Below are 576,716 nucleotides of genomic sequence, written 5' to 3'. Positions count from 1 at the left end.
ACAGAAGTAGATTGTCAGGCCTTTCTTCCAAGTCCATCTTAGTCTAGAAGCGCTGCTGAAACCAGTTTATCATCATAGCAACATGGAGGCTGCCACTGACAGATGCATTGCCTGGATCTCCCACAAGGAAGACTAGAACTCTATACGAAACCAACACTCTCCTATTCTACCACCCCACATAACTGCTGCTGCCTCAGCCAGAGTGGTGAGAGTGAGCATTACTGATTGAGCTGCAAGTCTCTATTCTTTATTCTCCTCCTCAGTCTCCCACCTTGCAACTCCCTGGCAAACAGAACAAGGAGCGGGCAAGACACTGGCTAGAAGTGAGACTAGAAAAAAACGAGCAGAAAAATCAAAAAGGAATCATAAAAAAATAAATGAAACAAAAAAATTGAAGAAAGAGATGGAAGAAAAAAAAGAAATACATAAACACGGCTGGTCAGGAAAAAAATTTCTGGAGAGAAAAACCTGAATCTGTGGTTTTAGATCTCTAGGGTATTGCTCCAGAAAACCACATTGCTCCAGAAAACCATTAGAAAATTCAGATTCTTCTTGTGAACTTAGTATGTTCACATCCTGACAAATTACTTTGGGAATAAACTTCCTGCATGGTGCTTATTTTTTCCTTCCTCAGCTCTGAAAACAAAGTCTATGTAATTCTACATGAATTAATATAGAACACTGGAAAGGTGAAGTCAGAAGACTCAGAGGTCATTCATTTCAACCCTCTCACTGTATTGTACAGAGAACTTAACAAGCTTGTCCAATGACACACAGTCTGTACCAGAACTAGGTCAAAAGATAAATGTTACATGATCTATGAAGAATCTAGGTTGATTTATACAACGAAAATGTTTCTAAGCTTAACTATTTTTGAGCTCTCGCACCTCCATATTATTTTAAGTTATTCAAGAAAAGGCCTTTTGATAGCTACCTTAGTTATCTAGAGCTGCTATAACAAAAATACCACAAGTGAGTAGCTTTAACAAACAGAAATTTATTTTCTCACAGTTTAGGAGGCTGGAAGTCTGATTCATGGTGCTGGCTCTAGAGGAAGGCTTTCTCTGTCTGCTCTGGAGGAAGGTCCTGGTCTCTTTGAGTTTCTGCCCCTGGGTGACCTTCATGTGGCTTGGCATCTCTTTCACCCCATCTCTGCTTCCTTGCTTGCTTGTTTAATCTCTTTTTATATCTCAAGAGAGATTGACTCAATATATACCCTACACTAATCCTGCTTCATTAACATAAAAAGACAAGCCATTCCCAAATGGGATTGTAACTCCAGGCATCAGGGGTGGGAATTATACAATAAGCACATAAGCACGGTGCTTACCTTGCTTACCAGATCATCTGTAGTGAACAATTTCACACGGTTGCACCACATCTACTAATCTGTAGTGAACTTGTTCTCTACAGATTAGTAAATTAGCTCAAGTAAACCCATGCTTACCTTGCTTACTGGGTAATCCGCCGCTGTTAGGGATTGTAAATTTGAAAAAATGCTTTGATTCTGTAGGAAGGTGCTGTGGGGTTGGAAGAGAGAGAGATGCCAGCTGTACCTAGAAGCAGAATCTTTGACGTGGTGAAAACCATGAAATTGTTCAGTACATATGATCTGGTAAGCAAGGTAAGCATTCTGGGTACATTGTCTATTGAATTTTTTACTAGGCATAGAGGTTGGGGTTTACAACACATATTTTGGGTGGACATAATTTAATCCATAATAACAGCCATCTGGGAAACCTCAACCTAGAAAACTTAGAACATGATATAAGAAATCAAGGTAAACAAGGAATTATTCCAACCAATACATTTTTGGGAAAAATATTTGATAGATTAATGTTTTTAAAATAAATGTATCTTGATAACCTGAATTTCAAATGTCTTATCAGTAATTATAATAATACTAATCTGCACTTAGTATTAGCTATCACACACACAGAATTTACTATATGCTAGAAAGTCTTCAAAGTGTTTGATGAATGTTAACTTACTCGATCCTCACAATACCATATAATTTGGTCCATTATTAATTAACTCTGTTTTGCTGATTAGGAAACTGAGGCACAGAGGGAAAATACCTTTACCTAATGTCATATCATTCATGAATGGTAGCACTAAGATTTGAACACTGGCAGTCAGGCCTCAAAGTCTATATATTTAACCACTCTACTACTGCCACTCACCACTCTGAAACAATGTGCACATTAATACACACTTGTCTCCCTAGTTAGTGGTAGAGCCAGGATTTTTCCAAGTCTAATCTGACTTCTCATAGAGACCTTATAGGACAGCATAGAACTGCCCCATAGGGTTTCTATGGCTGTAACCTTTACAGAAGCAGACAGCCACATCTTTCTCCTGAAGAGCAGCTGGTAGGTTCCAACCACCAACCTTTGAGTCAGCAGGTGATCACTTAACCACTGCACCACAGGGCTCCTTTTGTCGGAATGCACTCCATGGCAACGGGTTAATTAACTTATAGTCAATACTCTTTCCTGTCACACGGTACTGTCTTTCACATTATCATATTTAAATCTTATTTTAAAAATCTTGAGTAAATTCTTCTACATTTTGAATTTCTTCAGTGGCTACTAACAGAAAGTGGTGGTGTAAGAAAGATCAGTCCAGCACAGACAGCTTTGGTCTGGTCTCCACAGTGTCAGCATGGGGATGAAAATCCTAACCACTAGCCCACCAGCATAAACTCCCAGGGGTTGCTGGAGGATGCTGGTTCATCTGGGTCACCTCTACCCTGTGTGCTGTGCTCTGGAGGTGGTGTGGTCAATGCAACAGGCATTAGACCAGGGAATGAGACCAGCTTCTCTTAGAACAGCCTCAGACTGGCAGAATGCCATCTACATGGGGGCACTGGGCTCCCTTAATCCTCTCAACTACCCCATGAGTGGGCATGACAACCTCTAGTTTACAGATGAGAGAATTGACATTTAGAAAGTTCAGTAATTCCACCAAGGTCACAAAAGCCAGGATTGAGCCTAGGTCTGCCTTCAAAGTCTTCACTCTTACTCTACCAAGTTGTCTCTAAAGCCACCTAAATCCCCTGAACCTCAGATTCCTCAAATATAAAACAAGGAGATTGAGTACTCTGTGTGCCATGGAGCCTGAAGGATTCCTTGAAGGGAAGGTGCCTCAGAATTCACTTTGGGAAGGAATTCCAAGGACACAGGGCACCAGACCACTCTCTCCCTACTGCTCACAACTCTCCCCTTCCCATGCATGCACCAGAGCAAAGCAATTCCAGTTTGACTTGCCTTATGAATTTGGCTTTCCACATTTAGATTGAGGAGAGAATTCTACTGTTAAAAAAAGTTCGGGAACCACTCTACCAAGTGACCTTTAAGGCCTGTTTAGAATAGAATCAGAGTCATGAAGATATAAAAACTTTTGTAAATCAAGCTAGTCAGAAGAGACAGTGGATTCACTTGGCTGAGTCTGTCCAAAAACATCTGGTGCCTTTGAAAGAAAAGGCTATGGCTGCCAACTTCTGCTGATCGAAACACACAATTTGAGAACGCGTTTCCATTGTGTCTGTGAAGATAGACAGCTTACCCAGGGCCAATTAATGATGAACATAGTCTGAGTTTTCTTCTCTTGTGGTTACCATCCCTTGAGGGTTTCAACTGGTCAGGGATGAAAAGGACTCAGCATTTGGTGACTTGTTTAATTCTAACTTGTTTTTCTCTTCCTATTTATCTTGCCTAATCCTCTTTTTACCCCATCCTCCTCCTGTCCTGTCTGCCTTCTCTGGTTCCAAACCCAGCTAGCAGGCAGGGAAGGGGGGTTTGGGTTGGTAAGAAGTAAGTGAATTCATTTACTCCTTTGAGTGCTGCCTTTCCCCTACCTGAATTCCTATACAAGGCAAAGCTTTGTCATTCAGATGACAACTATAGGGCTGGCATCTTGATGGATGCACAAAAAGCCAAATTTCATTTCACTCTATCCCGATAGATCATATCCTTTTAATCAAAGACAACATATATAGAAATGAATAAAGCTAATGAAAGACCAAGTGTTAATCATTGTGATGGCTACCATATCTTAAAAAATAAAAACACAGATTTATCGAGGTGCATTTCATATACCATAAAATTCATTCATTTTAAGTGTTCCATTCAATAATTCTTAGTAAATACACAGAGTTGTGGAAACCCTGGTGGTGTAGTGGTTAAGTGCACTGCTGCTAACCAAAAGGTCGGCAGTTCAAACCCACCAGGCGTTCCTTGAAACTATATAGGGCAGTTCTACTCTGTCCTATAGGGTCACTATGAGTTGGAATCAACTCGACAGCAATGGGTTTGGTTTTCTGTTTGTTTGTTTTATACAGAGTTGTATAGCCATCACCACAATCCAATTTCAGAACATTTCCATCACCCCCAAAATCCCTTAAACTCATTTTCAGGTACTCCCTGTTTCTACCCCCAATCCTAGGCAACCACTAATCTACTCTGTGTCTCTAGAATTTTTTTCTGGGCATTTCGTATAAATTAAATCATATAACATGGAGCCTTTTATGACTGGCATCTTTCACCTAGTGTAATGCTTTTGAGGTTCATCTATATTGCTTCATGTATCAGGACTTCATTCCTTTACACATAATACATTTTTGAATGGCAGCATTACACAGAGGAAAGAGCATGGACTTCATAATCATATAAACCTGGGGCTGAATCACAGCTCTACCACTTCTTAGTTGTATGACTTTGTGGTTAAGTTCCTTAACTTCTCTGAGACTCATTTGTAGAATAAGGATGATAAGCCTTCCCTCAGAGGATTGTTCTATGAATTAGTTGAATTGTGCCAGCAAACATTCAAGAAATCCATTCTTTCTTTCTGCACTTACCAAGAACGTTTGCTTTTCTAAAACTCACCCCTGGATCAAACTTTAAACTGAATCCTACAGCCTCCCTACCAGCCATCATATCAAGCTTGAAATGGGAGATCACAAAACAAGCAGTATCAGAAACAGAATTCCACAACAAGAATCACAGCCTTTATTAATGGCACCCAGATGGTGAAGACTAAAGGGATTTCCTCCAATTACACTGCTGTCATTTTTCATAAAGAACGTTAAACTTAATTATTTCAAAGAGGAAAATGTGTCAAATTCTACCCTAGAACATTTTATGGAGTTGGTCTAACTTTTCAGAGTTCTAAAACACCATATTTACCCCACTCACTCTTATAAAACTGCCCTCATTAACATCAGCCCTCAGATAAGATGCAATCAAATAGTAAAGGGCAATGAACCTAGGTGTAAATAAAATCCACCTCAAGTCCTCAAAACTCTCCTTTGACCAATAGTTTCAGATTCTTTCCTCCCTAAACCTTTGGAAGAACTTGAATTTTAAGTGTGTAGCAAAACAGACTGACTTGAAGTCCTTGTTTGTTTCTCTAGTCCACCTTCTCTGATTAGGACATGTCATCTATTTGAGTCCCAACTTAAATGGATCCCGGATGTAACTCTTGGACACAAAGTTTACAAAGATTCTACCCCTTAGCCCTGAGTGTAAAGTTTTCTGTTCTAAACTTGCACTTCTTTCTGAATCATTATTTCTCTACAGCTTTTAATCCACCACCGCTCCCCTTCAGGAGACCTGGTGGCATAGTGGTTAGGAGTCACGGCCGCTGCTGCTCCCTTCATGTTTTTGGCTATTTCTCTTCCCTTCTTATTTGGGATTTGTCACAGGTGCATTTCTTCCCTGAATTTCCCACCACCTCCACTGCCAGTGATGCTCCCAGCTTCACTTCCTATTAAGCATAGTTAAAAAAAGAAAAGGATAACGCTCCTTAATATTTCTACTAAATAAAATAGGTTTGGAGCATATTTTATTTAGCCCTCACTTCAAGGAGATTAGCACAGTGTATCTTTATCTATAGCATAAAATAACTGTTGTCAAATGTAAACTAGTTATTAGAAGATGCAGCAATGGCTTTGTTATCTTTACATACTAATAATAGTCACTATACATATTATCGCATTAAATGTAACCAAGAGTGATACTCTCAAATTGGTAAATTAGGTATATTCCCTACCAGTGATTAGTCTGCAATATTAGCAAGTGTGCCTGACTAATTTGAGCTTCTATTATGATAAAATCATATTCACACGGATAAACAAATGAGAGCTATATAGAGACTAATTGGGCACTTCCGTTAATGTATTTATGTAAGGATTTCTGTGTCTCTTTGCTGCAAGTACTTACATTGAAAATAGGAACAGTTAACAAAATTTATGGCTAACTTTCCTCCCAATATTGAGAGATCAGAAGAAACTGATGGGGTCCCAAGAGACACATTTCTCCTCACTATGTTATCACCTAAAATAGTCTTGGGAACCCATAAGTGTAATAAAAAACAAATAAAAATAATTTGGGGGCATCAACAGCTTAAGTTTAGTTAGATTTGTGAGTTCCCCCATGTTCAAAAAGTTGTTTATCTTTTCGTTTTTTTAATGTTTAAACTTCCTTTTCATATCACTATAGTGAAAACAGAATTTATAACCAAGACTTTATTTTAAGGATTTTATTTTAAGCATTATCATAGGAATTTATCTGATGGTATAAATAGTTTAGTAAATCTGGGATTTAGCAAAGATTTTCTCCTCTACCGCACAGGCCTTTTATTCAGCAGCACATGACAAAATCATCTTGAAACATGATGATTTAACTTTAGTTTCATCAAACAGTCAGCAAAGAATGGTGAGCCCAAAATTCCAGTATATGGCTAGCATACTGAAAGCTAATTTTTTAAAACACACTTAATGACCAAAAACTTCAAAGTATACACAAAAATCACAGAGCTTTTGGATAATGATTTGGCAAACAGTTTGTTTTTAGCTTTTTTTAGAGAACCTTGATCTCAGGGTGATCAGTTAAAAACCCCAGATTTGTAGAAACCCACTCTGAGGCCTTTGCCACCAAAAAGATCTGCCAACAACCGTGCATTATTTATATGAATTACCAAACAGTGTCAAGAGTCTCCTACCCGGAGATGGCTGCAAGTTTTTGATGTGCCTGACGGGCCATTTCACAGCCTTTGGTTCTTGTCTTGTGCATTTCTGCCCGGAGTGAGGGGCAGCTGACCGAGACATCCCCAATAGAAATGACCAATTCTCGGTACAGGGCCACTTGTGTGTTGAACTCTTGAACAAGCTGCAAAAGAAGCAAATTTCTTTCACTAAACACTTATCATTAGAAAGTTTCCTACTTCATGCGCATAAACAGGGGCCTTAGCTGACCCCTGATCCATGCCCCCAAATCTCCAGCTAAGGAGACTACAAACTCTTTAAAGCTTAAGCCACAAAGACAGCAAGTTGTTTTTATCCAAGGCAAGTGTTGATTTTTCATCACAGCAAGCTCTATTATGGAAGCTCTATTTCCAGACCTACTGTCCCCCATCAGTTCAGACTGTTTCTGAAGAGCAAGAGCATATTTGGAGACCTAACATGCCACTCCCAGGTCTACAGAGAAAGATTCTGGGAGCTCCAGCATAGACGTTCCCCTCTACTTCTGCGAGGAGGTTGGATACGAATTTGAAGTTGCACGGGGATAAAAATCAAACCGAGAACGTAACAGGCAAACCATTCACTTCCTGCCGGGCCACTGAACCTCTCCGGTTTTGGAGACTGACAGGAAGACCCGCCACAGCCTTCAGCTGGAACCTTCGTCCTCACCACAGCGGCCAGCGCACTCTTTGGGTTTGTTTGCTACTGTCTCCCCACAAAGGCAGCACCCCCACCTCCTCGCTCTCGGATGAGCTAGCCAGTTCTCTGTGTTCTTTGCGTTCACCATTCTCTGAGGAGAGAACCGCGACCTGCAGCCGCTGACCCCCAAGACCCTTGCCGTGGCACTTTCCTCCACGGAGCCATCACTACCTGGGTATCACCCTGAATTTGAAGGCTACAGGTTTAAAAATAGTGCACGTGCACGTGATCTGCACAGAGGCGCTGAGGGTGGAGGAGTGGCTGGCACTCAAGCAAACGATTAACATACACGACTCCCCTACCCCCTCACCAAAAAAGAAAAAAAAAAAAAAAAAGCGCCGTTTTCACCCACCATCTTGCAGTCGTCCAGGGTTCGCTGGGTTTTGTGGGCGCTCTCGGAGCCGCTGCCCCTGCGCTCCCAATCCCCGCTCTGAAGCGGAGTCTTGCTGCTCTGGAAGATCGAGGAGCGGGTGGACCGGCCGGGGCGCTTTCTGCGCCCATTCGGTGCAGAACTCATGCACACACATCCACTAAACCCAAGCCGCTGGTGCAGTGCGCCCCGGTGCCGGCGGCCCGGTCGTTGCCCTGCGCGCCGCGGCCAAGTAGCCGGAGCGGGGACAAGAGACGCGCCGCTCACAGGGTTGAGGTTGGCTGCGCGGGTGGGTAACCTTCAGCTTGAAGGAGAGCGGGGGAAGCGTTAGCTGTGCAGTGCAGCATCGCTTCCACTAGCAGCGAGGAAGGGGCTCGATCAAGTTCTGCTCAGCAGCATTGCGGGCCCTGTCCCGGGAGCTGGGCGCTGGCGCGGGCTCGCACCGCCTTCCCTTCGGCATGGATTGCAAGGCTGGGAGAGAAGGAACGCGCCGCCCAGCGACTTCGAGTTTCCATTCAGATGGGGGAGCAGATTTCAAAGCCTGCGCTGCAAGGTGGGGGGTGGAGGGGTGTCGCTCTTGCTTTAATGTCTCCCAGCAGCGACGCTCGGTTTGTCTTTCCCCTCCCTCCCCAGTAGACAGGCCTGGAAGGGCTGGCCGTTTCCGAAGCAAGCAATTGGCTGTAATCGGCTGCCTTGATCCTTCGTCTCTATGGGTTCATCAGTTAGAGGATCCCAAATGAATCCGTGGCGGGACTGGCAGACGCAGAGAATCGGTCCGACTGACGTTGTTCCCAGTCCCGCATATTGATAGGACCGAATACTAATGTGATCCGTCCATACAGCCCTCCCCGCCTCCGCGTTTATGCACTTATCCAATCAAATGCCCGAGAACATCAATTGCAATATTACTTCATCTGCTCTATTATTAGAAAGGAAAAGTGTCATCAGAGTGGAGCACATTGCCACATGCTGGGACCTAAACACGGATTTCAAATAAACCAGTGTGTGGACCTGAGGCCCTTACCTTCTGGAACTGTCTGGGGCCACAGATTATCAAAACCCAGAACTAGGTTTTTGCCTCAAATGGAAGAGCTCTTGGTAAGGGAAAAGAAAAGCCTTGTTTCCCTGTTTTTTGTTTTATCTTTGTTCAGTGTAGGTGGGTGCGTGGGGCAGAATACACAGAAGTTCAGTCAAATTGGTCCTCATCCACATCCCACTTCAACTAATAAAGCCCTTGATCTTGAATTCTAGGATCTCGGGACCCAGCTCTGAGAGTTTCCCAATAATAACTTGAGCAAGTAAGAGCCAACAGGCCTTGCTGGACCTCAAAAATGACCCTGTGTCCTTTATCGGACATTAATGACCCAGATCCTTGACAACTTCAATTTTTTCTCCATTTATCATGGTGTGGCTTATTGGTCCAGTTGTGAGGATTTCTGTTTTCTTTATGTTGAGGTGTAATCCATAGTGAAGGCTGTGGTCTTTGATCTTCATCAATAAGTGCTTCAAGTCCTCTTCACTTTCAGCAAGGTTGTGTCATTTGCATAAAGCAGGTTGTTAATGAGTCTTCCTCCAGTCCTGATGCCCCGTTCTTCTTCATATAGTACAGCTTCTCGGATTATTTGCTCAGCATACAGATTGCATAGGTATGGTGAAAGGATACAACTCTGACACACAACTTTCCTAACTTTAAAACACTCAGTATCCCCTTCTTCTGTCCAAACAACTGCCCCTTGATCTATGTAGAGGTTCCTCATGAGCACGATTAAGTGTTCTGGAATTCCCATTCTTCACAACATTATCCATAATTTGTTATGATGCACACAGTTGAATGCCTTTGTATAGTCAATAAATATCCTTCTGGTATTCTCTGCTTTCAGCGAGGATCCACCCCTGGTTCCATGGCCTCTTCTGAATCCAGCCTGAATTTCTGACATTTCCCTGTGGATATATTGCTGCAGCCGCTTTTGAATGATCTTCAGCAAAATTTTCCTTGCATGTGATATTAATGATATTGTTCAATAATTTCCGCATTTGGTTGGATCACCTTTCTTGGGACTAGGCATAAATAACGATCTCTTCCAGTTGGTTGGCCAGGTAGCTGTCTTCCAAATTTCTTGCAATAGACTAATGAGCACTTCCAGTGCTGCATCCATTTGTTGAAACATTTCAATTGATATTCTGTCAATTCCTGAAGCGTTGTTCTTCACCAATGCTTTCAGTTCAGCTTGGACTTCTTCCCTCAGTACCATCAGTTCCTGATCACACTGAAGTTGTCAAGGATTTCATCTTACTTGGATCCACAATCAGCACCCATGGAAGCAGCAGTCAAGAAATCAAAAGACACATTGCATTGGGCAAATCTGCTGCAAAGGACTTCTTTAAAGGGTTGAAAAGCAAAGACGTCACCTTGAAGGTTAACGTGCTTCTGAGGCAAGCCATAGTGTTTTCAATTGCCTCATATGCATGTGAAAGCTGGAAGGAAGACCAAAGAAGAATTGGTGCTTTTGAATTGTGGTGTTGGCAAAGAATGTTGAATATACCATGGACTGCCAAAAGAACGAACAAATCTGTCTTGGAAGAAGTACAACCAGAATGCTCCTTGGAAGCAAGGATGGGGAGACTGTCATCTCACCTACTTTGGACATGTTGTGCGGAGGGGTCAGTCTCTGGAGGACATCATGCTTGGTAAAGTACAGGGTCAGCGGAAAAGAGGAAGACCCCTCAACAAGATGGATTGACACAGTGGCTGCAACAACGGGCACAGGCATAACAATTTTAAGGATGGCGCAGGACCGGGCAGTGTTTCGGAACTTACTCGACGGCATCTAACAACAACAACAACAATGACCCAGATACCAATGGAAGCATGCCAGGAAAAAGTAGCGAGGACACAAGCATGAAAAGGAATGGGGTGAATTCTGGGCTGTTTAAGGTCACCTTTTTTTTTTTTTTTTTACCTCTGACATCCAGAGATCCCGCAGGGAGGAAGAGGAAGTGGAGTGGACATTCAACTCTAATGCTGTGAGAACAATTGGTCTCATGAATGATCTGTTTAGAGGGGGCAGATAAAGGGGTCTGCCACAGGGAACTAGTTATGTGTTAAAAAGCCTGATGAAAAACAAATCAAGTGTTTCTGGTCAATCTCTCAACGGGATATGGAGAATGCACAGGGAGGGAGGGCCAGAAATAGCCAAGAAGGCTAACACCTAAGGATGGTAGCTCCAGAATTTTTTTTATCGAGAACAGGTAAACATACTGGTGTGGATATCTAAATGAATAACTCAGAATTGGCAATGGGTTTGGTTTTTGGTTTTATCTAATTGGATATTCAGCTGTATTTGCATAGTACTTCACAAAAGATTGACAGTCAGTGGTTGCTGTCAAAGAGTGTGTGTGGGGGGGGTGGGTAAGGGGGAGATCAGCCCCACCCCCAGACTTCTGTGTGCTGCTCTCCTCTAGGTGTTTTGATGGCCCCCAGACCAGGGTGAAAGGGCTCTTTTGTTGGCTGAACCTATCCAAAGGTAGGAAGATAAAGAGGTTAACCCTTAGCCAGCTCTCTGTCCTTTCCCTCAGTCTCAATTTTCTACTTCATATGCGTAGAGAGGAGGAGAGGTTGAGGAACATATTAGGAGACTGGGACTTGGGAAGTGATGGAGGTGATGGGGATGGTAATGAGAAAAAGGAACAGAAGGGGCTAAAAGATTTTAAGGAGGGATGGATAATGCTTACTTATCAGTTGTTTGAAGTCCTGTGATATGAATCCCTTTCATTACCACTGACTGCACCCCCTTTTGAATCCTCAAGAAAAGCCTGCTATATACCCAGTGGTAGGTAGTGCTTTGGAGAATAAAGAAAAGGGGCTGTGTTTCATGTGTACATAGACATAGGATGGAGAGAACATGATACTGGAGGTCAGTCTGCTGGAAATGTTCTCACTCCTCTTTTATTGCAGCCCCCTTCCCTGCTGAAAAATAATAACTGCCATCAGATTTGAGCATTTCAAAGCTTTTCAGTAGTAGGTTTCTACTCCAGCTACAACCATCTGGTTTCTACTCCCCCTTTCTTCTGCCTAGAGACAATTTTAACAAATTAGAAGAAAGAAGGCAACGCAATTGCACTGCCCTGTTTCTATGCCATAGTATTTGCAGGAGGTGGGAGAGGCGGAGGAAAAAAGGGAATAAATGGGTCAAAGGCAATGTCATGTTTGAAGGACTACAGACTTGGAAATCCATTGGGGGATGAAGAGGAAATTGTCATTTGCAGGTGTCCCTTGGCCTTCCCTGATACACAGTCCAAGCCACTTTCCTGAGATGGGAGAAAAATAGCATCAGTCCCAGAGCTTCTCTCCCAGGGACAAATGCTGTAATCAGAATAGCAGCAGGCAGGCTTAGTTCCCTCACCTTCCCCCACATTCACAACAGCATGAATTTACATTCTTGGGGCTGTCTGACTGCTAAGTAGAAGGGTAAAGCACAGTTGGAAATTCCAACAATACGAGAACATTTTCTGGTTATCTAGGCCTGATTTTCGTGCAACCCTGATGATAGGTCCTCTATGGGTATATGGAGGGAGCCCTGATGGTGCAGTGGTTAAGCACTCAGTTACTAATCAAAAGGTCGATAATTTGAACCCACCAGCCACTTCCCCAGAAAAAGATATGGCAATCTGCTTCCATAAAGATTAAAAAAAAGAAAAAAAAACCACTAGCGTTAAGTCAATTCTGACTCATAGCCACCCCATAGTGTTTCTGAGGCTGTAAATCTCTGCAGAAGCAGACCGCCATGTCTTTCTCTCGCAGAGCCACTGGTAGTTTCCAACCGCCAATTTTTGGGCTAGCAATCATCGCTTAAACCACTGTGCCACTATGGCTACATTGCATGAAAATTTGAATGTGATTTGGGTCAAAGCCATATACCTATAAAAAACCAAACCCACTGCCGTTGAGTTGATTCTCTTAGCAAACTTATGGAACAGAGTAGAACTGCCTCATAGAGTTTCCAAGACTGTAACCCTTTGGGGCAGTTCTGCTCTGTCCTATAAGGTCACTAAGAATTGTAATTCACTCGATGGCAGTGGTTTTGGTTTTTTATAGGTTTTTTTTGTGGCTCTGACCCAGATCATGTTCAAATTCTACTCCAGTGAAAGGTCTACCTTACATTGCATGTTCTTTCTGTTAGCTTTAGAGAATTAATTTTGATCTGAAAAATTTTTTAAAGGATTATATGAGCCACTGATAAGTTATTTTGAATTGGTGATATAAGAAACCACAGTGAGACCCAGCGATGAACACCTCCAACTGAGCTTTTCTCATGAAAAGAAATACTGGGAGGCAGGTTTCTCCAGGAGGGTAAAGCAATGAAAAGTAACCATGTTTGTGTGGGTCTGTGACAGAGGCAGAGAAAAGCACAGATGCTGGGCTATAAGAAGTTGGGGAGTTTTGGAGGGAATGATGAAGTTGTTTTTGGTTGGTGTCAAGAGATAAGAGATTACATTATTATGAAGAATTTAGTGAATAAGCTAAACCCAAAACAACAAGCGGTTTATTTCCACTAAAAACAGGAGGAAGTAGAATACATTGGGAACATTTATTTACTAATTTCACAAATATTTTTGAGTGTTTTATCAGTAGATTCAAGTTTTATTGGTCCTGAGGTTTATACAATTTGGGGACCCCTCTTTAAAAAAAAGAATTCAAAATTTTAAGTACAAAACTAGATACATTGTCTTGGAAGTAGCCTATGCAAGTGAGGTTCCCTGAAGTTTAGGATCCATTCCCTTCACAGGAAATTTCCACCTTTGGTGTCTATAATATATACACAGTGAGTATCTGGTATTTTGCCTCCTCAGTTTTTATTCTTTTTTTTTTTTTTTTTTTTGATGATAGAACTTGTATTTCCTTTTAGAAATCAGTGCTTCTTCACTTTTGTCCACATGGCTCTGTGGGTGGGCATGTGACTCTAGCCTGGCCAAAAAGAATACTGCATCCCCAATGACCATAGTGATTGGTTTAATAATGGGTAAGAAATCTGAGCTGGATGGACAAATGAGCTTTAGCCCTGGGACTATTTCTGGAACTTTTAGGCTAAAATATATGAAATTGCCACTATTCAGCCATTTTTGAAATGCATAAATGACAATTTTATATATTTCAATGTAACATTAAGAGTTTTTTCCATTGGGTTCCACTGGTAAGAGGAAATCCTGGAGTTTTGGTGGTCACCTTTGCCACACAAGGTAGACAGCTTGCTATATAGTCAACCCACAGGAAAGAAGACCGATGAGATAAAGATTGATTCCTAGTGTTATTTTTGAGCACATGAATCCAGTCTCTGCCTTAAGTCAAACTACACCTACAAGTTCAGTTAGGTAGACCAAGAAATTCCCTTTTAAATTAAATCAATTTGAGTTAGATTACTACCATTTGCAATCAAGAGTCCTGAATATAACGGAATATCTGAGTGGTACAAATAATTAACTAGCAAAGCTGCTAACCCAAAGGTTGGAAGCTGAAGTCTACCCAGATGCTTCTCAGAAGAAAGGCCTGGCCATCTATTCCCAAAAAATCAGCCTTGAAACCCTATGGAGTTGCAATATTGAAGGATTCTATGGAGAAAATACTAAATGATGCAGGAAGCATCAAAAGAAGATGGGAGGAATACATAGAGTCACTGTACCAAAAAGAACTGGTTGACATTCTTCCATCTCAGGAGGTAGTCTACGATCAAGAACTGATGGTATTGAAGGAAGAAGTCCAAACTGCACTGAAGGCACTGGCAAAAATCAAGGCTTCAGGGATTGACAGAGTACCAGTTGAGATGTTTCAACAAACGGATGCAGCATTGGGAGCACTTACCTGTCTATGTCAAGAATTTTGGAAACTAGCTACCTGGCAAACTGATTGGAAGAGATTCATGTTTGTGCCTATTCCAAACAGAGGTGATCCAACAGAATGCAGGAATTATCAAACAATACCATTAATATGACACACAAATAAAATTTTGCTGAAGATAACAAATGGCTGCAGCAGTCCGTTGACAGGGAACTGTCAGAAATTCAAGCCCGATTCAGAAGAGGATGTGGAAGGAGGGATACTATTGCTGACATCAGATGGATCCTGGCTGAAAAAAGAGAATTCCAGAAAATGTTTATCTGTGTTTTATTGACTACGCAAAGGTATTCGATGTTGTGTGGATCATAACAAATTATAGATAACATTGTGAAGAATGAGAATTCCAGAACACTTAATTGTGCTCATGAGGAACCTGTACATAGACTAAGAGGCAGTCATTCGAATAGAAAAAGGGAATACTGCCTGGTTTAAAATCAGGAAAGGTGTGTGTCATGGTTGTATCCTTTCACCGTACCTATTCAATCTGTATGCTGAGCAGATAATTCAAGAACCCGGACTATAGGAAGAAGCACGTGGCATCAGAATTGGAGGAGAACTCATTAACAACTTCTGATATGCAGCTAACACATGCTTGTTGAAAGTGAAGAGAACTTGAAGCACTTACTGATGAAGATCAAAGACTACAGCCTTCAGTATGGATTATGCCTCAACATAAAGAAAACAAAAACCCTCACAAATGAACCAATCATAATGCACAGAGAAAAGATCGAAGTTGTCAAGGATTTAATTTTACTTGGATCCATAATCAATGCCCATGGAAGCAGCAGTCAAGAAATCAGATGATAAATTGCACTGGGAAAACCTGCTGCAAAAGCTCTCTTTAAAGTGTTAAGTTGCTGCAAACCCATGTTCATTGCAGCACTGTTCACAATAGCAAAAAAATGGAAACAATCTAGGTGCCCATCAATGGATGAATGGATAAACAAATTATGCAATATTCACACAATGGAATACTACACAACAATAAAGAACAACGATGAATCCATGAAACCTAGCATGAATTAATGTGGAAGGCATTATGCTGAATGGAATTAGTCAATTGCAAAAGGGCGAATATTGTATGAAACCAACTCTTCAGACAAAGATTAGACTGGACTATAGGACATAAAATGATACTTGTGAAAAGTGCACTTCTTAGTTCAAGCAGATACATGAGACAAAATGGGCATCTCCTGTCCAGAGGCAAGATGAGAAGGCAGAAAGGGACAGGAGCTGGTTAAATGGACACGGGAAATTCGGTGTGGAAAAGAGGAGGGTGCTGTCACATTATAGAGAGCAACTAGGGTCACATCACAATGTGTGTATAAATTTTTGTATGAGAAACTAACTTGAGCTGTAGACTTTCACTTAAAGCACAATAAATAAAAAAATTTAAAAAAGACTCACTGCCCAGAAAAGAAAAAAAAAAAAGCGTTAAGGAGCAAAGATGTCACTTTAAGTACTGAGATGCACCTGACCCAAGCCATGGTGTTTTCAATCACCTCATGTGCGTATGATATCTGTACAATGAATAGGGAAGACCTAAACATAAATTGATGCCTTTGAATTACAGTGTTGGTGAAGAATACTGAGTATACAGTGGACTGCCAGAAGAACGAACAAATTTGTCTTGGAAGAAGTACAGCCAGAATGCTCATTAGAAGCAAGGATAGCCAGACTTAGTCTCACATACTCTGGACATGTTATCAGGAGGGACCAGTCCCTGGAGAAGGACATCATGCTTGGTAAAAGAGAGGGTCCATGAAAAACAGGAAGACCCTCCATGAGATGGATTGACACAGTAGCTGCCACAATGGGCTTAAGCATAGCAACCATTAAGAGAATTGTGCAGGACTAGGCAGTGTTTCATTCTGTTGTACATAAGGTGGCTAAGAGTCAGAATCAAGTCAACAGCACATAATGAGAACAATAGAGATTGAATGCCTAACCATGGGCCACCAAGCCACCATGCAGCCTGAGGTGGCCATCATGAACTGGGTGTTATCTGTCCCACAGAGTCATAAAGTTGGACTTACACTATAGCACAGTCATTAAATGGAAGTAGTAGATAAGAGATCGGGCCCCAGCAGAACCAGAAGACACAATTAAGTTGCGTGAGGAAGTGGCCCAAATGCCCTGGTCTCTACTCCTGTCATATTACCTTCTCTCTCCCATTCTTCACTTATGGTCTCCTGCTGAGTTCCTTATAACTAGTTGACCAAGCAAGAGAAAACTCGTGCCTGGTTTATAGATGGTTCTGTGTAATATACAGGTGCCACTCAGAAATGGACTGTGGCAGCACTGTATACCCTTTCTGGGACCTTCCTACAAGACGGTGGAGAAGGCAAATCCCCCCAATGGGCAGAATTTTGAGGAGTGCACCTGGTTTTTCACTTTGCTTGGAAGGAGAAATGACCAGATATGCTATTGTATACTGATTCATGCACTGTGGCCAGTGGTTTGGCTGGATGGACAGGGACTTGGAAGGAACGTGCTTGGAAATTTGTTGACAAGGAAATATAGGGAAGAGGTATATGCACAGACCTCTCTGAATGGGCCACAGAAATTTTTTTTTTTCATCTCATGTGAATGCTTACCAAAGGGTGACCTCAGCAAAGGAGGACTTTAACAATCAAGTGGATAAAATGACATGTTCTGTGGAAACCAGTTACCCTCCTTCCCCATCCACTACTGTATTGCCCAATGGGCTCATGAACAAAGTGGCCATAGTTGCAGGGATTGAGGTTATGCATGGTCTTGGCAACCTGGAATTCCACTCACCAAGGTCGACTTGGTTACAGCCACTGCTGAGTACCCAATCTGGCAGCAGTAGAGACCAACACTGAGTCCCCAATATGGCAGCATTCCTTGAGGTAATCAGCCAATAACCTTGTGGCAGGTTGATTACATTAGACCACTTCCATTATGGAAAGGGCATTTCGTTCTTACTGTGGATACAGATTTGCCTTCCCTGCACTCAATGCTTCTGCCAAAACTACCATCCATGGACTCATAGAATGCCTTACCCATAGTCATGGTATCCCACACAGCATTGCCTCCGATCAAGGGACTCACTTCACAGCAAGTGAAGTGCATCAGTGGGCCCATGCTCGTGGAATTCACTGATCTTACCATGTTCCCCAACATCCTGAAGCAGCTGGATTAACAGAATGATGAAATGGCCTTCTAAAGAAATAATTATGGTGCCAGCTAGGTGGCAATACCTTGTAGGGTTGGGGTAATGTTCTCCAGGAGGCTGTATATGCTGTAAACCAGCGTCCAGTATATGGTGCTGTTTCGTCCATAGCCAGGATTTGTGGGTCCAGGAATCAAGGGGTGCAAATGGGAGTGGCACCACTCATTATTACCCTAGTGACCCACCTGCAAAATTTTTGCTTTCTGTCCCTGCTTCACTATACTCTGTGAGTCTAGAGGCCTTAGTTCCAAAAAGAGGAATTCTTCCACCAGGAGGTACAACACCGATTCCATTGAACTGAAAGTTAAGAATGCCACCCGTACTTTTGGGGCTCTTCATGCCTCTGGATCAATAGGCAAAGAAGTGTGTTGCTGCATTGATTGGTGTGATCAATCCTGATTACCAAGAGGAAGTCAGATTGATATGACATAATGGAGGTAAAGAAGAGTATGTCTGGAATTCAGGAGTTCCCTTAAGACATCTCTTAGTACTACCATGCCCTGTGGTTAAAGTCAATGGAAAACTATAGCAACCCAATTCCAACATTACTGTTGATCGCAGCGACCCTTCAGGAATGAAGGTCTGGGTCACTTCACCTGGCAAAGAATCAGAACCAGTTGAGGTGCTTGCTGAGGGCAAAAGTAATATGGAATGGTGGTGGAAGAAGGCATATGACCATTTGCAGAAACAAAGACTGCATTTGTTATGAGTATTTTTTCCTTGTATGCGTTAACATTAAACATTCTTGTTTTCTCCACTTAAAAAGTATGGTTTAAACAGGGCTAATCTGTTTTCACTTGTACAAGTGTTAGTGGTATCATGTTACATGCAAGAATGACTTTATAATTGTTTTTATTTAGAGATTATGTATGGTTTAAGGAGATTTGTACAGGTGACAAGTTGACAAGGAGTTGATTGTGGCTGTTAATGTTTTATGTCAACTTGGCTGGGCCACAATTCTCAGTGGTTTGGCAGTTATGCTGTTGTTTGCCAGTTACATCATGATGTAATTTGGAAGTTATGTAATGATGTAGTCATTCTGCATTTTGTGATCTGATGTAATCATCTCCATGATATGATCTGATGTAATTCAGCCAATCATTTGTATGGGAAGTTTCTTCACAGGTGTGGGCTGCATCCAGTATATATGGATGTTCTAGGAAAGCCACTGGTTTTTGCTCTGGATCCTGCATCTGGCTTGTCATCATCTGACCTCCAGTTCTTGGGACTTGAGCCAGTGTCCTGCTGTGTTGCTTGCCAGTCTTGGGATTTGTTATCTTCTGTGGCCTGTGAGCCAGTGTTCTGCCATCTTACATGCTGATCTTGGGATTCATCAGCCTTCACAGCCTGTGACCCAGCTACCTGCCATCTGACCTGCTGACCTTGGGTTCATCAGCCCCTACAGCTTTACGAGTCAGCAGAAGCCTCCAGACTGATGCCTGACCCACCATCTTGGGACTTGCTAGCCTCTACAACTGCTTGATCCATTTCCTTGAGATAAATCTTGCTTACTCTCTCTCTGTATGTATGCTTCACTGGTTTTGCTTCTCTAGCGAACCCAGCCTAAGGCAATGATAGAGATGGAACTTAAGCTAGAACAGATGTAGATGTATGATTTGGGTAGATGGAGGAGTGTGGGAGAGCTTTTTAGTGGTTGGCTAAGGGAGGGGAAACCCTGGGGGTGTACTGGTTAAGAGCTATGGTGGCTAACCAAAAGGTTGGTAGTTCAAATCCACCAGGCACTCCTTGGACACCCTACAGGGCAGTTCTACTCTGTCCTATAGTGTTGCTATGAGTCAGCATTGACTTGACAGCAACAGGTTTTTTTTTTTTTTTGGTAACAGCAGGGGGAAAGGCACAAGAATGGCCTGAATGCGAGATAAGGAAAAGAGGATGGTGTGTAAGGGGTGTGGGTGAGGCTATGGAGTTAAAATAAATGGTCTGGTTCCTTTGGGCAGGAAAGGAGAGTAGGACAGGAGGTGAGAAGCAGAGAAAATGTAACAATTTTGTTCGGATGACAATAATGTACATAATTTGAGGCCCCATAAAGAAGCAGATATACCCACAAGACTAACCTGACATCTACCACTGACTTCTTACATTTTTTAAGAAATATACTTGGAGGTTGAAATCCAGTGTTAAGAACAATTGATGAGGCAAGTTATGGGTAGGTGTTGTTGGTATGTGCCATCGAGTCAATTCTGACTCATAGCAATTTCATAGGAAAGAGAAGGACTTCCCCATAGGGTTTCCAAGGCTATAATCTTTGCAGAAGCAGATGGTCACATCTTTCTCCCACGGAGCAGCTGGTGGGTTCAAACTGCCAACCTTTTGGTTAGCAGCCAAGCACTTAACCACTGTGCTACCAGGGTTCCTGGTATGGGTAGAATGGGAGTTAATGTTAAGTAAAATGGCATGGTTCACATTATTTAGAGCTTTTAGAGCAAAACAGAGGAGTTCGATCCTAATGCTGGGTTGGGATAGACCCAGGCAAATGGGACCATTGCCACATCTTGCTCAAGTGAATTAACAAGAAGCAAGTGATGTTTTAAGAAAATTAATTTGGCAGTGATATGTAGGATGTGTTGGAATAAAGAGTCAGTGAAGCCATTATTTAAGCTATTATGAAAATCCAGGCCAAAGAGGGATCTGACTATACTGGTAAGAGTCAGGGAGAAATTTAAGAGGGTCTTCAGGTCAGAGAAGGGGTCCCTGGGTGGTACAAATTGTTAACATGCCTGGCTGCTAACTGAATGGTTGGAGAATCAAGTCCACCCATAGGTGCACTGGAACAAAAGCCTGGTGATCTACTTTGAAAAACTAGCCATGGAAAACTCTATAGAACACAGTTCTCTGCAACACATGGGTTTGCATGAGTCAGAATCAACTTGACAGCAACTGTATTTTTAATGTCAGAGAACTTGGGGACAGGACTGACTAGAAAAAATTTGAACTGTCCAAAGTAAAAAGAAACAGGTATTTCAATCTCCCTGAAATGACAAAACTCACTGATAAATATGCCTGAATGTTGTATCTAACCCTGCCTCTGTTCAGACTTGCCTGCCCAGTATGTACACAGGACATGTACCCATTGGCCAAACCCTTCAACCTACCTTGTCTGTGGATTATACTGAGACTTTCTGTCCTTTTGTCTAGGCCTCCTTCTATCCAACCACAGCTCTGGACTAAACCTAATCTGTACCACATTGTACACTGACACTAGTCAGCCACTGCTTTGCTGAATCTGTTTCCTTCTGCAGACTTCACCAATCCTGTCTGCAGTGGCCACTCCTTCCAACTCAAATTGGTTCCTTTAAGGACACTTCTGACCCTGCCAAGTATGCTGAAACACACTTTGGAGGAACACCGCAGTGGACAGGCTGTGTTGTACAACCATTTCCTTAACTGTCCTTTGACCCATCTGTGCCCTGGCTCATTTCTGGCCATTCCATTTCCTATCTTAGCTTCATTCTCTGGCTGCTTTTTGTTCTTTCTCTGCTTAAAAGCTATACAATTAATGTGTGTGTGTATATATATATATATATTTTGTTATTTTACAAAGTTACATTGCAGATAAGGCAGGCTACCATCCTCTTTGACTATCACCCCCAACCTCAGTCCTCTTCTGCTCCCTGGAAATAGTCCTTGTTATTAGTTTGCTGTGAAGATATCCTAGATTTTTTATCACACAATTGAATAATTATGTTCCTCTGAGAAAACCTGTAGTGTTTTAGTGTTGTTTAGGTATGTGTATGTGTTTTGGAAATGATATATGTACCAGTCCACAACATGGCTTTTTTCTTTCTACTCAACAGTATGTCTTTGGAGAGGTTTTAATATTTGTACACATTTACCTCAATCTTGTTAACTTCTGAATAGTACGCCAGAATAATAGATATATCACAGTTTATTAAACCATTTCCCAATTGAAATATTATTAACAATGATGCAATGAAATTCTTAAGCATGCCTTCTTCTTTAAATGAGGGTATGTATTTCCTAAATATATATGTAAAAGTGAAATTGCTGGGTCATAGGTTATGAGCATTTACATTTTTAAGAGATACTCTGAATATTTCTTTCTAAGTAGCTGTATCAAATTAACATGAATGATGGCTATTTACGAAAGTACCTGTTGCCCCATATGCTGGCTTGTTTTACATTATTAAATTTTTGCCAATTTAACTATCTTCATACTATATTCTTAACTCTCAGTTTCACTTCCTAGGCTTCCACTGATTCATTTACCCCCTGTTACCATAGAATCTCTGTGGACTGAGATCTGGTAATGCCCCGCCACCCCGACACACACCACCCTCCTGTCCAGCATGGTCCTAGAACTCCTGCTCACATGAGTAGCCTTGAGTGGGTCCAGCCCATCTCTAAAAATGTAGGCTTTCAATTTCTTAGTATTAGGGAATATAGGTGGGACAGGGATGGGGGAAAGGAGTAAAAGGTGAATTTAAACTTCCTAGTCTAAGAAATTGTAAACATGGAGCTTCCCCTGATAGAACTGGACAATTGGAAATATTAGACTAGGAAACAGGTTAGGGCTAGAGATGTAAACTTAGAAATCAGAGCAAAAAGTGGTCAATCAAACTTTGTGAATGGATGTTTCCTAGAAAGAGTAAAGTGTAGAAAGAAAAAAAGAAAAATTAGAGGGATGACAATTAAGACCTAAGGCCTGTTAACAGGTAAGAGGTGGGATGAAGACAAAAGATCTGCAGAACAATGGAGAAGCACTGCCAGAAGACATAGGAAGATTCCACTGAATGCAGTGCCCCAGAAGCAAGGACAGGGTCACTTTCAAGGGGTAATCTGTATGTTGCCACAAGGTATCAAGTCGGAAAAAGACGTAGAAGAATAATTTTTGGAAAGAAGAGGTAATTGTGGAAAGGTGTGCAGATTTGATGAGTGGAAGCAAAACCCATATTGTAAGTGAGGAATGAGAACTATAAGTAAAAGAAGCAGGTCAGGGCCACAAGTATTGTTAACGGGTGGAAACCCCAGGTTCTTGCTCAGCATGACTGGCATTGGCCGATAAAGGAGAGTACAGTGGGAGAACAGGAAAGGCACCTTTATTTCGTTGCACAAGGAAAAGGAGTCAGTTGGAGCTGAGGAGCTGCTGCTGCCAACATTGCTCCCCAAGTGTGTGCAGGCAAGTTACTCTGAAGGGGTTTATAAGTAGGGAGTTCATACAAGTTATGTCAGCAACATTCTTAATCATGCTACTCAGGCGCAATGGAGTTTACATAAAAGCAGGATTCAAATGGAAAGCTGGGAGGGAGAAACTAAGCAAAGAAAATAGGGTTTTTAATACAGCAATGTGGGGGCTGTCTCACTCCTTCCATTTCTTTTTGGACATTGGTCATTCAGGATCAGTGTCCATTTTAAACTATAGCTCAGCTTGGAATTGTTTGACATATTTTCGGAGAGGGGCAAATATTGGACCTAAGCCTCTCATTGTGACTACGGACCTCTTCTTGGTTTATAACTATTTACTAAATATTAAAAGAAAAGGTGTGGCTTTTATGCCCCGTTTATGTGAATGTTTCCTTAAAACACTTTTTTTTCTTCAGATTGTCTTAGCTATTGTCTTTATACCTCAGGGCCCAGTTGATGTGCCTTTATGAGCCCTTGTGAATCCAGCTCCAGTTGGGTCACGTTCTTTATGCTCAAGGACAGGGAATAATGGCTCCAATGTTATCTCCTAAATCATTTTTTTCTTTTGATTGAAGATTGGAGGTAACACGTTGATGATTAATACCTAGATTTAGTCGAGCCCTTAGATGGTGGCCATGGCAGGCTCTTTAAACTCACGGTGCTGTTTTCCACTAGATGCCATCTGGTTCTTCACCAGGATCTTAAGTAAGGGCAACGTTACCTTTAACGGCATTGCCGAAGTGAGCAGACTCAATGTATATCAACATTTTAGCCTGAGTCTTTTTAAGTGTAAGACAATAGAAGATAAATTTTATTATGCCTAATACTGTAAGGATGCAGATTAAAATATTATTATTTCTTGCAACAGTGATTTAGCTCATGTATTTATTCTTGATGGTAATTAAACAAATAAATATGGTGTTTATAAGGGTGTTATAGTATGTCCCCAAGCAGCTTGTTGTCTAATTCTATGTATATTTTGTTTTATTTCTCTTGTGTCATTTTTCTGAATACAACAGAAGGTATTTACTAGAACACAGATTACTCTTTCTTGGCTAAAAATCTAAAGCTATTTTGTTATCTTATACCACCGTAGCTAATGAGGTCAGGGATTACTGTTGTGTTTTTATCTCATTAGCAACTTCATCTGTTATTTGTCCTGTAATGATTGATAAATTCCTTAAGGATTTTTTTTTTTTTTCAACTTAACTATACCACAATAAGAATTAAAGCTACCAACCCCATCCTGAGTATTGGACCAATAGGTTTCTTTTTTACTCTCATTTTATAATGTGTAACAATTTAACATTATTTTTTCAATATTTACTAGCATCATTACTATGAATATCTAAATGTAACCTTAAAATTCTCAAAGTGCACTGCCCATGCATTCACCAGAAATATAAACAAGAGATTGCCCATGTAAACTCACTGTCTGTTGGAAAAGGATCATTTAAACTAGTATAGTTGGATCCACCACACAAAAACCCATAAGGAACACACATAGTTTGTCTAGGGGAAATAGAAGGTATAGAACAATTTACACGTGTCAACCAAATTTTCATTTGAGAATACATGATTAGCAAGATAATACAGGATGGGCCTCTCCTGTTGGAGGTCTTCAGTTAATGTGTTTAAAACATACTGTGTGTTCTTCTGGAGGGCAAGCTACACTTCCTTGGTTTACCTGTTAACAGTCATGGGTCACTTTCTTAGAAACAGAAGTGTGACAAAATCTTTTTTCCTTTTAGGGAACTAACAGGAATTTTAATGCTGTTCTATTTTGTAAAATCATAACTTGAATTAATTTCAGACCTTTCTCTGGCTATGATAGTTACAACTTTACTAAGTTTACCAATAAGAATTTCTAATTCAGGAGTTACAATATCTAAACCCATTAGTTAAAATAATTTAGGAGAAAGGAAAATGGTTTCTTATATGTAGACAGTAGGACCTTAAAACATCAGCAATGTTCCCACATAAAACCCATAGTATTCCTTCACTCATATAGTTAATTTCTGTTCCACATGATTTTGGATCAGCAGCATTCTATGAACCTATCAGCTTCTATATAAGAGCTTTGGAAATCTTGATTTAGTCTAGTCACAGGTCTTTTCATAAGTCCAATACAGTCTATCTTTTTGACATTTGGGTCAAATGTTTTCAGCAAATCAGCCAAGTAAAAACTTATCTACAGATGACAAATCTTAATATGGCCAAGATTAATCTATAAACATAATACTCTTAATTATAAAAAATTCAGAGTCAAATAAAGTCAGTTTAAAAAAACTTTAGACAAAAATATTTTTAAATATAATGATCAATCTTATTTTTAAAGAGCTTCAGATATAATACACTATATAATAATTTTGAGACATAATACCATATAGTCATGATTTAAGATTATCAAGTCTCTAAATACCTGAATAGTAAAAGGTAAATGATATGAATACCCCAGTCAAACCATTGGCTTTGATGCTAGATTCAAAAAATACAAAATTGTGGCCAAGTTAGCAATAAAGAAATAATAATAAAATTATGGCATAATATTATGTGTTTGCTGTCTAATACTAGGCAAAAATATAAGAGGAAATAGTAACATATAAATTTTGACCCAAAGAGAATCAGGCATTTCTGTTGATTTTGACTATACATTCCACGTAATTTATAACATATTAATAAACCTTTCCTTTATAGAATTTTTTTTTTCTTAAGCCATGTGGCTTGGTTTTTGACTCAAGAATTTTATTTTAATAAGAGGCTGAACCTTTGTCTTCAAGGCAGGTTACACAAAGAACTCAGGAATCACAGAAAATTTTTGTTAACAGTGAGAAATCCAATTCTTTGTTTTATATACTAATGTTAAATCTCCTAAAAATCTCATAATGATACTAGTAAATATTGAAAAGGTAATATTAAATTGTTACACACTATAAAATGAGAGTCAAAAAGAAACCCATTGGCCCAACACTCAGGATATGGTTGGTAGCTTTAATTCCTAGTTATGGTACAGTTGAATTGGAGAAATCTTTAAGAAATTTATCAATCATAATGGGTCAAATGACAGACAAAGTTCCTAATGAGATAAAGACACAACAGTAATCTCTGACGTCATTAGTCAAGGTGACATAACAAAATAGCCTTAAGATTTTTTTTTTTTTATTAGCCCAAGAAAGTGCAGTCTGTGCTATAGCAAATACCTCTTGTTGCATTTGAATAAATAATACAGGAGAAGTAGAACAGGATATATATATATATATAGAATTAGACAGCAAGCTACCTGGTTATACACTGTAACACCCTTACAAATACCAGGTTTATTTGGTTGGTTACCTTGATAGTTAAGACTGTGTCAACTTGGCTGGGCCATAATTCTCAGTGTTTTGGCAGTTGTATAATGTTGTGATCACCTCCTTGTTGATATGTGATATGTGATCGCCCCCATGATGGAATCTGCTGAGTGGTACAGGCTGGGGCTGGGCCTGTGGCAGCTCACTGCCCCCTCAGCCTTCATCTCTCCACCCTCTGCTGCCTACTTCCTTCCTGCTAGCCTTGCCAAGGTTTTTGGCTTGTTCTGGATTGCAGCTGCTGCTTGTCTGTCCTCTAGTTCTTGGGATTTGAGGAGCAGCTTAAGTCTGTTGATCTTGGGATTCGTTGATCTTCACAGCCTGTGAGCAAGAGTCCTGCTCCTCGACCTGCAGATCTTGTTTTGCCAGCCTCTGTAGCTACGTGAATCAGGAGAAAACTTTTAGTCTTGCCTGCCAACCTTGGGATTCCTCGACCTTTCACAGTCTGTGAGTGGAAGCCTGCCGATCTTGGGTTCACCAGCTTCTGCAGCTCCATTAATTGGGAGAGGCCTCTATCCTGATCCACAGACTTGGGATGTTCCAACCTCTACAATCACATGAGCTGTTTCCTCGATATAAATCTTTATATATATATTTATACACTTTACTGGTTTTGCTTCTCTGGAGAACCCAGCCTATGACACTTACCATCAGGATTAAGTACATGTGCTAGATCACTACTGCAAGGGAGAGTAATATTCTTAGTCTGCATCCTGATAGTATTAGGCATAATAAAATTTATCATCTATTGTCTTACACACCTAAACGGGCAAAAGAAGGCCTCGGGAGAAAATGTTGATGCACATTGAGTCTACTCACTACAACAATGCGATTGAGAACATTGCTCTTACTGAATATACTGGTGAAGAATCAAATGGTATCTCATGGAAAGCCAGCACTATGACTTTAAAGAGCCTGCAATGGCTGCCATTTAGGAGCTCAACTAAGGTATTGATCATCAATGTGTTATCTCTAATTTCCGATCAACAGGTGGGAAAGATTTAGAAAATAATATTGGAATCATTATTCCCTGTCCTAGAGCATAGAGCATGTGACCCAGCTGGAGCTGGACTCACAAAGACTCATAAAGACACATCAACTGGATCCTAAAGTATAAAGACAATAACTAAGACAATCTGAAAAAAGAATCTTTTAGGGAGACATTCACATAAACAGGGCATAAAAGCTACTCTTTTTTTCTTTCAATATTTAGTAAATAGTTATAAACCAACAAGAGGTCAGTAGCCACAATGAAAAGGCTAAACCAAAAATCAAACCCATTGCCATCGAGTCGATCCCAACTCATAGTTACCCTATAGGACAGAGTAGAACTGCCCCATAGGGTTTCCAAGGAGCACCTGGTGGGTACGAACCGCTGACCTTTTGGTTAGCAGCCATAGCTCTTAATCACTACGCCATCAGGGTTTCCAAATGAAAGGACTAGGGTCCAATATTTACCCCTCCCAAAAATATGCAAAACAATTCCAAGCCATGCTTCAAAATGGACACTGACCTTGAATGACCAATGTTTAAAAAGAAATGGGAGGAGTGAGAAAGAACCCCCACAGTTCTGTATTCTTTACCTGGCTTCCTCCTCTACAGTGCTGCATTGCAAAATCATTTCCTTTGCTGGGTTTCCCCCTACCCCACCTCAGCTTTGCATCCGAATCCTGCTTTTGCTTGGAGGTTATATGTAAACCCCATTTGCCTGCATAGTATAATTAAGAACGTTGTTGAGGTAACTTGTATGAACTCCCTACTTGTAAACCCCTTTAAAACTAACCTGCCTGCTCTTAGCGAGCAGTCTTGGCAGCAACAGCTCTGATGGCTCCATTTCCTTGTACAACGAAATAAATATGCCTTTCTTGTTCTCCTACCTTGGTCTCTTGTTAATTGGCCAATAGGGGTCACGCCAAGTAAGAACCTGGAATTTCCACCCGGTAACACCACTTACCCTTGTGAATTTGGCAAAATGGAGCACTCTTTCCCAAGTTTTTTTCTAGTGCGCTAGCCTGTCTTGCAACCAACTTCTCCTGTCATGGGAGTCTTTAACACTTGTGATGAGCATAACTGACCACCCTAATGACTTTTACTGGTCGACACATGCTTGAATTTTGTGGGTTATGGTGACCCACAGCTCTTTGGAAATAGAATTGTCTCTTTAACATTTCAAACGCCTGAATCCGGACACTAAATGCAGTTCACCAAGAGCTACTAGATATAACTCTTAACCAAACAATCAAGCAAAAATTAAGATTCTCCTGAATCAAACAACTGGTTTTCAAAACAACTGTGCCAAACAAAGCTTAAGAAAACATGAGAAAGAGAACAAAAAGAATAAGTGAACTCTTGTTTTCTGAGGGCACTCACCCCGTTGGTGTCAAAGTGACATGGAGTGCAGACGTGTGAGTCCAGGAGATAGTGTTACCTCTTTTTTTTTTTTCTGGCTTCTGCTCCACAGTCCAGGTTTCGTCAAGGTTGACTGGATTCGTGGTTTTACAATTCCTGCAACAACTACACTGTTAACTCTTGTAGGGTGAAAACACCACAAAGTTTAGTAAAGCAAAAAGAAAGGTTTTATTTGGCATATATTTAAACAGGCAAAAGCAGGAAAGGACGAGCATGCTGCCATAGCCATGCTCTGTTCCCAGATCTTAAGGATGCATCTTAGCAGGCCACATTCTGGGATCCCTTGAACATTCTCCATTCTCTGGATACACACACTTAAACACTGACACAACCTAATCTGGTGCATCAACTTAACAGGTACCTGAGGCTTTTATGCCCTCAGTGGTCAATTCCTCCCTCTTCTTGGGACTCTTCTAAGGCCTTACCTAGGAATTACCCTGTTATTTACCAAATAACCTGAGATTCTTAATGCCCTCAATGGTCAATCTCTTCCACTTCTTGGGACTGTTCTAAGGCCTTACTCTGGTACTTACCAAACAACGCAAGTGTGGTTCATATCTCCCACAGAGCCATCTTTGGGTCCCAGGTGGAACAGCTTTTCAGAGCTGCTCCAAAGTCTCCAGGAGAAATCTTCTGGTGGCATCAGACATCGGCAGTGGTCTGTTTTCTGATCTACCTCAGGAACCAAGCAGAACGCTCCTGGCTGGCTCACCAGATATGTTACCAGGTGGAAGCCCCAGGTTCTTGCTCGGTGTGACTCGTATTGGCTAGTTAACAAGAGACCGAGGTGGGAGAACAGGAAAGACACCTTTATTTTGTTGTACAAGGAAAAGGAGCCAGGCAGAGCTGTTGCTGCCAAAAAACTGCTCCACGAGGGTGATACTTTTAAGGGGTTTACAAGTAGGGAGTTCATACAAGTTACGTCGGCAACATTCTTAATTATACTATGCAGGTGCAATGGTATTTATACGAAAGCAGGATTCAAATGCAAAGCTGCGGAGGGGGAGGAAGCTAATCAAAGAAAATAGGATTTTTTTATACAGCATTGTGGGGGCTATATCCGTACGAGAGAAAGGAAAGAGGATGGCAGCTAAGTATGGCAGGTTCTGTTAAGTGTATGTTTACTTGTTTGTTTTTTAAAGGATGTATTTGAAAAAGAAGAACCAGTGGATAAACCAAGACAGATGTTGCTTTAATAAGAATGCATAATTACAGAAGAGAAGAAAGGATGTGATCCAGTATACAAATTAATGGAAATCTACTGATTTTTTACAAATAAGGCAAGTCTGGACAGTCTTCCCAATGGTCCCTAACAGGAATTGTTGATTTCAGTTCAATACTGAAGTTAAAATCTAAATTGTCTAGATCCTCAGAATATGTTAATCAAGTAATCTACTGAGCAAATAAAGGGCGACAAAATAAAACCATCGGATGGCATCGGGGACTGAAGCATTTGATCCCTCAAGTTTTCAATCCAATTACTGAAATTCTGATGCATCAGAGGGTGGTAAAGGATATTCAGAGTCTCCCATTAGGGAGGTCAACTTAGAATCTGGCTTGTGTTTTTTCTTTAAGGCTGGTTTAGAAGAAGATTTTACAGCTCCTCTCAATAGCCTTTTCCAGCATCCAACAAATCTTGCAGTTGGGACATTCTTCTTTACGTATATCCCAGAATTTTCCCTGGAGCAACTGAATTCCATTTCCTTACTGAATATAGGAAACAAGTAGCCATCTGTTCCCAGACCAAAAGACAGATGCAGTTATAGTAGAAACTGGTTTTTCAAAATGATGGTGTAGCTAAGTCTTTTAAACTCTGACAGAAATGGGGAGAGAAGTTGTCTGGGAGAGTTTCTCTTTACCCCCAAAGAATAGAGGATCTAGGGTTTTCCCTCTCTGAAGGAATTGGGGAATAAAGGGGGCCCTTCCAGGGGGCTGGGAGATGGAGGTTTCAACGTCAGACTAGGATCCATTCCAGCCCCTTTGGTCTGGCTCATTCTGTCCTCTCTCCATGTCTGTGTGAGTTGGAAGGACTTACCTGTTGTCTCTGTTCTGGTAGTCTGGCAGAAGTGGAGTGTGTCTGACTTCCAGTCTGGCAGTAAATGCAGTCGCAGTATCTCTGGCTTTTTCAGAACTTCCAGTGCAGGGTTCACTACCAGCTTTACTGATTTGCTACATGGCCATGGGTAAAATGAGGCCACTATCCTATTTACAAGAACCCCTGCATCCTTAAAGATTCATACCAAGTCACCTTTCAGGTTTTTTCCTACCAGGCAAAAGTAATTTATTTCCTTCACCTTTCCCTCATCTGTGCACGTTTTTGTTATTTCAAAATAATTGAAAATAAAGTCTATAATAATAATCTGGTTGAAGTAAAAGCACTTTATTGTACCTGCAGATTATAATTTAACTAATATATTGAGGGTATAACTATTACTTTAAAAATTAAACTACTGCTTTAATGATCTATGTTGACTTTGTGGTCCAAATTACAGATATAAAATAATTCTTATACTATATGACAGTATCAACAAGAGAAAACATGCAACAATGCGCCTTTAGACCAGGTCTAAAAAGAGATATAAAATAGACAAGACAGAAATAATGGTTAGCTAATTCAACCCTATAGGACAGAGTAGAACTGCCCCCAAAGAGTTTCCTAGGCTGTAAATCTTTACAGGAGCAGACCTGTAGTTCTTTTCTCCTTTGGACCCTCTGGTGGGTATGAACCTCTGACCTTTTGGTTAGCAGCTGAGGGCTTAACCATTGTGCCAAGACAAGAACTCAGTGAAGTCCTGAGGTCACAGAGAAGTGGGCTGGGATTCAGAGCTGGGCTCCATTTCCCCAAAAGTACTGGAGTGCTGAAAAGAAATTTGAAGCAGAGTTCAATGACATGGATGATGCCATAAGACTTGGGAGCAGAGAAATGTTGCAACTCAATGAGCACCAAAAACCTGTTGCCATCAAGTATATTCTACCTCATGGGAACTTCATGTGTTGCAGAGTAGAACTATGCTCCATACGGTTTTCAAGGCTGTGACTTTTCAGAAGCAGATTGCCAGGCCTTTCTTCTGAGGTGCCTCTGGGTGTGTTTGAGTGCTTAACCATTTGCACCACCCAGGGACACCTTCAATGAGCACATAGGTATACAAATTCATGCACATCGAGCTCCTGGTCCTTGGAAACAAAATCAATTTTAGATCTGGACGTTTCCAGGTACAACCTGCCTTAAAGGGGTGTGGCTGGTGAGCTAGGTGTACAGCTAAGTCACACACAGTGACTTAGTTACCACAGCTGGGGAAAGAAGGGATTCGCATTTTGTCGCTATATGAGTAGTGGACCAGAGTGTTACAAAAGTTTAAATGTGGGAGTAAGCACATTGATCAAGCCGTCAAGAGAGGTCTGAGGGAGAAATGAGATTTGAGGTGGGTCTTGGAGAAAAGGGATGGAACTCAAAAAGAATAAGGAAAGTACTCAAGGCAGGGAAATCAACATGAACAAATGCAGAAGAGAAAAGTTCAAATGCACATGGTACACAAGTGTGGCTGGATCAGAAGGTTTGTATAAGCAAATAATGATTTTAAAACATTTGGAAAAGTGGGTTGGAGCCAGATTATGATAGATCTTGAAGTGCCAGGATACATATTTTGGACTTCATCCCATAAAGAATAGTGAAAATTGATTTTTTTTTTTTTTGAGACTAAAAAGCCTAACAATGTTCTGAAAAGAAAAAGGAGAGTTGTGAAAAGAAGATTTGATAGGATTTAGGAAGATGGGAAAATGCAGGTATGAAGAATGTCTTGAGTTTTATACTTAGTAAACTAAATAATGGAAACCCTGGTGGCATAGTGGTTAAGAGCCATAGCTGTTAACCAAAAGGTCTGCAGTTTGAATCCATGAGGTGCTCCTTGGAAACCCCATGGAGCAGTTCTACTCTGTGCTATAGGGTTGCTCTGAGTCAGAATCGACTCGACGGCAATGGGTTTGGGTTTTTTTGGTTTTAAGCTAAATAATGACTGGACTATTGCATGAAATATAAAAAACCATAAGAGAAACTGGTTTGGTGGAGAAATAATTAGTTTGGATTTAGATGTGCTGAACCCCTAAAAACCCAATGCCAGGTCTGAAATTCCCCAACATGTCTGTCAGTTTGTGGTACCGTGGGGGCTTGCGTGTTGCTGTGATGATAGAAGCTATGCCACCAGTATTCAGATACCAGCAGGGTTACCCATGGAGGACAGGTTTCAGCTGAACTTCCAGACTAAGACAGACTAGGAAGAAGGACCCAGTAGTCTACTTTTGAAAAGCATTAGCCAGTGAAAACCTTATGAATAGCAGCGAAACATTACCTGATATAGTGCTGGAAGATGAGCCTCCCAGGTTGGAAGGCACTCAAAAGATGACTGGGGAAGAGCTGCCTCCTCAAAGGAGAGTTGACCTTAATGATGTGGTTGGAGTAAAGCTTTCAGGACCTTCATTTGCTGATGTGGCACGACTCAAAATGAGAAGAAACAGCTGCAAACATCCATTAATAATCGGAACCTGGAATGTATAAAGTATGAATCCAGGAAAATTAGAAATGGTCAAAAATGAAATAGAACGCATAAACATCAGTATCCTAGGCATTAGTGAACTGGTATTAGCCATTTTGAGTTGGACAGTCATATAGCCTACTATGCTGGGAAGAACAACTTGAAGAGGAATGGTGTTGCATTTATCGTCAAAAAGGACATTTCAAGATCTATTCTGAAGTACAATGCTGTCAGTGATAGGATACTATCTATACGCCTACAAGGAAGACCAGTTAATACGACTGTTATTCAAATATATGCACCAACCACCACGGCCAAAGACAAAGAAATAGAAGATTTTTATCAGCTGCTGCAGTCTGAAATTGATAGAACATGCAATCGAGATACATTGATAATTACTGGTGATTTTAAGGCGAAAGTTAGAAACAAAGAAGGATCAATAGTTGGAAAATATGGCCTTGGTGACAGAAACAACGCTGGACATCGAATGATAGAATTTTGCAAGACCAACGACTTCTTCATTGCAAATACCTTCTTTCACCAACATAAACAGTGACTATACACATGGACCTCGCCAGATGGAGAACACAGAAATCAAATTGACTACATCTGTGGAAAGAGACGATGGAAAACCTCAATATCATCAGTCAGAACAAGGCCAGGGGCAGGCTGTGGAACAGACACCATCAATTTCTCATATGCAAGTTCAGGCTGAAACTGAAGAAAATCAGAGCAAGTCCACGAGAGCCAAAATATGACCTTGAGTATATCCCACCTGAATTTAGAGACCATCTGAAGAACAGATTTGATGTATTGAACATTACTAACCGAAGATCGGATGAGTTGTGGAATGACATCAAGGACATCATTCATGAAGAAAGCAAAAGGTCATTGAAAAGACAGGAAAGAAAGCAAAGACCAAGATGGATGTCAGAGGAGACTCTGAAACTTGCTCTCGAACGTCGAGCAGCTAAGCAAAAGGAAAAAATGATGAAGTAAAAGAACTGAAGATTTTAAAGGGCAGCTCGAGAAGACAAAGTAAATATCATAATGACACGTGCAAAGACCTGGAAATGGAAAACCAAAAGGGAAGAAACACGCTCGGTGTTTCTCAAGCTGAAAGAACTGAACAAAAAATTCAAGCCTGAAGTTGCAATACTGAAGGATTCTATGGGGAAAATATTAAATGACGCAGGAAGCATCAAAAGAAGATGGAAGGAATACACAGAGCCATTATACCAAGAAGAATTAGTCAATGTTCAACCATTTCAAAAGGTGGAATATGATCAGGAACCAATGGTACTGAAGTAGAAGTCCAACCTGCTCTGAAGGCATAGGTGAAAAACAAGGCTCCAGGAATCGATGGAATATCAATTGAGATATTTCAACAAACAGATGCAACGCTGGAGGTGCTCACTCATCTATGCCAAGAAATATGGAAGACAGCTTTCCGGCCAAATGACTGGGAGAGACCCATATTTACGCCTATTCCCAAGAAAGGTGATCCAACTGAATGTGGAAATTATAGAACAATATCATTAATATCACACACAAGCAAAATTTTGCTGAAGATCATTCAAAAACGGCTGCGGCAGTATATTGACAGAGAACTGCCAGAAATGCAGGCCAGTTTCAGAAGAGGACGTGGAACCAGGGATACCATTGCTGATGTTAGATGGATCCTGGCTGCAAGCAGAGAATACCAGAAGGATGTTTGCCTGTGTTTTATTGACTATGCAAAGGCATTTGATTGTGTGGATCATAACAAATTATGGATAATGTTGTGAAGAATGGGAATTCCAGAACACTTAGTTGTGCTCATGAGGAAGCTTTATATAGATCAAGAGGCAGTTGTTTGGACAGAACAAGGGGATACTGATTGGTTTAAAGTCAGGAAAGGTGTGCACCAGGGTTGTATTCTTTCACCATACCTATTTAATCTGTATGCTGAGAAAATAATCTAAGAATCTGGACTATATGAAGAAGAAAGGGGCATCAGGATTGGTGGAAGACACATTAACAACCTGCATTATGCAGATGACAGACCCTTGCTTGCTGAAAGTAAAGAGGACTTGAAGCACTTACTAATGAAGATCAAAGACCACAGCCTTCAGTATGGATTGCATCTCAACGTAAAGAAAACAAAAATCCTCACAACTGGGCCAATGAGCAACATCATGATAAACAGAGAAAAGATTGAAGTTGTCAAGGATTTCATTTGACTTGGATCCACAATCAACAGCCATGGAAGTAGCAGTCAAGAAATCAAAGATGCATTGCATTGGGTAAATCTGCTGCAAAGGACCTCTTTAAAGTGTTGAAGTACAAAGATGTCACCCTGAAGACTAAGGTGTGCCTGACCCAAGCAATGGTATTTTCAATTGCATCATATGCATGTGAAAGTTGGACGATGAATAAGGAAGAGTGAAGAAGAATTGATGCCTTTGAATTGTGGCGTTGGTGAAGAATATTGAATACACCATGGACTGCCAGAAGAACGAATAAATCTGTCTTGGAAGAAGTACAACCAGAATGTTCCTCAGAAGCATGGATGATGAGACTGCATCTTACATACTTGGACATGTCAGCAGGGATCAGTCTCTGGAGAAGAACATCATGCTTGGCAAAGTACAGGGTCAGCGGAAAAGAGGAAGACCCTCAACGAGGTGGACTGACACAGTGGCTGCAACAATGGACTCAAGCATAGCAATGATTGTAAGGATGGTGCAAGACCCGGGCAGTGTTTCGTTCTGTTGTGCATAAGGTCGCTATGAGTCAGAATCGACTTGACGGCACCTAACAACAAGAACAACAGGTCTGAAATTTAAGAAAGAAATTAAGATTCGAGATGTATGTCTGAGAGTCTTTCTGGTACGAGTGAAAGTTTAAGCCCTGAGAATAAATGATTTTCCAGGATAATGTATAGATCAGGGTTTTCAGTCTAGACTTTGCATCAAAATCATTGGTACGGTGGGCAGCCTTTCCTCTTCTGGTAACATGATACCTCTTTTCCTTCTAGAAGTTGTTTCTTTTCCACTCAATATCATTCTGGTGGGGTCTATAAGTTTGGAATCTTACTTTCCACATCATAAATAAGAGTCTGTGTCCCTGTCTGGATAATCAAAGCATCTATCCCCTAGATACAGTGACTGGTCCAAAGGCAGGCACATGATTCAGAATCTTAGTATTTAGCGTGGACACTGATTTAAAGAGGCCTAGGTATTTTCTCTGGAATCACTAGCTCTATAGATGGTGGGAGCCAGGAGACTTCTAAAGTCCTTTTTTCTAGGACAGCGTTCCTAACAACGAAGCCAACATAGAGGGAAGCAGAGACTGAGCCTTAAAGACGTCATTCAAATCCCTAGATCCTAATATTCCTAAATGTAGTCCTACCACTAAGACGTTTCACTCTCTTGTTTAATGGACACTTTTTATTTCTACCATTTGTAAGCAAGAGTCATGATTAAAATATACCAGTGGAGATTTTAAAAAATTCTTGTTTTAGTCATCTAGTGCTGCTATAACAGAAATACCACAGGTAGATAGCTTTAACAAAGAGAAATTTATTTTCTTACATCCTAGGAGGCTAGAAGTCCAAATTCAGGGCGTCGGCTTCAGAGGAAGGCTTTCTCTGTCAGCTCTGGAGGAAGGTCCTTGTCATCCATCTTCCCTTGGTCTGGGAGCACCTCAGGGCAGGAACCTCAGGTCCAAAGGACACACTGTGTTCCTTGCACTGCTTTTTTGGTGGTACGAGGTCCCCAACTCTCTGCTTGCTTCCCTTTCCTTCTATTTCCTGAGAGATAAAAGGAGGTGCAGGCCACACCCCAGAGAAACTTCCTTTACATTGGATCAGGGATGTGACCTGGTAAGGGTGTTACAATCCCACCCTAATTTTTAACATAAAATTACAACCACAAAATGGAGAACAACCATAGATTACTGGGAATCATGTCCTAACCAAGTTGATACACACATTTTTGGGTGGACATAATTCAAGGCATGACAATTCTCATGCTCGACATTCATGTTGGCACAAGATCATGATTATGGCATACTATATTTTTAAAAATGCTACATGGTATTCCACTGTGTGTATAGATTGTATAAAGTATGTATGAAAGCTGATACATACTAATGAAGAACTCGGCATTACTTACTCCTAGTTCTTTGAAGAATGATAAAAGTTACTTTAATTTGGTTCCCAGTTTTTCTCACCTAGTTATGACTGGTGAAAATTTTTGTAAATAACACCAGTTAGGAAATTCATTAATCTTTTGTAAAAAGACTTGAGAATGAAAAAAATACATTTTAATACAAAAAAAAAAAAAAAAACTGAGATTTTGCCTGATTAACAGACTTTCACTGAAAGTAAAGAGAGGTAACAAGAAATGAAGAGCACAAAAATAAATAATAATAATAATAATAATAATATTAAGCAAGTAGCTAAATACAAAGAAAGATTGGTTATATAAAATAAACATAGGAGTATCTTTTTGGAGGGGCTGATTGGTGTTATGATGTTCTAAGATTGTCATATTATTCACATAGAAAATAAAAATATTAATTTTGTACTTTCATAAGTTTGCCTGCTAAAATTTTTGGCTAACCTAAGAAAATAACAGAAATATGGTATATAACTGAAGCAAGTAGAGGTGAAGAAAGCAAACTGAGAAATAATATTTAAACAAAAAGAACTATAAAGAATAGAAAAATAAACATTAAAAAGGTAGGATAAAGTAAAATCACAGAAGACAGTAGAAATAAGTCAAATACAATGTCAGTAATTATAATAAATGTAAAAGAGCTTAGTTAAAAAGCAAAGATTGTGAAACTGATTTTTAAAATTGCTCTTTAGGATTTTAAACTAGATTTTAAAACTTAAAACACTTTTGCTCCATGAAAAACCCTATTAAGAAGATGAATATAAAAAGTACAGATTTGGAGAAAATACTTGCATACCATATATTTGACAAAGGACCCATATCTAGATTATACAAAGAACTTTCATAAATCAACAGTAAAAAACATACAATCCAGTTTGAAAATGAGTAAAAGCCAGGAAGATATATTTTATTGAAGGATATATGGATGGTGAAAAGCATATGAAAAGGTTTTTAACATCACTAGCCATTAAAAACCCCTCCATTAGGGAAATGCAAATTAAGACCATGATGAGATAGAGCTACATATCTATGGTTGTTGTTAGGTGCCCTCGAGTCCATTTGGACCATGTAGAACAGAACGAAACACTGCCTGGTCCTGCACCATTCTCACAATTGTTATGCTTTAGCCCATTGTTGCAGCCACTGTGTCAATCCATCTCACTGAGGGTCTTCTTTTTCACTGACCCTTTTTTTTTTTTTCTACTTTACCAAGGATGATATCCTTCTCCAAGGCCTGGTCACCCCTGGTAACACATTCAAAGTACATGACGTAGAGTCTCGGCATCCTCAATTCTAAGGAGCATTCTGGCTGTATTTCTTCCAAGACTGGTTTATTTGTTCAATACTCAATATTCTTTGCCAACACCATACTTCAAAGGCATCAATTCTTCTTTGGTCTTCGTTATTCATTGTTCAGCTTTCACATGCATATAAGGTGATTGAAAGTACCATAGGCTTAGGTCAGGTTCACCTTAATCCTCAAAGTGACGTCTTTGCTTTTTAACACTTTAAAGAGGACTTTTCAGCAGATTTGGCCAATGCAATATGTTTTTTGATTTCTTGACTGCTGCTTCCATAGGAATTGATGGCGATTCAGGTAAGATGAAACACTTGACAACTTCAATCTTTTCTCTCTTTATCATGATGTTACTGACTGGTCCAATTGTAAGGATTTCTGTTCTCTTTATGCTGAGGTGTAATCCATAGGGAAGGTTGTAGATTTTGGTCTTCATCAGTAAGTGCTTCAAGCCTTCTTCACTTTTAGCAATCAAGGTTGTGCCATCTGCACATCAACGGTTGTTAATGAGTCTTCCTCCAATCCTGATGCACGTTCTTATAGTTCAGCTTTTTGGATTATTTGCTCAGCATATAGACTGAATATCTCGGGGGAAATGCAGCCAGAGTGCTCCTTGGAAGTGAGGATGGCAACACTTTGTCTCATGTACTTTGGACGTGTTATCAGGAGGGTAAAGTTCCTGGTGAAGTGCATCATGCTTGGTAAAGTCAGCAAAAAAGAGGAAGATCCTGGACAAGATGGATGATCACAGTGGCTAAATACAACAATTAGCTCAAACACAACAATTATGAGGATGGCACAGGACCAGGCAGTGCTTCTTTCTGTTGTACTTAGGGTAGCTGTGAGTTGGAACCAATTTCATGGCACCTAACAACAACAGTAACAACAAATACAGATTGATTAAATATGGTGGAAGGATACAACCCTGATGCATACCTTTCTGGACTTAAAACCACACAGTATCCCCTTGTTCTGTTCAAATGACTGCCTCTTCGTTTATGTACAGGTTCTTCATTTTATGTACAGGTTCTTCATGAGCATAATGAAGTGTTTTGGAATCCCCATTCTTCGCAATGTTATGATCTACACAGTTGAATGCCTTTGCATAGTCAATAAAACACACAGGTATTCTCTTTCTGGTATTCTCTGCTTTCAGCCAAGACTCGTCTGACATCAGCAACGATATCCCTCATTCTACATTCTCTTCTGACTCCAGCTTGAACTTCTGGCAGCTACATATATGGTACATATATGGATCTCTTCCAGTTGGTTGGTCCCTCAGGTTGCTAACCAAAAGGTCAGCAGTTCGAATCTACCAGCTTCTCATTTGAAATTCTATGGGGCAGTTCTACTCTATCCTATAGGGTTGCTGTGAGCTGGAATCAACTCAACAGCAACGAGTTTTTTGGGTTCCAGTTGGTTGGTGAGTAGCTGTCTTCCACATTTCTTGACAAAGGTAGTGAGCACCTCCAGCACTGTATTCGTTTGGTGAAACATCTGAATTGGTATTCCGTCAATTCCCAAATCTTATTTTTCACCATTTCCTTCAGTGCAGCTGAAACTTCCTCCTTCAGTACTACCAGCTCTCGATCATATGCTACTTCCTGAAATGGTTGAACATTGATCAATTCTTTTTTGTACAGTGGCTCTGTGTATTCCTTCCTTTTTTTTTTTTTTAATTTTTATTGTGCTTAAGTGAAAGTTTACAAATCAAGTCAGTTCCTCTTATGAAAATTTATATACACCTTGCTGTATACTCTTAATTGCTCTCCCCCTACTGAGACAGCACGCTCCTTCCCTCCACTTTCTCTTTGCATGTCTATTCGGCCACCTTCTGACCCCCTCTGCCCTCTCATCTCCCCTCCAGACAGGAGATGGCAACATAGTCTCATCTGTCTACTTGATCCAAGAAGCTCATTCTTCACCAGTATAATTTTCTATCCCATAGTCCAGTCTAATCCCTGCCTGAAGAGTTGGTTTTGGGAATGGTTTCTGTCCTGGGCCAACAGAAGGTCTGGAGGCCATGACCACTGGGGTCCTTCTAGTCTCAGTCAGACCATTCAGTCTGGTCTTCTTATGAGAATTTGGGGTCTGCATCCCATTGCTCTCCTGCTCCCTCAGGGGTTCTCTGTTGTGTTCCCTGTCAGGGCAGTCATTCGTTGTAGAAGGGCACTATCTAGTTCTTCTGCTCTCAGGCTGATGTAGTCTCTGGTTTATGTGGCCCTTTGTCTCTTGGGCTCATAATTACCTTGTGTCTTTGGTGTTCTTCATTCTCCTTTGCTCTAGGTGGGTTGAGACCAATTGATGCTTCTTAGATGACTGCTTGCTAGCGTTTAAGACCCCAGACGCCACTCTCCAACGCGGGATGCAGAGTGTTTTCTTAATAGATTTTATTATGCCAATTGACTTAGATGTCCCCTGAAACCATGATCCACAAACCCCTGCCCCTGCCACACTGGCCTTAGAAGTGTTTACTCAGGAAACTTCTTTGCTTTTGGTTTAGGCCAGTTGTGCTGACCTCTTCTGTATTGTGTGTTGTCTTTCCCTTCACCTTAAAATACTTCTTTATCTACTAATTAGCGAATACCCATCTCCCTCCCTTCCTCCCCCTTCTCATAACAATCAGAGAATATTTCCTTCTCTGTTTAAACTATTTCTTGAGTTCTTATAATAGTGGTCTTATACGATATTTGTCCTTTTACAGCTGACTAATTTCACTCAGCATAATGCCTTCCAGATTCCTCCATGTTATGAAATGTTGAACAGATTCATCACTGTTCTTTATCGATGCATAGCATTCCACTGGGTGAATATACCATAATTTATCCATTCATCCAGTGATGGGCACCTTGGTTGCTTCCATCTTTTTGCTATTGTGAACAGTGCTGCAATGAACACAGGTGTGCATATATCTGTTTGTATAAAGGCTCTTATTTCTCTAGGATATATTCCAAGGAGTGGGGTTGCTGAATCTTATGGTAGTTCTATTTCTAGCTTTTTAAGGAAGCGCCAAATCGATTTCCAAATTGGTTGTACCATTTTACACGCCCACCAGTAGTGTATAAGCGTTCCAGTCTCTCCAAAACCTCTCCAACATTTATTATTTTGTGTTTTTTGGATTAATGCCAGCCTTGTTGGAGTGAGATGGAATCTCATTATAGTTTTGATTTGCATTTCTCTAATGGCTAATGATTGTGAGCATTTCTTCATGTATCTGTTAGCTACTGAATGTCTTCTTTAGTGAAGTGCCTGTTGATATCTTTTGCCCATTTTTTAATTGGGTTATTTGCCTTTTTGTAGTTGAGTTTTTACAACATCATGTAGATTTTAGAGATCTGGTGCTGATCGGAAATGTCATGGCTAAAAACTTTTTCCCAGTCTGTAGGTAGTCTTTTTACTCTTTTGGTGAAGTCTTTGGATGAGCATAGGTGTTTGATTTTTAGGAGCTCCCAGTTACCTAGTTTCTCTTCTGCATTGTCAGTAATGTTTTGTATACTGTTTTGCCACGTATTAGGGCTCCTGACGTTGTCCCTGTTTTTTCTTCCACGATCTTTATCATTTTAGATTTTATATTTAGGTCCTTTGAGTCCATTTTGAGTTTGTTTTTGTGCATGGTGTGAGGTATGGATCTTGTTTCATTTTTTTTTTTTTTTTTTGCAAATGGATATCCAGTTATGCCAGCACCATTTGTTAAAGAGACTGTCTTTTCCCATGTAACTGACTTTGGGCCTTTGTCAAATATCAGCTGCTCATATGTGGATGGATTTATGCCTAGATTCTCAATTCTGTTCCATTGGTCTGTGTATCTGTTGTTGTACCAGTACCAGGCTGTTTTGACTACTGTGGCTGTATAATAGGTTCTAAAATCAGGTAGAATGAGGCCTTCCTTTTTGTTCTTTTTCAATAAGGCTTTACTTATCCAGGGCCTCTTTCCCTTCCATATGAAGTTGGTGATTTGTTTCTCCATCTCATTAAAAAATGTCTTTGGAATTTGGATCAGAATTGCATTGTATCTATAGATGGCTTTTGGTAGAATATACATTTTTACAACGTTAAGTCTTCCTATCCATGAGCAAGGTATGTTTTTCCACTTATGTAGGTCTTCTTTGGTTCCTTGCAGTGGTGTCTTATAGATTGTTTTCTATGTATAGGTCTTTTACATCTCTGGTAAGATTTATTCCTAAGTATTTTACCTTCTTGAGGGTGACTATAAATGGTATTGATTTGGTGATTTCCTCCTCAATGTTCTTTTTTGGTGTAGAGGAATCCAACTGATTTTTGTATGTTTATCTTGTATCCTGATACTCTCTTCTATTAGTTTCAGTAGTTTTCTTGAGGATTCTTTAGGGCTTTCTGTGTATAAGATCACATGATCTGCAAATAGAGATACCTTTACTTCTTCCTTGCCTATCTGGATGCCCTTTATTTCTAATTGCTCTGGCTAGGACCTCCAACACAATGTTGAATAAGAGTGGTGATAAAGGGCATCCTTGTCTGGTTCCCGATCTCAAGGCGAAAGCTTTCAGACTCTCTCCATTTATGATGATGTTGGCTATTGACTTTGTACAAATGCCCTTTATTATGTTGAGGAATTTTCCTTCTATTCCTATTTTGCTAAGAGTTTTTAGCATGAATGGGTGTTGAACTTTATCAAATACCTTTTCTGCATGAAATGATAAAATCATGTGATTCTTGTCTTTTGTTTTATTTATATGATGGGTTACATTAATTGTTTTTCTAATGTTGAACCATCCGTGCATGCCTGGTATGAATGCCACTTGGTCATGGTCAATTATTTTTTTGATATGTTGTTGAACTCTATTGGCTAAAATTTTGTTGAGGATTTTTGCATCTAAGTTCATGCGGGATATAGGGCTGTAATTTTTTGTGGTGTCTTTACCTGGTTTTAGTATTAGGGATATGCTGGCTTCATAGAATGAGTTTGGGAGTATTCCATCCTTTTCTATGCTCTGCAATACCTTTAGTAGCAGTGGTGTTAACTCTTCTCTGGAAGTTTGGTAGAACTCTGCAGTGAAGCCGTCTGGGCCAGAGCTTTTTTTTTTTTGTGGGGAGTTTTTTGATTACCTTTTCAATCTCTTCTTTTGTTATGGGTCTATTTAGTTCTTCTACTTCTGTTTGTGTTAGTTTACTTACGTAGTGTGTTTCTAGGAATTCATCCACTTCTTCTAGATTTTCCAATTTGTTAGAGTACAATTTTTCATAGTTATCTGATATGATTCTTTTAATTTCAATAGGGTCTGTTGTAATATTGCCCATCCCATTTCTTATTCAGGTTATTTGCTTCCTCTCCTGTTTCTCTTTTGTCAGTTTGACCAATGGTTTATCAATTTTGTTAATTTTTTCAAAGAACCAGCTTTTGGTCTTGTTAATACTTTCAATTGTTTTTCTGTTTTCTATTTCATTTAATTCTGCTCTAATTTTTTTTTATTATTATTATTTGATTTCTTATGGTGCCTGAGGGTTTTTGTTACTGTCATTCTATTTGTTCAAGTCGTAGGGATAATTCTTTGATTTTGGCCCTTAATTCTTTTTGTATGCATGAACTTATTGATATAAACTGACCTCTGAGCACTGTTTTCACTGAGTCCCAAAGGTTCTAATAGCAAGTGTTTTCATTCTCATTGGATTCTGTGAATTCTTTATTCCATCCTTAATGTCTTCTATAACCCAGTCATTTTTGAGCAGGGTATTGTTCAGTTCCCAAGTGTTTGATTTCTTCTACCTGCTTTTTCTGTTATTGATTTCTATGTTTATGGCCTATTGTTAGAGGAGATGCTTTGTAATATTTCAATGTTTTGGATTCTGCTAAGGCTTGCTTTATGGCCTAATACGTGGTCTATTCCAGAGTATGTTCCATGTGCAGTAGAAGAGAAAGTATACCTGACTGCTGTTGGGTGGAGTGTTTTGTATATGTCTATAATGTGCAGTTGGTTGATTGTGGCATTCAGATCTTCCATGTCTTTATTGAGCTTCGTTCTGGATGTCCTGTCCTTCACTGAAAGCAGGGTGTTGAAGTCTACTATTATTGTGGAGCTGTCTATCTCACTTTCTCAATGCTGATAGTTTGTTTTATGTATATTGCTGCCCTGTCATTGGGTCCATAAATATTAAACATGGTTATATTCTCCTGGTATACTGCCCCTTTAGTCATTATATAGTGTCCTTCCTTATCCTTTGTGGTAGATTTAACTTTAAAGTCTATTTTGACAGAAATTAATATTGCCACTTCTGCTCTTTGATTGTTGTTTGCTTGATATATTTTTTTCCATCCTTTGAGTTTTAGTTTGTTTGTGTCTCTAAGTTTAAGCTGTGTCTCTTGTAGGCAGCATATAGACGGATTGTGTTTTTTAATCCATTCTGCCACTCTCTGTCTCTTTGTTGGTGCATTTAGTCCATTTACATCAGCGTAATTATGGATAGGTATGAATTTAGTGTTGTTGTTTTGATATCGTTTTTTGTGTGTTTTTGTCAGTTTCTTTTTCCCACTTAATATTTTGTGCTGAGTAGTTTATCTTCATATATTGTCTTTTACTCATATTCGCTGTTGATTTTGTTTCTGCTGAGTCTGTTTTTTTCTTGTACTTTATTTTGATGTGTAGGATAGTTTGTCTCCTTTGTGGTTACTTTATTATTTACCCCTATTTTTCTAAATTTAAACCTAACTTTTATTTCTTTGTATCGCCTTGTCTTCCTCTCCATATGAAAGATCTACTACTGCATTTATTAGTCCCTCTTTATTGTTTTAACGTTGTCTCCTTTTACATAACAACATCACTGTTTCCCTGTTTTGAGCATTTTTTATCTTGATTTATTTTTGTGATTTCTGTGTCTGGGTTGACATCTGATTCCTCTGTCCACTGTTCTAGTCTTGTATTAATACCTGATATTATAGATTTTCTAACCAAGGAACTCTCTTTAGTATTTCTTCTAGTCTCGGTTCGGTTTTTACAAATTCCCTAAACTTCTGTTTATCTGGAAATGTCCTAATTTCACCTTCACATTTGAGAGACGGTTTTGCTGAATACATGATTCTTGGCTGGCAATTTTTTTCCTTCAGTTCTTTATACAAGTCATCCCATTGCCTTCCTGCCTGCATGGTTTCTGCCAAATAGTCCAAGCTTATTGACTCTCCTTTGTAGGTGACTGTTCATTTATCCCCAGATGCTCTTAAAATTCTCTTTATCTTTGGTTTTGGCATGTTTGATTATTGTATGTCTTGGTGACTTTCTTTTAAAATCTGCTTTATGTGGAGTTGGATGAGCATCTTGGATAGATATCTTCCCATCTTTCATGATATAAGGGAAGTTTTCTGCTAACAAATCTTCAACAACTCTCTCTGTATTTTTTTTAATCCTGCTGTTCTGGTACTCCAATCACTCGTAGGTTATTTCTCTTGATAAAGTCCCACATGTTTCTGAAGGTTTCTTCATTTTTTTAAAAAATTTTTATCCAATTTTTCTTCAAATATATTGGTGCCAAGTGCTTTATCTTCAAGTTCACCAGTTCTGCATTCCACTTGCTCAGTTCTGCTCCTCTGTCTTTCTATTGAGTTGTCTACTTCTGTAATTGTATTGTTAATCTTCTGAATTTCTGATTGCTGTTTCTCTATAGATTCTTGCAGCTTATTAAATTTTTCATTATGTTCTTAAACAACCTTTTTGTCAACTACTTTATCTGTGTGTTCCTTGGCTTGTTCTGCGTATTGCCTGATCTCCTTCCTAATTTCATTCCTGATGTCTTTAAGAGTTCTGTGTATTAATCTTTTGATTTCTGCATCTGGTAGTTCCAGGAATGCACCTTCATCCAGAAGATCCGTTCTTTGTTTTGAGAGCTTTTCGAGGCGATCATGGTCTGTTTCTTCATGTGACTTGATATTGACTGTTGTCTCCAAGCCATCTATAAGTTATTGTTATCAGTTTATGTTTGCTTACTGTAACCTAGCTTCTTGCTTTGTTTTGTTTTGATATGTGCAAATTAGTTGCTTGAGTGAGCTGGCTTATTTTCGCACTTGGCACTCTGACGTCCTGTCACCAGATGGCTACAGCTGTTATCAGGTATATCAGTCTAGGAGTCCATTCACTTTTCTTGTATGAGTTCAGTTCAGGTGTCCAGGTAGCTGATTATCAAGTGTGTGATACAGGCTCTGTCCTTTAGTCTTAGAGGGGCAGTGGTGATTGGTGTAGGTACCAGTATCTGGTTGAAGCAGGGGGGGGTCACACTCTGAACAAGGCAAGGGGTTGAGAATCATCCTCCACGTGTCTGTGAGGAGAGCGTGCCCTGCTCCCCAGATTGTGCAGGTGGGTGGGTTCTGCAGATTTACCACGGGCACCCAATGGTTTTGAGCACTGGGAGGTAGCAGTTATCCTTGGACCCCTTTTGCGGGTGGCTGGGTGACCTGAGTGGAGCCAACAGTCCTTAGGCCCCTGATGTGCGTAGGTGAGGGCCCTGTTTAATATGGAAAGTGGTGTCAAACATCAAACACCCACCTCTCCACCACATGGCTGAAACTGCTGTAGTCTGCCAAGAAGAGCCTGTTTTCCTGAAATAGGCCCACACAGGTCCATGCAGGGATGAAAGGTATTCAAAGTCCAAGGAGCATTTATGCCTAGACAGGAGCTGCTTCTGTCCTGATCTCCCCAGGTTAGTGGAGCTGGCAAATTATCTTTTCCCCCAATTTCAAATTTATTCTTTCTCCAAGGCCAGGAGGATGGCTCCAGGCACTCAATAGGGCCTATCTCAGGCCCTCCATCCTCTTTTGATGTTTCCTATGTTGTTCAATATTTTCCCCGTGGAATCCTTCAATTCTGCAATTCAACGGTTGAATTTTTTTCTTCAATTCTTAATACATAGCTATTAAAAAAAAAAAAAACAAAGGTGTTGTTGTCAAGTCAATTTCAACTCATAGCAACCCTACAGGACAGAGTTTCTAAGGAGCAACTGGTGTACTCAAATTGTTGACCTTTGGGTTAGCAGCCATAGCTTGCCATAGCTCTTAACCACTGCTCCACCAGGGCTCCACATACCTATTTGAACAGCTAAAATAAATAAAATAGTCACAATACCAAATTCAGGCAAGGATGTGCAGGAATTGGATCTCTCATACACTGGTGGTGGGAATGTTAAGTGGTACGGCAGTTCTGGAAAATGATTTGGCAATTTCTTTAAAAACTAAATGCACACTTATAAACCCAGCAATTACATTCCTAGGCACTCATCCCAGAGAAATAAAAACCTACATACAAGCAAAACTTGTATACAATGGTTCACAGCAGCTATTGTAATTTCTTACTGCTGCTAAAATAGAAATACCACAAGTTGGTGGGTTTAACAAATAGAAATTTATTTTCTCACAGGAGGCTGTAAGTCTGAATTCAGGGAACTGACTATAGGGGGAAGGCTTTCTCTCCTGCTGGCTCTGAGGGAAGGTCCGTGTCTTTTTTTCAGCTTCTGTTCCTCTGTTCCCTGGTGTCTCCATCTGCCATTAATCTTTCCTTGTTTTTCCTTGCTTGCTTCTGTGCCTAAACTGCTCCTTTTATATCTCAGAAGTTATTGGCTTAAGACATACTCTACACTGCTATTGCATCATTAACATAATAAAGAAAACCCTGTTCACAAATGGGATTATGTTCACATGTATAGAGGTTAGGATTTGCAATACATATTTTGGGGGAAACAATTCAATCTATAACAACAGACTTATTTGTAATAGCCCCAAACCGCAAACAACCAAAATATCCTAACAGAGATAAATGGCTAAACAAACTGTGCTACATCCATATGTGGAATACTACTCAGCAATAAAAAGGAACAAACTATTGATATAGCAGCAATTGGATGACTCTCAAGGATTTTATGCTGAGTGAACAAATGGTTAGCAGTATGCTTGAGAATGGTCTCGAAAGTTATGTACTAGATGATTTAATTATATAACATTCTAAAACTGAAAAACTTATAGAGATGGAGAACAAATTAGGGGCTATCAGGGTTTAGGGATGGTAGAGGGAAGGGGATGGGCAGGACTATACAGGATAGCATGAGGGAGGTCTTTGTGGTGATAGAATAATTCTATATCTTGATTGCAGTAGTAGTTATATGAAACTACATGTGTGAAAATATGACATGAATCTATACACACATGGAAACCCTGGTTGTGTAATGGTCAAGTGCTATGGCTGCCAACCAAAAGGTCAGCAGTTCGAATCTACCAGGCGCTCCTTGGAAATTCTGCTTTGGGAAAACTGCTTCTTGGGGCAGTTCTACTCTGCCCTGCAGGGTTGCTATGAGTCGGAATCGACTTGACGGCAACAGATTTGATTTTTTTGGTTATACACACACACTGTATTGATGTTAGTTTCCTGGCTTTGATATTGTACAACAGTTATACAAGATATAACCACAGGTAGAAACTGGGTGAAGGTACATGGAATTTCTCTGCACTGTCTTTTCAACTTCCAGGGAATATATAACTACCTCAAAATAAAAAGCAAAAAAAAAAAAAAAAAATTTTTTTTTTTTTTTAGTTTATAAGTAACACACCTATATATAAAAATGCAAGATAGGTTGAAAATTAAAGAACGAGAAAATATATTCCATGCACATAATGACCAAAAGGTTAATAAATATGCACTTACTCCTTACTTATTGACTATGTCATTATCCAACATTTTGCATTTACAACAATAGTCAAAAATTTACTATTCAACTATTTTGCACATTAATGATGTTACGTCTGGCAGTAATGAACACCTAGGTGTGAGGTAAGAGTAACACTTGCTGTGATGGTCAAGGCTGTGATGATTATCAGTGGTTTGGTAGTTGTGTAATAATGTAATCTGGCAGTTACATAATGATGTAGACATCATCCATTTTGTGATCTAACCTGTTCCTCCTCCATTTTCACATAACGCTGATTTTCACATAATGACCTGGTCTTTGGAACCTAACCATGTTGATAAGTGAGGACTGGGTATATATTAACATTAGACAAACAAGACTTTAAAAGGCATTTGGTGTGAAATAATGAGTGTCACTACATGGTGGTAAAAACCTTAATTCATTAGGAAGTTATAATAATCTTGAAGTTCTATGCATCTAATAACATTACCTCAAAATATAAAAGCAAAAATTGACCTAATTAGAAGAAGAATTAGACAAACCCACACTCTTAATGGGAGATTTTAACATACCTTGCTCAGTAATTAATAAATCAATCTGTGAAAAAATTCAGTAAGAACATGGATTTGAATAGGATATAATAAGCTGACATATGTCCAGCATTATGTAATTATATAATAATGTTCACATACAGAAAAGTCAACCATATACCAGACCATAAAACAAGTCTAGCAAATTACAAAAAACTGGAAGCATACAGACTTTGGTCTTTGATTACAATGCAGTTAGTTAGGTTAGAATCACGCACACATGCACGCACGCACGTGCACACACACACACACACACACACAAAAGCAGATGAGATAACCTCATGTGTTTAGAAATTAAAAAAACACTTCTAAATAGCTGTTGTGTCAAATAACTCACACTGGAAATTAGAAAACATTTACATTGAATCACATGAAAGCACTATGTATCAAAAGTTGTTGCATAAAAGTTGTATCTAGAGGTTGATTTAGATCTATAAATGCTTATATAAGAACAGAGGAAGGGCTAAATTAAAAAATTGATTACCATTTTATTTTAATCTACATTTCTGTATATTTAGTGAAAATTGTTATTTTGTTTCAGAGGAACTAAGAAACATTGGCTATTACTCCCCTAAAAAAGCCCCCAAATAGCAGGACTTGGAAGAACAAAAACAAGGTAGTTTTAGAGCCAGGAAAATCCACAGTGGTGCAGGTGTCCAAATAAAAATCTGGGTGGTGACAGGTTTATTCATTCATTATTTGAAAAGGTATTCAGAAAGTACCCACCATATGCCCAGCATTGTGTATGTGGTAAACACTCTGAGGAAAAGTTAATATATGAAGAGGAAAACTACTCTAAATGTCCCCATCTTACCTTTTCAAGAAGAGTAAGAAGAAAGAAAGACAGAAAAGGGGTCAAGCTTCCAGCCAACGCTTAATTCTCTGCTGTCTTGGGAGGAAGAGTCTAAAAAGACAGAGACTAAGAGAAGGCTGTTTGAGTTGTTCCTTCGCGAGAGAGGCACAGACGTTTTTAAAATTCCACTCACATGGAAATATAAGAGATGATTAAAGTGTTTGCATCTCCATGCTTAACCTTTTAATCAGGTACAGTGATCACTACCAACTGGAAGTGGCCAACTAAATATCCCTATGCCTGGTCTACAGTAAGAGTCGTTTTTCTGAGGATGGCGCGCGCGTGCGTGCGTGCGTGCGTGCGTGTGTGTGTGTGTAGGGGGTGGGGGTAATGAAGCACATCCAATTTCTTCTTTCTAGAGGCCAACGTTCCTACGCTTTAAAAAAAAAAAAAAAATTTTTTTCTCTTAACTAATGGGCTTAACATCAGCCTTCTGATTTATCAAAGGCATAATTTTACTTCCTTTGGGGAGAGGGAAAGAGAGAGATCAAAGGAATGTCAGAGATGTTCCATCCACAACTTTATACTGTTGCTTCCTCACTATAGGGTTGCCATGAGTTAGAATCAACTCGACAGCAACAGGTTTGTTTTTTTGTTTTCCTCAGTTGTTACCACTATTCTTTCCTATCAGGGTTTCTGCCCAGAAACTTGTACGTTGTTCAAAACCAATACATTAAGTTTCCTTAAACACTAGGTCAAGAATTCTCCAATTCTATTTCCCATCTTAATTTATGGACAACATTGTCCAACTGAGCTTATAGAACAAAGTTATTGCCAGATAACAATACAGTACAAATAATACAAAAAAAAAATACAAATTTTCTGAAATTTAAAATAAAAAATATGAACTTCACTCCCACCCAGATTTCTTTGAGGAAAAAACTACCTCCTCATACTTATTCTCTCATACTTATTTTAGCAGCTTCTTTAACACCCCCTAAGCCAATCTCAAATCTCTCATCTATGTCTAAAAACCAAAAAAAAAAAAAAAAAAACCCCTTCCCGTCGAGTTAATTCCAACTCGTAGTGACCCTATAGGACAGAGTAGAACTGCCCCATACAGTTTCCAAGGAACGTCTGGTAGATTCGAACCACTGACCTTTTAGTTAGTAGCCGTAGCTCCTAACCACTTTGCTACCAGGGTTTCCCTCATCTATGTATACAGACTGAAAAATATCACTGCATTGAAAAGAGATACACATGCTGGCACAAAGGCAGAAAAAATACATTAGAATACATTAGAAAATAACAAAAATCAGACTTTTCTTTGGCATTATTAAAAGCCAGATAACAATGAGCAAAGTCTATAGAGTAATAATGAGAAAATACTGTGATTTCTAAATTTTATACCCAATTAAGCTGTCTTTTGGAGCCCTGGGGGTACAGTGGTTAAGAGCCTGGCTGTTAACCAAAAGGTCAGTAGTTCGAATCCAGCAGCTGCCCACTCCTTGAAAACCCTATGGGGCAGTTCTACTATGTCTATAGGGTCACTCTGAGTTGGAATTGACTCAATGGCAATAGATTTGATTTGGTTTGAGCTGTCTTTTACATTTAAACGTAAAAGAAGGACATTTTCTAATACACATTAAGGTATATTTTTCTTGGCAAAACTACTAAGAGATGAAGAGAATTTAGAGCTCAAGAATGGGAAAACGTAAAACAAAGCTAAATATAAGTAATTGTGGTAAATCTGGTCATATAACTAATCTTGAAAGAGGCACTATATGGTGTAAATGTAACACAATAGCCACAATCTAGACCTTAAGACTCATTAACCAAAGCTGAGAATTATGAGTATAAAAAGAATGGTGGTGAGTACTGAAACCAGTGAAAGCAAAGCTAGATGCAAGCAATTGTGTTAAATCTGGTTATTATCTTATTTTGAAAAAGAAGTCATGCAGTACAACTACAATAAAGCAATAATAATAACAAAGTCCCAGAATTTCAGACACTTACAAAAATATGAGAATTAGGTGGAAGGAGAATGTGGGGTTAAAATGTGCTATACATACTGTCTCAAACAATTGCATACCAAGGGAGAGGGGAGTGGTATTTTATCACTAACTTTGTTTAGAATTACTGGTGCATAGTGATAATGAAAAGCATTCATTTAAAAAAAAAAATTCTCTATACCTATTTTTTTTTATACCTATTTAGATCTCTCACACCCACACAGAAAAACCCCAGTGGTGTAGTGGTTAAGTGCTATGGCTGCTAACCAAAAGGTCAGCAGTTTGAATTCACAATGTGTGCCTTGGAAACTCTGTGGGGCAGTTCTACCCTGTCCTATAGGGTCGCTATGAGTCAGAATTGACTCCGTAACAGTGGGTTTGGTTTTCTGGTTGCACCCATTCATACTGCTCCCACTGACTACCCCTCCACCTATGCCATTGGCTTCAAACAGGAAGAATTTAAATATACTGTATACTATTGACTTTAACAGTTAGAAAGCAATATAATTCAAATAATTTCTTTAAAGGTGACCAGCAATATCATTTAAAAGAACTTCCAAACAAATTTAAAGAAGACAAGGGGAAAACTTCCAACAAAGGGCTATGGAGTGAAATAGTTGAATGAATCATACCACAGATAGTAATTGTAATAACTGGATAAAGTATTTTAAAATGCAATGAATTAAAGGCACTAGGAAGCATCTGAAATACATTCCTATGAATTTTTAATAATAAATACTACTTATTTTTATCAAAGACTTTCTTTTGCATCATTTTCCATAATCATTTTTCTACTTTAAAATATTAATATGGTGAATTACATTGATAGGTATTCTCATGTTAACCTATTCTTGAAATCTTGTGATAAACACTCTAATTTTTGAAATGTGCTATTGGATTTAGTTATTTTTAAAGTCCACAATTACCAATAAAATGAGTTTCATAATTTTATCTTTTTCTGTTATCTGGTTTTGTTATGATTTTATTAGCCTTAAAAAACAAGCTAAGAAGCTTTATGTAGTCTACCTGTTAAACATTCTTGACTAGTAGCTTTTTGGAAGTAGAGATCTTTGACCACCATTTTAATTCTCCTCATGTTCATTCATTTACTCAAGTTTTATTTCTTTTCTTTTATGAATTTTGGCACTTTGTATTCTTCTAGATGTATCCATTTAATCCAGGAACAACTGGTAATATTCCAAGAGGTTGCAGCAGTCTGGGGCACCTTTTTAACTGACTGAAATTCTACAATAACTACTTTAAGTTATAATTCAAAATAAGCATTAGTTTCTCTTGCTCTATTCTCATAAGAAATATCAGAGTGCACACCACAACAGAAGACACCGTTTCGGTGTCACATAAATGTAAACAGAAAACTACAACTGAGGAATCATGTGGTAACAGAAAACCCATTGTTAAGTGCTTACGTTCTCAGTAAAAGTAAACAAAGGACAGCCACCTTTGGGTTATGGTAGAGGCAGAAAAGGCTTCTAGGATTATGGTAACGACTGGAAAGCACGAACCAGGAGCAGGTGAAGGCATCAAGTGTAGTCTTCTGAGGGTAAAGCCTATGTCTATTTTGGTCATCATTTTCTCTCCAGAGCTGAACACAGTGCCCGGCATATAGGTACTTAACTACATTTAATCAATGGATAAATCGAAGGGCCCTTCAGAAAGAGAGAAGGATACCACGAAAATGGGTACAGAAAAGGTTCTGTGTAAGGATTTCTTGGCCTGGCCCCCGATTTTCCTTTGAAGAAGGCAAAATCCTTAGAAGAGAGGAGGTCGTAGTAAAAAATGCTTGCCCAGCAAGATATTAAAGAGGTGAGGTTTGACTACATGCCTTGAACCATCAGTTCCAGTCGTTTGAAATCTGCTTCGTGGCTCCTAGAAAGAGAAGAGCGGGGGTACCCGGGTTTCCGTTAGGGCCTCACGTGCCTGCACCCCACTTGGCTGGACTTTTCTAGCCTGAGGCAGGTTCTGTCCGCGAGCCGAGACCTCAGGCCGGAGGCGCAGAGACAGCCGGGAGCAGCGCACGCGAGCCACGCACGCGCAGGGCTGGCATGCTCTAGGCCGGTGGCTCTGGTCGCTGGTTCCTATCCAGGAAGATGGAGGCCGCTGAAGAGGATCCCGCAGTGGCACCGCCTCGGCCCTCGGAGCTGGAGACTGAGCCCTCTCTGAAGACCTGGGGGGACACGTCGGGAGACATCGGCCCCTATGACTTGACCATTCTTCATTTCAACGATGTTTACGACGTGGACCCGAAGCCTGAGGAACCTGTAGGAGGTGCCGCTAGGTGTGGGCCGCCATCTTTACTGCCGAATCCCCAAGGAGAAATGGGGGTGGTGATTTACAAACCTGGTGATGAAGGCTTGGAAGCTGTGAAGGCTTCTTCCCTCGTAGCCTTGTGGGCTCCTGTTGCCTCAAAAAGTGAATGAAAGAAAACCGTTTATTTAAACGTGACCTATGAGAAATACCCAGCCAGGTTTAATGTAATCCTGGGTTCAAATCTAACTTTACCACTAACTAGTGTGTGATCTTGGACAAGGACTTACCATTCTTGAGCCTGTTTCATCATTTGTAAAAAGAGAACTGTGTTTTCCTCGTTAGAATTAAGTGAAGTAATTTATGCAAATCATCTATCAGAGTGTCTGCCTAGCCTGTGGAAAGCACTTAATAAGTCAGGTTTTAATTTTTTTCTTTTTATGTATTATAAAAGTGTCAGTGTTCAGTCAGACATCTATAACATTTATACAGGTAGTCCCTGACTTGCTATGTATTCCAGCTAGACTTAGGACCCTACTATGTTTTGTACATCTTATTGCTAGTAATAGGAGCCCAGGTGGCCAAGTGGTTAAAGCGATGGACTGCTAACCCAGAGATCAGCGGTTGGAAACCACCAGCTGCTCAGCAGGAGGAAGATGGGGCAGTCTGCTTCTAGAGATTTATAGCCTTGGAAACCATATAGGATTGCTGTGAGTCAGAATCTACTGGATAGCAGTGGATTGCATTTATTGCTAGTAATATGTACTATATAGTGTTGTAACATGTAATTTGCTGATGTTATGATTCTCATGCCAACCCCCAAAGACAACTATAAGATTTATGAAGATACTGATAATAAAAGGCAATAATAATTGAAACTAAAAAAGGGAGATTCGAGTTGCATCAGAGCTGACTTACCACAGATGTGGGAACTAATTACCTATAACTGGGAACCTAAAATTCTTTGACACATCTTTTCTTCCTCTGTTGCCAAGACTGTTACAACCTAGTAACACTGGAGTGATCAGGGAAGGTATTTGAATGGAATTTAAAGTATGGGTAGGATGCTTATAGGTGGAGATGGGAAAGGACATTTCGGGATTAGTATTTAGGAGCCCTGTTGGCGCAGTGACATGCCTCAGGTCACACAAGAAGAAAAAAAGAAAATCCAACCCCTAACCCGGTGCCTTTGAGTTGATTCCAATTCACAGTGGCCCTATAGGACAGAGTAGACTTTCCCATAGGTTTCCGGCTGTAATCTTTATGGAAGCAGATTGCTGCATTTTTCTCCGGTGGAGTGGCTGGTAGGCTTGAACTGCTGACCTTTTGGTTAACTACCAAGCACTTAACCATTGCACCACCGAGACTCCTTTAAAGGGTTGGTATGTCCTAAAATTTAATCCTCAGCCCATATGCTCACTTCTCTATGTACTGAAGCAGAGATTCATTCCATATTCTTTGGTTTAACAAATATTCATTGATAAAGTAGAGGGTCAGTGAAAAAGAGGAAGACCCTCAATGAGATGGATGACAATGGCTGCAACAGTGGGCTCAAACATAGCAGCAAGTGTAAAGATGGTACAGGATTTCTCAGTGTTTCGTTCTGTTGTACACAGGGTCGCTATGTGTTGGAACGAGCTTGACATCATCTAACAACAACAATGAGAGTAGGGACTGTGGAGAGTTGCAGGTGGGGGACTGTTACTATTTTTAAAAGACATGACTTCAGATAACACCCCATCAGTGATAAGATTTCACTGATAGGGTATTATTTGAGGGAAGAACTGAATTAAGTGAGATAGTGTGAGTCATGTCACTGTCTCGGGTAAGTGTTACAAAGGAAATATGAGTATAATTATCATGTGATAAGTACAATGAGAATGCCTAATAGTATACCTCCTTTGATAGTTGGATGGGTCTGTCTGGGAAGGTTTTTCTGAGGAATGTCCAAGGTGAGGCTTGAAGGATGAGAAAGATGGAGTTTGACAAGTGGTATTCCTTGTAGAGAATATGCTTACTTGAGCTGTCAGCTAGATTATAAACATAAATGAGCAGCTCTCAAAGTGTCTGGAGGTCTTTTGAGAGGGGGGCTCTACAGGATACTTTTTGGGGGTGCACAAAGCTAAAACTATTTTCATAACAATCTTAAGTGTTAGTTGCCTTGTTAATTGATAATGGTTTCAGATTTCACATTGTTAGCTGATTAGAAACTGTCTCGTTGAGTTTGGTGTAGTATCAAAGAAAAATATTCACGATTATGTGGATAGTTTATGTAATTGTTTTTCTAGTTATATGTCTGTGTGAGACCAGATTTTCTTCCTATTCCTCACCCAAAATGACCTACTCCAATGGGAATGCAGAAGCAGATAGAAGACTCCATCTGTCCTTGTTATTCTAGACATTAAAAAGTTTTAAAAAAATATACTCTTCTCACTAATTTTTTTCAGTTTCTCAGTTTTAATAAATATGGGTTATATCTATCAATGTTTAGTATAGTAAATATTGATAGATACTACCCATATTTAAAAAAGCTTTTAGAAGTTGTACATAATTTTAAAAGAGTTTTCTTAAAATGTTTAAGAACCTCTGATCTATATTCTTGGCAGTAATGGCAGGGTGTATTTCTATGCATCTTCATAATCATAATCGTGGGAACTAGCACTGTCTAGTGACTAGTAGCAAGCAGTTCAGTAAGAGTTTGGCCATGGACAATTCTTTGAATAGCACTGATCTAGAAAGTATATTGCATTTAAAAAGGCTAGGAGTAGAGATGCTGGAGCATGTGTGTAGGCTAAGAGGAAGGAATTGGTAAATGTAAATGTGTGTGCACACACCCACACCCACAGGGAAAGACTGAAAATTCCAGGGAGAAAGGGTTAAATTATGGAGGCTGCCTAGAGGATGCTGGTGACCAGTAGTCTTGGGGAATAGGTTGTGGGATCCAAGGACATTTGTAATTGCTGCTATGAGGAGTAATAAGGTAGAGGAGGGGCAACCAGAAATAAATCAAATTTTTGTTGTGGCTTAGGTCCAGTTGAGATGTATGTATTATAAACTTGAATTGGTGCAGTCTGTATATTTTACCTGGAGTCTTGAGCAGAGCAGTTGTACCTTTAAACTAGTTCAAGGATGGTGGTTTGGGGATGAATGTGGTAGATAGCCAAGAGTATGAGAAACTCCAGGCAAGAAAGTATGAAGAGATGAATTCTGGTATTATCTGCACTGGAAGTTAAAGCCAAGGAGGGAGCTGATAGATATGAGAACTGTGAAAACCAAGGCATTGAAAGTATGAGTGATGTCTCTGAGTTTACATAGTAAAGGAAAGATAAAGCTGCACCAAATGAAGGTTTTGGCTAAAGAGTGAGAAGTTAGAATTGAAGATTAATTTCAGAAGTGAAGTTATTCTTGGCGATGGCAGATGTCACAACAATGAGTTGCTGTAGCAGACTGGAGATGGTCATTGAAGCTGAGGAATCAACTAGGGTTTCCACATGAGTGTTGAAGTCGCCAGCACGATGGCAAGTAGAGAAAGGTGTAAACCCTATGAATGTGAGAGAGTTAGTGGTGTTTTTTAGGGGGGCGGGGGGAGGGGAATGGCAAATCCGAATCACCTGGGAAATTTTTCAAAATGTACAGGTTGATTCGCCAAGGTATGCCTAAGGCTGTTACTGGATATATGTTAGAACTCACTAGCAAGGAGAGTGGTGTATTCAAATAGCTTTAGACTTAAAAAGGAGGAGAGATTTTTGCCCAGTCTGAAATTTGCATTGGGGAATTAGAAGAACACCCATCTGTCTTCCTCCCATTCCTCTCACTCCCTATTCTGTTCAGTGTGGGGAATCAGAGAATAAGTAGAGGCCTCTAGAGACAGCTCATATAATAAATTATTTTCTCAGGCGATGCTCAGATTTCAGTGAACAGCAAGGGGAAGAGGTAGGGTGAAGGAAGTATTCAGTATTGAAGTTGAGAAGATTTGTTTACCATTGGGATATTAGATTATAAGGCTGCAAAGATTTTATTTTGCATAAAAACTTGCAGTAAGTTTGAAGAACCTAGCGCTCCTTGGAAACTCTATGGGACAGTTCTACTCTGACCTATAGGGTCCCTGTGAGTCGGAATTGACTCGACGGTAACAGGTATGGTAATAAGACAACAGGTACATCTCTTTTCGTCTTGCTCCAAGGGGACGTAATTTATATGTATTTTTTTTATTTTGTAGCTTAGTTTGTTTTCCTATATGCTTTTAAGTGTTTTCCTTTAAGCTATTTCATGTTATAATTTGAGTACATTTGCTTGATAATAAATTTCATATTTAAATGATAAATATGATTGAAGACATTTTATTTTTAGCATATCCTTTTAGAATATAAATTTCTGAAAGATGAGGTTACATTGGTTATAGGACGTGACCGTATTAAAGACTTTTTTTGTAATTACGTAAGTTTTTATTCCAGTTGAAGGAAAAAAAACTTCATGTTGCTATTTAAAATATTTTCTCTGTTTTTGATAAAGACGTAAAATTACAGTGCATAATTTTTTTTTTAGATTTGCGACAGCACTGAAAAAGTTCAGTTTCCTGAATCCACTTTTGATTTTTAGTGGTGACTGCTTAAATCCTTCAGTTTTAAGTACAATAACAAAAGGAAAGCATATGATTCCTGTATTAAATGAATTAGGAGTACATTTTGCAGTTTTTGGTAAGTATATATAAGCTATCTTTTTTTAAAACTCTTATTTGAAATTCACAAGATGATTTATATACTACTTTTAGATTATTTGGTATAAGAAGAGTTGAACAATCTGATCAGCCTATAGGCACTAAGGCAGAGGGTTTGGGAGCTGATTCAGAGGATTGTTCAGTGAATCTGAAAATTTGTAATCCAACCTAAATTTGAATTTATGTGGCAAGATTTTTATTTGTGCTTACACAAAAACAATAAGCATTATCAGAATAATAGTTAAGGCTTTGGAGTTAGCTGGACCTGGGTCTGAATCTTGGCTCCAGTACCCTCTAGTTAAATGATCTTGAAAAAAGTGACTAAATTCTCAAAGCCTCAGTTTTACCAGCTGTAAAATGTGGAAAATAACGGTACCATTTTTACAGGGTATTTGTAAGGATTAAACAAGGTAATATCTATAAAGTGAATGGTACAATACCAGAAACATACTAAGCACTCAATACATTTTAGCAATTTTTATTAAGAAGACCAGATAACAGTTGAAAAAAAGGATATTTGAACTATTACGTAAATGTGTGGAATTTTAATAAGAAGGTGAAGGGTTTGGGTATTTTTTTGCCTTTGTTAAAGAGTTCATTAGGGAATTTAGATTGAGGCTAAGATTAATAGAGATTTATCTACATTTCTACCCATTTATCTGTTCACCCATTTTAGGGATATATAGTGGTTAATAGTTGTTGTATCTGGATAGTATAGAGGATTTTTATTTTTTCTGAGAACTTTTCTGTATTTGATGCTGTGAACCATTGGGATCATTGGTTTCCATTGGTTTATCCTACCATATTGCTTTTACTTTTAAAACATCTTAATATATTATGAACGTTTCCCCATGGTATGAAATAATCTATTACAGCATTTTTAATAGTTGTGTAGCATTCCATTAATGGATGATGTTTCATTATTTAGATAATCTATAGTTAGATATAGTTATCAACTTTTTGTTATTAAAATAAAACTGGACATTAAAGTGGACTTGGAGAGGCTGATCTGAAACACTGAAATATTTTAGGCAGATAGTGGCACAGTGGTTAAGCACTTGGTTACTAACCAGGTCAGGTGTTGGAACCTACTAGCCACTATATGGGAGAAAGACGTGGCAGTCAATTTCCGTAAAGATTTATGGCCTTGGAAACACTATGAGGCAGTTCTACTCTGCTGTCCTATAGTGTTTCAGTGAGTCTGAATCAACTTGATGGCAATGGGTTTGGTTTCCTTGGTTATCATAATAGCGGGTAGGATGACAAAGCCAAGTAGTTAAAGAAAGAAATGGTTACATGGAATCCTATTGTCCTACCAAGGTTCGAGGTTGCCAACAAAAGACAAACCACATGATATAACAGTGCATTGAATAACTCTTTGTTCATAAGAAGAGCCAAAGCGGCATCAGTTTTAATTGTGGGCACCGGTCTCCTGTGGCCAGCAAGTCCCAAGGGCTAGTGCAGGGCAGAAGTTCCTCGGGCACCCCTTTTGTTTTACAGTCAGAGACCCATCCTCCCCACTAGGTACAGATATAGAAATGGGGTTGGCCAGATGCCATATGATACCTGCACATGAGCAAGAGACAGATAAAGTTAATGTGTGCCCAGAACATGGAGGAAGGCTTCCCTGATAAGGAGAAGGGACTGGGAGGAGAGAGAGACCCAGGTACCACCCTCTCTATCAGAGAAGGTTCTGGGCCCAAGGATTCTGCTTAGGCAGTCCAGATGGGAGACGTAGACATAGACCATCCTCCCAACATCTATCATCCTTCTCTACCCCAGATGGACTTGTTTCTTTAGGCGACAGAGAAGAAAATTAAGAAAGGGAGGGAGGTAGAGTTAGTCCTAGGATTTAACTGCTCTTTTTTCATTTTTACCTACTTACTTACGAATCAACAGCACTGGGTTTTGGGTGGGTTACTTACTGTGTTCTTTGTTTTGTCTGCCACAGGCCAAGTGATATTAGAGAACTCGTTACCACGTGGATTAAGAAGCTAGAATCTAGAAATGTTCCACATTTAAATCCAGTATATGTTTGATGACTAATTTTAGTCTATATATTGAATTGGATTATATGTCCTAACTTTCTTCAACTTACCTATATTGTGAAAGGGCAGTGTGAGTGTTAAAAACTTGTGTACTAGCACCATACTCTGAGCTCTGTAGTGTTTGACTCTCCTTTCTGAGGAATGTATAGATTTGCTATGTTGTTGTTGTTAGGTACCGTCGAGTTGGTTCCGACTCATAGGCAGCCCTATGCACAACAGAACAAAACACTGCCCGGGCCTGCACCATCCTTACAATCGTTGTTATGCTTGAGCTCATTGTTGCAGCCACTGTGTCAATCCACCTCGTTGAGGGTCTTCCTCTTTTCCGCTGACCCTGTACTCTGCCAAGCATAATGTCCTTCTCCAGGGACTGATCCTTCCTGACAACATGTTCAAAGTATGTAAGACGCAGCCTCGCCATCCTTGCTTCTAAGGAGCATTCTGGTTGTACTTCTTCTAAGACAGATTTGTTCGTTCTTTTGGCAGTCCATGGTATATTCAATATTCTTTGCCAGCACCACAATTCAGGGGCATCAGCTCTTCTTCAGTCTTCCTTATTCATTGTCCAGCTTTCACATGCATATGATGTGATTGAAAATACCATGGCTTGGGTCAGGCGCGCCTCAGTCTTCAGGGTGACACCTTTGCTCTTCAACACTTCGAAGAGGTCCTTTGCAGCAGATTTACCCATTGCAACACATCTTTTGATTTCTTGACTGCTACTTCCATGGCTGTTGATTGTGGATCCAAGTAAAATAAAATCCTTGACAACTTCAATCTTTTCTCCGCTTACCATGATGTTGCTCATTGGTCCAGTTGTGAGGATTTTTGTTTTTTTTATGTTGAGGTGTAATCCATACTGAAGGCTGTGGTCTTTGATCTTCATTAGTAAGTGCTTCAAGTCCTCTTCACTTTCAGCAAGCAAGGTCGTGTCATCTGCATAACGCAGGTTATTAATGAGTTTTCCTCCAATGTTGATGCCCCGTTCTTCTTCTTCATATAGTCCAGCTTCTTGCATTATTTGTTCAGCATACAGATTAAGTAGGTATGGTGAAAGAATACAACCCTGGTGCACACCTTTCCTGACTTTAAACCAATCAGTATCCCCTTGTTCTTTCCGAACAACTGCTTCTTGATCTGTGTAAAGGTTCCTCATGAGCACACTTAAGTGTTCTGAAATTCCCATTCTTCACATTGTTATCCACAGTTTGTTATGATCCACACAGTCGAATGCCTTTGCATAATAAATAAAACACAGGTAAAACATCCTTCTGGTATTCTCTGCTTTCAGCCAGGATCCATCTGACACCAGCAATAATATCCCTGGTTCCACGTGCTCTTCTGAAACTGGTCTGAATTCCTGGCAGTTCCCTGTTGATATACTGCTGCAGCTGTTTTTGATTGATCTTCAGCAGAATTTTGCTTGCATGTGATATTAATGATATTGTTCTATAATTTCCATGTTCGGTTGGATCACCTTTCTTGGGAATAGGCATAAATATGGATCTCTTCCAATCAGTTGGCCAGGAAGCTGCCTTCCATATTTCTGGGCATAGATGAGTGAGCACCTCCAGTGCTGCATCTGTTTGTTGGAACATCTGAATTGATATTCCATCAATTCCTGGAGCCTTGTTTTTCGCCAATGCCTTCAGAGCAGCTTGGACTTCTTTCTTCAGTACCATCAGTTCCTGATCATATGCCACCTCTTGAAATGGTTGAACATCGACTAATTCTTTTTGGTATAATGACTGTCTGTATTCCTTCCATCTTCTTTTGATGCTTCCTGCGTCATTTAATATTTTCCCCATGGAATCCTTCACTATTGCAACTCGAGACTTGAATTTTTTCTTCAGTTCTTTCAGCTTGAGATTTGCTATAAGTGAAGTTATAGTTGGTTCAGCTTATTTGAGTCTATACCACAAATCTATATTTGATTGAATTGAATTGTCTTTTTGTAGACTTGTTTGTTTCACTGTAATAAGGTAAGAATACTCAATCTCTGTTGCTTATATTCAGTTTATTAATTTTTCTAAGTATTGTATTTTTTTTGACATTTTTTTCTATGAATGTAATGTAGTTTGGAGATTACATGAAAGTATAAAAAACAATATAATCATTCATAATGCCATCATTTTAGGTTAACATTTTGTGATATTTCCTTCCAGTTTCTTTTATGTACATTTTTCATGTAGTTGAGATCATACTTTGATTGTACAGTTTTACATGCTGTAGTCTCTTGACAATTGTTGTTGTTGTTAGGTGCCATCGAGTTGGTTCTGACTCATAGCGACACTATGCACAACAGAACGAAACACTGCCTGGTCCTGTGCCATCCTTACAATCATTGCTGTGCTTGAGCTCGTTGTTGGAGCCACTGTGTCCATCCACCTCGCTGAGGGTCTTCCTCATTTCCACAGACCCTGTACTTTGCCAAACGTGATGTCCTTCTCCAGGGACTGATCTCTTCTGACAACATGTCCAATGTATGTAAGATGCAGTCTCGCTATCCTTGCTTCTAAGGAGCTTCCTGGTTGTACTTCTAAGACAGATTTGTTCGTTCTTTTGGCAGTCCATGGTATATTCAGTATTCTTCGCCAACACCACAATTCAAAGGCATCATTTCTTTTTCAGTCTTCCTTTTTCATTGTCCAGCTTTCACATGCATATGAGGGGATTGAAAATACCATGGCTTGGGTCAGGCACACTTTAATCTTCAAGGTGACATCCCAGCTTTTCAATACTTTAAAGATTTACCCAATGCAATGCATCTTTTGATTTCTTGACTGCTGCTTCCATGGCTGTTGATTGTGGCTCCAAGTAAAATGAAATCCTTGACAACTTCAGTCTTTTCTTCGTTTATCATGATGTTGCTCATTGTTCCAGTTATGAGAATTTTTGTTTTCTTTATGTTGAGGTGCAACTCGTTCTGAAGGCTGTGGTCTTCGATCTTCATTAGTAAGTGCTTCAAGTCCTTTTCACTTTCAGCAAGCAAGGCTGTGTCATCTGCATAATGCAGGTTGTATCAGACATTTTACCATATATATCAGTTTTGTCCTGGCAGAAAATAGATAGCATACCCACATGAGTATTTGAGGAGAATTTAATAATTCCAAGTGCCAGCCTTTTGGTTAGCAGCTGTATCACTTAACCACTTCGCTGCCAGGGCTCCTTAATAAAAGGACTATTTACAAAAGTATGGAAAGAGCTAGGGAAACCATAGGAGAGAAAAAGAGTATAGTACTGAGCGCTGAAAATATGGCTCATCTGAATTGAGATGTTCTGTAAGTTTAATATATATACTGGATTTTGAAGACTTGTTGTTAGGTACTGTCGAGTCAGTTCTGACACATAGCTTATGTACAACAGAATGAAACACTGCCCAGTCCTGTGCCATCCTCATGATCATTGTTATGCTTGAGCCCATCGTTGTAGCCACTGTGTCAATCCTTCTCCTTAGAAGGTCGTCCTCTTTTTTTGCTGACGCTCTGCCAAGCATAGTGTGCTACAGGGACTGGTCCCTCCTGATAACATCTCGAGAGTATATGAGATGAGGTCTCACCACCCTTGCTTCTAAGGAGCATTCTGGCTGTACTTTTTCTGAGACAGATTTGTTTATTCCTTTGGCAGTCCGTGGTATATTCAGTATTCTTCGCCAGCACCACAACTCAAAGGTGTCAGTTCTTTGGTCTTCCTTATTCATTACCTAGCTTTTATATGTATATGTTGTTTGATTTCTTGACTGCTGCTTCCACAGGTGTTGATTGTGTATCCAAGTAAAATGAAATCCTTGACAGCTTCAATCATTTCTCTGTTTGTCGTGATGTTGCTTATTGGTGCAGTTATGAGGATTTTTGTTTTCTTTATGTGGAGTTGTAATCCGTACTGAAGGCTGTGATCTTTCATCTTGATCAGTACGTGCTTCACATCCTCTTCACTTTCAGCAAGCAAGTTTGTATCATCTGCATATTGCAGGTTGTTAATGTGCCTTCTTCCAATCCTTATGCCATGTTGTTCTTCATGTAGTCCAGCTTTTCAGATTATTTGCTCAGCATACAATTGATTAAGTGCGATGAAAGGATACAGTCCTGATACACAACCTTTCCTGACTTTAAACCACCCAGTATTTTCTTGTTCTGTTCGAATGACTGCCTCTTGATCTATGTACAGGTTTTTCATGAGCACAAATTAGTGTTCTGAAATTCCCGTTCTTTGCAGTGTTATCCATAATTTGTTACAATCCACACAATGTCGAATGCCTTTGCACAGTCAGTGAAACACAGGTAAATGTTTTTCAGATATTCTCTGCTTTCAGCCAGGATCCATCTGACATCAGCAGAGATATCTCTTGTTTACTCCCTCTTCTGAATTTGACTTGAGTTTCTGGCAGTTCCCTTTCAATGTATGGGTACATCTGCTTTTGAATGATCTTCAGCAAAATTTTACTTCTGTGTGATATTAATGATATTGTTCAATAATTTCCTCATTTGGTTAGATCACCTTTCTTTGTAATAGGCATAAATACGGATCTCTTTCAGTTGCTTGGCCGGGTAGCTGTCTTCCAAATTTCTCAGTATAGTCAAGTGAGCACTTCCAGCACTGCATTTGTTTGTTCTGTCATCTCAGTTGGTGTTCCATCAGTTCCTGAAGCCTGGTGATACAGTGGTTAAGCGCTATGGCTGCTCCAAAAGTTCGACAGTTCGAATCCACCAGGTACTCCTTGGAAACTCTGTGGGACAGTTCTACTCTGTCCTATACGGTCACCATGAGTTGGAATCGACTAGACAGCAGCAGGTTTGGTTCGGAAGCCCTGGTGGCATTGTGGTTAAGTGCTGTGGCTGCCAACCAAAGGGTCAGCAGTTTGAATCCACCAGGTGCTCCTTGTAAACTCTTTGGGGCAGTTATACTCTGTCCTATAGGGTCACAATCGACGGGGTGGCAGCGGGTTTGGTTTTTTTTTTTTTGATTACTTTGCGCCAATGTCTTGAGTGCAGCTTGGATTTTTCCTTCGGTGTAATTTTTATAATTGGTTCTTGATCATATACTACCTCCTGAAATGATTGAACAATTGAAGACTTAGTATGAAAAAAAGAATGTAAAATATCTCATTTAATAATTTATATATCGATTACACATTGAAATAATACTTTTCATATATCAGGTTAAATAAATGAAATATATTAAAATTAATTTTATGTGTTTATTTAAAGTCTAGTAAAAATTAAGATTACATATATGGCTCACATTGTATTTCCATTGGACGATGCTGGTAAGTAGTATAGTATAGAGAGATCTTTTTAAGCTTGAAAAGGGAAGGGAGAAGTCATGTGGAAAGGCAGCTGATAGGATCCATGATGACCTTCAGTAGCGAGCTGAAGTTTTAGTATGCTCTTGTCAAGGTCGTCAGTGACCTCTGTGTTACTGAAGCCAATGGTCACTTCTTAGTTCCCACCTTATTTGACATAACAGCATGTGACACATGATCACTCCTTTCTATCTAAAATGTTTTCTTCACTTAGTTTTCAGAACACTACATGCTTATGCACGTCCTCCAATCACACTGGCTGTTTCTTGTTGATCTCTCTTGCTGGTTACTCCTTATGTCTCCAACCTCCTAATGTTGGAGCATCCCAGGAATTAGTACTTGTTCTTTTTTATATTCACTCGCTTAGTGATCTCATCCAGATTTCAAATACTGTTTGTTTGCTGACTCCGTAATTGTTTATTCAGCCTGGACCTGTCCCCTCAAATCCAAACCTAATTAGCCAACTACCTAATTGATATCTTGACTTGTGTATTTATAAATACCACACATTTAATTAGTCCATTGTATTTTCAGTCACCTCAAATGCATGCAAAAGCTGGGGCTGAATAAAGAAGACCAAAGAAGAATTGATGCATTTGATTTATGGTGTTGGTGAAGAATATTGAATATACAAGCACTCCCAGAAGAAAAGCGAATCTGCCTTGGAAGAAGTACAGCCAGAATGCTACTTAGAAGCAAGGATGGTGAGACTTGGTCTCATGTACTTTGGACATGTTACCAGGAGGGACCAGTCCCTGAAGAAGGAGATCATGCTTGATAAGGTGGAGGGTCAGTGAAAAAAAGGAATACCCTCAACAAGATGAATTGACACGGTGGCTTCAACAGTGGGCTCAAACATAGCAGTGATTTTGAGGATGGAGCAGGACCAGGTAGTGTTTCATTCTGTTGTATATAGGGTTGCTGTAAGTTGGAACTAACTTGATGGCATGTAGTAACATAATAACAGTAAGTCCAAAATTATCTCTTGATTCTGCGACAATAGCTTCTCCTTTTAGTGTAACTCCATTGTCATCCTTCCAGTTGCTTAGGCCGAAAATCTTAGGAGTCATTCTTGGCTTCTTTCTCTTAAATGCCCAAACCTGTTGACTAGCCTATGTCATTGGCTCTGCCTTCTCAAAATATCCAGAATTTATCCACTTTTTACTATCTCCATGCTACTGCCCTGCAGCAGGCACCTTCATGTCTTTTCTGGATTATTGCTGTGCCCTCTTAAGTGATTTCTCTTATACTCTTACCCTCCTACAGTCTATTCTAAGCACAGCATCCAAGGAAATACTTTAAAATGTTAAGTCAAATCCTGCCATTTTTCTATTAAAAAACTCCAGTATCTCTTGAAATCATTCACTGTAAAAATCAAAGTCTTCTGTGCTTAACCAGACCCTGTCTGATATAGCTACCTATTACCTTTTTAGGACTTATCTACAATTTCCTTGTTGCTTACTCAGTTTCAGCTGTTCTGGCATTCTTCCTGTTTCTTAACCACACCAGATATATTCTGAACTTGAGGCCTGTACTTGTTCTACACCTTTTTCCTGGGAAGCTCTTCTCCCAGATACTCACATGACTGGCTCTCCTTACTTAAAAGAGTAGCGCCTCTGAAGACCCTGTTTCGAATTATACACTCTGGTACTTTTTATCTGTCTTTCTTTTTTTGCCTTTTTCCATAGCATCTACTAGCTTCTAGTAGAGGGTATATTTTACTTAATTACTTTATGAGTCTTCCTTCATCCCATAAGTGTTGAGATTTTTGTTGTATTCCTTCTGTGCATGTAACACTAGGAATAGTGCTTGGCACATAGGAGCTGCTCAATAATACTTGTTGAATATATGAATGAAGGTATTCACTTGCATGGTTTTCATAGTTTTAAAGTGTACAGTTTACCATAAGTTGTTTCATAAGTCATACAGTATTGGTGTGCAGGTTCAGTAACTGTGTCATGAGTTGTAGAAGGGGAAATTGCATTTTGTAAGTGGGCAAAATACTTAATGACTCAGGAAGCATCAAAAGAAGATGGAAGGAATACACAGAGTCACTGTACCAAAAAGAACTGGTTGACATTCAGTCATTTCAGAAGATAGTATATGATCAAGAACTGATAGTAGGGAAGGAAGAAGTCCAAGCTGCACTGAAGGCATTGGCGAAAAACAAGCCTCCAGGAATTTAGGGGATACAAACTGAGATGTTTAAACAAACAGATGCAACGCTGGAAGCGTTCACTTGTCTATGCCAGGAAATTTGAAAGGCAGCTGCCTGGCCAACTGAGAAGAGATCCATATTTGTGCCCATTCCAGAGAAAGTTGATCCAACAGAATGTGCAAATTATTGAACAATATCATTAATATCACACACAAGTAAAATATTGCTGAAGATAATTGAAAATCGATTGCACAATACATTGATAGGGAACTGCCAGAAATTTAAGCCAGTTTCAGAAGAGGATGTGGAATGAAGGATATTGTTGCTGATGTCAGATTTATCTTGGCTGGAAGCAGAGAATAGCAGAAAGATGTTTACCTGTGTTTTATTGACTATGCAGAAGCATTCTACTGTGTGGATCATTACAAATTATGGATAACATTGCAGAGAATGGGAATTCCAGAACACTTAATTGTGCTCATGAGGAGCCTGTATAGAGACCAAGAAGCAGTCATTCAGACAGAACAAGGGGATATTGCATGGTTTAAAATCAGGGAAGGTGTGTGTCAGGGGTATATCCTTTCATCATACTTATTAAGTCTGTATGCTGGACAAATAATCCGAGAAGCTGGCCTACATGAAGAAGAATGGGGCACCAGGATTGGAGAAAGACTCCTTAACAACCTGTAATACACAGATGATAACAACCTTGCTTGCTGAAAGTGAGAAGGACTTGAAGCACTGATGAAGATCAGACTACAGCCTTCAGTATGGATTACAACTTAACCTAAAACAAAAATCCTCACAACTGGACCAGTAAGCAGCATCATGATAAATAGAAAATATTGAAGTTGTCAAGGATTTCATTTTACTTGGATCCACAGTCAACTCCCATCGAAGGAGCAGCAAAGAAATCAAACGATGTACTGCAGTGGACATATCTGCTGCAAAAGATCTCTTTAAAGTGTTAAAAAGTAATATGTTATTTTGAGGACTAAGGTGCACCTGACCCAAACCCAATGCCCTCGAGCTGATTCCGACTCAAAGCGACGCTATAGGACAGAGTAGAACTGCGCCTGACCCAAGTCATAGTATTTTTAGTTGCCTCATATGTATGCAAAAGCTGGACAGTGAATAAGAAAGACCGTAGAAAAGTTGATGCCTTTGAATTATGATGTTGGCGAAGAAATTGAATGTACCATGGACCGCAAGAAGAACGGACTTACCTGTCTTGGACAAGCACAGCCAGAATGCTCCTTGGAAGCAAGGATGATGAGACATTGTCTCTCGTACTTTGGACATGTTATCAGGAGGGACCAGTTCCTGGAGAAAGATATCATGCTTGGTAAAGTAAAGGGTCCGTGAAAACGAGGAAGACCTTCTAAGGAGTTGGATTGACGCAGCGGCTTCAACAGTGGGCTCAAATATAGCAGTGATTGTGAGGATGGCACAAGACTGTGCAATGTTTTGTTCTGTTGTACATAGGGTTGCTTTGAGTCAGAACCAACTCAGCGGCACCTAACAACATCAAGAGTTTGGTAAATGAGATTATCCCTATTTGTGATCAATGGAATTGTGATGTTTATGGTAAATGATTAGGCTTCCCTGCATCTGTATTTTCATAAGGTTTGTGAACATGAAAAGTGTTATTGTAGGTCATTTTAAGTAGTTCTTTTTTTAACTACTACCTCAATACCCCTGAGGGTATTACCAAAGTGTTTTCACAAGAAGTACTGGAAGGAAGAGGGGGATGTGCCAGAGGTATCAAATTTTCAACTCATTTAATCATTATAATATTTCCTACAGGCATGAAAAGACATACCTAATTTGTAAGATTCATGATTTAAAAAGAAAAAGTAGAGGGAGATGTACCAGAGGTATCCATGATAAAAATTTTTAGCTCATTTAATCATTATAGAATTTCCTAAGGGTGTGAAAAGGCAAATCTAATTGATAAGATTCATGATTAAAAAAAAAGAAATATGGATGGTCTACATCAATTGTTAACACATTTTTTCAGAAGAACTGAAATCGCTTTTCTCCAGATTTTTCCCTTAATGGTTAATTTCAAATCTGATGCTGATTAATCAAAAACATACATGTAGATTTTATTGTTAAACATCCTGGTTTATGTAAGTTTGATGCTTTAAAATATTAAAGTATAAAAAAGGTAAGTCATTAATAAAGTTATTAATATTTCTGGAGATTCTTTTTCTATTTAAAAAGGGGTTTACTCAGAATTCCTTTTACTAGTAATTTATACCCATAAAAAAAAAAAAAACCCAGTGCTGTCGAGTGCTTCTTTATTAGCCATTTAAATAAATAACTGGTTTTTTATTTCTAAAATCACTGCTTATATGATCTTAGAATCATATGTCTTAGAAGACATACAGTATTTCAGAAAATGCAGTGGAACTCTGTCAGGGTTTTTCTTGGTCTTTGACAATATGAATCAGTTTTTTTTTTAAATGATTTAAGTTAGGACTACGGACACATTGACTAAAGGTACTCTTTAGATGAACACTATTAATTTAGGATTAGTGATGTCATTACATTTTTTTTCATATTATAATGCATATTTTCTTCCCTAACTCAAAATTTTTTTGAGAATACAGTACTACCTGACTTATAAAGAACTTCTGAAGGGTAAAGGTGCCTACAAGTTTTATTGTTTGTAAATGAAACTTGGGATAAATAATGTTTGATAAAACAAGTGCTGTTAACATAATATTGCTAATATTAAAGAAACCTTATTATTTAAATATTGTATATATATTTAAATACTACAGCATTTAAGTATAAAAATGGAATAACATTCTCATGAATATCCCCGCTTTATGTTTTTATTTTTAGGAAACCATGAATTTGATTTTGGTGTGGATATTTTGGAAGAATACATGAAACAAATGCACTTTACATGGCTTCTCAGTAATGTATATGACAGATTTACTTCTGAACCTCTCGGACATGGTGCAGTAAAAAAAATCATTAATTGGAACAATGTAAAAATTGGGTTAATGGGATTAGTGGAAGAAGATTGGCTTGATACCTTGGCTACAGTTAATAAGTCAAATCTAAACTATAAAGATTATGTTGAAGTTGCTAACCAAATAGCAGTAGAACTTAAAGAAGAAGGAGCTGATCTTGTCATTGCAATAACTCACATGAAGTGGGGAAATGATACAAGACTTGCACAGAAAACTCAAGGGGTCAATTTGATTTTAGGGGGCCATGACCATGATTATGGAATCAGGAAGGTGAATGAAACTTGGATTGTCAAAAGTGGATCTGATTTTAAAAACTTGACAAAAATAAACATGAGATTCTTTGGTACATCTTTCCAATGTGTATTTGAGAAAGTGGACATTTTGAATTATTTAGAAGAAGATTCATGTATTAAAGCAATAGTGAAAGATTTTACTCAAAACATACAGGTATGTGAATCTTATATTATTCAGTAAAGTACTAATTGATCACATGAACACTTACTGAACAATACTGTAACATAATAACCACTGTGTATGATAAATGAGTAAACATCACAACAAATGGCATCTATTTTTTTGGATTTTTGTTTTCATGTTCAATGTATAAATTTATTTTGGTTAATATTTGGACTTCACCTAATAACAACAACAGTCATTATGGAAACATTTATTTCAACACTCCATATTCTGCAAGAATCTATTTCTTTAATAAATTGCTACTCAAGTTTAAGAAGCACTGGATTAACAAAAGAACAGGTGAATTTTACATTGGTTTGTGATGAAGAGGAGGTCTCCCCTTCTCTATACTCAGCTACTTGAAGTGGTGAGTTGTTTGTAATGAGGACACTTAAACCTTTAAGTGAGTTTGTGGCTATGGGGCTTGTATTTTCTTCCATGGTTTCATACAGATTGCATAAATTTCAGTGGCCTGGAGATAGGTGTTTGTGTGTGTGTGTCTGTAACATTTGCAAGAGCTGATGGGAAATATGAGCCAGGGTACTGTCCTTTACATCTTTACATACATTATCTCATATAATGTCTGATTTGTGAATTGGTTCTGTATTAATGGAGCTGCCTGTGCTAATTTGATGGCTTTATGTTTTGATCAGTTTGGTGTCAGTAATAGTAAATATTTTTATAAAAGATTCGTAGGTCTAGAAGCTATAGAAGAGGGTTCCTAAAATTTATAATAATCCAACCTCTTCAACAGCTCTGAAAAGTAAATGATCGTTGGAATACATTGTATAGTATTTTGCTGTCTCTTTAGTATTTTGATATTTGGAAAGTACAAGTTTCAGTAAATTACCTGGTTTTGAATTAGAGGTAAAGAAGAAATGATCAAGAGAAGAAAAATTGATTAGAAATAGGAGAAATGTTGATTTTAGGCAGCTCATTTTTTTTCTTTCAGTATATGTTAGAAGAAGTTCTCTGCCCAATTGATATGGAATTAGATGGCCGTGAAATTACTGTAAGAAGATCTGAGAGCAATCTGGGAAATTTGGTAACTAATGCGATGTTGGAAGCTACTCGTGCTGATGTAGCGCTACTTAATTCAGGTGATTTCATTATTTAATTTGTAAAAGATATTTAAAATGTCTAAAATTAGTTTTTCAGCATAGTTGCTGTAGACTATTTTTATTACATGCAAAAATCCTATTTAGAAATCCACTCCGTGGGATCTACTCATGGAATCAGATCTTCTTTTTCTGTTGTGCTCAAGTACAACATTCAGAATTAGATTGTTCAGTTTATTTAAACATTAAGCATGAAGTTTTTTAAAAAGTTGACTTTTGTATTTAATGAGATTTTGAATGAAGATGTGGCCTTGTGATTTGCCTAATTTTGAACTTGGTGTGCAGTTAAGTCTTAGTTATATGAGAAACAATGGGTTGAAATCTTTCACTGAAGTTCTTGCTTTATAACCAACTGTCCCTTGTTACCTGCGTGTTGTGAGGAGGTGGTAAGGGTAATATTGCAGGGTGAATGGGGAACTTAAGCATTTTTGTGCGTTGACAGTCTGAAGTTGGACTAGCTAGGGTCCTAAGGTATTAAGAATCTTTACAAGAAACAGAACAAGATTAAAACTAAACTTTCTTTGAAACCAACCTTGATTCATATGCCGTAATCCAGAACTTTAGACAACGGCTTAGAGTCCGTGACTGTGTCTGATTATTTCAGATATGCAGAATGTGACATCATTTAACACTCAGCTATACCTCTTTTATAATGCCATTTAATGAAAATAGAAGTGATTTTCATCTTCCACGTGATTCATTTAGGTTAGTTTGTGGAACATTTCCTAAAAGTGAGTTTTGTTAAGCCTTATACAGTGGTTTGCTTAGGAAACCTTTGGCATGCTCCTTGTGGAGATCTTTGAAAATATGATTTTTGCTTTGGGATGCCTCAGACATGATCTTGTCTGCAAGCAGGGGGAGAGCTAGTGGCTTTTCATTTCTCATATTCTGTGGTTAAGGAGAAAGTGGTAACAAACAAAGTAAATCTTTCCCCAAAATGAATATGCCAGGAGTCCGTAGGTGGTGCAAGTGGTTAAGTGCTTGACTACTGGCCAAAAGGTTGGCAGTTCAGACTTACCTAGAGGTACCTTGGAAAATAGGCTTGGCGTCCTGCTTCCAAAAGGTCACAGCCTTGAAAACTCTATGGAGCAGTTCTACCGTGCACACATAGGGTTGTAATGAGTCAGAATCAACTCAACGGCAACAAAAGATATAGCTACATAATTAGACCAAAAAAAAAAACCAAAAACCCACTGCTATGGAGTTGATTCCAACTCATAGCGACCCTGTAGGATGGATTAGAATTGCCCTATATGGTTTCCTATGCTATAAATCTTTACTGAAGTAGACTGCCACAGCTTTCTCTGGAGAGTGGCTGGTGAGTTCAAACCACTGACCTTCTGGTTAGCAGCCAAGCACTTAACGACTGCGCCACCAGGACTCCCTTAGCTACATAAAAAAAAAAAAAACTTTAAGATGGAATTAACATGGAAAAGGATATGGAAAAAGGCTAGAAACTTTTGGTAATGTGGTGCATTATTTGAAAGTTTTGAATATAATATTGAGTCATAAAGATGATATTTTATGGAAAAAAATGAAATCAGTGTGTATCCTTTGTTTTTTTCCCACCTTAAATTAATATATATATAGGCACTCTTAGATCAAATCGGATACATCCAGCGGGGAATTTCACTTTGCATGATCTTTTGGCTATCCTTCCCATAGTGGACCCAGTTTTAGTTGTCAGAGTAACAGGCGCACAGCTGCTGGAAGCGCTTGAAAATGGGGTTTATAAATACCCAGCGCTAGACGGGAGGTATGTATATACATTTCTATTAATTGATTTACTCACTACTTATTTTTATTTTTTTTATTTTTTGGTATAATGTAACTGACAGAAAACTCTAAATATGCCTAAATTTTTAAATATTTTATAAAGCTTTAACACTTTACGGCACAAGCATGGTTTTTAAAAATCTCTCAAATTATATTTTTCACTTAATAGTGTGATATTGATAAAGTATTGCAGTGTAAGCATTATACTTCATACTAAAAATTAAGATTAATTTTAGTTGTGTATAGGTGTGTGTTTGGGTGGTTGCTTAATTTCCATATCTAAGGCAGTAGGTTTTTTTAAGTACTTAGAGTTCTCCACCCCCCACCTCCCCCCCCTCCCCTTTATTTGAGAAATAAAGGCACAACATTGTTGGCTGGGCTTATACCCAAATCCCAAAGCAGAATCCTAAGTAAATGAGGCTGGACCTCAATATTGTAATCTAGCATCATTATATTGTACATACTACTATTATAGGACACCATAGTGGTATGAGTTAATAAGAAAATAGAGTGGGACCAACCATCTGGAGAGAAAGCCTATAGAAAAAAAATTTTTTTTAAATAAAATCTTATGCCAATTATGTTTTGTTTAAAAACTTTATTGAGATCTAATTCACATACCACACAATTCATCAATATATACAATTCAGTGATTTTTAGAATGTTCACAGTTGTGAAACCATCAGAATAATAAATTTTAGGATATTTTTAACATCCCCAAAGGAAACATCATACCCATTAGCAGTCACTCCCCCATTTCCCTTCAAGCTCCTGAGCCCTAGGCAACCACTATCTCTTTTCCATCTCTCTAGATTTCCCTGTTCTTCATATTTCAAATAAATGGAATCATACAATATATAGCTTTCAACTGGTTTCTTTTACTTAGTATGTTTTCAAGGTTCATCTGTGTTGTAACATGTATCAGTATATTATTCCATTTTATGGCTGAATGATAGTCCATTGTATAAATAGTCCACATTTTATTTATCCATTCATCAGTTAATGGACATTTGGATTGTTTTCACTTTTTGTCTTTTATGAATAATGCTGCTGTGAACACTCATGTACAAGATTTTATGTGGTTGTGTTTTCATTTCTCTTGGGTGATACCTAGAAGTAGAATTGCTAGGTATATGATAACTCCTTAGAAGCAGGAAGGGTGAGACTTTTCACTTTGGACATGTTATCAGGAGGAACCAACTTCTGGGGAAGGACATCATGTTTGGTAAAGTAGAGGGTCAGTGAAAAAGAGGAAGACCCTCAACAAGATAGATTGGCACAGTGGCTGCAACAATGAACTCAAACATACCTATTATTGTGAAGATGGTGCAAGACTGGGCAACATTTCATTATACACAGGGTTGCTATGAGTTGGTGACTCGATGGCACCAAACAGCAACCTGATAACTCTATGTTTAATCATTTGAAGAGCTGCCAGCCTGTTTTCCAGAGTGGTGAGATACCATTTTACATTCCCATCGGAAATGTATGAGGGTTCCAGTTTCTCCACATGATGTCTTCCTCTAGTGATCGATCGCTCCTGATCATGTGTCCAAAGCAAGAGAATAGAATAATGTTCTGTTGTAATCTGTAAGGTTGGCTAATTTTTGAAAGTAGATTTCCAGGCCTTTCTTCCTATTCTGTCTTAATCTGGAAGCTCCACTAAAACCTGTCCACCATGGGTAACCCTGCTGGTACATGAAATACCAGTGGCAAAATTTCCAGCATCATAACAACACACAGAATTTCTAGTTCTATCCCCTGTTTTATTCCTGATGTTGGTATTTATGTCTTTTCTTGTCAGTTGCTAGAGGTTTGTCAATTTTGTTGATCTTTTCAGATAGTTTTTTGTTCCCTTGATTTTCTTTATTCTTTTTCTGTTTTTCAGTTTCGTTGGTTTCTGCTCTTGATTTCATTATGTCTTTTACTCTCTTTATTTTGCTCTTTTTTCTAGTTTCTTAGGGTGGAAGTTTAGATTAATTATATGAGACATTTCCTCTTTTCAAATGTAACCTATAAATTTACTGCTCAGCAGTACTTTAGTTACACCTCACAAATTTTGAAATGTTGTATTTTCATTTTCATTCAGTTCAAGGTATTTTTCCCCATTTGACTTCCTGTATGGCTCGTGGATTATTTAGACGGATGTTGTTTATATGCCAAGCATTTAGAGATTTTTCTCTTATCTTTCTGTTACTGGTTTCTAGTTTGATTTCATTGTAATCAGAGAACACATTGGGTATAATTTCAATTTCTTTTTTTATAATTTTTATTGTGTTTTATGTCTTTGTATGGCCATACCTTCCTCTCCATATGGAAGGTGTATGGTTACATTTCTTAGTCCCTCGTAATTATTTTAATGTTGTCTTCTTTCATATAATAACATCGCCATTAACCTGTGTTGGGCTTTTTTTTTTTTTTTTTAATCTTTGTTTTTTTGGATTTCCCTGTCTGGGTTGACTTCTGGTTGCTCTGCCCAGTGTTCTAGTCTTGGGTTGATTCCTAATATTATTGATTTTCTAAACAAAGAACTCCCTTTAGTATTTCTTGTAGTTTTGGTTTGGTTTTTACAAATTCCCTCAACTTGTGTTTATCTGGAAATGTCTTAATTTCACCTTCATATTTAAGAGACAGTTTTGATGGATATATGATTCTTGGCAGCCGATTTTTTTCTGTCAATTTTTTAAATATGTCATCCCATTGCCTTCTTGCCCACATGGTTTCTGCCAAGTAGTCCGAGCTTATTTTTATTGGCTCTCCTTTGTAGGTGACTTTTCATTTATCCCTCGCAGCTCTTATAATTGTCTCTTTATCTTTGGTTTTGGCAAGCTTGATTATAATATGTCTTGGTGACTTTCTTTTAAGATCTACCTTATGTGGAGTTCAGTGAGCATCTTGGATAGATATCTTCTCATCTTTCACAATATCAGGGAAGATAATTTCAATTTTTATCTTTTTTTTTTTTTATGTTTGTTTCATGGCCCAGTATATGGTCTATCTTGGTAAATGTTTCATGGGCTCTTTGAAAGAATGTGTATTATGATGTTGTTAGGTGGAGTGTTTTATAAATGTCATTTAGGTTCTGTTGGTTGATGGTGTTGAATTATTTTGTATACTTGCTTGTTTTCTGTCTAGTTCTTGTATCCAGGTGTTAAAGTCTCCAAATACAATTGTGGATTTTTCTATATCTCCTTTCATTTCTACCAATTTTTGCTTCATTTACTTTGAAACTCTGTTTTCATGCATACACATTTAAGATTGCTATGTCTCCTTCTGAATTGACTCTTTTATTATTGCATAGTGTTCATCACGATGCATGGTAATTTCCTTTGCTCCACAGTCTAATTTTTCTGATGTTAACGTACCTAGTCATTTCTGTTTTATTTAATGTTTGTACTGTGTGTCTTTTTTTCCATCCTTTTATTTTCAACTTATTCATATAGTTATATTTGAAGTGAATTTCTCCAACATGTATTTGAGTTATGGGCTTTTTTATTTTTTTAAATCCATTCTGCCAATTTCTGTCTTTCGATTGGTGCATGTAGACCATTTACATTTAATGTGATTACTGACGTGTTTGATTGGGCTTATGTTTGCCATTTTATTTTTTACTTTCTCTTCATGCCTTTTTTTTGTGGGATATTTGAACTTTTGTTTTGTTTAGAATTCCATTTTAATTTATCTGTAGTATTTTGGGTGTATCTTTTTATATGTATTTTTAGTGGTTCCTCTAGGGTGTTATACATGCATAACTTACCACAATCTGCTGGTGTTGGAATTTTACTTATTCAAGTGAAGTGTAGAAACCATACTTCCCATTATATCCTTTGACTTTCCTCTGTTTATAGTATAATTTTCTTAAACATTTCCTCAATGTAAATTGAGAACCACATCAGACAATGTTAATTTTTTTATGTCTACTAACATAATTTATCAATCTCAAGAGAAAAAGGAAAATCTATTTTATTTACATATGTTTTTACTCTTTCTATTGTTTTTCTTTCCTGATGCCCCAAGATTCCTTCTTTTATCATGTCATTTCTGTTTCAAGAGTTTCCTTTAGCCGTTCTTTTAGCTTGGGCCTTCTAGTGGCAAATTCTTTTTAGTCTTCCTCCATCTAAGAATGTCTTGATTTAACCTTCATTCCTGAAGGATATTTTCACTGGATACAGAATTCTGGGTTAACAGTTTTTACCCCAGCTTGCTTATCCATTCACTCATTGAGAACCTTTGGGTTGTTTTCAGTTTTTGACAATTATTAATAGATCTACTATAAACATTGGTGTATAGTTTTTGGTATGAAAGTAATTTTCCTTTCTTTTTTTTAAGTAGTTCCAGGAGTGGTATTGTAGGTTATATGGTAAGTATATTGTTCTTATTTATAACAAATTGCTAAACTTTTTCCAGAGGTGGTGTATCATTTTACATTTTACCAGAAATATTTGAGAATTTCAATTGCTCTGCATTCTTGCCAGTATTTTTATTTTACCCATTTTAATAGGTCTGTAATAGTGTGTCATTGTAGTTTTAATTTACATTCTGTAATGACTGATGATGTAGAGCATCATTTCATGGACTTATTTGCTATCTATAAATCCTCATTTATGAAATGCCTGTTTATTTTTGCCCATTTTTTAATTGGGTTGTCTATTTTCTTATTGTAGAGCACTGAGAGTTTTCTGTATATTCAGGACAGAAGAATGTTGTATATGTGATTTGCAGTTCTCCCAGTATGAAATTTTGATGTTTAATTAATTAATTATTTTCCTTATGGCTCTTGTTTTTGGTGTCATGTCTAAGAACTCCTTGCCCAACCCTAGATCACAAAGATTTTCTTAGAATTTTTTTTTAGTTTTATATTTTTATGTTTTACATTTGCATCTGTGATCCATTTTGAGATAATTTCTGTTTAAGTTGTGGGGTTTAGGTCAAAGTTAATTTTATTTTGCATATAAATGCCCATTTCTTCCAATGTCATTTGTTGAAAATATTGCTCTTTCTCTAATGAACTTCTTTTTGTACCTTTGTCAAAAATCAGATGGCCAAGACAGACAAAGATTAAAAAGGGGACATAATGCCCAGAATCAGGAATGAAATGGAAATATCATAACAGATCATATAGCTGTGAAAAGAACAATAAGGCACCTAGGTTGATTCCATCTTTTTGCTATTGTGAACAGTGCTGCAGTGAACATGGGTGTACATATATTTATTCATGCCCATCAGCAACCTAGGTGCCAATCAGCAGACGAATGGATGAACAAATTATCATACGTACATACAGTGGAATATTACGCATCGATAAAGAACATGATGAATCCATGAAACATCTCACAACATGAATGAATCTGGAAGGCATTATGCTTAGTGAAATGAGTTGCAAAAGGACAAATATTGTATGAGACCACTAATATAAGAACTCAAGGTTTACACACAGAAGAAAACATTCTTTGATGGTTAACGAGGGTGGGAAGGAGGGAGAGGGAAATTCACTAACTGGATAGTAGACAAGAATCATCTTGGGTGAAGGGAAGGACAACACACAGTATGAGGGAAGTCACCACAACTGGACTAAACCCAAAGCTAAGAAGTTGCCTGAAAACAACCAAACACTTCGAGGGACAGAGTAGCAGGGGTGAGGGTCTGGGGAACATGGTTTTGGGGGATATCTAGGTCACTGGCATAATAAAGTTTATTAAGAAAATGTTCTGCATCCCACTTCGGTAAAAAAAAAAAAAAACTAAGAAAATAAAGAACAATAAGGGAATACTACAAACAACCATCAAGTCAGTTCTGAGTCATAGGGACCCTAGGTACAACAGTACAAAGCACTACCTAGCCCTGCACCATCCTCACAGTCACTGCTTTTTTGAGCCCATTGTTGGAGTCACTGTGTCAGTCTCTTATTGAAGATCTTTCTCTTTTTCTCTTACCCTCTACTTTACCAATCATGATGTCCTTCTCCAGGGACTGATCCCTCCTGATGACATGTCCAGAGTATATAAGATGAGTCTCACAATCCTCCGTTTTAAGGAACATTCTGGCTGTACTTCTTCCAAGACAGATTTGTTTGTTCTTTAGGCGGTCTATGGTATATTCAGTATCCTTGACCAAAACCATTATTCAAAGGCATCAGTTCTTCTTTGGTCTTCCTTATTCATTGTCCAGCTTTCACAGGCATATGAGGCAATTGAAAAAACCATGGCTTGAGTCAGGCACACCTTAGTCCTCAAAGTGACATCTTTGCTTTTGAATACTTTGAAGAGGTCTTTTGCAGTGATTTGCCCAATGCAGTGCATCATTTGATTTCTTGGTTGCTGCTTCCATGGGCATTGATTGTGGATTCAAGTAAAGTGAAATACTTGACAACCTCAGTCTTCTCTCTATCACGTTTCTTATTGTTCCAGTTGTGAGGATTTTTGTTTTCTTTATGTTGAGATGTAATCCATATGGAAGGGCTGTAGTCTTTGATCTTCATCAGTAGGTGTTTCAAGTCCTCTGTGCTTTTAGCAAGCAGGGTTGTGTCATCTGCATAATACAGGTTATTGATGAGTCTTCTTCCAGTCCTGATGGTATATTCTTCTTCATATAGTTCTGCTTCTCAGATTATTTGCCCAGTGTACAAATTGAATAAATATGGTGAAACAATACACACGTGATGCACATTTTTCCTGATTTTAAACCACGCTGTATCCCCTTCTTCTGTTCAAAAACTGCCTTTTGGTCTATGTACAGGTTCCTTATGTGCACAATTCAGTGTTCTGGAATTTCCGTTCATCTCAACGTTATCTATGATTTGATCCACACAACATTGAATGCTTTTGCATAATCAGTAAAACATAGGTAAACATCTTTCTGTATTCTCTGCTTTCAGCCAAGATCCATCTGACATTAACAATGACAATCCCTTGTTCCACGTCCTTTTCTGAATCTGGCTTGAATTTCTGGCAGTTCTCTGTCTACATACTAATGTGACCATTTTTAAATTATCTTTAGTAAAATTTTACTTGTGTAAGATATTAATGATATTGTTGGATAATTTGGGCATCCTGTTTGATCGTCTTTCTTTGGAATGGGCAGAAATATGGGTCTCTTCCAGTCTGTTGGCCAGGTAGCTGTCTTCCAGATTTCTTGGTGTGGATGAGTGAATACATCCAGCATTGCCTCTGTTTGTTTAAACATCTCAATTGGTATTCCATCAATTCCTGAAGCCTTGTTTTTCGCCACTGCTTTCTGTTCAATTTTCACTTCTTTCTTCAGTACCACTGGTTTTTGATCATATGTTACCCTGTGAGATGGTTGAACGTCAACCAGTTCTTTTTGGTACAGTGACTCTATTTCTTCCATCCTCTTTGAAGGTTCATGAGTCATTCAATATTTTGGCCATAGAATTCTTCGATATTGCAACTTGAGGCTTGAGTTTTTTCCTCATTTCTTCCAGCTTGAGAAATGCTCTGCTATTCCCTTTTGTTTTTCTAATTCCAGGTCTTTGCACATTTCATTATAATATTTTACTTTGAGTTCTCGAGCCGCCTTTGGAAATCCTTTGTTCAGCTCTTCTACTTAATCATTTCTTCCATTTGCTTTTGCTACTCTACTTTCAAGAGCAAATTTCAGAGTCTCTTCTGACATCCGGTTTGGTCTTTTTTACTTTTCCATCTTTTAATGACATTTTGCTTTCTTCATATGCGATGTCCTTGATGTCATTCCAGAACTCATCTGGTCTTCGGTCATTAGTGTTCCATGTGTCAAATCTGTCATTGAGATGGTCTCCAAATTCAAGCGGGATATACTCAAGTCATACTTTGGCTCTCATGAACTTGTTTTAATTTTCTTCAACTTGAACTTGCATGTGAGTAATTGATGGTCTTTTCCACAGTCGGCCCCTGCCCTTGTTCTGATGATATTGAACTTTTCCATCGTCTCTTTCCACAGGTATAGTCAATTTGATTCCTGTGTGTTCCATCCAGTGTGGTCCATGTGTATATTCACCATTTATGTTATTGAAAAAAAGGTAGGTGCAAGGAGTCTTGCAAAATTCTGTTATGCAATCTCATATGTCTTTTCTATGACCAGGGCCATATTTTCCAACTACTGATCCTTTCTCCTTGTTTCTGACTTTTGCATTCCAGTCACCAGTAATTATCAGTGCATCTTGATTGCATGTTTGATCCATTTCAGATGCAGAAGTTGGTAAAAATCTTCTATTTCTTCATCTTCGGCCTTAGCAGTTAGTACATAAATTTGAATAATGGTTGTATTAACTCGTCTTCCTTGTAGGTATATGGATATTATCCTATCACTGACATCAGTGTACTTCAGGATAGATCTTGAAATATTCTTTTTGATGGTGAAGGTGATGCCATTCCTCTTCACTTTTTCATTTCTTGCATAGTAGACTGTATAGTTCAAAATGGCCAATACCAGTCTATTTCAGCTTATTAATGCCTACGATATTGATCTTTATGCAGTCCATTTCATTTTTGATGACATCTAATTTTCTTAGATTCAGTCTTCATACAGCCGAGGTTCCAATTATTAATGGATGTTTGCAGCTGTTTCTTCTCATTTTGAATTGTGCCACATCAGCAAAAGAGAGTCCTGGAAGCCTGACTCCATCCAGGTTATTAAGTTCAGCTCTATTTTGAGGAGGCAGCTCTTCCCCTGAGGGTGTCATCTTCTAGCGGTATATCAGTGTTCTACAAGTGGTGAAGTAGAACCAATCAAAAAAAAAAAAAAATCTGTTGCCTTTGAGTCGTTTCTGACTCACCGCGACTGTATAAAACAGAGTAGAGCTGCCCCATAGAGTTTCCAAGGAGTGACTGGTGGATTCGATCTGCTGACCTTTTGGCTAGCAGCCACAGCTCTTAACCATTACACCACCAAATAAAGTAGAGGGTCTGCTAAGAAGAGGAAGACCCTCAGTGACACAATGGCTGCAACAGTGGACTTCAACATAGCAATGATTGTGAGGATGATGCAGGACCAAGCAACATTTTGTTCTGTTGTCGTAGTGTCACTATGGGTTGGAAATGACTTGAAAGCACCTAACAACAGTACATTCCAGACCCTGTCACACATTGTTATACTTTTTGCTTTAACTGTCAAACTATTTAAAGAACTCAAGAAGGAAGGAATGGTCTATAACATTTACTCAGGTATTTACAATTTGTATTTCTTTTCCTTCATTCTTGATGTTCCAAGTTTCTTTTCTGGTATTATTTCCCTTTTGTCTGAAGATTTTCCTTCAGCAGTTGTTTCAAAGCTGGTCAGCTGGAAATTCTCTTAGTTTTCCTTCATCTGAGAATGTCCTTATTTAACCTTCATTCCCGTAGGATATTTTTGATGGATAAGAAATTCTTCATTGTCAATTCTTTTAGCTCTTTAAGTATGTTGCTCCACTCCCGTTTGCACTTCATGGTTTCTCAAGATAAATATCAGTCATTCGAATTATTGTTTCTTTATAGGTAAAGCATGCTTTTCTCTCACTGTTTTTCTGTTTCATTTTCAGCAGTTTGACCGTGATGTGTATGGGCTTAGATTTATTTTTTATTTCTCCTATTAAGTTTTTCCTGAGATTTTTGAATCTGTGTGTTTATGTCTTTAACCAAATTTGAGAAACTTTCTGTTATTTCTGTAAATATTTTTCAGCACCACATTCTCCTCTCTTTCTGTGACACAGATGGCATAAATATTAGACCTTTTGTTTTTTTTTAATCTTTTTTTCTTTGTTGTTCAGATTGAATTATTTCTATTGATCCTATTTTCCAGTTCACTGACTCTTTTCTGTTATTTCCATTCTGCTAGTGAGGCTATCCAATGAATTTTAAGTTTTGGTTATTTTGTTTTCAGTTCAGATGTTTCAATTTAGTTCTTTTTTATGTTTTCTATTTCTGTTTGTGACTTTGTTTTTCCATTTGTTTCAATGGTGTTCACGATTGCCTGGTTAAAGCATTTTTATAATAACAGTGTTAAAGACTTTATAATTCCAACATCTGGATCATCCCAGGATTGGCATTTTTTTATCTTTTCTCTTGCACTTTGATGTTTTCCTAATGCTGGGTAATTTTGGATTGCATTCTGAACATTTTTAATATCATATTGTGTGACTCTGATCTTCTTTCAATTCTCTGGAGTACGTTAATAGTTTTGGTTCAGCAGGTAATTGACCTGGCTAGGTTTAGGCAACTGGTTTCAACTTACCTTCTGTGGGCTGTGGTTTCATGTCAGTTTCATTTTCAGTGTTTTTGTAGGGCTCTTCAGATCTTTTCTGCATGGTTTGCCACCCAGAGTTCAGTCTTGGACCTGGGCCATGGTCTCTCTGTTCGTCCAGTTTTCAAGGTCATTATTATGCTGAATAGGATCAGTTCTACACATGTGCAGGTTGGGGGTGAGCTTAGGGCTTCATAAATGACTATATGTTTGCTTTCCCAAACTTGCGCCTCTCTACAACTCCGTGGAACTTCCTAATTCCTTGGGGCTTGTCTTTTTAGTCATCCAGCCAGAACGCTAGGACTCCAGTTACCTTACATTGCTATGTACTTCTGCAGGTGCTCCCATATGTAGGGTCAACCAGCAGTGAGCTGGGAACAGGGGGCTGGAGGAGTGGAGCTGAGGAGTTAAACAAACAGTGAGATTTGCCCCATACTCTTGGAACTCTAGCTCCTCTGAACAGAGGAGACAGTTTGCCACCTCCCAGAGTTTGGGCTCTTGATGACTGCTGTTGCCACCTGGATTGCTTAGGGGCTGGGGCGTGGCAGAACCCAGTACTCTGAGTGTTAGTAGCTCACTTTTCTGCTTCTTGAATTACGACTAGAGGGCTTCTCCTGGAGCTCTCTCTGCCTAGACCCACGTTCTTTTGAGTTCAGGTTGGGAGTTACTGGAGGGAAAAAAAAAAAAGTAGCAAACTTACCACTAGTTTGTTGTATTTAAAATTCTGGTCTTTTTCTAGAATTTGCCTTCTATAGTTTACTTTTCAGAATTATCAAATATGTGTTCCTTCCATTCTGTCCAGCTTTTATTGCTGTGAGATAGAGTGGAGTGTGCTTACATCTGTCCCAGAATTAGAACTTTTTCCCTTAAATATTGCAGAATTTTATTAGTTGGTATGTCATTAGTATATTGAAAATTGTGAATGTGTGACCATCCTTGGTCAACCTAAGTTGTTTTATGCTGTCAGGGTCTTTTTGTTTTGTTTTATGCTGTAGTTCCTTTTGGTCTCTTCTTGCATAAACTGGAAGAGAGAAAACAGAGAGGTATGCATGTCTTTGTTTCTTTTTCCCACCCTATTGTAGAACCTCAGTTTTCTTTCTTTTCATTACTGGAGTCTTTCTATTGGCTGATCCTGCTGCTTGCCATCCCTGTTACTGTTACTGATTGCCATGTCATTACTGCCAGCAGGTTGGCTCATGGTCACTCCTACATACTTCTCTGGTTATTCAATTTTTCCTCTTTTTCTGTATCTTCTGACTACTACTCTCTTTCTCAGATTCTCTGCCCTTAGACCAGTTTTCGTACTAATGTACAAGTTATAGTAAAAATCAGGTATAATTTTTTTTTCTTATTGTCCCTGTGTTAATTTGTTTTTCTTTAATGATGGTCTGTTGGTGTGTGTGTTTTGGGAGGAATAGGTACTGTGTTAGAGATCAAGTCCATGAGGCAGGCTGAAGCCTTCTGATTCACGTAGCCACAGGGGCTGGCGAACTCAAGATCAGCAGGTCAGATAGTTCGCAGGCTGCAAATACTGACAGTTCCCAGGATTGGAAGACAAGATGGCAGTTAACTGCTAGCTGAAATCTCAAGAAATGGAGGTCAGATGAACAGGAGCCAGCTGCAGAATCCAGAGCAAGCAAAGGTCCCCAAGTCTTGACAGAAATTACACCTATATTGGATATAGGCCATACCTCCAATGAAATTCCCTTTCAACTGATTGGCTACTCACAGCAGATCCCATCATGGGGGTAATCACATTCTATCAGATCTCATCATCAGGGTGATCATGTGATCATATGACTGCCAAACCACTGAGAATCATGGCCCAGCCAAGTTGACGCATAACCATAACGATCACACTGTTTATGGTTCTAGTAATAGTTAAAAAAAAAAAAAAAAAAAACCCTGTTGCTGTTGAGTTAATTCTGAGTCATAGTGACCCTATAGGACAGAGTAGAACTGCCCCATAGGGTTTCCAAGGAGTACCTGCTGGATTCCAACTGTCGACCTTTTGGTTAGCAGCCGAGCTCTTAGCCACTTCACCACCAGGGTTTCTAAGTAATATTTAAAATTAATTTGACTACTTCATTATATTTTATTTATGAATGAAGTAATAATTATTGACTAATACATACTGAAAAGCTGGGTACCAAAGAGGTATCTTTTAGTCTGAAACCTCAGGAGGAATGAGGAGGTGCAATAGAAAGGAAGACTGAGAGCAGGCAGTGGAACCAAAATACTTTTCCAAGAAGGTCACACAAGAATAAATTTGTGAATTTAAAAGGCAAACTGTGCAAGGGAATGAAATCCATTGTGCTTTATCTTTCCCCATCTTTCCAGTTCTACCCCAAATTATTAAAAGAATAAAGGGAATAGAGGAAGTATCTGTAATGAGAAATAACTACTGGAGAAAAATGAAAGATTGTTAAGGTTTTAGCTTCAGAGATGAGAAAGGGACTTTACTTCCTCCAGGTCTGTGTTAACTACCCCTCTTTTTTGCTCTCATAGCTCCCTCACTCAGTTTGGTCTCAGTTCTCATTAAAAAAAAATACTCTGTATAATATCCTACTTACTTAACTATTTCCCAAACCAGATGGAAAATTTTTTTCTTTTTATTGTGTTTTAAGTGGAAGTTTACAGCTCAAGTTAGTTCCTTATACAAAATTTTATACACACATTGTTATGTGATCCTAGTTGCTCTCTCTATAATGTGACAGCACACTCCTTTCTGTCCCAGATTTCCCATATCCATTCAACCAGCTCCTGTCCCTTTCTACCTTCTCATCTCGCCTCCGGACAGGAGCTGCCCATTTAGTCTCATGTATCTCCTTGAACCAAGAAGCATACTCTTCACAAGTATCATTTTATGTCTTATAGTCCAGTCTAATTTTTGTCTGAAGAGTTGGCTTCAGTATTAGTTTTAGTTCTGGGTTAACAGAGGGTCCGGTAGGGGCCATGTCTTCCGGGGTTCCTCCAGTCTCGGTCACATCATTAAGTCTGGTCTTTTTACTAGAATTTGAGTTCTGCACCCCACTTTTCTCCTGCTCCGTCAGGTACTCAGTTGTGTTCCCTGTCAAGGCAGTCATTGGTGGTAGCTGGGCACCATCTAGTTCTTCTGGCCTCAGGCTGATGATGGCGTGTCTAGTTTGTATGGGCCTTTCTGTCTCCTGGGCTAGTATTTTCTTTGTGTCTTTGGTGTTCTTCATTCCTCTTTGCTCCAGGTGGGTTGGGACCAATGGATGCATCTTAGATGGCCACTGGCTAGCTCTAAGACCCCAGGTGCCACTCACCAAAGTGGGATGCAGAACATTTTCTTAATAAACTTTGTTATGCTGATTAACCTAGATGTCCCCTGAAAGCGTGGTTCCCAGACCCCTGCTCTTGCTGCTCTGTCTCTCGAAGTGTTTGATCATATTCAGGAAACTGCTTAGGTTTTGGTTTAGTTCAGTCATGCTGACTTCCCCTGTATTGTGTGTTTTCCTTCCCATCACCAAAGATAATTCTTATTGTCCACCTAGTTAGTGAATACCCTTCTCCCGCCCTTTAACCACCAAAGAATGTTTTCTTCTGTGTTTAAATTTTTTCTTGAGTTCTTGTAATAGTGGTCTCATACAGCATTCGTCCTTTTGCAGCTGACTAATTTCACTTAGCAGATTGAGATTCATCCATATTATGAGATGTTTTGCAGATTCATCATTGTTCTTTATTGTTGCATAGTGTTCCATTGTGTGAATATACCATAATTTGTTTATCCGTTCATCCACTGATGGGCACCTAGGTTGTTTTCATCTTTTTACTATTATGAACAGTGCTGCAGTGAACATGGGTGTGCATATATCTATTCACGTGACGGCTCTTATTTTTCTAGGATATGTTTCAAGGAGTGGGATTGCTGGACCGTATGGTATTTCTATTTCTATCTTATTAAGCAGGCGTCAGATCAATTTCCAAAGTGGTTGTACCATTTTACATTCCCACCAGCAGTGTATAAGTGTTCCAGTCTCTCCACAACCTCTCCAGCATTTATTATTTTGTGTTTTTGGATTAATGCTAGCCTTGTTGGGGTGAGATGCTATTGTAGTTTTGATTTGCATTTCTCTAATGGCTAATGATCATATCCTTAGCATATCCTCATATATCTGTTAGCCACCTGAAGGTCTTCTTTGGTAAAGTGTCTGTTCATATACTTTGCCCATATTTTAATTGGATTATTTGTCTTTTTGTTGTTATGGGGTTGCAGTATCTTATAGATTTTAGAGATTAGACCCTGATTAGATATGTCGTAGCCAAAAATATTTTCCCAGTCTGTAGATTGTCTTTTTACTCTTTTGGTGAACTCTTTTGATGAGCATAAGTGTTTGATTTTTAGGAGCTCGCAGTTATCTAGGCATGAATAAATACAGATCTCTTCCAGTTGGTTGGCCAGGAAGCTGTCTTCCATATTTCTTGGCATAGACGAGTGAGTACTTCCAGCACTGCATCTGTTTGTTGAAACATTTCAGTTGATATTCCATCAATTCCTGGAGTCTTGTTTTTTGCCAGTGCCTGCAGTGCAGCTTGGACTTCTTCCTTCAGTACCATCGGTTCCTGATCATATGGTCCGTCTTGAAATGGTTGAACGTCGACTAATTCTGTTTGGTATAATGACTCTGTATTCCTGCCATCTTTGATGCTTTCTGTGTCATTTAATATTTTCCCCATAGAATCCTTCACCTTTGCAACTTGAGGCTTGAATTTTTTCTTCAGTTCTCTCAGCTTGAGAAATGCCAAGTGTGTCCTTCCCTTTTGCTGAAGATCTTTCAAAAGCAGATGCAGCAGTATATCAACAGGGAACTGCCAGAAATTCAGGCTGGATTCAGAAGAGGATGTGGAACCAGGGATATCATTGCTGATGTCAGATGGATTCTTGCTGAAAGCAGAGAATACCAGGAGGATATTTATCTGTGTTTTATCGACTATGCAAAGGTGGATCATAACAAATTATAGATAACATTGTGAAGAATGGAAATTCCAGAACACTTAATTGTGCTCATGAGGAACCTATACATAGATCAAGAGGCAGTTGTTTGCACAGAACAGGGGGACACTGAGTGGCTTAAAGTCAGGCAAGGTGTGCATCAGGGTTGTATCCTTTCACCATACCTATTCAATCCATATGGTGAGCAAATAATCTGAGAAGCTGGACTATATGAAGAACAGGGCATCAGGATTGGAGGAAGAGTCATCAACAGCCTGCGTTATGCAGATGACACAACTTTGCTGAAAGCAAAGAGGACTTGAAGCACCTACTAATGAAGATCAAAAACCACAGCCTTAGTGTGGATTGCACCTCAACTTAAAGAAAACAAAGATCTTCACAGTTGGACCAATGGGCAACATCATGATAAACGGAGAAAAGATTGAAATTGAAGATTTCCTTTTACTTGTATCCACAATCAACACCCATGGAAGCAGCAGTCAAGATATCAAAAGATGCATTGCATTGGGTAAAACTGCTGCAAAGGACCTCTTTAAAGTGTTGAAGAGCAAAGATGTCACTCTGAAGACTAAGGTGCACCTAAGCCATGATATTTTCAGTCGCATCATATGCATGTGAAAGCTGGACAGTGCATAAGGAAGATTGAAGAAGAATTGGTGCCTTTGAATTGTGGTGTTGGCGAAGAATATTGAATATACCATGGACTGCCAGAAGAACGAACAAATCTGTCTCGGAAGAAGTACAACCAGAATACTCCTCGGAAGCAAGGATGTCGAGACTGTGTCTTACGTACTTTGGATATGTTGTCAGGAGGGATCAGTCCCTGGAGAAGGACATCATGCTTGGCAAAGTACAGGGTCAGCGGAAAAGAGGAAGACCCTCAATGAGGTGGATTGATACAGCAGCTGCAACAGTGGGCTCAAGCATAGCGACGATTATGAGGATGGCGCAGGACCAGGCAGCGTTTCGTTCTGTTGTGCATAGGGTCGCTATGAGTCGGAACCGACTCGACGGCACCTAACAACAACAACAACAGTTATCTAGTTTCTCTTCTGGTGTTTGTGCATTGTTAGTAATGTTTTGTATTCTGTTTATGGCATGTATTAGGGCTCCTATTGTCCCAGTTTTTTCTTCCATGATCTTTATCATTTTAGATTTTATATTCAGGTCCTTGATCCATTTTGAGTTAGTGTTTGTGCATGGTGCAAGGTATGGGTGTTGTTTCATTTTTTGCAGATGGGACATCCAGTTATGCCAGCACCATGTGTTAAATAGGCAATCTTTTCCCCCATTTAATGGACTTTGGGCCTTTGTCAAATATCAGCTGCTCATAGGTAGATAAATTTACCTCTGGATTCTCAATTCTGTTCCATTGTTCTGTGTATCTGTTGTTTTACCAGTACCAGGCTGTTCTGATTACCGTGGTGGTATAATAAGTTCTAAAATCAAGTAATGTGAGGCTTCCGAATTTGTTCTTCTTCTTGAGTAATGCTTTACTTATCCAGGGCGTCTTCCCTTTCTATATGACGTTGGTGATTTCTTTCTCCATCTCATTAGAAGATGCTTTGGAATTTGGATCAGAATTGTACCTGGAGATCACTTTTTGCAAAGTTGACATTTTCACAATGTTGAGCCTTCCTATCCATGAGCAAGGTATGTTTTTCCACTTATGTAGGTCTCCTTTGGTTTCTTGCAGTAGTGTCTCCTGTTTTACTTTGTATAGGTCTTTTACGTCTCTGGTTAGATTTATTCCTGAATATTGTATCTTCTTGGGGGCCATTGTAAATACTATCAATTTGGTGATTTTCTCTTTGAGGTTCCCTTTGTTGGTATAGAGGAATCCAACTGATTTTTGTATGTTTGTCTTATATCTTAATACTTTGCTGAAATCTTCTGTGAGTTCAGATGGAAATTTTTTTTTTTATTAACTTTTATTGAGCTTCAAGTGAACGTTTACAAATCAAGTCAGACGGTCACATGTAAGTATATATACCCCTTACTCCGTTCTCCCACTTGCTGTCCCCCAATGAGTCAGCCCTTCCAGTCTCTCCTTTCGTGACGATTTTGCCAGCTTCCAACTCTCTCTATCCCCACATTCCCCCTCCAGACAGGAGATGCCAACACAGTCTCAAGTGTCCACCTGATATAATTAGGTCACTCTTCATCAGCATCTCTCTCCTACCTACTGTCCAGTCTCTTTCATGTCTGATGAGTTGTCTTCGGGAATGGTTCCTGTCCTGGGCCAACAGAAGGTTTGGGGACCATGACTGCCGGGATTCCTCTAGACTCAGTCAGACCATTAAGTATGGTCTTTTTGTGAGAATTTGGGGTCTGCATCCCACTGATCTCCTGCTCCCTCAGGGGTTCTCTGTTGTGCTCCCTGCCAGGGCAGTCATCGGTTGTAGCCGGGCACCATCTAGTTCTTCTGGTCTCAGGATGATGTACGTCTCTAGTTCATGTGGCAGATGGAAATATTTTTGATGGCAGGATTTAGATCGTGTTCACTGGTTATTTCTAGTACCAAACTCAGTTCCTGACACAGTGAAGGTTCTCAGTGATTATTTTATTAATCAGCATTTTAAAGACGCTGAAAAAATACTAACTAGTAGCAAAACTTATTGCATGCAGATAGAACTACATAAGTTTTTTTATGCAATCTAATTTTGAGAGATGGAATAAAACAGAAAATGCTTGTTAAGAAGAGTTAAAGAAAATTGTATTTTGCTTATACTTTATTATTTAGGAGAATAATTATCCATAATAAATTTTAAAAATTTGTGCCACTGTTCATTTGGGGTACATTATATAGAATTGGCTATCGGAGAAGCAGTTTGATTGATATTTCAGAGAATCCATCCTTATACATTCAATTTAGTGGTTCTATTTGAAATCATTTTTTGTCTGTCCATGGTATGTTAATATGATATATCTTACATTTGCAATTATATAGTTCTCTTTATATCTTGGCTTCAGTTTCCATAGAGGATTTCTGCCTGTCTATTTATGGTACTTTCCTAGAATCATTATGTGCTACATAGCTCATATTTTACCCCTATTCCCACGCCCCCCCCCCCCAGTTTTTTTTTGTGGCACGGTGGTTAAAGCACTTAGCTGCTAACTGAAAGGTCAGCAATTTGAACCTACCAGGTGTTACAGTGGAATAAGATGTAGCAGTCTGTAAAGACTAGAGCCTTGGAAACCCTATGGGCCATACTACTCTGTCCTATAGGGCCACTATGAGTCGGAATTCCACTCGACAGCAGTGTCTTTTGTTTGTTTGGTATCTCAAAAATGGCTTATATATTTAGGTAAAAATTTTTATAGCCATTTTTTCATGTTGATATAGTGAGCAAACAGAAGCTGAGTATTATTTACACTGAGTAGGGATTATATAGATAACCAAAATTTATAAGAGTTGTGTATTGTCTGCTCTACCACTGTAGATGTGATAGCAACTGAGGACAGAAAGTGGCATACCAGAAGTTGAAAAATAGGTTGAAGTTGTAGGGGAATAGAAATTCTTGAAATTCTCTGTCAGTAGAGGAAATAGGGATAGAATATACTATCATATGTTTATTTCTTAAAAAAGTAATTCATCTGGCAAATTCTCCCCAACCGTGTAAATCCCCAAACCTCTACACAAAGATGACTTAGGAAAAGGATGACTAAGTTTTCCTGTATTTTCAGCTTCCTCAAGGATCAAGCATGCATGGTTTCAGAAGATTTTAAGTGAGCTTAGAACCAGGTAATTATCTTTTAATTAATGGAGACTGGTAGGTAAGGCAGTCAGAGCAGCTGACTGAGAGGTTTTGATAAGATTTCTGAAATGAAGGTTTGAAATATGCTACAGTGAACTTCCATTTTCCTATCCAACATGTAAAGAATTTGGAAGTTGTCACTCATATCATCACAAGAAGAAAAAAAGCTGAACAAACTGAAAATCAACAGCTATTCTTAGATTTGTCAGAGAATTGAGGTCACAGGGAAAGCTGCCATCATGAAAGTTGGAGAGGCAGGCAAATACACAGAATGACAGCTTACTAGGAGCAGAATCTCGCCAGGTGCTCAATACTGGTAGGAACAATTTAAACTAATTGGTGAACTGCTAAAGTATCAGTGTGGATGAGTTTGAGAGTTAAAAATTGATTGGTCCAGTCTCATTAGGGTCCCCACACTTCCATGATATAAAAGCCCAACCAAATGCTCGGAGGGAAGATCAGAGAAAACTCCCCTTATATTTCTGGAAAGTGGAAGAGAGAAGTAGCCATTTTGAAATAAACCAAGAGCATTCTCTTCTGTAAAATAAGCTTGGCCTCAGTGGAAACTTTTACTTGAACTTAACCAACTTGGAGCCATGTTTTTGGCCAGTGCTTTCAGTGCAGCTTGGACTTCTTCCTTCAGTACTATCAGTTAGTTCTTGATCATATGCTACCTTCTGAAATGGTTGAACCAGTTCTTTTTGGTACAGTGACTCTGTGTATTCCTTGTATTCTTTCCATCTTCTTTTTTTCTTTTAATTGTGTTTTAGGAGAAAATTTACAGAGCGTATTAGTTTCTCATTTAACAATTAGTATACATATTGTTTTGTGACATTGGTTGCCAGCCCTGCAATGTGTCAACACTCCTTTTCATAATCTTGGGTTCCCATTTCCATTCGTCCAACTTTCCTGTCCCTTTCTGCCTCCTCCTCTTTGGTTTTGGGCTGGTGTGCCCACTTAGTGTCATATACATGGTTGAACTATGTGTATTACTGTTTGCTGAAGGGTGAACTTCAGAAATGACTTCACTACTTGAGTTAAAAGGGTGTCCAGGGGCATACTCTTGGGATTTCTCCAGTCTTTGTCAGGCCAGCAAGTCTGGCCTTATTTTGTGAGTTTGAATTTTGTTCTACATTTTTCTCCAGCTCTGTCCAGGATACTCTGTTGTGATCCCTGTCAAAGTCATTGGTGGTGGTAGCCAGGCACTGTCCAGTTGTGCTGGACTCAGTCTGGTGGAGGCTGGTAGTTGTGGTCCATTAGTCCTTTGAACTAATCTTTCCATTGTGTCTTTGGTTTTCTTTATTCTTCCTTGCTCCGTATGGGGTGGGGCCAGTGGAGTATCTTAGATGGCCACTCACAAGCTTTTAAAACTCCAGACGCTACTCACCAAAGTAGAATGTGGAACATTTTCTTTATATGTTATGCCAGTTGAGCTAGACGTACCCTGAGACCATGGTTCGCAGCCCTCAGTCCAGTAACTCAATCTCAGGGAGTTTGGATGTGTCTAGGAAGCTTCTAAGAATTTGCCTTGGTCAAGTTGTGCAGACTTCCTCAGTATCATGTACTGTCTTACCTTTCACCAACGTTACCACTTATCATTGTCTATTTAGTGTTTTTCCATTCCCACCCGTCCCCTCCCTTGTAACCATCGAAGACTGTATCTTTCTGTGTGTAAACCTTCTCATGAGTTTTTATAATAGTGGTTTCATACAATATTCGTCCTTTCGTGATTGCCTTATTTCACTCAGCATAGTACACTCTAGGTTCATCTATGTTGTGAGATGTTTCACAGGTTTATCATTGTTCTTTATTGTTGTGTGGTATTCCACTGTTGGTATGTACCATAGTTTATCTGTTCTTCTGTTGATGGGCACTTAGGCTGTTTCCATCTTTTTGCTGTTGTGAATAATGTTGCAGTGAACATGGGTGTGCATGTGTCTATTCATGTGATGGCTCTTATTTCTCTAGGATGTATTTCTAGGAGTGGGATAGCTGGATCGTATGGTATTTCCATTTCTAGCTTTTTAAGGAAGCGCCACATTATTTTCCAAAATGGTTGTACCATTTTGCATTCCCACCAGTGGTGCATGAGAGTTTTAGTTTCCCCACAGCCTCTCCAATGTTTGTTATTTTCTGTTTTTTTGATTTGTGTCGATAATGTCAGGGTAAGATGGTATCTCATTGTGGTTTTGATTTGTATTTGTTTAATGGCTAGTGATCGTGAGCATTTCTTCATGTGTCTGTTAGTGACCTGAATATCTTCTTTAATGAAGTGTCTGTTCATATCCTTTGCCCAATTTTTAACTGGATTATTTGTCTTTTTGTTGTAGAGGTGTTGGATTTTCCTATAGATTTTAGACTTTTGTCAGCTATGTCATAGCCAAAAAATTTTTCCTGGTCTGTATTTTCTCTTTTTACTCTTTTGGTGGTGAGCATAAGTGTTTAATTTTTAGAAGATTCCAGTTATCTTGCTTATCTTCTAGGATTTGTGTATTGATAGTTGTAGTTTGTATATTGTTCATGACATACATTAGGGCACCTAGCATTGACCCTATTTTTTCTTCCATGATCTTTATATGGTTTTGAATTTAGGTCTTTGGTACATTTTGAGTTAGTTGTTATGTATGGTGTGAAGTATGGGTCCTGTTTCATTTTTTTTACAGATAGACATCCAGTTTTGCCAGCACCATTTGTTCAAAAGACTGTCTTTTCCCCCATTTAATGGATTTTGGGCCTTTGACAAAGGTCAGGTGACTGTAGGTGGATGGATTTATATCTGGGTTCTCCATTCTATTCCATTGGTCAGTGTGCCTGTTGCTGTACCAGTACCAGGTTGTTTTGACTACCATAGCTGTATAGTAGCTTCTGAGGTCAGGTAGTGTGAGGCCTCCTACTTTGTTTTTCTTCTTCAGTAATGCTTTACATATCCAGGGCCTCTTTCCTTGCCATATAAAGTTAATGATTAGTTTTTCTGTCTCTTTAAGGAATGCTGTTGGTGTTTGGATCGAGATTGCATCGTATTTGTAGATTGCTTTAGGTAGAATTGACATTTCACAATGTTGAGTTTGCCTGTCCATAAGCATGTAGTGTTTTGTAGTTTTCTTTGTATAGGTCATTTACATCCCTGGTTAGATTTATTCCTAAGTGTTTCATTTTTTTTAGGGGCTATTATAAATGGCATTGCTTTCCTGATTTTCTTTTCATAGTTCTCTTTATTGGTGTATGTTTATCTTATATCCTGTTACTCCGCTGAATCTTGTTATTAGTTCCAGTAGTTTTCTTGTGGAGTTTTTAGGGTTCTCTATGTGTCATCATACACAAATAGGAATATCTTTTCTTCTTCCTTACTTATTTGGATGCCCTTTCTTTCTTTTTTTTTTTTTTTTTGGCTATTGCTCTAGGTTGGACTTCTAGCACAATGGTAAACAGCAGTGGTGATAAAGGGCATCCTCATCTTGTTCCTGTTCTCAAGGGGGAGTGTTTTTAGCCTCTCCCTGTTGAGAATGATGTTGGCTGTTGGTTTTGTATACCAAAAAAAAAAAAAAAACCCAGTGCTGTCGAGTCAATTCCGACTCATAGCAACCCTATAGGACAGAGTAGAAGTGCCCCACAGAGTTTCCAAGGAGCGCCTGGTGGATTCAAACTGCCCACCCTTTGGTTAGCAGCTGTAGCACTTAACCACTACGCTACCAGGGTTTCCACGTTGGTTTTGTATACCCACTGCCATGTCCTTTATTATGTTGAGGAATTTCTGTTCTATTCCTATTTTATTGAGAGTTTTTATTAGGAATTGGTGTTGGACTTTATTGAATACCTTTTCTTTGTCAATTGAGATGATCATGTGATTCTTTTGTTTTATGTATGTGGTGGATTACGTTGATTGATTTTCTAATGTTGAACCATCCTTGCGTACCTGGTATGAATCTCACTTGGTCAGGCTGTATTATTTTTCTGGTGTGATCCTGAATTCTATTGGCTAGAATTTTGTGGAGAAGTTTTGCATCTGTAGTCGTGAAAGATATTGGTCTGTAATTTTCTGTTTTGTGTGGTGGCTTTGCCTGGTTTGGGTATAAAATGAATTCAGAAGTATTTTTTCCCTTTTCTATGTTCTGAAATATTTTGAGTAGTACTGGTATGATCTCTTCTCTGAGTGTTTGGTAGAATTCTCCAGTGAAGCCACCTGGGCCAGAAGTCTTTTTTGTGCTGAGTTTTTTAAATTACCTTTTCAGTCTCTTCTTTTGTTATTTGTCTATTCAGACTTTTTACTTCAGTTTTTGTTAGTTTAGGTAGTTACTGTGTTTCTAGAAATTTGTCCATTTCCTCTAGGTTCTCACATATGTTGGAGTAGTTTTTCATAGTACCCTGTTATGATCCATTTTATTTCAATTGGGTCTGTTGTAAAGTCCCCATTTCATTTTTGGGGGGGGGTTATTTGCTTTGTCTCCTGTTTTTCCTTTGTCAGTTTGGCGTCCGGTTTGTCAATTTTGTTGATCCTTTCAGAGAACCAGCTTTTGATTTTGTTGATTCTTTCTATTGTTTTTCTCTTCTCTATTTCATTTATTTCTGTTTTGATACTTAGTTTTTTCTTCATTTCAGTGGCTGTGGGCTTCTTTTGGAAACCCTGGTGGCATAGTAGTTAAGTGCTATGTCTGCTAACCAAAAGGTTGGCAATTTGAATCCACCAGCCGCTCCTTGGAAACTCTGTGGGGCAGTTCTACTCTGTCCTGTAGGGTCGCTGTGAGTTGGAATTGACTTGATGGCAGTGGATTTGGTTTTTTGGTTTGGGGCTTCTTTTGCTGTTCTGTTTGTTCAAGTTGTAAAGCCAGTGTTCTGATTTTGTCCCTTTCTTCTTTTTTGATGCATATTTTGGTATAAATTGACCTCTGAGCACTGATTTTGCTGTATCTCAAAGATTTTGGTATGATGTGTTTTCATTCTTATTTGATTCTAGGAATTTTTTTATTCTATCTTTGCTTTCTTCTATTACCCAGTGGTTTTTAAGCAGGGTGTTAGTCAGTTTCCATGTTTTTTTTTTTTTTTTTTGAGCAACAGGGAGCCGTTTTATTTGTATATCTTACAGAGATATAGGAACCCTGGTGGTGCAGTGGTTAAGGGCTCAACTGCTAACCAAAAAATCAGCAGCTCGAACTCACCAGCTGCTCCTTGGAAACCCTACAGGGCAGTTCCACTCTGTTTCATAGGGTCGCTCTGAGTCAGAATTGACTTGACAGCAATGGGTTTGGTTTTTTGGATAGAGATATAATTCTTTTTTTTTTTTTTTTAATTTTTATTAAGCTTCAAGTGAACATTTACCATTCTAATCAGTGTGTCACATGTAGGTTTACATACATCTGACTCCCTTCTCCCACTTGCTCTCCCCCTATTGAGTCAGCCCTTACAGTTTCTCGTTTCATGCCAACTTTGCCATCTTCCCTCTCTCTCTATCTTCCCATCCCCCCTCCAGTCAAGAGTTGCCAACACTCTCTCCAGTGTCCACCTGATTTAATTAGCTCACTCTTCATCAGCATCTCTCTCCCCCCCACTGACCAGTCCTTTTCATGCCTGATGATTTGTCTTCGGGGATGGTTCCTGTCCTGTGGCATCAGAAGTTCTGGGGAGCATTGTCTCTAGGATTCCTCTAGTTGCAATCATACCATTAGGTTCCATGTTTTTTTTTTTTTTCCATGCTCTTCCTGTTTTTAATTTTTGCTTTTATGGTGTTGTGATCAGAGAAGATGCTTTGTATTATCTAAATATTTTGGATTTTGTTGAGGGTTGCCTTGTGGCCTAAGATGTGGTCTGTTCTGGAGAATGTTCCTTGTGATTTGGAAAAGAATGTATATTTTGCTGCAACTGGGTGAAGTGTTCTATATATGTCTGTGAGGTCAAGTTGGCTCATTGTTTACATTAGATCTTCTGTATCTTTGCTGAGTTTCTTTATAGATGTTTTGTCCTTTACTGAGAGTGGTGTGTTGAAGTCTCCTACTATTACTGTATAACTCTATCAGTGCTGTTAGAGTTTATGTATTTTGGAGCCCTGTCATTGGGTGCATAGATATTATCATTATGTCATCATGGTGGACTGTCCCTTTAATCATTATATAATGTCCTTCTTTGTCTTTTATGGTGGATTTTGCCTTAAAATCTATTTTATCTGTGATTAATATTACTACTTATGCTTTTTTTTGGTTGCTGTTTGCTTGATTTTTTTTTCCATCCTTTGATTTTTAATGTATTTATGTCTTTGTTTCTAAGGTGTGTCTCTTCTAGACAGCATATTGATATGTCCTGTTTTTTAATCCATTCTGTCACTTTTTGTCCATTTACAGGTGCATTTATGCCACTTATGTTCAGTGTGATTATTGATAAGATGTGATTTTATTGTTGTCATTTTGTAGTGCCTTTTTTTTTTTGTGGTGCTTATGTTTTCTTTGTTCTGTTACTCTCCTCTGCTGAGTTCCTTTTGTTTGTGGATTTTCTTTTTGTTTCTTTTGTTTTTGTAGATTTTGTGTTTACTGAGACTTCATGTTTTTCTTCTTTATTTTGATGAGTAAAATTTTGATGAGTAGGTTTGTTAAATTTCTTTGTGGTTACCTTGAAATTTACCCCTATCTTCCTAAGTTTCAACCAGTCTTTTATTAGTTGATATCACCTTTATTTCCTCTCCATTTGAAAGCTCTATACTCACAAAATTTATTCCCTCTTTTACGATATTGTCATTTACAGGTTGTCCTCTCTGGTTCCCTGTTGTAAATCTTTTAGTTTTGTTTTATCCTTGAGAATTGTATCTGTTTTATTTAGTTTTTGGATCATTGTTGCAGAGGGAAGACATGGTGCTTCTGCCTATAGTGCCACGTTGACTCCATCTCCCTTCCATCTTCTTTTGATGCTTTCTGTGTCATTCAGTATTTTGCCCATAGAATCATTCAGTAGTGCAAATTGAGGCTTGAAGTTTCTCACCAGTTCTTTCAGCTTGAGAAATGCTGAGGGTGTTATTCCCTTTTGGTTTTCTATTCTAGGTCTTTGCATATAATATGAAATATACTTTACTTCATCTTGAACCAACCTTTGAAATCTTCTGTTCAGCTCTTTTACTTCATCATCTCTTCCATTCACTTTACCTGCTCTGTGTTCAAGTGCAAGTTTCAGAGTGTCTTCTGACATTCCTTTTGGTCTTTTTCTTTCCTGTCTTTTTCATGACCTTTTGCTTTCTTCATGTATGATGTCCGTGGTGTCATCTCACAACCCATCTGGGCTTCAGTTATTAGTGTTCAGTGTGTCAAATCTATTCTTGAGATACTCTCCAAATTTAAGTGGGTTTTTTGATACTTAAGGTTGTATTTTGGTTCTCGTGGACTTGTTTAAATTTTCTTCAGCTTCAACTTGAAGTTGCATATGAACAATTGATGCTGTGTTTCACAGTCGGCCCCTGGCCTTGTTCTAACCAGTGATATTGAGCTTTTCCATTGTCTTTTCCACAGATGTAGTCTATTTGATTCTTGTGTTTTCCATCAAGTGAGGTCTACATGTATAGTCACTGTTTATGTTGTTGAAAAAAGGTATTTACAGTGAATAAGTTGTTGGTCTTGAAAAATTCTGTCATGCAATCTCCAGCATTGTTTCTATCACTAAGGTCATATTTTCCAACTACAGATCTTTCTTCTTTGTATCAGCTTTTGCTTTTGCATTTCAATCATCAGTAATTATTGATGCCTCCTGATTGCAACTTTGATCGATTATATACTGCAGAAGGTGCTAAAAATCTTCAGTTTCTTCATCTTTGGCATTAGTGATTGGTGTGTAAATTTGAATAATAGTCATATTATCTGGTCTTCCTTTAATGAGTACGGATATTATCCTATAACTGACAGGGTTATGCTTCAGGATAGATCTTTAAATGTTCTTTTTGATGGTGAATGTGAAGCCGTTCATCTTCAATTTGTCATTCCCAGCATAGTAAGCCATATAATTTTCTGATTCAGAGTGGCCAAAACCAGTTCTTTTCAGCTTACTGATGTCTGGGATAATTTCCAGGAATTGATGAAATACCAATTGAGATATTTCAACAAATGGATGCAGTGCTGGAGGTGTTCACTTGTCAATGCCAAGAAATTTGGAAGACAGCTACCTGGCCATCCAACTGGAAGAGATCCATATTTGTGCCCATTCTAAAGAAAGGTGATCTAATAGAATGCAGAAATTATCGAGCAATATCATTAGTATCACATGTAAGTAAAAGTTTGCTGAACATAATTCATAAGTGGTTGTAGCCGTAAATCAACAGGGAACTGCCAGAAGTACAAGCTGGATTCAGAAGAGAACATGGAATGAGGTATATTATTGCCAATGTCAGATGGATCTTGGTTGAAAGTAGAGAATACCAGAAAGATGTTTACTGTGTTTTATTGACTATGCAAAGGCATTCAACTTTGTGAATCATAGCAAATTATCGATAACATTGCAAAGAATGGGAATTTCAGAACATTCAGTTGTGCTCATGTGGAACCTGTACATAGATCAAGAGGTAACCATTTGAACAGAACAAGGGAATACTGCATGGTTTAAAGTTGGGAAGGGTGTACGTCAGGATTGTATCTTTTCACCATACTTACTCCTGCAAGCTGAGCAAATAATTCAAGAAGCTGGATGGACTATATGAAGAAAAACATAGCATCAGGATTGGAGAAAGACTCTTAACAACCCTCAGTATGCAGATAACACAACTTTCTTGATGAAACTGAGGAGGCTTGAAGCACTTGCTGATGAAGATCAAAGACTACAGCTTTGAATATGGATTATACTTCCCCATGAAGAAAACAAAAATCCTCACAACCGGACAAATAAGCAGCATCATGATAAATGGAGAAAACATTGACATTGTCAAGGATTTCATTTAACTTGAAGCCATAATCAATGCCGATGGAATCAGCAGTCAGGAAATCAAATGACATATTGCATCAGGCATATCAGCTGTAGAAGACCTCTTTAATGTGTTACAAAGCAAAGATATCACTTCGAGGACTAAGGTGTGCCTGACTGAAGCCATGATATTTTCAGTTGGCTCATATGCATGCAAAAGCTGAACAATAAATAATGAAGACTGAAGAAGAATTGATTGCTTTGAATTCTGGTATTGGCCAAGAATATTGAATATACCATAGGCTGGTAGGAGAACAAGAAAGTCTGTTTTGAAAGAAGCACAGCCACAGTGCTTCTTGGAAGCAAGGATGGTGAGACTTGGTCTCACGTACTTTGGACATGTTATCAGGAGGGACCAGTCCCTGGAGAAGAACATCATACTTGGTAAGGTAGAGGGTCAGTGTAAAACAAGAAGACGATGAGATGGATTGACACAGTGGCTGCAACAGTATACTCAAACATATCAATTATAAGGATGGAGCAGTACTGGGCAGTGTTTTCTTCTATTGTACATAGGGTCACTATGAGTCGGAACTGACTCAACAGTACCTAACAACAACAACAGCCAACTTGGAAGGATCTCTGGTGGCCTAGTGGTTAAAGCGCCCATTTGGTAACTGAAAGTTGAGTGATACGAACCCACCAGCTGCTCCACAGAAGAAAGATATGGCAGTGTGGTTCTGTAAAGATTATAGCCTTGGAAACCCTACACGGTAGTTCTACCCAGTTCTATAGGGTCGTTGTGAGTTGGAATCAACTCAACAGCAATGGGTTTGGTTTTGGAATCAACTTGTATTTTACCAGAGCCTCAAATGACCTGAGGGAAGGGAAATATCAACTCCAGCCCCCTCTAGCCTTCCTCAAAGGCTAAGAGAAATATACAGCTCCAGTGTCCTCAAGCTTTCCTGTCTCATCTGTGGAGGGGGGAAAGAAAAGCTAAGAAGCACTTGTGAAGGTCACAGCCTAGAGGCTCAACTGTGTAATGTCAGTTGATTATAGCAGAAAGAACCGCAAACCTTAGACCCTTTTTGGGGGGGTTAGGGAAACCCAAAAATAACAGTGGAGACAAAAACAAGGTCACTAGAGAAAATTCTAGCCTCTTTTATCTACAGTACAGCAATCAGTAAGCACAGCCTAACTCCTAGCTGGATAAATATAAAAGCTCTCACTGAAGAACTGTTTACCTTAATTTATTTTACATGCTATATCATGTCCACCTTTCAACAAAAAATTACCAGACATGCTAAAAAAAAAAAAAAAAAACTTCTGAAGAGACAAATTAGGCATCAAAATCAGACTCAGGAAGGAGGGTGAATATGGCACCCTAGACAGACACTCCGTGCCATTCCTCTGAAGCAAAGGACGACAAAAATAAGTAAAACGGATACATACATTAATCCTGGAACCCTGAGCTTTAAATGAAAGGGTAAATAACTAGTTCAGGCATTGAATGGAAGTAAACACTGACAGGAAACAGAGAACAAGGAGAGATACAGAGTGGACGTCCCCTGCCACCCTATAGGGTACAGTGTTACCATCTTGGAACACAGCCAGCAATGTCCCCAGACAAGGGAGTACAGGAAGGCAACTTCATGGAGTTCCCAGCAGGAGACAGAGCACCCAGTAACCAGAAAAAATATGCTTTTCCACCCCTTACCCTCTGGTGATTTGAAGCAAGCTTCCCCTCCCCATTCCACCAGCCCCCACCACCAGGGTCCAAAATACTCCCCGCTCCCCAGGCCCACCCTTAACCCTCCTGCTGCACAGCTTTTTTCCCCATCTTTTTTCCTTTTCTTTTCCACATAACCCCATATGCCGCCCTCCCCTCTTTCTGTTGGCCCCTGCTGTGCCACCTCAACAAGAGAGCCACCAACCACCCCCCCACCCAGGTCTACCCAGCTCCCATCCATCAGCTCCCACCGTGCAATTTTTTTTTCTTTCTCCCTACCAGGTAGCCCTGTACACCACCTCCACCCCTTCCTGCCAGCCCCTGATGTGCCACCATGGCCAGAGAGTCCCTGTCTGCCACCGTCCCGGGTCCCCCCGCCTCCACTCCCTGGCTCTGGCCATGCCAAACTTTGTTTGCTTTTTTTTCTTTCTATTCTGACATTTCTCCCTCCCACCTAGCCCCATATGTCACTTCCCTCTCTTCCCACCAGCCCTTGGGTCCACCGTGCACCCACTCAGCAGCACCTGTCACACCGCTAGTTTTTTCATTTTTTTTAATTAATTAATTTTCTTTCACCCTTTTCTTTCTTCCACTTAGGCCTGTACACCACCTAGATCCCCTTCCCACTGGACTCCACTGTGCCACCGTGGCTAGAGAGCCACTGGCATGCCGCTGCTCTCAGTACAGCATTGAGTTTTATTTTTTTCCTTTCCTTTTCTTTCTCTCTCCCACCTAACTCCGTGCGCCACATCCCCCTTGTCATGGATTATATTATGCCATCCAAAAAATATGTGTATTAATTGGTCTGGTCCATGATTCCCAGTATTGTGTGGTTTTTCTATATCTTGTAAATCCTGCCTCTGTGATGTTAATGAGGGAGGATGAGAGGGAGTTGTATTAGTGAGGCAGGACTCAATCTGTAAGTTTGGATTGTGTCTTGAGGCAATTTCTTGAGATGTAAAAGAGAGACACAAGCAGAGAGACGGGGGAACCTCATAACACCAAGAAAGAAGCACTAGGAGCAGAGTGTGTCCTTTAGATCCAGGGTTCCTGTGCAGAGAAGCTCCTAGTCTGGGAGAGATTGACGAGAAAGACCTTCCTCCAGAGCCAACAGAGAGAGAAAGCCTTCCCCTGGAGCTGACGCCCTGAATTTGGAATTTTAGCCTACTTTTTTTTTTTACTGTGAGAAAATAAACTTTTCTTTGTTAAAGCCATCCACTTGTGGTGTTTCTGTTATAGCAGCACTAGATAATCAAGACACCCCCCTTCTTGGCAGCTTCACCATGTCGCCATGGCTGGAGAGCCAGCATTCTACTGCCATCCTGAGTCTATGCAGCCCCACTTGCTGGCCCCTGTTGCACTGCCATTTTAATTTTTTTGCTTTGGCTTTCTTTCTACGTTCCTCCCAGCACCGTACACCATCTCTTCACCTTTCTTTCAGCTCATAGGTCCACCCCATCTCCTCACACAAGCTACCCTTTTTTTTCCTTCTTTTTTTCTCTCTCTTTCCTTTTCTTTCTCCTCCCTATCTAGCCTAGTATGCCAACCCTTCCTTTTCTGCCTGCCCCCACTGTGCTGCTGTGGCTAGAGCATCCCAGTGCTCGGGTCCACTGCCAAACTGGGTCTGTAACATCTTCCCCTACTGCCATTCAACCAGCTGCTGAATGGTGGGAAGCAAGCCCATACCACTCCCTGTCTGACACCACCACCTGTTTGGCAAGGGGCTGTGAAGCTCCCTATATTGCTAGACCAACATCAGGAGGCAGTCAGTGCCTGACCAGTCTGCCCTCAGCCACCTTGCTAAACCAGTGTAGAGTGAAGAGGGCTCACCCTGCCTACCGCTGCCCTTCACACCCAGACAAGGTGGTGAGAGGTTTCATGCCCACAGATGAGCAAGCAGCAAAGGACACCCAGCCTGCCCACCTTGACATATCAAAACAAACAAACAAACAAAAAAACAGGATGAAACAAACATACAATAAATAAATAAAGAACATAATACCTTAACGTCTTGGAGACAGCAGACAATATCAAAACATATTAAAAAAGGACAAGATGGCTCCAGCAAGTGATCAAAATAAAGAATCAGATCAGCTTCCAGTAGAAGAAAAGGCAGTAGAACTGCCTGATACGGAACACAAAAGACTAATATTTAGGGCTGTCCATGAGATTAGAAAAGAAATCAAGGGAAACATAGACAAAATCATGGAAAACATAGCCAAAACCAATGAGAACAACCAAAATCAAGGAAAGCACAGGCAAAGCAATAGAATAATTCAGGAAGATAATACAAGAACAAAACATGAAAATAAATAATTAGAAATCATACAAAAACAACTGGAAATTCTAAAGATAACAAAATTTCAGAAATGGACAAGTCAATAGAAGGTTTTAGGAGCAAATTTGAAACAGCAGAAGGCAGAATTATAACAAATCCATGGATGCCACTTTGAGGAAAAATCAGAAAAGAATGAAGAGAAATTAAGAAAACTTAAGAATTATGTGGGACACAATCAAGAGAAAAAAAATTGTGCATGATCAGAGTTCCAGAACTGGGGAGATAGTGGCAAAAACAGAGAAGATTGTTGAAGGTTTGCTGAGAGAAAACTTCCCAAATATCATTGAAGATGAAAACCTGACCATCCAAGAATTTCAGCGAACCCCAAATAGGGTAAACCCCAAAAGAAAGTTGCTAAGACATATCATAATCACACTTGCCAAAACTAAAGACAAAGACAGAGTCCTGAGAGCAGCTGGAGGAAAACAGAAAGTCACTTACAAAGGGGAAACAATAAGACTATACTCTGATGACTTAGCAGAAGCTATGCAGCAAGAAGGCAATGGGATAACATTTATAAAACCTTGAAAAAAAAAATGTCAACCAAGAATACTATATCATGCAAAGCTCTCTGTGAAATACGATGGATAAATTAAGGACATTTCCAGATAAACAAGGGAATTCATAAAAACCAAACCAAGCCTACAAGAAATATTAAAGGGAGTCCTTTTTCTTTTTTAGTTACAGAACCAGCAGCATCCAACAGCAGCTGGAGTCTAGGACACAGGACAGTATTAGCCAGATACCAATCTAAGTAAGGAACTCTCAATAGTAAAACAAAGGTAAAAGACTTAAAACAGGGAAACAGAGACATCAATCTGTAAATGACAACAGTGTTAATAATAAAAGGAAGGAAAAAATGGTGTAGGTATAGAACTTTCAAATGAAGAGAAGTTCAAGTCGATATCAAGTAATAAAAGTGGCTTGAACATAGGAAAATAAGGGTAAATGTCAAGGTAATCACAAAGAAATTTAACAAACCTACTCATCAGAATAAGAAAGAAGAAAAACATAAAGACTCAGGAAACACAAAATCTGTAGTAACAAAAGAAAATCCACAAACTACAGGACCTCAGCACAAGAAAGTAAGAGGATCAAAGAAAACATCAGCCGCACAAAAGAAGCCAAAACAATATGACAGCTATAAACTCATACCTGTTGATATCCCGGTGAATGTAAATGGCTTAAGTGCACCCATGAAGAGACAAAGAGTGGCAAATTAAAAAACATGACCTGCCAATATGATATCTACAAGAGACACATCTTAGACACAAAGACATAAATGTATTAAATATCAAAGGATGGAAAAAAATATATCAAACAAATGGTTATGGAAAGGGGCAGGAGTGACAAGACTAATCTCAGATAAAATGGACTTTAAGAAGAAATCAACAATAAAAGACAAGGAAGGACATTACAAAATGATTTAAGGGACATTCCACCAGGAAGACATAATCTTAATAAATATCTATGTACCCAGTGACATAGTTCCAAGATACATAAAACAAACTCTAACAGCACTGAAAAGAGACACAGTTCCACATTTTTTGCTGACCATATGCTTTACCAAGCATGACATCCTCCTCCAGGGACTGAGCCCACTTGATAACATGTCCAAAGTATGTGAGACGTAGACTCGACATTCTTGCTTCTAAGAAGCATTCTGGTTGTACTTCTTTGAAGACACGCTTGTTCTTTCTTTTGGCAGTCCATGATATATTGTAATATTCTTTGCCAACACCACGTCAAAGGTGTCAATTCTTCAGTCTTCCTTATTCATCGTCCAGCTTTCACATGCATATGAGGTGATTAAAAATACCATGGCTTGGGTCACGGACACTTTAGTTCTCAAGGTGACATCTTTGCTTTTCAACACTTTAAAGAGGTCTTTTGCAACCAATTTGCCCAATGCACTGTGCCTTTTGATTTCTTGACTGCTGCTTCCATGAGTGTTGATTGTGGTTCCAAGTAAAATGAAATCCTTGACTTAAATCTTTTCTCCATTTATCATGATGTTGCTTATTGGTCCAATTGTGAGGATTTTTGTTTTCTTTATGTGGAGGTGTAATCCATAGTGAAGGCTGTAGCCTTTGATCTTTATCAGTAAGTGTTTCAAGTCCTCTTCACTTTCAGTAAGCAAGGGTTTGTCATCTGTGTAACACAGGTTGTTAATGAGTCTTCCTCCAGTCCTTGTGCCCCATTCTTCTTCATATAGTCCAGATTCTTGGATTATTTGCTCAACATACAAATTGAATAGGTATAGTGAAAAATACAACCCTGACCAACACCTTTCCTGACTTTAAACCATGCAATATCCACTTGCTCTATTAGAATGACTGCCTCTTGATCCATGTACAGGTTCCTCATGAGCACAATTAAGTGCTCTGGAATTCCCATTCTTCACAATGTTATCCATAATTGGTGATGATCCACACAGTGGAATGCTTTTGCATAGTCAATAACACACAGGTGAACATCTTTCTGGTATTCTGTTTTCAGCCAGGCTACATCTGACATCATCAATGATATCCCTGGTTCCATGTCCACTTCTAAATCTGGCTTGAATTTCTGGCAGTTTCCTGTTGATATACTGCAGCAGCCACTTTTGAATGATCTTCAAATTTTTACTTGCGTGTGGTATTAATTTCTGCATTCGGTTGGATCACCTTTCTTGGGAATATGCATAAATACGGATCTCTTCCAGTGGATTGGCCAGGTAGCTGTCTTCCAAATTTCTTGGCATAGACGAGTGAGCACTTCCAGCGCTGCATCTCTTTGTTGAAACATCTCAGTTGGTATTCCGTCAAATCCTGGAGCCTTGTTTTTCACCAATTTCTTCAGTGCAGCTTGGACTTTTTCCTTCAGTACCATCGGTTCTTGATCATATGCTGCCTCCTAAAATGGTTGAACATGACCAGTTCTTTTTGGTTAGTGACTCCATGTCTTCCTTCCATCTTCTTTGATGCTCCCTGTGTAGTTTAGTATTTTCCCCATAGAATTCTTCAGTATTGCAACTCAAGGCTTGAATTTTTTCCTCAGGTCTTTATCAGCTTTAGAAACATTGAGCGTTTTCTTCCCTTTTGGTTTTCTCTCTCCAGGTCTTTGCACACGCCATCATAATACTTTGTCTTCTCTAGCCGCCCTTTGAAATGTTCTGTTCCTCTCTTTTACTTCATTTTTTCCTTTTGCTTTAGCACTTCAGCATTTAAGAGGAAGTTTCAGAACCTCTTCTGACATCCATTTTGGTCTTTTCTTTCTCTCCTGTCTTTTTAATGACCTCATGCTTTCTTCATGTGTGATGTCCTTGATGTCATTACACAACTCAGCTCAGTTTGTCATACTGTGAGGGCTTGTGTGTTCCTATGATGCTGGAAGCTGTGCCACTGGTATTCAGATACGAGCAGGGTTACCCATAGTGTACAGGTTTCAGCTGAGCTTCCAGATTAAGACAGAGTAGGAAGAAGGACCCAGCAGTCTACTTCTAAAAAGAATTAGTGAAACCTTACGAATAGCAGCGAAACATTGTCTGGAATAGTGCCAGAAGATGAGCTCTTCAGGTTGGAAGGCACTCAAAATTTGACTGGGAAGAGTTGCCTCCTCAAAATAGATTAGACCTTAATGATGTGGATAGAGTCAAGCTTTTAGGACTTTCATTTGCTGATGTGGCACAACTCAAAATGAGAAGATATAACTGCCAACATTCATTAATAATTGGAACATGGAATGTACAAACTATGAATTTAGGAAAATTGGAAGTCGTCAGAAACGAAATGGATTGCATGAAGATTGATATCCTAGGATTAGTGAGTTTAAATGGACTGGTATTGGCCATTTTGAATCAGTCATATGGTCTGGTATGCTGGGAATGACAACTTGAAGAGGAATAGCCTTGCATTCATTGTCAGAAAGAACATTTCAGGATCTATCCTGAAGTACAACACTGTCAGTGATAGGGTAATATCCATGCACCTACAAGGAAGATCAGTTAATATGACTGTTATTCAAATTTACTCATCAACTACTAAGGCCAAAGATGAAGAAATTGAAGATTTTTACCAACTTCTACAGTCTGAAATTTATCAAACATGCAATCAGGATGTATTGATAATTATTGGTGATTGGAATGCAAAAGTCGAAAATGAAGAAGGATCAGTATTCAGCCTTGGTGATAGAAACAATACCAGAGATCACATGATAGAATTTTGCAAGACCAATGACTTCTTCATGGTAAATACCTTTTTTCATCAACATAAATGGCGAGTATACACGTGGACTATGCCAGATGGAATATACAGGAATCAGATTGACTACATTTGTGGAAATAGTTGATGGAAAAGCTCAATATCATAAGTCAGAACAAGGCCAGGGGCTGACTGCAGATCAGACCATCAGTTGCTCATATGCAAGTTCAAGTTGAAAGTGAAGAAAATTAGAATTTGTCCGTGAGAGCCTGTGTACGACCTTGAGTATATGTACTTCATTAGGGAATTGCAAATTAAAACAACAATGAGATACCATTAAACACCTATTAGAATGACTAAAATAAAAAATAGTGACACCACCAAATGCTGGTGATGATGTGTAGCAGTAGGAACTCTCACTCATTGCTCTTGGGAATACAAAATGATATAGCCACTTAAGAAGACAGTTTGTTTCTTACAAAGTTAAACATAGTCTTTCCATATGATCTAGCAGTTATGTTCCTTGATATGAATTGGAAACCATTGTTCACACAAAAGCCTACACACAAATGTTCATACTACTTTATTTATGATTGCCAAAACTTGGAAGCAACCAAGATGCCATACAGCAGGTGAATGGATAAACTGTGTTATATCCACGCAATGGAATATCATTCCACAATAAGTGAGCTGTCAAGCCTCAAAAAGACATGGAGGAACCCTAAATGTATATTGCTAAGTGAAAGAAGCCAGACTAAAAAGGCTACATACTGTTTGATTCCAACGATATGACATTCCAGAAAAGGCAAAACTATAGTGACAGTAAAAAGTTCAGTGGTTTCCAGGGCTCAGGGGGAGAGAGGGATTAATAGGTGGAGCACTGAAGATTTTTAGGGCATTAAAACTCTTCTGTGATTCACAGTGGTGGTTACATGATGTGATGGCTAACTTTTTGTGTCAAATTGTCTAGATTGTGGTGCCCAATTGTTTGGTCAAACACTAGTCTAGATGTTGCTATGAAGGTATGTATGTGCGATTAACATTTAAAGCAGTGTACTTTAAATAAAACATTATGAAGGACCCTTCATAATGTGGGTGGACCTCATCCAGTCAATTGAATGCCTTAAAAGCAAAAACTAAGGTCTCTTGAAGGATAAGGATCCTGTCTCAAGACTGTAAATAGACATCCAGGCAGAATTTTCCAGTTTACCACCTAGCTTATGGATTTCAGGCTCAAGACTGCTGGTTTCCAGCTTGTCACCTAACCTGTGGATTTTTTACTTGCCAGGCCCCACAATCTCATGGTCCATTCCTTAAAATAAGTATTTCTCAATAGATAGAAGACGGACAGACAGGTAGATAGACGGATAGATTCTTATTGGTTCATGTCTCTGGAGAATCCTAAGGCTCATGACATTATAAATTTGTCAAAATCCATAGAACTTCACAAAACAATGAAAAAAAAAAAACCAAAAAACTCATTGCCATTGAGTTGATTCTCTTAGTGGCCCTATAGGACAGAGTAGAACTGCCCCATAGGGTTTCCAAGGAGTGGCTGGTAGATTTGAGCTGCTGACTTTTGATTAGCAACCGTAGCTCTTAATGATGATTTTAGTTAATAACAGTGTTTCAGTTTTGATTCTTCAATTATAACAAATGTACCATACTAATGTAAAATGTTAATAATGGGGAGGCTGACGGAGGAATGGAGGAGAGGGCCATATGGGAGCGCTGAGCGTTTTGCTCAGTTTTCCTGTAATCCTAAAACTGTTCTAAAAAGTACAGTGTAAAAAGAAAAAAAAAAGATGGTACAATATTTACATTTTAATGTAAAGTGGGCAGATAGAAACATATAGCACATCAAGCAGTAAAGCATAACTGTATTTAATTCTTACATTGTCCTCACTTAAAAAGCCCTATCAATAGATTGATCAGTTGATCAGTCTGTCTGTGTCTGTATCTGTGTGCCTGTCTACCTATCATCTGTCATCTCTCTGTCATCTGTCAAGCCAGGGTTTAGGAGGGGAAGGAAGTAAAAGATGAGGGATGAAATCTCTCTAAGTATATATGCAAAAATATGTGTAATGTTTACTGGAGAGTTGAACACTGGGGATATTGGGGCAGGAACCATGAGAAAGCGTTTATATTTTTGGAAGAAGATGTAATAAAGATAACAGGATTTTGAGAAAAGGTAGGACCCTCTGCAAACATTTTTCATATTTATTAATTTGGGAATTCATGAGGATTCAGGATCTATCTCTTGAATGTTAAAATTTTTTTTACGATAAGAATTGTTTACCATATAATAGGGAACCCAAGGTCCAGAAGGGGAGAGTGTTGATATGTTGTGGGGTTGGTAACCAATATCACAAAACAATATGTGTACTGATTGTTTAATGAGAAGCTTCTTTGTTCTATAAACCTTCATCTAAAGTACAATAATAAAAATTTTAAAAAGACGAAAAAAGATACAAAGTACATCATAAAAAGTAAGAAGAGAATGGAAAAGTCCTGAGCAAAAAAAAAAACAAAGTATTTGAAGGATTAAAGAATCAAAAAAAGGGAATTGTTTACTATGTCCCTGAATTATTTTATTCTTCCAAATTCCTATTATTCTGCCCTCAAATCCTTATGTCTTTAAACATTATAATGTATATTCCAATTCACATCTTCGGTATCTTTTATCAGATACTCTGAGTATTTCTGCCTTTCCTATGATAGAGTGTATGCTTAGAATCCTTTCATGGTCAAATCTTTAAGATTCTTCCCTTTCTTAAAGAGTTCTTGAAATACAAATTCCTAGTTCCTTCAAAAATTTGTCCTGAATAAAATAATTACTCCTACCTCCCAATTTTCTAAAAATATAATTTATACCTGTTTATGTAATGCTTTTTATTAACATTTTTACAAAGATACAGATGTTTTCGTTTTTGTTTTCAGTATTTGTATTTTTCCCATCTTTTTATGACATTTTTGTCCGTATCTTACTTTGGATATCTATTTATCAAACTTCATGCATTACTACCATGGATTAAATTGTGTCCCCAAAAATATGTGTCAGCTTGGTTAGGCTGTGATTCCCAGTATTGTGTCGTTGTCCTCCATTTTGTGATTATAATTTTACTTTAAAGAGGATTAGCCTCTTACCCAGGTCACATCCTTGATCTAATGTAAAGGGAGTTTCTCTGGGATGTGGCCTGCTTCACCTTTTATGTCCCAAGAGATAAAAAGGAAAGGGAAGTGAGCAGAGGTGGGGCCTCATACTACCAAGAAAGAAGCATTGGGAGCAGAGCATGTCTTCTGGATCTGGGGTCCCTGCACCTGAGAAGCTCCTCGACCAGAGGAAGATTGAGGACAAGCAACTTCCTCCAGAGTCAGCAGAGAGAGAAAACCTCCCTCTAGAGCTGACATCCTGAGTTTGGATTTGTAGCCTACTGGACTGTGAGGGAATAAACATCTGTTTGTTAAAGCCATCCACTTGTATTTCTGTTATAGCAGTCCTAGATAATTAAGACACTTTTTATAATGTCATTTGTTTGTGTTTACTTGATAAATATTTTTAATGGGTTTTAGTGATGCTAATCATAAAGAGCTAGATAAGATAGATGATACTCAATGTTTTAGACTAAAGGTATTCTTTTCCACATAAAGATTGATGATTCAATGAAGGAGAATATTTCTGCTTGGCAATTTAAGTAGCGTAATAAAATGCATTTACTTAGATTTTAATACTTTGTATTACCTGTGATTAATATATCTTTTGTACAGTTATGCAAGAATGTCCTTTAAATTTCAGATTTCCTCAAGTTGCTGGAATAGAATTTGGGTTTGATCCAGATGCAGAACCGGGACACCGGATCATAAGAGATACTGTAAAAGTTCAAGGACAGTACTTAAGGAAAAAAAAACTTTACCTTCTTGCTGTTAAAGAGTATATTGCAAATGTGAGATTAATTTATTTTGAAAATGTTTTAAAGCCATTGTTGTGTGTTAATATATGCACACACTCATATAATTTTCTATTGATGATTTCAGACCATTAGCGGTTTGAATAAATTTTTTTATTGTATTTTTTATAACTCATGTATTAAATTTATTTTACTTGCAGGTATGATTTCATTGTTCATCTTTTTTTGTATTATCTGATTCTAAAATACAGAACATCTAAAATTCATGCTTATTAATACTATTCTTTAAATAATTGGCAAACATAGTCAGAAGTGACTAACAAAAAATGCCATAATAGATTTCTCAACTTTAAATTTAGTGATGAACACTTCCAACATATTTAATGTTTGTATTTTCAGTGTTTTTTGTTTCTCTATTATTTAATTTTGCACGATACAACTTGGATTGATCACTGTATAAGGATAATTAAATTAGTACAGGGGTTCTAGAATACTTGAGTCTAGAGCAGTGTTGTAGTGGCAGGAAGCTTGTTAAAAGTATGAATTCTAGAGCTCCAACACTGAAAACCATTTAGCAGGTTTCAGATGAGATTCAGTAATATCTATTCTAAACAGTCCTTTAACTTGACTTTGTTTTATAGGCAAGTTAAGAGATTGTTGGTAGCCCATTCCTAAAGCTGCTAGGCAATGGAGCCAAGGACAGCAGGGTCAAGGATATCACCTCTAGAGCCAGGAATTTTTAAGCATATTAGTTTACTTATATTAAAACATATGTCTTTTTGTACATATGAATGAAACTGCATTTCAGTACCAGCTTCACATTTTAAAATTCATATTTTTATTAATTCATATTTATGGATTAGAAAACTGAAATATGTTTTGATATTTCAGGGGAAAGATGGTTACACTATGTTTAAAAGTTGTCCTCGGATGTTTGACACAGAAACAGCGCAAGTACTTTCTACAGTAGTCATGAATCATTTTGAATCGATAAAAATTTTGCAGGGAAGGAAACAGTGCTTTTCAGGCCATCGAATGAGTTTAATTACTACTACAACCAAATCCCCATCATTAACAGGTGATAATATAGTTTTATTTTGGAGGCTTTCATTTTTTAATAGTTTTCTGTTGTATTTTGGACATTGGATAGATAATATTTGATGCTCTAATTTCTTATGCTTAGGGAAATATAATAAAAGATAACAATAACAACTGAGCCCTCTTTGCCAAGGTATAAGCCTAGGCCTGAGGAAAAAACTGGTAAAACAAAACAAAACAAAAAACTAGAAAGGCATAATCAAACATTCAGAGATAAAAAGAACAAAACAGGTTTGAGGAAAGGATAATTTTTTCAAATTCTCCTGTTTCACAATCTTAACTGCTTTTTCAGGGATTTTTTTTTTTTCACTGTATTCTACACAAACCATTGTAATTAGTCAAATTGGCTTACTAAATGTCCTGGAAAACATCTCGTTTTTTCCTACCTAATAAGCGTTGTGCCTTGGCATATATAAAAAAAACTTTTTTTATATATGCCAAGGCACAACGCTTATTAGGTATAGCTTGTCTCTATTGATTTGGTTTTAAAGTTTTATTCTTTTAAAAAAAGTCATTTAGAAACATTTCAAGACCAGATCAACCCAATCCATAATGGGTTTTATAATTGCTTAATTGTTGGAAAAAAAATTGTCTAAATATACCCAGTTTCTGAACGTTAAGTTTATTATTTTGAAAGGAAAGTGCACCATCCTTTACATCAAGAAGAATTAATATTCTTTTTATTTTAAAAAAAAAAACTGTTTAATGTTTCTATTGAAATTCATGGTTGTACAGTTGATCATGAAGAATGGATATTCAGAGAAATTCTAGTTAAAAATTGTATTATTGATATGCTTTTCAATTCATGTATTCTACTAAACTTTTAGGCTTAATTTTAGAATATTGTGGAGGGAGCATTATGCATTTTAACTGGATTTTACTGTACTTACAGCTTTTGAGGAAAAATCAGATACACAGTCAGCAGTAATTGCAGTGCCTGGAATAGAAGGACGAATTTGCCATGTTTCTCAGGACATGAAAGAACATTTGCACCAACTTAGAACTGCAAGAAAACAAGGCTTAAGAACTTTTCCCACCATTAGTGATAATGCATGTGAAATTTCTGATTCTGATTGAAATACTATATAGGTAACGTGTTTCATTATTCAGTGTCAAAATGGATTTAACAAATTAGCATATAATTTTAGCATTTTTAAGTGTAGTAATATAATTTTTATTCTTTTGCATTCTCCTAGAATTGATTTTAATTCTAGTGATATTCTATAAGTTTTCTTTTCATTAAATTCTTATCAAGATATGTAACTTTTGACTCATGTGTTACATAGGAAACTATGCTTGTGAATATTGTTGTGACTTAAGTATATACAATGCATAATGTTTCCTGATTAAATGACTTCTGCGTTCACATTTTCACAGTACTTATTTATACATTATTCTTTTTTAATCTTAATCTTGCTTTGCTTTCTTTTTCTATCCGAATGAAGTTTATCTTTTTCCTTCCATCATTGGTTTAAGAAACACTTTATTTTCACTCTATGGGATGACTCAGACTTGATTCAGAATAGAGAAAATAATTGTAACACTGATTATTACTATTTATTGTTCCGGTAAATGTGACAAAGTTATAAAGCATAACAATGGAATATTCAATATTATCTTTTTAGGAGTACAGAGTTTTTCATCTTAATGAAATAGACAATGTAGCCTTTTTATTCAGTTCGCTCTCCTGTTATTATCACACAAATTAAAGCAGTCTTCCTATCAGAGAGAAATGAGGGGGAACACTGCAGCATTTGTCAATAAACTATGGTGAAAATGCCACTTCAAAATAATTCAAAACCAGATTGGACCAGTTTCACAGTAGGCTTATAATTGGTTAACTGCTCGATAAAATATTTGTTTTCTTAAATATACCCTGTCTCTGATAATTTTAAGTTTATAATTTTTGAAAGTAAAACGCATCATCGTTTAATTCCTTTTGACTTTTTCTCAGCTAAAAGCTATACATGTTATAATTAGGGCAAAGGCCTAGAGAGACCATGGATTTGTTTTCCTAATTCTCAGAATGAAAACAACACTGCCAATTAGTGTCTAGATTAGAAGTAGTGAATAGCAATAACTGTGAGGTATGTAGAACAGCATACTGAATATAAGTGGAGGTTTATTTGGTTGAAAGGAAAACTGTGGTGGTACAATTTTAATTTAATCTTTGAATTTTAGCCCTGCATTGGTCATAATCAGAAATGGAGGTGTTGACATACATATATACTGATCTGATGAATCCATGATAATAGAAGGCAGACAGGAGTAGAAAACTGCTTTTAGCAGTAGTTTTAACTTTCATTTGAGAAATGAAGATACCAGGTGGATTTCTGAACCCTTTTTTAAAATTAGAAGATGTGTATAGACTCTCAGGTTAAAAAAAAAAAAAATTTTTTTTGTTTTGTTAGGAGCACTTTATTCTGATATCTGAAATGGTTGGCCTTTAAGTGGAGTTTAGATCTGGTCAAGACTTGAATTGAGCATCAGTTAGAGAGTAAGTGGCCATTCATTCATTCAGTGAATATTTATTAAGTGACTAATTTTTTTGTTTGTTGAATGCTTGAATGATTGAGGGGACCTTATAACCATGTGTTGTTGAGTTTTACTGTGTCCAGAGGTACTATTTTAGGCAAAAGTTTTAAAAGTAGAAGGGAATGCAGCCAAGGAGCTTAAGCCATAAAGAGAGCTAATTCACCGAGGAAAACTTAACAAGAGCATCAGAAAGTATAAAGAAAAAAGATAGTATATAAAGGAAAATGGGATATTACTTGGCTACACTATAATTTACTATTAGCTTTAGCCATTTATTGGTTTTAATTTTGAATAAATGTATGTTTCACTTAAGATTAATTTTACTTGGAAAGGATGGAAAATGTAGAATGGCTTTTTAAATTGTGTTAATCAAAATAGGAATTTCAGAGTTAAAGCTAGTAGCCTAGAAAAGTAGCAGATATGATGCATTAAAAATGTCTATTAAATAAAATGTATATTAATTCAAAGAGAACTGAATAAGAATTTATAACTTCCTTTGGAAACCCTTTAAAGGAGCCCTGGTGGCACACTGATGAAAGTGCTCAGTTGGTAACCAAAAGTTGGAGATTCAAATCCACCAGCCGCTTGGTGGGAGAAAGAGGTGTCAGTCTGCTTCGATAAAGATTTATAGCCTTGGAAACGCTATGGGGCAGTTCTGCTCTGTACTGCAGAGCACTATGAGTTGGAATTGAGTCTACGGCAGTGAGCTTGGTTTTTGTTGCTTTGGAAAAGCTTTAATGAAAATATATAGTGTAAAATATATTTGAGAGTTTAAAATACTTAGAACATTTCAGGTAAACTTCTCAAGCCATTTGTGTGTTGACTTGCTTATTATAAATCTTCAGTCTTTAAAGCAGAACTCTACTAGTTGAGATCTCTGAAAGCCTCTAAAAGATTTCCCCTGATTATTTTGAATTGACCAAGTTTATAGGAGACTGGTGGCGGTATGGTTAAGCGCTTGGCTTCTCACTGAAGGTTGGTGGTTTGAACCCATCCAGCGGCTCTGCAGAAGAATGACCTGGTAATCCACTTCCATAAAGATTACAGCCTAGAAAACCTTATGGGGCAGTTCTACCCCGTTACATGGGGTTGCTGTGAGTTAAAATCTACTTGAGGGCACCCAACAATGATAACAACATGGTAGTTTCTGCATTTCATAGCCTTACAATTTACCACACTACTTACTTGAAGATTTTTCTGTTTCACTTTTTTCTTCCAGCATCCTACTTCCTCATTATTTTCTAACAGCCGTCAATTCAGCATCAGGTTTTATTGAGGGCAGGCTTCCTATTGGGTTCAGATGTGTGTAGATGAAAGGATGAGCTCTTTGCTTGCTATTCCTTGAATTAGATTGCTAGCCTTTGTATTGAAGTGAAAAAAAAAAAAAACTGTACTAATTCAGTCATGTAGACATATTGAAAAAGATTTAATCACAAAAGGTTCAAGTGGGTAAGAGAGGTGATATAGATCATTAGTTCTCAACTTTACCACATATCGGAATCCCTAGGAAGTGTTTACAAATCTGTATTCCTATACCAATTAAATCAGAATATTTGGGGGCGGGACTCAGGCATCAGTATTTTTAAGCTCCCCAAACGATTCTGCTACGCATCAGATTTGAGAAACAGTGATATAGATCCCGGGACAGGTAAATTATGGCCTTTGGGTCAAATCCAGGCTATAGCCTGTTTTTGTAGCTAAGAATTTACTTTTACATTTCTAAAGATGTTTTTAAAAAATGACTATAGGATACTGTATGTGGCCTCCAAAGCCTAAAATATTTACAGTCTGACCTTTTATAGGAGAAGAGTGTTGACCCTGACATAGATTATTATGTGTCATCAGACCAGTAGTATTGGCATCAACTAGAGCTCTAGAGATGCATTGTATCAGGCCCTATCTCAGATTTATTGACTAGAACTGCATTTTAACAAGATACCTAGGTGATTGATATGAAGAATAAAGTGTGAGAAGCATTGATAAAGATGATGATGATAATTATTAAAGTCCCTAATACTTTACTGATAGGCATTCAAAATTAACTATACAGTTGACCCATTTTTCAATCTTATAATCCTTTTTTATCAAGGATTATGTATTTCTTAACACTCAAGCAGTGATTTCAGAGTATGATAGATGAAGAGATAACCACAAAATCTTTGCTACTCCTCCCATTAGAGTCTAATTCTGCTTGCCTTGGATCTGGCCTGGTCTTAGTGACTTGCTTGGCCAGTAGAAAGCAGGAGAAATATTATTACAGGACTTCTGAGGCTGGTCATAAGAAACTGCAACATCTTCTTGGGTCTCATAGACTCCCTGGGAATCCTGAGCCGTCATGTAAGACGTCTGACTACTCTGAGACTGCTGTGCTAGAGAGACCATGTATAGGTGCTGCATTTAACAGATTCAGCTGAATCTGGTTTTTCAGCCATCATTAATAAGGAACCAGTTACATGAGTGAAGCTGTCCTGAACCCTCCAAACCAGTCTATTTGGTCTGAATAGCACTAAGTGACCTCGGTTGAAGCCATGTGGAACAGAAGAATTATGCAGGTAATTCCTGACCCACAAAATTGTGAGATATAATAAAATGATTGTTATTTTAAACCATTAAATTTGAGGTCATTTATTGTTCAGCAGTAGATAACCAGACTATCTACATAGAACATTTAAAAACATTTATGGTACTAGAGAAGAATTATTACAAGTTTTATTATGCACATTTAATTTAGATTTATCCTAATTTTAAGATTGATCATTTCGTATAAACAGCCCAAAGAAAATTTAGTAAAATAACTGTCAACTGAGCATACTATGCATGATGGCTTCGTGGTATGTCAGCTTGGCTAGTCTAAGCTACATTCCCCAGAATTCCCTTTCAGGTATGTTTCTGGGTAAGAGCGCTACAAAAGATAGTAGGGAAGTATCAGCCATTTTGTAGCATATACACACACATTCTCTTAGTTATTCAATCGGACAAAGATCTAGGTGCTTTTCGTATTTAAAGTCCCTAATCAGTTGTTACAGAGCCTGGTGGCACAGTGGTTAAAGCACTTGGCTGCTAACCAAAACGTCAGTGTCTCCACAGGAGAAAGATGTGGCAGTCAGCTTCTGTAATGATTTACAGCCTTGGAAACTCAATGGGGCAGTTCCACTCTGTTCTATTACAGGGTTGCTATGAGTTGGAATTGACTTGACTGCTGTGGGTTTGGTTTGGTTTTAATCAGTTGTTGGGGCAATTGTCCTGGGTGAATTTGACTTTATCAGGTGAAAGTCCTTGAAAGAGAGCTTAGACCTTGTCTGGAGAGAGAAATCAAGACTGCCTGTGGACCACAGCTTTAGCCAGTGTCTGCGGGATTCCAGCCTGCTTGTGATCTGTTTCGGATTGCCCCCCCCACAGCAAAACAGTTGTTCAAATTATCACCTGTAAATACTTGTAATTGAGTACCTGTAGAAGGCTAAGCTCAGAGTTCCTAAGCCTGAGCTGCTACCCTAAAATATTTTAGAGTAAGGAGTATAATGTCATTGGTTGGTTACTTCTAACTGCACTAGAGAAAGAAGGGAAAGAAAAAGATGAGACTAGGGCTTTGAATTCCCAACTCAATCTCTGCATAAATGACCTGGAAACCCCTATACCAAAAACCAAACCTGTTGCTGTCGAGTTGATTCTGACTCACAGTGGCCATGTGTAGAACTGGCTCATAGGGTTTCCAAGGAGCAGCTGGTGGATTTAAACTGCAGATTTTTTGGTTAGCAGCTATAGGGCAATGCCATTCAGCTGTATGCATCCCCTACCTAATGGAATGAGCTATGCTCTTCCCCGAAGCATGCTGGGGATGAATTCGGGATGGACTCGGGCTAGGGTAAGGCTGGGAGTGGTGTGACTGGGCCAGCGGCCAAGGCCGAAGAATGCGTTAGCAACGAGAGGGAAAACATCTGGGCCTGGATGTGAAGCTCCTGGGAACACTGACAGCCCAAGGACGTGGGAGGAAAACAATGAGCCTTGGTCCCAGCTGGAATGGTATATAAGCTTGGGTCCCTTGCTAGGTGGTCATGGAAATCACTGCAGCAGGCCGCCACTGGAGAGCAGCTGCTTGCCCATGTCAGTAAGTTTCCCTGAATTCATGAATCTGGAAAGGGCCATGTGTCAGTTCTTTGGATTATCTACCAGGACACACAGTGAGGGTCTTTCCTTGCTGGGGCTGTCCCTTGACAGCAGCTGAGCTCTTAACCACTGCACCACAAGGGCTCTGGAAGCCTCCATATCTGCCCTAAAAGAAACCCTATCTCCTGAAGCTATAAGGATTAGGTAGGTTTCTGAAAACTAAACCCAGTGTCTCATCCTGTGAGTTGACTGAACTACAGTGCACAATGAATTCCCAACCTCTTCTGAGTGGGCACTGATTGGGAGAGAATGTACTTTTGCAAACTGGAATGGAAACATGAGTAGATTCTTATAAAGCTGGAGACTTCAGCCTTCTAAAATAAATTGAGTTGCCTTTGCCAGGAAGAGCTCTGGTGGTGCAGTGGTTAAGCGCTTGGCTGCTAACTGAAAGGTCAGTGGTTTGAACCCAGCAGCCACTCTGCAGGAGAAAGATGTGGCAGCCTGCTTCTGTAAAGATTAGGAAATCAAACCCACAGCTGTAAAGTCGATTCCGACCCCATAGGGCTTCCAAGGCTGTTAATCTCTGTGGAAGCAGACCACCCCATCTTTCTCCCATGGAGCTGCCAGTGGTTTAGAACCACCAACCCTTTGGTTAGCAGTCCAGAACTCTAACCACTGTGTCACCAGGGCTCCTGTAAAGATTACAACCTTGGAAACCATATGCGGAAGTTCTACTCTGTCCTAGAGTCACTATGCATTGGAATTGACTCAACGGCAATGTTTTTTTTCCATTTGTCTTGGCTAGTAGATGCAGCCCTTCTGCCTCTGCCTGAGGAGGTTAGCCCCTTTTATCTGAAAAACCTGGAATGGCTTCCCCGCAGGACCTACCCCCATCATCCCTCCTTGTTTCTAGATTTATAACTAGACTGAAGTTGCAGAAGGCTGCAAAAGATGAGGTACAAAGTGTGACTCATGAGGAGGTGTGATACACGCCAAAAAGAATTGCATGATTTTTTCAGTTAATATAGACAGAAATTTAGAGGATATGTGTGGGAATGGGTATTAAGGGTATGTGATCAAGATGGAAAGAATGTAACTTTGGATCATATTGAATTTATTGATACAGGCTCACTAATGAAAGATTCTGGATTCAATGTTTTATCTCAAGGAGTTAGCAAAGACTCTAACAGTTTGGTTGGTAGACTGAAATATGGAACCAGAGGGGGCACTTGTGGATTGAATTGTGTACCCCGAAAAGATACGTTGAAGTCCTAATCCTGAGTACCTGTAAATATGACCTTATTTGGAAACGGGGATGTAATTAAGTTAAAATGAAGTCATACTGGGTTAGGATGGGCCCTAAGTCCAATGACTGGTGTCTTTACAAGAAGGCCATGTGAAGAAGCACATGCACACACACCAAAGAATGCTATGTGAAGATGGAGGCAGAGACTGGAGTGATGCACCTACAAGACAAGGAATGTCAAGGATTGTCCTCAACTACCAGAAGTTAGGAGGATGCAAGGATCCCTTCCTAGAATCTTCAGAGGGAACATAGCCCAACTACACCTTGATTTTGGACTTCTAACCTCCAGAACTGTGAGAGAATAAATTTTGTTTGTTTCAAGCCACCAAATTTATGGTAATTTGTTATGGCAGCCTGAAGAAACGAATTCAGTGGTCTACACTAAATGAAGTTCAAATGCCAGCAATGCCTTGTTATACTATAGAGGAAGATACTCAAAGTCTTTAGGAGATTGCAATGTTAGAATAGATTTATCATGTAAGACCTGTTCTCTCTTACCCTGTTACCAAAGCTGTGAGAAAAATTCATGGGGGGGAGCCTCAGTATTCTTGAATAGCTCTGTGGTCTCTTCTCTGTAGGTCAGAAATTACAGTGGAAACTGCTACTATTGAACTAGGATCTTTAAACACAACAGAGATAATGGAATCCCAGGATGTGAGGGACCAAATTGTGGCACTTTGTCACCAATGACAAGGTGGGCATGGTTACTCTAATGGACATTGAAGCCAAAAAAGTAACCAGAATAGTCTGACTTCCAGAAACCTATGATGCTGGCTAGTTATGGTGTCTGTATCAGAGAAATAGGTGGCTAGCCTATGAAATACACATCTTGTGATATAAAGTTAGCTGATGGCACAGTGGTAAGAACTTGGCTGCTAAACAAAAGGTTGACAGTTCAGTCCCCCAGCTGCTCCATGTAAACCCTTTGGGGCAGTTCTACTCTGTCCCATAGGGTCTCTATGAGTCAGAATCGACTTGAAGGCAACAGGTTTGGTTTATTATTAACACATCTTGGGTTAGATGATAAGGGGATAAAAGAGGAAAGAAAACAAAAACATTTGCTTAATTTTTATGCAATCATATGTCACGTTAAGGAAGAAATACACATAACTATTACAGTCCTTGTTTTTGCAACTGGTCGTACAGTCTTATTAAACTAAAACCTGTTGCCATCTAGTCAATTCTGACTCATAGTGACCTTATAGGACAGAGTAGAACTGCCTCATAGAGTTTCCAAGGCTGTAAATCTTTACAGTTGCAAACTGCCACATCTTTCTCCTTCAGAGCTGCTGCCGAGTTCAAATCACCAGCCTTTCGGTTAACAGCTGTGTACTTAATGACTGTGCCACCAGGGCTCTTTCAGATGGTCTTAGCTGGTATTTGTAACTATCTTTTTCTGCCCACTCATTTCATATTCCTTTTGCCTCAGCAATCACCTCTGCTGGTCATGGTTTTTTGCCTGGTGGAACTCCCCAAACTTTTATTCCTGAAGTGTCCAGCCCATCCTGAATTGGGTATTTATAGTTTTCCATTGATGTTAGTTAATACTGTATGAATCAGGTGATATTCTCGTGTTACAGATGAAGAAGAACCCCACGGGATCTTTTGTTTTCCTGACATACTCTTGTTTACCCCTACTGTGTAGTAGGAACTCTTAGCCAGGACAATAACCATTTTGCCTGTTGATTGCCGGTTGATTCAGAGGCATGAGGAACCCAGTGTGGCTAGGTTGCCATCTTAACTTCCAGTTCAGTAGAATCATTCTTGTATCCCCTGGTGAAGAAGTATTTGATCTACTTCTTTATGCAACTTGTGCCTTCAAGGTGTGTCCAAACTCAGTATCATTCGATTTTATAATGGAGTGTTTCTGGGCATGCTCAATTTTATGACTTTGTGGCTCAGACAACACCTAGTTTCTGATGGGCAGCTCAGGGTGAACGCTAACAAGGTGGCTGTTAGTTAAGCTTTCAACTTCTACTAAAGCCCCTGGGAGCAAGCTAAAAGCTATTTCTCAATAGGGGAGTAGTTATCTGCAGATGATGGCAGGTCTTTTCCCCTAAATCCTAAGGGTCTATCTGTTGGGAACTGCAAAAGGCTCCATACAGCAGCCCCATCTCCCAGAGACACTTCAATCATCATCAGATCTGCTGGATCTTGTGTCTCAAATGGCAGAACAGTTTGGCAGTCTGGATCTGTTGAAGAGTCTTCTTTTATTTTGGGCCATATAACGTATTGTGTTCATCGTCAAAAGAACATTTCAAGATCTATCCTGAAGCACTACATGATCAGTGATAGGATAATATCTATACACCTACAAGGAAGACCGATTAATATGACTATTATTCAAATTTACCCACCAACAATTGAGGCCAAAGACAAAGATATTGAAGATTTCTACCAACTTAGTCTGAAATTGATTGAACATGCAATCAGAATGCACTGATAATTACTGGTAATTGTAATGCAAAAGTTGGAAACAAGGAAGAAGGATCTGTAGTTTGAAAATATGGCCTTGGTGATAGAAACAATGCTGGAGATCAAATGATAGAATTTTGCAAGACTAATGACTTATTCATTGCAAATGCCTTTTTCAACAACATAAATGGCAACTATACATGTGGACCTTGCCAGATAGAATACACAGGAATCAAATTGACTACATTTGTGGAAAAAGACAATGAAAAGCTCAATATCATCAGTTGGAACAAGGTCAGAGGCTGACTGGAACAGATCACCAATTGCTCATATGCAAGTTCAAGTTGAAGCTGAAGAAAATTACAAGTATATGTGAGCCAAAATATGACCTTGAGTACATCCCACCTGAATTTGAGGACCATTTCAAGAATCAATTTGACACATTGAACACTAATGATGGGAGACTAGATGAGTTGTGGAATGACATTAAGGACATCATACATGAAGAAAGCAAGAGGTCATTAAAAAGAGAGGAAAGAAAGAAAAGACCATGTCAGAAGAGACTCTGAAACTTGCGCTTGAACATCAAGTAGGTAAAGCAAAAAGAACAAATGATGAAGTAAAAGACCTGGACAGAAGATTTCAAAGGGCATCTTGAGAAGACAAAGTAAAATATTATAATGAAATGCACAAAGACTTGGAGTTAGAAAACCAAAAGGGAAGAACACGCTCACACACTCAGCATTTCTCAAGCTGAAAGAACTGAAGGAAAAAGTCGAGCCTTGAGTTGCAAAATTGAAGGATTCCATGGGCAAAATATTGAATGACTCAGGAAGCATCAAAAGCAGATGGAAGAAGTACACAGAATCACTGCACCGAAAAGAATTGGTCGATGTTCAGCCATTTCAGGGGGTAGCATATGATCAAGAACCAATGGTATTGAAGGAAGAAGTCCAAGCAGCACTGGAGGCATTGTTGAAAAACAAGCCTCCAGGAATTGATGGACTATCAACTGAGATGTTTCAACAAGGGGATGAAGCATTGGAAGCCCTCACTCGTCTATACCAAGAAATTTGGAAGACAGCTACCTAGCCAACCAATTGAGATGTTTCAACAAACGGATGCAGCACTGGAGGTGCTCACTCATCTATACCAAGAAATCTGAAAGACAGCTGGGCAACCTACTGGAAGAGGTCCATATTTGTGCTCATTCCAAAGAAAGGTGATCCAACAGAATGTGGAAATAATCCAACAATATCATTAATACCACATGCAAGTAAAATTTTGCTGAAAATCATTCAAAAGCGGTTGCAGCAGTACATTGACAGGGAATGCCAGAAACTCAAGGCGGATTCAGAAGAGGATGTAGAAGCTTTGATATCGTTGCTGATGTCAGATGGATCTTGACTAAAAGCAGAGAATACCAGAAAGATGTTTGTCTGTGTGATTAGGCAAAGGCATTCCACTTTAGGATCAAAATGAATTATGGATAGCATTGTGAAGAATGGGAATTCCAGAATACTTAATTGTGCTCATGAGGGATCTGTACATAGACCAAGAGGCAGTTGTTCGAACAGAGCAAGGAGATAGTGCATGGTTTAAAATCAAGGAAGGTGTGTGTCAGGGTTGTATTCTTTCACCATACTTATTCAGTCTGTATGCTGAGCAAATAGTCTGAGATCCTGGGGTATAGGAAGAAGAATGCAGCATCAGGATTGGTGGAAGACTCAATAACCACCTGTGATAGCAGATGACATTACCTTGCTTTGTTAAAGCAAAGAGGACTTGAAGCACTTACTGATGAAGATAAAAAACTACAGCTTTCAGTATGAATTTTACCTTCACGTAATGAAAACAAAAATCCTCACCAATAAGCAACATCATAATAAATGGAGAGAAGATTGACATTGTCAAGAATTTCATTTTACTTGGATTCATAATCAGTGCCCATGGAAGCAGCAGTCAGGAAATCAAAGGACTTATTGCTTTGGGCAAATCTGCTGCAGAAGACCTCTTTAAAGTGTTAAAAAGCAAAGATGTCACTTTGTGGACTAAGGTGTGGCTGACCCAAACCATGGTGTTTTCAAATGCCTTATGTGTTTGCAAAAGCTGGACGAAGAATAAGGAAGATCAAAGAAGAAGCAATGCCTTTGAATTATGGTGTTGGTGAAGAATATTGAATACACCATGGACTGCCAGAAGAATGAACAAGCCTGTCGTGGAAGAAATACAGCCAGAGTGTTCCTTAGAAGCGAGGATGGCGAGACTGAGTCTCACGTACTTTGTACATGTTATCAGGAGGGTCCAGACCCTAGAGAAGGACCCCGTGCTTGGTACAGTAGAGAGTCCATGAAAAGAGGAAGACCCTCAATGAGATGGATTGACACAGTGGCTGCAACAATGGGCTCAAGCATAAAAATGATTGTGAGGATGGTGCAGGACTGGGCAGTGTTTCATTCTGTTGTACATAGGGTCGCTATGAGTAGAAACCAACTTGATGGCACCTAACAACAATAACAACACTCAATACTGGCAGCTTTTCGGGTTACTTTGTAAATGGGTCAGAGTAACACACACAAATGAGATATATGTAACCCTGGAACCCAAAGAGGAACCCTAGGTGTTGTGCTTCTTTTTTAGAATAATAACTCAGTGCTTAAGAACTATGGCTGCTAACCAAAAGGTTGGCAGTTCGAATCTACCAGCTGTCCCTTGGAAATCCTATGGGGTAGTTCTACTTTGTCCTATAGGGTCGCTATGAATCAGAATTGACTCAGTGGCAAAGGGTTCACTTTGGAAGGGGTATCTACATGGCACAGACTACTGAGCCCATAGAAATTGCACTGAGATGGAAGGCCCATGAAATTTTTGTTTTATTCTGTTACTATTTTAGTGGAAGTCTGTAAATTAAGAATTTGACTATTAGAAGGTGTAGTGGAAAGAATACAGCCTCATGAGCTAAGTATATCCAAGTTTGATTCCTGGCTTCACCAATTGGTAGCTGTCTGACTTTTGGAAAGTTAATCTTCTTTAACCCAAGTGGGGGTGATAACAGAAGTCTGTTAGGATTTCCATGAGAATTAAATGTGATAATGTATGAAAAGCACCTTGATAGTACCTGGCATATATTTAGCATTGAACAAATGTTATTTTCTTTCTTTCTTTTTTTAGTGAAGAATCACCCATACAAATATAATAGATACTTCTCAGTCCAGAGCTGCGTCTGACACTGGTTAGACATAATTGACTGTAATGGTTTTATACTTTTGTCAACTTGGCTAAAATAGACCTTAGTCAAGAACCCCTTTTCCCAGAATCTGTTTTCCTCTGAAGTTCTACTGTAGTTTTGTACAGTGCCTATTTAGCTAACCTGGAAATGCTTTTTCCCAGAATTTTCTTCCCTGTATGGTGCCAGGTAGAGTTGACCAAAAGAGAAATTTGCATGAGATTTGAAAGGCAGAAGCAAAACAGCTGCCATCACACTATGAAGGTCTTTGCAGTTATTGGCATTAAGAAGCTAACTCAGAGGTGCCAGTAAGTTCCTCTTGTGTGTCCTTTTTCTTTCCTGCTCTGCTCCCAGCTCCTCTTCCTGCTGACTCTGTGACCAAGAGCATCTCCAACCCATGACCTGCCTTTTGGTTATGGGCTAACAGAAATTATAGTTACACAGAGGCAATAATAAGCAAGACAAAATAAGGAAGACTGAATAAAAATTGATGCCTCTGAATGATGGTGTTGGTGAAGAATACTGAATATGTCATGGACTGCCAGAAGAATGAACAAGTCTGTCTTGGAAGAAGTACAGCCAGAGTGCTCCCTGGAAGCAAGGATGGTTAGACTTCATCTCACATACTTTGGACATGTTATCAGGAGGGACCAGTCCCTGGAGAAGGACGTCATGCTTGGTAAAGTAGAGGGTCCATGAAAAAGAGGAAGACCCTCGATGAGATGGATAGACACAGTGTCTGCAACAATGGGAGTCAAACATAGCAATGATTGTGAGGAAGATGCAGGACTGATAATGTTTTGTTCTGTTGTGCATAGGGTTGCTATGAGTCAGAACTGACTCTATGGCACCTAACAACAGAGGCAATAGTTTTACTTAGATCAGCTCTGCTCTGTGGACCCACTTTAACAGTTGAATTTGCTTAGTTTCCAGATTTCCCTGAATGCTCCCTGTGCTAATGCTTCAGGAACATTTTTCGATACTGAAATTCTTCTTCTTAGACCTTTACTTCCCCAGCTCTTCCCGCAATTGTGTAAGGTGTAATTCCTACAATAAATTCCTTATTCCATAATACACATAGTGGTTTTGCTTCCCTGATTGAATCCTGATAGATTCAATTAATATAACCCTGTGCTGTCCAATACTGTAGCCAACTACTAGCCACAGGTGCCTACTGAACACTTGAAATGTGGCTAGTCCAAATTGACATGTGCTGTGTGAAATTAATACTGCATTTTGAAGACTCCCTGGTGGCACAATTGATTAAGCGCTCAGCTGCTACTGGAAAGGTTGGTGGTTTGAACCCACCCAGTGGCTCTGTGGAAGACCTGGAGATCTGCTTCTGTAAAGATTACAGCTAAAAACACCCTGTGAGGGGAGTTCTACTCTGTCACATGTGGTTGCAATGAGTTGGAATCGACTCAATGGCTTCCAACAACATGGTACAAAGAAAAGTAAAGTATATCATTAATAATTTTAAAATTTTATGTAAAAATCGTATTTTGAATTAACAATATTATTAAAATTAATCTTTTTTTTTACTTTTTTATGTGGCTTCTAGAAAATCTAAAATTATATATTTGAGTGGCATTACCTGTCTGTTTGATAGTGCTGATCTAAACCCCTTTCTCTTATACAGCTTTGCCTTTAATGTGCTGGTGACTCCAAAGAGGATCTTCCTTTCTTTAACCACCACCTTATCACATCTGGGGTAGGTGTTGCTATTGAATGAGGTAAATGTATTCTTGGTGCCTAGTAGTATACCTAGGAATATCCATATGTTCTAGATGGTGGTTAGGTGTAGTTGAATTGTTGTACTAGTGTTATGCCTCTAATACATTATATAGATTACATGGACTTTTGTGGACTAGTCTGAGAATCCAAATATTATAATTCTTTTTTTTAATGAGAAAATGGATTCAAGTTTCCAAGAAAAATAAAAGGAAGATTATATGAAAACAACTTGTTCTTAGTTAGATACTGTTACCATTCTAGGAAAGAAAACATCATAGAATTTGTGGTAAAATATTTTAGTACCTGGAAGACAGACATAACCATTGAAATGATGCCAAAATATTAAAAGTTGTTCTTATTACTACATCAAGAAGAGCCTTATGTAAAAGAAGTGATCATTGTATACAATTATAGTTAAAAATTATACTTCAATTATTCTGTAATCCTTTATTGTCTTTTAGTATGTGTAAGTTTTTTTTTTTAATAAATAAGTATTGTTTTAATGAACTTAAAAGTAATTTGATGTGATATTCTGAGAGTTATGGCCAGACAGAGCACTATGTTCTCTGACTAAATTTTATTGTTATATCACTGGTGTTTATGGTACTGTTAACACAAAGTCATAACCGTAAGTAAAATGAGGTTCCTTTTGCCCTGAATTGGTATGGAGTGGCATGTAATGTAGTATTCATGCTGAACCTAAAAAGTACCAGTGGAAAAAAATTATTAAGACCATCTTTTTAGGATCAAATTTATGGTAATAAAATGAAATACCATTATATGCTAAACACTAAAAGAAATAACACTGTAATTCAAAATTTTAAAGAACCATTAAATGTTAAGAAAATTAATGAATATCCAAAATGATAACATTTATTTCATTAAACATAAGACTTTCTGAGGAATATTACTTAGGAAATCACACTCCTCAGCCTTCTAAGTTTGTAAGTTTAGTGTAAGACCAATGCATTTCTCAGAAAAATGCTCTTCTTGGTGTAGCCTTGTGCCAGTAGTCATGTGCTATGATACTACAAAATCTATGGTTAAAACAAATGTTGGATACATGAGAGACTATAAACCAAAAAAACCAAACCCACTGCCATCGAGTCGATTCCAACACATAGCAACCCTACAGGACAGAGTAGAACTGCCATATAGAGTTTCCAAGGAGCACCTGGTGGATTTGAACTGCTGAGCTTTTGGTTAGCAGCCATAGCTCTTAACCACTACACCACCAGGATTTCTGAGAGACTATAAGCAGTCCTTTATTCTGTAGGCTAGAAACTTTGCTTTTAATCCAATTTTGCCTGATATCTCTCTTAATGACTCAGTTCATTGCTATACGATGACTCTCAGTTTCAGGGAATATAAGATTTAGTTGGGGTATTTAAGGATTCTTTGAGTTGGCAGCATTGTTGTGCACAAACAACAATAAAGCATTTGTATTTTATTAATATAATTTAAAAAATAAAATCTTTTCTACAGATTTTTAAAAAATAAGTGTTTTAAATTAGGGGAAAGAAAAGAAAATCACATATTTATTGAGTGCTTGCTTTCACTAGTAATCTCTCTTTTAATCCACAACATTATTTTTTCTTTATATTCCAAAAAAAACCCTGTTGCCTTTGAGTTGATTCTGACTCATAGCGACCCTATAGGACAGAGTAGAACTACCCCATAGAGTTTCCAAGGAGCTGCTGACCTTTTGGTTAGCAGCCATAGTAGCACTTAACCACTATGCCACCAGGGTTTCCATTCTTTATATTAAGAAATTAAAAATTAGAGAGGTTAACTAACTTGCCCAGTGTCATGTAATTGGTAAATATTGCCTTGTCCTTACATAAACAGATTTTTAATGCACTTTTGAGTCTGTTGTCTAATTTTCTTGTACATTAAATTTTATCCCAGAGGAATCCTGCATTGTTATGCCGTGTTAAGCACTAGTTTTACAGGTGACGAAAACGAAGAAAGAAAGTTTAAGCAATTTTTTTAAGTCATAAACCCAGGACAATAAGTAATTCTCTTGATTTTTGCAATTATAATGTATAGTAAGAATTGGAAGTAAGCAGAACTGCCGTAACATATTTCATTCTATACCTCTAGGTGTGGTGATATTAGTGACAAATATAATCTCACATTTGTTCTACTTAAATAGATTCTAGATAGTGATATTCAGGTGAAAGGGTATGTGATGGAAGAAAGTGGAGAAACACCTTTTATCCAAAAAAAAAGTTTGAATTATGGATCTTAAATAAGTTACCTATGCATTGCTATCTACAATTTGAAACCCACCATGGAATTTCAAAAACCTTATCTGCCAGATTTTATGTAAAATTATTTATAATTCATTATAATTCCTGTATATTGGATACCAGTAAATACCAGTAGAGTACAACTACTGGTATCCAATATGCAGGAATTAACTCTCCCACGCATCTGTCAATTTGTCATACTGTGGGGGCTTCTGTGTTGCTGTGATGCTGGAAGCATTGCCACAGGTATTCAAATACCAGCATGGTCACCCATGGCAGAGACATTTCTGCTGAGCTTCCAGACTAAGACAGACTAGGAAGAAGGACGTGGCAGTCTACTTCTGAAAAGAATTAGCCAGTGAAAACCTTATGAATAGCAGCATAACATTGTCTGATATACTGCCAGAAGATGAATCCCCCAGTTTGGAAGGCACTCAAAAGACAACTAGGGAAGAGCTACCTCCTCAAAGTAGAGTCGACCTTAATGACGTGGATGGAGTTGAGCTTTCAGGACCTTCATTTCCTGATGTGGTACAATTCAAAATGAGAAGACACAGCTGGAAACATCCATTAATAATCAGAAAATGGAATTTATGAAGTATGAATCTAGAAAAATTAGAGATCATCAAAAACTAAACGGGATGCATAAAGATAGATATTCTAGGCATTAGTAAGCTGAAGTGGACTGGTATTGGTCATTTTGAATTGGACAATCATATGGTCTACTACTCTGGGAATGATGAAGAAGAATGGCATTGCATTCATTGTCAAAAAGCACATTTCAATATCTATCCTGAAGCACAATGCTGTCAGTGGTAGGATAATATCCATGCATTTACAAGGAAGACCAGTTAATATGACTATTATTCAAATTTATACACCAACCACTAAGGTCAAAGATGAAGAAATTGATATTTTTTACCAACTTCTGCAGTCTGAAATTGCTCAAACATGCAATCAGGATGCACTGACAATTACTGGAGATTGGAATGTGAAAGTTGGAAACAAAGAAGAAGGATCGGTAGTTGGAAAATATGGTCTTGCTGATAGAAACCATCCCAGAGATCGCATGACTGAATTTTGCAAGATCAACAACTTCTTCATTACAAATACTTTTTTCACCAACATAAACAACAACTATACACATGGACCTCATCAGATGGAATACACAGGAATCAAATCGACTACATCTGTAGAAACAGACGATGGAAAAGCTCAATATCAGTCAGAAAAAGGCCAGGGGACGACTGTAAACCAGACCATCAGTTGGTCCCATGCAAATTCAAGTTGAAACTGAAGAAAATCAGAGCAAGTCCATGAGAGCCAAAGTATGACCTTGAGTATATCCCACCTGAATTTAGAGACTATCTCAAGAATAGGTTTCACATGTTGAATGCTAATGACTGAGGCCAGACGAGTTGTGAAATGACATCAAGGACATCATCCATGAAGAAAGCAAGAGGTCATTAAAAAGACAGAAGAGAAAGAAAAGACCTAGATGCATGTCAGAAGAGACTCTGAAACTTGCTCTTGAATGTTGAGTAGCTAAACCAAAATGAAAAATGATGAAGGAAAAGAGCTGAACAGAAGGTTTCAAAGGGCAGCTTGAGAAGACAGAGTATTATGATGATATGTGCAAAGACCTGGAGACACAAAACCAAAAAAACACATTCAGCATTTCTCAAGCTGAAAGAATTGAATAAAAAATTCAAGCCTCGAGTTGCAATACTGAAGGATTCTAGGGGAAAATACTAAACGATGCAGGAAGCATCAAAAGAAGATGGAAGGAATGCATGGAGTCACTATACCAAAATGAACTGGTCGACGTTCAACCATTTCAGAAGGTACCCTATGAGCAGGAAATGATGGTACTGAAGGAAGAAGTCCAAGCTGCACTGAAGGCATTGGGAAAAACAAGGCTCCAGGAATTGACGGAATACCAATGGTCATGTTTCAACAAACGGATGCAGCGCTGGAAGTGCTCACTCGTCTATCCCAAGAAATTTGGAGGACAGCTACTTAGCTAACCAACTGGAGGAGATCCATATTTATGCCTATTCCAAGAAAGGTGACCCAACCAAATGTGGAAATTATCGAACAATGTCATTAATATCACTTTCAAGCAAAATTTTGCTGAAGATCATTCAAAAGCGGCTGCAGGTGTATATCGACAAGGAACTGCCAGAAATTCAAGTCAGATTTAGAAGAGGACTTGGAACCAGGGATATCATTGCTGATGGCAGATGGATCCTGGCTGAAAGCAGAGAATACCAGAAAGATGTTTACCTGTGTTTTATTGAATATGCAAAGGCATTCGACTGTGTGGATCATAACAAATTATGGATAACATTGCAGAGAATGGGAATTCCAAAACATTTAATTGTACTCATGAGGAATCTGTACATGGATCAAGAGTCAGCCGTTGTAACAGAACAAGGGGATACTACATGGTTTAAAGTCAGGAAAGGTGTGCATCAGGCTTGTATCCTTTCACCATACCTATTCAATCTATATGCTGAGAGGATAATCCGAGAAGCTGGACTATATGAATAAAAACGGCATCAAGATTGGAGGAAGACTCATTAACAACCTGCGTTATGCAGGTGACACAACCTTGCTTGCTGAAAGTGAAGAGGACTTGAAGCACTTACTGATGAAGATCAAAGACCACAGCCTTCAGTATGGATTGCACCTCAACATAAAGAGAACAAAAATGCTCACAACTGGACCAGTAAGCAACATCATGATAGAAGGAGAAAAGATTGAGTTTGCCAAGGATTTCATTTTACTTGGATCCACAATCAACACCCATGGAAGCATCAGTCAAGAAATCAAAAGACCCATTGCATTGGGCAAATCGGCTGCAAAAGACCTCTTTAAAGTGTTGAAAAGCAAAGATACCACCTTGAAGACTAAGGTGTACCTGACCCAATCCACGGTATTTTCAATTGCCTCCTATGCATGTGAAAGCTGGACAATGAATAAGGAAGATGGAAGAAGAATTGACTCCTTTGAACTGTGGTGTTGGCAAAGAATATTGAATATACCATGGACTGCGAAAGAAGGAACAAGTCTGTCCTGGAAGAAGTGCAACCAGAATGCTCCTTAGAAACAAGGATAATGAGACTATGCCTCGCATACTTTGGACATATTATTAGGAGGGATCAGTCCCTGGAGAAGGACAACATGCTTGGCAAAATAATGTGTCAGTGAAAAGGAGGAAAACCCTCAATGGGATGGATTGTCCCTGGGGCTGCAACAGTGGGCTCAAGCTTAGCAAAAATTTTGAAGATGACGCATGACTGGGCAGTGTTTTGTTCTGTTGTGCATAGGGTCGCTATAAGTCAGAACCAACTCGACGGCACCTAACACCTTCTGAATAAAAATATGCATTTTAACAAGATTTAATGTTGAATCTTAAACATGGAGGCTTAAGAAGCATTATTATAATTGACTTTTGATCTAGGTTGATGGCTGTACTCCAATGTGCCTGATTTACCTTTTAAAAAATTGGGACCAGAGTAGTTATTGCAATTAGTGCTCATTTAGTCCTGTAGAACTTGCAAACCAGGACTAATATGTCTTTTTTAGAGGTGAATTTTTCCAAAATGAGAAAATTAAACTATATAACAGCTACCTCATTGTTTTTAAAATCATCTATGTAATTTAAAATTAAGTTCCTAGTATTATTTTGTTTTAAAGCAAAATAAGAAGTATAGAATTGTAAAAGTTTGCTATTAATAATCATACCTCACAGCTAAATTGGTATATGCAATAGTGTTATTAATGGTAGTCACTAAATTTTCTTTTTCCCCTCAACTAATAGTAAGACCAGCTTCTAAAACATGAAAGGATTTCTGCCCCTCTTTGGGTTTGGGATCCAAGGATAGCAAACTTATAACATGAATACAGATTCTCTCTCATCATTCCCTGTATTTGATAGACACTGCCAGTGGATCAGGGCATTTCCCCCCTTTTTCATCCTAAGCCAATATGTAACCTCAGAATCCTTCTCAGTATAGCATGCCAGGTAGCCACCATGAATCAATGTTGGTATACAGAGTGAAAAGTATCATCAAAAGTAGTATTGCGTATTAGTGTCCTGCACAGTACACAACACTGGGGAAGCCAGCACAACCTGTACAAGGCAAGGTCATGGTAGCTCCATTGACACTTCCAAACTCCCTGAGAGACCAAATTGCTGGGCTGAGGGCTGTGGGGACCATAGTCTCAGGGAACATCTAGCTCAATTGGTGTAACAGAGTTTATGAAGAATATGTTCTACATTTTACTTTGGTGAGTAGTGTCTGGGGTCTTAAAAGCCTGTAAGTGGCCATCTAGGATACTCCACTTGTCTTACCCCTTCAGGAGCAAGGAATAATGAAGAAAACTAAAGCCATAAGGGAAAGATTAGTCCAAAGAACTAATGGACCACATCTACTACGGCCTCCACCAGACTGAGTCCAGTACAACTAGTTGGTGCCTAGCTACCACCACTGACTGCTCTGACAGGGATCACAATACAGGGTCCTGACCAGAGCTGGAGAAAAACGTAGACCAAAATTCTAACTCAAAAAAGAAAGACCAGGCTTACTGGCCTGACAGCACTAGAGGAACCCTGAGAGTATGGCCCCCAGACACCCTTTCAGCTCAGTAATGAGGTCACTCCTCAGGTTCACCCTTCAGCCAAATATTGAGCAGTCCCAGGGAACAGAACAAGACTAAAGGGGCGCACCAGCCCTGGGGCAGGGACTGGAAGGTAGGAAGGAACAGGACAGCTGGTAATAGGGAACTCAGGGTTGAGAAGGGAGACTGTTGACATGTCATGGGGTTGTTAACCAATGTCATACAACAGTGTGTGTACTGTTTGATGAGAAATTAGTTTGTTCTGTAAACCTTCATCTAAAGTTCAATTAAAAAAAAAGTGTCCTGCAGATATTAAGAATCTTTCATTGGTATAAGCAATGAAAACTGTCATGAAGAAAGTGCAAGTAGTTCATACTTGCATTCTTGATCCAGACCATTTCCTGTTCCTAAAGCTTCTTTAGCAGTATTATTACAGAAGCTTCCTCAGTGAATATCCAACTTCATCAAGTAATCAAATACCTGATGAAACCCATTGCCGTCTAGTTGATTCTGACTCATAGTGACCCTAAAAGACAGAGTAGAACTGCCCCATAAGGTTTCCAAGGAGCAGCTGGTGGATTTGAACTGCTGACCTTTTGGTTAGCAGCCAAGCCTTAACCACTGCACCCTGAGGCTCCAAGTAATCAGATATTGCTGACAATATAGAGCAGTGAAAACAGGTTTTGGAATTAGTCAGAAATTAAGTTCAATTGATCACTTTTCTAACTGTGTGACTTTGTCTCATTACATTACCTTTCTTCCTCAGTGTTATATGAGGATATCACCTGATTTCATGGAGTACTGAGAATATTAAATGAGATAACATGTTAATGTGATCAGCAAAGTATCTAAGACATAGCTCTTCCATAAGTAAATACTAGCTTCTGTCTTCTCTCACTTCCCTTTTCCTCTCACTGGTTTTGTTGGTAGTCAAGATTACATCCATAAAGCAAATTTTTTACTAGGTTCTTGTAAGAGCAATATCGGTAGTTAAGTGCTGTTACCAATAATAAAAGTTCATTTTAGTGGCAAGTTATTTAACAATTCTGTTTGCTTACTAGAGTCCTGGGGTGGCACAGTTAAGTGGTGGGCTACTAATCAAAAGGTTGGCGTTTCAAACTCATCCAAAGGCGCCTTGGGAGAAAGGTCTGGAAATCTGCTTCTAAATGGTCACAACCATGAAAACCCTATGGGTCACAGTTGTACACTCAAACTTATGGGGTTGCCACGAGTCAGAATCAACTCGAAGGCAACTGGATTGCTTGTGTGTGTGTGTATGTGTGTGTGTTTGGTTTGCTTATAGATATTCTTTGGGTAAAGCTCTTTTAGACTTATAAAAATGTGAAAGTAAGGGAAGTTTACAAGGACTGTGTCTTGTAGTACTTAATAGATTGATGGGTATGTGTGTTGGGAGAAAGTTTAAAAAATAAACTGTTTTTAGAAGTGTTGAAATAAAAAAGATGATGTACAACAAAGTGTACCTATTGTACTGTATGAGAGATTCTGAAGAACAGAGGGAATGTAAAGTATTTGTTTTTCTGACACTATAACAGATGCATGATTGTAAGATATTTATTGTAGTGGACATGTATTACTATAATAGGATGTTAATATACTTTAAAGACACTTCTTAATGATATTTCTCAAAGATTTATGGAAGAAAAATTCAAATGTGTAAAAACAATTCTCATTATAGTTATCCGCAAGAAAAAGCGAGGATAACATGTTCTGAAGAAAAGCACATTGCTGTTGTTGTTAAAACTGTAACATTCTTTAAGAATTTACTGAAAATCAGAAACTCTTCAAGAAACAGTAACAGTTGAGCACGTTACAGTATTCAGAACCTTAGGAACACTGTATTAGATAACAGTGTCCTCTGGCTTCATTCAAAATTCTATGAAGAATCAGAGACTGTGTCATTGCCTTTAATCAGAGAATACTCTTCTATAAAACCTTCTTTAACAAATGACCCAGATAAAAATTAAGTTTTTAAGAACCCGGTTCTTCATTTAATCATACAGAAGACATTCAGTGAAAAATTTTATAAACAATGATAAATTTTTTGCGGGGCAGGGTTCATGCCATTACATGTATCTTAGGAGAAAGATTCCAAGGCAAAAGTGAAATCGATGGTGGTGCTACTGTGATATTTAGCATTTAATACTAGAATGGCACTTAATAATATAGCAGACAGAAATACTGTGATTTCTTTTCCATTCTTGAATATGTTGATTCACAGTGGAGTTTTTATACAATATAAATTCTGATTCCTTACACTCTGCCTAATTTAGATTAATTCCCTTAGCTTCTGTTATTATTCAAATTAGCATACCAACCATGAATACCAAAGATGAAGAAATTGAAGATTCTTATCGACTTCTGCAGTCTGAAATTAACCAAATATGTAATTAAGATGTATTGATAATTACTGGTGGTTGAAATGCAAAAACTGGAAACAAAGAAGAAGGATCAGTAGGTGTAAAATGTGGCCTTAGTAACAGAAACGACATAGGAGATCACATGATAGAATTCTGCAAGATCAATAACTTATTCATTGGAAATACCCTTTCTAAACAACATAAACAGCGACTATACACGTGGACCTTGCCGGATGGAATACAAGGAATCAAATTGAGTACATCTGTGCAAAGAGATGATGGAGAACAAGGCCATCAATTGCTTATATATAAGTTCAAGTTATGGTGAAAGAATACAACCCTGACACATACCTTTCCTGGCTTTAAACCACCCAATATCCCCTTGTTCTGTTGGAATGACTGTCTTTGAATTATGGTTTTGGTGAAGAATACTGAACATACCAAGGACTTCCAAAAGAACAAAAAATCTGTCTTGGAAGGAGTACAGCCAGAATATGCCTACTAGAAGCAAGGATGGTGAGGCTATGTCTCACATACTGTGGACCTGTTATCAGGAGGGGTCCATCCCTGAAGAAGGACATCATACTTGGCAAAGAAGAGGCTCAGCAAAAAAGAGGAAGACTCTCAGTGAGATGGATTGACATAGTGGCTGCAAAAATGGGCTCAAACATAACAATGATCATGAGAATGGAGCAGGACCGGACAGTGTTTGGTCACTATGAGTTAGAACTGACTTGATGGCACCTACCAACAATGAAGTTCAAGTTGAAGCTGAAGAAAATTAAAACAAGTCCACAAGAGCCAAAGTATTACTTTGTCTATTCCACCTGAATTTAGGGACCAACTCAAAAATAAATTTGATGCATTGTACACTAATGACTGAAGACCAAATGAGTTGTGGGAGGATATCAAGAACATCATACGTGAAGAAAGCAAAAGGCAGTTAAAAAGACAGAAAAGAAAAAAAAAAAAGACCAAAATGGATGTCAGCAGAGACTCTGAAACTTGCTCTTGAACATAGAGTAGCTAAAGCAAAAGGAAGAAAAGATGTCGAAGAAAGAAGTCCACACCGAACTGAAGGCACTGGAGAAAAACAAGGCTCTGGGAATTGACGGAATACCCACTGAAAAATGTTTCAACAAATGAACACAATGCTGGAGTCGCTCACTCATTTATGCCAAGAAATTTGGAAGACAGCTTCCTGGCCAACCAACTGGAAGAGATCCGTATTCATGCCCATTTCAAAGAAATGTGATCAAATGGAATGTATAAATTATTGAACAATATCATTACTATCACATGCAAGTGAAATTATTCTGAAGATTATTAAAAAAACAATTGCAGCAGTACATCAACAGGGAACTGCCAAAATTCAAGCCAGATTCAGAAGAGGACAAAGAACGAGGGTTATCATTAATGATTTCAGATGAATCTCGGCAGAAAGCGGAGAATACCTGTGATTCACTGACTATGCAAAGGCGTTTGACGTTGTGTGGATCATAAAAAATTACAGATATTATTGCAAAGAATGGGAATTCCAGAACACTTAATTGTACTGATGCGGATCCTGTACTTAGACCAAGAGGCAGTTGTTCAAACAGAAGAAGGAGATATTGCATGTCTTAAAACCAGGAAAGGTATGTGTCAGGCTTGTATCCTTTCACCATGCTTATTCAATCTGTGCTGAACAAATAACCAGAGAAGTCGGATTATATGAAGAACGCAGCATTAGGACTGGTGGAAGATACATCAACAACCTGTGATATGCAGATGACACAACCTTGCTTGCTGAAAGTAAAGAGGACTTGAAGCACTTACTGATGAAGACCAAAGACTTCAGTATGGATTACACCTTGACATAAAGAAAACAAAAATCCTCACAAGTCTACCAATATGCAACATCATGATAAATGGAGACAGTGTTGATGTTGTCAAGTGTTTCATTTTACTTGGATTCACAAGCAATGCCCATGGAAGCAGCAGTCAAGAAATCAAATGACGTATTGGGCAAATCTGCTGCAAAGATGTCACCTTGAGGACTAAGGTTTGCCTGACTTATGCCATGGTATTTTTAATTGCCTCATATGCATGGAAAAGCTGGACAATGAATATGAAGAATTGATGCATTTGAATTATGGTGCTGATGAAGAATACTGAATATACCATGGACTGCCAGAAGAATGAACAACTCTGTCTTAGAAGTACCGCTGGAATGCTCCTTAGAAGCAAGGATGGTGAGACTTTGTGTGACGTACTTTGGACTTGTTATCAAAAGGGATCAGTCCCTGAGAAGGACATCCTGCTTGGTAAAGCAAAGGGTCAGCAAAAAAGAGGAAGACTCTGGATGAGATGGACTGATACGCTGGCTGCAACAATGGGCTCAAGTATAACAACAATCAAGAGAACAGTGCAGGACTGGGCCGTGTTTCGTTCTATTGTACATAGGGTTCCCTATGAATTGGAACCGATTCAATGGCGCCTAACAAGAGTTTCTGCTGAGTATAAGATAAATTGGTTTGGGTTTGTTAATTTGCTTTTACATTCAAGAAATAAATTGCTGAAAATATTCAGAAATATGTCTCGATTTAGGCATATTCTTTAGTTTTTATGAACATTTGAAAATTTAAAATATTAAGCCTTATAATTAAGCTCAGTGGAAATAAAAATTGATAGCAACAGCTGAGAAAATTAAACTTATTACACAGTACTACATAGGCCAAATTTTGCACTTGGCTAGTTTTAGGATTTTTCTTCTTTTTCTTTCCTTAGTACTTTTTAGAAAAGTGAGTTTTTATGTGCTTGATACTGTGAAAGACACTAAATAAGAAGAGTATAATAAATAATTTGTTTTACTCTAAAACTCATTTGTGTATTTTATTTATAAATTCAACAACCATCTATTGAACGCTGTGTGCTAGATGCCAGAAGAAAATTGACGGTTTCTTTCTGATCTCAGGTTTTATGTCTTCTCATAAATTGGCAAGCTCTATGAAACGCTTGCAGCTTCCTAAGATGTAGCAGTTTTTAGCTCCATTTTTATGGAATTTAAAAATATTTAAAATGAAATCAATAACTTATACTTATTTTCTAAATTTACTTTTAATTTTAATGACAAGTGATGTAATTTACAGATAAAGTTATATAATCAAGATGCATATAATCAATCCATTTTGAATGTTCCTACAGAATATATTTTATTGTTTTTAAGGGTACAAATTTAAGTGATATATATAAAACAGAAAAGCATACCCAACAAACGAGATGCCATCGAGTCCATTCTGACTCATGGCAAACCCCTGTGTTGTAGAGTAGAACTGCACTCCACATGGTTTTCAAGGCTGTGACCTTTCTAAAACAAATCACCAGGACTTTTTTCCAAGGTGCTTCTAAAGAGGTTCCAACTGTCAAGTTGCTGGTTAGTAGTTGAGTGCTTAACTGTTTGTGCCACCCAGGGACTCCTAAAGGATATATATACACACACATATATATTTATATAAACATACATAACATATATGTATATTCACATTTATAGACAACAGAGCTATAAATTGATATAATTGATACATGTCACTGATATGACCAACAAATATATATTGCGAATGAACTTTCTCTGAGAAATCTGTGTATATAGTACCTTTGAGTTATTTTATGTATAATTAAAATTTTAAAGTAATTTAGGAATGAATCAAGGCGTATTTTTAATTAATCATGAATTTCCTTAGAAGAATGCTCTTACAAATTGTTCCCATATTTGTTTTGTTAATTTTTCAGTCATAATATATTTTTTAGGAGGGCTGATATTTTTTCCTTTATATTATCATAACTTTGAGCAATAAATTAGTGATTATAAATATCCATTTTTATTTCTATAAAGTAATACTGAGCTTTGGTGACAACATTGTTTCACTAAGGTTTCTTTGACACTAAACTGCAAGCCAAATTTATTTATATATTATGAAATATGAGCACAAATTTATCTGTTTCTAAACTGTAGTTTTCTGCTTTCTGGATTTGATGACATCTGATGTACACTATTGTTTTCTTTTACAGGCATAATTTTAAACATGATCATAAAACAGTGTTAGGACAAAAATGTATATCATTTTTCTATATTTCTTAGAACATCATATACCATCAGTCAAGTGCTTTTATTGAAATAGTCAATAGTAATTAGGCCCGATTTTGACTTCATAAACAGAACTGTTAAGCCTGATCCATCCCAATTTATTCGAAAGGCGATAGTATTTTCAGTGCCATGATAAGTTCACCTACTTTTATTTGCTTCTTGGGTTGTCAGGTATATGACACAGTATTGTAGGAATGTTGGATTGGTAGTTCATAATCAAAACTTTTGTCCTAGGTTAAAAAAAGGTTACATAATATAAATATGCTTACTTCTCTGTGCTTCAGTTTTCTCACTTTTAGACACTTGCCCCAGATACTTCCTGCATTGGGACAATTCACCTCTTCTCTTTTTTCTTTTTTTAATAAAAGAAACATTAGTTCCAAGGATTATTGTAATTATTAATAAAAGTAAATGTCAGGTTTTCCTTCGATTCATCTATAAGCATATTTCCAACAATTCTTTATTTCAGACATTAAATCACTTAATAAACTGAACAAATTTTAAAAGCCACTCTTTATTGCACATTTACAATATATTTGACAATTTCCTAGTTAAACAAATTACTAAATTACATTTTGGACATGCATTGCTCTTTGAGATTCCTAAGAAAGTCGGTAAATTACTTATTTTTGGGGTGATTAATCTTGAAATTCTGGAAGTGTGAATATATTTCCTTAAAGTGTCTATTGGGGGGGTTAGTTTCATAGATTTTTTTTTTTTGTATTTACTATTCTCTTTTAATAAAAAATGTTTCACTGAAGCTATTATTAGGTCTGTACAAAACACACAGTCTGCTTTCTTGGTGATAGAACGGACACAAGTAGAGATAATTGGAAACCAAACCAAATATACCCTGCTAGATTAGTTCCCAGAGAATATGGTATATCTTTAATGCATATACTTTGCCTGAGAATAGCTGGTGATTGATGAAATATTTTATCAATAAAGATTCTATCTACCCAGATTGTCATTTCGTTTTGTATTTTTACTATTTTTTAAATGGAGGAAAAACCTCAATCTTTACAATAAAGTATAAAAGTAACACTGTAAAACTGGAGCCCCCAAATCATAAACCAAGAAGAATTGATGAAATTAATAGTGCATTGCTGCTAAGTGCTGGATAGATAAGCTCTTAAATAAAGTTTAATTTGTTACATGAAAAACATCAATAAATAATCCCATTATTCCCAGGCTTTCCATAAACACACCAACAATTTGTACAAGGAAACATTATAAAAACTTTGAATCACATTTAAAAAAATGTTTAAGTAACTGTTATTTACATCATCTAGGTCTTATATGATTGTTCAACTGAATTAAGTATGAATATTCCTAAAACGGAAAGAAAAAATAGCAAAGAAAGCAGAAGACAATGAATCCAATGATCCAGTTCACTGAGTAAATATAGATGATCACCATATCCATGTCAAACCACCATCCACGGCTATCATCCTCAAAGTGCAGATAATCCATCCTATGTGCACCATGTGGAAACTGCCTTCTCGTAACTGGAGCTGCATGTCTGTGGAAACCTAGAAGATGTAGGCACTTATTATTTTAAAGCTTGTTCAGTTCAGATAGGTTCTCAGAAGCCTCATTATAAACACAGGTACCATGAACCAAACATACCTTGATTTCACTGAGTGGTATGTTGTATTCCTGGCATTTTTTCAATGTTACCCTCTTCCACTAAGGATCTTAAGGGCAGGGGCAGTAAAGTTAGCAAAGAGCATGGTATCCATATGGAATCGGGAGACTTGGTTTTGTCACTCAGTCGAGGCAAGTTATCTGACTTCTTTGGGTTTTAGTTTTCTCATGTATTATTATACTCTCTGGTCTACAATTACAATTTTTAACTATAGCTTAAAAGTTGAAGTCAGGACAACTGGACCAAAGCAAAACCACAGAAGTTTCCTAGACACATCCAAACACTTTGAGGGACCAAGTAGCTGGGGCTGGGGCCTGGAGATTATAGTTTCAGGGGACATCTAGGTCAACTGGCATAACAAAGTTTATTAAAAAAAAAATGTTCTACATCCCACTTTGGTGAGTGGCGTCTGGGGTCTTAAAAGCTTGCTAGTAGCCATCTAAGATACACCTATTGGTCCCATCCCACTTGAAACAAAGGAGTATGAAGAAAACCAAGGACACAAGGAAAATATTAGCCCAAAGGACTAAAGGGCCACATGAACGAGAGACTCCACCAGCCTGAGACCAGAAGAACTAGATGTTGCCTGGCTACCACCAATGACTGCCCTGACAGGGAACACAACAGAGGGTTCCAGACAGGGCAGGAGAAAAATGTAGAACAGAACTCAAATTCACATAAAAAGATCAGACTTAATGGTCTGACAGACTGGAGGAACACCCAAAACTATGGCCCCTGGATGCACTATTAACCCAGAACTGAAACCATTCCTGAAGCCTATTCTTCAGACAAAGATTAGACAGGACTATAAAACAAAAAATAATACACGTGAAGACTGTGGTTCTCAGTTCAATCAGATATATGAGCCAAATGGGCAGCTCCTGTCCAAATGCAGGATGAGAAGACAGGTAGGGACAGGAACTGATCAAATGGATTTAAGGGCACCATGGGTGGAAAGGGGGAGTGTGCTGTCACATTGTGGGTATTGCAATGAATGTCACAAAACAATATGTGTATAAATTTTTGTATGAGGAATTAACTTGAGCTTTAAAATTTCACCTAAAGTACAATAAAAAAAAAATGAGGCACCAATATACTCATTTTCCCATAACAGCATTTTCTAAATTTAAACTTTATTCATGTTTTCTTATTTCAATTATTGTTACAACTACCATTTGTAACTTATGATCATCATATTAATCTTATATCTTCTACTTTGAGAATTTCATTCAGTCCAGTTATTTGAGCAAAAACCTATGGGAAAATGTCTCTCGTTTTGGCATTGAACAAACTAGACATACATAACGGTACTCCTTTCAGACAATTTAGCTTAATTTTCATAAATTTCATAGCATGAGACTACTTAAGGGGATTGGTTGGTACATGAAAAGTGAAATCTCTAAAGTAAGCTATAGTCTATCTTTTACTAAATTAATATTACATTCCTGAGTGATATTACATTTCATTGTAAAATGATTTTATATGCTAATTATTTAGAGCTTAAGTATAAACTCGCCCATTGGCAACCAGTTTTTGTTGATTGACCAATACATAATTTCAAAGGTATTTAAAAAACAAAATTCAGTTTTCTAAAAACTGATGACCTGATTGTTAATTTTCTGCTTTTTCCTTATCTATTGCCTGCTTTAAGCATTTGTGTGCTTATTACTGTTAATAAGCAGTGACAATATAATGAACTGAGCAGAAAAGATGTAACTCTGGTACTTGCTAGCAACTCTGGTGATCAAGTTCTGTGGGGCTTTAGCTTGAAGCAAATTCTGAATTTGGGCCACCCATTTTAACAACTGAGAAATGTTAAATACTGTGCTCTAGATCAGGCTGGTTATTCTGATGGAAAGGTTGCATTCCCCCTGGGTGTTAGTATGGTTATTTAAACCCAAACTTCTCTGCTCAAGAACAACCCTAATATGTGTATGTTTATTTGTAAATTTATATTTACTTGTATTATGTACATTAAAAAACATGAAGTTAAAAGGGTGGAATAAAGATGAAATGTTATTTTAGAATAAATTGTAGAGCCATATTTCAAACAGCTTTTTCATAATTTTTAATGTTTTTGGATGATGTCATATATGATTTGACTTTTTTAATCATTAATTTTTATAACTTATATGGCACTGTTAGTTAATTATAAAAAGTTTATATAGGAGGTGTGTTAGCTCTTCCATTTTCTTGTTTGCCTTTGCACTATTAGTATTATCTTCAATCTGATTTCTTCACAGGATTCTTTTTAAGTCTCTTGTCTACTTTGTGCTAGCAGTTTAGCTAAAGCTAGATAATGAAATCCAAAAATCCATTTAACTGGGCACATATAAACTTCAGTATATTGCAATACATGAAAAGCAAACAAACTAGTTAACCCTTCTGTATTGTCAAAGTCCCAGTTTTCCCTTAGCTAACACTGCATATTACCAAGATATGTAGGTGAGAATGCCAATGTCAATCCTCATTAAATATTACTAAAACTTAATTTTTCTTCTGTTTAGATAAACATAAATCTTTTTGTTACATTCATACATGCCAATGGATTGCCTTGACCCCAATCGATGGCATTATACTTTGGAGAGCACCAGTCCAGAGGATTTCAATCCCATTAGCTTTTCTAGACTATCTAACCTGTTTTCAAAACTGTAGTCAGTGTTCTAGTAAAAGGAAAGAGGACTTTATGTTTGTGTATGGGAGACGGGGGAAATGGAGTTTTTCTCATATTAAATAAAAGAAATATTACCAAAGTAATTTATACACCTTTTAAAAAACAGATTCACCAATACAGGATGGAGAAGAGTAACACTGTTATTGGAAATTATTATGAAAAAAATGTGACTTCTTGTACCTCAAAACAATTATGTGTACACCTTAGACTCTTCAGATTCAAAAGTTTTAATTGTTTAAGTCAAAAAAGTAATGCTAGAAAACAGTACACTTGTAGAAAACAGTAGAACTGAGAGCAGATGTGGAACAAAAGATGAAGCATTATGAGTAAGTAGGGTGATCGTACATTCTGATTTCCCGAGCACAGCCCTAGTTTATTTCGGTTAACAGTATCTCTTTCACTCTAAAAGTGTTCTGGTTAATGCTAATTTATTTTACTTTTTTTGGTGGAAGTTTTCTGGCACTCTTTTGTGTGTGTGTGTGTGCTTTAAGTATACAAATCGAGTCAGTCTCTCATACAAAAATTTATATACACCTTGCTATATACTCCCTAATTGCTCTCCTGCAATGAGATAACATACGCCTTTCCCTTTCCTCCACTCTCTATTTTTGTGTCCATTTGGCCAGATTCTGACCCCCTCTGTCTCTCATCTCCCCTTCAGACAGGAGATGCCAACATAGTCTCATGTGTCTATTTGATCCAAGAAGGTCCCTCTTCACCAGTATCATTTTCTATCCCGTAGTACAGTCCAATCCCTGTCTGAAGAATTGGCTTTGGGAATAGGTCCTGTCTTGGGCTAACAGAAGGTCTGGGGACCATGACCTCTGGGGTCCTTCTAGTCTCAGTCAGACCATTTAGTCTGGTCTTTTTATGAGAATTTGGGGTCTGCATCCCACTGCTGTCCTACTGCTCCCTCAGGTTCTCTACTGTGTTCCCTGTCAGGGCAATCATTGGTTGTAGCCAGGCACCATCTAGTTCTTCTGGTCTCAGGATGATGTAGTCTCTGGTTTATGTGGTCCTGTCTCTTGGGTCATAATTACCTTGTGTCTTTGGTGTTCTACGTTCTCCTTTGGTCCAGGTGGGTTGAGACCCATTGATGCATCTCAGATGGCCACTTGCTAGCGTTTAAGACCTCAGAAGCCACTCTCCAAAGTGGGATGCAGGATGTTTTCTTAATAGATTTTATTATGCCAGTTGACTTAGATGTCCCCTGAAACCATGGTCCCCAAACCCCCACCCCTGCTACGCTGGCCTTGGAAGCATTCAGTTTATTCAGGAAACTTCTTTGCTTTCGGTTTAGTCCAATAGTGCAGCCCTCTCCTATATTGTGTTGTCTTTCCCTTCACCTAAAATAATTCTTATCTACTATCTAAGTAGTGAAAACCTCTCTCCCACCTTACCTCCCTCCCCCCTCTCATAACCATCAAAGAATATTTTCTTCTCGTTTAAACTATTTCTCCAGTATTACAATAGTGGTTTTATACAATATTTGCCCTTTTGCAACTAATTTCACTCAGCATAATGTCTTCCAGATTCCTCCACGTTATGAAATGTTTCACGGATTCATCATTCTTCTTTATTGGTGCACAGTATTCCATTGTGTGAATATACCATAATTTATCCATTCATCTGTTGATGGGCACCTTGGTTGCTTCCATCTTTTTGCTATTGTAAACAGTGCTGCAATGATCATGGGTATGCATACATCTGTTCATATAAAGGCTCTTAATTCTCTAGGATATACTCCAAGGAGTGGGATTGCTGGATCCCATGGTAATCCTATTTCTAGCTTTTTAAGGAAGTGCCAAATTGATTTCCACAGTGGTTGTACCATTTTACATTCCCACCAGGAGTGTGTGAGTGTTCTAGTCTCTCCATAACCTCTCCAACATTTATTATTTTTTGGGTTAATGCCAGCCTTGTTGGAGTGAAATGAAATCTCATTGTAGTTTTGATTTGTATTTCTCTAATGGCTAATGATCGTGAGCATTTCCTCATGTATCTGTTAGCTTCCTGAATGTCTTCCTTCGTGAAGTGCCTGTTGGTATCCTTTGCCCATTTATTTAATTGGGTTGTCTTTTTGTAGTTGAGTTTTTACAATATCATGTAGATTTTAGAGATCAGATGCTGATTGGAAATGTCATAGCTAAAAGCTTTTTCCCAGTCTGTAGGTAATCTTTTTTACTCTTTTGGTGAAATCTTTGGATAAGCGTAGGTGTTTGATTTTTAGGAGCTTCCACTTATCTAGTTTCACTTCTGCATTGTTAGTAATGTTTTGTACACTGTTTATGCCATGTATTAGGGCTCCTAGCATTGTCCTTGTTTTTTCTTCCATGATCTTTATCGTTTTAGATTTTATATTTAGGTCTTTGATCCATTTTGAGTTAGTTTTTGTGCATGGTGTGAGGTATGGGTCTTCTTTAATTTTTTTGCAGATGGATATCCAGTTACGCTGGCCCTGTTTGTTAAAGAGACTGTCTTTTTCCCATTTAACTGACTTTGGGCCTTTGTCAAATATCAGCTGCTCATATATGAATGGATTTATATCTGGATTCTCAATTTTGCTCCATTGGTCTATGTATCTGTTGTTTTACCAGTACCAGGCTGTTTTGACTACTGTGGCAGTATATTAGGTTCTAAAATCAGGTAGAGTGAGGCCACCCACTTTATTCTTCTTATTCAGTAATGCTTTACTTATCTGGGGCCTCTTTCCCTTCCATATGAAGTTGGTGATTTGTTTCTCCATCTCGTTAAAAATGTCATTGAAATTTGAATTGGAATTGCATTGAATCTATAGATTGCTTTTGGTAGAAAAGACATTTTTACAATGTTAAGTCTTCCCATCCATGAGCAAGGAATGTTTTTCCACGTATGTAGCTCTCTTTTGTTTTTGCTGTAGTGTCTTGTAGTTTTCTTTGTATAGGTCTTTTACGTCTCTGGTAAGATTTATTCCTGAGTATTTTATCTTCTTGGGGGCTACTGTAAATAGTATTGATTTGGTGATTTCCTCTTCGATTTCTTTTTTGTCAGTGTAGAAGAATCCAACTGATTTTTGTATGTTTATCCTGTATCCTGATAATCTGCTGAACTCTTCTGTTAGTTTCAGTAGTTTTCTTGAGGATTCTTCAGGGTTTTCTGTGTATAAGATCATGTCATCTGCAAACAGAGATAGTTTTACTTCTTCCGTACCAATTTGGATGCCCTTTATATCTCTGTCTAGCCTAATTGCTCTGGCTAGGCCCTCCAGCACAATGTTGAATAAGAGTGGTGATAAAGGGCATCTTTGACTGGTTCCTGATCTCAAGGGGAATGCTTTCAGACTCTTTCCATTTAGGATGATGTTGGCTGTTGGCTTTGTATAAATGCCCGTTATTTATGTTGAGGACTTTTCCTTCTATTCCTATTTTGCTGAAAGTTTTTATCATGAATGGGTGTTGAACTTTGTCAAATGCCTTTTCTGCATCAATTGATAAAATCATGTGGTTATTGTCTTTTATTTATATGATGGATTACATTAATTGTTTTGCTAATGTTGAACCATCCCTGCATACCTGGTATGAATCCCACTTGGTCATGGTGAATTTTTTTTTTTTTATATGTTGTTGAATTCTATTGGCTAGAATTTTGCTGAATATTTTTGCATCTAAGTTCATGAGGAATATAGATCTGTAATTTTCTTATTTTGTGGAGTCTTTACCTGGTTTTGGTATCAGGGATATGCAGGCTTCATAGAATGAGTTTGGGAGTATTCTGTTCTTTCCTATGCTCTGAAATACCTTTAGTAGTAGTGGTGTTAACTCTTCTCTGAAAGTTTGGTAGAACTCGGCAGTGAAGCTGTCCAGACCAGGGCTTTTTTTTGTTGGGAGTTTTTTGATTACCTTTTCAATCTCTTCTTTTGTTATGAGTCTATTTAGTTGTTCTACCTCTGTTTGTGCTAGTTTAGGTAGGCAGTGTGTTTCTAGGAATATCATCCATTTCTTCTAGGTTTTCAAATTTGCTAGAGTACAGTTTTTCATAGTAATCTGATATGATTTTTTTAATTTCAGTTGGGTCTGTTGTAATATAGCCCATCTCACTTCCTATTCGGGTTATTTGTTTCCTTTCCTGTATTTCTTTAGTCGGTCTGGCCAATGGTCTATCAATTTTGTTAATTTTTTCAAAGAACCAGCTTTTGGCTTTGTTAATTGTCTCCACTGTTTTCTAGTTCATTTAATTCTTGTCTAATTTTTATTATTTGTTTTCTACTGGTGCCTGAGGGTTCCTCTTATTTGCTCTCTATTTGTTCAAGTTGTAGGGATAATTCTTTGATTGTGGCCCTTTCTTCTCTTTGTATATGTGCATTTATTGATATAAATTGACATCTGAACACTGCTTTTTCACTGTGTCCCAAAGGTTCTGATAGGAAGTGTTTTCATTCTCAATGGATTCTATGAATTTCTTTATTCCATCCTTAATGTTTTCTATGACCCAGTCATTTCTGAGCAGGATATTGTTCAGTTTCCAAGTGTTTGATTTCTTTTCCCTGCTTTTTCTGTTACTGGTTTCTACTTTTATTGCCTTAGGGTCAGAGAAGATGCTTTGTAATATATCGATGTTTTGGATTCTTCTAAGGCTTGCTTTATGACATAACATGTGGTCTATTCTAGAAAATGTTCCATGTGCACTAGAAAAAAAGTATACTTGCTGTTGGGTGGAGTGTTCTGTATATGTCTATGAGGTCAAGTTTGTTGATTGTGCTAAATGCGATCTTCCGTATCTTTACTGAGCTTCTTTCTGGATGTCCTGTCCTTCACTGAAAGTGGTGTGTTGAAGTCTCCTACTAAAATTGTGGAGCTATCTCACTTTTCAATGCTGTTACAGTTTGTTTTATGTATCTTGCAGCCCTGTTACTGGATTCAGGAATATTTAATATGGTTATGTCCTCTTGGTATATTGTCCCTTTAATCATTATATAATGTCCTTCCTTGTCCTTTGTGGTGCATTTAACTTTAAAGTCTATTTTGTCAGACATTAATACGGCCACTCCTGCTCTTTTTTGATTGTTTGTTTGATATATTTTTTTCTATCCTTTGAGTTTCAGTTTGTGTCTCTAAGGTGTATCTCTTGTAGGCAGCATATAGACAGATCGTGTTTTTTAATCCATTCTGCCACTCTCTCTTTATTGGTGCATTCAGTCCATTTACATTCAGTGTAATTATAGATAGGTATGAGTTTTTTTTTTTTTTATGAGTTTAGTGCTGTCATTTTGATGTCTTTTTTTCTGTTATTGACAGTTTCTTTTTCCCACTTAATTTTTTGTGCTGAGTAGTTTATATATTGCCTTTCCCTCTTATTCGTTGTTGTTGATTTTGTTTCTGCTGAGTCTCTATTTTTTCCTTGTATGTTTTGATGAGTAGGATAGTTAGTCTCTTTTGTGGTTACCTTAATATTTACCCCTATTTTTCTAAGTTTAAACCTAACTTTCATTTCTTTATATCGCCTTGTCTTCCTCTCCATATGAAAGATCTATGACTACATTTCTTAGTCCCTCTTTATTTTTTAATGTTGTCTTCCTTTACATAATAACATCCCTGTTTCCCTGTTGTGAGCATTTTTTTTATCTTGATTTATTTTTGTGATTTCCCTGTCTGGGTTGACCCCTGATTGCTCTGGCCAGTGTTCCAGTCTTGGGTTGATACCTGATATTATTGATCTTCTAACCAAAGAACTCCCTTTAGTATTTCTTGTAGTTTTGGTTTGGTTTTTACGAATTCCCTAAATTTCTGTTTATCTGGAAATGTCCTAATTTCACCTTCATATTTGATAGACAGTTTTGCTGGATATAAGATTCTTGGCTGGAAATTTTTTTCCTTCAATGCTTTATATGTCATCCCATTGCCTTCTTGCCTGCATGCTTTCTGCCAAGTAGTCTGAGTTTATTCTTATTGACTCTCCTTTGTAGGTGACTTTTCGCTTATCCCTAGCTGCTCTTAAAATTCTCTATCTTTTGTTTTGGCAAGTTTGATTATAATATGTCTTGGCGACTTCCTTTTAGAATCTACCTTATGTGGAGTTCGATGAGCATCTTGGATAGGTATCTTCTCATCTTTCACGATATCAGGGAAGTTTTCCACCAACAAATCTTCAACAATTGTCTCTGTGTTTTCTGTTGTCCCTCCCTGTTCTGGTACTCCAATCATTCATAGGTTATGTCTCTTGATAGAGTCCCACATGATTCTGAAGGTTTCTTGATTTTTTAAAATTCTTTTATCTGATTTTTCTTCAAATATATTGGTGCCAAGTGCTTTATCTTCAAGTTTACGAATTCTGCCTTCCACTTGCTCAGTTCTGCTCCTCTTTCTATTGAGTTGTCTACTGTAATTGTATTGTTAATCTTCTGAATTTCTGATTGCTGTCTCTCTATGGATTCTTGCAGCTTATTAAATATTTCATTATGTTCTTGAATAACCTTTTTAATTTCTTCAACTATTTTATCTGTGTGTTCCTTGGACTGTTGTGCGTATTGCCTGATCTCTTTCCTAATTTTGTTCCTGATGTCTTGAAGAGTTCTGTATATTAATCTTCTGAATTCTGCATCTAGTAATTCCAGGAAGACACCTTCATCCAGAAGAGCCATTGGTTCTTTGTTTTGAGAGTTTTTGAGGCGATCATGGTCTGTTTCTTTATGTGACTTGATATTGACTGTTTTCTCCGAGCCATCTATAAGTTATTGTATTTATTTTATGTTTCCTTACTGTATCCTAGCAGCTTGTTTTGTTTTGTTTTGATATGCTGAAATGGGTTGCTTGAGTGAGCTAGCTTATTTTTGCCTGTCCCCAGATAGCTAGAGCTGTTATCAGATATATCAGTCTAGGAGTCCACTCACTTTTCTTGTATGAATTCAGCTCGGGTGTCCAGGTAGCTGTTCATCAAGTGTGTGATACAGACTCTGTCCTACAGTCTTAGTGGGGCAGGGATGATTGGTGTAGGTACCGGTATCTGGTTGCAGCAGGGGGTCATGCTCTGAATAAGGCAGGGAGCTGAGAACCATCCCCCGAATGTCTGTGAGGAAAGCGCGTCCCCGTTGCCTAGAGTGTAGAGGTGGGTGGGTTCTGCAGATGGACCATGGGCACCCACTGCTTTTGTTTGTCTGGCCTGGGAGGTACCAGTTACCCTTGAACCCCTGTTGTAGGTGCCTGGGTGACATGAGTGGAGCCATCAGTCCTTATGCCCCTGATGTGGGTAAGTAAGGACCCTATTTAATAGGCAAAGTGTTGTCAAATATCAAACACCTACCTCTTCACTGCACAGCTGAAATGGCTGCAGTCTGCCAACAAAGGCCTATTATCCTGAAATAGGCCCACACAGGTCCATACAGGGGGGAAAGGTATTTAAAGTCCACAGATCATTTATGCCTGGATGGGAGCTGCTTTTGTCCTGAGCTCCCCAGGTTAGTGGAGCTGGCAAATTATCTTTTCCACTAATTATGACTTTATTCCTACTCCAAGGCTGGGAGGATGGCCCAGGGTGCTCAACATGGCCTACATCAGGCCTAGGGAAATCAACAGCCACCGAAGCTGGCTTGGGGGCTGGGAGCATTGTAAAATATACACAAGTACTTAGCTTTTACCAAGAATGCTGTTCTTCTCTGGTTCTGGAGGTGTGAGTAGGCTGTGCGGCTGGCCACTTCTCCATGAGGAAACTGTGGCCGAATGCTACCACCAGCCCGCCACACCTGCTCCCGGGAATGGTGCCTCAGGGATCCCAGTGATTCAGGTCTGGTAACTCGTCTCCGCTTCTGAACCATTTCTCCCTCCCCCTGCCGCTCAGTCCATTTTCTAACTTTGCTTTTGATGTTCAGGGCTCCTAGCTTGTCATAATTGTTTCACTTGGTTTTTTTAGTCTTTGTTGTAAGAGGGATCACAGGAAGCATCTGGCTATTCTGCCATCTTGGCCCCGCCTCCTCCTAATTTCTTTTATTAGTGGATGGGTGGGGGTAAAAAGGCAGTGTATTAGCACACTGGATTAGAAAATTCCCAGTTCCAAAAAGAAGATGATGGTGACCCAGATGCCTCAGGCAACATGTTTTATATGTAGGTGGATATGGTTATTGTTTGGTTAATTTTTTTAAGGGGATAGGGAGTGAATAGGTGTTTAGAAGAAATTTTGGAATTTCCAAATCTGTAAACTGGATGAGATGACTGCAATTTCCAAATTAAAATTAGACTAAATGAAAATCACCTCAGAGACATTGTTACTTGGTAAGCATTAGACTGATCACAACATCAGAAAAATTGCCAGAATACTAATCACCAGTGACTAACAACAGAGTCCACTATAAAATAATGATAAAAGTATTTAACCCACACAGCTGTTATGAGGATTAAATGATCATACATGTAAAGTACAGTGCCCGGCCCACAGTAAGGAGCTGCGAAAAAAATCTCCAAGAGCATATTAGGTTTAAAAAGAACATAAAGAACTACCTGGATCCCAGAAACAAAAACAGGTACTTCTGTCTCTTCCTAAATTCTATTTTATAAAAACAATTTTATCTCAGAAGGATTTATCTCATATATCTTGGAAAAAAAGGGGTTATGAATAGTTTACATCACAGAAAAAGTGTCAGATTATATTCACCATCAGTGATCATAAAGGAGAAGCCATTATTTTAAAAGCTCCTTCAGCGACAAAAAGACTGTTGCTCATTCATTTTGTCAATTCTAGCAGCTTGTTCAACAGTTTATTTATAGTTCATAGTTGGCACTCCACATATATTTGCTGGATGGATGTATAAAGGCCTATATATAAGGACAGACTTTAGAGAATCTAATAGAACAAATCTTTAGTATATTTTTTGAAAAATGTCCCAAATAAGTCTATCAAATGTGTTTTCGGCAAGACTTGAACATCATTGTGAATATGTTTAAGATACATTTTGTAGTTCTTATAAAGAATAGTTTTTAGAGTCTAATACGGAGAGCCCTGAAATTTATAGTAAAAAGTAGGTATGTCCTATTCTTCAGGTGTGATGGGACAAGAAGTTGAAGCACAGTGTTTTACTGCTCCATATTCCTAACATTACATAAGAAACTTGTTGTGTCAAAAGTTGATTGATATATATAGGCCTTAGCAGAGGCGGAATGATATTTTCATCATCACAGATAGGTATAAGTATGTTAATGTACTTGAAAAGTTAATGCAAAAGAGACTTTAAATTTCATGTTTATCTCCTATATCTTTAGGCTCCCAGAGTCAAATGCATTAATGCTCCAAATTATTTATAACTTTAATTTATAACATCTGCTTAGATTTCAATATAGTTTTATAAAGTTATCGGGCTAAATGAATGAATGAATGTTTTTGTTTTTGAAACCAAGTAAGAAGTGAGCACCATGTCTGCTGTGTGTGTGTGTGTGTGTGTGAAAGGGATAATTTTTGCTATTGACTTTTTTAAAAAACAGAATAAAATTCAAATGACATAAAATTAACTATTTTAAAGTGAACCATCCAGTGGTATTTATTACATTCACAATGCCATGCAACCGCTACCTCTGTTTAGTTCCCAAAAAGTTTCATTTGCCCAGTAGGAAACTCCTTCTCCATTAAGCAATTTCTTCCCCTTCTCTCTATATGACCTTTTTTTGTCTGGCTTCAATAATGGGCTCAAGCCTAACAACGATTGTGAGGATGGCACACGACCGGGCAGAGTTTTGTTCTGTTGGATACAGGGTCACTATGAATCTGAACCGACTCAACAGCACCTAACACCAATATTCCATTGTATGTAGATATCACAATTTGCTTGTCCACTGATGGACATTTGGGCTGTTTCAACCTTTTGGCTATTGTGTATAGTGCTGTTATGAACATATTGCTGCTGTAAACAGAAACATGCTGCTATGCACATGTACTTGTTTCAGTATCTGTTTTCAATTCTTTTGGGTGTATAATGTGCAGTGGAATTTCTGGGCCATATGGTAATTCTATGTTTAACTTTTGAGGAACACAAACTGTTCTCCACAGCAGCTGAACAATCTTCCATCCCCACCATCATTGTATGAGGTGTCTAACTGCATCAAATCTTTACCAACACTTCGTTTGTTATAGCCATCCTACTTGCTGTTGTTATTGGGTGCTGTTGATTTCGATTCCAACTCATAGCAACCCCATGTGACAGAGCAACCCCGTAGGGTTTTCTTGGCTGTAATCTTTACAGAAGCAGATTGCCAGGTCTTTCTCCCACAGCGCTGTTTGGTGGGTTCGAACTGCCAACCTTTTGGTTCGCAGCTGAGTGCTTAACCAGCCATCCTAGTGGGTGTGAAATGGTGCCTCATTGTGGTTTTGATTTGCATTTTCCTAATAACTAATGATCTTGAGCAGCTTTTCCTGTGCGTGTTGGACATTTGTATATCTTCTTTGGAGAAATATCAATTCCTTTGCCACTTTAAAATTAGATTGTTTCTCTTTGTTGTTGGTTTATAAGAGTTCTTTATGTATTCTGGATTTGATACCCTTATCATATATATGTTTGGCAAATATTTTCTCCCATTCAATATGTTTTCTGTTCACTTTCTTGATAATGCCCCTTGATGCACAAAAGTTTTTAATTTTGATGAAATCCAATTTATTTTTTTAAATTGTTGCTGGTGCTTTAGGTATCATATTTAGGAAACCTCTAATTCGGAAACCCTGGTGGCATACTGGTTAAGAACTATGGCTGGTAACCAAGAGGTTGGCATTTCTAGTCCACCAGGCACTCCCTGGAAACCCTATGGGGCAATTCTACTCTGTCCTATAGGGTCACTATGAGTTGGAGTTGACTCAACAGCAATAGGTAGGGGTTCTAATTCAAGGACATGAAGATTAATACCTATGTTGTCTTCTAAAAGCTTTATGGTCTTAGCTCTTACATTTAGGTCTTTGATCCACTTTGAGTTAATTTTTGTATTAGTGGGAGGTAGGAGTCCAACTTAATTCTTTTGGATGTCACTTTCCTGCTGTCCCTATATCATTTCCTTTCTTTTTAATATTTTATTGTGTTTTTCGTTAAAGTTTACACAGGAAATAGGGTTCTCATTTAGCAATTTCTATACATATTGTTCAGTGATGTTATAGGTTGAATTCTATCATCCCGAAATGTGTATAAGCTTGGCTAGTCCATGATTCCTGGTATTGTGTGATTGTCTACTATTTTATCATCTGATGTGATTTTCCTATGTGTTGTAAATCCTACCTCTATGATGTAAATGAGTTGGGATTAATGGTAGCTAAGGAGGTTTTAAGGAGGCAGGACTCAATCTACAAGATTAGGTTGTGTCCTAAATCAATCTCTTTTGAGATATAAAAGAGAGAAGCGAGCAGAGAGACATGGGGACCTCATACTACCAAGAAAATAGTGCCAGGAGCAAAGAGTGTCCTTTGGGTCCCTATGCAGAGAGGTTCCTAGACCATGGGAAGATTGATGACAAGGACCTTCCTCCAGAGCCAACAGAGAGAAAGCCTTCCCTTGGAGCTGGTGCCCTGAATTTGGACTTCAAGGCTACCAGACTGTGAGAGAAGAAACCTCTGTTTGTTAAAACCATCCACTTTTGGTATTTCTGTTATAGCAGCACTACATAACTAAGGTGACGGTGGTTACATTCTTTACAGTATATCAACATTCTTGTTATTTCCACGTTGGCTGTTGTATTTCCATTAATCTTGCTTCCCTGTCCCCCTAGCCTTGTCATCTCTGGTAAATGTTAACCATTCGGTTTCATCTAGACAATTAGTTTGAGGAGCACAATACTCACAAATGATATTATTTATTTTATGGGTCAGTCTGTCAATTGGCTGAAAAGTGACCTCTTGGAGTAGTTTAAATTCCAAGTTTAAGGATTATCTCAAGGTGATAGTCTCGGGGTTTATCCAGTCTCTACCGGTCCAGTAAGTCTCGCTCCCTTTTTTTTTTTTAGGAATTTGAGTTTTGTTCTACTATTTTTCTCTTTCTAACTGGGACCATCTATTCAGTCCCAGGTCAGAATGGTCGGCAATGGTAGCTGGGCACCATCTAGATCTGGTCTCAAGGTAGGTGATGTCACTGTTCATGTAGACTACTGGTTCTGTAGACTAGTTTCTTCTTTGGGTGTTTGGTTTTCTTCTTTCTCTTTAGCTCTGGATTAGTAGAGACCAATAGTTGTATCTTAGATGGCCGCTTGCAAACTTTTAAGACCCCAGATGCTACTCACCAAGCTAGGATATAGGATATTGCCTTTACGGCCAGCACGATTTTTTGAAGAGACTATTCTCTCCCCATTGAATAGACTTGGAACTCTTGTGAAAAATCAATCGGCCATGGAGGTAGGAATTTATTTCTGAGCTCTCATTTCTTTTCCATTTCAACTCGACGGCATTGGTTTGGTTGGGATATGTCTATCCTTAAGCGAGTACTACGCTATCTTGGTTACTGTAGCTTTGTAGTTAAGTTTTGAAATCAGGAAGTATGAGTCCCCCAACTTTTTCAATATTGTTTTGGCTAAGCGGAGCCTCTTGCAATTTCACGTGAATTTGAGTATTGTTTTTTTTTCATTGCTGCAAAAAAGGCCATTGAAATTTTGATAGGAATTGCATTGAATCTGTGTATCACTTTGGGTAGTACTGATATCTTAACACTATTAAGTCTTTCAATTCATGAATATGGGGTGTCTTTCCATTTATTTAGTTATTTAATTTCTTTTAGCAATGTTTTGTAGTTTTCAGTATACAAGTCTTTCACTACCTTAGTTAAATTTATCATAGGTAATTTGTTCTTTTGGATGCTAATATAAATGAAATTATTTTTTAGTTTTACTTTCAAATTGTTTATTGCTAATGTAGAGAGAAACAACTGATATTTGTGTGTTGATGTTTTACCCTACAACTTTGATGGATTAGTTTATTAGCTCTAGTAGTTTTTGTGTGTGTGAGATTTTTGGGGGATTTTCTATATATTGAATTGTGTCATCTGCAAACAGTTTTACTTCTTCCTTTCCAGCTTGGATGTGTTATATTTATTTTTGTTGCCTAACTGGACCAGCCAGAACTTTCAGTACAACGTTAAATAGCAGTGGTGAAAGTGGGCATCCTTGTTCCTGACTTTAAGGGGAAATCTTTCATCTGTGGAGTTTCAAATGTGCCTGTATCATGCTGAGGACATTCCTTTCTATTCCTAGATGTCTGAGTGTGTTTATCATTACGTGTTGGATTTTGTTGGTTTTTGTATGTTAAACGTTTCCATTCCTGGGAAAAAATTCCACTTCATCATTGTGTTATCTTTTTTTTTTTTAATTGTGATACAAATATATATAACATTTGCCACTTCAACATTTTTTACGTGTATAATTCAGTGACATTAATTACATTCATCATGTTGTGAAATCCTCACCATTATCTGATTCCAAATATTTTTATCACCTTAATCAAAGCTCAGTGCCCTCTATGCAATGATTCCTCCTTTCCTCATCCCTCCCATCCCTGGTAGCCACTAATAAACTATAGTCTCTATACATTTGCCTATTCTAGATATTTCATGTAAGTGGGATCATGCAATATTTGTCCTTTTGTGACTGACTTATCTCACTCTGCATGTTTTCAAGGTTTATCTATGTTGTAACATATATCAGAACTTCATTTGTCTTTTTGACTGAATACTGGTCCGTTGAATGTATACCACATTTTGTTTATTCATCATTTGTTGATGGACTCGGGTTGTTTCCACCTTTTGGCTATTTTGAATAGTGCTGAAATGAACACTGGTGTACAGGTTTCTGTTTGCAATCCTTTTTAAATTCTTTTGGGTATATCCCTAGGAGTGAAATTGCTGGGCCATATGACAATTCTATATTTAACTTCTTGATGAACTGCCCAACTGTTTACACAGAGGCTGCACCATTTTACAATTTCACCAGTAGTGGATGAGCGTTCCAATTCCTCCATATCCTTACCAACACTCATTGTTTTCTGTTTTTCTGGTAAGAGCCATCCTATTATGTAAGGTGGTGTCTCATTGTAGTTTTGCTTTGCATCTCCCTAATGATTAATGGGAAAACCTGGTGGCACAGTGTTTAAGAGCTATGGCTGCTAACCAAAAGGTGAGTGGTTCAAATTCACCAGGTGCTCCTCTGAAACCCTATGGGGCAGTTCTACTCTGTCCTATAGGGTCACTATGAGTCAGAATTGACTCGACAGCAATAGTTTCGGTATTTTTCTTAAATGACTGATGATGTTGAGCATTTTTTATATGCTTTTGGCCATTTGTATATATTCTTTAGGAAATGCCTATTCAAGTCTTTTGCCCTTTTTTAATTGGTTTGTCTTTTTGTTGCTAAGTTGTAGGAGTTCTTTCTATATTCTGGATACTAAACCATTATCCAATATATGATTCCCCCAGTTTTTCCCCAATCTATAAGTTGTCTATTGTTAAAGTTCTTTAACATACAAAAAAATTTAATTCTGATGTCCAATTTATCTATTTTTTTCCTTGTGCTTTTGATGTCATATTTAAGAATCCATTGTCAAAAACTAGATTTTGAAGCATTACCTCTATATTTTTTAATAAGATTTTTATGGTCTTCTTACATTTACGTCATTGGTTCATTTTGACTTAATTTTCATATATGATGTGAGGTGTGAATTTGGTTTCTTTTCACTGCAGTTGGATTCAGATTGTATTTTGATGATTGCTGCAACTGAATTCATAAGGAAAATTGATATGTAGTTTTCTTTTATTGTGATATCTTCATTTATATTTGGTATCAGGGTAAACTGGGACTCTTAGAATGAGTTAGAAAGTGTTCTCTTCCATTTCTTGGAAGAGTTTGAGAAGGAATGGTGTTACTTCTTAAATGTTTGGTAGAATTCAAAAGTGAAACCATCTCGTTGTGGATTTTTCTTTGTTGGTAGATTTTTATTATTTATTCATTATCTTTACATATTATTGGCCTGTTAAGGTTGTCACAATCTTACTTGCTGAAAGCAAAGAGGACTTAGAGCACTTACTGATGAAGATCAAAGCCTTCAGTAGGAATTGAACCTCAACATAAAACAAAATTCCTCACAGCTGGACCAATAAGCAACATCATGATGGAGAAAATATTGAAGTTCTCAGAGATTTGATTTTACTTGGATCCACAATCAATATCCACGGGAGCAAGTCAAGAGATCAAAGGACATATTGCATTGAACATATCTGCTGCAGAAAACCTCTTTAAAATGTTGAAAAGCAGGGATATCATTTTGAGGACTAAGGGGCATCTGACCCAAGCCATGATATTTTCAATCACCTTGTATGCATGCGAAAGCTGGGCGATGAATAAGGAAAACCAAAGAAGAATTTATGCGTTTGAATTACGGTGTTGGCAAGGAATACTGGACTGCCAGAAGAACAAGTCTGTCTTGGAAGAAGTACAGCTAGAGTGCTCCTTGGAAGTGAGGATGGCGAGATTTTGTCTCACATATTTGCCATGTTATCAGGGAAGTGTTTCGTTTGGTTGTACATAGGGTCACTATGAGTCAGAACTGACTTGTCAGCACCTAACAACAAGAAGAACATTTCTTCTTGGGTCACTTTTAGTAATTTATGCATTTCTAGGAATTCATCCATTTCACCTAGGCATTTTATTGCTGTATAACTGATCATGTTGTTGTTAGGTGCTGTCAAGTTGGTTTTGACTCATAGCAACCCTATGCACAACAGAATGAAACACTGCCCAATCCTGTGCCATACTCACAATTGTTGCTATGCTTGAGCCCACTGTTGCAGCCACTGTGTCAATCCATCTTGTTGAAGGTCTTCCTTTTTTTCGCTGACCGTCTACTTTACCAAGCATGATATCCTCCAGGGACTGATCCCTCCTGAAGACATGACTGAAGTATGTGAGGCGTAGTCTCACCATCCTTACTTCTAAGGAGCATTTTGGTTGTACTTCTTGCAAGACAGATTTGTTCATTCTTTTGGCAGTTCATAGTATATGCAATATTCTTCGCCAATACAATTCAAAGCTGTCAATTCTTCTTGGATCTTCCTTATTCATTGTCCAACTTTTACATGCATATGAGGTGACTGAAAACACTATGGCTTGGGTCAGGCACACCTCAGTCCTCATGGTGGCATCTTTGCTTTTCAACTCTTTAAAGTGTTCATAATATTCCCTTATAATCCTTTTAATTTCTGTAACGCCAGTAGTAATGTTTCACTTTCTAGTTTTAGTTTTTTGCTTCTTTCTCTATTTTTGTCAGTCTACCAAAGGCTTATTGATTTTGTTGATGTTTTCAAAGAACCAAGCTTTCATTTTGTTGATTCTATTGTTTTTCTGTTTTCTATTTCATTTATCTCTGCTCTAATCTTTATTATATCCTCCCTTCTTCTGGCTTTGGGTTTAGTTTACTCTTCCTTTTCTAGTTCCTTTTAAGGTATAAAGTTAGGTTATTGATTTCAGGTCTCTTTTTTATTATTGGCATTTACTGCCATATCTCTCAGGCATTGCTTTTGCTGTATTTCATAAGTTTAGAATGTTGTATTTTCACTTTAAATAGTTTAAAAATATCTTCCAATTCCCTTTGTGACTTCTTTTTTAACCTACTGGTTGTTTAAGAATCTGTTTTTTAATTTTCACACATTTGTCAATTTCCCCGCTTACCTTCTATTGTTGATTTCTAGCTTAATTTCATTGTGGTCAGAGCAGATATTTTCTATGGGTTCAATCTTTTAAAATTTATTGAGCTTTGTTTTACAGTCTAGCATGTGGTCTATCCTGGAGAATGTTCCATGTGCAATTAAAAAGAATGTGTATTCTGTCGTTGGGTTGAGTGTTCTATATATGTCTATTAGGTATTAGGTAGGGTTGTTCAAGACCCCTATTTCCCTATTGATCTTCTGCCTAGACGTTTTTATTTTTATAAGTGTTGTGTTAAAATTTCCAACTATTACTATACAAATGTCTATTATCCCTAGTTTGTTAAGATTTGTTTTATATACTTTGGGGCTCTGTTGTTTGGTGTTTGTGTTATATTTTCTTGATGATTGGCCCTTTATCAATAAAGTCCTTCTTTGTCTCTTTTAACAGTTTTTAATGTACAGTCTTGTCTGATATTATAACCACCCCAGCTCTCTTTTGGTTACTTTATGTTTGGGATATCTCTTACCATCTTTTCACTTTCTACCTATTTGGGTCTAAGTAAGCCTCTTGTAGAGAGCACATATTAGGTTCATGTTTTTCTAAATCCATCCAGCTAATCTCACTTTTTTGATGGGAGCTTTAAACCTACTGACCGTAGTTTTATGCAAACATGCACATTCTACATATTTTTACCAACTGTGCTCTCCTTTCATGAGGTATTTTCATAAGTGCACTAATTTTTTTTTTTTTACAGCAACATGTAAAAAAAAATTGGCATACTGCACTTAAAAAAAAATACCTCATGAAGGGAGGGTACAGTTGGCAAAAACAAAACAAAAAAACTAAACGTGCCATCCCGCTGCCTTCAGGCATTCTTGATTTCTAATGAGAATCTTATTGTGAATCCCTTATATGTGGTAATCACATCTCTCTTGTTGCTTTCAAGATTCTCTTTTTGTCATTGTCTTTTAACCGTCTAATTATGTGGCTCAGTGTGGATCTCTTTGAGCTTATCTTACATGGGGAGTTCATCTGAGTTTCTTGGATCTGTAGATTCATGTCTTTCATCATATTTGAAATCTTCTGTACATTATTTATTCAAATATTTTGTTTCCTGCCCTGTTCTCTCTTCTCCTTCTTAGACACCCGTAGTGCATATACTGGTCCACTTGATGGTGTCCCACAGGTCCCTTAGACTGTGTTCACTTTTTTTCATTCTTCATTCTCTCTCCTCCTCACACTGGATGATGTCAATTGTCCTATCTTCAAAACCACTGGGTTGTTCTTCTGTCTGCACAAATCTGCTTTTAAAACCAAATGAAATTTTCATTTAAATATTTGTATTTTTCAGCTGCAGAATTTCTATTTAATTTCTTTCTATAATTTCTATATCTTTATTGATAATCCTATTTTGTTCATATATCGTTTTTCTTCTTTCCTTTCATTCTTTGTCCATGGTTTCCTTTTGCTTTTTCAGCATACCTAACGCAGTTGTTTAAAGCTTTTGTCTAGTAAATGCAATATAAGGGCTTCTTCAGGGATGGTTTCTGTTACCTTTTTCTCCTGTGAATGAGCTATGCCTTCCTGAATATATATGTATATACACACACATATATGTGTGTGTGTGTGTGTGTGTGTATGCCTTGTTAATTTGTTGTTGTTGTTGAAAATTTGGAATTTTGAATATTATAATGTGGTAACTCTGGAAATCAACTCTACCCCCTGCCCCGGAGGTTTGCTGTTGTTGATTCTTGAGGGCTGCAGCTGTCCATTTGTTTAGTGATCTTTCCAAACTGTTTTTTGCGAACACTGTATTCTTTGTTGTGTGTGGTCACTGAAGTCTTCTTTCACTGTTTTAATGGACTGCCACTGACCTGTCAGAGTTTTCCTTAAACTTCTGAGGCAAAGAAAATAAAATATCACTCTCCCAGTCTTTGCTGTTGGGCTCTGAGCTGCCTACGGTTCTGCATTAACCTTCATCTGCTTTCATGAAGACCACAGAGCCACTAAAGGTGCAAACCAAGGGTCCTCTCAGGTCTTTGTGAGCATGCATATTGCACTCTGTCTTCCTAGTAAATGCAGTGGCCCTCCTTATCTCTTAATCTCGTAAGAAGTTTCCTCCTCAGTATCAGCTTTTCTGGGGTTTTAATCTATCTGCTTGCTTGCAGGTCAGCTTCTGTGCTGGTCCCTCAGGGAATCACTAGACAGGTCAAGGTATACAACTAGAGTATTTTAACAACAAGATCTTTGTTTGTCCCCTTGTATCAGCAAGCTGTACCAGGAATCCAGGCTGCTACCCCATAGCCATGTCTGAGCTGGAGAATGGAAAATGGTAGGCAGTTGAGAAAAAACACCACTGTGCCCTCTTACTGAAATTCAGCTCCCCTTTTCTTCCTTAGGAAACCCTGGTGGCATAGTGGTTAAGAGCTACAGCTGCTAACCAAAAGGTCAGCAGTACGAATCCACCAGGTGCTCCTTGGAAACCATATGGGGCAGTTCTACTCTGTCTTACAAGGTCGCTATGGGTCGGAATCAACTCAACAGCAATGGGCTTGGTTTGGTTTGGTTTCTTTCTTAAACAGCCTTCTAGTTGCTGTAAGTTTTAGGTTAGATTCCAGAGTTCCAAAAAAGTTGACTCTGTCAGTGTTAGCCAGCTTATGACTGTTTCAGTGGAGGAACTGATTCTTTAAGTGCCCTGTGCTGCCATTTTCCATGATATAATCAATAGCATGTCTTTTTAACTTAAGTTACATAACTTAGTTTTAAACTTAAGAACCCAAAGTAAATATGGCTTTACTTTTTTTCTTGGATTTTGGGGATTATAATATTTGCTATTAAATTACATAACCTATTATATTTTACATGATTCTATTTCTAACTGGCTACTATTAGGCTAAATGTGATTTATTTTTATTTCAGCTTCTAGAGAAAGTATGTAATAAACTCAAGAAGTTTGGTCTTTTTTTTAATTAAAAAGTAAAACCAAGTAGTAATTATGCAAACATTTAGTGACATTAGTTTCAACTGAATGGTTGCTTATCCAAGACTTACATAAATACAATCTATAGTTTTTTTGTTTTTCTTTAAGCAAATAGTATTAAATTTTTGTTCAATTAGATTTTACAGTGTAATCATTTTATATTCAAAATTGAGAATTTTTTCATGCAGCAAAATTTAATGTTTTTTTCCCTAAGAAATATACAATGTTTTGTTTTTCTTCTGGTAACATACAGGATACAAAATATATCAATAAGTCTATCTGTAATTATATGAGTATGTATTTAAAATTTTGATTATTGGTAAGGTTTTCACAGTAAATTCAGTCTAGAGATCTTAACTCTTAAATGTAATTTAACCTCTAAGCTATTACAAAAGTAGTTCTTGTCAGGAAATATGTCAGAAAGCCTAATTTAGGTTGTGAAACAGAGTTCACTGGATCATTAAAATTACTTTTTTCAGGATAAATATTACTAATGTTCCCCATTTTACATATTATAGCTTTGAGAGTTTAGTTGATTTGCCATTGGTCACATCATAAGTAACAGGACTGGGTCTTAAGCCAGTTTTTGTTTATATACCTATGACTGTAAGTTTCAGATATTTCAAAGCTGTAATACAATGCAAAAATCTTTCTATAGCCTGACATTTTATATAAAAAATATTTCAAACTGCCTTTTGAGATAGTTGTTGTTGACTATTTTATCTATTCCCTCTGAAGTTTGTCCCATGACATTTTTACAATCTTTTTATACTTGTGCAATAAACCTATGGCCATCAAGTAGATTCTGACTTATACCTACTCTATAGGACACAGTACAACAACTGCCCTGTAGGGTTTCCAAGGAGCGGCTGGTAAATATGAGCTGCCGACCTTTTGATTAGCAGTCGAGCTCTTAACCACTTCACCAGCAGGGCTCCACTAGTTCAGTAAAGAACCCTAATTAATATCTGAATCTATTTGTAACATCAGTGGTTCTAAAGGGGTAGTGATGGGGAACATGGAAATATATGGACGCATTTTTATTTGTTATAAAAAATGGGCGTAGGGACTACTACTAGTCAGGTATGCTAAATGTCCAGCAGTGGTGGGTCAGTCTCATACACTGAAGAATTAATTGTACTGCAAAAAAAAAAAAAAAAAAAAGGAATACTGCTGGGAAATGCTGTGTCACTTATTGGGCAATTTTAACTATTTGAAACAAAATAAGGAATGGGTGGTTAAAATCAGAACTAAAGTGTGTTTTTGGATAAACCTACCTCGTCAGATTATGATTCAGATAGGGCATCATTTAAGTATATCCATTTAAGATACCCATATCACACAAAATAATATTCCAATAGTTTTTAAATCTACAAATAGAAATTCACAGAATAATTTGGTGACTAATTTATGCTATTGTCTCACTTGGTAATTAGCTTTATAAACATATATATACACATATATATGTTTGTATGTGTATATATACACACATATATATAGTCACTTAGAAGACAAAAAATATATTTTCTAATTTTTAATTTATATAGAGCTTTTATGTAACTGGTTGTTAAAATATTTTTAATATCACCGATAGGACCAGTTGAGACCAGAGGACTCCCTGAGACTTACCCTGAGATAATCTTTAACCCTTGAACCAAATCTATCCTGAAGTTGACACTTGTCCACTATCTAGTTAGTGATTTCCCCTCCTTCCTCACCCTCATAACCATCAAAGAAATTTTTTTCTGTGCGTAAGCCTTGAGTTCTTATAATAATGGTCTCATACAATATTTGTCCTTTTGTGACTGATTTATTTCACTCAGCAAAATGCCCTCCATATTTATCCATGTTGTGAGATGTTTAGCAGATTCATCATTGTTCTTCATCATTGCATAGTATTCCATTATGTATATGTACCATAATTTGTTTATCCAAATTATGTTGATGGGCATTTTGGTTGTTTCCATCTTTTTGCCATTGTGAATAGTGTTGCAGTGAACATGAGTGTGCATATGTCTATTTCTGTGATGGCTCTTATTTCTCTAGGATATATTCCTAGGAGTGGGACTGCTGAATCATATGGTATTTCCATTTCTAGCTTTTTAAGGAAGCGCCACATTATTTTCCAAAACGGTTGTACCATTTTGCATTCTCACCAGCAGTGCATGAGAAAGGTGAGTATTTATTGTGCAGAATAAAGGCTTAAAGGGAACATTATATATGTTTTCATACATTTGAAGAGTAGTCATGGGGAGAAAGATTAGATTAAAACAGGCTTGAACCAATAAAAGGAAATTGTGAGGAGACAGATTCAATTCAGCATTGTTGGGAAGATGTTCTGCCTCTAAGAGGGTTCCCTGTCACTACATGTGATGAGCAGAGCCTAGAAGTCCTTCTCTGAAGGTGATCACTGAAGGGTGTTCTCATACTGGTTGGGGAAGTTACTTTATGTATCTTTCTAACTCTTCAGAATATATGATTTTACATTTCAGTGAGATTGTATGTAACTATTGGTTTTTAAAGCAGCTTATGGTAATCTAGAGCTTGTTACTGCATCTGTCTCTGAAATACATTTTAAACTCATAAGTAAACCCTATAGCAAAATAGGGCCTGATTCTGCCACTGGAAAAGAAAAAAAAGAGAAAAAGAGGCATTAGAATTCATAGGCCCTTTCAAAAAATTATCTTGTGAACAAAATTGTCCCAGTTTCAGGGGGAATACAAAGGTTAATATATCTTTCTGCTAAAAGACAGCACCAAATTCACAAAATATTTAAAGTCTCTCTTACCTCCAACTTTCTGAGAAGGCAAATTTCTGTGGTATATTCAAACTACTGCTGTTTTAGCATGTACTGTTTTGATCTCTATTAGAGAAAAGCACTCTATGTGGACATCCCTTGATTTATACTGAGCATGTTTAAACTTGCAGAATCAAACATCTTCAGACAAACTAATGACCAAATGAAATAATTTCCCAGGCTTTCACAAGAAATAGATGTATTTGTCAGAAATGTATCTCAGACACCAGTACTTTAGCTGCATGTTGTTGTTAACCCAGTAATTAGAACCAGCAAAATTAGGACATGAAATTTTAACTCCTTTCCCCCCTACTTCTTTGATTGGAGTTTATTTAGGAAAAAAAAAAGAAAAATGTGGAATTTTGGGGGGGGTGAGTTTGGGATGTGGGTGTGTGAAAACACCTCTAGTAAAACCACTTAGCTAGTTTGCTTATATATACAGATTGTTTATAAAGTATGTATTTGTAAAAAGAAAAAGAAAAAAAATCTTGTCTGCTTACTCATCAACATATCCAAAACACTACTGAGTAGGGTGAAAAGGGACCATAAAATTTCCCTTCATACCATAGTTCTTTCTACCAACTTCAAAAACTAAGCTGAAAAGTAACTTTTTCTAGGGAATCAATTAATGTGGCATGGATTATGTCGTATGTTGAGCAGTGTGCTGTAACTGTGAGAATCACAGACCTCAATATTCCAATATGATGCTGATTTTGTATAATTTTACTATTTTTAATGATGATTCAATCAATAGGAAATTAAATGTTATTTATTTCTTATGCCTTTTAAAGGTTATTTAAGTGCAATAACTTTTATCAGAAGAAAAACATTTTCCAGGTCTTTAGTTTAGAAAGTGTGGTGGCCATGCAGTATATATCCAGCCGTGATCTAATTAGTGAGGTGGCACAGTCACTATCTGAAAGTGTAGAAGAAGCATTTTGTCAGGAATAAAAATTCCCAAAGATTGTGATTCTTCATTAAAAATAAAAATGAAATAATGACACACAGTTTATGGAGCAGATTCTCCCTCAGGGGCTCCAGAAGGAACTAAATTGAGGACACCTTGATTATAGATTTTTGGCCTCTAGAACTAAGACAGAATAGATTTCTGTTGTTTTAAGCTACAAAATTTATGGTTATTTGTTATGGCAGTCCTAGGAAATGAATACAATACCTTGCCATGATCATCTTTGGTTTATACTGTTGCCCACTAATGAAATAAAAACATATAGTAGGAAAACTACCTTAATTTCAAGTATAGCTATTTAAAGCACTGGGTGCTTTGGCATAACAAATGTTAACTGGTGAGTTTTCTTTCTTTAAAGTAGTGGTATGCATCAGAATCACCCGTGAGGCTTTCTAAACATACCAGTCAAGACCCAATGTGAGACTACTGAATTAGAATTTCCAGGAGTGGGACCTAAGTCTATGTGTGTTTGTTTTTATGAGGACACTTATTCAAAACAAAACAAGAAACATAATCACCATTCCTTTATTCAATGTAACAAAACTAGTAATGATAATATTAATCTAATACCCAATCTATATTCAATTCCTGTGATTTCCTCCTTTTTGGTACAAGAAGATGCTCTGGAATAATCTTATATATTTCCTTTCTGCCTCAGATTTAGAATAAGCTATTTTTCCAAGGGCTTATGGTTTCTTTTGGACGGAAATGGTATTTAGCAAACATAATCTGGGTCCTTCCTTAGCTGCCATTGTTTCAAAGTCTTTTTTTTTTTTTAATCTTTTGTTTTTGGTGAAGATATATACAGCAGAACATACACCAATTCAACAATTTCTACATGTACAATTCAGTGACACTGGTTACACTGTTCAAGTTGTGACACCTTTCTTGATATCCATTTCTGAATTGTTTCACCATCATTAACACAAACTCATTCTTCCCTAAGCTTCTCATCTAACCTTTCAAGTTGCTAATGTCCATATAAATAATTCTTTAAAAGAACACAATGCTCAAGGCAGCTTTATTTTACAGTTAAGCTAAACTACTGTTTGATTTAAAGATGACTCAGAGGATAGTTTTGGTTTAAGATTTAAAGATTTCCTCAGGGCATGTATATTCCGCGGGAGAAGAGAGGAGTTCTCCAGCCTCAGTGGCTCCAGGAAGTCTGGAATGTATGAGACTTTGAAGTCTTTTTCCACATTTCTCCCCTTTGGATCAGGATTAATCTACAGAACGTTTGATCAAAATGATCAGTATTGGCAGCTGGGCACCATCCAGTTTTCCGATTTCATGGCAAAGGATAAGCTAGACAAATAGTCATGTGTTCTAGTTCCTCCTCCAATTTCTGACCATCCTTCTTCCTCTGTTACTCCAGGCAAATAGGGACCAAATGTTGTACCTTGAATGGCTGCTCACAAGTTTTTAAGGCCCCAGACACTACACAGTGAAATTTACAACTATTTATTTTAGCTTGATAACGTTTAACATACAAACATGTAACATACAACATAATGTATGTATTCCTATTTCACTCCTCCCTCTCCCATTTCTGTTGTTATGTCACCAATTACATTATTACATGTCCTCTGCCCATTAGGTTAAATTTGTATTTATTTCTTACGCATTTGATGTTAATAATGCTTGTAGAACTTAACTACTAAATTTACCCACTGGAAATACCATACAACTGGCCCTTTTATTTGCCCACACCATTACTTTATTGGATATGTTCCTTTTATTTTTTAATTTTCTTCCCCATGTGCAGCTTTGAGTATCTGTCTAGTGTCCTTTCCTTCCCATCAGGACTCCCTTTAGTAATTTTTGCAAGGCATTTCTGATGTAACAAATTCCCAAAACTTCTGTTTATTTGGGAATGTCTTTATTCCATTCTCATTCTTGAAGGGCAACTTTGCTAGGTAAAGAATTCTTGGTTGAGAGTTCTTTTATTCAGTACTCTCTCTCTCTCAATACACACACACACACACAAAGTACTGACGTTGCTGTTGGTAGGTGCCGTCGAGTTGGTTCCAACTCATAGTGACCCTAAGCACAACAGAATGAAACACTGCCCAGTCCTGAGCCAACCTTACAGTCGTTGTTATGCTTCAGCTCATTGTTGAAGCCACTGTGTTAATCCACCTCGTTGAGGGTCTTCCTCTTTTCCGCTGACCCTGTACTCTGCCAAGCACGATGTCCTTCTCCAGGGACTGATCCCAACTGACAACATGTCCAAAGCATGTAAGACGCAGTCTCGCCATCCTTGCTTCTAAGAGGCATTCTGGTTGTATTTCCAAGACATTTAAACTATTATAAGTGAAATATTTTATATTTTAAATAATTCTAATTTACCATAAATTTTAAATATATGAAATTTATATGCTTGTGCTTATAACATTTTCTTTAAAATATGAAGATATATAATCAATGCCATATTGGTAAGAAAGTTGTTTTCATTCAGATTCAAATATACCAGAATCTCTGCCTTTCCTTAAATAAACATAAGAGTCAAGAGTAGTTTACTTAGCCATTCAATGCCTTTCAAATAATATTAAAAGGTATAGCATGAAAGTGTCAATAAGGCATAATTTGTCAGAGTAAATATAAGTAAAGACTGGTGGATTATATGTAGTACTTTAAATATGTATCTGCAATCCTTAGAGCCTATCTTTTATATACTGGCATGGAATTCATTTATATATATATATATATATACACACACACACACACACACACCTATTTTCTATTCAAGCAAAAAGGCCTCTGAATTTCCATTGAAGAACAATTACAGCAAAAATTTTCTGTGATATTATCTGAAGTTTTATATGTATTTAGTATTTCTTTTATTAATTAAATCACAAAAACTGTTTATTAAGATGTCATTTTTAGTTGGCTTAGTTTTATCACTTTTATTCACATAAATCATTAGAGCTCTGAACACATCACTTGGCTAACCAAGTCCAGGATTCAAAAATTGAAACAACTTAAAAATTCATCAATTTTCTTTCACAGTTATCCTTAAACAACACATGGATTCTTGGAAATTCATTTCATGTTTGTTGAAGTATCTGATAATATTCTTGGAATTTGTACTTTATTTTGTTTTATTTCAAGTGATATATATCATCATTTCTATGTATATTTTGCCTCTTAGGGTTTACATTATTTAGTTTTATATATTTAACAATGTCAAACATGTCACCTTTAATAACCAACACACTTTTTTTCTTATGAAGCTGAAGATATTACTGATATTTTTGTTAAAGTATTGTCTTAGTCATCTAGTGCTGCCATAAGAGAAATACCACAAGTGGATGGCTTTAACAAAGAGAAATTAATTTTCTCACAGTCTAGTAGTTACAAGTCCAAATTCAGAGTGTCGGCTCCAGGGCAAGGCTTTCTCTCTCTGTTGGCTCTGGAGGAAGGTCCTTGTCCTCAATCTTCCCCTGGTCGAGGAGCTTCTCAGGCACAGGGACCTAAGACCCTGTGTCCAAAGATGCGCTTTGCTCCTGGTGCTGCATTCTTGGTGGCATGAGGTCCTCTGTCTCTCTGCTCACTTCTTTCTTTTATATCTCAAAAGATCGCCTCAAGACACAATCCAATCTTGTAGACTGAGTCCTGCCTCACCAACACAACTGCCACCCATCCTCCGGAAAATCACACAGTACCAGGAATCATGGCCCAGACAAATTGATACACACATTTTTCAGGGGACATAATTCAATCCATCACAACTATCATTTTGTAAAATCTAATATCTAAAAAATTCATTTTCTAAAACTAACTGTCCTCATGTTAAACATGTTACAGTCCTACAAATCTGAATATTACAAGGCTTGATATATTCAGATTGATAGAACTGTATTACAAACAACTCTTTTGTAATTCCTAGACCAATATGTATGTTATTTAATTCTCTTTGGTACTTATTGATGTATAGTGGTAAACATAAAGCTTACCAGGAAATATTTAAGCAATTTGCTTGATTTATATGTTTTATTGCATGATACAGAAATAAGTGAATATAGTGATTTAGTAACAAATGAAAACATCTTGACATTTTCCTAAAACTCCGATTGCAACTCCAGATTTTCTCCTTCACGTCCCACAGACATCACCCTACATGATCCAATAGGACTTTTGTTTTTCAGTGACACTATTTATATAGAAGACAGACAAGAAAGGTTTGATATGCTCATTCAGATGTTCTTTTCAGTTAAAAAAATATCAAGAAAAATCATGGAACTATCTTCCAAGTTTTAAATTTGACATCAGGGAAATTATTAAATATTATGTGATATAAAGAAAGTTCCATTAATAATGAGTGAAACTGTATTGTCCTGTTTTATAATTCTGTAAAATATTTTCTTAGTTCAATAGATACGCTTTGAAATAAACATAAAATCTAGATGCATCAATATGCTCATATCAGCATTACTAGTTTTAAAAACACCTGAATATTTTAAACTGTACAGAAGATAGTTTTAGAGTTCTGGTAATTATAATGGTTTTAATTTGCTTTACTGATATACTGTGATAATTTTTTCCCAAGAAAATACTAATATTACAAATGTATTAATATGTTAAACTGATTGAAGTGAATTCTTTCATCTTCTTCCTCACATAATTAAGATCGTAAATTTTCTGTACCATGAGTTTAACAGCATATGATTGCCATTCTGATGAAATATTCAAGAAATTAGCACTTTTAAATATTAATTGTAGAACTTCTGAGTACCACTTGCATCCAACATTTATATCACTGGTAATAATAAGCTATTCGTGATTTTGCTGATATAATCAAGTTTTTTTTTCTTAATTCCCCAAATACAAATAATTTATTTTACTTTATTTTGATTTCTTACAGTTTCAAAAAACATGTCATGTGTTCTAATATTTGCACCATATCAGAAGATACTGCAGGCTATAATTCATTATTAATATGATTTCTTTTTTGTTGTTCCACAGATCCAGAAAGTTCATACTTAAAAGAATAAACTTATTCAAATGTTATTGTATCTTCATTTGTTTGCGTGTTTTTAATATTATAAATTCTTGAATTTATAAATATCAAAACATTGCACCCAATATTTCATTAAGAGTTTTTACACACTAATAATAAATACAAAGTAAAAACAAAACTGTTCAGGAGCCGTAGCAATTATATAATTCTAGACTATTGAAAACTGCTGATTTCCTTAAAGCACATTGTAAGCTAACTTGCCACAGCTTGCTACAAATGGTTTTCAGATGTTGCTATGTCCAGAGGCTCATTTATCAATGTTGGTCCTGACATGATAATTATCCTTGAGAACAGATAGGGGCACAGGAGCTGGCTGAATGGACATGGAAACACAGGGTGGAGAGAAGGAGTGTGCTGTCTCATTAGGGAGAGAGCAACTAGGAGTACATAGCAAAGTGTATGTAAGATTTTGTATGAGAGACTGACTTGATTTGTAAACTTTCACTTCAAGCACAATAAAAATTAAAAAAAAAAAAAATCTCATTTAAAAATGGTTAAAGGACATCAGTGACAGCCTTGACAGAGAACACAACAGAGAATCCCTGACGGAGCAGGAGAAAAGTGTGAAGCAGAACTCAAATTCACATAAAAAGACCAGACTTAATGGTCTGACTGAGACTGGAGGAACCCCCAAAGCTATGGCCTCTGGACGCTCTGTTAACCCAGAACTAAAACCATTCCTGACGCCCACTCTTCAGACAAAGATTAGACCGGACTAACCAAAAAAAAAAAAAAAAAAAAAACCCGTTGCCAATGAGTCAATTCCGACTCATAGCAGGCATAACTCTTAACCACTGCGCCACCAGCGTTTCCAGAATGTACTGGACTATAAAACATAAAACAATACTCGTGGAGAGTGTGTTTTTAGTTGAAGCAGATACACAAGACCAAATGGGTGGCTCCTGTCCGGAGGCAGGATGAGAAGGCAGGAAGGGACAGGAAGTGGTTGAATGGACACAAGAAACCCAGGGTGGAAATTTTTTTAATAAGCTTATGTTAGAATTTAGATAAATTTGCCAATCATTACAGTTATTGTTTTACAATTTATCAACTGATATGGACGTATTTCAGTATTTCTACACTAGTACTAAGGAGCCCTAGTGGCAGGATTAAAGGCTTGGCTGCTAACTCAAAGACTGGTGGTTTGGACCCACCCAGCAGCTCTGTGGGAGAAAGACCTGGTGATCTGCTGCCATTAAGATTACCATCTAGAAAACCCTATGGGGCAGTTCTACTCTGTCACATGGGGTCAGACTTGTAGGAATCGACTTGATGGCACCTAGCAACAAAAACACTAGTAGTGCCATATCGGCCTGAATCAGGTGAATACCTATTTGTGTGTGTTGTGGAGATGGGAAGGGATTTAAAAGGTAATAATTTCTAACCTAAAAACACAATGATTATTTTTACTTTAATTTTGTGTTTGGAAAAAGCCAAGTGCTATTAGAGTTATACCAGGCACTGATAACTCCCTATACAATATCCATTTTTCCATTCTTCCTCTCCAACAGAGTATCAGTTTGGTTTGATATAGCAGGAGCCTAAGCCAATTACAGCAATCCAATTTCTTGTTTTCCTGACCTGTCTTGCAAAAGGGGTGGCTATGATCTGGTTTTTGCGATTCAGATTGAAGAGACTAATATGGGACTACCCCTGATTATAGTGATTTTTTAATTAAAAAAAATAATAAAAATTCTTGAAGAAAAGAATGTTTTAATAGTTTGAGCCTGTATATAGTTTTGAATTTGTGATCCAAAGGTCAGTACGAATGCCAATAGGCCATATGGCCAAGCAATATCTGACTGATGAAATTTAAGAAATGAGAAATGACCCAAAAGGATATTTCAAATTGCAGGAAGGTCAGGAGTGGTGGGGGTAAGGGGGTGGGTAGGATTAATGCAATGGGTCGCTGTCAGCAATTTAAAAATGAAATGGAAAAGAGCAGAATAGAAAATGTTAGAGTACTTACATACGGTAAGAGTTAGTTACTATCTTATTAAACTTTACGTGTGCATATTTGTGGGTATGAGGTGTACTGGGGACAGAACGTAAAAAAAATTTTTTTTAATTGTGCTTTAGGTGAATGTTTACAGCTCAAGTTTGTTTCTCAAACAAAAATTTATACACAGTTTTTATAAATAAAAAATTATACACACTGTTATATGACCCTAGTTGCCATCCCGATAATGTGACTACACATTTCTCCTTTCTGCCCCGTATTTCCCATGTCCATCCAACCAACTCCTGTCCCTTTCTGCCTTCTCATCTCGCCTCCAGACAGGAGCTGCCCATTTAGTCTCATGTATCTACTTGAACTAAGAAACACACTCTTCGCGAGTATCACTTTATGTCTTATAAAATAGTCTAGTCTAATCTTTGGCTGAAGAGTTGGCTTCGGGAATAGTTTTAGTTCTAGGTTAATAGAGAGTCCAGAGGCCATGTCTTCTGGGGTTCTTCCAGTCTCAGTCAGACCATTAAGTCTAGTCTTCTTACTAGAATTTTAGTTCTGTGCCTCACTTTTCTCCTGCTCCATCAAGGACTCTGTGTCGTGTTCCCTATCAGCTGTGGTCATTGGTGGTAGCCGGGCACCATAGTTCTTCTGGTCTCAAGCTGATGGAGTCTCTGGTTTACGTGGCCCCTTTTGTTTCTTGGGGTAATATTTTCCTTGTGTGTCTTTGGTGTTCTTCATTCTCCCTTGCTCCAGGTGGGTTAGGACTAACTGATACATCTTAGATGGCCGCTTGTTAGCTTTTAAGATGCCAGACGCCACTCACCAAAGTGGGATGTAGAACATTTACTTAACAAACTTTGTTATGCCAATTGACCTAGATGCCTCCTGAAACCATGGTCCCCAGACCGCTGCCCCTGTTACACTGTCCCTCAATGTGTTTGTTTGCATTCAAGAAACTTCTTAGCTTTTGGTTAAGTCCCTCAAAGTTTTATTTTGTGTTCAGGAAACTTCTCAGCTTTTGGTTAAGTCCAGTGGTGCTGACTTCCCCTGTATTGTGTTTTCATTCCTTTCACCTAAAATGATTCTTGTCTACTATCTAGTTAGTGAATTCCCATCTCCCTCCCTCGCCTCCCTCGTAACCATCAAACAAAGTTTTCTTCTGTGTTTAAGCCTTTCTTGAGTTCTCATAATAGTGGTCTCATACAATACCTGTCCTTTTGTGACTAATTTCACTCAGCATAATGCTTTCCAGATTCATCCATGTTGTGAGCTGTTTCACAGATTCATCACTGTTCTTTATTGTTGTGTAGTATTCCATTGTATGAATACACCATAATTTGTTTATCCATTTGTTGATGGGCACTTAGGTTGTGTCCATCTTTTTGCTATTGTGAACAGTGCTGCAATGAACATGGGTGTGCATATATCTATTTGTGTGATGGCTCTTATTTCTCTAGGATGTATTCCAAGGAGTGGAACTGCTGGATCGTGCGGTACTTCTATTTCTAGCTTTTTAAGGAAGCGCAAAATTGATTTCCCAAGTGGTTGTACCATTTCACATTCCCACCAGCTGTGTGTAAGTGTTCCAGTCTCTCCACAACCTCTCCAACATTTATTATTTTGTGTTTTTTGGATTAATGCTAGCCTTGTTAGGGTGAGATGGTAGTTTTGATGCATTTCTCTAATGGCTAATGATTGTGAGTATTTCCCCATATATCTGTTAGCCACCTGAATGTCTTCTTTGATGAAGTGCCTATTCACATCCTTTGCCCATTTTTTAATTGGGTTATTTGTCTTTTTGTGGTTGATGTTTTTGTAATACGTTGTAGATTTTAGAGATTAGACCCTGATCAAATATGTTGTAGCCAAAAATTCTTCTCAGTCTATAGGAAATCTTTTTATTGTTTTGGTGAAGTCTTTTGATGAGGCTTCAGTGTTTGATTTGTCGGAGCTCCCAGTTATCTAGTTTTTCTTCTGGTGTTTGTGCATTGTTAGTTATGTTTTCTGTTCTCTTTACGCCATGTATTAGGGTTCTTAGTATTGTACCAATTTTTTCTTTCATAATCTTTATCATTTTAGATTTTATATTTAGATCTTTGATCCATTTTTTTGAGTTAGTTTTTGTGCATGGGGTAAGGTATGGGTCTTGTTTCATTTTTTTGCAGATGGATATCCAGTTATGCTGGCACCATTCGTTAAAGAGACTGCCTTTTCACCATTTAACAGACTTTGGGCCTATGTCAAATACCAGCTGCTCAAAGGTGGATGAATTTACATCTGGATCCTCAATTCTGTTCCGTTGGTCTATGTATTTGTTGTCATACCAGTACCAGGCTGTTTTGACTACTGTGGCGGTATAATGGATTGTAAAATCAGATAGCATGAGGCCTCCCACTTTGTTGCTGTTCTTCAGTAATGCTTACTTACCCGGGGCCTCTTCTCTTTCTCTACAAAGTTGGTGATTTGTTTCTCCACCTCATTAAAAAATATCGTTAGAGTCTGGATCGGGATTGCATTGTATCTGTAGATCCCTTTGAGTAGAACTGACATTTTCACAACGTTGAGTCTTCTTATCCACGTGCAAGGTATATTTTTTCACTTATGTAGGTCTCTTTTGGTTTCTTGCAGTAGTGTCTTGTAGTTTTCTTTGTATAGATCTTTTATGTCTCTGTTGTTGTTGTTGTGTGCCATCAAGGCAATTCCGACTCATAACGACCCTACATGACAGAGTAGAACTGCCCCATAGGATTTCCAAGGAGCAGATGGTAGATTTGAACAGCCGACCTTTTGGTTAGCAGTCTGAGTTTTAACCACTATGCCACCAGCGCTCTAGTTAGATTTATTCCTAAATATTTTATCTTCTTGGGGACCACTGTAAATGGTATTGATTTCATGATTTCCTCTTTGAAGTTCTCTTTGTTGGTGTAGAGGAACAGAACTGATTTTTGTACATTTATCTTGTATCCTGATATTTTGCTCAACTCTTCTACTAGTTCCAGTAGTTTTCTTGTGGATTCCTTGGGGTTTTCTGTCTATAAGATCATATCATTTACAAAGAGAGATACTTGTACTTCTTCCTTACCAACATGGATGCCCTTTAGTTCTTTTTCTTGCCTAATTGCTCTGGCTAGGACCTCCAGCACAATGTTGAATAAGAGTGGTGATAAAGGGCATCCTTGTCTGGTTCCCATTCTCAAGGGAAATGCTTTCAGACTCTCTTCTTTTAAGATGATGTTGGCTGTTGGCTTTGTATAAATGCCCTTTATTATGTGGAGAAATTTCCCTTCTATTCCTATTTTGTTTTTTTTTTTAATAATTTTCATTGTGCTTTAAGTGAAAGTTTACAAATCAAGTCAGTCTCTCACACAAAATATACCTTGCTACACACTCCCAATTACTCTTCCCCTAATGAGACAGCCCACTCTCTCCCTCCACTCTTTCTTTTCGTGTCCATTTCACCAGCTTCTAACCCCCTCCACCCTCTCATCTCCCCTCCAGCCAGGAGATGCCAACAGTCTCAAGTGTCCACCTGATCCAAGAAGCTCACTCCTCACCAGAATCCCTCTCCAACACATTGTCCAGTCCAATCCATGTCTGAAGAGTTGGCTTCGGGAATGGTTCCTGTCCTGGGCCAACAGGTCTGGAGGCCATGACCACTGGGGTCCCTTTAGACTCAGTCAGACCACTAAGTCTGGTCTTATGAGAATTTGGGCTCTGCATCCCACTGCTCACCTGCTCCCTCAGGGGTTCTCTGTTGTGTTCCCTGTCAGGGCAGTCATCAGTTGTAGCCAGGCACCATCTAGTTCTTCTGGTCTCAGGATGATGTAGTCTCTGGCTCATGTGGCCCTTTCTGTCTCTTGGGCTCGTAATCGCCTTGTGTCCTTGGTGTTCTTCACTCTCCTTTGATCCAGGTGGGCTGAGACCAATTGATGCATCTTAGATGGCTGCTTGCTAGTGTTTAAGACCCCAGATGCCACTCTTTAAAGTGGGATGCAGAATGCTTTCTTAATAGATTTTATTATGCCAGTTGACTTAGATGTCCCCTGAAATCATGGTCCCCAGACCTCTGCCCCTGCTACGCTGGCCTTTGAAGCATTCAGTTTATTCAGGAAACTTCTTTGCTTTTGGTTTAGTCCAACTGTGCTGACCTCGCCTGTATTGTGTGCTGTCTTTCCCTTCACCTAAAGTAGTTCTTATCTAATATCTAATGAATGAATGCCCCTCTTCCACCCTCCCTCCCTCCCTCTACCCTCTCGCAACTACAAAAGAATGTTTTCTTCTCAGTTTAAACTATTTCTCAAGTTCTTATAATAGTGGTCTTATACAATATTTGTCCTTTTGCAATTGACTAATTTCACTCAGCATAATACATTCCAGGTTCCTCCATGTTATGAAATGTTTCAGAGATTCCTCACTGTTCTTTATCGATGCGTAGTATTCCATTGTGTGAACATACCATAATTGATTTATCCATTTATCTGTTGATGGGCATTTTGGTTGCTTCCATCTTTTTGCTATTGTAAACAGTGCTGCAATAAACATGGGTGTGCACGTATCTGTTTGTGTAAAGGCTCTTATTTCTCTAGGATATATTCCAAGGAGTGGGATTGCTGGATCATATGGTAGTTCTATTTCTAGCTTTTTAAGGAAGTGCCAAATCCATTTCCAAAGTGGTTGTACCATTTTACATTCCCACCAGCAGTGTATTAATGTTCCAATCTCTCCACAGCCTCTCCAACATTTATTATTTTGTGTTTTTTTGCATTAATGCCAGCCTTGTTGGAGTGAGATGAAATCTCATTGTAGTTTTGATTTGCATTTCTCTCACGGCTAATGATCGTGAACATTTCCTTATGTATCTGTTAGCTACCTGAATGTCTTCTTTAGTGATCTATCCATTCATATCTTTTGCCCATTTTTTAATTGGGTTATTTGTCTTTTTGCAGTTGAGTTTTTGCAGTATCATGTAGAATTTAGAGAAGAGGCGCTGATTAGAAATGTCATAGCTAAAAACTTTTTCCCAATCTGTAGGTAGTCTTTTTGCTCTTTTGGTGAAGTCTTTGGATGAGCATAGGTGTTTGATTTTTAGGAGCTCCCCATCTAGTTCTTCTTCTACATTCTTTATAATGTTTTGTATACTGTTTATGCCATGCATTAGGGCTCCTAACATTGTCCCTATTTTTTCTTCTATGGTCTTTATCGTTTTACATTTTATATTTAGGTCTTTGATCCATTCTGAGTTAGTTTTTGTGCATGGAGTGAGGTGTGGGTCTTGTTTCATTTTTTTGCAGATGGATATCCAGTTATGCCAGCACCATTTGTTAAAAAGACTGTCTTTTCCCCATTTAACTGTTTTGGGGCCTTTGTCAAATATCAGCTGCTCATATGTGGATGGATTTATGTCTGGATTCTCAATTCTGTTCCATTGGTTCATGTATCTGTTGTTGTACCAGTACCAGGCTGTTTGACTACTGTGGCGGTATAATAGGTTCTAAAATCAGGTAAAGTAAGGCCTCCCACTTTGTTCTTCTTTTTCAGTAATGTCTTATTTATCCGGGGCCTCTTTCCCTTCCATATGAAGTTGGTGATTTGTTTCTCCATCTCATTAAAGAATGTCCTTGGAATTTGGATCGGATTTGCACTAAATGTATAGATTGCTTTTGGTAGAACGGACATTTTTATAATGTTAAGTCTTCCTATCCAGGAGCAAGGTATGTTCTTCCACTTATGTAAGTCTCTTTTGGTTTCTTGCAGAAGTGTACTGTAGTTTTCTTTGTATAAGTCTTTTACATCTCTGGTAAGTTTTATTCCTAAGTATTTTACCTTCTTGGGAGTTACTGTAAATGGCATTGATTTGGTGATTTCCTCTTCGATGTTCTTTTTGTTGGCGTAGAGGAATCCAACTGGTTTTTGTATGTTTATCTTGTATCCCGATACTCTGCTGAACTCTTCTATTAGTTTCAGTAGTTCTCTGAAGGATTCCTCAGGGTTTTCTGTATATAAGATCATGTCATCTGCAAATAGAGATACTTTTACTTCTTCCTTGCCAATATGGATGCCCTTTATTTTTTTTATCTAGCCTAATTGCTCTGGCTAGGCCCTCCAGCACAATGTTGAATAAGAGTGGTGATAAAGGCAGCCTTGTCTGGTTCCCGATCTCAATGGGAATATTTTCAGACTCTCCCCATTTAGGGTAACTTTGGCTCTTGGCTTTGTATAAATGCCCTTTATTATGTTGAGGAATTTTCCTTCTATTCCTATTTTGCTGAGAGTTTTTATCATGAGTGTTGAACTTTGTTGAATGCCTTTTCTGCATCAATTGATAAAATCATGTGATTCTTGTCTTCTGTTTTATTTATGTGGTAGATTACATTGTTTTTCTAATGTTGAACCATCCATGCATACCTGGTATGAATCCCACTTGGTCAAGGTGAATTATTTTTTTGATATGTTGTTGAATTCTGTTGGCTAGAATTTTGTTGAGGATTTTTGCATCTACATTCATGAAGGATATAGGTCTATAATTTTCTTTTCTTGTGGTGTCTTTACTTGGTTTTGGTATCAGGGATATGGTGGCTTCATAGGATAAGTTTGTTAGTATTCCGTTCTTTTCTATGCTCTGAAGTACCTTTAGCAGTAGTGGTGTTAACTCTTCTCTGAAAGTTTGGTAGAACTCTGCAGTGAAGCTGTCTGGACTAGGGCTTTTTTTTTGTTGGGAGTTTTTTGATTACCTTTTGAATCTCTTCTTTTGTTATGGGTCTATTTAGTTGTTCTACCTCTGTGTTAGTTTAGGAAGGTAGTGTGTTTCTAGGAATTCATCCATTTCTTCTAGGTTTTCAAACTTGTTTGAGTATACTTTTTCATAGTAATCTGATATGACTCTTTTAATTTCAGTTGGGTCTGTTGTTGTATCGCCCCTCTCATTTCTTATTCAGGTTATTTGCTTCCTCTCCTGTTTTTCTTTTGTCAGTTTGGCCAGTGGTTTATCAATTTTTTTTTTTTTCAAAAAACCAGCTTTTGGTCTTGTTAATTCTTTCAATTGTTTTCCTGTTTTCTATTTCATTTGGTTCAGCTCTAATTTTTATTATTCACTTTCTTCTCTTGCCTGTGGGTTTCTTTTGTTGCTCTCTATTTGTTTAAGTTGTAGGGATAATTCTTTGATTTTGGCCCTTTCTTCTTTTTGTATGTGTGCATTTATTGATCTAAATTGGCCTCTGAGCACCGCTTTTGCTGTGTCCCAAAGGTTCTGATAGGAAGTGTTTTCATTCTCATTGGATTCTCTGAATTTCTTTATTCCATCCTTGATGTCTTCTATAATACAGTCTTTTTTGAGCAAGATATTGTTCAGTTTCCAAGTGTTTGATTCCTTTTCCTGTTATTGATTTCTACTTTTATGGCCTTATGGTCAAAGAAGATGCTTTATAATATTTCAGTGTTTTGGATTCTGCTAAGGCTTGGTTTATGACCTAATGTGTGGCCTATTCTAGAGAATGTTCCATGTGCACTAGAAAAGAAAGTATACTTGGTTGCTGTTGGGTAGATTGTTCTGTATATGTCTACAAGGTCAAGTTGGTTGATTGTGGCATTTAGATCTTCTGTGTCCTTATTGAGCCTCTTTCTGGATGTCCTGTCCTTCACCAACAGTGGTGTGTTGGTCTCCTACTATTATTGTGGAGCTGTCTATCTCACTTTTCAATGCTGATAGAGTTTATGTATCTTGCAGCCCTGTCATTGGGTGCATAATTATTTAATATGGTTATATGTTCTTGGTGTATTGTCTCTTTAATCATTATATAGTGTCCTTCCTTATCCTTTATGATGGATTTAACTTTAAAGTCTATTTTGTCAGAAATTAATATTGCCACTCCTGCTCTTTTTTGATTGTTTGCTTGATACATTTTTTTCCATCCTTTGATTTTTAGTTTGTTTGTGTCTCTAAGTCTAAGGTATGTCTCTTGTAGGCAGCATATAGACGGATCTTGTTTTTTAATCCATTCTGCCACTCTCTGTCTCTTTATTGCTGCATTTAGTCCATTGACGTTCAGGGTAATTATGGATAGGTATCAATTTAGTGCTATCATTTTGATGTCTTTTTTTGGGTGTTGTTGACAGTTTCTTTTTCCCACTTAATTTTATGTGCTGAGATTATCTTTATATATTGTCCTTTCCTCAGATTTGTTGTTGCTGATTTTGTTTCTGCTGAGTCTGTATTTTCCCTTGTATTTTATTTTGATGAGTAGGATAGTTTGTCTCCTTTGTGGTTACCTTATTATTTACCCCTATTTTTCTAAATTTAAAGCTAACTTTTATTTCTTTGTGTTGCCATATCTTCCTCTCCATATGGAAGGTGTATGATTACATTTCTTAGTCCCTCTTTATTATTTTAATGTTGTCTTCTTTTATATAATAACAATCCTGTTACCCTGTTTTGGGCATTTTTTTTTTTTTTATAATCTAGTTTTGTTTTTTTGGATTTCCCTGTCTGGGTTGACTTCTGGTTGCTCTGCCCAATGTTGTAGTCTTGGGTCAATACCTCATATTATTGATTTTCTAATGAAAGAACTCCCTTTAGTATTTCTTGTGTTTTGGTTTGGTTTTTACGAATTGCGTAAACTGGTGTTTATCTGCAAATACCTTAATTTCACCTTCATAGTTAAGAGACAGTTTTGATGGATATATGATTCTTGGTAGGGAATTTTTTTCCTTCAGTTTTTTAAATGTGTCATCCCATTGCCTTCTTGCCTGTATGGTTTCTGCCGAGTAGTCTGAGCTTATTCTTATTGCTCTCCTTTGTAGGTGACTTTTCATTTATCCCTCGCTGAGCTTATAATTCTCTCTTTATCTTTGGTTTTGGGAAGTTTGATTATAATATGTCTTGGTGACTTTCTTTTAACATCTACTTTATGTGGAGTTCAATGAGCATCTTGGGTAGATATCTCGTCATCTCTCACAATATCAGGGAAGTTTTCCGCCAACAAATCCTCAACAATTTTCTGTGTATTTTCTGTTATCCCCCCCGTTCTGGTACTCCAATCACTTGAGGTTATTTCTTTTGATAGAGTCCCACATGATTCTTAAGGTTTCTTCATTTTTTTAAATTCTTTTATCTGATTTTTCTTCAAATATATTAGTGCCAAGTGATTTATCTTCAAGTTCAGAAATTCTAGCTTCTACTTGCTCAATTCTGCCCCTCTTTCTATTGAGTTGTCTACTTCTGTAATTTTATCGTTAATCTTCTGAATTTCTGATTGTTGTCTGTCTATGGATTTTTCCAGCTTATTAAACTTTCATTATGTTCCTTAATAATCGTTCTAATTTCTTCAGTTGCTTTATCTGTGTGTTCCTTGGCTTGTTCTGTGTATTGCCTCATTTCCTTCCTTATGTCTTGAAGGATTCTGTATATTAAACTTTTGTATTCTGCATCTGGTAATTCCAGGAATGCACTTTCATCGAGAAGATCCCTGGATTCTTTGTTTTGAGAGCCTGTTGAGGTGATTATGGTCTGTTTCTTTACGTGACTTGATATTGACTGTTGTCTCCGGGCCATCTGTAAGTTATTGTACTAGTTTATGGTTGCTTACTGTGTTGTAGCTGCTTGCTTTGTTTTGTTTTGGTATACCCCTATGTGTTGCCTGAGTGAGCTAGCTTGATTATTTCTACCTTTGGAGCTCTGGTGTCCTGTCCCCAGCTGGCTAGAGCTGTTATCAGGTATATCAATCTAGAGTCCATTCAGTTTTCTTGTATGAATTCAACTCAGGTTTCCAGGTAGCTGATCACCAAGTGTGTGGTACAGGCTCTGTTCTACAGTCTTAGAGGGCAGGGGTGATTGGCATATATACTGGGATCTGATTGCAGCAGGGGGTCATGCCCTGAACAAGGCAGGGTGCTGAGAACCGACCCCCAAGTGTCTCTGAGGAAAATGCATCTCTGTTCCCTAGAGCATGCTGCTGGGTAGGTCCTGCAGAGGGACCATGGGCATCCAAAGTTTTTGGTTGTAAGGACTGGGAGGTACCAGTTATCTTTGGACCCCTGTCGCGGGTGGCTGGGTGACCTGAGCGGAGCTACAAGTCCTTAGGTCCGTGATGTGGGTAGGTGAGGACCTTGTTTGATAGGCAAAGCAATGTCAAATGTCAAACACCCACCTCTCCACCGCACAGGTGAAGTGGTTGGAGTTTGCCAACAAGGGCCTATTCTTCCGAAATAGGCCCACACAGGTCCATGCAGAAGGGAAAGGTGCTCAAGGTCCACGAATGGTTTATGCCTGGACAGGAGCCGCTTCTGTCCTGAGCTCCCCAGTTAACGGAGCTAGCAAATTATCTTTTCCCCCAGTTACAAATTTTGCCTTCCCCAGTGCTGGGCGGACAGCTCTAGGCGCTCACCAGGGTTTATCTCAGGCCCAGGGATTCAGCCACTGAAGCTGGCTTGGGGGTAGCGGGGGGCACGGCAAAATATATGCAAGTACTTAGCTTTTGCTGAGAGTGCCGTTCTCCTCAGGTTCCGGAGGTGTGAGTAGGCTGCATGGCTGGCTGCTTCTCCCTGAGGAAACTGCAGCCGAACGCTAGTACCACCCTGCTGCCGCCGCTCCAGGAATGGTGCCTGAGGGCTCCCCGCGATTCAGGTCCGGTAACTTCTCTCCACTTCTGAATGGTCTCTTCCTCCGCCTGCCCCTCAGTTCGTTGTCTAAGCTTGCCTTTGATTCTCAGGGCTCCCAGCTTGTCACAAATATACTTGTTTCACTTGTTTTTTTGGGTCTTTGTTGTAAAGAGGGCTCGCCAGAAGCATCTGTCTATTCCACCATCTTGGTTCCGCCTCCTTTTTTTTTTTCATGAATGGGTGTTGGACTTTTGTCAAATGCCTTTTCTGCATCAATTGATAAGATCATGTGGTTCTTGTGTTTTGTTTTATTTATATGATGGATTGCATTGATGGTTTTTCTAATATTGAACCATCCCTGCATACCTGGTATGAATCCCACTTGGTCATCGTGAATTATTTTTTTGATATTTTGTTGAATTCTATTGGCTAGAATTTTGTTGATGATTTTTACGCCTATGTTCATGAGGGATTTGGTCTGTAATTTTTTTACTGTGGTGTCTTTACCTGGTTTTGGTATCAGGGTTATATTGGCTTCATAGAATGAGTCCTTTTCTATGCTCTGAAATACCTTTCACAGTAGTGGTGTTAACTCTTCTCTGAAAGTTTGGTAGAATTCTCTAGTGAAGCTGTCAGGGCCAAGGCTTTTTGTTGTTGGGATTTTTCATATTATCTTTTTAATCTCTTCTTTTGATTTGTTTAATTGTTCTACCTCTGTTTGTATTAGTTTAGGTAGGTAGTATGTTTCTAGAAATTTGTCCATTTCCTCTAGGTTTTCAAGTTTGTTGGATTACAATTTTTCATAGGATTCTATTATGATCCTTTTAATTTCAGTTGGGTCTGTTGTGATATCACCCATATCATTTTTTATTCGGGTTATTTACTTCCCCTCCTATTTTTCTTTTGTCAGTTTGGCCAATGGTTTAAAGATTTTTGTTGATCTTTTCAAAGAGCCAGGTTTTGGTCTTTTTAACTCTGTCCATTTCATTTAATTCTGCTCTCATTTTTACTGTTTGCTTTCTTCTGGTGCCCAACAGCTCCTTTTGCTGCTCTCTATTTGTTTGAGTTGTAGGGTTAACGTTTTGATTTTGGCCCCTTCTTATTTTTGGATGTGACCATTTATTGCTATAAATTGATCTCTGAGCACTGCTTTTCCTGTGTCCTAAAGGTTCTGGTAGGATGTGTTTTCATTCTCATTTGATTCTGTGAATTTCTTTATTCTGTTCTTAATTTCTTCTATGACCCAGTAGTTTTTAAGCAAGGAGTCATTCAATTTTCATGTATTTGATTTTTTTTCCTTACTTTTTCTGTTATTGATTTCTACTTTTATGGCTTTATGGTCAGAAAAAATGCTTTGTAATATTTTGATGTTTTGGATTCTGTTAAGAGTTGCTTTGTGGCCTAATATGTGGTCAATTCTGAAGAATGTTCAATGTGCACTGGAAGAGAAAGTATACTTGGCTGCTGTTCAGTGGAGTGTTCTGTTTACATCTAAGAAATCAAGTTGGTTGACTGTGGCCTTTAAATCTTCCATGTCTTTATTGAGCTTCTTTCTCCATGTCCTGTGGTGTGAAGTCTCCTACTATTATTGTGGAGCTATTTCCCTTTTCTTTTAATGTATTTTGGAGCCCTGTTGTTGGGTGAGTAAATATTTATTATGGTTATGTCCTCCTGGTGTAAAACAAAAAGTAATTTTTTTTTGTGACTCTTTAATGATTATATAGTGTCCTTCCTCATCCTTTGTGGTGGATTTTGCTTTAAAGTCTATTTTGTCAGAGATTAATATTGCCACTCCTGTGCTTTTTTGATTTTCATTTGCTTGATATATTTTTTCCATCCTTTGATAAAATGTTTTTCTTATTGTGAGTTGTAATCAAAATAATTTGAAAAACACTGATGTAGAAATAGTTTATCTAGCACAATTTTTGCATTTTGTTGTATCACTGCAGGACTTTTTGTCTTCCACCACACTAAACTTACTAGGTAAATCCATACCATATGTATTCCCAGCTTCCCTTATCCAGATCTTTCTGTCATACATGTACTTAAAAGCAAGGCTGACAGAATGGTTAGAGAAAAAGGGTTAAGAGGGTGTAATAATGCTACTTTGATCCTCTTTTATAAACACTTTTAAAAATATTAAGTTCAGTGGAACTCCTATAGGGAGGTCAAGAAATATAAAATCACAAATAAGCAACTGTTCATATTTTCAGTATTACCTCAGAATATAAAAAGACAAAGTGTGGGGTAATGGGAAAGGTACTTCATTCTTTTAACATCTGAGTGTGGGATAGGAGATAGAGTACAAGGGAATCTTTTAAAGACCATAACATCTCTGTGTAATTAATTTCCACAATTAATATCCATTTTAAAAAGCATCATTTGCTTATATATTGTCCTTAAATTACTTTCGTCCTTCAAACTACTGTATAAAGTAGTACTTGCTTATATTTGTCCTAAAAGTACTCACTTCAAACTTCAGGAATTTGGCAAATCAATTAATTTTTTTCTTGAACCATATAGACTCTGCTTTCATTTCTTTTTGGTCTATGTCACCGCTATATTCCTCTTCCCAGTCTCCTTATATAAAATCTCTTGTTTCCTAAAGATGACGGTTCCCCACCTCTGAACTTTTCCTAGTAGATCCCATAATATCCTAAGGGCTAAATACCACAACTATACAGTGGTTTATGCTATGACATACCATGGTTTTCTAACAGATGAAATTATATTTTGTCAATATTGTATGATAATCATTATATACTAAGAAATTCTCAAGCTATTTCTTAAATAATTCCTTATATCTATGTAGTAGAATTAGTTATAATCTAGAATGTGCTTTCTGATTAGTTCATCTGATCCTTATAACAATCCTATTATCTGGGGCAGATGTAATTATTCCCATTTTATAGATCAGAAAACAGAAGCAAAAGAAAAGGTTTCTATGATATCCGTAAGGTTAGATAACTAAAAACTAGTTAGACCTAAATCCAGAAATTGGTATTCCCAGTCCACTGCATACCTCTGAGATGCCCTCTACACCAAGGCTCTGCCACTTTGTACTTGTCTTAAACTTGTAGGACAACTGTAAAATAATAAAACTAATAGTTTTGGCTTAGATAATCAATTATTAAGAATCTTTATAAAGAATAGTAGGGCCTTTGTCAAATATATTTTTTAGCTGACTGTATTATATACATATTAAACTTATTGACAGCAAGGTAAAGTCAATTTAATCATGAGTTTCTCTCAAATTTGCTCCTTTTGTATAGTATTTATTTTCTTCATATACACAATGTAGCTTTCAGCAAGGAGATACTCAACAAAATCCTTACATAAAATTGATCAATACGGAAATATTTTTCCACTAACATTCCCAAGGCAGGAGGAAAAGTGCTTTAAGAAGGGACCTTGGACAAAGTTACCAGACTTTTGTTTTGTTTTGTTTTGCATTAGTTTCCTTACCTCCGAAAAGATGGAAGGCTTTTCTGCAGCTTGGTAGCGGCCATTTTGCAGTGCTGGATTTCTGAAAGCTTTGTTTTATTTTCAAATATTCTTTAGTAAAGAATGTTTTTGTGGCATTGTTCAGTTCTAAAATAAAACAAAATTGTATTTTACAGCATTTACTTGAGTCAAATGGGTTGTTCTGGCAAGGACATGACAAATGATTGGTATAGTATTTTGAATAAACTCAAATCTCTTTAAGACAGTGAAAACAAAAGTAGATTCAACGTTTTTTTGACACAAGCGGACATAACTTCACCAAATTCATCGTTGATGCAAGTTTGACACATCTCCACATTAAACATGCGTATGCTGCTCCTATGCTAGATGCTATGCCAGGTGTGGAGGATGCAATTCTGAATAAGACACAGTCCCTGCTCTCAAGAAGACTACAGACTAAAACATGGAAATAAACAAGTACACAAAAAAGGGGAATAAAGTGTTTTGGTGTAGGAAGAGAATATCTAGAGTGCACTCAGGGCTCAGGAGTTAAGGTGATAAGGAGAAACCCCTATTAGAACACTCTACTTCATAATCTTTCATTTCATTCTACATGTGATAGACTGAGCATCTACTAAGCATAATGCTGATGACCGGAGAAAGCTGAAAAATGTCTCAACCTTTCAGAAGAATTAACTCTTCTTTCCTAAAGAGTTAAAGAGGAAAAAAAAATTCATTTGAAGTATATACACATCAGTAACACGTGATCCTACTAAACTAAAACCTCAATAACACATGATAGTCACCTTAAATATAGGTAGTCCCTGACTTATGATGGGGTTCTGTTCTGATGACACTGTTTTAAGTCAGTTCTGATGTAAGTTGAATGCCTCATTTTTTTTTTTTAGTTTCCATTATTAGTCTTTTTTTTTTTTTTTTATGAGTATCTTTATAAATTTGGCAGTGTTTTGAACAGTAAGTCAAAAAATTGAACATCTGAGAATAACATCAGCAAATTATACACTGCAACTTATTATTAATGATAAGATGAACAACAATAACAAAAGAAAGGATGGTCGTAAGTGTGGTTCATTGTAACTTGAATATGTTGTAAATCAGGGACTATCTGTAGCAGAAAGTCTCTGTATGAGCCTTGGAAAGCAAAGTATGATCTAAGTAGGCCTGTTTAGTGGAGATGTTATTTTCTGAGAAGTCAGTGCAGAGTTATTACTAACCTGGGAAGTAGACTAGGCTTTTTATCAATCGACCCTGCTTAACTTTCATTCCACAATTACCACCTATAGCTTTACCTCAGTTTCCATCCTACTTCAGGCTTTGAGCTTCTGCTCAAGCCACCTGCATTAAATTTTCTTTATTTTTTGTAATCACTGCCTTGGATTGATTCTTTTCTAAGTAATTCAAAGTGAAAACTGATTTACAAAGTTTAGACACTGCGGTAAGTGCAGAAGTTAAAACTATGACATAGGCATAGTCCAAACCAAACCCGTTGCTGCTGAGTCAATTTTGACTTACAGCAACCCTACAGGAGTGGCTGGTTGATTCAAACTGCCAACCCTTTGGTTAGCAGCTGAACGCTTCACCACTGTACCACCAATAAGCGTAGAACCTTCCTTTGCACAGGAATCTAGAAAGCCTGGCTAATATATTTGGTATTTGATCCCATTTTTTTACTATATATCAACCAAAACCCAAACGTTCTCTCAGAACTATCTCCAGGATGGAGTTTACTTGTCCCTCTCCAAGAAGGGCAAGAATGTTTCACATGGGAGGATCCTAACATTCATTTTGCTGCAACATATTTTGTACTTTTGTGTGGCACCCAGAAATGCTTTTTTATAAGGGGAACAACACAAGCCAGAGAAAAACTTGAGTCTCCTGTTACAGCTTGCATTCAATAGAAAATTACAAAAAATACCAGTAATGTATAGATAGAACTTTTTAAGTCCCAGAGCCAGCTATTCAGACCTGGCAGGTCCCCATCCTGGGGTGACTGCAAGGTCTACTGGTAATTGCATGCCTTAATGGGGTTTGGGGCCAAGAGGAGCTCTGAATGGTGGAAAGGAGAAGCCAACCAGGAATATCTCATCTGATACTGACAAATATTTATCTATGGATCCTCTGTGAGTAAATATAAACCTAATTTTCATAGAATTTGCTAGTAAACTGTTCAAGGTTAAAATATAGTTTGAGAAGTCCCATTGTCCAGTTGAATATGCAGCCTAGATGACAAAGGCATATGTGACAGGGACAAAAAAAAAATCTTTTTGTGACATTTTGTCAAAATGGAATTATGGATTTTATAATATATGAGTCATTGTAAAATGTAATTTATGCTTAACAGATGTTAATATGTTAGGAGTCCCTATTTTATTAGCTAGGTAACCTATAGTTAGAAATTCATGCATTTTAATGCAATAATTTCATTTAGTATTTGGTACGACAATATCCCCATATTATAATTCAATATAATTTTTATACCAGAATAAGGAATAAGTTGTTATGGTCATTTTTTTTTTTTTAATGCTTTATCCTAGGAGAAATCTGCCACTTCCCTCGGTTTACAGTAAGACTACCTGCAAGACGGTCCTCCAGAGTCAGTCCATGATGGGAGAAGTACTGTATTTGATCTGAAAGTCAATCCAAGAAAAGATGATGTCTTCCCTATCAACAGACTATTACCTCTTTGGCTGAGTTCACCTTGCCTCACTGCATGGTAAAAAGTCATGGCCTTTCCCCTTACTTGGTCTGCTGATGGAGGTGGTCTGCAAATCCTGTTGTACAGCATGCAGTGTGCAGACACACTGTCAGGGTGCTGACTTGGGAGTACCTGGTCTGAAAGGATGTGGTCAGGCTGTCAGTCAATGAACAGGAGAGCCCTCACCTATCCCCAGTAGAGCCATGCCTGTATTAAGGTCCTTTGCATCTCTAGTTAATTTGGTGACACATGGGGACCTTTCCAAACCCACAAGCAGGCCTGGAGTCTGCTGTGTCCAAAACTTATTTACTGTTTCCAAAGAGACTGTACCATTTTACACTCCTAGAAATGTATAAGGGGCCAGCTCTTCCGTGGGAGAAAGATGTGGCAGTTGGCTTCTGTGAAGATGTGGTAGTCGGCTTCTGTAAAGATACCGAAAACAAAAAATCCATTGCTGTTGAGTCAATTCTGACTCCTAGTGATCCTACAGGACAGAAAAGAACTGCCCCACAGGGTTTCCAAGGCTGTAATCTTTATGGGACCACTGGTGGGTTTGAACTGCCAACCTTTCAGTTAGCAGCCAAATGCTTAACCACTGAGGGCTCCTTCTCTGTAAAGATTATAGCCTTGGAAACCTCATGGGACAATTCTGCTCTTTCCCATAGGGTCACTATGAGTTGGAATCTACTCGGTGGTTATGGGTTTTTTTTTTTTCCCTAGCAATGTATGAAGGATCCCTGGTGGTGCAATGGTTAAGAGCTCAGCTACTAACCAAAAGGTTGGTAGTTTGAACCCACCAGCTGCTTCACAGGAGAAAAGACCTGAAGACCTGCTCCTGTAAATATTGAAAAAAAAAAAAATTTCTTGCTTCTGAGTCAATTCCAACTCACAGTAACCCTATAAGACAGAGTAGAACTGCCCCATAGGGTTTCCAAGGAGTAGCTGGTAGATTTGAACTGTTGACTTCTTGGTTAACAGCTGAATGCTTAACCACTATACCACCAGGGCTCCCTGTAAAGATTACAGCCTATGGGGCAGTGCTACTCTGTCATATAGGGTTGCTATGAGTTGAAATCAACTAGAGGGCATACAACAACAACAAAAAAATTAGCATATGATTTGCAAATATTTTCTTTCATTCTGTCTCATTTTTTCACTTTCTTAATGGTGTCTTTTGAAATGTAACTTTTCACTTTTGATGAAGTCAAATCTATTTTTTCTTCTTTTGTTGCTGATGCTTTAGGTATCATATCTAAGAAGCCATTGGCTGATCCAAAGTCACCAAAATTTACACAAATTTTTTTTTTCCTGAGAGTTTTATAGTTTTAGTTCTTATGTTTAGGTCATTGATCCATTTTGAGTTAATGCATCTATGAGCACATAAATATCCAGTTATCCCAGTAGTATTGCTGAAAAGGCGATGCTGTTAGTTGCCCTCAAGTCAGTTCCAATACGTGGTGACCTTATGCATAAAAGAATGAAACATTGCCTGGTCCTGTGCAATCCTCACATCTTTTATATTTTTGAGCCTATTGTTGTAGCCACCATATCAATCCAACTCATGAAAGTTTTCCCTCATTTTCACTAACCCTCTGCTTTACCAGACATCTTGTCTTTTTCTAGTGATTGGTCTTTCTCGATGACCTGTCCAAAGTAAGCAAAACAAAGTCTCACCATCCTTGCGTCTACGGAGCATTCTGGTTGTACTTTTTTTAAGACAGATTTTGTTTGTTCTTCTGGCAGTCTACAGTATATTCGATATTTGTTGCTAATATCACAAATACATCAATTCTCCTTCGATCTTTCTTTTTCAATGTCCACTTTCACATGCACACAAGGCCGCTGAAAAGACCATGGCTTAGGTCAGGCACACTTTAGTTATCAAAGTGACATCTTTGCTTTTTAACATTTTAAAGAGGTCTTTTGCAGCGGATATTCTCATTGTAATATATCCTTGGATTTCCTGACTGCTGCTTCTATGGGCAATGATTGCTGACCAAGTAGAACGAAATCCTTAACATCTTCAATTTCACTGCCGTTTATCATCATGCTGTTTATTGGCCCATTTGTAAGGATTTTAGTTTTCTTTATGTTCACATGTAATCTATGCTGAAAACTGTAATCTTTCATCATCAATAAGTGCGAGCAAGGATGTGTCATCTGCATATCAAAGGCTGTCAATAAATCCTCCTCCAATCCTGACTTGACATTCCTTATACAGTTCAGCTTCTTGGGTTTTTTTCAGCAAAAAGGTTGAATAAGAAAGGTAAAAGGATATAAACCTGCCACATACCTTTTTTTATTTTAAACTACTCAGTATCCCCTTGTTCTGTTCAAACAACTGCTTTTTGATCCATATACCGGTTCTGCATGAACACAGTTAAGTGTTTTGAAATTCCCATTCTTTGTCACATTATCTGTAATTTGTTATGATCCACACGGTCAAAGCCCTTCACTCAGCTGATAAAACACAGGTAAACATCTTTCTGGCATTCTCTGCTTTTGGTCAAATGCACCTGACATCAGCATATCTTGTTCCACAGCCTCTTCTGAATCTGGCTTGAATTCTGGTAGGTCCCTGTTGATGTATGGCTACAACTGTTTTTGAATTATTTTTAGGAAAATTTTGCTAGCATATGGTATTAATGATATCGTTTGATAATCTTCACATTCTGTTTGATCACTTCTCTTTGGAATGGGCATGAATACGGATCTCTTCCAGTCAGCTGGCCAGGTAGCTTGTCTTTCACATTTCTTGATGCAGATGAGTAAGCACTTGCAGCGTTCCATCTGTTTGTTGAAGTATTTCAATCGGTATTCCATCGATTGCTGGAGCCTGGTTTTTTTCCAGCGTCTTCAGTACAGCTTTAACTTCTTCCTTTAGTACCAGCAATTTTTGATCACATGCTACCTTCTGAGATGACTGAACAATGACCAATTATTTTTGGTACAGGGTCTCTATATATTCCTTCCATCTTCTTTTAATGCTCCCTACATCATTTAATTTTTCCCCATGTTGTTGTTAGGTGCCATCAAGTCAGTTTTGACTCATAACAACCCTATGTACAACTGAACAAAACACTGCCTGGTCCTGCACCATTCTCACAATCGTTGTTATGCTTGAGCCCATTGTTGCAGCCACTGTGTCAATCCATCTCATTTAGGGTCTTCCTCTTTTTCACTGACCCTCTATTTTACCAGGTGTGAAGGTTAAGTCTGCAGGATATCCATCTCCAGGAACTGGTCTCTCCTGATAACACGTCCAAAGTATGTGAGATAAAGTCTCACCATCCTTGTTTCTGAAGAGCATTCTGGCTGTAATTCTTCCAAGAGAGATTTGTTCATTCTTTTGGCAGTCCATGGTATACTCAATATTCCTCACCAACACCATAATTCAAAGGCATAAATTCTTCAGTCTTCCTTATTCACTGTCCAGCTATCACATGCATATGAAGCCATTGAAAACACGATGGCTTGGGTCAGGTACACCTTAGTTCTCAAAGTGACATCTTTGCTTTTTAAAACAAAAGAGGTTTTCTGCAACAGATTTATTTGCCCAATGCAACACATCTTTTGATTTCTTGATTGCTACTTCCATGGGTGTTGATGTGGCTCCAAGAAAAATAAGTTTTTTACAACTTCAATATTTTCTCCATTTACCATGATTTTGCTTATTGGTCCAGTTGTGAGGATTTCTGTTTTCTTTATGTTGAGGTTGTAATCCTCACTGAAGGCACTGGTCTTTGATTTTCATCAGTAAGTGCTTCAAGTCCTCTTCACTTTCAGCAAGCAAGGTTGTGCCATCTGCATATCAAAGGTTCTCAGTGAATCGTACCCCGAACCTAATGCCACGTTTTTCTTCATATTGTCCAGCTTCTTGGATTATTTGGCATAAAGACTGAAAAAGTATGGTGAAAGGTCACAACCCTGCTGCACATCTTTTCTAATTTTAAACCATGCAGTTTCTCCTTGTTCTGTTAAAATGACTGCCTCTTGGTCTAAGTACAGGTTCCTCATAAGCACAATTAAATCTTCTGAAATTCCCATTCTTCGCAGTGTTATCTGTAATTTGTTATGATCCACACTATCAAATGCCGTTGCATAGTCAATAAAACACAGGTAAACATCTCTCTGGTGTCTCTGTTTTTAGCCAGGATCAATCTGACATCAGCAATGATATCCTTTGTTCCACACAACCTCCTCTGACACCGCTGTACTTTAAGATAGATTTTGACAATGAATGCAACACCATTCCTTTTCAATTTGTCATTCTCGGTATAGATCATAGGATTGTCAGGTTCAAAAGGACCAATGCTAGTCCGTTTTACCTCTTTAATGCCTAAGATATCAATCTTTAAGCATTCCATTTCATTTTTGAAAACTTCCAATTTTCCTTGATTCATCATACTTTGTACTTTCCACATTCCAACTACTAATTGATGTTTTCAGCTGTTACTTCTCATTTTGAATCATGTCATATCGGCAAATGAAGGTCCCAAAAGCTTGACTCCATACACATGATTAAGGTCGACTCTAGTCTTATTTTGAATGCCTTCCGATTTGAGGGTCTCAGTTTCCAACACTATATTAGATAATGTTTTATTGCTTTCCATAGGGTTGTCATTGGCTAACTTTTGGAAGCAGATCGCTGGGCATTCCTTCCTAGTCTGTCTTAGTCTGGAAGCTCCATTGAACTGTCCACGGGTGACTCTGCTGGTATTTGAAATACCAGTGGTATAGCTTCCAGCATCACAGCAACATGCAAGCCACCACAGTACAACAAACTGACACACTATACTTTTTCCCCCATTGAATTGCCTTGACACTTCTGTCCAAAATCAACTGGCCATGTATGTATGGGTTTATTTCTGGACTCTCAATTCTATCCCATTGATCTCTTATGTCTATGCTTGTGCCAGTACCACACCATATATATTAATGTAATTTTGTAATAAGTTTTAATATCAGGAAGTGTGAATCCTCCAATTTTGTTCTTTTTCAAGATTGTTTTGGCTATACTCGGTCCCTTGTATTTCTGTAACATGGGGATTGACTTGTCAATTCCCCCCCCGCTCCAAGAAAATGCATTTGGGATTTTGACAGGACTTGTACTGAATCTGTAGATTAACTTGGAAAGGATTGCCATTTTAACAATAGTAAGTCTTCTGATGCATGAATAGGGGTATCATTCCAATTATCTAGTTCTTCAATTTTTTTCAACAATGTTTTATAGTTGTGGGTATGTCTTACATTTATTTTTAAAAAAGGTATTAAGAATTGCTTTCTTAATTTTGGATTAACCATTTTCTTTTTTTTTTTTTTTTAGTTGTATAGAAATACAACTGATTTTTGTATGTGGACCTGGTATTCTATAATACTGAGAAAGGTTTGTAAATTTGGTTGATGTTTTAAAAGACTCAACTCTTGGTTTAGTTGGTTTTCTCTGTTTCACTTACTTCTACTTTTATCTTTATTATTTCCTTCTTTATGCTTACTTTGGGTTTTGTTTGGTCTTTTTCCAGATTCTGAAGGTGAAGTTATTGATTTGAGATCTTTCTTCTTTTTTAATATAGGTGTTAACAGCTATGAATTTTTCTCTAAGCACTGCTTTAGCTGCATTTTATATATTTTGGTATGTTGTATTTTCATTCTTCTCAGAGTATTTTCAAACTTCCCTTCTCTTTTTGACCCATTTATTAGGAGTGTGTTAATTTTCACGTATTTGTGAATTTCCCAAATTTCTTCTGTTAATTGTTTTCTAATTTAATTCCATTGTTGTCAAAGAATATACTCTGTATGATTTAAATCATTTAAAATTTATTGAAGCTTGTTTTAGGCCTTGCATATGTTTTACCTTGAAGAACATTCCACATCTGCTTGAGAGGAATGTATATTCTGCTGTTGGGTGAAGTGCTCTAAAGCTATCTGTCAGTCAAGTTTGTTGACAGTGTTAAGTCTTCTCGTTGATCTTCTGTCTAGTTGTGTATATTATTGAAAGTGGGATACTGAAGTCTCCAAATGTTATTGTTGGTTTGCTTATTTTTCCCTTCAATTCTGTCAGTTTTTGATGCATGTACGTTCGGGCTCTTTTGTTAGGTTCATATATAATTGTTTTATCTCCCTGATGGACTGACATTTTTATCACTATAAATGTCCTTCACTGTATCTAGTAATATTTTTGGTTTTAAAGTCTATTTTGTCTGATATTTGTATAACCACTCCAGCTCTCTTTGGTTTCTATTTGCATGGTATATCTTTTTCCATGCTTTTACTTTCAACCTTTTTGTATCTTTGAATCTAAAGTGTGTCTCCTATAGTTAGATTCTTTTTTTTTTTTAAAATCCAGTCTGACAATCTCTGTTTTTTCATTGATTTTTCAATCTACTGCCATTTAAGGCTATTATTGATATGGTTGGATTTACATCTGCCATTTTGCCTTTTGTCTTCTATGTATGTCTCATGCCTGTTTTATTCCTATAAGAGGAAGGCTACTCACTAAATGTTGTCTTTAAATGGTAGGGATATGGGTGATTTTAAGTTAATAATTTTACTTATTCGAATTTCCTGATTTTTCTAAAAGAAAATGTATTACTTACATAACTTTAAAATTTATTTTAAAAAGAAAACTGTAGTATATTTTTTGTCTATTAGCAACATTGTTTTCCCTAAATTATACTCTGATATGACTTCCTCAGCTTTTATCAATGCATTTCACAAGAAATAATATTAGAGAAACTGATCTGCATTTGGTCTGAGGATGATTTTGAGGATGTTGCATTCTCTCTCTTGAGATGCCCTAGAGGAGAAATAATGTGAAAAGATCCTTTTAAAGATAAATGCTAGGAAAAAACTTTGCTTTCTTTTTCCTGGATCATGGGAATTGCTTAATTGTGTATTTTCCTTTATTTTAACTTCAGCAGTCAGAAAGTTTAAAGCCAAATACTTCATCTAATTTTAACTATGATGTAGGGTCATATGGCTGAGTATCTGTCAATTCACCCCCACAAGTCTTTGTATTCCATTTAAATTCATAAATTCCCTTGCCAAATTTCTATTTCATTTAATGTATTTTATAAATCACCTGAAATCCTTGTACCTAGGGTATAAATAATTAAGATATTCCTATTATTATAATCAGCCTCAATTTGACAGTATACAACCAAATTCAATCTTCAATATGATTTACTATAGAAGAACTGATTCTGAAAACAGAGTAAAATATGAAATTTTAATTTAGATAAGTGAGCCAAGAGAAGCTTGAGTTATTACTGTTTTAAGACCTTAAGGAAACAATTTCATATTCCCTATCAGTGTTAAAAGAAGATCATGGAAGACAGGGACCACATCTGTCTAAATCACCATGTACACCACCCAGATGCTTCATATTTAGAAAGTTTTTTTAAATGCCCTTTTTGTATAGGTGGACAGAGATAACACTGTAAAAGAGGTGTCACTGATACCCTTCTTTTTGTTTTCAATGGTCACCCCAAAGCACCCAGCATGGGATCTGGAATTAGAGAAGAACATTTTTCCTCTCACCGGCCATAGGCCAGAGAAGAGGAATTTCCAGCAAGCTTCTCCCTCTCATGCAAGTACTTCCTTCCCTTTCCCTATCTCTTACTTCATCCTTCCCCTAAAAGGAGGTGTAACTAACCTACCTGGTGAAATTGATGGCAGCCTAATGTCCCTGACTACATTTCTCTACTGAGTGGAGTCTCTATTTATGCTTTTTCTCCTATTTATATTTTTTCCGTTGTTTCCAGATCTGCCTAAGCTTAGTGCAGTGATTTTGTGCTCCATTCTATATGCACTAGGGACAAGGGAGGAATATCTTTCTCCCAATTGACTACTGAGCCTCTAATGCAGGCTGGATGGGTTAGTACTCCAAGACTGCTTTAATGATTTAATTCTCTCATGTTGCTGGGTTCTTTCATTTTCTTTCAGGGAAGAAAAATGTGCTGTGTGTTCTCTTCAGTTTTACTATTAATGAAACAGTTGCTTTGATCCCCATTGTCTCCTCTATGGCTAAGGAGAATGTGGAGATAGTGTTTTCCCTAACACTTATCACACAATAATGCACTCAATAAATATTAGCTCTACCTTCCTCTATCATTTTTCTTTTTCCTTAGGAGTTTTCTATGTTCCAAATTCCTTTGCTTTTATCTTCCATTAATATACATTTATTCCTAACCTCATAGTTTCTTCCTCTGTGAGGTTGTGGTAAGGTGCGTTAATTCAACTTTATAAGATAAACAGGTAAACAAATCTTTGCTTCAATTTTACTTCATGTTGTTTAAGAAGAAAGACCTTGAGAACAATAAATAGGTTGAGAAGATCTGGTGTTTGGGGAAAAAGCAAAATAGTGGTCCATATGTATTTACAGATTTATTCTCTGTGACTCCAGAGGAATAAAAGAGCCAAAGAACAAATAGTAGTAGAAGGCAGATATGAGGAATAATCAAACAGGGCTGCTTCAAATTCTTAATGGCGTTTCCTTGCCACTAGCGATGTTCAAGTAAATATTGAACAACAACTAGTTAAAATGTCACAGAAAGAATCTGAGCATAGAGTAGGAGATTGAAGATGAGGATCTATTCTCATTTATGATTCTATGACTCTGTGATTTTAACACAGTTCCATGAGTTGGGCAAGCATCTTATAAAGATGAGAGTGATGAGTGTCAATGGATTGATTCTTCTTGGAATATAACATAAATGATTATTTGGCTCTTGTTATCTTATTTTGTCAACATCTAAAATGAAGAATAACTGACTACTGTGTTCTACATAAACATCTATTATAATTTGCACTATTAAGCCCAAAGAATTATATCCAAGGAAAAACTTGCATATGAAGAATCTCCATTGTGCTGCCAATCATTCTCTAAAAGCAGTAGTTAATATTTGTCATGACATTAATGTGAGGATACCCAGCACAGTACAACTAGTATTATTTTGCCATAATATTTCTTGCTCAAAGAATCTCCAATTTTAGAAAAATTATGAAGTAGCCTACAAGATAAAAATCAATTCAGAGGAAGAAAAATATTTCAATCTCTAAAAATAAGTATTTAAATATCAAGATGGCTCAGTTAAAATAAATGACAAATAAGCAGCACACTTTTTCTATAATCATATGAACCTGAGTTTGTATACACAAACTGAAGATTAACAAATTATGCTGCATATGATTTTCAATAGCTTTTTCATAATAATTTATAAAGTACCTTTGAAATAGAATACAAGAGTATTTAGAACAATCAGACAGCCATGCTAATGAAAAACAATACTTACCTTTTTGGAAAAAGACTCTAGAAATAATTGTTCGGCACAAAGGGCAGGGAGTGCTTGCAGGATTGTCTTTGGCCAGAGTCCGTAAGCAGGGCTCGCAGAAGATGTGGTGGCAAGGGTAACACATGTAAGGGTTGAAATAAACATCCAGACACACTGCACAGATGTAGCTCTCCTTTTCTTCCGTATATTCATTTTCATCATCTGTACTCATTTCATTATTCAAAGACTGCAAAACAAAAGCAAATGCAATTCTTAGTTCAATACGAGATTGGTCTCCTTGGAAAAGACTGGTTGACTTTATATTTTGTTAAAATGAATGAAAATATTTATGAGAAGCACATAAATTTCAGTGACATATTCAAAGGGACAGAAATACACTACTGTAAAATGAAACGAAACTAAAAATATACATGAAACCCAGAAGAAAATTTTCTTTTTAGCATTTATAAAAAAATATGTAATGCTAAATATTAAAATACATATAAAAAAAAACCCCAAAACCCACTGCCATTGAGTTGATTCTGAAAATATATCTAAACATACTAAATATATCTGTATTTCTACCCAGTACTAGTTAAGTAACTGTTAGGTGAAGTCGTCCCAGGATTACAGATTTCCCATTCACCCACCCTACCCCATCCACAGCAAATCAACTGATGGTTACAAGGCATCCATGCACGAAGAAAAATGAGAGCAGGATGATATCACATTTTATCATCAGACAGTACATGCAGCATGATCTGACACTGTACACCTTCCTGGACCTCAAAGCTGAGAAAGGGACAAAGCTTCAAGTGTGTCAGGAGGTGGGCATGGCAAAGAAACTTGCAGTAATTCTGGATGAGTTTCCTAGCTGGGAAAAAAAGGCTACCTTCTCCCTCTAACAATAACAAAAAAACATAATAATTAAGAAAAAGCCATTCAGAAAGAGGTAGTTAAGAAAGCAGCAACTCAGAAGTTGGAAGCAAAAAGTCTGGCAGTAGCATTCCTAACCTCAAAAAAAAAAAAAAAAACCTCAAAGCTTCCTCCTTATTCAGGTTGTTGGAAGGATTAAATGAGGTCATCTACATAAAGCCCTGATACAGAATAAGGACTAAGTATCAGCAGGGGTCCCCTTCTTCCTCCTCCTCTTCACACAAAAGCTCTCCTACTTCCCCCTCCTCTCTTTCTTCTCTTCCCCTTCCTCTTCTTCTTTTCCTCCCCCTTTTTGTTCCTCTCCCTCCACCAAGTCCTCCTCCCCCTGCACAGGCCCTGTAGTTTTTGCTCCAGCCTTGAGAACACTTTTCTCAAGCCAGGCCTAGACTCGGGTCTAGCGGAGCATACTGGGTGAAGTACACAGGGTGAATTTTTTTTTCTCCCCACTTTGTTTATTTGTGAAAAATGGAGATCAATGATTAAATATTTCAGTGGGCCTTGGATTTGGTAAATATTTGAAAGTTACATGAAATGTAAAAGTTATGTAAATAAGGTAAAAGGACTCTTAAAAATACAGAAAAACTTTACCATTGGATAAACTATTATTTGACTTACCCAAATGGTTTTGCTTCCTCTCTGCCATCCTCTTTATGCCACCCGTTGGTAATTTCTTTTTTATGAAAGATATATTCGAATCTTTAGCCAGTTTATTTTTAATTGGGCTGTCTGGTAATTCTTAGTTTTTTTTTTTTTTTTTTTAACAGATTTGTAGGCATTACTTAATTTGGTAATTGGTTGTTACTAGTACCTCTAGTTATTATGAATATATGAATAATGCAACTTTAAAGAAAATTTTTTATTTTTTTCCCTTTTCTATTTTTACCTCATGGTGTCCTTTGATGAACTGAAGTCCTTAATTTAAAAGTGGTGTATTTAATCTCATTTTTCCTTTATGGTTAGTGCTTTTTTTGCTTATTTAAGAAATCTTTCCATGTAACACAAAGGAGAGGCCAAGATAGCAGTGTAATCAGATGCACCATAACGTCCCTCTACAACAAAGTCTTACGTAAACAATCAAGAACAGTCACAAATGGTGAGTTCGAACCTCTGAAAGGCAAATGAAGGACTAAAAAAATAAACCGGATACCAACTAGAAGGACAGAAACAACAAGGAGAGCAGAGAAGCAGGGACTCGTGGATTGTCCACAGCCTACAAATTACCCTGGAACAATGTGGCCATCTTGGGTCAGTGTCATGGATTGAATTGTGTCCCCCCAAAATATAGGTCAACTTTGCTAGGTCATGAGTCCCAGGCTAGGTCATGATTCCCAGTATTGTATGTGTACCTTTTTGTCATCTGATGTGATTTCCCTATGTGTTGTAAATCCTACCACTATGATGTAATGAGATGAATTAGTGGCAGTTATATTGATGAGATCTACATGGTTAGTGTCTTAAACCAGTCTCTTTAGAGATATAAAAGAGAGAAGTGAGCAGAGAGACATGAGGACCTCATACCACCAAGAAAGCAGTGCTGGGAGCAGAGTGTGTCCTTTGGACCTGAGGTTCCTATGCTGAATTTCTCCCAGGCCAAGGGAAGTCTGATGACAAGGACCTTCCTCCAGAGCTGACAGAGAGAGAAAGCCTTCCCCTAGAGCCAGTGCCCTGAATTTGGACTTCTAGCCTACTGGACTGTGAGAGAACAAATTTCTCTTTGTTAAAGCCAGCCACTTGTGGTATTTCTGTTACAGCAGCACTAGATGACCAAGACAGTCATCTAAGACTAATACAGCTACAAGTGGTATTTCTGAGTGAGGAGCCCAGCAAGAAGGCATCAAGAAAAACACAAACTGAGACAGAGACATTGCACAAACAGCTCTTGATTGCAATGAGGTAGGCAATCAATGCACCAGGTTTGGGCACACCAGAGATAGAGTGTCACACGGTACCACCACCACAGTGAAGCCAAGGAACCACAAGGAAGAGTGACAGGAGTAAAGGGATGAGGGTTGGATTATAGGAAATTCAGGTGAAGAGAAAGATCAATCAGGGAGTGCACAATTTGCGGAGGGGCAAAAGGAAGGTAGAGGAGGGAGGGCATTAGTTCCACGGGCCAGGTGAGTGCATAGAAAGGAGAAGACTAGGCTGCCCACACAGGCTAGCATAGAAGACCACCCTCCCCCACAACCACCATCACAATACAAAACTGGGCTGCTTGCTGGGATCCCCAAGCTTACTCAGTAGAAGGTGATTTCTCTCACTGCAAGAAGGTAAGCTGTTAGTGAATTCACTAACTAGATAGTAAACAAAAATCATCTTAGGTGAAGAGAAGGACAACACACAATGCAGGGGAAGTCAGCACCACTGGACTAAACCAAAAACTAAGAAGTTTCTTGAATACAACCAAACACTTTCAGGGACACAGTAGCTGGGGCTGGGGGCTGGGGCCTGGGGACCATGGTTTCAGGGAGCATGTAGGTCAATTGGCATAACAAAGTTTATTAAGAAAATGTTCTACATTCCACTTTGGTGAGTAGTGTCTGGGGTCTACAAAGCTTACAAGTTGCCATCTAAGATGCATCGACTGTTCCCAATTACTTGGAGCAAAGAATGAAGAACACCAAAGACACAAGGAAAATATTAGCCCAAGAGACAAATGGGCCATGTAAACCAGGGACTCCATCAGCCTGAGACCAGGAGAACTAGATGGTGTCTGGTTACCACCAATGACCATCCTGACAGGGAACACAACAGAGATTCCCTGACAAGAGCGGGAGAAGGGTGTGGAGCAGAAATCAAATTCACGTAAAAACAACCAGGCTTAATGGTCTCACTGAGACTGGAGGAACCCCCGAAGCCATGATCCCCAGACACTCTGTTAACCCAGCACTAAAACCATTCTGGAAGCTCACTCTTCAGACAAGGATTACAATGGACTATAAAACATAATACTCGTGAAGACTGCGCTGCTTAGTAGATTTTCCCAATGCAATCTATAGTATACTAAATACATCTCTGTATATACAGTATTATATACATAAATATATATAGATATATACATACACACACACACCCATATATATATACATATATATGTACGTGATGTAGTGTATTTTTTTTTCATTTTCTGACAACATATCTGGCCAGATTTTCTTTATATACTTTGATCAAAACAAAGAAACATATGGCAATGTATTGCATGTAGATGTTGTTGTTAGGTGCCGTTGAGTCGGTTCCGACTCATAGCGACCCTATGCACAACAGAACAAAACACTGCCCAGTCCTGAGCCATCCTCACAATCGTTGTTACGCTTGAGCTCATTGTTGCAGCCACTGTGTCAATACACCTCTTCCTCTTTTCCGCTGACCCTGTACTCTGCCAAGCATGATGTCCTTCTCCAGGGACTGATCTCTCCTGACAACATGTCCAAAGTACGTAAGGCACAGCCTTGCCATCCTTGCTTCTAAGGAGCATTCTGGTTGTACTTCTTCCAAGACAGATTTGTTTGTTCTTTTGGCAGACCACGGTATATTCAATATTTTTCACCAACACCACAATTCAAAGGCATCAATTCTTCTTCAGTATTCCTTATTCATTGTCCAGCTTTCACATGTATATGATGCGATTGAAAAAACCATGGCTTGGGTTAGGCGCACCTTAGTCTTCAAGGTGACATCTTTGCTCTTAAACACTTTAATAGAGGTCCTTTGCAGCAGATTTACCCAATGCAATGTGTCTTTTGATTTCTTGACTGCTGCTTCCATGGCTGTTGATTGTGGATCCAAGTAAAATGAAATCCTTAACAACTTCAATCTTTTCTGTTTATCATGATGTTGCTTATTGGTCCAGTTGTGAGGATTTTTGTTTTCTTTATGTTGAGGTGCAGTCCATACTGAAGGCTGTGGTCTTTGACCTTCATTAGTAAGTGCTTCAAGTCCTTTTTAACTTTCAGCAAGCAAGGTTGTGTCATCTGCATAACGCAGGTTGTTAATGAGTCTTCCTCCAATCCTGATGCCCTGTTATTCTTCATATAGTCCAGCTTCTCGTATTATTTTCTCAGCATACAGATTGAATAGGTATGGTGAAAGAATACAACCCTGATGCACACCTTTCCTGACTTTAAACCAATCAGTATCCCCTTGTTCTGTCTGAATAACTGCCTCTCGATGTATGTAAAGGTTCCTCATGAGCACAATTAAGTGTTCTGGAATTCCCATTCTTTGCAATGTTCTCCATAATTCGTTATGATCCACACAGTCGAATGCCTTTGCATAGTCAATAAAACACAGGTAAACACCCTTCTGGTATTCTCTGCTTTCTACCAGGATCCATCTGACATCAGCAATGATATCCCTGGTTCCACCTGAATTTCTGGCAGTTCCCTGTCAATATACTACTGCAGCCATTTTTGAATGATCTTCAGCAAAATTTTGCTTGCATATGATATTGTTCTATAATTTCCATATTCAGTTGGATCACCTTTCTTGGGAATAGGCATAAATATGGATCTCTCCCAGTCAGTTGGCCAGGAAGCTGTCTTCCATATTTCTTGGCATAGACGAGTGAGCACGTCCAGTGCTACATCTGTTTGTTGAAATATCTCAATTGACATTCCATCAATTCCTGGAGCCTTGTTTTTGCCAGTGCCTTCAGAGCAGCTTGGACTTCTTTCTTCAGTACCATCGGTTCCTGATCATATGCTACCTCTTGAAATGGTTGAACATCGACTAATTCTTTTTGGTATAATGACTCTGCATATTCCTTCCATCTTTATTTATTTATTTATTTTATTTATTAACTTTTATTAAGCTTCAAGTGAACGTTTACAAATCCAACCAGTCTGTCACATATAAGTTTACATACATCTTACTCTGTACTCCCACTTGCTGTCCCCCTATCGAGTCAGCCCTTTCAGTCTCTCCTTTTGTGACAATTTTGCCAGCTTCCCTCTCTCTCTATCCTCCTCCATCTTCTTTTGATGCTGCCTTTGTCGTTTAATATTTTCCCCATGGAATCCTTCACTATTGCAACTCGAGGCTTGAATTTTTTCTTCAGTTCTTTCAGCTTGAGAAATGCTGAGCATGTTCTTCCCTTTTGGTTTTCCATCTCCAGCTCTTTGCACGTCATTATAATACTTTTCTTTGTCTTCTCAAGAAGCCCTTTGAAATCTGTTCTGTTCTTTTACTTCATCAATTCTTCCTTTTGCTTTAGCTGCTCGATGTTCGAGAGCAAGTTTCAGAATCTCCTCTGACATCCATCTTGGTCTTTTCTTTCTTTTCAATGACCTCTTGCTTTCTTCATGGATGATGTCCGTGATATCATTACACAACTCGTCTGGTCTTCGGTCAGTACTCTTCAGTGTGTCAAATCCATTCTTCAAATGGTCTCTAAATTCAGGTGGGATATACTCAAGGTCATATTTTGGCTCTCGTGGACTTGCTCTGATTTTCTTCAGTTTCAGCTTGAACTTGGATATGAGCAATTGATGGTCTGTTCCACAGTCGGCCCCTGGCTTTGTTCTGACTGATGATATTGAGCTTTCCCATCATCTCTTTCCACAGATGTAGTCGATTTGATTTCTGTGCGTTCCATCTGGCAAGATCCATGTGTATAGTCACTGTTTATGTTGGTGAAAGAAAGTATTTGCAATGAAGAAGTCACTGGTCTTGTAAAATTCTATCATTCGATCTCTGGCATTGTGTCTATCGCCAAGGCCGTATTTTCCAACTGCTGATCCTTCTTCTTTGTTTCCAACTTTCTCATTCCAGTCGCCAGTAATTATCAATGCATCTTGACTGCAGGTTCAATCGATTTCAGACTGCAGCAGCTGATAAATATCTTCTATTTCTTCATCTTTTTCCTTAGTGGTTGGTATGTAAATTTGAATAATAGTCATTTTAACTGGTCTTCCTTGTAGGCATATGGATATTATTCTATCGCTCACAGCATTGTACTTCAGGATAGATCTTGAAACGTTCTTTTTGACGATGACTGCAACACCATTCCTCTTCAAGTTGTCATTCCCAGCATACTAGTCTATATGATTGTCCGATTCAAAATTGCCAATGCCAGTCCATTTCAGCTCGCTAATGCATAGGATACGGATGTTTATGTGCTCCATTTCATTTTTGATGACTTCCAATTTCCCTAGATTCATACTTCGGACATTTCAGGTTCCAATTATTAATGGATGTTTGCAGCTGTTCCTTCTGATTTTGAGTTGTGCCACATCAGCAAATCACAGTCGTGAAAGCTTTACTCAGTTTGTCGTACTGTGGGGGCTTGCGTGTTGATGTGATGCTGGAAGCTATGCCACCGGTATTCAGATACCAGCAGGGCTATCCATGGAGGACAGGTTTCACCCGAGCTTTCAGACTGTGAAGAAGGACCCAGCAGTCTACTTCTGAAAAGCATTAGCCAGTGAAAACCTTATGAATAGCAGTGCAACACTCTGATATAGCGCCAGAAGATGAGCCCCCCATGTTGGAAGGCACTCAAAAGATAACTGGGGAAGAGCTGCCTCCTCAAAGTAGAGTAGTTGCATGTAGAAGCACAAGTGAAAATCCAGCTAACTTCTATTAAGCCAGGTATTAAAGTGATTTGCAAAAATGTAAAACAATGCCACTCGTCTCTTTGTTTTCAAAAATATAGTTGTTTTTCATGTTACAATGCATGTAATGGCTTATTATTTTTACATGAATTAAAAATAAATATTAAAAACTTTCCTGTTCTAATTTCTAATATGGTAAATATAATACGCACAAAAGTTTTTTGATTTCCTCCATCATTTTTAAGATTGTGAAGGAATTTTGAGAATAGAACTGATACACTAGGAGATAGAAATGAAAGATGATTTGGGCTCTAGGCACATATTAGGTATTCTACGGAAGCATGTAAGCATTTAGTAATTGGTAATTTTGTCAATAATCTGCTCAACGCTAATAGTAAGCAAAATAATATAGGGTAAAATGCAATGTAGAGTCTAAATGATAAGTTTTCATTTATCTGGGATCCAAAGAAATAAAAGCTCTAAAGGGAGAAAAAATATTGGCATACTATAGATTCTAGAGAGAGGGTCGGGGAGGAAAAATCATTAGTGTTTACTACAAAAAGCCACATATAGATGCTGTATTTTTTGCAGATAACACATGCTTTCTGTGTTTGTTTGCCGACTCCTCCATCCCCCTGGGAGGTATTTTCATAAGTGCTAATTTTTTTTATATGCTGTCTTAAAAAAATTAGCATGGCATGCTTTCAAAAATACCCCATGCGAGGTGGGAGTGGTTGGCAAACAAACATAGAAGGTGTGTGTTATCTGCATAAAAATACAGTATATCATAGTATCAATATAGAAAGCAATCAATTTTTTATTTATAGTTCTATTCGGTGACAAGTAACTTCATTCAAAATGAAAAGCAAGAGTGAATGTAAGATTTGGAGGTGGCCTCTGAGGCATCAATAAAGATTATCTCCAATGTAATTTTAGCTGGAAGTTGTTTATTTTTTACATTCCAATTATTTAAAAATCAGTGATCCACGTGGGGCTCCTTAATAAAAATAATCAAGTAGCCAGAACATCTCATTATTATACCATTCTAGATAGACTGGAATTTACTATATCTGAATTATTACATCAGGAACTGTGGAAGACAAAAACGCAATTTTAGTCTAGGGATCTGTGTCAGAAGCATATAGTTGTCCTGGCTTGTGTGCTTGTTTTAGAGTTACTAAAGAAAAAAAAAAAAATTCAGAAATAGCAGGTTGGTCACTCTGCAAAGTTTTCATTTGATTTATAAAAGACTTCTGCCATGTTTAAAGGAAGAGGATGGAAATTCCAGGTCATGGGTTAGAAGATCAAAGAGAAAAATATCAAAACATTGCATCTTTATTACGCTTACAGTTGTTAATACACAACACCATGTCTTTAAAAGGCATTAATTACAATGTCCTCGAAGACTTTAAAATTCAATTATCACTCTGTGGAACACATTTTAATCAGCCTCATGGTTGCTCTGTGTGTGTATATGTGTATGTGCATACGTGTGTGTGGTCTATTTGTCTCTTTTAGCCTGACTGTAGATGTCCATTTGTTTTATCTACCTTTTTCTCCAAGAATGTCTCTGTATGTTCTATGTCTGCTACTGACATTTTTTTTAAGATATAATTTACATATCATAAAATTCACTATTTGGAAATGTACGATTTGGTTGTTTTTAGTATATCCATAAGGTTGTGCAGATATAACACTATCTAACTCTGGAACATTTTCATCACCATTAAAAGAAATACCATACCCATTAGCAGCCACTGCTTACCCACAGCCTAGCTAACTCATGTCAAACACAATATACTTTCAGTATTTATGGATTTAACCATTTTGGACATTTCAAATAAATGGAATCATATAATGTGTGGCCTTTTGTATCTGGTTTCTTTCACTCAGCATTATGTTTTCAAGGTTCATCTGTGTTATATATCTGTATTTCATTCATTTTTATGGCTGAATAGTATTCCATTGTATGGATGTATCACTTCCTGTTTATTGTTACTGACTTTTTATACTTATCTCTCCATCCATGTCCCTTAAGCGAGGGTGTTACCAAAGATTTTGTTCTGCATTCCCTACTTCACTGGTTGTGCTTACTCTCTCTCACTGCTCCCAGCTTTAAAGTGATGCCACCTAAATCTCTATGTTTAACCTGATCTCTCATTCCTAAATTCTAAATCTAGATTTATAGCTGCTTCTTAGACATAACCATACTAGCATTCCAATCCCATATATGCTAAATTGAAACCACTGCCACTTCAGATCTGACTTTTCTTTCTTCCTCACCTCTCACATCCAATCTTTGCAAAGTTTAGGCTCCAACAATTGCAATGTTCCCCTCCTCCAACCCTCCTTTGCTTCCCTTCCTCCTAATTGCTGCTTCCTAATTTAGGCTCTTACCTCTATGCTCACTCAAAATGTTTACTGACTGCCTACTATGTACTAGGCACTATCAGAAGCTCTGAGAATATACCATAGATTTTCCGGTCTAGTGGAGAATAAAAAATGTTCTAGAAAGCGTAAAACGGAGATACTCAAATTATCTGGGGTCAAGAAATGTTTCTATCAGGAAGCCGAAACTAAGCTGGGATCTTTTTAGAAATGTTTTCGTTACTAGTAAAAGAAAATCCAACTCAAAGTGGTTCAAGCAATTAAAATGGAATTTGCTGGTACAAGAAATTTTAAAATCCACAAGTATATATAACTTCAGGCAAGATAACTGATTCAGTAGCTCAAACGACATCTCTAATGGGCTTCATTTTCTTCGCTCTGCTATCTGTGATGACAGTTTTAACCTCAGGCCTCACAGGGTGGCCCCAGCAGCTTCAGTCTCTTTCTTGTGCCCACAGATGGCTCTGGCAGCTGAAAAGTCTCACATACCTTTACCATCACATTATTAAGGGAAAAGAAAGGGTCTCTTCCAGTAGCTCTTGTACAAGCTCTGGTGTTCTTTCTCTTTCATTGGCCTAAAGAGGGTCATTTGTTTTCCTATCCTTAGATAAATTATTATCCTCTGGGAAATGACAGATACTGGATCACATAAGCCAATCAGAGAACACCCTGTTATGACTGTTAAGTGGGGAAGGATGAATTTCCTAAAGGAAAACCAAGAAAGTGTTTGCAGAAGATGGTAGGAATAGATGCTGGAGAGGTTTCAAAAAAGAAAAATAATTGTCCGTAAATCAGACCATATCAGATCTGAATGGTGTGTAGGAATTATCCAGGGAAAGAGCATTTTAGGCAGAGGGAAAGCTCATGTAAAAGTACCCAAAACAGAAAGGAGCTTGGTGCCACTGAGAAACAGAATAGATAATTAGGTTAGACGATGGTAAATTAAAAAAAGAGTGAGAGAGAACAGAATTTATAGGCCCCTTTAAGTATTTTCGGCTTACATTCTAGTTCACGTACGGGCACACTCCCATGTATTTATGAGGAACCTGGGGACAGGAAATCATAGTTATCTTTCTATTTCAAGGATCGGATGCTACACTTTCATACATATTGAACAAATAGTAAATGTTTGGTGGCTTAAATTTCAAAGTCTGATGAAGACTGCTACGGATTAAATTGTGTCCCCTCAAAATGTGTATCAACTTGTCTAGGCCATAATTCCCAGTATTGTGTGGTTGTTCACTGTTTTGTGATCTGATGTGATTATCCTGTGTGTTGTAAATCCTAACCTCTATGATGTTAATGATGCAGGATTAGTGGCAGTTACGTTAATGAGGCAAGACCCAATCTATAGGATTAGGTTGTATGCTGAGTCAACCAGGGGAAGATTGATGACAAGGATCTTTCCTCAGAACCAACAGAGAAAGAAAACCTTCCCTTAGAGCTGGCGCCCTGAATTTGGATTTCTAGCCTCCTAAACTGTGAGAGAATAAGTTTTTGTTTGTTAAAGCCATCCACTTGTAGTATTGCTGTTATAAGAACACTAGATATCTAAGACTTTTGTTTCTTGGCTAGTATTTAAACTACATTGACCATAACCTATTTAAGAACAGAATAGTGTTCCACATGACCAAAAGTCAGGTTAATATTTAGCATTCTTCAGATCAATGTAGCTATAATTTCAACTATGAAATTTTCTTTGATATTTTTAAGTCACAAAGTGATTAAAGCCCATTAAAATTCAATTATTCACTTAAAGTTGTTCACCAAATATACGTCCTATTCTTCTTGGGCCCTCAGTTAGACTACATTTCCAGATTCTCTTTCAGTTAGGCATGGCAAAAAAAAGTAACTGATTGCTGTAACTGAGTTAACCAAAGAAATAGAAACAGAAGTTAGGTGGCCCATTTCCCCTTCAGGTTGATGCAGATGAGTACAGAGGCCAAGAAACCATATACTGAAACATGGCAGAGCTACAAAATGGAGGAAGCCTGGATTCCTGGATTATTACTTGGAAAAGAAATGTGTGCTGATAAGAACTTCGTATGAGTGACAAAGATTTACCAAATGAAATTATCAAGATAGGAAATTTATAAGTAATAGCAGCTAGTGTTACCTACATAATGCTTCTTCCAAAGAAAGGTGATCCAACAGAATGCGGAAATTATCTAACAATATTAACATCACATGCAAGTAAAATTACGTTGAAGATAATTCAAAAACAGTTACAACAATACATTGACAGGGAACTATCAGAAATTCCATTCAACTTCAGAAGAGGACTTAGAACAAGGAATATCACTGTTGATGTCAGATGGATCTTGGCTGAAAGCAGAGAACACAGGAAGATGTGTAACTGTGTTTTACTGACTATCCATATGCATTCAACTGTGTGGATCATAACAAATTATGGATAACATTGTGAAGAATGAGAATTCCAGAACACTTAAATGTGCTCATGCGGAGCCTGTACATAAACTAACAGGCAGCAGTTCAAACACAGTAAGGGGACACTGCACGGTTTAAAATCAAGAAAGGTGTGTGTCAGGGTTTTATCCTTTTACCATACTTATTCAGTTTGTATGCTGAGCAAGTAATCTGAGAAGCTGGACTATATAAAGAAGAATGTGGTACGAAGATTGGAGAAAGACTCATTAACAACCTGCATTATGCAGATAACACAACCTTGCTTGCTGAAAAAGTGAGGAGGATTCGAAGAACTTACTGATGAAGATCAAATACTACAGCCTTCGGTATGGATTGCACCTCAATATAAAGAAAACAAAAATCCTCACAACTAGACCAATAAGCAACATCATGATATACAGAGAAAATACTGAAGTTGTCAAGGATTTCATTTTACTTGGATCCACAATCATAACCTACACAAGTGTCATGAGATCAAATGATGTATTGCACTGGGAAAATGTGCTGCAAAAGACCTCTCTGAAGTGTTCAAAAGCAAACGTGTCATGAGCAGCTGATATTTGACAAAGGACCAGTGTCAGTCAATTGGGGAAATAATAGTCTTTTTAACAAATGGTGCTGGTATACCTGGATATCCATTTGCAAAAGAATGAAACAGGACCCATACCTCACACCATGCACAAAAACTAATTCCAAGTGGATCAAAGACCTAAACATAAAGACTAAAACGATAAAAATCATGGAAGAAAAAATAGGATCTACCCTAGGAGCCCTAATACAGGGCATAAACAGAATACAAAACATTACCAAAAATGATGAAGAGAAACCAGATAACTGGGAGCTCCTAAAAATCAAACACCTATGCTCATCTAAAGACTTCACCAAAAGAGTAAAAAGACCACCTACAGACTGGGAAAGAATATTCAGCTATGACATCTCAGACCAGCGCCTGATCTCTAAAATCTACATGATTCTGTCAAAACTCAACCACAAAAAGACAAACAACCCAATCAAGAAGTGGGCAAAGGATATGAACACACATTTCACTAAGGAAGATATTCAGGCAGCCAACAGATACATGAGAAAATGCTCTCGATCATTAGCCATTAGAGAAATGCAAATTAAAACTACGATGAGATTCCATCTCACACCAACTAGACTGGCATTAATCCAAAAAACACAAAATAATAAATGTTGGAGAGGCTGCAGAGAGATTGGAACTCTCATACACTGCTGGTGGGATTGTAAAATGGTACAATCACTTTGGAAATCCATCTGGCGTTATCTTAAACAGTTAGAAATAGACCTACCATACAACCCAGAAATCCCACTCCTCGGAATATACCCTAAAGATACAAGAGCCTTCACACAAACAGATATATGCACACCCATGTTTATTGCAGCTCTGTTTACAATAGCAAAAAGCTGGAAGCAACCAAGATGTCCATCAACGGATGAATGGGTAAATAAATTGTGGTATATTCACACAATGGAATACTACACATCGATAAAGAACAGTGACGAATCTCTGAAACATTTCACAACATGGAGGAACCTGGAAGGCATTATGCTGAGCGAAATGAGTCGGTTACAAAAGGACAAATATTGTATAAGACCACTATTATAAGATCTTGAGAAACAGAAAAAACGGAGAAGAACACAGACTTATGTGGTTACAAAGGGGGGAGGGAGGGAGGGAGGGAGAGGGCTTTTTATTGATCAATCTGTAGATAAGAACTGCTTTGGGTGAAGGGAAAGAAAACACTCAATACAAGGAAGGTCAGCCTAATTGCACTGGATTAAAAGTAAAGAGGTTTCCGGGATAAAATGAAAGCTTCAAAGGTCAGCGAAGCAGGGGCTGGGGTCTGGGGAACTTGGTTGGAGGGGACTTCTAAGTCAATGGGCAAAACAATTCTATTATGAAAACACTCCGCATCCCACTTTGAATTGTGGCGCCTGGGGTCCTAAATGCCAACAAGCGGCCATCTAAAAGACATTAATTGGTCTCAACCCACCTGGAGCAAAGGCAAAGGAAGAACACCAAGGTCACACGACAACTAAGAACCCAAGAGACAGAAAGGACCACATGAACCAGAGACCTACATTATCCTGAGACCAGAAGAACTAGTTGGTGCCCGGCCACAATCGATGTCTGTCCTGTCAGGGAGCACAACAGACAACTCCTGAGGGAGCAGGAGGCCAATGGGATACAGACCCCAAATTCTCATTAAAAGACCACACCTAATGGTATGATTGCGACTAGAGGAATCCCAGTGACAATGCTCCCCAGAACTTCTGATGGCACAGGACAGGAACCATCCCCGAAGACAAATCATCAGGCATGAAAAGGACTGGTCAGTGGGGGGGAGAGAGATGCTGATGAAGAGTGAGCTAATTAAATCAGGTGGACACGGGAGAGTGTGTTGGCAACTCTTAACTGGAGGGGGGATGGGAAGATAGAGAGAGAGGGAAGATGGCAAAATCGGCACGAAACGAGAGACTGGAAGGGCTGACTCAATAGGGGGAGAGCAAGTGGGAGAAGGGAGTAAGATGTATGTAAACCTACATGTGACAGACTGATTGGAATGGTAAATGTTCACTTGAAGCTTAATAAAAATTAAAAAAAAAAAAAGGAAACGTGTCACCATGAGGACTAAGGTGCCCTTGACTGAAGCCATGGTATTTTCAATCACCACGTCTGCATATGAAAACTGGACAATGAACGAGGGAGACCAAAGAAGAATTAATGCATTTGAATTATGGTGTTAGCAAAGAATACTGAATATATTATGGGCTGCCAGAAGAACAAACAAATCTGTCTTGGAAGAAGTACAGCCAGAATGCTCTATAGAAATGAGGATGTCAAGACTTCATCGTAGGTACTTCAGAAGTGTTATGAGGAGGGACCAGTCCCTGAGAACGACATCATACTTGGTAAAGTAGAAGGTCAGCGAAAAAGAGAAAGACTCTCAATGAGATGGATTCACACAGTGGCTGAAACAATCAGCTCAAATACAGCAACAACTTTGAGAATGGAGCAGGACAGGGGAGTGTTTTGTTCTGTTGTACATAGGGTCACTATGAGTCAGAATCGACCTGATGGCACTTTCCAATAACAACTGTGAAGTAAGTAATCAAAGTTTCATTAAAAAATACATAAACAGGAGGATCAAGCAGGTGTTAAGTTGCTTCTAAGGAAACTTGCTATATCAGCCAGTAAGTTATGAGTACTGGTGGCAAGTCATTCTGCTATAGTATGGCGCCACTCAACCCTATAGGAAGTTTATTAAACAATCTTTCTTGAGAATTACAATAATCAGAAAGTTCTCAGTGAAACATCTCAATATTCAAAGTAAGAGATTAGTGAACTTTAAACTTACTTGGTGAAACTGCTTAATCATGAATTTGGTAGCTAATGGTATTGCCACTCTCTCTGAGGTAGCTGCCCAGTTACCCATTTTTTTCTGCACATCTTGGTTTACGACCTTTCTTCTCCTGACAAGCCTTTGTCTAGCTTAATCATTGATAACTGAAGGAAAAAGAATGGGGAATTGATCTGGAAATGGAATAGTGAACTTGGAGTTAAACCTCTAAAGATGGAGTAATTCAGGGAGCTCTTCATGGTGGTTTATAGGCATCCAATGAAATGAGTCACAAAGAAACCCCGTAAAATAATCCTTTAAAAAGGAAACTTTGTTTCAAAGTACCACCAAATAAGATTTTGAATTGATGAAACTCTGTCCTTGATAGTTGAATTTGGAGCCATAAAATTATCTTCAGGCTTTTAATATGAATTGTCATCCTGTTGGGGGTTAAAAATCAATCAGCTACAGGGCCTCAGTTTATGAAAGATATGAACAAGGATCCTATCAACTAGTTGCAGTCTCTGTATTCACCATTGCCCACCACAGATACCTATCTACAACCCGTTTACTGGATTTCTAAGTGTCAGCTACAGTCAACTCTGATAAAGTCAGATATTTGTGGATTCTATGAGCTCCTTACTTTCCTTCCCATCTTTACTTCTTTGATTGTAAATGACATTCTCACCAAAAGATAGGGAAATCAATAAAACTAATATAGAAGCCAGTCAGTCTGAGAACTCTGATAAAAGATTTGGTGAATAATAAATCTAACCATTTTTTTAGTGATTGTAGGATTTTAATTACTCATATATATTACTAAACTACATACAATTAATCTCAGATTTTGTTTATAAAGAGCATTTGACCAGGTATAAATTGGATAAGTCATAGCATTAAACAAAGTCACTTCAATAGGTTAAATAAAATATTAAAAATCTCAGGAAATCCCCAAGTGTTAATTACTGATAAAAATAAAGACATCAGAGTCTTAGGACCATATTTTAGTCCAAGCCTTATTGGCCAAAAAAATCCTATCACAGTATTTTCTATCAAAACATTTTTTTAAAAATCAAACCTTTAAATTATGGGGAAAATATAATCTGATGAATGAGATGTGAATGTGAGCAGAAATATAGTTTTGGTCCCTCCATAATACAAAGAAATAAATATAAATCAATTTTTCATGATAATGGGGTCACAGTTTTCAATATACAGTCTGGATGAATAAGCCTTCTTCTGAATTCTAGAAATATTTTCTTGATAATTAAACAATCATAAATTAAGCTAATATAATAATATGAAAAACATTTTCTTATTTTGAAAATAAGATGATTGAGCAGATTCTGTAAAACTGAATGTACGGAATTTTTTATTTTTTTTGAGGAAACACCTCAATAGGCCTTTTGATTATACAGAGATAAGTATCAGGACTAGGCTGGAATGAAGGTTGTGGAAAGGCAGAGGACAGGACAAAGAGAGAGCTAAATTGCTCTGCATTATAAAACTGTAAGAATTTAAGAGCTGTAACTGGGGCACTAGGACCCCAGAGGATAAAGTTATGAGACAAAGCTATCAAGGAGAGCAGCAGTGTGACCTATCAAACTACAACAGGAAGAGCCAAGACCAGAGAAGGATGCAGGTGCCGATGGGTATAGCTAAAGAACTTTTAAGACTAGCTCTGTTTGAGAGCCCCTGATGGAGCAGGAGAAAAGTAGGGTGCAGAAGTCAAATTCTGATAAGACGACCAGACTCAATGGTCTGACTGAGACTGGAGGGATACCGGAAGACACAACCCCGGACTCTCTGTTAGCCCCAATGTAAAACTATTCCCAAAGGCAACTCTTCAAACAAAGATTAGACTGGACTGTAAGACATAAAATGGTATTCATGAGGAATGTGCTTCTTAGCTCAAAAGGAGATACATGAGACTCAATGGGCAGCTACTGTTCAGAGGCGAGACGAGAAGGCAGAAAAGGACAGGAGCTGGTTGAATGGACACAGGAAATCCAGGGTGAAAAGGCGGAGTGTGCTGTCACATTACAGGGCAAGCCACTAGGGTCACATAACAATGTGTGTATAAATTTTTCTATGAGAAACTAACCTGAACTGTAAACTTTCACTTATAGCACAATAAAAAAAAAGAATAGCTGTCTAATATTCAATTTTAAGATGTTTCTAATTCTGTTGATTAATCCTACTTAATAGTTATTCCTGTCCTTAGTAAAAAGGTGTTGTATATTTATCATCTCCAGTTATGGTATTTAGGAAAAAAAGAAAAATCCCCTCCCGTGCAAGGTGGGAGCAAAACAGGTAATCGGTCTTAGAGATCGGAGTAATATTTTAGAATGAGAGGTGACAAGAAACACTTCACTGCTTCCTCCCCCTCCCCAAAAAATATATATACTCCCCAGAAATTCTCAGACATATTATGGTAGATGCTGGTCTTCTCACATAATAGGGATGTGGGATCAAGTCAATTTATTTGTATATTAAAGAAAAGGATGACACCAGAAGCCTTGAGGACATGGGTATACTAAAATGTGAGGTAATAAAGAAGGGGGCTTTATATATTTAAAAGTTGATACATATTAGGTCCCCCAAGCATCTGTCAGTTTGTTGTACTCTGGGGGCTTGCACGTTACTGTGATGCTGGAAGATATGCCACTGATACTCAAATACCAGCAGGGTCGCCCATGACAGACAGGTTTCAGCTGAGCTCCTAAACAAAGACAGACTAGGAAGAAGGACATGGCGGTCTACTTCTGAGAAAATTAGCCAGTGAAAACCTTATGAATAACAGCAGAACACTGTCTGACATAGTGCCAGAAGATGAGCCCCTCAGGGTGGAAGGCACTCGAAATACGACTGACGAAGAACGGTCTCCTCAAAGTAGAATCGACCTTAATGACGTGGATGGAGTCAAGTTTTCTGGACCTTCATTTGCTGATGTGGCACAACTCAAAGTGAGAAGAAACAGCTGCAAACATTCATTAACAATTGGAATGTAGAATGCACAGACTATGAATCTAGGAAAATTGAAAATCATCAAAAAATAAAATGGAACACATAAACATTGATATTCTAGGCATTAGTGAGCTGAAATGGACTGGTATTGGCCATTTTGAATTGGACAATCCTATGGTCTACTATGCTAGAAATGACAACTTGAAGAGGACTGATGTTGCATTCTTCATCAAAAAGAACACTTCAAGATCTATCCTTAAGTACAACGCTATCAGTGATGGGATAACATCCACATGCCTACAAGGAAGATGAGTTAATACGACTATTATTCAAATTTATGTACCAACCAATAAGGCCAAAGATAAAGAAATCGAAGATTTTTACCAACTTCTGTAGTCTGAAATTGATCAAATGAACAATCAGAATGCATTGATAATCACTGGTGATTGGAATGTGAAAGTTGGAAATAAAGGAAAAGGATTGGTAGTTGGAAAAAACAGCTTTGATGATAGAAACAATGCCAAAGATCACATGATAGAATTTGGCAAGACCAACAACTTCTTCATTGTAACAACATAAACAATGACTATACACGTGGACCTCACCAGGTAGAATACATGGAAATCACATTGTCTACATTAGTGGAAAGAGACCACAGGAAAGCGCAATATCATAAGCCAGAAAATGGCCAGGGATCAGATAGAAAGAGACCATTAACTGCTCATACGCTAGTTAAAATTGAAACTGAAGAAAATTAGGACAAGCCCATGAGGCCCAAAGTATGACCCTGAGTATATTCCACCTGAATTTAGAGACCATCTCAAGAATAGATTCGACGTATTGAAGAACTGATGAAGTAAAAGAACTGAATAGAAGATTTCAAAGGGTGGCTCAAGAAGACAAAGTATTATAATAACATGTGCAAAGAGCTGGAGATGGAAAACCAAAAGGGAAGAACACGCTCGGTGTTTCTCAAACTGAAAGAACTGAAGAAAAAATTCAAGCCTCAAGTTGCAATAGTGAAGAATTCTATGGGAAAAATATAAAGCGACACAGGAAGGATCAAAAGAAGATGGAAGGAATACACAGAGTCATTATACCAAAAAGAATTAGTCGATGTTCAACCATTTCAAGAGGTAGCATATGATCAGGAACTGATGGTACTGAAGAAGTCCAAGCTGCTCTGATGGCACTGGCGAAAAACAAGGCTCCAGGAATTGATGGAATATCAATTGAGATGTGTCAACAAACAGATGCAGCGCTGGAGGTGCTCACTCGTCTATGCCAAGAAATATGGAAGACAGCTTCCTGGCCAACTGATTGGAAGAGATCCATATTTATCCCTATTCCCAAGAAAGGTGATCCAACCGAATGTGGGAACTATAGAACAATATCATTAATATCGCACACAAGCAAAATTTTGCTGAATCATTCAAAAATGGCTGCAGCAGTATATCAACAGGGAACTGCCAGAAATTCAGGCCAGTTTCAGAAGAGGACGTGGAACCAGGGATATCATTGCTGATGTCAGATGGATCCTGGCTGAAAGCAGAGAATACCAGAAGGATGTTTATGTGTGTTTTATTGACTATGCAAAGGCATTCGACTGTGTGGATCATAACAAGCTATGGATAACATTGCAAAGAATGGGAATTCCAGAACACTTAATTGTGCTCATGAGGAACCTTTACAAAGATCAAGAGGCAGTTGTTTGGACAGAACAAGGGGATACTGATTGGTTTAATGTCAGGAAAGGTGAGCGTCAGGCTTGTATTCTTTCACCATACCTATTCAATCTGTATGCTGAGAAAATAATACGAGAAGCTGGACTATATGAAGAAGAATGGGGCATCGGGATTGGAGGAAGACTCATTAACAACCTGCATTACGCAGATGACACAACCTTGCTTGCTGAAAGTGAAAAGGACTTGAAGCACTTACTAATGAAGGTCAAAGACCACAGCCTTCAGTATGGATTGCACCTCAACATAAAGAAAACAAAAACCCTCAAACTGGACCAATGAGCAGCATCATGATAAATGGAGAAAAGACTGAAGTTGTCAAGGATTTCATTTTACTTGGATCCACAATCAACAGCCATGGAAGCAGCAGTCAAGAAACCAAAAGATGCATTGCACTTGGTAAATCTGCTGCGAAGGACCTCTTTCAAGTGTTGAAGAGCAAAGATGTCACACTGAAGACTAAGATGCTCCTGACCTAAGCCATGGTGTTTTCAATCGCATCACATACATGTGAAAGCTGGACACTGAATAAGGAAGACTGGAGAAGAATTGATGCCTTTGAATCATGGCGTTGGCGAAGAATATTGAATACACCACGGACTGCCTAAAGAATGAACAAATCTGTCTTGGAAGAAGTACAACCAGAATGCTCCTTAGAAACAAGGATGGCGAGACTGCATCTTACGTACTTTGGACATGTTGTCAGGAAGGATCAGTCCCTGGAGAAGGATATCATGCTTGGCAGAGTACAGGGTCAGCAGAAAGAGGAAGACCCTGAACGAGGTGGACTGACACAGTGGCTGCAACAATGAGCTCAAGCATAACAACGACTGTAAGGATGGCGCAGGAAAGGGCAGTGTTTCATTCTGTTGTGCACAGGGTCACTATGAGTCGGAACTGACTCGACAGCGCTTAACAACAACAACATTGAACACTAATGACCGAATAACAGACAAGTTGTGGAATAACATCAAGGACATCACACATGAAGAAAGCAAGAGGTCATTAAAAAGACACAAAAGAAAGAAAAGACTGAAACGGATGTGAGAAGAGATTCTGAAACTTGGTCTTGAACGCTGAGTAGCTAAAGCAAATGGCAAAAATGCTGAAGTAAAAGAGGTGAACAGAAGATTTCAAAGGGTGGCTTGAGGAGATAAAGTATTAAAATGACATGCGTAAAGACCTGGAGATAAAACCCAAAAGGGAAGAACACACTCTGAATTTCTCAAGCTGAAAGAAATGAAAAAAATTCAAGCCTTGAGGTGCAATATTGACGGCTTCTACAGGGAGAATGTTAAACGATGCAGGAAGCATTGAAAGAAGATGGAAGGAATACACAGTCACTACACCAAAATGAATTGGTCGACATTTCAGCCATTTCAGGAGTCTGCATATGATCAGAAACCAATGGTACCGAAAGAAGAGGTCCAAGCTGCACTGAAGGCACTGGTGAAAAACAGGGCTTCAAGAATTGATGGAATAACAACTGAGATGTTTCAATAAATGGATGCAGCACTGGAAGTGCTCACATGTCTATGCCAAGAAATTTGGAAGACAGCTACATGGCCAACCGACTGGAAGAGATCCATATTTATGCTTATTCCCAAAAAAGGTGACCTGACCTAAGGTGGAAATTATTGAACAATATCATTAATATCACACGAAAATAAAATTCTACCAAAGATCACTCCGAAGTGGCTACAGCAGTATATTAACAGGGAACTGCCAGAAATTCAAGACAGATTCAGAAAAGGATGTGGAACCAGGGATATCATAGCTGATGTCAGATGGAACCTGGCTGAAAGCACAGAATACCAGAAAGATGTATACCTGTGTTTTGTTGACTATGTGAAGGTATTTGACTGTGTGGATTGTAACAAATTATGGATAACATTGTAAAGAATGGGAATTCCAGAACACTTAATTGTGCTCATGAGAAACCTGTACATAGATCGAGAGGCAGTCATGTGTACAGAACAAGGGGATACTGTGTGATTTAAAGTCAGGAAAGGTGTGCATCAGTGTTGTATCCTTTCACCATACCTATTCAACCCGTATGCCGAGCAAATAATCTGAGAAGCTGGACCATATGAAGAACGGAGCATAAGAATTGGAGGAAGACTCATTAACAACCTGCATTATGCAGATGATATAACCTTGCTTGCTGAAAGTGAAGAGGACATGAAGCACTTACTGATGAAAATGAAAGACCACAGCCTTCAGTATGGATTACACCTCAACATAAAGAAAACAAAAATCCTCACGACTGGACCAATAAGCAACATCGTGATAAACGGAGAAAAGACTGAAGTTGTAAAAGGATTTCATTTTACTTGAATCCACAATTAACACCCATGGGAGCAGCAGTGAAGAAACTGAAAGACGCATTGCACTGGGCAAATTGGCTGCAAAAGACCTCTTTAAAGTGCTGAAAAGCAAGGATGTCACCCTGAAGACTAAGGTGCACCTGACTCAAGCCATTTGTTTTCAGTAGCCTCAGCTGCATGCGAAAGCTGGACAATAAATAAGGAAGACTGACGAAGAATTGATGCCTTTGAATTGTGGTGTTGCTGAAGAACACTGAATGTACTATGGCCTGCCAAAAGAACAAATGCATCTGTCTTGGAAGAAGTACAACCAGAATGCTCCTTAGAAGCAAGGATGGCAAGACTAAGTCTCACGTACTTTGGACATGTTATCAGGAAGGATCAGTCCCTGGAGAAGGACAACATGCTTGGTAAAGTGGAGGGCCAGAGAAAAAGAAGAAGACCCCCAATGAGATGGATTGACAGAGTGGCTGCAACAATGGACTCAAACATAACAATGATTGTGTGGATAGCGCAGGACCAGGCAGTGTTTTGTTTGAACCGGCTCAACAGCACCTACCAACAACAACATATCATGTATTCAAAGCCCTCCCATACAAGGGACCCTCTTCATATTCCAACTTTAACTGTCATTCTTCCTCTGCATAACAGCACTGCAATGAAAATAACCTTGTGTCCTTGTACTTAGAACCTATCAAGTTTGTATCTTAATTCATACTATTATACTCTTCTAGAAGTGACTTTTATATTACTCTCCCACTAATTTAAATCAAATATTTCCTTCAGAGCCGAAGTAAAAATTCTTTACTGAGAAGGCTTTACCTCGCTCGTCCATATTGTTTCTCATGTTTCAGCAATATTGTTGTGATAACTACACATGTATCAGTCATGTTTATACTAAACAACTTACTTGCTTATACTTTGTTTTATAAGTATTCTGTGAATGCGTTAATGTACTATCTTGTATTCCTTGTTAGATAATAAAGGGCTTGGACCATGTCTTTTAATTAATCTTTATCTCTGCTTTGTCTAAAAAAACATTTGAAATGAAAGAACAGATATCTACATATTAACCCCGATTTTCAAATGCAGTTTTGCCAAGTCTCATTATGATGTGACTGTATTAGAAATGGCAAGTAAGTTTTATATCTTAAGCCAACTTAAATAGTTAATGACTCCCTGAAGTATTGGGAGTGTTGTGTTGAGGTTTTTGAGAGCCTGCAAAGGATACAGAAGAAGAAATGACAAGCACTTGCCATCCTCCGACTCACTGTTAGAATAATTTAAAGATGTTTTGGATTATGTTTACTTATTTGATGGTCATTCACCTTTTTAGTGGAAATGGGGAAATACATGTTCCCTTCCTACATATAGATGACATGATTTTTCTGTTTTTCTTTTATCTCTATTAGTTTAAATTTGCCTCCTTTCCCAAAATGTCTTTTCTGCTATGCTTGCTAGACCCTCTGTACCTTTCCTCCCAGTCAGTGAGAGATATCCTAAGTTCATGTTGCTTTTTATAGCTTCCAAAGTATTTTACATACATTACCTAATATTTTAAAATTAGAATCTAAACTTTTCCAACATTCATGATTTTCTCTACTGATTCTGCTTCCCCACTGTGGTATCATCATTCCTATAACAGTCACTCTTTCAAATAGCTGTTTTTAGATTCTCAAACCAAATAATAAACATATGACCATTTTGTGAATAAATACCCTCTCAGAAAACAATTCTTATGCAACTGGTCTCAAGAAGCATATCTGGAAATCTGGCCTAGCTCTTTTGAAATCAAATAACTGCAAGTTACTTTATTAAAAAGTATGAAAATACAATGTAGCTGCGGTAGATTAGATTTCTCCATACCCAATTATCTACTTCCAATCCCTTAAGAGGATAAAACTTGTCTACCTTATTAATGTCAAGGCTGGCTACAAGACTTTCTTTGGCCAAGGGAATGTAAGTGGAAATGATGGAATCACATCAAAACAGAACTTTAAAGAGTCACTACGTGATTCTGCTATGGCTCTTTTCCCTTGGACTTAGTAATGCCATGTCCCAGAGAGTGGCTCCATTATTCTAGATCCTAGGACTAAGAAGACATTAAAGCAGACCTCTAGCCAACATGTAACATGAGAAAGGACTTTTTGTTGCTTGTAAGACAGAGATTTTGTGGTTGTTATCGTGCTAACATAGCGATTAATATGGTTACTGGTATCAGGAGTAGAGGTACTCCTGTAACACAGAGTCTAAAACATGTGGCAGTAGCTTAGTGAGGAAATTGTTATTAGGAGCTTTAAAAATAGCAACTCATCTTATGTTTCGGTTGCTACTGGCTGCATTTAATCCAGTAAAAGAAAGAGATGAGCTCAGAAAGCAGTGGCCTGGTTTCAAACATAAAGCAAGGGAGAAAGCAAGAATTCAGAAATTCTAGAGCTCACAGGTGAGACAATTATTTCCTAACCAGTGAAAGATAAAGGTAAAGAACTTTCAAAAGTTAACGAAAACCAAATCACATGGTTCCCCATGGCTCTTTTCACCCTGCTATAAGAATTGCGTTTCCCAGAACAACCTGATCAAACCAATTAAAGTACCAAGAAACATAAAATTTGAAAACTGTATACACCCACACCTCACTTATCGAGATGGTTAAGTTCTCAAAACCAGGTCATTATGCAAAAATTGTCTAAGTTGAGACCACACCCAGTCTGTGGTGCCAGCGTCTCCCCCTCCACCCTCCGCACACCATAGCTCACAGTCCCTCAGTGCCCCTGAGGGCTGTGTCTCAGGATACCTGTGGCATTGGACCCTCTTGCCACCATGCTTTCCCTATCACTGCAGAGCCCGCAGCGACTAGGGACGGTTACAGTGATCAGGGGTTGCTCGCTGCCTCTGGAGCAGCTGGGGCCCACCATCGCCTGGTTGCAATCTACGCCTCTGGGCTGACCCCGTGCCTCACCTCTCCAACTTCCTGCTCCACTGGTCCCAGAGATAAGCCTTGGAGGAAGGTAGTTCCTGAGCTCACAGACTGGTGAAGTCCGGCCACCTAGGCCCAACAGAGGCTATGGAGGTGGCAGAGAGGCCACTTTGGAAGAAGAGACTTCCAAGGCCCCCTGCATGACTCCAGCTGTCCCAGCTCCTGCCACTTCCTTGCAGATGGCTGCCCCAGTCTCCTGAGCATTGCCCACCAACTCCACGTTTGCAGGGATCAGCCTGATTTCTTTGCCTGACCCAGGTAATATGAACTGCCAGCGGCCTGCATGGCCTCACTCTCTCTTTCACAAACCTTGCCTCCTTCTCCTCTTCCTTCCCCTCTCACCTTGGCTCTTCCTTAATGTGAAAAACAGTTGGATAGTAGGTTTTTTACTGTTGTCATTAATGCAAAATGTCAAATAATGAGATAGTGAGTTAAGTGCCATCAAGTTGGTTCCAACTCATAGCAACCCTATGTACAACAGAACAAAACATAGCTTGATCCTATGCACCATCCTCACAAACATTGCTATACTCGAGCCCATCCTTGCAGTCACAGTGTCAATGCATTTTACTGAGGGTCGTCCTCTTTTGCAGACACTTTACTAAGCATGATATCCTTCTCCAGGGACTGGTTTCTCCTGATAACATGCTTCCTTCTAAGGAGCATTCTGGCTGTACTTCTTCCCAGACAGATTTGTTTGTTCTTCTCAAAGTCCATGGTATATTCAATATTGTCTGCCAACACCATTTTCAAAGGTTTCAATTCTTCTTCAGCATTCTTTATTCATTGCCCAGCTTTCACATATAAGGTAACAGAAACTACCATGGCTTGGGTCAGGTGCACCTTAGCTCTTGAAGACACATCTTCAAAGAGGTCTTTTGCTACAGATTTTCCCAATGCAATACATCATTTGATTTCTTGACTGGTGCTTCCATGGGCATTGGTTGTGGATCCAAGTAAAATGATTATTTTAAGCACTGTCAATAAGCTGTACACCTGCAAAAAGCTGAACTGGCAAAAGTTGTGTAACAGACATATTTACAACAACGACAAAAAAAAAAAAAGAGTAGCCGCTGAGGCTCTTTACGTACAACTAAATACCTCATGGGATTTGGTTTCTTGGATCAGAGGTTTAGGTTCATGATTTCATGGGACATCCCAGTTAATTGGCCTAATAACATGTTTAATATTTCTGTTCTGCCTCACAGTTTGTTTTGTAGTTTCTGGGATCTTAAAAGCTTGTAAGCGGCCATCTAAGGCACAACAATTGGTCCCTATTTGCTTGGAGCAACAGAGGAAGAAGGAGAGTCAGGGATAGAAGGAGGATACCAAATGTGTGGCTAATTGCCTCCATGAACAACTGCCTCCTCTCCTATGAGACAGAAGAACTGGATGGTGCCTGGCTACCATGACTGAATGTGTTGATCAAAGATTCTACAGAAGAATCCTGATCAAAAGGAGAATAATGCAGAACAGAATTTCAAATTCTCCTGGAATCCAGACTTTCTGGAACCATGGAGGCTAGATGAACCCCTAAACTACTGCTCTGAGATAATCTTTAAACCTTAAGCCAAAAATATCCCCTGAAGTCTTCTTAAAACCAAATAATAATTTAGCTTATCTTTAATAAAAAATGTCTGCCTTGAGCATTATACTCTTTTAAGAAATATCTATATGGGATCAAGGAAACCCTGGTGGCGTAGTGGTTAAGTGCTACGGCTGCTAACCAAAGGGTCGGCAGTTCAAATCTGCCAGGTGCTCCTTAGAAACTCTATGGGGCAGTTCTACTCTGTCCTATAGGGTCACTGCAAGTCAGAATCGACTCGACAGCACTGGGTATATGGGATCAAACTGATAGCAGCAACTCCAAAGATTAGAAAGGAACCTTAGGGAGCAGTTAGTTTATGTTAATTGGAAAGGAACAACTCTGAAAAGGAGGGTGGGGATGGCTGCACAATGTGAAGAATGTAATCAGTGTCACTGAATTATACATGTAGAAACTGTTGAATTGGTGTATGTCTTGCTGTGTATATTCTCAACAACAATAACCAAATAAAATTTTAAAAAGTTATCATGTTTACTGTTGAGTATCAAGCCATATGTCTTAACATAAAACTAAAGTAGAAATGGTGAGCAAGTACTTTAAAACAAAAAAAAAGTTTCTTAACTGTATTTTTCAGATTTAACTGTACTAACTTCTTTTACTGGGGCCCTGGTGGCACAGTAGTTAATAGCTCAGACCGCTAACCAAAAGTCGGCAGCTCGAATCCACCAGCTGCTCCTTGGAAACCCTACGGGATAGTTCTGCTCTGTCCTGTAGGGTCACTAACTCCTTTTAATCAATGTGCAATAAAAAATGTTACTGTTCTTAGTTGCCATTGAGTTGGCTCCAGCTCATGGTGACCTTATATATAACAGAACAATAGGCCACCTGGTCCTATGCCATCTTCATGATCCTTGGTATACTGGAGTCCATTTGTGTGGCTTTTATGTCATTCTATCACATTGAGGGTTTCCGTACTCTTAGCTGGCCCTCTACCAAACAAGATGTCCTTTTATAGTAATGGGTCCTTCAAAACACAATCAGAAACCATATGTAACTTCATAAAATAAAATTTAAAATTATCTTTCTCTTTAATGATTTGTTTAATTTTTAGAATTATGTGTTAGATCACTGAGGTTAAGGTCATTGCAAGACTCAGTAATCTAAATGCCAACTTGAGATTTTTACTTTCACAGGTCATTATTTTTTGAGAGTAAAGTCCATAATGACTGTTAGGATTGAGTGATTGCCATAGTTCTGTAGTTCAAATTGAATATATAAGAGATTGGATAAATTTAACTGTTCTGCTTTGGTTTCTCTGTTGTTTGTTATCCAGTAGGACGGGCTAAGAGAAATAGAACACTCTGAAGTTCTTTTTTTCCATCCACAACGAATCTTCACTGTTTCACAACGCACACACAGCTCTGGGATAGAAGAATGGTTTTGTAAGGAACAAAAACAAAGAAATAAAAAAGACCCTCAACAATGTGGAGTCCAGTTTTCTGGAACTCTCAGAATTTGGCAACGTTTCATCCAGGAGTAATTTTCATAAATATGCTGGTAATGCCTGAAAACAATGATAAATCAGGTATACGGTATATAAAAGTTGAAAAGTATCTATTGTTTTACCATATTGTTCCTATGTTTTAATTTTTTTACTTTTATAATCTATCATAGTGATAACAGTAAATGAATAACTTCCACTACAACTGTATTTCTATTCCTTTATCCTTGAATTTAAAAAGTTTTTACTTCAAATATTTTGTTAGTATATATATTTAATCATGATGTCCTTCATTACTAAGCATAGACTTTATTGAAATCACTCCAGAAGAGCCAGGTTTTAATACTTGGCTCCCTATTTGATACGATTATTGTTATAATGAAAAGTGATACTCTGATGGGTTAGTACTGCCTATAAAAGGCTAGATAATTTTTTGAGAGCTTGAGAAGCAGGAAAAGTTAAAAAAAAAATTAAAAGTTAAATGAACTTTAAAAGGTTTAGAATAGAAACAGTAACTAGAAACAAAAATGGAGGTAGTGAACAGAAGACAGAATAAGGAAAAGAACCATGTAAGGAGAGAAGCTTTACTAATTAATAAAATGACCCTCAACACAATGCCTCTGAAGCCTTAAAACATCTCTACCTTATGTGGACAATGGTGGGAGAGGGTAAGAATAAGTAGGAAAAAACAATGTTTGTGCTACACTTGCTAATATTTAAATGTTCAAGATCTGGCCCTTAATCTCCAAAAAAGCATTCCCTCAGATCTGTGGTTCCCAAAATTGACTTCTTATGAAAATTTGCTTTGGTCCTTAAAAGAAATAAATGATGCCCAATTTCCAACACAGACCTACTGAATCAAAACCTTTTATGGTATATTTTGGACAAGTGCACTTTTAAAAAGATAATCCTGACATACGCCTCTACTAGATCTAGATAGTTAAATATACATTGTTTTATAACAAAATGCTAAGCAATAATATAGAACATTTGGCATTTTAAAATCAAAGGAATGTTTTAAAACATTTTCTATAGTTAAATAACAAGGATCAAAGACACAAAGTCACGTAGCTCTTTAGGGTTGTGTGTGTAAAAAAAAAAAAAAAATTTTTTTTTTTTTTTTTTTTAACTACTGAGGACATTTCTGTATAGCCCGTTGACACTGAGTTGATTCCGACTCATAGCAACTTTATAGGACAGAGTAAAACTGCCTCCTAGGGTTTCCAAGGACTGGTGTATTCCAACTGCTGACCTTTTGGTTAGCAGACGAGGTCTTAACCACTTTGCCACCAGGGCTCCCATTTCTGTATGTTGTTGTTGTCGTTAGGTGCCATTTAGTCAATCCCAACTCATAGTGACCCTATAGGACAGAGTAGAACTGCCCCATAGGGTTTGCAAGGAGTGCCTGATGGATTTGAACTGCTGACTTTTTGCTTAGCAGCTGCACTCTTTACCACTGCACCACCAGGGCACCCATTTCTGTATAGGCATAGGATAATAACTATTTTGATAAATCATGATCCTGAATTACCAAAAAAGATAAATGTATACTAACACAACTACTATGCTACCGTCAGTGTCTCCTATAGTGGTGGCTTGCGTGTTGCTATGATACTGGAAACTTTGCCACTGGTATTTCAAATACCAGCAGGGTCACCCTTGGTGAACAGATTTTAGTGGAACATGCAGACTAAGACAGATTAGGAAGAAGGATCTGGCAGTCTATTTCTGAAAAAATTGGCCAGTGAAAACCTTATGAATAGCAGCAGAACATTGTCTGATATAGTGCCATAAGGTGAGGCCTTCAGGTTGGAAGGCACTAAAAATACGACTAGGGAAGAGCTGCTTCCGCAAAGTGGAGCCGACCTTAATGACATGGATGGAATGAAGCTTTCGGGACCTTCGTTTGCTGAGGTTACACGACTCAAAATGAGAAGGAACAGCTGCAAACAACCCATTAAAAACACAAACGTAGAATGTAGGAAGTATGAATCTAGGAAAATTGGAAGCCATCAAAAATGAAATGGAACACATAAAGATTGATATCTTAGGCATTAGTAATCTGAAATGGACTAGTACTAGCCATTTTGATTCAGACAATCATATGGTCTACTATGCTAAGAATAACAAGTTAAAGACAAATGGCACCGCCTTAATCGTCAAAAAGAACATTTCAAGATCTATCCTAAGTACAACACCGTCAGTGATAGGATAATATCCACACACCTACAAGAAAAACCAGTTAATATGACTATTACTCAAATTTACGCAACAACCATTAATGGCCAAAGATGAAGAAACTGAGGATTTTTACCAACTTCTGCAGTCTGAAAACGTGTAATCAGGATGCATTGATAATTACTGAGGATTGGAATGCAAAAGTTGGAAACAAAGAAGAAGGATCAATAGTTGGAAAATATGGCCTTGGTGATACAAAGCATGCCTGAGACTGCATTACAGAATTTTGCAAGACCAACGACTTCACTGAAAATTCCTTTTTTCGACAACATAAACAGCGACTATACAAGTAGACCTTACCAGATGGAATAAACAGGAACCAAATTGACTACACATGTGCAAAGAGACAATGGAGAAGCTCGATATCATCTGTCAGAACAAGGTCAAGGGCAAACTGCAGAACAGACCATCAAGTTCAAGTTGAAGCTGACAAAAATTAAAACAAGTCTACAAAAGCCAGAATATGACCATGAATATATGCCACCCAAATTTGGAGACCATCTTAAGAATAGATGTGATGCACTCAACTAATGTCCAGTGGTGGGATGACATCAAGGACATCATACATGAAGACAACAAAAGGTCATTAAAAAGATAGGAAAGAAAGAAAAGACCAAAATGGACATTTCAGAAGAGACTGAAACTTGCTCTTGAACAGAATAGCTGAAGAGAATGGAAGAAATGATGAAGTAAATGAGCTGAACAAAAGATTTCAAAGGGCTGCTCCAGAACACAAAATAAAGTATTATAACGAAATGTGCAAAAACCTGGAGTTAGAAAACCAAAAGTGAAGAACACACTCGGGATTTCTCAAGCTGAAAGAACTGATGACAAAATTCAAGCCTCGCATTGCAATGTTTAGAATTCTACGGGGAAAATCCCCTATGTGTCTGTCAATCCATCATACTGTGGGGGCTTGCATGTTGCTGTGATGCTGGAAGCTATGCCTCTGGTATTCAAATACCAGGGAGGATCACCCTTGGTGGACAGGTTTCAGCTGAGCTTCCAGACTAAGACAGACTAGGAAGAAGGTCCTGGTAGTCAACTTCTGAAAAGATTTAGCCAGCGAAAACTGTATGACTAGCAGCAGAACGTTGTTTGATATAGTGCTATGTGCTGGAAGATGAGCTCCTCAGGTTGGAAGGCACTCAAAATACGACTGGGGGAGAGCTGTCTCCTCAAAGTAGAGTTGACCTCAGTGGCGTGGAAGAAGTTTTCAGGACCTTCATTTACTGATGCGGCACGACTCAAAATGAAAAGAAACAGCCACAAACATCCATTAATAATTGGAACCTAGAATGTATGAAGTGTGAATCTAGGAAAATCAGAAGTCATCAAAAATGAAATGGAATGCATATTCTAGGCATTAGTGAGCTGAAATGGACTGGTATTGGCCATTATGATTTGAAACAACATATGGTTTACTGTGCCAGGAACAACAACCTGAAGAAGAATGCCATCGTATCCATCATCAAAAAGAACACTTCAAGATCTATCCTGAAGTACAATGGTGTCAGTGATAATACCCATTCGTCTACAAGGAAGACCAGTTAATACTACTGTTATTCAAATTTACGCACCAACCGCTAAGGCCAAAGATGAAGAAATTGAAGATTTTTACCAACTTCTGCAGTCTGAAATTGATTGAATATGCAATCAGGATGCAATGATAATTACTGATGATTGAAAATGACAAAGTTGGAAACAAAGAAGGATTGGTAGGTGGAAAATATGGCCTTGGTCATAGAAATGATGCCAGAGATCACATGATAGAATTTTGCAAGACCAACAATTTCTTCATTGCAAATACCCTTTTTCTCCAACATACATGGTGACTATACATGTAGGTGGCTCAAGAAGACAAAGTAAAGTATTACAATGACATGTGCAAAGACCTGGAGATGGAAAACCAAAAAGGAAGGACATGCTCTGCATTTCTCAAGATGAAAGAACTGAAGCAAAAATTCAAGCCTCAAATTGCAATAGTGAAGTGAAGGACTCTATGGGGAAAATATTAAAGGACTCAGGAAGCATCAAAAGAAGATGGAAGGAATATACAGAGTCACTATATCAAAAAGAATTGGTCGATGTTCAACCATGTCAGGAAGTAACATCTGATCAGGAATCTATAGTACTGAAGGAAGAGGTCCAAGGCTCCAGGAATTGACGGAATACCAATTGAGATGTTTCAACAAATGGATGCAAGGCTGGAACTACTCACTCATCTATGCCAAGAAATTTGGAAGACAGGTACCTGACCAACTGACTGGAAGAGATCCATATTTATGTTTATTCCCAAGAAAGGTGATTCCACCGAATGCAGAGATTATTGAATATGATTAATATCACATGCAAGTGAAATATTGCTGTAGATTATTCAAAAGTGGCTGTAGCAGTACATCTACAGGGACCTGCCAGAAATTCAAGCAGGATTCAGAAGAAGATGCAGAATTGGGGATATCATTTCTGATGTCAGATGGATCCAGGCTGAAAGCAGAGAATACCAGAAAGATGTTTACCTGTGTTTTAATGACTATGCAAAGGCATTTGACTATGTGGATCATAACCAATTATGGACAACACTGTGAAGAATGGGAATTTCAGAACACTTACTGTGCTCACGAAGAACACTTACATACATCAAGAAGCAGTCATTCAACAAGAATAAGGGGATACTACATGGCTTAAAGTCAGGAAAGGTATGCATCAGGGTTGTATGTTTTCACCATACCTATTCAATCTGTATGCTGAGCAAATAATCTAAGAAACTGGACTATATGAAGAGGAATGGGGCATCAAGATTGGAAGACTCATTAATAACCTGTATTATGCAGATGACACAACCTTGCTTGCTGAAAGTGAAGAGGACTTGAAACAATTACTGATGAAGATCAAAGACCACACCCTTCGATACGGATTACACCTCAACATAAACAAAACAAAAATCCTCACAACTAGACCAATAAGTAGCATCATGATAGAGACAATACTGAAGATGTCAAGGATTTCATTTTACTTGGATCCATGATCAACACACATGGAAGCAGCAGTCAAGAAATCAAAAGATGCATTGCATTGGGCAAATCTGCTGGAAAAGATCTCTTTAAGGTGTTGAAAAGCAAAGATGTCACCTTGAAGACTAAGGTGTGCCTGACCCAAGCCACAGTGTTTTCAATCACCTCATATGCATGTGTCATGGATTATGTGTCCCCCAAAATGTGCGTATTAACGTGGTTAGGCCATGATTCCCAGTAGTCTGTGGTTGTCTTCCATTTTGTGACTGTAATTTTATGTTAAAGAGGATTAGGGCAGGAAAGGGAGGCAAGCAGAGAGTTGGGACCTTATACCGCCAAGAAAGCAGCACGGGGAGCAGAGCGCGTCCTTTGGACCTAGGGTCCCTGGACCTAAGAAGGTCCTTGACCAGGGGAAGATTGAGGACAAGGACCTTCCTCCAGAGTGGACAAGACAGAAAGCCTTACCCCGGAGCTGATGCCCTGAATTTGGACTTGTAACCTACTAGACTGTGAGAGAAATAAATTTCTCTTCGTTAAAGCCATCCATTTGTGGTATTTCTGTTATAGCAGCACTAGATGACCAAGACAGCATATGAAAGCCAGAGGGTATAAGGATTGATGCCTTTGAATTGTGGTGTTGGAGAAAAATATTGAATATACCATGGACTACCAAAAGAACGAACAAATCTGTCTTGGAAAAAGTAGAACCAGAATGCTCCTTGGAAGCAAGGATGGTGAGGCTATGTCTCATATACTTCGGACATCCTGTCAGGAGGGATCAGTCCCCGGAGAAGGACATCATGCTTGGTAAAGTAGAGGATCAGTGAAAAAGAAGATCCTCAACGAGATGGATTGATAAGCATAACAATGACTTTAACGATGGCACAGGACTGGGCAGTGTTTTGTTCTGTTGTACATAGGATCACTATGAGTCAGAACCGACTCGATGGCACCTAACAACAACAGGGAAAATATTAAAATGATTCAGGAAGTATCAAAAAGAACCGGTTGACATACAACCATTTCAGGAGGCAGCATACAATCAGAAACCTATGGTACTGACGGAAGAGGTCCAAGCAGCACTGAAGGCATAGGCAAAAAACAAGCCTTTAAGAATTGATAGAATACCAACTGAGATGTTACTACAAACAGAAACTGTGCTGGAGGTGCTCACTCGTCCATGCCAAGAAATTTGGAAGACAGCTGCCTGGCCAGCTGACTGGAAGAGATCCATATTTGTGGCCATTTCAAAGACAGGTGATTCAAAGAATAAGGAAATTATCGAACAACATCATTAATATCACAATAATGCAAATAAAATTTTGCCGAAGATCACTCAAAAGTGGTTGCAGCAGTATATCAACAGGGAACTTCCAGAAATTCAAGCCAGATTCAGAAGAGGACACTGAATGAGGGATATTCATTTCTGATGTCAGATGGATCCTGGATGAAAGCAGAGAATACCAGAAAGATTTTTACCTGTTTCATTGACCATGCAAAGGCATTCAACTGTGTGGATCATAACAAATTGTGGATAATACTGCAAAGAATGGGGATTCCAGAACACTGTGAATTGTGCTCATGCAGAACCTGTACAGAGACCAAGAGCTTTCGTTCGAACAGAGCAAGGGAATACCGTACTGCATGGTTTAAAATCAAGGAAGGTATGTGTCAGGGATGTATCCTTTCACCATACTTACTCAATTTGTATGCTGAGCAAATAATCTCAGAAGCTAGTCTATATGAAGAAGAATGTGGCGGCAGCATTGGTGAAAGACTCATTAACAACCTTTGGTATGCAGGTGACACAACTATGCTTGCTGAAAAGTGAAGAGGACATAAAGCACTTACTGATGAAGATCAAAGACTACCACCTTCTGTACGATTACACATCAACATAAAGAAAACAAAAATCTTCTCAACTGGACCAATAAGCAACATCATGATAAACTGAGAAAAGACTGATGCTGTCAAGGATTGCATTTTACTTGGATCCAAGGAAGCAGGAGTCAGGAAAGAAAACAATGTATTGCATTGGAAAAATCTGCTGCAAAAGACCCATCTAGTGTTAAAAAGCAAAAATGTCACTTTGAAGACTAAGGCGCGCCTGACCTAAGTCATGATATTTTCAATTGCCTCTTATGCACGTGAAACCTGGACAAAGATTAAGGAAGATCAAAGACGAACTGATGCCTCTGGTGTTGGCAAAGAATACTGAATGGACTGCCAGAACACCAAACAAGTCTGTCTCGGAAGAAATACAACCCGACTGCTCCTTGGAAGTGAGGATGACAATACTTCATCTCACTGACTTTGGACATGTTATCAGGAGGGACCAACCACTGGAGAAGGCCATCATACCTGGTAAAACAGAGGGTCAGTGAAAAAGAGGAAAACTATCAATGAGATGATTGACACAGTATAGCCATGATTGTGAGGATGGTGCAGGACCAGGCAGTGTTTTGTTCTGTTGTATGTAGGGTTGCTGTGAGTCAGAACTGACTGGACAGAACCTAGCAACAACAATAACAATGCTTGTAAAGTCATTATATATCCTGGTTTTGGAATATGCCTCCAAATGATGAATTAAAATTTTCACTGCTTTTTTTTTTTTTTAAAGTAGTAAAACTTAGCTACAAGGAAATATTCTTCTTTATAAAAACATTTTTGACATGGCCTAAATACATACTGCATTACCGGCAACCAATATACTCTTAATAGCTTTTTAATTTTCCTCTCACTTAAAGAAACAAAATTTGTAAGCTTTCTCTCCAAATTTTCTTAAAAATTGAATAATGAACTAAACTCTGAATTCAAGTCTATCTTCTATGGTTCAAAACTGGAAAATTTTTCCTTTTTTATTGCTTTCAAATGGTTTTAAGAAACTCTCCTAGGAAACAGAAACTCTCGCCAAATTTGGAGAGATTTAAGGATTTTGGAAAAAAAATTGAACACAGTTAAATACAAAGTAATTGGTCTGTAGAGGGAACAGACTGGATACATAAACCTTGACATTTTATGTAGTACACTGAAAAATTTAAGAAACCAAGGTCTTTTGTGAAAAAATTATCAAAATACCTCTCTACAATTTAAAAAAGTATCAGAAGAAACTGAGCCATCTTAGCCAATGTACGAAATATTAAAAGAATAGCAAATATATATTCCTTGACCATGTGATAAGACTAATAACCATAAGAATTTAAATTTATTACTTTCTTTTCAATGGTTTCAGTTCTGAACTATTATTTCTAAATAGTAGTTATTGGCTAGAATACACTTTTAAAGTACTTGTTTTACGTACAAGTTACTATCTTCCTAACACCTGGCTACATTTTGCCAACCTATATAAAGATAATTTACCTTTGTACTGGTGGCAGTGGTGGTTCAGTGGTAGAATTCTTACCTTCCACATGGAGGAAAAAAAAAAACCATGGAGACCCAGGTTAAATTCCCAGCCAGCAGCTGATATGTAGCCACCACCTGTCTGTCAGTGGAGGCTTGCATTTTGCTATGATGCTGAATAGGATTCAATAGAGCTTCCAGACTAAGATGAACTAAAAAGAAAGGCTCAGCAATCTACTTCTGTAAGTCAGCCAATGGAAGTTCTTATATTTTATTCTACCTTCTCTCTTCCCATTGTTACTGCCTCAGTTCTGCCTCCATCTCTTGCTTGGACTTGCAGTCTCCGCCACATTCACGATCCCTACAATGCATGATATATACTGCTCCCAGGCAGATTTCTCTACATGGACTTTGGAATACACTGCTGTCTATGTCTCTTAGAAGGAAGGGAAATTTTCATCTTCTTTTTCCACTCTAGAGAAACCTGCCTGCAGTCCCAGGTAAAAGTAGTCTGAAATCTGTTAAATAGGTATCCAGGTAACTGATTACCAGTTGGTGGATGAAGTCGCTATGCTAAGAGTGCTGACCTGCCCACCATCTTTTCCTCCTTTCCTTTTATCACATGACGCTTTGATACTCAGAATTTTCGCACTTCTAGGCTGAGAGGTCAGTTGGTTGGCTGGTGGCAAGTTCGGAATTACACCTTAGGGAAAGGAATGGGCCCTTCTTAGGCCCTGAGCCTAAGCCATGGGATCAATCTAGTTTTTATCATTTTACCTTGTAACTATAAATGTAACATGTGTATGGTAAATTAAAAAATACAATATAATGACTTACAAATGCAGAGCAAATTTTGGCTGACCTCCATTATAGAGCCTGGAAAGGCTAAATAGTTGTTTACCTAGCCATTCTTACAATCAGAGATGACTCAAATTTGGCCAGTAAGACGTAAGGAAAAATCTAACAAATGTTTCTTAGAACGCTTTTGATTTCCTGACAAAAAGAGCAAAAATTGCCGACACTACCCTTTTCCCCCTCCTCGACTATGATGATCTTGATACATGGATTTGTGTCATCCATCTTGCGACGTGAGACAACATATATGAGAGCAGAAGAAAGGCTGAGACTAAAGTTAGAGTTTGCATCCTTGATTGCAGAAACTGACTACTGCAGACAGCTTATATAAGAAAAATACACACTGACTTGTCAAGCTCTGGTGGTGTACTGGTTAAGTGCTACGGCTGCTAATCACTGGAAACTCTACGGGGCAGTTCTACTCTGTCCTATAGGATCACCGTGAGTCAGAATCGACTCAGTGGCACTGGGTTTGGTTTTTTTTTTTGGTTGTCAAGCTCTTGCCAGTCATGCTGTTATTTACAACCAAAACTACATTAACCATCTCCACCCCATCTACCCACTCTGCCTTTCAGAGGCAACCATTCCTGAGGCGACTTTGGTGAATCCTTTGATACCTTCTCTTGGCTTACACAAAACATAAAAACAGGTACGCACATAACTCTGCTGCTTTCTTCCCTTACCAACATATCATGAATATCCCTATGAATTAATTCTTTAAAACAGGAGGCAAACATGATGAAGAAATATTTTCAAGAATGTGAGTGCTTGCTGAGTGGCAGAAAGAGGCAATAATTAAGGCATGGGTAAATAAGGGCCTGAACCAGAGTGGCTGCTTTGAAAATCTAAGACATTTTGAAAGCAAAATCAGCAGGAGCTAATTTTCATTTGGCGGAGGAGGATCCACTGGTTTTATAATGAACGACTTTGATTTTTTTCCTTGTAAGCCTTAAAATAACCATATCTCTTGAGTTCACTTTTTATTTTGATTTGCATTCCCTTATTCTTCAGGAAAATATTTTTTAAGGAGTCAAAGATCCTATTTTCTGACTTCCAGGCACATGAAAAGCCCCATTGGGCTGCCACCCTCCCTCTTACACCCTCCCAGAGAAAAGGGCTCTGTAACAAAAGCCCCTTTTTTGCCTCCAGCGCCCATCCTTCCTTCCACCTGCCAATCAACTCCAGATCCATTAAATCCAGCTACTCGGAGGCCACGGCATACCACACATTACTTTAAGAAGCAAAGAAGCCTTTTGTTTTCTCTCTTCTTCTTTACTAAACCTCTTGGGCCTCTTTTTCTACCTTATTCTTTTGTTTTTTCTGTACCAAAAAAAAAAAAAAAAAGAAAGAAACAAAAACCACCATTTTTATAGTAACCAATGTATTTTTTGTTTCCAGTTCTGTTATCCATAACCCATCTTCTCCATTCAGGCATGCCTCAAGGAATGGACAACACAGAAATATATAGAACAAATATATTATTTAATTCTTGACATTTGATTTTCAAAAGCCTAGGATACAGAGCATGAACAATACATTAGGAAGATTTTTTCTTGCTTCTCCTATCCCTATTCCTTTATGCTCAACTCATACTACATAAAGATTCTACGGAGATGGGGCAAGATGCTGGTGGATTTCTGAGGAGGTGTCTTGGCTTAAAAATGGTTTGTGTGTGGCGGTGATGATGGACAGGACAAAACATTCCAACAGATTTAGTGTTCTAAAAGCAGGAAAACAAATACCCTCCCACCCCCAGATTAAAGTCTAAGGAGGAAGCAAGGTAACCGAGTTCCCTCTTGCTTAGCATGGTAAGGGAACAACAGAGGATGGTAGGTATTTGGCACCTAGACTAGTAAAGACCTTTCAGATAGTACAAAGAAAAGTACAGTGACCAGGTGGACTGACAACTCAGTAGGTGTCAACCCAGTCCAGATTTTCAACCCACCTGCCATCATGTTGATACTTGGTAGACACCACGAACTTATAACATAGATCTGGGGGGAAGTAAAGTGAAGGCCCTGTACTGATTTAGTTTCTAGTACAAATAGAAAATGGCTCAAAATAGAAATTAAATGCATTTTTTAATTCACCCATCACTTGTCTGTCAGTTTGTTGTGCTGTGGTGGCTTGCATGTTGCTGTAATGCTGGAAGCTAAACCACTGGTATTTCAAATATCAGCAGGGTCACTCGTGGTGGACAGGCTTCAGCAGAGTTTCCAAGCTAAGACAGACTGAAAAGAAGGACCTAGCGATCAACTTCTGAAAAACTGGCCAGTAAAGCCTTACGGATACAGCGGATCATTGTCTGATATGGTGCCAGAAGATAGGCTCCTCAGGTTGGAAGGCATTCAAAATACGACTGGGCAAGAGCTGCCTCCTCAAAGTAGAGTTAGCCTAAAAGATGTGAAAGGAGTCAAGCTTTCGAGACCTTAATTTACTGATATGACACAACTGAAAATGTGAAGAAACGCATGCAAACATCCATTAGTAATTAGAATGTGGAATGTATAAAGTATGAATGGAGAAAATTGGAAGTTGTCAAAAATTAAACAGAACACTTGAAGACTGATATCCTAGGCATTAGTGAACTAAAATGGACTGGTACTAGCCATTTTGATTCAGACAATCATATGGTCTACTATGCTGAAAATAACAAATGGAAGAGAACAATGTTACATTCATTGTCAAAAAGAACATTTCAAGATCTATCCTCAAGTACAATGCTGTCAGTGATAGGATAATATCCATATGTTTACAAGGAAGACCAGTTAATACGACTCTTATTCAAATTTATGCACCAACCACTAATCGCAAAAGATGAAGAAACTGAAGATTTTTACCAACTTCTGTGGTCTGAAATTTGATCAAACATGCAATGTAGATGCATTGATAATTACTGGGGATTGGAACAGGAAACTGGAAACAAGAAAGATCAGTAGTTAGAGTATGGCCTTGGTGACAGAAATGATGCCAGAGATTCCAGGACAGAATTTTACAAGACCAACAATTCATTCATTTGAAATACCTTTTTTCAACAACATAAACAGCGACTATACATGTCAGCCTGGCCGGATGGTTTACACAGGAATCAAATCAGCCACATCTGTGGAAAGAGATGATGGGGAAGCTCAATATTATCAGTCAGAACGAGGCCATCAGGCAGAACAGACCATTAATTGCTCATATTTAAGTTCAAGTTGAAGCTGAAGAAAATTAAAATGAGTCCATGATAGCCAAAATATGGCCTTGAGTACATCCCACCTTAATTTGGAGAACATCTCAAGAATAGATTTGATGCACTAATGACTGATGACCAGACATTAAGGGTATCATACATGAAGACAGGAAAAGGTCCTTAAAAAGAAAGAAAAGAAAAAAAGACCAAAATGGATGTCAGAAGAGACTCTGAAAGTTGAACACAGAGTAGCTAAAGCAAAATGAAGAAATGATGGAGAAAAGAACAGAACAGAAGATTTTAAAGGGCGGCTAGGGAAGACAAAGTATTATAATGAAATGTGCAAAGATCTGGAGTTAGAAAACCAAAAGGAAAGAACACACTTGGCACATCTCAAGCTGAAAGAACTCAAGAAAAAATTGAAGCCTTGAGTTGCAACAGTGAAGGATTCTATGGACAAAAATTGAAGGACGCATAAAGCATCAAAAGAAGATGGAAGGAATACACAGAGTCACTGTGCCAAAAAGAATTGGTCATTTTCAACCATTTCAGGAGACATAGGATATGCTCAAGAACTGTTGGTACTGAAGGAAGAAATCCAAGCTGCACTGAAGGCATTGGTGAAAGAAAAGGCTCTGGGAACTGATAAAATACCAATTAAGATGCTTTAAGAAATGGATGCAACATGGAAGTACTCACTCATCTATTCCAGTTAATTTGGAAAACACCTACTGGCCAACCAACTGGAAAAGATCTGTATTCATGCCCATCCCATAGAGAGATAATACAGCAGAACGGGGAAATTATTAAACAATACCTTTAATATCACATCCAAGTAAAATTAAGCTGAAGATAATTTAAAACAGTTACAGCAGTACAGCAACAGGAAACTGCCAGAAATTCAAGCTGAATTCAGAAGAGGACGTGGAACAAGGGATATCATTGCTTATGTCACCTGCATTTTGGCTGAAAGCAGAGAATACCAGAAAGATGTTTACCTGTGTTTTACTGACTACACAAAGGCATTCGACTATGTCGATCATAACAAATTATGGATAACATTGTGAAGAATGGGAATTCCAGAACACTTAATTTTGCTCATGCGGAACCTGTACATAGACCAAAAGGCAATTGTTCAAACAAAACAAGGGGATACTGTGTGGTTTAAAATCAGGAAAGGCATGTGTCAGCGTTGTAGCCTTTCATTACACTATTCAATCTCTATGCTGGGCAAAATATCAGATAAATTGGGCTATATGAAGAAGAACGAAGCATGAGGATTGGAGGAAGGCCTACAATATGCAGATGACACAACATTGCTTGCAGAAAGCAAAGAGAACTTGAAGCACTTACTGATAAAGATCAAAGACTACAGCCTTCAGTATGGATTGCACGTTCACATAAAGAAAACAAAAATCCTCACAACTGGGCCAATAAGCAAAATTATGATGGAGAAAATATTGATGTTGTCAAGGATTTCATTTTACTTGGATCCATAATCAATGTCCATGGAAGCAGCAGTCAGGAAATGAAACGATGTATTGCATTGGGCAAATCTGCTGTAAAAGACCTCTTTAAAGTGTTAAAAAGCAAAGATGTCAAGATGTCACTTTGCATACTGAGGTGTACCTGACCCATGCCATGGTATTTTCAATTGCCTCATATGCATGTGAAAGCTGAACAATGAAAAAGGAAGACCATTTGCATTACGGCTTTGGCAAGAATATTGAATATACCATGGACTGCCAGAAGAGAGAACAAATCTGTCTTGGAAGAAGTACAGTTAGAATGCTCCTTAGAACTGAGAACGGCGAGACTTGGTTTCACGTACTTTGAACATGTTATCATGAGGGATCAATCCCTGGAGGACATCATGCTTGGTATAGTAGAGGGTAAGCGAAAAAGAGGAAGACCTTCGAGGAGATGAACCGACACAGTAGTTGCAGAAATGGGCTCAAACAGCAATGCTTGTGATGATGGCACAAGATCAAGGCAGAATTTCATTCTGTTGTACATACAGTTGCTAACACCTAACAACCACAACAATTAATTTATCAAATAACTACTGGGTGATTATTATACACAAATAACTTTATTAAAAATACTAAAAATTACATTTTCTGAATATCTGACTATGTGAACTAGGATTCATTCCTTCCCCTCGTTTCATCATATCATTTGACCTCTTCACATAAACCTCAAGTATGCCCACCTTTCTCTATATTTTATTCTATTGTATTTTCCATATTCCTGAGTAAAAGTCCATACTATGCCATGAAAAAGGTTCAGATATTAAGGTTATCAGAAAGTAGCAATGATTGAGAAATGGCAGGTGGGAGTTAATTTAAACACACACACATGTTACTGAATTCATTTCTAATCCTTAAATGTAAATTTTTATAAACGTCACTGTTGTCACATAAGAATCTGTATTCCTATCCTCACAATATGACTTCAGATTTACATAAATCCACATCCCAGATTTGACAGCTCTGGATTTCTCACATATGCAAGCTTCCATACCAGTCATTAAATGATATATTTTAAGAAGCAACTGGAAAGGTTTTTTATATACCATAAAAATACTTTTGGTCAATATAGAGGAAAAAGCCAATGTAGGAAGCCTCTCTCCAGTGCTAATTAAATAAAAATGCTAGATAAAAGGTTCGGCTGGAGGCTGAAACTCTAGGCTCTGTGCAGAGCAGCAAGTAAGAAATGCAGTTTGGTCTGAGGAATATCACATAGAAGTCAGCCACTCTGGATAAAAAATATTTTTTAGAGCACAGAAAAAGAGCCACCAGGGGGATACCAGCACTCCAAACCTCCCCTGTGTGTCTGGATTAGCATTTCTATGAGGCTTCGGAACTCTGAACAGAACAAATAACATTAATACTAAGTCCTGCACTAGTTAAAACCGTAAGACCACAACAAAGTCAAAAATGAAACTGTCCCTCATGGGACTGTTTCCACAATTCAGGGCACCTGAGAATCACACAAAAATAACTTCCACTGAAGTCAGAATGAAAAACTACAAAGTATGCCAGAAAGCAAACTGCCAGTGAAAAGATGTATGAATGGAAGAATTGACTTCTGAAGAACTATGTATAACTAGGCAATGTATAAGAAATTTCAAATTAAGTCTGTTGAAAATGTTCTAAGAAGTTTTAGAAAGGAATATAATCAATAAAGCAAGAAAAAGACATAATTTAAAAGAAAAAGTGAGTTTGAAAAAGAACCCAAATGGAGATTTTTAAGTATGAAAAAGTCAGGTTGAATAAGAAAGAATTAATAAACTGAGAAATATTACTAAATTGTGATTCTCAAACCCTCCCACCCACGGCATAGGTCTTTAAAGAATTTTAGAAAATCATATAATTCAGCACTAAATCAAGGCTTCTATGAAAATTCCTTTCAAATAAAACTGTATACCTTTCTGATGTAATTAGACAACATTATACTCTTCTAGACTCAACAGTTTCTAACTCATGTCAAAGCTGTGACGACAATTCTAGTACGTTTTTCTGGTCATCATATTAAGTCACTGATTCCGCTCTCTGAAATGACTCTTCTGAAATTTTCTCCACTCCTTTCAAACTTCTTCTAGATCTATAACCTCTCCTTTTCGAAAGGCTTCTCCTATTTGAAAAACAAAGACATACAAAACAATGGAATTCCCTCAGTCTAGAATTTTCTTCAGCTTCCACTTTCCCCTCTCTCCTTTCTGTCCCAGCCAAACTTCTCAAAAAAAAATGTCTTTAGTTGTTTTCTGAATTTTCTCATTTCCACAAACATTCTTCAACCAATTTCTAGTTGTTCCTAGATCCAATAGATATTCTTTGGTCCTCGTTTTTCTGACCTCTTGGCTGCGTTTGACACTGTTGACCACTCCCTTCTTAAATATTTTTAAATGTGTTGAAACATTTGTCTCTTCTCTTCATTTTTGTGATAAAACATACTTTTTTCCTACCTTCCTGAACATTCCTTAAGTGCATCTTCTTCTACCCTCCCATAAAGTTGGAGTTTCTTAATGCTTGGTCCTAAACTCTCTTTTCCTTTTTTTCTTCTCAGTCTATATTCCTATGCAGTGGACCTACAGCTTCAGTATGCAGATTACCTTCAAATTTATAACTCCAGTCTTGACCTCGTTTCTGAGCTCCAAATCTACTTATCCTAGTGTCTATTTGATACTTCTGTTCTGATGTATTAAAGGCACCTCAATTCAATATGTCCCAAACTGAACACACAATCTTCTCTTCATAATCGAGCCACTGCTAATTTTCTTTAACCTACTGAATCCATGTAGCTCCACAAAATTGTACCCTAGGTGTTATCCTTGATATTTCTTCTCATTTTATCACTAAATCCTGTTCATTCTAGTTCCAAAATTTCTCTTCAATTCATTCCTATCTTTCCCCACTCTTTCTTACCTGGACTACTGCAAAAAAAGAAAACCTATAAATGGTCTTATATATAACTTCTTGCATCTCTCTAATAATTTTTGTATACTTTACCAAAATAATTTTTTTCAAACTGCCATTATCATGCTACTTTATGGTTTAAAAACCTCCAATGCCTTCCTATCCCACCCTAATCTTACCTACTTCATCCCTCACCACCCATGCCATTACCTTCTGAGTTCCAGCCAGCCTGTTTTTTTTCTAACTTGCTTAAGTATACTATCCTTCTTCAGGATTCAGACCTAGACACACACTGGGTCTGTTTATCTGGACTGTTCTGCCCTCATACCTCTCCACCTAGTTAACGCCTACTTATTATTATTTTTAATCTTGGGGTTACAAAAACACTTTCCAGGAAAGCCTTCCCAGACTTCTCAATCTAAAGTGGATGCCCCACTTTAGATTCTGCACCAGGGCTCCTTTCTCCTTCACAGCATTTATCATAGTTTGAATTCTATGTATTTATATATGACAGCTTGATTAATATGTACCAGATTGCCTGAACTATAGCTGCCACTCAATATTCGTTGTATGAATAAGATGTTACCATAATAAGTGTTTAATAACTTACCTACGTTTGCAGATAATTTAGTTTTTAAATTCCTTATTTCTTGGCTGTTCTACTTATTATTCCTATACGGTACTCTAAATGTATGTGCATTCTGAGTTTCTTTCTTGATTGGGAGAAAAGGGCAAGGATTATACCTGGAGAGCTGGGAACTGTGTATAAACCTGCAGATGCTCCTGAAAAAGTGTATGAAATCCTCCTTCATTTGTGTCACATGAGGAAAAACCTAAGAATTGCTGCTTTAGATGGTCAACTAAAAGAATGTTATTTTTAAAGTAAAACTAAACTTTCAAGAAGAGTAGAAATTAAACTTGAGATGCATTATGCCTCTTTAGGCTAGTCAGCAACATTGTATTCACTCTATTGTATCCACTGTGTGTTGTCCTAGTTTTAACCTCCCCTTAGGGAATAAGCAAGCTTTTTTGATAAGTAATTATAACAGGCAGAAAGTAGAACAATTCAGTTCTCCAAAACAGTGCCTCAGGTTTAAAAAATATTATATTCCTTATACTGGTGGTTACACTAAAATGAGAATATTAGGCATAGTCTTTGTTCTAGTTTCATGGACATCAATAAATATTCAATTCACATTCATAGTATTTACTTCACCTTTTCAAGTATGATGCTGTGTATAACATTCTACGTAAAATTTAAAATTTTGCCCTACCTTTGGAAATAATTGTATCTTCCATTTAAGTTATTTACTATTATATATAGTATGTTATATTATTTTTCTGATTAAAAAGATAATAAATGCAAGAAAAACACAAAGGAAGTAAAACCCCAAATCACACTACATCCTGGTGCTGAAGAGAAACACTGTTAATATTTTATATGCCATGTATTTATTTATTTATTGGTATGTGTCCTTTTTTTTTTTTTTTTTTTAAATCATGCTACACATACTTTTCCATTGTAAATATTTAATTGCATTCTTTTCCATCCTTCATAATAGATGCAAAACACTATAGAGCAGTGGTTCTCAACCGGGATGATTCTGCCCCCAAGGGGACATTTGGTAATGTCTGGAAACATTTTTTTTTTACTTGTCTTGACTGAGTGACTTAGGGTGGGGGTGGGGTTCTACTGGCATCTAGTGGGTCGAGGCCAATGATGGTTTTAAACATCCTACAGTGTACAGGACAGCCCCACAACAAAGAATTATCCAGTCCAAAATGTCAATAACTCTGAGATTGAGAAACTGTTCTAGAGCGTACTGCATTTTAAATGCTGCAATAAATGGAAGATAAAATTAAACTTATACTCCATTGTTATTATTTTCTAAGGATATATTACTCAATCTGTACTGCACTTTTTCAAGGGACTCATATACTCCTCTTTAATGTTTCTAAAATTCTGTGATTTATTCCCGTTAAGAAGCTTTTGAAAAGCAAAGAAAAATCCTGACATCCAATCACTAAATATCCAGTTGTGAGAATGTAACTCTTAATAGAATTATACACTCTCAAAACACTCTGAATCTCTTCTTCCTAGTATTTACCAAAATGTACATATTTTACATTGAGTTATTTGTCTCCTCCATTAAATTCTAACTTTCATGAAGGCAAAGACTCTATTTTCTCATCTTTTTGCTTGCTAGCACAAGACTTTGTACATGGTAAGCATGTGTATACTTATTAAAGGCATGATTAACAGCAGTAATTTAGCAATGAAGGAATAAAGTAATTAGTTTTTATGCTTTGGTCACAAAAACTAAAGAAAATATAAATTTAAAAAGTGTATTAATAATATATACTAAATTTCAGATAATATTAAAAAGTAACACATAATTATGATTGTTTTTGTCTGTTTTTTATTTCAGTTTAATTAATCGACTCAACGGCAACGGTTTTTTGTTGTTGTTGGTTTTGGTACATCTATTTATAACTTATTTCTGATTAATACATAAGTGCAAGAGATCAATCATTACCAAGTACATAAATAGCTAACTTTCTCAAATTAAGTACTTTATTGCTGAATTCTGTTTTGTCTCTTCTACTCTAAAAAAAAAAAAAAATTGATCAGGTAGCACCATTTATATTTAAAGAAATCAATTAAAATTATCTACAAGACTATAAACTCTTACCTCAATGGTACAATATGAACAGAAAAATGCACTAATTATTTTGTGGTCATACCTTAAGATCACTCTATTTTCATAAAAATCATCTGGATTTATCTTCAGAAAAAATTTTAGTCTCAGCAAAATATTTTTGAATTATACTCTTTTCTCAGTAGCTCAAAATCTAATTAAGCCATTGCTGTCGAGTTGATTCCAACTCATAGTGACGCTATAGGATTGAGTAGAACTACCCCATAGGGTAGTGGCTGGTGGATTTGAACCGCCAACCTTTTGGTCAGCAGCTGAGCTCTTCACCACGCCACCAGGGCTCCCAAAATGTAATCATGAGAACCAAAATGGACAAACACCTAAGAATCTGATTACAGTTAAAATAGAGAAATAAAATTTTTAAGTCCTTAAAAGTGTCCTGCTTCAAGGGATGGTTCAACATTAGAAAAACAATTAAGGTAATCCATCATATAAATAAAACCAAAGACAAGAATCACATGATTTTATTAATTGACACAGAAAAGGCATCTGACAAAGTTCAAAACCCACTCATGATAAAAACTCTCAGCAAAATAGGAATAGAAGGAAAATTCCTCAACATAATAAAGGGTATTTATACAAAGACAATAGCCAACATCATCCTAAATGGAATGAGTCTGAAAGCATTCCCCTTGAGATCAGGAACCAGACAAGGATGCCCTTTATCACCACTCTCATTAAAAACATTGTGCTGGAGGGCCTAGCCAGAGCAATTAGGTAGATAAAGAAAAAAAAGGGCATCCAGATTGGTAAGGAAGAAGTAAAGTATCTCTATTTGCAGATGACATGATCTGATACACAGAAAACCCTAAAGAATCCTCAAGAAAACTACTGAAACTAATAGAAGAGTTCAGCAGAGTATCAGGATACAAGATAAACTTATAAAACCTAGTTGGATTCCTCCACACCAATAAAAAGAACATCGAAGAGGAAATCACCAAATCAATACCATTTACAATAGCCCCCAAGAAGATAAAATAATTAGGAATAAATCTTACCAGAGATGTAAAAGACCTATATAAAGAAAACTACAAGACACTACTGCAGGGAACCAAAAGAGGCCTACGTAAGTGCAAAAATATACCTTGCTTATGAAAAAAAAAAAAAAATTTTTTTTATTTTTTATGGACAGGAAGACTTAACACTGTAAAAATCTCTATTCTGCCAAAAGCAATCTATAGATACAATGCAATTCCAATTCAAATTCCAAAGACATCTTTTAATGAGATGGAGAAACAAATCACCAACTTCATATGGAAAGGAAAGAGGCCCTGGAAAGCATTACTAAAAATGAAGAACAATGTGGGAGCCTCACTCTATCTGATTTTAGAACCTATTATACCACCACAGTGGTCAAAACAGCCTGGTACTGGTACGACAGATACACAGACCAATGGAACAGAATTGAGAATCCAGACATAAATCCATCCACATATGAGCAGCTGATATTTGACAAAGTCCCCAAAACAATCAAATGGGGAAAAGACAGTCTTTTTAGCAAATGGTGCTGGCATAATTGGATATCCATCTGCAAAAAATGAAACAAGACCCATACCTCACTCCATGCACAAACTCAAAATGGATCAAAGACCTAAATATGAAATCTAAAATGATAAAGATCATAGAAGAAAAAATAGGGACAACGTTATGAGCCCTAATACATGGCATAAACAGTATACAAAACAATGCAGAAGAGAAACTAGATAACTGCGAGCTCCGAAAAATCAAACACCTATACTCATCCAAACAATTCATCAAAAGAGTAAAAAGATTACCTACAGATTGGGAAAAAGTTTTTAGCTATGACATTTCCGATCAGCACCTGATCTCTAAAATCTACATGATACTGCAAAAACTCAATTAAAAAAAAGACAAACAACCCAATTAAAAAATAGGCAAAAGAGATGAACCGGCACTTCACTAAAGAAGACATTCAGGTAGCTAACAGATACATGAGGAAATGCTCACAATCATTAGCCATTAGAGAAATGTAAATCAAAACCACAATGAGATTCCATCTTACCCAACAAGGCTGGCATTAATCCAAAAAACACAAATAATAAATGTTGGAGAGGATGTGGAGAGATTGGAAAACTTCTGCACTGCTGGTGGGAATGTAAAATGGTACAACCACTTTGGAAATCGATTTGGCGCTTCCTTAAAAAGCTAGAAATAGAACTATCATAAGATCCAGCAATCCCACTCCTTGGAATATATCCTAGAGAAATAAGAGCTTTTAAACGAACAGATAAATGCACACCCATGTTCACTGCAGCACTGTTTACAATAGCAAAAAGATGGAAGCAACCAAAGTGCCCATCAACAGATGAATGGATAAACAAATTATGGTATATTCACACAATGGAATACTACACATTGATGAAGAACAACAATGAAACAGTGAATCATTTCATAACATGGAATAACCTGTAAGGCATTATGCTGAGTGAAATTAGTTGCAAAAGGACAAATATTATATAAGACCACTATTATAAGAACTTGAGAAATAGTTTAAATAGAGAAGAAAATATTCTCTGATGGTTATGAGAGTGGGGAGGAAGGGAAGGAAGCAAGAAGGGAGAGGGGTTTTCACTAATTAGATAACAGATAAGAACTATTTTAGGTGAAGGGAAAGACAGCGCACAATACAGGAGAGGTCAACACAACTCGACTAAACTAAAAGCAAAGAAGTTTCCTGAATAAAATCAGCGCTTTGAAGGCCACTGTAGCAAGGGCGGGGGTTTGGGGACCATGGTTTCAGGGGACATCTAAGTCAATTGGTATAATAAAATCTATTAAGAAATCATTTTGCATCCAATTTTGGACAGTGGCATCTGGGGTCTTAAACGTTAACAAGTGGCCATCTAAGATGCATCAATTGGTCTCAACCCACCTAGAGCAAAGGACAATGAAGAACACCAAAGACACGAGGCAATTAAGAGCTCAAGAGACAGAAAGGACCACATAAACCAGAGACTACATCATCCTGAGACCAGAAGAACTAAATGGTGCCTGGCTATAACCAATGACTTCCCTGACAGGGAACACAACAGAGAACCCCTGAAAGAGCAGGAGAGCAGAGGAATGTCAACCTCAGATTCTCAGAAAAAGACCAGACTTAATGGTCTGACTGAGACTAGAAGGACCTCGGTGGTCATGGTCCTCAGACCTTCTGTTAGCCCAAGACAGGAACCATTCCCAAAGCCAACTCTCCAGACAGGGATTGGACTGGACAATGGGATAGAAAATGATACTAGTGAAGAATGAGCTTCTTGGAACAAGTGGACACATGAGACTATGTTGGCATCTCCTGTCTGGAGGGGAGATGAGAGGGCAAAGGGGGTTAGAAGCTGGCCGAATGGACATGAAAACAGAGAGTGGAGGAAAGGAGCATGCTGTCTCATTAGGCGGAGAGCGATGAGGAGTATATAACAAGGTGTGTATCAATTTTTGTATGTGAGACTGACTTGATTTGTAAAGTTTCACTTAAAGCACAATAAAAAAATTTTTAAAAGGAAAAAAAAATGTACTCCTTCAGAAAGAAATAAATTGAACTCTATTCTGCCACTTAATGGATTTTATGATTTTAGACAAATTATTTAACCTCTCTGAGGAGCATCAGTTTACTCATCTGCACAATGAGAATAATTTTACTTACTTAATAGTGTTGTTGTAAGAACTAAATAAGATAATATACATGAAGTACCTAATAACCTGACACAAGAGCACACTAAATAAATGACCTCTTTAAGGTCATGGGCATATTCAGCAAATATAATCCAGAATCTACCTCAAATACCTGGGGAACTGAGACAAGAAAAATTTGCTGTCATGTGCTTCCTGACAGATGGATATTCAGGGAAATGAACAGTGCATTCATCAGTTAAGTTCCCTCCTCCCTGTCCAGCTATTTCACTGTCAAATTGAAGACAGAAGAATATAAACTCACGCCCCTTTGGCAGTATAAAACCTGGCACCACCGGAATCCACCATTTAAATTCTCCTTAGTTGGGCAGAAGCAGTTATGGATAATGACACTCCTCTCTAAAAATGTGATAAATACTAACAAAATATAGTGGCTTACCCATTTATTTCAGAGACCTATTCTTGGAGATCTGTAAAATGCTCTAGTTCTTTTACGATCTACCAGAAAAGTATTTTTATTTTACTTTGGTTGTTATCGGAAAGGAATGAGGGGAGAAGAGGTAACTGTTAACTGCAGGCCATTGTGATGAGCAGGGTTTACCTGGCCCACAGATTTCACCTAAAAATCAAAAAAAGCCAAACCCAATGCTGTCGAGTCAAGGACAGGGTAGAACTGCCCCACAGAGTTTCCAAGGAGCGCCTGGCGGATTCAAACTGCCGACCCTTTGGTTACCAGCCATAGCACTTAACCACTACGCCACCAGGGTTTCCAGATCTCACCTAGACAGTGAAATGCTTTCAGTGCTTCCTGCATGAATGCCTGCAATAACTGAAAATTGATGTGTACCTCTAAGTTCCAAACTAAAGTTTTAAAAAGTAGGTTATGACTTCACATAATGACAAAAATTTTGTCACTCCATGGGAAAATCAGCTTTATTTCAAAAATAAACTTTGAAGTTCGAAAATAAAGTCAGAGGTGAATAACTGTGGCACTAATCACAATTTCCAAAGACACATGTGATATACTCTGATGTCCCACAGCTTAGCTGAACAGAGGCTTATTAGAAGAGCACTTTACGTCAGATGAACACATCAGGGCCTTCAGTCAGGTTTTTTGAAAATCATTTTCACTACTACTTAAAAGGAACAAACAAATAATTTCCAGGTTTTTACCTGGGCACACAGGAATACTAAACAGAGACTACAGTGCTCTATGAGGCACATGGAAACACAGAAGAAAGAAGAGGTACCACAAATTTGCCATATGTGGGCTGCTGCTGGCAATGACAGCCCCTCACAGGGGAAATTGTAGGGAGAACAAAACCATTAAAATTATGACAAAGAGGTGTGATAATTTTCAATGAGGAATACAGAAATGGAGACAGCATTACACAGTAAAGGCATGTCCAAAAAGTGACTAAAGTAGGATGGCGTTAACAACATGTTATTAGATGGGCTGTTTTAAATCATCCCTCAAAGGAAGTGATAGATACAGACCATTAGATAAGGGAGAGAAGAGAGACAAGAATTGTATGAGCAAGGCTATGAACATAGGAATTAGTAACATGGATGTTCATAGGCAATGAATGGTAGGGACATTTCGAGGACGTAAGAAGAGATAAATGTGGGCCGGTGGTTCCTTGGTAGGGAATCTTAATGCTGTGCTATGAATCACGGTAGGTTTCAGAGAAGGGTTCCTGTGACAAGAAGGAGTGTTTAAAGAAGATTGTTCAGGCAGCTCTGCATATAACTACAGAAGTTAAGAGGGACAGAAGGCAGGACACCTTTCCCAGAGCTGTTGCTACAAATATAAAATGACAAAGGACTCGACCAAGATTATGTCTGTAGCACTTGGAGAAATGTAGTAAATTTTGCTTCAGAAGGAAATTAGAAGGTATTGGTTCTTCTGGAATTAGTCGACGCTTCCTAGAAGTTGAAAATTTTAAAATCTCACTTTAGTATACTCTCCCCTTTCATTTATAAGATGCACTTTGATTTTAAAAGTTAAAAATTCACTTAGATGGTGGTATCAGGAACGACAATGTTGAAATGTCATCAGATGATACACAAATAGTTTCTCCCTCAATTTAAATTATCTCTACCTAAGACATTGGAAATTTATAACACCCCTCCCCCCAAAAAAAGAAAAAGCATTTTTTTTTCATTTCTTTGAAATGGAATGCCATGCACACTAAAAAAAGCAAAGACTTGAAGGCAAATATTTCACTGTTTTCTAATTTATAATCTGGCTGGAAGAAGATAAGCTCTGAAAGCTAATACTATAGGTAGCATTTAACCTGTAGACAAACACGTTTTGTCTATTGTGCAGAAAACTAAAAAATAAGCTAGGAATTGTCTAAAATAATGGTAGATAAAGGTAAAAGCATATTTTGAACTTCAGCTTCATGACCCTGTGAACCTAAATGAATCAACGTTTGAAACTAATAAAAAAGATGAACAAATTTATGGAGGGTAGATTTTATAACCATGGTCTTGGGCAGGGTTTCTTAAACAGAGATCCATGGATAGAATGCAGGGGGTTTATAAACTTGGATGGGAAAAAGAATCATATATATTGTTTCTCTACATGTAAATCTGACATTTATTTCAATGAAGGATTTAGGAGACAAATCTCAGCTGTACCGGCAGTACTTGTGACTTTGTTACCAGCAGAAAGCAAAGATATTTTCATGGTATTACATTATTGCAGCTATCCCCAAACATCATTTACACTCATCACTGGAGCATTTTTACAGAAACAATCAGACCCACTGCTATATCCTGTCATTTAATGCCTTAATAAAGAAGTACATATATATCAAATTTTTGAAAATATTTTCATAACCTTTTCAATACAATTAATTTCTTGCCTATGTCTATGTATTTTCTTTCAAGTCCATAAAATTTTTTTTTTTTTTTTTTGAGAAAGTGTCTGTAGGCTTTACCAATCTACCAAAAAGGTTCATGGACTAAAACCCACAGACTAACAGCAAAACAGATGCAACTTGTGTACTATAGGTCCACAATCTGTCATATAGAACCCTTAGGCCAAAGAGGTTTCAGAATTCATAATTTTTCAAATTTCTAACAGGTGGAGAATCTGCATATAATGTTACACCCCATTACAACCTGAGAAGCATCTCAGAATCAAACGTACCTGTATTTCTTCAGGAAAACATATGAAAATACACACCAGGTGGTAGAAACCAAACTAAAACCAAACCTGTTGCCACAGAGTCCATTCCTACTCATAGTGACCCTACAGGACAGAGTAGAACTGCCCCATAGGGTCTCCAAGGAGCGGCTGGTGGGTGCCAACTGCTGACCTTTTGGTTAGCATGAGCTCTTAACCACTACGCTGCCAGTGCTCCACCAAGTGGCACAAACAAAAGTAATAAGTTTACCCATTACTTCAAGTCAGGTTTTGCTACAAAATGCATTTTATTCAGGGCAGGTTTTAATGAATTATGAAAAACAAAACAAAAGCCTTGGGTTTTCACAAGTTTTTTAATTTTGGAATTGTGGATGACGGACTGTGGACTTATTTTGTTTTTATTTGTTCTGTCCTTTTCCCTATTTATACCCATCACCATTACTTTGAATTAATAACTTATTATAAATTCTGTATTAAGCAATATTTTCTTTAAAAATTTTATTTTAACAGTTAAACTTCTAGCCATTTCATGGCACTTTTCTACAATCCAAGGAAATCAGGTGATTAAATTTTAATAACAGGTAATTGTTTTGACCACCACACATCTATCAGTTTGTCATATTGTAGTGGCTCACATGTTGCTGTGATGCTTGAAGCTATGCCAACAGTATTTCGAATACCAGCAGGGTCACCCATGGTGGACAGATTTCAGCGGACCTTCCAGACTACGACAGAATAGGAATAAGGATCTAGTGATCTGATACTAAACAAAAATTAGCTGGTGAGATCCTTATGAATAGCAGCAGAACACTGTCTGATACACTGCTGGAAGTGAGCCTCTCAGGTTGGAAGGCACTCAAAATACTGCCTCCTCAAAGTGCTGCTTCCTCAAAGTAGAGTCGACCTTGCTGATGTGGCAGGATTCAAAATGAGAAGAAACAGCTGCAAACATCCCTTAATAGTCGGAACATGGAATGTAAAAAGTATGAATCTAGGAAAAATGGAACCTGTCAAAAATGAAATGGAATGCATAAAGTTCATTTCCCTAGGCATTAGTAACCTGAAAAGGACTGGTATTCGCCATTCTGAATGAGACAACCATAAGGTCTACTATGCTGGGAATGACAAACTAAAGTGGAATGGCATGAAATTCATCATCAAAAAGAACATTTCAAGATCTATTCTGAAGTACAACTGTGTCAGCAATGGGATAATACCCATACGCCTACAAGGAATATCAGTTAATACAACTATTATTCAAATTTACTCACCAACCACTAATGCCAAAGATTAGGAAATTGTAAGATTTTTACCAACTTTTATAGTCTGAAATTGATCAAACATGCAATTAGGATGCATTGATAATTACTGCTGATTGAAATGTACAAGTTGGAAATGAAAGATTGGCAATTGGAAAATATGCCCTTGGTGATAGAAACGATGCCGGAGACCACGCGATAGAATTTTGCAAGACCAATGACTTATTCATTGCAAAACTTTTTTTCAACAACATAAACAGCAACTATGAATATGGACCTCACCATATAGAATACACAGAAATCAAATTGACTACATCTGTCGAAAGAGAAAATGGGAGAAGCTCAGTATTATCAGTCAGCACAAGGCTAGCAGCCGACCATCACTCTGTGCAAGTTCAAGTTGAAGCTAAAGAAAATTAAAACAAGTCCATGAAAGCCAAAATACAAGCTTGAGTATATTCCACCTGAATTTAGAAACCATCTCATGATCAGATTTGTCACACTGAACACTAATAACTGAAGACCAGACAAGCTGTGGATGATACAAAGGATATCATACATGAAGAAAACAAAAGGTCATTAAAAAGACAGAAAAGGAAGAAAAAACCAAAACAGATGTCAGAAGTGACTTAAAATTGCTCTTGAATGAAGAGTAGATAAAATGAATGAGAAGAAACGATAAAGTAAAAGAGCTGAACAGAAGATTCAAAGGGTGGCTCGAGAAGACAAAGTATTACAATGAAATGTGCAAAGATCTAGAGTTAGAAAACCAAAAGAAAAGAACATGCTCAGTATTTCTCAAACAGAAAAAAGTGAAAAAAAATTCAAGCCTCTAGTTGCAATACTGAACGATTTATAGGAAAAAAATTGAACACAGGAAGCATCAAAAGAAGATGGAAGGAATACACAGGGTAACTGTTCCAAAAAGAATTGGTCAATGTTCAACCATTTCAGGAGGTAGCATATGATCAAGAACTGATGGTCTTGAAGGAAAGAGTCCAAGTTGTACCGAAGGCATTGTTGAAAAACAAGGTCCAGGAATTGACGGAACACCAATTGAGATGTTTCAACAAATGGGTGCTATGCTGGAAGCGCTTACTTGTCCATGCCGGGAAATCTGGAAGACAGCTACCTAGCCAATCAACTGGAAGAGATATGTATTTGTGCCCATTCCAAAGAAAACTGATTCAACTGAATGTGGAAATTACTGAACAATATCATATGCAAGTGAGTTTTTTGCTGAAGAAAATTAAAAAATGGTTGCAACAGTACATTGACAGGGAACTGCCAGAAATTCAGTCCAATTCAGAAGAGGACGTGGGACTAGGTATATCATTGCTGATGTCAGATGGATCTTTACTGAAAGCAGAGAATACCAGAAAGATATTTACCTGTGTTTGACTGACTATGCATATGCATTCAACTGTGTGGATCATAACAAATTATGGATAAAACATTGTGAAGGATGGAAATTCCAGAATACTTAACTGTGCTCATGCAGAACCTGTACACATATCAAGAGGCAGTTGTTTAAACAGAACAAGGGGATACTGCATGTCTTAAAATCAGGAAAGGTGTGCATCAGGGTTATATCCTTTCACCATACTTACTCAATCTGTATGCTGAGCAAATAATCTGAGAATCTGGATTCATATGAAAAAAAAATACAGAATCAGGATTGGAGGAAGACTCCTTTTACAACCGGCATTATGCAGATGACACAACCTTGCTTGCTGAAAGAGGACTTGAAGCACTTACTGATGAAGCTGACTACAGTATTCAGTATTACACCTCAAAATAGAGAACACAGAAATCCTCACAACCGGACCAATAAGCAACATCATGATAAATGGACAAAATAGTGAAGTTGCCAAGAATTTCATTTTACTTGGATCCACAATCAATGCCCATGGAAGCAGAAGTCAAGAAATCAAATGACATATTGCATTGGGCAAATCTTCTGCAAAAGACCTCTTTAAAGTGTTAAAAAGCAAAGATGTCACTTTAAGGACTAAGGTGCGCCTGACCCAAGCCATGATATTTTCAACTGCCTCATATGCATGTGAAAGCTGGACAATGAATAAGGAAGACTGAAGAAGGATTGACTCCTTTGAATTATGGTGTTGGCAAAGAATATTTAGTATACCACGTACTGCAAGAAGAATGAACAAATCTGTCTTGGAAGAAGTACACCCGTAATGCTCCTTAGAAGCGAGGATGGTGAGACGTTTTTTCACATATTTTGTACATGTTATTAAGAAGGACCAGTCCCTAAAGAAGGACATCATGCTTGATAAAGTAGAGGGTCACTGAAAAAGAAGACCCTCAGTGAGAAGGACTGACATAGTGTTTGCAATAAAGGCTTAAACACAGCAGCAATTGTGAGGCTAGTATGGGATTGGTGCGGTGTTTCGCTTTGTCATACATGGAGTTGCTATGAATCAGAACCTACTAGATGGCACCTAACAATAACAACAATTGTTTTGGGTTAGCAACATCCCTTTTAGTGACAATTCCATTGTTTTTGGCTACTAAACCCATTGCCATTGAGTCAATGCCAACTCATAGCGACCCTATAGGACAGAGTAGAACTGCCCCCATAGAGTTTCCAAGGAGCACCTGGTGCATTTCAACTGCCGACGTTTTAGTTAGCTGCCATCACACTTAGCCACTATGCCATCAGGGTTTCCTTTTGGCTACTAGTAGCTTACAATATTCTGGGCTCAATCTCTTAGCCACAAATTATTCATTCGATCACATACAACACACACACATTATAATGCTAGTAAGTTTACAAAAGGAGAGAGGCCTGTATATTATAACTATCCTAGTTATATCGACCCTCATAACAATTTGAGGTTGAGATGTGAACCTGATAACACTTTCAAGTCTCAGTTTAGCTATTAACAAAGCTTCTTTGGAAGCCATCATAAAGTCCCCCAGCACTTTTTTCCCCCCTCTGGGCACTGACACATATTAAGATGCTCACTGACTCATGATTCATTTAGGGAAAAGGGAACATGGATATGAGGAATAAAAACAAGAAGAGAGAAGGTGTTAAGGTTTCGATTGTGTCCCCCCAAAATGTGTGTCAACTTGCCTAGGCCATGATGACCAGTATTGCATGGTTGTCCAACATTTTGTGATATGCTTATCCTATGTGTTATAAATCCTAACCTCTATGACGTTAATGAGGCAATTATGTTAACGAGGCAGGACTCAATCTACAGGATTAGACTGTCTCTTGAGTCAATCTCTTTTGAAATATAAAAAAGAGAGTCTAGCAGAGATGAGACTGACTTCATTCCACCAAGAAAGACAAGCTGGGAGCAGAGCATGCCCTTTGGACCCAGGGTCCCTATGCTGAGAAGGTCCTAGACCAGGGGAAGATTGAAGGCAAGAACCTTTCCCCAGAGCTGACAGAGAGAGAAGGACTTCCCCGAGAGCCGACACCCTGATTTCGGACTTCTAGCCTCCTAAACTGTGAGAGAATAAATTTGTATTTGCCAAAACCACTTGTGGTGTGTATCAAATTGTGAACAAAGGCACAAAACAAAAAGGCACAACATACTTGCTCTGCTGGAAAATTAGACTAGGATATCAAGACTGAATTATATCAAGTCATGGTTAAGACTGAATAAAAGTTCCGTAAAATTAAACCATGAAAATGAATAAACTCTATTCAAAAACAACAGTACAGATGAATCAGAGCAATACAAAGTTAAATCAAATAGTAAGCTCAGAACAGTAAGTCTCTTAATATAAAATTCAAAAATAAAACTATACAATATATTGATTGTACATTTGTGTGCTTATATGTGTTTTTTTTTTTATGTGTATGTATGTGATGAAACTAAAACAAAAAAAGAGATGCATGTAACTGAGGATGTTCTACTTCTTGGGCTGGACAGTAGGTTTATGAGAATTTGTCAAATCATTAATAAATAAGATGAAGTAAAACAGTCATGTGTGAATCAAAGATGATTTGTCATAAACCATGGATTATGAAAAAAACAATTCTGTGTAATTGGGGAAGCAAGAAATGTTTTCTACATTAAAAGGGGAAAAAAAAAAAAGTTAAAAGGTCTTCATGGAGCAGCCATTTTGCCAAGCGATATTTCACTTCATGGCAGCTAACTCAAATTTGAAGCAGAATAAATTAGGAAACATCAATAATTAAGGAGCTCATTACCTACTCAATTTTCTTTTAAAGTACATTTTATCCAGTGATGTGCTGGAGCTAGCTCATACCAGCTCATGAGAGCTGATTATGCACCTATCTTCTCATCTTTGCATTCAGTGATGTCATATTGGCAGCTTCAAATCAGTAATGGTGAGAATATTTATACCATCGTTGTCATTAGTAGCTGAGTTGGCTCTGACTTATGGAGACCTTATGTATAACACCGTAAAAATAAGCTAATGCTACAAATCAGGACTTTTTGTATTGTTAGCATACCTCTGATTTTACTAAGGTATAGCTTGCATAGAGAAAAAAACTAATTGTACAGTGAATTTTAACAAACTGAGAACACATATATAACCATCATCCAGATGAAGGAACAGAACTTTACCAGCACCCTGGAAGTTTTATTTTGTAGTGAGAGTTTTTGGTTGAGCAGAGACATTACTGTCACTATACCACAAACATTATCTTGGAGAACTTAGAGAAGGTTAAAGGGGAAATAAAAAAGTTCCTGCCCTTAACAAAAATGTTGGATGGAACTTTTTAAGGGTTTTAATGCTCAAAATGAATCACTCAAAGCCAAAATTACCTTTGTAGATCAGAGGTGTGATAGAAAAATACACTGCAACTCATCGAAAGGTCTCTTAAATAAGTGAGCACATGTTTCTTATCCATCAATGTCATTGTGTTTTTGAAAATTACTATTGCGTAAATATTTAACTATTTAATAAAAATGGGACAATTAACCGAGGCCATATTCACGATTAAACACTCTTTTACTAGTAAACCACATGTTTAAAATTCACATTCTTTGGTTGCTTAGACTCTGTGCCATGGTAATAGAATGAATTATCAAGTTCTACAAATTGCCCTAGTAGGTTCAAAGGGTGGGGATCCTAAGTCTGACTGTTCAATTTTGAAACATGAAAAGAGCAATGCAGAGGTAAATTGCTATATTTAAGACATCCAGCACAGTGCCCAGCCATAGTTAGCACTCAGTAAATAATAGTTGTCATTCTCTTGAACCTCGCAGACTGCTTTTACTTATCCGTGATATAGCAGAGAAAAGAGAATAATCTAAAAGAATGGGTAATTCTTTATATCTTTATAATGTATATTTATTTTGGGGATAAAAAACCAAAAAAACCAAACCCAGTGCCATCGAGTCGATTCTGACTCATAGCAACCCTACAGGACAGAGTAGAACTCCCCCAAAGAGTTTCCAAGGAGCACCTGGCGGATTCTAGCTGCCGACCCTTCAGTTAGTAGCCGTAGCACTTAACCACTATGCCACCAGGGTTTCCATCTTTGGGATATGTATTACACATTTATATATAATTAACTTTATTTTCAGCTTAGATTTAGTTATAGAATACATATATTCTTCTTCCATCTTTTTGTTTAATTAAAATAGTTTGCATCCCCTTACAAGTTACCATTTCAAAAGAAAATCACAGGGGGAATACTACCTGAGATTTAAAGCTGCCAAAATTAATTTAAATGTAGAAAATTGTTTGGTAAGTATAATAAGAAAATGACAATTTAAAAAAAGTTCTTGAGAACAGGGATAAAATTGGCCCTGAGGTCAATAAAATATAGCATTGTTTTCTGGTCAATAAGACTCTAAAATTGCACCAGCTAAGCACTATAATCCTGTTGTCAAACAGTTTAAAGACACCAAGATAAAAAAGAAAATCACGTAGGTAACGCTAACATTATTAAGTCATTTAGATCCTGCTGAATGATTTCATGGAAGAATGTCACAGCTCAATACATATTGTGTTCTTTTGAGAAGATGCACTGGGGAAACTTCTTTTTGGAACCAGGAGTTGCTGTGCTTTTCCAGAACCACAAATTTGTTTTCATCTTATACTGTGAAGTAGGTAGCTTGTCAAGTCTCATCTCTTATGTTGGCTATGAAAAAGCTGAGTGTTCAACCTGTGGCCCAACTCTAGCAAGTGACCAGTGCCATACATGATGTCTTATGCAACAACCTGACTTCTATTTTCATTTTAACTTTCCTTAACTGTTTTAAAGAGTTCAGAATACAGAACCAAGCTTCCCAGGTCCGATTTTTTTTTTTTTTTTGGTGGCAATACACACAAACATATATCCATTCCCAATTTCCACATGTGTAGTTTAATGACATTGGTTACATACTTCACGATGTGTCAATATTCTATCTTTACCCATATTGTTACATCACTTAATTTAGACTCTCTGCCCCTGAACGTTCTCATCTATACCTTAGATAACTACTGCCAGTTTGAACTCATATACACAATTCTTTATAAGAGTGCAATGCTCAAGGCAAACATTCTTTATTAATTGAGCTAAACTATTGTTCAGTTTAATGATGGCTTCATGGGATAGTCTTGGTTCAAGGTTTAAAGATTATTTCCAGGCAAAAGATACAGGGGTTCTCCCCAGTCTCAATAAGTCTGGTTCCCATATGAATTTGAAGTTCTGTTCTCCAATTTTCCTCCCTTTGATCAGGATCCCTCTATTGAGTCCCTGATGAAAACATTCAATAATGGTGGCCAGGCACCAAGCTCAAATTTTAGATCTATCACTACTAGCTGAGTAACCTTGGACAAATTACTTATCTTCTCTATGCTGGTGTTTCCTCATCTGTAAAATAGGAAAAACAGAAGTACAATACCTTCCTCACAGGATTGTTGTGAGGGTTAAATTAGCTAATATTTGTAAGATGCTTAGATTAGTGCCTGGAAATCAATAAGTGCTATGTATATTATTTATCTTACTGTAATATTCATATTTTGGATATGAATATCCATATATTTTGGATATGGATACTGCTTTGTGCCTACCAAGAGACATTCTGAAAAATAGGGAAAACATCCTATAATCTCCTAGAATATATCTATCATATTCTGAGAACCAGTGAATAAAACATGGCATAAATGGTATGTAAAAGGAGATGGCTGATAAATTAAAAGTCAATTCCATCCAAGCTTGCTGTTGTGGGCAGAAGAATTATATGCTAAGTATTCAGTGAAATGATTTCTGAGCTTACCACAGAAAAGAACCACTATAAAGCTAAGCTTGTTGAATCTGCTATTTCTGTATGTACTTATATAAATCTGTATGACATCAATGAAATTTATCTTTTGTATGTTCTTTCTTATTTGGAGCTTTAGAATTTTCCAAATACATATTGGGTATACAGGACTGCAGAATTAAATCCAACCCATGATATAGTATGAAGGAGAGGAGGCTGAACTAATCTGGACAATTTAGTAATGAAGGAGGGAAGGAGTGGACAAGAATACAAACAATTGCATTTCAATATGGAGGGCACTGTGCTGCGAGAATTACAGACATTACCTCACCACAGCCTTTTAAGACAGGTTACTACCATACCCATTTTACATATGAGAAAACTGAGGCTCAGAGATGAGATGTTCAATCAACCTGACCTAGTCATACAGCAAGTTATTAGTGGACTCAGTTCTAAATTGATCTGACTCCAAAGCCTATACTCTGTAGCAATGTGCTCGAATATATCCCAAAAAGTAATCATCGGCAGAGGGAAACAGACAAACACGTATAATAACAAAATATTAACGATGAAAGGAATTGAGGGAGTGCCTACTCTACATTAATAAATGATTTGACAAATGAGGAACCTGAAGCCAGAGAACTGATGTGACCTACTCAGATGTCATGAGTGGAATCCAAAACTTTTAACCAAACATCATGTTACAGGGCAGGGCTTCCCAGCTTGGGACTAAGCCCTGCCTAAGTTCTTACCTTCTTCTGACGAAGAATGACCAGGAGAGGCTCAGAGGTTCCACACGAACAAAGGTTTATTAGGGACAGAAAGAAAGTAAAAGGCTCACGAAGGAGAGAGGGAGAGGGATTTCTACCTACGCTAGCCTCCAGCCTCTCCCTGAACAAAGGACTTCCTAGGGCTTATTGACTATGCAAGGGCATTCGACTGTGTGGATCATAACAAACTATGGATAACACTGTGAAGAATGGGAATTCCAGGACACTTAATGGTGCTCATGAGGATCCTTTACATAGATCAAGGGGCAGTTGTTCGGACAGAACAAGGGGATACTGATTGGTTTAAAGTCAGGAAAGGTGTGCGTCAGGCTTGTATTCTTTCACCATACCTATTTAACCTGTATGCTGAACAAATAATATGAGAAGCTGGACTATATGAAGAAGAATGGGGCATCAGGATTGGAGGAAGACTCATTAACAATCTGCGTTACGCAGATGACACAACCTTGCTTGCTGAAAGTGAAGAGGACTTGAAGCACTTAATTGATGAAGATCAAAGACCACAGCCTTCAGTATGGATTGCACCTCAACGTAAAGAAAACAAAAATTCTCACAACTGGACCAACGAGCAAAATCATGATAAACGGAGAAAAGACTGAAGTTGTCAAGGATTTCATTTTACTTGGATCCACAATCAACAGCCATGGAGGCAGCAGTCAAGAAATCAAAAAGACACATTGCATTGGGCAAATCTGCTGCAAAGGGCCTCTTCAAAGTGTTGAAGAGCAAAGATGTCACCCTGAAGACTAAGGTGACCCAAGCCATGGTATTTTCAATCACATCATATGCATGTGAAAGCTGGACAATGAATAAGGAATACTGAAGAAGAGCTGATGCCTTTGAATTGTGGTGTTGGCGAAGAATATTGAATATACCATGGACTGCCAAAAGAACGAACAAATCTGTCTTGGAAGAAGTGCGGCCAGAATGCTCCTTAGAGGCAAGGATGGCAAGACTGCCTCTTACATACTTTGGACATCTTGTCAGGAGGGATCAGTCCCTGGAGAAGGACATCATGCTTGGCAGAGTACAGGTTCAGCGGAAAAGAGGAAGACCCTCAACAAGGTGGACTGACTTAGTGGCTGCAACAATGAGCTCAAGCATAACAACGATTTTAAGGATGGCACAGGACAGGGCAGTGTTTCGTTCTGTTGCGCATAGGGTCGCTATGAGTCAGAACTGGCTCGACGGCACCTAACAACAACAACAACAACAGGGCTTATAAAAGTTCTTAGGTGGGAAAAAGGCATTACCTTTATTCATTAGATGGGTGGAGATTTCCAGGAGAAGGGGAGGGGTTATGAAAATCAAATGTGCACACAGTCAAGATGGACTTCCTCGCAGAGGTTGCTGGAACCAAGATGGAGTCTGTCACAGAGGCTGTTGGGATGTCGAACAGGACTTATTCTGGGATGCTAAGCATGCGTGATGCCTCTGGATCTTGGTTCAGGCCCCGGCGAGGGGCCCCTGTTCATGTCTGTCTCATGTGGAAGGTCACTGCATAGGCCACGTTGACCTTTACTGCACATGCTCTGCACCTGGTGAGGCCTCGAATAACAACTCAGGAGGATTATCAGTAATTTATAGCTGGTCAAGCACACAGGGCCTTGAAATGTAGCCCCTTATCTTGTCTAAGTACCTAGTTTGTTAATTACAAGTAGTTCTCAGGTGCCAGCAGTAAAAGTTACATGGTGGTCTGCACTTAGGTTTAGATTTAATTTTAGCAGGTCCAGCACACAGGGCCTTGAAATGTAGCCCTTATTTAATTCAGCCACCCTGATCTCTTCCCTGTCTCAATCACAGAGGTCAATGCTTTTCTTACTTAAATAAGAAATAATTTGGGGGAACTAAAAAAAAAAATTTTTTTTTACATACCACCAAGAAAGAAGCGTTAAGAAGCAGGATGTGTCCTTTGGACCTGAGGTTCCTGCACAGAGAAGCTCCTAGTCCAGGGAAAGACTGACAAAAAGGACCTTCCTCTAGAGCTGACAAAGAAAGTCTTCTGCTGGAGCTGAAGCCCTGAATTTGGACTTCTAGCCTACTAGACTGTCGGAAAACAAACTCCTCTTTGTTAAAGCCATCCACCTGTGGTATTTCTGTTATAGCAGCACTGGATGACCAAGACAGAATTTGGTACTGAGAGAGTGGGGTGCTTCTCTAGCAGATACCTAACGTGTAGAAGCAGTTTTGAAACTGTGAATGGACAGAAGACTCAGAAGGAAGTGAGGAGAAGGCACAGATGGTAAGAAACAGCAGCAGAAGACTGGCAGCAGCAGAACCAGGAGACCAGCGCCAGATAGCACTGGAGCCAACCCACAGACTGAGAGAGCTGAGTGCCTATGTGCAGGAAGCTTCCTGGTGGACTGGGGTGGCTCCAGGCACTTATCGGTGGAGCTACTAAGTTTCGGAACAGCAGCTCGAATGTGGGCATAAGGCCCGAGGGCCAAGAGGCCATAGGAAGCATTGAAGAGACAAAGAACACAAGAAGTGGAACTGCCTCAGTCTCTGGGGTTTCAAAGGGTGGAGCCATGGCCTCCGGTGTTTCTAAGGGTGGAGTCACCACTCAGATGGACTAGGAGATCAGTGCACCTAAAGCCAAGGGAGCAGAGGTGCTGTTCCAGTGGGCCTGGAAGGCGGAACTGATGCCCAGAGCTTAGGAGTCTCCATTCAGAATCCAGAGGCTGTGGCCAATACCTAGAATCTGGAGGGCAGGGCTATTGTGCAAATGGTCTCAGGGAACAGAGGATTATTTTCAAAGCCCTGCAGGCTAATGTAATGTGTTCTGCTGACTTGCCTGGTGCCTGTTATGCCTTTTTTTCTCCACAATTTCTCCTGTTTGTAATGGAAATGTCTAGCTTGTGCCTGTTCTGCCATTGTACTTTGGAGGCAGATAACTTGTTTTCTAGATTTCACAGATGAAGAGAAATTTTTGGATTTTGGACATGGAATTAAGATGTTTGCTATGATATGATGGGATTAACATGTTTTGCATTTTGCAAGAATGTGGTTTTTTGAGGGCCAAGGGTTGAATGTCATGGATTGAATTATGTCCCCCCAAGAATGTGTGTATTAACTTGGTTAGGCCATGATTCCCGGTATTCTGTGGTTGCCCTCTATTTTGTGATTGTAATTTCATGTTAAATAGGATTAGGGTGGGACTGCAACACCCTTACCAGGTCACATCCCTGATCCAATGTAAAGGGAATTTCCCTGGGGTGTGGCCTGCACCACCTTTTATCTCAAGAGAGATAAAAGGGAAGGGAAGCAAGCAGAGAGTTTGGGACCTCATACCACCAAGAAAGAAGCACTGAGAGCAGAGCATGACCTTTGGACCCGGGGTTCCTGCGCAGAGAAGTTCCTAGTCCAGGGGAAGATTGATGAGAAGGACTTTCTTCCAGAGCCAACAGAGAAAGAAAGCTTTCCCCTGGAGCTGACACCCTGAATTTGGACTTCTAGCCTACTAGACTGTGAGTAAATTTCTCTTTGTTAAAGCCAAAATAAAAAAGAAATAATTCACTTCAGAAGAGAGGCTATTATGTTATACATAACTGTTTAAAATCAGTTATAATAAAAAATTGGAAACTAATAAAAATTTCAGTAAGAGGATGAATATAAGACATCATAGCATAACCATACAATGGGATATTCTGTAGCCACTAAAAAGGATGCAGAGCACCAACTTGGAAAAACTGCCATGAGGTTGTGCTAAGTTGCAGGGAGGCAGAGGATAGAGTACAAGACTCTATGTAACATTAAACCTTTCTCAAAAAATGTCTATATACATAAAGTCTATAAATATATATTAAATATGTACAATATATAATGTGTACATATATACACACATGCTATACATTTACTTGTATATATAAAACAATATATGTGTATAGTCTGCAAGAAGTAATGATATATCCCCAAATTTTAAGAGTAATTGATTTTTGATGGTAGGCATAGAATTATGAGAGCTTTTTCTTCTTTTCGTAGTACCTGAATTTTTATAATGAGCATATAGCACAATCATAAAACAAAACAAAAAACGGTAAAGCTACTTTAATTTTGAAAAAAAAAAAATGTGTTAAATATCAGAAAATAGGACTAGATCTCTAAGACACCAAAGCAAGTAGACAGAGCTAAGCTGTGACTGTTAAACATCACAAGTTGATCCTTGAATTGACTTGCTTAAATTGACTTCTTTAAATTTTTAGAAAACATCTCTAAATCAGAACAAGCTTAGAGAAAACTCTCCAGCTCCTCTAGATATTAATCTTTTGCAAACTATCACCTCCATACTGTGCACTCTCTTTCCAACTCATTCTTCTACTGTTTTCCTCCCAAAGAACCCCTTCCAACACACCCTCTGAATCTCACAGAAAATAAGTTATCAGCCTCTTCACAGACCCACAGATTTTCTTCGGCTTGCCTGAAACCTGTTCATTCTCAGCCCACCATTTCCACAACCTTCTTGTGAAAGGCTGCTCCTCTACGGCACATGCTTCACAGGGAAAGGAGGCTATGCATAAGTCTCTTCTCCAACCTACTGCTGTCCTCTTGCCTGTCACCTCCCAAAAGTATTCTCTTCTGTACTTAAGTTCAAACAGACCACTCTCTGACAAGCCCTGCCCAGTCTTGTATCTTTTGTTTCTTTATTCCATCCCTTAATAATGGTATTCCTTAAGTTTTATCTAGATCTCCACCCCCCCCCCCCACTTTTTACATTACCCATGGATCTAGTCACCCATGGCTAATCAGTTATTGCCTATACAGAAATGTTTTTCAAACCTGTATTTCAGCCCAAGGTATCTTCTAAAATCTAAACATATATAACCAAGTACGAAACCAAGTGCTAAATGTTATCTACCTATATATCTCATGTCTGATAACTTCCTCAGGCCCAACATGTCCACTCACTCCCCTCTCAAACCTGCTCCTTTACCTGCATTATGATCCAAGGGAATGGCATCAATTCAATCACCAGAAACCTCAACTCCTCCTCTCTGTCTCTCACCATCACGTCTAATTAGTCCCCATGTCTTCTGAGGACTCAGTCTCTGTCAAATATCTTGGTCCCCAATGTCATTTTGTTGGTCAGTTGCTCAAACTCTCTTACCAGAATTTCTATAACAACCCCCTAACTAGTCTCTCTGACTCCACTCTAAGCCCTATGTACTGCCCTATCTCCATTCTTGCAATAGACTTTTAAAAAGCCATCTTATCAGGTCATTCTTAATCCTATCTTAAATTCCTTAAACAGTTATCACTGAGTCAATTGTGACTACTGCTGACCCCATGTGTGTCAAAGTAGAACTATGTTCCATGGGGTTTTCAATGGTTGATTTTTCAGAAGTAGTAGTTCAGTAGTAAAAGTAGGCCTTTCTTCCAAGGTGCTTCTGGGTAGACTCAGACCACCAACCTTTCAGTTAGTAGAGGAGCACATAAACTGTTAGCACCACTCAAGGACTCCTTTCCCACTGCCGTTCAGTCAATTCCGACTCCTAGTGACCCTAGTAAGGCATAAAAGGTCCTTCAGTTCCGGCCTGTACATTCCTTTCCATCCTGATTCCTCACCTGAAATGTCCACATATTCATCTTCCCACCAACGTTACCATTTTCTTGCAATTACTCCCCAGTAGCTATACGTTCTCTCTTCTCTGCCTCATCTGCCTGTTCAACTTCCTATATGTCCTACAATAGCCCATTCAAGGAGTCCTAGGAGAAAATCTCTTATGATCCCTTGCCTTCCTCATACTGAGATTGATGTTCCTTCAATATCCTGTGCACAATTGCTTTATGGCATTTGTCAGATGATAATGTCATCAATACCTTTACATCTGTCTCCGCTGTTAGATACTGAGCTCCTAAAGGGCAAGCACCATGACTTTATTTCTCTAGCCCTTAGCAAAGTAGCTTGCATACAGAAAAGTGTTCAGTAAATGCTGAATATGAAATATATAAAAAAAAGTTTGAATCTTTATTAATTGTTAACTTTTAAACTTTTTTAAATGAATGTTTTAAGGATTAAAAAAAAATCCATAATCTACTCCATGAGTGATCAAATTTTGAAAAATGTTTTTAAAAGATTAGTTCAGAGCAATTGTGCTCTTTCTCTAGAAACACAGAGAACATGACTTATTAGTGGGAAGAATGTAGTAAGAAACAATTGGAGCTGACATCTGAGAGTGCGGCTCTCCTTCCTAAAGATCAGTATAGAAGACATCATTTTAGATGACTCAGATGTATTTACCAAATGAGTTTCTAAGGTCCCTTATAGACTTGTGAATATGGGAAAGGACATGTGTTAATGGCTGGAGAAAAAATGTGGAATTAAAGTTTTATTCACTGTTATATATGTTTTCCTAGACACTTTGCTTTATGCAATTTGCTTGAGGCTTGCATACTCTATAATTAGCTAAGTCAATTTTGGTATACAATATCCAAATAAAGTACATTTATATAAAATGGCTGGATAATCTTAAGAGAGGGTCCCTGTGTTTTTACTATGGCTTGCTTTGTGACTGCATCATTACAAAACTCAGTTTTATTTGATAAGTCCATTTATAAATGCATTTTCCTCCAGTTCAAACTCTCCTAAATGCTTTTTATAACACAGTATGTTATAAAAAACATGTTGCAAAATGCCAGAGGTTTTTTGATCTCAAGGCATTGAAATACTTGGCTGCTATTTAAACAGAAAAAGAAAAAAAGTAAATAATTCCCATTTGAAGAGCCATACATTACTAGAAATAAATTACAAATATGGTTTGTCAATCTTTGAGGAAAAGAAATCACTACATGAAACACCACTTCTCCAATTTTCATCTGTATCATGCTATCAGGCCCCACTTGTCACCATTCCCACACTGCTACTTGAATCCTGGCCTTCCTTTAAAATAGCTAAAGGTGAACTTTGAAACGTTTTAGTTCTCTACAGATTTTAATTTCTATTTAAGCTTAAGAGAAACTTGCCTTCATAATCTGATTTTCAACCTTTATGTAACTGAACAAAATTTTAAAATGTCTTCTATTCATCAAAGGTAAAATGGTAGAATTTGACTTAATCTTCAGGATCAGAATGCCCAAATGTTCAATTACACCTTTTAGGATAATAGTAGTATAAATAGTAAGAATATGTAAAATCCAGAAAGAGAGAGTACACCTCCAGTGTTAAGGACAAATTAATTTTAAATAACAATTTTAACTTTAAATAGCTAATGTTTATTAAATGCTTACCGTATGCAAGGCACTATTCTAAACTTAAGGAGCCCTGGGTTAAGAAGTCACTGCTAAACCAAAGATCGACAGTTTGAACCCACCAGTGGCTCTGCAGGAGAAAAGACCTGGTATTCTGCTCTATAAAGACTATAGCCTGGAAAGCCCCATGGAGCAGCTCTACTCTGTCATAAAGGGTTGCTATGAGTCAGAATTGACTTGAGGGCACACAACTACAACATTCTAAATTTAAAATGAATCATCTCATTTAATCCCAACAATAACCCTTGGAAATGAGCGCTATTATCTCCAACTTACAGACAATGACACAGAAGTCCTGAGAAGTTGAGTTACTTTACAGCCGGTAGCTGGCAGACCCATGACTCTAGCAGAACTGGTCTGATTCCACAGCCCATGTTCTTAATCACTGTGGTAAATTGCTTAATTTCTTTTTTTCTTAGTATTTTTTATTGCACTTTAGACAAAGGTTTACAGAACAAACTAGCTTCTCATTAAACTTTTAGTACACATATCATTCTGTGACATTGGTTACCAACCCCACAACATGCCAACACTCTCCCCTTCTCGACCTTGTTACTAGCTTTCCTGTCCTCTCCTGCCTTCTAGTCCTTGCCCCTGGGCTGGGATGCCCCTTTAGTCTCATTTTGTTTCATGGGCCTGTCTAATCTTTGGCTGAAGGGTGAACCTCAGGAGTGACTTCATTACTGAGCTAAAGCGGTGTCTGGGGGCCATACTCTCTGGGTTTCTCCAGTCTTTGTCAAGCCAGTAAGTCTGGTCTTTTTTTGTGAGTTAGAATTTTGTTACAGCTCTCTCTGGGACCTTCTATTGTGATCCCTGTCAGAACAGTCAGTAGTGGTAGTTGGGCACCATCTAGTTGTGCTGGACTCAGTCTGGTGAAGGCTGTGGTAGTTGTGGTCCATTAGTCCTTTGGACTGATCTTTTCCTTGTTTTTTTTTAGTTTTCTTCATTATTCCTTGCTCACTAGGGTGAGACTAGGGGAGTATCTTAGATGGCCACTCATAAGCTTTTAAGACCCCAGACACTGCTCATCAAAGTAGAATGTAGAACACTTTCTTTGTAAACAAGGTTATGCCAACTGAGCTAGATGCTCCCTGAGGCCATAGTCCCCACAGCCCACAGCCCAGCAATTCAGTCCCTCAGGGAGTCTGGACATGTCCACAGTCAATTGCTTAATTTCTTAGACTCCTAACCATGTGAGAAGTACAAAACAGACAAATGGAATTTTAAACAACCATCAGATTTTTTTTGCTTAATGGTCTTATAAAAACTTGACTCATAAGCAGTGATTTTTTTTTTCAAGCACATACCTACATCTCACTCACTCAACTAGAATGTGCTAGGCACAGTTTTAAATACTAGGGTTAGAGGAGTAAAAAAGATAAAAAATAGTCACTGTCATGGAGTTTGTGTTCTAATGGAAGTTAGAGATAATACATAAGCAAACAAAAAAATAATTTTAAGTAAGTGCTATGAAGGGAAATAAAATAGGGATAGGTGAGACTTTTGAGTGATCAGGAAAGGCCTTTCTGAGAAGACAGCCTTTGATCTGAATGACAAGGAGGAGCCAGCCAAGCAGAAACTGGGGAGGAGCAAAGGCAAGGCCTGAAGGTGGAGCCACATTTGAATATAACTAAGATAGAGCAAAAGGCTAGTGTAGTCAAAATGAAGTTAGCAAGGGAATGCTGGAGGAATGGTTGAAGAGACAGGCAAAGAAAGGACAGATTACTAGGGCCCTGGGGAAATGATAAGGAGTTTATATTTTATTCTATAGCATACTCATTATCTGGTAATGGGAAGCCATAGAACATTTTGATACAGGGGGATAACATGATCTAATTTCTGGCTTAAAAAGGCCACTCTGGCTGCTTTGGGTTGAGGGTGGTGGTAATAGGCAATGGACTATGAGAGGCATGAACAGAAGCAGGAAGATAACTTGAGCTAGTGCAGGAGTCTATGCAAGTGATAGTAACTTGATTAACAGTGAAAGGTGAAGAAAAATAAATGGACTCAGGACATATCTGAAGATACAACCAACTGTACTTGCTTGGCAGAAAATACCTATTTTTTTTAATACTACAGGAGCTTGCTACTTCAAGGAAGCTTATGGAAATTACACTTGCAAAAGAAAGAAATGGTCTTTATTTCTGACCTAATTTATATTAATACATAAATTCAGACTTTGCGTGTCAGTTTGTACATAAAATCTTTTATGGCCTTGGCTTCATTCCCCACGATGTGTCAGCACTCTCCCCATTTCTGCCCTGGGTTCCCCGTTTTCTTTTGTCCTGATTTTCTACCTCTTCCTGCCTTCTCATCTTTGCTTTTGGGCAAATATCGCCCTTTTGATATTGTATAATTGATTGTTCTAAGGAGCAATTTCCTCTAGGGTATTATTGCTTTTTTTATGGGCTTGTCTATTTTTTGGCTGGAAGGCAGTCTCCCAGAATAAGTTCAGTTCCAGGTCAGAAGGGTGTTTCAGGGCCACAGACTCAGGGGTTTCTCCAGTCTCTGTTAGACAAGTAAATCTGATCTTTTTCTGTGTGAATTTGATTTTTGAACTACATGTTCTCTCCCACTCTGTCTGGGACCCTCTGTTGTGATCCCAGTCAGAGCAGTCAGCAGTAGTAACTGGGCACCATCTAGTTCTTTGGGTCTTGGGGTAGTGTAGCCTGTGGTTCATATGGTCCATGAGTCTTTTGGACGAAGTGCTCCCTTGAGTCTTTGTTTTTCTTCACTCTCCTTTGTTTCAGTCAGGAAGAGACCAATAGTTGTATCATAGATGACTACTCTCAAGCTTTTGAGACCCCAGACGCCACACACCAAAAGCAGAACACTGTCTTATGAACTATGTTGTGCCAACTGCCGTGGATGTCCCATGAGTCTGTGATCCTTTGCCTTCAGCCTAGGAACTTCATCTGTGAGATGTTTGGTTATGTGTAAGAGGTTTCCCTGACTGTGCCTCTTGTATGCTCTATTGTCTATACTAATATATGAGGAGCATCTACAGTCGTGTATGTAGAAATATCCACCACCAAACCTGTATCTGCCGGTGGGTGTGCTCTCTTACACCCTCCCACATCTCTTGGTGTATGTATCTACGTACATATCCATTCATAAATTACTGTTTGTTAATACTATTGTTGCAGGATTATATATGCTACAGTAGTTACCATAAAAAAAAGAAAAAACAAAAAGGAGCCTGTTGCCATTCAGTTGATTCTGACTTAGAGCAACCCTACTGGACACAGTAGAAATGTCCCTTGGGATTTGCAAAGACCCTGGTGGATTTGAACTGCTGACCTTTTGGTTAACAGCTGTAGCTGTTAAGCACTACGTCACCAGAACTCCACAGTTGTTCTTTATTCTTGCATTCCTCTCATTCTCCTCTCTTGTCTTGGTCATGTCGTGCTGACTTGCCCCATATTGTGTATTGCCTTTCCCTTCACCAGTATTAACATGTGTCTTCTATCTATTTGGTAATTTTCCCTGCCTTCCCCCTCCCATCCCTGCGTGTAAACATTTTTTAAAATAATTTTTATTGTGCTTTAAGTGAAAGTTGACAAGTCAGTCTCTCATACAAAAACTTATATACACCTGGCTATACACGCATAGTTGCTCTCCCTCTAATGAGACAGCACACTCCTTCCCTCCACTCTCTATTTTCGTGTCCATCTGGCCAACTTCCGACCCCCTCTGCCCTCTCATCTCTTCTCCAGAGAGGAGCTGCCCATATAGTCTCACGTGTCTGCTCGATCCAAGAAGCTCACTCTTCACCAGTCTCATTTTCTATCCCATAGTCCAGTCTAATCCTTTTCTGAAGAGTTGGCTTTGGGAATGGTTCCTGTATTGGGCTAACAGAAGGTCTGGGGACCATGACCTCTGGGGTCCTTCTAGTTTCAGTCAGACCATTAAGTCTGGTCTTTTTCTGAGAATTTGAGGTCAACATCCCACTGCTCTCCTGCTCCCTCAGGGGTTCTCTGTTATGTTCCCTGTCAGGGCAGTCATTGGTTGTAGCCAGGCACCATCTAGTTCTGGTCTCAGGCTGATGCAGTCTCTGGTTTATGTGGCCCTTTCTGTCTCTTGGGCTAATAATTACCTTGTGTCTTTGGCGTTCTTCATTGTCCTTTGCTCCAGGTGGGTTGAGACCAATTGATGCATCTTAGATGGCCACTGGCTAGCCTTTAGGACCCCAGATGCCACTCTCCAAAGTTGGGTGCAGAATGTTTTCTTAATAAAAAAAAAAATTATACCAATTGACTTAGATGTCCCAGGAAACCATGGTCCCCAAACCCCTGTTCCTGCTACACTGGCCTTCGAAGAGTTCAGTTTATTCAGGAAACTTCCTTGCTTTTGGTTTAGTTTAGTTGTACTGACCTCTCCTGTATTGTGTGTTGTCTTTTCCTTCACCTAAAATAGTTATCTACTATCTAGATATTACCCCACATGTCTATCAGTTTGTTGTACTGTGGGGCCTTGCGTGTTGCTGTGATGCTAGAAGCTATGCTACCAGTATTCAGATTCCACTGGGGTCACCCATGGAGGACAGGTTTCAGCTGAGCTTCCAGAATAATACAAACTAGGAAGAAGGACCTGGCAGTGTACTTCTGAAAAGCATTAGCCAGTGAAAACCTTAGGACTAGCAGTGGAACATTGTCTGAGATACTGCTGGAAGATGAGACCCCCAGGTTGGAAGGCATTTAAAAGATGACTGGGGAAGAGCTGCGTCCTCAAAGTAGATTCGGCCTTAATGACGTGGATGGAGTAAAGCTTTTGGGACCTTCATTCGCTAATGCAGCACGACTCAAAATGAAAAGAAATAGCTGCAAACATCCATTAATAATCAGAACCTGGAATGTACGAAGTATGAAGCTAGGAAAATTGGATTCGTCAAAAATGAAATGGAACACATAAACATTGATATCCTAGGCATTACTGCTGAGCAAATAGTACGAGAAGCTGGGCTATATGAAGAAGAACAGGGCATCAGGATTGGAGGAAGACTCATTAGTGAGCTGAAATGGACTGGTATTGGCCATTTTGAATCAGATAATCATATAGCCTAGTATGCTGGGAATGACAACTTGAAGAGGAATGGTGTTGCATTCATCGTCAAAAAGAACATTTCAAGATCTAATCTGAAGTACAATGCTGTCAGCGATAGGATAAGATCCATATGCCTACAAGGAAGACCAGTTAAAATGACTATTATTCAAATTTACACACCAACCACTAGGGCCAAAGATGAAGAAATAGAAGATTTTTATCAGCTGCTGCACTCTGAAATTGACTGAACATGCAATCAAGATGCACTGATAATTATTGGCGATTGGAATGCGAAAGTTGGAAATAAAGAAGAAGGATCAGTAGCTGGAAATTATGGCCTTGGTGACAGAAACAATGCCAGAGATTGAAGGATAAAATTTTAAAAGACCAATGATGGCTTCATTGCAAATACCTTCTTTCACCAACATAAACGACAACTATACACATGGACCTCACCAGATGGAACACACAGAAATCAGACTGACTACACCCGTGGAAAGAGACGACGGAAAAGCTCATTATCATCAATCAGAACAATGCCAGGGGCTGACTGTGGAACAGACCATCAGTTGCTCACATGCAAGTTCAAGCTGAAACTGAAGAAAATCAGAGCAAGTCCAAGAGAGCCAAAATATGACCTTGAGTACATTCCACCTGAATTTAGAGACCATCTGAAAAATAGATTTGATGCACTGAACACTAGTGACCGAAGACCAAATGAGTTGTGGAATGACATCAAGGACATCATCCATGAAGAAAGCAAGAGGTCACTGAAAAGACAGGAAAGAAAGAAAAGACAAAGGTGGATGTCAGAGGAGACTCTGAAACTTGCTCTTGAACATCGAGCAGCTAAAGCAAAAGGAGGAATTGGTGAAATAAAAGAACTGAACAGAAGATTTCAAAGGGCTTCACGTGAAGACAAAGTAAAGTATTATAATGGCACGTGCAAAGAGCTGGAGATGGAAAACCAAAAGGGAGGAACACGCTTGGGGCTTCTCAAGCTGAAAGAACTGAAGAAAAAATTCAAGCCCCGAGTTGCAACAGTGAAAGATTCTAAGGGGAAAATATTAAATGATGAAGAAAGCATCAAAAGAAGATGGAAGGAATACACACAGTCATTGTATCAAAAAGAATTAGTCAATGCTCAACCATTTCAAGAGGTGGCATATGATCAGGAACTGATGGTACTGAAGAAAGAAGTCCGAGCTGCTCTGAAGACACTGGCAAAAAACAAGGCTCCAGGAATCGATGGAATATCAATTGAGATGTTTCAACAAACAGATGCAGCGCTGGAGGTGCTCACTTGTCTATGCCAAGAAATATGGAAGACAGCTTCCTGGCCAACTGACTGGAAAGAGATCCCTATTTATACCTACTCCCAAGAAAGGTGATCCAACCGAATGTGGAAATTATAGAACAATAACATTAATACCACATGCAAGCAAAATTTTTCTGAAGATCATTCAAAAACAGCTGCAGCAGTATATTGACAGGGCACTGCCAGAAATTCAGGCTGGATTCAGAAGAGGATGTGGAACCAGGGATATCATTGCTGATGTCAGATGGATCCTGGCTGAAAGCAGAGAATACCAGAAGGATGTTTACCTGTGTTTTAGTGACTATGCAAAGGCATTCGACTGTGTGGATCATAACAAATTATGGATAACATTGCGAAGAATGGGAATTTCAGAACACTTAATTGTGCTCATGAGGAACCTTTACATAGATCAAGAGACAGTTGTTTGGACAGAACAAGGGGATACTGATTGGTTTAAAGTCAGGAAAGGTGTGTGGCAGGGTTGTATTCTTTCACCATATCTATTCAACCCGTATGCTGAGCAAATAATACCAGAAGCTGGGCAATATGAAGAAGAATGGGGTGTCAGGATTGGAGGACGACTCATCAACAACACTTGCTTGCTGAACGTGAAGAGGACTTGAAGCACTTACTAATGAAGATCAAAGACCACAGCCTTCAGTATGGACTACACCTCAACATAAAGAAAACAAAAATCCCCACAAGTGGACCAATGAGCAACATCATGATAAACGGAGAAAAGACTGAAGTGGCCAAGGATTTCATTTTACTTGGACCCACAATCAGCACCCATGGAAGCAGCAGTCAAGAAATCAAAAGATGCATTGCATTGGGTAAAACTGCTGCAAGGGACCTCTTTAAAGTGTTGAAGAGCAAAGATGTCACCGTGAAGACTAAGGTGCGTCTGACCCAAGCCATGGTATTTTCAATTGCATCATATGCCTCTGAAAGCTGGACAATGAATAAGGAAGACGGAAGAAGATTTGACGTCTTTGAATTGTGGTGTTAGTGAGGAATATTGACTATACCATGGACTGCCAAAAAACGAACTAATTTGTCTGAGAAGTACAACCAGAATGCTCCCTAGAACCAAGGATGGCGGGACTGCGTCTTACATACTTTGGACATGTTGTCAGGAGGGATCAGTCCCTGGAGAAGGACATCATGCTTGGCAGAGCACGGGGTCAGCGGAAAAGAGGAAGACACTCGATGAGGTGGAATGACATAGTGGCTCCAACAATAAGCTCAAGCGTAATGACAACTGTAGAGTTGGCTCAGAACCGGGCAGTGTTTCATTCTGTTGTGCATAGGGTCTCTATGAGTTGGAACCGACTCGATGGCACCTAACGGCAACAACAACTATCTAATTAGCGAAAACCTGTCTCCCTCCCTCCCTCCCTGCTCTCGTAACCAATGAAGAATATTTTCTTCTCTATTTTTCGAACTCTTATAATATTGGTCTCATATGATATTTGACCTTTTACAACTGACTAATTTCACTCAGCATAATGCCTTCCAGGTTCCTCCACGTTATGAAATGTTTCATGGATTCATCATTCTTCTTTATCAATGCATAGTATTCCACAGTATGAATATAGCATAATTTATCCATTCATCTGTTCATGGGCACCTTGGTTGCTTCCATTATTTTGCTACTGTAAACAACGCTGCAATGAACACGCGTGTGCATATATCTGCTCGTGTAAAGGCTCTTATTTTTCTCTAGGATATATGCCAAGGAGTGGGACTGCTGGATCGTATGGTAGTTCTATTTCTAACTTTTTAAGGAAGTGCCAAATCGATTTCCAAAGTGGTTGTACCATTTTACTCTCCCACGAGCAGTGTATAAGTGTTCCACTCTCTCCACAACCTCTCCAACATTTATTATTTTGTGGTTTTGGGATTAATGCCAGCCATGTTGGAGTGAGATGGAATATCACTGTAGTTTTGATTTGCATTTCTCTAATGGTTAACAATCATGAGCATTTCCTCATGTATTTGTGAGCTTCCTGAATGTCGTCTTTAGTGAAGTGCCTGTTCATATACTTTGCCCATTTTTATTGGGCTATTTGTCTTTTTGTAGTTGACTTTTTGCAGTATCATAGATTTTAGAGATCAGATGCTGATCAAAAATATCATAGCTAAAAACTTTTTCGCAGGCTGTAAGTAATCTTTTTACTCTTTTGGTGAAGTCTTTGGATGAGCATAGGTGTTTGATTTTTAGGAGCTCCCAGTTATCTAGCTTCTCTTCTGCATTGTTAGTAATGTTTTGTGTACTGTTTATGCCATGTATTACGGCTCCTAGTGTTGTCCCTATTTTTTTTCTTCCATGATCTTTATTGTTTCAGATTTTATATTTAGGTCTTTGATCTGTTTTGAGTTCATTTTTGTGCATCGTGTGAGGTATGGGTCTCGTGTGTGAACCTTTTGTTGTTACCTTATAGCAATCTCATACAATATTTATCCTTTTACGATTTGACTTATTTTACTTAGCAAAATTTCTTAAAATGCATCTATGTTGCGAGATGTTTCACATATTCATCATTATTCTTTATCACTGGTAGTACTTCACTGTACACATGTACCCCAGTTTGTTAATCCATTCATCTGTAGACAGGCACTTAGGATGTTTCCATCTTTTTGCTATTGTGAATAATGCTGCAGTGAACATCGGCATGCATATATCTATTCATGTCATGGCTCTAATTTTTTTAGGGTATGTACCTAGGAGTAGGATTGCTGGGTGATATGGTATTTCTATTTCTAGCTTTTTGAGGAAGCACCATACCATTTTCCATAGTGGTTGTACCATTTTACATTCCTACCAGCACTGTATAAGAGTTCCAATCTCCCTACAACTTCACCAAAATTTATTAATTCTTTTGGGGGGGAGGGGCTGCTTGTTTATTTATTATTTTTGATTAGTGCCAGTAATATCAGGGTAAGATTGGTATCTCGTATTTTGATTTGTATCTCTAATTACTAACGATCACAAGCATTTCTTCATGTTAGCTGACTGAATGTCTTCTTTGATGAAGTATCTGTTCATATCCTTTACCCATTTTTTAATTGTATTATTTGTCTTTTTATTATTGCAGAGTTAATGTTTTCTATAAATTTTAGAGATTAGATCCTTGTCAGATATGTGATAGCCAAATTTTTTTTCCCTACCTGTAGGTTCTCTTTTTACTCTTTTGGAGAATTCTTTTCTTGAGCATAAGTGTTTAATTTTTAAGAAGCCCCATTTATCTAGTTCATCTTCTCTTGTGTGTGCATTTTTAGTTACGTTTCGTATTCTATTTATGCCATATATTAGGGCTCCTAACATTGTCTCTATTTTTTACTCCATGAGCTTTGCAGTTTTAGGTTTTATATTTACGTCTTTGATCCATTTTGAGTTAATTTTTGTGTATGGTGTGAGGTATACATCCTCTTTCATTTTTCTACAGATAGATATCCAGTTTTGCCAGCGCCATTTGTTGAAGAGACTGTCTTTTCCTAATATAATGGACTTTGGTCCTTTGTCAAAGATCAGCTATCCATAGGTGGATGGATTTACATATGGGTCCTCAACTCTGTTCCACTGGTCTACATGCCTGTCATCGCACCAGTAATAGGCTGTTTTGACTACCATGGCTGTACAGTAGGTTCTGAGATCAAGTAGTGTGAGGCCTCCTACTTTATTCTTCTTTAATAATGCTTTACTTATTTGGGGCCTTTTCCCCTTCCCTATAAAATTAATGATTGGTTTTTCCATCTCATTGAAAAATGCTATTGGAATTTAGATTGGTACTGCATTATATCTATATATCACTTTGGGTAGCATTGACGTTTTTACAATGTTAAGTCTTCTTATCCAACAGCATGGTATATTTTTCCATTTATGTAGGTCTCTTGGTTTCTTAGAGTGGTGTTTTGTAGTTTTTTTTGTGTAAGTCTTTTATGTCTCTAGTTTGATTTATCTTTATTTTTATTTATTTATCTTTACTTATTTTATCTTTTTGGGGGACTATTGTAAATGGTTTTGTTTTCCCGATTTCCTTTTCAAAGTTCTCTTTGTTGATATAAAGGAATCCAACTGATCTTTGTATGCTGATTTGTATTCTGCTACTTTTCTGAATCCTTCTATTTTCTGAATCTAGTAGTTTTCTTGTGGAATCTTGGGGATTTTCTATGTATAGGCTCATGTGATGTGTGAAAAGGGATAGTTTTACTTCTTCTTTACCAATTTGGATGCTTTTATTGCCTTTTCTTGCCTTATTGCTCTCCCTAGGACTTCCAACACAATGTTGAATAAGAGTGGTGAAAACGGGCATCCTTATCTGGCTCCTGTTCTCAAGGAGAATGCCTTTAAGACTCTCTCTATTGAGGATAATGTTGGCTGTTGGTTTTGTATAAGTGCCCTTTAATATGCTGAGGAATTTCCCTTCCATTCCTATTTTGCTGAGAGTTTTTATTAGGAAAGGGTGTTGGATTTTATCAAATGCCTTTTCTGCATCAATTGAAACGATCATGTGATTCTTTTCCTTTGTATGTATGTGATGGGTTACGTGGATTGATTTTCTAATGTTGACCCATCCTTGCATTCCTGGTATGAATTCTCCTTGGTCATGATGTATCATTTTTTTTGATATGCTGTTGAATTCTTACATTCTGTTAAGACTTGTTACATGTATATTTATGAGGGATATTGCTCTATAGTTTTCTTTTTCAGTTATGTTTTTTGCCTGGCTTTGATACCAGGGTTATGCTGGCTTTATAGAATGAATTCAGGAGTATTCGTTCCTTTTCTGTGTTCTGGAATAGTTTGAGCAGAACTGCTGTCAACTTCAACGTTTTATTTTAACCTTTGAGACACCTTTTGAGAGGTGTTAATATTCTGCTAGCTTACAGAGAACACTACTTCAGTTGTGATTATTAAATGACAAGAGAAATATAAATGATGTGAAAAATCCATAGAAATTGAAAACTTAGCTGACTAATTTCTCATAAAATATTCTACAGGAAACATAAACTCTACTGGTATGCCTTGAACATTTGCCATTAAGAAATAACAACTTATAGAATGTAAGCCCACAATTTCATAAATGTTTAGAGTCTAGCAAGTATGAATTTCAAAGTCACTCAACTCATATGTGAAAAAATGTAATGATTTCTCAACAAGCAAACCTAAGTTGTTTCTTAAACTCCCATTTCCTTTGTGTAGACTAAGACAACAACCCTGAGGACAAATCATTTGCTTCCAGTTTAAAGCTCAGGTTTCTTTCCAGTAAACAGGTAGGTCAGGATTTTCTCTTTGTACCTTCTCCTTCCCTTCTTCCACCCTTGGATGATGATCCAAGGTCTCACAGATGACCTGGGGAAGTATAGTGCTTACATGAATCAGGATATCTGAGGTGGGAAGACGGGCTGAATGATCCATGGGTGTTCTCTGTTAATACTGGCTCTGCTGAGATCTAACTTGACCTTTACCATACTCATTAGCGTGCTCCAGCAATTATATCAAAAGCCTGTGCCCCGGCAGGTCTCCAGTCACGATGTCCATCAGCTCATAGCATGAAGTTCCTTTGAATCTACAGTCCTGCATCCAGGTATGTTCTTGGCCTTTTTGGGGCACCAGAAACTTTCAGGTGTTCTCCTGGTTCCCATACTGGTTAACATTATACAGTAGGATTTATCTTTGGATTCCCTCAAAAAACCCAGCTCTTACAAATCAAAAGCTTTTGCTTTCAAAACAGTTGTTTCTGTGGAGAACGAAACAGAAGCTCTGCATAGTTGACTTTATTTTTCTAAACTGTGGTGGCCCTCCACCTGTGGATAATTCAGGCCTGGAAAGGTGCCAGCTGAAGAGTGGAGGAAAAGCAAGAAGGGGGGACACATAAGGGACACCTCAGATAATACCTCAAAATATTATCCACTCAACTTCTTAAACTTTGTACCTGGTAACTGCAGCTCTATGAAAGTTAAATTAATCTTTTTATATCTTTAATTTACAATGTACTATAGCCTTGAACCATTACTTGTCTACCACTTTGTCCTACTGTGGTGGCTTGTGTGTTGCTGTGATGCTGGAGGCTATGTCACTGGTATTTAAAATACCCATGGTGGACAGATTTCAGCGGAGCTTCCATGTTTGTTTTTTTTTTTTTTCCATGTTAAGACAGTCTAGGAAGAAGGACCTGGTGATCTACTTCTAAAAAAAACTGGCCAGTGAAAAAGTTATAAATAGCAGCAGAACATTATCTGCATAATGCTAGGAGATGAGCCCCTCTAGCTAGAAGGCACTTGTCTTAGTTATCTAGTGCTGTTATAATAGAAATACCACAAGAGGATGGCTTTAGCAAACAGAAGTTTATTCTCTCATAGATTAGGAGGCTAGAAGTCTAAATTTAGAGCGTCAGCTCCAAAGGGAAGGCTTTCTCTCTGTCATCTTCCGTGGAAGGTCCTTGTCATCAATCTTCCTCTGGTCTAACAGCTTCTCAGTGCAGGGAACCTGGGTCAAAAGGACATGCTCTGCTCCTGGCTTTGCTTTCTTGGTAGAAGGTGGGCCCCTGTCTCTCTGCTTGCTTCTTTCTTTTCTATCTCAAAAGAGATTGACTCAAGATATAACCTAATCTTGTAGACTGAGTCCTGCCTCACTAACATAACTGCCTCTAATCCTGCTTCATTAACATCATAGAGCTAGGATTTACCACACATAGGAAAATCACATCAGATGACAAAATGGTGGACAATCACACAATACTGGGAATCACAGCCAAGCCAAGTTGACACATTTTTGGGGGGGACACAATTCAATCCATAACAGCATTCAAAATACAACTCAAATTAAGAAGATACCTCTGCAAACATACATTAACAATCGGAATGTGGAATGTACACAGTATGAATCAAAGAGAACAAGAAGTTGTCAAAACTAAAATGGAACACTTGAAGATAGATATCGTAAGTATTAGTGAGCTAACGTGGACTAGTATAGGCAATTTTGAACCTGATAGTCATGTAGTTAATATACTTGGAATGACAAATAGAAGAGGCTCAGCATCAAATTCATCATCAAAAAGAACATTTCAAGATCTATCCTGAAGCACAATACTACCAGTGATAGGGTAATATCCATATGCCTACAAGGAAGACCAGTTAATATGACTATTATTCAAATTTACAAACCAATCACTAATGCCAAAGACGAAGAAATTGAAGATTTTTACCAATTGCTGTAGTCTGAAATTGATCAAACATACAATCAACACACACTGGTAATTACTAGTCATTGGAATGCGAAAATTGGAAGCAAAGAAGGATTGGTAGTTGGAAAATATGGCTTTGGTGACAGAAACAACTCCGGAGATCGCATGATAGTATTTTGCAAGACTAACGACCTATCCATTGCAAGTATCTTTTCTTAACAATATAACTGGGTGACTATACACATGGACCTTGCCTGACAGAATACACCTGAATCAAATCAACTACATCTGTGGAAAAAGATGATGGGGAAGCTCAATATCATCAGGCAGAACAAAGTGGGGCCAACTGCAGTCAGACCATCAATTGCTCACGTGCAAGTTCAAGTTGAAGCTGAAGCAAATTAGAGCACATCCCTGAGAGCCAAAATATGACCTTGAATGTATCCCACCTGAATTTAGAACCCATCTCAAGAACAAATTTGATGCACTGAACAATAATGACCGAGACCAGATGAGCTGTGGAATGACATCAAGGATATCATACATGAAAAAAGCAAAGGTCATTAAAAAGACAGGAAAGAAAGAAAAGACCAAAATGAGTATCAGAAGAGACCCTGAAACTTGCTCTTGAATGTACAGTAACTAAAATGAATGGAAGAAATGATGACGTAAAAGAGCTGAACAGAAGATTTCAAAGGGTAGCACGAGAAGACAAAGTATTACAAAGACATGTGCAAAGTCATGGAATTAGAACACCAAAAGAGAAGAACATACACAGCACTTATCAAGCTGAGAGAACTGAAGAAAAAATTCAAGCCTGAAGTTGTGATACTGAAGGATTCTACTGGCAAAATACTGAATGATGCATGAAACATCAAAAGATGATGGAAGGGATACAATGTCACTGTACTAAAAAGAACTGGTCAACATTCAACCATTTCAGGAGGTAACATATCAAAAACCAATAGTAGTGAAGGAAGAAGTTCAAGCTGCACTGAAGGTACTGGCAAAAAACAAGGCTTCAGGAGTTGATGGTATACCAGTTGAAATGTTTTAACAAATGGATGCAACACTAGAGGTGCTCACCTGTCTATGCCAAGAAATTTGGAAGACAGCTACCTGGCCAACCTACTGGAAGAGACCCATATTTGTGCCCATTCTAAAGAAAGGTAATCCAGCAGAATGCAGAAATTACGAAACAACCACATTAATATCACACCCAAGTAAAATTTTTCTACCGATAATTCAAAAACAATTGCAGCAGTACGTTGACAGGGAACTGCCAAAAATTCCATTCAAATTCATAGAGGGTGTGGAACAAGGGATATGATTGCTGATACCAGATGGATCTTGGGTGAAAGCAGAGAACACCAGAAAGATGTTTACCTGTGTTTTATTGACTGTGCAAAGGCATTCGACTGTGTGGATCATAACAAATTACAGATAATATTGTGAAGAATGGGAATTCCAGAATGCTTAACTGTGCGTATGCAGAACCTGTACATACACCAAGAGGCAGTCACTAGAATAGAACATGGGGATATTGCATGGCTTAAAATCAGGAAAGGTGTGTGTCAGGGTTGTATCCTTTCATCATACCTACTCAATTTGTATGCTGAGTAAATAATCCGATAAACTGGACTATGTGAAAAAGAACGTGGCATCAAGATTGGAGGAAGACTCATTAAAAACCTGTGATATGCAGATGAATCAACCTTGCTTGTTGAAAGTGAAGAGCACTTGAAGCACTTACTGATGAAGGTCAAAGGCTTTCAGAATGGATTATGCCTCAACACAGAGAAAATAAAAATCCTCACAACTGGACCAATAAGCAACATCATGATAAACAGAGAAAAGACTAAACTTGCCAAGGATTTCTTTTCACTTGGATCTGCAATCAATGCCCATAAAAGCAGTGCATTCAAGAAATTAAACGACATTTTGCATTGGGCAAATATGCTGCAGAAGACCTCTTTAAAGTGTTCAAAAGCAAAGATATCACCTTGAGGACTAAGGTATGCCTAACCCAAGTAACAGTATTTTCAATCACCTCATAACACATGCGAAATCTGGACAACGAATAAGGAAGACTGAAGAAAAATTGAAAAAACTGATGCATTTGAATTACAGTGTTGGAGAAAAATAGTGAATATATCAAGGGCTGATAGCAGAATGATCAAGTCTGTCTTGGAAGATGTACAGCCAGAGTGCTCCTTGGAAGCGAGGATGGCAAGACCTCATCTCACATACTTTGGATATGTTATCAGGAGGGACCAGTCCCTGGAGAAGGACATCATGTTTGGTAATGTAGAAGATCAGCGAAAAAGAGGAAGACCCTCAACGAGATGCACTAACACAGTGGCTGCAACAACGGACTCAAACATAGCAATGATTACGAGGATGTCGCAGGCCTGGGCAGTGTTTTGTTCTGTTGTACACAGGGTTGCTATGGGTCGGAACTAACTCAATGGCACCTAACAACAACTTATACCTGAAAAGTAAGAAGATCAAATTCATTAGGTTGTTTTGGTTGTTAAAAATGCTTATAATGTGACGACTTCTAATTCCTCAAAATTCAAAGGCACCAATTAATGTAGTAACAACAGCTACAACATAGGAATCATCTCCTGTGCACCAGGCACAGAGTTTATCTTCCTTGCTCAGATTTTTGTATTAGTTGGAAAACCTTCTAAATGCAACACATGAAATAACTGATTATACGTAACTTAACCAAATAGTTTATTTTTTCATGTGCTAATTTAAGAAGTCTGAGGAGCCCTGTTGGCACAGTGCTTAAGAGCTCAGTTGCTAACTGAAAGGTTGGCAGTTCAAATTTACCAGCCCCTCCTAGGAAACCCTATGGGGCAGTTGTACTCTGTCCTATAGAGTCGCTATGAGTCAGGATCACATCGACGGCAACGGGTTTGGTTTTTGGTTTTTCAGAATTCTGAAATCAGGCTGCAAAGGTGGCTCTGAAAGGCATTGTGTTCTTGTTTAAGACAGGAAGAAGGAGAAAGTATCTGGGCCTGCCTAATCAGTCCGTTTTGCCCACAAGAAAAAGCTTTGCCAGAAAGCCCCAGGAGATGGCAGCTTACTTCTCATTGAACAAATTATGCCACAGGGTTTTGTTTTGTTTTATTTTGGGCAGGTCTTCTATAGCAAAGGTAGGTAAGCTAGCAAGACCTTGAAAATAGGCTCTAAGTTAGTGAACAAGCAGTTTTTGCCGCAAGGATATCTGATATAGGTCCAAAAATATATATCTAATATTAAAAATACAACTGAGAGGCCCAAATAGAAATCTAATCTCTGTATACTTAATAAAAGGTTTATCATTCATTCATTGTATTGAAGTCCTGTGGCAGTAGATACAATCAAATTGTGGAGTTTATTACCTAGCGGTGACAGAAAAACAATAAAATAAATACATATCAGGTGGCAATAAGTGCTATGAAGAAAACTAATCAGAGTAAAGAAGCAGAGAATGTGTGTTGGCATATACCACTCCCTATTTTAGATAACCAAACCAAATAAGGCCTCTCTAAGGAAGTGACATGACTAGAGATGTGAATGAGGTAAGAGATCCATGCACATCTGGGGAGAGTATCTTCCGGGCAGAAGAAACAAAAAGTGCTTGGTATGCTCAAGGGACAGTGACAAGGCCAGTGTGACCACGGCAGAGTAAATGAGGGGACAAGTGAATCACTCATGCCATCAAAGGGTGGGCAGAATGCTAGGATAGGATGGTGTAGTGAACCCCACTTTCAGGGATAATCACTGGTTAAATGTTCTGAGGTGTCCTTGTCACCAAGGTTCTACTGTGAAAGTAAAACCAATGACTATGTACCTGGTACACTAACACATTAGCATGTTAAACCTAACAACCCAGTTCATAAATGAGGCACCTGAGGCTCATCTGGTTATGGTTCTCAGAGGCTCTATTATAAACATAATACACCCACATCATTTTGGTATTTGGCTCTCTGGTCCTTGTCATATAGCTGTGCTAGAAATGCTAAATTAAACAAAATTTAACAGATATCTTCCATAGAGAATTTATCAGGAGCAATCACTATTCTGATCTGTGTTTTGAGTTTTTAAGATACAGATCTTTATGTTCTCTTAAGAACACTTTCCAGAGTATTTTTGTATTTATTTTAATAATGAAACACTGGTTCCCATTTTGTGGAAAGGAAACTGGAAAATGTTGCTATATATTTCCACGTGTATTCACTGTGTTGATAATTAATGTGGAAATAGAATACAAGATGACTTTGCTATTCAAATCTGCTTGGTTCCTGAGTTCAGATAGTAAGAGGCAAGGATATACAGAGAAAGTGTTATCAGCCCTATCTCAAAAAGGTGTGTTCAAATCTATTTGGTTCCTGAGTTTACAAAGTAAGGGATAGCTGTATAGTTTGACAGATGAACAATACTTTGGTGATTTTAGCTACGATTTGAAGAGGTAACAACTGAAAATATATTTTCTTATATTCAGCAAACAACTGTAATCTCAAGTAGAACTTTCAACATGTTTCTCATCTTAAATGCAGATTCCTCTCCTGGAAACAATGAATTTGCAAAGTAAGCATTTTCAGATGAAGTTAATGCTTGTTTTTTAAGATGATAGTTACTTATTTATATCCAGGCAAATACATTATAAAATATTCATTAGCACTAGCATATCTTTAAGAGAAAGATAACAGCTCTATGACAGAGGGCACCATGTTTCATAAGATCACTGATTTTAAAATGTTTCCATCTGCCAAATGAAGTCAAATTAATAATTCAGCTTGCTTGATAATGCCACAATCAATACAACAGCTTTTAACTCAACTCAGGAACAATATTTAAAAGACAACTCTCTTATAAAATAGACTCCATTCTTGTTTTGAACCAGACATACACAGAATTGCAAGCTTTTCCAAAGGAAGGGCAGTTTTTACTAGGAAATAGGAAAACACAACCTAAAGCAAAAGCAATTACTACCAGGAACAAAGTGAGCTGTCTATGAAGCTCCAGTGAGAGCTGGGAACAAAATAGCCTACAGCAATGCTTCTAACCTTAAAGGGCATATGAATCACCTGGGGAACTTCCTAAAATGCAGATTCTGATTTTGAAGGTAGTTGCTGTTAGGTGCTGTGGAGTCCATTCTTACTCAGCAACGCTATGTACAACAGGATGAAGCACTGCCTGGTCATGCACCACCCTGACTGTTGTTATGTTTGTGCCCACTGTTGCAGCCACTGTGTCAATTCATGTCATTGAAGGTCTTCCTCTTTTTCGCTGACTGTCTACTAAGCATGATGTCCTTCTCTAAGAACTGGTCCCTCCTTATAACATGTCCAAAGTATACAAGTCGAAGTCTCCCCATCCTTACTTCTAAAAAGCATTCTGGCTGTACTTCTTCCAAGACATGGTCATATAATTTTATAAAGACAAATACAGAATTGGAGACAGAATAAGAGTTCAACATTCTTTTAAAGATTTTTAAATGTAAGATACATAGAAAAATGTATAGAAAGTCAATATTTTAAAGAAAGTTAATTTTTAAGAGAAAATTCCCTGTCAGATATGTTTCCTCTATCTGAGTATTCAGGACATGGAGTTTACAGCCTTCAAAAAAGGATGTAAATAATAATGTTGAGTTTATTTGGGTCTTTATTCAGATAGCTAGCTCAGGATATAGCCAGCATCTAATATATCTAAAAATCAAGTGGTTAGGTTTATTATCAGTAATGAAGGTTGCACTATTTCATATCTCTTGAAAGTAATAATACAGGCAGTGAAAATAAGGAAAACCCTCAATGAGACTGAATAACACAACAGCCGCAACAACGGGCTCAAATGTATCAAAGATCATGGAGGGGGCACAGCACCAGGCAACATTTTGTTCTGTTACACATAAGGTCACCAAAAATCAGTGCCAACTGGACGCTAGTTAACAACAAAAATAACGTAGTTCACTCAAAAGTGGCATTTTAATGCCTTTTAAGTATTTTTGCCTTTACCAAATCTGCTTAAAATAATTTCCCCCTAATAAGGATTGGAAACCCTAGTGGTATAGTGGTTAAGTGCTACGGCTGTGAATCAAGAGGTCAGCAGTTCAAATCCGCCAGATGCTCCTTGGAAACTCTATGGGGCAGTTCTACTCTGTTCTATAGGGTCACTATGAGTCGGAATCGACTCAATGGCAGTGGGTTTGGTTTTTTTTTTTTGGCTAATAAGGATCAGGTAAAAATGCGAATGAAAATTGTCCTTGCCTTCTAGGAGCTTACAGTGTAAAAGCTGCCACCAAGTAATAAATGACATCTCTCATATGGTGATTCAGACCTGGTGTTTCTATAAGGAGAAGAGAGAAAATGCTAAGTGACACTTGGGTTAGCTTTTTATAAACCATTTATAAACATTATAAACCAAAGCATTTAAGCACTCTACACTGACACAAGTTTACTTTCTACATTTAAACATCAAAACATATTATATAGAGCAAATATATTTTAGAATAATTTAAATTCAAACAGTTACTTTATTACCTTAAGTTATAAATAACTCATTTGTTTTTGTTTTTTTTCATATAAAGGAGAAAGAGTGCATGTAGGTATACCCACTCTTAACAGTTCCACTCTTGGTTAGAATCCACCTATTAAAGAAGTATTATCATGCTGTTAAAGAAAGGTGTTAAGGGCAGATTCCTTACCATGTTTTCTCTCAATCAAAAAAAACCCAAACCAAAAAACCAAACCCGTTGCTGTCAAGTCGATTCCGACTCATAGCGACCCTATAGGACAGAGTAGAACTGCCCCATACGGTTTCCAAGGAGCGCCTGGTGGATTCGAACCGCTGACCTTTTGGTTAGCAGCCGTAGCTCTTAACCACTATGCTACCAGGGTTTCCAATCAAAAGCAAGCATATAGTTAAAAAATAAAAAGGCTTAGAGAAAAAATACTGAGAACTACTTTTCTTTAAGAATTAATAGTTTTTTAGCTATTATTATGTGTTTTGAATTGAACTGTGTCCCCAAAACATATGTGTCATCATGGTTAGGCCACGATTCCCAGTATTGTGTGGTCGCCTTCCATTTTGTGATTTTCCTATGTGTTACAAATCATAATCTCTGTCTGGTTAAAGAGGATTAGGGTAGGATGTAACACCCTTGCTCAGGTCACATCCCTGATCCAATGAAAAGGGAGTTTCCCTGGGGTGTAGCCTGCACCACCTTTTATCTTACAAGAGATAAAAGGAAAGGGAAGCAAACAGAGAGTTGGGTACCTCATACCACCAAGAAAGCATGGGAGCAGAGCACATCCTTTGGACCTGGGGTTCCTGCGCTGAGAAGCTCCTAGTCCAAGGGAAGACTGACAATGAGGACCTTCCTCTAGAGCTGACAAAGAAAGCCTTCCCCTGGAGGTGACACCCTGAATTTGAACTTCTAGCCTACTAGACTGTGAGTGAATAAACTTCTGTTTGTTGGAAGTCACCCACTTGTGGTATTTCTGTTACAGCAGCATTGGATAACTAAGACATTACACTTGATTTATGTTATATTGGTTCACTATTATCATAGCTAAGGAGCCCTGGTGGCACAGTGGTTAAAGCTTCGACTGCTAACTGAAAAGTGAGCAGTTAGAAACCACCAGCTGCTCCACAGGAGAAAGATGTGGCAGTCTGCTTCTGTAGAGATTTATGGCTTTGGAAACCTTATGGGGTTGCTATGAGTTGGAATCGACTCGATGGCAGTGAGTTTGGTTCAGTTTTTATTATTACAGTTAACTTCTATTAATTGTTTTTATACTGTATATTAACTCATTTTTATACTGTATATTTATTAACTCATTAACTCTTCATGGCTACCCTACAAGGTAAGTAGTATTATCAGCCCCTTTTAGTGTAACAGAAACAAAGGCACAAAGAATTTAAATATATTTAAGTTACTTAAACAATAAATGACAAGGCTAGAATTAAGAGAGTCCCTGCTTGGTGCAAATGGTTAGGCACTTAACTACTAGCCAAAAGGCTGGAGGTGTTTTCGAAGACAGTCCTGGTGACCTTCTTCGGAAAGGTCACTGCCTAAAAACCCTATGAAGCAGTTCTACTCTGCACACACAAGGTCGCCAGAGTTGGAATTTACTGGATGGAAACTAACAAAAACAAAGAATTAAAATACACAGTTTGCATCCAGAGCCTATTCCTATCAGCATTCCCTCATTCTGACTTCTATCACCTAGAACTAGAGATCATCCCTTAAACCTGAAAGAGATAAGTGAAGCTTGGATGGACTAATGCATTCACAAGTGTTAAAGAGCAAAGTTAATAACAGACATCTTACTTTGATTTTAAGGTTTTTCTTATTCACAAAACCAAGTATTAACCATGAAAAGCTTGACCCAAGCTGCAAAAGCCTGCCAAAAACTGCTCCACAGCAACGTAAGTTTGTCTTTTTCTGCTAGAAAAGGATAGTGAACAAAACCATTACCGCCTGATTTAATGAAAAAGACTCTGGGCTCTCCTAATCTAAATCTCAAAAAGTCTCATGGCTATAGGTGGGTGGAGGGCTAAATTATTAGCAAGTGGGCCAGAAGTAGCCCGATATTGTTGATCTCAGTTAAGAGGGCAGGGTTCAATCAGTCATGCTAAGATTCCTCAATGGTTGCTACCCTATTCTTCTCCCTCCTCTTCTCTTTATAAACTTCACTGTAACTACCAAACTTTGAACCATTCGCTTTTTTCCTGAAATCAGAATGCCCTCCCTATATGCAAACAGAAAAACTGCTCAGAATAAACCTTATGTTTCAATTTCTTTGGGCTTGCATTATTTTTAAGAGAAGATAACAAGTTAAAATGTAAACAGCTTTAAAATATTTCGTAAATAAATAGCTGTTGAATAAATAAATTCTTTAGAAATGTTAGGATGTACTGAACAAAGTACAGCCTCAACTTGTGAGAATAAATTAGAACAATCAAGTCCCTTTTCTGGGGGCCGAACACTAGACATTAATAAACGAGTAGCCCCCAATCCACTGTAGTTTCTATAGTTTCTATTAACAAAACTGTATGAGCTAATCTGACCCAAAGGTGGATCCATTTAAATGACTTAATTCTATAAAGAAGCGAGGATGGTGAAAATACATCTCACATACTTTGGACATGTTATCAGGAGGGATCAGTCCCTGGAGAAGGACATCATGCTCAGTAAAGTAGAGGGTCAACGAAAGAGGAAGACCCTCAATGAGGTAGATTGACACAGTGGCTGCAACAATGGGCTCAAGCATAATGATTGTGAGTATGTTGCAGGCCTAGGCAGTGTTTCATTCTGTTGTACATAGGGTCACTATGGGTAGGAGCTGACTTGACTGTACCTAACAACAAGTCATATAAAGAACTCAGAATAGGGCCTTGCACAGAAGTGCTCAGTAGGTATTAACAGTTATCACCATCATTGTCACTTAAATATACTACATTTAGGTGCATCAAGCACAAAACATACCAACTTCATAAGGACTGCTTTTGTTTATTCAGGGATTCTTCCACATATTCTTGGTGATCTCTGTCTTAGTTATCTAGAGCCGCTATAACAGAAGTACCAAGTTGGATAGCTTTAACAAAGAGAAATTTATCTTCTCACAGTCTAGCAAGCTAGAAGTCCAAATTCAGGGTGTCAGCTCTAGGCGAAGGCTTTCTCTCTGTGTTGGCTCTGGGGGAAGGTCCTTGTCAGCAATCTTCCCTTGAACTAGGAGCTTCTCAGCACGGGACTGTTTAAGTACAAAGGATGTGCTCACTCCTGGATCTTGTTTCTTGGTGGTATGAGGTCCCCCACTCTCTTTGCTTCCCTTTCTTTTTCTCTCTTGTAAGATAAAAGGCGAGGCACGCCACACCCCAGGGAAACTCCTTTCACATTGGATCAGGGATGTGACCTGAGCAAGGGTGTTATAGCCCACCCTAATCCTATTTAACATAATCTAATCTTGCCTCATGAATCACAGGCAGAGATGAGGATTTACAACACAGGAAAATTGTATCAATCACAAAATGGAAGACAACCACACAAAAAATCATGGCCTAACCTAGTGGACACATATTTTGGGGGGACACAATTCATGACAATCTCTTTAGGTACAAATCAACTTAAAAGAGACCTGTGATTTTTCCCTTTGAGTCTCCTGAATTAGATTCACTGTTTCCAAAGGCTTCAAAGTGGCAGGCTGGCAGTCACTGGAGATGATTAAAAAAAAAAAGTTTAGTTTCAAATAAATCAACATCTCCTGATGCAAAGGTTGGAATAGCAATTTATACTGTTTGGTGTTAACTGGAAGGAGCCCTGGTGATGCAGGCATTAAGTACTCGGCTGCAAACTGATAGGTGGGCGATTTGAATCCACCAGCCGCTCTACAGAAGAAAGATGTGGCAGTCTGCTTCCATAAAGACTATAGCCTTAGAAACCCTATGGGGCAGTGTTACTCTGTCCTACAGGGTAGCTAGCGGGAATAGAGGCAATGAGAATTGGTGTTAATTGGAGAGTGGCAAACAAAAGGGGTGAGCAAAATTGATAATATCTTATCTTTCAACTTTAATTCCCAGTATTCTACAGACCTTCTCAACTCTCAGGGGCTTACTAAATTTCTTATTTTTACTTTCCTTTTCAACATCAGCAGTAACTATTGAATGCCTCTAATGCTTGAGGCATATGTCACCTAATCACATCAACACTACAGAGGCAGTTACCCTGAACTCTTCCCTGGAAGGTACTGTGACCTTGAAATCGCAGATTTTGTTGGGAACTTCAGCTCTACCATGCAGTAATAGTAGGATACTGGGAAAGTCTTTTTAGCCTCTTTTTATCCCAGTTGTTTCACATGTAAATGGGGAACAAATGTAGAATACATGTAAAATTAAAAATATCATACATAACAAAAAAAACCCCACTGCCATCGAGTCACTTCTGACTCATAGCGACCCTATAGGACGCAGTAGAACTGTCCCGTAGAGCTTCCAAGGAACGACTGGTGGATTTGAACTGCCGACCTCTTCGTTAACAGCTGTAGCACTTCACCACCACGCCACCAGGGTTTCCACAGAACCAAAACAACAAAAAAACCAAACCACTGCCGTCAAGTCAATTCCGACTCAAAGCAACAGGACAGAGCAGAACTGCCCCACAGAGTTCCCAAGGAGCGCCTGGTGGATTCTAACTGCCAACCTCTTGGTTAGCGGCTGTAGCACTCAACCACTATGCCACCAGGGTTTCCACACATAACCAAAACCAAAAAAAATCCTTTGCCGTCAAGTTGATTCAAACTCATAGCGACCGTATAGGACTGGGTAGAACTGCCCCATGGAGTTTCCAAGGAGCACCTGGTGGATTTGAACTGCTGACCTTTTGGTTAGCAGCCATAGCTTTTAACCACTCGGTCACCAGGATTTCCTCGTTAGTATAGTGGTAAGTATCCCCATCTATTACATGGGAGACTGGGGTTTGATTCCCCGACTGGGAGGCTGAGGCCATATAGAACAGCATTCTGTAAACAGGGCTCTACCATACATTTTTATACATCCAATATTCTGATTTATGTAATGCCATTTTAAAGATTTCTGCTAACTTACCCTATTTAGCTTTACTTTCTAATATTTTGTTCTTGTTTGTTGTTAGGTGCCATTTAGTTGGTTCCCACTCATAGCGATCCTCTGTACAACAGAATGAAACACTGCTTGGTCCTGCGCCATCCTTACAATCATTATGCTTGAGCTTATTGTTGAACCCACTGTGTCAATCCATCTCGTTGAAGGTCTTCCTCTCTTTCACTGACCCTCTACTATACCAAGCATATTGCTTCATCAGATGGGAAAACTTAGGATGTTTTAATAATTTATAATATAGAAAGACACTTCATGTGGTTAGACAGGCAGAGTAAAGACTAATTTATTGTGCCCTACTGCAAGTAATAAACCATTATGTATCCATCTATGCAATGAAAACAGATTAAATACATATGAGCACAAAGTCCATTGCCATTGGTCCAACAGACATTGATAATAAATGAATATGATCAATTATAAAACAGGGAACCAATATGTACAAGTAATGGTACTTAAGGTGGAGGCACTGCTGAACCGGGGTTTAGTAATTAAACCTAAAGTCCCTTAAAGGTTTTGCTATACTGATACCTTGTGAGGCTCAGAGCAAGAAAATAACCTTCTCTCAGTTAAATTTTATCAGACACCTGATAAAAAAACCCAAACCCCTTGCCGTCGAGTAAATTCTGACTCATAGCAACCCTACAGGACTGAGTAGAACTGCCCAGTGGGGTTTCCAAGGAGGAACTGGTAGATTTGAATGCCAGCCTTTGGGTTAGCAGTGGTAGCTCTTCACCACTGTGCCATCAGACACCAGGAAGGGTCAATCTGAGATGGCTTTTGGAGAACACGACCAGATCAGATGGATACCTGCAGCAAAAGTGAATGGCTGGTACCTGAGTAACCTTACCCTGAGTACTCTCTGCCCTCTTCAAGGACTGTTAATGACTGTTCTAGACTGGTAAAATGATTGGGAGGGGGAAGTTATCCTCCAAGTATGAAAGAATCATAGTTAGAAAAGCCAGGGGATGGCCTGTAGTGCTACGGATTGCTTTTATATGTCCTTTCTTGCCTTGGTCTTGTAACTCCCACCAAATAACTGGGTACAAAAACCAAACCCAAACCTGCTGCTGTCAAGTCGATTCCAACTCATAGCAACCCTATGCGACAGAGTAGAACTGCCCCAAAAGAGTTTCCAGGAAGCACCTTGTGGATTCAAACTGCCGACCTTTTGGTTAGCAGCCATAGCTCTTAACCACTATACCACCAAGGTTTCCAATGACTAGGTGAGACTATGCAAATGAGGTACTTGTGGTCCACCAAGGGTACTGGATAGCTTGCTAATAATGCAATTAAGGTACATGGCACCCTTGTGGGAGTGGATCCATGCAAATAAGGTGTATGGAACCCTAACAAGGCCGTTGATCAGTTTTGCCATCCCACTAGGCTTAAAACGAGCCATCCCAGAAGCAGATGGTGGGGGTGGGGGGGACCTTACTGCCACTGAGAATGAAGAGCTAGGAGTGAAGTGTGTCCTTTGGACCTGGAATCCCTACGCTGTGAACCTCCTATACCCAGGAGACAGAGTTATAACACTAGAGACAGCAAGAGATGGAGAGAAGCAGTGGCAGAGAAAGGGCAGCAGCAGAGACAGCAGAACCAGGAGGGTGGCAAGAGATGGCATGATGGGTTTCTAGGCCCACAGAATGAGAAAGCCGAGCATCTTTGGGCAGGAGGCTTACTGGTGGAGTGAGGTGCCTCTAGGCACTTTAGTCTCTGAGCTATAGCACTTTGCAACACTTGCCCGAGGTGGGCAGAGGCCAGGCTGGCCCAAGAGGCCCAAGGGGCTGAGGGCCCGAGGTCTAAGAGGCCAAGTGCAAGGGAGAGGCCTGCCTGTGGGCATAGCAAAGAAGCTGTCCTGACCAAAGAACTCTATGCTGAGTCATTTCTGATCCTGAAGTGTAATCGGTTACTTCCCTAATAAACCCCATAACTGTGAGTATTGTCTTTGAGTTCTGTATGGCCATTGCAATGAATTATCAAACCCAACGGTGAAGTACAAAGTGCCACAGGAGGGACGGCTGGTGTCAGAATTGGTAAAAATGTTGGAGGGTGGAGGCATGTCCGGGCCCACCTTATAGCAATCAGCGTCATGCTGTTGGTGCTGATATTGATTCTGTCTTCTTCGCCCGTGAAGTTAGAGGAGGAGGCCTGACACCCCCACCATGTCATTTTTACAGTACTTCACACCATTTATAAACTAAAACTATAAATGTGTGTAGTGCAACAGTCTTTTCCTCAGAATACTAGTTTTCAAACTTATTTTGATTTTTCTTTTTTGGTGAAAAAAAACTTTGTCACAAAGTAGTTAGTACAAAAGTTAAATTTCTTACTATAATATTTGTTTAGTCACAGCAAGCATATGAACTGCTAGCATGTATACTGAGTCTCCACTGAAGAACATTCATTAAAATCACTAAGTCAATTACTATTCACTTGGATACAAGATTAGAAAATACCTCCATTATACTTGAATGTATACTTAAATGTGAAACTTATTACGTCTATTTTCTATACACTCTTCATGCCTGATTAGAAATGCTGAGTCCAAAAATATTGTTGACCCCCAAAAGTTCAAATTCTGAAGGTAATTTATAAATGTCATATGCTATAAATATTATCTTAAAATATTCCTCCTCATTTTTTTATTTAAGAGGGGAGCTTGCATTTTATTTTTACTTTTAAGTAAGAGACTAAATATTCTCTCTCAAATCATTAAAAAAGTTTAAAAAGTGAAAGCTCTGATATATAAAATTTAAACACCTACTTGTTTAAAAATGACACAGTAAGAATTAAAAGGGAAACAACAGAATGGGAAAATATTTGCAGCATATATTGCAATATAAATATTTTTAACATAAAGAGATAACTTTCTTCTTAAAGAGCTATATCAACAAAATAAAATTGAGATGAATAGCCCAAAAGAAGAATGGGCAGAGTATATAAACAGTCAAGTCACCAAAGAAGCTGGTGTATGGGGCAGGGGGGAAGTAACAACTTCTCAATTAACCAAAGATGTGCAAATTACTAAAAAATACATTTTATTCCTTACATAAGCAAATTTTTAAATAATCATCATAATAATCACAAGTGGTAGCAATTTTGTGGAGAAATATGTTCTTCCATACTCTGCTGGTAAGAATGCAATTTAGTACAATGTTTCCACAAGGCAATTTGGCAATAAGCATCAACAGCCTTAAAATTCTACATGCCCTTTGATGAAGCATTTCACTTCTGTCTATTTTAAGGAAATAATCTGGGATACACACAATAATTTTAGCTCTAAAGATGTTCATTAAAACAGGCTTAATATGTGGCTGCCAGCGACACGTTCAAGGTAACTCAGAGATCTCTGGGACTGCCCAGCCTGAGTCTGGTCACCTTCAAAGTCTGTGGATCACCAAAGAAGGACTCACCCAACAAATCTGTCAAGGCTGAAGAGCTTTCACTCTACTCAGTTCCAGAAGGTCAATCTAAACATGTGCAGCAGCCAAGGACCCAACTTGAAGAAAACATTTCACAGCTCTGACACTATTGTGAGCCATATACAAGTCAGTGTCAGGAAAAGTACTTCTACACTAAGCCCAGGATGCAAAGTATTGTTCAGTGGGGGTAGACAACTATGGATATCTCCAAAACGCACCTCCTAGATGTTTCCCAAGACTTGGTGTTATTGGTTTTGCTGGCCTCGTTGGACTCCTTTTCACCAGAGGTTCAAAAATAAAGAAGTTGATATATCCACCTGGTTTCATAGGATTTGCTGCCTCTATCTATTATCCACAACAAGCCATCAACTTTGCTCAGGTCAGTGGGGAAATATTATGTGACTGGGGTTTGCGAGGATACACAGTCATAGAAGATTTGTGGAAAAATTTCAAAAGCCACGAAAATGAAGAATCCACCCAGAAATAAATAGAATATGCCTTGTTCTGACCATTTAATCAGTTATTGGTAAACATTAAAAACTCCATACAGTAAATCAATATTTCTCCAGAAAAATGGCAGAGAAGTTAGTGTTGAATGTAGTAAACTGGCTTTCTTCTTCTGGAAAAAATATACTTTTTTTTATCTTGGGTGGTGCTGTATTACAAGTAGACTAAATCTGGAACCCTTTCACCTAAAGATAATGCACAAGCCTTAGAACTCCTTGTTCTCATGTTGCTATTTACGCACATAATTAAAATTCCAAGTGAAAAGAAAACAGGCTCAACAATTGCCCAACAATTAAATGTACTTTGATACACTCATTCATTTTTATACTATTTGGTTATTTAAAATGTTTTAAGAGTATATGTAATCACATGGAAAGGTATCATGATATAATTACTGAGAAAAAAGTAGGTTTAAAATAATATGTACAATTTTATTTCATTTTTGTATAAAGAAATTACAGACCATTGCCAAAACCCATGGCCGTCGAGTCAATTCTGACTCATAGTGACCCTATGGGACAGAGCAGAACTGCCCCGTAAGGTTTCCAGGGAGCGCCTGGTGGATTTAAACTGCCAACCTTTCAGTTAGCAGACAGAGCTCTTAACCACTACAGCACCAGAGTTTCCAAGAAATGACAGAAAATGTACCAAAATGTAGAATGATCAGAAATTTATAAGGACATTAACAGTAGTTATTAATGGTGGATAACACTTGATTCCTATTTCCTTCTATTGTAGTTTCTATAATTTTTTTTTGCTGTAATAGGATCAATTAACAGCGTATCTATTTATCTATCTATTATACATTAAAAAAAAAACCAAACCCGCTGCCATCGAGTCAATTCTGACTCATAGCGGCTCTATAGGACAGAGTAGAACTGCTCCATAGGGTTTCCAAGGAACGCCTGGTGGATTTGAACTGCCGATCCTTTGTTTAGCAGCTGTAGCTCTTAACCACTGTGCCACCAGGCTTTCCATCTATCTATTATAATAAAAAAAAAAAAAATAAATGAGAGAAAAAGTATGGATAGTTTTTTAAGGCACACTGGTGGCAGAAGTAAACACAAAATGCTAATAAGAGAGATGGGAAAAGAAACAGTCATCAAGGAGAAAAGCAGTAACCAATAAGGCAATGCAGAAAGTGTGATGAGGTTAAGTGCTATATAACTAGCCATTTGTGATGCTCTTGTTGCCTATTCCTGGTTTACTGCCATACAGATATGCTGGCCTACTGATCATTAAACAGTTATGGTCTTTAGAGTAAATGGAAAACAAGACACACCATTCTTCCACCAGGATAGCTTAAATTTTCACAACTAAAAATAAGGATGGACAGGGAACATATCCCAAGAATAAATTAAGACGTTACAAAGTACCTTAAACTATGCACATATTCATTCAAATGTTACCATTATCATTATGTTTTAAACTAATCTAAATTATTATATTGAGGTCCTATCTCCAGTTTAGTTTACTGTTAAAACCCATGGATTTGTCTCTAATTCGTAACTGGAACATCAGCAAGTATATATGGGACTTGCTAGAGAGTATAACCTTAGACTCTACTACTCTCTGCTTAGAACATCTGTTTTCCACTTTGACTAACACCATATTCTTTGGTATATCATCATTTCCTCAGTACTACATCTGAGCCTAAATTCCACGGCTATATGCTCTAAGGCATCATGTGACTCCTTTATATAGTATTCTTCACACTATACAGAACTTACCTGTGTAATATATTCACTAATAGGCTGTGACCTCCATGAGTGCTCTACTTTGTAATCTCAGTGTCTAGTACACGACCTGGCAAAACACAGATACTCAAACATTCCCCAAATGAGTGGATAAAAGTGGTGAATTTTGATGACACCTTCAATCCCTTACAGTTCTGGCATAAAGCTATGAACTTACATTAAAGGACATTATAAAAACAACTCTATTAAGTTTTTTTTCCACTTAGTACATGGAAAAGTTACTGAGAACAAGGTTTACCACCTCGAATATCCCTTTTTATGAGGGACTAAAAGGAGCTAAAGGAGCACTGGTGGCTCACTGGTTAAGAGCTCAGCTACCAACCAAAAGGTTGGCAGTTTGAACCTACCAGCTACTCCACAGTAGAAAGATGTGGCAATCTGCTTCTGTAAAGATGACAGCCTAGGAAACCCTATGGGACAGCTCTACTCTGTCTTATAGGGTCACTGTGAGTGGGAATTGACTCAATGGTAATGGGAAGAGGAGCCAGAAGAGTGGTGGGAAGGCATCATGAGCATGATATATGGAGAAAGTAAAAGACCATTTTACTCTCATTTGGGAAGATCAAAATGGATGTCGAGATACTCTAAAACTTGCTCTTAAGCACAGAGTAGCTAAAGCAAACAGCAGAAATGATGAAATAAAAGAGCTGAGCAGAAGATGATTTCAAAAGGCAGCTTCAGAACACATGGTAAATTATTATGATAAAAAGTGCAAAGACCTAGAGTTAGAAAACCAAAAGAGAAGAGCACGATCAGCACTGCTTAAGCTAAAGGAACAGAAGACAAAATTCAAGCCTTGAGCTGCATTACTTGTGACATGAGACACGGAACGAGGGATATCTTTAGCCAAAAGCAAAGAATCCCAGAAAGATGTCTGCCTCTGTTTTACCGGTTATGCGAAGGCATTCGGCTGTGTGGATCATAACAAATTATGGATAAGATTATGAGGAATGGGAATTCCAGAACTCTTAATTGTGCTCATGTGGAAGCTATACGTAGACCAAGGGGGAGTCATTCCAACAGAACAAGGGGATACTGCATGGTTTAAAATTGGAACAGGTGTGTGACAAGATTGTATCCTTTTACCTTACTTATTCAATCTGTAAACTGAAAAATTAATCTGAGAAGCCGGACTACATGAAGGAGAACAAGGCAACAGATTGGAGGAACACTCATTAACAGCCTACGATATACAGATGACACAACCTTGCCTGCAGAAAATGAAGATGACTTAAAGCATCACTGATGAAGGCCAAAGGCTGGTCTTTAGTATAAATTATGCCTCAACCATAATAAAATCTATTAAGAAAACATTCTGCATCCCACTTTGATGAGTGGTATCTGGGGTCTTAAATGTTAGCAGGCAGCCATCTAAGATGCATCCATTGGTCTCAACCCACCCTGAGCAAAGGAGAATGAAGAACACCAAAGACACAAGGTAATTATAAGCCCAAGAGACAGAAAGGGCCACATACATCAGAGGCTACATCAGCCTGAGACCCGAAGAACTAGATGGTGCCCAGCTACAACCGATGATTGCCCTGACAGGGAACACAACAGAGAACCCCTGATGGAGCAGAAGAGCAGCAAGATGCAAACCTCAAATTCTCATAAAAAAGATCAGACTAGGAGGACTCCAGAAGTCGTGGTCCCCAGACTTTCTGTTAGCCCAAGACTGGAACCATTCCCAAAGCTAACTCTTCAGACAGGGATTAGACTGGACTATACGATAGAAAATGATACTGGTGAGGAGTGAGCTTCTTGGCTCAAGTAGACACATGAGACTGTGTGGACAGCTCCTGTCCGGAGGAGAGATAAGAAGGCAGAGGGGGACAGAAGCTGGCTGAATGGACATAGGAATACAGGGTGGAGAGGAGTATACTATCTCATTAGGTGCAGAGCAGCTAGGAGTATATAAAAAACCCAAAAAACAAGGTGTATATAAATTTTTATATGAGAGACTGATGATTTGTAAACTTTCACTTGAAGTACAATAAAAAAAATTATGCCTCAACATGAAGGATACAAAAATCCTCACGACTAGACTGACAACCAACATTATAAATGGCAAAGAAATAGAAGTTGTCAACGATTATTCTACTTGGACCATGTGCATAGAAATATCAGTCGAGAAATCAAATGACATATCACATTCAGAAAATCTACTGCAAAAGACCTCTTTTTAAGTTTTAAAAGCAAAGATGTCAGTTTGATGTCTAAGGCACACCTATCCAAGCCATGGTTTCTTCAACTGTGTCACATGCATGTGAAAGTGGGGCAGTAAAAAAGGAAGACAGAATAATTCATACAACTGAACTGTGGTCTTGGCAAAAGAAAATTAAATATACTGTGGACTTCCAGAAGAACAAATAAATCAGTCTTAAAAGAAATACAACCAGAATGCTCCTTAGAAGTGAGGATGGCACATTTCGGCCCACTTACTCTGGGCATTCCATCAGGAAAAGAACAACTGGGAGAAAAGGACTTCATGTGTGGTAGCGCGTGACCATCAGCACAAATAAGGGAAACCCTCAATGATATGGATTTACACAATAGCCACACAATGATCTAAGATAGGCACAGGGCCAGGCAACGTTTTGTTCTGCTTTATAATAAAGTCACCATGAGTTGGGGACAATTTGATGGCAACTAACAGCAACAAAGGGAGATGACTTTTTAGCAGTGCTAAAAGAATTAGCTTCCCAAGTAACCAGTTTTGACTTCATTGACACTATCAGTTGTACATTTAGTCATTTCCCCATGCAAATTTTGTGTAGTAATCTTGTCAATAGTTTTATCTTATTCTAGCCATTCTTGCTTGTCCTCCACAGATTTCCTCACTTAAAAATTACATGTATTTTTGTGTACTTCAAATCTTTCTAGGAACAAACCAGAGAGATATAAACAAATCATTTATTAATATATGAAACTCAGACAAAAGTATAACAATCTGTGGCTGAGACAATTTTCCTGGTGATCTGGTGCTTGGATAAACTACTAATGATGATCAATCTTCAATTCCTAATATATTCAATTAGTATGCTTTTGGATAAATCAAATTTGGAAATAAATATCTTTAACAGCACATATCTTAAATTCCACCCTGGTTTAATTCCTCTTCTATTTCTTCTTAATATTTATCTTATATTTTGCTCCATCCCTATAGATACAGCCTTATTGAAAACCCTCATTAGATTACTTAGATATGCCACTTTTCTGATCTCCTGGTCTCCAGGCAACCTGCCCCAGTCTCCACAATGTTTGGAGAAGAATGGTCTCTCTAAAAGGCAAAGCTGCTGCAGTGCCAGCCTGTTGCCTAATAGTGTCCTTTGCATGGCTTGTAAGTTCATTACTGAGTTGTCTTCACCCAGCTTATCAGTCTTTTCTAGTCATACTGAATCATGTGAAGTTCCAAGAAAGAATGAGACTAATGCATGCCTGTATTTGTCTTCATGTTACCCCTACTGCTTGTTCAACCAGCGAAAACCTATTCATCTTCTAAGATAACCTAAGGTTCATCTTCTAAGAGTTCCCTGTGCATTATTTTCAGTTCTTCTGAGGAAAACTTACTACTTCTTTCTTTTTGGCCCTACTGCACCTCATAATGCCCATCATTACCCTTTATGCCTATTTTTCTTTACATTTGTATCCCTTTACTAACCTGTACATTCTCCAATAAAGGGGTCATGCTTGATTCATGCCCATATCCTCAGTGCCTTGCATAGTGCCTGACACATAGCAGGGGCTTACTCAATAAATCTGTATTGAATTAAACTGAATTCCTCACCTAAAGTACTTGTTTATTTCCTCTGCCTAACATCACGCAATGATTCTGCCGAGAATTGTTGTGCAATGCTAGGAAACAGCAGCGGTGGCAGCAGGCAGACCAAATGGCTTTTAACACTTGCAAACTGACTGACTCATTTTGAGCAGAGGCACAAGAGAGGCAGGCTCCAAGATGAAGATATACAGTTACAATCCATCAACGACTTTCAGATTAGTGATTTTCAAACTGCAGGTTTTGACACATTACTGAGTTAAGAAATCAATTCAGTGGAGTTTGAATAGCCTTAGAGAGTCTACTGTTGAAAAGCATAGGAAATTCTGATCCAGGAAATTCTGATAGTGACTCTATATTCAAGTTATAAAAAGCCAGCCCTTTTATTTTAACCATTCTTATACATGCAGAATGTATGAACACCTGCACGCCCTAAGGTCAAAGCAATACTGATTCATGACTCTACAGTGAAAAATCAATTAAATCTACAGTCTGGGCTTTTATATGCAGTTCAACTTTAATTGGGTCCATGACCTGTTCCCCTTCCATTGCCATTTGGCAGGTACCTAATATGTTCCTTGGGTATATTAGCTGCTGCCTTGTTTCCCTTCGTCTTCATGGGAAATGGACTCCTACAGCCGAAACCCAGGTTCCTCTTGTTGGTCTCTGAATCCTTCTTTGATGCTAGCGTGACTAATCCTGTGCAACCAGGATCATTTACCACTTGGTCTACTGCTGTCCTTCAACCTAGTCTTACCTGACGAAGTGATGTCTAGGTAGCCTGGCACTTCCATGTGGCTCCTAGTCTAGGCTGCAGGGTATGATCCCCAGGTCTGCAAACCTACTTCTTGGTTGCACTTTTCTTCAGGTATGCTCTAACATTATTCCATTAAATTTCACAAATAAAAGTCCTTATTAATTTTGATCCTTAAGGAAGTATCAGGAATCCCTGGGTGGCACAAACGGTTAAGTTTTTGGCTGCTAACTGAAAGACTGGCAGTTGCAGTCCATCCAAAAACACCTCATAAGAAAGAGCTGGTAATTGATCTACTTCTGGAAAGAAACATCAGCCATTGAAAAACCTAGGCAGCACAGTTCTACCCTGACACACGAGCTGGAGTCAGCTCGACAGCAACCGGTTTGGGCTTTTGGTTTAGGAAGTATCAAAAGAGCTGTAACTGCTTCAAGTATTCTAATTAAGTTAACTACAATTTAGAATAAAGTTCTACTTTACAGCCAACAATGATCTAATTTTCTTTATAAAATTGAGTGGTTGATAGTAGTTTAGATTTTATGCTAGTGTCAAAGTAGTTGGTAAATAACTCATGAAACCTGCTATTTGATTTTTATGTAAAAAAGAGTGTATATGCACAGACACACACATACATATTTGTATGCCTTTAATTTTGTAAAGACTAACTGCCCAGTAGTGCTTCCAAACTTTCATTTCTGAACAATTAATTTTTAATCAAATTTCATCTTCCTGAGGCAGTCTTAATTTTATACCATGACATCACCGAATATTTTTAATGAGCAAAAGCATTGGTTGTCAGTTTAAAAATAACAAACATCTCAGTTACCCAAATATTGCCTTTCACATCCAAAGACACCTTGATATTTTTTAAACAGTCTTCTTTTAGCTACTTTTCAGGAAGAACAGACTCAATCATGAAAAAAGTATAAAATATGACAATAAGCCCAATGAAGATTTGTATCTTAATAAACACCAGAAATATGATCAAATAAATTTTATTTGAAGGTAAAATCTTAAAGGGTACTTGCTCTTCAATATGCTTTGATTCTCTAACAGCAAGAATAAACATGCTTAAAAAAAATGGACTGTGTAACTTGTTGTGATTCATAATTTGCCCATAATACACAAATAAACTATTAAATGTGTTTAATTAAACATTAGGAATGTGTGGGCAGACATTCAAGAACTCCTATGATTACATGCAGATCCATAAATAAAAAGATGTAGATTAAGAAAATACTCTTAGAGAAAAACATAAAACAACACAACCTGAATTTTTGCACAAATAACATGCCTATGTAAATAATGTGCTCACACATATAACGTGCACATAGCTCGCTTAGGAAAAAAGTGAGGGGGGTTCCCGGTTGACAAAAAATGTGTAACATGCTTGTTGTTTGCATAAAAATACAGTAAGCATCTTGTTTCCAATCCAAATATGAAAGAATCAAAGGAAGACATACTAACAATTGACAGATGACAGACTCCTGCTAAATGAGGTTGAATGACCAATTTCTGTGGCGGAGAGGGGAGGGAGGATGGAATGGTGGCAGGATTAAAAAGAAATTGATAATGAATTCTTAGGTAAGAATACTGTTTTATAGACTATTATTTAGGAACTACTTTGACAGCTCATTTGTAGATTACTATGAGTCAACAGTAATCTTTCTTTTGTGACCCCAATACTCCCCAGCATGTTTTCTCCTTTTTCAAAATGGGTGACTGACAGCTTGACATAACTAATGCCCATGATGCACCTGTAAGTTCTTGCTCTGCCTGCCTCCTCCTTCACATTCCTCTGTTAATGACTTTGTTTTGACCAAATGTTAAAGACTTTGTTCTTTGTTTTAAACTGATGCAAATAACCTTCTGTTATGTCCAACCACCTGTAGCCTACAACCCCACAGGAAAATCAGAGCCCAGGTATCTGATATGTATCTTTAGCCTAATAAAGAAATGTCTGGCAGGGGACTACAAAGACACTTGTAACCCTTGTAAGATTCTATATAAGCTCTAATATAAAGTTGCTCTTTGGGACTCCATAGAGACAGCCTGTGTTGCTGCTGGGTCCCCGGTAACGTATGCATCTCCTGAATAAACTTTCTCACTCTTTCTGACTTGGAGTATGTTTCATTGGCTCGGCTGCTCCAGGGCACGGACCCTATTCGGGTAACACTTAATGTGTTAGAACCCAGTGCCCAGAATAAGGGTTAAAATATTATTCAATTGCAACGTATCATTAGGTTAAACATTTCCTTTTTGTGATTATTTATTTTAAAACATTAACAAATGTTTCTTTGAATCTCAGCTCTACTACTTAAGTGCCACATAACTTGGATTAGAATAATTCACCTCTGAGCCTCAGTGTCCTCACCTATAAAATAAACGTTCCTACATGATAAAGTTATTATGCACATTAGACATAATATGCAAAGAGCCTGGAACTTTTTTCCTTTGTTTAATCACACAGCTTATAAATAGTAGTTCCAGAATTTAAGAGTAAAAAATAAAATTTTTATTATTAGTACAAGAAACCATTCTATAGTCTTATAGCTAGCAACTCATATTTTTCATTTTCTTGGTGAAATATAGTTAACAAAATTATTCTTGTATAATATGTTAAACGATTTTTCTTTTCTTTAATATTGGCTTGGAAAAAAACTTTTATTAAGTGTGATTTCTTTTTTTTTTCCTTTGGATAATGAAACTAAGGTTACACATTCCATTCCAGAAGGCTCTTGCTCCCCCACATTCCAACACCCACGCACTCAACTATCCTCCTTCTCAACTGTTATTTTATTTTTCTCTGAGGATTTAAGATTTGTGAGTCACGTTTAGCAAACTATTCCAACTCAGTTATGGAAGAAAAGAAGTGTAATTAGAAGAAACCACTTTCCATCCCATTCAAAAAACAATTATTAATGTGTATTTTACAGGTGGACCTATGAAATATTAAGCTGAAAGGCACACATGCCCTGCCCTAAGATGCTTACAGTCTAGACAACGCATCAATACAGATCTTACAATGTGTTAAGTGTTATAAGCAGGGTGCTTACAAAGAGCCTAAGACACAGGGAAGTAGCTAAATTTGTTTGAGTTAGGTTAGAAAGCCTAGGTTATGGTTTTGCAACTGACATGCTACTAATCTTCAATTGTTATTGTTGTTAGGTGCCGTAGTCTGTTCCAACTCATACCCACCCTATGTACAACCAAACGAAACAGTGCCCGGTCCTGCACCATACTCACAACCTTATTATGCTTGAGCCTGTTGTTCCAGCCACTGTGCCAATCCATCTCATTGAGGGTTTTCCTCTTTTTCACTGACCCTCTACTTTACCAAGCGTGATGTCCTTCTCCAGGGATTGATCCCTCCTGATAACATGTCCAAAGTATGTGAGACAAAGACTCACCATTCTTGCTTCTGGAAAAAATCCTTGTTTTATGACTAGCAAATAGGGAGGAAGAGACATGTCAGTAGCATCTATCTAATTCTTAGTTTCTGTGGACAAGACACTGAAAAGAACCCAAGGCTCGGCTGAATTAAGTAACTTTCTTAAGGCCACAAAGTGAAATTTCCCATGGAGCAAAGATTCAAGTCTAGATGTACTGGGACTTCTGGTTCTCTTTCCATTATACTATGCTGCCAACTCCCATTACAAACAATGCAGAATGATAAGCTTTCCGAAACAGTCCAGGGCATTTACTTGGAATGACAGGAAATTATTTAGGGTAGTCAATCTCAATTCTAAGGAACCCTGGTGGTGCAATGATTAAAGCACTTGGCTGTCAACCAAAGGGTCGGCAGCTCAAAACCACCAGCCACTCCATGGGAGAAAGACGTGGCAATCTGTTTCCATAAAGATTTACAGCCTTGGAAACATTACTGGGTTGTTATGAGTAGGAATTGACTAGACAGCAGTGGTTCTGGTTTGGATTGTTGGTCTCAGTTCTAGCAATAGTGAAGAGCCAGGTAGAGGGGTAGAATACATAATCCCTGAGGGTATTTCCAGTTCTAACTATTTGTGACTCTCTGTGATTGTCAGAAGGGTTGCTGAGTTCTTGTTTTCTTTTGGCTCCCAATGCAATCAGTTTTCCTTCACAGATTTTGGTGTATGTTACTCAATACATATTGGTCTAAAGTCTCCCATCAGAGGCTTGCACATAATTCCCACATCAACTAGTGGAGACGGTGTACAAGAGCCTGTAGGCAAAACTTAGCCCACTGTGTCATTTGTAATTATTATGCTTTTTAATGGTAATCATTATTAAAAAAAAATTTTTTTTATTATTAAATTCTTATTGTATTAATTTTTATTTATTTCATCTCTAGTCTCCTTAAAATTAATTTACATTGTAATAAAGGGAATTTATACAAAGCCAACATCATCCTAAATGGAGAGTCTGAAAGCATTCCCCTTGAGAACGGGAATCAGACAAGGATGCCCTTTATCACCTGTAATTTAACACTGGGCTGGAGGTCCTAGCCAGAGCAATTAGGCTAGAAAAACAAATAAAGGGCATCCAAATTGGTAAGGAAGAAATAAACGCATCCCTATTTGAAGATGGTATGATCTTATACAGAGAAAGCCCCAAAGAATCCACAGGAAAACTATTGGAACTAATGGAAGATTTCAGCAAAGCTTCAGGATGGAAGATAAATATATAAAAATCAGTTGGATTCCTCTACACCAACAAAGAGAACTTCAAAGTGGAAACCACCAAATCAAGACCATTTACAATAACCCCAAGAAGATAAAATACTTAGGAATAAATCTAACCAGACACGTAAAAGACCTATACTGAAAAAAAAAAAAAAACTACAAGACACTACTGCAAGAAACAAAAAGAGACCCACAAAAGTGGAAAAACATACTTTGCTCATCGATAGGAAGACTCAACATTGTGAAAATGTCTATTCTACCCAAAGTGAGCTACAGATACAATGCAGTTCCAATCCAAATTCCACTGGCAGTTTTTAATGAGATGGAGAAACAAATCACCAACTTCATATGGAAAGGGAAGAGGCCCTGGATAAGTGAAGCATTACTGGAAAAGAAGAACAAAGTGGAGGCCTCACACTGCCTGATTTTAGAACCTATGATACTGTCACGTAGTCAAAACAGCCTGGTACTGGTACAATGATAGACACATAGAACAATGGAACAGAATTGAGAATACAGACAGAAATTCATCTACCTATGAGAAAAAAAAAAAAAAAATTTTTTTTTCTTTTTTTTATGAGCAGCTGATATTTGACAAAGGCCCAAAGTCCATTAAATGGGAAAAAGACAGTATCTTTAACAAATGGTGCCAGCATAACTGGATATTCATCTGCAAAAAAACGAAACAAGACCCATACCTCACACCATGCACAAAAAGTAACTCAAAATGGATTAAAGACCTAAACATAACATCTAAAACGATAAAGATCATGAAGGAAAAAATAGGGACAATACTAAAAGCCCTAAAACATGGCATAAACAGAATATAAAACAATACTAATAATGCACAAACACCTGAAGAGAAACTAAGGTGCTCCTAAAAATCAACTTATGCTCATCAAAAGACTTTACCAAAAGAATAAAAAGACAACCTACAGACTGGAAGAAAAATTTTGGCTATGACATATCTGATCAGGGTCTAATCTTTAAAATCTACAAGATACTATAAAACCTCAACAACAACAAAAAAAACAAATAACCCAATTAAAAAATGGGCAAAGGATATGAACAGGCACTTCACCAAAGAAGGCATTCAGGTGGCTAACAGATACATGAGGAAATGCTCACAATCACTGACCATTAGATAAATGCAAATCAAAACTACAATGAGATACCATCTCACCCCAACAAGGTTATCATTAGTGCAAAACACACAAAATAATAAATGTTGGAGAGGTTGTGGAGAGACTGAAACACTTATGCACTGCTGGTGGGAATGTAAAACGGTGCAAACACATTGGAAATTGATTTGGCACTTCTTAAAAAACTAGAAATAGAAGTACCATATGATCCAGCAATTCCACTCATTTGAATACATCCTAGAGAAATAAGAGCCGTCACGCAAATAGATATATGTGTACCCATGTTCACTGCAGCTCTGTTCACAATAGCAAAAAGATAGAAACAACCTAGGTACCTATCAACAGATGAACAAAGAAATTATGGTATATTCACACAATGGAATACTACTCAATGATAAAGAACAACAATAAACTCACAAAACATCTCGTAACATGGGTGAATCTGGAAGGCATTATGCTGAGTGAAATTGGTCAGTTGTAAAAGGACAAATATTGTATAAGATTACTATTATAAGAACTCAAGACAAGGTTTAAACACAGAAGAAAACATTCTTTGATGGTTACGAGGGTGGGGAGGGAGACAGTGGGGTATTCACTAACTAGATGGTAGACAAGAAGTATCTTAGGTGAAGGGAAGGACAACACACAATACAGGAGAGAAGTCAGCACAACTAGACTAAACCAAAAGTGAAGAAGTTTCCTGAACACAACCAAACACTTGGAGGGACAGAGCAGCAGGGGCAGGGGTCTAGGGACCATGGTTTTAGGGGGCATCTAGGTCAACTGGCATAACAAACTTTATTAGGAAAACGTTTTACATCCCTCTTTGGTGAGTGGTGTCTGGGGTCTTAAAAGCTAGTGAGCAGCCATCTAAGATGTATCAATTGGTCCCAACCCACCTGCAGCAAAGGATACAAATAAAATATTAGCCCAAGAGACCGAAAGGGCCACATAAACCAGAGACTCCAACAGCCTGAGACCAGAAGAACTAAACGGTGCCCAGCTATCATCAATGACCACCCTGACAGGGAACACAACAGAGAGTCCCTGATGGAGCAGGAGAAAAGTGGGGTGCAGAACTCACTCTAGTAAAAAGACCAGACTTAATGGTCTGACTGAGACTGGTGGAACCCTGGAAGATGTGGCCACTGGACTCTGTTAACCCAGAACTAAAACCATTCTCCTAGCCAACTCTTCAGACAAAGATTAGTCTGGACTCTAGAATATAAAATGAAACTTGTGAAAAGTGTGTTTCTTAGTTCAAGTAGATATATGAGACTAAAGGGGCAGCTCCTGTCCAAAGGTGAGATGAGAAGGCAGAAAGGGACAGGAGCTGGTTGAATGGATAAGGGAAATCGGGGTGGAAAAGAGGAGTGTGTTGTCACATTACAGAAAGAGCAACTAGGGTCATGTAACAATGTGTATATAAATTTTTGTATGAGAAACTAACTTGAGCTATAAACTTACATTTAAAGCACAATTAAACAAAAAAGAGAGAAGAAAGTGATCTGCTCTGGGTGTTGAACACGCTAGGTCTGCCACTGGCCAGAGTAACCACAGAGGGGGTCTGGAATCGGGTTCAGAAAAAGTAAGGGCACCACCTAGAAGGTGGCCCTAGGCCCAGGTCAGAGCCCGGAGCAAGGAGGGGCTACACTTACATTACCTATGGGGGTGTGTGTGTGTGTGTGTGTGTGTGTGTGTGTGTGTGCGCGCGTGTGTGTGTGGTGGCTTTTCACAAATCAACCACATTCATGTAACACCCAGAGCAAGAGACAGGACCTGATCAGCCTCCAGAGGTTCCCTTCATGTCCCCTTCCAGTCACACCCACCCTATGGGTGGGCCCCCCTAACTTCTGATAAAACCCCACCAAAAACCCAGTGCCGTTGAGTTGATTCTGACTCATAGCGACCCCATAGGACAGAGTAGAACTTCTGATAGCAGAGATTATTTTTGCCTGCTGTAGAATTTTGTAAAAAATGGAGTCATAAATGGGTACACCGGCCCAGGAGCAAGGACAAGAAGGCAGGAGGGAACAAGAAAGCTGGTAACGGGGAACCCAAAGTTGAGAAGGGGAGAGTGTTGACACGTCTTGGGGTTGGCAACCAATGTCACAAAATAATATATGTATTAATTGTTTAATGAGAAACTAATTTGCTCTTTAAGCCTTCATCTAAAGCACAATAAAAAATGCAAAAAAACTTTTTTTTTTTTTAATTTATTTTGTCTGGGCAGTATAGTCATCAGAGAGCAAAATACTTTGGATACAACCAGTTTTCCAAAGAGTTTTCTAGAGGGAGCAAAAGACAAGGAATAGCCCATAACATTCTGAAGTTCTGAGCAGTTGTGATATATCATTTGCAAAAATCATTATAATAACTGCTCCCATCCTTACGTGGATGCTGCTACACAATGACTATATTGCTACACCCATCAAGAGGCAGAATCTATATCCCATCCAAAAATATGGGCTGCTTTCATGACCTGTTTTGACCAAAACCCATCAAGTCAAATTCCAACTCATAGTGACCCTATAGGACAGAATAGAACTGTCCCACAGGGTTTCCAAGGTTGTAAATCTTTAAGGAAACACACTGGCATACAGTAAAAAATAATGTTTTATGGCTTCTAAGCCTATGCCTCAAGCAGTCTTCAGCTTCCATTTTTGCCCTCTTGGAAGACAACACTGCCATTTGAAGAAGCTTGGGATGATCACCTTAAGGGTGAAAGACCACACAGACAGAGAAGAGAAGGTGGCTGCCAGCACCAACCTCTTGACTTGTGAGTAAGGTCTTTTTGAACCTCCAAGCCCCAGCCGAGCTGCCAAATGAGGTTCAGGCAAGATCAGCAAAAGAGCTAATCAACCAAGACTAGCCCAAATTGCTGATTAACAGAATTGGAAACAAATAAAGTCGTTGTGGTCTTAAGCCACTAAGTTGTGGGGTAGTATATAGCAATAGGTAACTGATACAGTGTATTTTTATAGGTATGGTAAATATTAAAGACAAAGTAACACTTTCTTCCCCACCTTGTCAAAAATAAATTTTTATGTGCTCTAAAGACTTGTTATACATTTTTAAAAAGACAAGAAAAGTAACCAAAGACATAATTTAGCAAACGTTGTTTTCTCTGTTAATAATTCAGCAATAGATACTGAAGTTAGAACTTGCAATGTAGGATCAAAGTATAAGAAAAAACCCTACACACCATACAACAAGCAATTATAAAAATAATTTATATCATTTCATGTACATTTTACATTTAAAATTGTATAGATTTCTCATTCCTTCTATAAAAGAGCTCATTAGTTAAAAAGTTCACTGGTCTCAAAACTTTTAAAAGTCAACCTGAGACAAAGAATATACTATTTGGACAAAACTGTGAAATTACTCAAAACTATGTCAAGTTTTCAGGCTATTTATTGCCTGTTAACAAAAGTTCACTAAATGGCTTTTATAATCATTCATTCATTCAAAGTTTATTGTCTATATGCAAAGCACTGTGAAAGATGTTATCTATGACCTGGTTTAGTTATTTTTCACTGACCTATTGAAATATACAACCTAGTAGAGGAAATATGAAAAATTTTGAGAGTTACAGCTAAAGAAGCAATAATCTCCCCCTAAATAGGTGATTAAAACACAGGAAAGAAAGAAAAGACCAAGATGGATGTCAGAGGAGACTCTGAAACTTGCTCTCGAACATCGAGCAGCTAAAGCAAAAGGAAGAATTGATGAAGTAAAAGAACTGAACAGAAGATTTCAAAGGGCGGCTCGAGCAGACAAAATAAATATTATAATGACATGTGCAAAGAGCTGGAGATGGAAAACCAAAAGGGAAGAACACGCTCGGCGTTTCTCAAGCTGAAAGAACTGAAGAAAAACTTCAAGTCTCGAGTTGCGGTAGTGAAGGATTCCATGGGGAAAATATTAAATGACACAGGAAGCATTAAAAGAAGATAGAAGGAATACTCAGAGTCATTATAGTCGATGTTCAACCATTTCAAGAGGTGGCATATGATCAAGAACCGATGGTACTGAAGGAAGAAGTTTAAGCTGCTCTGAAGGCACTGGCAAAAAACAAGGCTCCAGGAATTGATGGAATATCAACTGAGATGTTTCAACAAACAGAGGCAGTGCTGGAGGTGCTCACTCGTCTATGCCAAGAAATATGGAAGACAGCTTCCTGGCCAACTGATTGGAAGAGATCCATATTTATGCCTATTCCCAAGAAAGGTGATCCAACCGAATGTGGAAATTATAGAACAATATCATTAATATCACATGCAAGCAAAGTTTTGCTGAAGATCATTCAAAAACAGCTGCAGCAGTATATCGACAGGGAACTGCCAAAAATTCAGGCTGGTTTCAGAAGAGGACATGGAACCAGGGATATCATTGCTGATGTCAGATGGATCCTGGCTGAAAGCAGAGAATACCAGAAGGATGTTTACCTGTGTTTTATTGACTATGCAAAGGCATTCACTGTGTGGATCATAACGAATTATGGAGAACATTGCGAAGAATGGGAATTCCAGAATACTTAATTGTGCTCATGAGGAACCTTTACATAGATCAAGAAGCGGTTGTTCGGACAGAACAAGGGGATACTGATTGGTTTAAAGTCAGGAAAGGTGTGCGTCAGGCTTGTATTCTTTCACCATACCTATTTAATCTGTACGCTGAACAAATAATATGAGAAGCTGGACTATATGAAGAAGAACAGGGCATCAGGATTAGAGGAAGATTCATTAACAACCTGTGTTATGCAGATGACACAACCTTGCTTGCTGAAAGTGAAGAGGACCTGAAGCACTTACTAATGAAGATCAAAGACCACAGCCTTCAGTAGGGATTGCACCTCAACATAAAGAAAACGAAAATCCTCACAACTGGACCAATGAGCAACATCATGATAAACGGAGAAAAGATTGAAGTTGTCAAGGATTTCATTTGACTTGGATCCACAATCAACACCCATGGAAGCAGAAGTCAAGAAATCAAAAGACGCGTTGTGCTGAGTAAATCTGCTGCAAAGGACCTCTTTAAGGTGTTGAAGAGCAAAGATGTCACCCTGAAGACTCAGGTGCGCCTGACCCTAGCCATTGTATTTTCAATCACATCATATGCATGTGAAAGCTGGACAATGAATAAGAAAGACAGAAGAAGATTTGACGCCTTTGAATTGTGGTGTTGGTGAAGAATATTTAATATACCATGGACTGCCAAAAGAACAAACAAATCTGTCTTAGAGGGGTTACAGCCAGAATGCTCCTTAGAGGCAAGGATGGCGAGACTGCGTCTTACATACTTTGGACATCTTGTCAGGAGGGATCAGTCCCTGGAGAAGGACATCATGCTTGGCAGAGTACAGCGTCAGTGGAAAAGAGGAAGGGCCTTGACAAGGTGGATTGACACAGTGGCTGCAACAATGAGCTCAAGTATAACAATGATTGTAAGGATGGCTCAGAACCAGGCAGTGTTTTGTTCTGTTGTGCATAGGGTCGCTATGAGTCGGAAATGACAAGACGGCACCTAACAATAAGAACAAAATAGGTAATGGAAGACTCCGCTCCTCTCCCCCCCAAAAAAAGATGTTCTTTTTACAACACCATAAGATATGATCAATATTTCAAAAGGATGCTCTGGGTCGGGAAGGACAATCCAGGCAAGTGAAATCACAATAGAAAGCTCACAGGTGAAAAAGGGTCAATGTAGAGTAAGAAGTCCAAGTTGGCTGCAACAAGGGTATATGTACAGAAATCATGGAATACAGCTAATATGAGATCGGTAAGGCTATGAGCTGCAACCTAGATGTTCATTTATGCAGTAGGCAAACGCAGTCAAAGAGGTTTGGGAATACAATAGTAAAAGAAATATGTGTGGAGCTGTAGGCCCATTAATACAGGTTGACAAGAAAGGAGAAACTAGTAAGGGAGGACAATTATGAAGTTACTGCAATGGTCCAAGTGAGAAGAATCTTATCTCTTGCTGTGTAAGAAATAATCCTGGAAGTACCAGAGAAATTAGAATCAGGAAAGCAAGTGGACAGAAGCAAAGAGAAATCATAAGGATAGTAAGAGTCTTTTCACAGGCCTGATGATGCCCTCAGATGCCCCAGCATTCAGACAAGTAACTACTTGTACGTATGAAGTCATGCCCTGGCAGCTTCTTTCCTTCTTTGCAGCTCTGGATCAAGATGCCTTCATGTAGGGAAATGATGTAAGCAGCTTATCAAGGCCACCGAAAATTGTGCAATGGCTATATTCCCCAGATATGTCCTCCCCTTCTTGGGCGTTCTTACCATCGGCCACTAAAATCTTCTGGAGGTGCCCCCACAGTGCTTCCCTCCTGAAGTCCTCTGGGGCCTTTGGGTGCTTCCCTACAGCAAAAGGTCTCTAGGGATGGACCACTGTATCCTAGTACTTGGATCTGTGGTCTTAAATTTCATAATGCACCAACTATGGCTAATATTCAGATCACAAGATTCTATTGATGATGCTTTACATTAGCCCATCGAGATTATGGTTGTGCAGCAAATCACAGATTTCTTTTTTCTCACTTGAGTCTTCACTAGATTATGCACACAGCACTATAACTGCTAGAATCTAACATTCCAGGCAGTGTTTTTTGCCAATAGTTTTTCAGCTTTTAAGCTTACTGACTGTCTAATTCCTCAGAATGCATAACAGCATAATAACGGTAAACCAAAAACCAAACCCCTTGCCATCGAGTCAACTACCACTCATAGCAGCCCTATAGGACAGAGTAGAGCTACCCCATAGGGTTTCCAAGGAGTGGCTGGTAGATTCAAACTGCCGACCTTTTGGTTAGCACCCGAGCTCTTAACCACTGCACCACCAGGGCCCCAATAAAAAAAAAAAAAAATAGTGATTAAAAAAAATTTTTTTTTTTAAATAATAGTGATAGCTACCAATTATTCCATGTTTATTATGTAAAAAGCACTGTGCTCAATATTTTGCAAACATTTGCAAGCTTAGTAACAACTTCATAAGGAATATATGTGGAAGTTCATTTTTTGGATAAGGAAACCAAGACCCAGAGTGGTAAATAATTCACCTAAGCGATTATTTAGCCAGTGCTTTGCAGAATCTGCCCACAAAGACCATGTTCTTACCCAACTCACTACCCTGCTTCCCATTATATATATATATGGGGTTACACACAACATAAAGAAATCATCAGATAAAATGAAAAGCAGTAGAGAGAGCAGAGTGATTAAGCATACAGCTTCCTAAGCCTTATCACCTGGAATCCCAGCTGGCTAACCCTGGGCAATATGCCTAACTTCTTATGCCTGACTTTCATTTGTAAATGGCAATGATAAGTAACTGTCTCATTGGGTTGCAATGAAAAATAAATGATTAATATATCTAAAGGGATCAGAACAGTACCTGGCACAGTGTTTATCATATGTAAGTGTTTATCATATGTAAGTGTTTATCATATGCAAGTGTTTATCATTGTTTCTACTGCTGCTCTTATTGTTGTTTAGCATTACTATTATGGCTATTCTTTGATTACAAAACAAGAATATTACCTTTGAAGTCAATCCTTTAAATGTGACATACCATTTAAGAAGGTTTATTAATTTTCATTCATTAATGTTGATCTTATTACTTTTGATACATGTGACATTGAGAGAACATTCCCCTAAGCTTTAAACTTCAGCTGACTAGTACAGATATCTGAAAGTTTCTAAGCCTGGCTGCACAGTGAAATGAACTAGGGGGGTTTTAAAAGTTAATGTGTGGGGTCTGCCCCAGATTTATGACCAGAATCTCTGGGAGACTTGTAAAAAGCTTCCCTGGCGATTCTGATGCAGCTGGTCCACAGATGAGTATTTGAGAACCACTGTACTATTAAGGTATAAAGAAAAGTCAAAGGGATTAAAAATTTCCATCTTTTCCCTAAACATGTTCCTGAGATCAAGTTCTATCAAGGGACTAGAAAAATAAATCTCTCTTGGGAATGTAAAATGGTACAACCACTTTGGAAATCTATCTGGCGTTATCTTAAACAGTTAGAAATAGAACTACCATACAACCCAGAAATCCCACTCCTAGGAATATACCCTAGAGATACAAGAGCCTTCAGACAAACAGATATATGCACACCCATGTTTATTGCAGCTCTGTTTACAATAGCAAAAAGTTGGAAGCAACCAAGGTGTCCATCAACGGATGAATGGGTAAATAAATTGTGGTATATTCACACAATGGAATACTACGCATCGATAAAGAACAGTGACGAATCTCTGAAACATTTCATAACATGGAGGAACCTGGAAGGCATTATGCTGAGCGAAATGAGTCAGAGGCAAAAGGACAAATATTGTATAAGACCACTATTATAAGATCTTGAGAAATAGTAAACCTGAGAAGAACACATACTTTTGTGGTTACGAGGGGGGGAGGGAGGGAGGGTGGGAGAGGGTTTTTTATTGAACTAATCAGTAGATAAGAACTGCTTTAGGTGAAGGGAAAGACAACACTCAATACATGGAAGGTCAGCTCAATTGGACTGGACCAAAAGCAAGGAAGTTTCCGGGATAAAATGAATGCTTCAAAGCTCAGCGGAGCAAGCGCGGGGGTCTGGGGAACATGGTTTGCGGGGACTTCTAAATCAATTGGCAAAATAATTCTATTATGAAATCATTCTGCATCCCACTTTGAAATGTGGCGTCTGGGGTCTTAAATGCTAACAAGCAGCCATCTAAGATGCAGCAATTGGTCTCAACCCACCTGGAGCAAAGGAAAATGAAGAACACCAAGCCCACACAGCAACTAAGAGCCCAAGAGACAGAAAGGGCCACGTGAACCAGAGACCTACATCATCCTGAGACCAGAAGAACTAGTTGGTGCCCGGCCACAATCGATGACTGCCCTGACAGGGAGCACAGCAGAGGACCCCTGAGGGAGCAGGAGATCAGTGGGATGCAGACCCCAAATTCTCATAAAAAGACCAAACTTAATGGTCTGACTGAGACTAGAGGAATCCCGGCGGCCATGCTCCCCAGACCTTCTGTTGGCACAGGACAGGAACCATCCCCGAAGACAACTCATCAGAAATGAAAGGGACTGGTCAGCGGGTGGGAGAGAGACGCTGATGAAGAGTGAGCTAATTATATCAGGTGGACACTTGAGATTGTGTTGGCAACTCTTGTCTGGAGGGGGGATGGGAGGATAGAGAGAGAGGGAAGCCGGCAAAATTGTCACGAAAGGAGAGACTGAAAGGGCTGACTCAAGACAGGGAGAGTAAGTGGGAGTAGGGAGTGAGATGTATGTAAACTTATATGTGACAGACTGATTGGATTTGTAAACGTTCACTTGAAGCTTAATAAAAGTTATTAAAAAATAAAAAAATAAATCTCTCTGCTTTGGGACCCATGAAAAGGGAAAGCTATTATATTTTTAGAGCCCTGGTGGTACAATGGTTAAGTGCTTGTCTGCTAACTGAAAGGTTCGAACCACCAGCAGCTCCACAGGAGAAAAGCCTGGCAATCTGCTCCCATAAAGATTACAGCCTATGAAAACCTATGGGGCTGTTCTGCTCTGTCATATAGGGTCTCTATGAGTTGGAATCAACTCAGTGGTACACAACAACAATGACAACATTACGTTTTCAACATTTATTACTATCTAATACACAGGAAATTTTTGGCACCAGTATGACAACATTAACAACCTGAGATAGCAGATGACATGACCTTGATGCCGAAAGTGAAGAGGACTTGAAGCACTTACTGATGAAAATCAAAGACTGCAGCCTTCAGTATGGATTACGTCTCCACATAAAGAAAACAAAAATCCTCACAACTAGACCAATAAGCCATCATGATGAACAGAGAAAACATTAAAGTTGTCAAGGATTTCATTTTACTTGGACCAACGGTCCCATAGCAGCAGCAGTCAAGAAATCAAAAAATGTACAGGCAATCCCTGACTTACAATGGGATTCTGTTCTGATGACTCCGTCGTAAGTCAGTTCTGCCTTAAATCAAATACCTCATTGTTTTTTTTAGTTTTTTGCCTTTTAGTATCAGTATCTTTATAAATCTGATCTTTATTTGTCTTTGGGGGTTGGAAACATTACATACAAACATCTTCAAGTGACAATGCATCTAAGAATGATTACATCAGCAAATTACATGGTTCAACACTGTATACAATACAAAAAAATAAAAAGAACTGTCGTAAGTGTGGTGCATTGTAACTTGAATACATCATAAGTCGGGGACTACCTGTATCTCATTGGCCAAATCTGCTGACAAAAGCCTTTTCAAAATCTTAAAAAACAAAGACGTCACTTTGATGACTGAGGTGTGCTTGACCCAAGCCATGATATTTTCAATTGCCTCATACGCATGCGAAAGCTGGACAATGAATAAGTAAGGCCGAAGAAGAATTGACGCATTTGAATTATGGTGATGGCCAAGAATACTAAATATAGAATGGACTGCCAGAAAAGCAAACAAATGCTCCTTAGAGGCAAGGATGGCAAGACTTTGTCTCAGGTACTCTAGACATGTTATCAAGAAGGACCCATCCCTGGTGAAGGATATCATACTTGGTATAGTACAGGGTCAGAGGAAAAGAGGAAGACCTTCAATGAGATGAATAGGCTCAAACATACCTACTATTATGAGGATGGCACAGGACAAAGCAACATTTCTTTTTACTGTACATACGGTCCCCGTGAGCTGGAACTGACTGAACGGCCCTGAACAACAATATGACGTCACTTCTTAAGTGCCAGTCAAGCAATGTGTGCATGTACTTTTAAGTTCTCAATTATGTAGTTTTGAAACTTGTATTATTAAAAGCAAAATATCCTAAAGGAGAGTCTAGTCTCCTCAAAATAAAAGGGTATGGTACCAAAACTTCAAATGTGCAAAAATGAGTACTATTCTTTAGTTCACAGATAGTCCTAGTGACTGGAAAGGCTTTTTAATCCCTTGGATGAACTGGGACATTGCCTTTTCTTTCCTGTTTATATTTAGCCCCAATAATAAACACACTCACCCCATTTAGGCTAGACAATGGCACTGTATGAAAGTCAGGATGCTCCAGAGCCTGCTGTAGAGCAGAACTCAGCAAATCACTCCTATGTAACCTTTTTGTACTATTGGGTTACTGGTATATCGGCCACTTTTTATGCCTCTGGACTTCGGAGGTAAGCATTATTCTGGTTCTAATGCGTTTAGCATCAAGGTGGGTCCCTTTTGCAATGTGTGAAGCTCAGGAGTCTGAAGCTGGAGCTTCACTATTGTGTAGGCTGAGCATTCTATGAGGTGATGCTTTCTGGATGTGTTAGTTTTGTAAACTTTTGCCCTTTTTTTCCTTTATTTCTTAATTATGGCTTTCATGTGTGATAGTTAGGGAGCCCTGATGAGTTTGTTTTGGCTTTTCTGTGTCATATTTGCAAAACCAGAGGTTCCCCATATAACCTAATGGAAAAAAAATTTTTTTTTTTGCACCTGCAATATATTATTTATATAGCTCTCATTGGTATATTGTCATATCACAGATCAGTGGCAGCACAGTGCCCCTCACCTCATGGGTGGCTTGTACTATCAGATCAAATTTTTCAAAATTCGTATTACCAACCAAAAATTTAAGCACGCTCAATTAATAAGCATGCAATCCAATACTGAAAACACATGTCATGAAAAAAAAAAAAATTAAGGAGAAAAAATGTAGTAACAAAAGGGGCAAGCAGGAACCTGAACATAACACAAAATACACTATTGCCCAAATTATTACTGATTAGTTTAAAGGCTAACTCAAAGTTCTAGCTTCTATATTTAGCATAATGATTTGAGACCTAGATGACCAATTACCTGGTAGAGAACTCACTCAGCAAGTCTGTGGTATCTATTTCTCATTAAATTTACACCATCTGAAAAGAAATCAAGGATGTCTTTCTTTCATAAGGTACTTAGCTGATTCACAATCACATAAAAATAACATAAGAAAGACTGATCTTTAAGATACTTAGCTTAGTAATAAATACAAAAAACTAACACGCATGCGTATCCTAAATAAAAACTATTATCTTTATCATTAATATACCTCTGGTCGTGACTCATTATTTCTATGGACTTAAACAAACCTTAGCAGTCCGAAGGTCTTTGCATAGCCTTGTGCTACTTGGGAGTTACTTATATAGCAAGAATATCTGGTTATTGTCTAATATTTCTTTACTTAGAGGTCTGGCTCCAGGCAACACTGTGAAGGAGGTTAACATTATCTTCTGTACCACGTCTTCTACCTAAGCAGCCTTTGCTCTCATACTGCTCTCTGGCTGTCCAGGAACCACTAAGTCTTGTCAAACAATACTTCTGATATTACACCTTTTCCGCTCTGACTCTCCATCTGTCACGGATTGAATTATTCCCCCCAAAATGTGTGTATTAACTTGGTTAGGCCATGGTTCCCAGTATTCTGTGGTCCTCCTCCATTTTGTGATTGTAATTTTATGTTAAAGAGGATTAGGGTGAAATTGTAACACCTTTACCAGGTCACATCCCTGATCCAATGTAAAGGGAGTTTCCCTGGGGGGTGGCCTGCACCACCTTTTATCTTATAAGAGATAAAAGGAATGGGAAGCTAGCAGAGAGTGGAGGACCTCATACTGCCAAGGGAGCAGCACCAGGAGCAGAGCGTGTCCTATTGGACCCAGGGTCCCTGTACCTGAGAAGCTTTCAGACCAAGGGAAGACTGGTGACAAGGACCTTCCTCCAGAGCCAACAGAGAGAGAGGGCCATCCTCTGGAACTGACACCCTGAATTTGGCCTTGTAGCCTACTGAACTGTGAAAGAATAAATTTCTCTTTGTTGAAGCCATCCACTTGTGGTATTTCTGTTGTAGCAGCACTAGATGACTAAGACACCATCCAAACTTAATTCCCCTTAATCCTATTTAGGCAAGATCTGCTGTACTAATGTTATCATTTCCATCAAACCATGACGGCAATGGTTTTAATGGTATGTTACTGATGGCTGATACAGAATTATGCCTTCTGAAACATGTACGTATTTTTAGAATCATGAAAAAGCTAAGAAACTGAGTAATGTGGAAATTCCAGGAACAGTCAGGAGAAACACTCATTATTCTGGAGGCTTGGAAACCTTATGGGGCAGTTCTACTCTGTCATGTGGGGTGGCTATGAGTTGGAGTTGACTAGATGGCACTGGTTTAGGTTTTGGATCAAGACCTGTAAGTAGTTACTACTTCTCTCTCTGGCTGGCCTGGCTGACAGACTCTACCAAAATCATCTGTAGTAGGCAGAAAAATCCCCAACAACACCCCCCACCCCAAAGTTATCCACTTCTTAATTCCCAGAACTAAATTTAAAATAAGGATATTATCCTGGATTAACTGAGTGATCCAGTATAATCACAAGGGTCCTTAAATGGGGAAGAAGGAGGCCAAAGAGGCAGAACCATACAGACTGCATCTTGAGAAAGACTGGACCAGCCACTACTGACTCTGAAGATGAAAGGGGACCTACATAATGATATAATGTGGCAGTTTTGTAATGGAGCTAGTGGCACCATGGTTAAGAGCTCAGCTGCTAACCAAAGGGTCAGCAGTCTGAATCCCACCAGCCACTCCTTGGAAACCATATGGGGAAGCTCAGCTCTGTCCTATAGGGCAGAGTTAGGCTATGAGTCAGAATTAACTTGACAGCAGTGGGTTTTTTTTAAATTCATCCTTAATTTTGTGATATAATGTAATCATCTCCAAGACGTGATCTGATACGATCAGCCAATCAGTTGTAAGGGAAGTTTCCTCAGGGGTATGGCCTGCATCCAATAAATATGGGCTCTCTGGCAAAGCTGACTGGCTTTTCTCACTCTGGATCCTGCACCAAGTTTGTCATCATCTAACCTACGATTCTGAGAACTTGAGCCAGTGGCCTGCCTTACTGTCTGCTGATCTTGGGATTCGTCAGCTTCCACAGCCCATGAGCCAGCAGCCTGCCATCTGACCTGCTGATTTTAGGTTTATCACCACCTCTAGCAACATGAGTCAGCAAAAGCCTCAACTCTGGTGCCTGGCCCATGGACTTGGGACTTGCCAGCCTCTACAACCATGTGAGTCATTTCCTTGAGATAAATCTCTCTCTTTCTCTCTGTCTCTCTATATATACACGTACATATATATATTATACATATATGCTTCACTGGTTTTGCTTATCTAGAGAACCCAGCCTAAGACACTGCCTGAAACTTAAAACCAGAATAGATGAATACAGCTCCTTCAAAATAATTTATCCCAAATATTACCTAACCCAGAGTAGCTGTTTTATTCCCTCTGACCAAACATAATAAATGTCCCCTGAAAAGTAGTTTTGTAAAAGCATTGACAGATCCTTGGCTGATGGGAGCAAAAGACAGCCTTACTTGATTCTGTAAACCCTTTCTCACAAAGCTTCAATTTTGTTACTTTTTTTAAATCTGTCTAGAGACTAAAAATATACCGGACCATATTGTACCCCAGTATATGAAACTCTTTAATGGAAAGAAATGATTGATTGTTCTGCTGCAAGAAGAAATTTGGTGCCCTCTGGTGTTGAGAAACAAGATGATCCATTTCACCTTTACAGAACACTGCAAACTAGCACACCAGAAAGGGATATAAAAGCATGCAGCTTTAGAGCTCAATAGCATAGTCCACTGTAGCATGGATATAAAACTGTTTTTTAGTGAAAAGTTTTGGTCATAAATTTTTTGAAGATTCAATTTCTATTCTGATGGAGTATTAAAAATGCACTATATTAAAAAAAAATGACTCTCTTAGGTAAAAGTATACTTGCCCATATTATCTGTTGGAAACTTTCCCTTCTGGGTTTACCACAGGACAATGAAGGTGAGTGATCTAAAATTCTGCGGCAAAAATAATGAATAAAAAGGGCATGACATTATTTGGGTAGCAGGATTTATAACTGATTCTTCAATGTATTATAAAGTACTGAGACATACATAAAATGGAATAAAACAGGAAATAACACCTGCTATAACACCACCTAGCTTAAAAAAGAAAACAAAATTTATGGAGTTGAAGCCTTCTGTCTAGTACCCCAAATCATATCTCCACCCCATAGGTAACCACTCCCTTAAATCTGGTGTTTAAATGATTGATTTAAATTTTTTTTTTTTAAGTTTTCTACACTTTCTGTAGTACTATTATATTCTCCAATATTATTATAGTTCGTTGCCTTTCCTTTGTTAAAAATTAAAAATACTAATTTGAAAAAGAAAGCCCCGGCAATAGCAACTGCAACTGATTGTGCACAGCTGGGGAGCAAATTCCAGTGCTTACTCAGTTTGAGGGCACATGGAAACTGATACTGTGAGGTCTCCAATGTGTAAGAAGTGTAGATGAGATCTGCTTCTCAGCTTTGGGCAAGTTTTAAGGAGATTTGAACAGGACAAAGAGGCACTGTTAGCAAGTGACTATGGTTTTTAAAATATGTAAAGGCAGAAGTGGGGCAATGAGAGAGACTAAGAGACAGACAATATATACCTTAGTTGGTCTGATAAATGAAGCCCAATATAAATAGAGATCATGGTTTAGAATGAAAACCAGGAATAGTCTTCCCAGTACACACAAGACCAAAAGAGCCAAAGGCACAGTCTAGTTCATCAAGCACAGCCTGCACTAAGCTCAGTGCTACACAATAAGCTCTAGTTTTCTGTATGTGCTATCCTGGGATCAACCAACATACTGAAGGTTCTGACATCTCTCTTCCTGAAACTAGCTCACCCCACAAAAAGAGGAGAGATGTTGGGAATCTGAAAAAAGACCAACAGTTTGGACTTTATAACAAAGAAGAGACTCAAACTGGCCTTACATAAAACCTGGGAAAGGATAACTTTCATCTTTGCTGTTTTCCTATCTTCTGGGGTCCTTTTTCCCCAAGGCCTTCGGAGGTCCATGTCTTCATGCTCCTCTCTCACTGTCCAAAGCTTGCCCCATCCTCAGAGCTATGCCCATGCTCCAGTGACTTAATAAACCCGCTGCCAATGAGTCGATTCCAACTCACAGCGACCCTGTAGGACAGAATTGCCCCACAGAGTTTCCATGGAGTGCCTGGCAGATTCAAACTGCCAACCCTTTGGTTAGCAGCCATAGCACTTAACCACTACACCAACAGGGTTTCCAGTGACTTACTAGCTCACATAGATCATGTAACAAAAGTAAAACACCTCACACTGCACCCCTAATGTAAAGTGAGAATAAAGTATGTACCTAGCTTAGGTTACCAGTAAATGTTAACTGCTGCTGTCATCACTCTTACACCACCACCTCTCCCTTCCCTTCCCTTCCCTTCCCTTCCCTTCCCTTCCCTTCCCTTCCCTTCCCTTCCCTTCCCTTCCCTTCCCTTCCCTTCCCTTCCCTTCCCTTCCCTTCCCTTCCCTTCCCTTCCCCTCCCCTCCCTTCCCCTCCCCTCCCCTCCCTTCCCTTCCCTCCTCCTTGCTCCTAATCAAAACTCTCATTCTTTTAATGCCAAGCTAAGAATAGCTATCTGAGTATACCACACGTTACTCGGACATAATATTTATATTGTCATTTACTACATGTAAGAAATCGCATTAGGTTTTGGAAAGTGTAAGAGCAAAATGTCTTGTCTCCCTCAGTATGGTTCTTCATCTAATTCCTTCTCATCTGGGCAACCGTTGAGGGTTATAGTCAGTTGCCTTTCCACTGTAACACTGTCAGAATTAAATCCTCTATCAAGGCCTCTATCAACTCAATTCTAAATCACTCTGAATTAATTTCTTATTGTTCACCTCTCTTCCTCCTAATAGTTCTCAATCCTAGACACACAGTGAAAAAATTTGAGAATTAAAAAAATACATATATGTAAAATATAAAAGGAAAAACATAGGGATGCCCAGCCTAGGGCAACAAACATAATCTGATAGAGCCCAGACACTGGCATTTTTAGAAACTCCTAATGGGATTACAACTTGCAACGAGGATTGAAAACCACTGTTAGGCTCCATCTTTAAGTCATTTACCATGCCTGACACATTGGATACTGTGATGGTTAAGACTGTATGTCAGCTTGGCCGGGCCATGATTCTCAGTGTTTATATGTGATCACTCCCATGATTGAATCTGCTGTGAGTAGCCAATCAGTTGAAAGGGAGTTTCCTTGGGGCTGTGGCCTGCATCCAAATATAAGCAGACGTTCTGGGTTTTTTGCTCCTTCTGGATCCTTCAGCTGCCTCCTCCTGTTCATCTGACCTCCAGCTCTTGGGACTTGAACTGTCAGCTTATCTGCCGATCTTGGAATTCATTGATCTTCACAGCCTGAGAGAGATCTTCATAGCCTGAGAGCGATCTTCATAGCCTGAGAGCGGGAGCCTCGCTCTCCAACCTGCCAATCTTGGGTTTGCCAGCCCCTATGGCTACGTGAATTGAGAGAAGCCCCTATCCTGATACACAGACTTGAGATGTTTCAGCCTCTACAATTGTATGAGCCTTTTCCTTGAAGATCTCTTTCTATATATATTTGTACACTTTACTGGTTTTGCTTCTCTAGAGAACCCAGCATAAGACAGACAAACATCGCTTATTTGTTAAATTTATCCACCCAGCAACTGTTTACTGAGCTCCTACTGTGGGCCTGGCTCAGAGATACTCCGAGCTCTCCAGAAGCTGCACAGTATCTTCATAATCAAACATAAATTTCTGAGCACCACATTATACGTTTTCACCAACTGACCATTTTCCCTTTCTTCTCTTATCATCAGTCATCCCACTTCTGCATAATTTTTCCACCTTCTTCCAATTGAGCTTGTTTCTTTATTAGTTCTCTGTGATTCTCAGTAGCATTTCAAGGTCTTGGCCACAGCAATCCAGCAATAAGTAAACTGTTGGCCAAAATTCTTAGGAGACGGCATTTCTACAAATTCACAAGAGAGTAATCATTGATGTGTGTATGCGTCTCCCTTATCCACCCAAAGCTCCCTGAGGGGAAGATCTGTATTTCATGCATCACATATCCTCAAAACTTAGCACAATCTCTGGCAAAGTAAAATACCCAATAGACAATAAATGAAGGGCAGAATGAATGCAAAATAAAGGTATATGATACTAAAATGTATTCTGCCTCGTTAAAGAAACATAAACTATGTGGGGGGGGGGGGCTCCGTTTTTTCCTAACAGTCCTAACTGACACGCACGGCTGCTCACCGTACCTAAACTGTTTATACGATGTGTTTTATTCTGAACATGTGCTTTCCCTCTGGGAGTCTGGAACTTTTGCATGTGCTAGGAAGAATTGCCTATGTGACCAGTCTCCAATAAAAAACTTGGACACTGAGCCTCCAACAAGTTTGCTGGTAGACAATATTTCACACGTTACCACAACTTGTTGCTGGGAGAATTTAGCATGGGAGCCCTAGTGGCACACTGGTTAAGAGCTATAGACGCTAACCAAACAGTCAGCAGTTCAAATGCACCAGCTGCTCCTTGGAAACCCTATCGGGCAGTTACGGGGTCCCTATGAGTCAGAATCGACTGTACAGCAACGGGTTTGGTGTGACTCCAATGGGAGAGGATACTTGGAAGCTTGTACCTGGTTTCCTATGGACTTCAGGCCATGTACCTTTTCCCTTTGCTGATTTTGCTTGTATCCTATCACTGTAATAAATCATAACTGTGAGTACGGCTATGTAGTGAGTTCTATGAACCCTCTTAGCTAATCATCAAATGTGCGGATAGTCTTGGGAACCCCTGAAACAACCCATACTTCCAGTCAATTCTTGAGAAAAACATCAGGTGATCTCAACTGAGGAACATTCTAAAAAATACCGAACTAGTATTCCTTAACCCCCTATGGGTCTGTCAGTTTGTCATATTGTGGGGGCTTGCATGTTGCTGTGATGCTGGAAACTATACCAGCAGGGTCACCCATGGAGGACACGTTTCAGCTGAGCTTCCAGACTAAGACTAGGAAGAAGGACCTGGCGGTCTACTTCTGAAAAGAATTACCCAATGAAAACTTTATGAATAGCAGCAGAACACTGTCTGATATAGTGCCAGAAGATAAGTGCCAAAGGTTGGAAGGCACTCAAAAGATGACTGGGGAAGAGCTGCCTCCTCAAAGTAAAGTCGACCTTAATGATGTGGATGGAATCAAGATTTCGAAACCCTCATTTGCTGATGTGGAACAACTCCAAATGGGGAAAAAAACACCTGCAAACATCCATTAATAATCAGAACGTTGAATGTATGACATATGAATCTAGAAAACTGTAAGCTGTCAAAAATGAAATGGGATGCATAAATATCGATATCCTAGGCATTAGTGAGCTGAAACGGACTGGTATTGGCCATTCTGAATCAGACAATCATATGGTCTACTACGCCAGGAATGACAAGTTGAAGAGGAATGGCGTTGCATTCATCATCAAAAGGAACATTTCAAGATCTATACTGAAGTACAACACTGTCAGTGACAGGACAATATACATATGCCTACAAGGAAGTCCAGTTAATACGACTGTTATTCAAATTTTCACACCAACCACTAAGGCCAAAGATGAAGAGATTTAAGATTTTTACCAACTTTTGCAGTCTCAAATTGATCGAACATGCAATCAGGATGCACTGATAATTACTAGTGATTGGAATGGGAAAGTTGGAAACAAAGAAAAAGGATTAGTAGTTGGAAAATATGGCCTTGGTGATAGAAATGATGCCAGAAATCGCATGATAGAATTTTACAAGACCAATGACTTCTTTGTTGCAAATACCTTTTTCACCAACGTAAACAGTGACTATACACATGGACCTTACCAGATGGAATACACAGGATTCAAATCAACTACATATGTGGAAAGAGATGATGGAAAAGCTCAGAACAAGTCAGAACAAGGCCAGTGGCTGACTGAAGAACAGACCATCAATTGCTCATATCCAAGTTCAAGGTGAAACTGAAGAAAATTAGAACAAGTCCATGAGAACCAAACTATAACCTTGACTATATCCCACCTGAATTTAGAGACCATATCAAGAATAGATTTGATGTATTGAACACTAATCACTGAACACCAGAGGAGTTGTGGAATGACATCAAGGACATCATACATGAAGAAAGCAAGAGGTCATTAAAAAGACAGGAAAGCAAAAGAAAAGACCAAAATGCATGTCAGAAAAGACTCTGATACTTGCTCTTGAACATTAAGTAGGTAAACAGAAAGGAAGAAATGATTAAGTAAAACAGCTGAACAGAAGATTTCAAAGGGTGGCTCGAGAAGACAAAGTAAAGTATTATAATGACATGTGTGAAGACCTGGAGATAGAAAACCAAAAGGGAAGAACATGATCAGCATTTCTCAAGCTAAAAGAATTGAAGAAAAAATTCAAGCTTGGAATTGCAATACTGAAGGATTCTATGGGGAAAATATTAAACAATGCAGGAAGCATCAAAAGAAGATGGAAGGAATACACAGTCACTATACCACAAAGAACTGGTCAACATTCAGTCATTTCAGGAGGTAGCATGTGATCAAGAACCGATGGTCCAAGCTGCACTGAAAGCACTGACGAAAAACACGGCTCCAGGAATTGACACAATACCAGTTAAGAAGTGTCGATAAGCAGATTTAGCACTGCAAGTGCTCACTCATCTAGGCCAACAAATTTGAAAGACAACTACCTGGCCAACCAACTGGAAGAGATCCATATTTATTCCTATTCCCAAGAAAGGTGATCCCACTAAATGCAGAAATTATCAAACAATATCATTAATATCACATGCAAGTAAAATTTTGCTGACGATCATTCAAAAGCAACTGCATCAGGATACTTACAGGGAACTGCCAGAAATTCGAGGTGGATTCAGAAGAGGATGTGGAACCAGGGATATCACTGCTGATGTCAGATGGATCCTGGCTGAATGCAGAGAATACCAGAAAGCTGTTTACCTATGTTTTACGGACTATGCAAAGGCATTCAACTGTGTCGACCATAACAAATTATGGGTAACACTGTAAAGAATGGGAATTCCAGAACACTTAAATGTGCCCATGAGCAACCCATACATAGAACAAGAGGCAGTCATTTGAACAGAACAAGGGGATACTGTGCAGTTTTAAAGTCAGGAAAGGTATTCTTTGGGGTTTTATCTTTTAACCATACTTACTTAATACGTATGTGGAGCAAATAATCCGAGAAGCTGGACTATATGAAGAAGAATGTGACGTCAAGATTGGAGAAAGCCTCATTAACAACCTGCGCTATGCATATGATACAACCTCGCTTACTGAAAGTAAAAAGGACTTGAATCACTTACTGATGAAGATTAAAGACCACAGCCTTCAGTATGGATTACACCTCAACATAAAGAAAACTAAAATCCTCACAACTGGACAAATAAGCAACATTATGATAAATGGAGAAAAGATTCAAGTTGTCAAGGATTTCATTTTACTTGGATCTACAATCAACACTCATGGAAGCAAGAAATCAAACGACGCATTGCATCGGGCAAACCTGCTGCAAAAAACTTCTTTCAACTGTTAAAAAGCAAAGATGTCACCTTGAAGACTAAGGTTTACCTGACTCAAGCCATGGTGTTTTCAATCACCTCATATGCATGCAAAACCTGGACAATGAATAAGGAAGACAGAAGAAGAATTTATGCTTTTGAAATGTGGTATTGGTAAAGAATATTGAATATACCATGGATTGCCAAAAAAGAACAAATTCGTCTTCGAAGAAGTACAACCTACCTCGGAAGGATGGATGGTGAGTGAGCCTGTGTCTCACATACTTTGGACTTGTTATCAGGAGGGATCAGTCTTTGGAGAAAGACACCACGCTTGGTAAGATGTAAGGTCAGGGAAAAAGAGGAAGCCCCTCAATGGGATGGATCAACACAGTGGCTTCATCAGTGGGCTCAAGCATAACAATGATTGTGAGGATGGCACAAGACTGGGCAGTGTTTTGTTCTGTTGTACATAGTATTGCTATGAGTCAGAATGGACTCAACAGCATGTAACAACAACAACAACTCCTCAAAGCTGTGAAGGCAATCAAAAACAAGGGAAATCTAAGAAACTGTTAGAGAACATTAGGTATAATGAATGAAGTGTGTAGTTAATAGTAACGTGTCAATATTAATTACGACAAATGTTATCATACTAATGTAAGATAATGATAATAATAGGGAAAACCAGGTGCAGGGCATAAGTGAACTCTCTGTACTATCTCCCTAACTTTTTTTTTTTTTTTAATAATTTTCATTGGGCTTTAAGTGAAAGTTTACAAATCAAGTCAGTCTCTCACACAAAAACCCATACACACCTTGCTACACACTCCCAATAACACCCCCCCTAATGAGACAGCCTGCTCTCTCCCTCCACTCTCTCTTTTCGTGTCCTTTTCGCCAGCTTCTAACCCCCTCCACCCTCTCATCTCCCCTCCAGCCAGGAGATGCCAACATAGTCTCAAGTGTCCACCTAATCCAAGAAGCTCACTGCTCACCAGCATCTCTCTTCAACCCATTGTCCAGTCCAATCCATGTCTGAAGAGTTGGCTTTGGGAATGGTTCCTGTCCTGGGCCAAGAGAAGGTCTGGGGGCCATGACCACTGTGGTCCTTCCAGTCTCAGTCAGACCATTAAGTCTGGTCTTATGAGAATTTGGGCTCTGCATCCCACTGCTCTCCTGCTCCCTCAGGGGTTCTCGTTGTGTTCCCTGTCAGGGTAGTCATCGGTTGTAGCCGGGCACCATCTAGTTCTTCTGGTCTCAGGATGTAGTAGTCGCTGGTTCTTGTGGCCCTTTCTGTCTCTTGGGCTCGTAATCACCTAGTGTCCTTGGTGTTCTTCATTCTCCTATGAACCAGGTGGGCTGAGACCAATTGATGCATCTTAGATGGCTGCTTGCTAGTGTTTAAGACCCCAGACGCCACTCTTCAAAGTGGGATGCAGAATATTTTCTTAATAGATTTTATTATGCCAGTTGACATAGATGTCCCTTGAAACCATGGTCCCCAGACCCCTGCCCCTGCTACGCTGGCCTTCGAAGCATTCAGTTTATTTAGGAAACTTCTTTGCTTTTGGTTTACTCCATTTGTGCTGACCTCCCCTGTATTGTGTGCTGTCTTTCGCTTCACTTAAAGTAGTTCTTATCTACTACCTAATGAGTGAATGCCCCTCTCCCACCCTCCCTCCCTCCCTCTACCCTCTTGTAATCACAAAATAATGTTTTCTTCTCAGTTTAAACTATCTCTCAAGTTCTTATAATAGTTGTCTTATACAATATTTGTCCTTTTGCAACTGACTGATTTCACTCAGCATAATGCCTTCCAGGTTCCTCCATGTTATGAAATGTTTCACAGATTCCTCACTGTTCTTTATCGATGCATAGTATTCCATTGTGTGAATATAGCATAATTTATTTATCCATTCATCCGTTGATGGGCACCTAGGTTGCTTCCATTTTTTGCTATTGTAAACAGTGCTGCGATAAACATGGGTGTGCATGTATCTGTTCATGTAAAGGCTCTTATTTCTCTAGGATATATTCCAAGGAGTGGGATTGCTGGATCCTATGGTAGTTCTATTTCTAACTTTGTAAGGAAGCACCAAATCGATTTCCAACGTGGTTGTACCATTTGACATTCCCACGAGCAGTGTAGAAGCGTTCCAATCTCTCCACAGCCTCTCCAACATTTATTATTTTGTGTTTTTTGGATTAATGCCAGCCTTCTTGGAGTAAGATGAAATCTCACTGTAGTTTGGATCTCCATTTCTCTAATGGCTGATGATCGTGAACATTTTCTCATGTATCTGTTAGCTACCTGAATGTCTTCTTTAGTGAAGTGTCTATTCATATCTTTTGTCCATTTTTTAATTGGGTTATTTGTCTTTTTGCAGTATCATGTAGACTTTAGAGATCAGGTGCTGATCAGAAATGTCATAGCTAAAAAGTTTTTCCCAGTCTGTAGGTAGTCTTTTTACTCTTTTGGTGAAGTCTTTGGATGAGCATAAGTGTTTGATTTTTAGAAGCTCCCAGTTATCTAGTTTTTCTTCTACATTCTTTATAATGTTTTCTGTACTGTTTATGCCATGTATTAGGGCTCCTAACGCTGTCCCTATTTTTTCTTCCATGATCTTTATCGTTTTAGATTTTATATTTCGGTCTTTCATCTATTTTGAGTTAGTTTTTGTGCATGGAGTGAGGTATGGGTCTTGTCCTATTTTTTTGCTGATGGATATATCCAGTTATGCCAGCACCATTTGTTAAAAAGGCTGTCTTTTCCCCCATTTAACTGTTTTGGGGCCTTTGTCAAATATCAACTGCTCATATGTGGATGGATTTAAGTCTGGATTCTCAATTCTGTTCCACTGGTCCATGTATCTGCTGTTGTACCAGTACCAGGCTGTTTTGACTACTGTGGTGGTATTACAGGTTCTAAAATCAGGTAAAGTAAGGCCTCCCACTTTGTTCTTTTTCAGTAATGCCTTATTTATCCGGGGCCTCTTTCCCTTCCATGTGATATTGGTGATTTGTTTCTCCATCTCATTAAAGAATGTCCGTGGGATTTGGATCGGAATTGCATTAAATGTATAGACTGCTTTTGGTAAAATAGACATTTTTATAATGTTAAGTCTTCCTATCCATGAGCAAGGTATGTTCTTCCACTTACGTAAGCCTCTCTTCGTTTCTTGCAGAAGTGTACTGTAGTTTTCTTTGTATAAGTCTTTTACATCGTTGGTAAGATTTATTCCTAAGTATTTTATCTTCTTGGTGGCTAGTGTAAATGGCATTGATTTGGTGATTTCCTCTTCTATGTTCCTTTTGTTGGTGTAAAGGAATCCAACTGATTTTTGTATGTTTATCTTGTATCCCGATACTCTGCTGAACTGCCCTATTAGTTTCAGTAGTTTTCTGGAGGATTCCTTAGGGTTTTCTGTGTATAAGATCAGGTCATCTGCAAATAGAGATACTTTGACTTCTTCCTTGCTAGTCTGGATGCCCTTTATTTATCTAGCCTAATCGCTCTGGCTAGGACTTCCAGCACAATGTTGAATAAGAGTGGTAATAAAGGGCATCCTTGTCTGGCTCCCGATCTCAATGGGAATGTTTTCAGGCTCTCTCCATTTAGGGTGATGTTGGCTGTTGGCTTTGTATAAATGCCCTTTATTATGTTGAGAAATTTTCCTTCTATTCCTATTTTGCTAAGAGTTTTTATCATGAATGAGTGTTGAACTTTGTCAAATGCCTTTTCTGCATCAATTGATAAAATCATGTGATTCTTGTCCTTTGTTTTATTTATGTGGTGGACTACATTAATTGTTTTTCTAATGTTGAACCATCCCTGCATACCTGGTATGAATCCCACATGGTCATGGTGAATTATATTTTTGATATGTTGTTGAATTCTATTGGCTAGAATTTTGTTCAGAATTTTTGCATCTACATTCATTAGGGATATAGGTCTATAATTTTCTTGTGGTGTCTTTACCTGGTTTTGGTATCAGGGATACGGTGGCTTCATAGAATGAGTTTGGTAGTATTTCGTCCTTTTCTATGCTCTGAAATACGTTTAGTAGTGGTGGTGTTAACTCTTCTCTGAAAGTTTGGTAAAACTGCAGTGAAACTGTCCGCACCAGGGCTTTTTTTTGTTGGGAGTTTTTTGATTACCTTTTCAATCTCTTCTTTTGTTATGGGTCTATTAAGTTATTCTAACTCTCTTTGTGCTAGTTTAGGTAGGTAGTGTGTTTCTAGGAATTCATCCATTTCTTCTAGGTTTTCAAATTTGTTTGAGTATAGTTTTTCATAATAATCTGATATGATTCTTTTAATTTTAGTTGGGTCTGTTGTAATATCGCCCATCTCATTTCTTATTTGGGTTATTTGCTTCCTCTCTTGTTTTTCTTTTGTCAGTTTGGCCAACGGTTTATCAATTTTGTTGAGTTCCCAAAAAAAACAGCTTTTGGTCTTGCTAATTCTTTCAATTGTTTTTCTGTTTTCTATTTCATTTAGTTCAGCTCTAATTTTTATTATTTGTTTTCTTCAGGCATCTGTGGGTTTCTTTTGTTGCTCTCTTTCTATTTGTTCAAGTTGTAGTGATAGTTCTTTGATTTTGGCCCTTTGTTCTTTTTGTATGTGTGCATTTATTGATATAAATTGGCCTCTGAGTGCTGCTTTTGCTGTGTCCCAAAGGTTCTGATAAGAAGTGTTTTCATTCTCATGTGATTCTATGAATTTCTTTATGCCATCCTTAATGTCTTCAGAATCCAGTCTTTTCTGAGCTGGGTATCGTTCAGTTTCCAAGTGTTTGATTTCTTTTCCTGTTATTGATTTCCACATTTATGGCCTTATACTCAGAGAAAAAAAAAAATTATTTTCATTCGCTCAGAGAAGATGCTTTGTAATATTTCAATGTTTTGGATTCTGCTAAGGCTTGCTTTATGACCTAATATGTGGTCTATTCTAGAGAATGCTCCATGTGCACTAGAAAAGAAAGTATAGTTGGTTGCTGTTGGGTAGAGTGTTCTGTATATGTCTACGAGGTCGAGTTGGTTAATTCTGGCATTTAGATCTTCTGTGTCTTCATTGAGCTTCTTTCTGGATGTCCTGTCCTTCACTGAAAGCGGTGTGTTGAAGTCTCCTACTGTTATTGTGGAGCTGTCTATCTCACTTTTCAATGCTGATAGAGTTCGTTTTATGTATCTTGCAGCCCTGTCACTGGGTGCATAATTATTTAATATGGTTATATTTTCTTGGTGTATTGTCCTTTTAATCATTATATAATGTCCTTCCTTATCCTTTATGATGGATTTAACTTTAAAGTCTATTTTGTCAGAAATTAATATTGCCACTCCTGCTCTTTTTTGATTGTGGTTTGCTTGATATATTTTTTTCCATCCTTTGAGTTTTAGTTTGTTTGTGTCTCTAAGTCTAAGGTATGTCTCTTGTAGGCAGCATATAGACGGATCTTGTTTTTTAACCCATTCTGCCACTCTCTGTCTCTTTATTGGTGCATTTAGTCCATTGACATTCAGGGTAATTATGGATAGGTATGAATTTAGTGCTATCATTTTGACGTCTTTTTTTGTGTGTTGGCAGCTTCTTTTTCCCACTTGATTTTATGTGCTGAGTAGATTTTCTTTGTATATTGTCCTTTCCTTATATTTGTTGTTGTTGATTTTGTTTCTGCTGAGTCTGTATTTTCCCTTGTATTTTATTTTGATGAGTAGGATAGTTTGTCTCCTTTGTGGTTACCTTATTATTTACCCCTATTTTTCTAAATTTATAACTAACTTTTATTTCTTTGTATCACCGTATCTTCCTCTCCATATGGAAGGTGTATGATTACATTTCTTAGTCCCTCTTTATTATTTTAATATTGTCTTCTTTTATATAATAACATCACCGTTACCTTGTGTTGGGCCTTTTTTTTTTTTTTTTTAATCTTGCTTTGTTTTTTTTTTCTGATTTCCCTGTCTGGGTTGGCTTCTGGTTGCTCTGCCCAGTGTTCTAGTGTTGGGTCGATACCTGATATTATTGATTTTCTAACCAAAGAACTCCCTTTAGTATTTCTTGTAGTTTTGGTTTGGTTTTTACAAATTCCCTCAACTTGTATTTATCTGGAAATGTCTTAATTTCACCTTCATATTTAAGAGACAGCTTTGATGGATATATGATTCTTGGCAGACAATTTTTTTCCTTCGATTTTTTAAATGTGTCATCCCATTACCTTCTTGCCTGCATGGTTTCTGCCAAGTAGTCCGAGCTTATTCTTATTGGCTCTTCCTTGTAGGTGACTTTTCTTTTATCCCTCGCTGCTCTTATAATTGTCTCTTTATCTTTGGTTTTGGCACGCTTGATTATAATATGTCTTGGTGACTTTCTTTTAAGATCTACCTTATGTGGAGTTCGATGAGTATCTTGGATAGGTATCTTCCCATCTTTCACAGTATCAGGGAAGTTTTCTGCCAACAAATCCTCAACAATTTTCTCTGTATTTTCGGTTATCCCTCCCTGTTCTGGTACTCCAATCACTCGTAGGTTATTTCTCCTGATAGAGTCCCACATGATCCTTAAGGTTTCATTTTTTTTTAATTCTTTTATCTGATTTTTCTTCAGATATATTAGTGCCAAGTGATTTATCTTCAAGTTCAGAAATTCTAGCTTCTACTTGCTCAATTCTGCTCCTCTGACTTTCTACTGAGTTATCCAATTCTGTAATTTTATTGTTAATCTTCTGAATTTCTGATTGCTGTCTATGGATTTTTCCAGCTTATTAAACTTTTCATTATGTTCCTGAATAATCTTTCTAATTTCTTCAGTTGCTTTATCTGTATGTTCCTTGGCTTGTTCTGAGCACTGCCACATTTCCTTCCTGATGTCTTGAAGGGTTCTGTATATTAAACTTTTGTATTTCCATCTAAAAGATCCCTGGATTCTTTGTTTTGAGAGCCTGTTGAGGTGATCATGGCCTGTTTCTTTATGTGACTTGACATTGACTGTTGTCTCTGAGCCATCTATAAGTTATCGTACTAGTTTATGCTTGCTTACTGGGTCGTAGCTGCTTGCTTTGTTTTGTTTTAGTATACCCCTATGGGTTGCTTGAGCAAGCTAGCTTTATTATTTTCACCTTTGGAGCTCTGGTGTCCTGTCCCCAGCTGGTTAGAGCTGTTATCAGGTATATGAGTCTAGGAGTCCATTCAGTTTTCTTGTATGAATTCAGCTCAGGTTTCCAGGTAGCTGATCATCAAGTGTGTGGTACAGGCTCTGTCCTACAGTCTCAGAGGGGCAGGGCGATAGGTGTATATACCAGCATCTGATTGCAGCAGGGGGTCACGCTATGAACAAGGCAGGGGGCTGAGACAACCCCCGAGTGTCTCTGAGGAAAACGCATCTCTGTTCCCTAGAGCGTGCTGGTAGGTGGGCTCTGCAGAGGGACCACGGGCACCCAAAGTCTTTGTTGTACGGACTGGGAAGTACCAGTTATCCCTGGACCCCTGTCGTGGGTGGCTGGGCAATCTAAGTGGAGCCACCAGTCCTTAGGTCCCTGTTGTGGGTAGGTGATGACCTTGTTTAATAGGCAAAGCAATGTGAAACGTCAAACACCCACCTCTCCACCACACCGCTGAAATGGTTGGAATTTGCCAACAAGGGCCTATTCTCCCGAAATAGGCCCACACAGGTCCATGCAGAAAGGAGAGGTGCTCAATGTCCACGGACGGTTTATGTCTGGACAGGTGCCACTTCTGTCCTGAGCTCCCCCAGTTAATGGAGCTAGGAAATTATCTTTTCCCTCCAGTTGCAAATTTTTTCCTTCCCCAAGGCCGGGAGGACAGCTCCAGGTACTCACCAGGGTCTACCTCAGGCCTAGGGATTCAGCTGCTGAAGCTGGCTTAGGGGTGCAGGGGGACGCAGTAAAATAAACGCAAGCACTTAGCTTTTGCCAAGAGCGCACTTCTCCTCAGGTTCCGGAGGTGTGAGTGGGTTGTGTGGCTGGCTGCTTCTCCCTGAGGAAACTGCGGCCAAATGCTAGGACCAGCCTGCCACCACCACTGCCACCGCCGCAACCGCTCTGGGAATGGTGCCTGAGGGCTCCCCGCCATTCAGGTCTGGTAACTCCTCTCCACTTCTAAACAGTCTCTTCCTTCTCCTGCCCCTCAGTTCATTGTCTAAGCTTACCTTTGATGCTCAGGGATCCCAACTTGTCACAAATATACTTGTTTCACTTGTTTTTTCGGGTCTTTGACGTAAAGAGGGCTCGATGGAAGCGTCTGTCTATTCTGCCATCTTGGCTCCGCCTCTCCCTTTTATATAAAACTATTCTAAAATATAAATGTTTATTTAAAAAAAAATTCCTAAGCACCTATTTTATACAGCATTTACTACTAAGAATTAGACAACAAAATAATAATGACAGTTTCCTTGTTCCCTTGGACTTCTCAGTCTGTTAACTCCATCCACACTTCACCACTTACTCCTTAAGTTATAACTCAACTTTTACTTCTTCAGATATATTCTCTTAAATGAACTTTTATCATACTTACAAGACCTACCTTTCCTTACTGTACTTTTCAAATTTGTTAAGACTGACTTTTCCCTCATAATTTGAAGGATATTTAAATTCAGATCTATGTAATTACTTAAGATAAAGGCATTCCCAAGTCTATGCACTTTTGTTTCACACCTATTTATCTATATTTTAAAATTCTGCAATACTGCAGAAAAATAAAACTAAGATATTTAGTTGTGTTTATTTAAATTGATCATATATTTATATCTTATTATACGACTAGATGGCGACTTCCTGAAAGACAGAAGTGGGCATATCAGCCTATTGAGCAAGTCCTAAATACATTAATTAAATGAAGAGTGACAAACATGTACTGAAAGAATATTCTGACACAAAGTAGAGAGCAATAAATGCTGACCTGTTTCAATACATGACTGATCATAGTGTTCTTTCAATTATTAACTTCTTGCCTAAAAGACCATTTCATAACCATACTTCTGTATTTAACAAAAAGAGCAAAAATCTGTATTATCTAATTAAAACTGTCTTATTTATTTTTGTTACGGAGGCTTTTCACTTCAATAAACCATTAATTTTCTGTTTGAAGAAGTGCATGAATAGAGAATAAATCTTTAATACTTGAATTACTATTATAACTCAGAAGTACAAAAAGCCCACTTTTAAGAAGACAACGTAATAGATATTTGGAGTGTGATTTGTGTATAATTTCAAGATGATGAATCAAGGGATAAAAGATGAAATGAATTCCCTTAAAAAATGTGAAAAATTCAAAATGATCCCTATGTGCAAATCAATGAAAATAAAAACTAGCACCTTTGTGAGAGATATCTCTTTTCTAGATAAACCTGAATACTAAGTCTTTAATGTAATTTATTGGCCTCCATTCTCCCCAGTGACTAAATCACACCCATGTGAAATTATAAGTAGACTTTTAACTCACTGAGAACAATGTAACAGGATTATAATAGATGGCTCAGTGACTTATTAATTGTTGCTGTTGTGGTTAGGTGCCATCGAGTCAGTTCCGACTCATACTGACCCTATGCACAACAGAACGAAACACTGCCCGGTCCTGAACTATCTTTATAATCATTGTTATGCTTGAGCCCATTGTTGCAGCCACTTGTGTCAATGCACCTCATTGAGGGCCGCCTTCTTTTCCGCTGACCCGGTACTTTACCAAGCATGATGTCCTTCTCCAGGGACTGACCCCTCCTGACAACATGTCCAAAGTATGTATGTAAGACGCAGTCTCACCACCCTTGCTTCTAAGGAGCATTCTGGGTGTATTTTTTCCAAGACAGATTTGTTCATTCTTTTGGCAGTTCACGATATATTCAATATTCTTCACCAACACCACAATTCAAAGGTGTCAATTCTTCTTCAGTCTTCCTTATTCATTGTTCAGCTTTCATGTGCATATGATGCAATTGATTAATAACCTGCGTTATGCAGATGACACAACCTTGCTTGCTGAAAGTGAAGAGGACTTGAAGCACTTACTAATGAAGATCAAAGACCACAGGCTTCAGCATGGATTACACCTCAACATAAAGAAAACAAAAATCCTCACTATTGGACCCATGAGCAACATCATAATAAATGGAGAAAAGATTGAAGTTGTCAAGAATTTCCTTTTAGTTGGATCCACAATCAACACCCATGGAAGCAGCAGTCAAGAAATCAAATGACACATTGCATTGGGCAAATCTACTGCAAAGAACCTTTTTAAAGTGTTGAAAAGCAAAGATGTCACCTTAAAGAGTAAGGTGTGCCTGACCCAAGCCATTTACTAATTACATATCATAGTATTTGGTCAATTAAATTCTCATGCACAATATTCCACAGAAACATCATGACAAAATCTCTCTTTTCACAATAGCTTCTTGTAGCCTCTAGAGATACATTTTCTTTTATTCATATTAAATAGTCCCAAGGTTATGGAAACACAGTAAAATGTATACATCAAAGGACTTTATCAACAAAATGAAGAGAAAACCTATAGATTAGGAGAAAAATTTCAAGAACGATATATCTGATAAAGGTCCAATACCTAAATATATATATGTATATATATATTTAGATATTGGACCTTTGGCATAGTAGTTAAGAGTTGGGCTGTTAACCAAAGGGTCAGCAGTTTTGAATCTACCAGCCTGCTCTTTGGAAACCCTATGGGGCAGTTCTACTGTGTCCTATAGTGCCCCTATGGGTCAGAATCAACTTGACAGCAATGGGTTTGGTTTATATGTATACGTTTATGTATATATATATGTATGCATATGTATGTATGTGTGTTAAAAAAAAAAAAAAACCCAGTGCTGTCAAGTTGATTCTGACTCATAGTGACCCTACAGGACAGAGTAGAACTGCCCCATAGAGTTTCCAAGGAGCACCTGGCGGATTTAAACTGTCGACCCTTTGGCTAGCAGCTGTAGCACTTAACCTCTATGCCACTGGGGTTTCCGTGTGTGTGTGTGTGTATATATATATATATATAAACTACTACAACTCAAAAAAAGAAAAAAAAAGACATACAACCCAATCAAAAAAATAGACAAAGAACTTCAAACAGATATTTTGCCAAAGCAGATATTCAAACAGCCAACAAGCACACAAAAAGATGTTCAAAATCATTTGCCTTTGGAGAGATACAAATCAAAACCACTATGAGGTACTATCTCACCTCCGTTAGAATGGCAATGATCAAAAAACCAGAAAGTGAGGTGTTGGGAGAATATGGAGAAACTGGAGCCCTCATTCATGGCTGATTGGAACGCAAAATGTTACAGCTGCTGTGGAAAATACTTTGGTCCTTTCTCAAACAGTTGAACATGGTACTACCATATGGCTTAGCAATCCAATCCTAGGTATATAAGCAAGAAGTGAAAGCTGGAATGCATACAGAAATCTGTACACCAGTGTTCACTGCAGCACTTTTCATGACAGCCAAAAGGTAAAAATAACCTAAATATCCATCAATAAATAAAAGAAAAAACAGAATGTGGTATATACATATAATGGAAGAGAAATGAAGTCCTGATATACACCACAACATGGATGAACCTTAAAAACATTGTGCTAAGCTAAATAAGTCATTCTTAAAAAGACAAATACTGTATGACCTTACTTATATAAAATAAGCAAATACTTAGAAACCAAAGGTTAATTAGTGGTTACCAGGAGAGAGGGAAAAAGCGAGAGTTTTTGTTTGGGGGGAACTGAATTTATGTTAATGGTAGTGGAATGATTAGGAAAAAGACAGGGATAGGCATTGCACAACAAAAGTATAATATGTGTCACTGAATTGTACACTTTGAAACTGCTAAAATGGCAAATGTTTTGTTGTGTGTATTTCCACAATTAAAAAAATACAGGACAGAATTATAAGACATTTGAAATAAAAATTTGCAACTTTAAAAATCTGTATTAAAAAAGAACACAGCGGAATGAATTTCCATTTAAATAGGATTATTTTAAAATATTATGTAACTATACTAATGGCAAAAAGTTACCTTCTCTGAATCTAGAAGAGGAGCTTGTTAATCCCAGGATAAAGCTTTTGATTATTTCTTCAAATGCTAACATTTTAGTTAACCACCTAGACAAACTAGGGGGGACAAAGGAGGTCTCAAGGGAAATTAGAAGAGTTTTAAATGAATTAAAATGAAAATATAACAACAAAATTCATAGGATGGAGCTAAAGCAGAAATTAAGAAATTTATAGCATTAAAGGCTTATATGAGAAAAAAAATCTTAAAACAATAATCTCAGTCTCTATTATAAGAAACTAAAGAGATGAAAATAAATTCAAAACAGGCAGAAAGAAGTAAATAATAAAATAAGAACATAAATAAATAAATTTAAAAAGAGAAAAATCATTCAAAAGGTAAGTAAAATTGATAAACTTCTAGCAAGACCGAAAAAGGCACAAACAGAAAACACACAATGCCCAATATCAGAATTGAAAGAGGGGACAGCACTACAGATCCCGCTAAAAACGGATAATAAAGGAAAACTATGAACACAATGCTATGCACATAATTTTGTAACTTAGATAATTCCTCAAAAACAGCAAACTATCAAAACTTACCCAAAATGAAATAGAAAAGCTGAATGGTCCTACAATTATCAAAGAAACTAAATTCATAGCTAAAAATCTTCCCAAAAAAGAAACCTCCAGGCCCATACAGTTTCATTACCAAATACTTAAAAAAAAAATGAATTCTACGCAATGTTTTTTAGAAAACAGAAGAGAATACTTCCAAGCTCATTTTGTAAGACTAGCACAACCCTAACACTAAAACCAGACAAAGCACAAAAAAAGAAAAAGCTTCAAACCAATATCCCTACGGACAGAGGCACAAACATCTGCAAAAAATAATAGTAAATAGTACTCAAGAATATACAAAAAATAATACCCCATGACAAAGTGGAGTTTACTGTGGGAATACAACGCTGGCTCAACATTTGATAATCAATCAGTATTAACATTAATACCACACAATCATACTCACTGATGCCGAAAAGGTATTTTGATAAAATCTAACATCCTTTCATGATAAAAACACTCAACAAACTAGAAATAGAAGAGAACTTGCTCAACCTGATAATGGGCAGCTACAGTAACCTACTGCTAACATCATACATAATGGTCAAAGACTAGATGTTTTCATCTTAACATCAGGAACATGACAAGGATGTCTGCTCTCACCACTTCTATTCAATACTATACTGCAGGTTCTAGTACGAGTAATAACATAAAGAAAAAAAAAGCACCTGGATTGGAAAAGAAAAAGTAAAACTGTGTTTATTTGTAGACAACAAAATCATCTAAGTAAAAATACAATGGAATCTAAACAAAGCAAAACAAAAAGCTATTACTAATAAATGAGATTAGAAAGGTTGTAGGACATAAGCTCAATATATAAAAATCAATTTTATATTTATATACTATCAATAAACAATTGGAAAATGAAATTTAATAAAACAATATCAATGACCAACAGCATTAAAATATGAAATACTTAGAAATAAATCTGACAGAAAGATCTGTACACCCAAAATCACAAAATGCAAAGCCAAAACAAATGTCAATGTGTTTCTATACACTAGCAATATATAATTGTAACTACCCACCAAAAAAAATTTACAATAGCTCCAAAAAAGAAAAAATACTTAAGTATAAATCTATCAAAACATGCACAGGTTCTATACGCTGCAAACTTCAAAATACTGATGAAAGAAATCAAAGGTCTATATAAAAGGTAAGACACAACATGTTCATGGATTGGCCAAGTCAGCATAGTGAAGACTTCAATTCTCCCCAAGTTGATCAACTTAGATTGATCAACTTGATTGAGTTAATCAAATACACTTAATTCCACTCAAAATCCCAATAGGATTTTTTGTAAATATAAACAAGTGGATTCTAAGTGTTATATAGAAAGTCAAAGGAATTTTACTAAATTTGTACTAAAATAATTTTGAAAAAGAACAATAAAGTTGGAGGAATCACACTACTTGATTTTATGACTAACTATGAATCAAAAAAATTTTTTTTTTTTTTTTAATGAATCTACAATAACCAAGACAAAGTACTGTTGGGTAAGGGGTAGACACATAAATGAATTGAACAGAATAGAGAGCCCATGAAAAAAATCCCATACCAGTATAGCCGACTGATTTCTGACAGAAGTACAAAAGCATTTCAGTAGAGAAATAATAGTGTTTTCAACAAACAGTGCTGAAACAACTGGCCTATCTATACAAAAAAAAAAAACTTTTTCAACCTAAATCTCACACCTTTCAAAAATTAACTCAAAATGAACCATAATTCTCAATGTAAAACTTAAGACTATAAAGGTTTTAGAAGCAAACATAGGAGAAAATCTTTGTAACCTAAGGTTAGGCAAAGACTTCTTCAAGGTGGCACATAAAGCGCAATCTACAAAAGAAAAAAAAATTGATATGTTGGACTTTATCAAAATTAAACATGTTTCCTCTGCAGGTGAAAATATCTGCTAAGAGAATGAAAACACAAGCTATCAACTGTGAGAAAATATTTGCACATCACTTATCAGACAAAGGACTTTTATGCAAAATATATAAAGAACTCTCAACACTCAACAAGAAGGAAACAGAAAACCCTATTAAAGAATGAACAAAAGATGTGAAAAGACACATTGCTAAAGAATATACACAGTTGGAAAATAAGCACACGAAAAATGTTTAACATCATTAGTCATTAGGGAAATGCAAATTAAAACTACAACGTGATACCACTACTTACCTATTTGTATGACTAAAATTAAAAAAAACAAACATGAGAAAACCAAGGTTCTGATGAGGATGCAAAGCAACTAGAACTCTTGCACATTGTTGCTGAGAATGCAATGTGGTACAGCCATTCTGGAAAACAGTCTAATACTTTCTTATAAAGTTAAACATACATTTACCGTATGATCCAGCAATCTTACTCCCGGATATTTACCCTAGAGAAATGAAAATTTAGGTTCAAACAAAAACTTATACATGAATCTTTACAGCAGCTCTATTCATAATTGCTAAAAACTAGACACAACACATCTGTCCTTTGACAGGTGAATGGCTGAACAACTATGGTTTATTCATACAATGGAATACTACTCATCAAAAAAAAGAACAAACTATCAATATATGCAACACCTTAAGGATCTCACAGGCAATTATGTTGAGTAAAAGAAGTTAGAAGTTACTGTATGATTCTATTTCGATAACACTGTCAAAAAGACAAAACTAAATTGATGAGGAACACATCACGCTGTCAGGGATTAGGGGTGGGAGGAGGGTGTACAAGGGAGTTTTTTGGGGTGATGGAACTGTTTTGTAACCTTACTGGGGTACTGGTCATATGAATCTGTACAAGTGCTAAAATTCATAGAGCTATATGCCAATAAGAAGTCAATTTTACTGCATGATAGTTTTTGAAGATTAAAATTAAAAAATAGACAATGCCGGATAAAAAAAAGATGCTGACTGGCTAAAAGCAGCTCCCAGCACTGTGACTTTCTCCAAAGTAATTTATGTTTGCTGAACAAAAAACACTATGAACTGGCCAAATATTCTAACAGCATAGTTTCTGTTTCAATCTTTAATTTATACCCCTAAGCTTCAAAACTTTAAATTACTTTTTTGTAGTATCATTAATGCTTCTTATCATGATGTCTGTCACTGAAAAATATCCAGTTTGCACAAAGATTTATTAAAAATGTCAAATAAAAGTCAGAAATTTAGATTTCCCTGCCAATTATTTTTAACTTCCTTAAAATTATCACTAACTATAGGGAAATTTTCCTTTATACCTTGTATGCTTTTTTTTTTTTTATGCTTAGCTCCCGCCATTTAAAAGAGGCAGGATCTGTATTGAAGTCATCTTTTCATTACCCAGGCATTGTAACTTGCAAGCAGACATTTAGTAAATGTTTACTGAATTAATTCATCTCTATTAAACATAAAATGAACTGAATAGCTAAGTCATTAATTTACTTCATATATGAACTCTTTGTAGGATTTATCTTTTTACTTGAATTCACATGATTGACTTTTAAAAATAATTATTATTCTTTCTGGCTCTAAACATGGCGTGTACCCAAATTGCTAACTAATGTAATTTCTATGTTATTATACTCTTTCAATTTTCTCTGCTATGAAGACACTGGATATTTGTTCTCCAATTTATGCAGGTATAAGTCAGATTTTCAATAGAAGTTTTGAATTTTGCGGCTTCAGTAAATAAAGACTAAAAACATATTATAATATTATAACTATAATAGTATAACATTCATTTTTTATAGTCTACAATATATACCGTGAAGTCACTTTACACTATCACTTGCATATAAGTCAGACTGGATTCCCTTGTCAGCAACCAGTCAAAAATATAATAAATAATCACCTATTATCATAACTGTACTATGTAACTGAAAGATGAAAAAATACCTTATCTGACCGAAGCATTCAATGTAGTAATTTTTTTTATTGAGTCTACCACTAGAATCATTAGCAGTATTGAGTTCACTGTGTTTTTAAAAAGAATGATTATGTGAAGTTGCCCCTTTTTATATTTTAGTACTGAGGACACTGTTAATACTCAACAGACACTTGTTAATGAGGACTATCATCTAGTATGACAAAAAAATAATAAAGGTAATTTGCAAAAAAAAGTTCATACAGAAATTATACTAGTCCTTAAACTTCTAAATTTTCAGGAGCGCTTCATTCATTGACATTAATTGGCTTCTACAGCATCTAACATTCATTGTTCAATTCCTTCACTCACCCTACCCTTGAACATGTCATTATGGACAGAGGAGCAGTTCAAACCATAGAGAAGCACACTACCCTATAAAGTCAAAGTAAGGGTAAATCACCCTTTAGATAATTATTACAAGCTGGCAGTTAGTCATATCTAGACCATACGTGCACATATTAACTAAGGCTCCTTGAAAATACCCATCTAAGCTAAATATGATGAAAAAACCCATTGCCATGAAGTCGATTCCAACTCACAGCAACCCTATAAGTGTGATACAAGTGAATTAATTCATCATTATATTAGATTTACTTAGAGAAACATTTCTTTGTTTCAATTTACTCTCAAATAAAATCACTGCAAAGCAATCCTAACATGTAATAAATTAAAAATGTATGTGACAAGCAATCTAGTCTCAATATTATGAGACTATATCCCTAAAATATTAGCAGAACTGGGTAAAACTATGCAAAAGGGGCATTTCTAAACATTTCTGAAGCATATGGACAGAGTTATACATGGCAATTATAATAAGGTTATGAGATTATTAAGTGCACCTACACAGAGCTGTCATTTCAAAAAACATTAAAACCAAGTTTTTGTAATACAGGAATTTAAAGTTAGCTCCGCTCCCCAAACCTCAACATTTTATAATACAGAATTTTTAGTAAAGTCTTAAAAAACAAATTACCTGCTTCTGTAGCCATCTTTCATGACTTCGTTGTTTCCTTCTCAGATTCTTCAACTTGCTCCTTTCTCTCTTACTGAGCCTTTGGTTAATGGCGCCCAATGAAAAACTGGCCGAGTGCAGGAAGTCCAGAGGGGAGAGGTGCTCCTCCTGGTCCGAGGTCTCCAGCATGCGCCTGCCAGCCGAGGGCAGGTCCATCAGGAAAGTTAGGCTGTTAGAACTAGCATGGTCAGAGTACACTGCAGAAGCTTCTAGACTACACTGAAATTCTCCTTCTCTTTGTGTCTGGGTCTCACAGGGAGCCACTGAAAATCTTTGCAGCAGCATATCATGATCAAAACCGGATGGATTCTGAAAGGAACAGCTATTTTTACTACTCTCTAAAGGGAAGCCAGAAAGGTCAATAGGCTGTGTTTCATTTAGCCTAGAATAGGCAGTACTCTTACTATGTATTTCATACAGAGTAGGTGATAAAGTCAGGTTCTCTCTGATGTTCAGATCCAAACTGTGTGATTTTCTATGAAGAGATCTTCCAGTGCATCTGCCAGTCGCAAGCTGGGGAACAAAAAGCTGGTATTTTGGATTTGATGCTTTGAATGGCAGTTTTTCGTTCGTCTCAAAATGTGTTGATCGCACCTCCAGGCAGAGTGCTTCTGTTAATCTTCCAGGCCCATAATTATTTTGGGCCATGTCTAAAAGCCTGTGATTTTGTTTTTTGGAGGTGCCACCTGTCAGCAGAGTTTCCTTGTCACGACCTGACTGAACTCTAGGACGTGACGAGTATTTCGGCGATGGTCTCATTAGTCTGCCTGCCCTTGTTGGCTGATAATCGGTCCGGCTCTTGGAGAGATGTACAGCTGCAAGCTGGCCACAGGCACATTTTGGCGTGCTGACAAAATTAAAGCCCCCTAAACGGGCCCCACAGAAAGGACAATTCAGTTTTCCAACTGTCCACTGGGTCTACAGGTAACAAAGAAAGAAAAAAAAGGACAATGCTTTCATTGTAAAGCAACCAAAGAAAATGCGAGTTAAAAAAAAAAAAAAAAAGCTGATTACATGAAAGTTTTCTATCCCACAGAAAAGACTAGCTTTCTGTTTTCTGATGAGTAAACAGAACAGCAAATGGAAACATGCCTTCAAATATATAGAGATAAGCAGCTCTGGAATGATAACATATTGCAAATCATGTCCATCCAAACAGTACTCCTAAGAACTCTAAAAAAGAGTCTCTGAAACAATGGGTTGAACATGGATACAGTGTGAACTAATGAAAAGAAAAATACACTATGGAACCAGGAAGCAAATCAGTCTACAGCGCTTAATTTGCAAGTAAAATCTCACAGAAAAGTATCTGTTTTGATACACTTCTTGCATACCAAGCACTGTGGGAGGGAACTTTACCCAAGCAACAGAATAAAGCTCTTCTTGGCTTTTTATATACAACCAAAAGATGTTGGCTGCATACATCAAATAGCGCATTTTCTATACTCAGATTGGAAAATAATGAATTGGCTTAAAATGATCTTTTCAACAGAAATGGTGGAACATCTGCAGTGTCCTCATACACTCTGTGATGTTCAGGACACCTAAAGCAGCATACTGGCATTTCCCCAGGAAATCATTACAGTATGAGAATGGATTCAAGCCATATCTACCAAATGTTATTTTTTTTTTTAAACAAAAAAAGTAAGCTATATTTTAAGGCAGTAGAAAAATGTAATTATATTTTTCCAAAAATCATATTAATTATACTTTTCTAGGACTTAGATGTTTTGCACTGTAAGAAATAGCTAAATACTATTAATAAGGTGAATTCTTGCTCTTATAAAACTTCATTAAGGATCCGTAAAAATGTACTATTTTTATTTTAGTTATGGCAATAACAGTGATTACCTGGTTTATGTGTGTGTGTATATATGTGTGTATGTGTGATATATGAATGGCAAATATAGGATATTTTATTCACTCAACAGGCACTGTTCCAGGTGCAAGGGCTATTGTAATAAACAAAATAAAAAAGTTCTGACTATATGAAACTCATATTCTATTGGGTGAGCTAGGCGATTAACAAGAAGTAAGCTATGCATGCTTGTGTGTGGGTGCATATATATGAGTGCTATATATACCGCATATAATTATGCATATTTATTAGTATATATTATTGTGTGTGTGTGTGTGTGTGTGTGTAAACACAGATACCTATATGAAGTAGAGAAGGGAGAAAGAAAAGTGTGAAGATCAGCAATGAGGGGCAGTTGATAGGTTGGCCAGCAAATGCCTCACGGAAAGTAAAAGCCAAACCAAACCAAATTCATTACTGTCGAGTCAATTCTGACTCACAGAGACCCTATAGGACAGAGGAGAACTGCCCCATAGAGTTTCCAAGAAGCAGATGGTAGATTCAAACTGCCGACTTTTTGGTTAGCAGCCAATCTCTTAACCACTGTGCCACCAGGGCTCCCACTGAAAGTAAAAAACAAACAAACTCATTGCTGTCAAGTCAATTCCGACTCATAACGACCCTACAGGACCGAGTAGAACCACCCCATAGAGTTTCCAAGGAGCGCCTGGTAGATTCAAACTGCCGACCTTTTGGTTAGCAGCTGTAGCACTTAACCACCAGAGCTTCCACTGAAAGAAAAGAACTATCGAAATGAAGGAGCAAACCAGGTGACTATGTGTAGGAACAGCATCCAAGGAACAAGAAATACAAGGTGCAAAGTCTGAGGTATGGAAGTATCTGGAGTACTGCAGTAATGGTGAAGAAGCCAGTAAGTGTAATCAGGACTTATGCACTCATGTCTCTTAAAATGAAGCATCTAAAAAAATGGCTCTAAAAATGAAAATGAAAACATTCTGAAAATTGTGTCTTCCTAAGTCTACTCAGAAACTACAAAACTTACTTTTTGTATTAGGCAGTTTATCCACTCTGGAAGGGCTTCTATATTCATGTGCCATACATGACAAATATTTTGAGCACCAGCTGGATCATGTCTATCCTGTTGTATCAAAATGCATGGTATTACTAATTGCCAGTTCAGAATTTATTTCACAAATTTCATATCAAGTAAAGCACAAAAATACAAACTCAATTTTAGCTAGGATGAAATACACACTCCCATTCCCTTCCCACCTTATTTCAGCTAATATCAGAAAACAAACTCATACAGAAGACCAAAATTATTTTTTTCCTTTTTCAGGGAATACTACTTGTGATTTAAAAAATGAAAGGCCCTTACTATACTTGAGCTCATCAATTGAAATTTAAAACTTACGAGTTTAGTTACTGAATGGACAAATTCTACGCTCTTTTCTTTTTTTTCTATGAGAGAGAAAATAGTGTCATTCATGGCAACCTTCCTAGTCTTCAGTCTCTATTTGGGTTCTCCTAATGGCTGAATAAAGAAGTTCCTATATTCTTTATCAATATGCTCAAGAAAAGCACAAAGGATGGGGGCAGAAGTAGTTGTGTGGACAGCTAGAAAAGCCTTTACTAAACTTAAGCTGTGTAAGACTGACAAAAATTTCAGAGAGAAACTCTTTTGCCTTTCTGAACTAGATTTGTGTAAATAAATATCATATACAGTTTAGACAGTATGGCTTCCCAACATATCAGAAATGTGTAGGGCAGGTCAGGGTTGAGCTACATGGCTCTTTACTACCTATATGACCTTCGACCAGTCATTTTATCTCCCCGGCCCTCAGTTTCTTCACCTGTAAAACATTGCTAGATAATCACTAAGGTTCTTTCTGGGTCTACTGGATTTCATTCTGTGAAATAATGAGAGGGATGGGGGAAAGGTAAGGCTCCTTCCCACATACCCTTTCCCAGGATCAGATTTTACATTGAAGTATCTCTGCAAGTTACCAAAGCACAATGCTTTTAAATTCCCAAGAAGTTGCACTACTACCTAGTTACTACAACCAGGCTAACAAAGTAACAAACAACAGGAAAATTAATAAACGTCTTAATATCTGCATTAACAGTGATATGAATGGAGCAGGGCTGAATCTCTTCAAGAACCTTTTACTGAATAATCTACTTTAAATAGTGGCTTGTAGCCAGGACCACCCAGAATTTCCAGGTTTAATTTCTCAAGCTGATCCCTCCTGGTCCTTATATCATTCTCTTCTATCAAAAGATCTTGTTTAAGATACTAAAGGTGGCCAAGTATAGACAAAAAAGTTCCAGTGTGATGTCTTTACATATTGGGGAGCTCTATGAAGAAGTTGTCTCCATTTAATATCCTTTCAGGCCAAAAAATCATAATGTATAACTTAAAGGGTAAAGAGACTTGAGTTACTATCTTAGATGGCAATTTGTTATTTTGTATACTGTACACAATGGTATTTCATATACTATAAACAATAATCAGTGCTAATCCAAATTCAGAAAACCCTGGTGGCATAGTGGTTAAGAGATAAGGCTGGCAGTTCAAATCCCCCAGGTGCTCCTTGGAAACTCTTATGGGGCAGTTCTACTCTGTCCTATAGGGTCGCTATGAGTCAGAATCAACTCAACGGCAGTGGGATTGATTTTTGGTTTTAATCCAAATTCAAGATTATAATAAAGAAAAATTTTTAAAGGTTTTCCTCAAATTTCTCCAATTTCGATGTTTTAAAAATCCTACAAAACAGGTTGAAAATATCTCCATGACAAATAGAAAGTCTGTTGGAAAGGGCTTATGGTTGGTTAAAGAGAAACTTTACAGTTCTATCCATCCTACCTGAACTCAATTCAGGTTAACAAAGTGTAACTTTCCTAACTTTCATGTCAATACTGAGAGAAGGCCAAGCAAGGGCATGGCAATATGAAGAGGATATTACTGAACGAAGTCAAAATTAGGGGAAAAAAAGAGGTCATTCCGGGAATAGTCTCTGGCTCAATCACCTTACTGCGCCCTAACATGTCTCCTCCAACAGTGATGGGCAAATACACAAAGGTTTATACTAGTTTCTGATACAATGATTTAAGAAAACTATAGGCAAAGAGGACTGTCATTAGTGGCTTCAGGATGGCAAAATGATACATTTTCGAGTGTATCCTCTCTTATCGAACTACAAACTATAAAAGAAAAGAAAAAAAAAGAATCAATAGCTGAACTAGAAAACAGAATGGGGAGCTTTCAATAAATAAGAATTGTGAGGAATCTCTGAGTGTTTAATGAAGAACAGCGTACTGTATATAATTGCATAAACCCGTTGCCATCGAGTCAACTCCGACTCATAGCGACCCTAATAGGTAAAAAAAAAAAATACAAAGTATGCTCCATGCCAAGAGTAGAAACTAAAAACAAAAAGTGGCCCTAGGGCAACTGTCAGGGGCTGAGATGAAATCTGTCTGTCTGTCTTCACACGAGTAATATTTGGGACAATACTGAAGGTTGGCTGGCAAGGTCTGAAAGAAATGAAATCATCTATACCAAGTCCAGAAGATGGGCTGTTGAAGTATCATCTCTATTCTCACTAAAAATAAAATTGCAACAAATATGCTTGTTTGTTTGTACGAATGAGATACATTTCTAATACATTTTATTTGTTTTTTTAAAAAAAAACAAGTGGAAGAGAAATAAATACACTCTGAACTCTCATACTAAAACTACATATAACATATAAAAGTTGTATTATAGCTTTTCTATCGAAACGTATTCATGTAAATAGAAAGAAAAGGTACCTAAAAAGTTGTGTACTAAACTGATAGCACCAATTAGATATGAAAAAGAAAACACCAAGATCAGGAGAATTAACAAAGGGAAACTTTAACTTTCCCAGAATTGTTTTACCAGGAGAATACATTAAAAGTTATACTTGTGTAACTAAAATTTTATTTTAAAAACTGATTCAAATAGAAATAAAATATAATAATTACTCCTGCTTCTGGCAATCATAGAGTAAACGGTACCAAACCTACTCTCTCGCCATTATAATTGATAAAACTAGACAAAATATAATAAAGAGCTGTTGTAAGACATTGGACAAAAAAGTTCAGGACTGTGATCCCTGAGGACAGGAAAATAAATAAGCTGAACCTAACATTTACCCTAGATTTCTGCCTGGAGGATCTTCCTGAACCTTGGTACAGGGAGGAGGAACCCAAGCAGGATACAGCAGCCTTACAGGCAAGACAGATACTAGAGTATGCAGAGGCTGAACAGATAGAGTTTACAAGACATTTTACTGGCAAAGAGGAACCTACAAACAGGAAAACATCCCAAAAATCTGTATAGAGGTTCCTTTAAATCTCTGATTGAATTTCAATAAAGGTGGACAAGATAAAGAACATTTATGAAGGAAAATACATCCATTAGCAAGCTGTTAACTGAACAATTCACACAGGCTCCCAGCAAGGCCAGGAAGATGTTCAAGTCCCAGCCAGCCAGGGTAGAAAGGCTTCAGTGATGGTCTGGAGCATTCAGGAGAAACTCCAGAGGGCTCTTAGCTTAAGATTAGCCCTACAGTAAAAGCTATTAAAAACCAACCCTAACAAAGCTTAAAAACTAGGCCTCCAAAGAATGAACGAATAATACCAAAATCAAAACCCAGTGCCGTCAAGTCAATTCCAACTCATAGTGACCCTATAGGACAGAGTAGAACTGCCCCCATAGAGTTTCCTAGGAGTGCCTGGTGGATTCAAGGGGCCGACACTTTGGTTAGCAGCCGTAGCACTTAACCACTACACCACCAGGGTTTCCCGAATGAATAATAAATAACTTAAATTCCTGCTAAAATAAAATTCAACACTCCTTAAAGGAAGATAAAAACATCCAGTCACTCAATAATGTAAAACCTCAAAGTCCAACCTACAATAAAAATTACTAGACATGTATGAAGCAGGAAAAAATGTGATCCATAGCTAGGAAAAAATGGCCAATAGAAATATACCCATAAGAGACAGAGATAATGGGATCAGCAGATAAAGACATTAAACCAGTTATTATAAATATGTTCAAGTATTTAAAGGAAAACATGAGTATAATAAAAAAAAAGGAAGCCTTTAAAATAATACCAAATAGAATATCTAGTGCTAAAAACTATATCTGAAATGAAAATTTCACTGCGTGTGCTTAGCAGCAAATTAGATACTCGAAAAAAAAATCAGTGAATTTGAACACTTAAGGAAAAAAAAATTAAAAATCAAGCACCCAGAGGGAAAAAAGCTATCAAAAAATGAGCAGAGCCTCATTTTCTTGTGGGAAACATCTAACAGTCCAACATACATGTGATTAGAGGGAAGGCAGAACAAATAAATAAATCGTGGCCAAAATTCTCCAAAATTAGAAATCATAAACCCACATATACAAGGAGCTCAGTGATACTCCAATAGGATAAAAACAAAGAAAACCACACCAAGGCACTTAATCCAATTGCTGATATCCAACACTAAAAGAAAGCATCGAGAAAAAAAAAAAAAAAAAAAAGACATTGAAAACAGGAGAAAGAAGATAACAATGACTTCTGGAATTCCACTTAGGAACGTGAAGAAATAAAAGTCTAGAATTAACTTCCTGCTATAAGCAACTGGACAAAATGTAAGAAACAACTACTTCCTAGTCTTCAGTGGACAATAGGCAGCTAAGCACTATGAACTGTGAGAGCAATAAAAAATAAAATAAAATAAAAAAACTGTGCTGACAATTGTTTATAGTCTCCTCCTAAAGGCAATTAACAAATGACTAGGGAACCCAAACAGAGCCTGGCCAACTTTCTGAGTTGAATAAACCAGTATCATTTTTTGCAGAACTTAAAGAAGCTAAAATTTGCAGGACAAAGTACCCAAGAGAAAGAAGCTATAAACAGAAAGAACTATACAAGTTGGCATATGGGATCCCTGGAGTCTTTGATCAAATTCCAGTATGTGCATTCTTGGAGTGAAACTCCAGGTGACTGTACTACAGAACACCTACAGGAGAAAAGAACAAATAGGGGACCAATAAGCTGAACAATCCCAAGAGTTCACACAGGGCCAGAAATCATTACTTTCCAACCAGCCTATGCAAAATGACTCACCAAATAATGAAGCACACAGTAGTGACCCAAAGTCTCATGCCATAAAAATGGGGCTAAATTAGTCCTAGAATAAAGACTACTGGAAACTCACCCTAAATAAACTTAAAACAAGCTTCTAAATAATCCGACTTATTCACAGAAAACTACGAGGACAAAAGTACAAAAATCTTTAATAAAACAAAGCACAGCATTCAACAACATAAAATTCAAAATTTCTAGCATCCAATTAAAAATCCAATGTGGTAAAGGCCTACGGGAGGGGAACAGCAGCCACCCAGGGAAAGGCATAAAATTCCAGCCAGATCCTCCCCCCTTATCTCCCTAACAGAACAAAAACCTTGAACTACTATGGGAAGGGTAACAAACAGTGTTGTCCTTAGGGCACTGAGGAACAACAATAAAACCTCTTCTCTAGGAGAAGAGGAAGAATACAGGATGGATCCATAACTATAGCTCAGGGAGGGAACAGAACCACTGAGATGGCTAAACCCCTGAGACCCAGGGACACAAAATAGATATACACAGTAAAACCTGTGAAGGTGGAACTTGTGTAAGGCGGAAACCTGTCAGAGAAGGAAAACTCAAATATTTTCTGCTAATAGACCGTGATAGGAAAGTGGTAAGACTACACCCTGTCAGAGGTAGAAAACTTGTGAGACCCGGAAAAACAGGGCAGTCCTATCTAGATCCCCTTTTCACGAGTTTTACTGTATCAGGAGAAGCTAGCACATTCTTCATCACAAAGCTAACACAGGCCTGGCCCAGGAGTCAGAGAGGCTGAAATAGGATCCAGGGGAAGATGAAGAAGTTGCACGTCAGGCTGCTGTCCCACTTCAACAAGGGGAGATAGCATAATGAAAAGGCAGAACAATAGGGATGGAGAAGAGATTAGACTTTGCCAGGTTCGGGGACAGGGCTAGCATGAGGGAATTTGGGCAGGGGCTGATGGAACTCTTCTGTATGTTCACTGAAGTGATTTGTCAATCATACCCAAAAACCCAGTGCCGTCAAGTCGATTCTGACTCATAGCGACCCTACAGGACAGAGTAGAACTGCCCCATAGAGTTTCATAGTGATTGACTATATATAAGTTATTTAAACTGCCAAAGATGCAGGAATTGAAGTTTTTACCAACTTCTGCAGGCTGAAATTGATCAAACATGCATATCAACATGCATTGATAATTACCGGTGATTAGAATGCGGAAGTTGGAAACAAAGAAGGACTGCTAGTTGGAAAATATGGCCTTGGTGATAGAAACAAAGTGGGAGATTGCATGATAGAGTTTTGCAAGACCAATGACTTATTCACTGAAAATACTTTTTTCAACACAAATGGTGGGCTATACACATGGACCTCACCGGATGGAATACACAGAAATCAAATGAACTACATCTGTGAAAAGAGACCATGAAGAAGCTCGATATCCTCTGTCAGAACAAGGCCAGGGGCCAACAATTAATTAGGCATATGCCAGATCAAGTTGAAATTGAAGAAAATTAAAACAATGCCATGAGAGCCCAAGTATGATCTTGAGTATATCTCACCTAAATTTAGAGACCATCTCAAGAATGGATTTGATGCGTTGAACACTAATGATCAAAGACCAGATGAGTTGTGAAATGACATCAAGGACTCCATACATTAGGAAAGCAAAAGATCATTAAAAAGATAGGAAAGAAAGAAAGACCAAAATGGATATCACAAGAAACTCTGAAACTTGCTCTTGAACATGCAAATGGAATAAATAAAGTAAAAGAGCTGAATGGAAGATTTCAAACGACGGCTCAAGAACACAAAGTATTACAATGAAATGTGCAAAGACCTGGAGTTAGAAAACTAAACGGGATGGAAACAATGGGAATTTCTCAAGCTGAAAGAACCAAAGAAAAAATTCAGGCCTCAAGCTGCAGTACTGAAGGATTCTATGGGCAAAATACTGAACAACACATGAAGCATCCAAAGAAGACGGAAAGAATAGACAGGGTCACTAAACTGAAAAGAACTGGTTGACGTCCAGCCATTTCAGGAGGTAGCACATGATCAAGAACCAATGGTAGTGGAGAAGTCCAAGCTGCACTGAGGGCAATGGCGAAAACTAGGCTCCAGAAACTGATGGAATACCGATTTAGATGTTTCAACAAATGGATGTGTGGGAAGTGTGTGTATCATTTCATCGTACTTATTCAATGTTTATGCTGAACAAATAATCTGAGAAGCTGGACTATATGAAGAAGAACGGGGCATAAGGATTGGAGGAAGACTCATAAACAACCTGCTATATGCGGATAAAACAATCTTGTACTGGTTTTGGAAAGCAAAGAGGGCTTAAAGCACTTACTGATGAAGATCAAAGACTACAGCCTTCAGTATGGATTACACCTTCACGTAAAGAAAACAAAAATCCTCCCAACTGGACCAGTAAGCAATATCACGATAAATGGAGACAAAATTGAAGTTGTCAAGGATTTCATTTTACTTGGATCCACAACCAATGCCCCTGGAAGCAGCAGTCGAGATATCAAATGATGTACTACAATGTGCAAATCTGCTGCAAAAGACCTCTTTACAGTGTTAAAAAGCAAAGATATCACTTTGATGATTAAGGTGCACCTGCCTCAAGTCATGGTATTTTCAACTGCCTCACTTGCACACGAAAGAGGGACAATGAATAAGGAAGACAGAAAAGCTGACGTCTTTGAATTATGATGTTGTCAGAGAATATTGAATATACTATGAACTGGCAGAAGAATGAACAAATCTGACTTGGAAGAATCACAGTCTGAATGCTCCTTAGAAGCGAGGATGGAGAGACTTCATCTCACATACTTTGGACATGTTATTAGTAGGGACCAGTCCCTGGAGAAGGACATCTTGCCTGGTAACACAGCGGATAAACAAAAAAGAAGACAATGGATGGACACAGTGGCTGCAACAAAGGGTTCGAACATAGCAACAATTATGACGATGGTGCAGGACCAGGCAGTGTTTCCTGCTGTTGTACACAGGCTCACTATCAGTTGGAACCGACACGAAAGGCACCTAATGATAACAACAACAAATGACTCCCGACAGGTTTCACATTTCAGTAAAGAATTGTTCATAATTTGACAAAAACAGTAAGATCAGATTTCAAAAATAACCAAGATTTAGGCTAACAGAGACTAAAAATTATACATTAACCTAACTGGGTCCAAGGATCAAGTTGAGGAGTTGACCTTGATGGAAAGGGAAGTTGTATGTGCCAGTAGCTGTGTTATTTTACATGTATTTTCTCATTTAATCACCATAACCTCATAAGATATAGGCTGTTATTAACGCAGTCCTGCAGACGTGGAAAATAAGGCTTAAAGGTGATAATTCAGCTGCCCAATTAGACAGCTAACAAGTGGCAGATCCACTGGGGATTTGAATACACAGAGCCTAGATAAGCACTCTGCCCTTAACCACCAAGATCTGAAGTCACAGGTTGAAACCCCTTTGGGCAGAAAGTCTGCTCAACTTCTTTCAAAGACTTCAAGATAAGTCACTTCAATTTTAGGAAGAGAGAAGAAACTTCAAGCCACAATCATTCTTCAGTGGTTTGGCATCAAGCAAACTACATGGAACAAGCAAATACCCTTGGCTTCTTTTCTCCTAAACCCACGACACAATACAAATGGTAATATATGTTATCAAATTTGCCTCCATAAGGAAAAAATTCTGGCAGCAACTCATTGTTCAGTCATTGGTAATTTCAGTGCTTCATTTTTAGGTACCCTAAGAAGAAATCTGTGGATGCGAGTTTCTACAGAGAGTTTGACATGAACAGCAGCACTCTGATAAGTTGTAGGTTCTCTTTTGATTAGCCTAATGATAACAATCTAGATCTCGATCATGAGCTCTGTGGAGGGCTATCCTGGAGCAGTGTTTCTCAAAATGTGGTCCCTAGATCACCAGCATTAGAGGCACTTGGAATGTTTACTAAAATTTATACTCCTGGGCCACACGCCATAGTGACCTCTTAAACTCCTACTTATAATTCCCATCTATACTAACGTAAAGAACTGACTTATTTTTTTAATTTAATTTTTGCTCTTTTTCCACCATCTTTTCTACCAATTTAAGTTCTGGTAGTCATTAAATTACAATAACAGTTCAGTAGTTACTGGCCTTTCTCACGAACTCACATATAAGTTAGGATACCCAACAACAACAACAAAAAAGTAACCTGGAAAAAGCACTAACCTGAAGATCTTCTCCAAAACCTATCTTTCGAGGAATATGAGAAAGATATATTCAAAAGTGGAATGCAGTGAGCAAAAGAAGGAAAGAATCTGCAGCCATTTAATTTACTTACACCTTCTCCTCATTTATCAACTATCTGGTTATCTGACATTTCACATTTACAGCAAGCGTTCCACCACTGAACCACCACTGCTCATATATATATGGGAATGGAGTATGGGAAACTCATAGCAAGTGACTTGATAAAAATAAACAGTGAAGCTTTTATCTAAGTAGTTTTGCCTGAAGTGACAGGAAGAAAATGAAGGTTACCAGTGAAGTTTTTGAAGAATAGAATTAATCCTATGGAACACCCATACTCATATACATTAGCACCTTCCATAAGAAGCAGGTATGCAGACTAGTATAATTCTAACGAATTCTTTAAAAGTCTCTTATAAAGAACACAACTGGAAATTGACAAACAGAGCCATCTTTTATTTTATTTTTATTTCATTATTAGATCCAGAATTTTCCAGGTTGTGTCTGTACATGAGGAAAAAAAAGACTTCTAAATTTGTAGAAAGCATAACATTAACATCAAATTAAGTTAATGCCATCAACCTAACCCATATTTATTGAGTGTTTACTAGATATTATAGTGCTGACCATACAAAGCAAGAAAAGAGACTTGCTTATTAATGTGCTGGGGATTGTGCTGGGTGCCTTACATGTATTATTTAATTTTACTATTTCATTATTTCATTTACTCATACAAGTAGATCATGATGCTTAATCATATAAAATTGGTCATGATATTAAATCACATTATATGTTCTGCTGTTCTTCATAAGGTTTCACTTCCAGAAGGAGACCTTCAGGCCCTTCTTCCTAGTCTGTCTTAGTCTGGAAGGTTAGCTAAAACCTGTCCATCATGGGTGACCCTGCTGGTACTTGAATACTGATAGCATAGCTTCCAGCATTACAGCAACATGTAACCCCCCAAAGTACAACAAACTGACAGACACTGGGAAGCAACTGAAGAGAGACTAAGTCAACTTTTAAGTAATTTGTCCAAGGTCACATAGTAAGTAGCAAAATGAGGATTCCCACTTACAGCAGTCAAAATTCTGGCTTCAGAATTCATGCCTTCAGCCACTATGCTTTCACTGATACTTCCTATACCAAATAGATACTACAGATTCTAGGGCAGTAAACTTTCTTATACCTTTAGCCTGAGTATATGTTAAGGCATGAGGCTGTTATTCTTGTCTAAACCAACAAAACCCGTTGCTGTTGAGTAATTCCAATTCATAGCGACCTACAGAACAGAGTAGAACTGCCCCGTTGTAGAGTTTCCACAGAGTGGCTCGTGGAGTCGAACTGCTGACCTTTTGTTTAGCAGCCTAGCTCTTAACTGCTGCACCACCAAGGCTTACCAAAAAAAAAAAAAAAAAAACCCTGAGGTATAACTTATTTTTAAACAAGCAAAATAATACACTAATGTATGAAACGAAAAGCAGGTTTAGAAAAAATCCCACAATTGATTTTGATATGCCATCCTGTACTCAATCTCCTCCGTTTGAGAAATAGTAATATAAAGCAAACACACATTTTTATCTAAGTAGTTGAAAGTTAAAGCTTTCATGAAACAGAAGAGAAAAATCAGTCACAACAATTGACACGCGGGGAGACTAAAGGGTTTGGCTTACCAGTAGAGAGCATTCTGATTCCTTTGTCTGAAAACTTAGATATGGATCTCAGGCAAAGAAAGACAACCTAGGTACACACAGAAGCCTCAATTATAAGTGAGACTACCAATTACTTTGCCTATATTTATACGGACACACATACACACACAGTCTTGGGCAAAAAAAAAAAGAAGATATATAATAACCACGTGTTTCGAACATAATTTTATGGGTAAAACAGGACACATCAAACTATTGTCTTAAGCCACTTAATTTTTAAAAAGGTACACACATAAATATTATAAAATAAATTTTAATCAACATATTTTAAGATGAATGATGAAACTGAAATCAATCAGATTTAAGGAATTTAAAGTTGTAACATGACAAGTTACCACCACAGAAAAAATTAAACTGAAATTTGGAAAATTTGTTTTATTAAGGTTAAAAAAGCTACTGAACAAAATTTTCACGTCCCAAATTTATTAAGTGGAGAAAGGAGGAAAGGAGGGAGGATAACTCAGACAATTTCACTAAAGCTGTCAGGAAAATGTTGACATAAAATACTGTTGTAAATGAAATAATTTGATCAAGCAGTAGGGGGCGCTAAGACACTATTAATTTTTTTTTCTTTTAAAACTGCTATGCGCTAGCAGTTTTATTCTTAACTGCTAAAATGTGGAAACTATGTGCATGCCCATCAACCTGAAAATAGATAAATAGTGAGTGATACTCACAGACACTATGCTCAGCAAAATAAGCCAGACATGAAAGAGTATATCCTGTATGATTCCATTCATACAAAGTTTAAGAACAGGCAAAACTAACCAAAGATGATAGCAATATCTTGGGGTGGGGGGAATATTGACTGGGGAGTATTAACTAAGAAAGGAAATGAAAGGCTTGGGTGATAGAAATGCTCTATAATACAGAGTATATCACTATATCTAAGGAGCTCCTGTGACACGATGATTAAGCCCTTGGCTGCTAACAAAGTTTGGCTGTTCAAACCCATCCAGCGGCCCAAGGGAGAAAGACTTGATGATCTGCTTTCATGAAGGTTACGGCCCAGGAAACCTAATGGGGCAGTTCTACTCTGTCACATGGGATCACTATTAGGTGAAAACTACTCAGCAACATCTAACAACAACAACAGCATTACTTTACCTGGGAGGTGGTTACCCGGACATACTCACATGTAAAAAAATCATTGAGCTGTACACTTAAAGTTTATGCCCTTTACACAACTTGCCATTAAGTTTGTTAATTCTCAAATAAAAAGAAAAATGTCACTAGAACTCTAGGCCCAATACCTCCCTCCTAGGCAAAGGACAAAGGAGATGAAAAAGTACCTGGAGTTCAATAATAAAAACACAGAACCGTGCAACTTATACGGGCTTTCGTTGCTTCATCTGTGCAATAGGAATAATATCAGAACCAACCTCACAGGGTTTTCACAAGAATTGAATGAGATAAAGCATACATGGCACTTAGCAAAGTGCTTGCCACACAGTAAGCACTTAAAATGCTTCATATTACTATCATTATCATCATCACATTTTGGAGTCAAGTTATACTCATTCTGCAATACAGAAAAATCAAATGATATGCCACTGCTCCTGTATTTTATATATACGGACGCTGTTTTGTTGAGAGTTTAAAAAAAGAATTCACGAGTGATTCTACTAGAAACCAAGAATATCTGAAAAGGTAACTTTTAGAAAATGTGACTGCACCAATAACAGAAAAAATAAGCTGGTACCCAGGTTGAAAAGCTTCCATTTTATGTATCTGTCCTGCTGTAAAGATTCTAAATTGTACAAGATACTCAAAGATTGGTTTATATTTCTGGAAGAGTGAATTCACCTCATCTCTCTTGAAACAACAGATTTATTGCACAAGTTTATCACATGCCAGAAAAGGACTCAGTATTTCATTAAAGCTAGCTGTCATGGATTGAATTATGTCCCCCAAAAAACGTGTGTCAATTTGGTCAGGCCATGATTCCCAGTATTCTGTGGTTGTCCTCCATTTTGTGATTGTAATTTTATGTTAAAAGAGGATTAGGGTGGGACTGTAACACCACCCGTACCCAGTTCACACCCTGATCCAATATAAAGGGAGTTTCCCTGGGGTGTGGCCTGCACCACCTTTTATCTCTCAAGAGATAAAAGCAAAGGGAAGCAAGCAACAGTTGGAGACCTCATAGCACCAACAAAGCAACGGTAGGAGCAGAGCACATCCTTTGGACCTGAGGTTCCTGCTCTGAGATGCTCCCAGGCCAAGGGAATATTGAGAACAAGGACCTTCCTCCAGAGCCAACAAAGAAAGCCTTCGCCTGAAGCTGACACCCTGAATTTGGACTTGTAACCTACTAGACTTCTCTTTGTTAAGGCCATCCATTTGTGGAATTTCTGTTATAGCAGCACTGGATGACTAAGACAGAATGTGGTACCGGAAATGGGGTGCTGCTCTAACAGGTACCTAAAATGTGGAAGTAGTTTTGAAGCTGAACAGATAGAGGAGAGGCAGCAGCACAGAAGTGGCAGTGGCAGAGAGCCTGCAGCAGATGAGAAGCAGCAGGAGCAGCAGCAGCAGAGAACTGGCAGCAGCAGAACCAGGAGACCATCATGAGACAGCACTGGAGCTAACCCACAGAGCGAGAGCTGAGTGCCTGTGCGCAGGAGGCTTCCTGGTGGAATGGGGTGCCTCCAGGCACTTATCCGTGAAGCTACCGAGCTTTGGAACACTTGTCCCAGCAGGGATGGCACGGGCGTGAGGCCTGAGGAGCCGGGAGGCCAAGACACCAGGAAGCAGAAGCTGAGGAGACAAGAAACACAAGGAGCCGAGCTGCCTCAGTCTTGAAAGGTATGGCCATGACCTCAGGGATTTCAAAGGGTGGAGCCACGACCTATGGGATTTCCAAGGTGGAGTCACCACTCAGATGGACTAGGAGAATGGTGCACCTAAAGCCAAGGGAGCAGAGTTGCTGTCCCAGTGGGCCTGAAAGGCAGAGCTGAGGCCCAGGGGCCAGGGACCTCCATTCAGAATTCAGACAGAGTGGCCAATACCTAGGGTCTGGAGGGCAGGGCTGTTCTGTAAATTGTCTTAGAGAATAGAGGAATATTTTCAAAACCTTGAGAGCTATGTAATGTGTTCTGCTGACTTTCCAGGCTTTCTCCCATTTGTAACGGAAATGTCTAGCTTGTGCCTGTTCTGCCATTGTAGTCTAGGTTTCGCAGATGAATTTTTGGATTTTAGACTTGGAGTTAATACTTTTGCTATGGTATGATGGGCTGAATATGTTTTTGCCTGTTGCAAAGGTGTGATTTTTTGGGGGGCTAAAGGGTAGAATGTCATGTATTGAATTATGCCCTCCAAAAACTGTGTGCGCCACCTTGGTTAGGCCATGATATCTAGTATCATTTAATGATCTTTAAGATTTTTAATTAATCAGAGCAGCTTAAACATAAAAAGTCGACAATTTAATATTATTATATAATGTTTTGAAAGATGTTTAACATTTCTTTTTCTTTCCAAAGTTAGCAATAACATTCCATCATTTAATTCACTAAAAGTTAGCCAATTATATAATTTAACTAGTGTAGCTGTAGCATTACAGCAAAAGATCAAGTGACAAAAATGTCATTTAGGTTAAAGTTATTAAATATTTAAAATGTTTTAAGTATATAAAAAAAAAAAAGTATAAAGGGACCAAAATTCTATCGAACTTGCCTGGTTTTTATATTTGTACTTTGAGAAACTTAGAGGGTAAAATTTTTTTTAAATGTGAAAATGAGAAAAAAAAAAAAAAAAACTGAGAGACTCACTTTAGAGAAGAGAGCCCCTGCATCCATTCTTGTCTATACTAATTTATTCCCCACACCATAGCCATAATGATCTTTTTAAAATTCAAAGGTTATGTCATCCCCTTCAGTGACCTTCTGGCTCTAAGAATAAAGATCAAAGTCCTTAATTTGACTTATAAGACCACAAATAACTTGATCAACACCCATCTTTCTATCCTCAAATCTTACCAAGCTTTCTCTTGATCTCAGAACTCCAATCATGACAATCTCTTTCAGTTCTATGGAAGGGCCAAGTTCTCTCCAACCACGGGGCCTTTGAACACACTTTTCCCAAAGCTGGGACTGTTGTCTCCCCTGTACCACCCTTGCTTATTCATCCATCATATCCCCACACTAGTGGCTTTCTCAGAAAAACCCTAACCCATGCTTTACTTCATGCCAGTGTCTGGAAAAGTAAAGCTCAAACATACTAAATTCCCTTACAGCTCAAGTTCCACACATAACCAGGCTTTTACCAAGTTGGTGCACTCACTCAATCTTTGGAAAGCAGAAGGGATGGCTGTATTTGTGGTGTTTCTTCTAGCAAGCAAGGTTTTGGAGGTACTTCGTTATTCTGTAGCAAAGGTCACAGTGGTCCTGGCATCCACTTCCTTACTTTGTGTGTGCTGAGAGGCAGCGTATGATACTTTCATTTCCTGGCACTGGTCAAGGCTAAAGAAGTGTGGTCCTAGAGCCGAGAGCTATGATTGCTATTTCCCCAGTTTCAGAATCCTCTATGTTATTCTGAGGGTCATTTATGTCAGCATGGGGTGTAGAAACCAAAAACTTGTTGCTGTCAAGTTGATTCTGACTCATAGCAAACCTAGAGGACAGAGCAGAACTGCCCCATAGGACTTCCAAGGCTGTAATCTTTACTGAAGCATACTGCCACATGGTAGCAGCTAAGCATTTTACTGCTGCACTACAAAGGCTCCTTATGGGGTATAGAAAACAGGATATTAAGCCCTTTTCTGGGCTTGCTCAGTGGAAGGAATGTATAAGAGGGATGCCCCCTGCAGAAAGCTAGGTTGCGATTTCAGTATCAGAGTGAGTGAAAAATAAGTCTCTTGCTCAGGAGGACATACAAAGAAACTTGCTGCTTCAACTCTGGTATATATTCAGTGGAAGAAAAAGGAAAAAACCTTTCAAGGTACAGAATAATTTCTTAAACAAAAAGTGTAAAACAAAGTAAACAATTAAATTCATCTACACTGATATTATGAACTTCTGTTCATCAAAAGATACTACAAAGAGAGAGGCAGAACCAACATGGCACCCTAGACAGACTCGCCATGCCATCCCTCTGCAGCGAAGACCCGTAAAACTAAGCAAAACAGATACAGACGTCAATCCTGGAACCCTAAGTATCAAATGAAGAAATAAAGAACAAGGTCAAACACTGAACAACAGAAAACAGAGAATGAAGACAGATATCGAGTGGAGGTCCCCTGCCAACTAACGTGGCACAACGTCGCCATCCCGAAGCACAGCCAGCAATGAACCTGGGCAGAGAATACAGGAAGACAATATCACAGAGCTCCCAACAGGAGGCAGAGCAGCTGGTAACCACAGAAACATGCTCTCTTACCTACCCCTCACCCTTTTGGTGAGAAGAAGCAAGAACCCCCTCCACCCCGGCAGATCCTACCACCCCAGGTATGCCCTGACCCCACTCGCCATGTCACCATTTTTATTCCTTTCTTTGCTTCCTCCCTCCCATTTAGCCCCATACGCCACCTAACCCCCTTTCCCACTGGCCCCTGCCATGTTACCATAGCTGCAGTCACTGACTTGCCACCACCCTGGGTCCGCCTTGCCCCCACAGCCCCATTTCTCCTTGTTCCTTTCTATGCCACCTTCTTCCCCTTTCCACCCACCCCCATCACACCACTGCAGAAAGAGTGCCACCGGTGCACTGGCCTGCCACTGCCCCAGGTCCCATCCTGGCCCTCATTGAGCCACCACTTTTCTTCTTTACTCCTGATTTTTTTTCTTTCTCCCTTTCACCTAGCCTCATACACCACTAAAACAAGCTGGTGAGAGCTATCGTGCCCACAGACAACCAAGCAGCAAAGCACGCCCAGCCCACCCACCCTGACAAAACAAAAAAAAAGCACAATGAAACATACAATCAATAAATGGAAAAAACAGTACCTTAATGTCTTAGAGACAGCGGACAATACCAAAACATACAAAAAAACAGCACAAGTTGGCTTCAGCAAGTGACCAAAATAAAGAATCAGATAACCTTTTGGTAGAAGACACTGGAACTACCAAATATGGTATTCAAAACATTAATATTTAGGGCTCTCCAAGAGATTAGGAAAGAGATCAAGGAAAACACGGACAAAACCAAGAACAGACAAAATCATGGAAAAGACAGACAAAGCCAACAAAAACAGTCAAAATCAAGGAAAACACAAAGCAATAGAATAATTCAGAAAAATAATACAAGAACAAAATGTCAAAATAAATTAAGAACTAGAAATCACGCAGGAGGCAGGACCAAGACGGCTGACTAGGTAGAAGCTTCCACTTATCCCTCTTGCAAAAAAGGCTTGAAAAAACAAGTGAATCGATTACATACAGGAAAATCTATAAACCCTGAACATCAAACACAGAACTAAGGAATTGACCCGAGTGACAGGGGAGCGAAAAGCCACATGCTGAAGCAGCAACCGCTTCCGGAGCCAGTGTGCCATGCAGCAGCCTTGAGCCCTCGCGGTTCCCTGGTGCCAGACTGGTGGGGCTGATTGTGGCTTACCGAGACGAGGCAAGCAAGGATGCTGGCCTAACCCTCGGGACCAACCTCAGAGGAGACCCAGCCAGCGCACGGAGGCTGCACACCAACGCTGCTGACAGGCAAACGAAAAACCACAGGGAAGCAGCGACTGGTTTTGGAGCCTTGAAGGAAACCTTGGCACTGGGCTTTGGACTAAGCGTGGAGGAGCTGATTGCAGCTTCCTGAGACGGCACAAGCACAAGACACAGCCCTAAACCTCTGGGGCAGTCTCAGCGGGGAACCAGCCAGCACACACAAGCTACACATCCCTCTGGAATCTCAGGAAAAAACAGTCCTCACCCAACAAGATAAGTAACTTTGTCTATCTTGCCGCACTACTCTCTATTAATTATCTGATCCATCCCCTCCCTTCCCCAGCCAGCTTCATTAACATTTGAATTCCCTGGGCCAGAGAGTGAAGTGCACTGCCAGTTTGGTTTTTTTTTTCCTTCTTTCTTTTATAACCCATTCTCCTGGCCTGAGAAAAGCGGCATTTAACAATCAAAGCAAAAATCCTTCCCTGACTTCACTAAACTGGAGTAACACTACAGAACCAGCTCCATCCAGGCATAAGAGACCCACAGTCTTTGGCTTTCAACCCTACAGGTAACCAGGTAGCTATTATAATGCAAAGGCAATTCTGATAGAGATCTGACTGTAAGTGTTTTAGCTGAGCAGTGGAAAGGCAGGTTTTGGAGGTCAGATACCTCTCTACCTATTAAACAGAGCCCTCACTGATCCACACCAGGGAACTGAGGGCTGAGGATCCACCCACACCACCTAGCCACCTGCTAAAGGGGACTGAGGATAGTGACACCTACCAATCTACAGAGGTACAAGCATTGGGTGCCTTAATGTACAGCTGCAGAGTCCACCCACCAGGGTGCTCTAGAAAATAGTGCCACTCCTACCTCACTGACACTTGAGGGAAGGCTGTCAGCATCCTGCCCTCCTCGGAGTGTGACCCCCTGCCGCTACTAGAAACTGGTGCATACAACCATCACCACTACTCCACTAAGTTAATAGGTGAGAGCCTATACCACACACTAGGTGACCCTGAGGACTAGGACACCTGAGCTGATTCTACTCAAGAATAGTGAATGGACTCATAGGCTTATATACCTGGTAACAGCTTAGACCAGCTGGTAAAAGGACATAAGTGATTCAAAAGCTACACCAGTCAAGATAGCACAATCTAGCAGCCCATCGGGGTGTACTGTAACAAAACAAAACAAGAAGACAAGACTCAATGAGCAAATATAAAAGAAAACATTACAATATATTACAGATGGCTCCGAGACAGCAGTCGATACCAAATCACATAAAGCAGCAGACCATGATTGCTTTTACAAACCCCCAAATCAAAGAATCAAAATCATTCCCAGATGTAGATACATTCCTGGAATTGCCAGATGTAGAATATAAATAACTAATGTACAAAATGCTTTAAGACATCAGGGATGACCTCAGAAATGAAATAAGGCAATCTAGAGAAAAAGCCAAGGAACACACCAATAAAGCAGTTGAAGAAATCAAAAAGATTATTCAAGAACATAGTGGAAAAATTAATAAGTTGAAAGAATCCATAGAGAGACAGCATTGAGCATAGATCTTACATATGGAGAGGAAACCAACAGATATAGGGCGACACAAATTAGGTTTTTACTTAGTCAAATAGGGATATATATTAAGGCAACCACAAAAAGGTCTAACAATTCCATACTTCAAAATAAAAACCAAGATAAACATAACGACTCAGCAAAAATAAATTCAACTACTATGAAAAGGAGGAACACACATTCTAATAAGAAAAACTCAGCACAAAAAAGTAAGTGGAAAAATGAAATTGTCAATAACACAAAAAAAGGCATCAAAATGACAGCACTAAACTCATAAAAAAAATACTTTTGTATAATTACACTGAATGTAAATGGACTAAATGCACCAATAAAGAGACAGAGAGTTGCAGAATGGATTAAAAAAACATGATCCATCCATATGCTGCCTACAAGAGACACACCTTAGACTTAGAGACACAAATAAACTAAAACTCAAAGGATAGAAAAAATATATCAAGCAAACAACAATCAAAAAAGCAGGAGTGGCAATATTAATTTCTGACAAAATAGACTTTAAAGTTAAATCCACCACACAGGATAAAGAAAGACACTACATAAGGATTAAAGGGACAATTTGCCAGGAATTATAACCATATTAAATATTTATGCACCCAATGATAAGGCTGCAAGATTCATAAAACAAACTTTAACAGAATTGAAAAGTGAGACAGACACCTCCACAATTATGGTAGAAGACTTCAACACACCACTTTCAGTGAAGGATAGGGCTTCAAGTAAGAAGCTCAATAGACAGACGGAAGATCTAATTGCTACAATCACCCAACTTGACCTTATAGACTTATACAGAACACTACACCCAACAGCTGCAAAGTATACTTTTTTTTTCTAGTACACATGGAACATTCTCTAGAATAGATCACATATTAGGTCATAAAACAAACCTATGCAGAATCCAAAACATCGAAATATTACAAAGCATCTTCTCAGACCATATGGCCATAAAAGTGGAAATCAATAACAGAAGAATCAGGGAAAAGAAACCAAATACTTGGAAACTGAACAATACCCTGCTCAAAAAAGACTGGGTTATATAAGGCATTAAGAAGGAAATAAAACTTCCTATCAAAACCTCTGGGACACAGCAAAAGCAGTACTCAGAGGTCAATTTATATCGATAAATGCACACAGAAGTAAAGAAGAAAGAGCCAAAATCAAAGAACTGTCCCTACAACTTGAACAAATAGAAAGAGAGCAACAAAGGAAACCCTGAGGCACCAGAAGAAAACAAATAATAAAAATTAGAGCAGAATTAAATGAATGAGAGAATAGAAAAACAACTGAAAGAGTTAACAAGGCCAAATCTGGGTCTTTGAAAAAATTAACAAAATTGATAAACCATTGGCCAGACTAACTAAAGAACTACAGGAAAAGAAACAAATAACTCGAATAAGAAGTGAGATGGGCCATATCACAACAGACCCAACTGAAATTAAAAGAATCGTATCAATCACTACGAAAAATTGTGCTCTAACTAATTTGAAAATCTGGAAGAAATGGATGCATTCCTAGAAACACACTACCTACCTAAACTAACACAAACAGAGGTAGAACAACTAAATAGACCCAGAACAAAAGAAGAGATTGAAAAGGTAATCAAAAAAAGCCCTGGCCCTGACAGCTTCACTGCGGAGTTCTACCAAACTTTCAGAGAAGAGTTAACACCACCACTACTGAAGGTATTTAAAAGCATAAAAAAGGACGGAATACTACCTAACTCATTCTATGAAGCCAGCATAACCCTCATACCAAAACCAGCTTAAGACAACACACAAAAAAAAGAAAATTACAGACCTATATCCCGCAAGAACATAAATGCAAAAATCCTCAACAAAATTCTAGCCAATAGAATTCAACAACATATCAAAAAAATAATCCACCATATCCAAGTGGGATTTATACCAAGTATGCAAGGATGATCCAACGTTAGAAAACAATTAATGTAATCTACCACAAAAAGAAAACAAAAGACAAGAACCACATGATTTTATCAATTGATGCAGAAAAAGCATTTGACAAAGTCCAACACCGATTCATGATAAAAAACTCTCAGCAAAATAGGAATAGAAGGAAAATTCCTCAGCATAATAAAGGGCATTTATACAAAGCCAACAGCCAACATCACCCTAAATGCAGAGAGCCTGAAAGCATTTCCCTCGAGAACTAGAACCAGACAAGGATGCCCTTTATCACCGCTCTTATTCAACATTTCCTGGAGGTCTTAGACAGGGCATTAAGGCTACAGAAAGAAATAAAGGGCATCTTTTTTTAGACTGGCAGGGAAGAAGTAAAATTATCTCTATTTGCAGATGACATGATCTTATACACAGAAAACCCCAAGGAATCCTCCAGAAAACTACTGAAACTAATAGAAGAGTTCAGCAGAGTATCGGGATACAAGATAAACATACAAAAATCTGTTGGATTCCTCTACATCAACAAAAAGAACATCGAAGACGAAATCACCAAATCAATACCATTCACAGTAGCCCCCAAGAAGATAAATACTTAGGAAAAAACCTTACCAAAGATATAAAAGACCTATACGAAGAACTACAAGCTACTACTGCAAGAAACCAAAAGGGACCTACATAAGTGGAAAAACATACTTGCTCATGGATAGGAAGGCTTAACATTGTAAATATGTCTATTCTACCAAAAGCCATCTATATTTAGAATGCACTTCCAATCCAAATTCCAATGACATTTCTAATGAGATGGAGAAACAAATCACCAACTTCATATGGAAGGGAAAGAAGCCTCGGATAAGTCAACCATCACTAAATAAGAACAAAGTGGGAGGACTCACTCTACCTGATTTTAGAACCTATTATACCGCCACAGTAGTCAAAACAGCCTGGTACTGGTACAACAACAGACACATAGACCAATGGAACAGAATTGAGAATCCAGATATAAATCCATCCACATATGAGCAGCTGATATTTGACAAAGGCCCAGTGTCAGTTAATTGGGGAAAAGATAGTCTTTTTAACAAATGGTGCTGGCATAACTGGATATCCATCTACAAAAAAATGAAACAGGACCCGTATCTCACATCATGCACAAATACTAACTCCAAATGGATCAAAGACCTAAATATAAAATCTAAAACGATAAAGATCATGGAAGAAAAAATAGGGACAACATTAGGAGCCCCAATACTTGGCATAAACAGAATAGAAAACATTACTAAAAATGCTGAAGAGAAACCAGATAACTGGGAGCTCCTAAAAATCAAACACCTATCTCATCTAAAGACTTCACCAAAAGAGTAAAAAGACTACGTACAGACTGGGAAAAAAATTTTAGCTACGACATCTCCGACCAGCGTCTGATCTCTAAAATCTACATGACTCTGCTAACACTCAACCACAAAAAGACACACAACCAAGCTAAAAAATGGGCAAAGGATATGAACAGGCACTTCACTAAAAAAGACATTCAGGCAGCTAACAGATATATGAGGAAATGCTCTCCATCATTAGCCACTAGAGAAATGCAAATCAAAATTATAATGAGATTCCATCTCACCCCAACAAGGCTGGCACTTATTCAAAAAACACAAATAAATGTTGGAGAGGCTGTGGAGAGACTGGAACACTTATACACTGCTCGTGGGAATGTCAAATGGTACAAGCACTTTGGAAATCGATTTGGCACTTCCTTAAAAAGCTAGAAATAGAACTACCATACAATCCAGCAATCCCACTCCTTGGAATATATCCTAGAGAAATAACAGCCTTTACAATAACAGATACATGCACATCCATGTTCACTGCAGCACTGTTTACAATAGCAAAAAGATGGAACCAACCAAGGTGCTCATTGTTGGATGAATGGATAAATAAATTATGGTATATTCACACAATGGAATACTCATCAATAAAGAACAATGATCAATCTGTGAAACATTTCATAACATGGAGAAACCTGTAAGGCATTATGCTGAGTGAAACTAGTCAGTTGCAAAAGGTCAAAAATTGTGTAAGACCACTATTATAAGATCTTGAGAAATAGGTGAAACTGAGAAGAACACACTCTTTTGTGGTTACAAGAGTGGGGAGGAAGGGAGGGTGGGAGAGGAGTATTTCCTAAATAGATAGTAGACAAGAACTACTTTGGGTGAAGGGAAGGACAACACTCAACACAGTGTAGGTCAGCACAACTGGACTAAACCAGAGCAAAGCAGTTTCCTGAATAAACTGAATGCTCTGAAGGCCAGTGAAGCAGGGGCAGGGGTTTAGGGACCATGGTTTCAGGGGACATCTATGTCAACTGGCATAATAAAATCTATTAAGAAAACATTCTGCATCCCACTTTGAAGAGTGGCGTCTCGGGTATTATATGCTAGCAAGCAGCCATCTAAGATGCATCAATGATTCTCAACCCACCTGGATCAAAGGAGAATGAAGAACACCAAGAACTCAAGATAATAATGAGCCCAAGAGACAGAAAGGGCCACATGAACTAAAGACTACATCATCCTGAGACCAGAAGAACGAGATGGTGCCTGGCTACAACCAATGACTGCTCTGACAGGGAACACAACAGAGAACCCCTGAGGGAGCAGGAGAACAGTGGGATGCAGACCCCAAATCCTCACCAGACTTGGTGGTCTGACTGATACTGGAAGGACCTCGGTGATCATGGCCCCCAGGCCTTCTGTTGGCCCACTACAGGAGCCATTCCCAAAGCCAGCTCGTCAGACATGGACTGGACTGGACAATGGGTTGGAGAGGGGTGCTGGTGAGGTGTGAGCTACTTGGTTCGGGTGGACACTTGAGACAATGCTGGCATCTCTTGCCTGGAGGGGGGATGTGAGAGTAGAGGGGTTTGGAAGCTGGCAAAATGGTCACAAAAGGAGAGAGTAGAAACAGGGAGAGGGCTGCCTCGTGGGGCGGGGGAAGTAATTGGGAGTATGTAGCAAGTTGTGTATGGGTTTTTGTGTGAGAGACTGACTTGATTTGTAAACTTTCACTTAAAGCACAATAAAAATTATTTTTCAAAAAAATGAATAAAACATGATCCCTGCTCTAAAAAGAAAGAAAGAAAGAAATCATGCAAAAGCAACAACTAAAAAACCAAAAGATAAACAACAAAACTTCAGAAATGGACAAGCCAATAGAAGGTTATAGGAGCAAATTTGAAACAATGGAAAACAGAATCACAAGATTGAAGACAAATCCATGGATACCACTTCATTTAAGAAAAGGTTAGAGAAAAGAATGAAGAAAAACTAAGAATCATGTGGGACACAATCAAGAGCAAAAATCCACATACGATTGGAGTTCCAGAACAGGGAAAGAAAATGGAAAATACAGAGAAGATACTTGAAAATTTGATGGCAGAAAACTTTCCAAATATCAAAGAAGCTCAACAAACGCCATATTGGATAGACCACAAAAGAAAATCACCAAAACATATCACAAACCACTTGCAAAAACTAAAGACAAAGAAAGAATCCTAATAGCAGCTCGAGAAAAGTAAAAACTCATATAGAAAGGGGAGAAAATAAGGTAAAGCTCTGATTACTCGATGGCAACTATTTAGGCAAGGAGGCAATGGGATGACAAATATAAAACCCTGAAAGAAAAAAACTACCAACCAAGAATAATATATTCTGCTAATGTCTCCCCCTCAAATACGATGATGAAATTAGGACACTTCCAGGTAAAAAGAAATTAAATAAACTCATAAGAGCCAAACTAAACTTAGAAGAAATATTAAAGGGAGTCCTTCAGTTACAATATAAACAACAATATAAGACAATATAACAACATAAGACAAACAACCTGAGTCTAGGACACAGGACAGCATCAGCCAGATACCAACCTAGATAAAGAACTCTCAACAATAACACAAAGCTAAAAGACTTAACACAGGGAAACAGAGATGTCACTCTGTAAATGACAACAACATCAGAACAATAAAAACGGAAATAAATGGTGTAGGTGCAGAACTTTCAAACGGAGAAAAAGTCAATGCAACACCAAGTAATAAAAGATTGATTCAAACTTAGGAAGACAAGGGTAAATTTCAAGGTAACCACAAAGAAAATTAACAAACCTACTCATCAAAATAAAAACAAAGAAAAACATAAAGACTCAGTGAACACAAAATCTATAATAATAAAAGAAATTCCACAAATAATTAAAAAAAAAAAGAAAAACAGCACAGGAAAGTAAAAGGAACAAAGAAAACACAAGCACCAAAGAAAAAAAAAGATCACAACAATATGTCAACAATAAACTTGTACCTATTGATAATCACACTGAATGTAAATGGCTTAAATTACATCCATAAAGAGACAGAAAGTGGCAGAATGGACTTAAAAAAACACAACTCATCAATACTCTGTATACAAGAGATGCACCTCAGACAGAAAGACATAAATATATTAAAAATCAAAGGACGGAAAAAATACATCAAGCAAACAGTAACCAAAAAAGGCAAGAGCAGCAACACTAATCTCAGATTAAATAAACTTTAAGGCAAAATCAACCATAAATGACAAGGAAAGACATAACATGATGATTAAAGGAACAATCCATCAAGAAGATGTAACCTTAATAATTATCTACACACATTCAATTACAGGGCTCCAAAGTACATAAAAGAAACTCTAACAGCACTGAAAAGGGAAATACAGTTCCACAGAATAGTCAGAGACTTCAAAACAGCACTCTTGGTAAAGAACAGAATATGTAGAAAGAAATGCAACGAAGATACAGAAGATATAATGCCACAAATCAATCAAATACATGGGAACTGAATAACACCTTGCTTAAAACAACTGGGTAACAGAAGAAATCAAAGAAAAATAAAAAATTGCCTAGAATCAAATGAGAATGAAAACACATCATACCAAAACATTTGGGACACAGTAAAGGCAGTGCTCAGAGTTCAATTTTTAGAAATAAACACACATCAAATAACATGAGCGAGCCAAAATCAAAACTTTAGCCCTACAACTTGAATGAATAGAGAAGAGCAAAAGAAGCTCACAGGTATCAGAAGAAAGGAAATAATAAAGATTAGAACAGAAATAAACAAAATACAGAACAGAAAAACAATAGAAAGAACCAACAATACCAAAAGAAGGTTCTTGGAATAGACTAACAAAATTGACAAGCCCTTGGCCAAACTGACAAAAGAAAAATAGGAGAGAAGCAAATAGCCCAAATGAGAACGAGGATTGGTACATTACAACAAATCCAACTGAAATACAAGGATTATAACAGAATACCATGGAGGTAACAGACAAATTTCTAGAAATATACCATTACCTAAACTAATACAAACTGAGATAAAAAATCTGAACATACCCATAACAAAAGATTGAAGAAGTAACAGACAAACTCCCAATAAAAAAAGCCCTGGCCCAGAGAGCTTCATTTGAAAATTCTACCAAATATTCAAAGAGCTCACAGCAATACTGCTCAAACTGTTTCATAGCACAGAAAAAGAAGGAATGCTCACAAATTCATTCTATGAAGCCAGCATAGCCCTGATATTAAGCCAGGCAAAGATACCACACACACACAAAAAAAGAATATTACAGACCAATATCTCTCATGAATATAGATGTAAAAATTCTAAACAAAATTCTAGCCAACAGAATTCAGCATCATATCAAAAAAATAATACACCATGAAGAAGTGGGATTCATACCAGGTATGCAAAGATGATTCAACAGTAGAAAATCAATCAACATATAAATAGAACAAAAGAATAGAATCATGTGATCATCTTAATCAACAGAGAAAATGCATTTGATAAAGTCCAACACCCATTCCTGACAAAAGCTCTCAAAAAAACTGGAATAGTAGGGAAATTCCTCAACATAATAAAGGGCATCTATACAAAACCTAAAGACAACATCATTCTCAATGGAGAAAGGCTGAAAGCACTCCCCCTGATAATGGGAACAGTACAAGGATAAATCACCACTCCTGTTTAACACTGTGCTGGAAGTTCTACCTAGAGCAATAAGGCAAGAGAAAGAAAGAAAGGGCATCCAAATTGGAAAAAAAAGAAGTAAAACTATCCTTATTTGCAGATGATATGATCCTATACATAGAAAGCCCAAAGATTCCACACGAAAACTACTGGAAAGATTCAGCAGAGTAGCAGGATACAAGATCAACATACAAAAACCAGTTCGAGTCCTATACACCAACAAAGAGAACTTCGAAAAGGAAATCAGGAAAACTATACCACTTATAACACCCCCTAAAAAGATAAAACACTGTGGAATAAATCTAACCAGGGACATAAAAGACTTATATAAAGAAAAATGTAAAACATTACTGCAAGAAACCAAAAGAGACCTACATAAATGGGGAAATAAACCGTACTCATAAACAAGAAGACTCAACATTGCGAAAACATCAATTCTAAGCAAAGTGAAAAACAGATATAATGCAATCTCGACCCAAATAATAAGAGCATTCTTTAACGAGAAGGAAAAACTAATCACCAACTTTATGTGGAAAGGAAAGGGACATCGGATAAGCAAAGCATTACTGAAGAAAAAGAACAAAGCGGGAGACCTCACACTACCTGATCTCAGAACTTACTGTACAGCCACAGTACTCAAAGCAGCTTGGTACTTCCACAATAACAGACACACAGACCAACTGAACAGAATCAAACACTCGGACATAAATCCATCACCCACAGTCAGCTGATCTTTTACAAAGAAACAAACTCCACTAAATAGCGAAAAGACAATCTTTCGAATGAATGGTGCTGGCTAAACTGGATGCCCATCTGTTAAAAAATGAAACAGGACCCATACCTCACACCAGATGCCAAAACTAATTCAAAATGGATCAAAGACCTACATATAAAACTTAAAACTATAAAGATCATGGAGAAAAAAATAAAGAAACACTAGGGGCCCTAAAACATGGAATAAATACAATATAAACCATAACTAACAATGCACAAACACCAGTAGATAAATTAGGTAACTACCATACCAGCTGCCACTGAGTCAATTCCAACTTATAGCTACCCTGTAAAACACAGTAGAACCGCCCCTTATGGTTTCCAAGGAGTGGCTGGTGGACTGATCTGCTGACCTTTTGAGTCTAAGGTGTGTCTCCTGTAGGCAGCCATAGAAACGGATCGTGTTTTTTCTCCATCCTGCAACTCTGTCTCTTTATTGATGCATTTTAGTCCATTTACATTCAGCGTAATTATGGACAGGTATGAGTTTAGTGCTGTCATTTTGATGTCCTTTTTTGTGTGTTGTTGACAGTTTCTTTTTTCCACTTAATTTTTTGCGCTGAGTTTTTTTTTTATATATTGTCTTTTCCTCTTTTTCATTGTGTTTATTTTGCTTTTGCACAGAGTCTTCATGTTTTTCTTTTATTTTATTTTGATGTGTAGCATTGTTAGTCTCCTTTTGGGTATCTTATTATTTACCCCTATTTTTCTAAGTTTAAATCAAACTTTTATCTCCCTATATCACCTTGACTTCCTCTCCATATTAAAGATCTATGACTACATTTTTTTAGTCCCTCTTTATTGATTTAACGTTGTCATCTTTTACATAATGACATCACTGATTCCTTGTTTTGAGTGTTCTATCTTAATTTATTTTCATGATTTCCCTATCTGGGTTGATATCTGATTTCTCTGTCCTGTGTTCTAGTTTTGGGTTGTTATGTGATGTTATTGATTTTCTAACCAGAGGACTCCCTTTAAGTATTTCTCGTAGTTTTGGTTTAATTTTTGCAAATTCCCTAAATTTCTGTTTAACTAAAAAAAAAAAAAAAAAAACCACTGCCGTCGAGTTGATTCCGACTCATAGCGACCCTATAGGACAGAGTAGAACTGCCCGATAGAGTTTCCAAGGAGTACCTGGTGGATTTGAACTGCCGACCTCTTGGTTAGCAGCTGTAGCACTTAACCACTATGCCACCAGGGTTAAAAATGTCCTAATTTCACCTTCATATTTGAGAGAGAGTTTTGCTGGATATATGATTCTTGGCTGGCAATTTCTTTATATATGTCATCCCATTGCCTTCTTGCCTGCATAGTTTCAGCTGAGTAGTCCAAGGTTATTCTTATTGACTCTCCTTGGTAGGTGATTTTTTGTTTAACCCTACTGCTCTTAAAATTCTCTCTTTATCCTTGGTTTTGACAAGTTTCATTATAATATGTCTTGGTGACTTTATTTTGGGATCTACCTTGTATGGGGTTCAACGAGCATCTTGGATAGATACCTTTTCATCTTTCACAATATCAGGGAAGTTTTCTGCCAACAGATCTTCAAAAATTCTCTCTGTATATTCTGTTTTCCCTCCCTATTCTGATACTCTGATCACTCGTGCACTATTCCTCTAGATACAATCCCACATGATTCTTAGGGTTTCTTAATTTTTTTTAATTCTTTTATCTGATTTTTCTTTGAATATACTGGTGCCAAGTGTTTTATCTTCAATCTCACTAATTCTGATGTTTAGTTCCTCAATTCTCCTCCTCTGACTTTCTATTGAGATGTCTAATTCTGAAATTTCACTGCTAATCTTCTGAATTTCTGATTTCTGTATCTCTATGGATTCTTGCAGCCTATTGGATTTTTCATTATGCTCTTGAATAGCCTGCTTAATTTTCCCAACTGCTTTATTTGTGTCTTCCTTGGCTTGTTCTGTTTTGCCTGATCTCTTATAGAGTTCTGTATATTAATCTTTTGTATTCTATCTCTGGTAATTCCAGGATTTTTTTTTTATCTTCATCTGGAAGATTCCTTGATTCTTTGTTTTGGGAGTTTGTTGAAGTGATCATGGTCTGCTTCTTTATCTCCAAGCCTTCTATATGTTATTAATTTATTTTATATTTGCTTACTGTGTCCTGGCTTCTTGCTTTGTTTTGTTTGGATATACCTAAATAGGCTGCTCGAGTGAACTGATTACTGGAGACTTTGAAGCTCTACTTTCCTGTCACCAGATGATTAGAGCTGTTACCAAGTATACAAGCCTAGGAGTCCATTCACTTTTCTTGTATGGGCTCAGTTCAAGTGTCCCGGTAGCTGGTCACTAAGTGAATGCTGTAAGCTCTCACCTACAGTCTTAGAGGAGCAGTGGTGATTGGTTTATGCACAGGTTTCTGGTTGCAGCAGGGGGTCACACTCTGAGCAAGGCAGCAGGCTGACAACCTCCCCGTGAGTGTCTGTGAGGAAGGCATGTCCCTGTTCTCTAGAGCACACAGGTGGGTAGGCTCTACAGCCATACCATAGGCGCCCATTGCTTTTAACTGTAAGGACTGGGAGGCACCACTTACCCTTTGACCCCATCACTTGTGGCTAGGCGGCATGGGTGGAGCCACCAGTCCTCAGGCCACTTATGTGGGTAGGTGAGGACCCTGCTTAATTGGCAGAGTGGTGTCAAACATCAAAAACCCGCCTCTCAACCACATGCTGAAACAGTGAAAGTCAGGTACATACACCCTTTCCATGTAACAAGGGCCTAGCTAGAGAAATGGGGCCACATGGGTCCATGCAGGGGGGAAAGGCATTCAAAGTATGTGAACCATTTGTGCCTGGACAGGAGCCACTGCTGCCCTAAGTTCCCAGTTTAGAACAGCCACTGCCAAACTGTTGGCTGAAGCCAAATGCTTAACCACTGAGCCACCAGGGCCCCCAATCTGGGAGGTCCTAAAAATTAAAAACTTATGCTCATAAAAAGACTTCACAAAAACAGCAAAAAGAGAGCCTACAGACTGGGGAAAAAAATTGGCCTATGACATATCCAACAACGGTCTAATCTCTAAAATCTTTAGAATAATTCAACACTTCAACAACAAAAAGGCAATTAATCCATTTAAAAAAAGGGCAAAGGATATGAACATTTAAGTAGCTAACAGATACATGAGGAAATGCTCGAGATCATCAACCACTGTAGTTCTCAGCTGCCATCCAGTTGATTCCAGCTCATAGTGACCCTATGTAAAACCAAATGAAAACACTGCCTCGTCCAGCGTCATTCTCATAATCGTTGTTATGCTTTAACCTATTGTTACAGCCACTGTGACAATCCACCTTGTTCAGGGTCTCCCTCTTTTTCGCTGACCATACACTTCACCAAGCCTGACGGCCTTAAAGAAGGAATGGTCCCTCCTGATAACATGTTCAAAGTTTAGGAAATGAAGTCTCATCATCCTTGCTTCTAGGAGTATTTTGGCTATATTTTCTTCCCTTTTGAGGATTTTTGTTTTCTTTATGTTGAGGTGTAATCCATACTGAAGGCTGTGGTCTTTGATCTTCATCAGTAAGTGCTTTAAGTTCTCTTCATTTTCAGCAAGTAAGGTTGTATCATCTGCATAACTCAGGTTGTTAATGAGTCTTCCTCCAATCCTAATGCCCCATTATCTCGGATTATTTGCTCAGCATACAGATAGAATAGATATGGTGAAAGGATACAACCTTAATGCACACCTTTCCTGACTTTAAACCACACAGTATTCCCTTGTTCTGTCCAAATAACTGCCTCTTAATCTACGTATAGCTCATTCAAAAGCGGCAGCAGCAGTGTATTGACAGGGAATTGCCAGAAATTCAGGCCAAATTCAAAAGAGGACATGGAACCAGGGATATCATTGCTGATGTTGGGTGGACCTTGGTGAAAGCAGAGAATACCAGAAAGATGTTTACCTGTGTTTTACTGACTACGCAAATGCATTTGACTGTGTGGATCATCACAAATTACGGATAACATTGTGAAGCATGGGAATTCCAGAACACTTAATTGTGCTCATGCACAATTGAATGATCTTCTGCAAAATTTTACTTGTGTGAAATATTAATGATATCGTTCGATAATTCCCCCATTCAGTTGGATCACCTTTCTTGGGAATAGGCATAAATATGGATCTCTTCCAGTTAGTTGGCCAGGTAGCGGTCTTCTACATTTCTTGGCATAGACGGACGAGTAAGCACTTCCAGCACTGCATCTGTTTGTTGAAACATCTCAATTGATATTCCGTCAATTCCTGGAGCCTTGTTTTTTGTCAATGCATTCACTGTAGCTTAGACTTCTTCCTTCAGCACCATCGGTTCCTGATCATATACTACCCCTTGAAATGGATGAAAGTCGACCAATTCTTTGTGGTATAACGACTCTCTACTCCTTCCATCTTCTTTTGATGCTTCCTGTGTCATTTAATGTTTTCCTCCATAGAATCCTTCACTACTGCAAGGCAAGGGTTGAAATTTTCTTCAGCTCTTTCAGCTTGAGAAATGCTGAGCACGTTCTTCCCTTTTTGTTTTCTATCTCCAGGTCTTTGCACATGTCATTATAATACTTGACTTAGTCTTCTCAATCCACCCTTTGAAATCTTCTGTTCAGTTCTTTACTTCATCATTTCTCCCTTTTGCTTTAGCGACTCAATGTTCAAGAGTAAGTTTCAGAGCCTCTTCTAACATCTATTTTGGTCTTTTCTTTCTTTTCTGTCTTTTTAATGACTTCTTGCTTTCTTCATGTATGATGTCTTTGATTTCATTCCACAACTCATCTAGTCTTTGGTCATTAGCGTTCAATGCATCCAATCTATCCCTGAGATGGTCTCTAAATTCAGGTGGGATATACTCAAGGTGATACTTTGGCTCTGGTTGACTTGTTCTAATTTTCTTTAGCCTCAACTTGAACTTGCATAAGAGCAACTGATGGTCTGTTCGGCAGTCAGCCCTTGGCCTTGTTCTGACTGATGATATTGACCTTTTCCACCATCTCCTTCCACAGATGTAGCTGATTTGATTCCTGTGTATTCCATCTGGTGATGGAATGTGTATAGTCACTGCTTATGTCGGTGAAATAAAATATTTGCAATGAAGAAGTCGTTGGTGTTGCAAAATTCTATTATGCAATCTCCGGCATCGTTTCCATCACTAAGGCTATATTTTCCAACTACCAGTCCTTCTTCGTTTCCAACTTTCACATTCCAATCACCAGTAATTATCAATGCATCCTGATTGCACGTTCAATCAATTTTAGACTGCAGAAAAGCTGGTAAAATCTTCAATTTCTTCATCTTTGGCCCTGGTGCTTGTTGCATAAATCTGAATAATAGTCATATTAACTGGTCTTCCTTGTAGGTATATGGATATTATCCTATCACTGACAATGTTGTACTTTAGGATAGATATTGAAATGTTCTTTTTGACGATGAATGCAACACCTCTTCAAGTTATCATTCCTGGCATAGTAGACCATATAATTGCCCAATTAAAAATGGTTAATATCAGTCAATTTCAGTTCACTAATACCTAGGGTATCGATGTTTACGTGTTCCACTTCATTTTTGACGATTTCCAATTATCCTAGATTCATACTTCCTACATTCCACGTTCCGCTTATTAATGGATGTTTGCAGCTGTTTCTTCTCATTTTGAGTTGTGCCACATCAGCAAATGAAGGTCCAGAAAAGCTTGACTGCATCCATGTTATTAAGGTGGACTCTACTTTGAGGAGGCAGCCCTTCCCCAGTGATCTATTGAGTACCTTCCAACCTGCGGGGCTCATCTTCTGGCACTGTATCAGACAATTTGCTGCTGCTATTCGTAAAGTTTTCTCTGGCTAATTCTTTTCAGAAGTAGACTGCTGGGTCCTTCTTCCTAGTCTGTCTTAGTCTGGAAGCTCAGGTGAAACCTGTCTGCCATGGGTGACCCTGCTGGTACCTGAAAACTGGCGGCATAGATTCCAACATCACAGCAACATGCAAGTCCCCACAGTACGACGAACTGACAGACACATGGGGGATTTTATACATATGTATGCGTAATCATAGTTAGTTTAATAGATAATAAATTTAGGTAATAATTTGAGCATCTTTTTAGCATAGTTCTGGCAAACAAAATTACTTTTAAGTTCCAACCAACCTATTTTATGGTTTTCCTTACATATACAAAAGCAGATCAGTGGTTTACTGGGGCTGAGGCTGGAAACAGGGCAAAGAGACATGAAGAAACTTTCGGGAGTAATGGAAATTTTAAAAAATGTATTGCAGTGGTGGCTGTAAAACTCACAAACTGAACTGTATTTCATATGTACGTGTATATATAAAATATGTTCTTGTCATTGTTAGGTGCCATTTTGTCAGTTCTGAGTCATATCGACCCTATGTACAACAGAACAAAACACTGCCTGGTCCTGGCCATTCTCACAAGTGTTGCTATGTTTGAGCTCATTGCTGTAGGCACTGTGTCAATCCACCCCGTTGGCGGTCTTCGTCTTTTTTGCTGACCATATGCTTTACCAAGCATGATGTCTTTCTCCGGGTACTGGTCCCTCCTGATAATATGCCCTTGCTTCTAAGAACCATTCTGGCTGTACTGATTCCAGGACACATCTGTTCATTCTCTGGTAGTCCATGGTATATTCAATATTCTCCACCAACATCATAAGTCAAATGCATCAACTCCTCTTCAGTCTTCCTTGTTCATCGTCCAGCTTTCTCATGCACGAGGCAACTGAGGGTCAGGCGCATCATAGTCCTCAAAGTGACATCTTTGCTCTTTAACACTATAAAGAGGTCTTTTGCAGCAGACTTCCCCAATGCAATATGTATACATCTTCTCACAAGTTACCTCTCCTTTGATCAACCAGGCAGAAATTTGTTTGCATTCCTCTGTTGTGATAACTATCAAATCAGGCTATACTGGTTGGCCTGTTTTCAAATACACTTTAAAGCTCCTAGATGACTGGAATATGTTGTATCCATTCTGTACCACTCTCCTCCACCACCCATCCCTATGGCCTAGAGCAGTGCTTGAAATGTTACTGCTCATTAAGTATAATAACTGAGTGGGGGTTCTCCAGGTAAGTAAAGGATCAGCCACTCTACTGAGAAAGTGTGAAACTGCAAGATATCCCGAGAAAAGAGCAAATGCATACACTGAAAGCCAGTGAAGAGACAGTCTCACCATCCTTGCTTCCAAGGAGCACTCTGGCAATACTTCTTCCAAGACAGACTTGTTTGTTCTTCTGGCAGTCTATGATCTATTCAATATTCTTTGCCAACACCATAATTCAAAGGCATCAGTTCTTCGGTCTTCCTTATTCATTGCCCAGCTTTAACATGCATATGAGACGACTGAAAACACCATGGCTTGGGTCAGGCACACCTTAGTCTTCAAGGTTACATCTTTACTTTTTAACACTTTAAAAAGGTCTTTTGCAAACAGATTTACCCAATGCAGTCCATCGTTTGATTTTTTGACTGCAACTTTCCATGGGTGTTGATTGTGGATCCAAGTAAAATGAAATCCTTGGACAACTTTGATCTTTTCTCAGTTTATCATGATGTTGCTTACTGGTCCAGCTCTGAGGATTTTGGGCATGTAATAAGTATACAGTGAAAGTTAGCTACTATTCAAGATGGCTAATTTGCTAGAGTGGAGAGGAAATGATAATGACCAAGAGTGGCTGAGGCAAAAACAAAACAAAACATTGTATCTGTTTAAGGAGAAGAAAACATGTTGAACTTAGAATTCCCTGCAAAATCCACAGATTACTATCTAGTTGGTACCTGATCTGTCTGATATTGTTTTTAGAGAGGCTTAGAGGTCTTTTTTTTTTTAAACCATGATGACCAAGAAAATGCTTTTAAGTATTTGTTATGGATTAAATCATGTCCTCCAAAAATGTGTGTCAACTTAGCTAGGCTGTGAATCCCAGTATTGTGGGGCTGTCTACCAGTGTGTCATCTCATGTGATTTTCCTAGGTATGGTACGCCCTACCTCTATGATGTTAACTAGGCAGGACTCAATCTACATTAGGTTGTATCTTGAGTCAAGCTCTTTTGAGACATAAAAGAGCGGAGCAGAGAGACAGGGGGACCTCATAACACCAAAAAAGTAATGCCAGGAGCAGAGAGTGTCCTTTGGACCCAGGGTCCCTATGCTGAGAAGCTCCTAGACCAGGGGAAGACTGAGGACAAAGACCTTCCTCCAGAATTGACAGAGAGAGAAAACCATCCCCTGACTTCTAGCCTACTAGACTGTGAGAGAATAAATTTCTGTTAGAGCCATCCACTTGTGGTATTTCTGTTATAGCAGCACTAGATAACCATGACAGAATTCGGTACTGAAACAGAGGGATGCTGCTCTAACAGACACCTATAAATGTGGAAGCAGTTTTGAAACTGAATGGACAGAGGCTGGAAGAGTTTTAAAGTGCCTACTAGGAAAAGCCTACATTGCCCTGAAGAGACTCTTGGTGAAATTATGGACGTCAAAAGAAAATTCTGGTGAGGACTCAAAAGGAAATGAGGAAAGCTATTATGCTGGAGATGGCACAGAGGGTGAGAAGCAGCAATCGAGCTAGAAGACCAGCACATTGGAGCCAACTTACAGAGCAAAGGAGCTGAGTGCCCTTGTGCAGGCTTCCTGGTGGGGTGGGGTGCCCCTGGGCACTTACTGAAGGAGCTAGGTTTGCCGACTCATGGAGCAGAGAGCTGAGTGCCCTCTGGCTGAAATTTACTGGCGAGGTGGGGTGTGTCCAGGCACTTATAGGTAGAGCTAAAGAGCTTTGGGACACTTGCATCAGCAGGGCAGATGCAGGCAGCAAGGCCTGAGGGGCCAAGAGGCCAAGGAATCAGGAAGCAGAAGTTGAGGAGACAAGGAACACAGGAAACAGACCTGCCTCAATCTCAAAGAGCTGCCTCTAGGGTCTCAAAGAGTGGAGCCATGGCCTTGTAGGTTTCAAAGAGTCAGATCTTCACCAACTCAGTTCTGGAGTGTGGGGCTGCCATTCATGAGTGCCAGCAGGATGGAGCCAGATCTGCTGCCCAAAGCTGAGGGAGCGAGGTTGCTATGTCCAAGGGGCAGAAGAACCGGGCCTGCTGGGGCTGAGGCAGTAGAGTTGCCACTTGAGGGAGCAGAGCTGCCATCCCAGTGGGCCTGGAAGGCAGTGCTAAAGCCCAGGGCAGAGGGACCTCCACCTAGAACCTGGAAAGCATGGACAACACCCAGAGTCTGGAGAGCAGGGCCACTGCCTGAATGGTCTGAGTAAGATGACTACTGTCAAGCCATTAAAGCTAATGTGATGTGTTCTGCTGACTTGCTTGGTGCCTGTTATCCCTTCTTTCCCTCCAATTTCTCCCACTTGTAATGGAAATGTCTAGCTGGTGCCTGTTCCACTGTTGTACTTCGGAAGCAGATAACATGTATTCTAGATTTCCCAGGTGAAGAGGAATTTTTGTATTTCAATTAAAACTTTTGCTGTGATATGATGGGGTAAATGTGTTTTACATGTAGCAAGGAAATCAATTTTGGGGGGGCCAAAGGGTGGAATGTTATGGATTGAATTGTGTTCCCCAAAAATGTGTGTCAACTTGGCTAGGGCATGATTCCCAGTATCGTGTGACTGTCCACCATTTTGTCATCTGAAGTGATTTTCCTAGGTGTTGTAAATCCTACCTCTATGATGTTAATGAGCCAGGATTAGAGGCAGTTATGTTAATGAGGCAGGGCTCATCTACAAGAATAGGTTATATCTTGAATCAATCTCTTCTGAAATATATAAGAGAGAAGCAAGCAGAGACAGGGGACCTCACACTACCAAGAAAGTAGTGCCTGGAGCAGAGTGTATCCTTTGGACCCAGGGTCCCTGTGCTGAGAAGCTCCTAGACCAGGTGAAGACTGATGACAAGGACCTTCCTCCAGAGTCAACAGAGAGAGAAAGCCTTCCCCTGGAGCTGGTGCCCTGAATTTGAACTTCTAGCATCCTAGACTATATTTCTGATTGTTAGAGCCACCCACTTGCTGTATTATAGCAGCACTAGATAACTAAAACAATATTATTCAGGTTTCTCTATGGGTTTCTGATTTTTAAATTATATGTGAACTTTCTCTTCTAGGCCCCTTATTAGAGTACTAGGAAAAAAAAAATCCTGTTTAATAAGCTTTCCATTTCCTAACAGGATCCTGAATTTAAGCGTGTGATTATCACTAAGGTGCACTCATGGTGGGAGTGAAAAAACATGGACTATTATCTTCAACTTATGTCTATGATACTGTACTCAAAACCTGAAGGTCATGTTAATCTTAATAATTACAAATTTAATTTTGTAACTCTGGAAGGTGTGATGCCTTTGAATACTACTTTGGGATGTTTTCAGTGGGTGAGGTAAAAGAAGGTAAGAACACAATCAAGTGTGGAGAGGATGTATGTACATGTGGGGGTGTATCCACACCACTCCTATACTAGAAAAGTAAAGATTGGAGTTAGTAGTACTCACCTTACTGACTTGATTCTCAAGGTATTTCATGAAACAATCAGAACTTGCTATACATTTTCTACATTTCCAACAACGAAGTATAGTGTTTTCTTCTTGATTATGATTTTTAGTTATCAATTCTTCAATTTTTTTCATCTGTGGGAACATTAATAAATTTTCAGAACATTAAATTGTATAAGATAAGCTTGATTTTCTAAATCCTTAGCACAGCATTAGTTACATGTGGAGCAGAAAAAAGAGAACTATTGTTTACTGAGGCACCTACTCGGTACCAGGCCTTAGACTACGGGCCTTCTATAGTGTATGTCTGGGGTTGAAAATTCCATTTAACGACAACGATGATGGATTATGTCAGCAAGTACTCACTCATTTTCTTCTTCTTTTTTTTTAATTAATTTTTATTAAGCTTCAAGTGAACATTTACCATTCCAATCAGTCTGTCACATGTAGGTTTACATACATCTTACTCCCTTCTCCCACTTGCTCTCCCCCTATTGAGTCAGCCCTTTCGGTCTCTCGTTTCGTGCCAATTTTGCCATCTTCCCTCTCTCTCTATCTTCCCATCCGCCCCTCCAGTCAAGAGTTGCCAACACACTCTCCAGTGTCCACCTGCTTTAATTAGCTCACTCTTCATCAGCATCTCTCTCCCCCCCGCTGACCAGTCCTTTTCATGCCTGATGAGTTGTCTTCGGGGATGGTTCCTGTCCTGTGCCATCAGAAGTTCTGGGGAGCATTGTCTCTGGGATTCCTCTAGTCGCAGTCATACCATTAGGTATGGTCTTTTTATGAGAATTCGGGGTTTGTATCCCATTGGTCTCCTGCTCCCTCAGGAGTTGTCTGTTGTGCTCCCTAACAGGGCAGACATCGATTGTGGCCGGGCACCAACTAGTTCTTCTGGTCTCAGGATAATGTAGGTCTCTGGTTCATGTGGTCCTTTCTGTCTCTTGGGTTCTTAGTTGTCGTGTGACCTTGGTGTTCTTCCTTTGCCTTTGCTCCAGGTGGGTTGAGACCAATTAATGTCTTTTAGATGGCCGCTTGTTGGCATTTAGGACCCCAGGCGCCACAATTCAAAGTGGGATGCGGAGTGTTTTCATAATAGAATTGTTTTGCCCATTGACTTAGAAGTCCCCTCAAGCCATGTTACCCAGACCCCTGCCCCTGCTCCGCTGACCTTTGAAGCTTTCATTTTATCCCGGAAACCTCTTTGCTTTTAGTCCAGTCCAATTAGGCTGACCTTCCTTGTATTGAGTGTTGTCTTTCCCTTCACCCAAAGCAGTTCTTATCTACTGATTGATCAATAAAAAACCCTCTCCCTCCCTCCCTCCCCCCTTTGTAACCACGAAAGTATGTGTTCTTCTCCGTTTTTTCTATTTCTCAAGATCTTATAATAGTGGTCTTATACAATATTTGTCCTTTTGCCTCTGACTAATTTCGCTCAGCATAATGCCTTCCAGGTTCCTCCATGTTATGAAATGTTTCAGAGATTCATCAATGTTCTTTATTGATGTGTAGTATTCCATTGTGTGAATATACCACAATTGATTTACCCATTCATCCGTTGACGGACACCTTGGTTGCTTCCAGCTTTTTCCTATTGTAAACAGAGCTGCAATAAACATGGGTGTGCATATATCTGTCTGTGTGAAGGCTCTTGTATCTCTAGGGTATATTCCCAGGAGTGGGATTTCTGGGTTGTATGGTAGTTCTATTTCTAACTGTTTAAGATAACGCCAGATGGATTTCCAAAGTGGTTGTACCATTTTACAATCCCACCAGCAGTGTATGAGAGTTCCAATCTCTCCGCAGCCTCTCCAACATTTATTATTTTGTGTTTTTTGGATTAATGCCAGTCTACTTGGTGTGAAATGGAATCTCATCGTAGTTTTAATTTGCATTTCTCTAATGGCTAATGATCGAGAGCATTTTCTCATGTATCTGTTGGCTGCCTGAATATCTTCTTTAGTGAAATGTGTGTTCATATCCTTTGCCCACTTCTTGATTGGGTTGTTTGTCTTTTTGTGGTTGAGTTTTGACAGAATCATGTAGATTTTAGAGATCAGGCGCTGGTCTGAGATGTCACAGCTGAATATTTTTTCCCAGTCTGTAGGTGGTCTTTTTACTCTTTTGGTGAAGTCTTTAGATGAGCATAGGTGTTTGATTTTTAGGAGCTCCCGGTTATCGGGTTTCTCTTCATTATTTTTGGTAATGTTTTGTATTCTGTTTATACCCTGTATTAGGGCTCCTAGGGTTCTCCCTATTTTTTCTTCCATGATCTTTATCGTTTTAGTCTTTACGTTTAGGTCTTTGATCCACTTGGAGTTAGTTTTTGTGCATGGTGTGAGGTATGGGTCCTGTTTCATTCTTTTGCAAATGGATATCCAGTTATGCTAGCACCATTTGTTAAAAAGACCATCATTTCCCCAATTGACTGACACTGGTCCTTTGTCAAATATCAGCTGCTCATACATGGATGGATTTATATCTGGGTTCTCAATTCTGTTCCATTGGTCTATATGCCTGTTGTTGTACCAGTACCAGGCTGTTTTGACTACTGTAGCTGTATAATAGGTTCTGAAATCAGGTAGAGTGAGGCCTCCCACTTTCTTCTTCTTTTTCAGTAATGCTTTGCTTATCCGAGGCTTCTTTCCCTTCCATATGAAATTAGTGATTTGTTTCTCTATCCCCTTAAAATATGACATTGGAATTTGGATTGGAAGTGCGTTATATGTACAGATGGCTTTTGGTAGAATAGACATTTTTACTATGCTAAGTCTTCCTATCCATGAGCAGGGTATGTTTTTCCACCTAAGTATGTCCTTTTGAATTTCTTGTAGCAGAGTTTTATAGTTTTTTTTGTATAGATCTTTTACATCCTTGGTAAGATTTATTCCTAAGTATTTTATCTTCTTGGGGGCTACTGTGAATGGTATTGATTTGATTATTTCCTCTTCGGTGTTCTTTTTGTTTATGTAGAGGAATCCAAGTGATTTTTGTATGTTTACTTTATAACCTGAGACTCTGCCAAACTCTTCTATTAGTTTCAGTAGTTTTCTGGAGGATTCCTTAGGGTTTTCCGTGTATACGATCATGTCATCTGCAAATAGTGATAGCTTTACTTCCTCCTTGCCAATCTGGATACCCTTTATTTCTTTGTCTAGCCTAATTGCCCTGGCTAGGACTTCAAGTACGATGTTGAATAAGAGTGGTGATAAAGGGCATCCTTGTCTGGTTCCCGTTCTCAAGGGAAATGCTTTCAGGTTCTCTCCATTTAGAGTGATATTGGCTGTTGGCTTTGCATAGATGCCCTTTATTATGTTGAGGAATTTTCCTTCAATTCCTATTTTGGTAAGAGTTTTTATCATAAATGGGTGTTGAACTTTGTCAAATGCCTTTTCTGCATCAATTGATAAGATCATGTGGTTTTTATCTTTTGTTTTATTGATGTGATGGATTACATTAATGGTTTTTCTGATATTAAAGCAGCCTTGCATACCTGGTATAAATCCCACTTGATCAGGGTGAATTATTTTTTTGATGTGTTGTTGGATTCTATTGGCTAGAATTTTGTTGAGCATTTTTGCATCAATGTTCATGAGGGATATAGGTCTAAAATTTTCTTTTTTTGTAATGTCTTTACCTGGTTTTGGTATCAGGGAGATGGTAGCTTCATAGAATGAGTTGGGTAGTATTCCATCTTTTTCTATGCTTTGAAATACCTTCAGGAGTAGTGGTGTTAGGTCTTCTTTGAAGGTTTGGTAGAACTCTGCAGTGAAGCCGTCTGGGCCAGGACTTTTTTTTGTTGGAAGTTTTTTGATTACCGTTTCAATCTCTTTTTTTGTTATGGCTCTATTTAGTTGTTCTACTTCTGAATGTGTTACTTTAGGTAGGTAGTGTTTTTCCAAGAATTTGTCCATTTCTTCTAGGTTTTCAAATTTGTTAGAGTACAATTTTTCGTAGTAATCTGAAATGATTCTTTTAATTTCATTTAGCTCTGTTGTGATGTGGTCCTTCTCGTTTCTTATTCAGGTTATTTGTTTCCTTTCCTGTTTTTCTTTAGTCAGTCTAGCCAATGGTTTATTGATTTTGTTAATTTTTCAAAGAACCAGCTTTTGGCTTTGTTAATTCTTTCAATTGTTTTTCTGTTCTCTAATTCATTTAGTTCAGCTCTAATTTTTATTATTTGTTTTCTTCTGGTGCCTAATGGGTTCTTTTGTTGCTCACTTTCTATTTGTTCAAGTTGTAGGGACAGTTCTTTGATTTTGGGTCTTTCTTCTTTTTGTATGTGTGCATTTATCGATATATATTGGCCTCTGAGCACTGCTTTTGCTGTGTCCCAGAGGTTTTGATAGGAAGTATTTTCATTCTCGTTGCATTCTATGAATTTCGTTATTCCCTCCTTGATGTCTTCTATAACCCAGTCTCTTTTCAGGAGGGTATTGTTCAGTTTCCAAGTATTTGATTTCTTTTCCCTAGTTTTTCTGTTATTGATTTCTGGCTTCATTGCCTTGTGGTCTGAGAAGATGCTTTGTAATATTCGATGTTTTGGATTCTGCAAAGATTTGTTTTATGACCTAATATGTGGTCTATTCTAGAGAATGTTTCATGTGCACTAGAAAAAAAAGTACATTTTGCAGCAGTTGGGTGGAGAGTTCTGTATAAGTCTATGAGGTCAAGTTGGTTGATTGTTGTAAGTAGGTCTTCCGTGTCTCTATTGAGCTTCTTACGGGATGTCCTGTCCTTCTCCAAAAGTGGTGTGTTGAAGTCTCCTACTCTAAATGTGGAGGTGTCTATCTCACTTTTCAATTCTGTTAAAATTTGATTTATGTATCTTGCAGCCCTGTCATTGGGTGCGTAAATATTTAATATGGTTATGTCTTCCTGATCAATTGTCCCTTTTATCATTATATAGTGTCCTTCTTTATCCTTTGTGACGGATTTAAGTCTAAAGTCTCTTTTGTCAGAAAGTAATATTGCTACTCCTCTTCTTTTTTGGTTATTGTTTGCTTGATATATTTTTTCCATCCTTTGAGTTTTAGTTTGTTTGTGTCTCTAAGTCTAAGGTGTGTCTCTTGTAGGCAGCATATAGATGGATCGTGTTTCTTTATCCAGTCCGTGACTCTCTGTCTCTTTATTGGTGCATTTAGTCCATTTACATTCAGTGTAATTATAGATAAATAAGTTTTTAATGCTGTCATTTTGATGCCTTTTCATGTGTGTTGTTGGCCATTTCATTTTTCCGCATACTTTTTTGTGCTGAGACGTTTTTCTTAGTAGATTGAGAGATCCTCATTTTCATAATGTTTAACTTTATGTTTGTTGAGTCATTACGTTTTTCTTGGCTTTTTTCTAGAGTTATGGAATTGATATTCCTTTTTGTGGTTACGTTATTATTTACCCCTAGTTTTCTAAGTAAAAACCTAACTTGTATCGTTCTATATCGCCTTGTATCACTCTCCATCTGGCAGTTCAATGCCTCCTATATTTAGTCCCTCTTTTTGATTATTGTGATCGTTTATCTATGGATTTCCATGATTTCCTATTATGTGTATTATTTTGTTTATTTATTTATTTTTTAGAATTAATCTTAATTTGTTTGTTTTTGTGCTTTCCCTATTTGAGTTGCGTTGATATCAGGACGTTCTGTTTTGTGACCTTGTATTGTGCTGGTACCTGGTATTATTGGTCATCAGGCCAAACAATCTCCTTTAGCATTTCTTGTAGTCTTGGTTTAGTTTTTGCAAATTCTCTAAACTTGTGTTTATCTGTAAATATCTTGATTTCTCCTTCATATTTCAGAGAGAGTTTTGCTGGATATATGATCCTTGGTTGGCAGTTTTTCTCGTTCAGTGCTCTGTATACGTTGTCCCATTCCCTTCTTGCCTGCATGGTTTCTGCTGAGTAGTCTGAACTTATTCTTATTGATTCTCCCTTGAAGGAAACCTTTCTTTTCTCCCTGGCTGCTTTTAAAACTTTCTGTTTGTCTTTGGCTTTGGCAAGTTTGATGATAATATGTCTTGGTGTTTTTCTTTTTGGATCAATCTTAAATGGGGTTCGATGAGCATCTTGGATAGATATCCTTTCGTCTTTCATGATGTCAGGGAAGTTTTGTGTCAGGAGTTCTTCAACTATTTTCTCTGTGTTTTCTGTCCCCCCTCCCTGTTCTGGGACTCCAATCACCCGCAAGTTATCCTTCTTGATAGAGTCCCACATGATTCTTAGGGTTTCTTCATTTTTTTTAATTCTTTTATCTGATTTTTTTTCAGCTATGTCGATGTTGATTCCCTGGTCCTCCAGAAGTCCCAGTCTACATTCTAATTGCTCGAGTCTGCTCCTCTGACTTTCTATTGCGTTGTCTAATTCTGTAATTTTATTGTTAATCTTTTGGATTTCTACATGCTGTCTCTCTATAGATTCTTGCAACTTATTAATTTTTCCAATATGTTCTTGAATAACCTTTTTGAGTTCTTCAACAGTTTTATCAGTGTGTTCCTTGGCTTTTTCTGCAGTTATCCTAATTTCATTTGTGATATCTTTTGTGATATCTTTAAGCATTCTGTAAATTAGTTTTTTATATTCTGTATCTGATAATTCCAGGATTGTATCTTCATTTGGGAAAGATTTTGATTCTTTTGTTTGGGGGGTTGGAGAAGCTGTCATGGTCTGTTTCTTTATGTGGTTCGATATGGACTGCTGTCTCCGAGCCATCACTGAGAAACTAGATTTTCCAGGTAATCAGCTAAAAAAAAAATGCAGTCAGATCCCTATCTGAATTCTCCCTCTGGCTCAGGGTACTCGGATGTTAATGGAGCCGCCTGGGGAGGGTGGGGGAGGGATCAGAGAGCTAGGAGTGTAGCACCACAGAATAGAGAGCTGATCCCCGCGTTCACGCTCCACCCCTGTCCGCCAAAATCCCGGTGGGACGGCTCCCCGGCTGGGACGCTACTCTCCCCGCTCCGAGACCTGTCACTTCCTCCCGGGGACTTCTCCCTCCGGTGCGCCGCACTGCTCTCGCGAACTGGGTGGGCGTCTCCCGCACGAACGGCTGGGTCCACCCCCGGGGTCTATTCAGGGGAATATAACTGGACTCTGCGCTCACGCCCCGCCCGCGTGAGCTAAAATCCCAGCGGGACGGCTCCCCGGCTGGGACGCTGCTGTCCCCGCTCCGAGACCAGTCACTTCCTCCCACGGACTTCTCCCTCCGGTGCACCGCACCGCTCGCACGAACTGAGTGGGCGTCGCCCGCACAACCAGGTGAACCCGCCCCCTGGGTCAATTCAGGGGAATATAACTGATCCCCGTGCTCACACCCCGCCCGCTCTCGCCAAACTCCCAGCGGGACGGCTCCCCGGCTGGGACGCTGCTCTCCCCGCTCCGAGGCCTGTCACTTCCTCCCGGGGACTTCTCCCTCCGGTGCACCGCACCACTTGCGCAAACTAGGTGGGCGTCTCCCGCACGAATGGCTGGGTCCGCCCCCGGGGTCTATTCAGGGGAATATAACTGGACCCCGCGCTCACGCCCCTCCCGCGCGTGCCAAAATCCCAGCAGGACGGCTCCCCGGCTTGGACGCTGCTTTCCCCGCTCCAAGACCAGTCACTTCCTCCCGGGGACTTCTCCCTGTGGTGTGCCGCACCGCTCACGCAAAATGGGTGGGCGTCCCCCGCACGAACATCTGGGTCCCCCCCCCGGGTCACTTTAGGGAAATATAGCTGATCCCCACGCTCGCGCCACGCCCACTTCCCGCCAAACTCCCGGCGGGACGGCTCCCCGGCTGGGACGCTGCTCTCCCCGCTCCAAGATCAGTCACTGCCTCCCGGGTGCTTCTCCCACCGGCTGCGCCGCTACGCCACCCGCGCCAACTAGCTAGACTCCCTCCCGGGATGGGTTCGGGGGGGTAGGGCTGGGCCCCTTGTCTGTGCCGTCTGCCCCCTTGGCTCTGCCCCAGCTCGGACTCCGAAGGTCACCTGCCTGGTACGCTGGCTCCTAGTTCTGAAAACGATCGCTGTCTGCCCGTATTTGTTTGTTCTCCGTCTCTAAGTCTGTGTTTGTTGTTCAGAGTTCGTAGATTTTTATGTATGTGATCGATTCACTTGTTTTTCCGAGTCTTTGTTGCAAGAGGGATCCACGGTAGCGTCCACCTAGTCCACCATCTTGGCCCCGCCTCCCACTCATTTTCTTTTTACAGGGTATTTTATGCTTTCCATTTGTCGCTCACTAAAAGTCGTAAAGGGCAACTGCTGAAAAGTCAAGTAAGCAACTGCAGTAGCTTTAGCAGAAGCCCCAGAGGCGCAAATAGTTAAGTGCTGTGGTGAAATGAGTTCCTTTATGTGGACTTTTGCCTTGGTTCTATGAAAAAAACAGCTTGAGAGATTTTACCCACTAAGCACTGAGAAGTTACCTTTGCCCTAGGTTTCTACCCCAGAGGGTTTGTTACTTTTGTCCAGGTTGACTGCTATTTCCTGGGTAAATTTTAAACAATTTGTGGTTGGATACTTTTTGTCAGGTCCTGGGCTGAAGCCTGCCCTGTGATTGGTATACACCTTGCAGGGACTGGCCAATATGCTATACAAAGGAAGTAACTACAGACTATGCAAATGAAGTATCTGTGGTCTATTGAGAGGACATTGGTCAGTTCCTAGCCCTGGTGGGAGGATCATGCCTTGAAACTGATAAAGAGTTTGTACATATATGCAGCCAACTCCATAGAAGTTTTTCAAACAGGAAGTAGGAAGAACCAGAAAGGACAAAAAAGACAAGAAGCAGAGAAAAAGGACGCAAGGAACCTCCTAACAGATCTGTAACACGAGTTTAAGGGTGTAACACTGATGATAGTGACAGGTCGGAAGGGGCCCTACGGCAGTGACAGGCCTGGAAGGGGCACCGCGCACAAAGGCCTGTCCTCAGGGGGCCAAAGGTATGCCTGTTCTGAGAGGTCTGAGAAGAAGCCTGCCCTCGAGAGGTCAAGAGGAGCCTGTCCTCAGGGCCAAGTGGAGGCCTACACAGCCAATAGCCCTGAGAGAGCTCTCCTGCACTGATGAAGGGAGACTGCCTACATGCTTCCTGATCCTGATTCCAAGTTGTAGCCTGTTGATCCTGATCCTGAGTTGTACGCTGTTCCTTAATAAACCACATAACTGTAAGTATCTGGTCTGTGAGTTCTGTGTGACCATTGCAATGGGTTATCGAACCCAGAAGAGAAGTAGAGAGGGCCACGGAAAAGGAAGTTGGTGTCAGAATTAGTAAAAAGGTTGGAGGGTGAAGGTAGATATACCTCCACCTCATGGGGATTAGCTTTGAGCTGATGGTAATTCTCATCATTCTCCCTCGTGAATTTAGACAGGTTCTGATGCTACATTACTATTCCACCATGTTACAAGTGCTTTGCTGCTAACCTAACGGCTGTTTGAACCCACCCAGTGGCTCCACAGGAGAAAGACCTGTTGTTGATTTGCTTCTGTAAAGATTACAGCCAAGAAAATCCTATAGGGCAGTTCTACTCTGATACATGGGGTCACTATGAGTCAAAAACTACTTGACAGCACCTAACAAAAACAACAGTGGCTTTATTAAAGAAAAAAAAAAAACATGGCTTTACGAGTCATGACAAACAACTGTACATATTCTTGTAAATAGGATGTTTGGAAAGCTACAGCATTAAAATTTAAATAGAATTCATTGAGTTGTAGTTAATTCTGTGAAAACTGGACATGCTTACTTTAAATCAATCATAAAAATTCTTTATCCTGAATGCAACAATTTCTCCTTTATACTGTACTCAGAGGAACAATTAACCAGGCAGTACTACATAACTTGGGGCATATGTAGTCAAACATAAGACACAGAGAACAGCTTCACCAATTTTTTGGTCTATTTTTAAACTGGAAATTGTATGTCAATACTTTGATTTAGACCAACTTGGGATGGTAATTTTGCACTAATATGCAAGTATTCCAAAAAGTCATATGTATTTAATAACTGAGTCCTGGTGGAGCAGTAGTTAAGCACTTGGATGGTAACCTGGCGATCTGCTCCTGTAAGATCGCAGCCAAGAAAGCCCTATGGAGCAGTTCTACTCTGTCACATGGGGTCACTATGAGTTGAAAATCAACTCAACATCACCTAGCACTTGCTGGGAGGTAGCAACAAGTTCCTCTTGCAGCCAGTCTAGCTCTGACCTCTGAGCAGCTAAGCAGTAGTTCTGTCTCCATTAACTCATCTCCAGAACACATCTTGGCCCAGATGAGCACTCAATTTAAACGACATCCTCAATGATCACCAAGAACATCTTAATTTGCAAATACCCTCCCTTTCTGCTATATGACATATCTTCTTCATTGCTGAAGCCCTCCGTTTATATAACATCTTCAACATTCCTCTCACTTCTTTATATCCTTCTTGACCTCCTTCATCCTCATCTCTCATTTAACCAGTGCTTCTCAGCCAGGAATGGGGGTTAGGGTGGGGGATCAGATCAGAATAAACTCTGGGAAAACTCCGTATACGCCTATACCCCAGCAATTCTCCCATGTTCTTTTGGGGTGCAAGTGTATAGTTAGAAATAGCTTTGTAGGTGATTCTGATAAATCTTTGTTGAAAACTATACTCTTTGTATGATAACTCTTCTCTATCGATAATTTTAAATTCTATGTATCTAGTCCCAACCTTGTTCCTATGCTCTACACCAATACTTTCTACTGCCAGATGTCAAATGCACACCCCTACATGTATTTCTTTCAGGAGCCCAGGGCCTTTGTACTGGCTGTTGCTCTGTCAAGACCTGTTTCATCCTATACGGTAACCACTAGACATATGTGGTTATTGAGCACTCAAGTGTGGCCAATTGAGATATGCAAACCAAAAACCAAACCCGTTGTTGTCGATTCTGACTCATAGCAACCTACAAGACAGACTAGAACTGCCCCCATAGGGTTTCCAAGGAGCAGCTGGTGGATTCAAACTGCCAATCTTTTGGTTAGCAGCAGAGTTCTTAACCACTGTGCCACCAGGGCAGTAAATATAAAACACACATCAGATTTTGAAGACTCAGTACCAAAAAAGTAGAATATCTTGATTTTTATAATGATATGTTGAAATACTATTTTTAACACACAGACTTAAATAAACAGCCCTGGTGGCGCAGTCGTTAAGAGCTCAGCTGCTAACCAAAAGGTCAGCAGTTCGAATCCATCAGTTGCTCCTTGGAAACCCTATGGGGTAGTTCTACTCTGTCCTATATGGTCACTATGAGTCAGAATCAACATGACGGCAATGAGTTTGAAGTAAATAAATTATAAAATTAATTTCGTCTGCTTCTTTTTACTTTCTAATGTGGCTACTACAATTTTTAAAATTACATATATGGCTTGCCATTATATCTCTACTGAACAGCACCCATCTGGACCTCCTCACCCCAGGTCTTCGCATGATAAACCAAAAACCCGAACCTATTGCCATAGAGTTGATTTCAACTCATAGCAACCCTATAGGACAGAGTACAACTGCCCCATAGGGTTTCCAAGGAGCAGCTGGTAGATTCAAACTGGCAGAGGAGCTCTCAACCACTGTACCAGCAGGGCTCCTTTGCATAATTAGCTGCCTTCTTACCATTCAAATCTCAGCTCAATGTCACCTCCTCAGAGGTATGGTATATATAAGCAACATTTGGAGAATTTATTTAAATGTAGATCACTGGGCCACATCCATTGTTGTTGTTGTTAGGTGCCTTAGAGTCATTCCAACTCACAGCCCCTACTAAAAAAAATCCAAAGCCCAGTGCCATCTAGTCGATTCCAACTCATAGTGACCCTATAGCCCCTAAACCTCCCCCCCCAAAAAAAACCCAGTGCCATCAAGTCGATTCTGACTTATACTATAGCCCCTAGAGATTCTAATTAAATGTTTCTAGGGTGGAATCCTGGAATCTGCATATTTAACAAACATACTAGGTGATTCTGTATATGTGATCCAAAGGCCACACTTTGAGAGAGACAAAATTACAGAACACAGTCTAAAGCATGAAGAATCCTTACGATGAAACTGTTCTGCATCTTGATGATGGTGGTGGTCACATGAATCTACATGTGATAAAAGGGCTTAGAACTAAATAACATATACACAAACATGTCCATGTAACTGGGGGAATCTGAATAAGCTGAATAGAGATTATCAATGATAGTATCAATGTCAATTTCTTGGTTGTGATATTGTACTATAGTTATGTAAACCCACTGCCTTTGAGTTGACTCTAACTCATAGCAACTCCATAGGACAGAGAAGAACTGCCCCATAGGGTTTCCAAGAAGTGGCTGGTGGATGTGAACTGCTGACCTTTTGGTTAGCAGCCTGAGTTCTTAACCACTGCGCCACCAGGACTCCACTATATTCATGTAAGATACTAATATTCGGGGAAAAGGATTGAAGGGTGTACAGGAGCTCTCTGTATTATTACAACTGCATGCGAATCTACAGTTATCTCAAAAGAAAGAGTTAAAAAATGCTTTACAAACTCAAAATTTAAAAAACTCAAAATAAAAAGTTTTTTTTTTTTTTTTAACCAAGCCATTGTCTTAACCAAACCAAAAAAACTAAACCCAGTGCCGTCGAGTCAATGCCAACTCATAGCGACCCTATAGGACAGAGTAGAACTGCCCCATAGAGTTTCCAAGGAGCGCCTGGTGGATTCACGCAACTGCCGACCCTTTGATTAGCAGCTATAGTGCTTAACCACTACACCACCAGGGTTTCCACTGTCTTAACATACCTCTATAATTCTCTATATACTTTTTCCTATATTTTTGGCTGTATACTTTTTGAATGGCTCTCCATATAACAACAATTTTGTAATATAATTCTCTATAAAGAGAATAACAAGATAATCGTTTTTCCTAAAAAAAAAAAAAAAAAGATGAGTTATGCATATCTTCCAAATATTGACACGTTTCATTACATAATACCAAAAAGTCACCTTTGTTAGTTAGCATCACCATCTAGCTCAGCAGAAAAAGTTCTTTAATTATTGGGTAGCAATCAAGCTCATGATGGCAGAATTTCTTCAAAATTCTTACTTGCTTACAGCTTAAATTATGTCATTTGCAACAAATACTGCCAAATGTCCACATGTGGATAACCACAGTTTGTCAATCATTTTTTCTAGTAAAATTTGACATGCCAGGGAATCACACGAGGGCTTTTTCTCAAAAGAGACAGACACCACCCTTCAGTATTCTGCCAAGGGACTTTACGTGTTATTTTTTATCCCACAAAACATTAAAAAGCAAATATTTAATAAAATCAATAGTATTTACTGCTTCAATAAACAGTTTTTTAACTGCATGAATATGGCAGTGAAGAATAGGAATCCTACTTCAGTTTGTCACCACTGCCTTCATTCAGCTAAGGGACCAGCAGTTTTACCCACTATTGTTTTTGCATCATCAATACAAATTTCAGCACAGTGAAAAAGGCATCTAATATCTTAGAATATCAAAAAAAAAAAAAAAAAAGTTTTGACCTCATTGATCCCCTGAAAGGGTACGAGAGACACAAGGAGTCTTTGGACCACATTTGAAAACAACTGTTTTGTGCAAAACAGCTGTCCCCAAAATGCCGCCTATGGAAATCTTATTTCCCACCAGTATTCTTTAAAAGATTTGAGAAGGTCAGATGAGTTCATATGGAGTAACATATTTATCACAGATTAAGGTGAAATTTTCCATGAAGTCAAATACTGGAATTGTAAACTCCATAAAGGAATTGTAAACTCCATAAAGGAGTTTCATTTTTTGGCCTACAAGCATCATGATGTGCATCCATTAGGCTATGTACATCCATTAGACCAAGACATAATTAATCACCTCAAGGTTGTATACTGAAGAGTGTGTGGTACATTACATCTCTATGACACCTGAAGGAATATTCATATGTAGATATAAAAAAATGGCATGCTGTTAATGTAATACCATTGTTACAGAAGTGGACTTTGGAACCACGGACTACTCACATAAACAGAGAAGCATGTGATAACTCTTGGAAATGAGCTGCACAGATATTGATTTTTTTGTAGAATTAATAACATGTCAGTTCCTTCTGCTGATACTGAATCAATTAAAGTAGGCTTCCTTGATGTGTGTTGTGAACACAAAAGAAATGGAAGAAAAGGTACCCAAATTCAAGCAGGCCAGAGAAAAGCGGCATTAACAACAACCAACCAATGATCTGTGGAATATTACAAAAATGTAAATGAATTTTCAAAGCAATGGTCACTACATTTGTTTTTGAACTATATAAGAACAAAATGAGACCCAAAAATTAATTCTATGTTAAGCAGAAAATAAAATAGCGTCTTACTGATATGACTAAGTTTCTGTGGCATTTAGGTACCTTAGTTCAATAAATATTTCTAGAACACTTTGAAAGTTGGCTTCTTAAACCACAAACTTCAATCAAAGTTGAACATCATCTCTTTATTCTTGTAAATTACCTCCTCCTCAATTTTCTTTATCTCAGAAACATAACCTAGGCACTCACTGCTGCCTTTCAAGCCAAGAAGTGTGGGGGGAAAGAAAATCACTGAAGAAATGCAGGCATACTGTAAGCTCTGTATCCTGATTAGTTCTGCCCACTTCAACTATCACTCCTTGGTAAAAGAAAGAATGAATCTTAACGATGAATGAAATAACAGTGTGTGGACCCATATAATCACTCACTTCCCACACACTACATTCTTAAGGAGAAAATATAAGAAAAAGTAGAAATTACATACAAAATTAACAGTTGTAAGGAGAGCCGAAATCTACTTTTCAAAATGGTACATTCATATGTGATGCTTAGAAATCATAATATGAGAAGTATTTCTTCCTAGGAATAGGTTTAATCATTAGGACACAACACATATTTTTAATAAAGTCTCAAAGGTCCCACTCCAATAATATTTGCAACTGAACCAAGAATGTACAGTAGAGAGAAGATACAGTAAAGAAGAAAATAAAATCAGTTTTTTTTTTTTTTTAATTTTAACTTGTATGTTGAAGCTACAAATATTCATTAAGTAAATATTTGCTGAGCACCTACTATTTTGTCAGGAAACAAAGAATAAGAAAAACACATGCATTGAAAGCATGTGAAAGGAGTCCCTACTCCACTGTAGGGCTGGGAAGAGTATGAGATAATGTCAGAGTTTTCAAAGGAAGACACTCAAGTAAAGACTTGATCCTAAGGTCAAACAGAGCACTGTCTCCCCAGCTATCTCTCAGGATGATTTCTTTAACAGAAGGGGAAATAAGGGCTAAGATATGTTTACTTTATGTGAAATATATTAATATGAAACATGGCTTTAACCACAAGTAGATAATATTTGCATAAGCGGCCATGCTTTTACTGGATGGATATATTCTTTTTGATGGCTCAAACTATCAATAATCAAGAGAGGATTCAGATGAGAAACATGGCAGCAGAGGTAAGCATGCTTACCTAGCTTCGGAATCTTTTTTTCTTTAGGAAGAAAGCAGTAGTTACACAGAGAAACTTTTTGTTGGATAGAGAGGCAGCTATGTTAGGGTACCTCAAAAGATTTTTGGCTCCCAAAAATTAATGGGCACAAAAAAGAGATACGTATCTCCTAAAAGATAAAGCACTGACCTGAAAGCCAAAAGACTTGCTTGTTTTATTTATCCCTCCCACCTTAAAAAAAAATATATATATATATATTTCAAGCTTGTAGCACTTTGTTTGCTCTGTCTTTCCTAAATGACCTCTTATGAGAAAATGTAGATCAAAATGACACTAATGATAATCATTAGTTAAAAAAAAAAAAGTCTGAAGATAACAACAAAATACCCAGAAAGCAGCTGTCACCAAATCATAGCAAGTTAGTGGACCGAGGCTTCATTAAAAAAAAAAAGAAGCTGACTAAAGCAACTAAATTTTAATACTTCAGATGTCTCCACTGGAAGTCCTGTAGGCAACTCAAACTCAACACATTGAAAGACAAACTCGAAGAAGGTGGGACCAAGATGGCAGAGTAGTCAGACTCTTCTGGGGAACGCTCTTACAACAAAGACCTGAAAAAACAAGTGAAATGATTATATTTATGACAAGCTAGGAGCCCTGAATATCAAAGGCAAAGTTAGAAAACAGACTGAGCAGCAGAGGGAGGAAGAGATGGTTCAAAAGCAGAGAGGAGTTGTCAGGCCTGAATCACCAGGAAACCTCAGGCACCATTCCCAGGAGTGAATGAGGCGGGCTGGCGGTAGCGTTAGGCCGCAGTCTCCTCAGGGAGAAACAGCCAGTTGCACAGCCTACTCACACCTCTAGAACCAGAGAACAGCGCTCTCGGTAAAAGCTAAGTATGTGTGTATATTTTACTGTGCTCCCAGCCCCCAAGCTGCCTTCAGTAGCTGCCTATCTCCCTGGGCCTGAGATAGGTCCTGCTGCATGTCCTGAGCCATTCTCCCAGCCCTGGAAGAAGAATAAACTCACAATTGGGGGAAAAGATAATCTGCCAGCTCCACTAACCTGGGAAGCTCAGGACAGAAGCAGTTCCTGTCCAGGCATAAACGGTCCATAGACTTTGAATACCTTTCCCCCCTGCATGGACCTGTGTGGGCCTATTTCAGGAGAACAGGCCCTTGTTCATAGACTGCAATTCTTTCAGCTGTGCGGTGGAGAGGTGGGTGTTCGATATTTGACACCACTTTGCCTATTAAACAGGGTCCTCACTTACATCGGGGCCTAAGGACCAGTGGCTCCACTCACATCACCCAGCCACCCATGACAAAGGTTCAAAGATAACTGGTACCTCCCAGTCCTTACAACTAAAAGCACTGGGTGCCCATGGTCCATCTGCAGAACCCACCCACCTGTGCACTCTAGGAAACAGGGACACACTTTCCTCACAGACATTCGGGGAACAGTTGTCAGCCCCCTGCCTTCTTCAGAGTGTGACCCCCTGCTACAACCAGATACCGGTACATACACTCATCACCCCTGCCCTCTAAGACTGTGGGACAGAGCCTGTACCACACACGTGATGAATGACTGCGTGGACAATTGAGATTAATCCATACAAGAAAAGTGAATGGACTCCTAGGCAGATATACCTGATAACAGCTCTAGCCATCTGGTGACAGGGCGTTAAGAGCTTCAAAGGCGAAAATAATCAAGCTAGCTCACTCAAGCAACCTATTTGGGCATATCAAAACAAAACAAAGCAAGAAGCTAGGATACAGTAAGCAAAAATAAAATAAACTAATACAATAACTTAAAGATGCCTCAGAGACAACAGTCAATATAAAATCCCACAAAGAAGCAAACCATGATCACTTCAACAAGCTCTCAAAACAAAGAATCAAGGGATCTTCTGGATGAAGGTGCCTTCCTGGAATTACCAGATGCAGAATACAAAAGATTAATATACAGAACTCTTCAAGACATCAGCAGCAAGATCAGGAAGGGGGTCAGGCAATATGCAGAACAAGCCAAGGAACACACAGATAAAGCAGTTGAAGAAATTAAAAAGGTTATTCAAGAACATAATAAAAAATTTAATAAGCACCAAGAATCCATAGAGAGACAGCAATCAGAAATTCAGAAGATGAACAATAAAATTTCAGAATTAGACAACTCAATACAAAGTCAGAAAGGCAGAACTGAGCAAGTGGAAGGCAGAATTGGCGAGACTGAAGATAAAGCACTTGGCATCAATATATTTGAAGAAACATCAGATAAGAGAATTTTAAAAAATGAAGAAAACGTAAAAATCATGTGGGACTCTATCAAGAGAAATAACCTACGAGTGATTGGAGTACCAGAACAGGGCAGTATAACAGCAAATACAGAGAGAATTGTTGAAGATTTGTTGGCAGAAAACTTCCCTGATATCGTGAAAGATGAGAAGATATCTATCCAAGATGCTCACTGAACTCCACATAAGGTAATCTAAAAAAAAAAGTCACCAAGACATATTATAACCAAACTTGCCAAAACCAAACATAATGAGAGAATTTTAAGAGCAGCTAGGGATAAATGAAAAGTCAACAGTCAATAAGGAGAGTCAACAAGAATAAGCTCAGACTACTCATCAGAAACGATGCAGGCAAGAAGGCAATGGGATGACTTATATAAAACACTGAAGGAAAAAAATTGCCTGTCAAAAATCATATATCCAGCAAAACTGATTCTCAAATACGAAGGCAAAACTAGGACATTTCTAGATAAAAAGAAGTTTAGGGAATTTGTAAAAACCAAAACGAAACTACAAGAAATACTAAAGGGAGTTCTCCGGTTAAAAAATCAATAATATCAGATATCGACCCATGACTAGAACACCAGACGGGGCAGTCAGATGTCAACCCAGATAGGGAAATAACAAAAATAAATCAAGTTTTAAAAAAATGCTCAGAAAAGGGGAAACAGTGATGTCATTATGTAAAAGAAGACAACATTAAATCAATAAGGAGGGACTAAGAAATGTAGTCATAGAGCTTTCATACAGAAAGGAAGACAAGGTGATATAAGGAAATAAAAGTTAGGTTTAAACACAGAAAAATAGGGGTAAATATTAAGGTAATCACAAAGGAGACTAACAATCCTACTCATCAAAATAAAATACAAGAAAAAATAGAGACTCAGAAGAAACAAAATCAGGAACAATGAATAAGAGGAAAAGAAAATATATAAAGATAAACTACTCAGCACAAAGAATTAAGTGGGAAAAAGAAACTGTCGAGAACATACAAAAAAAGACATGAAAATGACAGCACAAAATTCATACCTATCCATAATTATGCTGAATGTAAATGGACTAAATGCACCAATAAAGAGACGGAGTAGCAGAATGGATTTAAAAAAACATGATCCGTCCACATGCTGCCTACAAGAGACACACCTCAGACTTAGAGACACAAACTAAACTCAAAGGACAGAAAAAAGTATATCAAGCAAACAACAAATAAAAAAGAGCAGGAATGGAAACATCAATTTCTCACAAAATAGATTTTCAAGTTAAATCCACCACAAAGGACACTACATAATGATTAAACGGACAGTATACCAGGAGGATATAACCATACTAAATATTTATGCACCCAATGACAGGGCTGCAAGATGCATAAAACAAACTCTAACAGCACTGAAAAGTGAGATAGGCTGCTCCACAATTACAGTAGGAAACTTCAACACATCACTTTTGGTGAAGGACAGAACATACAAAAAGAAGCTCAACAGAGATACGGAAGATCTAAATGACACAATGAACCAACTTGACCTCAGAGACATGTAGACAACATGCCACCCAAGAGCAGCCAAGTATACTTTCTTTTCCAATGCATATGGAACATTCTCTAGAATAGACCACATATTAGGTCATAAAGCAAGCCTCAGTAGAATCCAAGACACTGAAATAGTACAAAGCATCTTCCCTGACCATAAGGAATAAAAGGAGAAATCAATAACAGGAAAAGCAGGAAAAAGAAATCAAACACTTGGAAACTGAACAATACCCTGCTCAAAAAACAACTGGATTATAGAAGACATTAAGGATGAAATAAAGAAATTCAGAGAATCCAATGAGAATGAACACCCTTCCTATCAGAACCTTTGGGACACAGCAAAAGCAGTGCTCAGAGGCCAATTTATATCAATAAATGCATACATACAAAAAGAAGAAAGGGCCAAAATCAAAGAATTATCCCTACAACCTGAACAAATAGGAAGAGAGCACCAAAAGAAACCCTCAGGCACCAGAAAGAAGCAAAAGATAAAAATTAGAGCAGAATTAAATGAAATACAGAACAGAAAAACAACTGAAAGGATTAACAAGACCAAAAGATGGTTCCTTGAAAAAATTGACACAATTGATAAACAACTGGCCAAACTGACAACAGAAAAACAGGAGAGGATACAAATAACCCAGATAAGAAATGAAATGGGTGATACTACAACAGACCCAACTGAAATTAAAAGAATCATATGAGATTACAATGAAAAATTTAATAAATTTGAAAACCTAGAAGAAATGGGTGAGTTCCTAGAAACAAACCACTTACCTAAACTAACACAAACAGAGGTAGAACAACTAAATAAACCTGTAACAAAAGAAGAGATTGAAAAGGTAATCAAAAAACTCTCACCAAAAAAAAAAAGCCCTGGCCCAGATGGCTTCACTGCAGAATTCTACCAAACTTTCAGAAAAGAGTTAACACCACTACTACTAACGACATTTCAGAACACAGAAAAGGATGGATTACTCCCAAACTCATTCTGTGAAGCCAGCATATCCCTGATACCAAAACCAGGTAAAGACACCACAAAAAAAGAAAATTACAGAATTTTCCCTCATGAACTTAGCTGCAAAAATCCTCAACAGAATTCTAGCCAATAGAATTCAACAACATATCAAAACAGTAATTCACCATGACCACGTGGCATTCATACCAGGTATGCACAGATGGTTCAACATTAGAAAAACAATTTATGTAATCCATCATATAAACAAAACAAAAGACAAGAACCACATGATCTTATCAATTGATGCAGAAAAGGCATTTGACAAAGTTCAATATCCATTCATGATAAAAGCTCTCAGCAAAATAGGAATAGAAGCAAAATTACACAACATAATAAAGGGCATTTAAACAAAGCCAACAGCCAACATCATCCTAAACGGAAAGAGTCTGAAAGCATTCCCCTTGAGATCAGGAACCAGACAGGATGCCCTTTATCACCTCTCTTATTTATCACTATGCTGGAGGTCCTAGCCAGAGCAATTAGGCTAGACAAAGATATAAAGGGCATCCAGATTGGTAAGGAGGAAGTAAAAGTATCTCTATTTGCAGATGACATGATCTTATACACAGAAAACCCTAAAGAATCCTCCAGAAAACTACTGAAACTAATAGAAGAGCTCAGCAGAGTATCGGGATACAAGATAAACATACAAAAATCAGTTGGATTCCTCTATGCCAACAAAAAGAACACTGAAGAGGAAATCACCAAATCAATACCAGTTACAGTAGCCCCCAAGAAGATAAAACACTTAGGAATAAACCTTATCAGAGATATAAGATGCCAATACAAAGAAAACTATAAGACACTACTGCAAGAAACCAAAAGAAACCTACGTAAGTGGAAAAACATACCCTGCTCATCAATAGGAAAACTTACCATTGTAAAAATGTCTATTCTACCAAAAGCCATCTATAGATACAATGCAATTCCAATCCAAATTCCAAGGACATTTTTTAATGAACTGGAGAAACAAATCACCAACTTCATATGGAAGACAAAAAGGCCCCAGGTAAATAAAGCACTACTAAAAAAGAAAAACAAAGTGGGAGGCCTCACTCTACCTGATTTTAGAACCTGTTATACCACCACAGTAGTCAAAACAGCCTGGTACTGGTATACAACAGACACATAGACCAATGGAACAGAACTGAGAACCCAGACGTAAATCCACCCACACAGGAGCAGCTGATATTTGACAAAAGCCCAAAGTCAGTGAAATGGGGAAAAGGCAGTCTCTTTAACAAATGGTGCTGGCATAATTGGAGATCCATCTGCAAAAAAACGAAACAAGACCCATACTTCACACCATGCACAAAAAAGAACTCAAAATGGATCAAAGGCCTAAATATAAAATCTAAAATGATAAAGATAATGGACAAAAAAATAGGGACAATGCTAAACCCAGTACCGTTCAGTCGATTCCGACTCATAGCGACCCTATGGGACAGAGTAAAACTGCCCCATAGAGTTTCCAAGGAGCGCCTGGCAGATTCAAACTGCCGACCCTTTGGTTAGCAGCCATAGCACTTAACCACTACGCCACCAGCATTTCCAGGGACAATGCTAGGAGCCTTAACACATGGCATGAACAGTACGCAAAACATTACTAACAATGCAGAAGAGAAGCTAGACAACTGGGAGCTTCTAAAACTCAAACACCTATGCTCATCCAAAGACTTAACCAAAAGAGTAAAAAGATTACCTACAAACTGGGAAAAAGTTTTTAGCTATCACATTTCTGATCGGCATCTGATCTCTAAAATCTACATGATACTGCAAAAACTCAACTACAAAAAGACAACCCAATTAAGAAATGGACGAAGGATATGAACAGTCACTTCGCTAAAGAAGACATTCAGGTAGCTAACAGGTACATGAGGAAATGCTCACAATCATTAGCCATTACAGAAATGCAAATCAAAACTACAATGAGATACCATCTCACTCCAACAAGGCTGGCATTAATCCAAAAAACACAAAATAATAAATGTTGGAGAGGTTGTGGAGAAACTGGAACACTTATACACTGCTGGTGGGAATGTAAAATGGTACAACCCCTTTGGAAATCGATTTGGCACTTCTTTTTTTTTTTTTTTTCTTTAAAAAGCTAGAGATAGAACTACTGTATGATCCAGCAATCCCACTCCTTGGAATATATCCTAGAGAAATAAGAGCCTTTACACGAACAGATATATGCACACCCATGTTCACTGCAACACTGTTTACAATAGCAAAAAGATGGAAGCAACCAAGGTACCCATCAGCAGATGAATGGATAAATTATGGTACATTCACACAGGAAACCCTGGTGGCGTAGTGGTTAAGTGCTACGGCTGCTAACCAAAGGGGTGGCAGTTCAAATTCACCAGACGCTCCTTGGAAACTCTAGGGGGCAGTTCTACTCTGTCCTATAGGGTCGCTATGACTCAGAATTGACTCGACAGCACTGGGTTTTTTTTATATTCACACAATGGAATACTGCGCATCAATAAGGAACAATGATGAATCAGTTCATAACATGGAGGAATCTGGAAGGCATTATGCTGAGTGAAATTAGCTGCAAGAGGACAAATACTGTATAAGACCACTATTATAAGAACTCGAAAAATAGTTTAAACAAAGAAGAAAATATTCTTTGATGGTCACAAGAGTGTGCAGGGAGAGATGGAGACGGGTTTTTATTAATTAGTAGATAAGAACCATTTTAGGTGAAGGGAAAGACAACACGCCATACTGGAGAGGTCAGCACAACTGGACTAAACCAAAAGCAAAGAAGTTTCCTGAAAAAACTGAATGTTTCGAAGGCCAGTGTAGCAGGGGCTGGGGTTTGGGGACCGTGGTTTCAGGGGACATCTAAGTCATCTGGCATAATAAAATCTATTAAGAAAACATTCTGCATCCCACTCTGGAGAGTGGCGTCTGCAGTCTTAAATGTTAGCAAGCGGCCACCTAAGGTGCATCAATTGGTCTCAACCCACCCGGAGCAAAGGAGAATGAAAACACCAAAAACACAAGATAATTATGAGTCCAAGAGACAGAAAGGGCCACAAAAACCAGAGACTACATCAGCTGAGACCAGAAGAACTAGATGATGACCGGCTACAACCAACGATGGCCCTGACAGGGAACACAACAGACAGCCACTGAGGGAGGAGGGCAGTGGGATGCAGACCTCAAATTCTCACAAAAAGACTAGACTTAATGGTCTGACTGAGAGTAGAAGGACCCTGGAGGTCATGGTTCCCAGACCTTCTGTTAACCTAAGACAGGAACCATTCTCAAAGCCAACTTTTCAGACAGGGATGGGACCGGACTACAGGATGGAAAATGATATTGATGAAGGGTGAGCTTCTTGGATCAAGTAGACACAGGAGATAATGTAAGCAGCTCCTGTCTGGAGAGGAGGTGAGAGAGCAGAGGGAGTCGAAAGCTGGCCGAATGGATACGAGAACAGAGTGGAGGGAAGGTATGTGCTGTCTCATTAGAGGGAGAGCAACTAGGAGTATATAGCAAGGTATATATAAATTTTTGTATGAGAGACTGACTTGATTTTTAAACTTTCACTTAAAGCACAATAAAAATTAAAAACAAAAAGATTTAAACATAAAAAAAAAAGACAAACTCAACGTTCCTCACAAATTTGTTTTTCCCCTTCCCCTTCTCCTCCATACCAATAACATTATTTGCCAAATCTCAAAGGCCAGATATCAAGGTGTCATCTCTAATTCTTCCTTTTCCCTCACTCCTCAGAAAGTTTTCTTGCGTCTATCTCTGAAATGTCACTTCTGTCTGCTCCCTTGTATCCCATCTGCCACATTTCAATTTCCAGCCATGGAAATTCATTGTCTTGACACTGCAACAGCCTCTTATCTGGACACCCCTACCCCAATATATCCTTATAGCCTTACTAACCAAAACAAAAATACCAAACCCATTGCCATCGAGTCGATTCCAACTCATAACCTTACTAAAGCTACAGATAATAAGTTAACCAATTTAGTCCCATTTCAACAACCTTTAATTGCTCCTTACAGCCTAAATAAAAAATCCCAACTATTTAACATGACATTCAAGAGGTTAGCCATCTCATCTCACATTAATCTTTTCATGCATGCTATGCTGAAGTTCCAATGGGCCAACTACTCAAATTCTCTAGCCAGGCTTTATACAACTCCATTTCTTTGTGCATACTGTTTCCCCAGTTTGGAATATTCTTCATTGTTCCTCTCCTCCCCAACTCTTCCCCTATCCCACCCCAAGTTCTGCTGCTTCTTAGCCTACGGAAGTATTCCTCTGCCCCCAAAAAACCATATCAATATGGTACCTCCACTATAGTATCTCCTTTGAGTTCTCTATTTCAGAATTAATCACCCTTTCTTGTAAGCTGGTGGTTCTCAAATTTCTTACCAATGTGGCCCACTAACAAATGACAAAATTTGGCACACCTACCTTTCTAGTTCCCATTTTCCTTGGGAAAATTAATTAAGTGAACCTAATAAAGCATTATCAATTTTTTTTTAAATAAAGCATTATCAATCAAGCAAATTTTAATTGGATTTTATAACATCTGAAGTAAAAAAAAAAAAAAAATTTTTTTTTACTTTAGTTAAAGGAGTCTAGAAGTTTCCTGACAGAACATTTATGCATTTGGGAAATTACAGGCCAGAAATATTATTTATGTAAATAAATATCATTAAACATCACAGGATTAGACAAACTGCAAACTAAATCAATAATTCAATAATTTATAGGCACAAATAGCAGCAATTAAAAATCATAGCCACCTCAAGACGACAGTGGTGATGCCCTGATAAAACATCCTTCTGAAAACTGGGGAATTCTCCACTGTCTACATGTTCACACATACAATTAGAATTCTGCCATATTGCCAAGCAGGCAGTAAAACCAGCCTTCCTACTAGAGTATTAAACTGCAGTCCTCAGGAAACTCTAGTAACATGAAAATTTTGGCTTATGAATTCAAAAAACTAGTAAGCCTTAACTCATTTAACTCTTAGGCCTATGTAAAATCAAAGTCTACAGAACCACAAGTCCTTGGCCTGTACAAACCAACAAAAGGACCTTTTTTTTTTTTTTTAATCAGTTTGGGATCCATAAAGAAAACAGGCTAAAACCCATTATTTAGGAATCACTTCTTGAAGCTCCACATGTTACCTATGTCTCTGTTTTAGTACTCACATCACTCCGCCATTAGATATTGTACTAATGAGTACGTGTGTTCCTTCCTCTAAATTGAAATCTCCCAGGGAGAGGACATAGCAGTGTCTTAAGTCCTTGCAGTCCTTCACAATATCACAAAATATCTTATAAATGACTGTATGTGTTGTTGACCTGAATTAGAGCTACGGCTCTCTCACTCTGGGCAGTGAAAAGAAATTATAAAACATCAAGTATAAACCATATTCTTCATAGCTAACATTATGGATTGCTTGCTTCTCTTTATTTAAATTCACCTATGAGCTGAACATATGCCTAAGTACATTACACTGCATTACTTTGGGAAAATGCCTAAATTGGAGACCAAATTATGATTTATATTCTCACATGGTTCTGGTTGAATCCAAATGTTTGTGCCAGTGTACAACATTTCTACAAGATTCTGCCCCTTCCTAGTAAACGTTTACCTACTCATGGTTAAAGTTAGAAAAGAAAAAAGGATAAGCTGTAACTTTAAAAAAATGTTACTAGATTTACTTTTAAATAAAATTATCTGAGTGTAAAACAGGAATATAGTTAAAGAAACTACCAATTAGCTCACAATTATCAGATAAATTCCATTTGAATGGAAAAACACATAGTGCAGTAATCCAGTCAACAGGTAAGGCTAAAACCAGGGCGAGTCGTGGAGGTGTTAAATAACGGTCAAATTCTAGATACACATTGAAAGGAAGTGTTAAATAATGGTCAAATTCTGAATACATATTGAAAGTAGAGCCAACAGGATTTTCTGACAGACTGGATGTGCAATCTGAGAGAAAGAGGAATCAAAGATGTTCCAAGTTTTTTGGCATGAGCAAACAGAAACATGTCATTGCCATCAACTGAGATAGGGAAGATTGCAGGTAGAACGGGGGAGCAGATCAGGAATTCAGTGTTGAATGTGTTAGGGTTGAAACATCTGTTTGACTTTCAAGTAAAACTATTAAGTGCACAGCTGCATACATGAACCTAGAGTTGCAAAGAAATGTCTGGACAGGAGATTTAAATGTGGCATGGTTCTTTGAAGCCATGAAAATGGATGAGATCGTCAAGACTGTGGGTATAGAGAAGAAAACCAAACACTTAGCCCTGAGCTCACTAAAATATTCTGGCGATTTAAATTTCCTATTAGTTGTGTCCACTAACTCTCACATATGGTAAATCATTTGCTCAGGGGTTTCATAATTTTGGAGTATGAACTCATCTTTACCATGAGAATACTATGGGATCTTGTTTGAGGACCTGTCCCTGCAGGAGGAACAGTTTCACATTTGTTATCTGCCAGGTGTCCCTGGGACATCACCAGCCCAGGGTTTTGTTTTTTTTTTTTTAATTGTACTTTGGATAAAAGCTTACAGAACTAGTTTCTCATTAATCAGTTAGTACACATATTGTTTTATGACATTGGTTAACAACCCCGTGACATGTCAACACTCTCCCTTCTCAACCTTGGGCTCCCTGTCCCCTCCTGCCTTCTAGTCCTTGCCTCAGGGCTGGTGTGCCCCTTTAGTCTCATTTTTGGCCTTCATCTGTGGCTGAAGGGTGAACCTCAGGAGCGACTTCATTACTGAGCTGAAAGGGTGTGCAGGAGAGAGACTCTTAGGGTTTCTCCAGTCTGTCACGTCAGCAAGCCTGGTCTTTCTGTGTGAGAATTTTATTCATTTTTCTCCAGCTCTGTCCAGGACCCCCTATTGTGATCCCTGTCAGAGCAGTCACTGGTGGTAGCCAGGCACCATCTAGTTGTACTGGCCTCAGTCTTGGGGAGGCCAAGGTAGACGTGGTCCATTAGTCCTGTGGACTAATCTTAGCTTTGCATCTTTAGTTTTTTTCATTCTTCCTTGCTCCTGAAGGGGTGAGACCAATGGAGTATCCTAGATGGCCCCTCACAGGGTTTTAATATCCCAGGCACTACTAACTGAAGTAGAATGTAGAACATTTTCTTTATAAACTATGTTATGCCAATCGAACTAGATCTTCCCCAAGACCGTGGTCCCTACAGCCCTCAGCCCAGAAATTCAGTCCCTCAGAGAGTTTGGATGTGCCTATGGAGCTTCCATGATCATGGCTTGGAAAAGCTGTGCTAGCTTCCCCAGTACTGTGTACTGTCTTACTCAGGGATACTTCCGACATAAGTTTCTCAGTTTGCGTCTCAGACGGTCTTAGTTCAACGATCTGTATACAAGGCCTGCCCTGATAGTATAAATTCCAACCCCTAAATCTGAAGTTAAGAATTTTCAGGTGATTTGGAAGAAGTCAGGATCTGAAAAGTGTTAAAATGAAATTATCAAACCAAGCATTTATCCTACCTTTGTTATACAAACTATTTCAGATTAACCAAAAGTTACTAAGGAAAAAAATCTGTCATTATAGAAGCATCACAGCTAATAAATATGATCAACAGAATCACCATTTTTCAACCCCTAAAGAAATGATGGATCTAGATAATGAAATGACGGATCTAGCATCAATGGATGCTAAAACCATTACCTAAAAGGATGGTAGTGGAAGTGAGCACTTTATAATGAAGAATTAGAGTGTTACCACCTAAACCCAAAGATCAATCTTAACATCACTAAAAATAGGACAGCCAAGCATCGTGTACCTCTTTTTGTTCCACTGGGATTCAATAGGAAGTACTCAGCACCATCTATGACGTATCCTTTTAAAAAAAAAAAATACAATTAACCTAAACTGAATCAATCATCTTAGCCTAAAAACCAGTTTACTGACTATATGGAGAATAGAGAAAGATGTTAATTGATACCATCTTCCCAAATCTCAAATGCAGGAAATTCTACAGGTAAAATGATTTGCTTTCTTCAATAAACAAGCTTTTAAAAAGGAGAGGAGAAACTTACAGATTAAAAGAGATTTAAGAGACATATTAATTGAATGCAATGCACAGACCTTGTTTGAACCTCAACCCAAACAAGTCAACTGTAAAAAGACATTTTTGAGACAACTGGGGGAAATCAGACATGAACTAGGTACTGGATATTAAAAAATTGTTAGTTTTTCTGAATGAGACATACAATATTATGGTTTGTTACATTAAAGATGTATTTACAGGCAAAATTATATAGTGTATAAAAACTATATAATGCAAAAAAAGAAAATTCAAGAATGCTGATAACTATTGAAGCTGGCTGATGGATACGTGGGAGTTCATTACACCATTCTATTTTTGCGTATTTTTTAAATTTTCATAACAAGACACTTAGAAAATAAAAATAATAAAATTTTGAGATGAGACTTTTCCCTGCCTCCTACTCAGAGACTAGGCCAATATAGACTTTCTTATAATCTTTCTGTGGCAGTGGACAATTGTCTTTTTTTTAATCCACTGTTTTTCTAAGAAGGAGGCCTGGTGGCACGGTGATTAAAGTGCTCAGCTGCTAACCAAAAGGTCAGCAGTTCCAACCCACCAGTCACTCCACTGGAGAAAGATGTGGCAGTGTGCCTCTGTAAAGATTTACAGCCTTGGGAACCCCTGGGGGGCAGCTTTACTCTGTCCTACAGGGTCACTGTGAGTCAGAATCGACTCAATCACAGTGGCTTTGGGTTTTTCTGAAATTGTTGCCCTTCCCAGGTCCTACCTTTACTTGGGGGTATCAGTTCTCAACTCAATGCCTCATGTGTACCCAAAGGATCAGTCTCTTGTATGACCATGAGTATTAAAACCCAAGCCACTAGATTACAAAACTTTAAGGGTAGTTTTGATGTCATGGGTCTATTTATCAAGCTCCCCAAACTCCCACATTCTTTTTTGCTCCTGGGGATTTACTTTACTTTATTACAAACAAGCCCACCCATGCATCTTTGCAGCATTTCTAGGTATCTTTAGATTTTCAGTATATCAAAACCAGAATCATCCCCTTCTGTTACCCACTGCAATATAAACTTCTAATTCCAATTACTTTGCAGTGTCACTCAGAGTTATAGTCATTATTCTTAGAATCTGACCCCAAAACTTCAGAATTCTAATTAATTCAGAATCTTAAATAAATCTTCCAAGTCCTTTATGGTTGAGGCCAGGTCATTTGCTTGCATTCCTTACCACCTGTGATTTAAAATAACTTCATTTCCAAAGAAGGCTTTCCTTGAAGTCAAGAATATAGAGAAAGAGTCAATCACTCCACGCTAAGCTCCAGAGAGACTTGGTCAAGACTTTCTCACCTAATTTTGCCAGCTCTGCCAGTCAGTTGAGCACAGCATCAAAACAGCGCTGAGTAAGGAAAATATCTGAATCTCAGCTGTATCACAAGCTTTGGAGAAGTCATTTAACCTTTCAGAAGCTTGGTTTAGCTAGCTGCAAAATGGGTTTTAAACTGTCTGCATTACAGGTTTCAGCTATCTTCCTTGTAAGATATAAATTATATTAATTGCATCACAGAGTTGTTTTAAAAATTAAAAGATGGTAATTTCTATTGTGACTTTAAGACTTTTTAAGGTTATTTCGCTTTAGCTAGGCCCATGATTCCCAAATACCAGTAAACAAATAATTTCTAAGGATCAGCACAAAGCTGGTTCCTATGAAGCAGAAGTCAAAGATGACCCAAATGTCCAACATTTTTAAGCTGCTATGCTGCTTCATCATCTCTAGCATCAACTACTCCCTCTCCCCTCAGTAGTCTCCCCTCCTGTCTTTGGGTTCCCTAATTTGCTGCAAGGTCTTGAAATGGCTCACATGGTTGTGGAGACTGGCAAGTCCCAAATTCACAGGTCAGGCGTAGGCTTCTCCCTGGCCCTCAGTCTTTGCCCAAAGACACTCAGCTTTCTCGCTCCTTGGGCCAGGAAGCCCAGAGTGCTGTCTCCTGCTGATCTCCACTGCCACAATTACCGTATCACACAGTCCTGCCCAATCACCTGGGTGGGAGTTATACGACCATGGCTAGAAAGGCCATGCAAAAAGCAATCCATTACACCACAACCAGCTGTAAAACTACCTGCATCATACTAGCCCAAGAATCTTTTAAAAATATATATTATGAAATCACTCTCCTAAGAGATTAAAACAACCCCAGACATATAATGAGCACCATGTATATTTTCTTTAGCAGTTAGAGAAAAGAAAAATAATTTCCTTCCTTGCTTTCCTTCTCTTGGAACCACCTGACCAATCTACATTTTTAAAAAAACATTTACAAAGTATATAGCATAATATAAGTACGGTTAAAAAAAAAAATTTTTTTTTTTTTTTTTTTACGGTTAACCAACTGCAAATCCTCCCCAGGTTCAACATAACTGGTTCATTTTTCTACAAATTGTTAAAGAATGAACCAATTTTCTTCCAGTGTTTTTCTTAAACTCTAAACATCTATGACGTTATCATGAATGTTTTGACATATTAAGGAGCAAATTATTTTGAGTGATTTGCAAGCTCAGCACGAGCCCTGGTGGTGCAGTGCTTAAAGCACTTGGCTGCTAACCAAAGGGTCGGTGGTTCAAACTTACCAGCTGCTCCACTGGAGAAGAAGTGGCAGTCTGCTTCCATAAGGATTTACAGCCTTGGAAACCCTGTGGGGCAGTTCTACTCTGTCTTATAGAGTCACTTAGAGTCAGCATTGACTTGACGGCAATGGGCGTGTGTGTTATAGACTCAGCTAATAAAATGTACCATATTTTACACAAGTAACTCACATGTTATACTTTTTTTGCCAGCCGTGCAACTCCCTTCCTAGACACGCTATGCATATTATACATGTGGGCTCAGTATTTATGTGGATGTATTATTTGCAAAAACCACAGTATCAGCTCAATTTCTTCATTACGATCTATCTTAGTTGCATATGTGATGTTGGAATATAAAGGGCTTGAATATAGTCTTTCAATAATTTCTAATAGATTCTTGACAGATCTTCTCTAATGCTAACAAATTCTTCATCATAATCACAGTTCTGCAAACAAAATTACACAATCTCCCCCAAGCTATATATGTGTGACTTTTCGCAAAATGCCAAGAACAAGTAAGGTAAAAAATGGTGTCTTTATAACAAGAAAGTTGTGTAGAATATCTTAATGATATATTAGTTTTTTCATGAAATATCTTCTATAACAACATTTCATATTCTTAAAATTCTGGTTTATAGGCTGACACAGTAAGGTAACACTGGGAAAAAAGAAAATGATAAAAATATTAGGAGACCCTATCCTTGCTTTCTCAGAAGGAACTTCCCAACAGTCTATCACGGTAATACCAAGTTTTCACTTTTAAAACGAGGGCCACAAAAATTAATGGAATCACTTAGGAAAGGCGTGCTTATCTACTTGTACATTACACTGTAATCTCTTTAGGCTTTTGTTTGGGGTGTTTGCTATTCCCCTCACCCTGGAGATCAGAGGCCTGACAGTTAAAAGGTTGAAAGTGAGGGTGAAGGAGGAGGATGGAAAGTGACATGAAGGGGGTAGGTAGGGAGAAGGACTAAGAGGAAGGGGAGAAAAAGGATGAGAAGAAAGGGTGCTGGAGAAGGGAGAGAAGAGGGGACAAACGGAAAGGGGGGAATGAATAAGGTAGACTGAGAACAGAAGCTTCCTCGTCTGCTGTTTCAAAAAGGTAAAATCTTTTACTGAAATATAGGAAGAGGAAGCGATTTCACCCACATACTCTATAAACAATAAGCAAATGTTTATAAGAAGCCTCAAAAACTCTAGGCCAGAAGTTATGGTTCTAGTTATCAAGGTTTTACTTTGTGGAAATCTGAAGCATTTTATTCGCCATATGGAAGGTGTAGCTCTCCTTGAAAATCCAAACCAAACCATATTATCTTCCTGCTCCCATTAGGTGGTTCTCAGTGCTCTGCTGACCAGACTGCTGTCATATGCTCTGCTCTTGCTTCTCTGAGTCCAACAGACAGTCTTCTTTCAGTTCCTCCACTCCTCCTACCACTGGAAAGCTTGCCTCCATAGTTCATCCCTCAGGTCTCCACTTAAATGTTGCTTCCTTAGGGAGGCCTTCCTTAACTTCTTAGACAAGGTAAGAGTCCCTGTCATTTTCCCCAAAAGGCCTTTTTAGTTCTCCTTCAGAGCATCCATCGCCTTGTTAATTACTTGTTCAATATCTGTCTTCCTTGCAGATTCGCAAACTTCTTACCAGTTTGCTCTACCACCGTGCCTAGCACAGCACTGGGCACTAATCAGTCAAACGAATGACTGAATGAGCAAATAAGCACAGACAAACCAAAAAAATTCATCTTTTATCTACTTAAAGAGGGGTGCAATTTATTGGCATCACCAGGTCAAATATAACAAATCTCACCAATAGAAGCTGGACTCATTAACATATTATAGAAACTGACTTTTGTAGAGATTTTATTACAGAATATAGTCTGAGTTCCATGGTATCTTCTGTGGTTGGATAATAATGTTACTGGATGTAATAAAACTGTTTATGATCCTCTTTTTTTCTAATGCTATCCGTACTCGATGGCACCAACTCCATCCATCAGGTATGTGAAAATACATACTTCTCCCTTTTTAATTAACAATGGACCAGAAAATGTTACACCCTCCAAATTTTTAAAACTACTATCTCTGCATATAAAAACATAAAAGTCAAAGAGCTGATATTATTTTAAATACTAGCTACCGTTTTTGAGTACAGTACCTATTAAGTGGCATTCACTCCTTTAATCATCAGCGTATTTCTGAGGTAGGTATTATTAACCTCATTTTAGAGATGAGGAAACTGAGGCCTAGAGAAGTTAAATAACTTCTCAAATTACTTCCACGATTTCGTGAGGAAGAAGTACTTGTAATTTTTCTAGATCTCTAAGGATGAGCGGGTTGAAGTCTAAGTTGAGATGGACAACAGTGCTCTCGGTAAGGTCACTTACTGGAGCACAGGAAGCAACAAACACTACTGGCTGTCCTCCCCTGCCTGCTGGCTATAGTAAGAAAAACAGAAAGTAAGGGATGGAGTTGCAACTAGCTCCAAAGTGAAACTTCAACATCCACGTTCAGCCATGATCAGTTCTCAGGAGACATCAGGGGTACTCTCCACTAGCCACCCTAAACATAAAACAGGTCCAATAAGTTGACAGAGTCTACAAAAACTGCACGCTAATATCTTACAGTAAAATGGTGACCATTTTACTTTTAACATTTACTTTGTCATTGTGTCCTCATTACCTTTTCTTTGGAAATATGGAATCCACATCATGGAAGATCTAACTTGCTATCATTTATTCTCCTGTTCTCATAAGTTTACCACTGTCTGCAGCAAATAAATACCTCTGCAGACAGCTGTTCTATGCAGTCCTTCAGCGTGGAACTCCCTGAAATTCAGTGATAGACATGGACCAAGATCAGGAAGATCTGACTTATAATCCTTAGACAGTCAAGTTGTACTAGTGGTTTCTTTTGTCTTCCCACTCAGTGAGACCCTTAGAAGTTACTGAAGTATGTAGGGTTTAGTTTGCCTTCTTTAAATGCTTCCAGACATCGAATGCATAAATTTTCACATATTTTAAATACTCATGACTCTCAGTAAATCTAACACCTATAGTTTCACAACAAAATTTTCGTTGATTAGTGAAAACCTCCCAATGAAATTAGATTGATTCAATTTGTGAAATTCTATTTAAAGTTCACTGTTTGAGAATTGCATATTTAAGAAAGCAGGCATTATATTTTTCCTTTCATACGAAATCTTGTAATTCCAAAATATCAACTCAACAAAAACTATAAACAGGTTAAACTATTTCACTATTTGCACAACCCCTGGAATACAGATTCAGAACTACTTAAATAAACAGTATTCATGTAACCACTACTCATCAAGCCATCCAAAATAATGTTATATTACAATTCCTTTCCATAATAAATCTTCCCTTGTTCCACTGTATTTCACAAAGTTCATGTTAGGGTGCTTTATATATTTATTTTTCCCCTGCCATACCCTCTCAATCATAGGGAGATCTGCCCAGTGTTGGTGTTAAAGAGACAAGGTAAGGACATCACCCGTGGTCACTTTTATGCCCATCTGCTCAGATCTGCAGTGTCAGAGTTTGCTGGTGTACGAAGCATTCAGTCCACTTCCCCTATCTCTAACAGGCCTTCATGACCTGTTTCTCTATTGTCCATTCCTTTCTTCAGAGGGTCATCATCTACTACCCTTTATTGCCCATCTGTTTCCCTGGGACTTGAACCAATATAACACATGAAAAAAACTGTAATTTCAACTGCTGCCATGCATTATGACCAAGGGCTTTCATGTCTCAGGTCTCCAAATACACTGTGGCACCCACCCTTCCTGCCTAGTGGTTTCCTGGAATCTGCTAGGAACGCTGGTTGAGAAAAAGGAAATACAGCAGCTCATTCCTCACAGAGCAGCACCTGAGAGGCAGAGAAGGATGGCTTCCCAGTTGACTGGTTGGAACAGGCTCTAACTATCTGAGGGAACTGAATGAAGGGGAAGAATGGAACTTCACAGCCTATATTTATCAGGCAGTCTGTATCATGAGACAAAGGTAGGATATGCAGGTGCTGAAGCAGAGAAATACCTCTCAACCTAGGATTATCTGCTTGGAAACCCTGGTAGCACAGTGGTTAACAGATACAGCTGCTAACCAAAAGGTCAGCACTTCGAATCCACCAGGTACTCCTCGGTGGGGCTGTTCTACTTTGTCCTAAAGGGTCGCTATTTGAGTCAGAATCGACTCAATGGCAATGGGTTTTTTGGTCTAGTTTCCTCCTCACTGGTACCATTTTATGTTTTGAGAGTTTTCTGGTTTTTGGTTTTATGATGAGTTTTCATTTGATTCTACATCTTCACAGAAGCTTAACGAAAAATGTGAAAAGGCCATACTGCAAGTTGCTAGTTAGATGCCATTTTTGATGTGGGAGACACTTTGCATAAATGTTTAAAGAGTAATAATTTTATGTATATTCCAATGAGAAGCTGTGTAGTATACTTATTTCTTCATACCATCCCTTATCTAGAAAAAATTTATAAAAGAAAGGTAGAAAGCTGCAAACTTAGGGAGATTATGGTTGGGACTACTTGCTGGGTAATATAAAGCAAAGTAGAAACTATTGATATATTTGACAAATTTAAAATACTAATAAACATTTAACTATAGTACCAAGAAGCAACATCATGACGAACAGAGAAAAGACTGAAATTGTCAAGGGATTTCATTTTACTTAGATCCACAATCAACACTCACGGGTGCAGCAGTCAAGAAATCAAATGACGTGTTGCAGCGGGCAAATCTGGTGCAAAAGACCTCTTTAAAGTGTTAAAAAGCAAAGATGTCACCTTGAAGATTAATGTGCACCTGACCCAAGGCCACAGTGTTTTCAATCACCTCATATGAATGTGAAAGCTGGGCTAGGAATAACGAAGATCAAAGAAATGACACCTTTGAATTGTGGTGTTGGTGAAGAATACTGAATATACCATTGACTGCCAAAAGAATGAACAAATCTGTCTGGGAAGAAGTATGACCAGAACGCTGCTTAGAAGCAGGGATGGCGAAAGTGCATCTTACATACTTGGGACATGTTGTCTGGAGGGATCACTCCCTGGAGAAGAACATCGTGCCTGGTAGAGGGTCAACAGAAAAGAGGAAGCCCCTAAACAAGAGGGACTAACACAGTGGCTGTAACAATGGGCTCAAGCATAACAACTGTGAGGATGGTGCAGGACCAGGCAGTATTTCATTCTGTTGTACAAAAGGTCGCTATGAGTCAGAACCGATTCGACAGCACCTAACAACACGAGAAAATATAAACAAAATTGAAAGACAATACACAGACTGGGAGAAAAAAATGCAAATTAAACCAAAGGGTTCGTATCTACAGCTAATTTTACAACACAAATTTTTAAAAAGACAAATACCCATTAGAAAAATCAGGAAAGAACACGAAAGTATAATTCCAAAAATGGCCTCTGCATATTGTCCCCAAGTTGCTTACTTCTTCACAGCACTGAGACCTGTTAGCCCGAAAAGCGTACTACACCAAACTTAAATTTTTACACATTCATTTTTTAAAAAAGCCCAAATAACCACACTTTTTAATCACTTAGAGCTTGTGTGCTTTACATACCATACAAAACTGCACCCACTATCTGATAGCAATAGGTAAGGTAAAATCCTGTAATTTTAAAGACCCCAAGCCCCTTCCCCTCTTCCCTGGGTGTTTCCAGGCCCTCTTCCCATTCTGGTGGCTTCCTACACCACTTGCCTCTGGAAGACCTACTGCTGCGGAGGAACTCCCCCCCCCGCCATGAAGCTGACAATGTGTCAGTCCCAATAAATGCTTGTTGTACTACTCTGATACCTCTTAGTCATATCTTTTTCCTTGATTAGCTCGGAACTCCCTCAAACTCACTAAAAAACCCATGGCCAATAATCACATGAAAAGTGTTCAACCTGACCAGGGATCAGGAAAATGAATATGAAGACACCATTTTACACCCATCACACTGTGAAAAATTAAAAAGCCTGACAACACCAAGCATATAAAGTACGTGCGACACCAAGCATCTCATAAACTGTTGAGGAGTGGGAACAATTTGGCAGAATTTGGTAAGATAGAACATGTGTATCTAAGAATTGACAGTTCTACTTCTAGGTTTGTATACGCATAAAGAGACGTTATATCTTTTAGGAATATTAATTTTAGCAACATTTTGTAGCAGTAGCAAAAAAATGAAACCCAAGTGTTCATTAACAGGAGATTTGATAAATAAATTTTTGTACATTCATACAAAGGGATACTATATAGCAATTAAAGTTAGGAAGCTAAAGCTGCATATATCCTCTAAGAAAAAAAAGTCAAAATTAAATTGGGCAACGAAAGAAATCTGCAAAAAGATATACAGTGCACAAAGTTGTTGTTGTTAGGTTCCGTCAAGTCGGTACTGACTCATAGCGACCCTGTGCACAACAGAACAAAACACTGCCTGGTCCTGTGCCGTGGTTATGATGCACAATGTACTGCATAATACCAGTTATGAAAAGTTCAAAAGCATGTGAAATAGCACTACATTTTGTTTGCTGATACATATACATATAGCAGAAGCATAAAAACCTGCATAGGAATGACAGACACCAACTTCAGGAAAATGGTAACCTCTGGGAAAGGATCACATAAGAGGCTTAAATTTTATCTGTAATAAATTTTTCTTTTTATAAAAAAGATCAGGCGGGGCCAAGATGGCTGACTAGGTAGAAACGACCTCGGATCCCTCTTGCAACAAAGACTCGGAAAAACAAGTGAATCAATCACATACATGACAATCTACGAACCCTGACCATCAAACACAGATCTAAAGACTTGACCTGACACAGACTGAGAACGAACAACCATGGGGAAGCAGCGACTGTTTTCGGAGTCTGGAGCCAGCATCCCAGTCAGGAAACCCTAGCGCCGGACTTTTAACTGGGCGCAGGGGAGCTGAGCACGGCCAACACAGGACGCAGCCCTAGACCCCAGAAGTGACCTCGGGGGAAGCCCAGCCAGTGCACGCAGACAGCGCAGCGACGCAGCTGACAGGAGGAGATGTCACCGGGAGGCAGCGACCGGTTTTGGAGCCTGGAGTGTGGTGTCCCAGCTGGGGAACCTTGGCACTGGGCTTTGGACTGGGAGTGGAGGAACGAACCGTGGCTTCTGAGACAGCACAAGCACAGGACGCGCGCCTGACCCTCGGAGGCAATCTCTACCCAGCCAGCGCACACAGTCAACACGCCCCTCGGGAATCTCAGATAAAACAGTCATCCCAAGCAAGATAATTAACTTTGTCTATATACCGGGCCACTACTCTCACCTATTTATCTGAACCCTCCCCTCCCCTTCCCAGGCGGCTTCATTAACATTGGCATTTCCTGAGCCAGAGAGTGAAGTGCGCTGCGGTTTGTCCTTTTTTTTTTTGGTCTTTTCCTAACCCATTCTCCTGGCCTGAGAGATACAGCTACAAAAAACCTAGGGGCCAAAAATCCTTCCCTAATTGGACTAAAAACACAGAACCAGCTCCAGCCAAACATATGTGATCCACAGTCTTCGGGTTTCATCCCTACAGGGAACAAGGTGGCTATTCTAATGCAAAGGCAATTCTGATAGGGACCTGACTGTAATTGTTTTAGCGGATTACTGGAAAGACAAGTTTCCCAGGTCTGATATCTCTGCGTATTCAACAGCGCCCTCACTGACTCACAACAAGGAACTGAGGGCTGAAGCTCCCCCCAGACCACCTAGCCTGCTACCTTAGGGGTCTAAGGAAGGTGACATCTACCAATCTGTAGGGGTACTTGCATTGGGGGCCTAAGGTGCAGGTGCAGAGCCCACCCACCAAAGTGCTTTAGAAATAGAGACACACCTACCTCACTGGCACTTGGGGGAAGCCTGTCAGCATCCTGCTGCCCCTGGAGTGTGAAACCCTGCTGCTACTAGAATCTGGTGCACACAACTATTACCACTACTTCTCTAGGTGGACGCGTGATAGTCTGCACCACACACTTGATGACCCAAAATCAGATTCTACTCAAGAATAGTGAATGGACTCTTAGGCTTATATATCTGGTAACAACCCAAACCAGCTGGTAATAAGACATAAGTGATTCAAGGGCTACAACAATCAAGACAGCGCAATCTGGTAGCCCATCTATGTATACTGAAAGAAAACTAAACAAGATAAGACTCAGTGAGCAAATATAGAATAAATCACTACAATATCTTAGAGATGGCTCGGAGACAGCAGTCGATATCAAACCACATAAAGAAGCAGACCATGATTGCTTCTACAACTCCCCAAACTAAAGAATCAAAATCTTTCCCAAATGAAGATACAATCCTGGAATTGCCAGATGCAGAATACAAAAAACTAATTTACAGAATGCTTCAAGACATCAGGGATGACCTCAGAAATGAAATAAGGCAATCTACAGAAAAAGCCAAGGAACACACTGATAAAGCAGTTGAAGAACTCAAAAAGATTATTCAAGAACATAGTGGAAAAATTAATAAAGCTGCAAGAGTCCATAGAGAGAAAGCATCCAGAAACCCAAAAGATTAACAGTAAAATTACAGAATTAGACAACTCAATAGGAAGTCAGAGGAGCAGACTCAAGCAATTGGAAGGCAGGGTGGGGGATCTGGAGGACCAGGGAATTGACACCAATATAGCTGAAAAAAAAATCAGATAAAAGAATTTAAAAAAATGAAGAAACCCTAAGAATCATGTGGAACTCTATCAAGAAGAATAACTTGCGTGTGACTGGAGTCCCAGAATGGGGAGGGATAACAGAAAATACAGAGAGAACAGTTGAAAATCTGTTGGCAGAAAACTTCCCTGACATCATGAAAGACGAAAGGATATCTATCCAAGATGCTCATCGAAACCCATTTAAGATTGATCCAAAAAGAAAATCACCAAGACATATCATCATCAAACTTGCCAAAATCAAAGATAAAGAGAAAATTTTAAAAGCAGCCAGGGATAAAAGAAAGGTCTCCTACAAAGGAGAATCAATAAGTTCAGACTACTCAGCAGAAACCATGCAGGCAAGAAGGCAATGGGATGACATATATAGAGCACTGAAGGAGAAAAACTGCCAGCCAAGGATCATATATCCAGCAAAACTCTCTCTCAAATATGAAGGCGAAATTAAAACATTTACAGATAAACACAAGCGTAGAGAATTTGCAAAAACCAAACCAAAGCTACAAGAAATACTAAAGGAATTGTTCGGTCAGAAAACCAATAATATCAGATATTAGCACAACACAAAGTCACAGAATGGAACATCCTGATATCAACTCAAATAGGGAAATCACAAAAACAAATTAAGATTAATTTTAAAAAGAAAAAACGCTCAAAACAGGGAATCATTGAAGTCAACATGTAAAAGATGACAATAATCAAAAAGAGAGACTAAATACAGGTGGCATAGAACTGCCATATGGAGAGGGAAACAAGGCGATATAGGACAATACAAGTTAGGTTTTTACTTAGAAAAATAGGGGTAAATATTAAGGTAACCACAAAGAGGTATAACAACTCCATAACTCAAAATAAAAACCAAGAAAAACATAACGACTCAGTAAACATAAAGTCAAATACTATGAAAATGAGGAACACACAATTTACAAAGAACAACGTCTCAGCACAAAAAAGTAAGTGGAAAAATGAAATTGTCAACAACACACACAAAAAGTCATCAAAATGACAACACTAAACACATACTTATCTATAATTATGCTGAATGTAAATGGACTAAATGCACCAATAAAGAGACAGAGAGTCTCAGACTGGATAAAGAAACACGATCCGTCTATACGCTGCCTACAAGAGACACACCTTAGACTTAGAGACACAAAGAAACTAAAACTCAAAGGATGGGAAAAAATATATCAAGCAAACAACAAGCAAAAGAGAGCAGGAATAGCAATATTACTTTCTGACAAAATAGACTTTAAAGTTAAATCCACCACAAAGGATAAAGAAGGACACTACATAATGATTAAAGGGACAATTGACCAGGAAGATATAACCATATTGAATATTTATGCACCCCATGACAGGGCTGCAAGATACATAAAACAAACTTTAACAGAACTGAAAAGTGAGAAACACACCTCCACAATTATAGTAGGAGACTTCCAACACACCACTTTTGGAGAAGGACAGGACTTCCAGTAAGAAGCTCAACGGAGACACGGAACACTTCACCAAAAGAATAAAAAGACCACCTACAGACTGGGAAAGAATTTTCAACTATGACATCTCCAACCAGTACCTGATCTCTAAAATCTATATGATTCTGTCAAAACTCAACCACAAAAAGACAAACAACCCAATCAAAAAGTGGGCAAAGGATATGAACACGCACTTCACTAAAGAAGATATTCAGGCAGCTAACAGATACATGAGAAAATGCTCTCGATCATTAGCCATTAGAGAAATGCAAATTAAAACTACGATGAGATTCCATCTCACTCCAACAAGGCTGGCATTAATCCAAAAAACACAAAATAATAAATGTTGGAGAGGCTGCGGAGAGATTGGAACTCTTATACACTGCTGGTGGGAATGTCAAATGGTACAACCACTTTGGAAATCTATCAGGCGTTTTCTTAAAAAGTTAGAAATAGAACTACCATACAACCCAGAAATCCCACTCCTCGGAATATACCCTAGAGAAATAATAGCCTTTACACGAACAGATATATGCACACCCATGTTTACTGCAGCTCTGTTTACAATAGCAAAAAGCTGGAAGCAACCAAGGTGTCCATCAACGGATGAACGGTTAAATAAATTATGGTATATTCACACAATGGAATACTCCGCATCAATAAAGGAGAGTGACGAATCTGTGAAACACTTCATAACATGGAGGAACCTGGAAGGCATTATGCTGAGGGAAATTAGTCAGAGGCAAAAGGACAAATATTGTATAAGACCACTATTATAAGATCTTGAGAAATAGTATAAACTGAGAAGAACACATACTTTTGTGGTTACGAGGAGGGGAGGGAGGGAGGGTGGGAGAGGGTTATTTACTGATTAGTTAGTAGATAAGAACTACTTTACGTGAAGGGAAGGACAATACTCAATACAGGGAAGGTCAGCTCAACCGGACTGGACCAAAAGCAAAGAAGTTTCCGGGATAAACTGAATGCTTCAAAGGTCAGCAGAGCAAGGGCGGGGGTTTGGGGACTATGGCTTAAGGGGACTTCTAAGTCAATTGGCAAAATAATTCTATTATGAAAACTTTCTGCATCTCACTTTGAAGTGTGGCGTCTGGGGTCTTAAATGCTAACAAGCAGCCATCTAAGATGCATCAATTGGTCTCAACCCACCTGGATCAAAGGAGAATGAAGAACACCACAGTCACACGATAACTATGAGCCAAGAGACAGAAAGGGCCACATGAACCAGAGACTTACATCATCCTGAGACCAGAAGAACTAGATGGTGCCCAGCCACAACCGATGACTGCCCTGACAGGGAGCACAACAGAGAACCCCTGAGGGAGCAGCAGATCAGTGGGATGCAGACCCCAAATTCTCGTAAAAAGACCAGACTTAATGGTCTGACTGAGACTAGAGGAATCCCGCCGGTCATGGTCCCCAAACCTTCTGTTGGCCCAGGACAGGAACCTTTCCCGAAGACAACTCATCAGACGTGGACTGGACTGGACAATGGGGTGGAGAGAGATGCTGACGAAGAGTGAGCTACTTGTATCAGGTGGGCACTTGAGACTGTGTTGGCATCTCCTGTCTGGAGGGGAGATTGGAGGGTATACAGGGTTAGAAACTGGCAAAATTGTCACGAAAGGAGAGACTGGAAGGAGGGAGCGGGCTGACTCATTAGGGGGAGAGTAAGTGGGAGTATGGAGTAAGGTGTATATAAGCTTGTATGTGACAGACTGACTTGATTTGTAAACTTTCACTTAAAGCACAATAAAAATTATTTAAAAAAACATCAAAGACAATAGCAAAACGTTGATATTTTATAAAGCTAAGTAATGGGAACTCAAATGTTCATTATATTATTTTCTATGTTCTGTGTATTCGAAATATTTTGTCATTTTAAAAGATCTTTAAAATTAATTTGACTAGCAATACGGAAACCACACATTTTACATCCTATAGTGTAAGCACTTCTCATTGATTTTGCTTTGAAGAGTACATTTAAAAAAAAAAAAAGCCAACCTCATTGCTGTCTAGACGATTCTGACTCGTGGTAATGCCAGGTGTTACACAGCAGAACCAAGCTCCGTACAATTTTCTTGGCTGTAATGTTACGGAAACAGATCATCAGACCTTTCTTCTGTGGCACCACTGGGTAGGTTTAAATTGACAACCTTTTGATTATTAGCCAAGTGCAGGCATCTCCCTTTGAGCCTTAATTATTAAAGAGTGCCACAGAGGGATGGGGGTTGGGGCTATAACCGTAACTTTTGGGTCAAAATGATTACTTGTGCCAGTAATACATGGTTACTATGCATCTAAAACATGTTCAGGGCTCACTCTACACTGACCTGAATCAAAATGGTTCTCAATGCATTCTGATTTAAGCAGGTGTAGAGTGAGGCCTGAATATGTCAATGTGCTGGGCTGCTAACCCAAAGGTCAGCAGTTCAAACCCATCAGCTGCTCCACAGGAGAAAGATTTGGCAGTCCGCTTCAGTAAAGATTTACAGCCTTGGAAATCCTACGGGGCAGTTCTACTGTCCTATAGGATTCCTATCAGAATTGACTCAACAGCAATGGGTTTGGTGTTTTTTGAGTTTTTACTGATTCAGATAAAACACGCAGTCGGAATGCTGAAGGAACAGTTTTGCCAATGACCGTGCAGACAGTTCTGTGCATACCACCTGTGCATTGTGCAAGCAATAGATATGAAAAAACAACACATCGAAATACCAAACTGGCTTTAAAAAAAAAAAGCAGTGATTCATATGAAATGGATCAATAGTAAAAGTGTTCTTATTAATAATGAGACTACAGAAAAACAGGTGTACCTTTTATGAAAGACAGAACAGAAAGGTTTACATAACTGCAATGGAAACACTCTTCAGAGGGCATGATTATTGTGCTGGATATTCTTAGTTCCCCACTCAAGAGCCACTCTCCACCCTTTCTACCTTGCTCTAATTTCTAGGAGGCTGACTTCTGGATTTCAACAACAGAGCAGCCTTACCTTTTGGCTTCTAGTTGGGTTTGCCAAAGGCAAGCACCAGCAGGAAATCAGAGAGCTGTAAAACAGTGAGGGTGGGGTACCCATTCCTCTAGCTTCTCCATGCCAGATCATGGAAGGTTGGATGCAGCTCTCTCCAAAAGCCCAGGGCTCTGGTGGGACAGCCTTCTGGGTTTCAGTAATGGCCCCCTTCTCTTGCCCTTTCATGCCTAAGGATTATAATGGCTCCCACTATTGGCAGTCCTGGGGTGCTTCAGCACCCACTGTTGGTTTCTCTTAACCCAATCACAAATTTATAAAATTAAACTTCTCAATTATCCCAGTTGAGCATGTCATCTACTTCTTATCAGAACATTGATATAACTATGAAGCTTAAAGAAATTTTATCTGAGTAATGAACTCCCTAGGTGGTACACACAATTACTGTGCTCACTGCTAACCAGAAGTTGGAAGTTCAAGTCCACCCTGAAGCACCTTGGAAGAAAGGCCTGGCAATTTACTTCTGAAAAACCAGCCAAAGAAAACTCTATGGAACACAGTTTTACTCTGACATACATGGGGTTACCATGAGTCAGAATCAGCTCCACAGCTTTTTTTTTTGAGTAATAAGTTTCTTCTGTTGTTGTTGTTAGGTGCTATCAAGCCAATTTTTGACACGTATCAGCTCAGTGTGACAGAGTTGAACAGGTTTTCTAAGCTTTAATCTTTACAGGAGCAGACTGCCAGGTCTTTTCTCCCATGGAGCCACTGGGTGGGTTTGAACTGCACACCTTTCAGTTAGCAGCCAAACACTTAATAACAGTGCCATCAGGGATCCTTTTTCTTCTGTAAATCTAAACTTATAAGCTGGTATGTCCACCTATTATCCATTTAGCCCTGTTCTAAGTGCTATATATGATTGTAATATACATAAATGAATATATATTTATGTAATGTGCGTACTCATATACATACGTGAACACCTGCATACATAGGTACACATGTACATACGTACATGACATGACTTGTGCCTTTGAGAAAAAAATCTAGGTGAAGAACAAGTTCAAGGCCAAAGTAAATGAAATAACTGAGAACACAGAAAGTAACAAATAGAATTATACAGTAAACTAAGAACAAGAGCTAGGGATCCAGGGAAGGCTTTATGAAGTAGCATTCCAGCTGGATCTTATAGGATAGACAGTATTTAGACAGCATTAGTCAGGTACAGGGGAGAGGAATGGGCCTCTACAGTAAGGAATATAATATAAGCCAAAACTCTATGGTTGGAAAGGGCATAGCGGTTTGTTGAGTGTCTTAGGCTGGGTTTTCTAAAGAAGCAAAACCAGTGAATCGTATAAATACATAAAGAGATTCATATCAAGGAAATGGCTCTCGCAGTTGTAGAGGCTGCAAAGTCCCAAGTCCATGGGTCAGGTTGGAGGCTTCTCTTGACTCACGTAGTTGCAGGAGCTGGTGAATCCAAGATCGGCAGGTCAAATAGAAGGCCTCTGGCTCAGGGTGTACAGGGCGATGAATCCCAAGATCAGCAGGTAAGAATGGCAGGCAGCTGGCTCCCTGGCTGCAGAGGCTGACAAATCCCAAGATCAGCAGGTAAGCTGCCAGCTCAAGTCCCAAGAACCAGAGGTCAGATGAACAGAAGCCAGTTGCAGAATCCAGAACAGGTGAAAGCCAATGAGCTTTGACAGCAAGACCACCTATACTGGATGCAGACACATCCCCAAGGAAACTCCCTTTCAACTGACTGGCTGTTTATAACAGATCTCATCATTACGGAGATGATTATATCATTACACAGCTACCAAACTACATCATAACGGCCAAATCACAGAGAATCATGGCCTAGCCAAGATGACACACAACCTTAACCATCGCAGTGAATGATAAGTATAATTCTAAGTCAGAGCAGAGAAAGCTTTCTGACTTCACAGTCTCAACTAATTCTAAGTCAGACAGGTACACAAACATTACTTATATAATTTACATATATTTCAGAAGACAGTGTAGGAAACGATTCTACCTTAAAACCAAATATTTGAGTAGAACATGGCCAGAAATATATACCTCGGTTTTAATTTCTATCTCTATTAAGTGAACATGTTTTCATTTGGTAAAATACTTACATAGCCCTTTCTCCAAAACTGGTTTCTGAATATCATAAACCCTGTATCACTGCCTCCCCACACTGCATGTAAGAACTGTTCAAAGAAAAAAAATTGAGTAGACAGTTCACAGTTTACACATTGTATCTTTAGCCCACATGTTTATACCATTCATTCCAGGCTATCTAAATTGGTGTCCATACTTCAATTCTGGTCCTTTTTCAACATGTTCCTGAACAGGTCAGGCAATTCTCATTCTGAGTAGGTCTCACGTTTATGTCAGCAATTTTATGAAGGGTGTTTTGAAGCTGCTTCTGAAAGTGGTACTAGTCATCTGTTCGTTGTTTCTAAGCTTTTCCAGCTATCAAACCACCCACGAACTAATCAAGTAGAGTGAAAATAAAACTGGAGGACAGTTCTAGTACTAACAGAATAATCTCTACTACTCTACTTGCTACAGTGAAATTTATCAAGATAAGAAAATACAACAACTCAAATGTCCTCAACTAGTTTACCGATGCATTCAAGTTATTTTCTCAAATTTTTTTCTAAAATCTAAGAAAACACCTTGTTCATTATGTGGGTTCTTCTGACATCCATTTTGTTTTTTGCCTTAGTCATCTAGTACTGCTATAACAGAAATACCACAAGTGGATGGCTTTAACAACGAGAAATTTATTTCTTCACAGTAAAGAAGGCTAAAAATCCAAACTCAGGGCGTCAGCTCCAGGGGATGGCTTTCTCTGTTGACCTTCTCATCAATCTCCCCCCTGAGTAGGAGCTTCCCCACACAGGGACCCCCAGGTCCAAAGGACACGCTCTGCTCCTGGCACTGCTTTCTTGGTGGTATGAGGTCCCCCAACTCTGTTTGCTTCCATTTCATCTCTTGTAAGATAAAAGGTAGTGCAGGCCACACCCCAGGGAAACTCTTTATACTGGATCAGGGACCTGACCTTAGTAGGGGTGTTACAAGCCCATGCTAATCCTCTTTATCATAAAATTACAATCACAAAATGGAGGACGACCACACAATACTGGGAATCATGGCCCAGACAAAGTGATACACACATTTTTGGGGGGGACATAACCCAATCTATGACAGATGCAATGCTGGAGGTGCTCACTCATCTATCTCAAGAAATTTGGAAGACAGCTGGCTACCTTGCCAACTAATTAGAAGAGATTCATGTTTGTGCCCATTCCAAAGAAAGGCAATCACATGGAATGCAGAAATCAGTATCATTAATATCACATGCTAAGGAGCACTGGCGGCATAGTGGTTAAAGTGCTAGACTACTAACGAAAAGGTCAGCAGTTTAAACTCACCAGCTGCTCCACAGAAGAAAGATTTAGCAGTCTGCTTCCCTAAAGATTATAGCCTCGGAAGCCCTATAGAGCAGTTCTACTCTGTCCTACAGGTCGCTATGAGTAGGAAAACGACTTGAAAGCAATGGGTCTCTTTTGTTGTTGTTATCACATGTTAGCAAATTCAATAACAACTACAGCTGTACATTGACGGGGAACTGCCAGACATTCAAGCCGGATTCAGAAGAGGATGTGGAACAAAGGATGTTGTTGTTGTTGGGTGCCGCTGAGTCTGTTCCAACTCATAGCCACCCTATGCACAACAGAACAAAACACTGCCCAGTCCTGCGCCATCCTTACAATCCTTGTTATGCTTGAGCCCACTGGAACAAAGGACAGTACTGCTGATGTCAGATGGGTCAAAAAAGTTTAACAATATGCAAATGTACACACAGATGTAAAGAACTTCAAATAAATAAGCATTACTGCCTTCAGAGCAGCCATTCTGGGAACGCTGTTAACTTATTCTAGTAATGTTGCCATTATTTTAAATTACTTAAACCAGTCTTCTGAAATTGCTTTCATAGCCCTCAGGATAATCTTAAATATCCTTGAAAGCAGCAAAATCTTGAAGATTAAACTGTGTTTTGCAAACATGTAAAAATTATGTTTAGCAAGTAATATAGGATGTCAAGGTGGATTGAAGAGTTCTTAATAAAGAAAAGAAAAGCTTAGAAAGTGATTCTAAGTAATGCTTTTATGTTGCTTGTAAACTAACTGGACATTTCGAAAGGACTCAAAACTATTGTGAACAGTAGTTGCACTACTGGAGTTAAGTTTTTAGCCTCCCAAAGTGACTATTTGGAATGATTCTCTCTTTAAAACATGAATGAAAGCAGGTTTAGGGGGAAGAAAGAGTTTATATAATCATACTTTGAAGTTGCAAAGAAGCTTTCTTCCATGGAGTTAAAAATATTTTCCAGACATTACTTCATTAATTCTCCAAATTGTCTGAGGGAAAGAACAGATTATCGCTTTTTTTTTTTTTTTTTTAGCTGGTCCAGTGGAGGACGCATAAGGGAAAAAGAACTGTTTATTTCATGAGTCTACAATTAAGTCTAGGCACACTCTGCCCTACAATTTGTGCTATGCAGTTAGTACAATTTAAGTGGTTGTTTTTTTTTTTAAAGCTTTATGATCTTTGATAAAAAGGCATCATATGACTAATAAGTATTATTATTATTCAGGTAGGTGTGTCATAAATATTACAGACATCTATTAAAATGATTATTAATTCACTGCATACTCACCTGGAAGAGTTCCTGCTTGACGTACATATGAATTGCTTATTATAGGTGCTGGACTCTGTCCTCAGATACACTCACACAAGTTCTAATTAAGCTTTTTTTTTTATCAAAAAAGGGAGAAGGCTATTTTTTCTTAAATAAAACACTCTTCCTTGAACTTTAGATGGGAAAAAATCTCTATTTTAAAAAACCAAATATACAAATTAAAGAGGGAAAGAAAAATGGGACAATGAAAGATCTACTGGCAAAACCATTTAAGAGCAAACCCTAGGGAGACTGGTAAATTGTTGATGAATCTAGAGAAATATGCATAGCAGCATAATACACACATAATTATAAATTAATTTTCATGGAAATATTAAAATGACTATTCTAATTGTTCAATTCTTTGGTATGAGAAAAGAAAGCTTGTTGCTTAATATTCAGGGATAATTAGTTCACCTCCTCCAGTATACTTACTCATTAAACACTTAGGGTCTGTGCTATGATAATCACCCAAGTACCTCTGAACTCCCCCAAAACTCACTGTGGTAGATTCCAATTCATAGTGACCCTATAGGACAGAGTAGGACACTGCCCCGTAGAGTTTCCAAGGCTGTAATCTTTAGGGAAGCTGGCTGCCACTTCTTTCTCCTGAGGCGCAGCCTGTGCGTTGGAACCAATCACTTAGCAGCCGAACATTTAACCACTACACCACAAGGGCTCCTTTATAAACTCCCAGTGGCACCATATTTACATAAAACCAAACCATACAGTGGATTCTGACTCATAGTGATCCTAAAGGACAGAGTAGAACCGCCCGACAGAGTTTCCAAGGAGCACCTGGTGGATTCCAACTGCCAATCTTTTGGTTACCAGCCTTAGCTCTTAACCAGTATGCCACCAAGAGGAACAATTTGACTGTAAGACAAAGGAATTTACTCTTTACTAAGACTCTAGTATCTTATTCAACAACTGAAATGATTCTGATCTTTTAATTACTTCGGGCTCCCTGGGTGGCACAAACTGGCAGAAAGGCTGGTGGTTCCAACCCACCCAGGGGTACCTCAGAAGACTAGCCTGGTGACCTGCTTCTGGAAGGTCACAGCCTTGAAACTCCCTTGGAGCACAATTCTACTCTGACACACATGAGGTCGCCATGAGTGAGAATCGACGACAACTAACAAGTATTACTTTTAGGGGTAGTATTCCAGGAGTCTTTTTTTTTTTTTTTTAATTAACGAGTAAATAAAAACATAAAGAGTATCAGAATAACACTCTGAGAGCTAAGTTCTGTTTGAGATCACTGAACGGAGACGACTCTCAAGCAGCCAAGTTCTAATCACAGCTTCTACAAGGACTGACTACTTAGTTTTGATATAATTACCTTTCCTTTTGGGTGCTACAGCTGTCTGGTCTACAAAATACGATAATCTAACAGTAACCTGCCCACATAATGCTCCTTTCAAGTTAACGAATGCTCTCACTTAAAACTATTAGATGATACTAAAATATTGAGTACTATCTCGAAAAGAACACTATAATATATACGTTTGGTGCAAATTACAATACCAATGATGATTCCCCCCCGCCCAAGGAACCCTCTTCCCACTTCGTCCCCTCCCCCCAGTGCATTTCAGACCTTACTTATGACCGCTCCCTACCAGAAAGTCTGTTGACTCCGGACCCAAGGCTTCAACAAAAGCAGTTTTGAAACGCCAATACTGAAATGCATCAGACAAAAGGAGGGAACCGGCCTCGAAAGGGGGTGTGTGCCGTCTCTCCCTAGGCCCTAATACTGCACAGGCTGCAGTTTCTCAATCTCACACCGCAGCGTTTAATACCCCACCCCGCCACTTTCACCCTATCCTCGTGATCCTCCGCAAAAACCTTGCTCTCCCCCACCACGCTTCAGCACAAGTCTCACATTTCCAGCTCGGCGTAATTCCACCCTCTCTGCGTGTCGTGCCCTGAGACCAACTCGAAAGCCCCAGGTGCGAAAGTTAAACCGCCGCCGCGTCACTTGAGGCCAGGGCTGGAGTCGGCCGCGCCACCCCGGAGCCACTGGGACCCGCCCCGCCCCTCGAGCCGTCCTCGCGCGGGCGAGGGTGGGGCCGAAATCACCGCGGGGAGCGGCGCCGAGTCGAGGCCAAGCCGCCTGGGGTAGGCGGCTATTTCGCCGTGCCCCGCTGGCCTCAGATCCGCCGGCCCTTACCTGCGTGCACGTCCTCGGAGCCGCGGGCTCCGCGCGTCCTCCCGGCGCGCCTGGGCGCCCTCATTTCCGACCCGCGGACTCGCGGCGGCCCCGCGGCGACGATGCTGGTTCGGTGAGACGGGAAGCGACAGGAGCCAAACCCCGTGGAAATCGCTCGAGCTACGCGGATAGCCCCGGCCCGGCAGCGTCGGACACTGCGCCGAGGCGATCGTCGCCGCCGTTGCCGACGGACCTACTCGGCCCTCTGCTGCAGGTTCTGGGAGCGAGGCCTGCATGGATGGCGCCAGGCCCTGACCCAGCGCAGACTGAATAGCGGCGCAGATCGCGCGTGGTCAGACGAAACTGAGGGAAACTTCTTCTCTCCTGTCAGACTCCTTAGCAGAGCAATGGAGAATGCCAGCGCCTTCTCCCTTATCCTCATCCAGACCCTCCTAGAGCTCCCAGCCCACCTGCTGGCTCTGGTTTAGGCTAAAATCTCCAGGAGTCCAAGCGACCGCTTTCCAAGCTTAAAACTTCCTAAAGTGGCACCACCACCTGTATTTATTTTTCCCTTTTTGATGGCACTGTCTTCCTTGCTTACCTTCTTGTCCTAAGATTCCACCTGAGCTCAAGCAGGATTAACCATTAAGGTGTACTTGACTCCACATTTGGCAGATTACAGTGGGCAGGTGAGCTACCGGTGGTGGTAGGCCAAAGTTCTAATTTAGGACGTGAGGGAGCCTTTTGGAATAAATGTTGACTTGTTAGGGTGTCATGAATTCCTGGATTCAGAGTAATGAAAATAGATTATCAAATGACTGCAATTCCCAGCAATCCCAATCGTAGGTATATATCCAAAAGAATTGAAACGGGAACTCAAACAGATACTTGTACATCAATGTTCCTTGCAGCACTATGCATAATAGCCAAAAAAATGGAAGCAATCTAAATGTCCATCAACAGATGAACGGATAAACAAAATGTGGTATATACATACAATGGAACGTTTCTGAACCTTAAAGAGAGATGAAGTCCTGATACAAGCCACAACATGGATGAGCCTTGAAAACATGCTAAGTGACATAAGTCAGGCTCAAAAGGACAAATATTGCATGATCACACTTGTATGAAATATCTAGAATAAGCAAATGCATATGGACCAAAGTTTATTATTGGTTACCAAGAATGAGATGGAGAGGAAAGGGGGTGTCTAAGCAAATGCATATGGACCAAAGTTTATTATTGGTTACCAAGAATGAGATGGAGAGGAAAGGGGGTGTCATTGTGTAGAGGGCACCTAGTTTCTCTTAAATGGCGGTGGAATAATTTGGAAATGGACAGTGATGATAGTTGCACAACATGATGAACGTAATGTCACTGAATTGTACACTTAAAAAACATTGTGTTGACTCTTCAGACAGGGACTGGACTGGACTATAAGGCAGAACATGATACTGGTGAGGAGTGAGCTTCTTGAATCAAGTACACACAGACTATGTGGGCAGCTCCTGTCTGGAGGGGTGATGAGAAGGCCGAGAGAGACAGAAACTGGCCGAATGAACAAGAAAATAGAGGGTGGAGAGAAGGAGGGTGCTGTCTCATTGGAGGAAGAGCAACTAGGAGTATATAGCAAGGTGTATATAAATTTTTGTATGAGACACTGACTTGATTTGTAAACTTTCACTTAAAAGCACAATAAAAAAAATTTTTTTAAATGTTGCATTGGCAAATGTTCCGTGACACAAAAGTAGATTAGTGGTCACTATGGGTTAATGGGGAGCCCTGGTGGCACGGTGGTTAAGCATTCAGCTGCTAACCAAAAGGTCAGTAGTTTGAATCCAGCAGCCACTCGTTGGAAACTCTATGAGGCAGTGCTACACTGTCCTATAGGGTTGCTATGGGCTTTGATGGAGGGAGAATGGGGAGTTATTGTTTAATTGGTACTGAGTTTCTTTTTTGGGATGTTGAAAAGTTGTGGAAGCAAGCAGTGGTGATGAGAGCGCAAAATCATGAGTGTGATTAATGCCACTGGACTGTACACTTGAAAATGGTTAAAATGTCAAATTTTATGTTGTGTATAAAGAAATTTTTTTTTTTTAATTTAAGATTTGGAATTTGAAAGGCAAGTTCTATTAGTTGGCTTGAGAAGGGGGAAGAAAGATAGGAGGGAATCTCAAAAGATTGAATAGCTTTCTTTATATGCCAGATTCAGAGATTTCCATTTGCCTGAAGTGGTGAATTGGAGTCTTATCCCAAGACTAGGTGTGATAGTTCAGATTGTGTGTCAACTTGGCTAGGCCACAATTCTCAGTGTTTTGGCAGTTGTATAATGTTGTGATCACTTCCCTGTTGAAGTTTGGTATGTGATCACCCCCATGATGGAATCTGCTGAGTGGTACTGGCAGGGTTTTGGCCTGCCACCTCCTGCCACCTGCCACCACCCCCTCAGCCTTCATCTCTCCGCCTTCTGCCACCTACTTCCTTCCTGTTAGCCTTGCAAAGGTTGTTGGCGTGCTCTGGATCAGCAGCTGTCTCTTATCTAACTTCTGGTTCTTGGGACTTGAGCTAACAGCTTACCTGTGCATCTTGGAATTCAAGGACCTTCACAGCCTGCAAGGGGTCTTGCCTGCCAATCTTGGGGATTCCTCAACCTTCACAGTCTGTAAGCATGAAGGTTGCTCATCTTGGGTTCACCAGCTTCTGCAGCTCTGTGAATTGGGAAAGGTCTCTATCCTGATCCAAAGACTTGGGACATTCCAACCCCTACAATCACATAGCAGTTTCCTTGGTATAAATCTATGTATATTTATAGCTTTATTGGTATTGCTTCTCTAGAGAACCCAGCCTAAGACACTAGGGCTGTATACAATGACTTCCCACCTGACAATCTGACAAAGTGTGTACCAAAACCAGACAGAGATATCATAGGAAAAGGAAACTACTGACCAATATACCTTATGAATAGAAACAGGGGAAAAAAAAATTATTTTTTTTCTTTTTACATGTTAGCCTTTACAGATTTGAACACAACACTTTGCATTTCTTTTCCAGGCTAAGTGTGATCAAATCCTTCAACCATTCATGGCACATGTAGGCCAGACCATTCACTATCTGCTTGTTCTCCTCTAACCTTGTATGTCCCCCTTAGAAATGTAGAACCCAGGACATAGTGTATCCATTCGTGTATTAGGTTTTTATTGAGCATCTATCATGTCCTGAGGAGTCCCTTGGTGGCAAAAATGTTTAAGTGCTCAGCTACTAACAAGAAGTTGATGGTTCAAATCCACCCAGAAGCACCAGAGAAAGATTTGGTGACCTACTTCCAAAAAGATCACAGCCATGGAAAACCCTATAGATCACAGTTGTACTCCAACACACATAGGTTTGCTGTGAGTTAGAGTTGACTTGACAGCACCTGTTAGTTATATGTCAAATATTGTGCTAGATATTGGGAATCCAATTGTAAATAAAACAAGAATGGTTTCTACACTCATGGAAGTTTCAGCCTAGTGTTGTTATTAAGTGATGCCTAGCCGGTTCTAACTCATAGTGACCCTATGTACAACAGAACAGAACACTGCCTGGTCCTGTTCCATCATCATAATAGTTGTTGTGCTTGAGCCCATTGTTGCGGCCATTGTGTCAATCCATCCCTGTGAGAGTCTTCCTCTTTTTTTGATGATTCTCTACTTTCCCAAGCACAATGTCTTTTTCCAGGGACTGATCCCCCCTGATAATGTGTCTGTTATGGATTGAATTGTGTCCCACCTAAAAAAATATGTGTCAACTTGGCTAGTCCATGATTCCCAATATTGTGTGGCTGTCCACCATTTTGTCATCTGATGTGATTTTCCTACGTGTTGTAAATTCTACCTCTATGATGATAATGAGGTAGGATTACTGGCAGTTATGTTAATGGGAGGATTCAATCTAGAAAGATTAGATTGTGCCTTAAATCAATCTCTTTTGAGATATAAGACAGATAGAGCAGAGAGACATGGGGACCTCATTACCAGCAAGAAAGGAGAGCCAGGAGCACATATGTCCTTTGGACCCAGCATCCCTGCACTGAGACACTCCTATACCAGGGAAAGATTGGTGACAGAGCTGTAGAGAAAGCCTTCCCCTAGAGCTCGCACCCTGAATTTGGACTTTTAGCCTTCTAGACTGAGAGAATAAAATTCTCTTTGTTAAAGCCATCCACTTGTGTTATTTCTGTTATAGCAGCACTAGATAACTAAGACAATGTATAACGAAGTCTTACCATCCTCACTTCTAAGCAGCATTCTGGCTGTACTTCTTGCAAACATTTTTTCATTCTTTTGGCAGTCAATGGTATATTCATTATTCTTCACCAACACTATAATGCAAAGGCACCAATTCTTCAGTCTTCCTTATTAACTGTCCAGGTTTTGCATCCAGATGAAGCCATGGAAAACACCATGGCTTGGGTCAGGTGTACCTTAGTCCTTAAAGTGACATCTTTGCTTTTTAACACTTTGAAGAGGTCTTTTGCAGCAGATTTGCCCAATGCAATATGTCACTTGATTTCCTGACTGCTGCTTCCATGAGTGTTGCTTGTGGATCAAAGTAAAATGAAATCCTTGATAACTTCAATCTTTTCTCCATTTATCATGATGTTGCTTATTGGTCCAGTTGTGAGGATTTTTGTATTCTTTCTGTTGAGGTGCAATCCATGCTGAATGCAGTGCCATTCTTCAATTTGTCATTCCTGGCACAGTACACCATATGATTGTCTGATTCAGAATGGCCAGTACCAGTCTATCACAGCTCCCTAATGCCTAGGATATTGATGTTTATGTGTTCCATTTCATTTTTGATGATTTCCAGTTTTCCTAGATTCAGGCTAGTGTAGAAGACAGTAAAATAATCAGACAAAAGTAATGTTTAAATAATAAATGCTATAAAAGTAAGGCACAAGGTAGTATGAGAGAATATACTAGGAAGATTTGACAAATTCTGTGAGCTCAGGGTAGGATTATCTGAGGAAGTGTTATCAAATAGATCTGAGTTAAAAACAATAGGCAAGTTGGTGAAATGAAAGATTAAAAGCATTCTAGGGAAAGCAAAGAACCTGTGCAAATGTTCTGGGGTTAAACCATGAATCATGAGTTCAAGAAACTAAAGTTGCTGTGGCTGGTGCACAGCCAGTGAGTCAGAGTATAATGGAAATTGATGGAGGACTTCACTGGTCAAGGTAAATATTTTGTTCTTTATCCCAAAAGTAGTGAGAAGCTATTGAAGGGTTCAAACAACTGGGCAAATTGTTCAGATCTGTCTTTTGGAAATATCACACTGGCAGCAATGTGGAGAGGGAATTGGAAGGAGTTTAGATCTTAAAGACCAGTTAGAAGGCTACTGCAGTAGTCACAAAGAGAAATATGGGGAATGCAGCAGAAATGGAGTAACTTTCACATTTCAGAGTTCTTAAAGAGCTGAACTTGACATAATCCAATGTAGCATTGGATATAGTGGTGCAGGTCACAGGGGAAGTTGGTGCCTAGGATGACTGTGCTTTGTTTCTGGTTCGCATAATTGGATAGATGGTTGTCGCATTCAAATTAAATAGAAAGCACTGGAAGAGAAATGTCTTTTGGAAAAGAAGGTTGTCTTAGGCTGGGTTCTGTAGGGAAGCAAAACTAGTGAAGTATATATGTGTGTGTGTGTATGTATATGTCTATATATACATACACACACATATGTATATATATAGAAAGATCTATCTCAAGGAAATGGCTCACGTGATTGTAGAGGCTGGCAGCCCCAAATCTGTGGGTCAAGCATCAGGCTGGAGGCTTCTCGGGACTCACGTAGCAAGTGGGAGGGGCTGTCAAACCCAATATTTGAAAGTCAGATGGCAGGATGCTGGCTTACAGGGTGTGGAGGCTAATGAATCCCAAGATCCACTGGCAGAATGGCAGGCCACTGGCTCAAGTCCCAAAAACCAGAGGTCAGATGATGACAAGCTAGATGCAGGATCCAGAGAGAGCAAAAGCCAATGAGCTTTCCCAGAACATCCATGTATATTGTATTCTGGCCACACCCCCAAGGAAACGCCCCTTACAACTGATTGGCTGATCACATCAGATCACATCATGGAGATGATTACAATACATCACAAAATGGAAGATAACTACTTCATTGCAAAACCAAAATACATCATTTCATAACCGTCAAACTATACCACTTCATAACTGCCAAACCACCGAGAATCATGGCCTAGACAAGTTGACAAATATCTTAACCATCACAAAAATCAAGAATTAAGTTTTCAATCTATTAAACTTGAGGCCCCCGAAGACATCCAAGAAGAGGAGTCATGTAGGCAGGTATAAATGTGGATCTGGAGCTCAAAAAACATGTCTATATATAACTGGTAATCTAGCTGGTAACCATCATACTGGTTTTATATTTTTTAAAATATTGCATCTATTATTTGGAGTACTAGCTACCAAATTCTACTTCTATATGAAATATTGTAAGGCGCTTTCCATGTCTTCATCCAACTTGGTGACTATTAAGCTGGACAGTGCTAAATCCTAATCCAGAGCTATTTGGAAACCTTGAATCATAACTGGACATTGACACTAGGTATGATTTGAAACTGAGCTTTCCAATCTGTGACTGCTCTCTAGGCTATTAGCATACCATTCACATTTTGAGCTACCCTTATACCCTCTGACTTTTTTTCCAGGTATATATGTCTTTCTTATTTCTGCTGTGTACTTTTGGTGTGATAAATGTGGGAAATGGGGTTGAATACACGAATAAGTAGAAAAACTGAAGAAATTACAATTTTAAAATTCTTTGGCACCATGATTAGGCTCCCTAACAACTATGCTATTCATTCCATGGACTTCTCAGTCTGGCTTTCACACTCCTGGATAATCCTTGTCTTCTCTGCCTGCTTCTTGGTGAGGACATTAGTCCTAACCAGCTGTCTGGCCTCACCCTCTTCAGCTCAGACTCTGGGTGAGCCCAGCCTGCCTGATCTGCCATTGGTTGCCCCTCTGAATTGCTGACCCAGCATTGTGGCTGGTTGCTGGGATCATGAGGCATTGCTGCCCTCTCCTGGTTTGAATACTCAAGAAATATTTGTTGAATGAATTCTGGAAATGTATTATAATTTTTATTATAAAATAAAATTTTTTTTATTATAATAGCATGGCTTACATGCTAGTGTGTAATGAGAAACTACATGAAAAAAATTAAATACTGTACTTTTAGCAGCTTTTTTTTTTTTTTTTTGTATGCCAGGCACTGTTCTAGGTACTGAAGGTACAGCAGTGAATGAAACAGACAAAAATCTCTGCCTCATGGTCAGGGTAGACAGACAAGAAATACATAAACTAGGTAAAATTATGTGGTAAGTCAAGAGTTATACAAAAAATAAATCTGAGAAGGGTTAGGGAGTGGAGGGTATTTAAATTTTAGATTAAAAGACCAGAGAAGATCTCTTTGAGACTTAAAGAACATGAGGAAAGTATCAGAGAGAACAATAAGCATTGAGGCAGGAGGCTGCGTGGCATGGTTGAGAAACATCAAGGAGGCCAGTGTGGCTGAAGCACTGGAGCATAGTCACTGAGAGCGGGACTAGTAGAACATAAGGTCAGAGAGCTAAATATGAGAGACAGGAGGGAGCAGATTACACAAGGGTGTGTGCGTGTTTGTGTGTGTGTAAAGGAGCCCTGGTGGCTCCATCAACCTATCAGTTAGCAGCCAAGAGCTTAACCATTGCACCATCAGGATTCCAGGTGCCTGTTAGGTATACACAAAAGAGGACATCAGAGGAGAAATTTAGAGTAGTAATAAAAGTTCCGGAGATATCAGCCTATAGATGGTATTTAATACCATGACACTGGATGAGATCGAATTAAGAACATTAATTCAGTGTGGCAGAAGTTGTTGCTAAAATGGAATTATTACTTGCAATATGAACATGGTTCTGATCTCTATGGCGTAGCTTCATTTGACATTCAAATGCATATTTTGCCATATGATATGTATTATGGATTGAATTGTATTTCCCAAAAATACGTGTTGTAAATTCTAACCTCTATGCCTGTGGTTATAATCCCATTTGGGAATGGGTTGTCTTTGTTATGTTAATGGGCAGGGTTAGCTTAGGGTGTGTCTTCAGTCAATTGCTTTTGAGATATAAAAGAGATTAAACAAGCAATCAAGCAAACAGAGATGGAGAAATATTGATGCCAAGCCACATGGAGATCTCCAAAGGAACCCGGAAACAAGCTGAAGAGCCAAGACCTTCCTCCAGAGCTAACAGAGAGAGAAAGCTTTGCCCTACAGCTGGCACCCTGAATTCAGACTTCTGGCCTCCTAAATGGTGAGAAAATAAATTTGTTACAACCATCCACTTGTGGTATTTCTGTCATAGCACCACTAGATAACTAAGACAATGTGCGATGACTTTATTCTCCTGCTACCCTTCTCTATTTGAAGTATTGTGAAACTGTATTTCAAATAGCTCACTCTTTGGTCATCTAGCTTTCATGTGGCATGGCTGCATTATTTATGAACCTATTCCCCCTCTGTCTTTTTCTCCTTAGTACATCACAAATAAAATAGCTGCTGGCAGCAAGATGATCATAAACACAAGTGCAAATACTGACAGTGTTACTGAGTGTCTGTCATGCCTCCCCTATTGCCACACCCTCTTGTTCAGTTTCTATAATCCTTTAAGACTCAGTTTAAATGCCATCTGCTGCCATCCCCTCTGCGAGGTCTTCCTTCATGTCTCCAGGCGGATCCTAGAATTCCTTTTTCTGTGTTTTCATCATGTCTTGTTTGTACTTCTTTTATAGCCCTGTTCATGTAACTAAATATTAGCTTTCATTTCCTTTTTCCCACGTGATTTTAATCCACCAGAGGGCAGGGATTATACTTCACTCATCTTTGTTTAGTGACACAGTTAGTGGCACATAGTAAGTGCTCACTAAATATTAAATGAATAAATAATTACCATTTTTTGCTAAACAAAATGATGGACTTTTCATTCTGACCATTTTTATGTTGAGTATATTAAAATCCTATAATTTTATAAGCTATTTAATGTCTAGGTACCTTCAGAAAAAGGAGAAAGAGAGCTCATTATTCCTTCCTGTGCTGTATAAGTGACTGCCTAGGTTTTTATTTCATTTGACATTAATTCAGCTGGCCAAAGCAGATTCTGTCTGAAGAGCTGTGAGACTTCATTCTTCACTGCTATTCTTTGGCAGTTCTCACTTCAAACGGCTGTTTGGAAATTTATTCCTGTTGTGGCTTTCTGGCTCCTGGTACTAGTTGAGAATGAGGATTCTTTTGGGAGTTAACTGAATGGTTCCCTAGTGTTAATTCAATCTTTTTTACTAAACATTATTATAGTGACTTTGCTTGGCTTAACCCCAGACCTGTTTCTAGGCAAACATTGACCCAGGAGTTTGGTCCTTTGTGTGTTTTGTTCTAATCCATTTTAACTTTTGCTCCCATTAACTACTTATTTGGCAAGTTTTTAATCTAGCTGTGTATAATTTTCCATTAGGAACTTTGAAGTTTCCTTATTCTATGAAGTTCAGATTGAAAACAGAAGCCATTTAAACTAGTAGCTCAGCATAAAATCTTTAAACAAATACCTATTGAAAACTTCCTATGTGCCAGAAATTATTCTGGGTCTAGAGACACAGTAGTAAATAAGGTAGACAAAGTCCCTTACTCTCATAGAGCATACATTCCAATGGAGAGATGATAGATAATAACAAGCAAGTAAGAAATTGCAGAGTGATATACTAGGAAGTAAAGAAAATAGGGCAAGGTGTGAGAGAGTGTGCCAAAGCACTGTACTATATAAGGTCACAGACCAGGTACCTATTACCAACTATTGGTTCATTCTCTGAAATCCTAGTGTTTTGGTTATTCTGTATTTGCCACTACACCACACCTGAATTCATTCTCTGCTATTCTCTCTAGGGTTCTGTACCCTGCAAAGCTAACTTCTACAGATTATTATCAGGACTCTCTGTATTCTGTCTTCTGGTTGAGTTCTGGGTGACACTGGCTTCAAGAGATTAAGATATTTATTCCCCTGTCTCCTTGTCTGATATAGTCACACCAGGCTAAAATCAAGGTGTTCGCAGGGTCAAGGGCAGAATCCATTTCTTTGATCATTTAGGTTGTTGGATGAATTCAGTTCCTTGTGCAGGGGTGGATTACCCAGTAAGGAACGTAAGCACAGGCTTACATGAGTTTACTTACTAATCTGTAGTGCACAATTTCATGTGAATGTCACTACATATTTGATGAAACCCATGTGAAATTGTACACTAGAGATTAGCAATTAAGCATAAGTAAGCCCATGCTTACTTTTCTCAGTGGGTCATCTGCCCCTGTCAGGGACTGTAAATTTGAAAAGAGGCTTTGATTCTGTAGGAAGGTGCTGTGGGGTTGGGATGGAGACAGAGGCCAGCCATACCAATAAGCAGAATCTTTGATGCGGTGAAAAACTGTGAAAATGTTCACTACAGATGATCTGGTATGCAAGGTAAGCACCATGCTTACCTTGTCTATTGGATAATGTGCCCTTGTGTTATGTGACACAGTAGCACTGCCTCATAGGGTTTCCTAGGATGTAATCTCTAAGATTCCACTGTCTGTCAGTTTGGTGGGTTGTGTGTTGCTGTGATACTGGAAGCTGTGTCACCGTTACTTCAAATATCAACAGAGTCATTCACGGTGGACAGGTTTCAGCGGAGCTTTCAGACTAAGACAGATGACAAAGAAGGACCTGGTAGTCTACTTTTGAAAAAAATTGGCCAGTGAAAACCTTATGAATAGTGGTGGAACATTGGTATAGTGCTGGAAGATGAGCCCCTCAGGTTGTAAGACACTCAAAATAGGACTGGAGAAGAGCTGCCTCCTCAAAATAGAGTCAACCTTAATGAAATGGATGGAGTAAAGCTTTCAGGATCTTCATTTGCTGATGTGGCACAACTCAAAATGAGAAGACACAGCTGAAAAATCCATTAATAATTGGAACACGGAATGTACAAAGTATGAATCTTGGAGGTTGTCAAAAATGAGCTGTACTACATAAAGATCAATACCCTAGGCATTAGTGAGCTGAAATGGAGGGGTATGGACCATTTTGAATCAGATAATCGTATGGTCTACTACCAGGAATGACAAACTGAAGAAGAAACAGCATTGCATTTCAACTGTCAAAAAGAACACTTCAAGACCTATCCTGAAAGGTGAGGCCTACATGGTGGAGTAGTCAGACACTTCTGGTGATCCATCTTACATCAAAACCTGAAAAAACAAGTGAATTGATTAGATACATGGCAAGCTAGGAGCCCTGAACATCAAAGGCAAAGTTAAGAAATCAGACTGAGCAGCAGGGGGAGGGAGAAACAATTCAGAAGCAGTGAGGAATTGCCAGACCTGACTCAGCAGGAACTGGCGCCCCTCAGGCACAATCACCTGGTGCGACCGTGGCAAGCCTGGAGGTAACATTCAGGATGCGGTTTCTGCAGGGAGAGAGAGTGAGCCACACAGAGTCTACTCATGCCTCTGGAATCAGTGAAGAACAGCACTCTCAGCAAAAGGTAAGCGCTTTTATCCAATTTACTGTGTGGATCAAATAGCACCCCTTGCAAAAGAACTCTCTCCCATTTATCTGATCCCTCCTCCATCTGCCTCATGCCCCCAAGCTGGCTTCCATGGCTGTCAATTTCCCTGAGCCTGAGATAGGTCCTGCTGCACGTCCTGAGCTGTTTTCCTGGCCTTGGAGAAGGAACAAATTAACAAATGGGAGAAAAAAATAATCTGCTGGCTCCCCTAAGCTGGGAACTAAGGGCAGAAGTGGCTCCTGTTCAGGCAAACAGTCCACAGACTTTGAATACCTTTCACCCCTGCATGGACCTGGGTGGGCCCATTTCAGCAGCTTAGTCCCTTGTTGGCAGACTGCTAAGGCATACATACCTGAGATCTGACTTCAGCTGTTTCAGCTGTGCAGTGGAGAGGCAAGTTTTTGATGTTTGACACAGCTCTGCCTATTAAGCAGAGTCCTCACCTACCAACATCAGGGGCCTGAGGACTGGTGGGTCCACACATGCTACCTAGACACCAGTGACAGGGATCCAAGGAAAAGTGATGCCTCCCAGTCCTTACAGCCAAAAACATTAGGTGCCCATGGTCCAGCTGCAGAACCCACCCATCTGTGCACTCTCGGGAACAGGCATGTGCTTTCTTCACAGACACTCAGGGGACAGTTTTCAGCCCGCTGCTTTGCTCAGACAGTGACCCTCTGCTGCAACCAGAAACCTGTACCTACACCAATCACTCCTGCTCCTCTAAGACTGTAGGAGAGAGCCTGCACCACACACTTGGTAACTGACTACCTGGACACCTGAGCTGAATCCATGCAAGAAAAGTGAATGGACTCCTAAGCTAATATGCCTGGTAACAGCTCTAGCCATCTGGTGACAGGATGTTAGAACTTCTAAGGTGCCAATAATCAAGTTAGCTCACTCAAGCAGCCTATTTGGGCATATCAAAATGAAAGAAAGAAAGAAGCTAGGACATAGTAAGCAAACATAAATTAATATAGTAACCTACAGATGGCTCAGAGACAACAGTCAATGTTCAATCACATAAAGAAGCAGACCATGATCGCTTCAATAAGCTTCCCAAAGAATCAAGGAATCTGCCAAAGATTTTTTTTTTTAATTAACTTTTATTAAGCTTCAAGTGAACGTTTACAAATCCAATCAGTATGTCACATATAAGTTTATATACACCTTACTCCCTACTCCCACTTGCTCTCCCCCTATTGAGTCAGCCCTTTCAGTCTCTCCTTTCGTGACAATTTTGCCAACTTCCCTCTCTCTCTATCCTCCCATCCCCCCTCCAGACAAGAGTTGCCAACACACTCTCAAGTGCCCACCTGATTTAATTAGCTCACTCTTCATCAGCATCTCTCTCCCCCCCCCCCCCCCCCCCCCCGCTGACCAGTCCCTTTCATGTCTGATGAGTTGTCTTCGGGGATGGTTCCTGTCCTGTGCCAACAGAAGGTCTGGGGAGCATTGCCCCCGGGATTCCTCTAGTCTAAGTCAGACCATTAAGTTTGGTCTTTTTATGAGAATTTCGGGTCTGTTTCCCACTGATCTCCTGCTCCCTCAGGGGTCCTCTGCTATGCTCCCTGTCAGGGCAGTCATCGATTGTGGCCGGGCACCAACTAGTTCTTCTGGTCTCAGGATGATGTAGGTCTCTGGTTCATGTGGCCCTTTCTGTCTCTTGGGCTCTTAGTTGTCGTGTGACCTTGGTGTTCTTCATTCTCCTTTGCTGCAGGTGGGTTGAGACCAATTGATGCATCTTAGATGGCCGCTTGTTAGCATTTAAGACCCCAGACGCCCCATTTCAAAGTGGGATGCAGAATGATTTCATAATAAAATTATTTTGCCAATTGACTTAGAAGTCCCCGCAAACCATGTTCCCCAGACCCCAGCCCCTGCTCCGCTGACCTTTGAAGCATTCATTTTATCCCAGAAACTTCTTTGCTTTTATTCCAGTCCAATTGAGCTGACCTTCCATGTATTAAGTGTTGTCTTTCCCTTCACCCAAAGCAGTTCTTATCTACTGATTAATCAATAAAAAACCCTCTCCCTCCCTCCCTCCCTCTCCCCTTCGTAACCACAAAAGTATGTGTTCTTCTCCATTTTTTCTATTTCTCAAGATCTTATAATAGTGGTCTTATACAATATTTGTCCTTTTGCTTCTAATTTCGCTCAGCATAATGCCTTCCAGGTTCCTCCATGTTATGAAATGTTTCACAGATTCGTCACTATTCTTTATCGATGTGTAGTATTCCATTGTGTGAATATACCACAATTTATTTACCCATTCATCCATTGACGGACACCTTGGTTGCTTCTAGCTTTTTGCTATTGTAAACAGAGCTGCAATAAACATGGGTGTGCATATATCTGTTTGTGTGAAGGCTCTTGTATCTCTAGGGTATATTTCGAGGACTGGGATTTCTGGGTTGTATGGTAGTTCTATTTCTAACTGTTTAAGATAACGCCAGATGGATTTCCAAAGTGGTTGTACCATTTAACATTCCCACCAGCAGTGTATAAGAGTTCCAATCTCTCCGTAGCCTCTCCAACATTTATTATTTTGTGTTTTTTGGATTAATGCCAGCCTTGCTGGTGTGAGATGGAATCTCATCGTAGTTTTAATTTGCATTTCTCTAATGGCTAATGATCGAGAGCATTTTCTCATGTATCTGTTGGCTGCCTGAATATCTTCTTTAGTGAAATGTGTGTTCATATCCTTTGCCCACTTCTTGATTGGGTTGTTTGTCTTTTTGTGGTTGAGTTTTGACAGAATCATGTAGATTTTAGAGATCAGGTGCTGGTCTGAGATGTCACAGCTGAAAATTCTTTCCCAGTCTGTAGGTGGTCTTTTTACTCTTTTGGTGAAGTCTTTAGATGAGCATAGGTGTTTGATTTTTAGGAGCTCCCAGTTATCTGGTTTCTCTTCATCATTTTTGGTAATGTTTTGTATTCTGTTTATACCCTGTATTAGGCTCCTAGGGTTGTCCCTATTTTTTCTTCCATGATCTTTACCATTTTAGTCTTTATGTTTAGGTCTTTGATCCACTTGGAGTTAGTTTTTGTGCATGGTGTGAGGTATGGGTCCTGTTTCATTTTTTTGCAAATGGATATCCAGTTATGCCAGCACCATTTGTTAAAAAGGCTATCTTTTCCCCAACTAATTGACACTGGTCCTTTGTCAAATATCAGCTGCTGATACGTGGATGGATCTATGTCTGGGTTCTCAATTCTGTTCCATTGGTCTATGTGCCTGTTGTTGTACCAGTACCAGGCTGTTTTGACTACTGTGGCTGTATAATAGGTTCTGAAATCAGGTAGAGTGAGGCCTCCCACTTTCTTCTTCTTTTTCAGTAATGCTTTGCTTATCCGAGGCTTCTTTCCCTTCCATATGAAATTGGTGATTTGTTTCTCTATCCCCTTAAAATATGACATTGGAATTTGCATCGGAAGTGCGTTAAATGTATAGATGCCTTTTGGTAGAATAGACATTTTTACTATGCTAACTCTTCCTATCCATGAGCAAGGTATATTTTTCCACTTAGGTATGTCCTTTTGAATTTCTTGCAGTAGAGCTTTGTAGTTTTCTTTGTATAGGTCTTTTACATCCTTGGTAAGATTTATTCCTAAGTATTTTATCTTCTTGGGGGCTACTGTGAATGGTATTGATTTGGTGATTTCCTCTTCGGTGTTCTTTTTGTTGATGTAGAGGAATCCAAGTGATTTTTGTATGTTTATTTTATAACCTGAGACTCTGCCAAACTCTTCTATTAGTTTCAGTAGTTTTCTGGAGGATTCCTTAGGGTTTTCTGTGTATAAGATCATGTCATCTGCAAATAGTGATAGCTTTACTTCCTCCTTGCCAATCCGGATACCCTTTATTTCTTTGTCTAGCCTAATTGCCCTGGCTAGGACTTCCAGCACGATGTTGAATAAGAGCGGTGATAAAGGGCATCCTTGTCTGGTTCCCGTTCTCAAGGGAAATGCTTTCAGGTTCTCTCCATTTAGAGTGATATTGGCTGTTGGCTTTGCATAGATGCCCTTTATTATGTTGAGGAATTTTCCTTCAATTCCTATTTTGGTAAGAGTTTTTATCATAAATGGGTGTTGGACTTTGTCAAATGCCTTTTCTGCATCAATTGATAAGATCATGTGGTTTTTATCTTTTGTTTTATTTATGTGATGGATTACATTAATGGTTTTTCTGATATTAAACCAGGCTTGCATACCTGGTATAAATCCCACTTGATCATGGTGAATTATTTTTTTGATGTGTTGTTGAATTCTATTGGCTAGAATTTTGTTGAGGATTTTTGCATCTATGTTCATGAGGGATATAGGTCTATAATTTTCTTTTTTTGTAATGTCTTTACCTGGTTTTGGTATCAGGGAGATGGTGGCTTCATAGAATGAGTTGGGTAGTATTGCGCATTTTCTATGCTTTGAAATACCTTCAGTAGTAGTGGTGTTAACTCTTCTCTGAAAGTTTGGTAGAACTCTGCAGTGAAGCCGTCCGGGCCAGGGCTTTTTTTTGTTGGAAGTTTTTTGATTACCGTTTCAATCTCTTTTTTTGTTATGGCTCTATTTAGTTGTTCTACTTCTGAATGTGTTAGTTTAGGTAGGTAGTGTTTTTCCAAGAATTCATCCATTTCTTCTAGGTTTTCAAATTTGTTAGAGTACAATTTTTCGTAGTAATCTGAAATGATTCCTTTAATTTCATTTAGTTCTGTTGTGATGTGGTCCTTCTCGTTTCTTATTCGGGTTATTTGTTTCCTTTCCTGTATTTCTTTAGTCAGTCTAGCCAATGGTTTATCAATTTTGTTAATTTTTTCAAAGAAGCAGCTTTTGGCTTTGTTAATTCTTTCAATTGTTTTTCTGTTCTCTAATTCATTTAGTTCAGCTCTAATTTTTATTATTTGTTTTCTTCTGGTGCCTGATGGGTTCTTTTGTTGCTCAGTTTCTATTTGTTCAAGTTGTAGGGACAGTTCTCTGATTTTGGCTCTTTCTTCTTTTTGTGTGTGTGCATTTATTGCTATAAATTGGCCTCTGAGCACTGCTTTTGCTGTGTCCCAGAGGTTTTGATAGGAAGTATTTTCATTCTCATTGCTTTCTATGAATTTCCTTATTCCCTCCTTGATGTCTTCTATAACCCAGTCTTTTTTCAGGAGGGTATTGTTCAGTTTCCAAGTATTTGATTTCTTTCCCCTAGTTTTTCTGTTATTGATTTCTAGTTTTATTGCATTGTGGTCTGAGAAGATGCTTTGTAATATTTCGATGTTTTGGACTCTGCAAAGGTTTGTTTTATGACCTAATATGTGGTCTATTCTAGAGAATGTTCCATGTGCGCTAGAAAAAAAAGTATACTTTGCAGCAGTTGGGTGGAGAGTTCTGTATAAGTCAATGAGGTCAAGTTGGTTGATTGTCGTAATTAGATCTTCCGTGTCTCTATTGAGCTTCTTACTGGATGTCCTGTCCTTCTCCAAAAGTGGTGTGTTGAAGTCTCCTACTATAATTGTGGAGGTGTCTATCTCACTTTTCAATTCTGTTAAAATTTGATTTATGTATCTTGCAGCCCTGTCATTGGGTGCATAAATATTTAATATGGTTATGTCTTCCTGATCAATTGTCCCTTTTATCATTATATAGTGTCCTTCTTTATCCTTTGTGGTGGATTTAAGTCTAAAGTCTATTTTGTCAGAAATTAATATTGCTATTCCTGCTCTTTTTTGCTTATTGTTTGCTTGATATATTTTTTTCCATCCTTTGAGTTTTAGTTTGTTTGTGTCTCTAAGTCTAAGGTGTGTCTCTTGTAGGCAGCATATAGATGGATCGTGTTTCTTTATCCAGTCCGTGACTCTCTGTCTCTTTATTGGTGCATTTAGTCCATTTACGTTCAGCATAATTATAGATAAATAAGTTTTTAGTGCTGTCATTTTGATGCCTTTTTATGTGTGTTGTTGACAATTTCATTTTTCCACATACTTTTTTGTGCTGAGGTGTTTTTCTTAGTAAATTGTGAGATCCTCATTTTCATAGTGTTTGACTTTATGTTAGTTGAGTTGTTACGTTTTTCTTGGCTTTTATCTTGAGTTATAGAGTTGTTATACCTTTTTGTGGTTATCTTATTATTTACCCCTATTTTTCTAAGTAAAAACCTAACTTGTATTGTTCTATATTGCCTTGTATCACTCTCCATATGGCAGTTCAATGCCTCCTGTATTTAGTCCCTCTTTTTGATTATTGTGATCTTTTACCTATTGACTTCCATAATTCCCTGTTATGTGTATTTTTTTTTAATTAATCTTAATTTGTTTGTTTTTGTGATTTCCCTATTTGACTTGATATCAGGACGTTCTGTTTTGTGACCTTGTGTTGTGCTGATATCTGATATTATTGGTTCTCTGACCAAACAATATCCTTTAGTATTTCTTGTAGCTTTGGTTTGGTTTTTGCAAATTCTCTAAACTTGTGTTTATCTGTAAATATCTTAATTTCGTCTTCATATTTCAGAGAGAGTTTTGCTGGATATATGATCCTTGGCTGGCAGTTTTTCTCCTTCAGTGCTCTGTATGTGTTGTCCCATTCCCTTCTTGCCTGCATGGTTTCTGCTGAGTAGTCTGAACTTATTCTTATTGATTCTCCCTTGAAGGAAACCTTTCTTTTCTCCCTGGCTGCTTTTAAAATTTTCTGTTTATCTTTGGTTTTGGTGAGTTTGATGACAATATGTCTTGGTGTTTTTCTTTTTGGATCAATCTTAAATGGGGTTCAATGAGCATCTTGGATAGATATCCTTTCGTCTTTCATGATGTCAGGGAAGTTTTCTGTCAGGAGTTCTTCAACTATTTTCTCTGTGTTTTCTATCCCCTCTCCCTGTTCTGGGACTCCAATCACCAGCAAGTTATCCTTCTTGATAGAGTCCCACATGATTCTTAAGGTTTCTTCATTTTTTTAAATTCTTTTATCTGATTTTTTTTTTCAGCTATGTTGGTGTTGATTCCCTGGTCCTCCAGATGTCCCAGTCTTCATTCTAATTGCTCGAGTCTGCTCATCTGACTTCCTATTGCGTTGTCTAAGTCTGTAATTTTATTGTTAATCTTTTGGATTTCTACATGCTGTCTCTCTATGGATTCTTGCAACTTATTAATTTTTCCACTATGTTCTTGAATAATCTTTTTGAGTCCTTCAACAGTTTTATCAGTGTGTTCCTTGGCTTTTTCTGCAGTTTGCCTTATTTCTTTTTTGATGTCTTGAAGCATTCTGTAAATTAGTTTTTTATATTCTGTACTTGATAATTCCAGGATTGTATCTTCATTTGGGAAAGATTTTGATTCTTTTGTTTGGGGGGTTGGAGAAGCTGTCATGGTCTGCTTCTTTATGTGGTTTGATATGGACTGCTGTCTCCGAGCCATCACTGGGAAACTAGTTTTTCCAGAAAATCCACCAGAAAAATGCAGTCAGATCCCTATCAGAGTTCTCCCTCTGGCTCAGGCTATTCAGATGTTAATGAAGCTACCTGGGGAGGGTGGGGGAGGGATCAGAGAGATAGGAGAGTAGCACCTCAGAATATAGCCAGAGTTGCTTGTCTTGCTTGGAATGACTATTATATCTGAGATTTCCGCGGGGCGCGTCGCCTATGTGTGCTGGCTGTGTGGAGATTGCCCCCGGGGGGGTCTGGCCCGCTGGAGTCACGGTCAGATCCTCCGCTGTCAGCCCCACGCCCAAGGTTAGGGTTCCCCTACTGGGACGTTGCACTCCCGACTCCAAAATCAGTCGCTGCCTCCTGGGGACTCCCCCTCCCGCCAGCTGCGTTGCCGCGCCGCCTCCATAAACTGGCTGGGCCCCCCCCCGGGGTCAGCTCAGGAGAGCGGAGCAGCTCCCCGCACCTGCGCCGTGACCGTATGTCCCAGCTGGGATGCCGCTCTCCCCGCTCCAAGACCAGTCACTGCCTCCCGGGGACTTCTCCCACTGGCTGCGCCGCGCGAACTGGCTGGACTCCCCCCTGGGGTCAGTTCAGGGGGATGGAGCCGCTCCCCCTGCTTATGCCGCACCCGCGCTCTGCCAAAGTCCCAGCGGGACAGCTCCCCGGCTGGGACGCTGCTCTCCCCGCTCCAAGACCAGTCACTGCCTCCCAGGGACTTCTCCCATGGGCTGCGCTGCCACGCCACCCGCGCAAACCGGCTGGGCTCCCTCCTGGAATGAGTTCAGGGGCTAGGGCTGGGCCCCTTGTTTGTGCCGTCTGCCCCCCTGGGCTCTGCCCCAAATCGGGCGCCGAAGGTCTCCTGACTGGTACACTGGCTCCAGGCTCTAAAAACAATCGCTGCCTCCCTGTATTTGTTCATTCTCCGTCTCTAAATCTGTGTTTGTTGTTCAGAGTTCGTAGATTGTTATGTATGTGATCGATTCACTTGTTTTTCCGAGTCTTTTTTGCAAGAGGGATCCACAGTAGCGTCCCCCTAGTCCGCCATCTTGGCCCCCCCTGCCAAAGATTTTTTCTGAAATTATCAGAGGTAGTACAGTATATAAAACATTAATATACAGAAGTCTTCAAGAGATCAGGAAGGAGATAAGGCAAAATGCAGAACAAGCCAAGGAACACACAGATAAAGCAGTCAAGGAAAATTAAGAAGGTTATTCAAGACCATAATGACAAATTTAATAGGCTGCAAGAATCAATAGAGAGACAGTAACCAGAAATTCAGAAGATTAACAATAAAATTTCAGAATTAGATAACTCAATACAAAGTCAGAGGAGCAGAATTGAGGAAACAGAAATCAGAATTAGTGAGATTGAAGGCAAACACTTGGCACCAACATATTTGAAGAAAAATCAGATAAAAGAGTTTTTAAGAAATGAAGAAACCCTAAGAATCATGTGGGACTCTCAAGAGAAATAACCTATGAGTGATTGGAGTGCCAGAATAGGGAGGGAGAACAGAAAAATACAGAAAGAATTGTTGAAGATTTGTTGGTAGAAAACTTCCCTGATATCATGAAAGATGAGAAGTTATCGATCCAAGATGCTCATTGAACCCCACGTAAGGTAGATTCCCAAAAGAAAGTCACCAAGACATATTATAGTCAAACTTGCCAAAACCAAAGACAAAGAGAGAATTTTAAGAATGGCTGGGGTAAATGAAAAGTTACCTACAAAAGAGAGTCAATAAGAAGCTCAGACTACTCGGCAGAAACCACGCAGGCAAGAAGTCAATGGGATGACTTATATAAAGCATTGAAGGGAAAAAATTGCCAGCCAAGAATCATATACCCAGCAAAACTGTCTCTCGAACATGAAGGCGAAATTAGGACATTTCCAGATAAACAGAAGTTTAGGGAATTTGCCAAAACCAAACCAAAACTACAAGGAATACTAAAGGGAGTTCTTTGGTTAGAAAATCAATAACATCAGATAACAACGCAAGACTAGAACACAGGACAGAGCAACCAGATATCAACCCAGATAGGGAAATCACAAAAATAAACCAAGATTTAAAAAAATGCTCAAAACAAGGAAACCGTGATGTCATTATGTATAAGGTGACAACATTAAAACAATAAAGGGGGACTAAAAAATGCAGTCATAGATCTTTCATATGGCGAGGGAGTCAAGGCGATATAAAGAGATAAAACTTTTGTTTAAACTTTGAAAAATAGGGGTAAATATTAAGGTAACCACAAAGGAGTCTAACAACCCTCACATCAAAATAAAATACAAGGAAAACACAGACTCACCAAAAACAAAATCAACAACAATGAAAAAGAGGAAAAGACAATATATAAAAAACTACTCAGCACCAAGAACTAAGTGGAAATAAGAAATTGTCAACAACACACAAAAAAACACATTAAAATGACAGCAGTAAACGCATACCTACCCATAATTATGTGGAATGTAAATGGACTAAATGCACTAATAAAGAGACAGAGAGTGGTAGAATGGATAAAAAAACACGATCCGTCTATATGCTGCCTACAAGAGACACACCTTAGAGACACAAACAAACTAAAACTCAAAGGATGGGAAAAAAATATATCAAGCAAACAACAATCAAAAAAGAGCAAGAGTGGCAATATTAATTTCTGACAAAATAGACTTTAAAGTTAAATCCACCACAAAGGAAAAGGAAAAGGGACAATATACCAGGAGGATATAACCATATTAAATATTTACACACCAATTGATAGGGCTTCAAGAAACATAAAACAAACTCTAATAGCACTGAAAAGTGAGATAGACAGCTCCACAATAATAGTAGGAGACTTCAAAACACCACTTTCAGTGAAGGACAGATCATACAGAAAGAAGCTCAATAAAGACATGGAAGATCTAAATGCCACAATCAAACAACTTTACCTCATAGACATACAAAGAACACTCCACCCAAAAGCAGCCAAGTATACTTTCTTTTCTAGTGCACATGGAACATTCTCTAGAATAGACCACATGTGAGGTCATAAAACAAGCCTTAGCAAAATCCCAAACATTGAAATATTACAAAGCATCTTCTCTGACCATAAGGCCATAAATATGGCAATCAATAACAGAAAAAGCAGGGAAAAGAAATCAAACACTTGGAAACTGAACAACACCTTGCTCAAAAACTACTGTGTTGTAGAAGAAATTAAGGACGGAATAAAGAAATTCATAGAATCCAATGAGGATGAAAATACTTCCTATCAGAACCTTTGGGACAGAGCTAAAGCAGTGCTCAGAGGTCAATTTATGTCAGTAAATGCACACATCCAAAAAGATGAAAGGGCCAAAACCAAAGAATTATCCCCACAAGTCGAACAAATAGAAAGACAGCAACAAAAGAAACTCTCAGGCACCAGAAGAAAGTAAATAAGGAAAATTAGAGCAGAATTAAATGAAATAGAGAACAGAAAAACAATTGAAGATCTATCCTGAAGTACAGTGCTGTCAGTGATAGGTTAATAACATACACCTGCAAGGAAGACAAATTAATAAGACTATTATTTAAATTTACATACAACCACTAATGTCAAAGATGAGGGAATTTAAGATTTTTACCAACTTCTCCAGTCTGAAATTGATCAAACGTGCAATCAAAATGAAGTGATTGGAATGCAAAAGTTGGAAACTAAGAAAAAGGATCAGTAGTTGAAAAATGTAGTTGGAAAATATGGCCTTGGTGGTTGGAATGACGCCGGAGGTTGCATGATAGATTTTGCAAGACCAACAACTTCTTCATCTCAAATACCTTTGAGAAGACAAAGTATTATAACCAAATGCAAAGACCAGAGTTAGAAAAACAAAAGGAAAGAACATGCTTGGCATTTCTCAAGCTGAAAGAACTGAAGAAAAAATTCAAGCCTCAAGTTGCTATATTGACAGATTCTATGGGGAAAATATTGAACGACACAGGAAGCATCAAAAGGACACAGAAGGAATACACAGAGCCACTGTACCAAAAAGAATTGGTTGACATTCAACCATTTCAGGAGGTGTCATATGATCAGGACCCGATGGTACTGAAGGAAGAAGTCTAAGCTGCACTGAAGGGAATGGCAAAAAACAAGGCTCCAGGTATTGATGGAATACCAGTTGACATATTTCAACAAACAGATGCAGTGGTGGAGGTGCTTACTGGCCTATGCCAAAAATTTGGAAGACAGATACCTGGCCAACTGACTGTAAGAGATTCATAATTGTGCCCTTTCCAAACAGGTGATCCAACAGAATGTGGAAATTATCGAATGGTATCATTAATATATCACATGCAAGTAAAATTTTGCTAAAGATCATTCAAAAGCAGTTCCAGCAGTATATACACAGGGAACTACTGTAAGTTCAAGCCAGATTCAGAGGGAATGTGGAATGAGGGACATCGTTTTTTATGTCAAAAAGATCTTGGCTGAAAGCAGAGAATACCAGAAAGATGTTTACCTGTGTTTTATTGACTATGCAAAGGAATTTGACTACGTGGATCATAACAAATCATGCATAACATTGCCAAGAATGAGAATTCCAGAACACTTAATCATGCTGATGAGGAACCTGTACATATCCAAGAGGTAGTCTTTTTGAATAGAACAAGGGAATACTGTGTGCTTTCAAGTCAGGAAAGGTGTGGGTTAGCGTTGTATCCTTTTACCTTACTTATTCAGTGTTCAGTGTGTATGCTGAGCAAATAATCAGAAAGCTGGACTGTATGAAGAAGACCCCAGCATGAGGATTGGTTGAAGACTCATCAACAACCTGTGATATGCGGATGACACAACCTTGCTTGCTGAGAGTGAAGAGGACTTGAAGCACTTACTGATGAAATTCAAAGCCGTCTTTATGGATTGCACCTCAACATAAAGAAAACAAAAATCCTCATAACTGAGCTATTAAGCAACATCATGATAAATGGAGAAAATACTGAAGTTGTCAAGGACTTCATTTTACTTGGATCCACAATCAACACCCATGGAAACAGCAGTCATGAAATCAGATGACATATTGCATTGGGCAAATCTGTTTTAAAAGACCTCTTTAAAGTATTAAAAAGCAAAGATTTCACTTTGAGGGCTAAGATATGCCTGACACAAGCCATGATATTTTCAATCACCTCATATTCATGGTAATCTGGACAATGAATAAGGAAGACTGAAGAAGAACTGATGCCTTTGAATTATGGTGTTGGTAAAGAGTATTGAATCTACCATGAGCTGCCAAAAGAACAAACAAATCTGTCTTGGAAGAAGTACAGCCAGAATACTCCTATTCTTAGAAGTGAGAAGGGTGAGACTTCATCTCACATAATTTGGACATGTTGTCAGGACAGACCAGTCTTTGGAGAAATACATCATGCTTGGTAAAATAGAGGGTCAGTGAAAAAAAGGAAGACTCCCCTGGAAATGGAATGACACAGAGGCTACAACAATGGGCTCAAGCATAACAAAGATTGTGAGGATGGCACAGGTCCTGTAGGTATTTTGTTCTGTTGTACATAGGGTCACTATGAGTCAGAACCAACTTGACGACACCTGACAACAACAACAGCAATCTTTATGGGAGCAAATCAGTAGGTTTTTTCTCTTGCCAAGTTGCAGGTGGGTTCAAACCGCCAACCTTTCAGTTAGCTTCCAAGTACTTAAACTTTGCACCACTAGGCCTTCTTATATTACACGTTAGCGGTGTTAAATGCACCGTGACTCTAAGCAACATTCTTCTCCTCCCGCTGGAATTTTCTCTTTTTACTTCTGCCAATTTGACCCAAAAATTTTGACCTGTGATAGCATCATTGGACTTAGTATCAAATCTGAACAGGACAAACTCATATGAAAATATTCAGATCTTACGTGTTTTAAATTAAAATATTTATTTTATAGTTACATTTCATTCATACTTCAATTTAAATTGCCATCTTAAATTCCACAGTGCAAAGCAAATTGGATAAACATTTTAAAAAGCCATATGAGAACTAAACATTGCCTGGTCCTGTGTCATCCTCATGATCACTGGCATATTTGAGTCCATCTTGCAGCTTTTGAGGCAATCCATCTAAACCCACTGCTGTCAAGTTGATTCTGACTCATTGCTGCCATATAGGACAGGGTAGAACTGCCCCTTAGGGTTTCCAAGGCTGTTAATCTTTGTGGCTGTTTATCAAGTACACATACTCCTCACTCATTTACTATCATTATCTGACATTTTGAATTTATGACAATAGTAAAAAATCTGCTATATGACTATTTTGTGCATTAGTGATGTACATCTGACAGTAATTCTTTCATGACCAGTGGGACAGATAGCACCCATCTATGTTTTCTGCCTCTTGGGTTCAGAGGGACATATATGTCCCACATAATACTTTGTGATCATCCTCCAATTTCACATAATGATGATTTTTTTCATAACGACTTCTTGTTTGGAACCTAACCATGTTGATAAGTGAGGATTAGGTGTGTAGTGGTTCCCAGACTTTGATATACTTGGTTCCCACTCGAGACGTTCTTATTTAATTGATATGGGGTAGCCTGGGCATTGGGGTTTTTAAAACCTCCCCAAACCCCAAAACCAAACCCGTTGCTGCTGAGTCGATCCCTACAGGACAGAGTAGAACTGCCTCATGGAGTTTCCAAGGAATGGCTGGTGGATTCAAACTACTGACCTTTTGGTTAGCAGCCAAGGTCTGTGCCACCAGGGCTCCAAAATCTCCCCAGATGATTGTAATATACATCAAAGTTGGGAAACCACTGACCTAGTGCTAATGCCTGCTTTTTTCATGGGACATATAGCTATACCATGGACTGCCAAAGGACGAACAAATCTGTCTTGGAAGAAGTGCGGCCAGAATGCTCCTTGGAGGCAAGGATGGCGAGACTGTGTCTTACATACTTTGGACATGTTGTCAGGAGGGATCAGTCCATGGAGAAGGACATCATGCTTGGCAGAGTACAGGGTCAGCAGGAAAGAGGAAGAGCCTCAACAAGGTGGATTGACACAGTGGCTGCAACAATGAGCTCAAGCATAACAACGATTGTAAGGATCGCAGGGGACTGGGCAGTGTTTCGTTCTGTTGTGCATAGGGTCTCTATGAGTCGGAACTGACTCGATGGCACCTAACAACAACAACAAAATATAGCTGGTAAGTGGCCAAGCCAGAACTTGAAAGTGGTCAGTTGCCACTTGGGCCAGTGTGTTTTCAGTGTTTCAATGTTGTATTCCTTCTAAAGGAAATAGCACAAAATGACAGTACATGGAAACATCAGAGCAATATTTGAGACTTCACTAAGGTATGAAGTACCTTAAAGAATACTGAAGAATGAAATTTAAGGTGGATGATTTAAAAAAAAGTTTTATAATAAACTATACTAGTATTATAGGATATCAATGATGTCTGATTACTATCAATAAAATATTGATGAAATGAAAGTAAGTCTTTAGAATAATAATATGCATGTCTTCATACTGGGTCATTAAAAGGTGGATTGGAATGATTCATCTTTTTTAGAGATTGTTTTTTCTGTTAATATAAATTTTATAAGCTAGAAAGAAAATTATGCTCTGAAAAGTACCGAAGTAAAGTTCCCTCCATTCTGTTGATTAGGAAATAATTCTTTAGAAATGCTTGGATATTTGGCATACCCAGAATAGATATAGGAAGGTCATGAGCAAGCAACACAAAAGCAATTTGAGAAAACAGAACACCAAATAAAACTTAATAACCATAAAGGCATTTTAAAGCCTTTGGTCTCAACACTGGTGTTAATAATTGGCTATGTGACCTCATTGTTGAACATTTCAAATAACGAATGTGCAGTTGGCCGTCATTGTCCTCGAGTTCACCATAGTCTGTCATCACCTACTAGGTAGTCATCAATTCCCTGCGTTGTCTTCTCTGTTGTTTTTTGCTGTTATTATTTTAATTAATAGCAGCAAGATATCTTTTGTTGTTTCGATTTAGGGATAAAGCTTTGGCTGCAAGTAGAGGCATCAAATCTACACATACATTGCTATCCATGCTCTTTATTAACGTTTTTAAAAAATATTCTGGATTTTCCAGGATGGGATCAATTTCTAGTATTTCTTCTAGAAACATATCACAAAATGCTAATCTTGGATCAGGAAAGTATAGCCTTGTCAAATGTATGGAAACAAGGAAGTATAGAATTAGGTCTAAGAGATTCTTCTGGAAAATTGGATGCAGATAGCATTCTTTCTGCTGGAGTGGGATTTCAACACTCTAGCCCTTGGGATCATGAGAGTGCTCACTATGCTCAAAGACCCAAATCTGTGCCCCACCTCAGGCCAGAGTAAGAGGCTACGAGGAGGCAACTGAGGTTGGCACCAGGAGTATTTCATGGGCTTGCTTTCCTAATGAACTTCTTGGAGACTTTGAGCAAGTTTCTTGAAAGAGTCATATAGCATTGTTGCGGCGTGCAGAAGGCTTAGGAGGATTTCTGTGGTGAACTCCCTCTGGAGGTGGTGCTGGGAGAATTTCACTGAGCTTGCATCGGTGGAGGGAACCAGAAGTTGTTCTAGGAGAGGAGAGAGTTGAGAAAATTGTTGACAGGAGTTGCTGCTAAAAGCTGCTGCCCTAGAGTCGCCATTGTGGAGGGATCAGTACCTTTGGGAACTGCTGCTGTTTTGCCACCGTATCACTGTATGAGTGGGTCACAGGAAGCTCTGCTGGAGGGAAGGCTTGTTATTCTGTCAGTGTGAATTAATAAGGCAAGAGGAATTGTTCATTGGCTGGACCTCTATTCTGATCGGTCAATGCTTAGCATATTGCCCCTGCTTCTGGAAACCAGGAACAAGGGAAAATGTGTTAGTCTCAGGCACCTTATTGTTTAGAATTCTCTGTCCCCCTCCACCATTCCAACATAAATCACCGTTCACTTCCAGAAGTAGATTACAGAGATTTATTTCTTTCAATAATCTATGTTCCTTTATAGGGGAGAATATCAAGACCCACTAGGAATCCTGATGATGCTGGAGCCTTAGTGTAATTTTGTGGCTTTAAAACATGTCTTCAAATTATTACTCCTTCCCATGAGGCCTAGGTGCTATATTTCTGATCCTGGAATATGAATGGACCTTACTGACTTATATTAACCAAAAATATGAAGCAGAAGTGACATTACATAACTTCTGAATTTAGGTCATAAAAGGCCTTGCAGCTTCTGCCTGGTTCTCTTGGAACAATTATTCTCGTGGCAGGCAACCACCAAGTAAAAATATGGCTACTCTGAGGCTGCCATGCTGTGAATAAGTCCAAGTCACGTGGAGAGGCTGTGTCTAGGTGCTCTAGCCAACAGTCCCGGATGAGGTCCCAGCCTATAACCAGAACCAACTGCCAGACTTGTTAATGAAAATACTTCCAGGTAATTCCACCTCCCAGCTAACAAATTATCCCCTGCTGTTAGGTCTTCTCAGTTGAGGCCCAGACATTGTAGAGCAGATTGCCTCTGCTGTGCCTTGTCAAAAACTCCTGACCCACAGAATCTCTGAACATAAAAAAATAAACAAAAAAGACATTTTTTAATGCCACTAAATATCCCACTTCTTTGACTTTTTTCTCAGTACAACCAGGTAGGGACTAGTCAAGGCACACCCCCCTCCCCCCCCCCCACCTCTTAGACACCTTAACCAGCATAAGGATGGCTTGTGGCCTAGACTGGGCCATTCATTATACTATATCCCCTTTGCTAAAGTGATTAGTCCAAGGGGTGGCACATGACCTGACCAGGACAAATCTTGGTCTACTCCTGGGAGTTTATTAATTAGAACTGAAAGGGGAAGCTCTTTTGCCCTTTAGGTCAGCAAGTGGCCTGTGGCCATGTTCCCTACACTATAGAGAAATCACTCCTGCAGTAGGAGAGAAAGAAGCTGCACATGGAAGAGCCCAGAGAGGAAAGGAAAGGAGGAAGAATTTATTGTGATTGGGTTTCTGGTTTCAGTCATAAATTTCTCCTATGTTTCCCTGGTCCCGAAGCTCTTCCTTTATTTCTGAGCGATGTCCTGGAGTCCTTTTCCATAAATTATTGTTTTGTGTAAGCTAGTTTGAGCTAGGATTCTGTCATAGAGCTTGAATTTCACCTTGATCATCAGATATCCTCAAAGGGTATATGATCTTGAAAAAGGCCATCTGCAGATCAAAGGGAAAAGAACAACGGTATATTGAGGGAAAGCCTTTAAAAATAACAAAGAAGTCATTCTTGTTAAATAAAGGGATCAAATTAAAGACAGGTACACATGTTAGACAGAAGACATCAATTAATTAAAAAGTCTTTTTCACAGACAGAAAAGTAGATCCCTCCTGAAGTTTTGAGTTATCAGTGCCAATTATAATGCTGTGGAGGAGCCCTGGTGGTTCAGTGGTTAAGCTCTGGGCTGCTAACCGAAAGGTGGGCAGTTTGAAACAGCCAGCGGCTATGCGGGAGAAAGATGTGGCAGTCTGTAAAAGATTTACAGCCTTGGAAACCCTATGGCGGCAGTTCTACTCTGTCCTATACAGTTGCTGTAAGTCAGAATTCGACTCAAAGACAATGAGTTTGGTGTTAGGTTTTGTTTATGATGCTGTATATCCTGAGTCACTGTGACCTGTCCTTTGTCTCCCCAATCATGACCCTAGCTCATTATTAATTTCCCATAATTTTAAGACTGTGAAAAATTTAGTATCATTTGATTAGAATTGAGCTGTCAGTTCAATATGTATAACGTGGGTGATTATGCAGGGCATTAATTAAAACCAAAACTCACAGGCCAAACACTGCATGGTATTTTATTTCCAATACCTAATGAGTAAGAGGGACCCCTCGTGGTGTATTGGTTAAGTGCTATAGCTGCTAAACAAAAGATAGGCAGTTCGAATCCATCAGGTGCTCCTTGGAAACTCTACGGGCACTTCTACTGTGTCCTATAGGGTTGCTATGAGTCAGAATTGACTTGACAGCAATGGGTTTGGTTTTGGAATGAGTAAGAGGAGTGGTTAAGAGCTAAGTCGCTAATCAAAAAGTCAGCAGTTTGAACCCACCAGCCACCCCTTGGATACCCTGTAGGGTTGCTATTGATAGCAATGGTGTCTTAGGCTGAGTTCTCTAGAGAAGCAAAACCAGTAAAACATATAAATATACATATATAGATTTATATCAAGAAAATGTCTCATGAGATTGTAGAGGCTGGAACATGCCAAGTTCGTGGGTTGGGTAGAGGTTTCTCCTGATTCATGTAGCCACGGGGGCTAACAAACCCAAGATGGGCAGGTCAGAGAGCAGGTTTCTTGCTCACAGGCTGTGAATATCCACAAATCCAAGATCCACAGGCAAGACTACAGGTAAGCTGCTAGCTTAAGTGCCAAGAACCAGAAGTCAGATGAACAAGAGCCACCTGCAGGATACAGAATGAGCAAAAGCCATTGGGCCTTGCCAGAATGTCCACTTACATTCAATGCAAGCCACATACCCAAGGAAATCTCTTTCGACTGATTGGCTACTCACAGCAGATTTCATCATGGAGGTGATCACATTATACCAAATTTCGTCATGGGAGTGATCACAACATCATACGATTGTAAAACTATATCATAACTGCCAAACTACTGAGAATTATGGCCCAGCCAACTTGACACACAACCTTAACCATCACAAAAAAGCAATTCTTTTTAATGAGTAAGAAATGAAAATGCAAAAAAGAAATAATCTGGTGGTCTTAAAGAGATAATTGAAGAAGAATGAAATATAAACAAAAAGTAAGATAACGGGAATTACATAAAATCTTATTAAAGCAATTTTACATAATTTTTGGGAAGAAAATGACTCACTCATGAATATTGCATAGATTCTGGACATTGTTTACTGTGTGTATGGTACTTTAAAATTTGTCTCACCAGGAGAATCGTAGCTAATAAGGTGACATTTCTGATAAAGAAAATGTTTTTGCTGATATTTTATTGATATGGGTATGTATGGTCGCTATGAGTCGGAATCGACTCAGTGGCACTGGGTTTTGGTTTTAGTTTATGTTTAAAATGGTAGTCCAGCCTCTTTTTTTTTTTTTTTAGTAAAATTATAACCTTTTATGTAGATAATTTTTTGCATATTTTATTTTATTTAACATTTTATTGTGCTTTAGGCAAAACTTCATATAATTAATTTTCCAGCCAATGATTCTTATACAAATTTTTTCATGAATTTGGTTGCAATCCTTGCAAAGTGTCAGCACTCTCCCCATTTCTTCCCTGGATTCACCATTTTCCTTAGTCCAGTTTCCCTGTCCCCACCTGTCTTCTCATCTTTGGTTTTAGAGAAATGTTGCCCTTTTAAACTTGTGTAGTCAATTGTTCTACGGATCACATTCTTCATGGATGTTATTGTTGACTTTATGACAAACAAAACAAATCCATTGCCATCAAGTTGATTTTGACTCTTAGTGACCCTATAGGACAGAGCAGAACTGAAAGGTGGCCTCTAGGAGTGTCTATAGTTTCAAGTTAGAAGGTTGTCTTAGGACAATAGTCTTGGGGGTTCCTCCAGTCTCTTTCAGATCAGTATGTCTGGTCCAATTTTTTTTTTTTTTTTTTTTTATTCTACATTTTTTACCCATTTTACCTGGGACCTTCTATTGTGATCCCAGTCAGAATGCTTGGTAGCAGTACCCGGCCACCACCTAGTTCTGGTCTCAGGTTAGAAGAGGCTGTGGGCCATCAGTCCTTTGGGTTAATTGCTTCATTGGGTCTTCAGTTTCCTTTGTTCTCCTTTATTCCTGGCAGGAAGAGACCAATAGTTGCTTCTTAGATGGCCCATCACAAGGTCTTAAGTCCCCAGATGCTACTCACCAGGCTAGGATATAGAACATTATCTTTATGAACTGTGTTTTGCCAGTGGACCTCAATGTCCCCCTGGACTATGGTTCTTGGCTTTTCTTAGCCTATGGTTTCTTTTTCTTTTCTTCATTGTTGATTTTGTGTTTATTGAGTCTTTATGGTTTTCTTCTTTTTTTATTTTGGTGAGTAGGTTTATTCATTTTTCTTTGTGACTATCCTGAAATTTACCCTCGTTTCCCTAGCTTTAAAACAGTCTATCTTGGTATCACCTTGACTTCCTTTCCTTGCAGAAGTTCTGTAACTACATCATTTATTTTCTCTTTAATTTTGAGGTTGACATTGTTTACAGATTGATGTCTTTGATTCCCTTTATTCAGTCTTGTAGGTTTATTTTATTTTTGAAAATTATTTATCTTTGTTGCTATTTGAGTGTGTCTTGATCTCAGATTGTGTCATTGTCTTGATCTCAGGTTGCTGCCTGGTGGTATTGTTTCTCTGTCCAAAGGACTCCCTTTAATATTTCTTGTAAACTTGGTCTGATTTTTGCAAATTCCTTTAATTTCTGTTTATCTGGAAATGTCCTAATTTTGTCACTGTATTTAAGAGACAATTTTAATGAATATAAAATTCTTGGTTTGTGTTTTTTTTTTCTTTCATGGTTTTATATATTGTTGTTGCATTGCCTTCTTGCCAGCACAATTTCTGCTCAGTAATTAGAGTGTAGTCTTGTCGGTTTACCTTTGTAGGTGACAATTTGTTTTTCCTGAGCTGCTCTTAGAATTCTTTCTTTGTCTTAGGTTTTGGAAACTTTGATTATGATATGTCTTGGTGACTTCCTTTTAGGGCTTATCCTATATAGGATATGTTGAGAGTCGTGGACTGATATCTTCTTGGCTTTTTCATCATATTATGGAATTTTTCTTCCAGCAAATCTTCAAAAAATTTTTTTGTGCTTTTTTTGGTCTCCTCCTGTTCTGGGATTCTTATCATGGTGTCCCACAAAACTCTTAGGCTTTCTTCATTTTTTTTTCTGAATGTTTCTCAGACAAATTAGTATCAAGGGCTTTATCCTCTATTTTGCTGATTCTGACTTCCATTGATTCAATTCTATTCCCATGTCCTTCCATTCAGTTACCCATTTCTGAAATTTTTTGTTAATCATCTGGATTTCTACTTGCTGTCTTTGTATGGTTTCCAGATGCCTATTAATTTTGTCATTTTGTTCTCGTATTGCTTTCTTGAATTCTTCTAAGGTTTGTCTGTGTTTTCCTTGATCTGTTTGAGTACCCTGTACATAAGTCTTTTGAATTCCTTATCAGGCACTTCCATTACCATTCCTTCCTCAGGAAAGTTTTCTGCTTCTTTGTTTTGGTCATTTGCTTGAGCTATCTTGTCCTGTTTCCCTAACCAATTTTGTATAGTCTGTTGTCTCCATGGCATTTAGGTGTTATTTTATTTATTTATGATTTTTTTGTTTTGTTTTGATATCAGTGTGGGCCAGTTGACTGCATTTTGCTGATCACTGGTCTGGCATGGAAGTGTTCACCACTTGTGTCCAGGTAGGTGTGGCTGTGGCACGCAGGGAGAGCCTGCATTGCTGTTCACTCTGTGTGAGAGTTGGCTGTGGTCATGTTGGGTGGGTGCTGGCCACCATCTGATTCTGATGTGGTGGTGTGGGAGCTCTCACAATCATGGAGGCACTACTTTCACTTGCTCAGCTGGGCAGCTAATGAGGGCAGGGTTGGGATGTGGGCCTGGGGAATGCAGATGCTCTTGCTCCACCTGCTTGGAGGAGTGCTGTGCAAGGGGTGGGGAGAAGTGGGACAGCCAGCCAGTGAGTGCTCAGATGCTCTCTCTAATGAGGGAGGGGATGTGGGTTTCAGCCTCTTTTTGTTAGACAGGAACAGTATTTTTGACTTTATTCTCATCCATTTCCTTGGCTATTTTCTTCTTGCTTTTACCCAAATATATACTTATGGAATAAAAATTATTTAATAAAATCCTTAGCAAAATATAATTAAGAAGCTAAATCATAGGATTATATAAATTTAGAACTGGAGGTTACTTTACAGCTCATCTGGTTTAATCATCTTATTTTACAGGTAAGGAAATGACACTCAAGAAGATTAATTAATTTGCTACCCAAGGCTACGTTTATTAAAAAAAAAAAAAGAGGAAAACATGCTTCCAAACAACATATAAGTGATTCTTAGAATATCTATGGTTATGATGTTTCCGTACTTCAGTTTTTCTTTATTATTCTTTTTCAACACAAATCTCTTTGAATGTTTCTGTGATAGGGTCTAATGCGGTTGTTCTCAAAGTGTAGTCCCTGGACCAGCAGCGTAAGTATCAGCTGGAATATTGTTAGAAATGCAAATTTGTGGACTCCTTCTCAGATGTATTGAATCATAAACTTTGGCAGTGGGGCTTAGCTGTTTCAACAATACACCAGGTGATTCTGATGTGCTGGGTTTGTGGAATAACATTTGGTCTGAGTATTAGGAAACTGCTGTCTCAGTCCAGACTCCGTAACTGCCTGTTGACTCTGAGTAATTCACTTAATATAAAGCAAATCTAATATTCTTTTTCTTTCTGCTAAAACCCTTTAATACTCCCCCATAGGCTATAGAACATTGTTTAAACTTTTTGGCCCCATGTAAACTGATCATCTCTACAACTTTATCTCCCTTCAACACTCCCTCAACTTTTGGCTCTGACAGCCCCATTCTCCCTGTTCCTTTGTTCTTATTTCCCCCCGCCAGGAATGTTTTCTTCTTCCCTTTTCACCTGACTCATCTCCTTTATGAATGAGATTAGAGGTCCATAACTTTTAGAAGTCTTCTCGCCCTCACTGCCAGATAGGTTTGTTTCTCTTCTCCATTTTTTCCCCATAATATTCTATGCATATGACATCAATGACAGCTGAAAAGAATGTAGGTATCAACCAGCCAAAGGAGGACAAAAGAGATTTCTAGGACAATGGGATGACTTGTGCAAAGGCCGTTTGGTAGGAATGAATATGGCACAAATGAGGGGCTGAAAGAGGGACCTTATGAGAGTGTCAGAGGGAGGCTGGTACAAAGTGAGGCTGCAGAAATACTTATGGGCAAAGTCATGTAGGGTTTTGTAGACCACAATAGAGAGTCGTGTCTTTATTCTAAAACTAATGAGAAAAGATGGATATATTTTGAGAAAAGAATAGGTATAATAAGATTTGCATTCTGTTGGGAACACATTGGATATTGTTTGAGGGTAGCAAGAACAGGTGTTAGGTTGCCAGTTAGGAAACCATTGTGGCAGTTCAGGGGAGAGGTGATGGTTGCTGGGGCTTCTGCTTGTTGGTGGTAGGGGAAATGGAGAGAAGTAGGTAGATTCATGAGCCTTTTAGGAGGTAAAATTGACAGGACTTGGTGATGGCTGGATAGGATGAGTATGAGAGAGGGAGATGTCAAGGGCAACTTCACAGATTTTGGAGTCTATTCAGCCATTTTGTTGGAATACTGGGGAAAGAGCAGGTTTGAGACAACAACAGGAATTTGAGACAATGTCAAGGTAAGTAGTCAAACTCAGAGGAGAGGTCAAGGGTAAATATAAAAACTTGGAGTCATCTGTTCATAGCTGATCTGGATGAGACAGGTATAATTGGATTAGTAGAGATGAAAACGAGGTTGTAATGGGTTGAGTAGTGAGTAGAAAGTGAGGAGCTGAAATGGGGAGTGTAGATGAAATAGGGTTTTGCATATATTTTGTGGAAGAGACTAGAATGTATCTAAAAGCTGATAAAAAATATTTAGTCAAGGATAAGAGAATGAATATGTAAAGAAAAGAACTGATAATTGATAGTGTTAAGGATCCTGAACCCCATGCATCTGTTAGTTTGTCCTACTGTGGTGGCTTTTTTAAAATTGTATGTTAGATGAAGGTTTACAGAACAAGCTAGCTTCTTGTTGAATAGTACATATATTGTTTTATGATATTGGTTAACAACCCTACAGCATGTCAACACTCTCCCTTCTTGACCTTGGGTTCCCTATTACCAGCTTTCCTGCCCCCTCCTGCTTTCTAATCCTTGCCCCTGGCTGGTGTGTCCTTTTAGTCTCATTTTGTTTTATGGGCCTGTCTAATCTATGGCTGAAGGGTGAACCTCAGGAGTGAGTTCATTACTGAGCTAAAATTGTGTCTGGGGGCCATACTTATGGGGTTTCTCCAGTCTCTGTCAGACCAGTGAGTCTGGTCTTTTTTTTGTGTGTGTGAGTTAGAATTTTGTTGTATATTTTTGTCCAACTCTGTCTGGGACCCTCTATTGTGATCCCTGTCAAAGCAGTCATTGGTGGTAGCCAGGCATCATCCAGTTGTACTGGACTCAGTCTGGTGGAGGCCGTGGTAGATGTGGTCCATTACTCCTTTGGACTAATCTTTCCCTTGTATCTTTTGTTTTCTTCATTATTCCTTGCTCCCGAAGGGGTGAGACCAGTGGAGTATCTCAGATGTCTTCTCACAGGCTTTTAAGACCTCAGCTGCTACTCATCACGGTAGAATGTAGAACATTTTCTTTATAAACTGTGTTATGCCAACTGAGCTAGATGTTCCCCAAGACACGGTCCCCATAGGCCTCAGCCCAGCAATTCAGCCCCTCAGAGAGTTTGGATGTGTCTATGGAGCTTCCATGACTAGTGTGGTGGCTTCTGTGTTGCTGTGAGGCTGGAAACTATGTCACCAGTATTTCAAACGCCAACAGAGTCACTCACGGTGAACAGGTTTCAGCTAAGCTTCCAGACTAAGACAGACTGGCAGTCTACTTCTGAAAATATTGGCCAGTGAAAACCTTATGAATAGCAGGGGAACATTGTTGGGTACAGTGTTGAAAGATGAGCATCTCAGGTTGGAATGCACTCAAAATATGACTGGAGAATAGCTGCCTCCTCAAAGTAGAGTAGACCTTAATGACATGGATGGTCAAGCCTTCAGAATCTCCATTTGCTGAGGTGGCATGACTCAAAATGAGAAGAAACAGCTGCAAACATCCATTAATAATCAGAACATGGAATGTATGAAGTATGAATCTAGGAAAATTGGAAATCATCAAAAATGAAATGGAATGCATAAAGATTGATATCCTAGGTATTAGTGAGCTGAAATGGACTGGTATTGGCCATTTTGAATCAGACAAATATATAGTCTACTATAGTGCTACGGCTGCTAACCAAAGGGTCGGCAGTTCAAATCCGCCAGGCGCTCCTTGGAAACTCTGTGGGGCAGTTCTACTCTGTTCTATAGGGTCGCTATGAGTCGGAATCGACTCAACGGCACTGGGTTTGGTTTTTTTGGTTTATACCGGGAATGACAAATTGAAGAGGAATAGCATCACGAATACCGTCAAAAAGAGCATTTCAAGATCTGTCTTGAAGACAGTGCTGTCAGTAATAGGATAATATCATACACCTACAAGGAAGATCAGTTAATAAGACTATTATTCAAATTTATGCACCTATCAGTAATGTCAAAAATGAAGAAATTGAAGATTTTTACCAACTTCTGCAGTCTAAAATTGATAAAACATGCAATCAACATGTATTGATAATTACTGGTGATTAGAATGTGAAAATTGGAAACAAAGAAGAATTGGTAGTTGGAAAATATGGCCTAGGTGATAGAAGTGATGCTGGAGATTACATGAGAGAATTTTGCAAGACCAGTGACTTCTGCACTGGAAATGCCTTTTCAACAACATAAACGGCAACTCTACAAGTGGACCTTGCCAGATGAAATAACAGGAATCAAATCAACTGTATCTATGGAAAGAGACAAGGGAAAAGCTCAATATCAACAGTCAGAACAAGGCCGGGGACGACTGCGAAACAGGCCATCAATTACTCATATGCAAGTTCAAGTTAAAGGTGAACAAAATTAGACCAAGTCCATGAGAGCCAAAATATGACCTTGAGAGTATCCTATCTGAATTCAGAGGCCATCTCAAGAATAGATTTGATGCATTGAACACAAATGACCAAAGACAAAATAAGTTGTGGATTGACATCAAGGACATCATACATGAAGAAAGCAAAAGGTCATTAAAAAGACAGAAAAGAAAGAAAAAAACAAAATGGATGCCAGAAGAGGCTCTGAAACTTGCTCTTGGACACAGAGTAGTAAAAGCGAAAAGGAAGAAATAATGAAGTAAAAGAGTTTAACAGAAGATTTCAAAGGGTGGCTTGAGAAGACAAAGTGAAGTATTATAATGATATGTGCAAAGACCTGGAGTGAGAAAACCATGAGGGAAAAACACGCTCAGCATTTCTCAAGCTGAAAGAACTGAAGAAAAAAATTCAAACTTCAAGCTGCAATATTGAAGGATTCTACAGGAAAAATATTGAGCGAAGGAAGCGTCAAAAGAAGAGGGAAGGAATACAGAGTAACTGTACCAAAAAAAACTGGTCCTTGTCCAACCGTTTCAGAAGGTAGCATATGATTAAGAACCGATGGTACTGGAGGGAGACATCCAAGCTATACTGAGGCGTTGGTGACAAAAAAGGCTCCAGGAATCGATAGAATGCAAATTGAGATGTTTCAACAGGTGGATGCAGCACTGGAGGTGCTCACTCATCTATGTCAAGAAATTTGGAAGCCAGCTTCCTGGCCAACTGACTGGAAGAGATCCATTCCCAAGAAAGGTAACCAACCAAAAGCAGAAATTATTGAACAATATCATGCAAACAAAATTTTGCTGAAGATCATTCAAAAGCGGCTGCAGCAGTATATCGACAGAGAACTGCGAGAAATTCAGGCTGGATTCAGAAGAGCATGTGGAACCAAGGATATCATTGCTGATGTCAGATGGATCCTGGCTGAAAGCAGAGAATACCAGAAAGATGTTTACTTGTGTTTTATTGACTGTGCAAAGGCAGTGGATTGTGTGGATCATAATAAATTATGGATAACATTGTGAAGAATGCGAGGGAATTCCAGAACACTTAACTGTGCTCATGAGGAACCTGTATGCAGATCAAGAAGCAGTTGTCCAAAAAGAACAAGGGGATACTGAGTGGCTTAAAGTCAGGAAAGGTGTGCATTAGGGTTGTATCCTTTCACCATACCTATTCAATCTGTATGCTGAGCGAATAATCTGAGAATCTGGACTATATGAAGAAGAATTTGGCATCAGGATTGGAGGAAGACTTATTAACGACCTGTGTTATGCTGATGATAAAACCTTGCTTGCTGAAAGTGAAGAGGACTTGAAGCACTTAGTGATGAAAATCAAAGACTACAGCCTTCCATATGGATTTCACCCCAATATAAAGAAAACAAAAATCCTCACAACTGGAACAACAAGCAATATCATGATTAATGAAGAAAAGATTGAAGTTGTTAAAGATTTCATTTTACTTGGATCCGCAATCAACATCCATGGAAGTAGCAGTCAAAATATCAAAAGACACATTGCATTGGGCAAATTTCCTGCAAAAAACCTCCTTAAAGTGTTAAAAAAAACAAAGATGTCACTTTGAGGATTAATGTGTACCTGAGCCAGCCAAAAGAGCCAGCCAAGGTGTTTTTAATAGCCTCATACGCATGTGAAAGTGCACAATGAATAAGGAAGACTGAAGAAGAATTGACGACTTTGAGTTATGGTGTTGGCGAAGAATAATGAATATATCCTGGACTGCCAAAAGATCAAGTCTGTCTTGGAAGAAGTACAGCCAGAATGCTCCTTAGAAGCGTGGATGATGAGACTTCGACTTGCATACTTTGGACATATTGTCATGAAGGACCAGCCCATGGAGGACATCATGCTTGGTAAAGTGGAGGGTCAGTAAAAAAGAGGAAGACCCTTAACAGGATTGACACTGGCTGCAACAATGGGCTCAAGGATAACAACGTTCATGAGGATGGTGTAGGACCGGGCAGTGTTTTGTCCTGTTGTACATAGGGTTGCTATGAGTCATAACTGTCTCAATGGCACCTAACAACAACAACAATAGGGCTTCAACATAGTAACTCGTGTTACTAAGACATGTCTAGTACGCAGAGTATCGCAGTAAGAAGGTGGGATTTGATCTCAGTGGATTTGAGTTGAAGCCTCATTTCTGCTCTTAAGACCACCTGTACTTGGTCTCTTTCCTCAAGCTTATTTTACTCAATTGTACTTCTTTACTGATAAATTGGGGAGGAAACCTCTTATCTCACAGGGTAAAAAGTCAGTGTAAATGATAACACTCTGCAGGAATGTTAGTTATTTTTATTATAGCAATGCTAGAGTCATGGAATTTTAGAGCTTGATGTTTCATTATGAATCCCTAGTCTAACAACAACTCCGTAGTGATCGACTTGAGGAAATTAGGCCGACAGCAGTGGGCTTAGGAGGGAAGCTAAGTATCCTGACTCCATTATGTTCTTCCTATCATTTCATGTTGTTCTGTGTAGCCCCTTTGAAGTACAGGCTTACGTGGTTAATTTTCCTCATGGCTTCCTGGCTTTTTCTTTCTTTTTTTGCCACTAGGCCTATTTCTAAAACAGAACTTAATGCCAGTTATTTGGAGGTTCGAGTCTACCCAGAGGTTCCTTGGAAGAAAGAACTGGCGATCTTCTGAAAAGCCAGCCACTGAAAACCCTTTGGAGCACAGTTCTGCTCTGACACAAATGAAGTTTCCATGAGTCAGAGTTGACTCAACAATCCTGGTTGATTATAATAAATGCGCTTGTTTTCTTTTAGTCCTGGAAATTGTGGGTTTCAAGTCAGTATGTAATAACCAAAGATATTGTTTATATTGGTTATACCTGATAGATTTACATTAACCAATGAGGAGAATACTCCCATTAAAATTTTCTAAACAAATATAACATGAATCTGAGCCCCTATGTATCCTCATTTAGTCTTAAAGGCAGGTGATAACCCATTGCCATGGAGTGAATTCCAACTCATAGCAACCCTGTAGGACAGAGCAGAACTGCCCCATAGAGTTTCCAAGGAATGCTTGGTGGATTTAAACTGCAGACCTTTTGGTTAGCAGCTGTAGCACTTAACTGTGCCACCAGGGTTTCCAAAGACAGATGATAGGATTTTCAAAGTCTCTAATAAATTCATCATGTACCAATTTGTTAGGGACATTGAATTTCCTGCTATTTTTTTCTTTAAGAAGATGGTAAATAAAACCAGATATGCTATTAATATCTTCAACTTCCACTAACCATCCACTCGTAGCAATGGAGTGCAATCATTGAGTTAATTCTCCTAGATTATTTCTGCAACATTTGTTTCAGACATCACCACACATCATCTTTTGTTTCCATCAGTCAACGCTTCTAGCTCTGCTTATGAATATTACATTGTCCTTATCTTTTGGTACATGTTGAGGTTTAATGGTCCCTTTTCTCCTTTACTGTCCCTTTGATATATTATTCTCACTACAGTAGAAGGGTAAGGGTTGAACAGATTTTTTGAACCAAGTATAAAATTTCTAAAGTTTCTAATCTTTAAACTTCTACTCTATCAGAATTTGTGATTTAAAAAAAAAAAAAAAAATCTGTCCAGAGTCTTAAGTGAGATGGATTTATGAGGCAGATACTGAATTGAGGTCAGTAACATTTTTGCTTGGGTAGGATAGAAAAATAAAACATTCGTAATGTTGAAAAGTACTTTGATTTGGCATAAAATAATTTAGTTAACTAAAATGGGCTCCCCCATTTCAACAATTTCAGAAGACTGACAAGAAAAGAGGATGAACAAATTCTTCTAATAACAAGTCATTAGATGAAACCTGAGGGTGGGCTATAATATCACCCCGTTTTTTTCTTTCTCAAATACGTGTAGAAGAAGTGAGTTATCCTCAAGGTTACTGGATAAATGCTTGATGGTCCTGTGAACACAATAAAGGACATATTACTATTGAAGCTTGTCAAGAAAATGAGTCAGCTGAATGCTGTGAAATAGGACCTGCTTATCTTTCAACAACCACTTTCTCTTTTTAAAGTACTTGGCAGTACTTCCTACAGGTGATTCTTTTCTATTTCAGCAGTAGAATGTTTCCACTGGAAGAACACAGTAAAATAACATCATCCTTGAGTTGTGTACTGTGAGATTGCTTTATAGATATAACATTTTATAATGCAATACCTTACAGGTGATTCTTTTCTATTTCAGCAGTAGAATGTTTCCACTGGAAGAACACAGTAAAATAACATCATCCTTGAGTTGTGTACTGTGAGATTGCTTTATAGATATAACATTTTATAATGCAATACCTTTTATTTGCCAACAAGCAAGGACCCTTTAAATAGGGTGAAGACAGACTGGCTTCTTAATGAAAATGATTAATAGTTTTAGAGTTTTTAATCTATTTGTCATTGGACAGATGAACAAATTATTTGATATTTCTGGATGAAATAAAACGAGATTGTTAGCAGAATGCAGACCAAGACACATCTTCCAATTAAGGTCAGAGATTTGGTTTAGTTATCTCTCCTCTGACCTTCAGAAAAAGATGAAACCATCCACAAATTGGTAAGAATTGATTCTATCTCCATGGTCAGTAGCTCCTTTGAGTGTGTAACAATATATACTCTGAACCTTTCCTACTATACTCTAAAAACTGCCTTCTAAATTCTGTCCTCTGGAAAAGGTCACCATTTTCTTTTTACTAATCAATGCTTAAAATCCTTATTGCAATCTCTTCTCAGCTGGACAATCCAAACTTATGTAAACTTTCACATAAAATTTGATTTTCTCGTTCCTGGAATCACCCTAATGATCTCCCTGAAATTCTCTCCAGGTTCTTCCCATCTTTGGATGAAATAACTTAACGAGAGTGCCCTGATACTATAGGAGCCATGGCTCTTAAATCCCCAAGGCTCAGCCTGCCCCACCCTCTGCTTACCTTCCTAATACTGCTGTTCTTACATCTCAGCTGTCACTTGTTCCTGGAGAACAACACGCATGACAATCCTCACTCCAGCAAGGTGCCTTATGAAAAGGGGCAGAAGTGTGATTCCTGGTTCACACAAGGCCCTTCATCACCTATCTCCTCCCTGAATTCTGCTCTTCTTTTCACAGAAGACAAAGCCTTAAATCCACAATTAGATAAGGCTTGTTTGTAATGCAAATATACTCCAAGAGAGGTAATATAGCAACTTCATTTGCATAAAATTATAAATGCCTAATATAGGACCCATAAAACCAAACCAAACCAGTTGCTGTTGAGTTAATTCTGACTCATGGCCATTTTTTTTTTTTTCTTTCATGGCCACCCTATGTGTTTTGGAGTAGAACTGTGTTCCATAGGGTTTTCAATGGCTGTGATCTTTTGGAAGTAGATCACCAGGTCTTTCTTCTAAGGTGCTTCTGGGTGGACTCGAACCATCAACCTTTCAGTTAAGAGCTAGTGCTTAACTGTTTGCACCACTCAGGGATTATGCTATAGGATCCATAGGTCATGCTTTAAAATAGTTACAAGGGAGAGAGTGAATGAAGATCTTATGATAAAAACAATCTGGGAAAAGTACTAAATTTGACTTTTCTTACTTTATCCCGGAAACCCTGGTGGCATAGTGGTTAAGTGCTACGGCTGCTAACCAAAAGGTTGGCAGTTCAAGTCCACCAGGTGCTCCTTGGAAACTCTATGGGGCAGTTCTACTCTGTCCTATAGGGTCGGTATGAGTCGGAACTGACTCGACAGCAGTGGGTTTACTTTATCCCACTATCACTTTTGATTAAAAGTGATAATGGTCCCTGCAAGTACAACAAGGTGAAGGGCTACCTTCCTGGGTGCTCAACAAGAGTTAAGCTAACCATTGCTCAGACCTAGCTCTTGCTGAATTACTTCTTGACCTATCTTCTATCTCACTGATTCTTTCCTTGATTATGCACAGTTTCTTGATCATCTTATCAAAAGTCTTCTTCTATTACAGTGCTTTTGACTTCTAGAATTTAATTTTGATTCATTCTTAGAGTTTCCTTCTCTCTGCTTGCATCTTTCATACGATCTACTTTTTTCCAGTAGAACCTTTAATATATTAGTCATAGTTATTATAAATCCCGTCTTTTAATTCCAACATTTGTGTCATATCTGAGTTTGGTTTTGATGCTTGTTTTGTCTATTTAGACAGTGTTTTTATCTTGCCTTTTGGTATGTTGTATAATATTTTCTGAGGATTTCTGGTATTCTGGCTAGGAGCTTTGGTGCAAATGGTTAATGTGCTTAGCTGCTAACCAAATGATTGAGGGTTCAAATCTACCCAGAGATGACTTGGAAGAAAGTCTTGGCAGTCTACTTCTGAAAAATCAACCATTAAAAACCCTACATAGCACAGTTGTACTGCTACACACTTGTGGTCAAGAGGAGTCAGAATCAACTCTATGACAACTGATAACTGATGTTTTGCTAGGAGCTGGGCTGTGTTTAGTGTATACTGTAGTTGTGGTTGCCAGAGTCTTCAAATTTCTCTGCTGTCCTTGCTTTGTCTTCCCTCTTGACTTTGAGCTTCCCTAAATACTCTTCCTTGGATAGAGTCTGTGTCTTGCAGCTTTTTTAGTGGTATTCCACTGTTATACTGGAGTCCTTTTGGTATGGTGGTAAACTGGGGATTGGGGGCAAGCATTCTATAATGTTATGAATAGTGGGCCTGGGCTTGTGTCTCTTAGCTCTGACCTTCACAGGTATTTTCTCTATGAGATAGCCTTTATTTCTTCCCTTAAGTGAGACAGAAAGCCTAGAGCGGGCAGATAGATAAGGAAGGTCCTTCCTCTAGCTGAGGTAAGATTTGATAAAGTCTTTTCCTTTGCTGAGTAGGCCTTTGTTATGGAAAATACTCCAGACCTATTTTGCATTGATTACTCTCCCCCTTCTGACAGAGCTATGAGCCATGAGCCAAGAGTCATCTTTCTCAAATATTCTCTGTGAGAACCTGGTGGAGTTCCTGGAGGTGAGTTCATGTAAATGCTGATCCTCCTTCAGATTATAGCTTCCGAGAGTTTCTCAGTTTCATACTAGTACATATTCGGCCTCCAGAAATTCACGAAAACTACTACTCAGGTGATCCTACCAGTTTCTGGCTCCAGCGACTTCTGCTCCAGGTAAGCTGTGACTCTCTGGATTTGCCTGTCTCAGAGTTTGGAGGGGTAGTTTGCCCTGCAATCTTAATTCTCTGATCAGTCCAAGAAGTGTAATTAATTTTCAGGTTGTTCAGTTTTTTCTTGTGAAGATGGGAGTGATGATTTCCACACTTTTTACATGTTGGAGCTGAAACCAGACATCTGTATTCCTTCTTTATATAACGTTCTCCTGATAGTTCCATTGGCATACTTTTATGTTACTTCTTTCAGTGCATTCTCTTTGAAGCAATATGATTATTATTATTTTTTAAATTAAAATGATTCTAGTTATATTTACAGTTGCACTTAAGTAAGATTTGACATTTGGAAGGTTCAAAGAGCAAAAGAAGATGACTTTAGAAAATAGAGCATTAGAGTGGATTCTAAATTCTACTGATGGGAATTTCAGAATATGGAAATGTTTGTCCAGACTACAACTACTCCTCCCCCATAAAATGTTATGTCAAGGTTACCTTGATATGGGGCTCAAGCTGATATAACCTAAATATTTTTAAAAAATAATTATTTTAGTTCCCTGAAATGTCTCTCATTTTTCAACTCTTTGATATACTTCAGATTACCTTTATATTCTACCACACATACAACCAACTTGCCAAAATTCTACTCATTCTTTATAGCCCAGATTATATGTCATAGACTATATAAACCTCTTCTGACCACCTCAAGTGGAAATAACTTCTCCCAATTTATCTTTAATTATTACAGTGTTGTGCTGAAGAGTGCCTACTGCCTCATAAGAGCTGATTGTACATATGCTTCCCAATTTCACACTGAGTGACATCACGTTGGTAGTTTGGAGCATTCACACTAGGAAAATTGGCAAATATTAAAACTCAGAGCCTTTTTTCCTAGGGAGTCAATTAAGCATTTATTATCACATCTGTATTGTAACACACACACATACACATACACACACACACGCATAATAGCTGCTTACATACTTATGTTTTATTCTGGTGAGTAATTTCTTGAGTAGGCAGGGGCTATTTTTACTTTCAAGTATACATTCCCCCTTTTTAATTGGAAAACCAGTAGGTCTCTTACTTCAGTCCTGGTCATTTGAGTGGGGCTTAATTCTCTCTTTGGTTCTAAGGACAGACAGGAACTTGACAAATCAGTATATTACCTTCTTCTGACCACGGTGATTGACTCAAGGGTAGTCACATAACATAAATTGAATTAATTGAATCCAACGAACACCAGCCATAGAGATTAGCTGGAACTACATATCGGAAAAGCACTTTCTATTTGCTGAAGGCCTACTTTGGTAGACATAAAGCCTAGAACTGCTGGCGGCCATCTAGCCAATGCTAGTGGCAGAACCTGTCTAAATGTAAAGACAACAAAGAGAAATGCAGAAACAAGAGATGGACAGAGAAAGTTCCTGATTATATTGACCACCAGGATCTATACCTGAAGTTCCATGCATTTCTAAGTATGTGAGGTTATCTATCTATCCATCATCTATCTTTTCTTTAAATTATACTTTAGATGAAAGTTTATAGAGCAAACTAGCTTCTCACTAAGCAATTAGTACACATATTGTTTTGTGACATTGGTTGCCAACCCCATGACAGGTCAACACTCCCCCCTTCTTGACCTTGGGTTCCCTATTACCAGCCTTTGTGTCCCCTCCTGCCTTTTAGTCCTTGCCCCTGGGCTGGTATGTCCCTTTAGTCTCATTTGTTTTATCGGCCTGTATAATCTTGGGCTGAAGTGTGAAAGTCAGGCGTGGCTTCATGACGGAGTTAAAGGGTGCCTGGGGGCCATACGCTTGCAGTTTCTCCAGTCTCTGTTAGGACAGTAAGTCTGGTCTTTTTTTTGTGAGTAGAATTTTGTTGTACATTTTTCTCCAGCTCTCTTTGGGACCCTCTATTGTGATTCCTGTCAGAGCAATCAGTGGTAGTAGCCAGGTACCATCTAGTTGTGCTGGAATCAGCCTGGTGGAGGCTGTAGTACTTGTGATCCATTAGTCATTTGGACTGATCTTTTCCTTGTGTCTTTGGATTTTTTCATTCTCCCTTGCTCCAGACGGGGTAAGACCAGTGGAGTATCTTAGATGGCTGCTCACAAGCTTTTAAGACCCTAGACTCTACTCATCAAAGTAGAATGTAGAACATTTTCTTTATAAACTCTTATGCTAATTGAGCTAGATGTTGCCTGAGACCATGGTCCCCAGAGCCCTCAGCCCAGCAATTTGATCCCTCAGTGAGTTTGGATGTGTTTATGGAGCTACAATGACCTCGCCTTGTACAAGTTGTACTGGCTTCCCCAGTACTGTATCACTTATCTATTTAATGTTTGTCCATCCCCATACCTTCCCTCCGTTGTAACCAACAAAGATTGTTTTTTTGTGTGTAAATGTGTAAACGTTTTTGTGTATTTTTATAGTAGTGGTCTCATACAATATTTCTCCTTTTGTGACTGACTTAATGCCATTCAGCATAATATCCTCCAGATTCATCCATGTTGTGAGATGCTTCATGGATTCATCATTGTACTTTATCATTGCATGGTATTCTATTGTGTGTATGTACCATAGTTTGTTTATTCATTCATCTGTTGATGGACACCTAGGTTGTTGCCATCTTTTTGCTGTTGTGAACAAAGCTGCAGTGAACATGGGTGTGCATATGTTTATTTGTGTGACAGCTCTTATTTCCCTAGGATGTATTCCTAGGAGTGGTATTACTGGATTATATGGTATTTCTATTTCTAGCTTTCTAAGGAAATGCAATATTGTTTTCCGAAATGGTTGTACCATTTTGTGTTACCACCAGCAGTACATAAGAGTTCCAGTCTCCTTGCAGCCTCTCCAATGTTCGTTATTTTCTTTTTTTTTTTTTATTAGTGCCAGTAATGGTAGGGTAAGATGGTGTCTCATTGTGGTTTTGATTTGCCTTTCTGTAACGGCTAATGATCATGAGCATTTCCTCATGTGTCTGTTCGCCACTTGAATGTCTTCTTCAGTAAAGTGTCTGTTCATTTCCTTTGCCCATTTTTTAATTGGATTGTTTGTGCTTTTGTTGCAGAAATGCTGGATTTTCCTATAGATTTTAGAGATTAGACCTCTGTTGGATTTGTAATAGCCAAAAACTTTTTCCCAGTCCGTAGGTTCTCTTTTTACCTTTTTGGTGAAGTCTTTTGATGAACATAAGTGTTTAGTTTTTAGAAGATCCTAGTTATTTTCTGGAGTTTGTGTATTGTTAGTTACTGTTTGTGTCCTGTTAATTCTGTGTGTTAGGGCCTCTAGTGTTGATCCTATTTTTTCTTCTATGATCTTTATACTTTCTGGTTTTACATTTAGGTCTTTGATCCACTTTGAATTAGTTTTTGTGTATGGTGTGAGGTATGGGTCTTAAATCATTTTTTTGCAGGTGAACATCCAGTTTTGCCAGCACCATTTGTTAAAAAGACTTTTCCCCATTTGTTGTACTTTGGGCCCTTGTAGAAGATCAGGTTACTGTAGCTAGATGAATTTCCATCTGGGTTCTCAATTCTGTTCCATTGTTTAAGTGTCTGTCATTGTACCGGTACCAGGGTGTTCTGACTGCTGTAGCTGTGTAGTAGAATCTGAGGTCAGGTAGTGCAAGTCCTCCTACTTTATTCTTCTTCTTCAATAGTGCTTTACTTATGAAGGGCCTCTTCCCTTTCCACATAAAGTTAATGATTAGTTTTTCCACCTCTTCGGATCAGGATTGCATTGTATTTGTAGATTGCTTTGGGTATAATTGTCATTTTCACGATGTTGATTCTACCTATCCATGAGCATGGTATGTTTTTCTATTTATGTAGGTCTCTTGTTTTTTTGCAGTAGTGTTTTGTAGTTTTCTTTGTATAGGTCTTTTACATCCCTGGTTAGATTTATTCCTAAGTATTTTATTTTTTTAAGGGCTATTATAAATGATATTGTTTTCCTGATTTCCTTTTCATCGTTCTTTTTATTGGTGTATAGGAATATCACTGATTTTTCTATATTTATCTTGTGTCCTGCTAATCTGCTGAATCTTTCTACTAGTTCCAGTAGTTTTCTTGTGTAGTCTTTTGGGTTTTCTATGTATAGTATCACATCATCCACAAATAGGAACGGTTTTATTTCTTCATTACCAATTCAAATGCCATTTATTACTATTTTTTTCTTCCTTTATTGCTCTAGCTAGGACTTCTAGCACAATATTAAGTAGAAGTGGTGTATAGGGCATCCTTGTCTTGTTCCTGTTCTCAAGGGGAATGTTTTCAGCCTCTTTCCATTAGGAATGATGTTGGCTGTTGATTTTGTATAGGTGACCTTTATTATGTTGAGGAATTTCCTTTCTATACCTATTTTATTGAGTTTTTTTTTTTTTAAGCGGAGATGTGTGTCGGGCTTTGTTGAATGCCTTTTCTGCATCCATTGAGATAATCATGTGATTATTTTATTTTATTTTATCTATGAGGTGGATTACATTGGTTGATTTTCCAATGTTCATCCATCCTTGCATACCTGGTATGAATCCGACTTTGTTGTGGTGTATCATTTTTTTTTTTGATATGATGCTGAGTTCCATTGGCTAGAATTTTGTTCAGAATTTTTGCATCTATATTCATGGGAGATATTGATCTGTAATTTTCTTTTTTGTGGTGCCTTTGCCTGGTTTTAGTATCAGAGTTATGCTGGCTTCATTGAATGAATTCAGAAGTATCCCTTTCTTTTCTATGTTCTGAAATATTTTGCGTAGTACTGGTGTAAGTCTTCTCTGAATGTTTGGTAGAATTCTCCAGTGAAACCATCTGGGCCAAGGTTTTTTTTTTGTTGGGAACTTTTTTTCTTACCTTTTCATCCTCTTCTCTTGTTATGGGTCTGTTCAGATTTTCAACTTCAGTCTGTGTTATTTTGAGTAGGTTTTAAAACTTGTTGGGTATAATTTTTCACAGTACTGTCTTATGAATCTTCTTATTTCAGTTGTAATGGCCTCCATTTCATTTCCTATTTGGGTTATTTGTATCTTCTCCTGTTTTTCTTTTGCCAGTTTGGCCAACAATTTGTTGATTTTGTTGATCGTTTCAAAGAACCAACTTTTTTTTTAGCCTATTGTTTTTCTATTATCTATTTCGTTTATTTTTTGCTCTGTTCTTTATTATTTCCTTTCTTCTGGTGGCTGTGGACTTCTTTTGATGTTCTCTTTTTGTTTGGATTGTGCAGCTAATATTTTGATTTTGTCTCTTTCTACTTTTTTGATATGTGCATCTATTGCTTTAAATTGGCCTCTGAGGATTGCCTTTGCTATGTCCCAAAAGTTTTGGTATGATGTATTCTCATTCTTGTTTGATTCTACAATTTTTTTAATTCCATCTTTGATTCTCCTATTACCCAGTTGTTTTTGAGCAGTTTTATTCAGTTTTGATGTTTTTTATTTTTTGTTTGCTCTTCCTGTTGTTAATTTCTGCTTTGATGGCATTGTGATCAAAGACATTTTGTGTTATCTCAGTGTTTTGGATTTTGTTGGGGGTTGCTTTGTGATCTAAGATGTGGTTTATTCTTGAGAATGTTCCATGTGCATTGGAGAAGAAAGTGTACTTTGCAGCTGTTGGTTGGAGTGTGCTATATATGTTTATGTGTTCAAGTTGGCTGATTTTGGCCTTTAGATCTTCTGCATCTTTCTTGATTTCTTTCTAGATGTTCTGTCCCTTTACTGAGAGTGGTGTGTTGAAGTCTCCTACTATTATTATGCACTGTCAATTTCTCTTTTCAGTGCTGTTAGGATTCGTTTTATATATTTTGGAGCCCTGTCATTAGGTGAGTAGATATTTATTATGCTTATGTCTTCATGATGGACTGTCCCTTTCATCATTATAGTGCCCTTATTGTCTTTTATGGTGAATTTTGTTTTAAAGTCTATTTTATCTGAGATTAGTATTGCCACTTCTGCTCTTTTTGGTAGCTGTTTGCTTGATATATTTTTTCCATCTTTTGATTTTTAATAAATTTTTGTGTTTGTTTCTAAGGTGTGTCTCTTGTAGGCAACATATTGATGGGTCCTGTTTTTTTTAATCCATTCTGTCACTCTTTGTCTCTTAATGGATGAATTTAGGCCATTTATGTTCAGTGTAATTATTGATAGTTATGAGTTTATTGCTGTCCTTTTGTAGTGCTTTTTGTGTGTGTGTGTGTGTGTGTGTGTGATGCTGATGTTTTCTTTGTTCCTGTTACTGTCCTATGTTGAATTCCTTTTGTTCTTGGATTTTTTTTGTTTGTTTCTCCCATTTTCATAGATCTTGTCTTATTCTATTTGGTGCTTGGTTAAGTTCTTTATCCCTTCTTTTGACGCTTAGGGTTCCAGGATTGTGTTTGTCTCTGTTTTACTTAGTGTTTCAGGTCTTCACTGTGGAGGGACAGTGTGGTGCTTCTGTCTATAGTGCCATGTTAGCTCCGCCTCCATCTATCTTTTTTTTCCATTGGATAGTTTGAATTGGGTTTGTGAATCTGGCAACCCAAAATAATACACAGTATCATATATATATATATATATATACATAATTTTTTTTTTTTTATATATATAGCCCCACAGAAGCACTGTTAATCATCAACCAAAAAACCAAATCTGTTGCCATCAAGTTGATTCCAACACATAGCAACCCTACAGGACAGAATAGAACTGCCCCATTGGGTTTCCAAGGAGCAGCTGGTGGAGTCAAACTGCCAACCTTTGATTAGCAGCCAAGCTCTTAACCACTACCCCACCAGGGCTCTCTGTCCATAATAAAACCCAAAACCCATTGCCATCAAGTTGATTCCAACTCATAGCGACAGAGACAACTTATAGAACAGAGTAGTACTGACCCATAGGGCTTCTAAGGAGCAACTGGTGGATTTGAACTGTTGACCTTTTGCTTAGCAGCCAAATGCTTAACCACTGCACAACCAGGGTCCCCCTGTTTATTAAAAAAAAAACAGAAGATGCCATTTTGTCAATTCTGACTCATAGCAACTCTATAGGACAGGGGAGAACTGCCCCATAGGATTTCCAAGGAGCTATTGGTAGATTTGAACTACCAATCTCTTGGTTATCAGTCAAGCTCTTAACTACTGTGCCACAAGGGCTCCCCTGATTGTAATAAACAAAAAAACCAAACTCATTGCTGTCAAGTTGATTCTGACTCGTAGCGACCCTATAGGGCAGAGTAGAACTGCCCCATAGAGTTTCCAAGGAGCACTTAACCACTATACCAGCGGGGTTTCCCCTGACTGTAATAGGGCTCAGTAATTATTCATTAAGTGAAAGAAGGATTCTGACATAAAATACAAACACAAAAGCTTCTTTCCTCCTGAAAACCTTTTTAAATATTTGAGTGGATTGTTCATATCAGATTGCATCCATTTCTAAAAAGAAATTATGTCTTATTTTTTGGACCTTTATTCCCTCTTTTTTGCTTGACTCTTCTTTAAATATAAAAATGCATATTATTTAATAAGTGAAATGTTTGCAAATGAGAAAGAAAATATAAATTTAGAATTAAAATAGAAACCATAAAAATTACAAGTTTTTAAAAGCTGACAAATTTTTAAAAGCAGAAAAATAACATTAAAAAAATTTAATTAGCTCCCTAAAAATCTCTATAATACTTTTTTTTTTTTTTCTGTTTGGGTACTCTTTGATTGCCTTTTTCATATGACAACTTTGTCATATTATTTTCTGTAGCGAGCACAGAAAGATAAGTCAGTCTTTTCTCTAGCATGATTCATCTTTTGGTGGTCATACTAACTAGCCTTTCCTTCATTAAACCAAACAAAACATATGCCTTTCATTGGTTGGTATTGCCCTCTTCCGTGCCCTCCTTTGGTGGCTAAATATGTTTGACTTTTAATCAATTGAGAAGGAAAAGTTTCCACGCTTGGTCTATTAGTGTTCACCTCAGAGCTACGCAGAGGTCATTTCTCTTTCCTCAGTAGCTAATGGAAATTTGTTATTAAGCAACCAGAAGGGGCAATGCATTTCCTTCTCCCCCCGCCCCCCCAGGAGTAGTTTGAACAGTTTAGTGGGAATGCTAAGAGTTCTGTTTTTTTTTTTTTCATTACTTTATATTAAGTAGATCAAGCCTGCCCTTCTTTATACTTTTAGGTTTTAGTTGTTTTACCAAATAACTGGGTAGAGAGCTAATGTTCTCCCTCACATTTCGTCTTCTCTTTTATATAATCAATTGCTAATTCAGAAAATAACAGAAACTACAGAGGAAGAGATGCCATACAGAGTTAGTGCTGAGTTGTGGCTCAAGTGCATTCAATTGCATTTGAGTGCAATTACCAGTTCCAAGGACAACCATGAAAACTGAGACCGGTAGTGGCCTCAACATCAAATTTCATGTAATTCAATATGTTACTCTGTGGCTAAAACAGAAGTCCAGTGGAGGAAACTACCTCTGCTGTATTAATTCTCATTTTAAAACAGGATAGTGGAGGCTGCACAGAAAAGGGCATATACATACCAATGGTACATAAGCTCTGGTATTTGTAGGCTTTTTTTTTTCTTTTTATAATTTTTTTGTACTTTAAGTTAAAGTTTACAAATCAAGTCAGTTTCTCACACAAAAACTTACATACACCTTGCTACATACTCCCAATTACTCTCCCCCTAATGAGACAGCCCACTCTCTCCCTCCACTCTCTCTTTTCATGTCCATTTCATCAGATTTGTGGGTTTTGTTGACATGAAAAATTGGGGTTAAAAGAGGCTTTTGGAACGAAATAGAACTCGAGAAAACATTGCCATGCAAACGGTTATGTACTGACTCTGCTGAAGCAATGAATTAAGTCTGCCAGGAATTGTTAGCCCGATGCTCTTAATAGCTTACTTCACTTTCCTCTGTATACCTGTCAGCATTTAATACCTAACTAATCAAAGATGACCCTCTGTTCTCTTGCATGTAAAATGGAATGGGATAATGCTTACTTCAAATTTTATCTGGATTGATTTTTAGTACAATTAATTTTTTTTTATCGTGCATCTATGTGATCACCCAGAGACAGAGAGAAGTTAAGACTCTCACCTCCTAAGGCTGGGAGGTAAAGTCTTGGTTAACAGTGAAGTCCCTGTGGAAGGCAAGGGAAGAGAGGGTGTTGATGCTGCTCCGTCTGTTCCCTTCCTTGCTGGGAATGTTGGCAAACCAGAGAAAGTCCCAGGGGCAAGGAAGGTCATGAGATCTCCTGGGAGTTTGGGTTTTACCTCTTGAGTCACAGGGATTACCTACCTAGATGAACTTTAAAGGCAAAGATAAAGCACTTTGACCTCCCTTCCCTTTGTTAGCTACAGGGTACCTCTCAATCCTGCTTGCTAGTCTTTAAAAAAAAAAATTAGCCTCATGTTTTTTCTTTTATCTCAAATCATCAGTTATAGTAGCCACTACATTTGGGTGCTATGTCAAAGACTTTGTGGGGAAAATATGCAGCCACATAAAATATGGTCCCGGCTTCCAAGAAATGTAGCACAAAGTAGGAGAGATGATATTTTTCTCAATGATAGGGAGTGATAAGTATTGGGAGTAAAGTACAAACCAATTTCTGTGGCAATTCAGAGGAGGAAGGGAATACTTTCAGTTGAAGGATCAAGGTCTCGAAGATAGAATTTTTAACTAGATGTTAAATTTGACTTTTGCTGTTCTTTCTGGAATCCAAAACCCCTATCTCACCAGTAGCAAATTAGTAAACATAAAATACCTAAAGAGAATGCTTAAGAAGCCATCAGAATTACAAAGAGTTGGCCAAACTACAGCTGAGACCCACATCTCCTACTTCATCTAATGATGAGGAATGCTGTGGAATTTTCCCTTTCCTCATTGTAAGCAAGGATAAGGGAGATTTTCCTATTATAGAACCAATTAAGGGATGTCTCAAGAAAACTTCTTATAGTGATTGGGAATAACTGTAAGAAGGAGAGACTGACATTCCCCAGGAGTTTGCTGGAATACATGAAATTAGAGACTAAGTGTGAAGTTGGTTTTGATTTCCACTGATAGGCTTTTATTTTTTTAATACCTAATGTAGTACTCTCTTTACTAAAATGGGAATATGCCTGAGATGTCATCAGGGAGCATAGAAGGGAAAGCTCACAGACCATGTTTGAAAGCAATAGTTGATGAAAAATAAGCCATTTCTTATTCAAATTGTTCAGTAAAGTGGTTACACATACAAAACTTGGATCCTCTTTGTTACAAATATAACCACATGTATTACTAGTCTTATCAAATATGCTCTAATAAAAGGAATGGTTTTATTTTATGGAATTAGTATTTTTTTTAAGTGCTTAGTTTTTAACTCAGTACATAGTTCCCAACAACAGGTTTGCATTGGGCAAATCTGTAAAATATCTCTTCAAAGTGTTAAAAAAAACAAAGATGTCACTTTGAGGACTAAGGGGTGCCAGACCCAAGCCATGGTATTTTCAATTGCCTCTTATACATACAAAAGCTGGAAAATGAATAAGAAAGACCAAAAAAGAATCAATGCCTTTGAATTATGGTGTTGGCAAAGAATATTGAATATACCACGGACTGCCAGAAGAATGAATAAGTCTGCGTTGGAAGAAGTACAGCCAGAGTGCTCCTTGGAAGCAAAGATGTTGAGACTTTGTCTCATGTGCTGTGGACATATTATTAGGAGGGACCAGTCCCTGAAGAAGGATGTCATACATGGTAAAGTAGAGGGTCAGTGAAAAAGTAGAATACCTGCAATGAGATGGATTGACAGAGTGTCTGTAACAATGGACTCAAACACAGCAATGATTGTGAGGATGGCTCAGGACCAGGCAGTGTCGTATATGGGGCTGCTATGAGTCAGAACCAACTTGACAGCACCTAACAACAACAAAAATCAGATTTATGGACTAGAAGATGGCTGTAGTATATCAGATAGCTTCTGTATTTCCTTAAAGATGCCTTTTATCTTTAACACTAGTGAAGGGCAGGATTTTCTAAATTCTGACATTTCTTACTTTCTGTGTTGCTTATTTTTGGCAGATCAAATCATGCCTATCTGTACTCTGTATGTGTGTGTGTGTGAGACAAAGTTTAAATATTTTTGAATCTTTTTTTTTTTTTTTTACCAAAGGAAGTATTTAATGGATTATATTTTTATGAATGGCTCAGGAGAGGGAGCTCACTATTTTTGGCTCAGATCCTTTACAATTTCAATCAATATTGATTGAATTTGCAAGTCATAAACATCTGATAGCAACACAATTGCCAGCATAATCTAACATGGATGTTTCAGTGCATTTGCCAGCAGCCATCATTCTACCTGCCAATAGTATTGGCATATTTAGTTGGCATTTAACTTGACTAGTTCTTACACTTCTTAGTGAAAGAATATGAGCTATGAGTTTTTTTCTATGAGATCTCCTTTGGACACTGTAAGGTGCTTCAATAGTGCTAGAACAGAGCAGAGGCAAAAAAAAAAAAATCAGAATTAAGTGAAGGAAATAAGCAATACATTTATGATAATTATATGACAGGAATGTTCAAAAGTCAGAGAATGGTTGAACGCCAACTAATATGTGGTCAATGTGAGCAGTTTCCAGGGGAATTCGACAGTGATGTGATGAAAAATTATCCTTTACTGTTAGACAAAGTTACCCTTGTCAGTATTCATGTTATCCTTAATTCAGCTTACTTTGAATCCATTTACCAAATACTCATTCAGCCTACATTTTTCTCTCATAAATATATATAGTAGGTGATAACACTGACAACAGATATTCAACATCTTATGGAAAACTCGGAAACCCTGGTGGCATAGTGGTTAAGTGCTACGGCTGCTAACCAAAGGGACAGCAGTTCGAATCCGCCAGGCACTCCTTGGAAACTCTATGGGGCAGTTCTACCCTGTCCTATGAGTTGGAATTGACTCGACAGCACTGGGTTTGGTTTTTTTTTTGGTTTATGGAAAACTCACACTGCAGCACAAACTACCGTCTGTTTTTGAAATTCTGTGCAATGAACTGATTCACTTGCTGGATAAGTATCAGCTTTATTTACCTACCCTGTATATAGGAACTCTCTCCTAAGATGCTCCCCTCCCTTTCACTGCTCCTGCCCCCACATCAATTGTGGTTAACTGGAAAGTGGTTCTCTAAAACATATCCATGCCCAATCTCTAGAGCCTGTGAATATTACTTATTTGGAAAAAGTGTCTTTGCAAGTGTATTTAAGTTAAGGATCCTGAGATGAGGAGATAATCCTGGACCATCTGGGTGAATCTTAAGTACAATCGTGAGTACTTTATAAGAGAGACGCAGAGAGAGACAGACAGAGGAGAAGATACATATGAGAAGAGGTGTGAAGAGAGAGGTAGAGATTGGAATGATGCAGCCACGAATCAAGGAAGTCGATGAATGCTGATGGCCATCAGAAACTGGAAGAAGCAAGGAGGAATTCTCTTCCAGAGTCCGCAGAGGGAACATGATTTTGGACTTCTGGCTCTCAGAACTGTAAGATAATAAAGTTCTTTACTATCTTTATTATTATCTTAAGAAAACAGGATAATGAGTTTTTGGTAATTTATTATAGCAGTCCTAGAAACTAATACATCAATCAATCAATACACACACATACACCCGTGCGTGCGCGCGCGCACACACACACACACTTACTTTATACTGTATTTAGAGAAATACTATTAAGAGTAGTTCAATTTACCCTTAATCTTAAAGTTAGGTTGCACCTACTGTATATTTTCCAAAAAGTTACCATTGAAATAACTCATTAGATTGCAGAGAATATAACACATGATGATTCACATGGCCTGGTTCCATTTGACAAAGGATTCTCTAAATCTTAATGGCTTAAAACGAATGATTATTTTCTCTTATTTGGGTTCTTTGGGTTGACTGGGCTCAGTTGGGAGGTTCTTGCTTGGGCTTCTCTCTTGCAACTGAAATTAAATTGCTTCTGGAACATGAGTGATCTGAGAGTTCTGTTGGATTGGATATTTTGGATGACTCACTGTCATGGCTGACAGTTGATTCTAGCTGTTCACTGGGAGCTTAGTTGGGGTGGTACCTGGGGAGACCTACACATGGCCTCTTGTGTAACTTGGCCTTCTTATAGGGTAGTAGCTAGGTTCCCAGAGTGACTATCCTAAGAGAATGTTTTCTAAGAAACAGGAAGTGAAAGTGTCAGGCTAGGAATGGTTATGCCTTAAAAGTGTAATTCTTCCAAAATTTATTGATCAAGTAGTCACAAGGTTTACCTAGAATCAAGGGAGTGGAGAAATAGACTCCATTTCTTGATGAAAGAATATCAGGGTCACGTTGAAGAAGAGCATGTGAGATGTTGCTGTGGCCATCTTGACCTAGTGGTGCAGCGGTAAAAGCTCTTAGCTGCTAACGAAGAGGTGGGTGGTTCAAATTCACCAGCCACTCTGTGAGAGAAAGATATAGCAGTCTGCTTCCATAAAAATTACAGCATTGGAAACCCTGTGGAGCAGTTCTGCTGTGTTTTATAGGGTCACTATAAGTTGGAATTGACTTGATGGCAACAGTTTTTTTTTTGGTATGAGTAGTAATCAGGTTCATTAATAACATCAAATTCAGCAAAATTATTTGTGCTTAAGAAAAAAGGATTAAAAATCAAACGTACTTTGAGAAGATAAGCTTTTATAGGAAAAGTTCATAATTTATTATAACAGCTGTCTACCAGCCTCAATTATAGCCTCTGCCCACATCTCATAACATTGCACTAAAGCACAGAGATAAGAAAAAGTGGAAACTCACATCACCTTCCAAAACTAAGACCAATGAGCAATCTAATATTAAGAGTTCTTTTCATGGCATATCTGGGCTCTGATTCTTGAAAAAGTGTACACTTAAAAAAAAAAAAAATAAAGGAGGAAGACACTTTCTACCATTACTTTTGGTGTTCCTGGACCAGAGTCTCAGGATCTCAATGATTCAGAAAATTAGCTGGCTCTCTCTCTACCCCAAAGTAGCTGAATTGACTGGCTCCCTGTCCTACCACCAACCTACCAAGTTACTACCTTTATCAAAGGTATTTTTTCTGGAAAATAATTGGGCAAGAATTGAGCAGAGGACATGGTTTAGAATTGGTGATGTTGCATTGATTTGGGGCAAAGTAATACTCAAATATAAAGTACTTTAGCTGAAGGGTGGAGGAGTTCCAGGAGCAGTGCATTTTAGAGTTGAAGTTCAGAGTTACACAGATCCAGGCAATGAGGATAGGCAATGATAGTACTTGAGGAGAGCAGAGGTGAACTAAGAAACAACCTACAAGAAAAGCTAGGAGCTCAACTGGGCAAAGGCATCATTCTACACTCCAGTGATAGACTGGAAAGGGAAATGAAACATCACCCAAGTAGACAGAGAATAGGGCCATATCAAAAGTTTGTGGACAAACATTACCTCTAAACAAAGCTTGTCTTCAAGCACAGTAAGGGCCTAGGAAAATCACCTCTAACAATGATCCATAGCAACATATAGAAAGACATTTCAGGAAGTTATAGAAACAAACAAAAAGCAAAGATGAGTTCCCCAGGAGGGGGAGGCAGAGAGGTTCCAGGCAGCTGTGAAGTGCCAGAACTTAAGGTCTTAAAAAACAGAAAAGAGAACAAAAATGGCCACCGAGAAAAAAACAAAACAAACAAACAAAAAAGAACTTGTTGGGGGAAACTAGAACTTGGGATTTCAGAAATAAACACATATCTAAGATGGGATTAGGTTAAATCATGGCTGAAGGTATGAGAGCAATTCATCGGAAAACATTTTGTTTGAAGACAACCTCATGACCTGCAGGAAACATTTGTGTTTCCTGGATACTCTTTAAAAAGGGCATCTGTATTGCTAAGCCATGCATAAATGCATACTTCATTTTCAAAAGCATGTGTGCTCAGTAACCATATGTATCCAGATATTTTTCCCATGATATTTTGAACATCTTGTTTAATAACACAAAGATTTATTTTTATCCTCAGCCTTTTTTCTAACCAGAAGCCTTAATGTAATTTTTAGAAAGATATCTTCAGTTCCAGAGAACATAGCAAAAAGTCCATAAATCTTCAGAATCAATAAAGTTTTTTCTTGGTTTCAGATTTTTCATTATTGTAGGTAATCCTACCTCTAATTACAGTGTATTTATCTACTCTCCTGAGATCCTGTGGGCTGCATAAACCTCTAAAATATGCTGGATTCAGAGGTATACACCATCTTAGTTTTCCTAATTTGTATAATGAAAATACCTTTACTTTCCTTTCAAACCTTCTTATTATAGAGTTAGTTCACAAATGTGTTTTCAAACTCTAAAATACTTGAAGTTTTCCCTAATAGTGAGTGGTGGTCTAGTAACAACTAAAGCCTCCCCTTCGAGCTAAGTCTGAGAGGGTGGGGTGCTCTAATTGGTCTATGCCAGGTGGAAACTTGTGAAAACTTCTTAGAATGCATGTGTTACTCCTGGACTTCATTTTATCAATTAACTTAAAATGTCCTTCTCTTTTTCTGATGCATTTTATAGAAATACTGGAGTTAGCATAACCTTTAGGGTATACATTTTTAAGCTAATCATGTGTCATATGGATCATTTAGTGCTCTTGGTGGCTCACAGTTCCTTTCGAAACTCTGATGGGAGCTGTCATGGATTGAATTATGTCCCCCCAAAAGTGTGTGTATCAACTTGGTTAGGCCATGATTCCCAGTATTGTGTGGTTGTCCTCCATTTTGTGATTGTAATTTTATGTTCAGAGGATTTCAGTGGGATAGTAACACCATCCTTACTCGGGTCACTTCCCTGGTCCAAGGTAAAAGGAGCTTTCCTGGGGTGTGACCTGTACCGCCTTTTATATTTTGAGAGTTAAAAGGAAAGGGAAGGGAGCCAGGGCCAAGATGGCGGACTAGGTGGACGCTACCGCGGATCCCTCTTGCAACAAAGACTTGGAAAAACAAGGGAATCGATCACATACATAACAATCTACGAACTCTGAACAACAAGCACAGACTTAGAGACGGAAAACGAACAAATATAGGCAGACAGCGACTGTTTTCAGAACCAGGAGCCAGCGCACCAGGCAGGTGACCTTCAGAGCCCGATCTGGGGCAGAGCCCAGGGGGGCAGACGGCACAGAAAGGGGGCCCACCCCTTCCCCCCCAAACCCATCCCAGGAGGAAGTCTAGAAGGTTGGCGCGGGCAGCGTAGAGGCGCAGCTGGAGGGAAAAGCACCCGGGAGGCAGTGACTGATCTGGGAGGGGGGAGAACAGCATCCCAGCTGGGGTGCCGTCCCGCCGGGAGTTAGGCGAGAAGCCGATGGGGCGCGAGCGGGGGGGGGTCAACTATATTTCCCTAAAGTGACCCCAGGGTGGGGCCCACACGTTCGTGCGGGAGGACGCACACCCAGTCCGCACGTGTGGCGCAGCACACCAGAGGGAGAAATCCCCGGAAGTGTCTGGTCTCAAAGCAGGGAAAGCAGCATCCGAGACGGGGAGCCATTCCGCTGGGATCTGGGCGCGCGCGGACGGGGCGTGAGCGCGGGGTCCATTTTTATTACCCTGAATTGACCCAGGGGGCGGGCCCACCTGGTCGTGCGAGTGACGCCCTCCCAGTTTGCGCGAGAGGTGTGGCACACCAGAGGGAGAAGCCCCCGGGAGGAAGTGATTGGTCCCGAAGCGGGGAAAGTAGCGTCCCAGACGGGGTGCCGTCCTGCTTGGACTTGAGCATGCACACGAGCGGGGTGTGAGCGCGGGGTCCATTTTTATTACCCTGAATTGACCCAGGGGGCAGGCCTACCTGGCCGTGCAGGTGACACCAACCCAGTTCGCGCGAGAGGTGTGGCGCACCGGAAGGAGAAGTCCCCGGGAGGAAGTGACTGGTTCCGGAACGGGGAAAGCAGCGTCTCAACCCGGAAGTCATCCCGCTGAGATTTGGGCGCGCACACGGGTGGGGCGTGACCGCGGGACCCGATTATAATCGCCTGAATAGACCCTGGGGGCGGGCCCACCCGTTCGTGCGGGAAACGCCCACCCAGTGCCCAGGAGCGGTGCCCTGCACCGGAGGAAGCCCCCAGGAGGAAGTGACTGGTTTCCGAGCAAGGAAAGCAGTGTCCTAGCCAGGGACCCGTCCAGCCCGGATTTTGGCGAATGGGGGCAGAGCGTGAACGTGGTGTTAAGCTCTATATTCTGTGGTGCTAAACTCCTAGCTCTCAGATCCCTCCCCCACCCTCCCCAGGCGACCCCATTAACATCCGAATACCCGGAGCCAGAGGGAGAATTCAGATAGGGATCTGACTGCATTTTTTTTAGCCGACTACTTGGAAAATCTAGTTTCCCAGTGATGGCTCGGAGACAGCAGTCCATATCAAACCACATAAAGAAACAGACCATGACAGCTTCTCCAACCCCCCAAACAAAAGAATCAAAATCTTTCCCAAATGAAGATACAATCCTGGAATTATCAGATACAGAATATAAAAAACTAATTTACAGAATGCTTAAAGATATCACAAATGAAATTAGGATAAATGCAGAAAAAGCCAAGGAACACACTGATAAAACTGTTGAAGAACTCAAAAAGATTATTCAAGAACATAGTGGAAAAATTAACAAGTTGCAAGAATCCATAGAGAGACAGCATGTAGAAATCCAAAAGATTAACAATAAAATTACAGAATTTGACAACGCAATAGAAAGTCAGAGGAGCAGACTCGAGCAATTAGAATGTAGACTGGGACTTCTGGAGGACCAGGGAAACAATACTAACATAGCTGAAAAAAAATCAGATAAAAGAATTTAAAAAAATGAAGAAACCCTAAGAATCATGTGGGACTCTATCAAGAAGGATAACTTGCGAGTGACTGGAGTCCCAGAAGAGGGAGGGGGGACAGAAAACACAGAGAAAATAGTTGAAGAACTCCTGACAGAAAACTTCCCTGACATCATGAAAGACGAAAGGATATCTATCCAAGATGCTCATTGAACCCCATTTAAGATTGATCCAAAAAGAAAAACACCAAGACATATTATCATCAAACTTGCCAAAACCAAAGACAAACAGAAAATTTTAAAAGCAGCCAGGGAGAAAAGAAAGGTTTCCTTCAAGGGAGAATCAATAAGTTCAGACTACTCAGCAGAAACCATGCAGGCAAGAAGGGAACGGGACGATGTATACAGAGCACTGAATGAGAAAAACTGCCAACCAAGGATCATATATCCAGCAAAACTCTCTCTGAAATATAAAGGAGAAATTAAGATATTTACAGATAAACACAAGTTTAGAGAATTTGCAAAAACTAAACCAAGACTGCAAGAAATGCTAAAGGAGATTGTTTGGCCGGATGACCAATAATATCAGGTACCAGCACAATACAAGGTCACAAAACAGAACGTCCTGATATCAACACAACTCAAATAGGGAAAGCACAAAAACAAACAAATTAAGACTAATTCTAAAAAATAAATAAATAAACAAAATAATACGCACAACAGGAAATCATGGAAATCAATAGATAAACGATCAAAATAATCAAAAAGAGGGACTAAATATAGGAGGCATTGAACTGCCAGATGGAGAGTGATACAAGGCAAAATAGAAGGATACAAGTTAGGTTTTTACTTAGAAAAATAGGGGTAAATAAAAAGGTAACCACAAAAAGGAATATCAATCCCATAACTCAAGAAAAAAGCCAAGAAAAACGTAACGACTCAATAAACACAAAGTTAAACATTATGAAAATGAGGATCTCACAAGCTACTAAGAAAAACGTCTCAGCACAAAAAAGCATGTGGAAAAATGAAATGGCCAACAACACACATGAAAAGGCATCAAAATGACAGCACTAAAAACTTACTTATTTGTAATTACACTGAATGTAAATGGACTAAATGCACCAATAAAGAGACAGAGAGTCACGGACTGGATAAAGAAACACGATCCATCTATATGCTGCCTACAAGAGACACACCTTAGACTTAGAGACACAAACAAACTAAAACTCAAAGGATGGAAAAAAATATATCAAGCAAACAATAAGCAAAAAAGAAGAGGAGTAGCAATATTAATTTCTGACAAAATAGACTTTAGACTTAAATCCGCCACAAAGGATAAAGAAGGACACTATATAATGATAAAAGGGACAATTGATCAGGAAGACATAACCATATTAAATATTTACGCACCTAATGACAGGGCTGCAAGATACATAAATCAAATTTTAACAGAATTGAAAAGTGAGATAGACACCTCCACATGTATAGTAGGGGACTTCAACACACCACTTTCGGAGAAGGACAGGACATCCAGTAACAAGCTCAATAGAGACACGGAAGACCTACTTACAACAATCAACCAACTTGACCTCATAGACTTATACAGAACTCTCCACCCAACTGCTGCAAAGTATACTTTTTTTTCTAGCGCACATGGAACATTCTCTAGAATAGACCACATATTAGGTCATAAAACAAACCTTTGCAGAGTCCAAAACATCGAAATATTACAAAGCATCTTCTCAGACCACAAGGCAATAAAACTAGAGATCAATAACAGAAAAACTAGGGAAAAGAAATCAAATACTTGGAAAATGAACAATACCCTCCTGAAAAAAGACTGGGTTATAGAAGACATCAAGGAGGGAATAAGGAAATTCTTAGGAAGCAACGAGAATGAAAATACTTCCTATCAAAACCTCTGGGACACAGCAAAAGCAGTGCTCAGAGGCCAATTTATATCGATAAATGCACACATACAAAAAGAAGAAAGAGCCAAAATCAGAGAACTATCCCTACAACTTGAACAAATAGAAAGTGAGCAATAAAAGAATCCATCAGGCACCCGAAGAAAACAAATAATAAAAATTAGAGCTGAACTAAATGAATTAGAGAACAGAAAAACAATTGAAAGAATTAACAAAGCCAAAAGCTGGTTCTTTGAAAAAATTAACAAAATTGATAAACCACTGGCTAGACTGACTAAAGAAAAACAGGAAAGGAAACAAATAACCCGAATAAGAAACGAGAAGGACCACATCACAACAGAACCAAATGAAATCAAAAGAATCATATCAGATTACTACATAAAATTGTACTCTAACAAATTTGAAAACCTAGAAGAAATGGATAAATTTTTGGAACAATACTACTTACCTAAACTAACACATTCAGAAGTAGAACAACTAAATAGACCCATAACAAAAAAAGAGATTGAAACGGTAATCAAAAAACTCCCAACAAAAAAAAGTCCTGGCCCAGATGGCTTCACTGCAGAGTTCTACCAAACCTTCAGAGAAGACTTAACACCATTACTATTGAAGGTATTTCAAAGTATAGAAAAAGACGGAATACTACCCAACTCATTCTATGAAGCTACCATCTCCCTGATACCAAAACCAGGTAAAGACATTACAAAAAAAGAAAATTTTAGACCTATATCCCTCATGAACATAGATGCAAAAATCCTCAACAAAATTCTAGCCAATAGAATCCAACAACACATCAAAAAAATAATACACCCTGATCAAGTGGGATTTATACCAGGTATGCAAGGCTGGTTTAATATCAGAAAAACCATTAATGTAATCCATCACATAAATAAAACAAAAGATAAAAACCACATGATCTTATCAATAGATGCAGAAAAGGCATTTGACAAAGTTCAACACCCATTTATGATAAAAACTCTAACCAAAATAGGAATTGAAGGAAAATTCCTCAACATAATAAAGGGCATCTATGCAAAGCCAACGGCCAATATCACTCTAAATGGAGAGAACCTGAAAGCATTTCCCTTGAGAACGGGAACCAGACAAGGATGCCCTTTATCACCACTCTTATTCAACATCGTACTTGAAGTCCTAGCCAGGGCAATTAGGCTAGACAAAGAAATAAAGGGTATCCAGATTGGCAAGGAGGAAGTAAAGCTATCACTATTTGCAGATGACATGATCGTATACATGGAAAACCCTAAGAAATCCTCCAGAAAACTACTGAAACTAATAGAAGAGTTTGGAAGAGTCTCAGGATATAAAATAAACATACAAAAATCACTTGGATTCCTCTACATCAACAAAAAGAACACCGAAGAGGAAATAACCAAATCAATACCATTCACAGTAGCCCCCAAGAAGATAAAATACTTAGGAATAAATCTTGCCAAGCATGTAAAAGACCTATACAAAGAAAACTATAAAACTCTGCTACAAGAAATTCAAAGGACACACTTAAGTGGAAAAACATACCCTGCTCATGGATAGGAAGACTTAACATAGTAAAAATGTCTATTCTACCAAAAGCCATTTATACATATAACGCACTTCCAATCCAAATACCAGTGTCATACTTTAAGGGAATAGAGAAACAAATCACTAATTTCATATGGAAAGGAAAGAACCCCCGGATAAGCAAAACATTACTGAAAAAGAAGAAGAAAGTGGGAGGCCTCACCCTACCTGATTTCAGAACCTATTATATAGCTACAGTAGTCAAAACAGCCTGGTACTGGTACAACAACAGGCACATAGACCAATGGAACAGAATTGAGAACCCAGATATAAATCCATCCATGTATGAGCAGCTGATATTTGACAAAGGACCAGTGTCAGTCAATTGGGGAAATAATAGTCTTTTTAACAAATGGTGCTGGCATACCTGGATATCCATTTGCAAAAGAATGAAACAGAACCCATACCTCACACCATGCACAAAAACTAATTCCAAGTGGATCAAAGACCTAAACATAAAGACTAAAACGATAAAAATCATGGAAGAAAAAATAGGATCTACCCTAGGAGCCCTAATACAGGGCATAAACAGAATACAAAACATTACCAAAAATGATGAAGAGAAACCAGATAACTGGGAGCTCCTAAAAATCAAACACCTATGCTCATCTAAAGACTTCACCAAAAGAGTAAAAAGACCACCTACAGACTGGGAAAGAATATTCAGCTATGACATCTCAGACCAGCACCTGATCTCTAAAATCTACATGATTCTGTCAAAACTCAACCACAAAAAGACAAACAACCCAATCAAGAAGTGGGCAAAGGATATGAACACACATTTCACTAAGGAAGATATTCAGGCAGCCAACAGATACATGAGAAAATGCTCTCGATCATTAGCCATTAGAGAAATGCAAATTAAAACTACGATGAGATTCCATCTCACACCAACTACACTGGCATTAATCCAAAAAACACAAAATAATAAATGTTGGAAAGGCTGCGGAGAGATTGGAACTCTCATTCACTGCTGGTGGGAAAGTAAAATGGTACAACCACTTTGGAAATCCATCTGGCGTTATCTTAAACAGTTAGAAATAGAACTACCATACAACCCAGAAATCCCACTCCTCGGAATATACCCTAGAGATACAAGAGCCTTCACACAAACAGATATATGCACACCCATGTTTATTGCAGCTCTGTTTACAATAGCAAAAAGCTGGAAGCAACCAAGATGTCCATCAACGGACAAATGGGTAAATAAATTTTGGTATATTCACACAATGGAATACTACACATCGATAAAGAACAGTGACGAATCTCTGAAACATTTCATAACATGGAGGAATCTGGAAGGCATTATGCTGAGCGAAATGAGTCAGTTGCAAAAGGACAAATATTGTATAAGACCACTATTATAAGATCTTGAGAAATAGAAAAAACGGAGAAGAACACATACTTATGTGGTTACAAAGGGGGGAGGGAGGGAGGGAGGGAGAGGGCTTTTTATTGATCAATCTGTAGATGGGAACTGCTTTGGGTGAAGGGAAAGACAACACTCAAAACAAGGAAGGTCAGCCTAATTGGACTGGACTAAAAGTAAAGAGGTTTCCGAGATAAAATGAAAGCTTCAAAGGTCAGCGAAGTAGGGGCTGGGGTCTGGGGAACTTGGTTTGAAGGGACTTCTAAGTCAATGGGCAAAACAATTCTATTATAAAAACACTCTGCATCCCACTTTGAATTGTGGCGCCTGGGGTCCTAAATGCCAACAAGCGGCCATCTAAAATACATTAATTGGTCTCAACCCACCGGGAGCAAAGGCAAAGGAAAAACACCAAGGTCACACGACAACTAAGAACCCAAGAGACAGAAAGGGCCACTTGAACCAGAGACCTACATTATCCTGAGACCAGAAGAACTAGTTGGTGCCCGGCCACAATCGATGTCTGCCCTGTCAGGGAACACAACAGACAACTCCTGAGGGAGCAGGAGACCAATGGGATACAGACCCCAAATTCTCATTAAAAGACCACACCTAATGGTATGATTGCGACTAGAGGAATCCCAGAGACAATGCTCCCCAGAACTTCTGATGGCACAGGACAGGAACCAACCCCGAAGACAAATCATCAGGCATGAAAAGGACTGGTCAGTGGGGGGGAGAGAGATACTGAGGAAGAGTGAGCTAATTAAATCAGGTGGACACGGGAGAGTGTGTTGGCAACTCTTGACTGGAGGGGGGGATGGGAAGATAGAGAGAGAGGGAAGATGGTAAAATTGGCACGAAAGGAGAGACTGTAAGGGCTGACTCAATAGGGGGAGAGCAAGTGGGAGAAGGGAGTAAGATGTATGTAAACCTACATGTGACAGACTGATTGGAATGGTAAATGTTCACTTGAAGCTTAATAAAAAAAAAAAAAAAAGAATTTAGGAACAAACAAAAAAAAAAAAAAAAGGAAAGGGAAGGAAGCAGACAGTTGCGGACCTCATACCACCAAGAAAGCAGCACCAGGAGCAGAGCAAATCCTTTGGGCCCAGGGTCCCTGTGCCCGAGAAGCTCCTCAACCATGGGAAAACTGAAGATGAGGACCTTCTGTTAGAGCCAACAGAGAGAGAAAGCCTTCCCCCCTGGAGCTGACTCCTTGAATTTGGACTTTTAGCCTACTTTGCTGTGAGGAAATAAATTTCTCTTTGTTAAAGCCATCCACTTGTGGTATTTCTGCTACGGCAGTACTGGATGACTAAGACAGGAACTACGGACCATTTTTCCTGAGAAAAAGCCAGTAGACATCAATTTTATATATAATTTTTTAGGAAGTTCAGAGATCTCTCTACTGAGTTGTAGAATATTCTCATATCTAGTCCAGGTTCTTATTTTGTGTCTAGAAAACATTAAACACATATAAAATGTTTATTCAAAGGTGAGTTCATTAATAATTTTGATGAAAACAGCTTAATTTTTCTTTCAATTAATTTTTTTCCTCCTTCAGATGATTTTTGATCCATTTAGATAACTAATTAGACTTAGTGGAATTTTGTCACGGTCAGTATGTGTATTTGACTGAAGCACACAGGCCATTTCCCACCCCATCCTCCCTTTCCAAGTTGGCTGCAGAGATTGTACAGATGGGAATGAGTCTTTTTTTTTTTTTTTCAAGCCATTATACTTCTATTTCCAAATGCCTCCTGAAATTATCCTCTACTCATTTAAACAATCATTTAATTGGAAAGCAAATGATGTTTGTGACTCAATAAGTTAAAAAATATCATGCTTACTGGTTCAAAGCAACTTCTTTTATGACTCCTAGCCCTAAACTTACACCAGCAGCTATTCATAGTGGTTTATGTCTTTCTTCCTTTTATTTAGGTAAGCATTTATATTTGCAATTTCTGTCACACTTTGTAGTTGTTTATTCTGTCCTGATTTTTCCTCTCAAAGTGATGAATCACCCACACTGTTTTCCTGGTACTGTTATTAAATACTACCAACTTTCTCCTCATTTGCAACAATTACTATTTAAGAACTCTCCAATCCTTGCTGCTTTGTCTCTTTCTCTAGTTACCATAGCAACATAAATTCATATCCAGACTCCTTATATGCCAGACAGAGGCCTTCCAGAAATCCCAGTAGAGCTTAAAGGAGTTATTTAATGGAATAGCAACAACTACCACAACAAAAATAAATTTTCAACTGGAATGCTTATAGAATGTATCATAGGCTAAGAGTTGGAAAGACCCTTAGATTTCATTTCCTCCTCCTTCCCACTCAATCCAGGAAGTCCTCTGTATTATATCATTGGCAGGTGGCCATCTAACCTTGGCCTGGAAATTTCCAGTGATAGAACATTCTCATTTTTTGGTGCAGCCTATTCCTTATTTTTATTTTTTTTTATTTTATTTTTTTTTTTATTCCTTATTGGGAGCCCTGTGGTGCAGTGGTTAAGAGCTACGGCTGCTAACCAAAAGACTGGCAGTTTCTAATCCACCAGTAACTCCTTGGAAACCCTGTGGAACAGTTCTACTCTGTCCTATCGGGTCCCTATGAGTCAGAATAGACTTGAAGGCAATGTTTTGGTTTCATTTTTGGTATTTATTGTTGATTGCTTTAATGAAGATGAAGTTCTTTCTTAAGTTGATGAAAAATATTCTTTGCAGTAACTCCTACACATCAACTCTAGTGATATCATGTGAGGATTCACAAAATAAATTGGGTCTATTTTTAATTTGTCAGACTTTCAACATTTGAAGACAGATATTATTGAAGTGGAGGAGCCCTGGTGGTGCAGTGGTTAAGCACTTGGCTGCTAACCAAAAGGTTGGAGATTTGAACCCATCAGCCACTCCACAGAAGAAAGATGTGGCAGTTGATTTCCGTAAAGAGTATAGCCTTGGAAACACTATGAGAAAATTCTACTCTGTCCTGTAGGATCACTGTGAGCTGGAGCTGGCTCGAAGGCAACAAGTTTGGTTTTGGTTTACTATTGAAGCGGCCATCTCATATTTTTGCCTATTTAGGGTCTATTTTCCTTTCTTCACATAACAACTCAATTTTTCAGCAGGGAACTATCTTCATCCTACTCTCCATTGATATGGTTTACCAGAGTGCTAAACATTTCTTTCTCCCATTCTCTAGGATGTACACAAACTGGAGACCCAATCAATCAACATATTTCATTTCCCTGGCCACGGTTATTATTTCAGGCCTAGGCTAGTGATCTAAACTGGTCCAGTGAAATTCTGTACTAGAATTTTATTTGAAATACTGGAGAATAGAAGTATAATAGAAGTCCATCTTCTGGACTCGCTAAGATGTTAGAATGTGAGTTTGGAGCTGGTAACAGCCATTTTGTGACCACGTGGAGAGATCCTGCCTGTGAATGAGGAAAACCCAAAGAAAGCAGATCCCTGAGACAGAGAGAAACAGAGCCCTGACCACATTATTAGAGCATCTGGAGCCAGCCATACCTCAAGCTTTGTTCTTTCTTGAACTTTTAGGCACATAAATTAATAAATACTGCTTAAGCCAGTTTGAGATGAGTTTCTGTCAGTTGCCCCAAAAGACTCTAAAGTAACACAATTATGTATTAAAAAAAAAAATTTCATGGTGTTTTAGGTGAAACTTTAAACAGAAAATTAGCTTTCTATTTAATAAGTTTTATACAACTTGTTCTGTGACATTTGTTACAATTTTCACAATGTGTCAGCATTCTCATTATTTCCATTCTGTTCATTCTGTTTCCACTGATCTAGCTTTCCTGCCCCTCCTTGCCTGCTCATCTTTGCTTTTGGGTAAATGTTGACCATTTGGTCTCTTACAAATGACTGTTTAAGGGAGCACATTACTCATGGGTGATATTGTTTATTTTATAAGCCAATCTATTATTTGGCTGAAAGGTAACCTCTGGGAGTGGCTTCAGTTCCAGGTTCAAAGGGTATCTTAGTGACATAGTCTCAGGGGTTCTTGTAGTCTCTATTGGACCAGTAAGTCTGGCCTCTTGTAGGAATTTGAATTTTGTTCTACATTTTTATCCCATTCTATCCAGGACTTTCTATTGTGTCCCCTATCAGAATGGCGGTATTGGTAGCTAGGCATCATCTTGTTCTTCTGGTGTTAGGCTAGAAGAGGCTGTTGTTTGTGTGGGCTATTAGTCCTGTGGACTAATTTCTTCTTTGGGTCTTTGGTTTCCTTAATTCTCTTTTGCTCCAGACAAGTAGAAACAAATAGTTGTATCTTAGATGGCTGCTAGGAAGCTTTTAAGATCCTAGATGCTACTCACCAAACTAGGATGTAGAACATTATCTTTATGAACTATGTTACGCCAATTGACTAAGTTGACCCTCGAGACTATGGTCCTAAGTTTTTAACCCAGTAAACCAATCCTGTGAGGTCTGATTATATTTTGTTGGGGCTTTTCCTAGCTAAACATCTATTCTTAGCATTGTATGATTCTCAGACCTTTTCATCTGTAACTCACACTAGTTTTTATGTGCTCTCAATTGTTAATGTCCCTGCGAAAATTGGGTTGTCTAGAACTGGACATAATAGTCTATATGAGAATAGCATGTATTAACATGAAGTACAATGGAACACTTTCCTTCCTCGTTTATGCCCCCTTATTTTGAATTTTCATTGACAGAGGCCTAAATTGTCTTACATGTCCCCGGAACATTTTTTTTGTGGGTTGACACTCTGTTGGGTTATCTAACATTTGATTTCTTGGGCCTTGTTTACACAAACTGATAATAGGTTATTCCCCATCTCTCCATCTCTTCACCTTTACTCCCAGTACTTCCACAAGCTACACAGACACATATCCACATGTCTAGGTGATTGAAATAGTTCTGAAGTTTGAGACTGAGCACTCTGTCTGCTATAAACAACTAATGTTTTTGATAACTAATCTTTTTTTCCATTTTTTTTTTTTTTTAACTATTGTACTTTAGTTGAAGGTTTACAGAACAAACTAGCTTCTCATTAAACAGTACACATTGTTTTGTGACATTGGTTACCAACCCCACAGCATATCAACATTCTCCCTTCTTGACCTTGGGTTCACTATTACCCATTTTGCTGTCCCCTCCTGCCTTCTAGCCCTTGTCTCTGGGCTGTTGTGCCCCTCTAGTCTCATTTTGTTTTATGGGCCTGTCTAATCTTTGGCTGAAGGGTGAACCTCAAAAGTGACTTCATTACTGACCTAAAAGGGTGTCCAGGGGCTATACTCTTGGGGTTTCTCCAGTCTCTCACAGGTCTTTTTCTGTGAGTTAGAGTTTTGTTCTACATTTTTCTCCAGCTCTGTCCAGGACCCACTATTGTGATCCCTCTCAGAGCAGTCAGTGGTGGTAGCTGGCCACCATCTAGTAGTACTGGACTCAGTCTTGTGGAGGCTGTGGTAGTTGTGATCCGTTAGTCCTTTGGACTAATCTTTCCCTTGTGTGTTTAGTTCTTTTCATTCTCCCTTGTGGTGAGACCATGGAGTATCTTAGATGGCTGCTCGCAAGCTTTTAAGACCCCAGACGGTACTCACCAAAGTAGAATGTAGAACATTTTCTTTATAAACTATGTTATGCCAATTGAGCTAGATGTTCCCCAAGACCATGGTCCCCATAGCCCTCAGCCCAACAATTCAGTCCCTCAGCGAGTTTGGATGTGTCTGTGGAGCTTCCATGACCTTGCCTTGTATGAGTTGTGCTGCCTTCTCCTGTATTGTGTACTGACTTACCCTTCACCAAAGTTACCACTTATCTGTGGTCTATTTTGGAAACCCTGGTGGCATAGTGGTTAAGAGCTACGGTTGGTAACCAAAAGGTTGGCAGTTTGAATCCACCAGGTGCTCCTTGGAAACTGTATGGAGCAGTTCTCTGTCCTACAGGGTCACTATCAGTTGGAATCAACTCCCCTCCCCTCCGCTCCCCTCCCTCATAACCACCAAAGATTGTTCCTTTTTGTGTGTAAACCTTTTCTTGTGTTTTTACAGTAGCGGTCTCATACAATATTTGTTCTTTTGTGATTGACTTATTTCACTCAGCACAATGCCCTCCAGATTCATCCATGTTGTGAGATGCTTAACAAATTCATCATTTTTCTTTATCGTTGGGTAGTATTCCACTGTGTGTATGTACCCGTAATTTGTTTATCCATTCATCTGTTGGTGGGGCACTTAGGCAGTTTCCATCTTTTTGCTATTGTGAACAATGCTGCAATGAACATGGGTGTGCATATGTTTATTTGTGTGATGGCTCTTATTTCTCCAGGATATATTCGTAGGACTGGGATTGCTGGATCATGTGTTTATTTCTATTCCTAGCTTTCTAAGGAAGCGCCATATCTTTTTCCAAAATGGCTGTACCATTTTTACATTCCCACCAGCAGGGTTTAAGAGCTCTAGTCTCCCTGCAGCCTCTCCAACATTTGTTATTTTCTGTTTTTTAAATTCCTGCTCGTAATGGCAGGGCGAGATGGTATCTCATTGTGGTTTTGGTTTGTATTTCTCTAATGGCTAGTGATCTCAAGCATTTCCTCATGTGTCTTATGATTAATCTTTAAGTGACTAAGAATCCCAATGAAATAAAAAGTTGTTTATTTGAAGTTAGGGCTAATCTTCACTGTAATAATTTGGACCCATCAGCTCTGCTTTGATGGCTATGCTGTGTCTGGACTCTAACTGAACTTATTTTTTCTCCTTATTGCTGGTTTTTCTTTGCGACTTGGCTAGAAGTCTTGAATCCCCAGGGAGGAAAAGTAATCAGCACTACAAGAAATCCCCAGTTATACCTGGCCATAAATTTTAGTAAATCTAGGGCAGCTTGGCAGAGGGCTGTTGTTTCTGATTCTCTGTCACATTGTGTTAGGCCTGTTGTACCAGCAGGTGTCATACTGGGCTGCACTTTTCCATAGAATACATCAGGTGAAAATTCAGAATCATTTCCTTTTCCCAAAACTCCAAAAATAGAATGTTAGCCTCAAGCAGCCTACCACACAGAAATGGTAAGTTGTGCTGTCTTAATTATGAATACATTTAATATGAAGACATTTTTCCCCTTCCAGGTCTCTCATAGTAAATGCAGACAGCATAGTGCTGTTCATCTAGGTAGCTGGGATGCCCTCTTTAAAGGGGTCCAAGGAACATAGCTCCTTAATTAGTCTCCCTTGCTATGCTAGGGCTGAGGCTGCTTCCCAGAGGGAGTGTGCCCTTTATTCAGTGATTCTCAATCTTGCTAAGAGGGCTTGTTAAAACATGGGTTGCTAGGCTCCAACACTTATGCATTTCCCCCTGCCCGTGTTAAAATAGGGTTACACTGGGGTCTAGTAATAAATGAAGCTCTAACCCAGACCTGTGGACCAACCTGATAGTCATTTCTCCCATTCCTGTATGTATATTTATAATAAACATCTTAACATTTAATTTACTGGTCTGACACTTGCAAAAACTGGACCTATCATGGTAGATGATAGTGAGTTACAACACATATAACCAAATAGTAGCTCCAGTTTAAGTTTGTAATTTATAGCTATTGATCTTATAAAAGCCCTTTTTTCATACCCATCAGGAAGAAGGAGAAGAAGTGATTCACCTTCACATTGGTACATTGAGTTCATTGTCTCTAGACTTCCACCTTTTGCCCAATGTAGTCTGAAGGGAACTGAACAGGCTGAATATTTTTGAGAACATTGCTTTTGTCCACTATATTGATTGCAATATGTGAAATAGACCTGATGAGCAAAGAGTTGCAAGTAATCAGAATGTCTTCATAAAATATATGTACCAAAAGGTGAGAGATAAGTTTCACAAAAATTTAGGAGGTTGCCATATTGGTGAAGATATTAGGGGCCCAGTAAAGAACAAGATGTTTCACCTTTACCTCCTCCCATTAAGACAGATGCATAATGCCTTGTAGTCTTCTTTTTTCTAAAAATTAAAGAAAAGAATGTTGTCGTTGAGAATATATACAGCAAAACATACACCAATTCAACTGTTTCTTCATGTACAATTAAGATGACATTGAATACATTTCTCGAGTTGTGTATCCATTCTCACCCTCCTTTTGTGAGTTGTTTCTACCCTATTAACATAAACTCACTGTCCACTAAGTTTCCTATCTAATCTTTCAAGTTGCAGTTGTCACTTTGATCCCATATAGATAGTTCTTGAAAGAGCATAATGCTCAAGGCGACACTTTTTCACTAGTTAAGCTAGCTTATTGTTGGTTTTAAGACTTCTGGGGATATTTTTAAGTTTTAAAGGTTATCTCAGGGGAACAGTTTCAGAGGTTCATCCAGTCTCCATGGCTCCAGAAAGTCTGGATTCCAGGAGAATTTGAAATTCTGTTCTGCATTTTTCCCCTTGAATCAGGATTCTTCTGTAGAATCTTAGATGCAAATGTTCAGTAATGGTAGTTGGACACCATCCAGCTCTTCTTGTCTCATGGTAAAGGAGGCAGTTGTTCATGGCTTCTTTGTTTTTCTTTTCTCTCTCTCTCTCTTTTTTTTTTGAGGTAGCACATGGCAATTACCATTTATTGGGTGAGGTGAATGTCTTCTAGTTTTGACTAGGATCCAGAACAAGAAAATACTATGTAGGAGGTTAAGACTGCATACAAGCAAATTTGTCCCTGGGTCATATGAATTATCGTATTATAGGTATCTGTGATTGAGAAAGATGCCACTGGAAAAGCCCCAATACAAGTGCTGCAGTGCAGAGCCCTAGGATTTTGGAGCAAGGCTATCCAATCTTCTGCAAAGAACTGTACACCTTTCATAAAAAGAACTCTTGGAATGCTCTTGGGACTTAGACTGACCATCTAAGCACAGGACATCAAATGACCATATAGTCAGAGATCCCCATCATGAGCTGGGAGACTGTCAGACCCTACCATTTATAGCAGTGGGTGGGCCCAGCAGCAGCCTATTACAATGGAAGTGTACATTCCAGAGTCTTGAGCAAGTCTAGAGACATAATCAAGCTGCATGAAAAAATGGCTCAGATCCAAAGTGGCATAGATCCCCCTATTACCTACCAGTGTTTCTCTGGCACTTGTCCCTTAGCTCACACCCATGGTTTCATGGTGGGTATTCCCTAGGACCAGTAGACAGAGCAGGAAAAAAACAACTTGGTTTATGGTTTGTTTGACTTGGGATGGTAGTGCAAGCACAAAATGAACTGCTTTTGTACAATAGTCACATTCAGGAGTGGCCCAGAAAGACTGTGGTGAGGGGGAAATCTACCAAATGGTCAGAGCTTTGGTTAGTGCACCTGGTCACCTTCTTTGTGTGGAAAGAGAAGAGGTCCAAGGTAGGATATACATGGCTGTGGCAAATGGCTTAACTGATTTTTCAGGGGCCTGGAAGAAGCAAGATTGAAATACTAGGGTCAAGGAAATAAATGGAGAGACATATAGGGAGATCTATTAGAGTGGTCACAAAATGTGAAAAATTTCGAATGCATAGCAGAAAGGATCCACTTCAGAAGAGAAACTAAAAGTCCATGTAGACATGATAGCTCTAAAAAGATACATTTTTTTTGGGGGGGGAATAAAGGGACTAATATGCAATTTTAAACTATTTATGATAGTTTTTCTGATTTAGGGAGTACAGTAAGTGAAAATAAAAATACTTGGTGCAGTGATAAAGATGTATAGACAAGAAAACAGAATTTTAGACATCTCAATGCAGTGAACTTAGTCTGTGTTTTATTATTTTAGATACCAAATTGGGGTAAAATTTTGATGAATTTCTTATAATTTTTGCACCTTTCAGACAGAAGACCTGAAGAGGTGTTTAGGATGAGTTTTCTGGCTTCAAAGTTCTAAGGATATTTTAAAAAATATTATAAATTTCTTAGAATATTATTTTGTTATTTGAATCACATCAGAAAGGAGATTTAAAAGCTTTTCTCCATAATTCTTTCTAATTCTTGGAACTTTTGGGCCTGGGAGGAAACCCCAGAGACCTACTAGTATTTTAGGCTTCAATGGATGTGGTAGGCAGAATAATGACGCTACCAGCACAAAGATGTCCATGCCCTAATTCCCAGAACCTATGAATATGTTACTTTACACGGCAAAGGGAGCTCTACAGATGTGATTAAATTGTTATTGTCAGTTGTCAAGTCAATTTCTACTCATGTTGAATCCATGTGAGCAGAGTAGAACGGCTCCATAGGGTTTTCAAGGCTGCGACCTTTTGGAAGCAGATTGTCAGGCTTGTCTTTTGAGGCGGGTTTGTTGCCAGGGTTCTGGGTGACTTTGAGCCACCAACCTTTCAGCTAGCAGTTGAGTGCTCAACCATTTGCACCACCTAGGAACTCCTGTGATTAAGGTTAAACGGAAAAACAAACAAACCAGTTGCTGTTGAGTCAATTCTGACTCATAGTGACCCTAAAGGACAGAGTAGAACTGCCCCATAGGGCTTCCTAGGCTGTAATCTTTATGGAAACAGACTGCCACATCTTTCTCTCAAGGAGCAGCTGGTGGGTTCAAACCTCTGACGTTTTGGTTAGCAGCCTAGTGCATAACCACTGTGCCACCAGGGATTCTTGTGATTAAGGTGACAGACCTTGAAATAAGGCGTTATCCTGTGTTATCCAGATGGACCCAATCTAATCATATGAGCCCTTATGAGCAGAGAAATTTCCCTAACTGTGGTTAAAGAGATGAGATAGAAGGAGAGATTTGGAGTTTGAGAGGGACTCAACCTACTATTGCTAGCTTTGAAGATGAGGGGAAGGGAAGGAGCCAGGAGTCAAAAAATACAGGTAGCTTCTAGAAGCTGGGAATGACCTCCAGCAGAGAACCACCAAGAAAGTAGTAATCTTGGTTCTACAGTCACAAGGAACTGAATTCTTCCAACAACCTAGATGATCAAAGAAATAGATCCTGTCCTTGACCCTCCAGGGGGGAATGGCAGTCCTGCCAATGCCTTGATTTTAGCCTAGTGAGACTATATCAGACATCTGACCTAAAGCTATGAAAAGTAGCAAATTTGTGTTGTTTAAGTCACTAAAGGTGTGGTGATTTGTTATGGCAGTCATAGAAAACAAATACATTGGACTTTTCTGCCCTTCATTTCCTCATCTGCAAAGATGCTACAAGGGAAAGTGCCTGGAAAACTTTAAAATGCTGTGGAAACAATAGATATTATTAGATTTAAATTTCTTGTTGATGCAAATAGCCAATTACATTGGTTGTTTCCAATACTTGAAAATACAGTAATATTAAGGAAATAAAATTATTTCAAATTCTCTTGGTACATTAACATTCTACAGCATTTAGGCCTGATGAGGTCACAAGAGTATACACAGGGTGGCCTGTTAGTGGAGATTATATACATGTCACAACAGGAATAGGAGGCAGAACAGGATCATTGTTATTTTAATATAAATTCTTGTCCTGATAGAATGAAAAGTTAATTAACATGTGCCACCCAAAAAACAAAGAGCAAACTCCATTTCCATCTCTGTTTTTTGGGTTTGGTTTGATTATGCTGACTCTCAAGCACCAACATACCTATTTAGTATTATCAGCCCCTTGGCCCTGATTTCTTGATCAGTGAAGCAATGCAAAATAGCTGTTTATTACTTGCACATGGTTGATTATGCTGCATCATTTATTTTGGAAGGGACCACAGAGCTTACTTAGGTAGGTGGTAGAGGGGGCTACCTCTTTGCTTTTGGGGGATAATCACTTTCAAAGAAAGTTTTATAAATTTAGGACAGCTTGTTCTGATTTTTTTTTTAATAGGACAGTTAGAACTAGGTGGTTGAGCATCTTAGGGAATACTTATTGCAAGGAAGTTACTAAAGCTAGCTCCAGTGCAGAGAGATTACATTTTAAGGATTCAACAGGTGACTTCAAGGGCATAAAACCTGAAATACAGGTAGGCTTGTGAAGCCAGGAATTGGGAAACCAAAAAACAAGGCTTCTTCATCTACCTTTTATGGAGCTTTTGGTCCTTTGGTTCTGTTTGTTCCACTCTCCTTTTTCTCATTGCAGATCACCTTACTCTCTTTGACTGTCAGCATGTCTATAGCTGAAAATGACTATCTCAGGCCTGCCTTTCTGTTCATTGAATTCAATTGCACATATCGCTTCTCCCCCTGTACCTGTGCCTAGTAGTTTAAATTAAAGACAGAGAGTGTGATTGATCACTGGCTGGTACTTTCAGTTTGATGCCTACTCCTAGTTCAGTGAACTAGGTAAACTATGGTGCTGAGGTCTCATGGCACAAACTGGCTGCAGAGATCTGCACCTTCAGCAGGCAGTGACCAGAGAAGTGGGCTATGGGGAGACAGGCACCTTACCTCATGTCTTTACTTAGTCACACCTAAAGCTGTAGTTTCTTGCACCTGAAGAATAAATTAGTTTCCTATTAGGTTTATGACTGAACCAACGTTTTTTACTAAATCTGTTTAACTTTAAAATACTAAATATTGGTTTTTTTTCATACAGAAATTATATGAGTAAAGCAAGTGGGCACAGTTTCTTGTTTGCAACTAAGATACCATAACTACTGTTGAAAGTAATGCAATTCTTGTCCTTTCTGAGTTTACAATCACAGTCTTTCTACAGTTATGTTCATAAGAAAAAAAAAAAAAATCATAAGAGCTAAGAATAATAGGTGTTCATAGTTTGGATTCTGTCAATTTTTAAAAAAAAATTTATTTCATTTAATTAATTTACTTTTTACTGGCCAACAAGGCAATGCAAAGAACAAGAAAATAACCAAAATATCAAAAGATAAAAAGGAATACGGTTTAGTAAATTCTGGCACATTGACGTGGTGGAGTATTATTAAGTCACTTAAACAATTAAAAGTATTTATAACAATATGGAAAACTTTTATAATATAGAGTATAAAAGTCAGGTTAAAACACGGGCCATTAATGCTGTTAAGGAGGCTAGAAGTAAAGGAGATAATCTTTTTTTAAATACATTTTTTTCTTTGTTTTGTTTTAAAAATGTATATATAACATAACATTGGCCAATTCAACATTTTTCACATGTGCAGTTCAGAGACACCAATTATTTCAATCATGCGCTACCATCACCAAATTTTCTTTTGCAAGGACTGACATAATGTGTATTGTCTTGGGCTATCTTGAGGACTACTTGGAAGATTTTTGCTGCTTTCTGAGCATGGCTACTGGAACATGTAATATCTCTTTCAAATATATGCTGATTTACAACTAGTAACTCAAAGAGATGACTTTTAATTTAGCAATAAAAATTGGAGTTCATAGAGTCTAAAAATGTAATGCTGAAATAAAACCTGAATTATCCATTATAGGAGAAACTTTGCCTTATTTTTACCCGTGAGGCTACATTAAAGAGAACATTAAATGGTTTGTGAGCAATGCAACTAGAAATTTTTATGAGCCTGATAACATTCTGGTGATTATGTTTACATTCTAGAATTCTAATTAATTTGAAGAAATTTATTACAAAAGGATTTAGTGATATAATTTTGAGCTTGGATGTATTAGAAAAGAACAAAAAGGGTTGGTCTTGGAACAAAGACTGACAGCACCAAATTGGCTGAAGTTCATTACACTATGATTTATTTCTGAACAAATAAACAGGTTAAATGACATCAAGGATACAAATGAGTGAATTGATGAAGTTGCTCACAGCTTTCCTAGTTCTTTTTTTTTTTTTTTTTGATTATGTTTTTGGTGAAAGTTTACCCAGAAAACTAGGTTCTCATTTAACAATTTCTATACATATTGTTTAGTAACATCGGTTACATTCTTCACAATATATCAACATTCTCATTATTTCCATTTAGGTTGCTCTGTTTCTATTAATCTAGCCTCCCTGTCCCCCCTTGCCTTATCACCTTTTGTCTAGGATAAATGTTTACCAATTGGTTTCATCTGGATGATTATTTTGAGGAGTACAGTACTCATGGGTGATATTTATTTTATGGGCCAATCTGTCATTTGGCTGAAAGGTGACGTCTGGGAGTTGTTCGAGTATCCCAGGGTGATAGTCTTGGGGGTTCATTTAGTCTCTACTGGTCCAGTAAGTACAGCCTTTTTTTAAGCTTTCAGATCTTTATGGAAGTGATTCTGATATTTAGTGCTCACAATAGGTGAAATGGTCTGAACAATCTTGTCAGAGAAGCAAAGAGACTGTATTGTTGCCTTTTTTTTACTTTTTGGCTGGGTAAGAGCCTAAAGTAAGTTGATTGCTGTTACCATGGTTGAATATTTATTTCTTATGGTGCCACAGCCCTACGGAGCACCTATCCATGGTATACCACATTATACAAATTTGTTTTCATTTTAACTTCAGGAAATTGCGATTATACAAAAAACATTCTTGAGCCTAATTGAATAAATTCAGATTCTTGCTCTGCCAAATTATAGGAACTTTGGCAATTACTTAACCTCTCTGTGCTTCAGTTTATTCAACTATAAATTTGAAATAATAGTGCTTCTGATTTCAACTAAGACCAAATAACAGGTATCAGTCAGATGCTCCCACAATAAACAATTATAATACTAGAAAAATGTATGAAAGCACCTGTTTATAGGTACTGGAAAACAGATAGGGGAGGATTATTGTCTTTAGGTGAAGGAAAACACTTGAGGTATGTGATGGTTAAGGTAGTGTTTCAACTTGGCTGGGCCATGATTCTCAGTGGTTTGGCAGTCATAATGTAGTTTGGCAGTTGTATAATGATGTAACCACCTCTATGATGAGATCTTTTATAATGTAATCACCTCCATGATGAGATCTGCTATGAGAAGCCAATCAGTTGAAAGGACATTTCCTTGGGGGTATGGTCTGCAGCCAATATGTATGGACTTTCAGGCAAAGCTCGCTTGTTTTGGCTCTGTCCTGGATTGTGCATTTGACTTGTCATTATCTGACCTCTAGTTCTTGGGACTTGAGCAAGTGACTTGCCATCTTACCTGCTGATCTAGGGTTCATCAGCCCCTGTAGTTACTTGAGTCAGGAGTAGCCTCCAGCTTGACACCTGACCCATGGACTTGGGACTTTCCAGCTTCTACAACTACGTGAGCCATTTCCTTGAGATAAGTCTCTCTCTCTCTTTCTCTCTCTCTCCACACACACACATATATGTATATATGTATATGTACACACACACACACACACACACACAGATATATGAAGTGTATATATATATGTTCACTGGTTTTACTTCTTTAGAGAACACAGACCCATGGTCTGTTAGTTTGTCATACTGTGGTGGTTTGCTTGTTGCTGTGATGCTGGAGGTATGCTACCGGTATTTCAAATACCAGCAGAGTCACCCATGGTGGACAGATTTCAAGTGAGCTTCCAGACTAAGACAGACTAGGAAGAAGGACCTGGTGGTCTCTGAAAAAAATTAGCCAGTAAAAACCTTATGAATAGCACCAGAACACTGTCTGATATAGTGCCAGAAGATGAACCCCTCAGGTTGGAAGGCACTCAAAATATGACTTGGGAAGAGAGCCCACCTCATAGTAGAGTCAGCCCCAATGATGTGGATGGAGTCAAGTTTTTGGGACCTTTATTTGCTGATGTGGTATGACTGAAAATGAGAACAGCTACAAACATCCATTAATAGTTGGAGCTTGGAATGTATGAAGTATAATCTAGGAAAACTGGAAGTTGTGAAAAATGAAATGGAATGCATAAACATCGAAATCCTAGGCATTAGTGAGCTTAAATGGATGGGTATTGGCCATTTTGAATCAGACAATCATATGGTCTACTATGGCAAGAATGACAAATTGAAGAGGAATGATGTTGCATTCATCACGAAAAAGAACATTTCAAGATTTATCCTGAAGACAATGCTGTCAGTGATGGGATAATATCCATAAGCCTACAAGGAGGACCAGTTCATACAACTGTTGTTCAAATTAATGCACCAACCACTAATGCCATAGATGAAGAAATTAAAGTTTTTTTTTTTACCAACTTTTGCAGTCTGAAATGGATCAAACATGCTATCAAGATGCATTGATAATTCCTGGTGATTGGAAAGCAAAAGTTGGAAACAAAGAAGGATCCATAGTTGGAAATATGGCCTTGGTGATAGAAATGACACCAGAGATCCCATGATAGAATTTTGCAGGATCAATGACTTCTTCTCAACAACATAAACGGAGATTATACAAGTGGACTTTGCCAGATGAAGTACACAGGAATCAAATCGACTGCATCTTTGAAAAGAGATGATGGAAAAGCTCAACATCAACAGTCAGAACAAGGCCAGGGGCAGACTGTGAAACAGACCATCAATTGCTCACAGCCAAGTTCAAGCTGAAGTTGAAGAAAATTAGAACAAGTTCACGAGAGCCAAAGTATGAATTTGACTATATCCCACCAGGATTTAGAGACCATCTCAAGAATAGATTTAACACATTGAATACTAATAAACCAAGACCAGATGAGTTGTGGAATGACATCAGACATGAAGAAAGCAAGAGGTCATTAAAAAGACAGGAATGAAAGAAAAGACCAAAATGGATGTTGGGAGAGACTCTGAAACTTTCCTTTGAATGTACAGTAGCTAAACTGAACTGAAGAAAGGATGAAGTAAAAGAACTGAAGATTTTGAAGGGTGGCTCAGGAAGACAAAGCAAAGTATTATAATGAAATATACAAAGATCTGGAGCTAGAAAACCAAAAGGGAAGAACACACTCGGCATTTCTCAAGCTGAAAAAAGTGAAGAACAAATTCAAGCCTCAAGTTTCAATATTGAAGGATTTTATGGGCAAAATATTCAATGAGGCAGGAGGCATCAAAAAAAGATGGAAGGAATACAGAGTCACTGTACCAAAAAGAATTGACTATTGTTAACTCATTTCAGGATGTAGCATATGAACAAGAACTCATGGTACTGAAGGAGGAAGTTCAAGCTGCACTGAAAGCATTGGTGAAAAACAAGGATCCAGGAACTGAAGGAATACCAATCGAAATGTTTCAACAAATGGATGCAGGGCTGGAGGTGCTCACTGGTCTGTGCCAAGAAATATGGAAGATAGCTACCTGTTCATCTGACTGGAGAAGATCCATATTCGTACCCATTCCAAAGAAAGGTGATCCAACAGAACGTGGAAATTATTGAACAATATCATTAATACCACACACAGTAAAATTTTGCTGAAGATTTTCAAAAGTGGTTGCTGCAGTACATTGACAGGGAACTGCCAGAAATTCAAGGTGGATTCAAAAGTGGATGCAGAACAAGGGATATTATTGCTGATTTCATAGGTACCTTGGCTGAAAGCAGAGAATACTAGAAAGATGTGTACCTGTGTTTTATTGACTATGCAAAGGCATTTGACTGTGTGGATCATAACAAATTATGAATAACATTGCAAAGAATGGGAATTCCAGAACAATTAATTGGGCTCATGAGGAACCTGTACATAGACTGAGAGGTAGATGTTTGAACACAGCAAGGGGATACTGCACGGTTTAAAGTCAAGAAAGGCATTCATTGGGGTTGTATCCTTTCACCATACTTATTCGGTCTGTATGCTGAACAAATAATCAGATAAGCTGGACTATATGAAGAAGAACATGGCCTCGGGATTGGAAGAAGACTCATTAACAACCTGTGATATGCAGATGACACTTTCTTGCTTGCTGAAAGTGAAGAAAAGAAATACTTACTGATGAAGTGAATCTAGCCTTCAGTATGGATTACAACTCAACATAAAGAAAACAAAAATTCTCACAACTGGACTAATAAACAACATCATGATAAACAGAGAAAAGTTTGAAGTCATCAAGGATTTCATTTTACTTGGACCCACAATCAACACCCATGGAAGCAGCAGTCAAGAATTCAAAAGACACATTGCCTTGGGAAAATCTGCTGCAAAAGACCTTTTTAAAGTGTTAAAAAAGCAAAGATGTCACTTTAAGGAGTAAGGTGAGCCTGGTTCAATCCATGGTGTTTTCAATTGCCTCAAACACATTTGAGAGCTGGAAAATGAATAAGGAAGATCAAAGAAGAATTGATGCCTTTGAATTATGATGTTGGTGAAGAATATTGAATATAGCATGGACTGCCAGAAGAACGAACGAATCTGTTCTGGGAGAATTACATCCAGAATGCCCGTTAGAAGCAAGGATGGCAAGACTTCTTCTGACATACTTTGGACATGTTATCAGGAGGGACCAGTCCCTGGAGAAGAACATCATGCTTGGTAAAGTAGAGGGTCAGGAAAAAAGAGGAAGACTCTCAATGATGTAGATTGACACAGTGGCTGCAACAATGGCTTCAAGCATAACAATGATTGTGAGGTTGGTGCAGGAATGGGCAGTGTTTCCTTCTGTTGTACACAGAGTTCCTATGAGTTGGAACCAACCTGATGCCACCTAAAAGCATCACCAAGAGAAATCAGCCTAAGACAAGACATTTCACCCCTGATTTCTGTTTGGAGCCGCTGTCTAAAGTGCAGCACATGTAAGTGGAGTCCAAAGAGAGAACAGCACTCTAAATAGGCTGAGGAAACAGAGAGAGGGTTTCGAACTATTGAATTGGCTAGAATTTGCAGTGCAGAACATTATAGAAGAAGGAACTATGCAGACAAGAAGCCCACAACTCTGCATATAGCCTCCTTCAATATTTAGCTGAATATTCAACAAGTAAGGTGAGAGCTAGACTACATGAGTCCTGCAGAAAAAGTAGCTTATGAGGCTTTGAACTGAACAGAGATTCTGGATATTTTATTGTTCTGGGAGACAGTGGGGTTGGAGTCAGTAGACTCACTGATCATCCTGGGCATTCAGATAATATCAGACAAAAGTCACACCTCATGAGTAAGGCTAATCTACTTCTAGAGTGAGGGCTAATGTAGATGCCTCCACAAAGTCTAAAACCAAATCTCAACAGGATCAAGCTAATCTTCCCAATATTGACTACATACCGGAACAAAACCAACGGTTTTTAAAGTAAAGAAACAAATCTGTTTTGTCAACAATGTCTCATTCTAAATACGTTGCATGCTATAAAAAATGAGTAGACATGTGAAAAAGCAACAACATGTAATCCATAATCAGGAAAATACATAATCAATAGAGATAGATCCAGAGATGATACAAATGTTTGAATTAGCCCATGAGAACTTAAACAGCTATTAAAATATATCTGAGGATTTAAACAAAAGGGTGGGCATAATGAATGAATAGATAGGGAATCTCAGCAGAAAAATAGGAACTATAGAATAAACCAAATAAAACTAACGAAAGGGAAAACACAATATCTGAAATGAAAATTTCCCTGAATACATTTTCAATGACATATTAGACATTACAGAAGAAAAGATCAGGAAATGTCAGCGCAGGTTAACAGAAACTATTCAAAGTAAGGCACAGAGCAAAAGGAAAAAAAAAAGTGACAAAAATTGAAAAGAGACTCAGTGACCTGTAAAACCATATTAGATAGTCTTACATACATGTAATTTGAGCCCCAGGAAGAGAGGAAAAAGAGATTAAAGCAGAAAGAAAATTGAACAATTAATGACCGAAATTCTCCAAATTTCATGGAAAAGATCAAGACACTTAAAAAATCCCAAGCATCATAAACACAAGGAAAATCACACCTAGGTACATCAATGAGGAAAGTTGGAAAGAAATAGGAGAAAAAGACACATTACTTACTGCAGAACAATGACAAGAATAATTTGAATTCTTTCTTCTCATCCTCTCATAAGAAACAATGCAAGTCAGAAGATAATGGAACTTATCCTGAAAGTTCTGAAAGGAGCGGGGGAAACCCCGAAACTGTCAGTGTAGAATAAGGATAGACAAATAGATCAATGGAACAGAACAGAAAATCCAGAAATAGAGACAGAGTTAAATGGTCAGTTGATTTTTGACAAAGGCATGAAAAAATTCAATGGAAAAGGAAAGTTTGTTTTTTTTCCTTTTTCTTTTTTAACTCATGCTAGAACAACAGAATATCTGTATAGAAAGAATGAAGTATGACACCTACCTGACACCATAAGGAAAAAATAAAAATAATTTAAAGATGAATCATAAACCAAAGCATAAAAATTAAATCTATAAACTTTTAGAATATAGAATATCTTCATGACCTTGGTGTAGGCAAAACTTTCTTATACAAGACACTGAGCACCCTAAAAGAAAAACAAACAAATCTGATAAATTGGGCCTTGTCAAAATTAAAAACTTTTACTCATTAAAATACTCCATTAAGAGAGTGAATAGCTGAGCCACACACTGGAAGGGAACATTCATGTCACACTTTTCTGACAAAAGATTTGTATCCAGAATATATAAATAACCCTCACCATTCAATAACAGTAATATAAAGAACCCAGGTTGAAAATGGGCAAAGGACTTTAACGAAACATTTCACAACAGAAGAATATAATAGTAAGCAAATAAAAATATGCTCAACATCACTATTCATCAAGAAAGTATATATTCAAACCAAAATTACATACCAGTCCTATAGGGTCGCTATAAGTCAGAATCGACTCGATGGCACTGGGTTTTGGGACTGCTATCAATTTAATTGTGTTCCCCCAAAATAAGTATTGAAATCCTGGTCTCTATACCTGTAAATATGATCCTGTTTGAAAATAGGCTTTCTTTGTTGTGTTAATTAGATCATACCTAAGTAGGATGGGTATCTAATACTAATCACTTCTGAGTTGTAAAAGGAGCAGAATGGACACAGACATACATGGGAGAAAACAGATGCCATGTGAGGATCATCCACAAGCCAAGGAATGCCAAAGAGCCAAGGAATGCCCGTGGCTACTGACATGGAAGGAATTGATGCCACTGAGGCCCTGATTTGGACTTTTAGCCCCCAACTGTGAGAAAATAGATTTCTGTTCTTTACAGCCACCTACTTGTAGTATTTGCATTATAGCAGCACTAGGTAACTAAGACTACATAGCCATAAGCCATACCCCCCCAAAAAAAACCCATTGCTGTCTTGTTGATTCCAACTCATAGAATTAAAAAGGGTGACAACATTAAATGTTGGTGAAGATGTACAGCAACTCTCATCATTGCTGGAGGGAATGTTAAATGATAGAACCACTTTGGGAAAATGTCTGGCAATTTCCTATAAAATGAACCATACACCCAACCTATGGACCAACAATTCCAATTCTAGTCCAAGAGGAATTAAAACATGTGCACAGAAAGACTTAAAAAGAATATTTATGGCAGCTTTAAAGAACCACTTTGGGAAAATGTCTGGCAATTTCCTATAAAATGAACCATACACCCAACCTATGGACCAACAATTCCAATTCTAGTCCAAGAGGAATTAAAACATGTGCACAGAAAGACTTAAAAAGAATATTTATGGCAGCTTTACTGAAAAAAAGAACAAAAAAACCCCCAAATATCCATCAACAGGAAAAGGGAAAAACAAATTGTGGTATATTCATACACAGGCTTACTATGATACATGCTACAACATGGATGACTCTCAAAAATATTAATCTAAGCAAAAGAAGCCAGAGATACACTGTATGACTCCATTTATATGAGTTTCTAAAACAGGGTAAACTAAAGTACCATGATAGGAATCAGAACAGTGGTTGTCTCTGTAGGTGATGGCTCAGGAAAGGGAACCTATTTAGGAAGGGGCATGAAGGAACTTTTTGGTATGATGGAATATCTATGTCTTGGAATTTTTCCAAACTCATTGAAGTGTGCAATTAAGGTCTGTGTATTTTTTTTTTTTTTTTATAATAACTTTTATTAAGCTTCAAGTGAACGTTTACAAATCCAATCAGTCTGTCACATATAAGTTTACATACATCTCACTCCCTACTCCCACTTACTCTCCCCGTCTTGAGTCAGCCCTTTCAGTCTCTCCTTTCTTGACAATTTTGCCGGCTTCCCTCTCTCTCTATCCTCCCATCCCCCCTCCAGACAAGAGTTGCCAACACAATCTCAAGTGTACACCTGATATAATTAGCTCACTCTTCATCAGCGTCTCTCTCCCACCCGCTGACCAGTCCCTTTCATGTCTGATGAGTTGTCTTCGGGGATGGTTCCTGTCCTGTGTCAACAGAAGGTCTGGGGAGCATGGCCACCGGGATTCCTCCAGTCTCAGTCAGACCATTAAGTTTGGTCTTCTTATGAGAATTTGGGGTCTGCATCCCACTGCTCTCCTGCTCCCTCAGGGGTCCTCTGCTGAGCTCCCTGTCAGGGCAGTCATCGATTGTGGCCGGGCACCAACTAGTTCTTCTGGTCTCAGGATGATGTAGGTCTCTGGTTCATGTGGCCCTTTCTGTCTCTTGGGCTCTTAGTTGTCATGTGGGCTTGGTGTTCTTCATTTTCCTTTGCTCCAGGTGGGTTGAGACCAATTGCTGCATCTTAGATGGCTGCTTGTTAGCATTTAAGACCCCAGACGCCACATTTCAAAGTGGGATGCAGAATGATTTCATAATAGAATTATTTTGCCAATTGACTTAGAAGTCCCCGCAAACCATGTTCCCCAGACCCCCGCGCTTGCTCCGCTGAGCTTTGAAGCATTCATTTTATCCCGGAAACTTCTTTGCTTTTGGTCCAGTCCAATTGAGCTGACCTTCCATGTATTGAGTGTTGTCTTTCCCTTCACCTAAAGCAGTTCTTATCTACTGATTAATCAATAAAAAAACCCTCTCCCACCCTCCCTCCCTCCCCCCCTCGTAACCACAAAAGTATGTGTTCTTCTCAGGTTTACTATTTCTCAAGATCTTATAATAGTGGTCTTATACAGTATTTGTCCTTTTGCCTCTGACTCATTTCGCTCAGCATAATGCCTTCCAGGTTCCTCCATGTTATGAAATGTTTCAGAGATTCGTCACTGTTCTTTATCGATGCGTAGTATTCCATTGTGTGAATATACCACAATTTATTTACCCATTCATCCGTTGATGGACACCTTGGTTGCTTCCAACTTTTTGCTATTGTAAACAGAGCTGCAATAAACATGGGTGTGCATATATCTGTTTGTATGAAGGCTCTTGTATCTCTAGGGTATATTCCGAGGAGTGGGATTTCTGGGTTGTATGGTAGTTCTATTTCTAACTGTTTAAGATAACGCCAGATAGATTTCCAAAGTGGTTGTACCATTTTACATTCCCACCAGCAGTGTATGAGAGTTCCAATCTCTCCGCAGCCTCTCCAACATTTATTATTTTGTGTTTTTTGGATTAATGCCAGCCTTGCTGGTGTGAGATGGAATCTCATCGTAGTTTTAATTTGCATTTCTCTAATGGCTAATGATCGAGAGCATTTTCTCATGTATCTGTTGGCTGCCTGAATATCTTCTTTAGAGAAATGTGTGTTCATATCCTTTGCCCACTTCTTGATTGGGTTGTTTGTCTTTTTGTGGTTGAGTTTTGACAGAATCATGTAGATTTTAGAGATCAGGCGCTGGTCGGAGATGTCATAGCTGAAAATTCTTTCCCAATCTGTAGGTGGTCTTTTTACTCTTTTGGTGAAGTCTTTAGATGAGCATAGGTGTTTGATTTTTAGGAGCTCCCAGTTATCGGGTTTCTCTTCATCATTTTTGGTAATGTTTTGTATTCTGTTTATACCTTGTATTAGGGCTCCTAGGGTTGTCCCAATTTTTTCTTCCATGATCTTTATCGTTTTAGTCTTTATGTTTAGGTCTTTGATCCACTTGGAGTTAGTTTTTGTGCATGGTGTGAGGTATGGGTCCTGTTTCATTTTTTTGCAAATGGATATCCAGTTATGCCAGCACCATTTGTTAAAAAGGCTGTCTTTTCCCCAGTTAATTGACACTGGTCCTTTGTCAAATATCAGCTGCTCATACGTGGATGGATCTATGTCTGGGTTCTCAATTCTGTTCCATTGGTCTATGTGTCTGTTGTTGTACCAATACCAGGCTGTTTTGACTACTGTGGCTGTATAATAGGTTCTGAAGTCAGGTAAGGTGAGGCCTCCCACTTTCTTCTTCTTTTTCAGTAGTGCTTTGCTTATCCGGGGCTTTTTTCCCTTCCATATGAAATTGGTGATTTGTTTCTCTATCCCCTTAAAATATGACATTGGAATTTGGATCGGAAGTGCGTTAAATGTATAGATGGCTTTTGGTAGAATAGACATTTTTACTATGTTAAGTCTTCCTATCCATGAGCAAGGTATGTTTTTCCACTTAAGTATGTCCTTTTGAATTTCTTGTAGTAGAGCTTTGTAGTTTTCTTTGTATAGGTCTTTTACATCCTTGGTAAGATTTATTCCTAAGTATCTTATCTTCTTGGGGGCTACCGTGAATGGTATTGATTTGGTTATTTCCTCTTCGGTGTTCTTTTTGTTGATGTAGAGGAATCCAAGTGATTTTTGTATGTTTATTTTATAACCTGAGACTCTGCCAAACTCTTCTATTAGTTTCAGTAGTTTTCTGGAGGATTCCTTAGGGTTTTCTGTGTATATAATCATGTCATCTGCAAATAGTGATAACTTTACTTCTTCCTTGCCAATCCGGATACCTTTTATTTCTTTGTCTAGCCTGATTGCCCTGGCTAAGACTTCCAACACGATGTTGAATAAGAGCGGTGATAAAGGGCATCCTTGTCTGGTTCCCGTTCTCAAGGGAAATGCTTTCAGGTTCTCTCCATTTAGAGTGATATTGGCTGTTGGCTTTGCATAGATGCCCTTTATTATGTTGAGGAATTTTCCTTCAATTCCTATTTTGGTAAGAGTTTTTATCATAAATGGGTGTTGGACTTTGTCAAATGCCTTTTCTGCATCAATTGATAAGATCATGTGGTTTTTGTCTTTTGTTTTATTTATGTGATGGATTACATTAATGGTTTTTCTGATATTAAACCAGCCTTGCATACCTGGTATAAATCCCACTTGATCAGGGTGAATTATTTTTTTGATGTGTTGTTGGATTCTATTGGCTAGAATTTTGTTGAGGATTTTTGCATCAATGTTCATGAGGGATATAGGTCTATAATTTTCTTTTTTTGTAATGTCTTTACCTGGTTTTGGTATCAGGGAGATGGTGGCTTCATAGAATGAGTTGGGTAGTATTCCGTCATTTTCTATGCTTTGGAATACCTTTAGTAGTAGTGGTGTTAACTCTTCTCTGAAAATTTGGTAGAACTCTGCAGTGAAGCCGTCCGGGCCAGGACTTTTTTTTGTTGGGAGTTTTTTGATTACCGTTTCAATCTCTTTTTTTGTTATGGGTCTATTTAGTTGTTCTGCTTCTGAATGTGTTAGTTTAGGTAGGTAGTGTTTTTCAAGGAATTCATCCATTTCTTCTAGGTTTTCAAATTTGTTAGAGTACAATTTTTCATAATAATCTGAAATGATTCTTTTAATTTCATTTGGTTCTGTTGTGATGTGGTCCTTCTCATTTCTTATTCGGGTTATTTGTTTCCTTTCCTGTATTTCTTTAGTCAGTCTAGCCAATGGTTTATCAATTTTGTTAATTTTTTCAAAGAACCAGCTTTTGGCTTTGTTAATTCTTTCAATTGTTTTTCTGTTCTCTAATTCATTTAGTTCAGCTCTAATTTTTATTATTTGTTTTCTTCTGGTGCCTGATGGATTCTTTTGTTGCTCACTTTCTATTTGTTCAAGTTGTAGGGACAGTTCTCTGATTTTGGCTCTTTCTTCTTTTTGTATGTGTGCATTTATTGATATAAATTGACCTCTGAGCACTGCTTTTGCTGTGTCCCAGAGGTTTTGATAGGAAGTATTTTCATTCTCGTTGCTGTCTATGAATTTCCTTATTCCCTCCTTGATGTCTTCTATAACCCAGTCTTTTTTCAGGAGGGTATTGTTCATTTTCCAAGTATTTGATTTCTTTTCCCTCGTTCTTCTGTTATTGATCTCTAGTTTTATTGCCTTGTGGTCTGAGAAGATGCTTTGTAATATTTCGATGTTTTGGACTCTGCAAAGGTTTGTTTTATGACCTAATATGTGGTCTATTCTAGAGAATGTTCCATGTGCGCTAGAAAAAAAAGTATATTTTGCAGCAGTTGGGTGGAGAGTTCTGTATAAGTCAATGAGGTCAAGTTGGTTGATTGTTGTAATTAGATCTTCCGTGTCTCTGTTGAGCTTCTTACTGGATGTCCTGTCCTTCTCCGAAAGGGGTGTGTTGAAGTCTCCTACTATAATTGTGGAGGTATCTATCTCGCTTTTCAGTTCTGTTAAAATTTGATTTATATATCTTGCAGCCCTGTCATTGGGTGCGTAAATATTTAATATGGTTATGTCTTCCTGATCAATTGTCCCTTTTATCATTATATAGTGTCCTTCTTTATCCTTTGTGGTGGATTTAAGTCTAAAGTCTATTTTGTCAGAAATTAATATTGCTACTCCTCTTCTTTTTTGCTTATTGTTTGCTTGATATACTTTTTTCCATCCTTTGAGTTTTAGTTTGTTTGTGTCTCTAAGTCTAAGGTGTGTCTCTTGTAGGCAGCATATAGATGGATCGTGTTTCTTTATCCAGTCTGTGACTCTCTGTCTCTTTATTGGTGCATTTAGTCCATTTACATTCAGGGTAATTATAGATAAATAAGTTTTTAGTGCTGTCATTTTGATGCCTTTTTATGTGTGTTGTTGATAATTTCATTTTTCCACATACTTTTTTTGTGCTGAGGCGTTTTTCTTAGTAAATTGTGAGATCCTCACTTTCATAGTGTTTGACTTTATGTTAGTTGAGTCGTTACGTTTTTCTTGGTTTTTGTCTTGAGTTATAGAGTTGTTATACCTTTTTGTGGTTACCTCATTATATACCCCTATTTTTCTAAGTAAAAACCTAACTTGTATTGTTCTATATCGCCTTGTATCACTCTCCATATGGCAGTTCAATGCCTCCTGTATTTAGTCCCTCTTTTTGATTATTGTGATCTTTTACCTATTGACTTCCATGATTCCCTGTTATGTGTATTTTTTTTTAATTAATCTTAATTTGTTTGTTTTTGTGATTTCCCTATTTGAGTTGATATCAGGACGTTCTGTTTTGTGACCTTGTGTTGTGCTGATATCTGATATTATTGGTTCTCTGACCAAACAATATCCTTTAGTATTTCTTGTAGCTTTGGTTTGGTTTTTGCAAATTCTCTAAACTTGTGTTTGTCTGTAAATATCTTAATTTCGCCTTCATATTTCAGAGAGAGTTTTGCTGGATATATGATCCTTGGTTGGCAGTTCTTCTCCTTCAGTGTTCTGTATATGTCGTCCCATTCCCTTCTTGCCTGCATGGTTTCTGCTGAGTAGTCAGAACATATTCTTATTGATTCTCCCTTGAAGGAAACCTTTCTTTTCTCCCTGGCTGCTTTTAAAATTTTCTGTTTATCTTTGGTTTTGGTGAGTTTGATGATAATATGTCTTGGTGTTTTTCTTTTTGGATCAATCTTAAATGGGGTTCGATGAGCATCTTGGATAGATATCCTTTCGTCTTTCATGATGTCAGGGAAGTTTTCTGTCAGAAGTTCTTCAACTATTTTCTCTGTGTTTTCTGTCCCCCCTCCCTGTTCTGGGACTCCAATCACCCGCAGGTTATCCTTCTTGATAGAGTCCCACATAATTCTTAGGGTTTCTTCATTTTTTTTAATTCTTTTATCTGATTTTTTTTCAGCTATGTTGGTGTTGATTCCCTGGTCCTCCAGATGTCCCAGTCTGCATTCTAATTGCTCGAGTCTGCTCCTCTGACTTCCTAGTGTGTTGTCTAATTCTGTTATTTTATTGTTAATCTTTTGGATTTCTACATGTTGTCTCTCTATGGATTCTTGCAACTTATTAATTTTTCCAGTATGTTCTTGAATAATCTTTTTGAGTTCTTCAACAGTTTTATCAGTGTGTTCCTTGGCTTTTTCTGCAGATATCCTAATTTCATTTGTGATATCATTAAGCATTCTGTAAATTAGTTTTTTATATTCTGTATCTGATAATTCCAGGATTGTATCTTCATTTGGGAAAGATTTTGATTCTTTTGTTTGGGGAGTTGGAGAAGCTGTCACGGTCTGCTTCTTTAAGTGGTTTGATATGGATTGTTGTCTCCGAGCCATCACTGGGAAACTAGTTTTTCCAGAAAATCCGCTAAAAAAAAACTGCAGTCAGATCCCTATCAGAGTTCTCCCTCTGGCTCAGGCTATTCAGATGTTAATGAAGCCGCCTGGGGAGGGTGGGGGAGGGAACAGAGAGATAGGAGAGTAGCACCTCAGAATATAGCCAGAGTTGCTTGTCTTGCTTGGAAAGACTATTATATCTGAGATTCCCGCGGGCGCGTCGCCTATGTGTGCTGTCTGTGTGGAGATTGCCCCCGGGGGGTCTGGCCCGCTGGAGTCACGGTCAGATCCTCCGCTTCCAGCCCCACGCCCAGCGTCAAGGCTCCCCTACTGGGACGGTGCACTCTCGACTCCAAAATCAGTCGCTGCCTCCCGGGGACTTCTCGTCCCTCCAGCCGCGTGGCCGTGCCGCCCCCGTGAACCAGGTGGGCCCCCTCCCGGGGTTAGTTCAGATGGGTGGAGTAGCTCCCCGTGCTTGTGCCGCGACCGAGTGTCCCGGCTGGAACGCTGTTCTCCCCGCTCCAATACCAGTCGCTGCCTCCCGGGGATTTCTCCTACCGGCTGCGTCCCACGCCGCCCGCGCGACCCGGATGGTCACCTTCCCGGGGTTAGTTCAGGGGGTGGAGCAACTCTCCGTGTTTATGGCGTACCTGCGTGCAGTCCAAATCCCTGTGGGACGGTTCCCCGGCTCGGGTGCTGCTCTTTCTGCTCCAAGATCAGTCACTGCCTCCCGGGGACTTCTCCTAACGGCTGCCTGTGTATTTTTTTTATATGTACATTATACCTTAATTTTAAAAAAGAAGAAATTGAAATAATAATAAAAAAATTTTTATAAGAGTGCTGTGGAAAACGAGCTAATACATGTAGAATGCTTCCAATATTTACTGACAAACAGTAAATACAACACAGTGCAATCATTAGAAATTACTATTATAATCCATGGAAACCCTGGTGGCATAGTGGTTAAGTGTTACGGCTGCTAACCAAAGGCTTGAATGTTCAAATCTGCCAGGCGCTCCTTGGCAACTCTATGGGGCAGTTAGTTCTACTCTGTCCAATAGGGTCGCTATAAGCTGGAATTGACTCGATGGCATTGGGTTTGGTTTTTTGGGTTTTTTAATTATAATCCATGTAATGCTCCACTCATTCAGTGTACTACTGTGTGGTCCTGTATAAATATTAAAACCATTGAATATATTTTAGAAACTTAGAAACAATATCTCACATTGTATGTAATGGGACTTTTTTGGTATTATTCAGTTCTGCTGTTAAACAGGCATTGCAACTGTTTGTACTTTTGAAACCTCTTGACACCACCCAAATTCCTCATCTGTGGTTTCCCTGCCAGCTGACTTCTAAATGACTGCAAGTTTTTCTTTCCATTCAATTATCTAGAATTTTAAATACAAGTAATTAATCCTTTGATCAAATGGTATAGAATTAGACTGTGTGATTGTTTGCTCTCCTCAAGGGGCCCTAAGCTTCCTGAGGATATAACATTTAACACATTTAAACAGAACATAAGGTGGTTTAGAAAATGGCTGTGTGATAATGTCCTCAAAATCCATAGCCCAAAGGATTCATCTGATGAAATCAAATAAAATGATCTTTTGCCTGAATGCTGTAGGTAATTGCTTCATCTGCATGTCCAGAAGTGCCAACATTTTACCTAAATGGTAGGATAAAAACATCAGTGAGTTTTCTTCTTCAAGTGACAAATAGAAACCAAAACATTGCAGTGGTGATGATACTGAATACCAGAGGTAATTTCTTTTTTAAAAGAAATTAATTTTTTTACCCCTTTGGCTTTGGAGGAAATGTTCACAGACAGGTGCTGATGAATGAAATGTGAATTGTAAAATAGCAGAGTTGATGATGACTGCATTTCACTTGTCATTGGCAGTGAGTGTCAGCCTAAGCTTGACATCATTTCTTGGGCCTTATCTGTTTTCATAAGGTTTTTGGAGAGGTTTCAAAGTTGAAAACATTATATCCTTGTATGGTGCCGGTATAATTTCTGGGACAGTGCTTGCAATGTAGACAAACCAAAAACCTGTTGCAGTTGAGTCGATTCCGACTCACAGCAAGCTTGTAGGACAGAGTAGAACTGCTGCATAGGGTTTCTAAAGAGTGGCTGGTGGATTTGAACTGCTCACCTTTTGGTTAGTAGTCTGAACTCTTAACTACTGCCCCACCAGGGTTCCTATAATGTAGATGGTAGGTCAAAATGAAGATTGTGGGAGACTAAAAGATCAAAATAATTTATTAAATAAGCAAAAATACAGCCACATTTCAACTTTAATTTGCTTTGGTACAGTAATTCTGCTTTCTTTGAAAACTAGATGTAGTGAAATGCCTACCAGTTGGCTGGCAGTAGCCTCATTACCCCAATTCCACATAATTACAATGTTTGATCAAGCAAGGCTGGACAACAGCTGGCCCAGATATTGGTGTGTATTCCCATTTCAGATAAAGTTTGCAGGCTGCACAAGCCTTCTTTTTTTTTTTCCCTCTCCACTGCCAGGAACATGGGATGTGTTTACGGTCTGAGAGCTTTTGGAGTTAGATAGCATCTCAGATAAGCCATTATGCTATGAAAGACCTTGTTAAGTTGCAAGACTTCCCACCACTGTGTATTTTAGTACTTGGAATTGCTCTTCTTAAAGAAGAGATTTAGTTAAAAAAAAAAAAAAGTTAATTTTTTCCTAGTGGATCAAAATGATTGAAGGAAACCCTCTGTCTCTTAATTTTCCTTGGATCTACTTCTCATGAAAAAGTTCCAAATGAGAAGACCTGAGGTTTACAAGATTGTAAAGATCCAATTGCCCAGAAGACGAGGTGTAGAAATATTAAACTCATTGCCACTGAGTTGATTATGACTCGAGGAGTCCCCATGCGTTACAGAGTAGAACTGCTCCATAGGGTTTTCTTGGCTGTAATCTTTATGGAAGTAGATCACCAGGTCTTTCTTTCTTAGCACCACTGGGTAGGTTCAAAACAACCAATCTTTGGGTTAGCATTTGAGCACAAAGCATTGCACCACACAGGAACCTTGAAATGTTGAACAGGAGGTGATTATTACTCCCTAAAAATGGGGGTTATTGGAAAATTAATTAATAAAAGCAGTTTCATCTTAAAAAATGGTATCTGTTGCTCTAAACCAGCATCCAGTATATGGTGCTGTTTCTCCCATAGCTAGGATTAATGGGTCCAGGAATCAAGGGTAGAAATGGGAGTGGCACCACTCACTATAACCTCTAGTGACTCACTTGTAAAATTTTTGCTTCCTGTTCCCTCAGCCTTATGCTCTGCAGGTTTAGAGGTCTTAGTTCCAAAGGAAGGAAAGCTCCCATCTGGAGATACATCACTGATTCCATTGAACTGGAAGTTAAGAATGCTACCTGGTAATTTTGGGCTTCTTATGCCTCTGGATCAACAGGCAAAGAAGGGAGTTACCATACTGGCTGGTGTGATTGATCTTGATTACCAAGGGGAAATTAGACTGATATTACATAATGGAAGTAGAGTATGTGTGTAATGCAGGGTATTACCATGCCCTGTGATTAAAGTGAATGGAGAACTACAGCAACCCAATTCCGACATGACTACTAATGGCTTAGGAATGAATGCTTGGGTCACCCCACCAGGCAAAGAACCATGACCAGCTGAGGTGCTTGCTGAGGGCAAAAGGAATAAGGAATGGGCAATAAAAGAAGGTAGTTCTAAATACTTGTTATGATCACATGACCAGTTGCAGAAGTGAGGACTGTAATTGTTATAAGTATTTCTGCCTTGTACATGTACATCAAATATCTCTGTTTTCTTCACTTATAAAATATAAAATGTAAACAGGGCTCGTGTGTATTTGGTTGTATGGGTGTTTGTTGGAACATGAGGTACAAGTACGACTTTATAATTGTCTTTATTCAGGGATTATGTATGGTTCAAAGGGATGTGTACAGGTGCCAAGTTGACAAGGGGTAGATTGTGATTGTTAAGATTGTGTCAAGTTGGCTAGGCCATGATTCTCAGTGGTTTGGCAGTTATGATGTAGTTTAGCAGTCATATGATGATGTGATCACTTCCATGATGAGATTTAATATAATGTGATCACCTTCATGATGGGATCTGCTGTGGATATCCAGTCAGTTGAAAGGGAGTTTCCTTGGGGGTACGGCCTGCATCCAATATAGGCGGACTTTCTGGCAAGCCTCTTGGGCTTTTTTCACTTTGGATCCTGCAGCTGGCTCCTATTCTGACCTTTCATTCTTGGGACTTGAGCTAGCAGCTTGCCTACAGTCTTGCCCGCCAATCTTGGGATTTATCCATCTTTGCAGTCTCTGAGCAACAGCCCTGCTCTCTGACCGGCTAATCTTGGGCTTGCCAGGCCCTGTGGCTATGTGGATCAGGCGCCTCCAGCCTGACCCACAGACTTGGGATATTCTAGTCCTTACATCCACGTGAGCCATTTCCTTGATATAAATCTTTCTCTGTATACATGTATATGCTTTACTGGTTTTGCTTCTCTGGAGAACAGAGCCTAAGACAATCCTAATGTTCAATAACTTTCCTAATGCATTTCCATTGGTATGAATGGTGAAACAAATAGCTTAGTCTTGCACCTTCATATGCCACTTAATTAAAAGAACATTTTGTTATCTTACTGTAAGCCCCAACTGATACATATATTTTTCTTTTGCTCCTAAGTATTTTAAAACAGTTCAGAGTTCCCTAAACTACATTGTATTCTTACACTTTTCAGTGGAAAGAGAGGACCATGATCCTGATAAGGAATCTTAAAAAAAAATATATATATATATATATGTACCCATAAAAACCATTGCCTTGGAGTCGATTCCGACTCATAGCGACTCTATAGGACAAAGTAGAACTGTCCCGTAGAGTTCCCAAGGAGCGCCTGGCAGATTCAAACTGCTGACCTCTTGGTTAACAGCAGTAGCACTTAACCACTGCTCCATGTACGCAGGCATGTATAATTAAATTGATTTCTGCAAGTTGCCTATGGGATACATGGAACTACAAAGAAAAATGAAATCTTTCAGGTTTTTTTTTTTTCCTATTTAATATCCACTTTTCCATGGAGAACTATAAATAATGTGAGCTATTCTGATTCCTAAGAAGGGACCTCATACTGCCAAGAGAGTAGTGCCTGGAGAAAAGGGCATCCTTTGGACCCCGGGGTCCCTGTGCTGTGAAGCTCCAAGACCAGGGGAAGATTGATGACAAGGACCTTTCCCCAGAGCCGACAGAGAGAGAAAGCCTTCTTGTAGAGCTGGCACCCTGAATTTGGACTTCTAGCTTGCTAAACTCTGACAGAATACATTTCTCTTTGTTAAAGTCATACAGTTGTGCTAGTTCTGTTACAGCAGCACTAGGTAACTAAAACAACCAGCAAAAACAGTCTAGGTGGTTTTTTGCTTGCTTTTGGAATGCTTTTGCTGGTAACCTGCTGTTTTATACATAAAATTATTTCAGGCAAGAATTTACCTGATCCTTTTACCATTCAATTAGGGGAGCTGTAGAAATTCTCATAATGTTACACAAAATTGGCTCAAAATATCCCTGTAAACTCAGAAATTTTTTATTATAGTTTTTTTTTTTTTTATAATATAAAATGGTATAAGCGCTATTTAGGCAAAGCAACAAATAACAAAACTAAACAAAAAAATCCTCTTAAACACATCCCTCAAACAAATTTGTTCTTATTGCTTTTTCTAAAATTTTAATCAAAGTAGATGATTTGTAAAATATACAATTAAATTTTATGCCAAAAATCCAGGATAAGGCAAAACTGCTTTTGAGTATACAAATGTGTCTTCAGCATTCCATCAATTGTAATAGAGAAACTTGTTTTGTCATTTGCCAAATATGAGCTCAGTGTCTAACAAACTCATAAAGATCATGCATGTATGAACATATTCATAATTCCACAGATCAGAATTTACCTTAAATCTGTTGTAATTTTTAGCTAATATCTGGAAGGACTGTTGTGTTGGGGGCGGGGGGGGGGGGGAGGAGGAGAGCTGGTTGCCGCAATACATTTCTCCCTTTTATATATTTGCTGTTAATTATAACTACATTTCAGAAATTTGGAATAAGGAGGAAAAAACAACCCATATCCATAATTATTCAGTTCAACACAATCACTGTACTCATACTTCAAATATTTTGTAACTCATATTTCAAATAAAAGAATAGAAAACCTCTTCTCTGTTGTGATGGTGAGGCGGGTCACCTTTGCTCTGGAGCATAGTCATTGGTACACTCACGGGTGCCACATTGCTAATTGTTCAGTACATCTTCCTGTATATTGGTGACGATGGCAAGCTTGTTCTCTGACCGTCATCTTCTTTTGTAATGCTACACCCCTCTGGAACTTCAGAATATTGCCCCCAGAGGCTTTGGAAGGCAGGAAGCACCATATTTTGTTTTCACAACTGTTAAAACTGTTGTAGGCTAATTCTATATGACTCCAGGTAACATACTCAAACTAGACATTACTGAAACCTCGCAGTCTTCATTCTTTTCATTTTCTGCACGATTTCATGTAATCTTTCCAGCACAAATAGAGCCTGTAGATCTGCTTCTGTCACTTTTGAGTGTTTATCATTTTACCTTCTCTCCTTTGTTTTGAGATGAATGCACTTTTGTTCTTTTTTTTTGTATTTAATAAATTACCTTGATTGACTCATTGGTCCAAACAATACACTTTTTAAAAAAATTGTGCTTTAGGTGAAAGTTAATTTCTCATACACAAATTTATACACATTATTATGTGACACTAGTTGCAATTGCTATAATGTGACAGCACACTCCACCTTTCCACCCTGGGTTTCCCGTGTCCATCCAACCAGCTCCTGACCCTTTCTGCCTTCTCACCCTGGCTCTGGACCGGAGCTGCACATTTGGTCTCCTGTATCTGCTTGAACTAAGAAGCACACTCTTCACGAGTATTATTTTATGTTTTGTAGTTCAGTCTAATCTCTGTCTGAAGAGTGGGCTTTGAGAATGGTTTTAGTTCTGGGTTAACAGAGCGCATGGAGGCCATGTCTTCCAGGCTTCCTTTAGTCTCAGTCAAACCATTAAGTCTGATGTTTTTACGTGAACTTGAGTTCTGCACCACACTTTTCTCCTGCTCTGTCCGTGACTCTCTGTTGTGTTCCCTGTTGGGGTGGTTATTGGCTGTAGTCATACACCATCTGGTTCTTCTGGTCTCAGGCTGATGGAGTCTCTGGTTTTTGTGGTCCATTTGTCTCTAGGGTAATATTTTCCTTGTGTCTTTGGTGTTTTTCACTTCCCTTTTTTTGCTCCAGGTGGGTTGGGACCAATTGATGTACCTTAGATGGCCATTCACATGCTTTTAAGATCCCAGACGCCACTCACCAAAGTGGGACGCAGAACATTTTCTTAATAAACTTTGTTATGCCAACTGACCTAGATGTCCCCTAAACCATGGTCCCCAGACCCCAACCCCTGCTATTCTGTCTCTTGAAGTGTTTGGTTGTGTTTAGGAAACTTCTTAGCTTTTGGTTTAGTCCGGTTGTGCTGACTTCCCCTGTGTCATGCATTGTCTTCCCCTTCACCTAAGATGATTCTTGTCTACTATCTAGTTAGCGAATTCCCCACTCCCTTCCTCCCCACCCTCATAACCATCAAAGAATGTTTTCTTTTGTGTTCAAACCTTTTTTTGAGTTCTAATAATAGTGGCCTCATACAGTATTTGCTTTCGTAGTTGACTAATTTTGCTCAGCATAATGCCTTACAGATTCATCCATGTTGTGGTATGTTTTGTGGATTCATCATTGTTCTTTATCGTTGTGTAGTATTTCATTGTGTATGTACTATAATGTGTTTATTCATTCATCAGTTGATGGGCACTTATGTTGTTTCTATCTTTTTGCTATTGTGAACAGTGCTGCAGTGAACACAGGTTTGCATATATCTATTCATTGACGGCTCTTATTTCTCTAGGATATATTCTAAGAAGTGGGATTGCTGGATCATATGGTACTTCTATTTCTAGCTTTTTAAGGAACTGCAAAATTGATTTTCAAAGTGGTTGTGCTATTATACATTCCCACCAGCAGTGCATAAGTGTTCCAGTCTCTCCACAACCTCTTCAACATTTATTATTTTGTGTTTTCTGGATTAGTGCTAGCCTGGTTGGGGTAAGATGGTATATCATTGTAGTTTTGATCTGCATTTCTCTAATGGTTAATGATCATGAGCATTTCCTCATGTATCTGTTAGCTGCCTAAGTAATTTCTTTGCTGAAGTGTCTGTTCATGTCCTTTGCCCATTTTTAATTGGATTATTTGTCTTTTTGTCGTTGGTGTGTTGCAGCATTTTATAGATTTTAGATTAGACCCTGATTGGATATGTCATACCAAAAATATTTTCCCAGTCTGTAGGTTGTCTTTTTACTCTTTTGGTGTAGTCTTTTGATAAGCATAAGTGTTTGATTTTTAGGAGATCCCAGTTATCTATATCTAGTTTCTTTTCCAGTGTTTGTGCATTGTTAGTTATCTTTTGTATTCTGTTTATGCCATGTATTAGGGCTCCTAGCATTGTCCCTCTTTTTTCTTCCATGATCTCTATTGTTTTAGATTTTATATTTGGGTCTTTGATCCATTTTGAGTTACTTTTTGCACATGGTGTGAGGTATGAGTCTTGTTTCATTTTTTTTGCAGATGGATATCCAGTTATGCCAGCACCATTTGTTAAAGAGACTGTCTTTTCCCCATTTAAAGGACTTCGGCCTTGTCAAATATCGGCTGCTTATAGGTGGATGAATTTCTGTCTGAATTCTCAATTCTGTTCCATTGGTCTATGTATCCGTTGTTGTACCAGTACCAGGCTGTTTCGACTACCTTGATGGTATAATAGGTCCTAAAATCAGGTAGTATGAGGCCTCCCACTTTGTTCTTCTTGAGTAATACTTTACTTATCCAAGGCCTTTTCTCTTTCCATGTGAAGTTGGTGATTTGTTTCTCCATCTCATTAAAAAATGTCGGAATTTGGAGGATTGCATTGTATCTGTAGATGCTTTGGGTAGAATTGACATTTTCACAATGTTGAGTCTTCCTATCCACGAGCAAGGTATGTTTTTCCACTTATGTAGGTCTCTTTTGGTTTCCTGCAGTAGTGTCTTGTAGTGTTCTTTGTATAAGTCTTTTAGGTCTCTGGTTAGATTTATTTGTAAGTATTTTATCCTCTTGGGGGCTATTAGAAATGGTATTGATTTGGTAATTTCCTCTTCTAAGTTCTCTTTGTATAGAGGAATCCAACTGATTTTTGTGTATTTATCTTGTATTCTGATACTTTGCTGACATCTTCTATTAGTTCTTTAGGGTTTTCTGTGTATAAGATCATATCATCTGTAAATAGGGGTACTTTTACTTCTACCTTACCTATTTGAATGCCCTTTATTTCTTTTTCTTGCCTTATTACTCTGGCTGGGACCTCCAGCACACTGTTGAATAAGAGTGGTGTTAAGGGGCATCCTTGTCTGGTTCTGGTTCTCAAGGGGAATGATTTCAGGCTCTCTCCATTTAGGAAGATGTTGGCTGTTGGCTTTGTATACCCAGTAAATTTTTGGCTTTGTATAAATGCTCTTTATTATGTTGAGGAATTTTCCTTCTATTCCTATTTTGCTGAGAGTTTTTTTTTTTTTTTATCGTGAATGGGTGTTGGACTTTGTCAGATGCCTTTTCTGCATCAGTTGATAAGATCCTGTGGTTCTTAGCTATTGTTTCATTTATGTGATGGATTACATTGATTGTTTTTCTAAAGTTGAACCATCCTTGCATAGCTGGTATGACTCCCACTTGGTCAAGGAGAATTATTTTTTTGATATGTTGTTGAACTCTAGTGTCTAGAATTTTGTTGAGGTTTTTGCATCTATATTCATGAGGAGTATTGGTCTGTAATTTTCTTTTTTTTGTGGTGTCTTTACCTGGCTTTTGCATCAGGGTTATGCTGGCTTCATAGAATGAGTTTGGGAGTATTCCATCCTTTTCTATGCTCTGAAATACCTTTATTTGTACTGGTATTAACTCTTCTCTGAAAGTTTGGTAGAATTCCCCAGTGAAGCCGTCAGTACCAGGGATTTTTTTTTTTTGTTGAGAGTTTTTAAATTACCTCTTCTGTCTTTTCTTTTGTTATAGGTTTATTTTTTCTACCTCAGTTTGTGTTAGTTTAGGTAGGTAGTGAGTTTCTAGAAATTTGTCCATTTCCTCTAGGTTTTCAAATTTGTTGGAGTACAATTTTTCATAGTATTCTGTTACGATTCTTTTAATTTCAGTTGGATCTGTTTTGATATTGCCCATCTCATTTCTTGTTCGGTTTATTTGGTTCCTCTCCTGTTTTTCTTTTGTCAGCTTGGCCAACGGTGTATTGATTTAGTTGATTTTTTCGAAGAACCAGCTTTTGGTCTTTGAAAGAGTTAACTCTTTCAATTGTTTTTCTATACTCTATCTCATTTATTTCTGCTTTAATTTTTATTATTTCCATTCTTCTGGTGCCTGGGTTTCTGGGTTCTGGGCTGGTGCCTAAGAGCTTCTTTTGCTGCTTTCTTTCTATTTGTTTGAGTTGTAGGGTTAATGTTTTGATTTTGGACCTTTCTTCTTTTATGGACGTGCGCATTTATTGCTATAAGTTGATCTCTGAGCACTGGTTTTGCTGAGTCCCAAAGGTTCTGGTAGGATATGTTTTCATTCTCATTTGATTCTAGGAATTTATTTATTCTGTCCTTGATTTCTTCTATAATGTGGTAGTTATTGGGTTCCATTTTGTTGTTCAGTTCAAAGTGTAGTCCAGTTTCCATGTATTTGATTTTTTTCTTTGTTTTTTCTGTTATGGATTTCTACTTTTATGGCTTTATGATCAGAAAAGATGCTTTGTAGTATTTCAGTGTTTTGGATTCTGTTAAGAGTTGCTTCGTGGCCTAATATGTGGTCTATTCTGGAGAATGTTTTATGTGCTTTAGAAAAGAAAGTATATTTGGTTGCTGTTGGGCAGAGTGTTCTGTGTATGTCTGTGAGATCAAGTTGATTAACTGTGGCATTTAGATATTGAGTGTCTTTATTGAGCTTGTTTCTAGATGTTCTGTCCTTCACTGAAAGTAGTGTGTTGAATCTCCTACTACTATTGTGGAGCTGTCTATTTCTCTTTTCAATGCTGTGAGAGTTTGTTTTATGTATTTTTGGACCCCTGTCATTGGGTGTGTAGATATTTATTCTGTTTATGTCATCCTGGTGTATTGGCCCTTTAATCATTATGTAGTGTCCTTCCTTATATTTTGTGGTGGATTTTGTTTTGAAGTATATTTTGTCAGAGATTAATATTGCTACTTCTGCTCTTTTCTGATTGTTATTTGCTTATATATATTTTTCCATCCTTTGAGTTTTAGTTTGTTTGTGTCTTTGAGTCTAAGGTGTGTCTCTTGTAGGCAGCATGTAAAAGGATTGTGTTTTTTAAATCTATTTTTCCATTCTCTGTTTATTGGTGTGTTTTGTCCATTTACAGTCAATGTAATTATTGATAGGTATGAATTCACTATGAGTTGGAATCAACTCGACAGCACTGGGTAATTTTTTTTTTTATGAGTTTGTGCTGTCATTTTTATTTCATTTTATTTTTTTTGGTGTGTGTGTTGTTGACAGTTTCTTTGTTCCATTTAATTTTCTGTGCTAAGTTGTTTTTATTTTCTTATCTTTTTCATTGTTGTTGTTTTTGTATTTGCTGAGTCTTCATGTTTTTCTTCCTTTTTATTTTGATGTGTAGATTTGTTAGTTTCCTTTGTGGCTACCTTAAAGTTTACTTCTGTTTTTCTAAGTTTAAACCAATCTTTTATTTCTCGATTTTGCCTTAACTTCTGGGTTCCTCTTCATATGAAAGTTCTGTGACTACACTATTTAGTCCCTCTTTTTTGTTATAATGTTGTCATCTTTTACATATTGACATCTCTGTTTCCCTATTTTCAGTGTTTTAGCTTTGACTTATTTTTGTGACTTGCCTAGTCTTGGGTTGTTGTCTGAAGTGCTTTTCTTGGCTTCTACCAGCTGAATGGTCAGAGTGAAGCACAAAGTTCCCTTTTTCCTTCTTCCTCCCCTATTCTCTTCTGTTCTTTCTCTTTCTCCTTAGTTCTCATACCTGCTCTCCTCTAGAGATTATGTGAGACTGGTGGCACAGTGGTCAAGAGCTTGGCTATTAATCAAAAGATTGGCAGTTTGAATTTACTAGCTGCTTAAAAAAATTTTTTTTTTTCCTTGGAAACCCTATGCGACAGCTCTACTCTGTCCTGTAGGGTCACTATGCGTCAGAATTGACTTGACGGCAACAAGTTTTGTTTTGGTATCATCGGTCTCAGATGACCTTTCTAGGCTCCACCAGATTGGTAATTCTGACTTTTGTGTTATACCATAGAGGGAGTCAGGAGGACTAGAGTCAGGAATGTGCACCAAAGCTCCTGTCTTTCTAGAATGCCCCATAATTGCATTCCCATTCTTCAACCACAGTTGAAGTCCATCAGATGTCCAGTAAATTTTGTTAGTGCTGTTTTAAACAACCTTGGTTTGTTTCATTTCGTCTAGCATTATCTTATCTCAGTTACTTTCTTGATTTGTATCACAGTCTCCTAATAAAGAATAATGGTGTTAACCCTTAAAAGTTTACTCTCCACTTCTCTGAATAGATAATTTAAAACTTATAAATTGAACCATGCTTATTGTTATTTTCACATGCATGGGTTTCTTGTATTGTTTTGCTTCTCAGAGTGCCTTGGAGTAGGTTTAAAATGAAGGAAGTTTCTGAAAAATGGCTTTTTAAAATCCCAGACCCATTCCTAACAGGTGAGGCACTCTTTCTATATTCCAAACAAGCAGTGATGATAGAACAGTGATTTTTCTCTCTCATGCCTTTACTTTATGGATGAGACACTGAGGTCAGGGCAGGACAAACAAATTGGTCATACCATTACAGAGGGTGGAGCTGGGACCCAGACATTTATGCTGTTCTTCCTAAGCCTCCAAACTGGAGCAATGAAATTATTTGGGGGTAGACACAGTTGATGATTTCAGACAATAAAGGAAGAGATAGAAAGAGTTGGGAGAAAAAGTGATCTACCTTTCATTTTAGCAGGAATCTTAGATGATTCATTCCTTTCTTGTGGTGGGTATTTTGAAGAGCATCGTGCTTCTCATATGTGACAATCCTCTGTGCACATCTCTTCAGGAAATAGAATCCTAAGAACTGGGGTAGCTGAGAGTATGTCTGAAAAGGCCAATTTATCACTTCAGATATAGTCTATTAATTATAAGGGAGCTAAAGAGTTTTGACACTTAGGTAAAGGAATAATCTTATATACTAAAAATTAGTGAAGTCAACGAAGATTGAAGTTTATCTTTAGCATCCCAAGTCTCCCTTTTAATGTTTATAATAACATTTTCTTAAATTTATATTTATATTTTATGAAGAAGTCTCACACTCATTATCTTGTTTTATTTTTCCATCATCTTTTCTATTTTATCAATTTACTTCCACCAATAGCCAGGATCATACATTTGGAAGGTTTACAGTGGTTGATTTTATTCTCCAATTCTTTTTGCAACAGAACAGCCTGTATTCTTATTTTGCTAAATACAAAACAAACAAAACAAAACAACCATTAAAAGAGAGTGAAAGTAAGAAGACAGGATGAAGAATTCCTTATACTCTCTTCATTATCAAAACATATTCTCAAGAGAGGATCTGATATCTGATACCAGGCATTTTTACTTTTGTGAATTTAAGCTAACATGTTAGCCTTCTCAATAATATTTGCTTAACTGTGGAAGAGAGGGTTTGTCTCTCTTAATAAAATTTATGGCAGAAGCCAATAAGTGGAACAGTTATTTTTGGAAATACCTCATAGACTCGTTCTATTCTTCCCTCCTTACATTAACCCAGAGAAAAGATAATTGGTAGTTGGAGGCATCATTGCACTTGAAAATTTTTAAAGGTAGGATCCTTGTAGCCTCACACAATGATTACTAAATTGCTACGGCTGAAACCTCAGCCCTCAATAGGCATTTAATATTGAATGGCAGCACAGTTTTCATTAGATAGATGAGCCAATTCTAGAGCTATATATATTTGTTTTTCATTGATGGTGCTTCCTTTTAACAGTGTAAATAAAATGTTTATAAGAATGGCTGTCATTTTTGGTGAAAGGCTGTGCTTATGATAATTGCATAGTCTCATCTTACTGAGACTACCTTTGCTGATAGTTGTATTTTATGGTTAATTGTATACTTCAGTATGGCTGTACTATTTCTGCCTGGAATTGCTTATAAATACCAATCCTAGTATCTGAAGCTCACTGAGATCTTATAAGAATTGGATTAATTGAGTGGTTTATATTTCATTTCAGTCATAATTCAAAGACTGAGTAGTACAGTCTTATTTTCATTTGGTTGGGAAAATATTCATGTTCTCACACATGTACTCTTCCCGATAATGGCTATTTTGTGGTATAAATTGGGCATAAACAGATTAAAATCCCATGCTGTTTTTTTTTTAAAAAAAATTTTTACTCCCTGGTATGCTTGAGGAATAGCAAGAAGGCCAGCGGTCCTTTTTTAAGAAGATATTCAGAGTTCTAGAAACGAATAATTCCAGGTAGTTCCATTGTAACTTCTCCAGCTATAATTAGCAATGGCCCTTACTTATTCACTCAAAAATATCGGAGTACACCCTATGTACTAAGCACTGTTCTAGGTACTGAGGATTTAACAAATCAAAAACAAAAAACCGTTGCCCTTGAATCAATGTAGCCCATTTCTATCAGTCAGATAGACTATATGCAAGGTAAATAGCATTTAGATTCTGTCTTAGGCTGGGTTCTCTAGAGAAGCAAAACCAGTGAAATATATATATATATATATGTGTGTGTGTGTGTGTGCGTATGTGTGTGTGTGTATAGATAGAGAGAGAGAGAAGGAGAGAAAGAGAGAGATACTTATCTCATGGAAATGGCTCCCATGGTTGTAGCAGCTGGAAAGTACCAAGTTCATGAGTCAGGTATTAAGCTGGAGGCTTCTCCTGACTTATGTAGCTGTAGGGGCTGATGAACCCAAGGTCGACAGGTCGGATAACAGGTCATTGGCTCATGGGCTGTGAAGGCTGACAAATCCAAGATAGGCAGGTAAAATGGCAGGCTGCTTGTCACAGGCTGCAGAGGCTGACAAATCCTAAGATCAATAGGCAATATGGCAGGCAGCTGGCTCAAGTCCCAGGAACTGGAGATCAGACAATGACAACCTGGCTGCAGAATCCATAGCAAGCAAGCAAGCTTTACCAGAATGTCCATATATATATTGGATATAGGCCACACCCTTGAGGAAATTTCTCTTACAACTGATTGGCTGATCACATCATGGAGGATGACTACATCATTATGTAACTGCCAAATCACATCATTACATAACTGCCAAACTGCGTCATTACATAACTGTCAAACCACGGAGAATAATGACCCAGCCAAGCTGAAAAACAACCTTAACCATCACATATACTGACCAAGTGCTGAGGAGAAAAATAAAGCGGGGAACTGTTGGGGAAGGGATTGTAAGTTGTATAATGTGACTATGGAAGCTCTCACTGACAAGGTGACTTTTGAGCAAAGACCTACCATAAATGAGAAACAAGCTAGTGGATAAAAACCAAACCAGTTGCTGTCAAGTCAATTCTGACTCATAGTGACCTTAAAAGACAGAGTAGAACTTCTCTGTAGGGTTTCCAAGGAACAGCTGGTAGATTCAAACTGCCAACCTTTTGGTTAGTAGCCAAGCACTTAACAACTGGGCCACCAGGGTTCCAGCTAGTGTATATCTACCAAAACAAACAAACAAAAAAGAAACCCACTGCTGTCAAGTCAATCCCAGCTCAGAGAAACTCCATGAGTTTCAGAGTAGTACAGTGCTCCAAGAAGAGGATTTTTCCTGACAGAGGTAATGGCAAGTGAAAAGGACCTGAGGCAGGAACTTGCCTGGTATGTTTGAATAATAGTGAAGAGGGTGTTAATGGTTTGGATGGACTAAACAAAAGGGAAAAGAGTAGTAGGAAATTCTGGGGAGATCGGGTAGGCCCTTAAAGGCCGTAGATGAATCCCCTTTCTCAATTCAAGAGAAACACTCCAAAAACCCTAGAGAAACACTATTTAAGGGAAATAAGGAACTCAATTTCCACTTTCAAATGATATTACCAATGCTAGAAACACTTCCTAGACAGCAGGAGTCAAGATACACTTCTTTCCATTAGCACTGTAGGATACCTCGCTTTTTTTTTTTTTTTCCTTAATGGAAAAAAAGTCTAATGTTTGATTGGTGATATCTTCACATTTCCTAATAGAGATTAATTATTGATCAGTTATAATTTCATTACTTCTCTGTTACTTCTCTCATGTTTACCAAGAAGAAAGCCTTCCTTCTGCCTCCTGGGAAGTATTGTATGAATAGTCACTATAGCTATTCTTTTACTATGTTACTTTTTTTTTTTTTGACAAACCATTGAAATATCAAACAACTGCCTGAGAATCAGGGATTATGGCTTTGACTAACACAATCTTAGCTCTGTTTCTGAGATCATATAGTGAATGCTTAATAAATTATGTGACATTAAATGAAATTAATAAAATTCTGAGTATAAATGACCCTATTCTCCTTGACCTAATCCTTCATGTAATTTGAAAACCAAATGTATGGTGGCTGCTCAAGCAATTCCTATAGTATGTGGGTGCTTGTGGAGGATGTTTCTAAATGAAAAGCTGGAGGGGTGGGGGGAATATACCTGCTAAAGGTCTTTCTCTTTAAGATGTCCAACTGCTCCTTCAGGCCCCTATCCACCATCATTTAATTACTGTATTTCTTATGATTTTTCTATTAAAACATATGCACCACAAAGATAGGAGCCATGGCTTTTTAATAAACATTCTTTCCTCAATATTTAACATGATTCCAGGTCTAGTGAAGGCATTCAAGACATTTATTGAATAAATTAATTTATAAATTTAAATATAATGCAATCCCTTTGTACTCATCTGACTTCCCTCTGAATTTTTCACCCTGGGAACCCAATCTAGATGTTCTGCCTCTAAAGAAATTAGATAACACCTAAAACACTGTGAGCCTGGGATAATTAAGGAACTGGTAGGCAGCAATACCATCAGCTTTGGACTTTGGGTTGAGATTTCTTGAGAAATCACACTGAGGGAGATGATTTAGATACCTTTCCAAGAGTAATCTCCTACCATGTGGCTTAGAAAACAAAAACAAAATCCAAAACCAACTACCAATAAACTAGCAAGGACTTTGAGTTAGAATATCGATGTAATATTTTTTTAATGGAGCCCTGGTGGTATGGTGGTTAAGAGCGTGGCTGCTAACCAAAAGGTTGGCAGTTCAAATCCACCAGTCACTCCTTGGAAACCCTATGGGGCAGTTCTTGTCTGTACTGTAGGGTTGTTATGAGTCAGTATTGACTCAATGGCAAAGGGTATGTAGCTAGGTATTTTTTAAAGTATTTTTATATGAGCAAGAACTGACGGTGTTGAAGGAAGAAATCCAAGCTGCACTGAGGGCATTGGTGAAAAACAAGGCTCCAGGAATTGCTGGAATACCAATTGAGATATTTTAACAAACTGATGCAATGCTGAAAGCATTCACTCATCTATGCCAAGAAATTTAAAAGACAGCTACCTGGCCAACCAACTGGAAGACATCCATATTTGTGCCCATTCCAAAGAAAGGTGACCCAACAGAATGTGGAAATTTTCTAACAATATCATTAATATCACACACATATAAAATTTTGCTGAAGATCATTCAAAAGTGTTTGCAGCAGTATACCGAAAAAGAACTCCCAGAAATTCAAGCTAGATTCAGAAGAGAACATGGAAAAAAGGATATTATTACTGATGTCAGATGGATCCCGGCTGAAATCAAAGAATACCAGAAAGGTATTTAGCTGTGTTTTATTGACTATGCAAAGACATTCAACTGTGTGGATCATAACAAATTATGGATAACATTGTGAAGAATGGGAATTCCAGAACACTTAATTGTGCTCATGTGTGACCTGTACATAGACCAAGAACCAATAGTTCAAACAGAACAAAGGGCTACTGTGTGGTTTAAAATCAGGAAGATATGTGTTAAGGCTGTATCCTTTAACTATATTATTCAATCTGTGTGGTGAGAAGATAGTCTGAGAAGCTGGACTATGTGAAGCAGAATGGGGCATCAGGATTGGAGGAAGACTCATTAACAACCTGTGATATGCAGATGACACAACCTTGCTTGCTGAAAGTGAAGAGGACTTGAAGCATTTACTGATAAAAATCAAAGACCTCAGCCTTCAGTATGGATTACACCTCAACATAAAGCAAACAAAAATCCTCATGACTGGGCTAATAAGCAACATCATGGTAAATGAAGAAAAGATTGAAGTTGTCAAGGATTTCATTTTACTTGGATTCATAACCAAGCAAAGATGTCACTTTGAGGAGTAAGGTGTACCTGACCTAAGCCAGGATATTTTCAATCATATCATATGCATGTGAAAGCTGGACAATGAATAAGGAAGACTGAAGAAGAATTAATACCTTTGAATTATGGTGTTGGTGAAGAAAATTGAATATACTGTCCAGTGCCAGAAGAACGAACAAATCTGTCTTGGAAGGAATACAGCAAGAGTGCTCCTTGGAAGCAAGAATGGTGAGAATTTGTCTTATGTACTTTGGACGTGTTATCAGGAGGGACCAGTCCCTGGAGAAGGACATTATACCTGCTAAAGTAGAGAGGGTCAGAGAAAAAGGGGAAGACCCTTGACAGGATGGATTGACACAGTGGCTGCAACAGTGGGCTCAAACACAGCAATGATTGTGAGGATGGCGCAGGACCACGTAGCGTTTTTTTCTATTGTAAACAGGGTCACTATGAGTCAGAACTACCTTGACAGCACCTAACAACAACAATTTTTTTAATGCCTAAATCTCTTTCCAACGATTACTCTCACATCAGAGACCCAGTTTTGCTCATTCCCCCTTCTCTGCTTAACAAAACTGTGGTAGAATCAGCATGGGTTTAGTGTCAGGTGGAGCTGGACCTCAATTCCTGCCTCATCAACTGTCCTCCCAAAATATAGGTTGACATTCTAGCCCTTGGTACCTATGAATGTGAACTTATTTGTAAATACTGTCTTTGTAGAAGTGATTAGTTAATATGAGGTCATACTGGAGTAGGGTGGGCTCTAATCCAATATGTCCTTATTAATGAAGGTGAAAAGACACAGAGAGACATCTAGAGAAGACAGCCATGTGAAGATGGAGGTAGAGATTGGAGTTATGCTAAGAAGGAACGCCTGGCACTACCAGAAGGTGGGAGAGACAAGAAAGGATCTTTCATCAGGGACTTAGGAGAGAGCATGACTCTGCCAATACTCTGAATTTGGACTTTTAGCTTCCAAAACTGTGAAACGATAAGTTTTTGTCATTTTAAGCTACAGGGTTTGTGGTAATTTGTTATGACAAGCCTAGGAAACAAATATACCAACTAAGCCTCAGTTTATTCACCTATTAATGTACATTCAGGAGCCCCTAAGACATAGACTTGTTAAGATTAAGTGAAATAATTAATATCAAGTGGCAGCTTCAATATAGTGGGCACATAGAACTCTTTTATTAAACCCAATACCTCTGAGTCAATTCCAACTCATAGCAACCTTACAGGACAGAGTAGTCCCACAGGGTTTCCAAAGAGTGGCTGGTGGATTCAAACTGCAAATGCCTTGGTTTGATACATAGATGCCCCTTGAAAATGCCGGTTCTCTCTCTCTTCAAATGGTGGCTCAGAGGTCACTAATTTCTTCCTTCTTTCCTACTGTTACCATGTATATCTGTTGCACACTTAGGATTGAAAGACTCAGAGTTATATTTAGAAGTAAGGTGGGACATGGGGGTGGGGAGGAAGAATAAAAGTGAGGGAGAGAGAGGCAAGAGCAAAAAACAGAAAGGACAGAATATCCAGGAAGCCATGGTTAAGCCATGATAAATACAAAACAAAACAAAAAACCCCAAAACAAGCAAACAAAAAACCCCACCAAAGCCGTTGCTGTTGAGTCAATTTGAACTCATAGCGATCCTATAGGACAGAGTAGAACTGCCCCATAGGGTTTCTAAGGAGCGCTCGTGGATTCGAATTGCTGACCTTTGGGTTAGCAGCTGTAGCTCTTAACCACTGTGCCACCAGGGCTTAAATAACTCCCTAAAATGTTTCCTTGCCTCTAATCTTTTCTTTTCAGTTCACTCTTCACACTGCAACCACAGTTATTTTCTTTATTGGTTCATGCTGTTTTCCAACCCCTCACTACCATCCTAAATCTGTCTTTGCATCTGTTTGATAAACCCTATGTTTTCTAATCTTACTGGATTACTTGCTGTTTCTCAAAATTACCACAGGCTTTCCTGCCTTTATTAATTTGAGATTGCCCTTGCCTTATTGAAATCCTAGTCAATCTTTCAGTCTTAGGCTCAAGATACTGCTCAATTCTTCCAAGCAGTATAAGCTGCTTTTTCTTGCTTGGTCATATAGAACTTAGTGTGTACTTTGATTATTACAATTATTTTTTCTGTCTTATAATAATATAGAAGGTATGATTATAAATTATCTTAACCCCTGATGTTATGAGGCTGTATGAGGAAATAAGAGTAATAAAACAGGAAAATATCCACTAATTTTCTAACAATTTGTAATATTAAACCTAACTCAAACACTTATCCCCATTTATCATAAATAAATCATGTTACCATAATAACTTTTACATTTTTTCTCTGATTGTTGGATACTGTAAACACCACCTAATACAGTCAAGATACAATGTGAATAGATGCCATGAAACGTGAAGAACTGCAGAAAATCATGACATCAAAGTAAATACTAAGATCACTCACAAAACTACTGATGATATAAAAGTACTGAAAGAGAGAAAGTTAACAAGGATAGTGACAGGAATGTCAAAGATGAATAATTGGCATATCTGGACATTAGGTGAATTGATGAAGCTAGTTAATATTTTTACAAAGGAAAGCCTCTATAGGATAGTGTTATAAAAAACCAAGTAGAAAATGAAGATCAACATATTGTACATTTTGTAGGAAAAATTACATTAGAAACCTAACACATTATTTCTTCTTGTTTGAAATTATAACTTACATCTTGTTAGATATAAGATAAAAATAAACATTTTTGGTGACTTTAAATTTTCTTTTTTAAGGATTAATAGTCTAGAAAAACTTTTTTTTTTTTTTTTTAACTGTAGCTATGACCTTTTGTTCAATGCATTTACATGCCTTTTCCTGGTACAAACAATCCTGGGAAAACGAGCTGTTGCTGTCGTTGCAGACTTTTAGAAGCCATTAGAATATCAACTTTATGAAAACAAGTATGGTGTTTTCACCACCCAACATAACGCCCTGCACACAAACACTAATGTACCATTTACTATGAGGCACACATGGATCTGAACACTTCAGAAAAATGGATTCATTTAATCATCAATACAATCCTTTGAGGTAGGTATTATTACCTTCCTTTGGCAGATGAGGAAACTAAGGTGCAGAGACTTTAAGAACTTGTCTAAGGTCACATAGCTTGTAAACAGTAGAACTTGAAGTCAAACCCAGGCAGTCTGGTTCCAGAATCTATGCTCCTCACCATTATGCTATATTGTCTCTTTTTTATTGCAGACTGCCTCTAGGTGTTTGTGGAACAGATTAAGATTTTAATAGTCTGTTTGAGTATGAAAAAGTAGTTTTCAGGCCAGATTCAAAGTGAGACTCCAGGGAAGAGGGGACCATTAAGAAAGCTTATGATATCTTAGGTTATAATAAATGCTGAAAGAAAAATTCAAACACTAAAACAAAAATAAAGAAGTCCCCAATCATCTTCAATAAATTTGAGACCATCTGCCCTCATTCATTATTTTCTTTATTCTATTTGTATCTTCATTACTGTTATTATAAAATACATTACACAAAACAAATATTACAGAAACACTTTATGTGTATTTCATCAACTCTTTTTTCTGCACATATAAAGATACATTTTTTATTACAGTGTGGGTTGCTTTGTTATAGGTCCACTCTTGACGGTGCTGTTTGTTTTCACAGTGGAAATGTCTGAAGGCTAAAGATCAAGACTTTATTTAACCTTCTCTGTATAGTTATTTTTTTATCAGTGTATTTTTATGCATGTATGTATTTTTTGGAAGGAGCCCCAGTGGCACAATAGTTAAATGCTTGGCTGCTGACCAAAAGGTCAGCAGTTCAAACCCACCAGCGGCTCCGTGGGAGAAAGACCTGGCAATCTGCTCTGGTAAAGATTACAGTCTAGGAAACTTTATGGGTCAGTTCTGTTCTGTCCTATAGGGTCACTAGATGTTGGAATCAACTCAACAGAACACAACAACAGTGATGTATTTTTGGCAATAGAAGCCAGCACCACGCAAATGCTGGAGTCCCTCACCCTTTCTCACACCCCACCTAGGACCTGCTTGACTCTGTCCATTTCCCCAGGCTTTCCCAGCAGCCCCACCCTTGTCTTACTTTATAGCACCCTGGTCTCTCTTGGACCTTGTCCAATTTTCACTTCTGTGCCTCAATCCCAAAGAGAACTGCTCTCTGCTGGGTGACAGAGGCCTATTTTTTTAATTTTTATTTTTATTGAGCTTTAAGTGAAAGTTTATGAATCAAGACAGTCTCTCATACAAAAATTTATATACACCTTGCTATGTACTCCTAGTTGGTCTTCCCCTAATGAGACAGCACACTCCCTTTCTCCACCCTGTATTTCCATGTCCATTCAGCCAGCTTCTGTCCCCCTCTGCCTTCTCATCTCCCCTCCAGACAGGAGCTGCCCACATAGTCTCATATGTCTATTTGATCTAAGAAGTTCAATCCTCACCAGTATCATTTTCTAGTGACAGACGCCTAATTTGATGGCCTACCTAGGACTTGTAGGTTTGCAGAGCTGTTTTAGCTGCCGGAGGTAGAGTGATTTGAGGAAAGGACCGGGGTTGAAAGTAACAGGCAGGCTCTGGGGCCATCATGTCTCCCTCATGCAGAATAGCTCCCTGTGGATCTTTCTATATGTATTTCAATGAAAATGATATTATCAACATACAACAGTAGAATTCCTCTTAGGGAGGGAAGTATAAAGGAACTACTGATGCTGGAAAAACACCCTGATAAACCCCAAAGAGGTAGACAGCTAAGGATAACTGGAGCCCAGATAACAAAAGCTTACTGTTAAAATGCTTTGCATGAAGAAATATAACATTTTTTTTGTTTATTATTTTTATATTTTAAGGAACTGGGGGGGGGGTGGGCAGAAAATGGAGAAAGAAGAAGAAAGGGAGGGGGCAATGAAAGAACCCTGAAAGATGTTGTAAGATTGGACATTCTGTCAGGGTGAAGGGCCAGTGGAAAGCTTCCTGTGGAAGGCAGCAAAAGGAGCAGCTTAGAAGGGAGAGTTTTTGACAGTGTACCTCTATGTTTCCTCAATATTTAAAAAACAATTAAACCCCAAATGATCGTGTGAGTGAGGAAATCATGATGAGAGTGTTTTCACATCAACACAGCGTAGAATAGAAGCAGCATGCCTGGGGGAGGAGTCTCCAAGCAAACAGTCCCATGCTTGGATTAGTTTCCAGGAATTCACAGATAACTGTGCTGGGCCTTGTACCTACACAGGGTGGAGAATTCAAGGGTTAAATCAACCTTGTGTCCCTACAAAGAGATAGGAGGTATTAGTCATTTTTAATGTATATGTGTATTTTATTCAAATAAATTTCCTTGATTAAATTTCCGTGTGTGTGTGTGTGTGTGTCTGAAAAACCACAGAACCTTAATCCGTGCTCAGGTTGTTTCCCGGCAGGGGACACTCAGGTGTGATAAGAGATCTTCTGATGATGAATTTAGACAAATAGTGTGAGCTTCTAGAGGACAGAGACTGTGCTCCAGCAATTAGTATTATGTTTGGAAAATAGTAGAGGTGTCCAATTATACTCAAAGAATAAAATCCAACATTTTTAAGATACCACACAGACTTCTGTGTCCTTTGCTAACTGGTAAGTTCTTTAGCCCCCAGTGCCTGTCAGTTTGTCGTACTGTGGGGGCTTGTGTGTTACTGTGATGCTGGAAGCTATGCCACCGGTATTCAGATACCAGCAGGGTCACCCATGGAGGACAGGTATCAGTTGAGCTTCCAGATTAAGACAGACTAGGAAGAAGGACCTGGCAGTAAACTTCTGAAAAGCATTAGCCAGTGACAACCTTATGAATAGCAGTGGAACATTGTCTGATATAGTGCTGGAAGATGAGCCCCCCAGGTTGGAAGGCACTCAAAAGATAACTGAGGAAGAGCTGCCTCCTCAAAGTAGAGTTGACCTTAATGATGTGGATGGAGTAAAGCTTTCGGGACCTTCATTTGCTGATGTGACACGACTCAAAATGAGAAGAAACAGCTGCAAACATCCATTAATAATCGGAACCTAGAATGTACAAAGTATGAATCTAGGAAGATTAGAAATTGTCAAAAATTAAATGAAATGCATAAACATCGATATCCTAGGCATTAGTGAGCTGAAATGGACTGGTATTGGCCATTTTGAATTGGGCAATCATATAGTCTACTATGCTGGGAATGACAACTTGAAGAGGAATGGTGTTGCACTCATCATGAAAAAGAACGTTTCAAGATCTATCCTGAAGTACAACACTGTCAGTGATAGGATAATATCCATACGCCTACAAGGAAGGCCAGTTAATACGACTATTATTCAAATTTAGGCACCAACCACTAGGGCCAAAGATGAAGAAAGAGAAGATTTTTATCAGCTGCTGCAGTCTGAAATTGATCAAACATGCAATCAAGATGCATTGATAATTACTGGTGATTGGAATGCAAAAGTTAGAAACTAAGAAGAAAGATCAGTAGTTGGAAAATATGGCCTTCATGATAGAAACAATGCTGGAGATCGAATGATAGAATTTTGCAAGACCAAAGACTTCTTCATTGCAAATACCTTCTTTCACCAACATAAACGGTGACTATACACATGGACCTTGCCAGATGGAACACACAGAAATCAAATTGACTACATCTGTGGAAAGGGACGGTGGAAAAGATCAATATCATCAGTCAGAATAAGGCCGGGGCTGACTGTGGAACAGACCATCAATTGCTCCTATGCAAGTTCAAGCTGAAACTGAAGAAAATCAGAGCAAGTCCACGAGAGCCAAAATATGACCTTGAATATATCCCACCTGAATTTAGAGACCATCTCAAGAATAGATTTGACGCATTGAACACTAGTGACCACAGACTAGACAAGTTGTGGAATGACATCAAGGACATCATTCATGAAGAAAGCAAGAGGTCACTGAAAAGACAGGAAAGAAAGAAAAGACCAAGCTGCACGTCAGAGGAGACTCTGAAATTTGCTCTTGAGTGCCGAGCAGCTAAAGCAAAAGGAAGAATTGATGAAGTAAAAGAACCAAACAGAAGATTCCAAAGGGCCTCTCGAGAAGACAAAATAAAGTATTATAATGACATGTGCAAAGAGGTGGAGATGAGAAACCAAAAGGGAAGAACCCGCTCGGCATTTCTCAAGCTGAAAGAATTGAAGAAAAAATTCAAGCCTCGAGTTGCAATAGTGAAGGATTCCATGGGGAAATATTAAATGACACAGGAAACATCAAAAGAAGATGGAAGGAATACACAGAGTCATTATACAAAAAAGAATTAGTCGATGCTCAACCATTTCAAGAGGTGGCATATGATCAGGAACCAACGGTACTGAAGGAAGAAGCCCAAGCTGCTCTGAAGGCATTGGTTAAAAACAAGGTTCTAGGAATTGATGGAATATCAATTGAAATGTTTCAACAAACAGGTGCAGCGCTGGAGGTGCTCACTCATCTATGCCAGGAAATATGGAAGACAGTTTTCTGGCCAACTGATTGGAAAAGATCCATATTTATGCCTATTCCCAAGAAAGGTGATCCAACCGAATGTGGAAATTATGGAGCAATATCATTAATATCGCACACAAGCAAAATTTTTCTGAAGATCATTCAAAAACAGCTGCAGCAGTATATCGACAGGGAACTGCCAGAAATTCAGGCTGGTTTCAGAAGAGGATGTGGAACCAGGAATAGCATTGCTGATGTCAGGTGGATCCTGGCTGAAAGCAGAGAATACCAGAAGGATGTTTACCTGTGTTTTATTGACTATGCAAAGACATTCAACTGTGTGGATCATAACAAACTATGGATAACGCTGTGAAGAATGGGAATTCCAGAACACTTAATTGTGCACACGAGGAACCTGTACATAGATCAAGAGGCAGTTGTTCGGACAGGACAAGGGGATGCTGATTGGTTTAAAGTCAGGAAAGGGTTGTATTCTTTCACCATACCTATTTAATCTGTATGCTGAACAAATAATCCGAGAAGCTGGACTATATGAAGAAGAACGGGGCATCAGGACTGGAGGAGGACTCCTTAACAATCTGCGTTATGCAGATGACACAACCTTGCTTGCTGAAAGTGAAGAGGACCTGAAGCACTTACTAATGAAGATCAAAGACCACAGCCTTCAGTATGGATTATACCTCAATATAAAGAAAACAAAAATCCTCCCAAGTGGACCAATGAGCAACATCATGATAAACAGAGAAAAGATTGAAGTTGTCAAGGATCTCATTTTACTTGGATCCACAATCAACACCCATGGAAGCAGCAGTCGAGAAATCAAAAGACACGTTGTATAGGGCAAATCTGCTGCAAAGGACTTCTTCAAAGTGTTGAAGAGCAACGATGTCACCCTGAAGACTAAGGTGTGCCTGACCTAAGCCATGGTATTTTCAATCTCATCATATGCATGTGAAAGCTGGACAATGAATAAGGAAGACGGAAGAAGAGTTGACGCCTTTGAATTGTGGTATTGGCAAAGAATATTGAATATACTGTGGACTGCCAAAAGAACGAACAAATCTGTCTTGGAAGAAGTGCAACCAGAATGTTCCTTAGAAGCAGGGATGGCGAGACTGTGTCTTACATACTTTGGACATGTTGTCAGGAGGCATCAGTCCCTGGAGAAGGACATCATGCTTGGCAGAGTACGGGGTCAGTGGAAAAGAGGAAGACCCTCAACGAAGTGGATTGACACAGTGGCTGCAACCATGAGCTCAAGCATAACAACGATTGTAAGGATGGCACAGGACCGGGCAGTGTTTCATTCTGTTGTGCATAGGGTTGCTATGAGTCGGAACCGACTCGACGGCACCTAAGAACAACAACAAGTTCTTTAGCCTCCGTCTCCTATATGTCTCATATGTTGCTTATCTCCTCTTGGTAGAAATCTCTTTTTGGCACTAAGTATGACTGTAATACCAACCTCAGTAGAAAATGAAATATTTTCACTCCTCTCTCCTCAATAACTCGTGAGGAAAACCTCCCTCCTGCTGATTTTAATGATGTTTATGTGTGTAACATTAACACTAAGACAATTAGTGCTATACGTAGAACTTTACAGGAAATAACACGTTTTTCCAACTCCCGGGTAACAAATCTTCTCCGATGCGTTTTTTCTTTTTTTTTATTGTGATTTAAGTGAAAGTTTACAAATCAAACTGGCCTCTCATACAAGAATTTATATACACCTTGCTATATACTCCTAGTTGCTCTCCCCCTAATGAGACATCACGTTCCTTCTCTCCACTCTCCCTTTTCGTGTCCATTTGGCCAGCTTCTGACCCCCTCTGCCCAATCATTTCTCCTCCAGACAGGAGTTACCCACATAGTCTCATGAGTCTACTTAATCCAAGAAGCTAACTCTTCACCAGTATCATCATTTTCTAACCCATAATCCAGTCCAATCCCTGTCTGAAGAGTTGGCTTTGGGAATGGTTCCTGTCTTGGGCTAACAGAAGGTCTGGGGACCATGACCTCCAGGGTCCTTCTAGTCTCAGTCGGACCATTAAGTCTGGTCTTTTTACGAGAATTTGAAATCTGCATCCCACTGCTCTCCTGCTCCCTCAGGGGTTCTCTGTTGTGTTCCCTGTCAGGGCAGTCATCGGTTGTAGCTGGGCACCATCTAGTTCTTCTGGTTTTAGGCTGATGTAGTCTCTGGTTTATGTGGCTCTTTCTGTCTCTTGGGCTTGTAATTACCTTGTGTTGTTGGTGTTCTTCATTCTCCTTTGATCTAGGTGGGTTGAGACCAATTGATGCATCTCAGATGGCTGCTTGCTAGCATTTAAAATGCCAGACTCCACTCTCTAAAGTGGGATGCAGAATGTTTTCTTATTAGATTTTATTACGCCAGTTGACTTAGATGTCCCCTGAAACCATGGTCCCCAAACCCCCACCTCTGCTACTCTGGCCTTTGAAGCGTTCAGTTTATTCAGGAAACTCCTTTGCTTTTGGTTAAGTCCGGTTGTGCTAACCTCTCATATAATGTGTGTTGTCTTTCCCTTCACCCCAAATAGTTCTTATCTACTATCTAATTAGTGAGAACCCCTATCCCTCCCTTCCTCCCTCCCTCCCCACTCTCATAACCATCAAAGCATATTTTCTTCTCTGTTTAAAGTATTTTTCGAGGTCTTGAAATTGTGGTCTCATACAATATTTGTCTTCTTGCAACTGACTAACTTCACTCAGCATAATGCCTTCCAGATTCCTCCATGTTATGAAATGTTTCATGGATTTATCATTGTTCTTTACCGATATGTAATATTCCGTTGTATGAATACACCATAATTTATCCATTCATGTGTTGATGGGACCTTGGTTTCTTCCATATTTTTGCTGCTGTAAACAGTGCTGCAATGAACATGGGTGTGCATATATCTGTTCATGTCAAGGCTCTTATTTATCTAGGATATAAAAAAAAAAATAGGGTAGTTCTATTTCTAGCTTTTTAAGGAAGTGCCAAATAGATTTTCCAAAGTGGTTGTATCATTTTACATTTCCAACAGCAGTGGGATCTTTTATTATTTTGTGTCTTTTGGATTAATGCCAGCCTTGTTGGAGTGAGATGGAACCTCGTTGTAGTTTTGATTTGCTTTTCTCTAATGTCTCATTTCCTCATGTATCTGTTATCTACCTGAATATCTTCTTTAGTGAAGTGTCTGTTCATATCCTTTGCCCATTTTTAAATTAGGTTATATATCTTTTTGTAGTTTTTGCAGTATCATGTAGATTTTAGAGATCAAATGCTTATCGGAAATGTGATAGCTAAAAACTTTTTTCCAGTCTGTAGGTAATCTTTTTACTTTTTTGGTGAAGTCTTTGAATGAGCACAGGTGTTTGATTTTTAGGAGCTCCTAGTTATCTAGTTTCTCTTCTGCATTGTTAGTAATGTTTTGTATCCTGTTTATGCCATGTATTAGGTCTCCTAGCTTTTTCCCTACTTTTTCTTCCATGAGCTTTATCATTTTAGATTTTATACTTAGTTCTTTGATCCATTTTGAATTAGTTTTTGTGCATGATGTGAGGTATGGGTCTTGTTTCATTTTTCTGCGCATGGATATAGAGTTATGCCAGCATCATTTGTTAAAGAGATTGTCTCTTCCCCATTTAACAGACTTTGGGCCTTTGTCAAATATCAGCTACTCATATTGGATGGATTTATGTCTGGATTCTCAGTTCTGTTTCACTGGTCTATGTATGTGTTGTTATACCAGTACCAGGCTGTTATGACTACTGTGGCAGTATAACTGTTGTTGTTGTTGTTAGGTGCCATAGAGTCAGCTCTGACTCATAGCGACCCTATGCACAAGAGAACAAAACACTGCCCGGTCCTGCGCCATCCTTACAATCATTGTTATGCTTGAGCTCATTGTTGCAGCCACTGTGTCAATCCACTTCATTGAGGGTCTTCCTCTTTTCCGCTGACCCTGTACTCTGCCAAGCATGATGTCCTTCTCCAGGGACTGATCCCTCCTGACAACATGTCCAAAGTATGTAAGACACAGTCTCACCATCCTTGCTTCTAAGGAGCATTCTGGTTGCACTTCCTCCAAGACAGATTTGTTCGTTCTTTTGGCAGTCCA

General features: G+C 38.6%; 2 protein-coding genes and 1 pseudogene across 15 annotated transcripts in view; 1 reads left to right on the top strand and 2 right to left on the bottom strand.

Annotated features, from left to right (window-relative positions):
* RGS7BP (regulator of G protein signaling 7 binding protein) overlaps positions 1-8,855 on the bottom strand; it is a 166,973-nt gene extending 158,118 nt beyond the window's left edge. For 2 of the 3 annotated variants that reach the window (XM_049864557.1, XM_049864574.1), the window contains exons 1-2: positions 8,073-8,855; positions 7,003-7,169 (exon numbers count right to left, since the gene is read on the bottom strand). In XM_049864557.1, the coding sequence (XP_049720514.1) occupies positions 7,003-7,169; positions 8,073-8,237 (332 nt within the window). In that variant the 5' untranslated portion in view covers positions 8,238-8,855. Of the gene's footprint in view, positions 1-7,002; positions 7,170-7,755; positions 7,763-8,072 lie in introns of those variants that run through there. The other variant, XM_049864567.1, reaches the window with a different exon arrangement.
* Positions 8,856-145,315: 136,460 nt separating this feature from the next.
* On the bottom strand, positions 145,316-451,264 carry RNF180 (ring finger protein 180). Of its 12 annotated transcripts, none has more exons than XM_049864345.1 (9): positions 450,879-451,259; positions 427,927-427,983; positions 399,826-399,960; positions 361,309-361,404; positions 358,409-359,365; positions 355,877-355,918; positions 206,406-206,631; positions 194,418-194,543; positions 145,316-147,238 (listed from the first exon to the last, which is right to left on the bottom strand). In XM_049864345.1, exons 3-9 carry the CDS (start codon positions 399,958-399,960, stop codon positions 147,039-147,041), a joined length of 1,782 nt encoding a protein of 593 aa, XP_049720302.1. In that variant the 5' UTR covers positions 427,927-427,983; positions 450,879-451,259; the 3' UTR covers positions 145,316-147,038. The 12 variants fall into 12 exon arrangements, with proteins under 12 accessions (XP_049720302.1, XP_049720291.1, XP_049720324.1 ...); XM_049864334.1 differs by lacking the exon at positions 450,879-451,259 and adding an exon at positions 450,591-450,870; XM_049864367.1 differs by lacking the exon at positions 450,879-451,259 and adding an exon at positions 450,328-450,576.
* On the top strand, positions 304,122-307,264 carry LOC126061557 (MICOS complex subunit MIC26-like; annotated as a pseudogene).
* Positions 451,265-576,716: the final 125,452 nt, after the last annotated feature.

This window comes from Elephas maximus, chromosome 2, assembly GCF_024166365.1.
Source record: "Elephas maximus indicus isolate mEleMax1 chromosome 2, mEleMax1 primary haplotype, whole genome shotgun sequence".
In the NCBI taxonomy this organism is placed as follows: Eukaryota; Metazoa; Chordata; class Mammalia; order Proboscidea; family Elephantidae; genus Elephas; species Elephas maximus.
This window is presented reverse-complemented; position numbering and strand designations above follow the sequence as displayed.

Excerpts from the sequence above, each read along its gene's own strand:
- RNF180 (XM_049864345.1), bottom strand. The coding sequence starts at position 399,960 with ATGAAAAAAATTGAAGAATTGATAACTAAAAATCATAATCAAGAAGAA. Across the intron at positions 355,919-358,408 it reads AAAGATGGCTACAGAAGCAG|GGTAAATATCCGGGAGTAAG; the intron begins GTAATTTGTTTT and ends TCATTTCTCTAG. Across the intron at positions 206,632-355,876 it reads TGCTGGATCATACGGTAAAT|TCTTTGAATAATGAAATGAG; the intron begins GTATGTTTAACT and ends TTTGTTTTGCAG.